General features: G+C 36.8%; 16 protein-coding genes and 5 long non-coding RNA genes across 76 annotated transcripts; 10 read left to right on the forward strand and 11 right to left on the reverse strand.

Annotated features, from left to right (window-relative positions):
• Positions 1-620: 620 nt before the first annotated feature.
• On the reverse strand, positions 621-2,274 carry eIF3i (eukaryotic translation initiation factor 3 subunit i). Its single transcript, XM_073971367.1, has 3 exons — positions 2,141-2,274; positions 1,422-1,911; positions 621-1,356 (listed from the first exon to the last, which is right to left on the reverse strand). Exons 1-3 carry the CDS (start codon positions 2,141-2,143, stop codon positions 875-877), a joined length of 975 nt encoding a protein of 324 aa, XP_073827468.1. The 5' UTR covers positions 2,144-2,274; the 3' UTR covers positions 621-874.
• Positions 2,275-6,435: 4,161 nt separating this feature from the next.
• Positions 6,436-7,572, forward strand: Scox (Synthesis of cytochrome c oxidase). The gene is made up of 2 exons (XM_073971465.1): positions 6,436-6,996; positions 7,060-7,572. Exons 1-2 carry the CDS (start codon positions 6,573-6,575, stop codon positions 7,419-7,421), a joined length of 786 nt encoding a protein of 261 aa, XP_073827566.1. The 5' UTR covers positions 6,436-6,572; the 3' UTR covers positions 7,422-7,572.
• A 16,757-nt stretch (positions 7,573-24,329) lies between these two features.
• Positions 24,330-50,651, reverse strand: Cka (Connector of kinase to AP-1). Of its 50 annotated transcripts, none has more exons than XM_073971421.1 (7): positions 50,582-50,634; positions 50,398-50,481; positions 48,497-49,099; positions 36,587-37,016; positions 36,297-36,515; positions 29,516-29,572; positions 24,330-26,131 (listed from the first exon to the last, which is right to left on the reverse strand). In XM_073971421.1, exons 3-7 carry the CDS (start codon positions 48,905-48,907, stop codon positions 24,972-24,974), a joined length of 2,277 nt encoding a protein of 758 aa, XP_073827522.1. In that variant the 5' UTR covers positions 48,908-49,099; positions 50,398-50,481; positions 50,582-50,634; the 3' UTR covers positions 24,330-24,971. The 50 variants fall into 50 exon arrangements, with proteins under 50 accessions (XP_073827522.1, XP_073827512.1, XP_073827513.1 ...); XM_073971411.1 differs by having other exon boundaries at positions 48,497-49,204; XM_073971412.1 differs by lacking the exon at positions 50,398-50,481 and adding an exon at positions 49,743-50,050 and having other exon boundaries at positions 48,497-49,204; positions 50,582-50,632.
• A 4,328-nt stretch (positions 50,652-54,979) lies between these two features.
• On the reverse strand, positions 54,980-55,705 carry baf (barrier to autointegration factor). The gene is made up of 2 exons (XM_073971477.1): positions 55,430-55,705; positions 54,980-55,300 (listed from the first exon to the last, which is right to left on the reverse strand). Exons 1-2 carry the CDS (start codon positions 55,553-55,555, stop codon positions 55,154-55,156), a joined length of 273 nt encoding a protein of 90 aa, XP_073827578.1. The 5' UTR covers positions 55,556-55,705; the 3' UTR covers positions 54,980-55,153.
• Positions 55,706-66,562: 10,857 nt separating this feature from the next.
• LOC141393403 (inactive pancreatic lipase-related protein 1) lies at positions 66,563-70,056 on the forward strand. Of its 2 annotated transcripts, none has more exons than XM_073966400.1 (6): positions 66,563-66,701; positions 68,220-68,385; positions 68,472-68,686; positions 69,068-69,283; positions 69,351-69,551; positions 69,751-70,056. In XM_073966400.1, the coding sequence occupies exons 1-6, from the start codon at positions 66,647-66,649 to the stop codon at positions 69,969-69,971; spliced, it is 1,074 nt and encodes a 357-aa protein (XP_073822501.1). In that variant the 5' UTR covers positions 66,563-66,646; the 3' UTR covers positions 69,972-70,056. The 2 variants fall into 2 exon arrangements, with proteins under 2 accessions (XP_073822501.1, XP_073822500.1); XM_073966399.1 differs by lacking the exon at positions 66,563-66,701 and adding an exon at positions 68,011-68,152.
• Positions 70,057-79,420: 9,364 nt separating this feature from the next.
• Positions 79,421-80,100, forward strand: LOC141393404 (barrier-to-autointegration factor-like). The gene is made up of 2 exons (XM_073966401.1): positions 79,421-79,680; positions 79,787-80,100. The coding sequence occupies exons 1-2, from the start codon at positions 79,555-79,557 to the stop codon at positions 79,934-79,936; spliced, it is 276 nt and encodes a 91-aa protein (XP_073822502.1). The 5' UTR covers positions 79,421-79,554; the 3' UTR covers positions 79,937-80,100.
• A 5,733-nt stretch (positions 80,101-85,833) lies between these two features.
• LOC141393406 (uncharacterized) lies at positions 85,834-87,157 on the forward strand. Its single transcript, XR_012410087.1, has 2 exons — positions 85,834-85,898; positions 86,020-87,157. It is a non-coding gene; the product is annotated as an uncharacterized lncRNA (long non-coding RNA).
• Positions 87,150-88,373, reverse strand: LOC141393405 (uncharacterized). The gene is made up of 2 exons (XR_012410086.1): positions 87,808-88,373; positions 87,150-87,733 (listed from the first exon to the last, which is right to left on the reverse strand). It is a non-coding gene; the product is annotated as an uncharacterized lncRNA (long non-coding RNA).
• Positions 88,374-101,264: 12,891 nt separating this feature from the next.
• On the reverse strand, positions 101,265-134,658 carry Tg (Transglutaminase). Of its 2 annotated transcripts, none has more exons than XM_073971396.1 (4): positions 134,347-134,658; positions 102,551-104,277; positions 102,105-102,338; positions 101,265-101,615 (listed from the first exon to the last, which is right to left on the reverse strand). In XM_073971396.1, the coding sequence occupies exons 1-4, from the start codon at positions 134,528-134,530 to the stop codon at positions 101,397-101,399; spliced, it is 2,364 nt and encodes a 787-aa protein (XP_073827497.1). In that variant the 5' UTR covers positions 134,531-134,658; the 3' UTR covers positions 101,265-101,396. The 2 variants fall into 2 exon arrangements, with proteins under 2 accessions (XP_073827497.1, XP_073827498.1); XM_073971397.1 differs by lacking the exon at positions 134,347-134,658 and adding an exon at positions 127,807-128,239.
• Positions 134,659-143,215: 8,557 nt separating this feature from the next.
• Positions 143,216-169,597, reverse strand: LOC141395491 (RUS family member 1). 2 transcript variants are annotated; one of them, XR_012410647.1, is made up of 8 exons: positions 168,902-169,597; positions 168,652-168,834; positions 167,360-167,659; positions 167,144-167,294; positions 166,884-167,040; positions 166,483-166,816; positions 166,021-166,145; positions 143,216-143,624 (listed from the first exon to the last, which is right to left on the reverse strand). XR_012410647.1 is itself a non-coding variant. In XM_073971478.1 (7 exons), exons 1-7 carry the CDS (start codon positions 168,966-168,968, stop codon positions 166,084-166,086), a joined length of 1,254 nt encoding a protein of 417 aa, XP_073827579.1. In that variant the 5' UTR covers positions 168,969-169,597; the 3' UTR covers positions 165,943-166,083. The 2 variants fall into 2 exon arrangements, 1 of the variants encoding a protein (XP_073827579.1); XM_073971478.1 differs by lacking the exon at positions 143,216-143,624 and having other exon boundaries at positions 165,943-166,145.
• On the forward strand, positions 144,119-145,816 carry LOC141393407 (RWD domain-containing protein 4). The gene is made up of 2 exons (XM_073966402.1): positions 144,119-144,436; positions 144,497-145,816. The coding sequence occupies exons 1-2, from the start codon at positions 144,219-144,221 to the stop codon at positions 144,900-144,902; spliced, it is 624 nt and encodes a 207-aa protein (XP_073822503.1). The 5' UTR covers positions 144,119-144,218; the 3' UTR covers positions 144,903-145,816.
• Positions 147,591-149,737, forward strand: LOC141393409 (uncharacterized). Its single transcript, XM_073966403.1, has 2 exons — positions 147,591-147,738; positions 147,798-149,737. Exons 1-2 carry the CDS (start codon positions 147,681-147,683, stop codon positions 149,624-149,626), a joined length of 1,887 nt encoding a protein of 628 aa, XP_073822504.1. The 5' UTR covers positions 147,591-147,680; the 3' UTR covers positions 149,627-149,737.
• LOC141395472 (protein phosphatase 1F) lies at positions 151,796-154,314 on the reverse strand. The gene has a single exon (XM_073971368.1). It carries the CDS (start codon positions 154,041-154,043, stop codon positions 152,574-152,576), a length of 1,470 nt encoding a protein of 489 aa, XP_073827469.1. The 5' UTR covers positions 154,044-154,314; the 3' UTR covers positions 151,796-152,573.
• Positions 169,598-177,268: 7,671 nt separating the features above from the next.
• Positions 177,269-179,094, forward strand: LOC141393411 (uncharacterized). 2 transcript variants are annotated; one of them, XM_073966405.1, is made up of 6 exons: positions 177,269-177,465; positions 177,528-177,694; positions 177,887-178,014; positions 178,317-178,508; positions 178,571-179,021; positions 179,083-179,094. In XM_073966405.1, the coding sequence occupies exons 1-5, from the start codon at positions 177,352-177,354 to the stop codon at positions 178,666-178,668; spliced, it is 699 nt and encodes a 232-aa protein (XP_073822506.1). In that variant the 5' UTR covers positions 177,269-177,351; the 3' UTR covers positions 178,669-179,021; positions 179,083-179,094. The 2 variants fall into 2 exon arrangements, with proteins under 2 accessions (XP_073822506.1, XP_073822508.1); XM_073966407.1 differs by lacking the exon at positions 179,083-179,094 and having other exon boundaries at positions 178,571-178,723; positions 178,857-178,985.
• A 23-nt stretch (positions 179,095-179,117) lies between these two features.
• On the reverse strand, positions 179,118-187,353 carry LOC141393410 (venom allergen 5-like). Its single transcript, XM_073966404.1, has 5 exons — positions 187,160-187,353; positions 186,818-187,099; positions 179,582-179,706; positions 179,407-179,508; positions 179,118-179,353 (listed from the first exon to the last, which is right to left on the reverse strand). The coding sequence occupies exons 1-5, from the start codon at positions 187,298-187,300 to the stop codon at positions 179,155-179,157; spliced, it is 849 nt and encodes a 282-aa protein (XP_073822505.1). The 5' UTR covers positions 187,301-187,353; the 3' UTR covers positions 179,118-179,154.
• Positions 187,354-188,551: 1,198 nt separating this feature from the next.
• On the reverse strand, positions 188,552-442,985 carry Pino (protein pinocchio). 2 transcript variants are annotated; one of them, XM_073971485.1, is made up of 6 exons: positions 442,751-442,985; positions 442,357-442,636; positions 285,230-285,244; positions 192,242-192,302; positions 190,157-190,406; positions 188,552-190,083 (listed from the first exon to the last, which is right to left on the reverse strand). In XM_073971485.1, the coding sequence occupies exons 2-6, from the start codon at positions 442,601-442,603 to the stop codon at positions 189,853-189,855; spliced, it is 804 nt and encodes a 267-aa protein (XP_073827586.1). In that variant the 5' UTR covers positions 442,604-442,636; positions 442,751-442,985; the 3' UTR covers positions 188,552-189,852. The 2 variants fall into 2 exon arrangements, with proteins under 2 accessions (XP_073827586.1, XP_073827587.1); XM_073971486.1 differs by lacking the exons at positions 285,230-285,244; positions 442,357-442,636; positions 442,751-442,985 and adding an exon at positions 204,047-204,808.
• On the reverse strand, positions 193,242-202,535 carry LOC141395499 (uncharacterized). Its single transcript, XR_012410650.1, has 2 exons — positions 194,060-202,535; positions 193,242-194,000 (listed from the first exon to the last, which is right to left on the reverse strand). It is a non-coding gene; the product is annotated as an uncharacterized lncRNA (long non-coding RNA).
• LOC141395498 (uncharacterized) lies at positions 203,052-204,690 on the reverse strand. The gene is made up of 2 exons (XR_012410649.1): positions 203,646-204,690; positions 203,052-203,570 (listed from the first exon to the last, which is right to left on the reverse strand). It is a non-coding gene; the product is annotated as an uncharacterized lncRNA (long non-coding RNA).
• Positions 217,096-221,014, forward strand: LOC141395497 (uncharacterized). Its single transcript, XR_012410648.1, has 2 exons — positions 217,096-220,061; positions 220,130-221,014. It is a non-coding gene; the product is annotated as an uncharacterized lncRNA (long non-coding RNA).
• Positions 442,986-452,809: 9,824 nt separating the features above from the next.
• Positions 452,810-458,275, forward strand: TBC1D23 (TBC1 domain family member 23). The gene is made up of 3 exons (XM_073971370.1): positions 452,810-453,104; positions 453,440-454,325; positions 455,882-458,275. The coding sequence occupies exons 1-3, from the start codon at positions 453,088-453,090 to the stop codon at positions 457,127-457,129; spliced, it is 2,151 nt and encodes a 716-aa protein (XP_073827471.1). The 5' UTR covers positions 452,810-453,087; the 3' UTR covers positions 457,130-458,275.
• Positions 458,276-470,183: 11,908 nt separating this feature from the next.
• Positions 470,184-541,200, forward strand: LOC141395493 (uncharacterized). Of its 2 annotated transcripts, none has more exons than XM_073971482.1 (6): positions 470,184-470,535; positions 470,605-471,116; positions 538,686-539,291; positions 539,408-539,597; positions 539,666-540,033; positions 541,010-541,200. In XM_073971482.1, exons 2-6 carry the CDS (start codon positions 470,882-470,884, stop codon positions 541,099-541,101), a joined length of 1,491 nt encoding a protein of 496 aa, XP_073827583.1. In that variant the 5' UTR covers positions 470,184-470,535; positions 470,605-470,881; the 3' UTR covers positions 541,102-541,200. The 2 variants fall into 2 exon arrangements, with proteins under 2 accessions (XP_073827583.1, XP_073827582.1); XM_073971481.1 differs by having other exon boundaries at positions 470,354-470,535; positions 539,372-539,597.
• Positions 541,201-576,716: the final 35,516 nt, after the last annotated feature.

Consider the following 576,716-nt stretch of genomic DNA (forward strand, 5'->3'; position numbering starts at 1 on the left):
ATGAAATCGACCGAAAATATATGGGAGCTACGTCCAAATCTGAACCGATTTCAATATAATTTGGCAAATATATTTCTAGAGCAAATTCCTTCACATATCCAAAATTTGGAGTCGTTATCGGTTACCATTCCATAGATATTTGCATAAAAATCTAAATTTTTTGGAGGTACCTCCGATTTATTTTTATAGCCTATGTTACTTTCAGGTCATGTACAGGGCGATTATGAATATAAACTCCCCATGAGTTTTGTCTTTCTGCCGTTTCAACTTAAAGGAAAAAGTGAGAAAACTCACGGGAGTTGATGTTCATAGTTGGGCTGGTAGTGATATACTCTGGAATTTTCAGGAAGATCGATTCAGCGGTTTTTGAGTCCATAAACTTCAAACAAACGTACTAACATTTTTCTATTATATATACTTTGGTAAATTTCTGGATATTTACCCATAAGTACCCAATTTACACCACCTCAGTTACCTTTTTAAAATAAATGTATAAAAACCGCAGGAAAGGTTCCCAAAATATATCTGTTTTGACATTAAACAGATATATTGCCCTGTTTTTGGGTATCCTATTCTTAATGCACTCAAAACTCCATCCTTCAAAGTTAAACAAGATCTTCTTTTGTTTTTTTATGGCCTTTCTTCGTGTCCTTGAATAGATTTGTTTATTTACTTTGTTCTCATACATGTTTCAAAACATTGGCCTCTATAGACAACATAAACTCCAAACAAATCTTCACAGTCCAAAAGGCTTACTCTCATTTATTTATATATAAATTATCCGTTTCTTGTTTTTGTTTTTCTTATTAGGGTAGTGGTTTGATGACTGTATATGGAAATTAAAAAAAAATACACGTACACAATTGTTTTGTTTCTAAAATAGTGGTTCGTAGTAGGTACTATCGAATGTATTTACACGCACAAAACCATCTTCACCGCCGGATGCATAACTTCTACCATCAGGATGGAAAGCCAAACTGTTAATGGGACCAAAATGACCTTTAAGACGAGCGAACTCTTCTTCGTAGATTAAATGGAAGAAACGAGAATCGAATTTGCCAGCCTTGGTTGATGTTGTTGTTACTTCCATAGCATCTTGGCCACCACCCAAAACAACATGCTCCATAATGGGACTGATAGAAGCCGAGTTAACGGGTCTTTCAGTCTTGTATGTTTTCAAACACATCAAAGATTCAGAATCGAACAATTTGGCTGTGGTATCCTTGGAAGCTGTCACAAACATGGTACCGTCTTTGTACATTTGCATGTCATTAATGCTGCCTGTGTGGTCATTAACAGAATTGACTTCACGTCCTTTTCTAATATCCCAAATGGAAATTTGACCATTATCGTGACCTAAAACCAAGAGATATTGTATGTAAGTTATTTCATGTAATGCAAGATGTTCCAAAGATGTTTACCTGTAATAATTGTTTCATCCAAAGGACCCCACAACATGGAGGTAATCTTTGATTGCAACATGGGTATGCGCAAAATGGGGCTTTGGTCGGCCAAACTGGAATCGGCTGTACGAACATCAATAAGGAAAAGTTCCGAGTTCTGACCCATAGCCTTGTCTGTGGTATATGCTGCTTGATTTCCCGAGTAGCTAAAGTTGCAAGTACGTACCGATGATTTTGCGGGAATCGATGCAATTACCACACCATGCTCAACATCCCAAATTTTAGTTGTCATGTCACCAGAGCCAGTAATTAACTTTGATGTTGTCCAATCAACATCAAGACACCAAATAGCACCCTGATGTCCATCATAGGTACCCAAACGTTCACCATTGTTTGAGTACCAAACATTTGGCTTTTGATCTTTCGAGCAGGAGAACAACAAGTCACCTTCACGATTGTATTTAATTTGCGTAATGGAACGCTCGTGGCCCTGCAGCATTAAAGGTCTCTGCAAAACAAGAATTGACACATGTTAGTATAGCATTAAAAAATCGCACATCACTTATTGTTGGGGAATAACAAATCTTCAATGGGAGGTTTCTAGGTTATGTTGTATACAAAAATATTTCCAAACATTAGTAATAGTCCATTATGGAATGATGCATGACAATTTTGTTTAAATTTCAGCACTTTGTAACTTGAACAATATTAGAACATTAAATTGCCAAATTATTTACCATTTTAAACTATTTATTTATTCCTTTTTTCTATAAAATATATTTTGCAATTCCATGCAACTAAAATGAGAGACGTCAAAAGAGCGTTCGTGTCAAAGTCAAACCAAAATGAAATGCGTTCCGCAAAATGAAAAGTATACGCCGACGTGATTGTGGCGTAAGACATTTTAAATTATAGCTTTGTTCCCTTCCTTTTTTCTAGTAGAAGTAGCAAAAGAGAGAACAGTCAAAATTGCTCTCACTTAACAAGTCCATATTTCAGAGCTGAGCAAAATCGAGAGAGAGGCAAATTTAAGGGAGAAATAATATTAAATTTTTCTTGATGTTTCATTGCTTATTACAACATTTTTTAAACATTAATGTTGTCTAAAATCGTCAACAATGCAAATTATTAAAAATATAAATAAAAAATTACATAAACTTTTAATTGTTCATGGTTCACAAAAAACTATGAGTACGTTTTCCCAATTTGAACAAGATGAGCACTCGCCTTTACGTTTTCGTACGATTCACTACACAAATTCTCTCTTCGTGTTCATCATTGCCATAGACCTCGGCTCTCTCTCCATCAAACTGACAACTGCCGCAGGGAAAACTGCCCAATATAAATATGGACCAAGTTTTGTGCAAACGCGTTTCCGAACACAAAAAAGTTGTAAAATGTTCACTTCTCTTTAAACAAAAATGGAGCTGAACGCCGCTCTCTTTAAAAACTTTCATGGTACAATTAAAAAAGGTAACCTTATGCAATCATATGTTTACAATTTTTTCTAAATTTAAACTTTGACAACATTTTATTGTCAAAACGGATTTGACAATAATTTTCTATGTATGTGTGTGCTTATCATTGCATACACATACATATTTGACAGTTACGTTTCAAATCCAAAATTCAATGTTTTTAATATAAATAAAATCAAAGAATAAGAAACGACGCTGGAGGGAAATGATTTTTAATTTTAAAGGAGCTCGTAATACAAAATGTTGCAGATGGTAGCAGTTGTTCGTTATAGTTTTTAGAACAATTTAAGTTTGTGAGAAATATAATATATGCAAAGGTTGACCAATGTCAGTCAACCCTTCCGATAGCTATCATGCCTACCAGAAATTTTGGACCATTATGTCACGAAGCCTGGACTAGCCACTAAAAAATTTACATTGTTGTAAACTATCCTCGTAAGTTGTCGTGCCCATTAGTCATTTTAGTTAGTGCCGGAAAAGATTTTTTAAAAGCGTTTCTTCTATTATTACAGGGAATGTGGACTTGCCCCGAAAATAATGTACCATTATAGGAGCTCGTGGAGAACCCACGAACAATCCGAGACATGTCCTTAACATTCTGAAATTTTGTGGGGGAGCTACCTAAGGGAGTTGACCGTTACAAAGCAAAAGTTCAATGCCAAACATGAGTGCATATTACCAACTCTTTAGGCTAACAATAGGCTGCCTTCCGAAATGTCAGTTGCTTTGTAAATGTCTAAAAAATTCTGTAAGCATCCTATTCCATATCGCAGTGATACAGAATTAATGCGAAGAAAAAACATAGTTTTATAACGTGACGGAAGTCAGCCATTCATTTATACTATGGTAAATAAAAACAACAAATAAAGAAACAAAGTGAAAATTGTGTTTAACATTCATTAAAATTGGTCCATATGTTGAAGAAAGGATTCGACGTTTCACAAATCATTTGGACATTCTTTTGGTCTTCGGCCACTTCATAATATACCCTGAAATTTAACGTCGGCACCAGACTCGTCATTTTTATTCAATGAATTTTAATATTATTCACACAGAATATTATCCACTTCAAAAAATAAACAAAAAGCAATAGTTGTTTTTCTTTTTCCTGACGTGCAGGGGTGGATACGTTCAATTAGTCTGTAATTGAGCATGTCAGTAAATCCAGAGATGTATCTACGATTTTTTTAAATGAGGTTACCTTTTATTATTCTACCATGAAAAACTTTTTACTCGAAGAATTTGAGCGTGTAAAAAATAGTAAAGTGGTTGCCGGCGTCTGATTGGCTTATACTCTGACTTTGACATTTGTTCCAGCTTTTTTGACGTTTTTTCCATTTTTGCGTTCACGAACTTTTTGAAAAAACTTTTGTGTGACAACAATTTTTCTCTCTTTTTCTCTTTTACGAGTTTTACTATTAAAAAGTACGGGAACAAAGCTGAAATTTGTGGAGCAGAAAGTAGAGTTGTAGAATCTAGTTCATTTGAAAGATCTAGTTCAATAGTCCAGCTCTTTTAACTGAAGTAGTTCAGTAATCTAGTTCATAGTTCACTATCCAGTTCAATCATTGGGATAATAATCGTTCAATCAAAAGCATACATACACCAAATAGAAACAAACAATAGAATAATATAATTTACATAATTTAACTACACCAGAACAAAAATATTACATTTACGTATTTTATTCCATTCATAATAGCTTTGTTCCTTTACTTTTTTAATGGTAAGAGTGGTAAAAGAGAAAAGTGTCACAATTGAATTGAAACTGCTCTCTCATGAACATTTTTAACAGAAAAGTAATGGAACGGAAACATGGTAGATCCGGCAGCAATGTCAGAAAAAACATAAAAAAACAATTTTCGTCTTTTATTTCACAGTTTTTAATTTAGTGTTGTCAGTGTTCGACTTTTTCTTCGGGTTTTCGTCCATTTTGTGAAATAATCGTCAAACAAAAGTCGAAAAATCAGTTCTGCCGTTTTCTACCTGCAGAAATTTTGCTGGTAGCCTGTGGTAGAAGAGAAAGCCATTTTCGCTCTCTCTCCCCTCTCACTCTCTTAAAAATTGCTTCCAGTTTTGCCACTTTTCGGGGTTAAGGAATTTCGACACACACACAACATAAGATTTTTGCCAGCCAACTAAATGAAGGACGTGTTTTCTTAAATTAATACCAAATTATTCTTTCTTTATGCATGGAATAAAACACGTAAATGTAATATTTTTTTCTGGTGTAGTTAAATTATAATCTTTCTTTATGAATGGAATATATATGTCCTTGTTGTTTCTGTAATCGGATTAATTTAAGACGTGCGGCTGATTGGGCCACAGCGTCCGATCCTAGTGTTGGGACTGCCAACGAACCCTCTAGGCCGGGTCGTCTTCTCACTCTAGCTATCAACAAACGGTTGTCTGTTTGATATTACCAGAGAATACTTGATATAATATCGGAAGTAGTGAGCTGCTTGGAAAATTCGACAAATGAATCATCTCTGGACACTCCCAAGTGAGTGACGGTCAGAGACTTTCCGTACCGAAGTACACATCTGAGAAAATCCCCATTCCCCTTTATGAATGGAATAAAACACGTAAATGTAGTAGTAGTGCGATTCTCTAACTCATTTTTTCAGTTACCGACAATTGTCGGTAAAATTAAAATGCTTATAATTTCGGTAATTACCGATGTTTTTCGGTAAGTTAGCGACGAATAAAAAGCAGCCGCAAAGTTCTACCGATAGCAAGAGTGTTGTCAACTTTTATTTGAACGTTTTATTCATAATTTCGCGTTTAATTTTTACCGATTTTTGTCGGTAACTCAAAAAATGAGTTAGATAATTGCACTACTGGTGTAGTCATGGCGGAATAATAAGGTGTTATATCGATAACAATAATCGGTCCATTAGCCACACCAAACGTCAAAATAACGCATTACTGTGCATTGCTCGTTTACCTTTTGCATGTAATTTTATTCACAATAATGCATTTTGACAGCAAATGTGCTGTTTTTGCCGTTGTACCTGTATTATTGTGCCATGGGTGTAGTTAAATTGGTCTGTTCCTTTACTTTTGAAAGTGGTAAAACCGGCAAAGGTAGTATAAGTTGTAAAATGCACTCATATGAATTGTATGTTGTCTGAAGTAAAGGAACGCTTTTCTAGTAAAAAGTGGTAAAACTTGAAGATTCTTGCACGTAAAGGAACAGAGCTTATATAATTCTATTGTTTGCATGGTACAATAATACAGGTAGCATTATCATGCCAGCTGATGGTAACATAATGTGTCAACTGCATTGAATTGATGTCAAATTTTGACACCTTATGTTACCAACAATTGCTGATGCGGCTACCTGTGTATTTGTACCATGATTGTTTGTTCTATTTGGTGTATGTATGCGTTCGATTGAACGATTATAATCCGAATGATTGAACTGGATAGTGAACTATGAACTAGATTACTGAGCTAGTTCAGTTAAAAGAGCTGAACTATTGAACTAGATGTTTCAAATGAACTAGATTGTACAACTCTAATGCATAGATCCTATGTTATCAATTCACCTTGCATTACCTTTTCGAAGAAGAAGACAACATTAATCAGCTGTTTGGAATTTTGGATTTCAGGCGTTTTCCAGGAGAGCATTTACGTAAAAAAATTCCCTATTTATAAGATAAAACAGACACATTTGGTCAGCAAAACTATGTCCCGTCAAATGCAACGACTTTTTAATGCTTGCAGGAGACAAGCATTTAGTCAAAATGAAACTCTTCTAAAGCAAAATATTGTTAGGCAACAACTTCGTTTCGTTGCAAGTGATCCGGTTAAAGGTAAAGGGCCAATAACATGGAAAAGTGCTGCTGCCATTGGAGGATTAGGTGCTGTTGGTGTTGCCTTCATGCTGTACGTTAAACATGAAAAAGAAGAAGCCATCTTAAAGGAACGCAAAAGACAATTGGGGAAAGCTGCTATTGGTGGTCGTTGGGAACTCATTGATCCTAAAGGTAATCTACGTAAATCTGAAGACTTTTTGGGTAAATGGCTATTGATTTACTTTGGTTTTACCCATTGTCCTGACATATGCCCCGATGAATTGGAAAAGATGTCTGCTGTAGTGGATGAAATTGGTGGGTGATAATAAAAGATTAATTTTTTAACTTTATACTATTTATTCATATCTCTTTTTGCAGAAAAATCTCCCCAAAATCCTGAAATTCAACCCATATTTATAACAGTTGATCCAGAACGTGACACCAAAGATGTGGTGGACAAATATGTCAAAGAATTCTCACCCAAGCTACTGGGTCTGACCGGTACTGTTGAACAAATCAGCAAAGTATGCAAAGCTTTTCGAGTATACTTTTCCGCCGGTCCCAGAGATCAGGACAATGACTATATTGTAGACCACACCATTATTATGTATTTGGTTAATCCCGATGGTGAATTTGTTGATTATTATGGACAAAATCGTGACAAGGATCAGTGTGTTAGTTCGATACTAATGAACATTGCCAAGTGGAATTCGATCAATAAAAAATCATGGTTTGGTTAAACATAACGCTTGATATCCATTCGCACAATTAGAATTGTGTGTGCTAATACTGTTAATGCTTGTTTTTTATCTAAGATAAAGTTATATTATTAAATAAAAATTAAATTTTGCTAACAATGAACTTTTAAGTTTGAATGCAAAATTGAAATCATATAAGCTCTGTTCCTTTACGTGCAAGAATCATCAAGTTGTATCACATTTTACTCGAAAAGTGTTCTTTGCTTGGTGTAAGCATACAACTTTTGCCATTTTTAAAAGAATGTGTGCATGATATTTGAGAAATTGAAGTCAATGGACTGAAGAAAACACCTTAAAAAAGTTGGGTTTCAAAAATTTTATTTCAATAATCGGGTTTCATTCTTTATCGTCATTTCATATATACTTCATTTTGCATTAAAGACAATTTCCTTATTCGGGTTTTAGAAAATGTTTCTTCTTTTTATTTTATTTGTTATATTTGTTTTGTTTTTTTGTAACTACTTATCGTTAGAAATAGATGGTGAGTGTGGGTTCTTTTGTATTTTATTCTTGTTTCTATTTAATTTTACACAATGCAACGAACGTTTACATATGAATATGAGTATTTTGTATTAATTTCCATCATCATCTCGTCATCTTCATTATCGCTTTGTAATATTTTAATTTTTTATTTAGTTTTTTTTTTGTTTGCACAATTTCTATGCAATTATCGTTACGACTTTAAACCTATAAAGTTAAAGAGTGTTTTGTTATTTTTATGGATTTATTCAATAAGGTTTTTATTCATTATTTTGTTTGCTGCTGTTGTAGTTTATTTGTATATATGTTTTATTCTTGTTTATATAAAAATGTTATTAAATATGGTTGGTTTTTAGATGATTTTTTGTTTTGTCATTTAAGTGATTCTTTTTCATTCTGTTTTAATGATAGTATCTACAAAAAACGTTATAAGTGGTGGTGATGTTTTCAGTTGGTTGTTGTTTTTGTTTCTTTTTGTGTTTTTTATTATTTGTATTGTTTTATAAGCATTTTATAGTTTTAATTAGTTAATGTTTATGTTCGGTTCAATACGGTTTTGCGCAGGGAACAACATTCGGTTTTGATGATTTTCTTTTGTTGTAGAATTGTTTAGGCATTATAATAATTGCTTTTTAAGGTTATGTCTCTTGTTTTAATATCCAGTCATCATTACTTAATGTGGCCACAGTAAAATGAATATCAAATGACTTTCGAAATAGTTATGACAGAAATTTATGAAACTAGTTTCATATGATTAGGTAAACCCCATGGCAGAACTACCAGGTAGTGGTATCACACCAGCTGATCGAATATGAAAAGTCAAATCCCTTTATAAAAAAAATATTTTTGTTGTAATTTCCCCAACAACATAAAGAAAGTTTTGACATAACATATTCAAAATTTTACGACGCCACTACCTGGGTAATTGTGCCATGGTAAACCCTATTCCCCTCATAAGGAAAAACCAATTCCCCTCCTTTTTAGAGTCTGTCAGCTCAATTATAAATGTCAACTCCCCGTGAGTTTTCTCACTTTCTCCTTTAAGTTGAAACGGTAGAAAGGCAAAACTCACGGGGAGTTTATATTCATAATCAGAATGGAAGAGATATCTTGTGATGTAAGGTGGTGGGTGACATTTAAAGAGGTTTCTACACGGTATGTTTTATAAATGTTATGCATAGCAACTGTCACTGTTTTTCGCCCATATAAAATTCCTTCTGCACAGCAAGATTTCATTTTTCATTCGTTTTTTATGTTGCGAACGAAACATCTGTTTTCCTTTTGATGTACAGACGAGAATAGAGCGCGTTCTATTCGTAACAAGTACTTGTGTATTGCCACATCAGTTTGATGCATTGAAATTTCTCTAAGTTATGTGTACGAAATTAGAATTATTCGATTTGTAATTCGAAATAAATGAAAAATATAAAATCAATGCAACCAAAATTTTGGTATTTTTTTTTTGTTTCGAATTTCAAATGGAAAAATTCGAATTACATATGGAATGTAGAGAATTACAAAAATATCTGGAATTTACAGGTATGTGATGGAAATCGATTTCGAGCTCAAAACGAGTCAAAAACGACTGTAGGTGTGATGCATGTACATTTTCCGACATCGAATTTTTCGATATCGGTTTCATATTCCATTTTGTTCTATGGAAAAATTGATCAAAAGACGTGTGATGCAATTCGATAATCGTTTATTTTTCTCCTTTTGAAAACGGTCATATTTTTGTTGTCCATTTATAAACAATGTAATGAATTTTGATATTTTTTAGGAAAAAAAGCTTGAAACTTAAACACGGGTATAGAATAGATGTATTTACATTTATTTGCCTTATATTTAGTATATTTTGTTAAGAAAGTATTTAATATTTCGATAAAAAAACACGGATCAAAAAATCTACTTTGAACATGTTTCTTTCCTCTAGATTAGTGAAGACATCCGCTTAATATGTTGTTTGCACTGTTTGTAAAGTTCTTCTCATGTAATTGGACAAGAATTGCCACACTAAACTTCCATATAGGCCAATTTATTTCATTTGCCATTACATTTTTTCGGCTTTTGCCATCGCCAAGACTAAAAAAGTGTTTTTTATTTCTAGATTTCTTCTTTCAACTGCAGATTAGGGATCACCAGTCCGTTTTTTGTTTGTGGGAATTTAATGAAATTGAAACAACGTGGAATTGAAATTCGATGTGGATCCCATCACATCTAAAAACAATTCACTCGTTTTGGGCAATTAGTTTTCATTGCAAATCGATTCGAAATTCATCACATACCTGTTAATTTTCATTTATTTGTGGAAGCCATTATGGCCAACAAGATGTAGCATTTGTCTTTGTGTTATCGCCACGAACATTCCTGACTCGATATTGTGGGCAGGCATGGAAGGATAGATCTATCACTTCACGCCTCAAGCATTTTGTTCACCCCATTTACTCCTATTTCTTTGCGAATATCTTGGGCTTAAATGTCGTTTAGGGGCACCTATCGGATCGGCCTGAAATTTTTACTTCCGTGGAAAGTCCATCCTTCCCGAGATATGGGTCTTGACATTTTACAATTCTAACGTGGGCAATATGGGCATCGTTTTAAAGCTTACGGAGAGTACTTTTATGCACGCGACCTATTTTTACACCTGTTTATAGGAGAATGTATTAAATTCCTGTTCAAAGCCGGCTACTTAGGAAACTTTAAATTTACAAGAAAGTTTTGTTTGCGTAGCCCCCTTTTGTCATTGTCAATACTTAAGAACACTTTCAATTTAAAAGAGAGTTTTGATCGCGTAGCCCACTTTTGTCCCTGTCCATAGGAGAAAGTCTCAAATCCCCGGCCGAAGGCAGTCTACTTAGAACCAATGAACGGAAAGAAACAAAACGATTCCCGTACCAATCACACAACGCCACAAACTTTTCAGCTTCTCTGAATCGTTTCATTCTCACAACCAAAACAAAAACACAAACTTTTCAACGTAAAAAGATGGAAACCGTACGATTGCTGAAATGTAACTTCGGCTATGCTTTGCCAACTTGTTTCATTCACCACCGAAACGACAAGTATTTTTGGGAAACGTTTGCCGTGCGTTATGGTCAATGACACACTCAGACACACACACACACATGTGATTGCTTAACAACCCTATAATTTAGCATCAGCATACCACAGTGAACACAGTGAATTTTATCAACCACCAAACGTTTTTGATTTATTCACATGTGTTAAGTACTATTTAGTTTTCTATCTGTTGTTGTGGAGTTAAGTACTTTTCGCTTTTCGTTTTGTTCGTACTCACGAATGTAAACAAAACGAAACTAAACAGCGAGCTCGGCCAACGAGGGTTATGTTTCGTTTTGTATTGTTCCTATGGAAAATACGAAACGAAACGATTGGAAATTTTATTTAAAGTATTTTTACGTACTCTGCTTAGAACACTTTCAATTTAAAAGAGAGTTTTGATCGCTTAGCCCACTTTTGTCCCTGTCCGAAATGTCAAGACCCATATCTGGGGAAGTATGGACTTCCCCCCGGGAAACTATATATCATTGTGTTCAACGCCCCAAGGGCTAACTATGGTAAAAATTTCAGCCCGATCCGAGAGGTGCCCCTAAACGACACTTGTTCCATATCACTGGAGTTAGATTAGTAGGTTTGGCAGGGCAGTTGAAAAGGTGTAGTGTGGTGTAGTGTGTTGTGCGGGCGTCCCATGCTGCATGCTGTGCAGATGTTTTGCACGGTGCGACCGATCTTTGCCCAATACGAATTTAGACGACTGAGCTAACACCATTCTGTTTTGTCGTGGCAGCTGACGCTCCTCAGCTGCGATAGATTGGGGATCCATCATTGGTAGTCCATTAAGAAGGTGCAGCCGAAGAACTAATTAAGCATGATGACCTCTTAAAAGTTATTCAACCCAATTATAAATGTTCACTTGTGGGAGATTTCTCACTTTCACTATCTCGAACCATTCAGGTATGTGATAGAAAACGATTCGACTCGTTTTGCCATAAATCGAAATCGTATATCTCTAATTTTCGTGAATATTTTAATGGAATCGAAAATGGATTATAAAAATATTATTCAAATAAGGGGCGTTTGTGAAGCAAAACTATATATATCATCAACGGCACTCCGATTATATACCATTCCGATTCTGCAAATCGAGTCGATTCGGTTTTCATCACATACCTGATTATAAAAGAGCAGGTAGAAACCAAAATAACGGAAAGTATAGTTGATTTTCGAAATTACAATATTAATGGCCTGTTTCACTAAGACGATTCTAATTTAAATTCGTTCGAACTACACCACTTTCAGAAGTAATTCGAATTAATTTAGATAAAATTCGTAATTCGTAAATTTTTGGTTGCATTTGTTTTGTTTTTTGTTCGAATTATAAGTAAGATGTTTCGAATTACAAATGCAATGATTTGAATTACAATTGAAATGTTTCGAATAACAAATGAATTTTAAAATTACATTTGCAATGTTTGAATTACAATTAAATTGATTTGAATAACTTCTGAAATTGGTGTACTACCAAACTTCTGTTTTTTAACAAATATTTGATCCATTTTTATTTTCAATCAAACAAACATTTTTAACAACAACAGGAGTTTGGTAGTAATTCGAACCAAATTGAATTGGAACCGTCTTAGCGAATCTGTCCATAAATACTACTCAAGTATTCTTATTTCATATTAGGTCGAGATGGTGAAAGTGAGAAATCTCCCCCAAGTCAACATTTATAATCGATATCAAACACTGTCCAAACCATATAAACTCCCCCAAATGTTGGCATTTACTTTTTGGATACTACCTATACAGGTCCTATAGTTCCTCAATCTGGATATCACAGATTGAGCCTGCTCATTAAAACTAAGATATATCGAAAGGTACCCAACAAACCAAACCATCAGACTTGGGAACAGAATCATTTCGTATTACTGTTTCGGAACCATATACATATGGGCATTTGCATATTAAAAATGATCTACATGCAATCTTAAGCAAAAGTTGCCACAAAGTTATATCTACCCACCAATTTGTTGTACAACAATACATATCAGTTCTATTTCAAAAGGATTTGATATTACCATGGCACAACGTTTTATGATTTCTTTAGGTGCATGCAGCAAACGCACACACGCACATTCTTCATATTAAAATGCATAGACTTTAGACGCTCACTGATTTTAAACTATGTTTTATTGCAACAAAAGATGTGTTGAGTTCTTTTTTTATATATTTCTTTTATTAATTTCTATATTTTTATTTGTCAGATGTTTTATATGTGTATATATCATGTTATATTATGTATAATAAAAAAAAAACTATATAAAGAAATTATGAAGGTTATATGAATAAAATACATTGTCGTATTCAAACGAACATAATTTTAAAAATAAAATTAAAAAGAAATAGAGAAAAAATATACAAAAAAATTAAATGAAGGAGAGAAAAAAAATCTGTAAAATATACTAACATATTAAATAAAGGAGGAGTTAGAAATGAGAGGATGGGGAAAAATTAAAATAAATTTCTATAAAATTGTAATCTCAAATTATATGAAAAATAAAACAAAATATTTATATTTGATATTTAATTTGTTTTTTTTCATCATTTTTTCTTTTCTAAAGGATACTTTTCTTCGTAATATCAAGCATTTTGTAATTCAATAATAATTGTTGTTTTAATGTTTTTTTATTTTTATTTAATAATATTATATTATATTTTATTTATGTATATGGAGTTGCTTTTTTATACTTAGGTTGTTCCTTTTTTAAAGTTTTAAAACTATTTTTTGTTTTCATTTGTTTTTTTTTTAGTTTTTGGGGTTCTTAAAAATACATACTAAGCGAACGACTACAATTTTCCATCGGATTGTTTAAATGTGTGAATTGTTGTTGTTGATTTTGTTTATGTTGTCTTATATAATATACAGTATTTATTTTTATGTGTTGTTTTTTTAACTAAAAATATTTTAAACATAGACAAAAAATGTTTGTAATTTCGAGTTTATATAGAAGTTAATTTTTCTGGGCTTGGGAAGTCATGGTATTCGCCTTGTAAGGGTTTCTCCTAAGTTGTGTTGATATCCATTAATCCGGGTGTTGGAAAACGATTCAACTTGTTTTGCCATAAATCGAAATCGTATATTTCTAATTTTGTTGAATATTTTATTGAAATTGAAAATGAGTTTAAAAAATATTATTCAAATAAGGGGGGCTTGCAAAGCAAAATTATATATACATATATCATCAAAAGCACTCCGAATGAATATATACCATTTCGATTCAGCAAATCAAGTCGATTCGGTTTTCATCACATACCTGATACAGTCTGTGTAGAAGGTATATTGAAATGTTCTTCTTAAATATTGAGGAATTTTTATGTAGACAAATATAGTCACTAATTCTATAGTTTGTAGGCGAGAGTATTGATGGGGATTCCTTAGTTTCTTCATCCACAAACAAAGAAAACCTACGATGTAGAATTGTCTAATCCGAATCATGCCTTTCTTTTGTCTAAAATAAATTCCTTTGCCATTTGAAGAATTGCCGTTATTGAAACATTTAAATTTATTTTTTCCTGAATTTATATTTTTGATAGCTGTTCACGATGCTCTTGAATCAAATTTAAATGGAAGGTGCTTACACCTGGGAAATTTTTGCGGATTCTGAAACTACAATGTTCATAGATGAGAAAAATCAAAAAACAAAAAAAAAATCGCCGGAGCGCTTTTTAAATAAATCGCTATTCAAGTTGACATTTTTAGGGGTTGTTTAGGTTTTCACGATTTTGCTTAGAAACCGCAAGTCCTATCAAAATGAGACTGAAGAAGACGTTGTAGCTATGAAAATTCTCTACAAGATTGACTTTTATGGTATTTTCGTAGGTTTTACCAAATTGGGACTGTATCGCTCCCTTATAAAACAATGTCATGAAGGGTGCGCCTTAACTAACTTTTAATGAAAACCGCTTACACAACACAGGGGAAGTTTTTGTGAATTCTGAAACAGCAATGTTCATAGATGAGAAAAATCCAAAAACAAGAAAACATTGCTAGGAGGATTTTTTAATAAATCGCGGTCAAAATTCACATTTTTAGGTGTTTTTTAGGTTTTCACGATTTTGCTTGGAAACCGCAAGTCCAAACGAAATGGAGCTAAAGAAAATGTTGTAGCTGTGAAAATTCTCTACAGGATTGACGTTTATGATTTGTTCTCAGGCTGTACCATTTTTGAGATAAAGAAGCTCAGTAGTTTACATTTTTAGGTTTTTTGTTATGGTTTCGCGATTTTGCTTGAATACGTCAAGTCTTATCGGCATGGGACCTGAGAAAATCATATAGCTGTGAAAATTATCTACAAGACTGGCTTATGTAATTTTTCCTAGGTTGTACCAATTTTTTAGGTATATAAGTTTAAGTTGGGAAATTGCAGTCATGACATTGTTTTATAAGGAGACGATACAGAATTTGAACAAATTTCAACTTCTATATCTCAAAAGTTGTAAAACCTACGAAAATACCATTAAGGTCAATCTTGTAGAGAATTTTGATAGCTACAACATTTTCTTTTTCCCATTTTGATAGGACTTGCGGTCTCCAAGCAAAATCGCAAACACCTAAACAACGCCTAAAAATGTCAACTTGAATCGCGATTTATTTAAAAAGCGCTCCGGCGATTTTTTTTTTGTTTTTTTTTGATTTTTCTCATCTATGAACATTGTAGTTTCAGAATCCACAAAGAGGTCCCAGGTGTAAGCACCTTCCATTTAAATTTGATTGAAGAGCACCGTGTGTTTGGTCTGTTCCAGAACTGCAAGAATCTACTAATTTTTACTATTTTTTCCGATAACATAAAGGAAAAAATGTTATCGTAGTAAAAAATAGTGGCTTCTTTTAGGTCCTGGAACAGAGCATTTATTTATTTTTTGCATATGCACCTCTTACACCAGGCAAGTTAAGTGTCAGTACAATTTTCAAAAATTACAGTATAAATAAATAATAGTTACATTATTTTTATATATATTAATAAAAATAAATATGCATGTATACGAAAAATTTTGTATAAAATATATAAAAAATTATTTTGTCCTTTGGTATACAAAGATATCCCCCAAGTATATAGATTTTTTCATACAAGATATTTTTGAAAAAAAAAACATATGGGGTAGCATCGTCACAAAAATTCAAAGTTGTTTTTCGTATTTTTTCTCCTCCCTTTTCATTTATAATAGCAAGTGCAAGTGAAAAATTTATTTATAAATTTAAATTTATGAACGTATAATCCCCGTGAGTTTTCTCACTTTTTCCTTTAAGTTGAAACGGCGGAAAGACAAAACTCACGGGGAATTTATGTTCAGAATAAACACCCATAATTTATTGATGCTACATAAGGATCTCTCTCTTTTACGATATTTATGTAGCATCAATAGAACCGTCGCTGGCAAAGGCTCGCCAGTGGCGAAGCTGACCCATTTTACCCTACAGTAAAGTTCTGGGAACCTCATTTTCCGGTTTGATTTAACAGGTGCTCTGTTCCAGAACCTTCAAGAATCTACTATTTTTTACTACGATAACATTTTTTTCTTTATGTTATCGGAAAATATAGTAAAAATTAGTAGATTCTTGGAGTTCGGGAACAAACCAAAGGTTAACATTACAGCTGGCAAACTATCGATAGTCGCACCATTCGATAGTTTCGATATTTTTTTATAAAATATTGATAGTTTTCGGTCGCCTGTATATGAAATCAACACTTAACCGGATTAACCCAGTGAGTTTGGGTTTCAAATGTCAACTCCATAGTGCAAACGTCAAATGAATCCCCATGAAGTGGGTTAACCCGACAAAAACTCTAATGTAACCGTACTATTACATAGAGTATACGTGTAACAAAATCCACTAGATTAATTGGCAGAAATTAATTTGACTTATACGCAATGGAAGAGACAGTTGAAATCTTGTGATTTTCTAAATTTAAAAGGCTAACACATTAGAACTTCTTGTCCGGTTAACCTTCTTTATGAGTATTAGTTTAATGTATACGCAATGGAATTGACATTTGAAATCCATTGGGTTTGTTAAATCCGGTTATATGTAAACGTACTAAAAGTGTGTGTTTCCACAAACAAAACAAGTAAAACTTTTCAAATTTAAATTGAAAATTGTTGCATAAACGCACTACTATTTTACAAATTAAAAAAACTATCGATATTAGCCCAAATATATAAAATATCGATAGTGCTATCGATATTTTGCCCGCTATAGTTAAAGCGGGGTACACACGATCAGTTTTGACTGTCAGTCTTGCTCAAATAATCGGTTGCTTGCCAGTGTGGCCGCTCACTTTTGTCACTCATCGGGCAACCACAAAACATCTCAAAATTATTAGTCCAATCAAGAATACCAACTACCCGTGAGTTTTTTCACTTTAAGTTGAAAGGGCAGAAAGACAAAACTCACGGAGAGTTTACATTCATAATCACTCTGTATTGCTTTTTTTGTTTCATATTTTGATTTCAAATATTGGTTTTGCCTTCTCCCTCTTCATTTATAATAAGGCGAGAAATTGAAAGTGATAAGTCCCTAAAGTAACACTTATAATTGGTCTGATAATTTGTGTTTCAAATAAATAATACTGGTCAATTATAAATGTTCAGTTGTTTGTTTGTTTATTCATTCCATTCTTTAATACTAAAGCCTCCAAGGCCAAAAAATAGTTTCACAGTTTCACTTTTTCTCTTATAACACCGTCCGTCATGGAGGCAAAGTTGTAGCTCTTGTCATAAAGAACATCAATTCTGGACAAATGAAGTCCACCAAATCTCATTTTCATTTCAAGGTCAAAATCGCCAAGGTCAAACCCCTAGAAAAAGTTTTAGAAGATGGTGAAGATGAGGTTTGGTGGATTTTATTATGACAAGAGCTTCAACTTTGCTTCCATGAACAAATTAAAACTCTTCGCGGTTTAGAAGATATGCGCCTGCCAAAATGCTCACTTTTGACTTAATTTTTCAAGGATATTTTTGATGTCCTTTTCATCCTGGAATGCAATAATTTATAATTATTATATAAAGCCTATACTCTCCTCTTTAATATGACACCAATACCAGCATCGTACGACGAGTACAAGTATTTAAAATATTTTTTTGAAAAATGTTGGCCTTTGAAATTTGTTTGACCTCTAAAAGGTCAAAACGATGAGAAAACGAAAAATTAAAAATGCCATTTTACTCCATTTTGCCTATATCTTCAAACGTATATAGTCCGGTTCAAGTGTAATTTTGGCTGTCGGACAGTGTAACAAAAGGGAGAAACCCAAATAAGAGACAATTTTAAAATTTTGAAATTAAAATATGGGACAAAGTATCGAATATTTAATTGCAAAAATTATGTTCATTCATAATAAGTGAAAGTGAGTAATCTCCCGAAAGTGAACTTTACAAATTGTTACAGAAAAGTGTCTGGTAACTCACTTGTTCTCTGTTAACTCTCTCTTTTTCATTGAAAACTTGCAAGTTTTTGCTGGAGAAATGTCTTCTAGCAAGAAATTGCAAGTAACCAGACACACATAATAAGGAAGAAGGAGAAGACCAATTATAAATGTTCACTTGCGGGAGATTTCTCACTTTCACTATCTCCCCCTACTATAAATAAACATGAAAAGCTAAAATTAAAGGTTTGAAATTAAAATATTAAAATTTGGAATAATAAATAATACATGCATAGTAATAATCAAATAGGCTTTCCGTTATTTTGGCTCTTCCCTGTTAATTTATAATGGGGCGAGATAGTAAAAGTGTGAAATTTGCCACAAGTGAACATTTATAATTGGGCTGATAGAAACATTTGGAAAACGGAGACACGTCGTGACAGCTTTTGTCATTAAGACTATCACTTATAGATCTCTTAGGATGCTCGGCGTATAGTATAAGGCCAAAAGTGAATAATTTCCTGAAAGTGAACTTTACAAATTGTTACAGAAAGGTGTCTGGTAATTCGCTTGTTCTCTGTTAACTGTCTGTTCTTCATTGAAAAGTTGCAAGTTTTTGTTGGAGAAATTTCTTCTAGCAAGAAATGTCAAATGACCATACACACATAATAAGGAAGAAGGAGAAGACCAATTATAAATGTTCACTTGCGGGAGATTTCTCACTTTCACTATCTCCCCCTACTATAAATAAAAATGAAAAGCTAAAAAAAGAACGACAATTTAAAGGTTTGAAATTAAAATATTAAAATTTGGAATAATAAATAATACATGCATAGTAATAATCAAATAGGGTTTCCGTTATTTTGGCTCCTCCCTGTTCATTTATAATGAAATGTTTACAGTAGATAGTCCTTGGCACACTGAACACAACAATATATAGCTTTCCGTGGGGAAGTGTGTACTTCCCGAGATATTGGTCTTGACTTTTTTACCTTTATCACCATTATTTTTAAAACCTATGCAATATGGGACTCGTTTTAAAGCTCACGAAGAGCTCCAATGCCCATGGGATTTAAGACTTTCTCCTATGGACCATGACAAAAGTGGGCTACGCAAACAAAACTTTCTTGTATATTTAAAGTTTCCTAAGTAGCCGGCTTTGAACAGGAATTTAATACATTCTCCTATAAACAGGTGTAAAAATAGGTCGCGTGCATAAAAGTACTCTCCATAAGCTTTAAAACGATGCCCATATTGCCCACGTTAGAATTGCAAAATGTCAAGACCCATATCTCGGGAAGTATGGACTTCCCCCACGGAAAATTATATATCGTTGTATTCAGAACGCCAAGGGCTATCTACTGTAAAAATTTCAGCGCGATCCGAGAGGTGCCCATAAACAACTTAATGGTGTGAAAGTACGAAATTTCCGAACTGTCAAGACCCATATCTCGGGAAGTATGGACTTCCTCCCGGAATATTATATATCGTTGTATTCAGGATGCCAAGGGCTATCTACTGTAAATTGTATATTTCAGTCCGATCCGAGAGGTACACCTAAACGACATTTAAGCCCAAGTTTTAAAATACTGATTTAAAAAAAAATTCGCTTTTAAAAATTATTTTCCGTGCGGAAAATTCCGGGGGAAATATTCGTGATTGTCGTGTATATGAAAAAGAAACTACTAAAAGCTAATTAATATATAGGCTGGAAATAATTGTATGTTGATATCTAGAACAATATATTGGAATTATACAGTTGTAATTCGAAACATTTCACTTGTAATTTGAGAATTCCAATTTAATTTCGAATTATTCAGTTGTAATTTGAGAATTCCATTTGAAATTTGAATTATTTCATTTGTAATTTGAATTTTTTTCATTTGTAATTCGAATTATTTCATTTTTAATTCGAATTCTTCCATTTGTAATTTGAATTTTTTTATTTGAAATTCCAAATGAAAAACTTCGATTTACAAAAAGAAAAATTCAAATTACAAATAGAAAAATTCGAATTACAAATGAAAAAATTCAAATTACAAATGAAATAATTCGACATTCAATTGGAATTCTCAAATTACAACTGAAATTACATGTGAAAATGGTGTAGAAGGAACTGCAAAAGATCTGGGCCTTCTCATGAACACCGAAATAAAAAATCTTCGTACATTGACTTCCAAAAGGACCACGCCTAACGCTAAACTACTATCAGCATACAGCTACGGTCGTTCAGAAAGTATAGCTAAAATCTTCAAAATACATAAAATAGAACGGTAAACTCATGTGGGAGCTATTATAAAACGTGGATGCTTTCTGCTACTGGGAACACTAAATGTCGTGAACACAAACGACGTCCCATGGAAGACCTTCAAATAGGGTAATCTATACAAACATCTCTTATATAGATAGTGTACCATTAGTATCTCGGTATTCAAAATATTGAAGACCTTCAAAAGCTGGCCTTAATCTTACGATTTCTTATTATTCCCTTTGAACCGCTCTACAATGTATTAGCACGTCGGTCCTCAAAAAAAAAAAAAAAAAAAAAACTTTTACAACGTCCTCACCACGGTGCGCCTTAACTAATTTTAAATGGAAGGTGCTTACACCTGGGAAGTTTTTGCAGATTCTGAAACTTCAATGCCCATAGTTGAGAAATATCAAGAAACGAAAAAATCGCCGGAGGGATTTTCAAATTTAAGTTCACATTTTTAGGGGTTCTTTAGATTTTCACGATTTTGCTTGGAAACCGCTTGTCCTATGTAAATGAACCTAAAGAAAATTTTGTAGCTGTGAAAATTCTCCACAAGATTGACTTTTATGATACTTTGGTAGATTTCACCGTTTTTGAGTTATAGAACTGACTGTATCGCCTCCTTATAAAACAATGTCATTACTGCAATTTCCCAAATAAAACTTTTATATGTTGAAAAAAAAAACTTTCATATCTAGGAAAAAATAAATCATCCAGTCTTGTAGAGAATTTTCACAACTTCAACATTTTCTTAAGTCCCATTTTGATATGACTTGCGGTTTCCAAGCAAAATCTTGAAGACTTAAGATAAAAACCTAAAAATTTGAACTGAACCTCTATATCTCAAAAATTTGTAAAACCTACGAAAAAAGCTAAAGGTCAATATTGTAGAGCTACAACAATTTCTTTAGACTCATTTCGATACGACTTGCGGTTTCCAAGCAAAATCGTGAAAACCTAAAAAAACCCTAGAATTGTGAATTTTGATCGCGATTTATTTAAAAATCCCTTCGCCGATTTTATCTGTTTTCTTTATTTTTCTTATCTATGAACATTGCTGTTTCAGAGTCCGCGAAATCTTCCCATGTGTAAGCGGTTTTCATCAAAAGTTAGTTAAGGCGCACTGAGCATGATATTGTTTTTAAGGAGGCGATACAGTCAATGCATTGTTTCAATTTGAACTTCTATATCTCAAAAACGGTAAAACCTACGAAAATATCATAAAGGGCAATCTTGTGGCGAAATTTCACAGCTACAACATTTTCCTAAGGCCCATTTACATAGGACACGCGGTTTCCAAGCAAAATCGTGAAAACCTAAAGAACCCCTAAAAATGTGATTTATTTGAAAATCCCTCCGGCGATTTTTTTGTTTCTTGATATTTCTCATCTATGAGCATTGTAGTTTCAGAATCTGCATTAACTTCCAAGGTGTAAGCACCTTCCATTTAAATTTGATTCAAGAGCACCGTGGCTGGACTTAATCTTATGATTTCTTATTATTCCCTTTGAACCGCCGCTCTACTATGTATTAGCAGCATATCGGTCCTCAAAAAATTGTAAACATACAAAAGCAGGTCCTCAATTTCAAGTATTTTTTTCTCTACCCTCTTATTTGTCCATTTAAAACAATTCATAGGCCCATCAAAGAACCTCCCTACCTCAAAAAAAACCTTTTTGGAAAACTTTTACAACGTCCTCACTTAGAAGAAAACATATTAAAAACCTCTGCCATACAAAGAAGTTCTTTTGTGCACAACCTGCAAGAGATCCAAGGAACATCTTCAAAATATATTTACTATAGACAGACGACTTTGGAATGTGTTCCAAATTTAGAAGAGTTTCTAATGGCATTTTAAAATTGGGTCCAAGATATAAACGTAGATAGAAAACACCAATATGTCCAATAGGTGTAAAATCTTCAAAAGCTCTTCTACATAAGAAAGATTTCAAAATGTACAATAGGGATAAAAAAAAGAAGATTGTTTTTAGATAAAATATCGCAAACTTTTATCTATACTATACAATTTTCAAATATATCTCCTAGTTATAAAGGTATCTCCCGAATAAATTACGCTTTAGACATAAAAGGCATTGGGAAGTATTCAATACATTGGAGGCTTTCAATGCAAAATTCCTTCTATGGACCGAATACCTTGCAAGTTTTTTTACTGAACATCTAAAAATAGAAGACCACCAAAAGTTTGCTTTTAAACATAGTCCATATTTACATTAGGCAATTTTCCTTGCGGCAATTGTCAGTTTGATGGAGAGAGGGGTGAGGCATATGGTAACCCTTTGCCTCTCAACACCATCTCTCACCTACAAACTGACAATTGCCGCAAGGAAAATTGCCTAATGTAAATTTGGACAAAAGAAAAAAATCTGGTTATAGCATTAGGTATCACAAGATTTGAAAACAATATTGAAATAAGACAAATCATTTTGTTTTTTAATTTAATGAAAAATATATTAATTTTTTTTTTTTTTTTTGTATTAAGGACAAAATAAAATTTTATTTTTTTATACATGAATTAAAAATAAAATCAATACGAATATATATTTAAATAAAAATAATAATAATATTGAGTTTTATACACAAATTAAAAGCCTAATAAGTTGATGCATTTAAAATTAAAAAAAAAAAATACATTTTAGCCAAAAATAATATGGATATTTTTTCATTTGTACGGTTGCCAATTTTTTGGAGAATAGTAAATACTTTCTAAAAGAGTTGTAACAAGGTATAATCATTATGGCCAAATGTTAATTGTAAACATGTCATGATTATGCCATCGATCTTACTACGATATACAAAAATACATTTTATTACAACACTTTAGGCTGCATTTACCATGCCCCACATACGCTGCGCTGATGATTTAATGTTTATGCATGGGTGGTGATTGGTGGGGTGTATTCAAACACAATAAAAGCACATGGATTTTTGTTGTAGAAAAGCTGTATTTTAAATAATTAAATATTTTGAATGCAATATAATCCTATGTTGATTGTTTGTGGTTTGTTTTATTTAACAAAATCTTGGTTAGGCTTTAAATAATCTATTACACTTTGTGTACACAACAATTTATTGGTCGATGAAATCCGTCTAACCTTAAAAAAAATGTTTCCATGATGCGCACATGAAGGCTGGATGGATTTCATCAAACTGTGGACTTTAAAAGTTCGTTTTTTGCACACACAAAATGTCATTGATGTAATTAATGTATTTCTATTGTGGGTGGTGTGTGAGTGAGTGTTTTTAAAGGACCATGTAATGTCCGAACGAACCTTACATGCCCCTTCAAAACGAAATGTAATCCTTTACTTGAAATGCCTAAATAAGAGATTTGATTTTCTTAATCATGGTTTTTTTTTTAATTTTTTGTATAATTTTGTTTTATGTAAATTATGATTTATTTTCTAAATAACGCTTAATTTTTTCTTTTTGCTGTTTTTATCCCTTATGGAGGGGAGGAGATTTTTGGGGGTAGGTAGGTATTATGTGCATAATAATAATATTACTTGTATTTAGTTTAATTGTTGTTGTTGTTTATTTTTTCGCTTTTGTTTTTTATTTAAATATATATATTTATTATTTCAATTAAACAGTAATGTGAGTGTGTGTGTGGTGTATGTGTAAATGTGTGTTATTGTATATGCGGGAGTTATTATCATTTTTTGTTTAATGTTATGTTGTATTCTGTTTTAGTTTTATATTGTTGTTCTTCTTCTTTCTACTTCCTCTCTTCTTGTAAAATAACATCATTCAATTTTAGTTTAAAATGTATGTATTTAGCATCCTTCTTCTATCATTGCATTTAGATCTTCTTCACACGCAGCACATCTCCAGCAACTATTGTGCAAATTAACCACAAAGTTTTTAATTATGTTTTTTTAATATTTTCAACTTGATAAAGAAAAGAGCAACTCGCTAAAAAGTCACTTTTATGCTTTTCATTATTTTACTGTGTTGTGTGTGTATTGTTGTTTGTAATGATGTTTGTTGTAAGTATATATATTTAGATGCTTTTGTTGTTAGTTTACACATATCGCTATTTACTTCGCTATATTTTTGTTCTGTTTCTGTTTTTCTTTCAAATTCTAATAAACTAACCGCACTTCATTTCGTATTATATCGTTATAAACATACATTAACTTGTTTGTTTGTGATCGATTGATCCATCAGCATTTTAGTTACCTCCATTATCAGCATCATCATCATCGATCCAAGCAAAATCAACACATACTATCTTACGTAAAATCGTTGTTGTTGTTGTTCATTTTGTTGATGATTTCTAACTGCAACTAGACACGCGACACGACATGACATGACAACGGCAATGTTTATCATCTAGACAAACACTTTCGCTAAGCCATCTGCACCCGCACTGGCTATATACGGTTTTGTGGCATGGAACGCCACATCAAATATACTTTCGTCGAACTTCTTGCGATGCGCCGTGATTTCTTGGACACATGTTTTATTATCTAAGTGCCACAGGCGTATGGAGCAATCATGTGAACCCGACAGCAAATATAGACCATGGGCATCGACCGCCAGCGATGTTACCGGTTCTAAATGAGCCACCATTGAATGCACCAATTGCCCAGATGTATTATCCCAAAAGCGTATGTGTCTGTCCTCGTGAGCTGTTATTGTTATAGGCAACGTTGGATGTGAGATCACTTTGTTGATGAATTTCCCCGTATTGCCAGACATTTCTTGAGCAGCCTCCAGTTTAATGATTTGTTTACCAGTTTCCGTATCATAGATCAGACAATGGGCACTATTGTAGGCCACAACAATGTGATCAACTTCATTGCGTACAAAGTCCACCGATGAGGGCACACCCTCCACCTCGGAAGCTGTGTAAGTGCGTAGCAATGGCTCTTTGCTGTATGGTGACCACAGCTTCACACTACCATCAGCCGAACATGAAACAATATTACTGTGCATTGTGGCCAGACCCCAGACGGCATCGGTGTGACCCTCCAGGGTGCCAGAGTGAACACTGGGATCATAGCAATCGTATGGATCAATATTGGGCGAGGGCAATTTCCAACATTCAATATTGCCATCCAAACCGCCGGAATAACAGGTTTCTCCGGTGGTCGACATACCCAAGCATAACACGGGCCCGGTGTGGGCTCTGAATGTGTACAATGGTTCAACATCAAGACTAGCAGATTTTTTGGCTTGTACCGTTTTCTGTAAATTCCACAGCTTAAGGGTGTGATCTTCGGAGGCTGTTATCAGCACCGGTTCTTCGGGATGGAAAATCAGTGAGCGAACACCATCGAAATGTGAACGTAATGTGTATTTGGCATTCCATGTTTTGCGATAGGCGCCACCACCGGAACCATCCTTGGTATTCGAATCGTAAGAACCCTCTGAATCGTTATTCACTGTCAGTTGAGCCAATTCGCCTAAACCCAATGAGGCATCAACATCCTCGTCACCGGCCACAGTAACTGCAGTGATTAGATTGCGTCGTGCAGCAGCCGAAGCGGCTGTATTTACCGTATTATTAGTTTGTTCAACATTTGATGATGAATATCCTTGGGAGGGGCACACGTGTTATGGAATGGGTGCGAAGTTGGTGGTGGATTCGTTCATTTGTTTTGTTGTTGTTGTTGTTGAGTGATGATAGTTTAAAATTTTAAATGAAAATGATGTTTAAAATTTCGGCACGGATGTTTTGAAATCCAATCATGAGGCACACACAGAGCGAGCAATAGAGATATAGAGATAGACCAGATTCATAACGTTTATCAGATGGGCAATAAATGGAAAAAGAGTGTAATGAAAAAATATTAGTTTTATATTTTGAAATCAATCAATCGATTAATCTAATAAAAAAAGTTAAATAACTACAAAATTTTGAATTGTATACCACCACACATAATTAGAAGTGGGTTTTTTGGTAACATACAAACAACAGAAAATAAAACATAAATTATTCCCTTCCAAAAAAGGCAGACATACAAATTATAAGCAGTGAAATGCATTTTTCAAACATTTCTGCTAAAACATAACCTCACAAAATTAAAAAAAAAAAATGCAGAAATAAAACAATAAATACAATAATTGCAATATCCGACTTTATGTGGTCGGCCATTTGATGATTGGGAAGTGCATTTCCTCCTCAAGCATTCCTTTACCAAATCCCAACAAAGTTTTATTACTTGCCGCTTCTTGCTCTGTTTGTAAAATTGGCAAAGTTAAAAATGTTCACTTGTGGGAGATCTCCCACTTTCAATGGCTCACCCTATTATCATTGAAAGGGGAGATGCCCATATAAGGACGAAAACTTTAAATTTTTTTAGATCAAAAAAAAATTTTTTAGAATAATAATAATAATAAGGCTGCCACCGTTGTGCAATGGGGTTTCGATTCCCCAGCCAGGCAACATCAAACATTTTTCAACGGTGGCAAAATACCCCTCAGTAATGTTGGCGACATTTCCTGAGTATTTCAGCCTTGAAAAACTTCTCCACAAGTGGTGTCTTAAGACACGCCGTTCGGACTCGGCGATAAACAGTAGATCCCATATCATTGAGCTAAATATGAATCGGGGTGCACTCATTGATATGAGAGAAGTCTCCCTTGTCGCGTATGGGATGTTGTGGAACTATGTTTTTTAATAATAATAATAATAATAATAATAATAATAATAATAATAATAATAATAATAATAATAATAATAATAATAATAATAATAATAATAATAATAATAATAACTATAATAATAATTTATGCATTAAATTAATATTTTAAAATAGCGGATATCCTCAGATGTTAGCGCTATTTTTATACCCTCCACCATAGTATGGAGGGTATATTAAGTTTGTCGTTCTGTTTGTAACACATCGAACTAATCATTTGCGACCCTATAAAGTATATATATTCTTGATCAGGATAAAATTCTAAGACGATCTAGCCATGTCCGTCTGTCCGTCTGTTGTAATCACTCTAGCGTCCGCACTAATTGAGATAGAGTGCTGAAATTTTGCACCCGAGGGTCTTTTTTCCATAGGCAGGTCAATTTCGAAGATGGGCTATATCGGTCCACTCTTTGGTATAGCCCCCATATAACGGTACCTCCGGATTTGAGGTATTTTGACGTTCTCCGCCACATTTGCAGACCGAATTAGCTATAATTTGGCACTTAGGGTTCCTAGTGATCAACAAACTTATATTCCAAAGGATATAGCCCCCATATAACGATACCTCCCGATTTTCGGTATTTTGAGAATTTTAGCCACAATTTGTAACCGAACTATCTGCAATTTGACATTTGATTTTCTCAGTGGTCATGAAACATCTCCACCAAACATCGTCAACACGGGTCCATGTTTTGGTATGGCCCCTTATAACCGTACCTCCCGATTTTCGGTATTTTGAGCATTTTAGTTACGATATTTAACCGAACTAGCTGTAATTTGCCATTTGAGGTTCTCAGTGGTCATGAAACATTTCCACCAAACATAGTCAAAATAGGTGCATGTTTTGGTATAGCCCTCATATAATGGTACCTCCCAATTTTCGGTATTTTGAGAATTTTAGCTACAGTTTTTAACCGAAATAGCTGTAATTTGACATTTGAAGTTCTCAGTGGTCATAAAACATCTCCAACGAAACATCGTCAATATAGGTCCATGTTTTTGAGATTAGATATCACTGTGCAACAAAATGGAGGTGAAAGTCTGGGGCACGGAAAATTCCTCTTGGGGAAAAAAGGCCTTGGTGAGTATATTATGAACCCCGAAGGACAGATTCGCCGTGAGTCGAACTTCCGCGTTATGGCGTGATGAAATTTTTGTTAGAGACCCTGTGGGCCATCAGGAATTAGCGTTGTATCTTTGTTCACTGTTGCTTAAGTGATCTACAAAAACAACAAACAAAGATATAATGCTAATTCATGATGGCTTACAGGGTCTCTTGCAAAAACACACCAAGGGCTTTCATCTCCAAAAGGAATTATCTCTGCCCCAACATTTGTGTTCACAGTGTAATTTAAGCAATAGTGGGAGGCAGTAGGATTCTATCCATTGTCGAAAAGTTGTTCCACCTAAAATTGTGAAAGGACTCTAATTATTCCATTTTAATTAAGACTATTTTATGGTGGAGGGTATAAAAAGTTCGGCCCGGCCGAACTTAACGTCTTTTTACTTGTTTTTTATATAATTTTAATGTAATTTTTTATTATAATAAACATTTTTAATAAATAAATATTTTAATTCCAGAAATAAAACATAACATCCGTTTCTCGGCTCTTCCCTCTCCCTTTATATTGAATGTGAGAATTCTCCCACAAGTGAACATTTATAATTGGGCTGGTCATTTAAATTGTCAATTTCAAAATATTTCTTTTCACTGAACTTGTTATTAGATACCCGTGTAAATGTACTCTTATTTTAAATTGAATGACTAATGCGAATGCCTAATGACATATCTATTGCTATCGCTACTGTATGATTTGTTTAAATAAACTCCAATTAGAAATGTCAATTCGTAGAATGACTTTGTTTTGACAATTTTTAACCAGTTTCGCATATTTCTGCTTTGTTTAACCAAAAATTTTTACATGGAATTTATAGGTTAATAAAATCTATTGTTTTTTTTTTTCTACAAATTTTTCTACTACTCCAACCATTATTGCCATTATTGTATTGATTGTTTCACAAACCTTTAATAAAAAATAGTAATAATAATAATTAAAAAAATAAATAGTAGTATTAAATAAAACAAAACATCCAATGTATTGTTTGTTATGTGCAGAGTTTGTTTTCGATTTCAGTTATTGTTTTTTTGTTTTTCTTTTTTTTTTTTTTTTGGAAATTGTCATAGCTAATTAACATAAAAACTATAAACAACATTAACATAATAAGCACCTTCTGTGATAAGATTGATATCATTGAGCAGCTGTTCTCCCAACTCAGCACCCAGATCTTTTTGTGTTTTAGTATATATGAATCGGATTTATTAGTTTTTATAGTAGATTCAGTTTTAAACGTAATATTTATTTTTTTTTCGTTTTTCACATAAATATACACACATATACATACATATAAATACATATGTTTGTTTTTATAATGCAACAAAATAGAAAATAAATAAAGAAAAAAAGTTTGCATAAAAGAGAGATAGAGCAAAGATAGAATAAACAAATATTGGTATTTTTACATATTTGCCGGGTCGATAGATTGATGAATAGATTTTTGGTCATTTCTTGATGACAGTGATGATGATGATGCTGTACAATATCAAAGGAGATGTGTTGTTCAAAAGTTGAATATACAAGTATTTTCTATGAAAATACCTGAAAGGGCAGGAGAGAGATTCAATTTTTAGAACAGCTGAGGTGTTTGAAAACAAGCGTTTTCGAACTACCGCATTATAAGAGCCATATAAGGTTTCATTGAATGCCCTCTAGTTCTGCATATTTCTCCTGCTGTGCGAAGGAGACTTCAAGATCGACGACGTAGTTAAAACTTTCAGAAATGTCATCACAAACGATGGGAACCGACACCAATCGCATACGTTACGATCTTAATGTTATCTTGAAGGTAGAGGTTAACAAGTAAGAACGGAGTTAAGTTTGGGCCGGCCGAACTTTGCATACCGTCCTATGGTTGGTGGAAAGTTTAATACCCCCAACGAAGAATAAATACCAAATTTCAGACATTTTGGTGGGATATTGAAGCTAAATCCTTCAAAATACCGGAAATCGAGAGGTACCGTTCTATGGGAGCTATATGAAGACGTGAAAATATACCAACAAATTTCGGGTGGAAAGTTTAACACCCCAACGAAGATTAAATACCAAATTTCAGCCATTTCGGTGGGATATTTAGACTAAAACCTTCAAAATACCGAAAATCGGGATGTTAGTTCTATGGGGGGCTATAAAGAAGTGGACCTATGCCGACTAATTTCGAGTGGAAAGTTTTAAACCCCTAACGAAGTCTAAGTACAATATTTCAGTAATTTCGGTGGAATAATTAGGCTAAAAATTTCAAAATACCGAAAATCGGGATGTACTTTTCTATGGGGTCTATATCAAAAGGTGGACGGATATAAACTTCTGTACCAAATTTGAAAACTCTATATTAATTAACAAGGAAAAAAGTATCAGTCGGCTTTGCCGACAGAGATATACCCACAGCCTATGTGAATTGAAACTTTCAACTACGGTCAGATCGAATGTATTTATGGTATTTTCATTATTTTGTGGCCTTTCTTGGACATTTGGATTAGGATTAAAGTTCAAAATTGTTGCAGAGGAGGTAATTAAAGGAATGGACCGACATAGTACATTATGGAAGTGGATCTTATTTTGGGATATATCTCCCGTATGCCAGGAAGCATAGACTTGTCCACGGAAAACATAATACCGTTGTATGCAGGCAACAAAGAACAGCATCGGCATACATTCCCAAAGGATCTTTTAACAGACCTTAAACTGCACATAAACACAAATGTTGAACTTTTGTAGAGGAGGTTCCCTAAGGTACAGTTGGGCAATTGAACGACCTAGTTCACAATCTAGTTCATTGGACACCGGTCGTTTGTATGAACAAAATGCGTATACTTAATATGTCAAGTTAGTTTGTATGATGTTACTCATACGTTTTTGAACTAGGACAGTGAACTAGTTCGTTCAATTGCCCAACTCTAATCCAAAGTTTGGACCAAATTTTTCCAAGAGATATCGTGCATACCATCATTTAAGTGACATTTCTTGATATTCGGGGGAACTACCGGAAGTTGAGGCCGGTATTGCCTATCTTCGAACTGAAAGTATGACAAAATATCAGGAAGGCCAAATTTTGGAACAAATCGGTTAGTTCGAGAGTTATCGTGCTTTCCAGCCACTACATATGGTGCCACAGGGTTTTTGTACACCTTTCGGGCTGTTTTCTCAAGAAGTATGGACTTACCCCTGAAAAAACTTTTACCGTCGTAATTGAGACTGCGAATGCAAGTTGTTAAAACAAATCAAATCGAGAGCAGGTTTTAAAGTGAACTTATCCGTATTTTTGTGTGATAGGTACCCGAAGGAGTGGACAAACATAATCCATATTCAAACCTGATCTATATCTGGTAGATATATTAGGATGTGTAAAGTATGGACTAAATCGGTCACTCCCTTCAAGATTTATCGTGCGAACAATTTTTCCGAATATTTTTGAACTTTTGTGGGGGAGGTACCTGAAGGAGTGGACCGATATGGCGTATGATGGAACTTAAACTATGTTTGGACAAAATATTACGAAGGCCGAATTTTGGACCAAATCGGTTGATCCGTTCGAGAGTTGTCTTACGCTCCAACCACTACACACGGTGTCATAGGGTTTTTTTTTGCATCTTTTAGGCTATTTTCTCAGGAAGTATGAACTTGCCCTTAATGAGACATGTACCGTCGTAAACGGGCAGTGAATACAAGTTGCTACAACAAAAATCAAAGAGATTCGAGAAGAGGTCCTAAACTGAACTTTTCCGAAATTTTGGTGGGAGGTACCCGAAGGAGTGGACCGATTGAGTCCATACTAGAACCTCATATAAGTCTGGTAGAAATTTTACGATGTGCAAAGTATGGACCTAATCGGTTACTCCCTTCAAGAGTTATAGTGCGCACAAATCTTCCGATCATTTCCGAACTTTTGTGGGGGAGGTACGAAAGCCAAATTTGGGACCAATTTGGTTCACCCGTTCGAGAGTTATCGTGCGCACCAGCCAAACAGACAGACTGACGGACATTGCTAAATCAACTCCAAATTGTCTGAAACACATTTCGTCCAAACATACTTGGGGTCTAAAACCATTTTTACGATGAGGCACATTTTGCCCGTATGAAAGTGTATATACCCTCGTTAGCATAAATGCTGAGGGTATAAAAATTGCGAGCTGATCTTGATGACAAATGTAATTATACATTCCTATTAGGGTGCAGGGTATACCCACCCGTAGATATATCACTTTTATCTGGGGAATTAATACCTGCTTATCTCTACGGATTTTCGATTTCTTGTTCCTGTAATTTCTTGTTTACGACTGTAATCGACACATATCGCACCTGTTCAACAAAAGGGTAGTAACTCAAAATGTTATATTTTTCAGTAGAGACAAAAAAACTATTTGGATCGGGGTAGTTCCCTTAAATAAATCAACTAAGATGGGAAAAAAGTAAGTAAAGTTACGGTGCAGGGAGTTAATAACCCAGTAGATCACAAGCCACGTTCGTGTAAATCAGTCTACGGCTAACAGGACCGGAGTTTTGGGCGGGGACGACCTACACGGAAATCTTAAAGTGATTGGAGACAGTCTTGAGAGACATAGTAGGGAACACCTTGACCAACTGGAGAGACTTGTCCCGACCATGTCACCAGAGGACTTGCTCAATAATCTCACCCTCACTGACGACGAACTGGACATTACGGTGATCCCAGCTAAGTCAACAAGGAGGTCTGACGATGACATTTCCACCGACGGTGATGTGGTCGAAGAGGTTGTGGACCTAGGTTCGCAACCCCAGACAAGTCGCATCCAGTCTGGTCCTGTATCGGCACCAGCCGATACTAAGCTTCGGACGCAGATTGCCACTGAGTCGATGGATGTTGATGGAGAATCTAAAGAGGATCCATCAACAGTCACCGACTCTAAGTCGATGACCAACGAGGAGGAATCAACGGAAACTCCAACAATAGCCACTGAATCTGAGTATCCGGCCTGCGTTGGGGAATCCAAGGAAACCTCATCGACGGACACCGACGTAACTGCAATTTCCGCCAATGAGGCTGCAGATACGAGGCACTATAAACGTGCGGCTTCGTATCTGCGCAAGTTCGTGGGAAGGGACGCGAGCTCGCATACAAAGAGGGAGATTATGTTCATCAAGAGTAAGCTCAAGTACATCAGGAAGTTCGAAAGAACTTATCCTAACGCATCCTCCCAGGCCCTGCTTCAGCCAAAGACTCAAAAGAGACTGCGGTGACAAGCAAAAAAGGGGAGGTGAAGTATGTTGCTTCTGCCAGTAAGGTGGAACCTAAAGCTGTTCCGAAGCCGAACCCGGATCAGAAAGGACTGGAAAAGGATAAGGGGCATAATCCGACACCAAAAGACTCTCGTAAGGGTAGTCAACTGGGGAAGGTCACTGTACCAAAACCGGATCCTACCTATTTCTGAGATCCGCGCAAGCCATTCGGGAGTAACGACGGGAGGATCGACTGGGACACCATCGACTTCTGAGAAGGCGAACAAGTCCTCGTAGCCAAAGACTGTCAAGCGGGTTCGCTCCTCAGAAGGCCCACAGCCTTCGCCAAAGAGGACGATGATCTCCCAGGCGGTCAACACGGCGGACTCCTATGCTGGTGTTCTTGATCGCAAAGCCAAGGGAAGTAGCACCAGTACTGAGAAGGCGTCCACCTCCTCGGGAAAAGCTGCTACCAAGGCCCGCGATCAAGGACGTAGGAAACCCTACGCCAAAACGGCCACAGTAGCAACCGATGACGATCTCCTAGTTGCAATCATCGACAGAGCTGATCCCTTCGGGAAAATCAGCGAAAGTCACTGGTTGCTCTTCGAGACTCGTCTTCGTAGAGCCATTGTGTCCACTGAGGTAGACCAAGGTGACCGTCAGTTTGGCGGTGCCTTCCTTCAGAAGGGAGTTAAGATTATTAAATGTCTCACCAGGAGCTCGCAAGAGTACCTTAAGAAGACCGTTAATGGCTTTAACGACCTTTGGGAGGGGGCAAAAATTGCTGCGGTCTCTGTAGGGATTCCATCTAGGAAGGTATTCCCAGCATGGGTTCCCCCACCTCCCGTGGACAAGGAACTTCTGCTGAGGATGCTGGAACTCCAGAACCCAGGTCTCCTTACTAAGGACTGGACTGCCATAAGTCTAACCCCTTGTAAGGAGAATGGAGGGATGGACATTAAGATGGCTGTAGATTCCTCAGGAGAGGAGTACCTCAATGTTCGTGAGGGAAAACTGAATTTTGGTTCAGGATGGGTTCTGTTTCGACTGAGTCCACCTCGCGAAACTCAGTAGGAGTAGGTAGGCGGCAAGTGCTACGCATTTTGCAGATTAATCTGCATCATTGTAAAGCAGCTGCCGCCGAACTACTCCTGTCCCTCACGAACTCAGAGGTGGACATTGTTCTAGTCCAGAAACCTTATACATATATACAAAAATAAGGTCTCTAGACTTAACAATGCCAACTTCGAGGTCTTCGCATCGTCCGAGGGGGACAAGGTGAGGACATGTGTGGTAGGTAGGAAGAACCTTAATCTAATCTTCATATCTAATTTTAGTAATGGAGACATTACGACTGGAGAACGGTAGAGAGAAGGCCACTCTCATGTCCTCAATATACATGAAGAGTTACTTAACGGTATTTTTTGAAGAACGGGTAGACAAACGTGAAGTACAGTAGGTGAAGTTGATCATTATGTATCGTTTTTTAATGAAAAGTGAAAATGCCAAAATTTTGAGTTACTACCCTTTTGTTGAACAGGTGCGATATATTTGCCTATCGATGGTGATCGAAATATTCTAACCTAATGTTATACTGCAAGCCAAAAAGACCAGGTGCAATATTTCGAGGTCAAACTTGATGACAATATCAGAACGCTAAAATCTCTTTCAATTTCAATTTATTTATAAATGAGAACCTAATTGCTGCGATTGTGGCCCAGACAAACCTGCCAGCAGCAAATAGCATAGGAGATGAATATTGCAAATTAGAATATTTTTCCAAACTTACATCAAGCTCCAAGAAGATCTACATCGAACAAATATGTACTTCGCATTTTGTACTTCCCTTACCAAAGTTGAACATTTATGTATACTCAAGTGCAGTTTAAGACTCTTCTTGGATCGTCTAGAAATTTTGACCGAAGGTAGTCCTTGTGGTTATATTATTGCGATATATTTTTTCTACGTGGGCTAGTCCATGTTCCCTCCTACGATGAAGAACTAAAATATCTGGTGGGCACGACAACAATCGGAAGAAGTGGCTGATATTGGTCCAATCTGTGCACATCATAATATTTCTCCCAAGCTCAAATCAAGTCCGAAGAAGGACTCCTTCGAGTATCTTCTCCAAAATTTTGAAAAAAGTTCCGAAACCCCCCGTAAAGGTCACAAACCGAAAATAGGTTTTTGGGAAAAAAAATTATTCCTGCTGACAATGTGGATCCTGTTTATTCTGTATGTATTAAATATATGACCGTAGTCCATAACAATGCAATACATCATCTTTGATTGGCTGAAATTTAGTTTAAGGACGAATAGTAGAGGCCGGCCCACAAACTAGATTTAGAACGAGTCCTACAAAATTTTCATTGTGTTTTAAACTCCTTTGATATTACGAATATATGACCATCATTTTTAAGATTGAATGAGAAGTGTTTGAGTGTGAATGAGTTCTTTAGGTTTTATATTTTTAATATTTATGTATATATTTTATAGCTGATATAAGTAATGTGTTAAAAGAAAAAGATTTGTTTCCTATATATTGGAGAATTGTTAAGTATTTTTTTTTCTCTTTTTTAAAACAGTTAAAGAAAGCCTTTCATGTTTTTTTTTTTTTTTTTTTTTTTTTTTTTTGAAAATGACTGTTAACCCAAAACAAGAAGGGTGTGTTTAGTTTGTTGTAACATTTAATTTACCTTCACTTAGTATATCTTTGCCGGGTTTAATGCGTTTTGTGGTTTTCATGTCGCTTTCATCATTGTCACCGGTAACCATTTCCAGATCATCGGAAATTTCATCGTCATCGGACATTTCTGTGGTACCCAAAAATTCAAAATTTGCCATTACGGCTGCCTCAGTGTCCAGGATAATGGCATCATTATTTTGTTGGATCTTTTTTGCAGGTGTGCGACGACCTAGGAGAAGGCAATTCATTTTTACTTTGTTTTCATTTGTTTTCCAATACAATATCGTTTGTATTACTTACCTTCCGATTCTGAGGCCCTTTTGTTGTTCTCATTACCATTCACGTTTGGACTAACATTTTCCTCTTGCTCAGCATTGTTGTTAAGACCCAATATGGAACGTACACGATTTGAACGAACATCAATAATGTTATCGGTAAAACCGATTTCAGCCAAATATTGTCGCAACATTTGTCTGCCTTGGCGCCAAGTTGTATTCGACACCGAACTATATGGTACCTCGGAATCTGGTGCAACTTCTCCGCCCAGCGAAGAATCATCTCCCGATGGTTTTAATTCGTTTAATTGTGGTGGATCTGTGCCATATTTTAGGCGATAAAATTTGGCACGTTCTTGTCTCAGAGCGTATTCTAACATTTTAATACGTCTTGTTAGATCCGATTTTAGGCTTTCTAAACACTTGCGTTCGCCAAGTAGCATTGCAATGCGGGCCTATGGGAGGAGAAATGGAGGAATAGTTTAGTAATTAGTTATAGAATTGGTATTTGAAATGTTGTGGGCTTTCTAGCCCAATCGTAAAAGTATAAGGTAACATGGAGTCATATAATTATATAAAACAAGAAAAAATAATCTATTAATCTTCCCTCAATTTATTCTGTAGGAAATTGTATTCCGTAAAACACACATATAGCTTATTAATCTACTAAATGTCTATTCAACATTTATTATTCTTTTTTTTTCAAAATAGTTTTCTTGCTCTCAATTTCCACCAAACTAATTATCATCGGTAACAACAACATCAATAACAAGCAAACCAAAATAGCAGCAAAGACAAGTTTACTTCTGTTCAGGTTCATGAACAAATACCGGCAGCCGGTAGTTAGCTATTAATAGTAGGTACATAAACAGAAAAAAGCCAACAAGTAATGAGGAAATTTGCAACACAACTGACTTTGGTTTTTTTGTGTGTTTCTATTCTAGAATTGTAACTGTTTTCTTTTTTATTATAATGTGAAGAAGAACAATTTGACTTGGTAGTTCTTTTTTTTGACAGAATGCGGTTTTATGCCAATCGACAATGATGACAAAAAACTGCTGAAGTAATAACAAGTTGTGTTATTGTTATTATTAGAGCGCGAAGTATGGTAAACGAAGTATGCAGTAGATTTTCTTACAAACTTATTTGTTTTTTGACACATTCAAGTTATTGTATATAGACATGATGTTGTAAACTTAATGATTGCGTGATGTACTACAATTCGTCAAAGAGTTTTCTATCGATGGTGTCGATCTTCTAGATAAATAATTATATTACCGAAGTTTTGTATTGCATATAAACTCCAAGACACACGACTACGATTGGCGCCCACCAAGTAGCAATGTACTAAAATATTTCTAAGTATAAAGACGTTTTTAAGGAACTTAGAATGTATAATAGCGAATGTTAAAACATCAGTGTTACCTTCAAAATATGTAATATAAAATCTAGAAAATATGTGTGCAAAAATTACTCATTTGGCATTTTCGTTTGTTCCGGTGCCAATACGGCATGAGGCCAAAAGATATTAACCCTTCGTTGGACACCGATATTGTTTGTCACATTCGTAACAGACCCATATAATTATTCATATTTTCTAGTAAACTTAATTAACATTTTCGTATAAAAAGTTGTAGAATATGTTTAAAGGATCCTTATCTTACATAAATAATCCTTATTTATCAAAAAACATGAGGAAGACTTAATACTAAATTTCAGTAAAACAATGTGAGGCACCGTTCTATGGGGGCTATTTCAAAACGTCGATCTATACCGACAAATTTCTGACGGAAAGTTTTTAGACTCAAAGAAGACTAAATACCAAATTTCCTATATATCGGTAAGATAATGCGGCTAAAACTTAAAAAATACCGAAAATCAAGAAGTACGCTTCTATGGGGATATAGGAAGACGTGGACCTATACTGATAATACTCTTCTGGACTATTTTATAACTCTTGGAAGACTAAATAACGAATTTCAGCCATTTCGGTGGGATATTGACGTCACAATCTTCAGTATTACGAAAATCGGGAGGTACCGTTCTAAGGGGGCTATTTCGAAACGTGGATCTATACCGACGAATTTTAGTCGTAAATGGGGCAATATGAAAGTGTGGAAGACTAAATACCAAATTTTAGCCATTTTGGTGGAATATTGAAGCCATAACCTTCAAAATACGGAAAATAGAGAGGTACCTTTCCATGGGAGCTATATGAAGGCGTGGACCTATACCGACAAGGAAAGTTTTATACCCCTAAAGAAGACTTCGTACCAAATGTCAGCCATTTTGGTAGGATAATGAAGCTAAAACCTTAAAATACCGAAAATCGGGAGGTACCGTTCTATGAGGGCTATATCAAAACGTGGGCCGATATATCCCATTTTCAATACCAACCATCTTGCAAGTAATAAAAACTTCTGTACCAAATATCGACCCTCTATCTTTAAAATTGCGAGCTGTATCTTGATTTCAACAGACAGACAGACGGACATGTTTAAGTCGACATAGAATTTTATGGTGATCAATAATATATGGGGAATTCCAAGTGAAATCGGACAGTTCGGAGAAAAGTAATTTTTGATTTCAATTGTTTTTGGTTCAATTTATGCTCCTAGCCAACAGAACATTATAGTATATTTTAAAATTATTTTTTGACCTATTGAAATTATCGCATTTTTAAAGAACTATGTTCAGATAAATACTCATAACTTCTTTAATATTGGTCCAAATGGGACCATTTTTTTTTATTTGTTTGTTTTTTTATCAGCTATCGAAAAAAATATTTAAAAAATATTTAACATAACATTTTTTTGAAAAAATCGAAGGGTGAAATCATGTTTAAAAATTGATTTTAAATATTAAATCCCGAAAATTGCATTGAAGCCCACTGTGCATTTTTCCTTTAAATATTTCTTTCTATAGCTGAAAAAAAACAAACAAATCAAAAAAAAGATGGTCCCATTTGGACCAATATTAATTAAGTTATGAGTATTTCTTTGCATGTAGTTTTTACAGAATTTGACTTTTTCAAGGCGCGATATCTCTGGAACCGTCAGTCAAAAAAAATCTGAAAATATACTAAAATGTTTTGTTAATCAGCAGCATCACCACAGAAAAACTGAAGGAAATCAAAAACCTCATCTTGAAAAAGTGTCCGATTTCACTCAGAAATCTCCATATATACAGCCCTAGAAATAATTATATGGTACAGCCATGATTATCTTTAAACTTATAGTTAAGTTAAGATGTTAGTTATTTACGATAGTAGTGGTTACTGTGCTTGTTCATACCTATGACTGCCGACCTTGTGTGTCTTATATACATATCCGTAATATTATTCAAATTAATTTTTCTTTGGAAATAATTATATGGTACAGGGAAAAATTTTAAAGTTATAATTTCACTACAAAGGACCTGAACAAAATTATTGACATAAAATGTATTTAGGATTAAGTACAATAAAGAAACATGCAATTTAGGAATAATTGGAATGGTTCCCATTGCGTTCTTTCCCTGGCTGCAGCCCTGGGGGACAATAAAATCGTGGAAACTGATTTATGGACAGAAATCATGCAATCTAAAAAAGCTATATCATGATTTTTTTACTTTTCTTACAATTGTAAATCAGATCTGTCCAATAGAACCAACTACTTTCAATATAAATGACGAAACTCATCCCCCACAAGGTGTTTGTAAACTGCCTGACGACTACAATTTGGGTCTGGATCATATTAGTGACCAACAAAAACTTATGTAATCAAACGGTGCATTCTTTTTACAACTTTTAATTGTAGAAAATAAACAAATGATAAAATAAAAATTTAAAATGGCAAGTTATAGTAATGTTAAATACTAAAATAATAGAAGAATTCCCTGAAAACATCAATGAGCAAAACATTACTGTTGCTTACTCAGTTGTTCGATATAGTACACTATTGTACGTTCTCGAAACGGGTATATATCATCTAAATTTCTTGTTTTGTGTCACTTTAAATGATATTACACCGTTATATTGTGCATATGTATCTGTCTAACAGGTACATGTGCTTTATTATGCTTCGGCACAATAAGGGACAAGTTTGGTGTTAAATTTGGCCTTTCGAACAGTACGAAAACTTCCAATTTTTACATTCTTTTTAAATCGTCTGTTAGTTATCTATCATTTAAAGTTGAAAAATCTGCATATTGTTTGATTACGTAACGTTTTGTAGGTCACTTATTTGGTCCTGATCCAAATTATAGCCGCCAGGCAGGTTATAAACTACTAATTTGGATGTATTACACAATTGATATTGAACATATTTATTTCTGTTATTTAGTTTCAACTGAAATGTTTGTAAAACTGCACAGAAATCTTGGTTAAACCTTGCAGTATAACAACATTTAGGCCTATATGCCAATATGCAATTGTCATCTGCTTTCCAGGGTCATATTAAGAGACGGAATGATATACAAGCCATTCTGATAGTACTTAAAGTTCATGCAACTGTGTTGCACATAATCCAAAATTAATTTTATGTCAATATCTGTACTTAATCTTTTTGTATTAAAATAAGAACATAAATATTTTACATTGTACCATATAAATATTTCTCAAGAAAAGTCTTTAAAAAAATATTGTTATTAAAATAACGGTATTTGTATAAATGCCACAAGGTGAACAGTTATAGGTTATAATAAGCACCTAATACACTAAAACATAAATTATAAAAATCCCGGTTATGTACATTTTTAAGAAAAAATTGGACATATTTATATTTGTACCATATAATTATTTCTAGGGCTGTACTTTATAGGGTCTCCGACGAATATTTCGATGTGTTACAAACGGAATGACAAATTTAATTATACCCTCCATATGGTTGAGGGTACAAAAATACTTACTTTTCTTGTCCCTATGCTCGAAAATCCTAGTTATATATAATTTTGTTAACTTGCAGTACAATAACGATAATATCAATAGGTAAATCAGGGCATATATCCTAAGGATTTTCTTCTAATTCAGAATCGTATATTTGAACCATTCCACGCCACAAAAAGAGCATAAAGGCTATGTAATGGCTTTTATTTGACCAGTTATGTGTATAATTGTCTAAAAAAATCTGTAACCCTATTTGCAAGGGATTTCTTAGGTTGTGGTACATTCACTGATTTCAAACCCATCTCCTACTTTTGCGACCTTTTTATGTGTAATTCTGAAGGCATAGTAGGGTAAAATGCGACAAATTTCATAAAAGGGTATTCATTTTGTCAAAAAAATGTAAAAAGATCCAATTTTAAGAAAAATTTCGGAAATTTTTCAATAAAAAATAGGTGGGGTCTGGCCAGATTCATGTGTTACGAATGTGATATGTATGTCAAAAATCCTTGTAGCTCCTTTTCTGGTGATCCTTTTGACTTTTCGTTGGAAAGGTAAGAAAATTTCAGTAAGCTACCTGGAGTCTCAGTTCCATAGCTTTATTGCAACCCAATTTAAAATGCAAAATAAAATGAAAAAGGCCTGGGGCCAGACTCAGGTGTCCAACGGAGGGTTAAAAAGAAAAAACTAATTTATAGCAAAAAGTCAAAAATGCAAAAACAATATTTTCTGGTAACATTTTGAATATTGTTTGTAATTGTTGTTGTTTTTATATCCTTCTTCAGGACAAAACATTATTTATATGGGTTCATGTTTCGCTGTAGCTGCTGTGTGATCCGATTAATTTTACAAGTTTTCTATGAAAAACATGTTCGTTGAAGTTCAGATTACTAATCTCGTTGGGCAAATGTCAATGTCAGCAGGATGAGATCAACTTTTTTGAAATCTGTGGTGCAATCCTTCCAGTACCTTTTCCACAAAAGTTCAAAACGTTTGCGATTTAACCAAGTCTTGGGATAGTATTTGAATCGTGTTGGAATTGTTGAAGCCAATAGGGCGTGCTTGTAATCCTGGTATTAATCAGTGTTATAATGTTTTTATACCCTCAGCATTTGTGCTACACTTTCATACGGACAAAATGTGCCTCATCGAAATAATGGTTTTGGTTCATACTTTGGTCCATACTTTGCACATCGTGAAATTTCTACCAGTTTTAGGTGAGGTTCCAATATGGACTCAATCGGTCCATTCCTTCGGGTACCTTCCACACAAAATTTCGGAGAAGTTCAGTTTAGGACCTATTCACGAATAGCTTTGATTTTTGTTGTAGCAACTTGCATTCACTGTCCCCCATATAACGGTATAAGCTTCATCAGGGGCAAGTCCATACTTCCTGAGAAAATAGCCTGAAAGGTACAAAAAAGCCCGGTGTCATAGGGATCGTCACTGTGGGTTTATCCACAGTGGGTTTATCCCAAAAACAGTAAATATCACGACATCGGGCAATATTTTATAAAGATTTTATTATGGCAGGGGATAGCACTCTCGATAAGCTTTTCAATGGTACCCATGTTGTCCCGGCAGATTTTTCCTTAAAGGATCTGTGGTCCAAATAATTATCCTAATTGCAGGGTTTATCCCAAAAACAGTAAATATCACGACATCGGGCAATATTTTATAAAGGTTTTATTATGGCAGGGGATAGCACTCTCGATAAGCTTTCCAATGGTACCCATGTAGTCCCGGCAGAATTTTCCTAAAAGGATTTGTGGTCCAAATAATTATCCTTATTGCAGGGTTTATCCCAAAAACTGTAAATATAGGGACTTCGGGCAATATTTTTTAAAGATTTCATTGTGGCAGGGGATAGCACTCTCGATAAGCTTTCCAATTGTACCCATGCTGTCCCGGCAGAATTTTCCTTAAAGACCCTAAAAAAATATTTTTACAAAGAAATCCATTTTTGAATAGCTCTGTTAACCTTAACAGTGCTCTGCTAACGCGCTGTTAGCAAAAGCGTTAACAGAGCGCTTTGTGTCTGCGCTACAGTGATTTGTGTCTTCGCTAGAGTGGTATGTGTCTTCGCTAGTTAAATACTAATTTATCTTAAGGGGTGTTTACACTATCTATCAATGTCATATGAGCTGTCACTTCTTTTATCCATTCGACATCCTTTATGTTTGTCAAAGTCCATACCACTTTTAGTTTTTGCGTTCACACTAGCATACAATTTCATATGACCAAAAAATATAAATCACGCAAATAACACAATTTATATTGTTAAAAACTTTAATCGCACTCACATTTTCGGTTTCTTTACCTATTTCCTTCATTTTTTGGTAAAATTGTTTTCTTCTAACAATTAATTTCTCAACTGCATATGAAAATACATGGCCGAATAGAGCGCTCCCTAAATGAAAAATGTACATATGAGTTGCCACATCATTTTGATAGATGGAAATTTTTATAGTGGTCACACTATGTGTACAACATTCACAGGTATCAACTTTGACATCTCATATGACATTCATAGATAGTGTAAACAACCCTTTAATGGACATTATGACACCGTGTGTAGTGGTTGGAGTGCAAGATAACTCTCGAACGGATCTGCCGATTCGGTGCACAATTTGGTCTTTGTAATGTTTTGTGCAAACTTAGTTTAAGTTCGAAGATAAGTCATATCGGTCCACTCCTTCAGGTACCTCCCCCACAAAAGTTCAAAAATGTTCGAAAAAATTGTGCACACGATAACTCTTGATGGGAGTGACCGATGTTGTCCATACTTTACACATCCTAAACTATCTACCAGATATAGATCAGGTTCGAATATGGACTATATTTGTCCACTCCTCCCACACAAAATTTTGGATAAATTCACTTTAAGACCAGCTCTCGAATCACTTTGATTTTTGTTGAAGCAACTTGCATTCGCTGCCTCAATTACGGCAGTAAAATTTTTTTCATGGGGAAGTCCATATTTCTTGAGAAACAGATTGAAAGATGTAAAAAAAACCCTTATGGCACCATATGTAGTGGCTGGAGGGCTCGAACCGGATATATTACCGCATATAGCTATATTATGTTTTTCGCAGGCTAGTGTGATAAAAAAACCCTATCTATCGATATCCCCGCAAATTTTTGAGCTTTAATCCTATCCATACTTTTGTCGGTGCATACCCCCCTAAATACACAAGTTTTTTTCTTTTTTGGGGAAAAAAGTATTTCAATCCACACAGGCGAGGGTATATCTCTGTCGGCAAAGCCGACTGATACTTTTTTACTTGTTCTTTCTGAATCTTCCAAAAAAAAAAAAAATCCCGCAACCACAAAGGCAAAAAAATGCTCTTGTAAAAGCCTAGGGGAAATCTTATTTTATTCGCTTTACCTATGTCGTATGCTACAATCGATTATTTAGGTCGCTCCTGCATACCCCTACTGCGCCAAAGTCCAATATTTTTGAGTTTAGGTGAAGATTACCCTATGTTGTTTTTTGTGGACGCTATTGCAACGGAATTATTTTCCAAAAATACTATCAGTATTGTGTTCTTGTAAATGTAGGATGGAGGATTTTAATCGTGACTGCGTTGTTTGATAAAACCTGAAATTTTTTTCTTAAATAAAGATTATAATTGTTCCACAAAACATCACAGATGGGACAAGGGAGACTTCTCTCATATCAATGAGTGCACCCCGATTCATATTAGCTCAATGATATGGGACGTACAGTTTATCGCCGAGTCCGAACGGCGTGTCTTAAGACACCACTTGTACAGAAGTTTTACATTGCTGAAATAATCAGGAAATGTCGCCAACATTACTGAGGGGTATTTTGCCACCGTTGAAAATTGTTTGATGCTGCTTGGCCGGTGAATCGAACCCTAGACCTTCAGCGTGCAAGGCGGGTGTGCATACCATTGCACCGGTTTTAGATCCGATTATATAGGCACCTATCAAAGTTCAGTCTCTTTTTTAATAAAATAATAAAAACAAAAATTAACAACTACAAAATGTTTGAATTTTTGCAAAGGGGGGTACCAGAAGGAGTGCACCGATACCAAGTCGGGTACTCCCTTCGAGAGTTTTCTTTGTACTGGCTGCGTAACTGCATCAGTGTAAATACTACCTAGCCCTATCGGATAGGCAACTTGTTTAAATATTCTTCAGCTGCTTAGGGCTAATATTTGCATACCTCATTGCCAAAGACCGGCCGATTACACCAACACCAAGTGTTGCTGGCCATCGGCTTGAGCACCTTGTCTTTACTCCTGATCTTGTCGGTAATAGCTGTGGGTTGCGAGGACGACTAAAACATGCTATCGAACGTTACATCATATATCTATCTTGCGGTAGTTTTTGGTCGGAATCAGAACACCATCGACCAATATGTTCAAGGGGTGTCCATATGGTGGACATTTCTCAGATGGAAGAACTGCACTAAGTCTGCTATGTAGATATTTAACCTATCACATGTGCGATCAACGATAGGACCCGACGCAAATAGTACAATCATCCATTACGATTTCTTTGCCATCTGGGGGGTGTACAATTCAGAAAGGTAGAGGCTAAATAGTTCTGCAAATATCATCCGATATTTGAATGAATTCGCTGCTTTACTTCGACATCTTATTTCTGAATTCCACAAACGACAGGCCTCCACACATATAATTGATTATCGAACGTTTCAAATACGGCTGGAGGGAAGTCTTCTCTATGCCCGCGAATATTTCATGCCAAAGGGTGGGTAAAAATTACATGACAAAGATTAGCGATTCTAGGGAGTTAGTTAAGATGACATGACAAAGATTGCTTAGGATCTGAAAATGAATTGCATCTTCTTCTTCTTGTAAAAAGAATGAGTGAAGATGCTAAAAAAATGACATTCCATTTCACTTGCACCAATTCTTGAATAGCATCTTTGGCCTCAAACATTTTGCTGGGTTAAGAACTCGGCAGCTGGCGGAAAAACCACAGGTAGATCTTTACGTCCTGATTACAAAAATGTAAAGTTTGTTGGGGGGAAGTCCACACTTCCCGAGATATGGGCCCCTGAAGTTCCGAAAATTCCCTTGTTAAGTAAGAAAAAAATTTAAATTAAAAAAAAACAAGTAAGAAAGTATCAGTCAGCTGAGCCGACAGAGATATACCCTCAGCCATGTACCCGAATAAAGGGTTATTTTACACATTAAGGGGTTATTTTACACATTAGCCAGTTTAGGTGGTACCGGTAGGATTTTCTGGACCTTTCTGGACCTTTTTGGGTCATTAGCTCAGGAAGTATGGACTTGCCCACGAAAAAAATTACAACTTCGTAACAGGGGCCGCAAGTCCAACTTGCTGCATCACAAATTAATAAGATCAGAGAGGAGTTGTTAAACTATACTTTTCCAAATTTTGTGTGGGAGGTATCCAAATGAGTGGACCGATTTAGTGCATATTAGAACCCGATCTATGCCTGAAAGTAATATTACCAATAGCAAAGTTTGGCTCAATTCGGTTACTCCCTCCTAGAGTTATCATGCCCACAATCGTGGAGAAAAATTTTGAACCTTTGTGGTGGAGGTACCGGAAGGAGTGGACCGATATGGTCTATCTTCGAACTTAAACTAAGTTTGGAAAAAATATTGGAAGACTCAAAATTTGAACCAAATATGTTGATCCGTTGGAGAGTTATGGTGCGCTTTAACTACGACACATGGTATTACATGGGTTGTTTGCAGTTTTTGTGCTGATTTCTGAGGAAGTATGGACTTGCTCCTGAAAAAAATTATATCGTCGTAATGGGGGTAGTGAATACAAGTGGCTGCAACAAAAATCAAAGCTATTCGAGAGCAGGCCTTAAACTGCACTTAAGCAAAATTTTGTGTGGGAGGTACCCGAAAGAGTGGACCAATAGGGTCTATATTGGAACCTCATCTATGTCTGGTAAAAATGTCACGATGTGCAAAGTATGGACTAATTCGGTTACTCCCTTCAAGAGTTATCGTGCGGACAATTTTTCCGAACATTTTTAAACTTTTGTGGGGGAGGTACCTGAAGGAGTGGACCGATATGGCCCATCTTCGAACTTAAATCAAATCTGGACAAAATATTTCGATACCCAAAATTTGAACCGAATCGATTGATCCGTTCGAGAGTTATCGTGCGCACCAGCCAGCCAGACAGACAGACAGACGGACGGACATTGCTAGATCGACTCAAAATTGTCTGAAACGGATATCGTACAAACATACTTGGGGTCTAAAACCATTATTTCGATGAGGCACATTTTTGGTCGTATCAAAGTGTAAATACCCTCTTTAGCCTAAAGGCTGAGGGTATAAAAATGTTGTTTTCGTGCCCTAAATTGGCTCCTGTCCATAGGAGAAACTCTTAAATCCCCGGCCGAAGGCCGGATAGAGTATTCAATTTGTTCCAAGAACTCTATTCAGATGTCATGTATCCCATGAAATACCGACCAATGAGCCAAGAGATGTCAGATGGCACCTGAACGAACTCCATTAGTCGGCATTCTCGTAAGTTAAATGTTTGGACTAAATTTATTCCAAAACCATAAGGGGTTTTTCGAACTTTCGGTGACTTTATTTTTACTCTTGCTTAACTCATGGACAAACATCATGTCTTTTCATAAATCATCGAAACGTCTGGTAAATATGCTGGCAAGGCTTTGACATATCAGAGAGTATGTAAAGTTCTAAGTATCTCCTCAATAATATTCAAAACTGAAAAAATATCGAACGAACTGCAAAACTGGACTTATATTCCAAATTGTCAACGGAAACAAATTGTTGCTTCTTTTTTACTGTTCCTACACCATTATTATTGTCCTCTTCTAACCTGCTAAACTAACCTTAACATTCATTTCATCATTCATTCGTGTAGAAGTAATTGAATTAGAAGAATGTGCTTCAATGATTTGCATGTTATGGTCATTGTGTCATTGTTGTTGTTGCCCTGCTTAAATGCTTAATAGTAGTAGAAAATAATGCACAAAAAAAAATTAGAATTAAATTTATTGTAGTTAAGGTACCTATGTACCTAACAATCTATCTATATATGCAGTTGGATACTTACTTGCAATTCAGCACGGTCAACATCCCATTGAGAACGTTCCAGCTCGAAACGTGACCATTCATGTTGTATGAAATGTAGTATGCCAGGTATGGTATACTGTGGAGTTGCCTGTTGGCTATTGACATTGTTGGCGGCTCCTCCATTTCCATCATCCGGTTGTCCACCGGATCCCATACCGCCACCAAGGCCACCGGCAGAGTTGGAGACATTATTGCCACCGACCAACCCTAGCCCAGAATTTTGTCCACCTAGGCTGTTGTTGGCTGCATTATTAATGGCACCACCTCCACCAAGGCCACTGCCGCCAATTAGGCCCGTACCGCCAACAACCCCACCTCCACCACCCGTACCGCCAGCACCACCTATGGGTTTATTATTGATGCCCGTTGTGGCTCCGGAATTAGTACCCATTTGTAGCAACAATTTTAGGCCGAATTGAAATCCTGACGACTCGATAAACTAACGTAACTGGTGATGACTATGTGAGCTGGGCTGTTTGTATTACGGAATCGCGTATAGCTGGTTAAAAAGTTGCTGTTGACTTGTTTTAGTTGAAAAATTGCTGTTTCTTATTTCACACTTTCTTTCTATCTTTTGTTATTTCTTGTTTTATTGAAATGCAATTCATATACGCGATGAGTCGTGCGGGAGGAGGCAAAATTAATTATTTTTATTTTTGATTATTACACTGGCATACAAGTTTTTTCGCTGTGGTATTTAAATTTTTGTTATTGTATTTTAATTGTTGTCAATTGATTGGTTTTCATGCAAAGTGCAAAACGGCAGCAGACCTAACCTAAAAAATCGTCAACTACAATTCACCTGTGTCCCCATTCCCATTTGCTTGCGCTTTGCGTTGGCGATGGGCTGCACTAGTAAATATCCAGTGCTCAAATCTCGAAAAAGTCGTCTTGTTGTCCTGTTGTCCACTACTCTAATCTAGTTCGCAGTGCGTTTTATTGCAATTAATATAAAACTAAACAAACAACAAAACGACCGAGCCACAAACCAACACAAAGATGTATAGAGATGGACGTTCAAAATAGAAAAAAAGGTTTAGAAGAAGAAAAAACACATTTGCAAAAACGAAAAAGTGCTAGAACCTCTCCCTACAAATGAAAACATTCTTAAACTTGCTAAAGCACAACTAATTTCTTCTGTTCCAAATAAAGAAAATACACAAGTCATTGAGCCATCAAACCAAACCGACCAAATCGACTGCTATTGACTCTGACGACTGGCTTACCAGTAGTTGATGATGAAGGGAAAGTGCAATTTAATTTTCTTGTCTTTTTTCCACCACAAGGAAAAGATGAGCATCCGTTTGTATTTTCACTTTATTTTTTCGACCACTTCTTACGTATTCACGAAATGGTTAGCTTTACGTTTTGTTGTTGTATAAAAAATGTTAATTTTTTGCTTAATATTCCGGTCTTTTATTTGTTTAAATTTTGTATATTTTTCTTCTTTATTATCTCCCTCCTCTCTGTGTAATTTTCTTTCTTTTGTCAATTAATTTTTCTCAATGGCTAGCTGGTTGGGTTGAAACAAATGCTGCCAGATCGGGAGAATTGTCGTATCATCCCCCCATTAATAAAAAGGATAGACGGAATGACAAGAAAAAAAGAAAAGTAAAAAAGTATATGAATAATTCCGAAAATAGAAAATAGCCAGCAGGAAGGTAGGGCATGCAAAACTTTACTATCCACAATTGCCCCTGTTATGTTCTGTTTTATGGTTGACACAATTTTCCACACTTTTTTGCACTTCAAAGAAACCAATTGATTTAAATTTCGTCACAACACAAATTTATTTTTACGGAATTAATTCCTTTCTTTATTGTCTACGTCGTTTCATTCCACTTTTTTTAATTCTGACTGACGACGCACACACACACTCACTTTGTGGGATGGATATTGTACAATTTTGTTTTTTTTTTTTATATTTTCAATATTTTTATGTTGTTTTTTGTTTCTTTCAATTTACTAAAATTTAAGAGTGTTATTTTTTGGCTCTTTGTTTTATATTCTTTATATTCGTGAAAAATCTATTTCTATTTAATTTTTAAACTTCAATAAAAATTACCGAGAAAATTTTTATTTCACACACACAAACACACACGAAAAATGAATGGGATTGTCTAAAGCAGTGTTGTAAAATGTGGGAGTAATCGATGGCATGGTAGTTAGTGGAGGTGAAGTAACGTAGATTTGGTATTGTATGCAAATTGACGTTTGGATAAAAATAAATAAAATAAACGCTGTTTTTTATGAGAATTTATTTTGACATATGTGTTCGTTCACGCAAAATTTGTACAAATTGTTACTGGATGTTGTTCGTTTACTCTACAGTACAATGCAAAAGACCTTATAGCACGGTTACACTACAGTTTTTTGCCGGGTTAGGCCATGTTTATATTATAGCCTTTTGCAGGGTTAACCTTCTTAATGAGGATTTATTTGACGTATACGCAAAGGAATTGACATTTGAAACCCAGTGGGTTTGTTAAATCCGGTTATATATAAACGTACTATTAACCCACTTCATGAGGACTTATTTGCTTAATCTGCTCAAATCTGACCAGATTTGCCATACAAAAATTAAATCCTCTCATGGCTGGGTTTATTTTAAATCCGGCACAAATCCACCAAAAACACAGTGTTGTATTCGGTATTTGTTCAAAAAATCCAACTCTACTCAAAAAGTACCAAAAGTTGCAACTGTTTTTGCAACAGAGTTTGTCGTGTTTTACACGTTTACGATTGGTCGCATGAGATTTTATGGAGTTAATAAATCTAAAGTTATTTGAAAATCATAAAATTATTTATTTTTTTACATTAGATACTTTTTTAACAAAAAGTAACATGATACAAAAATGTATCCCTGCGTGTAAAATGTACCAATATGAGCAAAGAGGGGACGATATCTCATACGAGAAATTGTTAAAGTGTAACACACGACTTTATTAGTTATTTTGTATGTATACGTAAACAAACATCAGCTGACAGTTTATACCCTCGAAAAGCTAAGTGTAACCAGCAAAGATTAACCCACTGGATCTATTAAACCCAGTGGGTTAACCTTCAACAGTGTAAGTCATGTTATAGTGCGGTTACACTACAGTTTTTTGCTGGGTTAACCCACTTTATGAGGATTTATTGCTTAATCTGGTCAAATCTGACCAGATTTGCCATACAAAAATTAAATCCTCTCACGACTGGGTTTATTTTAAATCCGGCATAAATCCACCAAATATACAGTGTTGTATTCGGTATTTGTACAAAAAAATCCAACTCTACTCAAAAAGTACCAAAAGTTGCAACTGTTTTTGCAACAGAGTTTGTCGTGTTTTACACGTTTACGATTGGTCGCATGAGATTTTATGGAGTTAACAAATCTAAAGTTATTTGAAAATCATAAAATTATTTATTTTTTTTTTACATTAGACACTTTTTTAACAAAAAGTACGCTTGATACCTTGATACAAAAATGTATCCCTGTGTGTAAAATATACCAATATGAGCAAAGAGGGGACGATATCTCATGCGAGAAATTGTAAAAGTGTTAAACACGACTTTATTAGTTATTTTGTATGTATACGTAAACAAACATCAGCTGACAGTTTATATCCTCGAAAAGCTAAGTGTAACCAGCAAAGATTAACCCACTGGATCTATTAAACCCAGTGGGTTAACCTTTAATAGTGTAACCGGGGTATAAGTCAAGTTAGTTGGTAAACATTAGTGTTGAGAAATTCTTATTTTTCGGAATTAAAATTATTGTGTGCGTATGTATGTGTTATTGTATCCGTGCCCAGCAAAAAAGTTTGGAAGTAGTGCAATGCAGAGTTATGATTTCAATACATCTTTCGATGCATCCACACGGAGTTATGAAAAATGCACTCGGCTCGATACATTTTAGAAGCACTCGCTTATAGATCCCTAGCCAAGCAAGCCAATTTTTTGATACCTACAGTCGCAGTCTTTTTTTGTCGAAGGTCACACTAGAGTGTTTCATTGAAACTTTTAGTTATTTATAGATCGAGTTCCCAACTACAGCAACTTTATGTTATCACTCTACTGTGAAGCTCGAGCTAGGAACCCTTGTTTTCATGAAATTGTTTCAATGAAACACTCTAGTGTGACCTTTTAATTTCTGAACACAAGAAAGAGTGTCTAAAATTATAAGAATTTGTTTAAAAAAATATAGAAATACAAACTAAAGACACACACCTAATGATTTCGCCAGGGGCGAAAGGGATCTCTAAAGCAACTGCATATAAATTGTATCATCCAACGGAGTGCATTTTTCATAACTCGAGTGGACTGAATCGAAGGATGTTGTGAAATCATAACTCCACATGCACAACTTCCAACATTTGTTGCTGGGATTCTGCAGCATAACTGAAGTGATTTTTAATTTTTACTCTATTTGGTACTTTTAAAATAAACAGTGAAGTTCTAAATTTCATATGTTTTTGTAGAACCGACTAACGGCTATATCACACCGTATGCTTTTTCACATGTATGACATCAGCTGGTTTGTATATTAGTATACCCAAAGTGACAAGATACATATGAAAAAGCATATGGTGTGATATAGCCATAACTATGCATATACATCTACCTTTATTATTGCTCTATGCCATTTCACGTTTTAAGCCATGGCTATAGGGTTGTATTTTTCAGAAATGAAACATTTTATAAAGGAAACAAATATAAAGAAAATATTTTTCATTTCAAATTTTCATAGAACGAGAATCGAGCCCCTGGCCTACCTCTACTTTATTATACCATGCATTTACCTTTATTAATGTACCATGCCATTTGACGTTTTAAGCCATGACTGCAGGGTTGTATTTTTCAGCGATCTTCATACCTGGGGCTTTATGCAAATGTGGAATGAAACATTTTATTAAGGAAAAAAATGTTAAAAGAAAATATTTTTAATTTCAAATTTTCATAGAACAAGAATCCACTTTTAGGTAGTTCACCATGTTTATTTACATTATAGCTTTTCGTCAAGGCACAATTACCCAGGTAGTGGTATCACACCAGCTGTTCGAATATGAAAAGTCAAAACCCTTTATAAAACAATTATTATTGTTGTAATTTCCCCAACAACATAAAGGAAGTTTTGACATTGTGGTAATTGTGCCAAGCTTTTTGTCAATTCCTTTGCATATACGTGAAATGAAAACTCATCAGTAGTGCGATTCTCTAACTCATTTTTTGAGTTACCGACAAATGTCGGTAAAATTAAAATGCTTATAATTTCGGTAATTAACGATATTATTCGGTAAGTTAGCGACCAATAAAAAGTAGTCGTAAAGTTCTACCTATTTGAACAGTGTTGTCAACTTTTATTTAAACTTTTCATTCATAATTTTGCGTTTTAATGTTAACGATTTTTGTCGGTAACTCAAAAAAAGTGGTAGAGAATCGCACTACTGAAATCCATTGGATTTCATTTGACGTTTAAGCAATGGAATTGACAGTTGAAATGTAAACAAAGCATTATAGTACGTTTACATATTACCGGATTTAATAAAGCCCCTGGATTTCAAATGTCAACTCTATAGCGCAAACGTCAATTCCATAGCGCAAACGTCAAATAAATCTTCATGAAGTGGCTTAACCAGGCAAGAAGTTCTAATGCAAACGCCGTGTAAATCCGCTCTATTGCAAACGGCGTTTAAAAAAAGGACATTGAGAGTTCTTATAAGAAGGCTTTGAAATATCGTATGTGGAAGATATTTCGATTGTCTCCCATAACCGTTGAACGGTCCTCTATCTATAGAATTGTTTGAAAGGTCTTCTATTTCTCGAAGTCTTTTGAAAGGTAACAAAATTTGTAGGAATAAAATTCGATGGAGTTCCCAAGTCTGTAGCATTGATCATTTGTATGAAAGTACAGTTGGACCACGATACTGATACTTGTGGATGTTTGTGCAGGAAGATTAAACAATACATGTCTGAGGGACAAATTCTTCGAAAGATTTACGGTCTAATCTACGTTGACGGTGAATATCGTAGTCGTATTGGTATAGTTAAAAGTTGGTTAGGCCTTGTTATGGGAAAGCTCCTGTTAGAAAGTGAAGTAAAATTTAGGTGAAGACTCAAACATCGATAAAGTAACCAAGAGATGAAATCAAAATTTGGAGAAGTAAAAGAAAAGAAGTGCCACATATGTGCCACCCGGCCTACGTAATAGAGAATTTCGACAGCAATTGCACCAATTTCCCGTCAATCGATTCAGAGATAGACGAAATCTAACTGGAATGGATACAGAGTGAAAAGTATGACTTACTTTATATTTATATATCCAAGGAGGGCGTAGAAAAAACAATATTGATTATAATCACTACACCGCTTTTGCTAACTTGCTTATCATCTACAAGCGACTCGTATATGCAATTTACCTTATCAAGTAGCAATAGTTAATCTCAACACCCACATGTTTAACAATAACTAACCACAAGTATTTTATAGCTTTTATATGCTTTTATTATTAAAAACTAACAATACAAAAATATTAGAAGATTCTCTTTGACATGGAATAGTTTGGAAAACACACTATTATTAATACAAAGTGAGTTGGTAATGCTTACACAAACTACTACTATTAAAGTAATACAAAATTGAAATGCACAACTATTTACAAAAATTCTTCACACCAATCGTTGAGGCAGTTATAACAATCGGAAGCTTGTTTAGAACTAGCATTACATGTATCCTTCATCCATTCCTTAAAAAGTTCTTCGTCCTTCTTCAGGACCAAATATTGACCCAAGACTGTATAGGCCTGCAAAACAAAAAGAATTCAAAGATAAATTCATTATTTACCACAATCTTACTCTACATGCTTTGGTGTCAAGATAGCAGTTGCGTCACTCAACACTTCATGGCTTAAGTAAATAAATCAAAACCATACCTTATCGAAGCCAGCTTCAATTAGACGACCACCTAAAGTTTCTCCAATACCCGCCAAATCTGTGACTGGTTTGTCGCCCATAGGCTCTGCTACAAAATTTCTGTATTTCTGCGATGTTCCAGACATTGTGGTAGTTCCTTTTGTTATAAACTATGTGAAATGTTTGAGCTTTTTATTAATTTAATTGGATACACGCTTTGCTTGTTTATAAAAATATTTCACAATTCCAGAACAATGACGCACCTCCTACTATTGCTGCTTGTTTATGAATGCTTGCTAAAAATGGTATGATGTTTATTTTTTATTCAGCATCAGGGATGGTAAACGAAATACAATAAGGGTACATAAAAACGTACCAAATACGCTTTTATGAAATGTGAAAAAATTGAGTTTCTTCTACAGATATTAATGAGGGTTGTTTTACCTTACGCAAAATCCATTTACCAGGTCATGTAAGTAGCACAACAACAACTCTATTTTGGCCGAAAATTCTTCAAAATGTCAACATGTTTGTTTACGTTTTCATAAATTTTATTTACAATAACAACAAATTTGTATTCGGATGTTAAGGGGTGTTTACACTAGCTATCAATGTCTTATGACCCGAAATAAAAACATTCCATATCTGCCCACACAGACAATATGAAGACCTAATTTCACTCCGTATTTTTTGGTGTGGACGCAAAAAGTAAATGGCGTAAGGAAAATCCCCAATATTGCACACATTAGCGACTGTATAATGCTAAGTTTACATTTACGAAATCCACTCGATTTCAACTGTTAATTCCATAGCTCAAACGTCAAATGAAATCTCATCTGGATTTCATTTGACGTTTAACCTATGGATTTGACAGTTGAAATCGAGTGGATTTCGTAAATGTAAACCAAGCCTAACGATGGATAATTTCAGGTCATATGACATTTATGGCTAGTGTAAACACCCCTTTAGCGATCATACAATTATATTTTACATTGTTAACAATTTAATTATATTTTATTCTATTATATATAGGTTTCGATTCTTGGCAGTATTCAGGAGGCCATGCTACGAACATAACAATAAATGTATTTTAAGAAGCTTGGTTATGTTCTGCATCAAAGTGGAAATAAAATAATTGCTGTTCCTTTTCTGTCAAACGTTGATTTTCTCTTTGATGTTTATGTATATAGTTTTGGAAAACTTGTCCATAATTCCCTTGTACTATTTGCTGGTACAAATAGTTCAAAACAACAAAATACTCATCCCTGTTGACCAGGGTTGTTTTATCAAAGTACAATTTCGAACAAAATTGAGGGTAGAATGAGCATCCAAAACGGATTGAAGATAATGGTCGTTAATTTGAATATTAATAGAGTTGCCGTACCACATAGTGGTACAAAATCAAACATTCTTTATAAGGGCAGTTCACAGTAGACAGCTTCAATATTTCGCAATGTGAAACAAACTAATATAAAATATCACTTTATTTTACGACAGCTTTATAAAGGGTGTTTTTTTAAGCTAAATAGAACTTTAAATTGTAAAAAGTAACACAAAAAATTAAATTTTGATGAAACTTTTTTTATTTGTTTCAGTATACTCTGACAAATCATCATGAATAGACTCACGCTTGAACAACGCTACGAAATTATCCAAATTTACTTTGAAAATCAGTCGTCGATTCGCGCAACTTATAGACGACTTCGTCATTTGTATGGCGTACATAATCGTCCATCTGAACAAGCGCATTTTTGGCTTAACGGGTTTGTTAATAAGCAAAATTGCCGCAATCCACAAGAGACCCTACAGACTCCATTACATCCAGAAAAATGCACCGTATGGTGCGGTTTTCACGCTGGTGGCATCATCGGACCTTATTTCTTCAAAAATGAGGCCGGAGCTCGCGTTACGGTCAATGGAGATCGTTACCGCACCATGATCAATAATTTTTTGTTTGAAAATATGGATGACATTGATCCGGAGGAGATGTGGTTTCAACAGGATGGCGCTACGTGCCATACGGCGAACGCAAAAATCGACTTATTGAAATCAAAATTTGGCGATAAGTTGATTTCGAGAAGTGGACCTGTCAATTGGCCTCCAAGGTCGTGCGATTTGACACCTCTCGATTATTTCCTGTGGGGCTACGTGAAGTCACTGGTTTATGCTGATAAACCAGCAACAATTGATGCCTTGGAGGCCAGCATTGTTCGTGTTATTCGTGACATACGGCCAGCAGTGCTCGAAAAAGTGGCCAAAAATTGGACGTCCAGAATGCACTTCGTCAAGAACAGCGGCGGTGCCCATATGCCCGAAATCATTTTCAATTGTTAATGTCACGTATTGATCTTTCGAATAAAAAAATTTTTGATTACAATTTAATTTTTAGTGTTATTTTTTACAATTTCAAGTTCTATCGGGCTTAAAAACACCCTGTACCATAACATGGTATATGATTGAATATAAAATTTTGAATATGTTATGTCAAAACTTTCTTTATGTTGTTGGGGAAATTACAACAAAAATAATTTTTTTATAAGGGAATTTGACATTTCATATTCGAACAGCTGTAGTGCGATTCTCTAACTCATTTTTGAGTTATCGACAATTGTCGGTAAAATTAAAATGCTTATAATTTAGGTAATTACCGACGTTTTTCGGTAAGTTGGCGACGAATAAAAAGTAGTCGTAAAGTTCTGCCGATAGCAAGAGTGTTGTCAATATTTATTTGAACTTTTCTTTCATAATTTTGCGTTTTAATTTTACCGATTTTTGTCGGCAACTCAAAAAATGTGTAAGAGAATCTCACTACTGGTGTGATACCACTACCTTGGTAATTGTGCCATGTACCATGAGTGGTGGACCTAAATGTCTCGCATATTAATAAAAGTATTCTGACCTCATTAATAAATGCACGCTTAGAGGCCTTATAGTATATGTAGGTTTATCTGTGGGGCGATTCGCTAACTCATTTTTTGAGTTACCGACAAAAATCGGTAAAATTAAAATGCTTTTAATTTCGGTAATTAACGATATTTTTCGGTAAGTTAGCGACGAATAAAAAGTAGTTGTAAGGTTCTACCGATAGCAAGAGTGTTGTCAACTTTTATTCGAACTTTTCATTCATAATTTTGCGTTTTAATTTTAACGATTTTTGTCGGTAGCTCAAAAAATGAGTTACAGAATTCCACTACTGTAGTGGGATTCTGTAACATATTTTTGCTGTTATCGATAATTGCCGGTAAAATTAAAATGCTTATAATTTCGATAATTAACGAAATTTGTCGGTTAGTTAACGATGAATAAAAAGTAGTCGGTAGCCTCTACCGACACATACAGTGATGCCAACTTTCCTTTATGTTTTTAGTCATAATTTTGCGATTTAATTTTACCGATTTTTGTCGGTAACAGCAAAAATGAGTTACAGAATCCCACTACTGGTTACCCTAATACCCCGGTTACACTTAACATTTTGACAGTTCTTTTACTGAGAGTTTGCATATTCTTGCTCTTATGTTACACGTTGAAACTTTCATACGAAACTTTCCCATTATTTTGGCGTTCTTAGGTCGAGTTCCCCATTACAGTAGTTTCATAAAATTACTTTTGTATGGAACTCGATCTACGAACGCCAAAATAATGGGAAAGTTTGGTATGAAAGTTTTAGCGTGTAACACTTATGTTGCTGGACAAATTTCTTTTATGGCTATTTTACACGATATGTTTTTCACATGTGGGTTGTCACTTTTTATATACAAAATGTATATGCAAAGTGACAACACATATGTAAAATAACATATCGTGTAAAGTACCCATTAGCAAGCACATGCAAATCTTCTTCTTCCTGCAAACAATAAATCAGCTGTTTTTAATTATTCGGTGATTTATGTTTGTGCAAATTGAAAACAATTTTAGGTGTGCTCGTGTACTCAAAAATTTGTACAAGTCCAGTAGTGGGATTCTGTAACTCATTTTTGCTGTTACCGACAAAAATCGGTAAAATTAAATCTTCACACCAGTTGTCAAAATGCGTTATTGTGAATAAAATCAAATACGAAGTGTAAACAAACAATTCATTAATGCATTACTGATTATTGTTAGCAAATTTGACGTTTGACATGATTTGATGTAACACCTTTTTATTCCACCATGATTTATATATAACCGGATTTAGTAAATACTGTGGATTTAAACTGGCAAATCAATAGCGTATTCGTCAAATAATACACCGTTTGCTCTTAGCCGGATTTAATAAACCCACTGGGTTTCAAATATCAATTCCAAACGTCAAATAAATCCTCATAAAGAAGCTTAACCTGGCAACAAGTTCTGGTACAAGCGCCGTTTTAAAGTTCATGGAAACATCCCAGCAAAATAAATTGGAAGTAGTGCAATGTGGACTAGTTCTTTCAAGGCATGTTTTGATGCAATTCTAACGGAGTCGTGAAAATGCACTCCATTCCTCACATTTTATCCGCATTTGGATGCAATCCAAAGAATCACATCCACTTGTCACATTTTAACAACATGCGGATGCAGTTCAACGGAGTCGTGAAAAAGGCACTCCGTTCGCTACATTTTATTAGCAGTTGTTAGAGATCCCTATAAGTACATAAATCAGTTTGTACATCTCTACAGGCAGCGGCATACATTAGGTGTGTACGATAACCCAATAATTTGTACAAATTCGTACAAATTTTTGCTGTATGCTGTTCGATAACAAAATTATCCAGCAAAAGAGAGCGAGTTTGGAGAGATTTTTGGAGAGTTTTGTGAGTGAGAACTTGCAAATTTTTGCTGGGAAAATTTGTCCCGCAAAAATTTGCAAGTCTGATCAGCTGACTTTTCAATGTAAACAAATCGAAATGTTAATATTTTTGACCAAGAAAATTTCACAATATCACATTTTTTAGATTCTAAACATGGTAGAACAAGAAAAGGTAGCAGCAATACCCAGCTGACTGAACTGGGTTGTAGTGTTAGTGTCAAATTCCATTCGACATTTTATGTATTTATTTCTATGTTCGATGTATATTAGGGATATATATTTTTGAAGAACAAATTTATTCATCAGAAAAAAAAAACTATTTCCCATAAAGACGGCTTCATATCATTGACATGTAACCTCCTCCAGGTCCGAACGACATGCCGCACACTAAAACACCGCTTATAGAGGCGGTACAATATTTGTTAATATGTGTGGTATTTTCTTAAACTTGAAAAGAATAAAGCCCTAATAAACATGTGCTTTTTTGTTTTCAAAAGCAAATGATGGAAACATCTTCTCTTTTTTCAATGAATTACCAGCGACCCGAAACATTTTTGCAAGTATTCTACTTTCTGCGAGAAATTATGCATTTAGTGGAATGATATGGAAACATTCAAATTGAAAATCTAACGAGTTTTCATTCATGTTTTCCAAAATATTCAATCAAATGTGAAAAATTATTAGTTTTTTAAATTCCAATAATTTATAGACATTTCCTTGTTTTGTTTACATTTACTTTGACACTAAGGTTTACAAACAAAAACAAATTCCTTTGTGGTTGTTGTTCGAGTTGTATTTGTTGTAGTATTAACTTTACCTTGTATTTGTTCTACCATGGATTCTAAAGCGTTCTGGATAGGATTATAGCATTGAATAAGTCAACTGCAATATTAAAATTTATGTTTTTGTTCCGTTTGGTTTAAAATATCAAAAGAAACAAAAATAAATTTCATACATTTTCGGAAACAGCTGACTTTCTTGCAAGTTTTTGCAAAATGCTGTTCGATAACTTTCTGCAATTTTTCTTGCTTGTGAGAGTAAAATTCACTGAGAGAGGTTGCTGGAACTGACTGAGTAATTATTGCTGGGAAAGTTATCGTACACACCTATTTTCCAAAAAGAGATAAGCGTGTTAACATTTCCAAAAATTATTAACAAGGCCTACAGAAGGTCGGCCATTCAGAGTACTGTTAACAACATTTGACAACAAACATAACATCTTTTAAGAATCATTTAGATTACGTAAAGGAAAAAGCTGAAAAAACATGTAGAGCGCTGTGTCGTATTATGCCAAACACAAGGGGACCTGTAGTGCGATTCTCTAACTCATTTTTTGAGTTAACGACAAATGTCGGTAAAATTAAAACGCAAAATTATGAATGAAAAGTTAAAATAAAAGTTGACAACACTGTTGCTATCGATAGAACTTTACCACTACTTTCTCTTGGTCGCTAACTTACCGAAAAATATCGTTAATTACCGAATTTATAAGCATTTTAATTTTGACGATTTTTGTCGGTAACTCAAAAAATGTGTTAGAGAATCGCACTACTGGATACCTAAGAAGAAAAATACTAGCAGGAGTTATAAAAAATATTATTCTCTATGCAGCACCAATATGGGCACAATCCATGAAGTACGCAACGTACTATGCAAAGATTGGTTCAGTTTATAGACTAGCAGCACTACGGGTATGCTGCGCATATAGGACTGTGTCTGACGATGCAGCCTATGTTATCGCTGGTATGATACCTATTGATGTCTTAGCAAGAGAAGCTGAATTATTATTCAATTTACGGAATTCGCAGGAAACCGATATAAATCCCGACGTCGCAAGAAGACGTAGCACTATCGAATGGCAAAGCAAGTGGTCAGCTTCAACAAAAGGAAGATGGACGTATTCGCTGATACGAAATGTGGAGACTTGGTCAAATAGGCGACATGGAGATCTCAACTTCTATTTATACCGTTTTGGACTTGACTGCTCCCCTGATTGTCCCTGCTGCGTGGAACATGTAGAAGACCCACACCACGTTTTCTTTTTGTGCCCGCGATTCAGAGAAGAGAGGACAAATTTAGAGCGGCAAGTTGGTAGTGAAATATGTGTAGAAAACATAATCGAAATTATGATGGTGTCTTTAACCAATTGGGAGTATGTATGTGAGTACATAAAGACAATAATATTGGAATTACGGAGGCAAGACGATATTCGAAGAAGAATAACAAATAGCAGTGTTCTATAGAACATTCCCCCCTGCGACGAAATGCCTGTACGGCGGTACCGCAGGGATGGTGGATCAGAGTAAAGGGGTTATTTTAGCGTGTTAAAGTCTCGCACACCTGGCGAAACCATAAACCAGGTAGCCAAGTCTTTCGATGACTTTTTCCCCGACCAAAAAAAAAAAAAAACCCATTTAGCAGATGAAGCAACAACAGTTAAGCTTGGATTGAATGGAGAGCGGAGGAAACACGCATGGTTGCAATTGAATTCAATGGAGAATTTTCATAATTTGTGTTAATGTAATAAAGTTTTTAATATTTTTATTTTACACAAATAATAACAACCAGTTTCTGTATGTCGAAACGAAAATGTGTGCGAATGAAACACTACCAAACCCGTGTGTGCTTCCAAACTTGTTTTTGCTTTGAAGAAACAGCAAAGGTAATAACATTACGAACACTAAAGTTTGGGTGTGTTTCATTCGCACACATTTTCGTTTCGACATACAGAAACAGGCTGTAAATGCATTTTAAAATCGAACATTGGTGGCGTCGTTTTTTATTGGGATAGCTAATACAATATTGTTTTTTCAAAATAGTCTGGCTTAATCCCATTGTTGTTGTTTTATTATTTTAAAACAACTAATTTATTAGTGGAAAAAGTTTGTCATTGTTAGCCAAGGGGTAAGGCAGGGAAGACTAGTTTCGATCCACGCCACTGGATCTCATCAGTTTAATAATTGGTGTTTAATAAAACCACGCTTAGAGGCCTTATGTCAAGTTTACACTTGCGCTCTTAAATCCACTGGATTTCACGAAATCCTGAAATACACCCCGGTGTTTACACTTATTTTTTTGTTGATTTCAAACATATCACACTAATCAAGGTAGATGCATAGGCGCAGCTGATCGAACATGAATTTTCAAAACAAGTTGTTGTAAATTGAATTAGTCATCAAAAATATACGACGATATAGAACTTTACAACTTTATTTCGAAAATTATCGTAAACTTATCTATATATCGTATTAATTGTGTATAGCACTAACAAATGAAAATATAAAAAATGATTTTGTCGTTGAGACATCATAATAATAGATTTTGATAAATAAAAGTTGTGTTCAGAACTTGCAAAATATTACACTTGCAGCAGTTTTCCCGTTTAGTGCTAAAAATGCGTTACCGTACTAAGAAATCTAGCAAGACTTGCACTACTCTTTAAAAAAGCGCCGAATAACACCCTATTCTCCTGTTTTCTGCCACACAATTTTGGCATAGTAGAAACTAGCAACATGTTCATTATCATCTAAATACGATAGCTGATACGTTGATTTTGACATTTTTACTGGAGTTTTTGCAATTTCCGCCATTTTTCCGTTCCAGTATTTTTTTTTTAGAAATTTGTATGGGGATGCAATTTTTGACAATTCGCTCTTTTTTTCCAACATTACCATTAAAAAAGTACGGGACACAATGAAAAACAGCATTGCAACAAAGTAATTTAATATTTTTTCACATTGTTTACAAATTTTGATACTAAAATTTTTTTGTTGCAGCAATTGACCATCTACCTTGTTTATTGTGATACGTGAAAAGTGTTGCAACTTTTGGTACTTTTTCAGTCACAATCAGGGTCGTATATCATGTGTACTGTGATTTCGATGTTGATTTCGTTGAAATCACGAAATGAGATGATTTCATTTTTGTATGCGAAATCATGATAAATTTTGCTTGATTTTGCGCGAAATCACTAAACGCCTTCGAAATCACGAAAAGACACCGAATGTAAACCAAATGCCAAGTTTACACTTGCGCTCCAAAATCCACTGGATTTCACGAAATCCTGAAATACACCCCGGTGTTTACACTTATTTTTTGTTGATTTCAAACATATCACAATGATAAAGGTAGATGCATATGCGCAGCTGATCGAACATGAATTTTCAAAACAATTTATTGTAAATTGATTTAATCGTCAAAAATATACGACAATATAGAACTTTACAACTTTATTTGGAAAATTATCGTAAAATTATCTATATATCGTATTAATTGTTTATAGTACTAACAAATGAAAAAATAAAAAATTATTTTATGGTTGAGACATCATAATAATAAATTTTGATAGATAAAAGTTTTGCTCAGAACCTGCAAAATATTAGTACTTGCAGGAGTTTTTCCATTTAGTGCTAAAAATGCGTTTCCATATTCCGAAATCTAGCAAGAATTGCACTTCTCTTTAAACAAAAATAGCGCCGAATAAACCCTCTTCTCCTGTTTTCTGCCATAAAATTTTGGCCTAGTAGAAACTAGCAGCAACATGTTCATATGTTCATTGGTATCTAATACTATAGCTGATACGTTGATTTTGACATTTCTGCTGGAGTTTTTGCAATTTCCGTCATTTTTCCGTTCCCGTATTTTTTACGCAATTTGTATGGGGAAGCAATTTTTGACAATTCGCTCTTTTTTCTAATATTACCATTAAAAAAGTACGGGAACACAATGAAAAATAGCATTGTAACAAAGTAATTTAGTATTTTTTCACTTTGTTTACAAATTTTGATACTAACATTTTTTGTTGCAGCAATTCGCACATCTACCTTGTTTATTGTGATACGTAAAATGTGTTGCAACTTTTGGTACTTTTCTAGACAAAAGTAAGGTTGTATATCATGTGTACTGTGATTTCGATGTTGATTTCGCTGAAATCACGAATTGAGATGATTTCATTTTTGTATGCCAAATCATGAAAAATTTCGCTGGATTTCGCGCGAAATCACGAAAAGCCAGCGAAATCACGAAAAAGTTGCAAATGTAAACTAAGTATTAAAGTCCATGGACAATTGGTGTTTAATAAAACCACGCTTAGAGGCCTTAAAGTCCATGGACACTTGGTGTTTAATAAAACCACGCTTAGAGGCCTTAAAGTCCATGGACAATTGGTGTTTAATAAAACCACGCTTAGAGGCCTTAAAGTCCATGGACAATTGGTGTTTAATAAAACCACGCTTAGAGGCCTTAAAGTCCATGGACAATTGGTGTTTAATAAAACCACGCTTAGAGGCCTTAAAGTCCATGGACAATTGGTGTTTAATAAAACCACGCTTAGAGGCCTTAAAGTCCATGGACAATTGGTGTTTAATAAAACCACGCTTAGAGGCCTTAAAGTCCATGGACAATTGGTGTTTAATAAAACCACGCTTAGAGGCCTTAAAGTCCATGGACAATTGGTGTTTAATAAAACCACGCTTAGAGGCCTTAAAGTCCGTGGAAAATTGGTGTTTAATAAAACCACGCTGAGAGGCCTTAAAGTCCATGGAAAATTGGTGTTTAATAAAACCACGCTTAGAGGCCTTAAAGTCCATGGAAAATTGGTGTTTAATAAAACCACGCTTAGAGGCCTTAAAGTCCATGGAAAATTGGTGTTTAATAAAACCACGCTTAGAGGCCTTAAAGTCCATGGAAAATTGGTGTTTAATAAAACCACGCTTAGAGGCCTTAAAGTACATGGAAATTTGGTGTTTAATAAAACCACGCTTAGAGGCCTTAAAGTCCATGGAAAATTGGTGTTTAATAAAACCACGCTTAGAGGCCTTAAAGTCCATGGAAAATTGGTGTTTAATAAAACCACGCTTGGAGGCTTATATGGCCTTAATATAAATATTAACATAGAATAGGGCGAACAACAATGTTATTAACATTTATATATATATGTGTGTATGTATGTAGTTTACATTCTCACAACCTTGCCCATTTTCAGTTGCATTTTACGTTTTTCATTCATAAACTTTTTTTTCTTTTCTTGGTCGTTTTTAACCCTCTGCATATGCTTAATTAGTCCGATTCACAGCAGGATGATTATGTCAAATGTCTTATCTTGTAAAACCAAGGTTCTTTTGACACCATACCGCCAGTGGCAGATAACAAATTTACAGCTTAAGGTTTGATAGTAACAGCAACAACAACAACAATTAAAACCATTATTGAGGAATAGGAATTTAATAGCAAAACTATAAAAAGACAAGTTAGCACCTTAAGAAGCTATTAGTAGTTTTACAGTAAATTCGGAGTGTGTCAATAAAATATTGTCAAGTTTTTTTATATTTTGGGGTTTTTAAGTAAAGAATGATTGACATTTGAAGGTGTTGAAAGGGGTGTACTTAAAAAAACCAATTAAAATAAGTTATTAATAAATATTCGTTATTAGAAATTTGTTTATAAAAACCAAGTGTTTAGTATTTTTGAAATGAGTATCACAATAAAAGTGATCTTGAAGCTGTTTGTTATAGTTGTTGTAACGGGTAAGTTGTGCAGAGTGGAGAAGTTATTTATACGGAGAACTTTTGGTTCCATAAGATTTTTATTAAAACAAAAAACTAAAAGACGAATAAATTTAGTACACGATTACTCTATAGAGGACGCCTTTAAATGGGACATATTTTATTGATTATCTGAAGAACGAGAATCTTTTAATAGATTTTAGACCCTACAGGCCTCGTCTGCAGAATGAAGTCCTTCCACAGATCTTCTACTATGTGTATAAACGTTTCGTTAATGTACTACAACCATGAGACGAATAATAAATTGCTCTGTTCCAGAACCTGCAAGAAGTTACTATTTTTACTACGATAAAAATTTTTCCTTTATGATATCGGAAAAATAGTAGATTATTGCAGTACTGGAACAAACCAAATATTTGTTTCACTGTTATGCTTGGTTTACATTTACGAAATCCACTCGATTTCAACTGTCAATTCCATTGATTAAACGTCAAATGAAATCAAATGGATTTCAGATGAGTTTTCATTTGACAAAATACGCAAAGAAATTGACAGTTGAAATCGAGTGGATTTCGTAAATGTAAACCAAGCATTAAGTTCACATCTAAAAGCATATTTCTATAGTTGAAATCCAATTGATTTCAATTTCATTTAGTATACATTAAAAACTCATCTGAAATTCAAAGGATTTCATTTGTTTTATACGCATTGAAATTTATTGTTGAAACTACAGGCCATAACCTCTTTTGTGAACACCAACCTTAAAAATTAAAACAATTATTGTTGCTTGACCTACTACATATGTATTTTGTTATTGTTGTTACAAAATTAAAGTAATTATTTATAAACAATTAATCATATACTGTTTAAATTAACAATGTTAATATATTTAAATAAAGAACAAATAAATAACTTCGCCAAATTACGACTATAATCATCCTAAATTTAGTCACCTCTACACATTAGGGTGGCTTGCAAGGCAAATGGATAGTATAACAAGAATTGCATCTTGTGTTAAACTTCCTATAATATTTAATATAACTCTCAGCATGCTGTATATTTACTCTTCTCACCCTTCTTACACCCAAATCCCTCGTATCACAAACCGTGAAACAAGTTTAAAACCTCAAAAACCCGTTCCATTCTAATAATTTACAAAAACTTTTACAAGTTCTTCGTATTTATGAACAATTTACCATTTGACTTGAAGGGAAATGCATGATGCATTCCAACTTCAATATTTTCATGATCGCCAATGAGAAAAGACGTTCGTTCGTTCGTTGGAGAAAGTCCTAAAAATCTGGAAAAAAAACTTTAGAACCTGTTAAAAATGTCAATTAGTACCTTGCATTGTGTTTGTAACATCATCAATCCTTGCCGTAATGAATTGGCTTCTTCGTTTATTTTGGTGCAATGGATAGTGTCAGGAGTAGCAGCGTTTTTGAATTTTGTTCGGCCCATATGGAGTTTTAGTACATAGTGTCTTCTTTATATTATTAAATCCCAATATCTAATTAACTGTCTTTTTTTAATTTTCAGTTGGCATTCGGGCCCAAGTAGAGCTGAATGAGGAGGATTACAATGACACATGGATGTATATGCCAGACGGTGATGGCCAACCCCAGGTGGCATATTTAGTTGAACCACCACCAGATGATAATCGCAATGAAGAACCACAAATTATACAATTTGAATATTATTCAAGGTAATATTTCAGAATGAACTTAGGAAAGAAAGGAACAATTTGATTGATTAATTCCTTTTTTTACTTATTTTTGTTTGTTCTTCCAGCGCAAACCCCACAGAACCCGTAATAAACAATGTCTGGATGAATGCCGAAGGACCATCACGTCACAAACGTGATACCTGGGAAGAGATGGCAGAGAAATTCAATCCTGCATTAGATACGAAGATTTTGGTCCATGGTTGGAAGTCGAGCACCCAAAGTAATTCCATACAATCGATCCGGGGAGGTTATATCAAGAGGGGGCATGTCAATGTTTTTGGTAAGTGGTAATATTGTGATGGTGGTAACAATACAATGAATAATTTATCCACCATCCTGGATAATTGCTTGACCAACGTGAAGGTTTTACAGCCAATGTGGATAATTTGTCCACCAATTTATTAATCAATTTATTTACCAAAGTGGATAATTTATTCACCTACATGGATAGTTTATCCACCAACCTCGATAATTTATTCACCAAATGGGATATTTATTCACCAACGTGTATAATATATTCACCAACGTCGATTATTAATTCACCAAAGTGGATACTTTATTCACATGCGTCGATAATTTATTCACCCATGTGGATAATTTATCCTCCAAAATGGATAATTTCCTGTTATTTGAGTCTCATCGCCATCATTCTGATTTTCAGCCATCAATTGGAGAGACCAAGCCGATAACATCTACTATCTGAGACCAGCGCGTTATACCGTGCAAGTGGGTAGAGCCGTTGCGAAATTAATTGATTTATTGGTGGAGGAGAAAAATGCCGATCCAAAACGTATTCATCTGATTGGTCATAGTTTGGGTTCACATATTATGGGTTATGCTGGTTCCTATACCAAATATCGGGTTGGAAGAATTACAGGTATGTGTTCATACATGACAATCGGTGGATAGAAGGGTATCTTATTTTTTCATACTATCCCGAACAGGTTTAGATCCTGCCCGTCCGGCCTTTGAAGATTGTATTGGGCCAGAAAATCATTTGGATCGTACCGATGCTGATTTTGTGGATGTTATTCACAGTTGTGCTGGATTTTTGGGCTTCAAAAATCCTATAGGTCATGTTGACTTTTATCCCAATGGTGGAAATCCACCGCAGCCGGGTTGTACGGAAATAAGTCAAATATTTAGTAAGTTTTTCTAAAATAATTTAATACCCCGGTTACACTTAACCGGATTAACCCAGTGGGTTTGGATTTAAAATGTCAATTCCGTAGCGCAAACGTCAAATAAATCCCCTCGAAGTGGGTTAACCCGGCAAAAAACTGTAGTGTAACCGTACTATAATGTTGTCTTTAAACTAACTTATTTTCCCCCAAACTTGTTTAGCTGGTTGCAGTCACGGCCGATCCTATGAATACTATGCCGAATCTATAAATAGTGATAAGGGTTTCTATGCCTTACCATGCTCGTCTTTGTTTGATGTCAAGGGCAAAAATTGCACTGGAGAGAAAATTCTAATGGGTGATCCAACTCCCAACACCGTTGAGGGTATTTACTATTTGAAGACCTCAAATCAATCATCATTTGCATTGGGTATGGATTTCTAATGCTCTTTGGGGTATAGTGGACGTGAGAGTTAAATTGTTTTATGTTGTTATCTATTAAACGATACTGTTAAATAAAAATGCCAAATAATATGAAAGCTCTTTTGTGGTGAAATGTTTTTACAATAAATTTTGTTTGTTTGATTCTTATTAGGGAAGATCTATGATTAAGGCCAGAACAGAATCAATCGTCGCTTGCTTTGCTTGCTTCCCAAATGTCAAATTATATAGTCTCCTAAAGGAGAACCATGGTACAAATACACAGGTAGCCGCATCGGCAATTGTTGGTAACATAAGATGTCAAAATTTGACATCAATTCAATGCAATTGACACATTATGTTACCATCAGCTGGCTTGATAATGCTACCTGTATTATTGTACCATGAGGAGAACGCAGTCGGATTTGCAAAGAGGCTTTTATAATTTGACAATTGGGGAAGCAAGCAAAGCCAGCGACGATTGATTCTGTTCTGGCCTTTAAATCTAATTTACATTGGCATCTCCTAACAAGTGTTTTGGGGAATATGTCATGTAATACGCCGTTTGCACTTAACCGGATTAACCCAGTGGTTTTGGGTTTCAAATGTCAATTCCATAGCGCAAACGTCAAATAAATCCTCATAAAGAAGGTTAACCCGGCAAAAAAATCTAGTGCAAACGTCGTTGAAAATAATTAGTTGTTTTAATACACGTTTGGTATCATATGCACAGTGATACGGAATGTCATTGTTATCGCGATGTCTGAATGAATATACTACGACAATACTTGTGGAGAAGTTTTACATTGCTGAAATCATTGAGGAATTTAGTTAAATGAGATGTTTCTGTAACTAATAATTGTACCACGAAGGCGCCCAACTGAAATTAAAATCAGAGAAATTGAAAGCTGTCACCATGATGCAATAAATAAGGTGAACCTCTGTAACTACATTTTTGTTTGCATTTTCATACGGTTAATTAACAAAATCACCTGGTTTATATTACGAAATCCACTCGATTTCAACTGACAATTCCATTGCTCAGTTGACGTATACTCAAAGGAATTGACAGTTGAAATCAACTCGTTTTCGTAAATCTAAATGAACTATAACAATAAATTGGACGCATTTTACATTTGCACTTAAAACAGGTGTTTTGGGAGTTTACGTCATTTATTTGACACATATTATGTGGAATTGACAACTTAAATGATGCATATTGTTACGAATGTAACTGATAGGTTTAAGTTAGTTTAGTTTAATTTCCGTTAATTTAAAATTTGAATTGTAACGTAAAGTTTTTATTACGCAGTTACTTTATTTAAGCAACAACAACTACCATGTAGAACTCTCTTCATCATTCTAGTCGTTACATTACCTTTTGTTATTGTTCTTTTGTTTGTTTTGCCATAATAATGTGATTATCGTTTAGTTCCTACTTCTTGTATTTCGTGTAGTTGTTTGTTGTTGTAATTACGTCATTACTGTGCTTGTCTACTTGTATGTATGTGAGTATGGTTGTTCGTTTAGTGCGAATGTGTGTCTGTGTGTTCGCTGCACAGATTCGAGAGGTTGCCATATGTTCTAGATATTTCTAGACCAAGGAGATTTTGGGTATAAATAGAGTTACGAATGGCAACATGAGTTGAGTTGTGTTTTAAGCGTTGAACTGAACTGATCGGTAAAAGAATAGCTGCGTGCTAACTAGAGACAAGCTGCGTGCTTAGTAATTAAAGTCGGTTACGAAGAAGTGTAATAAAGTAAATAAAGCATTGTAGAAACGTAATCTAAAACGAACCCTGTTTTATTTGGTACAAATCGTATCGGGGAATAAAACAACGTCTACACGGACATTAGTTAAATCTAATTCCGTAACAATTGGTGTCAGCAGTGAGATGCGAGTGGAAGACTTGAAGAAGGAGCTAAGTAAGTTGGAGTTGTGTTCTACTGGCAACAAGGCCGAACTACAAAAACGCTTGTTGGAAGAGTTCGAGCGCCGTGGAATGAACATCGATGAATATGAGTTCGACGATAAGGAGGAAGTCGAGTTACCGGCAAAGGGCGAATCCACTGTTGAGGAAGTTTCATCGGTAGCTGCCAGGGGTGACGATTTGAAATCAATGCTGGCTATGATAATGCAGGAAATGAATAAGAAAAGTGAAGAAAATTCCAAAATGATGGAGAAATTAGATGCTAAAATGGACGAAATGAAAGCAGAGAATTCTAGGATGTTTGAAGAAAATTCAAGAAACTTAAAAGAGGAGTTGGAAGAGAATTCTAGAAAAATTAACGAGAAACTCGAGAACATCACGATGGTGATTGAAAAGAGAGTAGAAAACGTGGAGGTACAAATGAAAGAGTTGGATAAAAAGATTTTGTCTGTTGACGAGAAAGTTCTGGCCCATGATGAGAAATTTGTGAACCTTGAGAAGAAAATGTCGGAACTGGAAATCAAAGGCGGCCCAGTGAGAGCTATCCATAACGCGTTAAAAATTAAGCCTCCAGTGTTCGACGGCTCTACCTCTTTCAATGTGTTCAAATTACAGTTCGAGACATTGGCTGCTAGAGATTCTTGGAACGACAACGACAAGGCGGTATCACTCCTTATGGCATTGAAGGGTGATGCTGCTGACGTATTACAGAGTATTCCCGCCGCTTCTAGGAACAACTATGGAGATATAATGGCTGCTCTTGAACGTAAGTACGGTAGTGAACACAAGCAAGAGATCTACCGAATGGAACTGAGGGGAAGAGTCCAGAAGCCAAATGAGACCTTACAAGACTTTGCGGCTGATATAGAGACACATCCATTGGTGGACCGCATAAAGATTGAGACATTTGCAAGTGGTATTCGTGATCCAGAGATAAAATTTGCGGCGTATGCGGCACCGATAGGAACATTTGCAGAAACCGTGTCATTTGCCCTGGCCCAAGAAACCGCGAGGATGCTGGTGAAACCTAAAGCTGACAACGTGAGGAGGCTGGAAGTTGAGGACAACAATTCCCAGACCGTGGTCGATCATCTGAAAGATGCACTAATGCGTGTGAAACGAGGGGCTGGAAAAACGAGAAAAACTTGTTATAACTGTCGGAAAACTGGACACTTGGCCCGAGAATGCAGATTGAGACAAGCAAGGCCCAAATCCACCTCACCGCCTTCAAAAAGCGACGACCAACCGGTGGCCAAGAATCTGGAAAGGGTGACATCAGGTGAATCAAATATAGGGAATTCCGTCAATCACGAGACGCTGCTGGCAGAGGATGAAAATGATGGTCCCACAATCTCTATAGCCATAGTCCAGCAGAAGAATCACAACTTAACGGTTAAAGGCTTCGTCAATGGTGTATTGCGTACCTTGACATTGGACACCGGTGCAACAAAGTCCATTATTAGACCGGATTTGGTAAAAGGGAAGGTATTGCCGTTAAATGGAGTCAAATTGCGGACGGCCACAGGCGAGAAGACCCCGGTGCATGGAAAGGCCTACCAAAGGCTAAGTATGGGTAGGAAATCGGTAAATTTCGATTTTATAGTGGCCGATATTGTGGACGAAGTTATACTTGGCGTGGACTTTATGATTGCCTTCGACATCAACCTGGACATAAAGCACCGTGTGATGACTTGGTCCAATGTGGAAATACCGATAAATGTGGGCTACAACGAGAAAAGCAAGCATTGCCAAAGTGCAGAATCCAGCGAGATCGCTGTAGATGTCCATACGCTGAAGGTGGAAGCCGCCGACAATTGGCCCGTAGGAAAGTGGAAAAATCCCGTAACAAGGTGGAAAAAGCGAAGATGTACGTCGAGGAAATGTCCATCGAAAAGCAGCCGTACAGCAAGAAGGGAAAAGTCCGATGAAGACCAGGTGTCACTTAGGAAGGTGACCACCAAGAAAGAAGGTATAACGTCAAGATTCCTGGAGAGAAAGCAACGTCGTCCAGAAGAGCAGAAGTCCAGAGCTGACGCAGTAGAGGGTACATCTAAATCGGTTGCCACCACTACGGAGCGAGAACTGCGTCTAGTCCAGAGGAGCAGGCTTAAGCGGGAGGCAGTGTTACCAATGCCCATACCACCGAGAGGGAACTGTGCCTATTCGGGACGAACAGGCTTAAGCGGGAGGCAATGTTACGAATGTAACTGATAGGTTTAAGTTAGTTTAGTTTAATTTCCGTTAATTTAAAAATTTGAATTGTAACGTAAAGTTTTTATTACGCAGTTACTTTATTTAAGCAACAACAACTACCATGTAGAACTCTCTTCATCATTCTAGTCGTTACATTACCTTTTGTTATTGTTCTTTTGTTTGTTTTGCCATAATAATGTGATTATCGTTTAGTTCCTACTTCTTGTATTTCGTGCAGTTGTTTGTTGTTGTAATTACGTCATTACTGTGCTTGTCTACTTGTATGTATGTGAGTATGGTTGTTCGCTTAGTGCGAATGTGTGTCTGTGTGTTCGCTGCACAGATTCGAGAGGTTGCCATATGTTCTAGATATTTCTAGACCAAGGAGATTTTGGGTATAAATAGAGTTACGAATGGCAACATTGAGTTGAGTTGTGTTTTAAGCGTTGAACTGAACTGATCGGTAAAAGAATAGCTGCGTGCTAACTAGAGACAAGCTGCGTGCTTAGTAATTAAAGTCGGTTACGAAGAAGTGTAATAAAGTAAATAAAGCATTGTAGAAACGTAATCTAAAACGAACCCTGTTTTATTTGGTACAAATCGTATCGGGGAATAAAACAACGTCTACACGGACATTAGTTAAATCTAATTCCGTAACAATATTTAATGTAAAATGCGTTTCAGTAAAACCAACCGGCCTTAAACGCCATACACAAAACATTTTGCTGTGTTAACTTCCTTTACATCAGACACAATACAATTCATATGGGAGCAGTTTTCAACGTTTACTACTTTTGCCGGTTTTACCATTTTCAGAAGTAAAGGAACAGACCACTTATGTATTGCACCATTGCTGTTACCATCTATTGGTACGTTTACATTTACGAAATCCACTCGATTTCAACTGTCAATTCCATTGTCCCGGTCCACACTACCGTGAATTTCATTAAAAATTTAAAAAAGTGTCTAATGAAAAAAAAAAAAAAAAAAATAATTTTATGATTTCCAAATAACTTTATATTTACTAACTCCATAAAATCTCATACGACCAATCGTAAACGTGTAAAACACGACAAACTCTGTTGCAAAAACAGTTGCAACTTTTGGTACTTTTTGAGTAGAGTTGGATTTTTTTGCACAAATACCGAATACAACACTGTATTTTTGGTGTATTTGTGCCGGATTTAAAATAAACCCAGTCGTGAGAGGATTTAATTTTTGTATGGCAAATCTGGTCAGATTTGACCAGATTAAGTAATAAATCCTCATAATGTGGGTTAACCCGGCAAAAAACTGTAGTGTAACCGCACTATTACGGTATAAAATAATAATTTTGCAATACATTATACAAATTATTAAGAATATTCCAGCATGGTTATGTAGAGAACCGTCAGCTGGGATGTTGGGTTGTTATTTAGTTTTAGTATTTATCTGTTTAGTAATTAAATTCTGCAATTAACATTGTTCTGTATTTTAATTACTCTTTTAAAAATTGATATAAATTGAGCCAGCAAAAATCTTCACCACCATTTAGTATGCTAATAACTTCAATTTCATCCAAGACGTTTTTATTAAAAAATTTAGCTCTTGTGTATTTCAAAATTGGCACCGTCCAATAATATGGACCATTTTTTCTGTTTCTCCGGAATTACACAGGGAGCATGTTTGATTATCAGCATTTACTTGTTTTTTACTATTTAACCCGAGCTTTTATTATAAGCGTGATTTGTTCTTAACGCAAGAATGAAAGTACATTGGACCAATGCCGTAATCAAGGTATTTATACATATATCCGATGCTCGCTTTGTTGTGCCTTTTGTATAAACGAAGCAAACTTTTTCTCTTTCAAGGCAATTAACATTTTATACCCGGCATCCATCCAACATTTCTTATTTGTCATGACATTTACATGATCTATATTGTTTTCCGCAAGTTTTGACTTGTAGTCTTTGATCCGTGATAAATTTCTGTTTGCCAGGTTCAAGGCGAGTGTATTTGGTAGCCTATGATTGCTAAGGTCAAATAAAACTGTTGCCAAGTAGCTTATGTGGAGAGAATATGTATATATATACCAAGGTTCGCACCCGGTTTCCAAGGATATTATATAGTTTGGAGTTGAATCTGGTAGTTTCAATATTCTATTATGAACTACCGATAAAGTTTTTCCACCTCGTTAAAATATGAATGTCCCCATATTTGCGCACCATAGCTGTGTATGGAACGACATACAGCCAAACACATTTTCCATTTCGAAGTTAAATTTACAGATGGTCTGCATATAAAATTTTTCCATGTCGAGTTTATTGACATTTTGCTGGCTTCTTCCTTTTTGAGCAAATGATTGGTAAAAGAAAATTTGGGCGTTAAGATCATCCCCAAATATTTGTATTCATTAACTATTCTTATTGTTTCACCTTTGTATGTCCAATTTTCATTTCTCAAAAGTTTACCTCCTTTTCGAAAAACCATTATCTCCGACTTTAGCTGGTTTACTTCCATCCCCCATTTCAGACAGTAAGCTTCAAGTTTGTCGATCATTCGCTGCAGGATTAAAGGGTTATAAGTCATTACCACTATGTCATCCGCATACATTAAAATTCGTATGTTTATTTCTTCTATGTATAGTCCCCCACCAAGTTGATCATGCAAATCATTTAAGTATATTGCGAACAGAATAGGAGACAACAAAAATCCTTGCTTTACTCCAGTATATGTACTAAAATATTCTGACATCTCGGTACCGGACTAAACAGCAGACTTTGTGTGTTGATAAATGTTCTCAATAAAACGAACTATTTTTGTTGACAGCCCAATCTCATATACCTTAAAGATTAACAAATCCCTTGGCACTCTATCAAAGGCAGCCTTAAAATCCACGAAGAAGGCATTTACATTCTTATTTTCGTTTAATTTAATATTGACTACTGCAACCAGATTAAATATATTATCTATTGTAGAGTAACCTTTCCTGAAACCTGCTTGGTATTCATTGAGTATTTTGTATCGGTTTGCCCATTCAGTGATCCTAGTATTCAGCATTCCAATCATCAGCTTAGCAATGCATTTCAAAAAAGATATTCCTCTAAAGTTGGATCATTGCACATTTCTATATATCCCATTAGTTGGTCTGTTCCTTTACTTTTGAAAGTAGTAAAACCGGCAAAAGTAGTATGAGTTGTAAACTGCACTCATATGAATTGTATGGTGTCTGAATTAAAGGAACGCTTTTCGAGTAAAAAGTGGTAAATCTTGAAGATTCTTTCACGTAAAGGAACAGAGCTAGTATTAATAGATTTATCATTTGATCTTCTTGTACTAAGACAATTCTCAAGTAACTCTTTAGGTAACACTAGTTCCTCTCCAATTGCTCTCATATCCCTCTATAACATTCTTCAATTTTCCAAAGTCCTCATTCAAGTTTGCTGCTCTTAGATATACGGAAAAAATCTCAAACTTTGTTGATTCAATCTCACATATAAGAACATCTTGTCCATCTCTACGGGTGAAAGTATGCTTAAAGCCATTATTTTCTAATTTTTTCCTCACACCATATAATTGTCCACCATTTTCTCTTTCTCTAGAACTAGTTCTTGTTGCTGGAGTCCAATAGGTTTTGAAATTTGGAAATTTGTTTGAATAATGTAATGTTCCGTAAGAATAAATATATCAAATTTATCTAGATATTGGAAAAACAGTGGTGAAGGTTTTTGTTGTATATTATTAATAGATTGTTTAAAAGTATATAAAGATTTTTTATTTTTATGAAAAATATTAGGAATAGCATTTATAGATTTGCTTATAGCCTGTTTCTGTATGTCGAAAGAAGAATGTGTGCGAATGAAACAAGTCCAAACTCTTGTGTGTTTTCCAATTTTTTTTTTTTTTTTTTTTGAAGCAAAAGCAAATGTGAAATTATTTCGAAAACTAAAGTTTGAGCGTGTTTCATTCGCACACATTCTTCTTTCGACATACAGAAACAGGCTGTTAGTTTTTTGAGTATAGTTTTTCAACAAAGTCTGTGTAATTTAAATTTATGTTTTTAATAATACCACCGAAACTATTGATCAAAACGTCTATACCACAACTCAGCTTATTCACACATCAGCTTATTTTCATTATTCCAGTAGAAAGACCTTCCTTCTGTTACAAGCTATTCGCCACGTACACCTATCCTGACGTCTTTGTTAATTTTCTGTAGTTCTTTTTTCAGTAACAGCATCACCCTTTTCCTTTGTAAACGGGGTCCGCTTAGGTCTCGTTCTATGAAGATAGAGGTAGACTTAAACACATCCGACACTGTTCTCGCCGATTTTAGCTCCACGGCTACCGTCATTTTAACGGGACTAAAAACGAATGGTTCGTAAAATTTTACAAGAACCAAATTTCGACCGTATACGTTTTAGTACGAACGGCAACCATTTTTACAAAAACAGGCTGTAAAGGGGTGAGTACATAACATGGTACAATAATACAGGTAGCATTTTCATGCCAGCTGATGGTAACATAAGCTTCGTTCCAGAACTAGAAAGTTTTTACACATTTAACACATTTTGCACATTTTTCCCCGAAATGCGTTCCCGTACACCAAAAAAGTTGCAAAATGTTCACTTCTCTTTGAACAAAAATGGCGCTGAATAGCTTTCTCTTTAGAAACTTTTTACACGACAAATTTGAGCGAGCAAAAATGTGCAACATGTTTGCCGGCTCGCTGACACGCCGACTTTGACATTTGTTCTAGATTTTTTGACGTTTCTGCCATTATTCCGTTCCCGTACATTTTGAAAAAATGTGTGTGTTGGACTCATTTTCGACAGTTTGCTCTTTTGACACTTTTATCATTAAAAAAGTACTGGAACGAAGCTATAATGTGTCAACTGCATTGAATTGATGTCAAATTTTGACACCTTATGTTACCAACAATTGCCGATGCGGCTACCTGTGTATTTGTACCATGGTACATAAGCTGCCTTGCCTGCTTATGGGTACTTTACACGATATGTATTTTACATATATTTTGCGTATACATTTTGTATATAAAAAGTGACAACCCGTATGTAAAATACATATCGTGTAAAGTACCCATTACCTTGCATGCTTCTGATAAACGAATAGAAAAGAAAAGGGCACCCCGTTCGACATTTGATCGGCCTTCTTTATTCTTTTATTTTTATTATGTCAGAAATGAAACAGTAAAGCAAGGCAATCAGCCAAGGAGGCTTATGTACGCAGGCCTTAAGTATCGGTAGTTTTCGATATTTGTTGATGTTTAAAATGGAGATATCGAATGTGGCGCATATCGATATTTTGCAAGCTATAGTTAGAATTACAATTGTTTAAATGTATAATCAATGCTCAGTTAATTACATACATATTGACGTTTCCACATAGTAGCGAGTCACGCTTTAGAAATTGTAAAATAGTAGTATAAACAGCAGAACGCAATTCTATTCTATAAAACATAGCAAACAAAGAACCACACTATAATGGCTGGAACATCAATGAAACATAGAGAATTTCTAGGTGAGCCAATTGGCAATAAACCAGTTACAGAATTGCCGGGTATTGGTAGGGTCTTAGGTGATCGTTTAATACAAGCCGGATTTGATAAGGTATGCTTTAATTTATGTATTTACGTTAGATGTGAAGTGTTCAATCTCACAAATTCTATTTAGACCGAAATCCAATGTTTAACTTTGATTTTTATATATTTTGCAGGCCTACACAGTCTTGGGTATGTATTTGGTCTTGCAAAAGGACGAACATCGATTTACTCAGTGGCTGAAGTCTACATGTAATGCCAGCAGAAAACAGGCGTCCGACTGTTATAACTGCCTTCAACAATGGACTGAATGTTTTGGGGTATAAATCATATACATACATATATACATATGTATGTAATTTTATTGTGTATTCATTCTCAACTCGAATTCCATGTTACTTTTTAATTAATTAATAAGTACAAAGTGTGAAGAAGTTATTATTTTTACATACACAAATAAAAATACGAACAACGTTTGCAAGGTGCCAAAGGGGAAGTTTGAATAAAAATCTATTAACATAGTATTGTGAGTCATCTATAGCGGGAATACCCAGTTAAAACAAAAACAATAGAGAATCTTCGAAGAAAAACCTATAGAACCCTTCGATTTTTTCCAGCTACATCAAAGTCAAATAGAATCGAATTCGTCGTGATCGATTTTATTGCCAACAGAGGGCGTCATCATGAAAGATCGTTGGGCAGTATTCATTCTTAACCCTTCGTTGGACACCGATATTTTGTGTGTTCGTTTACTCAAAATTTGTGCAAATTGTTACTGGATGTTGTTCGTTTACTCTACAGTACAATGCAAAAGACCTTAGCCGATTACAAGAAGTTACTGGACTTGTGCAAATTTGTACAAATTGTTGAGTAAACGAACACACCTATTGTTTGTCACATTCGTAACACATGAGTCAAAAATACAACCATTTTTCACAAATACATTTTCAAATTTTTAAATATATATAGAGCAAATTATGAATGTATTGGTGAAAATGGTTTGTAACTTTGCTATTGTCTTGCCAATACTGTCTGTGTGTAAACGCCTAGTTAAACTTCGACGGGTCTATTAAGCATTTAAGGCCTGCCTCGCCTGGCAGCTTATGTGCTTATGTACCCAGGCCTTTACTATTTGGATATGTGTATTGGCCTTCGAATTTTAACACAGCTTCTCTTTCTGATGAACTATGTTGATGGAGCGATAATTGGTGGAGACTTCAACGCCAAGTCCACTATTTGGGGTGACGTTTTTGTCAATTCAAATGGAATTATTTTAAATAACTGGTTATAGAAAAATTTTTTTAACTTTACAAGGATTTGTGATGCCAAGCCAATGTATCCAAACGGTTCTTCACATTTAGATAAATTTTAGTTAGTTCTAATAGTACGGTTACACTAGAGTTTTTTTTCCGGGTTGACCCACTTCGAGAGGATTTATTTGACGTTTGCGCTATGGAATTGAGATTTGAAACTCAAACCCACTGGGTTAATCCAGTTAAGTGTATTTAGATAAATTTTAGTTAGCTCTAATAGTACGGTTACACTAGAGTTTTTTGCCGGGTTAACCCACTTCGAGAGGATTTATTTGACGTTTGCGCTATGGAATTGACATTTGAAACTCAAACCCACTGGGTTAATCCAGTTAAGTGTAACCGGGGTATGACCTTGTAAATGTAGTTAATTCTAATTATGAGACACGGTGTTTACCTGGATTTTTGACCATTTTCCATTACAACTCCATCTTCAATTTAACGATTTCGAATTCCTTTTAAAAACGCCTCATAGCTATAGATCATTTGAGTCAACAAATTGGAATAATGTTCAAAGGGATATTACTATAAGTTTGTCAGAAAACTGTCCACCTTCAGACCGGAACCTCAGTAATATGGAGATCGACAAATATATTAACAGTTAACAGACAATCCTCGTTGAAAGATGTAAACGACAAGAAATTTTTTGTATGATATGCAAAGGAAGTTAAATGGTATTTATCATAGAACCTTAAATAGAAGTCATCCTGAAAACGTCTTGATTTCGAAACAGATTCAATTGCTGGGAATTATCATTAAAGAACAAGTAAGTTTAGAACAGAGCGAACGTTTAAATAGCCGCCTTGAAAAAATTAAGCCTGGGCCTAATGCATTTAGTGAAATTTACAACATTTATGGCCCTAAGCGCACGTCTCGCTTGAGTCAAATTTCTTCTGGAGGTATAGTAATGGATGGTTCTTCAGTTTATCAGTCATCAACTCCCAACAGGGATGTTTCAGAAATAGAAACGACTATTAGAAACAGTTTATCTAGTACATCTGGGTCTATTTGTGTATTTAATTTTAACTCTGGTTCATTGAGCAACATAAATTCAATTTAGACAATTTGGTAGAAAAAGTAAGATTATTGAATAATAAGAAATTATCGGGGCCCGACAATCTTTCCAATTATATTCAGAAAAAAACTGTCCTTCTTAGCTTTAGAAATTTTGACCATAATATTCAACAATTGTATTAATAACTACTACTTTCCTAACGACTGGAAAATAGCGAAAATTGTTGCGATCGCAAAAAACAGGGAACAGCGATATCAACAATATTCGTCCAATATCAATGCTTTCAAATTTAGGGAAATTATTCGAAAAACTTATTCTGCGGAAGATGCGAAATGATGATGAAGAGGGATACATTCCAGAGTACCAGTTTGGATTTAAAAAAGAACACTCAACCACTCATGCTTTACTGAAATTCCACGAAGAATGTCGTGCGAAATTTAAGAGAACGTAAATGTATGGTCGCTGTGTCACTAGATATCGAGAAAGCATTTGATAATGCTAATCATCATGGTTCAATTATTATAAGGTTGGGCAGGTTGAGACAATTTCTAAAAAACGACTCTGAAGCTGGTTTGCTTATAACTTCAAAATGAATTATAACAAATGCAACAAGTTTTGTTTACACTGTGCAACACGAAAATTATTAACCATATTCTGATACCCCGCGGCGTGATAGAAAACCAAAAAAGAGAAGACACGTTTAATATTCAAGACAACAATCAACTACAATAATGTAGCAAAGATGTCAGTAAACAACTTTCTGGAAAATACGAACTGTCTGCGAAAGGTTCTTAAAGGTCAAAATAGCGAAACACTTTAAAAAATATTCGATTTTCGTACCAATTCTGGTCCATAAATACCAAAATTAAGGAATACAGACAACTACAAAAATATACCTAAAATTACAAAAAACAACTTTCCACAACATATAAACAGTCTCGGAATGACGTTTTAAGCTGAAATTCACAAACAAATCAATTATTGTTAATATTTACTCCTACTCGGGTCTGTAAATAACAAACTTCCAAATTCAAGAAAATTTTAAAGGTCATGTATTTACGGACCTGTAGTGGGATTCTGTAACTCATTTTTGCTGTTACCGACAAAAATCGGTAAAATTAAATCGCAAAATTATGACTAAAAACATAAAGAAAAGTTGGCATCACTGTTTGTGTCGGTAGAGGCTAGCGACTACTTTTTATTCATCGTTAACTGACCGAAACTCCCATTTGTTTTGCTATTCTGACCTTTAAGAACCGTTTATACAGATTTCTTATGCTCTAGAAAGTTGTTTATTGAGATCTAAGGTACATTTTTGTAGTTGGTTGTTTGCTTCAATTTTGATCGGTTTGATATCTATAGACCACAACCGAGAAAAAATTTTAAATGAAATATGACCTTGCCGATATTGACATTTCAGATGATGTTTTATGGATTTAATGTGTTCACAATTTTTATTCTTTGAAACAAGGGCTACCACCCAATTTGCCTCTTCGAGTAATAGGTCATTTACATATAACCGGGTTAACCCAGTGGGTCTGGGTTTTAAATGCCATTTCCATTGTGTATACTTCAAATAAATCCTCATAAAGAAGGTTAACACTGCAAAAAAACTATAATATAAACGCTGTATAAATCAAATTTCTTAACGGTTTGGATGATTTGCTCCTATCAAAATGATGCCTGTTGACATCAAAGCCTGAAACCTTTGGAGGCCTATAACCGCGAAAGTTTATGAGATAGGGAAAGACGAAGAGACACTTGTCTTCCCTTTTTTGGTCTTTTATCACACTGCGGTGTCAAAATGTGGTTAATAAACCATGATTCAAAAATTAAAATACTGTCAAAGTTGTTTTGCCTCATCGAAATAATGGTTTTAGACCAGCGTCAGGCGAGACAGCGCCCATGGGCGCTCATTGAACGTTGCTCTCTCCACACACACAATTCAACCAATTGAAAAAGCATGCACTCACACAATGACACCCCGTAAAGTATGCAATAGAAAAGTATGGTGCCTGACCCTGTCTTAGACTCCAAGTATGTTTGGACGAAATCCGGTTTAGATAGTTTCATGGTACAATTACCCTGGTAGTGGTATCGTAAAATATGTTATGTCAAAATTTTCTTTATGTTGTTGGGGAAATTACAACAAAAATAATTTTTTTATAAAGGGATTTGACATTTCATATTCGAACAGCTGGCGTGATAAAACTACCTTGGTAATTGTGCCAAGGATAGTTTGGAGTCGAGTTCGCCGTGTCCGTCCGTCTATCTGTGTGGTTGGAGCGCGCGACATCTCTCAAACTGTTCAACCTATTCGGTCCTAAATTTGTCCTTCCTGATATTTGGTCCAAACTTAGATCAAGTTCCATGTGGCTCCACTCCTTCGGGTACCCCCACATAAAATTTCTGAAAAAGTGCAGTTTAAGAATCAAATTTTGATTACTGTCGTGCATCTTGTAAAGAGAAAATTGTGGTCTGCATGGAGATAGACAAACCCAGGGGCTGGATTCATGTTCTATGAAAATTTAAAATGAAAAATATTTTCTTTATAAAATTTTTCATTTGACATTTATTTCCTTTATAAAAGTTTTCATTTCAGTTTTTCATAGAACAAGAATTGAGCCCCAGCTTATATATATTTTTTTTTTGGTTATATTAGCTTTGTCCCTTTAATTTTTTAATAGTAAAAGTAGCAAAAGAGAAAACTGTCAAAATTGCTCCCGCGTAAAAAGTTGTACACAAAAGTAAATAAACGGAAAAATAGTATTTCTGGCGGCAATGTAAAAAAAAAACAAACATGGTTGCTTAAAAAATAACAAGAAACAAAATATATTTTAATCTTTTTTATTTCATTGGTTTACACTTTTTATTTTTTATACAAGGTGGCGCAAAAGTAATCTTCCTATCAGGAAATGCTATAATTTTTGCGATTGGCCCCTAATGTCAGTTCTGTTTTGACATTTGTATAGTAAACACATGTAAAATACACGTTAATAAACAATGTTACGCTACACTGCTCTAGAACGCGGAATATTGGTGACTATTTGGCCAATAAACGGTCGGTGACTTTGGCACAACGGGAATTTCGTCGCAGACGTTTAGCCGCTCCCCTGGCACAACACGTGATGCTGCCATGCATGGTAGACCCCGGAGTATCCGTTCTGCAGAGAATATTGCTGCTGTAGCCGAGGATGTCATGGAAGCGCCGTCGACATAGGCCAGACGACGTGCCACGCAAATGGGTATCAGTTGTCGGTCTTTACAGCGAATTTTGGTACAAGATTTGAAGATGTTTCCGTACAAAGTCCAGACGGTGCATCAGCTGTTAGATGCTGACCGCCAATCGCGTCTAACATACGATCAAGCCATCCTTAATCTTCACCAACAGGAAGATGATTTTTTATCAAAAATAATCCTGAGTGATGAGGCTCCAGACTTCTTTTTGTGGGGCTTTTTGAAGTCGCCGGTTTATGTCAACAAGCCTCAGACTCTTTCAGCTCTTAAAGACAATATCCGACAAGAATGTGAGGACCTATCGCCGGAAGTTTGGCCAAAGTGATGGAAAATGGCATAAAAAGGGCTCAAAAGACAATAAACTGTGGCGGCGGCCATTTATCTGATATCATATTCTCGACTTGATGTAAAGAAAATTAAAAGACCAAATAAAAATAATCCACAAGAAAAATCAAAGTTTTTCATTTTTTTTAAATTACAGCCAAAAAACTTCGGAAGATTACTTTTGCGCCACCTTGTACTTATTTTATTTCTTTTTATTTTGCTTTGACAATGCGCGTTGTTTTCTTTTGCCGCAATTGTCATATAAATGTCAAATCAGCAGTTTGACAGATTTTTCACTTTTTTCACCACGAAATTTGTCGAGCAGAAAGTAGTAAAAGAGAAAGCCATTTGGTATGCTCTCTCTTAAAATTTGCTTCAAGTTTTACTTCTGAGTTAAAAATGGTAAATGTGGTAAACTTTAAGAAACTTTAACGTACAGGAACAAAGCTTATACTTCTACATTTATTGTTTTCTTTTTTGATATGCGTATATTTTTTTATTTCTAACAATACTCTCATGGCAGAATAAGAAGGTAATCTCATTTGAAAAACCCGTCCTTGAGCTGCCAAATACAACCATGCCTAAAAACAATATAAATGTTGTTTTTGTAATTGTATGTCAATGACAACAATAACAACATACTGACATACTATTTGTTTACGTTCTGTGAAATATTTGTTTATATAAAGGAGAATTAAATATTTTCGTAATTTGAAACAAAGAAAATGTTGTGTGATGTGCTAGAAATCGTGGCTAATGCGAATATATTAAAGTGCTGTGAAAATTCGCTAAAATCCTGTGTAAAAGGTAGTTGGGAAATATCCATTGCAGCAGAAGAACCCCGAAAGCCAGCTGCCAAGGAAAACATTACAAATTATTAAACATTACAAAAACAAATTGATGCCATGATCCGGCATGGGGATTGAGACACACTATACGCTGCATTTGTTTTGTTTATGGTTATGACTGTTTGTGGTCCTGGTTACAGAATTTTTGAGTCTGGAACAGAGGAACCAGAACCTGTTAACTGAAATAATACATCAACGAACATATGTATTTGGATTGCTATAACAACATCCAATTGATGTGCCGTAACAAGCGTCAACCTTATGCTCACAGCGAACAGGCCGGTAAGTAATTGGGTTGGAGAGAAGATTAATGGGTTTATATTTATGCATTAAATGTGTGATGATTGTTACAGGTGAAACATTGCTGAATTCCCCGTGTCCGTGGTGGCGGAACTAACCAATGAGGGTGTTGACAAGCGGAACATGTTGAAATTGGCTCCTGGTGGCTATGTTAGTCGTTTTGTCATCTGCCGAATTTGCAGTCGTTTGCCTTAACGAAGAGATCCAACCTTCCTCAACCCAAAATAGCTAACACAAATACAATAAACGGAGCGGTTAACCTAAATGTGCTAACAACACTTTCCTAATTAAATTGAAAATAAACAGCATAAATATTGTGTCATTTCGGGGTCCATACCTTCCGAAAGTTGTTTTCCCCTAGCAAAAAAATAAATAAAATGTTGTAGCCATGAATACTTTCCATTTATTTTATTGATAAACATCAATGATGCGATAATACACATCATCTACATTGGACATTTCCTTGCGCAAAAATAATATATGTATAATAAATAACACAAATATATACATTAACAAGTTATGTAGTTTGTATTAAATTAACTATTATTATTTAAACGCCGTTGTCCATCTTGGAACTGGATGTTCTCTCAATAGTTTTCGTGTCAAACAGCCATTTAGTTGGGTTACCGTAGGATTTATTGAGGTTTTGGTGATTATATGAGGAAGCAAGCAAGGCCCATGTTTGAGAGAAATATTACAATGTGCAAAGGCTGATACTGTCGTTCACTCCTTTCATTTATTGACATTTTAAAGCTTTTGGGCCAATATGGACTTGACCAAGAAACACATTGGGGGTTATTCTAAACAAAAGTACAAAAGTTCCCCGCGAGTCTTGCCTTTCTGTCGTTACAACTTAAGGCAGAAAGCGAAAAACTCACGGGGAATTTTCGTTCAGAATAACCCTAATTATATTGCTGTAAACGGGATCACAAGGAATACTTTTGGGAACAATTTCTAGTCCATCCTCGAACATTTGAATTGTATGTTTGGAAGATTTTAGGCCATTATCTCAAGAAGTATGTCCACGAAAAAAATCCTGCATGCTGCGTCCAAACTGCACTTATGCCAAACATTTTGTGTGGGAGACACCTAAGGGATGAGACCGATACAGTCTATCATCTATGCCAAGAAGAAATATTACGATGTGCAAACTGGTTCCTTACCCGTACGCACCATATCAGCGAAAAATATTGAATTTTTTTTAGGGGTTGTGCCGGAAAATGTGGACTGATATGGATCATCCTCGTAATTGATCAAAGTTTGAACATTATATTACGAGGACCAACATGTGGACCACATCGGCTGATCCGTTCGAGAGTTATCTTGCAGTCGTACGGACGAACTGGGATAATCGACTCCAAATGAAAAATTTATATTGAAAATTTGTAAATAATTGAAAATAAAATAAATTGAAAATGTAAATATAATTGACATATGTATGTGTGTTTTAACATATAAGCTTTGTTCCAGAACTAAAAAGTTTTTACAATTTTTACGACTTTTACACATTTTACCCGAAAAACCGTTCCCGTACACAAAAAAGTTGTAAAATGTTCACTTCTCTTTGAACAAAAATGGCGCTGAATGACGCTCTCTTTAAAAACTTTTTACTCGACAAATTTGAGCGTGTAAAAAATAGTAACATAGTTGCCGGCGTCTGATTGGCTGATACGCCGACTTTGACATTTGTTCCAGTTTTTTTGACGTATTTTCCAGTTTTCCGTTCCCGAACTATTTTAAAAAACTTTTGTGTGAGAAAACATTTTTTACAATTTTCTCTTTTACGAGTTTTACTATTAAAAAGTACGGGAACGAAGCTATACATACAAAGTTTGTCAAAATCATTTTGTCAATGAAGGGACGGCAAAGCGAATACAACTCTGTGGGTTGTGAGCGTGAGGTTACCTTGTATCATTGTATCATGCAATACTCTATGATATATATTTAGGAACTATTCGGTTCCCAGCAACAAATTGGCATCTGTGGATGCAGTTTAATCAGTACAAGTGTACAGTGCAAGTGCCGTTAAAGTACATCTTTTCCTGTGAATTCACTTATGAATTTTACAAGAGAGGGCGCAGATAGGATGCACTCCATTTTCGATCCAAATCACGGCTTTTAATGCAGTGCTTTGCATTGAATTTAAAGGCATTCTTCGGATTGTGTTTTTAATCAGTCTAAAGATGCAATAAAAATTCAAGCCATTGCGAAATATCCCAGAATAAATAAAGTGCATTTATTATTTGTGTAACTCAAGTAAACAAAGAACTTTATTATATAAACACATATTAAAAAAGTGTCCATTAAATTCAGTCGCAATTGAGCTTACTTCCTCCGTTATCCGAAGCAAGTTGAGTTTAAGCATTAAGCTCGATAAACTTATAATTTTTTTATATAGCCGGCCTTCGGTGATTTAAGACTTTCTGCTAGGAACAGGTGCAAGTTTAAGGCACGGGAACAATATAACTTTTAAATTGAACCTTCTTATCTATGTAGCCGACATTGGCTTAAGTCTCGTTTAGGGGCACCTCTCGTATCGGGCTGAAATTTTCACCATATGTAGTCCTTGGGACCCTAATCACGACTATATATATCTTTCCCGGGGGAAGTCCATACTTCCCGAGATATGGGTCTTGACACTTTACTATTTTTACTTGGGCAATATGGGTATCATTTTAAAGCTCGTGGTGAGTACTTTTGATTGCGTTTACGACTTTTGCTCCTATCCATAGGAGAAAGTCTTAAATCCCGGCAGTGTTACATATATTAGTTACATAAATGTATCATCACTATCAAGTGTCATCACTATCAATATGAGTAATCGGTATCCTTACTAATAGTTAAGTATCTAGAATTATAGATCACTAGTTATAAGTATACGCTTGTCATTGTCTATTCTCAACTCAGAGTGTAAAGACTGAAATAATAAACACTTTTTAAGTTAATTACAACTTTGTCTTTCATTGTATAAAAACACAACATGGTGTCAGGAGTGAGTGTTGTCTAAAGCAAGCAGTCAAATAAAAAGTTAAAAAAAAGTCAAACAACCGTGTGCAAACAAAATGACTGAAAACGTAGTTAAGCCGAGTGCAAGTTTTTCTTCGTCGTTGCCAAAATTATTCTCATCCACAAATTTGGATAATGAAAGTGCCGCTGAATGGAAAAAGTGGTGGCAACAATTTGAAATATATTTATTGGCCACAGGACTTGACAAAGAGTCTGAAAAAAGAAAAATTGCTATTCTATTGCATTCGATGGGTAGTCGCAGTATGGAAATTTTTAATGCCTTCAATCTTGATATGGAAAAGGCAACAATGTCTGAAGTGAAATCCAAATTTGACACATATTTTGAGCCGACAAAGAATCTAACCATGATTAGACACAAATTTTTCGTGCGAAAGCAGAAGTCTGGTGAAAACATAAGTGATTTTGTTACGGATTTGGAAAATTTAAGTACAAACTGTGAATTTGGTGAATTGAGAGAATCGTTGGTTAGAGATGTTTTTATAGCCAACATGAATTCGAACATGTCTCATATTCGTCAGCGTCTTTTGCAAGAAACAAATCCACCGTTACAAAGAACCGTTGAAATTGCAAAAACAGTCATCATAGCCCAACAGAATGCAGAGACAATTATGAGAGAAGAGAGTTCTACAACAACAAATGAAAACGTCATGCATATTACTCGTCAAAGCAGAGGTAGTGGCAGAAACAACAGCAGAGCCAGCAAAAGGGGTAGCAGCAGTAGTTCTCAGCAGCAACAATATCGTCAGCAGCATCACCATCAAAACGAACAGTATAAAGACAACAACAATAACAGCTGTGGAAGATGCGGTCAAAGGCACAGATTTAAATGCCCAGCAATGTCAGCTAAGTGCAGGTCATGTAATGTATATGGTCATTATGCTAAATTTTGTTTTAAAAATAAAAATATTAGACATTTAGAGTCAAATCAAAACAATAGTGAAGAAGACAAACAATTTTTCATTGGCACATTAAACCAAAAGCCATATTCCAAAGAGTCGTGGCAACTATTGATTACTGTCAATAACAAAGATATAAATTGTATTCTTGATACTGGTGCAGATATTAACGTCATGTCTTTAGAAACTTTTAAAAAATTAAATATTAAAAGTGCTCTATGCAAATCAAATGTGCAATTATCAGGTTTTAGTGGAAAGAGCATACCAGTAATTGGTCAGAGTGACATAATTTGTGAAATTAATGGTGAAAGTAAATCAATTCCTTTTGTCATAACAGATATTCAGTGTCCAACAGTCTTAGGGTTGCCAACTTGTACAAAAATTGGTATTATTAAAAGAGTCTTTGTATTAAGAGAAAATAATTTCAAACAAATTGTCAATCAATATAATGACGTATTTAATGGTCTTGGGTGTCTTCCTCCTGTATGTACGCTAAAATTGTCAGATAATGCAATTCCATGTATTGATCCGCCGAGAAAGGTTCCATTTGCCTTGTTAAATGATTTGAAAGACGAACTAGATAGAATGGAAAAAATGCAAGTAATACAAAGAGTCACAAAACCGACGTCTTGGGTTAATTCTATTGTCGTAACAGTTAAAAAGTCAGGTGATTTGAGGGTATGCCTTGATCCCAGAAATTTAAATAAATACATAATGAGAGAACATTACCAATTACAAAATATAGATGATATCAGGTCAAAGTTAAAAGGAGCGTCTTGTTTTTCACATCTAGATGCGTATTCAGGTTTTTGGTGTCTCAAGCTAGATGAAAAAAGTTCTGATTTATGTACTTTTCAAACTCCATTTGGTAGATATCAATATTTAAGACTTCCTTTTGGTATAAATGCTGCAACTGAAATATTTTATAGAGTCATGAGAGATCTTTTGGGAGATTTAGAAGGAGTTTTAATATTTGTCGATGATATTTTGGTGTATGGTGAAACAGAGGAAATTCATAATAAACGATTAGCAAAAGTACTAGAGAGAGCAAGAGAAATAAATTTAAAACTTAATAAGAATAAATGTAAATTTTCACTGAAAGAAGTAAGATTTCTAGGATATGTTTTTAGTCAAAAAGGTGTCAAAGTTGATGATGAGAAAGTCAAAGCAATAAAGGAAATGCCTGTCCCAAAAAATAAAGGTGATTTGCAAAGATTTCTAGGCATGGTAAACTTTTTAGGTCCATTTATTGAAAATATGTCTGAAAAAACAAAAGTTTTGAGAAATTTATTGAAAAATAATGTTGAGTGGCTATGGGATGAAAATTGCAAACAAGCATATCAAAATTTAATTACAGCAATCTCTAATGCTCCAGTTTTGTGTCACTATGATGAAAAATTACCATTAGTATTGTCTGTTGATTCGTCGAAGTCTGCGACAGGAGCAGTTTTAATGCAAAATAATAGACCTATTGCTTATAGTTCAAGAACACTAACTATGTCTCAGGAGCGTTATGCTCAAATTGAAAAGGAGCTATTTGCAATCCAATTTGGATGTGATAAATTCCATCAGTATGTATATGGTAGAAAGGTAATAATTCATACTGATCACAAACCTTTAGTTTATTTATTCAAGAAACCATTACATGAAGTCCCGGCTAGATTACAGCGTATGATGCTAGCTTTACAAGCTTATGATTTAGAAGTCGTATATGTACCAGGAAAAGAAATGTATATTGCAGACACATTGTCAAGAGCAGCATTAAAAGAAAATTATATTCCTCATTATGAGTCTGATTTAAAATGTCATGTAAATGCAATATATTCAAGTCTTGCAGTCAGCAAACCATATTTAGAGAAATTGGCTAAAGCTACAAATTCTGATGCGAATTTGCAAATTTTAAAAAGTTATTACCTTAATGGATGGCCAAGTAGTAAAGACAAGGTCCCAAACGCTTTAAAATCTTTATGGAATTTTCAAGGTGAAATACATGTATTAAATGAGATAGTCTTTAAAGGAACAAAATTAATAGTACCATCTTCTATGCGTTCAGAAATGTTAGAAAAGATACATAAAGGTCATTTAGGTATTAATAAATGTTTAAACATGGCAAGAGAAATTTTGTATTGGCCCAACATGTCTGTTGATATAAAAAATATGATTGATCAATGCTTAGTATGTGCAGAATTTAGACCGTCAAACACAAAAGAGCCTTTAAAAAACTATGAAATAACAAAATTTCCTTTTCAACAAGTAGGTGTTGATCTAATGTATTTTGATAATAAAATGTATCTGATAGTCACGGATTATTATTCAAAATTTATTGAGATTGGATTTTTAAATAATGATTCTACGGCTGATAATGTCATAATACATTTAAAATCTATTTTTGCTCGTCATGGTATTCCCATATCGTTAGTGTCAGATGGGGGTCCACCATTCCAATCTTTAAAATTTAAAAACTTTTTAAATGAATGGGATATAGAACATATTGTCACAAGCCCATATCATGCAAAATCAAATGGTCAGGCTGAAAGTTCAGTTAAAATTGTTAAGAACATTTTAAGAAAATGTAAAGAATCAAAAACTGATCCATATTTAGCATTATTGCATTATCGCAACACTGAGAAAAATAACTTACCGTCTCCAGCACAACTTTTGATGTCTAGAAATTTGCGTATAAATATTCCTGTCCTATCAAATAAATTGAAACCAAAAGTTGTGAAATTTACAGAATATAAGAGGGCTTTTGATAAAGAGAAAGAACAGTCTACCAGATACTATAATCAAAACAGCAATGAGTTAAGTCAATTTAATATAGGGGATAAAGTATATTTTAAAAGAGATCCAAAACTAAATTGGCTTCCAGGAACAGTGGTAGGAATAATGAATTGTAAAAGATCATATTTTGTTCAGGATGAAAGAGGTGTTAAATACAGAAGAAACAGAATACATTTAAGACCAAGGAAATGTGATGACAATAGAAATACTCAACGGGACATGTCTAATCTATCTAACTTTGAAAACATGCAAAATACAATGTCTCATTTTTCTGATCTTCATTCGGGAACAATCGTGGAACATGAAATTGAACAAAGTCATAATCCGGTATTAAATAATAGCATACATGTGGAAGATCATCAAGGTATTTCTATGAGCCAAGATGTAGAAAATGAAAATAATAATCCTATAGAGAATCGACCTTATATTACTAAATCTGGTAGATCTATAAAAACTCCAAAAAGATATGTTCATTGAAATTTATAAATTGAGATAACTAAAAGAAACTTTGTCAATTAAAATTTTGATAATATAATAAAACTTTATCTTGAGGAAAGGGATGTTACATATATTAGTTACATAAATGTATCATCACTATCAAGTGTCATCACTATCAATATGAGTAATCGGTATCCTTACTAATAGTTAAGTATCTAGAATTATAGATCACTAGTTATAAGTATACGCTTGTCATTGTCTATTCTCAACTCAGAGTGTAAAGACTGAAATAATAAACACTTTTTAAGTTAATTACAACTTTGTCTTTCATTGTATAAAAACACAACAGGCAGAAGGCCGGCTACTTAAAGAAAACTTATAAGTTTGGAAAAACTTTTGTTCGCCTAGCCCACTTTTGCTCCTGTCCATAGCAGAAAGTCTTAAATCTCGGGAAGTATGGACTTCCCCTTGGAAAGATATATATAGTTGTGATCATGGTCCCATGGACTACCTATGGTGAAAATTTCAGCCCGATCCGAGAGGTGCCCATAAATAAAGTAATGGTGTTAAAGTAGGACTTTCCTGAAATGTCAAGACCCGTATCTCGGGAAGTATGAAGTTCCCCCGGGAAAGAAATATATAGTCTCGTGAATTACCTCAGAAGTTTATGCACCCTTTTTTGTTTTTGGAAAAAAATGATTTCGCCAGCGGCGGGTGGGGATTAACAAACTGGCTTGTTTTGTAGGGATCATTAAGCAAGTGCATATAAAATGTATTCAACGGAGTGCATTTTTCATAACCCGGTGTGGACTGCATCGAATCATAACTCCATATGCACAACATCCAAAATTGTTTGCTGGGTTGCTTTCGGTTCATCGATGGATCCATTTTTATACCCTACACCACTATGTGGGGAGGGTATTATAAGTTGGTTTTGCCCAAAAAGTTTTTAACGCATTGAAATAATGGTCGTAGACCCATACTTATATATACCAAAATGAATGTCTCGGCGAGCTGAGTCGATCTGGCTATGTGTGTCCGTGCGTCAGTCCGTCCGTCTGTCCATCTAAACCTTGTAATCACGCTAGAGGTCGCTATTTTGATCGGATCGTCGCCAAATTTTGGGTGTTGTTGAGGGTCTCGGAGGGGAAGAAGCCTATTGATTTTGGTGATAGTCGAATAATATTTAGGGGTCGAAAAGGGCAAAAAACTTAGGTGGATAAAAGGACAACGTTTTTTTCCAAAGCGAATATCTCAGCTTCTATATGGGGTATACCAAAAGCAAAACATGACAATGAAAGTAGAAAACATCACCTTTCTAATGATGTAAAGTAGGTGCTCGTAGGTGATCAAACAACGAAGATATCACAATAGTAGCAAATAAAACCCCAATTTTCATTTTTAATTAATTATAATGACGAATATCACAGCTTTGGTTGGAAACTTTCCAAAAGCAAAGCCTGACTATGAAAGTAGAAGATACCGTCTTTACAATGATGCAAACTAGGTCGGCGTAGGAAACCAAATAACGGAGATATCGCTATAATCGGAAATACATCCCATTTTTCTATTTTTTTGGAAATCACGCTACAGGTCGCAATTTTGATGGGATCGTCACGAAAATCTGAAGGTTAATGAGGGTCTCATAGATGAAGATGGTCGGATAATATTTAGGGGTCGTAATGGGCAAAAAACTTATTTGCATAAAAAGACAACGTTTTTTTCCAAAGCGAATGTCTCAGCTTCTATATGGGGTATACCAAAAGCAAATCCTGACAATGAAAGTAGAAAATATCACCTTTCTAATGATGTAAAGTAGGTTCTCGTAGGTGATCAAACAACGAAGATATCACAATAGTAGCAAATAAAGCCCAAATTTTCATTTTTGCGATTTTAATTATAATGAAGAATATCACAGCTTTGGTTGGGGACTTTCCAAAAGCAAAGCCTGACTAGTAGAATATCCCATCTTTACAATGATGCAAATTAGGTCGGCGTAGGTGACCTTCTAACGGAGATATAGCAATAGTCGGTAATACATCCCATTTTTCCATTTTTTTTTTTTTTTGAGATCACGAGGGTAAGTGGGGGTATCACAGGAGAAAAAGCCTATCGATTTTGGTCATGGTTGGATAATATTTAGGGGTCGGAATGAGCAAAATATTTATTTGGAGAAAAAGTCAACATTTTATTCCAAAGCAAATATAAAGGGTATACAAAAAGCAAAACCTGGCGATGAAAGTAGAAAATATCACCTTTACATCGATGTAACGAAGGTTGTCGTAGGTGGTCAAACAACGAAGATATCGCATTAGTCGCTAATAGAACCCAACTTTTCATTTTTGCGATTTTAAGGGTTGTTTACACCATCTATCAATGTCGTATGAGATGCCAAATTTTCTCCCTGCGCATGTTGTACGCATATGGTCTGTTCCTTTACTTTTGAAAATGGTAAAACTGGCAAAAGTAGCAAAAGTTGTAATCTACTTCCATATGAACTGTATGGTGTCTGAAGTAAAGGAACGCTTTTCGAGTAAAAAGTTGTAAAACTTGAAGATTCTTGCACGTAAAGGAACAGGGCTATAGTGTAACCACTATGAAAATTTTCATCTATCAAAATGATTTGGCAACTCATATGTAATTTTTTCATTTAGGGAGCGCTTTATTTGATACGGCATTCTCGTATGTAAACATAAATTTGTCAGCTGTTTTCTGACATTCTCAAACAAAAAATGAAAAACAAAATCTTTTAAAAAAGAAAATGGAAAGGTATGTATATTTAAATATTCAGTAAAGTAAATAAATGGCGTTTATAATGTTATTTTCAGATCGATTGGTCGAAAGAAGCAGTCTTTGAAATGATTGTTTGGTGGCAAAAACATGAATGCCTCTGTAACTCCAAACACCAATTCTACCAATTCAGTTTCCTTCAACCAAAATTAAAATTTGCGCAACATTGCAACTCAACAATAAATGTAAATAATGACAAAAACAGCTGTTTTTATATTTTTAGGTTATGTCATACCATGGTAGAATAAGAAAGGTATGACAGAGCTCACAGCTGATTACAATTTTTTTTCTGTTAGTGACCGATTTGTGTCAAACCCATTTTTTGTGTGTTGTTTTGATTGTTTTCATTATGACAAATTTCAAGGAGCAAATATACATACATACATAACAGAATTTTCTTTTGAAACAAAAAGAATTTTAATTGAAATAAACATAAAGTTGACACAAACGATGATGTTAAGAACTGATTTCAATTTAGCGTAAAATGAATACATATATTCAAATTGAAATGGACCGCTGAACATTTCATGAAATAAAGGACGAAAAGGCAACTAGGCCCTGCCTGTCTGGCTGGAGCGCGCGATAAACCTCGAACAACAGATCAACCGATTTGGTCAAAAATGTTGCCCTCTTTTTATTTGTCCAAATTTAGATCAAGTTTAAAAATACTGATGCACAAAAGTTCAAAATTTTTCGCAAAAATGGTGCGCATCATTGTCCCGGGTCTCTCGATGAAAGTAACCAATTTGGTCCATACTTTTTATACCCTCAGCCTTTAGGCTATGAAGGGTATATACACTTTCATACGGGCAAAATGTGCTTCATCGAAATAATGGTTTTAGACCCCAAGTATGTTTGAACGAAATGTGTTTCAGACAATTTGGAGTCGATTTAGCAATGTCCGTCCGTCTGTCTGGCTGGTTGGTGCGCACTATAACTCTCGAACGGATCGGGCGATTTGGTCCAAAATTTGGCTCTCGTAATATTTTGTGCAAACTTAGTTTAAGTTCGTACCCTTCGGGTACCTCCCACACAAAATTTCGGATAAGTTCTCTTTAAGAACTGCTCTCTAATCACTTTGATTTTTGTTGAAACAACTTGTATTCGCTGCCTCAATTACGATGGTAACAATTTTGGCAGGAGCAAAACCCGAAAGGCGTAAAAAACCGCTATGGCACCATATGTAGTGGCCGGAGATAAGTCTCGAACTGATCAACCGATTTGGTCCAAAATTTAAAAAATATCTACTTCCAAAATAAAGCAATAGACAGGTCTGTGGTAAGGTATTCGGTGCCAGCGTGGTATGCAAATGTGAGTGCTACGGAGTGGAAGAACATTAAAACCTGCCAAAAGTTTTTTCCGGTGCATCAGCACAACAGAATGTTGTTGTTGTACCTACGTGGTTGCTACCGCCATGAGCATCCCTGCCACATTCTAGTGGACAATCTACAAGCACCGGGCAAGTCAGGAGAGATATTCATGAGGTCCAAACGTATAAGCGAGAGCAGGTAAGGCTGGTTTGAATATCATCCACACTGATGTAATAGCGCAGACAGTACATAGATAAAGTATGAATGCCGTACTGCCAATCAAACACCAGCGGTTTTAGGTCATTTAAGATCTGGAAGATGCAGCCGCCTCTATTTGTATTGGGCCCGAATTGATACCACGATACCCATCACATTTATTTGTTTAGCTGTCCAGATCTCCCTCACATGTCTCATGATTTTTTATGGACGCAACTAGACCAGGTTGCCGAATTCTTTAGTCTTGATACAGAGGAACGGTAACCCGATAACTGGAATAGTACCCGAATATATCTGCGTTGCTACAGCAACAACATCTGTAGCGGTAACGTTTTTTAACATTTTATTAATTTTGAAAATAGAATATTAGGTTTGTCCTTTTACGTACTGAACTTTACTGAACATTGTTTCTTCAGTAAGTCCCAATTTACATTGGGCGAGTTTACTTGCGGCAATTGCCATTTTGAAGGAGAGAGAGGTGAGGCATATGGTAACCCTTTGCCTCTCAGCACCCTCTCTCACCTACAAACTGACAATTGCCGCAAGTAAACTCGCCTAATGTAAATTGGGACTAATGTTTAGCAACATTTCAATTATACAATTGTCAAAACTTTACTGAAGAAAAAATGTTCAGTAAAGTTCAGTACGTAAAAAGACAAACCAATAATATGAAACAAACATAAACAAAAACAAAACTTGAAGTTTGTCATCGTTGGCAATTTTGAAAGAAAGCGGGCATACGTGTAGGGTTGATTTTCTATGGTTTCTTCGAACCTGTTCTACCTTCCTTATTCTACCATGGTATGAACGCACAAATTGAAAATTGTATGGATGACGTCAATTTTGACAAACATAGAGAATGTCGAATGGGTGAAAGAAATGGCAGCTCATATGACATTGATAGATGGTGTAAACAGCCCTTTAATAATAATGACGGATATCACACCTATGGTTGGGGACCTTCTAAAAGCAGAGCCTGACTAAAAAAGTAGAAAATCGCATATTTAAAATTATGCAAAGTAGGTGGCGTAGGTGGTCAAATAATAGAGATATAGCAATAGTCGGTAATGCATCCCATTTTTCATTTAATCGCGCTGCAGGTCGCAATTTTGATTGGATCGTCACGAAATTTTGGGAGTTATTGGGGGTCCCACAGAGCAAGAAGCCTATTGATTTTGATCGGATAATATTCGGGGGTCGGAATGGATAAAAACTTATTTGGGAAAAGGTCAACGTTTAATTTCAAAGTCAATAGCTCTGTTTCTTTAAGAGGTATAACAAAAGCAAAACCTGGCAACGAAAGTAGAAAATATCACCTTTATAACGATGTAAAGTTGGCTGTCATAGGTGGTCAAACAACAGAGATATCGCAATAGTCGGTAATACATCCCATTTTACGATTTTTTTGTAATCACGCTACAGGTCGCAATTTTGATCGGATCGTCACGAATTTTTTGGCAGTTGATGCGGAAGCCTATTAAACTTGGTGATGGTCGGACAATATTCGGGAGTCGGAATAAGCAAGAAGCTTTTGTGGAGAAAAGTCAACGTTTTTTCTTATGCGAATATCTCCGCTTCTGGTAGCAGTATTCCAAAAGGAAAGAGCGCCAATGGAAGAAGAAAATATCTCCTTTATATTGATGCAAAATATCGCAAAAGTAAGTAATATATCCAATTTTTCAATTTTTTGTAATCACGCTACAGGTTGGAATTTTGATTTTTTGGGAGTTGATGCGTGTCCCACATAGGAAGAAGCTTATTGATTTTGGTGATATTCGGATAATATTTAGGAGTCGGAAAGGGAAAAACTCATGTGGAGATAAATTCAAAGTTTTATTCTTTGTGAATATATCGGTTTCTAGTAGGGGTATTTCAACGGCAAAGCCTGTCAATGGAAGAAGAAAATATTACCTGTACATTGGTGTAAAGTAGGTTGGCGAAGGTGGCCAAACAAGGGAGATACCACAATAGTTGGTAATGCATCCAATTCTTCCATTTTTTGCAATCACGCTACAGGTCGAAATTTTTAATCGGATGGTCACGAAATTTTGGTTGTTTATGGAGGTCCCAGAGAGAAAGAGGCATATTATGTTTGGTGGTAGTCGGATTATATTCCCTTAAAGAAATGTTTACCAGTGAACAGCTTATGCACTGGGGTAGTGGTGTAGGGTATCACATGGTCGGCCCCGTCCCGACTATAGCCTTTGCTCACTTGTCTTTTTTGAATATGTTATGTCAAAATTTTCTTTATGTTGTTGGGGAAATTACAACAAAAATAATTTTTGTATAAAGGGATTTGACATTTCATATTCGAACAGCTGGTGTGATACCACTACCTTTGTAATTGTGCCATGCTGGGTACACATTGTCAGTTTTGAATGTCGATATTTCGCAATTATCGATAGCTGTCAAACCGTCCAGCAACCACAAAACATTCTTCAGTTGCAGTTCCAGCATTAGTCTCTTGCAATCGATATTTGCGAAAAATCGAGAGTTAGAACTGATCGTGTGTACCCCGCTTAGAGTTCGTCCGATTGGACCATAGCACAATAATACTGGTAATATACCAAAAACAGCTGATTATCATTCTAGTTGTCAAAATGCTTTATTGTGATTAAAATCACATACACAACGTAACCAAGCAATTCACAGTAATGCGTTATTGTGAACAAATGTTGACGTTTGTCTCGGTCCACACTTGATTGATTTCATCGAAAAAAATCATGAAATTATGAGTTCTTAGATCGAGTTTTATACTAAAGTAATTTTATAAAATTACTGCAGTGGGGAACTCGATCTAAGAACGCCTAATTTCATGAAATGTTTTCAATGAAATGGCTCCGGGTCCACGGACTTTAGACTGATTTTGAGCAACTGATGTAATGCCTTCTTATTCCGCCATGGATTGGCCTAATGAATGAAAAGCACGACCTGTAGTGTGATTCTCCAAATCATTTTTTAATTAGCGACAAAAATGATTTTAGTTTTTAATTTCAGCAATTGCGAGAGAAGTTAAAATTGTATATGAAAATTTTAAAGAAAAAACTTTTTTCTGTAAAAGGTATAGTTTTCCTGAGATTTGGCATAAAAAATGAAGTGTTAGAGAATCGGGTTCATTCAAAAGTTTTGCGCTATAAATAAATGACTACAAAATAGCGGAGATATCATTAAATCTGTGTGTGACTATGTTTATTAAGAAAACAAAAGCTTTTGGTTGTATAAATAAATTAAAAACTATAAAATCGAATACATATAAAAAAAAAACGAAGGCAAGAAGAATATTTCGTTTTACATTTAAGGTATCACATCGGTTCTACGTCTAATAATGGTATTACTGGAATTATTATTCATAATAATATCTTCAGGTCGAGGTTTAATTTCGTAATGCATAAAACCATCGACATCGTCCAATTCCTTGGAAGAGAATTTCGCCAATAAAGTTCCTCGTCCTGCATATGGAGGTATATATTTAAAGGTTGAGGCTGCTGTTCCGCCAACAGGTATTTCAGCAATCTAAAATGAGAGAGAGAGAAGCCGATTTAAAACTCATCTTTAAGGCCCAAAGAATAATATCTAAAGGCCCACACTCAATCAGCTCGTTGCTTTCTTTATTAGTTTTCTTGCGTCATTCCTAGTAAAAGAATAGTGACATTCATTATTCAAATGAGGCCAGAAAGCGAAGAAAGCAAGCAACGTGCTTAAGGTAGAAACACAATGAAATACGCCGCTTTTTCACGCTCAGTTTCATGTAAAAGACTAAGGCCAAATACTACCTAATTCAAATGAATTAAGCAGCATTTGAATTAGGTAGTACTTGGCCTTTAATATTTTACATGAAACTGAGCGTGAAAAAGCGGCGTATTTCATTCTGTTCACACCTTTATCGAGTTTGCGCCTATAGATATTATTCTATTTGTCTTCGTAGTCAAACGCAGGAATATTTCATAAACGGTTTTTAAGTTTATAAAAATAGGCGTCTGACTTCGCAGTTAGCAAACTAACCTTAAACCTCAGTGGCTTCTCAATACCAGGTCCTTCAATGTAGAATATACCCTTTCTCACTGGTATGGGTAGGGGATTTGTCAATCGAACTATTACATCCACAGGCTGTCGTGATACAATATCACCCTGGAAACTGAATTTAATATCAGGTTTGCGTACACGAAAATCATCCATGGCATAGTATTCATAGTCGGTATTTTTCACCAAAGCTGCACAGGAAATGTTAAAAGTGGCCTAAGAAGAGAAAAAAAAAAACAAAAAAATTTTTAGCATAGACCGTTAACACATCCAACGTTTCAGTAAAGTTGGGCGTCAAATCTTATATAAGAATAAAGAAAGCATCGCTCTATGTAGCCCTTGCTCTTATATTCTTTTATCAGAAATGACGACCAACTTTACTGAAACGTTGGATGTGTTTACTGCTTATATGAAACCCATAACCTTACCTGCGTCGATAATTTCTTGAAATATTCCTCGAAAATAACCTGCATGCGTACAAACTCCGTTTCTCCCGCTGGAATTTCAACATCAAAAGGCATTGATTTGATCAGTTCATTACTGATGCCCGTGTACTGGGCCGATTCGCAGTTGAGTTGACCCACTGCGGTGTGGGCCTTCTCCTTCGATTTATTTGTGATACTCAGGATAACCGTGAAGTTTTCTCCCACCTTAATATCATCATTTAGTTGCATATCGAATTCCACTTCATTAAAGGTATCATTCAAATAGTAACGACTAAAGGCATGCTGCGACTGTTTCAATGCCTTCAGCGTAACATTTCGTTCCTCTTCCGTTTTCTCTGCATATTTGTAATCACTGGTTATATCTTCACGCTCCCATTTCAAAACGGCTTTGGTACTAATAAAATGTCCTATGGCCATGGTATCTTTGCGCAATAGTTTTATGGGTTGGAAGGGTCCATTGTAACGCCAATACACCTTGTCAGCATTTACCTCGGAAAACACAAAACCACAATCAAAGGGCCTTAGGATTTCACCATTTTTCACAGCAGCCACTGGGGCAGGGCCAACACGATACATATTATCCGAAGCTTCTTGAGGAGTGGCATCCACCGCTTGCCAACCATCATAGCTAAGGCCATTCTGGCCAACCCCCAAATCAGGTCTGGTCATCCACACCTCATTCCACACATGGTAATTCCATATGGAATCTGTGGTCTCAGCATCTAATTTTTTGTTGTTTTCATCAATAAAGATATCCACAGTCAGTGAGGCCTGGGTGTCGTGGGCCGAGGAGTAGCAGGTCACAATTCTCGAGGGTATACCCAATGTGCGGGCAATTGTTGTTAAAACTCCAGCAAAGTTCCAACATTGACCAAATTTCACAGGTTTCTGGGTTTTATAGAACTGTTGAATAATCTCGGTGGAACCAATCCATTTCGTGGGGGCAATACCTCCAGAAAAGTCCTCTGTCCAGTTGCCCAAAATAACACCATCATCATCTACGGAGTTTATTGCTGCTGATAATGCTCTAGCCACCCGAACCGGATCACCACGAAATGCTGCTGGCACCCTACCTACGGTACCCAGCAATTTTATCGAACATTCCAAAACATTTCTTTCAAATTGTCCCAATTTCCAAACCGAAGGTCTTAAACGATTATAAGAACCACGCCATATCAAGGTGGTATCATGCATTACATATTCCTTACGCTTATCCCGATCTGGCATATAAACTTGATCTTCTGGACACCAAGGATTGAAGAGGACATATATTGGCACAGGGAGAGTAAATGATTTGGAACCATCTCCCAACAACTTTGTATCAATATCCATTCTCCATTCGGTAACCGGACATGTTGCTGCAGGCTTAATTAATACAGTCAAACTGTTTGTTTCATGGGCCTCAATGCCAGCACCCCATTCCAGAGGATCTCCCAAATAATCAATACCATCACGCGGTACCAAACCAATCAGTGTACCATGCCCGGGATTGGGTTTCTTGTCATCAGCCACAGTGAATATGAAACTAATGGCATCACGACTGGGACTGAAATCGCGATTGAAATTAAGACGTATCCGAAACGGTTCACCACGACGCACAATCAAAGTATCTTTGGCAGCATAGAAATGATCGGTGTGATGTTCATCATGATTTTCATCACGGCATAAATCTACGCTTACAATTTTTAGAACAGCTTCGGAATCGGCGTCTGTAAAGAGGGGAATGAAAAAAGTCATTTGTTAGATGTGCTATTTTGTTACTGATATTCCATTGAATTAACGTTGGGCGCCACTGTGGTGCAATGTTTTGTACGCCGGAGACGGCGTTATAATGGATAATGTAAACACTATGGAAATTGTAAATGAAATCCACTGGATTTCATAAATGTAAACATGTTATTTAAATTGTCAACTTCATTCAATATACACCAAATACAACACTGTGTTTAAGCTATAGTGTAAATGTTCATTTATTCTTAAAGGCCTCGGCACATACGGTCCGTTGTGAGTGGCGTCACGCTTTAAAAACATCAACCACATCAAAAATGTGTAATGGCCCCGGCACATACGGTCCGTTGTGCGTCGCGTTAGGAACAACAACCACATGAAAAAAGTGCAAATGATGCCAAGTTTGTTCATGAAGTTTTTATGTGGTTGTTGTAAAGCGACGCTCAACGGATCCGTTGTGTGATGCGTTGCGCGATGAAATCAACAACCATATGAAAAATGTGTAAGTGATGACAAATTTGTTCTTGAATTTTTCATCTGGTTGTTGAAACGCGACGCTCAACGCGCCGTATGTGCAGAGGCCTTAATGGGCCAAATACATACGGTCCGTTGTGTTACGCGTCGAAAACAACAACCATATAAAAAATGTGTAAGTGATACCAAGTTTGTTCTTGAATTTTTCATGTGGTTGTTGTAACGCGACGCTCAACGGACCGTATGTATTTGGCCCATAAGTGATACCAAGTTTGTTCTTCAAGTTTTCATGTAGTTGTTGTAACGGGACAAAACAACATCCACATGAAAACTTCAAGACAAACTTGGCATCACTTACACATTTTTCATGAGGTTGATGTTGTTTTGCCGCGGCCTTTTACTCATGATGAAATAATAAGGTTGCGTAAAACGGCCAGCTCAAGATCTATTTTCTAGGTCACGTAAGTCCGAGTCCACACTAGAGTAATTTCAAAGAAATTCCAACCTGATAAAACTTGAACTGCTATAATGGGGGCAGCAAATTCAAGTTGTTACAACAAAAATCAAAGCGATTCAAGAGCAGGTCGTAAACTGAACTTTTCCGAAATTTTGTGTGGGATGTGCCCGAATGAGTGGACGGATAGGGCGCATAATTGAACCACATCTATGTCTGATAGAAATTTCACGATCTGTAAAGTATGGACCACATCGGTTACCACCTTTAAGAGTTATCGTTTGCACAATTTTTCCGAACATTCCAAACTTTTGTGGGGAGGTACCTGAAGGAGTGGACCGATATGGCCCATCTTCGAACTTAAACTAAGCTTGGACAAAATATAACGGAGGGTCCGTTCGAGAGTTATCGTGTGCACCAGCCAGACGGACGGTGCTAAATCGACTCCAGATTGTCTGAAACGGATTTCGTCCAAACATTCTCGGGGTCTAAAACCATTATTTCGTTGAGGCACATTTTGTCCGTATGAAAGTGTACATACCCTCGTTAGCATAAATGCTGAGGGTATAAAAAGTGTTTAGTAAAACTGAATTTAAATATTCAATTGCATTGAATACTACGTACAGTCCATGGCACAATTACCCGGGTAGTGGTATCGTAAAATTTTGAATATGTTATGTCAAAATTTTTTTTATGTTGTTGGGGAAACAGCTGGTGTGATACCACTACCTTGGTAATTGTGCCATGGTACAGTCTGAAACAGCTCTTAAAGTGTTAAAATTTCATGAAAGAACAAACCTATTATTAAATAACAGAAAACGTAATGATATGAATATTTCAATTTCAGTAAAACGCATTAATTACGTTCTATGAAAATACATAGATCTGAATGTACAATGAATTGCAAAGTGCAAACAGTTAATAGTCATGTTAATAGTTGTCACACAGGTTTTCATTACCAAAATAGTCAACAAAAGCACACAAAAAAGTGACAACAACTACCACACTCTGTTGTAGTTTCATCCTACATCCGTTCCAAATTGAATAGAATTTTAAAAATTACAAAACTATTAATCATCAGTTTACTTGGAATACATATTTTTTTGCCCTAAGGTTGATCACAGGTTCCAAAGTTTTAACAAACACAATTTTAACATCCATAAATCTTAAATGCGATCTTCATCAAACATTATGTCAATCAGAGGCAATGTTATTTGACTAAAAACTAGTAAATTAATCATAAAGCAGCATTCCGTGTAGCCACTTAGTCCCGGGCTACACTAGAGTAATTTCAATGAAATTTTGACATGAAACTTTGCATTTTTTGAGAAAAAATGCATAATTTCAAGAAACTAGTGTACACGTTTTCACGTGTTCTGCAATTTTGCTTTGTTGCAATATTCGTATGAAACAAACAGACCGTTTTATTTTACATTTTCTTTTACTATCATGTCAAAATTTCAGTGAAATTACTCTTAGTGTGGCCCGGGACTTAAGTAAGTATGTATGTTCGTATGCGTTCACATGGGTATTGCCAAAAAATAAAACAATAGCCCCAAATAGCAGATGTTTCATTTCATTTAATTATAAAAATACTACGTCATATTTGCTTTTTATGAATGTATTTATAAAAAAATACATTAGGGTGCCTTCCAGAAACAAATAAAATCAATTCAAATTGTATTATAGTACGTTTACATTTACCAAATCCAGAGGATTTCTAATCCAAATGTCAAATCCATTGCTTATGGGTCAAATAAAATAATATTATTTTATTTGGAATGAGGATTTGCTATTGTTGTAATGCATTTACAACAAAGTCCCGGTCCACACTAGGGTGATTTCATTGAAAAAATTGCACGTTGAAGAAGGGAGATCCTTCACCTCCGTTCTCACCCAAAAAGTTTCACCGTGTAGCATAAGTATTAAAGCCGAAACACATCCAAAGTTTAAGTAAAGTTTTGCGTCATTTCGGGTAGAAGAATCAAAGAAAAAATGCAGTCAAGTTTGAATTTTTCTAAATTCTTTTTGTCGGTAACTCAAAAAATGAGTTACAGAATTCCACTACTGGTCAAATTTGCCTTGTAGTACGTTAAGACTGTGCTTGATTTAGCAAATCCAGGATTTAAGTTGTCAGTTTTATACAATATATGTCAAATGAATCGCAATAATGCACTTATCGTATAAAGCTGAAAACACATCCAACGTTTGAGTAAAGTTTTCTGTCATTTCTGGTAGATGAATAAAAAAAGACAAAGTGCTACCAAATTATAATTTGTCTTTATTCTTCTACCAGAAATGACACAAAACTTTATTCAAACGTTGGGTGTGTTTTCAGCTTAAGTGTGTAGTCTAATTCAATCATTAAGGCCTGGGTACATAAGCAGCCTCGCCTGCTTGCCTTGCTTTCCTGCTTCATTTCTGACATAATAAAAATAGAAGAATAAAGAAAGGTCAGCCTTTTCTTTTTTATTCTTTTATCAGAAGCAAGCAAGGCAAGCAGGCGAAGCTGCTTATGTACCCAGGCCTTTAAACTTCCCAACGAAATATTTGCTAACATTTTATGTTTATTTTAAAAGGTGTCAAAATCGTTAAGCAGTTTTTTTTTTGTAAAACTAATTTATAGCTTTGTTCCTTTACTTTTTTAATGGTAAGAGTGGTAAAAGAGAAAAGTGTCAAAATTGCTCTCTCATGAACATTTTTACCAGAAAAGTAAAGGAACGGAAAAATGGTAGATCTGGCAGCAATGTCAAAAAGAAACATAAAAAAATCAATTTTGGTCTTTTATTTCACAGTTTTTAATTTAGTTTTGTTAGCGTTCGACTTTTTCTTCTGTTTTTCGTCCATTTTCTTCTTCATTGTGAAAAAATCGTCAAACAAAAGTCGAAAAATCAGTTCTGTCATTTTTTACCCGCAGAAATTTGTCTGGTAGCCTGTGGTAGAAGAGAAAGCCATTTCCGCTCTCTCTCCTTAATTGCTTCTCTTAAAAATTGCTTCCAGTTTTGCCACTTTTCGGGGTTAAGGAACGCTTTGCAGGTTAAAAATGGTAACAAATGGTAAAAATTGTAACCTCGGGTAAGTAAAGGAACACAGCTTATGTAAATTTATTTCGATAAATTTAATGTATACATGGTAAATTTTGCAAGTTGTACAAATTTTTTTAATTTCCCTCTCAAAACGTAATTGTCATAATTTATAACGTGCAAATAAAATATTTTTCTTCTCATAAAGTTTCTTATACAAACTTTTTTTAAGTACAATCTAATCCGGTTTATTATCACCCACAAGTTAATTTATTATGGCAGACAAAAAATGGGCTACTTAACCAAATGCCGAACAACAAAAAACATACAACTTAAAAGGTAGGTAATTTATTAGTCTCTAAGAGAAAAATGACAATGTGTGCTGCCAATGGATTATGCGGAAACGAACAACAAATGCATTTAAATAAATATTAAAGAACATATGTACATACATATTTGTTATAACAAATAACCAAAAATATATTCAATAATATAAGGATCTAATAGGTCTTTTAAATGATGTCATTTCGTTTTCAGTAGTAATTATTTATTATTAAAATAAAATAATAACAATAATAGAGGTAATTAACAAAATTGTCGCGATGAGACACTTCCATATTTGTGGCAGAAAAAAAGTACGCAAGCATCGTAAATTGATGAGGACAAATCACACACCTTTATAAAGCCAATTCGATTACTGGATCTTATTTACATAAAAAAAAATTTTAGATACAATGAATCACAAACCTCTACAATTATAACCTTTGACACTTGATAATAAGACAATAGGCCTGTTCGATAACTTCGCATGTAAAAAGTATTTGCAAGTTCTTGCAACTACTTGCAAGTACTTCTCACTTCTTTATTTTGCAAGTACTTCTCACTTTTATTGAACAAGTTTGTTATCGAACAGCATTTTGTAAATGTTTGTACAAACTTTTGAATTATCGTACAGACCTAATAATATATGCACTAGGGTGGTTTTAAAAAATCGAAGTCGGATTTTTTATACGGCAACCCCCCAAAGTCTTTAAGGCCTGCGTACATAAGCTGCTCTGCCTGATTGCCTTGCTTTCCTGCTTCATTTTTGACATAATAAAAATAAAAGAATAAAGAAGACCGAGGAAATTTCGAACTGGGTTGCCCTTTTCTTTTTTATTCTTTTTTCAGAAGTAAGCAGGCAAGGCAGCTTATGTACGCAGGCCTTTAGTTTTTTAGATTTTAAGATTGTCAAAGTTTGAGTACAATCGGAATATGTTAACACGTCCCACTGGGGCCTCAAAGCTTCCATGTGCCATATACAGTATCGGCCAAAACTAAAGCACCCCCTCAGTACATATTTTTAAAATGAAAATTTTTTTAAGAAAACAAAGTTGTAATTTTTATTTGTATTTTTCATTTTCTTTATTTATATCCATATTAATAGAAAACACAATCAGAATGTATTCAGAATGTAATAAACAAAAGTTAAAATTCAAAAATCATTTTAGGTCGTAAATGTAACCGGACAATACTAAAGCACCCCCCTATTTGAAGTATAACAAAAACCATTGAAATCAATATTTCGTTGGGCCTCCTCTATTCTGGATGACACAATCACATCTTTTAGACATAAAGGATTCTAAATAATTAATTATTGCAGGCGAAAAAATTGATTTTGCGGAAAATTTAGCTTAAATCCTCAAAATACTGAAAATCCGAACTTATCGCTATATGGGGGCTATACCCAAACGTGGACCTAGGACAACGATCTTTGGTGGATATGTTTTGTGACCACTAGGAACCCTAAGTACCAAATTACAGCTAATTTAGTGGGGAAATATGGCTTAAAAATTCAAAATTCCGAAGATCGGAAGGTACCGCTATAACGATGCTATACCAAAACATTACCCGATATTCTTCATATCCATCCGAAAATGATACTACAGCCTCCTCTGGTGAAATACAAAATCGCTTAAGTTTAAAAATTAGAAAAAGAACGATTCACAAAAGAACGGTAGACGTCGACTTATTCAGTCGACGACCAGCAAGAAACCTTTAATATCGACTAAAAGTGAATTGGATTAGAAAATGGAGGATACTGCTATTTTCCGATGAAGCTATATTTAATTTAATGTATTCAGATGGTAAAAGACGTGTACCAAGTGGGCAACTGTTAAATCCTAAATATTGCTTGTTGGTCGTCGTCGACTGAATAAGCCGACGTCTACCGTTCTTTTGTGAATCGTTCTTTTGCTAATTTTTAAACTTAAGCGATTTTGTATTTGAACAGAAGAGGCTGTAGTATCTTTTTTAAATGGATATAAACAATATCGGGTAATGTTTTGGTATAGCGGTACCTTCCGATCTTCGGTATTTTGAATTTTTAAGCCATATTTCCCCACTAAATTAGCTGTAATTTGGTACTTAGGGTTCCTAGTGGTCACAAAACCTATCCACCAAAGATCGTTGTCCTAGGTCCACGTTTGGGTATAGCCCCCATATAGCGATAAGTTCCGATTTTCGGTATTTTGAGGATTTAAGCTAAATTTTCCGAAAATCAATTATTTCGCCTGCAATAATTAATTATTTAGAATCCTTTATGTGTAAAAGATGTGATTGTGTCATCCAGAATAGAGGAGGCCCAACGAAATATGATTTCAATGGTTTTTGTTATACTTCAAATAGGGGGGTGCTTTAGTTTTGTCCAATTACATTTTCGACCTAAAATGATTTTTGAATTTTAACTTTTGTTTATTACATTCTGAATACATTCTGATTGTGTTTTCTATTAATATGGATATAAATAAAGAAAACGAAAAATACAAATACAAATTACAACTTTGTTTTCTTAAAAAAAATTTCATTTTAAAAATATGTACTGAGGGGGTGCTTTAGTTTTGGCCGATACTGTACATATATAGCTTATATTAAAATCTGACCCGATTTCCAAAATTTTTTGTGGGATTACTTGTTTAGCCACAGAAATGAACTGGTAAAATTTGTTCATCGATTGGGCAATAAATGTGGTATGTAGAGCGATTTCGGGAAAATTCGCCTTTGACTCCATACAAATTACTATGGAAACTTTAAGGTCCCAGTCACGTGTTAACATATTCCGATTGCACTCAAACGTTGGCAATCTTAAAATCTAACAAAACTAAACACCGCATAAAAATACGACATCGATTTATCGACTGGTTAAAACCAGTCTATTATGCACCTATGGAGGGTGATGTCCATATAATGGTAATCAGCGAAAGACAATGGTGCGGAATGGGAGAGTTTACATGAAATAATGGAAGTTCTATCATTATATAATTGTAGTTTAATTGACCTCCATTCATCGGGCACACACGCTCCATTGAGTGCCGCGTTACAACAGTCGCATGAAAACTTCACGAACAACGCGTCACACAACGGATCGTATGTCCCGGGGCCTATAGGAATCGTTGTGAGTCGCGTCAGAAACAACAACCACATGGACAATTTGTAAGTAATTTTCCATGTGGTTGTTGTTTCTGACCGTATATATTTGGCCCCTAAAGGCCAGCGATCCGTTGTGTGATGCGTTGCGCGTTGAAAACAACAACCACATAAAAATGTGTAAGTGATGCCAAGTTTGTTCTTGAAGCTTTCATGTGGTTGTTGTAACGCGACGCCCACGCATCTGATTTTGTTTTATCGGGCAAAGGGTTTTTTATATTGTCCTCCCACTCCAGTTCAGACTTCGACACGGACTACAAATCAACTCCACTAAGAATTTTCGTTTCGTGAATTACCGCAATGATGTTAAGCTGAAAGCACATACAACGTTTGAGTAAAGATTTGCGTTGGGCGTTGACAAAAAAAAAACAACAACAGGGCGACGACGACATTAAAGTCCGGCGTTGATGTGTTTGCCAGCATATATTTCAAATGAATTTGAATTTTTCGGCATCATGCCCAACAGTGTAAAAACGGCCAAAAAGACACAAAACTTTACTCAAACGTTGTATGTGTTTTCAGCTTTAGTGTTTAGTTTGTATTTCATTATTTTTTTTTTAACAAATTCTTAGAAATTTATAAACTCTTTTTTGTCTTTGGAAGAAATGATATTGCTGCTTGTAGGGATCAACGAACTGGCTTGCTAGTAGGATCTCTTAAAAACTGCTTATAAAATGTATCGAACGGTGTATATCTTTCATAACTCTGTTGGAATGCATCGAAAAATGTAGTGTTTATTGCACATATTGGGTAGTTATATTTACGGCCAGTTTCTGTATGTCGAAAGAAGAATGTGTGCGAATGAAACACGCCCGAACTTTAGTTTTCGAAACAGCTTTACCTTTGCTTTTGCTTCAAAAAAAAAAAAAAAAACAAATTTGAAAAACACACAAGAGTTTGGACGTGTTTCTTTCGCACACATTCTTCTTTCGACATACAGAAACAGGCTGGTAGACATAATCTAATAGAACGTTAACATATAACCGTATTTAATAAATCCACAGGGTTTAATGTGTCAATTTAAAATGTTTAATAAACAAATTGTATCTATTACAAAAGACATCCCAACAAACCAACATTACTTAAGAAAATATTATACTAGAATTATAAATGCTTGTGTAGCAACTGTAGAATACACAAAACTTGATTCTCTTGAACGTATTGAATGTATATGCTAATTATTAGCTTATCCGTGTAATTGCAGAATGTGTTTATACAAAATATTTTTGGTAAATTTTATAAAATCAGACTGATAGGTATATTGGGAAACTATCAAAATGTTTGTGTTTCAAAACCAACACAGTAACAACATATATGCTCTGTTCCAGAACCTGCAAGAAGCTACTATTTTTTACTACGACAGCATTTTTTCCTTTATTTTATCGGAAATAATTGTAAAAATTAGTAGATTCTTGCAGTTCTGGAAGAGACCGATATTTGTACCCAGCAAAAAGTTTGCATCCACGGAAGCAGTTAAATCATTGGTGCAAGTGTCACGAAGTGCTTCTTTTTCTATGAATTCCTCAGTGAATTTTACAAGGGAGCGCGCAGAAAGGAAGCACTCCATTTTGCTTCCGCAGCACGCAGTTAGGAAGCACTCCATTTTGCTTCCGCAGCACGCAGCTAGGAAGCACTCCATTTTTACAATTTTTACCACTTTTACGAGTTTTGCGTTCCCGTACACAAAATTTGTATGAAAATCGTTTACGACTTTTACCACTTTGTAAAGTACGAGAACAGGCCATTAATAAGACATTTTAGTTTTATTCTTATAGGCCGTTTATATATAACAAGGTTAACCCAGTGGGTCTGGGTTTCAAATGTCATTTCCATTGTATATACTTCAAACAAATCCTCATAAAGAAGGTTAAGGCCGTGTTTATATTATAGCCTTTTGCAGGGTTAACCTTATTTATGAGGATTTATTTGAAATATAAGCAATGGAATTGACATTTGAAACCCAGTGGGTTTGTTAAATCCCGTTATATATAAACGTACTATAACCCTGCAAAAAACTATAATATAAAAGCCGTATTACTTTAATTTCATTTGTTGAATGAAAATTGAATTTTTTATCGTTTATACATAAAAGTGCTTGTTGGATGTAATCCAAATGTGAGGAAAAGGATTGCCTTTTTCATTAGTCCACTGGAAGCGCATCCATGCATGTAATGAAATCCTCACTCCAACTTGCACCACTTCCATTTTTTTTTGCTGGGTATTTGTATGAGCAGTAGTGGAATTCTCTAATAGCCCATTTAGATATGACTTCATTAGCCGGATTTAGCACATTATCGGGTTTTATTTGCTAAATCCAGCCAAAATCTACCAGATTTCCCATACAAAAATAAATCCTCCTATTGAGTGGATTTGTTTTAAATCTGGTATAAATCCTCGTCTGATGCATCTACCTTGGTAATTGTGCTATGAACAAAAATCAGCTGACTGCCATTTAAATCCTCCAAAATGTATATCTAAATGCAATGAGATTTGTACTGGATTTATTAAATCCAGTTGAGGATTTGTGGCTAGTCTAAATGAGCTATTAGGCATTTTTGGTTACCGACAAAAATCGGTCAAATTAAAACTTAAAATTGTGAATGAAAAGCATGAATAAAAGTTGGCAACACTGTTTCTATCGGTAGGACTTAGCGATACCTTTATTTTGGTTGCCAACTTTTATCTGGTTTATACTTATGCTCTGAAATCCACTGGATTTCACGAAATCCTGAAATACATCCCATTGTTTACACTTATTTTTTTGTTGATTTCAAACATATGAAATAATCAAGGTAGTTGCATATGTGCAGCTGATAAAACATGCATTTTCAAAACAAGTTTTTGCAAATTTAATTTGTAGTTAAAAATATACAACAATATACAAATTTGGTGCTTTATTTCGAAAATAATCGTAAAATTGTGTATATCAACATATGTCATAGTTACTGTGTATAATACTAACAAATGTGCAAATAAAAAATTTGTCCATGGTTGAAGCATCATAATAAGAAATTTTGATTGATAAAGTTGTGTTCAACAACTTGCAAAATAGTACGACTTGCGAAATTTTTTCCTGTTTTGTGCTAGACATGCGTTTCTGTACTAAACTCGTACTTCTGTTTAAACAAAAAGGGAGCAGAATAAGATTTTCTGCTATACAAATTTGGCCGAGTTGAAACTAGCAGCTTGTTTCCTGACGTCTGATTGCCAGATACGTTGATTTTACATTTCTGCTTGAGTTTTGGCATTTTCTGCCATTTTTCCCTTTCCACGCTGACCAATTTTGTACAGGAAAGTATTTTTTGACATTTATAGCTAGTTATTTAACTATGATTTCATAGATATCTCCCGTGTAAGCCATGGTAGAATAAGAAAAGGTAGCAGCAATACACAGCTGACTGAACTGGGTTGTAACGTTAGTGTCAAATTTCATATGACATTTTATACATTAATTTCTATTTCGATGTACATTAGGGACATATATTTTTTGAGAAAAAAAAATATATCATTCGGAAAAAAACCATTTCCCAGAAAGACTTCTTCATATCAATCATATTTAACCTCCTCCAAGTTCGAACGATAAGCCGCGCAGTAAATCCCCGCTTGTAGAGGCTATACAACGTTTGTTAATATGTGAGGTATTTTGTTACAATTTAAAAAAATAAAGCCCTAATAAACATGTGCTTCTTTGATTTTTAAAACAAAACATTGAAACAGCTTCTCCTTTTTCTATGAATTTCCAGCGACCCCAAATTCTACTTTCTGCAAGAATTCTACTTTCTGCGAGAATTTATGCATTTAGTGGAATTTTGTGGAAACATAAAAATTAAAAATGTAACGAATTTTCACTCATGTTTTCCAAAATATTCAACCAAAATATTCAATGTGAAAAATTATTAGTTTTTTAAATTCCAATAATTTATAGACATTTCTTTGTTTTCTTTGCAAATACATGCTCTGTTCCAGAACCTGCAAGAAGCTACTATTTTTTACTACGATAACATTTTTTCCTTTATGTTATCGGAAAAAATAGTAAAAATTAGTAGATTCTTGCAGTACTGGAACAGACCAACAACTGGCAGTAACGTTACAAACAAAAACAAATTCCTTTGTGGTTGTTGTTCGAGTTGTATTTATTGTAGTATTTACTTTACCTTATATTTGTTCTACCATGCGTGTAAGGGGTAGTTTACACTATATGTAAATGTCATATGACACAAAATAAAATCATTCCATATCTACCCACGGAGGCAATGTGGAGACGTAGTTTTATTACATTATTGCTGGTGTGGACGCATAGAGTAAATTGCGTAAGGAAAATCTCCAATATTGCACATATTAGCGAATATATAACGATGGAAAAGTTCATGTCATATGACATTTACATATAGTGTAAACTACCCCTAAGCAAACTTTTATAAGCTTCGTTCCCGTACTTTTTAATAGTAAAACTCGTAAAAGAGAGAACTGCAAAAAATTTGTTGTCACACACAAGTTTCTTGAAATAGTTCGGGAACGGAAAAATGGAAAATACGTCAAAAAAAACTGGAACAAATGTCAAAGTCGGCGTATCAGCCAATCAGACGCCGGCAACCATGTTACTATTTTTTTACTCGCCCAAATTTGTCGTGTAAAAAGTTTTTAAAGAGAGCGTCATTCAGCGCCATTTTTGTTTAAAGAGAAGTGAACATTTTACAACTTTTTTGTGTACGGGAACGGTTTTTGGAGTAAAATGTGTAAAAGTCGTAAAAATTGTAAAAACTTTTTAGTTCTGGAACACAGCTATAATTTCAATCGATAGGTAACGTTACCGGGTCGAAAACGGCCGTGTTACTTACACCAAGGATTTTGCCTGGTTGATCGTTGCTAATGTGTTAAAATTTGTAAAACACTTCTATGTGGCAATGATTTTCAGAAATCATTAATGAAAATCACCAATGTTACGACATAATTTCAAAAATTACACGCCTCGGTAAATGACATGTAGAAATTACCAAACGCGTAGATAAAGATAACTAATATGAAGCTACCTACCCGTTTACCTAGGCGTTGAAATTACGGGCATACGGTAACGTTACCTATGGGTTGAAATTTGGTCTGTTCCTTTACTTTTGAAAGTGGTAAAACCGGCAAAAGTAGCAAAAGTTGTAAACTGCCCCCATATGAATTGTATGGTGTCTGAAGTAAAGGAACGCTTTTCGAGTAAAAAGTGGTAAAACTTGAAGATTCTTGCACGTAAAGGAACAGAGCTATTATAAAATGTTGCTTACACGGGAGATATCTATGAACTCATCGATAACTACACGTAGAAATTATCAACAGTGTTGTCAACATTTATTTGTACTTCTCCTTCATAATTTTGCGTTTTAATTCTACCGATTTTTGTTGCTAACTAAAAAACTACAGAATTTCACTTATAATTTCAAATTATTTTTGAAAATGACCTACGTGACAAAAACATTTTTTAAACTTAACTGTCTTTCCGTGTTTAACCACAGGGTATGGATCGTAAATAGCTGGTCTTTACTTTAACTTTTAAAGCAGTATGGGCCATTATTATATGTGTTATTTAACTATTTGATGGATTTGAGAACGAAAAATAAACCAATTTGGAGGCGTTAAAAATATAATTTTTACATTGAATGTTAATGCCAAGAAGCTCCTGCTTGAAATTCAATCATCACTTTTAACTTTAAGTTAACCGCAACACTATAAATCTGTTCGGTAAATCCAAACTATAGCAAACGAAGACTTATATTAATAGGGGTAAAAGTGGCAAAAGTTGCGAACTGGGTGTGAATTCTTGTTCTATGAAAATTTGAAATGAAAATATATGAAAGGTTTGGAATTTAATAACTGACATTAAAGTAAATAAATAATTCGAATATGAAATTTTCGAATGATTTGTGATATAAACGTTAGTTTCCAAGCCTTCGTACACACACTAAAATAACATTCTAATACTTATGATGATCGGACTTAACCACCCGTGAAACTTATCATAAAGGTTGAATGTGTAGGACTTGGTTTATTCCTAATTTTTCTATGTACCTCTTAGGTCATAACAGCTCAACCCGAAAGAGATTTAATTCAAATATCACCATAAAATTACTTTCGTTATAATAAGGCAAAACAAAACATTATTTCAGCATGAGCCAGGCCATGAACCTGGGACTCCGACAACCATGTGACACGGTTGCCGGCGTCTTAGCGTTCTAAGTCACCATCAACTTGTCAAAGCTTCCGATGACAAATATTGATGATCAAATCTTCCGATACAGATGGACAAATACAAATAAAGGTGCAAAAACTGCCATAGTATGTATTTGTAATAAAGTATTGAAAAATAGGGTTACCAGCCAAGCCGGACTATAAGAAAGCTTTGGTATTAAATAACTAGCATTAAAATAAATAATTCGAATATGAAATGTTCGAATGATTTGTGGTATAAACGTTAGTTTCCAAGCCTTCGTCCACACACTAAAATAACATTCTAATACGCATGATGACTTAACCGCCGGGAAACTTATCATAAAGGTTGAATGTGTAGGACTTGGTTTATTCCTAATTTTTCTATGTACCTCTTAGGTCATAACAGCTCAACCCGAAAGAGATTTAATTCAAATATCACCATAAAATTACTTTCGTTATAATAAGGCAAAACAAAACATTATTTCAGCATGAGCCAGGCCATGAACCTGGGACTCCGACAACCATGTGACACGGTTGCCGGCGTCTTAGCGTTCTAAGTCACCATCAACTTGTCAAAGCTTCCGATGACAACTATTGATGATCAAATCTTCCGATACAGATGGACAAATACAAATAAAGGTGCAAAAACTGCCATAGTATGTATTTGTAATAAAGTATTGAAAAATAGGGTTACCAGCCAAGCCGGACTATAAGAAAGCTTTGGTATTAAATAACTAGCATTAAAATAAATAATTCGAATATGAAATGTTCGAATTATTTGTGGTATAAGTGCTAGTTTCCATGCTTAGCCTTCGTCCACCCACTAAAACAACATTCTAATATGCCTGATGATCGGACTTAACCACCCGTGAAACGTAGCATAATTGTTGAATTTGTGGGTCTTCGGTGGATTAGGTCAATTGAAAAATATTTTCTTTATAATTTTTTTCCTTTATAAATGTTTTCATTTCAAATTTTCATAAAACAAGAATTTAACCCTTGATCTCATATCAATTGTACCCAGCAAAAAAATCCTCCCAAAATAATGGGTTTTGTAAGGGAAGCCGAAACTACTTACAAAATCCCCATTATTTTAACAAGGGCATGTCACACTGATTTACTAGTTATTCCACTAGAATAAATAGTTATTCTAGGGTCACTGGAAATTAAATAATAAGCTATAAGCTAATACCCTAGACCAGCGACGACCACAGAAATACAACCAAAGCGAAGACATGTATGAACGTATGAGTGAAAAAAGCAACAACCACATTATGTTTTTGTTTGTTTTCATTTATTTACACTGTACGTGAGAGAGAAGCAAATGCAAAAACAACTCAGTGGGCGCCCTCACTATACGATCTAAGCAAAGAAGCTCGTCCCTGCCCTAGACCATTGGTGCACAAGAAGAGAATGCTATTTTGGGTTTTTATATGGGAAAGAGAGTTGTAGTTAACTTTTTCGTAAAGACGCGTGCATGGCTGCCCTAGACCAGGGTCGCGCTGTCTTTGCAAAGAAGTATAGTGAGGGCGCCCACTGAGTTGTTTTTGCATTTGCTTCTCTCTCTCACGTACAGTGTACGTGTAAATAAACAAACGATGAATATCATGTGGTTGTTTTTTTTTCACCCATACATACACATATTCGAAATATTATGGGCGACGCTGCCCTAAACAGACGGCAGTGTTAATTTGCATTAACTGTCTTAATTCAAATAAATTCGTGCATTATGCATTATGCACAAAATCAAAGGAAATTTAAACTGAATTTAGGTATTTCAATATGGCAATGCTGTAAAATAGAGCCCATATTCATGTAGGAGAGAGAGAGCATATTCATGCTCTTAGACACAAAATGGTGTTCTTTTACTTACCTGAGTTTACCATTTTTAACCTGCAAAGCGTTCCTTAACCCCGAAAAGTAGCAAAACTGGAAGCAATTTTTAAGAGAGTCAGAGAGGAGAGAGAGCGAAAATGGCTTTCTCTTCTACCACAGGCTACCTGACAAATTTCTGCAGGTAAAAATGGCAGAACTGATTTTTCGACTTTTGTTTGACGATTATTTCACAATGAAGAAGAAAATGGACGAAAAACAGAAAAATTCGAACGCTGACAAAACTAAATTAAAAACTGTGAAATAAAAGAAAAAAATTGATTATTATGTTTCTTTTTGACATTGCTGCCAGATCTACCATTTTCCGTTCCTTTACTTTTCTGGTAAAAATGTTCATGAGAGAGCAATTTTGACTATTTTCTCTTTTACCACTCTTACCATTACAAAAGTAAAGGAACAAAGCTACAATTTGCATTGAAAATCAATTGTCTTTTGTCAAATTTCCATGTTTAAGAAAATAAAAAAGGAAAACAAATCAAAAATTTTCGCGTTTCTTTCAAATAAGTAGTGGTCTTTCTCGAATAGATTAGCAGCTAATCGTTTTTCGCGCCTTCTATCAAATCTATTTTTAAAATTTTTATTTTCACAAGCATTTCATTACCCACCATACCAATTTTATCGATAATAATATCTTCTTCAAATGTTTCTTTAGAGTTATGCGACATTTTTTAATATTAAAAGGACTCAAAAATATCGCGAATAAATTTAATTTATTTTTGCATTATCGTGGTGAAAAGGTCAATGGTAGAAAGTATATTTGTTTCGCATATTTTGGCGAACTTTTGTAATACTTTATGAAATGGTCTGCTGGGTACAAACAAAAACACAAACAGCTGTTTCATAAATGCAGAAACTATCGTCTGTCAGGGTAAAAAGTCAATTCAAATTAAGGAATTTTTAATGCAAATTAACTCTGCCGTCTGTCTAGGGTATAAAAAAATATTTGTTTATTTATGGAATATTATTGAAATTTATTTTCTATTTCAACACACTTCAAATTTTTATTTTATTTCGCTATTTGCTGGATTTGAACACACGAACATTAAGGGTTGTTAAAACGCTTACATAAGCACCACCAAATAAATATTCGATGTTTTGTTTAACAAAAAGTACCCGGTCGGCGGTGAGCGTTGAAGACATACCCCTCTTATTTGTAGTCGGATACACTTGTTTACCTTACTTTGTTATGGGTTACATAATGACTAACAAATCCGAATTTTGCTGGGTATGCTTACATCAAGTAAAGGAACACTTTTCGAGTAAAAAGAGGTAAAACTCGAAGATTCTTGCAAGTAAGGGAACAGAACTAACATCTCAAACGGCGCTAAAACAATAAACAATCATTTACACTGTTACTTTACACTGGAATTTTCCAACTACAATCCATATTGAGATCAATGGTAGTTTGTTAAGATATTCTCGAACAGAAAAGAGGCGTTTCTAATGAGAGACAAATTACAATATTTATGAAATTGATCTATTTTTTATAATATTACACAAAAATATACAATAGGTTTAATTTTGTACGTGCTAAATGTTGCTGAACAAATTTCCTCAGTGGCCTTTATGAAGTTTTCAATTATACAACTAAAAATTAAAAAAGTGAAAACATTCAGTAACATTTTCTAAGAATTGTTACAAAATATCGAGTATGTACACTTAATATCTACATAAAAAATTTTAATATGCAAATTTCAAATGTCTTTTAAGTTTTGAAAATCTCGATTAGATTCATGTGCCCAAAGAAAGGTTAAAGAGGTCGCCTCTCGTTTTTTTATTTGCTTAATGCTTTTTGATTTTAGTAAAATATCGACATTGAAAAATATCGAATAGTTATTGGCAAGTGTACTTGCAAGCAAGCACACACACTCTGGACGGTACAATACATATATTTGTATAATTAATAAACACCGATTGTATGAAGTCATCTTCCGATACAAATAACAAACAATAGCACAACACATGGGCACAAATTGTATGCTTTTCGAATTGTTGGTATATTCTTTGGCGAACCACTTAATTTGAGTATAAGAAATCAAATAGATTGAATAAAAAACAAATTATAAAAACAATAATGTTGGAATATTTGTTTGAAATACTTAATGTATTTCACAGGCAACATATCATTCGCATGCATCATTGATTGAATACAAATTAGAAATTGTAAGAAATTTTGATTTCATTTGAGGTATTAAACTATTTTTATATCCTACATCAACCTAGGGTCTTAATAAAACGCATAATTTAAATTGTCAGTTGGCCTGTTCCTTAAAAACAGTAAAATTTTTATAAATTGGATGCTTTTGGGAGTAAGCGAACATTTTTTGATGTAAATATGACCCGAGATCTATATACCAGGGGCTGGATTCTCGTTCTATGAAAATTTGAAATGAAAAATATTGTCCTTATATATTTTTTTTTCATTTGAATATCTGTCAAATAAATGACGTAAATTGCCAAAACACCTGTTTTAAATGCAAGTGTAAAATGCATTTAAAAAGAAATTTTGGTGGAACATATAGAACGTTTACATATGACCGTATTTAATAAATTCGCTGGATTTCGAATGTCATTTCCATTGCGTATATGTCAAATAAATCTTCATAAACAAGTTTAACTCGGCAAAAAGATCTAATGTAAACGGAGTTTAACATACAAGAACACATACCTTTTGACTTCCGATTTAGACATTTTTTATTATTTTATAGTTATTTTAATTTTATGGACATACATAAAAAATTAAAGCTATTCTCATGTTAGACATTAACATTTCAATTCACATTATGTAGGCAATTAAAATTGTTCGACCCTGTCCTTAAACTTAATCCTCTTTTTGCTGGGAACATTTTCAAATTTTATCAAACAATGTATGTATTTTATTATTTGGAAATTGAAATGCATGAATAATACTTTATAAATACATTTTTAATATATGCATATTTATATGTGTGCATGTATTTTTTCACTATACTTATAAACATTGCCAGTTTTAATATATTGTTTATAGTGAAATAATCCCCTTTAAAGAATAAACAAATTGTCAAAAACTTAAATACTTTTAATTCAAAATTGTCAAAAACTTAAATAACATAAATAAAAAAAAGATTATCAGAAATTTAATTAAGAATATTCTGGTTCTTAGCATTGGGTGAACACATGCGGATAAAATAAACATTTTACAAGTAAACCTGCATTTATACTATAATAAAATGCGCTTTTGAGTTAAGTTTTGTGTCATTTCTGGTAGAAGAATTACGAAATACACTCGTTTTCAACAGTTAATTCCATTGCTTAAACGTCAAATGATTTCAATTTTTTTTCAATTCAATTGTTTCTTTGTTTTCAAATAACGTTATAAAAAATACAAATTTAACGAACATTTCTTATGGTGTTTAAAGAAACTTACAGCATGATCGAATTTGACCGTCTGCTGGATAATTGAGTTATTTAAATGTGTTAATAGTTAAATTCATTAATTAAATTTTGCTGTATCTCAGTGCTTCTTATAAGAATTTGTATAGTTGAGGCCAGCAGCAAACTTCACCACCATTTAAGATTCTAATAATCTCGTTTTGCGTTAATTGGGTTTCCTGGAAATATTTTCTACGTATGTTTTTTAAAACTGGACATCTTCCCATAAAATGAATAAATGTTTCGGATTCTCCCAGATTGCACAAAGAACAACTCTGCCCATCACCAGTTCTATTTTTGTTAAAGTTTAACCAGAATAAATCCCCTATAGCTTTCATAATCAGTGATATTTGTTCTTGACTGAAGTTAGCATTAAAGTAGTATGAACCTATATTTAGATCAATTCGATATTCACTGGAACGAGCGTTTTGTATTGATTCATTACGTGCACTATTCTTCATTTCTTGCAGTATCAATTGCCCTGCCTCCAACCAATTTCTTTTATTCAGCATAATACTGCTATGGGCAATGTTAAATTGCGCAAGTTGTGAGGTATAATCTTTAAACCAGGCAAAATTCTTATTGACAACCTTCGCGGCCAGTATTTGGGGTAATCTGTAACTTTGGAGATCAAATAACACTCTTGCCAAGTATTGCATATGTAGGCCGTAGGTGTAAATATAACCAGGTTCATATCCAGTTTCCAGTGATATTACATAGTTAGGCGTAGTATCCGGGAGACGTAAAATTTTTTTTGATGAAAAAACGATATACTTTATCACCCAGATTAAAATATGAATGACCCCAGATTTGTGCCCCATAGCTACGTATCGATCGACAAACAGCTAGGAACATTTTCCATTTCGCTAATAGACTCACAGATGGTTTTGAAATAAATGTTTTCCATGTTGAGTTTAAGGTTGAAGTTGACCTTAAACTCTTCTCTTCTTTTTTACGAGGTGTTTGATAAATGACAATTTGGGTGTTAGTAATATATCAAGATACTTGTACTCGTTTACTACCCTTAGTGTTTCGTCTTTGTACGACTATTTTTCATTTGTAGATAGTTTGCCACCTTTCCTAAAAATCATTATTTCTGACTTAACTTGGTTCACCTACTTACCCCATTTATCACAATAAGTGTCCAAATTATCAATCATGCGTTGTAATACTTTCGGATTGTCTGCCATTATTACAATATCATCCCCGTACATTAGTAAACGGATATTAGTATTATCTATATAAAGTCCGCTTTCTAGCTGCTCTTGCAGATCGTTTAAGAAAATCGCGAATAGGATTGGTGACAATGAACATCCTCTCAGCAAAAAAGTTTGGAAGTAGTGCAATGCAGAGTTATGATTTCAATACATCCACACGGAGTTATGAAAAATGACCTCCGTTCAATACATTTTAGAAGCACTCGCTTAAAGATCCCTAGCCAAATAAGCGAATTTGTTGATCCCTACAAAAGATGTCGCAGTCTTTTTTTCTGAACACAAGAAAGAGTGTCTAAAATTCCAAGAATTTGTTAAAAAAATACAAACTAAGGATGCGAACATTGCAGTAATTCACGAGACGCAAATTATTTTTGGAGTGCAGTTAGATTTATTTTGGAAATCTGAACTGGAGTAGGAGGAAAATTCAAAAACCATTTGGATGATGAAGCAAAATCAATTGCGGTGTAATAAAATGCAGAGCAGAGGAAGTAAATTCAGTCACGATTAAATTTAATTGAGAATTTTTATAATTCGTGTTAATGTAATAAAGTTAATATTCTTGTTTTCCACAAATAATAAATATATTTTATTTATTTTGGGATATTTTGCAATGGCTTGCATTTTTATAGCATCGTTAGACTGTATTTAAATTCAATCCAAAACACTGCATCAAATGCCGTGATTTGGATCGAAAATGGGCTACATCTTAGCTGTGTGCTGTGGATGCAAAATGGAGAGCATCCTAGCTGCGCGCTCTCTTGTAAAATTCATAAGTGAATTCATAGGAAGAGATGTACTCCAACGGCACATGTGCTGTACAACGGCAAATGTGCTGGGCCTTGTTTAACTCCACTATATGTGTTGAAAGGTTCTGATAGTTCAGACCATGCCGACTGGTATTCTTGTATATCCTTTCAACGAATGTACTAATTTTTGATGAAAGGCCAATTTTATGTGGTTTAAATATTAAGAGATCTCTTGGTACTCTATCGAAGGCAGCCTTGAAGTCAACAAAAAATGCGTACACCTTCTTATTGTCATTAAGTTTCAGATTCACTACAGCTGATCAGTTAAAAATTTTGTCCACTGTGGATTAACCTTTCCTAAAGCCTTCCTAGAAATCGTTTAATATCTGATATATGTTTATCCACTCCGTAATTCTGCAGTTCACCATTCCAATCATCAACTTTTCAATACAATTCATGAATGTGATACCACGATAGTTATTGACATCGTTTATATTTCCCTTTTTGTGAATTGGAAATAAAGGTTTCTAAGTCTTCACAACCATTTAAAATGCTTGTATATATATTCGCAAGATTTTTTAAGAAGTCATCGGTTGCATACTTAAAAAACTAGTAAGGAATCCGGTCCTCACCTGGAGCTTTATTGAGTTTGCCATTCTTTAGTTGGTCCTTAATTTGTCCAACTGTAAACTTTATATCCAAGTATATATCAGTTATGTTATTAGGAGCATAATAGGTGTAGTCATACATTGTGGGTTTAGAAGGTTTTCAAAGTATATCTTCGTCAAATTAAATCCAATGGATTTCAGATGATTTTTTATTTGACTTAGGATTAGTGCACCAATAGTCGGCCTACTAAGCATTTTCTTATGTTCAATCTTTCACCTCTCCGAGTGAAAATAAATGTCCAATTATACTGAAGCCAGTTTGATGTGATTTGAATTTTTGTATACTTTTGGATTTAATTTATTTTTTCTAATATTTGTGAAATTTGCACATTTTTAAAAAAAGTGCCTTTGTACCAATATTCGTCCACATATTCCAATAGTCGGCCATGGTATGTGCCTATAGTCGGCCACTAGTAATATATTTGTGTAAATTCGCTATTTTTATTAAAAAAGTAAACAATTTAATCCAATCTGATATGTTTTTGCTTCATCTGCTAAAGGGGGTCTTCTATTGTCTTCCCATTACCACTAGAGATTTCGACAAGTACTCCAACAGCACTTCATTAGGAAATTTTCTTCTCGTGAGTTACCGTAAAAATGTTCCCAACTTTTGGTTGTATTTATTTATTTTATATAAAAATTTTAGAATTTGCACACTTTGTCTATCTTTGAAAAAATGCTGTAGTTTTAGGTATCTACAAATTGGCTTGCTTGCTAGGAATCACTAAGCAACTGCTTGTTAAATGCATCGAACGGAGTGCCGTTTTCACGACTCCCTTAAACTGTATCCGGATGCAATTTAAATGTGAGAAATGTATGACAATCGTTGGATCGCATCCAAATGCTGTCAAAATGTAAGGAATTGGAGTGCCTTTTTCACGACTCCGATTAAACTGCATCCAGATGTTAAAATGTGAGGAAAGGATGTCATTCATTGGATCGCATCCGAATTCGGTTAAAATATAAGGAATGGAGTGCCTCTTTAAGGACTACATTGCACTACTTCCAATTTATTTTGCTGGATTACTTAGCATTTACACCAGACATCAGCATGTCTTTCTAAGTCCCGGGATGTAGGTTGATGGAATTTCAAACGAATATGTTCTCGATTTGGAGATTTTTTTTCGTGGTTGTAATTAATGTTTAAAGTTTTCTAAAGGCTGGAATTTTTTATCTGTATTCTTGACGAATTTGGATATCATGTAATTTATTTCAGTTTCTCCACTATATGCCATATAAATAGCTCTGTTGCTTTTCGTGCAAAAATCTTCCAGTTTTAATACTTTTTACTCGAATAGCGTTCCCTTACTTCAAAAAGCCTACAATTGATATGAGAGCCTTCCATAACTTTTGTGATTTCTACTATTTTTGAGAGTAAAGCAACAGACCACATTTGTTTATCCGTTCATCATTATGTTATGCTTTTAATTCATTCATTAGTTTCAACCGTGTACAAATGTATTTAAAAATATGACCTAACATAAAAAGAATCTAAACAATTTCCGAAATTTATTTAAATTTCATTGCGTTATTAGAAACAATGAAACCATAAAAACGCAACTGATTAATGATTTTACCTGATGCCACCTCTCCATATAAATTCAAAGGTAAACAATCAACATAGTTAAAACATGTTTGACAACAAAAAAGCACACAGATAAAACAAAACAAAGTAACAACAAGAGCGGTAGAGCTAAACAAATATTAAATAATAATAATAATAAAACAATAATCGGATGAAGTCACAGACGACGAAACTTGGCACACCTCTCATCAGAGATACAAACGAGACGAACTAGACATCATCAAGCAACAATGATTTGTCAATAATTTATTTTTTTATTTTTGTATTATTCTAAAAAACGTCCTTGACTTAGGTAGGTGTCATTTATATATTTTACACGAACACCTTTTATTGTTCGGGTGTCTTTTATATAAAAATCCAAACAAAAAAATTGCTTTCTTACATGCTGCTGGCCTTAGACTGCGATATGGATTTATTGGAGGATTAGGCTGCCAAAAACGATTAAACCAATTTGGTACATATCCCGCATACCACGATGACATACTTCTCAATTTGTCTAATGGGATTTTAATTATTACTTTAATATTTTATGATAGCACTTCACAGATAACAATCAATCGCGATCACAAAACTCGAATTCATGAAAACGTTACTTTTTGCGTTTAATTCGAAAAAAGGTTTGAGATGTGTACGCAAGAACCTTCACAAAGCTTCCGCGTACCGTGGTCGTGATGTATTCCGTAACAGTTGCAGTGGCTAACTGAATTTATTCCGGCAATATAAAATTCTATAGATCTGTGATTGAGGGTGTTCCATCCACATGAACTTTAGGCTAGAAGATAACAAACAACAACAATCATCTAACCAGCAGCACTATTGCGCTGCTGAGAGGGAGAATAACTTTGATGTGCACACTATCAACAGTGATGCCAACTACGATTTGAAATCAGATTTGTTTGGATTTACTAAGTCAAAACAATGTAAAAGTACTAAACCATATGAAATATGACAGACCATGGCGGCATTAGAATGTTTGATAGACCTTGATCTGAACAATTTAGAACGAAATGTAAACAAATGTTGATCATTGGTCTGAATTTGAGCAACGGATGGAACAATCGCCAACTAAAACCGTCTTTGCATTAGAGCTTTTTGCCGGGTTAACCTTCTATATGAGGATTTATTTGACGTTGGTGCTATGGAAATGACATTTGAAACCCAGTGGGCTTATTAAATCCGGTTAAGTGCAAACGGGGTATTATAATTTCATCATGGTTCACATCATGATGCAATTAATAAGGTGAACCAGAAACTACAACAGCAATGCTTGCTTTACATTTACGAAATCCACTCGTTTTCAACTGTCAATTTCTTGGCGTATACGTTAAATGAAAACTCATTTGAAATCCATTGGATTTCATTTGACGTTTAAGCAATGGAGTTGACAGTTAAATCGAGTGGATTTGGTAAATGTAAACCTAGCGCAAGACTAGTTTGATTGAAAATACTTCATATGTAAACAAAAATTATGACAGCTAATTTTTGTTTACGTTCTCATACGATTAATCCATAATAACGCCCAATTTGACAGATGGGGTGAAATCAGCTGTTCTTACTGTTCCACCCATGACAAAATTACCAAGGTAGTGGTATCCATGGCCCAATAATAGGTCCTCCATCAAGCGAATTCAAAGAAAAACGAAGATTTTAAATGTCAAAATTCGTAAACGGAGGCGAAAAAATTTTTGAGGCGAATTTCTTTTCTGTCAATTCAGGTAGATACAAACAAAACATTTTCCGAGAAAAAGTTGTTACCGAAGTTATTTTTGTTTGGCGAAACAGAAAATACCAGCTGATCGAACTTGAAATACTAAAATAAGTTATTTTAAATTCAATTCTCATACAAACACAACAAATGTTGACATTTTACGTGTACAACATTAAGTTTATTTCTTTTCTTTTTTCGAGATACATCTACCTGTTTCTATACAGTTCGACATTTCAATAGCTCACAGCGAATTCAAATGACAAATATGAATTTTGACAGCTCAAATCGAAATCATCTGATTTTGCCGGAGGACCTATAATTGGGCCATGGTGGTATTCATGGTGTAAGAAAGAAGGTGATACAATAATAGCAACCTATGTCTTCATTTGCTGTCAAAACATATTTTTAATCAAAAATAAATAACAAATATTTCGCTTCTATAAAAAATATCTGTGTACAATATCTTTGTTTAAGCTTCGCGAATAATATTTTAACGTTTTCTTCTAACTTTTGTGGATATTTCGCGCAAAAAAAATTGACAGCAAATGAAGACTACAACCTAACGTCAACTATTGGATCACCTTGTTAAATTCGCCTTGGTGGTATTGTAACATTTTGAATATGTTACGTCAAAATTTTCTTTATGTTGTTGGGGAAATTACAACAAAAATATTTTTTCTATAAAGGGTGTTGACATTTCATATACGATTGTGTGAAGACATATTTATTCCATTCGGAGATTTGACAGACTGTATTATTCTTATACAGGGTTCACAAGGATGAAATGAATAAGGCAAAAAGATACTGCAACAACAGGACAATTTTGATTGAATGAAATAACCATAAACAAAACATAGACAAAATTTTGACAGATTGAAGAACAATCTGTCAAAATTTTGTCTATGTTTTGTTTATGGTTATTTCATAAGAGCTGTGTTTTTATACGTGATAATTAGTAATAATTATTACTAATGTTGCAAATTTTGACAGTTGCATAAATTAAAAATTGCAGAAAAATGTTGCAGCAACATTTAGTAAGTAAAAAGACACAGCTAATAAAAATGAATTTGATAGATTGAATGAAATCAGCTGGTCTTATCCATCCAGTTCATAAATGGCTCGCGTCACAACAACCACATGAAAACTTCAAGAACAAACTTGGCATCACTTACACATTTTTGATGATGTTGTTGTTTTCGAAGCGCCATACGACTCACAATGGACCATATGTGCCGAAGCCTTAACGGGTTTTAATATTGGCGTTTTGTATATCATACACTGTTGGCATCATTGCTAGCTAGCAAGTCAACAAACAGAGGGTCGCCAGTGTGCTGCTAGTAAGCGCGCCAAAAGGGAGATACATACATTAGATACAATCCAAATAGGTGACAGAGAACAAACAAATGCTAATTTGAATAAAGTTCTAAGAGAGTGAGCGATTGATCGTTTTAGGTTAAAATATTCATTCTTGTTTATAGAATCTAACCCATTGTGGGAGTTAAGAGACGGTTGTTGTTACCTCCTACTACAATCAATGCAATAATTGCTAGTAAATACATGCAGCACTATTAATTTGAATGCATATTTGGTTTGATCTCGAGAAATAGTATTAAAATTCACAACATCAGTACTCCCTCTCTTTTTCTATTTTACTTATGAATTAATTAATGATCGATGGATGGAAGGATCGATGACCAGACCTGTCATTGTCAACAAATGAATGAATGTACATGAATATCTAGCCCATTAACGCTTCCTATGTACGAGCAAGTGTGTGGTGTGCAGCATTTCATTACCGAGTGTACGATGGCGTCATGGTTAGATGATATTCTAGATTAAATTACATTACGTACATAGTAATTTGAATTGTTGAGAAAAGTGTGTCTAATGTCTATTTTTAAAAGTTTATTTATATGAGATATTTTACACGAAAATAGAAAGAAAATTTTCTTGGGATAAATATTTTTGAACGAATTTGTTCAATGATATTTTTTCACCCCATGGTAACCTATAATTTTGTGAAATAGTAGTAAAATCATGTTTACATTAACGGAATACAGTGGATTTCTTTTACCATTTCCATTGCGTACGTCAAAAACTCATCTGAAATCCAGTGGTTTAATTTGGCACATGTATTCGCAATGAAATTGACAGTTGAAATCCACTCGATCTCGTAAATGTAAACGAACTCTAAAAGAGGGCAGAGTTAATCTCCAACATGAGGATTTAATTAACGTATGTATTACTAAATCCAGTACAACGTAAACGTACTGTATGATATACTATCCAAAGCAATGTTTAGGGCCTTCAAGAACAAACTTGGTATCACTTACACATATTTCATGTGGTTGTTGTTTTTATGTGTGACGCGACGGACCGTATAGGCCTCTGCATATACGGCGCGTTGAGCGTCGCGTTACAACAACCACATGAAAACTTCTAGAACAAACTTGGCATCACTCACACATTTTTTATGTGGTTGTTGTTTTTAACGCGCAACGCGGCACACAACGGACCGTATGTATTTGGCCCATTAGAGCTTTTTCTTCTTTATGAGGATTTATATGGCATATACGCTATGAAATTGACATTTGATATCCAGTGAATTTATTAAATCCGGTTGGTAATATGCAATATGCTCTTTAAGTTATAAATTCCATAGCTGTCAAATAATGTTTTGTATCGGAATTAATCTCCAGATTTGCTATATTTATTGGAAGCCTTCGCATTTTTTACAGTTTACATAAGGTATGTTCCCTTACTTTTAAAAATGACATAACTAGCAGATGTTGTCGACTACCCTCATATCAATTGTATGCTTACATCAAGGAACACTTTTCGAGTAAAAAGTGGTTAAACTTGAAGATTCTTGCACGTAAAGGAACAGAGCTATTGTATGCAGTTGTCGCACATTACGCGTGTGTGTTCCCCTACTTTTTTAAATGGTAATAGTAACAAAAGACAAAACTGTGAAAAGTGAGTTCCACATATACAACTTTAATCAAAAAGTACAGGAACGGATAAAAGTGGAAAAACATGTAAAAGACTGGAACAAGTGTCAAAGTCGACTTAGCAGCCTATCCTATCGGGAGCTCAAATTTCTCGTGTAAACAGTTTTTAAAGCGAACGCCATTCACCGCCAGTTAGAGGTCTGTCTGGTTACCCTAAAATTTGTAACAATTTGTACCAATTGTTGCTGGAAGTCGTCTGTTAACACAAAAAACCAGCAGAAGAGAGCGATTTGAGAGAGACATTTTGGCAGTTCTTTGTGCTGTTTTACATTTAAACGATTTGTCTTACGATTTTTTGTCTCCTCTTTGCTCATCTTCGTAAATTTCACACAAAGGGTTGCATTTTTTTGTAACATTGTACCAAATGTGCATTTTGTTAAATATTCTTTATGTCAAAAGAAGATATTTTATAAAAAATATTTCATAAAAATGTTAAAAAACTCATAAAAATAATCATTTTATGCGTTAAATATTTTTTTATGCACAAATTCATTGCAAAACTTAAATTCTGTTTCAATTTCTCTTACTATGTTTTGCAACTCTGCTTAACAAGAATAACCACCACAAAGAGGAGACAAAAAATCGTAAGAGAAATCGTTTAAATGTAAAACAGCACTTTCACTGAGAGATTGCAAATTCTTGCTGGACAAATTTCTTCTAGCAAGCACTAGCAATTCTTCTTCCTGAAAACAGTCAATCATCTGTTGTTAGTTTTTTTTTTTTTTTTGTTTTTTGTTTGTGAAAATTAAAAACAATTTTATTGTGGAAATAACATAGTCTTATTGAATTGTTTTATGGAGAACAAATTTTTAAAGTGGACAAATACTTTTTTGCTTCATTTCCTTTTTTATGTTTAATAAAAATACAATGTGTTTGCTTCCTTCATTGGCGGACAAATTGTTCTGTTTTGGCAAGACAGCTGATTTCTTGCTGGTTTTTGCTGGGAAGGTGTCTGTTTACCTCTTACAATTTTCTAGCAAAAGAGAATAAAAACCCCTTACTCTCTGAGAAAGTTCTTGCTGGACAATTCATGCTAGGAAAGTAACCAGACCAGCCATGCACGCGTCTTTACGAAAAAGTTAACTGCAACTCTCTTTCCCATACAAAAGGCAAAATAGCATTCTCTTCTTGTGCATCATTGAACCAGACCATAGATGGTCAAAATTACTCTTAAATATTTTTTAAGGGAAAAATAAAACGGCGTTTTTGTTAGAATTGATTTACTTTTTTAATATTTTTAACACACAGATGACATCTAAACTATTACAAAAAATGATTTTATTAAAAATAAAATAACAAAACAACCCGTAAATGTTTATTTATGTTGTAACAACGAAAAAGAGAAACAAACCACAGCAACGCTGGCGTGCTAGAAAGCCCATCTATGAACCAGACAGACTTTATGTTTTAAGAGATGTGAACGTTTTACAACTTATTTGGGGAACGGTTTTTGTGGTGAAATGTGAAAAGTGAAAAAAATGTAAAAACTTTTTAGTTCTGGAACAAAGCTATAGTGTTGTGTCCCTAGGATATTTTATCCAAACGTTTTTTAGGTTTCAACATTATAAATCTAATGGTCCTTTGAAAAGATTTCTAAATTCTACGATCTTTATTAAAATACGACGATATTATTAATTTTTTACCATAACCTTGAATTTTCTCAAAACAGATATCTAAATATTATAACAGGTGTTTGTTGGAATTTTTCATATGAAATTGTTAAATTAATTATGTTCAAAATATTTGTTTATATTGGATATTATTTGTGAATAAGAATGACTAAAAACAAATTGCAAACAAATGGACACATTAGTAGAAAGAAATTTTGAGTGTCTATTCTTTGACGTTGATTCCAAAATCAATATTAACAAAAATACAATTCCAGTTTTCGTAATGAGTCAAGGCAAATATCCATACAATATGCATTCTGTAATATTTCTTTTGTTTTCACTTTCAAAAGACAGACTCATATATTTTATAAAATAAGCCTTGTCGCCTGCATCAAAGAAATTTTATACCATTACCATTTTCAAATACCTGTACAAGAATTATTAGTTTAAATAACCTAGGTGGATGATTTATAGTCAAGTTTAAAGGATACTATATTTCCGTATTGTGTATATATTATTTTTTATATTTTCTTGTGGGTGGCACCGTTACAAATAAGTCATTAAAAATTGGTTTGAAAAAAGTGTCTACATACCGACTGCATCAATACGAAAATGGTCAACTAACATTTCGTTCTTTACACTTATTGGCGTTTCGTCAACATCACTATTATGTTGATGATGACGACGACGGCAAGGAAAACAAGTTTTCCAGCAATCGCACATATTCGTTTTAACAGTTTTGCTGTTAATATCATAGCTTGTAAACGTATTTCCCATAATGGAATATCAATAAAATCTAGACATTTAAATATTAAAACAAACAAAAATTCACGGCTCAGAGTTAAACAACGACGCGATTTTTTTAAATTGCAACAACGTCAGCCGACAAATGTTTCCAAATAACTGATCTGTTTAAACGAATTTGTTTCATTTTAAGTGAGGATTATTATTTTATATTTGTTTACAAAAATGAATATACTAAAAAAGTTTAACATGCACATATACAAAAATATGTATGATTGTTCTTATCTATTTTAGAAGCTTGAAAGTGAATATTACCAAAATCTGTTGCTGTTAAATTTTTATAAAAAAGAAAAGGAGAAAGCTACAAGAAGCACGATTTAGAAGCTTGAAAGTGAATATTACCAAAATCTGTTGCTGTTAAATTTTTATAAAAAAGAAAAGGAGAAAGCTACAAGAAGCACGATCATCATGAGTAGAAAATATGAAAGGCTGGGTCTTGAATACACATACAAGTTGGATAAGGACTGTAGTGTGTTCCATGCTGAAATCCTCGCAATAAGGAAAGCTGCAGAGTTGATAAATAGTTCGGATGCTGAAATCTTTGAACCGGTGATTATTTAAAGCGGCACTAAAAGCTATCAAATCCAAATCTGCAGTGGAATTCTGTAATTAATTTTTCCAGTTAACGATAAAAATCGGTAAAATTAAAAGGCTTATAATTTCGGTAATTAAAATTAAAATTGTTCGGTAAGTTAACAACCAAAATAACGTTGTCGCTAAAGCTGTAAACACATCCAACGTTTGGGTAAAACTTTCCTTTTTGCATTGACGTCCGAAAATTTCACTTATCAGGCATTTTACAGATTCCGATAGTTTTTGCTTTAGCTTCGTCCAATCTCGATCTATTTGGCGAATTCCGATAGCCTTATTATATATAAATTGGCCTGTTCCCGTACTTTATAAAGTGGTAAAAGTCGTAAAAGTTTTAAAAGTCGTAAACGATTTTCATATAAATTTTGTGTACGGGAACGCAAAATGTGTAAAAGTGGTAAAAATTGTAAAAACTTTTTAGTTCTGGAACAGAGCTAATATGTCAACATAACAAATACCTTGAGTTCTTTCTTCTTTTTTTCTCTTTTATCTTTGCTTTAATTTATCATTCGTAAAGCCAGATTGTTTATACTCTCAGCAATTATGCTAACGAGGGTATATACACTTTCATACGGGCAAAATGTGCCTCATCGAAATAATGGTTCTATACCAGACGTGACCAAAAAGAGAACAGCCCAAAATGTGAATGTATTCAAACTATTGGCAACTTATGACTGTGTGTTAGTGTGTTTTTATGCACGCACGCTACAAAACAAAAACAAATCAAAACATTGTCTCTTTTTCGTACGCTCTTTCTAGGCATTCGGGTCGTATGTGTGTAAATTGCCGAAAAACTTCGGCACCGCTGTGTCAAAGAAGAACACATTTGTTCTATACCCCAAGTATGTTTGGACGAAATACGTTTCAGACAATTTGGTGTCAATTTAGCAATGTCCGTCCGTCTGTCTGGTGCCCACGATAACTGCGGACGGATGAACCGATTTGGTCGAAAATTTGGCCTTCGTAATATATTTCCAAACTTAGTTTAAGTTCGAAGATGGGCCATATCGGTCCACTCCTTCAAGTAACACCCCCACAAAAGTGAACATGTTCGGAAAAATTGTTCGAACGATAACTCTTAAAGGTAATAAATGAGGTTCCAATATGGGCTTTATCGGTCCACTCCTTCGGGTACCTCCCACACAAAATTTAGGAAAAGTTCAGTTTAGGACTTGCTCTCGAATCGCTTTGATTTTTGTTGTAACAACTGGTATCCCCATCACGGCAGTACAAATTTTATTAGGGGCAAGTCCATACTTCCTGAGAAAATAGCGCGAACGCTGTAAAAACGCTCGATATTATGTTTTTCGTGGGCAAGTCCATGCTTTCAGTAGAGTTGTTGTTGTTGTAACAGTGTTTTATTATTATGTTTGTATGTTCATTCTCCTGTTCAATCTGGCTCTGGGTCTATCTCCAGTTCCAGGAAGTTGGCTACTTCGATGGGATGTAACCACAGATCCACTGGAGTCCGATGAGTAGGCTTGGCGGGGCAGTTGAGTAATAGGAATTTAGGCTACTGCAATATCCCGAGCGTAATTGAGCCAAAACTACTCTGGTTCGTCGATAAATGGGGGATGTGCTCCGATGACTGAATTCACACAATAATTGCTTATGGTCTTAGCAACTGTGTTTGTGTGAATGCCTGTCTGATATGCCTGTTGATCTAGAGGTTCTCTCCTATATTGTTGGACCGCCGTCTCTAGAGCATGAATATTTCTCTTGATATGCCTGGGTGTATCGGTGGCCAGCAGATGGTGATTGGAATGGCTTTCACGGTAACACCCGAGCAAGTACTGCAACGATAGCATCGCATTATGTTGTCGTACTGGAAGAATCTTTGCCTCCTCATGTAGATGGTCCACTGTATATTTGAGGAGGCACCCTGTTGCTGCTCTCAGGGCGGCGTTCTGACAAATTTGAATCTTATCCCACTGCGTGTCATATAAATTCGGGGACCAAACTGGCGCCGCATAGCTTACCACAGACCGACCTATCGCTTTATACGTGTTCAACAAGGTTTCTTTATCTGCACCCCAAGTGCTGCCGGCTAGGGACATGAGGACCTTGTTCCTACATTTCGGTTTATCATAGATAGGTGTGACATGCGCGGACGACGTGAAAGTGGTGTCGAATGTGACCCCTAGAATTTTGGGGCAGTTTGTGGTCGGAATTCTGCTGCCATCGACCCTAATATTCAACTCTCTTCTATACTGCGCCGTCCATGTTGTGAACAGAGTGGCCGTCGATTTACTGGCGGATATCTGCATATTCCTCGCGTGGACAAAGGTGGTAAGATCGGTTAAATAGGAGTTCAGTCTCTCACAGATGTCATCAGGGTAGGTACCTGACGCCAAGATCGTACAATCATCCACATACGTTACGATCTCAATGCCGTCTGGAGGAGGCGGAATATAGGAAAGGTAGAGGTTAAACAATTCCGGAGATATCGCCCCTCCTTGGGGAACTCCCTATTTCACTCTACGGGGCTTGGATTTCTTGTTCCTGAATTCCACATACGACTGGCGACCACACATATAGTTGATTATCCAACGTTTCAGACTTGGCCGGAGGGTTGTCTGCTCGATGTCCTCGAACAGACAGCGTGGAGTGCTTGACAATATCAAAGGCTTTTGATAAGTCAAGCGCCACCATCACTGTTCTATCACACGGCCGCTCCTGGTTGAGTCTCGACAAATATGTGTTGAGATGGCGTGCTGTGCTGCTTACGGAATCCATGCTATTTATAATGCTGGGGAGGACTAAGGCCTCAAGGGTCTTCGCTACAGGTGGCAAAAGCAAAATCGGCCTGTACGATTCACCTTTGCTAGCATCCTTGCCTGGCTTCAGTAGCGGGACCACCCTGCCCATTTACCAGACTTCGGGAACAATAAGGGTGGCTAGCGACAGGTTGAGAACTTTAGTGAGATACTCCACTCCCGGCTCATCCAGCTGTTTCAACATTACCATGGAAATTCCGTCAGGGCCCAACGCTTTGGATGATTTAGCGTTCCTGTGATGGTTCATCCTCGGCAGGAAGAGATCTCTTCTCTTCGCCCTGTCACTTTTTGGGTGTTTGGCTCATCCAGCTGTTTCAACATTACCATGGAAATTCCGACAGGGCCCAACGCTTTGGATGATTTAGCGTTCCTGTGATGATTCATCCTCGGCAGGAAGAGATCTAATGCGACGTAACATTCTTCTCTTCGCCCTGTCACTTTTTGGGTGTTCGAAAAACAGTCGATTGGAGTAACTTGCACACCTCTTCGGGTCAGTCAACGTAACGTCGCCAAACGTGACTGAGGTTCTTTCATCCCTCCTTGCGGGGTTCGAGAGTGACTTAACCGTTGTCCACAATTTACTTATACCGGCTCCAATGTTGCAACTCTTCATATGATTTAACCACTTGTTCCGCTTATGCAAGACCGACCAGCCTGTTAACTTCCAGCTCCCTGACTCTGGGGTCGTCGGAGTTGGTTCGACGAAGCTCATTTGCTAATCCCGTCGCCTCTGCTGGGAAATTTGGTCTTACTTTGGGTATTCGACCAGCAGGTATATGGCGAGCGGCTGCAGCATAGATGATGTCTCGGAATGTCCTTTCCGCTACCCGAACATCTGAAGGATTGGGCAATTCTCTGAAGCGGTGATTGGTGAACTCTCTGATACTCGGCCAGTCAGCTTTCCCATGATTGACGAATGTGCGGCGTTCAGAAGTGATGAGATCGGGTGGTCTGCTGATGAAGACAATTATGGATAGATGGTCTGATCCAAGGGAAAAGACGGGTTGCCAGGTGACGTCATTTGTCAGACCAGGTGGCACGATGGTTATGTCTGGCGAACTGTGACACGCTCCTCTAATTCTGGTAGGGGCGTCCTCATTGACCGAGCAAAACGTAGAGCTATCAATCTGCTCAGCCAGCGCTATACCTCTCTGGTCGTTTCCGAGGGCCGAATGCCACATCTCATAATGCGCATTAAAGTCCCGCAGGACCAGTCGATTATGACCTTCCAAAAGCGGGCTAATGTATATTTCTCGGCGGGATGTATACGTCCAGCAACTCTATCTCGGCAGATCCACACCTGACTGCTACCCCCATACATTCCATGTACGGGTCATTAGAAGCAGGCTCAAGCGAGATATGTCTGTATTGAACAGACTGGTGCAAAAGGAAAGCTAATCCCCAACCTCCACATCTGGTGCGATCCTTCCTTAATACGTTGTAGCCATCAGAACGTAATGACTTATTGCTTCGAGTGCAAAGTAATGACATAAATAAATAAAAATAAATAAGTAATGAGCTGTGGTCGTTCAGCATGGTTTCCTGCACCGCCACGACCTTGATCTTCTTCGGATTCATAAAGTCCTCTATTTCATCGATCTTACCTCGGAGCCCATTGCAATTAAATTGCAAAAAGGATGCATTTTCTGGGATTGGAACAACAACGGCTGGTGTTAAATGCTGCGCGTAATCCGACGACGAAGGAGTTTCGTAATCTGGCGACGACGACTCACTGGGCGCTGTGTTCGCGCAGCATGTGCTGCGCGCTGTCGTAGTCCCTCGCGTGGGCAAGTCCAGAGAAACCCCTTAAATGCACCCACTCCTGACATCTATTGCATCTCACCGAAGGTTGGATGTGGGTGAAGATGCGGATGTGACAAACTGAGCACAGATATATTGGTCCTGGGTTTTCCTCCGTCCCGGCACGGACCAAAAGAATCCCAGCACAGAAAAACGAAACAAATAAAAACACGTGTACACAGAGGTGGCAGCCGCTGGTCGGAACGCTGATGTTGTGTGGTCCCGGGTCAATCCGATACAGAGAACCCGCTGCCGTGGGATTTCAGTAGAGTTGGGCAAACTAGTTCCTGGAGCGGATCGATCTTTTTAGTTCCTTTTCCCAAATGTTCCAAATAGTTCCGAAAGCGATATAGTTCAATGAATCTTTCACTTTCGTCGTTATTTCTGTTTCCTTCGTTTCAAATAGTTCCGAGACCGATGTAGTTCAATGAATCTTTCTCTTCCGTCGTTCCTTTTATTTCCTTACGTTTATTTTACAATGTGGCCGCATCTGAATGATGAACGAACCGAACGAGAAAGATCGGAGTGTGGAATTAAAGGAAGAAAATCAACTATACAAATGAAAGGAATTATATGCACTACTGAAACTATATGAACTAAAGGAAATATATAAATGCCGGATATAGTTCCAATAGTTCCTTGTCCGTTCCGGAACTACACAACTCTAGCTTTCAGACCAACTGAAATGATTGGTGGGCACAATATCTATCAAAAGGAATGACTGCTAAAATAAGATCAACTTCCAACAAAATTGATTATGTTGCTCCATTCCTTCAAGTACATCCTCCGCAACACTTTTGAGCTTCAAACCAAATATATTTTTTGTCGGCAAATTCTAAAAGGGCCACAAAAACCGTAATCGTAGATTCGATATTGTCAATTGATGGACGTTTCAATTCGCACAAGCTTAAGGCCCCGGCACATAGGATCCGTTGTGTGACGCGTTGCGCGTTGAAAACAACAACCATATGAAAAATGTGTAAGTGATGCCAAGTTTGTTCTTTAAGTTTTCATGTGGTTGTTGTCACACAACGGACCGTAAGTATTTGGCCCTTTAGGGTATATCTCTGGTTAATTTTTGTTTGAAGAAAAAAAAATGATTTTCACCAAAAAAAATATGTGGCAATATTTTGTTTTTAATTGGTTTCGTTGATTGAGAAAAAATGATAATTTTTCGAATTTTTTTAATAATATAATAAAAATGTGAAATTAAGTGTGATTTTGTTAATAAAACAATATTTTTATTATTTTTAAGTGTTTTTGGGGTGTTTTAAAGTGACATATTTCTAAAAAATACAGTTCCATTTGTGAATACAAAAGTGGTTTCATTCCGAAAAAATCGTTTTTCGTTTTCTGAAGAAGCTAAATACAGAATCAATACCACTTTCGATCGGAATTGGTTTCTGTGACATGTCTGTATATCTCTATTCATTTTGCACACAACAACACACAGTTTTGGACTTTAACATTAAAAAAGTTTTTAATTTGGCGTTTGACGCCGGCGTTGTTTTAAACATTTTTTTGTTTACATGTCAGACGCATTTTAAGACTATTTTTGTTTTTTAGTTCATTTGTCTCATTTTGTAATAAAAACTATAAAATAAAAATGTCGAACCTTTTATGTGTGTTACCAACGCCCAAAGCAAATCGACGGCGACGGAAGACGCGAAACTTCAAAACAATCGTTGGATCTGTTTAGGGCTTAAAGGCCTGGGTACATAGGCTGCCTCGCCTGGTTGCCTTGTAAGCATATGAAACTGAGCGTGAAAAAAGCGGCGTATTTCATTCTGTTCACACCTTAAGTCCTACCGATAGCAACAGTGTTGTCAACTTTTATTTATACTTTTTTCCGATTTTTGTAGGTAACACAATAATTGTGTTTCAGAATTCCACTACTGAGTCCGTTCTTGAATGTGGTTGGTTGGTAAAATCGGTAAAATTAAAATCCTTATAATTTTTGAAAGTATTCGGTAACTCTAAAGCTACTTTCATACGAAACTTTCTCATTATTTTGGTCTGTTCCTTTACTTCTGAAAATGGTAAAACCGGCAAAAGTAGTAAAAGTTGTAAAATGCTCCCATATGAATTGTATTTGGTTTGTTCCAGAACTCCAAAAATCTACTAATTTTTACTATATTTTCCGATAACATAAAGGAAAAAATGTTATCGTAGTAAAAAATAGTAGATTCTTGCATGGTATAAGTAAAGAGGTAGATTTAAATGAAAAAAATCTATAGAACCCTTGTTTTTCTTGAATTCCTAAAACTTCAAAATAAAAGCAACAAGTGGGTTTGTTTACAATGCTTTTTTTGAGCATTTTATAAAAAACGCGAAAAATGAATGAAGAGTTAAGTTTTCTCCACATAATCGAGTTGTGAATATGATAAACTCATTGTTTCAATGCAAATCTCACCAATTTCTTCCATACAAATGGTCTAAAAACAATTTTAAAAATCATTGAAATTGATTGTTTTTAAAATTGTTTGGCATATTATTCAAACACCACACACACATACACAGTTTGTTTATATTGTTTTGAAGTTTTATGGGCCGATTCCGTACAGCGAGGCGAGTCGGGTCGCGTTGCCAGTTGCAATTTTTCCATTACGTATGGCAATATCGCCTGACGTCGTCAAATGTTGTCGCCGAAATGTTCATTTTCCGGCGACAACAAATTAGCTGTCGCCGTACATTTTTACTAACGAATAAAAATAAAATAAAAATAACTTGTTATCGACGATTATTTTCTATCGCTGTACTTAGTGCATTTTTTAAATTTTGTCGCAGAGACGATAGACGACGCGACATGACTCGCCTCGCTGTACGGAATCGGCCCATTAGGCATACTCGAATGAAAAAATTTAAATTGCCATAAAGCTTTGGCTAACCTTTCTTATTAAACCATGGATTCTTGCAGGTTCTGGAACAGAACAATTGTGTCTGAAGTAAAGGAACGTTTTTCGAGTAAAAAGTGGTAAAACTTGAAGATTCTTGAACGTAAAGGAACAGAGCTATTGTCAGTTTTGAATGTCGATATTTCTGAAGTATCGATAACTGTCCAACCATCCAGCAACCACAAAACAATTTTTTGTTGCATAATGAATGATAAAAATGAACGGCCACACTAGCAAACAGCAACAAAGCTGACATTCAGAACTGACAATGTGTACACAGCTTTAGAGAATCCCACTACAGGCTGTTGCTTGCTTTGCTCCAGTAAAATAATAAATGAAAAAACAGCCTATTCCAAATTCCTCTTGGGCGTTCTTTATTCTTTTACCCGAAATGTTAGGAATATCGATAGTTTGCCAGCTCTACTGATTAGGTGAATTTTGGGTGTTCTGCGTCACTCTGTGAATTTCGATAACTATGTGTTATCGAAAGTTAGCGACGTTGTAGCAGATTGTCAAAAAACCTTGCATGTGTCAGGGATGGAAAATTAAAAATTTCAAACAGTACTAAAATGGTACTTTTTTCATTGAAAAGGTACTTTTTATTTTTTTTAAGGAAAAAATATTTTTTTTATTCAGTAAAAGACAACTACAAAGGTTTAAATCCATGTTATCTGATCCAGATCCGTGTCTGTTGCTCTCAATATTTAATATGGACTTTTTTATTTGGTAAATAAGCTTCAATTACTCCTTGGAAGTTTGGTATTGAAAATGGGCTCTATCGGTTCACGTTTTGATATAGCTCCCATACAACGGCACCTCCCGATTTTCGGTATTTTGAAGGTTTGAGCAACATTATCATACCAAAATTGTTGAAATTTGGTATTTAGTCTTCGTTGGGGCTACAAAACTCTGCCCAAGAAATTTGTCAGCGCGGGTCCACGTTCTGATATATCCCCTTTAGAACGGTATTTTAAAAGTTTTAGACTCATTATCCCTTCCGAATTACTGAAATTAGATACATTGTATTCGATAAGGATATAAAATATTCCTATAGAGAATGTGGGTATAGATGCACATTTTAAATAGCCTAGAGCTGGCAAACTATCGACTCTCTTTTCGATCGCTGTCGTAGAGCCGTGTTTATATTGAACTCTGAACAAATTATTTGTTAAATAATTCGTGACAGATGGTCCAAAAACATGTTTTGGTGGCCGATATAAACTTTGTTTTCCGTCAGTAATCAAAACGATATGTAACTTGATATTTCGGATTCTCAAAGGGTGGAAGAACTCCACGAAGCAAATGATCAATATAGGTTCATATTTTGGTATATTCCCATATTTCTAGAAATTTTATCTTGAATTTTGCATTTTTAGTTCCACATAACTTTTTTCTAGACTAGAGTATGTAAATGGTACTGAATTGGCCGCGGGGGTACTTCGGTACTTTTTATAGTGAAATGGTACTGAAAAAAGTACTATTGTACTGAATTTTCCATCCCTGGCATGTGTCAAAACAGCAAAAATAAAAACAATTCGCTTGATGTAACCCATATTTAACATTTTATCCCCTTTTAATTAATTGCATGGAATTGGAAGAATGTCGGAAACATTAGAATTACAAGCCGACGAGCGGGAAGCATTACAGTCCATTTATGAAGGAGATGAAGCGTTCAAAGAAATCGATCCCACAACATTTCAATATAAATATGGAGAAGATGATAACTTCAAGTCGTTTTTAGTGGAAATAAAATGGGGAGAAAACTATCCAAACGAGATGCCAACAATAAACATGGATACATTTTATAATAGGAATTTGTAAGTACAAAATGCACATTCATCTTCTCGGCATAAAAAAATTTTCTTCCTCATCACAAGAGTTCCAGCTGTTAAACAAACAATACAAAAAGCCCTACAAGAAGAGGGCGAACAGTGGCTAGGCTGTGGTATGACATACACATTATTTGAGTGCCTCAAAGAACGTTTAGATGAATTAACTAGCGAACAACCCGAACATGTGGCCACACAATCGATCGACTTGGATAAAGTGGGTGTAAGTGCAATTCAAATATCCGACAGTACGGATAATCAAAAGAAAGAAGTCAAAAAGGAACAGTTAACCAAAGCACAAAAACGTAGGCAATGGGAAAAAACAGATAATAAAGGTGAACTTCCACGCGGCTATAATTGGGTTGATATTGTTAAGCATTTATCGCAGACAGGGTATAAAGAGGAGCAAAAGGCAGCTAATGCTGCCAATAGTAGTCTTCCAGTAAGTGGTTGATGAGAATAAGATGTACATAAACATTTTGGCTTTTTAGGAAATATGTAACAAAAAAAAACAGCTGCCTCTGGATATACCTATTATAAGTTTTATACAAACAAAAAGGTTTTTGTAAAATTCAACTCAAGAAAATAAAAATAATGAAATTAAAAAAGAACGATAATCAAGTTTTTGTATGGTATTTAAGTTTTTAGTGGTACGTGTGGTAATGTCCTGCGTAAATTGCGTTTATTGTTTAATAGAGTGGTACGGTACATTTATTCCATAAATTGGCGTCAGAATATTTCAAGCTATATCGAGAGCTTTCTCGGTTGTAGTTTTAGTAATTTTGTTATCATTAGGTGTCTTTTATATTTGTATAAGATAGTTAAGTTGAAGACACCAGTGTGCGTTTTCGAACTGTTTTCCTTCGGTAGGTCGGAGAGGAATTTGCAAATTATTTTGCCAAGAATCACGCCAGTGCTAGAGAAGTCATTTTTTATCAGAGTTTCGCGTGCATTTAATATTCTGCCACCTCCACTTAAGTGTCTTGGGGGATCACTTATTTCTTTTAAATCTAAATTGTACACTTATTCCCAATCTCATGATATCTGAATGTAATATGTCTTGTTTTAATTTATTAATGGCCAGATTCTGTTTTTGGAGTTGTCGCTGAAACTTGTTTATATTTTCTTCTCATTTAAATATAAAATAAGATATTAAATTTAATATATGATATGCTTTTATATTTGTTTGGAGTAGTATATGCTTAAACCCCGTTTAATTAGAAATTATTATTAAATATGTTTATATCTTTATTTAGTTTTAAGGATTAAGTTCAGAGTTAGGTGTAGTTTAGGATATCTTTGCTTTTGTAACATAGATGGCCTTATAGGCTTGGTTACCCATTCGAAATAAATAAAATAAAAAAAAAAGTAGTTTGTATACAGATATCCAGGGTGATTATTAATTTAAACTCACAGTGAGTTTTGACTTTCTGCCGTTTCAACTTAAAGGAGAAAGTGTAAAAACTCACGGGGAGTTGATACATATTCAATTTGTTTTGAATTTTTAATGTGCCAAGTAATTCGATTGGTCTGATCGTGTATATTCTCCTGTAGAAGTGATTTGCGTTAAGTAATTTTAATTGCAACAGTTTGCCTTAACTCTCGAGTTAAATGGTAGTCAGAATATATAAACGTCCAATAGGAACTGTTCTTTAAGGAGTTCCTCAAAGGAGTTTTTTTTATTGCAGACATATAAAATAACACCCTTGTATAGAAGACCTGCCTTAACTCTCGAGTTAAATGGTAGTCAGAATATATAAACGTCCAATAGGAACTGTTCTTTAAGGAGTTCCTCAAAGGAGTTTTTTTTTATTGCAGACATATAAAATAACACCCTTGTATAGAAGACCTATAAGAAGTGTTTTTCTATGGCAGGTCTTCTCACTAAAGAGTACCATTCTATACCAGATTGAGGGGTCGATTATGGATAGCAACCCAACTCCAGTTGCGTTGCCAACAACAAATATAATAATAAAAATTTCCATTTCCGCATAAAAATTAATACTTTTTTACAATTAAATTAAAAGCTGAATGTTCAAAACACTGATGTTGAATGTATTTGACAAAAATTTCTGTTGTTTCAAGTATTTTGATTGTATGATTTCTTCTTATTGCAACGCAACTACTGTTGAGTAGCTATCTATAATCGACCCCTTATAGTAACATCCTCCTTCATAGAATACTTGTTTTATTTTCGCTGTATAGGAGACTATTAGGAGGGCACTGTTCTGCACAAGTCCGTGTAAGATTTTTTCTTTTATAGAAGACATATATGCTCTGTTCCAGAACCTGCAAGAAGCTACTAATTTTTACTACGATAACATTTTTTCCTTTATGTTATCGAAAAACATAGTAAAAATTAGTAGATTCTTGCAGTACTGGAACAGACCAATAGAAACCTTCTGTCTATTGAATGCGTTTTATAAGATCATAACAAAGAACGTTTATTCTTAAAAAAACGGGTTAACTGTCCGATAGCGGCTAACATTTAACTACCGAATGGTTGTAATAACGGGTCTATATGTGGGAGGTCATCCCTCCATTGAATACCTTTAAAAGATATTCTGCCAATAAAATGACTGTTTGTTGAAAGTCATTGCAAAGTCTCCTAGTTGGAATATGGCTCTTTTATCAAAAATGGCGTATGCAAAAAGGGCGTGCTTCTTTTTACCGAGACCTTTTGTTGCATATGCCAGAAAAATATATAGTAGCCCTCGCATGAGGTTTTGGGGACGTTTTTTTTTCATATGTGGTCGGTTCCAGTACTGCAAGAATCTACTATTTTTTACCACGATAACATTTTTTCCTTTGTGTTATCGGAGAAAATAGTAAAAATTAGCAGATTCTTGCAGTTCTGGAACAGACCAATGAAAGATCTTTAGATGTATTTATCTCCATAGAAGAACTTTAGAAGACCTTTTGTAGAGCAACTTCAGAAAAGATTCCGTATTTAGACAACATCATGGTTAAATTCGCCTTGGACAACATTTTCAGAAAGGTTTCATTGATCGAATAACAATGGCATCCTATAATGTCTAAACGCATTGTTGATGTGTCGCTGGGACGCTTTATAATTAGCATTTCGATTACTAACATATCGATTTTCGATTAGGTAAAAACAAATTTTCTTGTCTCGATCTATAGATCCATTCATTTTCGAGCACGTTTTATTTGTTTGAAAACACAATCGTGCACATTCTGTCAGTTGGAAAGCTTTAACTGGTACTAAATTATGGAAGATTCTGAAAATAACGAAAAGTCCAACAAACCGGACACTGGGAATCAAGAAGGTAATATTCAATACAACTAAAATATGCACAAAAACATCTAAACAAAATTTTGTAATTAGGCACTGAGGAAAAACTTGAGGTTGACATGGAAAACAAACAGGAGGGAACACCAGCAGCAAGTGAAGATGTTAAGAAAATTAATGATCCTGTAACGATACTCAGTGTAGAAGTATTGGCAACTGGAGTAGAAACATTGGGTGACGGTGCTACTGTTGCAGAACAGTCGGAAGATACTCAAACAAATGAAGGTACATGTGGTGATGTAGATGATGTCAAAACACACGATGAGAGCATAACAGAAGTTGCTGTGAAGAGTACAGATGATAAAACAGATTCAAATACTCCTACTATTCCAAGTGCTGATGCAAATACTGCTCAGTTGGAGACAAATGCATCAACAGATAAGATGGAAGAGGATCAAACGGTCTTAGTAGACAACTCTAGTTCCAAAAGTGCTGAAGAAATAACTAGTACTACCACTGCAGTCGCCGAAGAAACTACAAATGAAACTGAAACTCAAAGTGAAAATTTGGAAAGTACTGCCACTCCACTTCAATCTTCTACAACAGGTCTAAGTTTGTTGGCTCAATATGCCTCGGGCAATGAAGATTCGGATACAGAATCAGTAGTAGAAGTACCACTGCCAGCCAATCAAGATTATCGCAATAAAGTTGTGGAAATTGATTCAGACACTGACTCGGACTCCTCTGACAGTGATGACTCTGATGTAGAATGTCTCGACAAATTGCGCAAGACAATTGAAAAACGCATGGAAGTGGACGATGATGATGAAGAAGATGAGGATGATGATAATTCCAAAGGTGATAACAAGAGAAAACCAAAGCAGAGAATAAGAGCAAAGGGTGAATTACTTTTGGAAGATTTACCACCCATTCACGAATTGAAAATTACCGTTCCTGAGGAAGAATGCATAGAATTGGGAAAGATCCATTCAATTGTTGATCAATTGGTATTAGTTAGCGCCTTACCAAATTCTGTTCTACTGGATTTAGATACGGTTTTATTTTTGGACAAAGGACAACGTGTTTTGGGAGAAGTTTTTGATGTTTTGGGTCAGGTGGCAGATCCGCTGTATTGTATACGTTTCAATACAAACAAAGAAATTAACGAGAAAAATATTAAGGTGGGCGATACAGTTTATGTGGCTCCCAAGACGCAGTATACACAATTCATAATTTTGTCTAGTTTGATGAATATGAAAGGTTCCGATGCTTCGTGGGAAAATGATATAGAACCACCACCAAGATTCCTCGACTATTCTGATGATGAACAAGAACAGCTGGCCAAAAGACAATTGCGTAATCGCAACAAACCCACAGACTGTGATGATCCAGAGAAGAAAGCTCGCACCATGGAGACGGAAGAAGAAGGTGAAGAACAGCCAGCACACCACTCAAGACAAAAACCCTCATGGCAACAAAGAAATCATAATCAATATAACAGAGGAGGAGCAGGTCAAACACCAAATAATCAAAACTCTTATAATCGTCCTCCCCGCCATCAATCTCCATATCATCAGCAACAACAGCAACGTCATCAGCAACAACCAAATCGTCCCAGTAATCACAATCCCAGTTCATGGCATTCAAATTATTATCCCCAACAATATCCTGTACCACCACCAAATTATGGTTATGGTGGTGGCGGTGCTGGCTATCCACCACCACAAATGCCACCTGTACAAGGTTATGGACCACCCATGTATCCAATGCCTCCAATGGGTTATCCAGCTCCACATTCTATGCCTCCTCACATGAGACCGCCACCTGGTCAAGTTCCACCCCAAATGGTGCCTGGTTTTAACATGCGTCCCCCCACAATGGGCAATTTTGATGGCCATCACCCCCCACCACCGGGTTCTCAATAGTTTACGAATGTATTTTTCGTATTTTGTTTTAGCTTTAAAAAAAATTTAAATTTTTTAATATCTTTATAATCTTTAATAAAATATCATTAAGGAAATATTACTTTACACATTGTTGTTGGAAATATTGATTGGAAAGCTCATAAAAAAATCAATGTTTTGAGTTTTGATAGTACATCATGGAAGAAATATTCTAAAAAGAAAAGAGTATCAGTTTTGAAATATTGTGAGGAAGGTACCTGAAGGTGTTGTCCGATAAAGACCTTCTACGTATTTACGTATGGAAGATATTTTCCGAGGTGCAAAAGGATATTCATTTCGTAAGTTATATCCCTCACCTTTTACCGTGTGTTGCAAAAGCGAAGACATGTTCTTAAACTGCACCTCTGTGAAATTTTGTCTTCTATCTGTAGGAAACTCCTTAGGAGGTCTTCTATCTGTAGGAGACTCCTTAGGAGGTCTTCTATCTATAGAAGACCCCTTTAGGTCATATTCTATCTATTCTGATATAGCAATAGAAGACCCCCTTAGGAAGTCTTCTATCTGTAGAAGACCCCTTTAGGGGGTATCTATAGCAGACCGCTTAAGGATGTCTCCTTTTTATAGAAGAACCCTGTGGGGGGACTTCTATTTATAGATTTTATATAGTCTTCAATCTACAGAAGACCCATTTAGGAGGTCTTTATGAGGACTTCTCTATAGCAACCCGCTTGAGAACGTTTTGTTTCTATAGCAAACCGCTTCCGTCTTCTATCTATAGAAGACTCCTTTAGGAGGGTTCAATCTATGGAAGACCCATTAGGAGGTCTTCGATTTATAGAAGACCTTTCTTTAATCACAATAACAGGTCTTTTATCTTTAGCAGACCGCTTTGAGTTCTTTTATCTGTAGAAGACCACTTTAGGAGGTCATAGAAGATCCCTTCAGGAGGTCATCTATCTGTTGAAGATCCCCTTGGGAGGACATCTATCTATAGAAGACCTCTTTAGGAGGTCTTCGATTTATAGAAGACCTATTTTGGATTTCTTTAGGAGACCTTTTGTCTATAGCAAACCACTTTAGGAGGTTTTGTATCTGTAAAAGACCCCCTCTTTAGGAGGTCTTCTATCTATAGGAGGTATTCTATCTTTAGAAGGTGTTCTATCTATAGAAGACCTCTTTAGGAGGTCTTCTATCTATAGAAGACCCTTCAGGAGGTATTCTATCTATAGAAGACGCCTGTCGTCTATCCATAAAAACATCTTTGGGAGATCTTCTATCTATAACAGACAGATTTAGTAGAATTTGTATCTATAGAAGACCCCTTTATGGGGTTTCCTATCTATAGAAGGTCCCTTTAGGAGGTCATCTATCTATAGAAGATCCCTTTAGGAGATCTATCTACAGATTACCCTTTTAGGAAATCTTCTGTCTACAGAGGACCCCTTTAGGTGATCTTCTATCTACAGAAGACCCAATTAGGAGGTCTTTTATCTACAGAAGACCTAATTAGGTGATCTTCTATCTAGAGAAGACCTAATTAGGTGATCTTTTATCTACAGAAGACCCAATTAGGAGGTCTTTTATCTACAGAAGACCCAATTAGGAGGTCTTTTATCTACAGAAGACCTAATTAGGTGATCTTCTATAGAAGCCCTCTTAGGAGGTATTCAATCTTAGATGGTCTTCTATCCACAGAAGACTTCTTTGGGGGGACTTCTATCTATATAATGCACTTTATGAGGTCTTCTATGTATAGAAGACCCTTTAGGGTATTCGATTTATAGAAGACCTCTCTTGGATCACTTTAAGAGGTCTTTTATCTTTAGCAGACCGCATTAGGAAGTTTTGTACCTATAGAAGACCCCTTTAGGAGATCTTCTGTCTACAGAGGACCCCTTTATGAGGACGTCTATCTGTACAAGACCCCTTTAGGAGGTCATCTATCTGTAGAAGATCCCTTTAGGAGGTCTTCGATTTATAGAAAACCTATTTTGGATCCCTTTAGGAGGCCTTTTATCTATAGCAAACCCCTTTAGGTTGTATTTTATCTATAGAAGTCCACTTTAGAAGGCTTGTATCTATAGGACAACCCCTTTTGGTGAACTGATCATTTCCACAACGTTCTGAAGCCCTTAGACGTTGAGGAAACGATCAAAAAGTCTCAGCAACCAAATGAAAAATATGTTTCAATTTCGATTCCAAAAAAACTGTATTTTTTGTTAAAAAGATTTGAACTTTAATAAATAATGTACATTGATATATGTATGTATTTAATTTATATGTATATATAGGTTGGTATTAAAAAAAGGTATTAAATTTATGCTGTGTGTATAAATAGTTTTCTTAATGTGGAACGGGAATATATTACTTTTTTTTTAGTTACAAAAATTGTATTGGTGTTGTCGTTGTATATACTGGGGGAGGATATTTTTGTGGTACTTTCTTTTTATTTTATTATTGTATAAACTTATTTATGTAGGCACAACAATTGTTTATTGAAGCTTTGTTTTTGTTAACCATCATTGAAGAAAATAACCAATATTGTGTACAACAACAAAAAAACTTGGTAAAATGAAATAAGGCGCTATAAATTGTTAGTAGTTGGAACACTACTAACTGCTACATATACCTATAATACTAATAAATATTGCATTTACTATATATCTACATTCGAATGTGGTTATAACAAGACTCAAATATTTACATGCATGTTGTGTACATAAAGCATTTGTTTCGTTATAACCCAATTCAAGTGCGTTGTTGTTACATAAAAAATAATGCGGTTAAAAACAATAAGGAATAAAATATTTGTTACTTTTTGCACATTTATATAAATAATTTACAGCAAAAAACCTGGGTTAGCTTGGTGTTTTGTTCTTAGTTTGTGTGTGTGTTTGTTTGGATTTTCCCTAATTTGTATTTGGAAGTGATGGATTGTTTTGTTACAGTATTAAAAATAGCTATACATTTATGTGGATTTTTCCACTGATTTTGTATAATTTTCTATGATATTTGAGCGATCTTTTAATAACACCAACATCACTGTGATATTATCTTGGGAATCTCCCTTTTTGGCCAATTCTATCAATTGCTTAGGGATGTTTTCCAACGGTTGTTGTTTGTCCGCCAAGGATTTATAGGTGCATTTAACAACATCTGACTCTGGGACATGATCCCACAGACCATCTGATCCCAATATAAGGAAATCATGCGAGGCTTGCAAGGGAACATCCACAAAATCAGGCTCAGCTATTACCGCTTTAACCGAATGATCACCAATTGAACGTGAAACATTGATAATGCCATTTACACGCCATTGACCGTGGACAAAGACAACAGCTCCGCCTGTTTCTATGGATTCAATACGTTTGCGTTCATCTATTGAATCGGGTTTGTGCGCTTTCACCAACTGCAATGAGACAGTGGGTGAAACCAGCAAACATCTGGAATCGCCAACCCAAGCTACATACAAATGATTTGCCGACAAACTGTTGCTACTGATGTTGTTATTGTATTTCAATAGAGCACACACCGCTGTGGTGCCACTACCCAATGATTTTTGAGCAAAATTAGCATCTGCCTTTAAGAAACTGGCCTCAAGTACATCTCGATAGAAATCTGTTTCCGTTTGGCATGCTGTGATTTTGAATTCTTTCAAGTGCTTTGCCACCAAATATGGCATTTGGTTGGCAGCATATGTTGACGCCAATGCACCAGAATGGCCATCGAAGACACCAAAGAAACCATATTGATTTTCCAGACCATATAATTCACCAAATCTTGGTAGGCACACATTTCGGTCTTCCATTTTTCGAGGTTTATTTTTAACTTGCATAACCGTACACAAGGGAATATAACTACTGGCTGATTTTCTTCTCTTCTCATCTTGACAATCGGCATAGGTTTTTAAATCATCTTCCTTGGAATTGTCTGACAAGCGTAACAATATCTTATCCAATTGTTGACTTATAAATTTCTGCAACTTTAACAAATCAAAACATTTCAACTGTTCAGCATCCTGCGACTCCGTATTAATTTGTTTACTTGTCTCCATAAGATCCTCCCTTACTTTGGCATTATTTAGTTCACTAAGAATTTCATTTTTTACCAATTGACTTAAACCAAGGCGAAAGTGGTCCGGACAGTTACAGCTGGACAGTTTTTGCCACACATATACTAACACCTCGGCCTGTAGCTCTTCAGATTCCTTCACCAAATAGGTTTCTGCATTATTGCGTGTACGTAATTCTCCAATGCCATTTCCAACAACTGCCGTATTACCTGTGACACCAGCACCACCTCCCCCACCTTCCGTTTCACTATTAGTCACAGCATCTTTTGTCACATCACGTATAAACGATTTCAGCTCCGTAAGGTAGCTACAATCTGTGCTGCTACAGCACATTTCATTTGTTTTCGGTGCTGTATCTGAGGTCATTTCATTTAATGTTTCTCACAGTCTTCGGTATTTATGTGTGAATTTTTATCTATTTTGTTTGCTTCTTTTTAGTTAGTTATCTAGCACTGCTATTGTATTAACATTTTCACACAATTTGAGGTTGATAAACAAAAAGATGTACAGCTATTTGATGATTTCTTCTCTCCACACGAGAGGAAAAATAAATTCTTCCACAGATGCAGGCAAAACAACACAAACAAATAACCACTTAACACCCATAACAGGGTGACACACCGAAAATCAAAAATTGTTTTCGAATGTCAAAAACATATGTTCAATAACTTTTGTTTTGAAGAAGGCAGGGGCATCAGGGATGCCAAATATTTCGAGGTAAAAATCGCTACAGAAAAGTTGTGTTAAAAAATCACCACATACCACTACTGACTAAGACAAAAAAAAAAAAAAACACTACGAAAATGTGTAAGAACCGCAGAAATTATCAACTGTTACACAGAAAGAGAGAAATTAAATAAAAAACACGAACACTCACATATAGGTTCTTATCCATTTCTTCAATAAAATATCCCATTCCCACGCTTTTCTGTATTTTTGATTCTCTAACTCATTTTTTGAGTTACCGACAAAAATCGGTAAAATTAAAATGCTTATAATTTCGGTAATTAACGATATTATTCGGTAAGTTAGCGGCCAATAAAAACTAGTCACAAAGTTCTACCGATAACAACAGTATTGTCAACATTTATTTGAACTTTTCATTCATAATTTTGCATTTCAATGTTACCGATTTTTGTCGGTAACTCAAAAAATGAGTTAGAGAATCGCACTACTGGCCTCTAAATATATGAATATTTCACTCGCTGCACAATATACTTTTTTCGTTTGCTTGAAAAGTTATGACAATAACAATGCTGAGTAATGCTAAGTTTACATTTACGAAATCCACTCGATTTCAACTGTCAATTCCAGAGCTCAAACGTCAAATGAAATCTCAACTGGATTTCATTTGACGTTTAACCTATGGATTTGACAGTTGATATCGAGTGGATTTCGTAAATGTAAACTTAGCATTACTCAGCATTGTTATCGGATTTCGTAACTGTAAACCAAGCATAAAAATCGTTACAATCGCTACCTTAAACAGCCAAAATCGCTACTGTAGCGACTTAAAATAAAAAATCGCTACAACTCCTAAAAAGGGGTTTTTGTACGTCTAAAACCACCACAAGTAAATTGAAAACCACTAACTTGACATTTGGTAAGATAATAGTTGTGTTCCACATTTAATTCGTTCCGTACACCAAAAAAGTTACAAAATGTTCACTTCTCCTTAAACAAAAATGGCGCTAAATAGCTTTCTCTTTGTCTCGGTCCACACTACCGTGAATTTCATTAAAAAATTTCATTAAATTAGGTATTCTTAAATCGAATTCCCCACTACAGCAATTTTATGATTTTACTCTACTATGGACGTCGATCTAGAGACGCATAATTTCATATCAAAATTTCAGTGAAATTACTGTAGTGTGGCCCGGGACTTTGGAAACTCATTACACGACAAATTTGGGGAGCAAAAATTTGTAACATGTTTGCCGGCTTCCGATTGACTGACACGCCGACTTTGCCATTCGTTCTAGTTTTTGGCGTTCTGCCATTTTTTCGTTCCCGTATATTTTGGAATAATGTGCATGTAGAACTCATTTTCGATGTTTGACACTTTTACCACTAAAATAAGTGCGGGAGCGAAGCTAATACTTGAAATGAAAATAGGCCTGTTCGATAACAAACTTGTTCAATAAAAGAGGAATGAGAAGTTGTTGCAAGAACTTGCAGATACTTTTTACTTGCGAAGTTATCGAACAGACAGATATATAGTAAAATATAAGCTTTGTTCCAGAACTAAAAAGAGTTTACAATTTTTACGACTTTTACACATTTTACCCGAAAACCCGTTCCCGTACACAAAAAAGTTGTAAAATGTTCACTTCTCTTTAAACAAAAATGGCGCTGAATGACGCTCTCTTTAAAAACTTTTTACTCGACAAATTTAAGCGTGCAAAAAAATAGTAACACGGATGCCGGCGTCTGATTGGCTGTTACGCCGACTTCGACATTTGTTCCAGCTTTTTTGACGTTTTTTTAGTTTAGTTATTTTATTGAGCATCTTCTTGACGTTTTTTTCCATTTTTGCGTTCCCAAATTTTTGAAAAAACTTTTGTGTGACAACTATTTTTCTCTCTTTTACGAGTTTTACTATTAAAAAGAACGGGAACAAAGCTATAAATAGTAAATAAATAAATAGTAAATAAATGATGATAATAAAATATGTGAGCGGAAAACATAAAGAAATCAACGATTTTCATTTTATTATTAATTTACAACTGTTTTTGCAGTTTCGACAATCAATACTTACTCAACTGTCCTGTCATGTGTACACGCAGGGTAAGAGAGGTATTTACCACATACATACACATGCCAGGGCTCGAGTCATCTTGGTCCACAGCGATTTTAGGCCAAACCCGTTCGTGGGTATTGATTTGGTTACGAAGTTTTTCGGCAAATCACACACACGCGACCCGAACGCAAAGTAAGAGAGCAAATGTTTTGATTTTTTTACTTCTGTCTTGTACTGAATTTCATGCAAGCAGGTTGATGCCGCGTTATTTGTTTATTTTTGGGTACACAGAAAAGATTTTGCAGTTGTACAGCAAATATGTGGAGGGAAGAATTTGAAAATGATTTTTGTTTTGTATTAATATTTTTAATGACGCAGAATGCCTCGTCTGCAATGCAACAATAAAAAATGTATGTATGCTTAGAAAGTCTTAAAAAATCATTTTTATATACAATTTGTTTTTTCTCTCAAAAAAATTAACATATGCAGAAAAATACTTTTCAAATTATGAAGTTATTTATATTATTTTTAATTTAAGTCATACAAAGCGAACGCGCCAACAATATATTTTTCATTTCACACTCAATATGAAAATCATCACCCTGTTCTGTCAGTGTAATTTTACCCACACATAAACAATTTAAGCGCTCGCTCTTCTTGGTCGGCTATGATTTAGATTAGGACATTGGCAGAGAATGCTCTCAATTGTTTGTCTCTTCCTCGTCATCTCAGAGTCTGCAATAAATACTCAACGCTATTGTTCTCCCACTTGGCTGAAATGGATCTTATATGACAGTGTAATGGACCTACATGCAATTCTTGCTAATGGTTATATGACACCATATGTTTTTCACATGTATGACATCAGCTGGTCTGTATGGCTGACTTCCGTATCGTCAGTTGCTTTACAAATGACTGCAAATCTGCGAAGTATTAGGTTTCTTATCGCCGCTGTACTTAACTGCGAAGCTTTGCTTTTTTAAAACGTCAAAAATACGTATTTTTAACGCAGGTAAATAGCAAACATGTATCATTTTTAGCCATAAGTGAGAGAGTTGGCTGGCCACTCTACCTGCTTTCCTACAAACAGCTCAAAATCTTTCAACACTGCAAAAACTCTGCTTGAGAAACGCTGCAGTTGTCGCTATCTTTGTATGTACAGACTACACACCAGATCCAGTCCCTTCTTCCATCTTCGAGTCATTGGAGAAAATGGCTAGGATGTGTCAAAGTTCAGAGTTGGTGAAATGTAATCAAGATTAACAAACCTGTCGTCGACAAGAAGGACCGAAAGTTATCAAAAATTCTTCAATCGTAATAAATTTGTTTTTATGCATAATAGCTCGATGAAAATCAGCATTTCGAACGAAATAACTTGATATGAAATGAAAGAATTATGCATTGATGTACACGCCTGCACGTTGTCGTAACAACAGAGAATAACGAATTCAAATGAGAGTCATGTCAGCCATTGTTTAGCAAAGGCACATTACTCTCCAATCAATTCTCTCTCATTTTTTTGGACAACAATGGAATTATGGCCTGTTTCACTAATGCCATGTTCATACTAGTACTTTAATAACGTTGTTCGCTCTCACAATTACGTATACGAATTAATCCGTTCATGGTACATATTTCATACCATCATTAGGTCTGTCTGGTTACCCTAAAATTTGTAACAACTTGTACCAATTGTTGCTGGAAGTGTCTGTTAACACAAAAAACCAGCAAAAGAGAGCGATTCGAGAGAGACATTTTGACAGTTCTTCACTGAGTGTTTGCAAATTCTTGCTGGACAAATTTCTTCTAGCAAGTCCTAGCAATTCTTCTTCTTCCTGAAAACAGTCAATCATCTGTTTTTAGTTTTTTGTTGATTTATGTTTGTGAAAATTAAAAACAATTTTATTGTGGAAATAACTAGTCTAATTGTATTGTTTTATGGAGAACAAATTTGTAAAGTGGAAAAATACTTTTTTGTTTCATTTTCTTTTTTATTTTTAATAAAATGCAACGTGTTTGCTTCCTTTATTCGCGGACAAATAGTTCTGTTTTGGCAAGCCAGCTGATTGCTTGCTGGTTTTTGCTGGGAAGGTGTCCGTTTACTTTTTACAATTTTCTAGCAAAAGAGAATAAAAACCCCTTACTCTCTGAGAAAGTTCTTGCTGGACAATTCTCGCTGGGAAAGTAACCAGACAGACTTAGTCCATATTTACATTAGGCAATTTCCCTTGCGGCAATTGTCAGTTTGTAGGTGAGAGAGGGTGTTGAGAGGCAAAGGGTTACCATATGTCTCACCCCTCTCTCCCTTAAACTGACAATTGCCGCAAGGAAGATTGTTTAATGTAAATAAGGACTTATTGTTCATATTTTCATACTTTTTGTTTGTTGATTTTAAAGGAAGTTTCAAACAAAAGACATGCAAAATTAGTTGATATGAACTGGAAAAATATTTTTCTTTCCTTCAAACATCTATTTTATGTTATATTCTATCCTTTTAATTCGTATTTTCTATTTTTCTTAAAATTGTGATGTTTTTAACACATTTTTCAAATTTACTATTTTGGTATACAGACTTTCAGGCAGGTATTTGATTTTAGTTTTTAGATTTGTACGCGAATTTGAAACAATCGACAAGAAATGTAATTGCAATGAAAGAGAAGACAAAATTTACTATGCTTTGAATGTATACTAATCATGGCACAATTACACAGGTAGTGGCATCGTAAAATTTTGAATATGTTATGCCAAAACTTTCTTTATGTTGTTGGGGAAATTACAACAAAAATAATTTTTTTATAAAGGGATTTGACTTTTCATATTCGATCAGCTGGTGTGATACCATGATACTAATCATTCGTTCCACCGTTTACTTGTCATTCGTGTTTTGCAGTTTTTCTGAAAATGTTGTTGTATTTCATAAATTTTGTATTTTGTCTGTCATAATCAATTTATTTCCATAAATACTATCATTTGTTAGAGATGGGACCTATTTTATCGTCGTTCGGAGAGTAATTTAAATTGAACAATGCACAAATATCGTTCTTTGCTCTCAGAATTTTGTATGGAATTAATACATAATTTGGGCTCGAATAACGGATAGAGAGTGAATTACCGTCAGTATGAACAAGGCATAACACGATTCTAAAACAAATTTGTTCGAAATACTACCAAACATCTTATTTAAAAAAAATTAAAATTTTCTTTTTTCCAATCAAACAAACAGGAGTTTGGAAGTAATTCGAATCGTCTTAGAGAAACGGATCTTTAGTGTTTATATGGTTTATAGTTTACATCCTCAAACCTAACCTTACTTTCCGATGATTAGAAAAAAATTAACACATTTTTTTAATTTTTCATTTAAAATTTTTATTGTATTTCTTATTTTGTGTTTAAAATTAAAATGCTAAAATTATTGGTAAACTATTTTGACTATTATGTGCTAAAAATAGACTGAATATCACCAAGCTTTTTAATGTTACTATTTAAATAAAGACTCACCACCACAAAAGAAATATTGTCAAGGTGTGCAAACTTAAAACGACTAAATCTAGGGACATGTGTGATTAATAAATAATCTTATTTCATGAACACAACTAATCTCAAAGATGGATAATACATATTTAAGAGCCTTTTAACTTTTATTAAAGGATGATTATAATTAATAATGACTTCATGTTTCGGCATTGGTCACATTTTAGGACCGATCATTTGAGTCACCAAAGCTTTTTTATTTAGAATAAATTTTCGAAGGAATTTCCTTTTGCAGTTTTTGGAAAAGCAATCGGACCTACTTGTAATTGGATTTCTAAATGTTTACATTAGAGCCGTGTTAACCTTCCATATATAAGGACTTCTTTGACGTACATATGTATATCCAATTGAACTGACAATTCAAACCCACCGGATTTACTAAATTCAGTAACAAATCTAAATTTGTGGCCGATGACCAACACTATTTTCAATAAATTTGTCATTTTTATTCTATTTATTGGTAACATTTATTTTGTGACCCTATTAAGTCCCTTGAAAAAGGCTCTTACTACAGCGCGCCATCTTAAGAAGAGATTCTGAAAAACAGAATTCGTATTGGTTCTACGCTAACAGATAAAAAGCAAGCATTTGAATTTATGTAGATTTTTGACTAACTTCTGGAAGCACGTTAAGGTGTTAAACATTCTTTTCTCTTTTTTGTTGTTGTTAATATTTGAACCACAGTTAAACTTGTAATTATTGCAATGTTTATGATAAAAAGGACATACATAAATATTAATAATAGAATGATTAATCTAATAAGCTCATTTGTGATATACATATATTTATGGTAATGCCAAAGATAAAAATTAAATTTAGATTCGTTGCTTTCAAAAATGAATGGAATATATTTATGTATTTGTTATATTCGTTTTTAATATTTACTTTGTGAAACTCTAAACTGGCGGCGGCAATATGCAAAATAATTTATTAACAATAATTGTAATTTTTGTTTCAATGTTAATTACTAAGAGAAACGGATAAAATACATATGTCAACAGGTACATATTTTAAATTTGATATGAGATTTGAAAGAATTTTGCTAAAGACAGGACAGAGAGAGAGAGAGAGAGAGATCAACTAAAAACATGCATTTGTATTTCCAACCAAAGCAATTATTGTCTTTTTCTTAAATTGAAGCAATTGCCGCCCGCCATTGTCCATTGTTGTTGTTTGTATATGGTAAAATTGTTAATATGTTTTTTTGTTATTATTTATTGTTACATGAATTTGTTTGTTATTGCATTGTAACTAAAACTAAAGTTTTATTTACTACAAAAATTTTGTTCTCAAAATGTATGTTTGTTTGTTTTTTAGGTCGTTAGTAGTAGTATTTGTTGTGTATGTCGTGTAAATTCGGGATATATTAAAATAGGGAATCTTTAAAAGTGTATATATAGTTGTTTTTGTTTAATTCAAAAGTCTACTCCAAAATTGTATTTGTAATTTTTGTATTCGTAATGAGATTCAATTATCCTTATTGGAGAGCAGCTAATGTATATATTTATTCTCCAAAAAAAATCTACAGACTATGTATGTATGTACTATTACTTACTAAATATACATTTGTTTCTGTGGTATTGCTTAAGCTTATATAATATTTAATTTGTTTCTTGGGCTAATTTTTTAAACATTATTCTAAACGAAATTATTTCGAAAAATTGCTTTAAAATGACACGCTTAGTAATAATTTACAATAATAAGAATAAAAAATTTAAGGCAGAAATGTTGCTTACAAACTAATCTAATTTATGTAAAACTAATTAAATAAACAACAAAAAAATAACAAAATCATTTAAATGATTTTTTTTTACAAATTCTATAACTAAATATCTGTTTTTATTTAGATATGTGTTTATAGGTTATATTTTTGTTAAAAAAATAAACATAAATGTAATAATAGAAAATAAAAATGAAAATATAATAATAAAAAGGATTTATAGTCAATGTAGAAAATAAATTTCGAGACTTTTAAATTCATAAATCAGTTACTCTTGTGCCAGACACTGAAAATAACACATGAAAACATTTTAGCTTTTGGGAGAGAGCGGAGGTGAAGGAGCTCCCTTTCTCCCTTCTTAGTAAGAAGTTCTTAACCATAAGCTCAAAATATTTTCATGAAAATTTTTATAGTCTGGCACAAGACTAAGGAATGTTAGAAATGAAATTTATTTTTGTACGATTAGGTCAAAAATAAATAATTTGAGTTTGGTTTGAAATGTTTATTAAGTTAAATAGTTAAATGCAATAACTAATATCAATGCGTTTCATTAACCTGTATGCACCTCCGATTCTATGCAACTAATAAAACAACATTATTTATATAAAATGTTGTTAAAATTTAAAAAAAAAATATGAACCATAAAAATTTGAAAAGCTTTTGTTTTTATAAGAATATTAGTTTAAAAACGGTTATTTTGGAGCAATGTACATGCAATGCACGGATTTCCACTCATCAAAAGAATTACACAAGGACAATTACACAAGGACAACCAAGTTTAAAATTTGTGAAAGTTTATATTATAAAGAGTGTCCATTAATATTCCACTAACATGAAAAACCCTATTTCGTACTCCTGTTTCGAAAAATCGGAGCTCTGGTTTTAAGACATTGGTCAGTACTTCTATCTTGCGACTAAATATTTCATCCTGTGCAGTTAAATTTGTACAACAACGAGGCCAACTATTAGATGGGAGTGTTTGACAGCTAATTATCAAATTTTATCAAATTATCAGGCCTACAGAAGTGTTTTCTGTTTCTGAGACCTAAATATGCGGCATTGCTTACGGCTTGTGCATGCAAAGGGGGTAAAACCGATTACATTTCGCCAACTCTGGTCTTTGAAACATCAGACATATTTATCCCTGTTAGGAATATGGGCAGACCAATCCCGGATGGATAGCCTATTCGTCCGATGGAACGAATATTGAACAAGTAAAAAAGCGTCAGTCGGCTTTGCCGACAGAGATATACCCTCAGCCAATGTGAAGTGAAACTTTCATCTACGGGCAGATCATATTTATTGTCTCTTCAGAATTTTGTGGCCCTTTTTGAACATTTGTACTTGCCGACAAAAATGTGGATTAAGAATTAACTGCACTTAGAAACAAATGTTGAACTTTTGTGGGGGAGGTACCCTTAGGGAGGACCGATATGGGCCATTTTAGAAGTTAAACTAAATTTTGACAAAATATATGGAGAATCAAAGTTTGGACCAAATTGATTGACCAATCCTTTTAGTGACACTTTATTGGGGGATAAGTACCGGAAGTTGCGGTCCGGTATTGCCCCATGAAACTAAGTTTGGATAAAATATGACGAAGACCAAATGCTGGACCAAATCGGTTGAAAAGTTCGAGAGTTATCATGGCATTGGGTTTTTTTACACCTTTCGGGCTGTTTTCCCAAGAAATATGGACTTGCCCCTGAAATAACTTTCACCGTCGTAATGGAGGTAGCGAATGCAAATGGCTTCAGCAAAAATCAAAATGATTCGAGAGCAGGTCTTAAAGTGAACTTATTCGAAATTTTGTGTGAGAGGTACCAGAAGGAGTCGACAAATATAGTCCATATTTGAACCTGATTTATGTCTGGTAGATATAATAGGATGTGCAGAGTATGGATTACATCGGACACTCCCTTCACGAGTTATCGTGCGCACTTTTTATCCGAACATTTTTGAACTTTTGTGAGGGAGGTACCTAAAGGACTGGACCGATATGGTTTATCTTCGAACTTAAACTATGGTTTGGACAAAATATTACGAAGGCAAATTTTTGGACAGAATTGGCAGATCCGTTCGAGATTTATCTTGCGCTCCAGCCACTACACACGGTGTCATAGGGTTTTTTCACCTTTCAGGCTATTTGCTCAGGAAGTATGGACTTGCCCCTGATGAAACTTGTACCCTCGTATGGGAGGCAGTGAATATAAGTTGTTACAACAAAAATCAAAGCGATTCGAGAGCAGGTTCTACAATGAACTTTTCCCAAATTTTGTGTGGGAGGTACCCGAAGGAGTGCACCAATTGAGTTCATATTGAAACCTCATTTAAGTCTTGTAGAAATTTCACGATGTACAAAGTATGGACCAATTTGGTTACTCCCTTCAAGAGTTATCGTGCGCACAAATTTTCCGAACATTTTGGAACTTTTGTGGGGGAGGTACCGGAAGGAGTGGACCGATATAACCCATCTTCGAACTTAAACTAAGTTTGGGCAAAATATTACGAAAGCCAAATTTTGGGCCGAATCGGTTGATCCATTCGAGAGTTATCGTGCGCACCAGCCAGCCAGACAGAAAGACGGACGGACATTGCTCAATCGACTCCAAATTGTCTGAAACACATTTCGTCCAAACATACTTGGGGTCTAAAACCATTATTTCGATGAGGCACATTTTGCCCGTATGAAAGTGTATATACCCTCGTTAGTATAAATGCTGAGGGTATAAAAAGGAAAGAGAGCAGGTGTCTACTGAGAGGAAATGACACTAATACAAACTATGCGACAACTGCAACGTTTTTATGGAAGAAGTTTTGAAAGCTTTCCAGTGTTGAAAGCTTTAGAGCTATTAGTAGAAATGAACAATTCCGATCACGGCATTTGTGGAAAGCCAGGCGGCTCTAAGGGCACTAGGGGCATTCGTCATAAAATCTAAAACTGTTCAAAATTGTAGATCTGTTTTTAAAACTTGTTAAATTGTGTTGGGTACCAGTGCACTGCAATGATAAGGCAAATGAGATAGCAAATGGAGGACTGTGAGAAGTCACTGTTCTGCATCATCCTCGACAAACTAAAGTAGTTCTACTTAGAGCCCCCAAGGAAAACCTATAATGATCTGCAAGGTGTCGAAGTCAATCTGATAAGATACTGCAGGAGTCTTAATTCTTTTCCATATTTCCTTGTCTGCTTTATACACATTCTTCTTCTTCATCCTTCCCTTCCCGTTTCTTCTTTTCTGATTTCAGGATGAACTCAATGGACCGCAGTCACTGATTCATTTCTGAAATAATATATTTTACCCATCAAATTTATGTAAATTACCATAACGAACGTCAAACCATAGCTAAATTCCAGAGTCGAGGGGTTCGCAAGATTAAAATGGAAGTGCGGCGCCAAACTTCTTCACAAGATATTTTGGTGGATTGACGATTACACGATCATCTTCTTATGCTTTATTATAGACGATGTATGTTCTGAAATATCCACCAGTACAGAGTTTTTCCGGAAGTATAACCTCCAATTATCTCATATAAAATCCACATTTCTGAATGTGAGGCTTCAGTTCAAAACTTGACATTTCTGCCGAAGTAAAATGTATTCTTAATTGCAAAAATATGGGCATCTAGTTAGTATTACCATCGACGGTTCCAAAAACATCTATATATCAACTACCAGTTATAGGGGGTTATCATGAATGAAATTTCCCCGTGAGTTTTGTTTTTCCGCCCTTGCAACTTAAGGGAGAAAGTGAAAAAATTCACGGGGAATTGCCATTCATGATAACCCCCATAGTCTTTAATATCAACCTAGAAGCAGGATTCTTAAAGCAGTCATCTACCCTATAATGAAACTTTGGTAGGGCATGCAAAGACAAATAAATTCTTTACTACGTCTATACTTGCCATTTACATTGAAGAAATCTGCAAAGTGTGCATAGGAAATTTCACCTACATTGAAACCCTTCACATTTGAGTTTGTCGAGTCACCATAGTTTCATAATGAATGTCCTTATAATGCATCTAATGCATAGGATGACAAATAAAGGAAATCAATCATCTTAAGAAAGAATTAGGGTTCAAGACGTTTTCCACCCTTTATACGAATGTAGGTTTTCTTGGACGTTTACAACTTTTTGACAATTGAAAACCTAAAAAATTGCAATACAAACAATCCCTGAATGTAATGGGTATTATTAAGGTAATAAATAACCTATAAAATGCCATAGTCAGAGGTATTAACAGGGCATTAAAGGAATTAAAATATCATTTGGTATAAAAAAGGAACTAAATATAATAAATATAATAAAAAATGTAATAAAATAATTTACTAAAACATAAAAAATCGTTACCTTGAATGAAGTAGCATATGATCATTCAGTTCTTGATTTTATTACATCTATGTAATATAGTCTTTAAGCTTTCCAATTTAGGCGATATTCATCAACCATTAACAAATGTTGCGTTGTTATCCAACCTATAAAAAATCAGAAATTACAAAATATTAATATGAAATACATACATACATATGTTATTTTGTAAACAAATAAAGATTCTTTAGCAAACCTACAATAATTATGTATATATTTTGGCATTTGGATTTGAGACTTTCTCCTATGGACAGATAAAAAAACAGGTCGACGCCAAAAAAAAAAAAAAAAAATTCAAAAAACGTAGGTTTTTTTCGGGACTTTCGAAGCCTTTATTCCCGGAAATGTGATATAAATATTGCCCTAATCAGCATAATCAGAGACCCACCCACAAGCTATGCCCTAAATTCTTGTGTTTACATCCAATCGATAATTTCAACTCACCTTCTTGTTGAGCCAAATTGTGAAAATCTTGCCATTTATTTTGTATATCCCAGTATTTCTCTTTGATTTGATTACGATCTTGCAGATAGGAGACGGCAAAGAAGTATGCCTTGAGCACATCTTGGGCCGTTGTATTGAAATGCAAATAGACACCAAGGAATTTTTTACTTTCGGCAATGATAAAATGTTCGTGGGGATCAAATGAGGAGACTATATTATCAACAATATGGCTGTGTTGATATTCATCTACCAAATGTTTTATTGAAAGGCCCAGACGTATATTTAATGATACCGATACCGTTTGTCCCACAGTAACACGTTCCAATTTGTTGACCTAGAAAGGAATAGTATTAAAAAATGTGTATTTGAATTACTCGAATTTTCGATTTCAAAGGACTTACTTGCTGGGGTGTTAGCATTCTACCAGATCTAAAGAATTCCTCTAATGTTATTAAATATCTCGATTCATTAAAGGTTCTTAAACAAATGGCTTTAACGGCTTTGAGATTAGCATACAAATGTAGGAAAATTACAACTGAAAAAACTCCATATAAAACACTACAGGATGTTAGGGAAAGGAATAAAAAAAAATTGGTTAAACAAGGTTTATTTGCTATCACTAATAGCCTTGGAAAATGTGTGTTTCGCTCTACCAACTTACCCCGGTGTCTTTATGACAGTTAATAAATATAAGCCCACAAACGATGCAACTAAATTAACACAAGTCTCCTGGGAGCTGTCCTTTGAGTTGACATCTGCCAAATTACCACGCACCGCATGATGTTGGGTCAGGGCTGCCCTTGTTGCTCCACCTGAAGGAATGGGGGAGAATTTTTAAAGATTCTGATGTTGTTGTGGGAGTGTTGTGTACACTTACCTGCCACACCGACAATTGCTTTCAATACTGTGGTTGCACATAATATTTGTGTACTGAGATGGGGATATTTTGGAAGCACATATATTTCAATACCCATAGCCATATCATTTAAAAAATCTGCACGTAAGCGCCATTTTTTACTGTCGATATCCAATTGAGCACCTTTCCACCATGAGAATATTATGCGCCCCAAATGCCCACTGCCTTCTTTTAGAATCCATGCCACAGTGGCAGAGTAAGCGTTTATATTTTCATTACCCACACCCAAACCTTTAAGTATGGCATGTGTGCAAAGGGTACCTGTAAGCAAATAAAAAATGATTGTTTAATAAAAGATACGAAAAAGAAAGTGTTGTTTATGACGACTTGAAAATAGTGTTTATGAACTACTAAAAGTGGCCTTCTTCTTTATGAACAGCTTGAAAGGAGGTATTGTATATGGCTTAAAGGGTGTCTTTGTAGGCGAATTGAAGGGAATCGGAATCTTTAAAAATTACTTAATGAAAGCGACTTGAGATGAGTTCTTATAGACATTATTTGAGCCTTTCAGACAGTTTGAATGAAAAAACTCTTTATAGACGACTTAAAGGGAATCTTTTTTTCTTAAAGAAGTCTGTATAGATGACATGAAGTAAGTCTATAGAGACGAATTATTTATGGAAGCCTTGAAAGTAATTTTTATGGAGTAGTTTTTATCGAGAACTTATAAGCCACTTTACGGTAGTTTTTATAGACGTTTATCAAGGAGGCTATATGAAGAGTGTCTTAATGAACGACATGAATTAAGCCTTTTTAGTCGACTTGAAGGAATAATTTTAGACGACTCTTTATAGACCACTTGGACATATACTTTATAGACGATTTGAAGGAGTCTTTGGAGACAACTAAAAAAAATACTGATAACGCGGAGATTTTTTACAGAAGCCTCTAAGGCTTTTTAAGACGTCTAGAGAGAGTCTTTTTAGAAGACTTTCAGTCTCCCGAAAAGACGACTTTAGGCAGTGTGAATAGAGGACGTAAAGTTAATCTTATAGAAAGCATAAGTGCAGGAATTATTCATAAACATGAAAGAAGTATTTATAGACGACTTGAAGAAATTCTATAGAGCCTACTTGGAGGGATTCTAAGCCGAATCAAGGGAATTAACTGCCCTTGAACTAATCTTGAGCAAAATTGAAAATGATTCAAACTATTTTGTTTAATTAAATTAGTTCTTATAATTAATTAATGAGATTAATCAGATAATACCATTTAAATGACATTTGACCTTTCTTTTTTTCCCCATTACTCACCACATATTGTGCTACAAAATGCCTGTAAAGTATCCCATATTTGATATGAGGCATAGTCATCACTAACACTGTCTGGATAGCCTTTTGGGAGGAAAATTTGTTGAAACAAACGAAAGAGAAAGAATTTCTCATGTATAACCAGTTTATCAGTTTTCAATGGGACACGAACTATAGTTTTTTGATCTAGAAAAATAGAAAACAAGCAAAACTTAATATTGCGAATCAAAATAGAATTTAATTCCAAACTTACCTGCTGGAGTCACATAGATTATCTCTTCACCTTTAGTGCCATATTGCTCACGAAAGTGTATTCTCATGGTTGTTGCACTTTATTTAATCCAACGGGGGCTAGGAAAGGTGTAAATTCACTTCCTTTCATAAATTTATGAAGCAATTCTTCCAATGCTATTCTATGCGTGGCAATTTCGTACTGATTGCTGTTCTTGTTTGGTTTGTTTATATTTTTCTCACATGTACCACCCCTAGCGACCTCTAACGTACAAACATTTGGTCATTCACAACAATTAAAACAAATGTGAAATGTGTGTCCCTTTTAGTTTTTTACACGCCTCCACCACCACCTTTGGCCTTTTTCCGCTAATCGATGTCAAACTAAGGTAAATGGTTTAGGTTGCCAAATAGTTTCTTCGATTTGGTAATTATCCTTATACTTTATTTTTATTTATGAGTTTCTGTTGTGTCTAGCAGAGTACACTCCCTTCACCAGAAAGGTTTGTTGTAGGGGGGTGGTGATGATATCCTTAAATAGGAAACTTTCTCTCTTTACTTAAATTCTAAATTCATTTGAAAATCATAATTATTCGAGAAATTTTAATTGACTTGACACTATATTCACTTAATTCCATTAAGATCTTTATTGCTAGGTATTAAAATAAGAGCTGTGAGAGTTTCGTTTGGAACGAACTAGTTCAAATAACTATTCCACAAAAGGAACACAAAATCAGTCCTTTTCTTCGCTAATCATCCTTTCTAATAGGGATGCCACTGTTCCAGGGTAAAAATCGCACATACATGTTTTTATCCATTTCTTCGATAAAATATCCGATTCCCATGCTTTTCTATATTTTTGAACCATCTAAATATATGAATATTTCCCTCGCTGCACAATATACTATTTTTTTTTTATTTATTTTATTTATTTATTTGCTTTGCAATTGAAGCCAATTTTGAGGCCAATTTATATAATTACAAAGAATCCACCTAAATATCATAGCTACTCTAAAAACAATTTCATATATATAATTCATCTTAAACCTAGAAATTGGAGATCTAATTATTTTGGTTACAATTATATTCTTTAATTTTTTTTTAAATTCTTCATTACGTCATAGCTACTCCAATTTTAAAGCAACAGATTAATAATAAGTATATCGTATAAGTTATTAGTTAAATTATGAAATGATCATTAAGAGATGTATGATGTGGTATGCAAATGATAATAAGTTTTCGCGCAGTGATAAAAACTGGTTAAAGCTAGAAAAAATTCTTCATTACATCATAGCTACTCCAATGTTAAAGCAACTTGTAAATTGAATACAAATTAATAATACAATATAAAAAATTTAATGTTTATAATAATCAACAGATATATGATGTGGTATGTATGTAAATGACAATCAATTTTCGTGCAGGGAAAAAAGTTGTTAAAGCTAGAAATTGGAGATCTAATTACTTTGATTACGGTTTGCTCTTCCGTTTTTTTTTTTAGAAAGTTCTTCATTACATCGTAGCTACTCCAATTATTTCATAGCTACTCGGTTTATTGCCTACTCATTTTTGTTTGCTTTAAAAGTGATGACAATAAAAAATGTTGCGTAAAAAGTCGGTAGCGATTTAAAATAAAAATCGCCACAACACTTATGCCAAGTTTACACTTGCGCTTTAAAATCCACTGGATTTCACGAAATCCTGAAATACATCCCGATGTTTACACTTATTTTTTTGTTGATTTCAAAATATCACAATGATCAAGGTAGATGCATATGCGCAGCTGATTGAACATGAATTTTCAAAACAAGTTGTTGTAAATTGAATTAGTCATCAAAAATATACGGCAATATAGAACTTTATAACTTTATTTCGAAAATTATCGTAAAATTATCTATATATCGTATTAATTGTGTATAGTACTAACAGATGAAAAAATATAAAAAATGGTTTTAACGTTGTGACATAATAATAAATTTTGATAGATAAAAGTTGTGTTTCGAACTTGCAGCAGTTTTCCCGTTTAGTACTAAAAATGCGTTCCCGTACTCTGAAGTCTAGCAAGACTTGCAATTCTCTTTAAACAAAAATAGCGCCGAATAACACCCTATTCTCCTGTTTTCTGCCATACAATTTTGGCATAGTAAGAAATTTGTATGGGGAAGCAATTTTTGGCAATTTGCTCTTTTTTCTCACATTACCATTAAAAAAGTACGAGAACACAATGAAAAATAGCATTGTAACAAAGTAATTTAATATTTTTTCACGTTGTTTACAAATTTTGATACTAAAATTTTTTGTTGCAGCAATTAACCATCTACCTTGTTTATTGTGATACGTGAAAACTGTTGCAACTTTTCGCACTTTTTTAGGCAAAATCTGGGTTGTATGTAATGTGTACTGTGATTTCGATGTTGATTTCGCTGAAATCACGAAATGAGATGATTTCATTTTTGTATGCGAAATCATGATAATTTTTGCTTGATTCCGCGCGAAATCACGAAACGCCTTCGAAATCACGAAAAGACGCCGAATGTAAACCAAACATTAAAAACTGATTTTTGTACGTCAAAAATCACTACAAGTTACGGAAAAACCAACAACTTGGCATCCCTGCTTTCTACAATTTACAAGAGTTGTTAAAATTTAGTTCAATTGAACGACCTAGTTCACTAAATATTCGGCCGGTCGTTTGTATGTCCGTGTTTATACGTTCAAACTGGAACCGCAAATTTTCTTCTCAATTTCTTTTAAAATTTCCTTGTAGTTTAGACACGCAAATAATGTTTTTGTCAAATTTCTGATTCTTATTCACACTCATTTTCTTATTTGATCATTCAAAGGCAATACTAACGCGATATTTCTTATAGAAATAAAAAAAAATTAATTAAAAATTTAATAAATACATATGTATGTATGTATGTATGTAAATGTTTACTTTTAATTTTTACTGATAAATTTTTTGTTCAATTTATTTTTCAACACAAAAGTTTTTAATTCAAATGTATGCATTGTTGTTTATTTGCCGACGGAGAAAATAAAATGAAAGAAAATGCAAAAAAACTGCGAAGAATAAAGAAACAAAACAGAATTTGCGAGTACAGGGGTGTGTGTACCCCCTCTTATGCCAAGTTTACACTTACGCTCCAAAATCCACTGGATTTCACGAAATCCTGAAATACACCCCGGTGTTTACACTTATTTTTTGTTGATTTCAATCATATCACAATAATCAAGGTAGATGCATATGTGCAGCTGATCGAACATGAATTTTCAAACAATTTCTTGTAAATTGAATTAGACATCAAAAATATACGACAATATAGAACTTTATTTCGAAAATTATCGTAAAAATATCTATATATCGTATTAATTGTGTATAATACGAACAAATGAAAAAAGAATGATTTAATCGTTGAGACATCATGATAATAAATTTTGTTAAATAAAAGTTGTGTTCATAACCTGCAAAATATTACAACTGGCAGTTGTTTTCCCGTTTAGTGCTAGAAATGCGTTCCCCTACTCCTAAATCTCTTTAAACAAAAACAGCTGTTGTTTTCTGCTATAGATATTTGGCCTAGTACAAACAGCAGCATGTTTATTGGCTTCTAAATACGATGGCTGATACGTTGATTTTGACATTTCTGCTGGAGTTTTTGCAATTTCCGTCATTTTTCTGTTCCCGTATTTTTTAAGAAATTTGTATGGGGAAGCAATTTTTGACAAGGCGCTCTTTTTTCTAACATTACTATTAAAAAGTACGGGAACACATTGAAAATAGCATTGTAACAAAGTAATTTAATATTTTTTTTCACATTGTTTACACATTTTGTTACTAAACTTTTTTGTTGCAGCATTGACCATCTACCTTGTTTATTGTGATGCGTGAAAAGTGTTGCAACTTTTGGTACTTTTTTAGGCAAAAACAGGGTTGTATATCATGTGTACTGTGATTTCGATGTTGATTTCGCTGAAATCACGAAATGAGATGATTTCATTTTTGCATGCGAAATCATAATAAATTTTGCCTGATTCCGCGCGAAATCACGAAACGCCTTCGAAATCACGAAACGACGCCGAATGTAAACCAAGCATTATTCCTCTCTACTCCCTCTCCAATAAACTGAATTTTCTTTCCCATTAACTTTGAACGTCTAAACACCGACTATGAAGAAATACCGTATGTCGTGTAAAAATTCACTAGATTTAAAAAAATGTAAAAATTCACTAGGTTTAACAACCCTACAGTTTACATGGCTAAGTACAATAAAACCTGTATCCCCTTCTCTCTTCTTAACCGTAAGGTCAAAACATTTTCATGAAAATGTTCATAGTCTGACAAAAGACTATGTGTTTTATATTTTGAAAACAAACCCCCAACAATACCTGGGTATCAATTCTTGTTCTACGAAAATGTGAAATGAAAAAAATCACAAAGGAAAGAAATGTCAAATGAAAAAAATTACAAAGGAAAATCGCGGATTTTGTGTTTTAAACGTGATTTTGAACTCAACGTATTTGGGTAATAACAAGGCAAATTTATATAGGCCCGTTATTACATCCTTTCTGTAGTTATATATTGGCCGGTATCGGTTACCCAACCTTTACACATGCCAGTGACAGTTCGAAAAATTCAATACATACACAATATTTTACTACCACAATTACATTTTTTGAATTGTCGACTCCACTGGCACTAGATTTTTCATGCCAGCAAAATTTTGAGCTGGCTGCCAATGATATGTCGAAAATGAAAAAAGAGTTGCCGAGACTATTTTTTAATCCATGTACATTTTTGTTTCTTTTAAGAATGCAAAGATTTAATGCATATTTTCAAAAAGATTAGGAAACACAAGTAATACGTCTTGGTAGCTGCAATATATTAGTGGTTAGTAAAGACATAATTTTGATGTTTTTCATGCAAATATAGGTTGATAAATAATTTCCCCTCTGGGATTATACAATATTGAAAAGGCGGCAATACCAGATTCGTTATGTTTATGATTGAAAACAATCTTTTTAAAACGAAATAAAATAAAAAGTAATAAAATATGTTGTGAATTGTGTTTTAAATCTGAAATATAATGCACTTTTGTGTGTTAATGCGGCTTAAAATAATTTTGAAATTGAACTTGCACTGGCATGTGTAAACACACAAGAAAACTGCATGCCAGTCGAACACTTTTTCGGCATTTTCGAGTATAATACATGTACTCAATTGGCACCAATTCACTGGCATGTGTAACGGAAGTGTTAGAAACCCCATTTTTTATTCTTACAAGTTTGCTTTAAGAATAAGTGTCAGATAAATTAAAAGGAACTTTGTGTTCCTTTTAAAATTTAAACTGCGCCCGAGAGTATGCTGCACCAAAAGCAAGAAAAAGGTAGCAAATTCAAATCAACCAATCAGTAGTGCCAAGGTAAATTTATAGAAGGTATATGCATGAATTACAACAACTAACAAATTTACAAAAACAACATGGTTGTTATTGAAAATTAATTGTCAAAGAAAATATTGAATAATAGGGTCGTTCCAAAATTTTTCTCAGGAAAAACATAAATACATTTTGAAAATCCTCCAAAATAGAACAAATTTGAATGACAATGTAAATATAAAGCATTCAGAACTGTCGTAGGTCATTTTAATTACACATTTAGGAAGAGAAACAGTATTTTACGGTAACAAATTTCTGATCTGTTCCAGAACCTGCATGAAGCTACTATTTTTTACTACGATAGCATTTTTTTCCTTTATGTTATCGGAAAAAATAGTAAAAATTAGTAGTTTCTTGCAGTACTGGAACATACCATTCGATGTTTCAAATTTCTTGAGTAGACCCTATTACATTTTGAAAATTAAATTTACAAAAAAAGTAAGAATACAGCTGATTGTTACTTCTACCTTCTATAAATATTCCTTGAGTAGTGCGATTCTCTAACACATTTTTTGAGTTACCGACAAAAATCGGTAAAATTAAAACGCAAAATTATGAAAGAAAAGTTCAAATAAAAGTTGACAACATTCTTACTATCGGTAGAACTTTACGACTACTTTTTATTCGTCGCTAACTTACCGAAAAACATCGGTAGTTACCGAAATTATAAGCATTTTAATTTTACCGACAATTGTCGTTAACTCAAAAAATGAGTTAGAGAATCGCACTACAGATTTAAGAAAACTTGTACTTTATCTTGTGTCAAATTTTCATGCTGATCTCTAAAACTCGACGAGTTACAACACATTTACTACGACTTTGGCATAATTCAATACAAAAGTTTTTCGAGTTTTGAATCACTAAAACACTTCAAATCATTGGTCTGTTCCAGAACTGCAAGAATCTACTAATTTTTACTATTTTTTCCGGTAACATACAGGGAAAAATGCTATCGTAGTAAAAAATATTAGCTTCTTGTAGGTTCTGGAACAAACCACATGATTGATCATGCACAGAAATTTAGCACTGATATCTGGCTATCCGGTTGCAAAATATGGTCCAAGTAGTTATTTTAGTTTTATGCTAGGTTTACATTTACGAAATCCACTCAATTTCAACTGTCAATCCCATTGCTTAAACGTCAAATGAAAACCAATGGATTTCATATGTGATTTCATTTGACGTACACAAAGGAATTGAAAGATGAAATCCACTCGATTTCGTAAATGTAAATGTACTGTTAATGTAATAATCTTTTTAGTTGGGAAGTCAAATTTTAATCGGCAACTTAAAACGCGTTTTTCTCGAAACTTGATTTTTTGAGATGTGTCACTCTTTGAGTAAATGAGCGATGTGTTCCACCTTTTTCCACCACACACGTTTAGTTTCGTTTTGTTTACATTCGTGAGTGCGAACAAAACGAACAACGAAAAGTCCTCAATTCCCCAACAAAGAATAGAAAACGAAAAAGTTCAATACACATGAACGATTCAACGAATCCCAGCAAACCAAATGTCTGATCTCCGACACGTCTGTACAATTTCGTAAGCAAAGTCATTCAGATTTCGTTCCGATTTCTAAACGATTTTTCGGAGAGGAAATAATTCAGATTTCGTACCGATTTCGGAAGGAATGTCGGAAAGAAATTTCCTTTCCGAATTTCCCAAGGATTTCCTTCAGATTTCGTTACGAAATCGGACCGAAATCGATGCAATGTCGCTCCGACATTTCGTTCCGAAATTATGTCAACCACTTTATACAACTTTCGTTAAGATATCGTTACGATTTCGGATCAGATTTCGGACGTATCGTCCGAATTTTGTTCCGATTTCGTTACGATGTCGGTACGATTGGTTTGCTGGGATGATACGTTTGGTGGTTGAAAACATCAACCGTTGTTAGCTGATAGGGTTGTTAAACAATCAAATGTGTGTCTATATGTGTCATTGATCATTTCGCACAGCAAATGTTTGCCAAAAATTATTTTTGTTTCGGTGGTGAATGAAACAACTCGGCAAAGCATAACCGAAGTACATTTCAGTAATCGTACGGCTTTCGTATTTTTGCATTGAAAAGTTTGTTGTTTTGTGTTATTTTAAAAGCGAAACGATTCTGAGAAACTGAAAAGTTTGTGACTTTGTGTGATTGGTATGGGAATCGTTTTGTTTGTTTGCGTTCATTGGGCATGAGACTTATATTTTTTTTCATTTGACAGTTTTCTCCTTTAAGCGGCCGATACACTATCAAATTGGCTTGTCCAGTCGAACCCCTTCTGTACGTGAGCGCTTGTGTAGCAAAGCATGATGAAATTATAAGGTGGCGTAAAACGGCCAGCTGATTGGTTTCAATCTGTCAAATATTTTGTTATTGTGAATAAATTGTATGAAAACGTAAACAAACATTTTGACATATTGAAGAATTTTCTGCCAAAATAGAGTTGTTGTTGTGCTACTTACGTGACCTGTTAAATAGATCTTGTAGCAAAGCATTCAATCGGCCTTCAGTCTGCAACCGACATCTTCAAATTTTCCTCTAAAAATTAATGAACTTATTTTTTTAAGTTTGAATAACTTGAAAGGAGCAATTGATTGTTTATAACCCTTTGTCGTATTTTCAATTTACTAAAGATAATAACCATTAACCGAAAAGGGGTGACATTCAAAACCGTTTAACCACCGTTATTCATTCAAAAGTTTTTCTCATTTCCTCGACCTCGATTGTTGACTTTTGCCATGAAATAACAGTAGCCACTCGTCGTTAACTGGACCATGCGTTTAATTCAAGATGTAATTCATGTAGTCAAATATGCATGTGTTTGTTTGTACATAGATATGTACGCTTTTATGAATGATAAACCAAGACAATAACTGTTTACTCTACATTTTACAAAAGATTCATTCATTCAAATTTCTACATTACATTCTTTATTTTGTCCTTTTTAAAAGGACAATCTTAGATGCATGGATTTTAGTCATTGACGGCCTCTCGACAACTAAGCACCAAAATAATATTTTTTTTTTTTGATTTTTATGCAATGGCCAATGCTAACGGATATCATTATGAAAGTTGTCGCAATTCTACAGTTATTGCACATCGTCTTTCTATATATGTACCAAATATATTTTTGCCCACGAAAAATCCACAAAAGGTAAAGGGATTTTAATAGTCAATATGTAAATTATTTACTCTAATTTATTCACTATGTTGTAGCTCGTAATGGATTTAAATTTACATTTGGCTACATTTCGTGACATGCTAATAAATGTTGGTCAATCGAAAGATAATCCAGAGTTACGCGAAAGGATACGAAAATATCGTCATATATGTCTGGAAGAATCGAAGCATGCTAGTGAGGTGATGATTGATTTGGCGAAAAGGTTTGTTGATATGCATTTGGAAGGAAGATATTGATAGAAAGAGTTCAATAGTAGGTTTTTTTTAAAGTGGATGCTAAAAATAAACTTTAAGAAAGAAATGGATAAAAAGAACCTGTTTTAATATTACAGCCTTAATCCTTATGTCACGGACTCCAGTTTTTCAATATGTTTCCTTCTTTTTTGTATTATTAGCTCCGCCGAGGTATCGGATACATCCCATGCCACATTGCTCTTTCAACTACTTCAACTCTTTTTGAATGAGTTATTCAAATGCTATCGCCTTATACAAATTATACCAATGGACATGAGTAAACTTTATGGTAAATTACAACCCAAAGGCCAGACAGAGAAGAGAGTTATGCTAGGTTTACATTAACGAAATCCACTCGATTTCAACTGTCAATTCCATTGGTTAAACGTCAAATGAAATCCAATGGATTTCAGTTGAGTTTTCATTCGACGTATGCGCAAAGGTATTGACAGTTGAAATCGAGTGGATTTCGTAAATGTAAACGTAGTATAAAATTGCGATATGATTTGTAGAACATTTACTTTCTTTGCCTGGCCTTGTTTTATTCCATTTTATGATCGTCTATATAGCTGAATATTTCGATATTTTTAGAACATCGTTCCCGACCCACAAACATTGGTAATGTTTTGGGCCAGCTACTGCTGTGCAAGCAAATAGCACCGGACTTCAATCAAGAAGAGTTAAACAGTATTATGAATGCCATAAAAGATATAAAGACGTTGCAAAAGGAACTACAGAAATATATAACTCAAGATGAGTTTCAAATCAATGGAGAGTCACTGGGTAATTCAAGTCGAAATCTTCATTTCAGATTTTTTGTTTTCTAATTCTATTTGCAATTTCAGATCCCCACAAATCCTTGCAATATTTAATACGAAATGATCGTCGACCTAGTAAACGTAATTGTCTACTTTGTTGTGCCTCGAGTCAAAAATATGTTTGAGAAAGAGAGAGTATTCAATAAAATTGACGCCACTTCTGTGGCATAAGTTATCAGGGTGATTATGAATGTAAACTCCCCGTGAGTTTTGTCTTTCTGCCGTTTCAACTTAAAGCAAAAACTGAGAAAACTCACGGGGAGTTGATATTCATAATTGGGCTGATAACTCAGATCAAATACCATTCTTCTAGTCAACCATCCCCAACCCATGCAACCAAATACTCTTCCACATCCTGGAAACCTCGTGTATAGAGTAATTTTTTGATTTGGCTGCTGCTGTCAACGCGTGACAAGAAATGACACTCAACGGACACACTGGGCCGAGGACTAAACTCAACGAAAATATTTATTAACAAGTACGGTCACCTAAAAATTTTCGTTTAACAACAATGTGTCTGTAATTCGGCAATTAACCAGTTACAGAATCGCATTACGGAAGACCAAATGCAGTATTCATTCAAGCAATTTATTTTGATATAAAATTGTCATTCAAGGCATTAATGTTGGATCAAAAATTTCACCCGAATTTTCGCACAAATGTTCATATACCGAACTTTTGCCAACACCCCAGTCAGAACATTGCGAAGCCGATTGTTTAGGATCAGTTTTATAAATGTAGCTATTCAAAAGATTTGTACCATCATAATTACATCCCAAATAATAGCACCAAGGATAAACTTTGTCCGTACTAAAAACGGTCATAATTAATAAAACTCCCTATATTTTATTAGTAATACTTACTTTGGAGCTTTACAATTTAAACCAATTGAAATGGCACAACCCAGGCGCGAGGTACGATCATTCATCATGGCGGTGAAGTGTCCAACATGAGCACTTTTGATTCTACAAGAATGTGTGGCGAAAGATAGAAGAATAAATTTAGATAGCTATATAATCATGTTTTTTTACACCGTACTCTGCGTTATATTGATCTGCCATTGCCACAGGATCTGGTACAAGGTTCTTTTCCAAATACATTTCATGTAAAGATTCATTCAACATTTCAATAATGGGTATGGAACATGCGCTACCTTTCCAGCCCTAAATAATAAAATATGTATGGTATTAAAAATAATATCAATATGAAGCGAAGATTAATATAAAAAGAAATGTGAAATAAACAAATATAATCGCAGATCTGGCAAGTCCACCATTGACCAGATATTTACCCTGCGGCAAATCCTGGAGAAGACCCAAGAGATGCAGATCGACACCTACCACCTTTTTGTCGATTATAAAGCAGCCTTCGACAGTCCGCTGCGCTCAAAGGTATTCCAAGCCATGTCTGAATTTGGTATTCCCGCAAAGCTCATCCGGCTTTGTAAAATGACTTTAACTGACACGAGGTCCTCAGTTAAAATAGGAAAGAACCTCTCCGAAGAGTTTGGTACCAAAAGAGGTTTCAGACAAGGAGACAGCCTTTCGTGTGACCTCTTCAACATCCTGCTAGAAAAGGTTATACTAGAGGCAAACGTCAAAAGAAGTGGCACAATCTACACCAATAGTCACATGTTACTTGCTTATGCTGATGATATAGACATCATGGGTCGATCAGTAAAAGAAGTAACTGATACCTTTATAAAGGTCGAAGGAGAATCTGCTAAAGTGGGTCTGGCGGTAAACGGTGAGAAGACCAAGTTGATGGTGTCGACGCGCAATGCGTCCATTGAGCTCGGACCGACTGTGGAAGTTGGTTCCTATAATATTGAGGTAGTAAAAGACTTCGTCTACCTCGGCACCTCCGTCAACACAACAAACGACATCAGTTGTGAAATAAAAAGAAGAATTGTATTGGCCAACAGATGCTACTTTGGATTAAGTAAGCAGTTTAAAAACAAAGCCACATCTCGTCAAACAAAAATAACGCTCTACAAAACACTGATACTACCCGTGCTGATGTATGGCTCCGAAGCCTGGGTACTTGCGCAAGCAGACATGGCAGTGCTTGGTGTGTTTGAGAGAAAAATTCTTCGAAAGATCTACGGACCAATCTGCGTTGACGGTGAATATCGACGTCGCATGAACCACGAGCTGTATCTCCTATACAACGACATCAATATTGTTAAACGTATCGAGATGCAGCGATTGCGTTGGCTAGGCCATATCATAAGAATGAGCGATGATGAACCCGCTAAAAAGGCGTATGAATACATGCCACATGGCGGTGCACGCAGAATTGGCAGGCCAAGGAATAGATGGCGCAAACAAGTGGATGTTGAGATGAAAAGGCGCGGTATTACAGAGAGCAAAGCAACAAATAGAGAGGAATGGAGATCTCTTCTTAGTTCGGCCTATAGGACAAATGTTCTGTAATGGGCCAGCTAAGTAAGTAAGTAAGTAAGTAATCGCAGATCTAAACATAGAGGCTTATAGTACGTTTATATAACCGGATTTAACAAAGCCACTGGGTTTCAAAAGTCAATTTCATTGCTTACTGCTATGCCTAAATACGAGCGTATTCCCAGGGCGGGTGTGGTGAAAAAAGTAGAACACATGTATTCTTATGAGAACTACCGAAATACGTCGAGCGTATACTTTTTGTAAGTTGAACATATTCAACTTTGACAGAACGTACGATATGTTATTGTATGTATGCATGTGTGTGTTTTGAATTTTGAAAACAAAAGCCCAACAAAACATGAAATACAATTTATTGCAAAGGAAAAATGTTTGTTTTGCGAATGAAAACATTTAATAAAGTTTCAGTCGCGGTTTTTGTGTTTTAAATGGGATTTCGGATTCAACGTATTTGGGTAATACGGACGCTCAGAGAGCGTTGTTGTGGTAGGTAGGTGAATATTTTTTGTACGTCACGACTTAAACAGCTATACCTAACTGTTATATTTCAATAAATCTTCATAAAGTAGGTTAACCCTGCAAAAGGCCATAATATATACATGTCCTTACTTCATGATGCAATAACCCAGCATACCATTGGTATCAAACACGATATCGTTTGCGAATGTTTCTCGATAGTTTTGCGAATATTTTGTTCGAGAATGATTTGAAAACGATTCATTCGTCGCTCAGTTTGTGGCAGGAAAAGCTTCGATTTCGAATATCAGTTATAATATTATTAGCAACAGAATTGACGATAGTTTTTCCGATATTGGCGAAAAACATTTTTCGTCTTTATATATTTGTTATGTTTGCTATACTGGTTATAAACATTAGATGTGTCTTTTTACTTTTTCAGTAATAATTATTCAGTAACTTCTTTTCAGAGAGTAAGAGAGATTTTACTCTTTGATACGAAAATAGAGAAAAAAGTAAAAAGACAGCATTTAGTAAACTTTGGCAAGGTAATAGTAAGTTTACATTTACGAAATCGAGTGGATTTCAACTGTCAATTACTTTGTGTATACGTCAAATGAAATCGCATCTGAAATCCATTGGATTTCATTTGACGTTTAAGCAATGGAATTGACAGTTGAAATCGAGAGGATTTCGAAAATGCAAACCTAGCATAACAGTTGATTACCAAAACAAAAACATTGGCGTCAAGTAAGGTATGACGTACAGCAAATACGGCCTTTGTCCCTAAACACACAATTCAATCCGTAAAGCACAGAGGAGACTCTGTTATGGTATGGGGTAGTATGAGTGCTTCCGGTGTAGGGAATCTTGTTTTTATCGAAGGAAATAAGGATAAGATATATTACTACTATTTAAATTATTGTCCGTGAGAAAAAATTCCGAGGGAAATGTTCATGATTGCCCTGTATACGAAAATCGTTTACGACTTTTACAACTTTTAACACTTTATAAAGTACGGGAACAGGCCAGATGTTGCTTACAGCGGGGTACACACGATCAGTTTTGACTGTCAGTTTTGCTCAAACAATCGGTTGCTTGCCAGTGTGACCGTTCATTTTTGTCAGTCATCAGGCAACCACAAAATATTTTGTGGTTGCTGGACGGTTTGACATTTATCGATATTTTCGAGAAATCGACAGTCAAAACTGATCGTGTGTACCCCGCTTAACAATTTTTATTTTTTTATCTAAAGGGGAGTACACACCATCAGTCAAAACTGACAGTCAACGAACTTTTGCTACAATTTTCTGGCAAATAAAAACTTTTGTTTAGGTAATAATGCTTGATATACAATATGTAAAGTATTATTTAGAGATTAGGAAAGTAATTATTCAGCTAGTCTTTGACATTAACAAAATAGACCTCGATGACTGTCAGTTTTGTTGGCCGGTGTGTACTATGCTTAAATTTACCCGAATTTCGTTAGTTTTATTTTATTATATTTAAGTTAAGACCCTAATTTAAAAATATAAAAAGAATGAAATCTCTATCATTAATTAACTCTTAGCAATCACAGTTTTAATGAAAGAAATTGAAATGTATACTTTTGACTGTGATTCACTGTATGAAAGAAAAATCAACTCGAAAGCAATGATAAAGTTCTTCATTTTTAAGCAAAATAAATAAAAAAGTGTCAGTCGGCTTTGCCGACAGAGGTATACCCTCAGCCAATGTGAACTGAAACTTTCATCTACGGACAGATAGAAAGTATTTATCGTCTCTTCAGAAATTTGTGGCCCTTTTTCAACAAAAAAATTTGGATTAGGAATTAATACAAATGTTGAACTTTTGTGGGGGAGGTACCCTTAGGGAGGACCGACATGGGCCATTTTAGAAGTTAAACTAAGAAATATGGACCTGCTCCAGAAAAAAAACTTTTACCGTCGTAATGGAGATAGCGAATGCAAATAGTTTCAACAAAAATCAAAGTGATTCGAGAGCAGGTCTTAAAGTGAACTTATCTGAAATTTTGTGTGGGAGGTACCAGAAGGAGTAGACAAATATAGTCCATATTCGAATCTGATCTATATCTGGTAGATATATTAGGATGTGCAGAGTATGGATTACATCGGTCACTCCCTTCAAGAGTTATCGTGCGCATATTTTTTCCGAAGATTTTTGAATTTTTGTGAGGGAAGTACCTGAAGAAGTGGACCGACATGGTTTATCTTCGAACTTAAACTATGTTTGGACAAAATATTACGAAGGCCAAATTTTGGACCGAATTGGCAGATCCGCTCGAGATTTATCTTGCCCTCCAACCACTACACACGGTTTCATAGGGGTTTTTTGCACCTTTCAGGCTATTTTCTCAGGAAGTATGGACTTGCCCCTTATGAAATTTGTACCGTTATATGGGGGGCAGTGAACACAAGTTGCTACAACAAAAATTAAAGCGATTCGTGAACTGGTCCTAAACTGAACTTTTCCGACATTTTGTGTGGGAGGTAACCGAAGGAGTGGACCGATTGAGTCCATATTAAAACCTTATCTAAGCGTAGTACACATTTTACGATGGGCAAAGTATGGACTAATTCGGTTACTCCCCTCATGAGTTATCGTGCGCACAAATTTTCCGAACAGTTTCGAACTTTTGTGGGGGAGGTACCTGAAGGAGTGGACCGATATAGCCCATCTTCGAACTTAAACTAAGTTTGGGCAAAATATTACGAAAACCAAAATTTGAACCGAATCGGTTTATCAGTTCGAGACTTATCGTGCGCTCCAGCCAGACAGACGGACGGACATTACTCAATCGACTCCAAATTGTCTGAAACACATTTCGTCCAAACATACTTGGGGTCTAAAACCATTATTTCGATGAGGCACATTTTGCCCGTATGAAAATGTATATACCCTCGTTAGCATAAATGCTGAGGGTATAATAATTAATATATTAGGTCGGTTCGATAACTTCGCAAGTAACAGGTATTTGTAAGTTCTTGCAAATACTTGCAACTGCTTCTCATTTCTCTTTCATTGAACAAGTTTGTTATCGAACAGCATTTTGTAAAAGTTTGCACAAATTTGTACAAACTTTTGTGTTATCGAACAGACCTATTAATAACCAATAATCAATAAGTCCCAATTTACATTGGGCGAGTTTACTTGCGGCAATTGTCATTTTGTAGGAGACAGAGGTGAGGCATATGGTAACCCTTTGCCTCTCAGCACCCTCTCTCACCCACAAACTGCCAATTGCCGCAAGTAAACTCGCCTAATGTAAATTGGGACTAATAAATATAGCTGAATAGTAATATTTGTAGTATTTTTCCACATATGTAAATCAGATAAACATTGAACAGCTGACCATTAGCAGATGATTAAAAAACAGCTGATCGAACTTGCTAAATGTTGCTGAGAAAATTCTTTCAGCAACTTTTATCAATTTCTCAGCAAACAACTGTCAAAATTGTTCTCTCACTTCGCTCTCTTTTACTGAACATTTGTGTAAAAAGACAGATAGTAACTTTGTTCCTTTACTTGGTAACATTGGTAAAAGAGAAAAGTGCCAAAATTGCTCTCTCAGAACATTTTTACCAGAAAAGTAAAGGAACGGAAAATGGTAGATCTGGTAGCAATGTCAAAAAGAAACATAAAAATCAATGTCTTTCTTTTATTTCACAGTTTTTAATGTTGTTTTGTCAGCGTTCGACTTTTTCTTCTGTTTTTCGTTCATTTTTTCTTCATTGTGTAATAATCGTCAAACAAATGTCGAAAAATCAGTTCTACCATTTTTTACCTGCAGAAATTTTTCTGGTAGCCGGTGGAAGATAATAAAGGCATATGAGCTCTCCTCTCTCACTCTCTTAAAAATTGCTGCCAGTTTAACCACTTTTTGGTGTTAAGGAACACTTTGCAGGTTAAAAATAGTAACAAATGCTAAAAATGGTAACCTCAGGTAAGTAAAGGAACGCAGCTATTGTTGTCTTGTATTTGGTAACCTACCCATATGTTGCCTTTATCAACAAACATTTATTGCTTATATTATACCGAGCATTTAAAGCGAAATTATTTGAAAAATGCAAATGGGAATTTTATACAATCAGCCATGGTAGAACAAATACAAGGTAAAGTTAATACTACAACAAATACAACTCGAACAACAACCACAAAGGAATTTGTTTTTGTTTGTAAACCTTAGTGTCAACGTAAATGTAAACAAAACAAGGAAATGTCTATAAATTATTGGAATTTAAAAAACTAATATTTTTTCACATTTGATTGAATATTTTGGAAAACATGAATGAAAACTCGTTAGATTTTCAATTTGAATGTTTCCATATCATTCCACTAAATGCATCATTTCTCGCAGAAAGTAGAATACTTGCAAAAATGTTTCGGGTCGCTGGTAATTCATTGAAAAAAGAGAAGATGTTTCAATCATTTGCTTTTGAAAACAAAAAAGCACATGTTTATTAGGGCTTAATTCTTTTCAAGTTTAACAAAATACCACACATATTAACAAATATTGTACCGCCTCTATAAGCGATGTTTTAGTGTGCGGCATGTCGTTCGGACCTGGAGGAGGTTACATGTCAATGATATGAAGCCGTCTTTATGGGAAATAGTTTTTTTTTCTGATGAATAAATTTGTTCTTCAAAAATATATATCCCTAATATACATCGAACATAGAAATAAATACATAAAATGTCGAATGGAATTTGACACTAACACTACAACCCAGTTCAGTCAGCTGGGTATTGCTGCTACCTTTTCTTGTTCTACCATGACAATCAGCATAAAATTAGTTTTGTGAAAAAACCCAAAGTAAAATATGTTTCACCAAATGTTCGAAAATGATATCGTTTTCGAAACTTGTGTCAAATATACGAAAAATATCAGCAACTGGTATGGGGGGAAATACAGTGAACCAGTAACTACAACAACATGACTATTGTGAATAAAATAACTTCAACCTTTCAAAATGTTTGGGTTTGTTTTCATATGATAAGTTTACAACAACCGTCAATTTGACAGATTATGTGAAATCAGTTGATCTTTTTACTTGACCTTATAATTGCAGTATGGCTGGCTTTATAAATTTATACAAATATGAAAAAAATGGTTGGCAACACCGTTTCAGTGTGGGTATTTTTTAACGGACTCTTTCTGGCAGATGCATTGCATTATTGCACTTAACGGAAGTAAAATAGATAACGGTATCATATTTTTCTATTGCATATTTTAGGGGTGTCATTGTGTAGTGTGGAGGGGCATGTTCAAAGCACATTAAATTCAATGTGCCTTTGAGCTTTGCTTGCTGAAGCAAAATATGTGTGAACAAATTTAATACCCTTTGGGTTATTTGAAATTCTACCAAAACCATATTACCAAATTTTGACCGGCAAAATTAAAACGTTGTGTTGCCCGACATTTGTCGTGACCCATGCGAGTTTGTGCCGTATGAATATGGGCCACATACATCAATTCATTGTCCCATATTAACTCACGCATACGTGAAGCTTTCGGAAAATGTTGACCCGATGACTCTTTCACCTCCTCACCACTGGCCACACGATTACGATAATCATTATGAATGTGCATAAAAATACGTTTCAATTTTATTGTTATCGGTACATGACCCTTGAATTCATTCGAAATCATGCTGACTTTCTAAAAATATTTCCAAAATTAAGTTCTGTTTTTTTTTTTTGGTTAATCTGTATAACTTACATCGTCAAAGGCCTTTGATGGATCGCAAACAGTGTGAATTTTGGGAGGGTCACACAATTCCTTATGAATTGCAGGTTTGCAGTATTCCCATAGATGCAATGGTGTGATAAATGCAAAGAACATGAAGACGAAGAAAATCATTTTGTTAATTGGAAAATGAATAATGTTTGGGTAAAAAAATAATAAAATGTAAATAAAAATATATACATACCTACTACCATGTTGCAATAAATTAAATTAAATTTGCCTTGCCTACTACTTTCACAGTACCCATAGACGTTGTTTAAAAGATTGGGTGAAATTAATCCCCCATGGTGCATTAAAAAGCTGTCACATCAACTTTCCGGCACAAATTTGGCAGGGAAAGCTAATATCATAGTACTTTTACATATAACTCTCGATTTAGCAAATCAACTAGGTTTGAAGTGTTAATTTGAATTCCATTTCGTATGCGTCATATAGGTAAATCACCATAAAAATGTTAAAGTTGCAAAAATCTCTAATGTGTTTGGTGTATCTTACAGCAAGATAATCAATCAGGAAGGGACATAACAGGGGCCTAATTCTCGCATACGTGATCGAGTTGTTTCGATCGATATTTTCAGTATTTGGATTACGGCATCCGTTGTCGAATACACTTTCGAGTGGAATCTTGCGAGTTTTCGCCCGCCACACATTTGGTGTCGAAATGATTATTTTTGTATCACAAAACGAACTTTAATGAAACATTTTGCAATAAAACTAATCAAAATCACATACTAAAGACATTTTTCAAATAAAATGAGTAAAAACTACACAAAAAGGTACTGTTTCTTAAAAATTAAAAATATATTTTCCAATGCCAGAATGCGATTTTTATATTTTTACATAGTGGAATTTATTTCTGGTCACTATTACTTTTATTTTTTCGCAATTTTCTATTATTTTAAACAATTTTCATGTTTTCATTTCATTTTACGAGAAACTTCGCCGCACAACAACTTGTTTGTTTGTAATATTTTGTGTTCACCGTTCGATAACCGTATGTATCGATAACTTTTTTAAATAATTTCGATCGTAGAAGGGAATCCAAAAATTTCGATCGTTCGTAATTTGTCTTCGAACAAAAACTCGCTCGATAACGGATGCGAGAATTAGACCCCAGAATGTAACTGAAGTGACCCAGCAACATATCAAATTAGCACATCAATGTTGTTTGCTTTGATTATTTAATGATGTCTCATTTCGATTGTAAACTCCAACATGATGCGCAAGGTATTTTTCAACACAAAACGAATTCTGGCCAGGGATGGACAATATTCATTGTTAACGAATTTATTATAGAACTATTTAGTCTTTGTTAATAATTTTTTTTTTCAACAATATAATCCCCCATTTTGAAGAAAAAACACATTTTTTTAAATTTTAATTGATTTATTAAAAAATATTTTAATAATTTTGTTTTTTGGGTGTGTGTGGAAAAAATTAAATCACATAAAATATTGTATTTTAGATGACTATTGTATAAAGAAATCAAATTAACAGATTTTGTGGGCGTAATTTTTCTTTAGCTATAAAAAATATATATTTTTCTTTTAATTAATATAAAAAAAGAATTTTTTACTTTTTGATTTTCACAGAAAATCAAATTTTTAAAAAAGACGAAACAAAAGATTGACATGAACAAAATTTAATTTGAGCTTTTTTCTTGTTGCTGGTGTTGGTTGGTGTTAAGTACAATACGGATTTCCAAAAAATAAAAAGAATTGAGCATAGTTTTACAAATGTTTTACAAATAGAAAAAATATGTCTGTGTGTGAACTGTGTTTGGAACTCTTAAAAACAAGAATAAAAAATTATTATTTGTTTAGATAAAATCTTTTTTAAGCTAGCCTGGTTTAATTTTTTTCGTTTATTATATATTTTCTATATATAAAACATAAATACATATACATTTTTTATAATAATTATTATTATTATTGGATAGATAGGTACGCATATAGAGTTCTTTTGTTTGTTTGTAATTCTATCTCTGCTTTACAAAAAACACATTTCTATATTTCTTCTATTTTTTGTTGTTTTTTTGTTTTGCTTTCTTCCATTTTCTCTATGTTTAATATCATACAACTTAGAGCAATAGTCTTTTTTCACTTATAGTTTAGATTTCGTTTAGTGGAGCAGTCAGTCAGTCAATGCAGGCATATGGATGTATAAACGTTTTGATAATAACACAAGCGACTAGTTCTTTTGTTTCTTGTTGTTGTTCTGTTGTTTTTATACCCATTTAGTAACTGGTGGCTTACAATTACAAAAAAGCTGTAATTTGTCCTCTCAACTAAACCATACTTAGATTAAGATGTTTTCTGGTGTGGGGAGGGCGGGTAAGAGGTTGTTGTAGCGGCGAGGATAACTTAAAAACTTAGTGGTTAAACTTAAATTATACAAAAAATATTACAAATAATATTTAAAACAAAGAACCAGGGCGGAGAGAACCAGGGCTGGAACAATATTTGAGCAGCTACATGTGTTGTGTACCAACGGACGACCGGGTGGAGGCCCTTGGTTTTGGTACTTGATGAGCAGTGTTCGGATGATTCCTCCTCTTGATGTCTTTGTTTTTCTTCTAAACTTAAGTTGATGATGAAAATTATGTGTCTTCAATGGCGCTGATTTGATGATGATGAGAATGCTGCTGGTATTTGGCGGCCATTAACTCATATGTGATTTGTTGATGAGCCAGCCGAGGCTGATAACTGTTCCAGGCGGGCACACAGCTCTGTGGCCAAACGCATTTGAGTGGCAGCAGCTGCAGCACAGGAAGCGGCACTGGGATTGCAGGCATTTGTAATGGTGGTGGTAGCAGAGGTGGTGGCATTAAAGTGGGCAGCAGCTTCAGGATAAGTGGGACACACACCCAACCAGCGAGCTTTACCACAGGCATGTGACTGTAAAGAAAGAGAGAAGAAGGAAAAAATAAGTAACAAAGTCCAAATTACAATCTGCGAGTAAACAACTTACCATTGTAAAATCACGTTTCCATTGGACACCACATTGACCATCACACAAGGGGCAGGGACGTTCAACACTGTAACCACCACATTCACTGCAGTCTAGCGAAACATGATCATCAGTCCATGAAACACCGCAGGTAAAACAGGAGCCCATATGTTGACGCAACTCTTCAATGGTTAAGACATTATCCATGGATATTTCCAAGGGGCTGCCAACCAAATCCGATAAGGATGAGGACATACTGAGACTAGTGCGTCTGTAATGAAAGAAGAAGAAGAAGAAACAGATTAGTGACATGAAATCTAAGGTGGCCTCGTGACACGCTTTAAAAACACTCTCCCCTAGATTTATAAGGGGTTGCTGATATCAGCCGAGTTAAGTATTTTTGTGAATGACGTTAATATAACCATTTTACGTTAAACTAAAAAAGGCTTATAAATTAAAATAAATCTTATCTCTGGGTATTTGTTGTTGTTAAAATTTAAATGTTCACAAAAATAAATAAATTATCAATAAATCGAGTGGAAAATAAATCAAAAATCTAACAACAATAGTGTAGGGGGCGTCGTGTGCCGTCATTTTATGGAATTTCTTATCAAAAAAAATAAGTTGGAAGATAATGTTTTGATAATATAAAAATATACAACGTCATTCTAAAGTTTAAAAGTTTATCTTTGTCTAGAGGAGTTTGGTGATAAACAAAAAAATGTCCGCATAATGCTGCTTGACAGGGTTATCATTAAAGTGATACGAAGAAATTCATCATTTAATGCAAACGAATCAAAACAGTACATTTGTAATGTGATGACGTTTTTCCTTCCCTTTATTTAATATAAATAATTCATAACTCCCATCTCTGGCTTTGTGTCAGTGAAATGCATTATTGGAGAACATTGACATCTGTTGTGGAAATAGTTGTCCTGTCAATGTAATAAGTGGAAACTCCAATTAAGAGGTTAATAACCTAAGAAACTATGTAACATAAATAAACAAGGAAGAAAGATAGCACAAAACAAAGTGTAACTAAAGTGGCCCAGCATAATATCAAATTAGCACATCAATGTTGATGGTTTTGATTGATAGGTGGGAAATGTCTCCCATGTTTAGTTAAAAGAGATAATATGAGTGTGTAATAAGGAGAAGAAAATAAATGTAATTTAAGTGGCCCGGTAACATGTCAAATTATCACATCTTTGTTGATTGTTTTGATTGGGGAACGTGAAATATCTTTCTCATTTGGAGTTTAATGACATAAGGAGGTGAAATGCACATATGTAACATTGAGGAAAATATACAACATAGTTGATCAATGGATTGTGCAAAATTCCCTAATTCAAGAATAAACTGAAAGTGGACAAAAGAAAAAAGTAGATAACCTAGAATGTGAACAATAGGTGTTGAAGGGCGAACAAATGACATCATTTAACTTAAGTGGCCCAGCAACATATCAAATTACCACCTCAAGTATATTGTTTTGATTGATTGGTAGAAAAGCCCTCTCTTAAAATGTAACAGCGGAAAACTGGGATAACTAATTAACAAGGAGGGTAATATTTAGCTTCCTGTCACTATAGTGGTATGGTTTGGGAAAATCTTCACATACAGAAATCATTGATAAATGGTAGAATAAAATAAATATGGGAATTAAGTGGCCCGGTGACATATCGAACTCCAAGATTTTATAAATTAATTCAAATCTAAATCAATATGAGGGGTCTTCTTGACATGAGGAAACTAAAATGTTTGAAAATTCCCCCAAAAATACCTAATCAAAATGAAATTTATTATCATTTGGGTATAACAAATTTATCATTTCGAAAGTTACGTTATTTTGCATTTACAATGGCAATTTTTAGAATTATGGCAACAAAATAATAAAAATTTAAATAAAGATATAAATCATTTTCAAGGCAATAAGTTAATGAATGATAAATCTAAATCCCCCCTAACGCTACTAAATGCCCAAACAAAAGTGACTCACGAGTCAAAAAAAAAGTTAAGATAAATCCAAAGTTTAACCTTAAACGCTTATCAAATAGAATAAAGTGTTATCCAAAAAAGTGTTATTGTTGTTGTTTTCTTGAAACTTACCCCAATGGACAGATATCGGTGAATTGTGGACCATGTACACTGGCTAAAGACATTGTTGTGGCTGCAAAGAAAAACAAAAAAAAACGAGAAAACAAAATAGTTAATGATAAATGCATACACGAAAATTGGAGAATAATAAAGAAAATATGTCAAAATACAACAATCATAAAAAATAACCCGGAAATACCATTAAAACGAGTCAACAACGAGTCATAATGAAGTGTTTTGATAACATTTTTTAATTAGCACAACAATAACAAAAAAACATGTTAAATAATTTATGTAATACCAAAAAGAGAGAGGAAGAGGGAGAGAGTTGAATATGTAATTAGAATACAAAGACAATTTATTGGTTGTAACTGAAGAAAGTGAAAGCGACAAAAATGTTTTTTACCTAGTTTCTTCTCGAATAATGTTTTGTTCACTTATTTGAAAGTAGAATATTTCATGTAGATTTTGTAAGCTATTTTTAGCATCAAACCTGTTCTTTCTTTTTCATTAGAATACACAAAGAATTGTGTGTAAATTTATGTCAAAAAATACTTGGCAACAGAAAAAAATCGTGTCTTGATTTTCTTTGTCGTGAAATACCACAAAGACAGCCGGGGCTTCCATGTAAAACAGTAAGCCCCCCCGCCACCATCTCACCACCAAGAAATCAATAAACCACAAAAAAAGTGATTCAGAGTTGGCTGAAACTGGTTAAAGCCAGTAAAGAAACTCAATATGGTTTTGCTGGCTTTTAAACACTAATTAATCTTTGGCCATGTCGTCTACACCACCAACCAACAAGAAGACGAAAAAATCAATAGTAAATTTTATATGCCGAACATGACTTAACAAAAAAAGACAAGAAATATGTTGTCTCCCAAATTAGGCTGTGGCAATTTTTTATACGTTCTTTTGTGACGCGTGGCCTCCCCCCTTACATGACGAGAGCAGAGAATGGGTAATTCCAAATTTGGCAGAAACATTTTGAAATTTTATGAGATTTTATTCGTTTTTAATTTATTCATACATACTATGTGACGAAATTTAGGTTTACATTTTATTAAAAATTTATTACAGTTCATATTTAGTCAATTTTGACACACTACAGTACTATAGTATTGAATCCAAGGTAATTTAAGTTTGTAAACTTCAATCAAGCAGAACATTTTAAAACAATGTTTTATATAAAGAAAATGCAAATGTAAACAGCTGTTGATATTGGCAACATATTTCGTAATTTATGTAGGTATTTTAATATTCTAGAATAATTTCAAACAATAATGCGATTTCATGCGTAAATGCTATGCTAAGTCACCTAAAATAAATTGTTTTTCTACTTTTGATAAAAATGTTGATCAAATTGTTATTAAGTGGAAAATATTCAGCCAATAAATATTTCCATTAATTTTTTTTTATCAAACTCAAATATGATACGATCTCAGACCATAAACATTTCACTTGAAATTTTAATACCTAGTTTGTAATTTTTTTGTGATTCATGATTTTTCAGCCCATAAATTTTGCTAATAATTTCTTTACCCCCAGAATTTTTCAGCCCATCTCAATATGTGATACATTGGGTACATAATTTTTCATTCATAATTAGTGGGTCCATGTAATGTTATATGACTGACGATTTATTAGGTCCACGACATTTCAGCCGTTCACTCTTCTTTTACATTTTATCCTCCTTTTGATGGTAAAAGAGACCATTTTTCCCATTTCTTTCTTTGGTCCATGGATTTTCAGCCAATTTCTCTCATTACCCCTTAATTAAACAAAAATATTTTATTTTTTAAATAATAATTATACCAATGCATACAATACCCATTTTTCGAATCGAATCCAATGTTAAAATAGCACACAATACGAACAAAGTTCAACTTGTATTGGCCAATTAAGGCTGTTGTTACTCTACAATATTTAGCGGAGTGGCGGCGGGGATATGAAGTGGACGAAACAAGCTGAAATGTGGAGACTCAACAACAACAAAAGAGGTTTGGTAAGAGGAAATTATATTTTTGCTTTGTTGTTTTAATTTTTTTTATCTCTCTCTAACAAATGCAAAGAAAAAACTGTCTTTGTTTTGTTAAAACCAGATTTCATTTCTTATACGGTTACTTTTGCCTATACAAGTGTTTAACTGTCAAGTGGACAACACTACATTTTACACTACACTAAATACACTCTCAAAGAGATAATGCAATGCAATAGAAAAGGTAATGCAAAACAATTAAAATGCATACCTAATAAATACACCAGCAAAAAAGCGAACACAACAATAGCTGTGTCTTTTTACGTGATAATTTGTAATAATTATTACGAAATGTTACTAAATGCTGTCTTTTAACACAAAAGTTCAGTAAAAGAGAGCGAAGTGAGAGAACAATTTTGACAGTTGTTTGCTGAGAAATTGCTAACAGTTGCTGAAAGAATTTTTCCCAGCAACATTTAGCAAGTTCGATCAGCTGTTTTTAAGTCATCTGCTAGTGGTCAGCTGCTCAATGTTTATCTGATTTTCGTGGAAAAATACTATAAATGTTACAATTCAGCTATATTTATTGATAATTTTATTAATATATCAATTAGTTTTTATTTATTTTGCTTAAAATCGAATAACTTTTTCATTGCTTTGGAGTTAGCTTTTCTTTCGTACATTGGCGCCAATGTTTTTGTTTTGGTAATCAAATGTTACCTTGCTAAAGTTTACTAAATGTTGTCTTTTTACTTTTTTCTCTATTTTCGTATCGAAGAGTAAAATCTCCCTTACTCTCTGAAAAGAAGCTACTGAATAATTATTACTGAAAAAGTAAAAAGACACAACTAATATGTGATTAGATATGAGTTAGTTACACTCGAAAAATAACGAACTATAGTTGCCAAGCAATAAAAAAGTTGATGGAGCACAGTAAAACCTAATTTACACATTGGCACCTAAAACAAGTGTAAGGGTAAATGTAGCTTAAGTGGAGTTCGTTTGTGTACGATTAGTTATGGGTTACACCATGGCGGAATAAGAACGTCAAAATACCGCATTACTGTGAATTGCTTGTTTACTTTTTGTCTGTAATTTTATTCACAATAATGCATTTTGACAACTAATGTGATAATCAGCTGTTTTTTCCGTTGTGCCTATATTATTGTGCCATGGGTTACACTCGCAAAAATAACGAAGCCTACTTGTGAAATTATAACAAATACTTCATATGTTTACTTTGCACAGTGTACGTCGTAGTCGTATACTTAATATTACTTATGTATGGGGAATTTACACTCGCAATAAATTTTAGTTAAAAGAATTATATTAAAAGCAAAAGCGGAGAAGAAAAGAAAAGAAGGGGCCATCAAAAGGAGTTCGTGTTTATAGTATAAAGTTTATACACGAGTGCCGCCTCTGTTGATGACGAGCCCCACAACAACAATACATGTATGTTTATGTGTGTAGTTATGAGGTACATTTAACCGCCAACCCATCAAAAGTCAGTTTTTGTGTGGAGAGAAGGAGAATAATGTTTTGGGGCGAATGGAAGGGGGGCCGTCATTGCCACATTTACTCTTTTGCACGAGTGTCTCGTCGACGAATATGTAAAATGCCAATTATACAGTGTGTTTCAAGTATGCCGAGTACATTGAAAAAGCAAAACGAATAAAAAAACTTTTGTATTTAGCACGACTACGATGATATTGTGTAGCTATTGTTGTTATTGCTGGCTTTGAAGAAAAAAATGTGCTGTAAAATTGCTGAGATTTTTTTTAGCTGTGTATATGTTTGCTTGTGTGTACAGCAAAATCAAAAATTCACATATGCGAACATTTTGCACTCAAAAGCAAAAAAGGTAAAAATAGAAACAAAACTAGATGATATTCATAAAAAAAGAAATCTATTCTAGTTTCAGGTGGTGTTGTTGTTGCTGTTTTGGGTCGGTCTGCCCCACACACACACACATAGAAAGAGGAATAAAAGGTGAACAATTGAAATTGTTCAGGGCCAATGCTGCCAAAGTGCAGTGGAAAAGAAATGCATGACACTTTTTGACATTTCAGTGGCATCAAAAGGCAGGGGAGAGACGAAAGGACAGAAATGAAATGAGAAAATGACGAGCAAATCAATAAATCTCCTTAATTGCCAAATATTGATGAATTATAATGAAACTCGGCTGAAATTAGAAGGTAACTGGGAGCAGGGGGAAACTATTTTAAGGCAAAGCTAATAATTATAAATTTGAAGCATATTTTTAGGCAAACGAAAGAAAGAGAGAACTTGTTTATGAAAAATCTCTGTGATTGATCAAGGTTGGCCAAAAATAGTGACACACGACTTAAATAATGATAATGGGGTAGTTGGAAACTGTTTTGAGGCAAATGAATACTAAAAATTAGGCACTTTTGCCTGACAAACGAGGATACAAAGGAAAGTGTGGCATATTTTTAGGCAAACGAAAGAGAGTGGGCGTATTTGTGAAAAATCTGTGATTAATCAACGTTCAACAAAAGTAATGAAAGTTAAGAAAGAGCCATACTCATAATAAGAGTTATAACTTTAAAGACTTCGCTAAGCGTTTGTCACGAAAGCCATACAATTATTGAAAAAATATTCAGCGTTGTAAAAAAACAGCGTTTGAAAGAGAAAAAAATAGATGATATCGAAGCCGCCCCACAGCCGATATGTCTGAGGAGCCTTTACCGAAGGCGAAACATGCATGTCACATAGTGGTGGTTGTGTGGGTTCGTATCGTCGGCTTTCCTTTTTCACCCGCATGATTGGGTCATTAAGCTCGTTTCTAGCGAAAAATTAATTAAAAATTGAAAGTTAACTTAATTACTAATTAATTTTAAAGTTATGTTTGAGACAAGAACGTTTACATTGTAATGGATTTAGTAAATCATGCAGCGGATTAAAGGAATATTTGTAATAAAAATTACGTTTACATTGTACTAGTGGGTTTATGGAACATTTGTATTGAAAATTAAAGGAATATTTGTATTAAAAATTACGTTTACATTGTACTAGTGGATTTATGCAATATTTGTATTAAAAATTAAGTCATTATTATTGTACGTTTACATTGTACTAAATTTAGTGGAATTTTAATTGTCAATTCCATTGCATAGCCATCACATAAATCTTCATGAAGAAAGTTAAACGGACAAAAAGCTCTAATGTAAATATGCTATTAGCGAGCTGGGGGCAACCATTCAGAGAAAATATAAACCTTTTTCCACCAATAATAATGAGCTCCAACAAATAGCCCACTTCGTGATTGTGCATCTATTAATAGTATCCATTGTGCTGAATAATATTTCATTTCACGCCTTGAAAATTTATAATCATTTTTATTGCTTTCCTTGACATTCAAAAATTCCAAATGAATTTCCAGAGAAATGCAAATGGGGATTTTTATTGCTTTTTCTAGCGGTCAGCAGCGGCGGCAAGCGTTCTAAGGAAAAAGTCACTAGGCGAGAAAACATTTCTAAAATTGAAAAAGTGATGCTATTGCTGCTGAGATTCAGTCATTCGTTTTATATTTAACATGCCAGCCCAGCCAGCCAACCAAGTAGCAAATAATTGTCCATAATAAAAATTGCAGTTTTATTAACCAACAAAATATGCAGCTGCATTTAGTATTGCAATAATTGTTTGGCGTAGGATGAGGAGGAGGAAGCGGCATGGGATGATTTGAAAATATTTTCTTACAAGATGATTCATGAAATATGATGGCAGAAATCTGGTTGGCAATAAAAGTAGAGGAATTTTTAAGTTATAATTTAAAATTAAAAATTAAGGTCAAAATATTTAAACAAAGAAAATTGCCAGATGAAATTTGGATGGAAGTGATGTATAATTTTTACTTGAAATGAAAAATGGGGTCAAAATGTGTAAACTGCAATAAAGATGTGGGGATGGAAATGATTTTAACGGTTTTTAGATGCAAGTGGGGTTTGCAACTAGCTCAAATGACCCATACACATGTTGCCCTGAGGACAAACAATTCTATTTTTGAAGACTACATACACACACAAAATGAAACGATTACAAACACGAGTACACCAAAAACAAATGGGGCTTGATATCTTTGGCCATACCATTCTTGGACCCTTAGTTCCAAAAAATCTACATTATATAAAACAATTCGTCTAAGACATATGTTTTTTTAACTTCCTTATAAGATAAAATTATTTTTTTTTAATTAATTTATTTTAATCTTATTTTATGTTTATTTTTTATTTAGAACTTTTATAAAATTACCGCCTGTTCATGTATGTCGCACGGAAATCTGTACGAAAGGAAAGCAGGCACTCACTTCCGTCTAAAAATGCGTTCATGTATTTCGCAAACTATCGTGCGACTGCCATTACGTATCCTATGCGAAATACTACTAATTTGAATGTACATTTGTACAACTATGTTCCATAAATGAGAGCCAAATGAGAAATGAAAACAAAATCCACATATACATACAAACATTGGAATATGTGCGATTTGTTTTATTTGAAAAATAAAATGTGTCGGTATTTTGAATTATTTTATTTTATTGATTTCTTCAAAAAAATGAATGAAACCGCCATTAAAAAGTGTCTATAAAATTTTTATTTTGTTTCAAGATTGTGTTGCATAAATTTGTTTTAAGATTTTTGGTGTTATTCGCGAGTTTACGTTCTACTCGGCAGCTACAAAGCAAGTGAGTGATTTTGACATTCTCTTTCTATAAGAGACAGTCCTTTCGAAATACATAAACCCAAATTTAATGGAAAAGTGTACGTTTACGTGTTATTTCGTATGGCTTGTCGGTCGCATAGATTTTCGTTTTGAAGGCGTTTACATGAACAGAAAATGATTTTTTTCCACTTTCGAAGCGCAAAAAACCTTTCGGTCGACATACATGAACAGGCTGTTAGAATTTTTATTTCTGTACGAAATCTTGTCCTTAAAAATCCAAAACTAGGTATGTATGCCATTTTTATTACTTTGGCCAAAACCGAAAAAATTGGGTTTTTTCTAGTTCTCGCTGTACTCTAAACCACAATAAATCATTACGAATTAAAATTGTAAATTAGAACATGACCATTGAACGACGGCGACGAGCGCCAATACCTCTCGCAAACCCATGTGATAGGTATTGAAATATGTTCAGAGGTGAGGTAGGGGCAAGAGGAAGACCCTATAGTGTGTGCTATGGGGAGACGCGTGTATGTATTAGCTTTGCCGCTTTCAACTGTTTGATGATAGATGTGATTAAAATACAAACGACAAATGACAGAGCAAAGAAACTTAATCTTTATAATTTTTATAGTAACAACCATTTTTTTGTGAATGACTTAGTAAAATATTGTATTTTATATAAGAAGGGGCAATGGTTGGAGGAGGAGGAGGGATAATGACTATGGGAAAATTGATCACGCGATATTGAATAAAAAAAAATATTTCACAAAGTTGTATAATAACAAAAAAATTGCTTTGAATATTTCAATAGTCAAGTTAGTACAGCAAGTCATTTTCAATTGTAACAATGTGAATGAATTGCATTTGATTTTGTAAAAAACGCAACAAATCCCCACACTAAATACTTCCCAATTAGATTGCAAAAACAAAACAAAAGAAAAATTACGTTTTACAAAAAATTGAAATACAGTCAAATTGTTTATTTTTTGTAACAGATATTTCACATGACAATTTGATGTAAAATAAAAGCTAAATTCAAGGCCACAAGCCCGCCATTGTAAATACATTGTTTGGGTATATAAAACAAAAACAAACGAAACATAATTACAATTTGCTTTGTTTTTGGGGGGAATGTACCTAATATCTAAACTGTCACCATAACGAACAAAAATCAATGAAATACCCCCCAAAACATGTGCTTGTCGTCGACCCTGATGTTGATAAATCAAAATACCTTTTTTTGGTCAACATTACAACTGTCTTATATAAATAAAAATAAACTGTTGATAAGCTGTTTCTATTTTTAAGGTGACATAGTTTTTTGTTTGATTCGTTTTGTTTTAATGGGCCGTAAAACGTAATGGGAAGTAAATAACGGTTGGTAGGCGTAATTGGTCAAAGCTGTAATGAGATAGCCGCCGAACGTGACTTGCAGAAGTGGCATTAAAATGTAATAAGATAGCTTACAATTAGGGCTTTTTTAATTCCTGAAGAAGTCTAATGCTTGGTTTACATTTACGAAATCCACTCGATTTCAACTGTCAATTCATTGCATTAACGTCAAATGAAATCGAAAGGATTTCAGATGAGTTTTCATTTGACGTATACGCAAAGGAATTGACAGTTGAAATCGAGTGGATTTCGTAAATGTAAACCAAGCATAATGGAAGATTAGTCACAAATGTTTCAATTTAATGAGAGTTATAGTACGTTTACCTATACCTAAATTTAGTAAATTGTCAAATCCATTGCGTATAAGTCAAATAAATCCTCATAAAGAAGGTTAACCTGGCTAAAAGCTCTAAAGTAAACAATGCTTCGAAAATCTAAAACAAAACTTAACATAACAGGATGTCATACTTCCTTGCAAATAATAATTCGCAAGTTCAATTTTTTTTCTATAAAAGGAAACGAAGGAAAGGAAGTATTTTTTAAAAATGTTTTTACAAAATGTTCTCACATTCCTTTGTGGTTAAATTCATGGTAATCCAAAAAAATGTCTCTTAGAAACCCACAAGAATTTCAAACACTTAGCTCCCCTTTTTTCACATCATAAACGAATGTTTTAAGATGGAATAGCTCCTCTTTTTTCAATTTAAACTACACTTCCTTTTTATGTTGCCCCCTCTTCCTCAAAAGTTTCCTATTCCCATCGTCGTCCTATGACATCCACCCTCTCCTCACACAACATTACATCATCACATGGGTTATCATATTTAGGTTTTTCCTGCATAAATGGAGTATATTTTATATCATCATTCCACCCTCAAACACACAAAAAAAGGCAAAAGTAGTGATGAGAAAAAAATTTATGCAGCCAGCTTGTCGAGGTCATCAACTTTTGCCGCCATTCACTACACCACTACTTTACACAGCAGCTGTGGTTGTCTGTCTTTTAGAGATATTTCTTTTTTCTGGTACTTTCTCATCAACTAAAAATAAAAGAGGAAGTTTGACAAGTTTTGATTTAAACTTTCAATGTGGTGTACTTTTTCTAGAATGTGGAGTTTGATGGGGAAATTTCAAATCTAAGGGACCCAAATTGTTAGCTTCAAATGTATTAAAGATTTGCGAAAAAATTGGGATATATGTAATTGTAAAAGCTACCACAACCTCGACGAGACTGTACCACTCTGAATGATATTGAATAAATTCAGAATATAAGAAACTTTATAAGAGGCGGATGCGGAGGTTTAAGGGGACCCAAATTCTTACTTTCAAATGTATTTCTTAGGATGTTAGTATTAGGAAAGATGTTTTATTGGTATAGAAGTAATTCTAAAAGCTGACAGTGAGTCGAGGAGGCTGTACCAGTAATGCTACTGAATGACTTCAGGATATTGGGATCTTTTATGGCTTATAATGAATGCCTAACTTGAGAGAAGCCAAGTAAGGATTTCCTTATGAAAGGAAGAGGCTAAAGGGAGAAGTTTCTTGATCTCAAAAGAGTTGTAGTATGTTAAGAGGAACGTTTCCTAATCTCAAAAGAGATGTGAGATGATATGTATTTTTCAAGTTCAATGCCATTAATATTCGATATTTCGAATTTCTTTGAATTGCATCTTCAGGTAGATAAAATCGCAAAAAGCACGTAAAGAAAAAAAATCCTTACTTAAAGCAAGTACCCAAATTCAGTCAAGTACCCAAATTCAGTCTCTAGATATTGCCAGACAGAGTTTTGCGAACCTATTAAGAGAAGTCCACAATAAATTTATTGTTCTGAACTGTCGTTAAGGCTGAAAGTTGAACTTAAGCGAACTCTTTTGCCTCCAGTAACCTTGAAATGTTGATTTGGGTCCAGCCAAACTTTCAATCCCTCAACTTAGGAAACATGTGATGGATCAAAAGTTTGCCTACATCCGAAACAACATTTTAAAGGGTATCGGATGTCAAAGAATTAACACAAGTCTTACTTTTTAGCTATCTGACATTGCGTGGATGAAAAATTTCCCCACACGATTTCTGATTAGGTAGAAAGTTGAACTTCAGTCACCTGTTTTGCCTCCAATACGCTTTGAAATGTTAATTTACATCCAGCTGCATCGTTGAACCATCAATTTTGGAAACTTCTGATGGATCAAAAGTTTGTCTGGGCTCAAATCAACATTACAAAGGGTATTGTTGGTCCATTAATTGACACAAGTTCTACTTTCTAGCTTACCGACATTTCGTGGATGAAAAATTTCCCCACACAATTTCGAATAAGGTAGAAAATTGAGCTGAGCCACCTATTTTGCCTCCGATACCCTTGAAATGTTGATTTGCACCCAAACAAACTTTTGATCTATTAGAAGTTTCCAAAATTGATGGTTCAACAGTACAGCTGGATGTAAATCAAACGTTTGATCCATCAATTTAGGAAACTTCTGATGGATCAAAAGTTTGCTTAGGACTACATCAATATTTAAAATGTCATTGGTGATCAAAACATCAACGAAAGTCCTTCATTTTAGCTTACCCACATCTCGTGGATGAGAAATTTCTGATTTAGGACACATCGAAACGAAGTTGTCCTTTAATGAAGGCAATAACTCGGATATCTTCAAAAACAACATAACGGTATTTCCTAATCCTATTTGCTTTTCGAATATTATCCTTAAAAATAAACATTACCACAACGAAATACTGAAGTTTTGTATTATCTTTGTCCTGTTTGGGTTTTATCAATCTGTCGATTAATTTCCTATGTCCTCAGGTTTTTTTGTAGAATACTGAAGTTTTGCATTATCGGTTAATTTTGGAGATAATCTTTCAATTTGGTACTTTTCCTTTTTTATTTTTTGTGACGATGGTATTTATGTTTTGGTTTTGAATTGCAATGGAATACTGAAGTTTTGTATTATCTTTGTCTAATTTTCGTTTTATGGAATCTGTCGGTTAATTTCCTATGTGCTCAGGTTTTTTTCGTAGAATACTGAAGTTTTGTGTTATCTTTGTCTGGTTTTCGTTTCGTAGAATACGTTTCGGAATACTGAAGTTTTGTATTATCTTTGACTTCGGTTGAGTTTTTTTATCAATGTACCAATTCTGACGGTCCACAAGAGGGTTTACACATTTTCTCTTTTTTGTGATGATGGACTTGGTATTTATGTTTTGGTTTTGAATTGCAATGGAATACTGACGTTTTGTATTATCTTTGACTTCCTACCATTTATATTTAATATTGGAATACTCAAGCTTCTTTGAAGAATCTCCGGCTTTGCTTTTGGATCCAAGGAATTTGGCAGTTGTAATGATGGACTCGTTTCCTACACAATTTTCCTGTTTTTCGCCTTAATTTTTCTATTTTGAAATGCAATGGAATACTGAAGAAATTATCCATACATTTGAGCACCATATTTGTTTTTGGCATTGATTGATTGATGACATTTGTTAAAATTTTTACAACTTTGTTTTCGAATTGCAATGGAATACTGAAGTTTTGTATTATCTTTATCTTGTTTGGTAATTATCTTTGTAGTTTTGCCGAATTCATTTGGATTCCCAATTGGGAATCCCTTTGCTATTTTGAAATTTCCTAGACTTAATTTTCTCTAAATTTCAATAAAGTTTCATGATCTTGACTTGATTTGCATCGCAATTTTTTGCATACCTAAAATCACAAAATTCCGAACTTAAATCTATTTCAAAATATTTTTTTTAAATAAACCTACCTTTTTATTTGTTGGTTTTCCTTGGTATTCAAAAAAATTAATAATCCAATAGCAATTTGGGGTATTTGCTTTCAACTTTGTTTTGTTTTAACTTTTAAGTTTTTTGAAATTTTTCAAAAATTTGAAACTTCTTGGCTTTTGTTTAAAATTGCTGGTGATTTGTAAAGGCTTTGTTGTGAAGTTTTTGCAATTGCTTTGCATTAAATGTACTATTTTCAAAATTGAACTAATAACAGTCACTGTTTTGACTTTTTTTGTTATTTCCTTTTCAAAACACTTGGTGTGAATGTGAACACTTTTCAAAATTTACACTTTTTGATTTGGTAAGTTATTTGATTTTGTTTAAATATCAGCAGAACAGATTATTGTAAACCGTTTATAACTCTTCTTTCTTTTGTATTCAGGTTACAATGACTTTTTCAGCTTTTTCTTTTGTTTGAATTTGACACTTCTTGGTGTTGTGATGATTTACTTTTGTTAACTTTATTTTTCTTAAATTCAGGTTTGCTGTTCCGCGCACTGCAATTTTGTACTGATTTTCTTTTTCAATTTCCTTGATTGATTTCAGAATTCAGCGTATTTTGCTTTATTTCTTTAGGCAGAGAAGGAGCTGTGACAGCCACGACTAAACTCAAATAACTGAAACCACATCAGGCGAAGCAACGACTTTTATGAGCTTCCCACGACGAGCGTGAAATGGAATGGGTATGGTCGGCGAGCACAGACAGTACAGCAGCACGGCACAACACAACAAACACACACAAAGCAACACAACAGCATTTCCCATTTGCAATTATTATTGAGATTACGAGCGTGTATGTGTGTGAGTGTTTGTTGGGTTGTATTTTAAATGGGGAGATTAACTAACGTTCATGTACTCATCATCACACGATGACTATGGTAATCAGTGATGCTAATAGTTTTATGTAAGAAAAGTCACTACTAAAAATAATCTTTTATTTCCTTAGTTACACTAGCGAGTTTCTTGAAACGAATAATAGGAAGTGGCAACATCGCAAACACAGAAAACCATGTACAGCGGTTTGACTAGCTCATACCCCTCCCCTATAAACTCTGCCATGTTGAAACAGCGCTAATGTGACCTTCGACTTAGGCCCATATCAACTTTACAGGAAAGAAAAAGGAAATATCTAAAGGCGATTATATATATGAACTAAAACATTATGTCCGATGAGTTGCCTAAACCAGCGTCAGGCGATTAGGCGCCCGTGTGCGCTCATTTACCGTTGCTCTCTCCACACACACAATTCAACCCATTGAAAATGCATGCACTCACACAATGACACCCCGTAAAGTATGCAATAGAAAAGTATGGTGCCTGACGCTGGCCTAAACCAACAACGAAGCCAGGTCGAATCTTCGGTTTTCTTTTTTTCACTTGCAAAAAATCTTCGATCATCAAGCTCAACTCCAACGAGAAAATCATCATCTAAGACGTATCCGCTTCCAACGTTTGACATACATACTCTTCAAACAGTAAACAACGCGTTAAGTTCGGCCGATCCGAACTTTTTTCACCTACATCACGAGTTGTACGGGTGTTTTTTTTACAGGATTGTTTTTCGAATAGAGATAAAACTGGCATTTTGTGGTCAAATCTGGCAACTCTAATGTCATTTATGTTCAGTTTGGTTTGCCATTTCATCATGAACAGGGTGACAAAAGAAAAACGCTTGCAAATCGTGCAAATTTATTTCGAAAATAATGGTTCAGTTCGCGAAGTTTACCGCAAGCTCCGTCCATTTTATGGTCGACATAATCGTCCATCGGAGCAATTAATTCGGTTAACAATGGATCGTTTTCGCACTACGTTTACTCTATATGATAATACGCATCCGCAGAGACGTCGAACAGTGCGCACCGAAGAAACAATTGCCGCTGTAGAGCAAAGTGTTGAAGAGGACCCGAATGAATCGATTCGCCACCGTGCACAGCAATTGGAGCTTTGGCCATCAACTTTATGGAAGATTTTGCGCAAAGATCTTGGCTTGCGACCTTACAAGATCCAGCTTGTGCAAGAATTAAAGCCGCGAGACCATGCAATGTGTCGTGATTTTGGTGTATGGGCCGAAAATGAGATTGATCTCGATGCTGATTTTCATCGCAAAATTTTCTTCAGTGATGAGGCTCATTTTTGGTTGAATGGCTACGTCATGAAGCAAAATTGCCGCATTTGGAGTAAAGAGAATCCACATAAGACCCTTGAGACTCCATTACATCCACAAAAACTGACTGTTTGGTGTGCTCTATGGGCTGGTGGAGTCATTAGGCCATACTTCTTCCGAAATAATGTTGGAGAGGCAGTTACCGTTAATGGAGTCCGGTATAGAGCCATGATAACCGACTATTTTGTTCCCGAATTGGATGGCATGAATGTGGATGAGTTGTGGTTCCAACAAGACGGCGCTACATGCCACACAGCGCACGTCACAATCGATTTATTGTAGGAAACATTCGATGAGCGCATAATTTCGCGCAATGGACCTGTCAATTGGCCACCAAGATCGTGTGATTTGACACCATTGGATTATTTTCTTTGGTGATATGGGAAGTCGCTCGTCTACGCCAACAAACCAGAAACGTTAGGGGAATTGGAAGCCAACATTCGTGGCGTTATTGCCGACATACGGCCCTATATGCTCGAAAAAGTGGTTGAAAATTGGACCTCGAGAATTGGCTTTATTCGAGCCAGCCGCGTTTAAACATTTAAACATTAATGGCATAAAATTATCCTTCCAATAAAGCCAAAATGATGGACATTAAAACGATTTTCTTGTGTTTTGTTTTTAATTCGAAGTTCTATACCACTAAAAATAAACACCCGATATTAAGCCAAATTAGAATAATTGGTTTTCTTTATTTTACTAATAATTTTCCGAATAAAACTTTTCTATTCACTGTTCGGTCCGAAAAAGTTAAAAAAAAACTCACAAAAAAAGTTCAGTTGCATCGTTGATTTATATCGACAATTCTCTGCAGGACCTATCAAAGTCTAAATACTAAATTTAAGCCATTTCGGCGCGATAATATGTCTAAAATTGTGAAAATATCAGCTCGCCCGCGAAAACTAAATACGAAGTTTCTGCCATTTTTCCGCCATAATTAGACTAAAACCCTGAAAATAACGAAAATCGGGGGATATTGTTATATGGGGGTTATATCAAAACGTGGACCTATAGTAATAAATATTTGGGAGAAAGATTAATGCTCCCAACGAAGATTAAATAGAAAATTTAAGCCATTTCGGTGAGATAATTCGACTAAAACCTATATCAAAACGTAGAACAATAGAACAAAACTTTTGAGGGAAAAGTTTAACGCTCCCAACGAAAAATAAGTGCGAAAAAAAAAAACAAGTAAGAAAGTATCAGTCATCAGTGCTGACGGAGATATACTCTCACTGACAAAAATCTCGACGGGGTTTTGGAGCTTTTGGGCCATTACTTCAGAAGGTATTGACTTGCTCCGGAAAAAATTGTAAATGAGGTCGCTAGAACAACCTACTGAATAAAGAATCAATACGATGCGAGAGGAGCTCCTAAACTTCACTTTTTCCGAATTTTGTGTGGGAGGTCCCCGAAGGAGTGGACCGATATAGTCCATATTCCAACATGTTACACGACTGAATGAAAAAATACGATGAGTAAAGTCTGCACCAATTAGAAACTCCCTGCGAGAATTATCATGCGGATTTGTCATTTTGTTTGGTGCCGTCAGGGAGTCTTGGAGCTTTTAGGCCAATATCTCAGAAGGTATGGACTTGCGCAAAAAATTGCACCGTCGCAAAGGGACAACCTACTGAAAAAAATTCTAAACGATCCGAGATGAGCTCCTAAACCTCACTTTATCCCAATTTTGTGTGGGAGTTACCCGAAGGAGTGGATCGATATAGTCCATATTCGAACCCGATCTATATCTGGAAGGAATAATACGATGTGCAAAGTTTGGACCAAATCGATTGCTCCAATCGAGAGTTATCGTTCACACCATTTTACAGAAAAATTTTCGAACTTAAACTTAGTTTGGACAAAATATTACTATACCCAAAATTTGGTTAGAATCGGTTGATCCGTTCGTGAGTTATCGTGTGCAACAACCAGACAGACAGACGAACGGACATTTCTAAATCTACTCCGGATTGTCTGAAATGAATTTCGTCCAAACATACTTGGGATCTAAAACCGTTATTTCTATGAAAATGCCGAAATAGGGTTGTACAGTCCTATGGACCTATAGTAACAAATTTCTGGGCGAAAGTTGTATGCTCCCAAGAAGACTAACTACCAAATTTCAGCCCTTTCGGTGGACAATCCGACAATCGGAAGGTACCGTTCTATGGGGGCTATATCAAAATTCGGACCAATATAACCAAGTTTCAGTATCAGACATCCTATGGGCCATTATTACATGTGTTCATTTACTATCTGATGGATTTGAAAACGCAAAATAAACCAGTTTGGAGGCATTTATCATATTCTTTTTACTTTAAAAGTTAATGCCAAGAATCTCCTCTTTGAAATTCAACCATCACTTTTAACTTTACGTTAAGCGGAACGCTACAAATCTGTTCGGTAAATCCAAACTATAACAAAAGAATACTTATAATAATGGGGGTAAGAGTAATAAACATTCCCCATTCAAATGTAACAAATCTATAAATTAAAATTTCCTGGGATCTAATTTAAGGGTACCCCTACTTATCACTTTCAAAAAAATCAAAAAAAAAAAAGTATGTTATTGACTCATGCTCTGTTCCAGAACCTGCAAGAAGCTACTACTTTTTACTACGATAACATTTTTTCCTTTATGTTATCGAAAAAAATAGTAAAAATTAGTAGATTCTTGCAGTACCGGAACAGACCATTATTTTGAATTACAGGTAGTAGAGTATGCCGCAAAAAAAAATCAACCCGGTTTGTGGCTCAACCTGAAACCCGGTTTTCTCGAAATGACATTTTTGAAGTCGGTGCCAAACGATAGCTCGAAAGCGAATGGACAGATCTTCATAAATTTTTGTGAGCTTATAAAATAGACAGATTTTTTAATTTTTGTCCGATTTTTGGAGAAAATGTTGTATTTTTTCGTTAAAATCGAAATTTTGACTTTAACGTCTCACAATTTTCAATATTTTTTTTTTAATTCTGTTTCGCTTAAAGACAAGATTTTTAGGTTCTTACAACGCCCACAAAAATATACAAAGATCGGCCCCTTGATTTTCGATATATCGCTTTCACAAAAAGAGGGTTTCGCAGGTAGGTCAACAAAAAAATGCCAAAAGTAGTATAAGTTGTGCTCTTTCATATGAAAGCAAGAACTGCTTAAAAATATTTGTCATGCATTGATCACAATCTTTGCTATTAAAGAAGTCTTCGTTTGTACCTTCCCGCTATAAAAATCATAGATATACTAAATTAGAAAACAAATTTCCTTTTGCCGACATTTCGTAGAAAAATAGTAAAAATTACTTACTTACTTAGCTGGCCTTTTACAGAACATTTGTTCCATAAGCCGAACTAAGAAAAAATCTCCAATCCTCTCTGTTTGCTGCTGTATTTTCCCAATCTGGGATATGTAGCTTTGTGATATCTCGTTTCACTTGTTCGCTCCAACGAAGCTTTATTTATTTATTTATTTATTTATTTATTTATGAATACCTGCACAACAAGACAAAAATCTTATAATTACAGTACAGGTTTGGTTTTTATGAATTATCCATTTAAAAATTTAAATACAAAATGAAATATAAGAGGAAGAGTTACAATGATAAAAAATAGAATTATTACAATAATAAAAGAGAATAATATAAAGCAATTTATTAGAAATAAATAAAGGAGAATTATTGATTATTTGATTCAGTTGTATATAATTTGAAAATATGCTTTTTAAAGATAAACGCGATGCTGATCGTTTGAACTTCATGGGGAAGAGAGTTCCAAAGACGTATGGAATTTATAAAAAAGTGTCTATCAGATAATAGATTTCGTTGTTTTAATGGAATTAAGATTCTGCCTCTCTCAGATCGTGTGAATTTTATTCTTTTAAAAAGATGTTCTGGTTTTTTTACTTCAATAATTTTGTGAAGAAATATTAACGATCTTATCTTGAGAAGATGATTAAAACTAACACCGTAAAGAGTTTTAGTAAGGTGAGAAATGTGCTGGTTTCGTTTCAATCCATAAACATAGCGTATAATATTATTGAAGGCTACGTTCAATTTTCGCAGGCTGGATGAATCGCAGCTAGCGAAAAGTTCGCATCCATAAATTAACCCGGGAATTAGGAAACTCTTCGCCAGAAGTATGCGGATATTGATTGGTGTGAACGACTGTGTAACCCATAAAGCTCGCAGTTTAGCATACGTTTGCCCGGCAACAGCATTCACGTGGTTGGACCAACTTAAAGTATTGTTGAATACTACTCCTAAATTCTTGGCATTAGGAACAATATCAATGTTCTGATTATTAATAACAATATTAAGGTTTGGCAAGGAAAAATTTTTATTTTTATGTATGACGAGGCACTTTGATTTTTGAGGATTTAATAAAAGACCGTTTGCTGTAGCCCATCTGTACACACTGGAAAGATCTTCATTAAGTTTAGTTATGCATTCGCCAACTCTATCAACAGACCCACTTGCATAGACTTGAACATCATCAGCATACATAACGACGTTGCTATTGACAATTTGGGTTGGTAGATCATTAGCGTATAGCGAGAATAGTAAAGGCCCAATGATTGATCCTTGGGGAACACCCTTCGGAACTACCAAAGGCATGGATTTAACGTTGCCTATGCAAACGGACTGCAAGCGGTCACTTAAGTATGTCCTAATTAAATTTACGGCTGTGGAGGAGAATCCAAAAAACAACTTTAGTTTCATGCAGAGATTTTTGTGATCTACTGAGTCAAACGCTTTCGAGTGATCAAGTAAAACAAGAAGGCAAAATTTGTTGTCATCAATGTCATATCTTATTGATTCAGTAACTTCGACTAAGGCGCTTAAACAGCTGTGATTGGCACGAAATCCGGATTGTTTATCTGATAACAAAGACCGCGATTGGAGATATTCGGACATTTGACTATGGATAATTTTCTCAAAGACCTTAGATAAAAAGCATAGTATAGAAATCGGACGGAATTCATTAGAATTTTTCGGAATAGGGATAACTTTGGCATGCTTCCACATAGTGGGATACATGGACGAAGTTAAAATAGTATTAAAAAAATACGTGAAATAAGGCAACAGATGCGGGAGAATAATGCGAATGAATTTCGGGTCAATGTCATCAAGTCCGGTAGCATTAGACGTTACATGTTGAAAGCTTTTTAGTACTTCATCAGATGTAACACACCTGAACTCAAAGCTGAACTCTGTATTTCCATTGTTTCCCGTCACGTCACTAGCATTATAGAAGGAATTGTCAATTGGTATGTTTGGAGTGTTAATAAAATTTTTGTTGAGCTCATTTGTATCTCCGCCGAAGTGAGTGACAGATTTTGATCTTCCAATACCCAAATCGTTTATAACTTTCCATCTACTTTTTGAGTTAATCGCCGAACGAAATTTATTTGAATAAAATTCAGTTTTTGCAGCATTTATTTTCTTATTGACTTCCCTTCTTGCCAACCGGAATTCGTCATACAGTTCTGGCGTTTTAAATCGTTTCCACCTTGAATACGCTAGGTCTCTGCATTTTATTTGACTTTTAATATTGGAGTTAAACCAAGGTTTGTTATTTGCTCTGGGGATTACACTTTTTAACGGCACTGTTTCATTATAGATGCGAACTATATTTTCCTGGAGAAAAGCTTGCTGCTGATCGACAGATATCAGCGTATAAAGTACATCCCAGTTGATTTCACTGAGCTTATTAAATAGGTGTGTATAATTTAAACTTCGATAGTCACGGTAAGAAAAAGTATTAATATTCTCATGTAAGTTGAAGTTGTACGTAAGGAAAATAAGGTCATGCTTCGAAAAGCACGGAGCAGATATTTGATCATAGATTAAAACGTTTGAGGTATTATTAATGAAAAATAAATCTAAGAGGGTGTTAATAGTTGAGGAGTAATGTGTTGGGGTAGTGTAGTTTGCGGTAGATAAACCCAGTGTTGACATGTGTTCAACCAATGAGGGATCAACCAGGATATTGGAGTTAAAATCCCCAACAATAATTACGTCGTCGTAACCTAGTGTTACCACTTCCAGAACATTGTAGATTTTTTGCAATTGGATTGTATTATTTGGTCGATATATACAGCCAACTAGTAGTTTTTTTGCATTCGACAAAAGTTCAATGAATATATATTCGATTTGTTCTCCCACGGCAGATCTTAATCTGAAATTAGCTTTTAGGTTATTTTTTACAAATATTGCCACACCACCTCCGCGACGTTCCCTATCAAATCTAAAGACAGTATATCCACACAGATTTACTAAGCTATCTGGTATACTAGATCTTAGCCAAGTTTCTGAAAGGCATATGATATCCATGCCGGAATGCTCAAATATGTATTTAAACTCATCGATTTTGCGGAGCAAACTCTGTGAATTTATGTGGCATATCCTTAAACCATGTTTCTGATTTGCAAGGATTTTTATTAAAGTTTGCATTACGTCCTTGGTGTCTCTATTAGAGTTACCCGTTTGATTCATCATTAAATTGAAAAGTGTAAATATTTAAGCAATCGGCAGCGCGTTTATATAAGAAAAACTGAATAATACAGACAATAATGAAATATAAATTTACTATATAATAGAATAAAGATGTTATGGAAAACCTCAATTGCATGTAAACATCATGGTACACATAATTTTTGAGAGGGGTCACAGTAAGTTTGCGATAGAAGAGTATCAACAATAGTATAAATGGTAAATTGTGTCTAATTTTAGTTTTGTGATGTGGATTCCGAATCCCCAGCCTCCATATTGCGTAGATCATCGATGATTTTTGAATCGTAAATGCATATGGGATCTTTGCTATTGTGTTGTTTGACATATGTAAGGCCACGAAAGGTGTAAGCAGATTGTATCAGGCCCTTTTTCTTTAAGTGAATCGCCTCTTGTAGGAAATGATAATTAGTATTAGATAGATTCTCATTTATGTAGAAAGGTGAATTCGAACCATATCCTATGGTACAAAGAAGCAGCTTGTTGTTATTTAGTTTCTTAAATTTTGATACACATTTTAGAAAGAAATTTTTGTCATAGGGTGACCAGAATTTTGCAAGGATAACACCATCCGGAGAATTTTGGTTTTTGGTGTTGTTCCGGTTGTATAGGCGGTGAATTGTCTTGATTTTAGGTGCCTGTATTTGAATGGTACTGCAAATGATGTCGAAGACGGATAGCAAATTTTCATCTCTATGGAATGGTATACCATTTATCCGAACTTCGCAGGCCACGTGAGAACTTTCCTGCTTTAATATATTCAGTTTCAAATCTTTAATTTCCGCTTTCAAAAGAGACGTGTCATCAGAGTTTTTTTCCAATCTGTGGACTCGATCATTCAAATTGTTGATGTCAGTTCTAAACTCGCACAGCGCATTATTAATGTCTGTTCTGAAATCACACATCCTCTTATCAAGCTCCTGTAGGATGCGAGTTTCAGTTGCAGCCAACAAAGATTCAAATTTTTTTAGAAGACGGTCGCTTAGCTTTGTAAATCGCTCGTCGAACATTTGCATCATTCTAAAAGGTGAATCAGATGACCTAGGAGTTTTTGCACAGTTTCCTAGGGAGCGGTGATTAATACTTTCCCTGTCTCGTTTTGGTGCTCGGGAATCTCTTAAAATGTTGTCGTTATCAGCATCAAAGTTTATTTGAGTAACTTCAAATTGGTTTTGTTCAAGCATTATGAAGACTGTTACGAAAAAACGGCAGTTGTGATCAAAATCAAAGACAGGGCGGCTCATACAACATTCGTTTAAACTTTGATCTTAAATAAAATTACACAATTTATGAAGCACACTTTTAGGCTGTAACTTAAATGTAGAAATTATTCTGTAATTTATGTTACTGTAACCGTTGTTAATTGTAAAGCTTTAGAAAAATGTTAAACGGCTGGTTTGACGAACAGCTGATTAGCCTGCAGTTTTTGTGCTTTTTAGTTTGACACTTTATGTAGAGAGAAAGTATATGCACAAATCACTCTCACCGTTCTCAGTCGTTGTTTTTGTTCGCGTATTATTTTGTGTTGTGTTTTGCTCAATTTTTTATGCTTTTTTCATTTATGTTGAAAGTTTATTTGTGAAATAAACAAGCACAGGACTTTAAACAAATTTTTATTGGTTGCGTATGACAAAGAGGTATCCAAGTTACTTTTTTACAAAGTTTGTAACTTTATTTAAACGTTCGTTACGGGATATATAGGGTATATATAGGAGCTTAACAAAAACACGTCCACTCGCGACAACGAATTTCCTTCCAGATCTGCGAGAACCTCCATGCGGCCCGTATTTATACGCCTTTTTAGCGGGTTCATCATCACTCATTCTTATAACATGGCCTAGCCATCGCAATCGTTGTATCTCGATTTGTTCAACTACATTGATGTCATTGTATAGTTGGTACAGCTCGTTGTTCATACGACGCCGATATTCGCCGTCAACACAGATTGGCCCGTAGATCTTTCGAAGAATTTTTCTCTCGAACACACCAAGCACTGCCTTATCTGCTTGAGCAAGTATCCATGCTTCGGAACCATACATTAGCACGGGTAGTATCAGTGTTTTGTAAAGTGTTACTTTTGTTTGACGAGAGGTGGCTTTATTCCTAAACTGCTTACTCAGCCCAAAGTAGCATCTGTTAGCCAACACTATTCTTCTTCGTATTTCACAACTGATGTTATTTGTTGTGTTTATGGCGGTGCCGAGGTAGACGAAGTCCTTTACTACCTCAAAATTGTAGGTACCAACATTCACAAATGGTGCGGGGTTTGTGGAAATATTACGCGTCGATACCATCAACTTGGTTTTTTCGCCGTTTACTGCCAGACCAACTTTAGCAGATTCTCTTTCGACTTTTGTAAAGGTGTCAGTTACTTCCTTTACCGATCGACCCATGATGTCAATGTCGTCTGCATAAGCCAGTAACATATGGCGGTTCGTGTATATCGTTCCATTTCTTTTGACCTTCGCGTCTCGTATGACCTTTTCCATCAGGATGTTGAATAGATCACACGACAGGCCGTCTCCTTGTCTGAAACCTCTTTTGGTAATAAACTCTTCGGAGAGGTTCTTTCCTATTTTAACTGAGGACCTCGTCTCAGTTAATGTCATTCTACAAAGCCGAATGAGCTTTGCAGGAATACCAAAATCAGACATGGCTTGGAAGACCATTGAACGTATAGGGCTGTCGAATGCTGCTTTATAATCGACGAAAAGATGGAAGGTGTCGATCTGCATTTCTTGGGTCTTTTCCAGGATTTGTCTCAAGGTAAATATCTGGTCAATGGTGGATTTGCCAGGTCTAAAGCCGCACTGATAGGGTCCAATAATTTCATTGACCATAGGCCTTAGTCTCTCACACAATATGCCAGATACTATCTTATATGCAATAGGGAGCAGACTTATGCCCCTGTAATTGGAGCACAAAGTCTTATCACCCTTATTGTGGACTGGACATAGGATGATCACGTTCCAATCGTCGGGTACGCGTTCTTCCTGCCAGATGGTGCTAACTAGCTGATGCATACACCTTATCAGCGTGTCGCCTCCGGTTTTGAACAGCTCGGCTGGTAGGCCATCTGCTCCTGCCGCCTTATTATTCTTTAGCCGGTTTATTGCTGTCCTTACCTCATCTTGGCTGGGCGGTATACATTCAATACCATCTTCTGGTATTGGATCTGTGGTATCTTCGCTGTCTTCACTGCTATCGGATACCAACAGTTTGGAAAAATGTTCTTTCCATATCCTGAGCACACTATCTGTATCAGTTACCAAATTACCTTGTTGGCCTCTACAGGAGGATATGCCTGTACCAAAGCCATCAGTTTGATGCTTCACTCTTTGGTAGAATTTTCGGACTTCGTTCTGTCTCCTGTACATCTCTATTTGTTCACACTCCCTCTTTTCCATCTCTCTCTTTTTCCTGCGGAAAAGACGTTTCTCCTCTCTCCTTTTCTCCCGATACCTCTCTCGTGCGCTACGCGTTGCTTGTAAAGTAGCCATATATGCCGCATTTTTTTCTTCGGTAGCAGCACGGCACTCCTGGTCATACCATGGATTCTTTGGTGGAGGTCTCTGGTATCCAAGTACTGATTTTGCGGCAGTTTGCATGGTGTGGGCAATATTTTGCCATTGTGCTGATATGTTATCGGGACGAGAAGCGCTTTCATTAAGCAATTGGGTCAGTTGAGTGGAATATGCTGTGGCTATCTGTTGTGTTTGCAGCTTAGCGATGTCCAACTTTCGTGTTGTGTCTGTCCGTGCTTTATTTGCAACGTTTAGACGGGTACGTACCTTTGCTGCAACAAGGTAAAGGTCCGAATCTATGTTTGCTCCTCGGAACGATCGTACATCCAACACGCTCGATGAATGTCTTCCATCTATCACAACATGATCAATTTGATTTCTTGTTTTCTGATCTGGAGACAGCCAGGTGCCCTTATGAATATCGAGATGATTAAATCTGGTACTGGTAGCTACCATGTTTTTTGCAGCTGCAAAGTCTATCAGCCTCATACCATTGTCAGATGTTTCACTGTGGAGACTGAATTTCCCGACTGTTCGGCCAAAGATATTCTCCTTTCCAATTTTGGCATTAAAATCGCCTAGTATAATTTTAATGTCATGGGCAGGGCAACGGTCATAAGTTTCTTCTAAGCGCTCGTAGAATATATCTTTGGTCTGTTCGTCCTTGTCTTCGGTTGGAGCATGAGCGCATATAAAGCTGATGTTGAAGAATTTTGCTTTTAATCGAATTGTAGCAAGTCTTTCATTCACTGGGGTGAAGCTGGAGACCAGATGTTTTAACCTCTGACCAACTACAAAACCGCAACCAAACTCATGCTTTGTGTCATGGCAGCTATAATACAGTGCGTCACCTTTAGGTGTTGTTGTGACGCCTTTCCCGGCAGTAATGTCGGCCTAGTACTTTTCAAGTACATCTGCCAATGCGTAAACTGCACCTTCTCTATAAAGAGTGCGAACATTCCAGGTGCAGATTCGCAGATCATGGTCCTTAAAACGTTTGCGGGGGTCGTCAACTTTTGAGGGATTTGTTTTTCTTTTCTTTCGTTTTTTCATAGTAGGCTGTTTTTTCTAGGGGAGGGTTACTAACCTGACGCCCAAACCCAAGTTTTTAACGTTCTTATGGGTGAACTCGCGGCACATGTTAGCTCACTACCTTTAACGGGTGTTAAAGGCAGTTCCCCAGGTGACACCACGGGGAGGTCAGTGTCCACTTGGGATGAAAGAGGTACCAAGATAAATCCTGGGCTTTGCCATGTTAAAACCGGTCAGGACCGTTGCTTGGTATCTTCCATCCCCTACGTCACCCAAAATTACAGATAGTATTTATTTTACCGATTGCAACAATGTATAACTTATGTTACGGAAATTTATATTTCTCGAGATATAGGCCTCAAAAGTATCACAAATTTTCCATATATAAGACTTTTTCTCCTATGGAAAGGTGGCAATCTAGGCCACATTTATTTTAAATTGTAAGTTTTCCTTAAATAGCTGCCTTTCGACCTGGGATTTAAGACTTTATCAGACTTTTGGCAGGTGCAAATCTCGGCTACGCTATCCAAATTTTCTTTTAAATTGTAATTTTTCTCCATATAGGGCCTTTGGAGAATTTGCTAGGCATACAGTTAGGGACTAAAGTTTTCATACACCCCATAAATCACGGGTTTTAGGGTAGGCTATGATTTTTATGAATTAGCAGCAAAATTTGTACATTTTATTGCTTTGGCGAATATCTCTGGGTGTCTGAGATATACTTTAGAGAAACAAATTATTTTTGAGGGTTACATGCCGTTATTTAAGGTCAGACTTCTTGTATACCTCCTTAAGGCGGACCCTTGCTTATTTCTTTGCGTTTTTAGGTATTATACTTTATAAAAATAAAAAAATAAGTGTCAGATTGCAAATCTTGATATCCTAGAAGTCTTTGAAGTTGATTTTGTGCATAATATACCTTCCTGGGCCTGCATAAATTCACGTTTTTCCTGAGATTTCTCAGGAAGTTAATAGGTTCCGCGGAATTCTTGGCTCAAATTACATACAGAAGACCTTGAATTGCCTAATAATATGGTCTGATATAATCCTTGGGCATCAATCAGTATGAAAAGTAATACCTGTAGTAATTTTTTTCATATTTTTAGTGGGCAAAGGAAAGCTAAACCCAAATTAGTATCTCTTTATTAGAAATATTCCCAAAAACTGTTCATTTTACCATTACTTTAGAAAATGGCATTTTTTTTGAAAACGAAAAAAATCGCTAAATTGACATTACATTTCCCGCCATCAAAACACTATAATCCAGAGAGGGAAAGACTATTCTCTGTCTCTTGTCGTTTTGTTTGGGGTCCTATAACATTAAAAAAGTAGGGTCGAGCTGTTTGTATAGGGTGTTAGCGGGGTAAAACGGTGGAGCTTGCATTTTTTCTGCCTCGTTCGTCTTCTTCTTTTTTGTTATAAAACACACAACAGCAATCAGTGTAAAAAAATTTTAAAAGAGGGTTTTCATAGTGTTTGTTGGGGAGAGTAAGCAAATCAGAGTGCCAGAGAGAGGGGTATTGGCCAAAGGTAAAGAGGAACTATGAATGTGAGTGTGTTTCAATTCAATTTTGCAGTCAAGATAAGTAAAGTAAGTCATCGTATAGCTGGATGGATGGACGGACGTATGAATGGACAGACATACAGACAGCCAGCTAGTCAGAGCCAGGCTGCTTTGTTGGCGGGCAAGTCATAGCAATAACAAATTTGCAATAACAACAACCATAAAATAAAGCCGACAGTTGTCGCCTCAAATCAATTCGAAATGCAGGCAGGCAGCAGGCGGTGGTAAGCAAAAAACAGGCCTGAACTTAAAACAATAGCAACAACAACAACATTGTGGACAAGGTACACACACAAGGTAATGGTAAAAATTTACAATAACTACCAAACGGCATATGGAGTTTCCTGTCTCGTTTCAAAAGACCATCTACATATGGATGTGTAGTGGAAAAAAGGTAGCTCTCCTCTGTCTCTGGCCATAGTGAGCAAAGGTAAAATTTTTTTTCACAATGAGGACAAAAACGCCAGAGAAAGATACATAAGGTGAGAATTAGTATCTGTGTGTTTTTCTTTACCTCTGCTAAAAAGAGGTAAAAGGTGTTAGGAAATTATCTCAAGAAGAGCAATGTCAGTGTGTTGTTATTGTTTTGCCGGCAGATCATGTCAGATGATGCGAATGCAGTGTTTTTCTCACAAAATCATTGTCAAGCCGTAAAATTTACTAAAATATCTGGATTTATTTCAATTAAAATAACAGTAAATTGTTGTTTTTTTTCTTAAAATTTCAGGGGGATTTTTGTTTCCAAAGAACTGCTGTCGGTTGGTTAATAAAAAATGCTAATTAATTTGTTCATAATTTTATTATTTTCAATTCGTTGAATTTTTTGTTTTGTTAAAGTTGTTTGTTTCTGGTTTCATTTGGTTGGTTGTGGCGACAACAGCTTCCGTCGATAAACCAAGCGACCGACCGTCTGGAGGATGGGTGTTGAATGTGTAAACAAGAACAAACCAGCATTTGGTAAATCCGCGAAATTTATATTTGGAAATTGTGACATTTACCAACTCAGAATTCTTGGAATTTGATGTTTTGGATCAAGAGAGATTAGGATGGAATTTTACAAAAAAAAAAAAAAAAAAAATAATAAATAAAATTAAAAAAAGAAATATTATTGAAGGAGTGCGGAAAGGAATTTTTGGGAGAAACAAAAATTTAAGGAAAGTTCCTATAATGAGGCGCCCTTTAATCCCTTCTTCCTACCTACAGGTAACCAACTTGTAAACATTTAATAATATTTTTATAATTAATTTTGTCTCCCTCTTTTCACCCATCAGAAACTTAACATGCATTGATCATCCTCACCCAACTTTAAATGCGCACTCACCAGCCCGCTGCTAATCACATTTTGCATTTCCCTCCCTGCCCACCCATTCATGCCCACCCATTCATGCCCACCCTATAATGAATGATATCTAGATTAAACTGAATATCATTCCCATCAACTGGAATGAACCAATTAAAGCCAAACACAGACAGACAGACCGGCACACCTCATCATCACAACAAAATAACAAAACAAAAAAAAAAAAATATTGCAAATTTCCACAAAATAAAGAGTTCCTTCGTTCCATACCGCGCCTTTCATTCACCTCTCTTTTGCTGAGTTTTTAGCACACCAGTGTGAAAAATGAATCCATGAAGTTGATCGTTGATCCATTCATCCACTCCTCACCGGCAGTTGAAGGGTTAACAATCGCACATAAAGTGTGAAACTTAAGCCTTTGTGTACTCAGAGTGTTAACACTTCGAAGATTAAGCCTTCTCCGCACAATTCAAACAAGAAAATGAAATTGACTAAAATGCAAATCACACCTGGCCAGGTTGTGGAAAAAAAGTCAAAGTGGAAAAGTACAACAATCTGAATGAAATTTCAATTTCGTTTTCTAGGGGGAGAAGACTTTCTAATATTGACACAAGAACTTATATGGGAATTGTTTAAACTACGTTAAAACTTATAATATGATCGATTGTGTGTATAAGAATTTCCAACCCTTTCATTTTACTTAAATTTGGCATCATTGATTGTATTCTTATTTCTTTATTCTGTCAATTTTGTAATACGTCAAATGCAAATTAATAAAATTCGGCCACTTTTATCTACGGCCACCGAAGGAACCACAACTCAGCTCTAAGGGAAGTAATAAAACACTAATACAAAACTTACTTGGTATTTTTTTTGTTCAACCCCGCTAAGGTAATCATTAGCCACACTTCGATGGCTTTTGTAGTGATTCTCCTATCTCTGGAAATTGTGTACCTATCCTCGCTCTACCAGGTTTTAAAGTTTTCAAACAGTACCAGAAAGTGCCCTGTAACTTTCTTAGGAATAAAATTGTCTAATGATCTTATATGTAACTCCAAATGGACTTTAAAAAGAGGACTTCCGCAGAGGTCTTCTCGGGGGTTTTTAGATTTAGAAGTCATTTGGGAGGACTTATTCTTAGAAAATCTTTAGGATGCCTTCCATTTATAGCATAAGAAATATTCGAAATGTGGATGATTACCAAGACAGACGTCTACTATCTCTAAAAGACCTCTGAAAAGTCTTCTATCACTAGAAGGCATTATATAGGTTTTCTATTTCTAGTAGAGGACCCTTTGAAGGTCTTTATTTAAAGATGACCTTGGGAACCATCCAAAAGACTTTTGGAAGATCTACTATTTATAGAAGACTTTCGGTAGGTCTGCTAACTTTAGAATACTATTAGAGGCCTTCTACCTCCAGAAGAGGATTTTCTATTTTGAGAGAACTTTTGTGTGAAGGCCTATTAGAGGTCTATTATCTCAAGAAGGGAGGTCTTCCTTTTCTACTCATTTCAACATTCAAAAGGTCTACTATCTTTAAAAGACCTTTAGAAAAACTTCTATCATTAGGGGGTATTCTACCTTTACAAGACCTACCGAAAATTAATGAGCAGGAAATAAAAAACAGCGGAAGAAGTGACTAATGAAAACGTGGGAAGATCTGACAATCTGATAAAGTCCAATCAAGGTCCAGAAAGAAAAGGAAGTCCAATAAACCAGATGCATTAATAATAAAAACATGTGGAGATTCCTCATATTCAGACATACTGAAGCAAGTGAAGAGTGAAGCAAAGCTGGCCGTCCTAGGTCAAAATGTGAAAGCAATTAGAAAGACAGAGAAGGGTGAACTATTGTTGGAACTAAATAAACCAGGGAAGCCATTGAAAATGTGTTAGGCCCAGCTGCTGAAGTGGTTGCCTTAACCCAGGATGTACAGATAGAAATTAAAGATATAGATGGTGTGTCTACTAAAGAGGATATTCTACAAGCTATCGAGTTCAAAGAATTTCAACCACATTCAATAAAGTCTTTAAGAAATGCCTACAGAGGTACACAAACTGCTACAGTTTTCTTAAGCTCCCCGCTTGCTAATATTCTTTTAGAGAATAGAATAGTACGGATTGTATAGGCGGACTGTCGAATACGTGAAAAGTTGATACCAAGAAGGTGTTATAAATGCCTAGACTTTGGACACACGGCAGCTAGATGTAAAAACCCGAACGACAATTCAGGTCGCTGCATTTGCTGTGGAGAAGCTTGTCACAGGGTTTCTACCTGTAAGGATCCATTAGACCGTAGTCACATCACTGGATCAACTGTGTACCCGAGAAACAAGGAAGCTCTACGCCAACTTAGATGATCTCTATGAAATTATTACAAATTAATTTAAATCATTGTGAAGCTGCTCAAGATTTATTAAAACCGACAGTTCGAGAACAAGAGGTGGATATAGCAATTATTAGCGAGCCATACAAGAACATCACCTCACCTAATTGGTTATGTGATACGTCTGGCACATCTTCGATCTGGCCTATACACAGACCAGCACAAAATGTTTTGAATTCTGAACCCGGATTTGTACGCACTACTGTCGCCGGATTAACAATATACAGCAGTTACATACCCCCGAGATATGATATTGAAGTGTACAAAAGTATTATTACCAATCTAACAAATGAAGCTGCATCCAGAAGGCCAATTTTGATAGCAGGCGACTTTAATGCTTGGGCTACAGAATGGGGCTGCCCAAGAACAAACGAAAGGTGTCGAATACTATTAGAATCGTTTGCTCAACTAGACGTGGAGCTTTTAAACACTGGTAGTAATCCAACATTCAGCAGAAATGGCGCTAGTTCCATAATCGACATCGCGTTTGTCAGTACAAACAATTACAACCAATTTAACTGGCAAATCAGTGACATATTCACCTATAGTGATCATAATGCAATACTCATTACCCAAAATGAGACGAACACATAAAGAAGATGGGTTCGAACGCCTGAAATATTGGTTGGAAAAGAGGCTCGTTTGATAAAGATATATTCACCATATGTATGGAAGGTACGGATCTAGAAGGAACTCCTGAAAATATGGCAGAAAAGCTTATTCCTCGGGCAACACAAGCATGCAATGCATCGATGCAAAAAAGGAAGCGATGATTCAACAAAGCCCCAGTACATTGGTGGAACGCTGAAATAGCAAAGATTGCCTTCGTGCTAGAAGACGTATTGTAAGAACTCGTGATAAAGAAGACAATGAAGTTCGTAGACAAGATTTCAAGATGAAGAAGAAAGCCCTTAAAAAAGCCATACAAAGAATCAAAAGAACATGTTTTTCTCTATTTGCGATGATTTAGAAAACCAGCCGGCCGTTTGGACTAGCGTACAAAATTGTAACTAAGAAATTGAAAGGCTTCGGCTCAAGCACTCCTACGGATGCTCACACACTAAATAACATTGTGAACCACCTCTTTCCTCACCAAGCGGCAACATCATGGGAAACATGGGACCCTGGTGGCCATTTTGTTTACCCCCGGGTTACACCAGCGGAGATAAATCGTGCAGTCTTGAAATTCGATTACTCTAAAGCGCCTGGCCTAGATGGAATTCCCAACTATGTCCTAAAGGAGATTGTGGAATGCTGTGGTGAACAGATGCTCAGAATGTTTAACTCATGCTTGGAACATGGATCCTTTCCTCGATATGGAAGAGACAAAGGTTAGTGCTACTGCCTAAAAAAGGCAAGCCTCTGGAAAACCCCTCATCATACCGCCCACTATGTATGATCGATACATGCGGAAAACTGCTTGAGAGTATTATCCGCGATTGACTCGAAGAGTACATCGAGCTCGCAGAAGGTTTGTCAGAAAGTCAATTTGGCTTCAGAAAAAAGAGTTCTACGATTGATGCCACAAAAATGGTGACCGACATCGCAAAGGTAGCAGTACATGGTCAAAGCTGGAAAAAAGGGACGAAAGAATATTGTGTGGTTATAACACTAGATGTTAAAAATGCTTTCAACACAGCTAATTGGGAGAATATTCTAAACGCTCTTCGACGGTTAAATGTCCCTGCATACCTTCTTGCTATACTCCAGCACTACTTCCGCAACAGAATCCTGATGTATGAGACTGAAGAAGGTATGAAGGAGTACAAAATAACAGGAGGAGTACCACAAGGATCTGTTCTTGGACCGCTGCTATGGAATGTGATGTATGATGGTGTCTTAAGGCTACAACTTCCAGATAAAGCTAATATCATTGGGTTTGCGGATGCTATTGCGAAGAGGCAATTACAGTCTCAGAAGTCAGCATACATTTGGTTAAATCATGGACGTTTTCACAAGGCCTGGCATTAGCCGATCGAAAAACCGAAGCTGTTTTAATCACAAGTCGTAGAGTTGTAGAAAAAATAAATATTCAAATTGGAGACTGTATAATCACAACAGCGGAAAGGCTTAAATATCTAGGCGTTTTGATAGACAATCGCCTGACTTTTAAGAATCATTTAGATTACGTAAAGGAAAAAGCTGAAAAAACATGTAGAGCGCTGTGTCGTATTATGCCAAACACAAGGGGACCTGGATACCTAAGAAGAAAAACACTGACAGGAGTTATAAAAAATACTCTCTATGCAGCACCAATATGGGCACAATCCATGAAGTACGCAACGTTCTATGCAAAGATTGGTTCAGTTTATAGACTAACAGCACTACGGGTATGCTGCGCATATACGACGGTGTCTGACGATGCAGCTTATGTTATCGCTGGTATGAACCTATTGATATCTTAGCAATAGAAGCTGAATTATTATTCAATTTACGGAATTCGCAGGAAACCGATATAAATCCAGACGTCGCAAGAAGACGTAGCACTATCGAATGGCAAAGTAAGTGGTCAGCTTCAACAAAAGGACGTATTCGCTGATACGAAATGTGGAGACTTGGTCAAATAGGCGACATGGAGATCTCAACTTCTATCTCACCCAATTTCTCTCCGGACATGGCTGTTTCAGGTCCTATTTATACCGTTTTGGACTTGACCTATGTCACGTTTTCTTTTTGTGCCCGCGATTCAGTGAAGAGAGGACAAATTTAGAGCGGCAAGTTGGTAGTGAAATATGTGTAGAAAACATAATCGAAATTATGATGGCGTCTTTAAGCAATTGGGAGTATGTATGTTAGTACGTAAAGACAATAATATTGGAATTACGGAGGCAAGACGATATTCGAAGAAGAATAACAAATAGCAGTGTTCTGTAGAACATTCCCCCCTGCGACGAAATGCCTGTACGGCGGTACCGCAGGGATGGTGATTTTTTCCCCGAACAAAAAAAAAAAAAAAAAAGGAGCACGTCTATTTGTATAGACCTTTTTCTTCTATCTTCAGAACACCTTTAGGAGGACTTTTAGGAGGAATTCTATCCTTACAAGACCATTAGGAGTCTTCTATCCTTTTAAGCCCTTTAAGAGTTCTGCTATCTTTAGACGATCTTTAGGTCTTCTATTTTTAGAAGACATTTAGGAGGAGGTCTTCTAACTTAGGAAGACCTTTAGAAGGTTTTCTAGCTTGCAAAGGCCTTTAAGAGGTTTTCCATCTATAGAAGGCACTTAGGGGCCTTTTATTTTTAGAAGGCCTTTTAGAGGGTAGTTTTTTTTTAGAAACTCTTAGGAGGTCCTCTAAGAGGCCTTTTATCTTTAGAGGTCCGCCAGGAGGTTTTCTATTCTTAGAAAGCTTTTAAGATGTGTTTTATTTTTAGAAGGCCTTTAAAGTTCTTCTATCTTTAGAAGGCATTTAGGAGGTCTTCTATTTTTAGTAGGACTTTAGAGGTCGTCTATCTTTAAAGGACGTTTAGGAGGTTTTCGATCTTTAGAACACCTCCAGAAGGCATTCTATCTTTGCAAGACCTTTAGAAAGTGTACTATCTTCACAAGACTTTTACGAGTTATTCTATCTTTAAAATGCCTCTTTAGGAGGTCTTCTGTCTTTAGAAGAACTTTAGGTAGTCTTCTACCTTTACAAGACCTTTAGGAATTCTTCTATCCTTAGAAGGCCTGTAATAGGTCTTAAATTCTTAGAAGGTCTCTAGGAGGTATTTTATTTTTAGAAGGCCTTTAGGAGGTGTTCTATCTTTAGAATAGCTTTAGGAGGTCTTATATCTTTAGAATGCCTTTGGGAGAAGTCCCATCTTTAGATGGCCTTTAGGAAATGTTCTATCTTTAGAAGGCCTTTAGGAAGTGTTTTATCTTTGGACGGCCTTAAAGAGGTCTTCTGTCTATAGAAGGTCCTCAGGAGGTCTTTTATTTTTAGAAAGCCTTTAGGAATTTTCCTATATTTAGAAGGTCTTTTGGAAGTCTTTAGTAGACCTTTAGTAGGTCTTCCGTCTTTAGAAGAACTTTAAGTAGTTTTCTACCTTTACAAGACCTCTAGGAAGACTTCTATCCTTAGAAGGCCTCTAATAGGTCTTAAATAGAAGGCCTCTAGGAAGTATTTTATTTTTAGAAGGTCTTTATGATGTCTTCTATCTTTAGAAGGCCCTCAGGAGGCCTGTTATCGACAGAAATCCTTTAGGAGTTCCTCTATATTTAGAAGCTCTTTAGGAGTATTCCTATCTTTAGAAGATCGTTTGGAAGTCTTTACTAGACCGTTAGCAGGTCTTCTAATTTTACAAGTCCCTTATTCTAACTCCAAAGACCTTTGGACGGTTTTCTATCCCGAGAAAACATTTGGAAGGCTTTCTATATCTATCTTTAAAAGCCCTTTGGGATGGCAGTTATCTCTAGAAAACCTTTGAAATGTCTACTTTCATTACAAAACCATTAGGAGCTCTTCTATACTTCAGGAAGTCTTCTATCTTAACAAGACCATAAGGAAGACCTTTGCCAGGCCTTCTATTTCCGCAAGACTTTTGGAAGGCAATCCATTTTCGGAAGACCTTTGAGAGTTCTTATATTTTCAAAAGATTTTTGGTGGTTATTTTTAAGTGACTTCTCGGAGGACTTCTGTCTTCTGTCTAAGAGACCTGTAGTAGTCCTTCTACCTCCGGATATCTCTAGGATATCTCTAGGAAACCTTCTTCTCCCTTTATATCATCTATCCCTTTGGGATGCCTGTTATCTCTAGAAGACCTTTGCAGGGTCTTCCATTTCTGGAGATCATCGACCTTTAGAACACCTTGGATTCTAAAATCTTTGGGAGCTCTTCTATCGAAAGACCTTTTTGATGTTTTCCATTTGTTAGAAGGTGTTTAGACCCATAGGATGACCTTGTGTTTTCGAAAACCTTAGGTAGGTCATTTGTCCATAGAAAACGATACTACCTCCTCTCTCCATGATAGACCTTCTTAATGCCTCCTAGGGGTAGAACGCTTTTTAATCATTTTTTTTACATACTCCAAATAACCACAAAAATGTGGGGTAATTTCGCTCTATTGAAGGTCGAGTAGATATTGATAGCGCTATTCTTGAACGTTTGGTTTTCATTATGAAATATTTTTCTTCATTGTTTTTTTTTTTTTTATTTTGTTATCATTTTAAAAATAGATTTTATTATTTTTAAATTGCTGCTGCTGATGAATTGGCAATCTTTGACAAACAAATCAGCCGACTGGGTGATGATGGTGGAGGTGGAAACTTTGCCAGCTATTAGCTGTGTTATTAACACGGAATTTACATCAGCATAATAGCACGCTTCAAAAAGAAAGTGTCTGATGATTGCGATTAGGAATTTTCCTTTGCATCTTTCACTGATGCAATATTCTTAGATTTTTACTCAGTAACAACAGAATTAAAAAAAATTCCCTCCAGTCAGAATCAAAATAAAAATATAAATCAAAACAGATTCTCTTCTTATCTCTTGTAGAAAAAAGTGAGAAGGTAATGTGCCTTGTCACTGTCATTGCCACTCGGCCGTTGTTAAGCCCTTCTTCTTTTTCGCTTGAGGGACGGGAATGGAGATTCTATTCTATTGCCTGCCATATCTTCTTGTTATTCTGACGTTACAAGCAACAAGTCTGGGTAAACAACAGAAACCTATTTTTGTTTACAATTTAAAAAAAAAATAAAAACAATTTTTATAATATTTTTAACAAAAGTCGGCTACGCATAGCAACAGAGTGTCTCCGCCACAAGAAGCAAATCAGAAATGTTTAAAACAAAAATAAGAAAAAAGGGGGCACGGTTATGCCACCACCCATACACAGGGACCGATAACACATAGACTACACGACGAAATACAACGGCAAGCAAACCCTGCCTCATCATAATAGGTTAACAATTACTCTATTATAATGAGATTGGTTAAGGGTTGCCAGGTGGGTTTGAAATGGGGTAATTTTAGAAAGGTTCACAATAGTCCCACTGTAGAAAAAATTAAGGATTCTATCATTTATAGAAAATTTTCGGAAGGTTACATGCAAAGAGTCCAGTCTGTCCCTGGCTTAAAAACTGCACACCTTTAATTTTAAAGCTACAGTGAAAATTGGATGATTTATGGTTTGGTGACACAAACGTCGCATCACTGAGAATGCTTCAAGCTTGTTGCTCCAGATATTCCACGTCATATTTATCTCCTTTCTCATAGTTACCGAATTCTGTCCAATATATAAGAGTATCTAATTTTTCAAAAGCCTTTGGCAACTCTATATTAAATATGTGTATATATTTCTTAATTATTTCGAAAATATATTGACCACAGGTCTACTTGTTGTTTGAGGCAAACGAAAAAAAAAACTTTCTAGAATATAGGAAAAGTCCCAAACGAACACGCCACATATAGAGTGACAAAATAATACAAAATTTTTAGTATAAAAATTAAAAAAAAAATATTCAAAATAAACAATTCATTTTTAAGAACATCTGTGACGAAGGAAATAACAAAAGCTATATTTCATATAAAAATTGTTTTAGTCACACTGTGTGGCTGGGGGAAATCTCTGCTCTGGGAGCCGGTTTTTAAAAATGTCTTCAAAACTGGTACTCCCCCCAAACACTACCTACGCAAACAAATCTAAAATGAAATTAAAAATTAAAATAAGGTCTTCGAATAATAAAATAGCTCTTACAGGCCTTCAAGACCTCGAATTGTTTTCAAAATATATTCCACAGATAAGTGATCTTAATGAAGGCCAATAAAAATAAAATACCTCCTAAAGGCCTTCTAAATGTAGAAGAGTTCCCAAGATCTTTTACAGATAAAAGACCCCCTAAGGGTGTTGTAAAGATAAACGATTTCCTAAAGGTAGGAAACCTCCTAAAGTTAGAGGACCACCTAAAGGTAGAAAACCTCTTGAAGGTCTTCTAACGATAGAAAACCTTCTGTATATAATAATTGTTCCTCCAACATCCCATACGGGACAAGTGAGACTTCTCTCATATCAATGAGTGCACCCCGATTCATATTAGCTCAATGATATGGGACCTACTATTTATCGCCGAGTCTGAACGGCATGTCTTAAGACACCACCTTGTAGAGAAGCTTTACATGGCTGAAATACTCAGGAAATGTCGCCAACCACGGTGGTACCCAAAACCCAAAACATTCTATAGGCCTTCTAAAGATAGAAGACCATCTGAATCTCTTTTAAAGATCGAAGACCTACTAAAGGCCTTTTGAAGATAAAACACCTCCCAAAGGGCTTTTAAAAATATAACGCCTTCCACAGGTCTTCTACAGATAGAAGACCTCCAACGATCTTTAAATGATAGATGAACTCCTTTGAAAGGTCTTAAAAGACCTCCTAATGACCTTAGAAGATCTCATAAGGGTTTTCAAAAGATAGAAGACCTCCTAAAGGGCTTCAAAAGATAGAAGACAACCTAAAAATCGTTTATGTATAGAAGACTTACCCTGAGGGCCTACTAAAAATAGAAGGCCTCCTAAAGGTCTGCTAAATATAAAATGTCTCATAAAGGTATCTTCTAATGAAAGGAGACTTCCTAAAGGTCTTTAAGAGAGAGAAGACTTCTTAAATATCCTTTAAAGATAGAAGATCTCCTAACTGTCTTCTAAAGATAGAAGTACTTCTAAAGATAGCAGACCTTCAAAAGGTCTTTAAAGATAGAAGTCTCTCTAATGGTCTTCTTAAGATATCAGACTCGTAAAGGTCTTTCAAATATAGAAGACCTCCTAAAGGTCTTCTAAAGATATCAGATCTTCTAAAGGGGTTTTTTATACCCTCAGCATTTATGCTAAATAGGGTATATACACTTTCATACTGGCAAAATGTGCCTCATCGAAATAATGGTTTTAGACCCCAAGTATGTTTGGACGAAATGTGTCTGGCTGGCTGGTGCGCACGATAACTCTCGAACGGATGAACCGATTTGGTCCAAAATTTGGCTTTCGCAATATTTTGTCCAAACTTAGTTTAAGTTCAAAGATGTTCACATAATTTGTGCGCACGGTAACTCTGGAAGGGAATAACAGACTTGATCCATACTTCGCAAATCGTGATATTTCTACCAAACTTAGATAAAGTTCCAATATGGACTCAATCGGTCCACTTCTTCGGGTACCTTCTAGACAAAATTTCGGAAAAGTTCAGTTTAGGACCTGGTCTCGAATCGCTTTGATTTTTGTTTTAGCAAGTTGTATTCGCTGTCCTCTACACGAGAGTACAAGCTTCATCAGGGGCAAGTCCACACTTCCTGAGCAAATAGCCTGAAAGATGAAAAAACCCTCTGACACCGTTTGTAGAGGTTGGAGCGCAAGATAACTCTCGAACGGATCTGACGATTCGATCCAAAATTTATCTTTCACAATACTTTGTCCAAACTTAGTTTAAGTTCGAAGATAAGCCATATCGGTTCACTCCTTTAGGTACCTCAAAAATGTTCGGAAAAATTGTGGCCACGATAACTCTTGAAGGGAGTGACCGATTTCATGCATACTTTACACATCCTAATATATTTACCAGACATATGTAGATCAGGTTTGAATATGGACTATATTTGTTCACTCCTTCGGGTACCTCCCACACAAAATTTCGTATAAGTTCAGTTTAGAAGCTGCTCTCAAATCACTTTGATTTTTGTTGAAGCAACTTGCATTTGCTGCTTCAATTACGTCTGTAAATGCTTTTTCAGGGGCAAGTCCATAGTTCTTTAGAGAACAGCCCGAAAGGGGTAAAAAATCCCTATGGCACCATTTGTAGTGATTGGAGAGTACGATAACTTCCCAACCGATTAACCAATTTGGTCTAAGCTTCGGATCTCCTAATATGTTGTCCAAATTTAGTTTAACTTCTAAAATGGCCCATACAGGTCCTCTTCTTAGGGTACCTCTCCTACAAAAGTTCAACGTTTGTGCCTACTGGACTACGTCGGTCCATTCTGTCAAGTACTTCCTCCGCAACACTTTTTAACTTTAATCCTAATCAACATTTTTGTCGGCAAGTTCGAATGTCCAAAAAGGGCCACAAAATTCTGAAAAGACCCCTGACATAGGCCGAGGGTATATCTCTGTCGGCAAAGCCGACTGTTACTTTTTTACTTGTTAAAAGATAAAATACCTACTAAAGGCCAATTACAGATAGAAAACCTTCTAAAGGTCTTTTTATTATAGAAGAACTCCTAAAGGAGTTTTGATGATAAAAATCCTCCTAAAAGACTTGTAAGAATAAAAAAAACTCCGAAATGTCTTCTAAAGTCAGAGGACTTCCCAATGGTCTTCTAAAGACAGGGACCTCCTTCAAAAGATAGAGGACCTGCTAAAGGACTTCTAAAAGGCAGCGGACCTCCTAAAGGCAGAGTTGTAGTAAAGATAAAAGACCTCGTGATGGTCTATGAATGATCTCCTAAGGTCCAACGACAAATGACCTCTACCCTCAGCCATTAGGCTAAATAAGGTACATACACTTTGATACGACCAAATATGTACCTAATCGATATAATGGTTTTAGACCCCAAATATGTTTCGACGAAATCTGTTTCAGACAATTTTGGGTCCATCCGTCTATATGGCTGGTGCGCACGATAACTCTCAAAGGGAGTAACCGATTCATTCGATAGTTAGAAACTTAGTTTAAGTTCGGTGCACCCACTCGGGTATCTCCCCCCACAAAAGTTCAAACTAAAATGGTGTGAACGGTAACTCTCGAAGTGAGCGATCGATTTGGTCCAAACCTTGCACATAATATTATTCCTTCCAGATATAGATCAGGTTCGAATATGGACAATATCGGCCCACTCCTTCGGGTACCTTCACCACAAAATTCGAAAAAAGTGAAATTAAAGATCTCCTCTCGGATCGTTTTAAATTTATTTCAGCTGATTGTCTCCCTTTACGACAGCACAATTCGCCAAGTCTATACTTCCTGAGATAATGACCTAAAAGCCCCAAAAACTTTGACGGCACCAATAAAATTACAAATCCGCAAGATAACTCTTGCAGGGAATTTCTGATTGGTCCAAACTTTGCACATAGTATTATTCCTTCTAGATATAGATCGGGTTCGAAACAAAATTCGAAACAGTGAAGTTCAAGATCTCCTCTCGGATCGTTTTAAATTTTGTTCAGCTGATTTTTCTTGCGGCTCCCTTCACGATGTATTCACGATGTAATTCGGGCAAGTCTATACTTCCTGAGATAATGACCTAAATGTTCCAAAAACCCACCAAGTAAAATAACAAATCCGCACGATAACTCTCCAGAGAATTTTTGATTGGTCCAAACTTTGTATTATTCCATCCAGCCATGTTTGAGGGTGAAATATGGACTATATCGCTCCGGTCCTTTGGGTACCTCTAACACAAAATTTGGTTAAATGCAGTTTAACAGCTCATGCCGGATCGTTTTGAATTTTTTCCAAAATTTCTTATTACGGGCCCTGTTACGTCAAGCAATATTTTTTCAGGGACAAGTCCATACTTTATGAAAGAATGGCCCAAAATCTCAAAAAAAAGTCTGGCGGTACCAACTAAATTGTGTAGGTAGTAGGAAGATAACACTTAAAGGGAGAATCTGATTTTGTCCAAATGTTGTACATGGTATAACTTCTTACTGCCTTGTATTACGTTCGAATATCGATTAAGTTTAGAAAGAGTGCAGTTTATAGACTCGTCTGGTATACTTTTTTCATTTTTGTATGCGGCCCAACATAAAACAGTAAATTTTTTCAGGGGCTTATCCATAATTCTTGAGCAATTGGCCCAAAAAGTACAAAAAACCCTATAGACGTTAGGTCCGAGGCAGAGGGAAGTCCTCCAAAAGGTCTTCTGAAGGTAGAAAACCATCTAAAGGTCTTATAAAGGCGTCCTGAAGGTCTTCTGAAGATGGAATATCTCCTCAAGTTGATTTAAAACAGAAGACCTAAACGCCTTTTAAAGATAGAAGACTTCCTACCGGATTTCTAAAGATAGAAGACCTGCTAAAGGCCTTCAACAATGAGAAGACCTCCTAATGGTCTTCCAAAAATAAAAGACCTCCCATATGAGAAGACCTCCTAAACGTCTTCCAAAAATAAAAGACCTCCCAAATGTCTTCTAAAGATAGAAGTTCTCCCAAATGTCTTCTAAAGGTCTTTTGAAGATAAAAAATCTCCCAAAGGCCTTCTTAAAAATAGAACGCTTTCCAAAGGCCTTCTACCTATAGAAGACCTCCAAAGGCTTTCAAAACATAGATAAAGTCCTTAGAAGGCCTTAAAGGATCTCCCAAAGCCTTGGAGGACCTCATAAGAGTTTTGAAAAGATAGACGACCTCTTAAAGGCCTTAGAAGACCACCTGAAGCTTTTCAAGAGATCGAAGACATCCTAAAAACCTAACAAAAAACTAGAAGCTCTAGGAGGTCTTGTAAAGATAGAAAACCTCCTAAAGGTCTTCTAAAGATAGATCACCTTTTAAAGGTATTTAAAAAAATCGACCAAAGGTCGATTTGAAAGACAGCTTTGTTGTTGCTTGCTAGTGTGGCCGTTCATTTTTGTCATTCATCATGCAACCGCAAAATGTGTTGTGGTTGCTGGACGTTTTGACAGTTATCGATAATTGCGAAATATCGACATTCAAAACTGACAATGTGTACCCAGCTTTAGAATACCTGCCAAAGGTCCTAGAAGGCTTTCTAAAGGCATTAAAAGACCTTCTAAAGGTTTTAGAAGACCTCATAAGGGGTTTCAAAAGATTGAAGACCTCCTAATGCCTTTCAAAAGATCGAAGACCTCCCAAATACCTTCTAATGAAAAATTGCCCCTTAAAGGTCATTAGAAGATAGAATACCACCTAAAGATCTTTTGAAGATAGAAGACCACCTACAAATCTTTTAAAGATAGAAGACCTTCTAAAGGTCTTCTCTAAATAGAAGACCTCCTAAAGGTCTGCTAAATAAAGAAGACCCCCAAAAGTTCCTTTAAAGATAGAAGACGTTTTAAAGGTCTTATAAAAAATTAGAAGGTCTTCGAAAGAAAGACTACCTACTAATGGTCTTCTTGTCAGAAGAACTCCTGAAGGTCTGTTAATGATATACAGAAGACCTCTTGTGAAAAAGTGAATTTTAAGAACTCTTCTCGGATCTCCTCCAAACTTAGTTTAAGATGGGCCATATCGGTCCACCCATTCAGGTATCTCCCCCACAAAAGTTCAAACTAAAATTGTGTGAACGGTAACTCTCGAAGTGAGCAATCAATTTGGTCCAAACTTTGCACATACATAGTAATATTTCTTCCAGATTTCTTCCAGATATAGATCGGGTTCGAATATGGACTATATAGGTCCATTCCTTCGGGTACCTCCCCCACAAAAGTGTGAAAAAGTGAATTTAAAGATCTCCTCTTGGATCGTTTTGAATTTTTTTTAGCTGATTGTCCTTGCGGCCCTTTAACGACGTACAATTCGGGCAAGTCCACCCATTAGAAGACCTTCTTAAGGTCTAAATATAGAATACCCGCATAAGGTCCTTTAAAGATAGAATACGTTTTAAAGGTCTTATAAAAAATTAGAAGGTCTTCCAAAGAAAGACTACCTACTAATAGTATTTTGGTTAGAAGAACTCCTGAAGGTCTGTTAATGATATACAGAAGACCTCTTAAATATCTTCTTAAGACACCAGACCTAAAGATCTTCTAAAGATAGAAGACCTCTTAAAGGTCTTTTAAAGATAGAAGATTTCCTAAAGGCATTTTAAATATAGAGGGTCTCCTAGAGGTCTTCTAAAGGTAGAACACCTGCTAAAGTCTTCTGAAGATAGAAAACCTCCTAAAGGTATTCTAACGATAGAAGATCTTCTAAAGGTAAAGATGGGAGACTTTCTAAATGACTTCTAAATATAAAAGTCCTCCTAAAGGTCTTGTGAAGGTAGACGACCTTTGTCTTGTAAAGATAGAAGACCTTCTAATGATACTGAGGGCATAGAAGACATCCTAAAGGTCTTCTGAAGATAGAAGACACCGTAAAAGTTTTTTAAGTAGAGGTATTCTAAAGTTCATATAAAGATATGAAGATTTCCTAAGGGCCTCTTAAAAACTTTGTACAGATGGAGGACCGCCTAAAGGCGTTCTAAAGATAGAAGACCTCGTAAAGGTCTTTTAAAAATAGAAAATATCCCAAAGACCTTCTAAAAGTAGAAGACCTCATAAATGTATTTTTAACATAAAATTCCTCCTAAGGGTCTTCTAACGACAGAAGACATCTAACAAGTCGTTTAAAGATACAAGACCTCTTAAAGGTATTCGGGAGATCGAAGACCTCCTAAGGATTTCTAAAATGTCTTCGGAGGATAGAAGATTTCCCAGGGATCTTTGCATGATAGAAGATCTCCTAAATGTCTCCTAAAGGTATTCTGAAGATAGGAGACCCCAAAAGATTGAACACCTCCCAAAAGTTTTCTGATAGATATACAACCTCCTAAAGGTCTCCTAAAGCTAAGAAGACCTTTTAAAGGTCTTGTAAAGATAGCAGACCCTCTAAAGGTCTTCTTAGAATATAAAACCTCTTTTAAAAATAGAAGGCCACCCAAATGTCTTCGGAGGGGTATTATGGGTTTCCAGGAGAATAAAATATCTCAGAAAGGTCACCCCAGAATGTCTTTTAAATATAGAAGTCATCCTAAAGGTATTCTAAAAATAAAAGACCTCCTATAGGTCTTCTAAATATATAATTAACTAGCAAAGTGCCCGCTACTTCGTATGCGTTAAATATACAAAACAAATAAATAATATATAATATAGAATGGTGAACATGGAATCATTTTGTGTACTAATACGTACCACTTTAGTCCGATTTTCGTCACGCCTACACATCAAGATAAATCCACATTTTTTGAGATATTTTAATTGAGGTTCTCAGCGCAAATATGGCCTAACCCAACAACAGCCATCCTCACTTGCAGCTCTATCTCTTCCCCCAAAAACCAATTATAGAACTATTTAGTACTTTCATGTAAATACATAAATACGAACCTCCTCCTATTGTTTCAAAATTCCTTTTACACAATAACAAATTGTACCAAAACCTGTGCAATTTAGAACTTTTCGTATATTTATGGTTCATATTTCTTAAATCTCACGTTATAAGCAAATGATAACAGTAATCATAATTCCAAATCTCACGAATCCAGATCTATCCGTTCATCCAATACAAAATTGTACCATACATGGAACCATTTCGTACCTCTTCTTCTTCTTTATTTGCTAATTCGTTTTCCGAATGTTAGCGACCAATATAATACAAATATTTTTTTTTCTTATTTTTTTTTTAAGTCGCTCAAATCCAAGTTGTACCAAATTTAGTACCGTTTAGTACTTTTCGTACATATAAGTACGAATTTCCAAAACTTCCTCAATCCTACACCCCAACAGTAATCTTAATTCCAAACTTCAAGATTCCAGCTCTAGCCGTTCGCTCAAATCCAAATTGTACCAAATTTAGTACTTTTCGTACTCATAAGTACGAATTTCCAAAACTACTTCCATATCTCAATCCCACACTCCAACAGTAATCTTAATTCCAAATTTCTTGATTCCAGCTCTATCCGTTCGCTCAAATCCAAATTGTACCAAATTTAGTACTATTTAGTACTTTTCCTACCCATAACTAAAAATTTCCAAAATTTTATCAATCCTACAATTCAACAGGTATTAATTCCAAACCGTACCCATAAATAAAAATTTTCAAAACTACCTCAGTGCTATGTTCAAACAATAAGCTTAATTCCGAATTTCAGGATTCCGATATATCCGATCACTCAATTCCAAATTTGGTACCATTTAGTACTATTCGTATCCAAAGTACGAATTTCTAAACCTATCTCTATCAACACTCCAACATCAATTTTAATTCCGAATTTCACGATTCCAAATGTGTCCTTTCACTGATATCCAAATTGTATCAAATTTAGTACTTTTCCTACACATAACTACAAATTTCCAAAACTTTATCAATCCTACACTCCAACAGTACTCCTTATTCCAAATCTCGGGATTCCAGCTCCCCATATGCAATCTGTACCAAATTTGGTACCATTTAGTACTTTCGTAACCATGAGTACGAATTTCTACAACTACCTCAATCTTACACGCCATCAGTAATCTTAATTCCAAATTTCTGGGTTTCAGCTGCATCCGATCACCGTAATCCAAATTGTACCAAATTTGATACCATTTAGTACTTTTCGTATCCAAAGTACGAATTTCCAAACCTACCTCTTTCAACACTCCTACAGTAATCGCAATTCCGAAATTCAGGATTCCAAATGTATCCGATCACATAAATTAAAATTTGGTACCATTTAGTACTTTTCGTATCCATAACTAAAAATATCAAAAACTTCATCAATCCTACACGCCAACAGTAATCCTTATTCCGAAAATCGGGATTCCACCTATATGCGTTCACCCAAATCAAAATTGTACCAGATTTGGTACCATTTAGTACTTTCGTACATATAAGTACAAATTTTCAAAACTACCTCAGTGCTATGTTCAAACAATAAGCTTAATTCCGAATTTCAGGATTCCAGATACATCCGATAACTCAAATCCAAATTTGGTACCATTTAGTACTTTTCGTATCCAAAGTACGAATTTCCAAACCTACCTCTATAAACACACCAGCAGCAATTTTAATTCTGAATTTCACGATTCCAAATGTATCCTATCATTGAAATCTAAACTGTACCAAATTTAGTACTATTTAGTACTTTTCCTACCCATAACTAAAAATTTCCAAAACTTTATCAATCCTACACTCCAATAGTACTCCTTATTCCAAATCTCGGAATTTCAGCTATATCCGTTCACCCAAATCCAAATTGTACCAAATTTGGTACTATTTAGTACTATTCGTACCCACGAGTACGAATATCCACAACTACCTCAATCCTACACGCCAACAGTAATCTTAATTCCAAATTTCAGAATTACAGCTGCATCCGGTCACCGTAATCCAAATTGTACCAAATTTAGTACCATTTAGTACCTTTTGTTCCCATAGGTCCGAATTTCCAAACCTACCTCTATCCAACTCTCCATAAGTAATCTTAATTTCGAATTTCAGGATTCCAAATGTATCCGATCACCCAAATCCAAATTGTACCAAATGTGGTACCATTTAGTACTTTTCGTTGCCATAAGTACGAATTTCCAAAAGTATCCCAATCCCACACTCCAATAGTAATCATAATTCCAAATTTCACCATTCCAGCTCTATCCGATCACTTAAATTCATATTGTACCAAATTTGGTACCATTTAGTACTTTTCGTACCCAAAAGTACGAATTTCCAAAATACCTCTATCCTACACTCCGACAGTAATCCTAATTCTAAATTTCAGGATTCCAGTTCCATCCGTTCCCCCAAATCCAAATTGTACCTTATTTCGTACTATTTAGTACCTTTCGTACCCATATGTACTAATTTCGAAAACTACCTTCATATCTCAAACCTACGCTCCAACAGTAATAGTAATTCTAAATTTCAGAATTCCAACTTTATTGGTTCGCCCAAATTCAAATTGTACCAAATTTAGTACCATTTAGTACTATTCGTACAAATGAGTACACATTTTCAAAACCACCTCCTTATATCAACTCATCTTCTTAACCTTGATTTTCATTCCAAATTTCAAGATTTTAGCTCTATCCGTTCACGTAATACCAAATAGTACTAAATTTAGTAACTTTTAGTACTTTTCGTACACTTATAGTTCGAATTTCCAAAAAACCTTTGGTACACCTTTCTAACTCTCCATCAGTGACCTTCATTCCAAATTTCAAAGTTCTAGCTCTACCGGTTCGCCAAATACAAACGGTACCATATTTAGTACCTTTTAGTACTTTTAGTACCCTTCCAGTTCGAATTTCAAAAAACCCAGCCTTATCTGACCCCTTCGGACCAAGAGTGATCCACACCCAAAATTTCAGGATTCTAGCTTCAGCCGTTTCGTCTGGGCGTTGATGAATCAATCAGTCAGTCTGTCAGTCAGTCAGTCAGTCAGTCAATCACTTTACTCTTTTATTAATATAGATATCTCTTAACCGCCTAAAGGTCTTTTAAAGATAGAAGTCCTCCCAAAGGTCTTCTTAAAATAGAGGACCTCCTATAGGGCTTCTAAAGATAAACGACCTTCTTAAGGTATTTTAAAGATAGAAAACATCCTAAAGGTCTTCAAAAAATACCCCCTGAAGGTATTCTAAAGATATAAGACCTCCTAATGATATTTTAACGATAGAAGACCTCCTAAAGATCTTTGAAAGATAGAAGACCTGCTAGACGCCTTCTAAAGCTGGGAGACTTCCTAGCTGAAAAGCTGAAACACCTTCTAAAAGCCTTGTGAAGATAGAAGACCTCGTAATGATCTTCTAAAAATAGTAGACCTCCTCAGGACTTTCAACTTTAGATAACCTCTTGGTTTTTATTTTTATTAAAAAATCCGAAGCATTTGCGATCATCTGGCAACCCATAATACAAAAAAATCGAAAATAATACCATGCTCCTCAAACCCAAATTAATTAAGAAAAAGAATGGCCGGAAGACGGGTACTAACCACAACAACAACAATTACTTTCACACATCCATGCTCGGAAACCAAGCATCCAATTATTTTTCTTTTTTTTACTATGGATAGGAAACAACAGCTGATCACGACGCTGAAGATGCTGAATGTCAATATTGTTTTTGATAATTTCCTCTGCTTCTTGTCTTCGTTTTTTTCTTTTTTTTTTTGGAAGAAAGATCATGACAGTGTCTTGTGATATTTTCCAAGAGATAAGCGGACAAGCACCACCATACGAGAGACCGACTGTGTGGACAATTTTGGCGCCTGGTGGGCAAAGAGAAGGCGGCGACAATAAAAAAATAAACAGCGTTGCTAAGTACGATTTTATGGTTGTGTGGACACAGAGTTGAAGAGATACAGAATTCAGAGTGAGGAGGGTATTGTTTATTACCCTGCAAACATTTCTCAAAATTGTGGAAGATTGTTTGCTCAGATAATCTTCTGCGATTCTCAACGGTGATAATTGGACGATTGTTTACATTTTTGTCTTAGATTTGTCAAGTGATCTCCCTAGAGAATACTCTTCTGGAAGTGCAACAGATGACTGTTACTGACATTTTTGATTTGGTTGTATAAAATTCTCATATAACCTTTCTACAGAACTTTGATGTAAATGTCACTTATAATATTATGACAAACACAGCACATTGACAAACACAACTAGAAAGACAACAAAGTGATTGGAGAAACAGTATAATACCCTAGACAGACGGCAGCGTTAATTTGCATTAATAACTGTATTTAATTTTGGCCTGACAGACGACAGTTTCTGCATTTACGAAACAGCTGATTGCTGTTTTGTTGTTGTTTGCAATGTATTTTTTGTTTTCCTTGTGTCTCAGAGCATGAATATGCTCTCTCCTCCATATGAATATGGGCTCTCTTCTACGGCATTGCCATATTGAAATACCTAAATGCCTTTTAAATGCAGCTCGATTTTGTGCATTAAGAATGTGGATAATGCACGAATTAATTTGAATTAAGGCAGTTAATGCAAATTAACGCTGCCGTCTGTCTAGGGTATAACTAACTACCGCCAACCTAAGGAATAAAAAAATCATAACAAAGCAGAAAAGGAAACAAAAGTGGTAAAACTCAAGGACAACAAATTAAACCATAGCAAGGCAATGGGTATTTCGTGAACGTAAATTTATTCCCGCTCACAACTTGTGTAGACTACAACTGGTGGTGAGCGAGAGTAAATTTACGCTCACGTGATTCACATTGCCTTACCCTGAATTAAACAAAAACAAACCCAAATAAGAATGAAAAAGAAATCTCCTCATTCTATTCTTTTTTACCTTTTTCTTTTTATTTTAATCTTCTAAAGATCTTCCATATGATTAATCTACAATTCTACCTGGGGATTCGCTTCCTGGACACAGTTACTTTATGTTGGGGATTCGCAGAAGATCTTTAGGTGCGCTCTTCCGCGATTGAATTGATCTTCCCGCGTATCCCAGATTATCGTTAAGCGATTTGAAATTTCAAAAAAATGTTTGCAGGGTAGATCCGCTATGTGTGCGTTTGTGTGTTTATTGGTCAAAATATTCTCCTCTTCATAGAGGAGAAGAGATGAAGAAGGAAATTCTTCTTGCAGGGAAAATGTCATAAGAATTTTGCCACAATTGTGACAGAAATGAGAGCAAATTGTCCTTCGTACTTTTGTTATTTTGTTTTGGCGGCAACCAGACATTGACAACCCGTGCCACACACTGTGCGGCGCATCATCAGGGCAATTGTGGAAAGTTGACATTGGGCATTGATTTTTTTTCGAGATTTGTGTGCAGCTGTTGCATTTTTTGGGAAAATTCAAAGAAATGCTAAAAAGAAGCGAAAGGAAACCTGCCGCTATTTTATGTAACATCAGCCGTAACAGATGTCCGCCGCTAGGTTTCAAGTTGTTGAGTATTTCCTTATAACTGTAACTGACAGAAATGTTTATTTTTTCTTTCTTTCCTTTAAAAAGAAATCCTTTCAATAATATTGCTGGTAAACCAGCAGGGACATGATTGTTATCCTTTTGTCATAGATTCATTTGATCGAGCCGACCAATTGTAAGGATACCAGCTGCCAATTACCAGTCTAGACTTCATTGAGTCTTCTATGAGAACAGCTTCCGCTCTTCAATAAGAAGACTTTTTGAAAGAACAGTTTTAATCTTCTATAAGAAGACTTTGGGTCTTCTATAAGAAGACTTTTGGTCTTCTATGAGAAGACCTTTGGTCTTCTATAAGAAGACTTCTGGTCTTCTATAAGAAGACTTTTGGTCTTCTATAAGAAGACTTTTGGTCTTCTATAAGAAGACTTTTGGTCTTCTACAAGAAGATTGTTGGTATTTTAAGAGAAGACTTTTGGTCTTCTAGAAGAAGACTTTTAGTCTTCTATGAGAAGACTTTTGGTCTTCTATAAGAAGACTTGTGGTCTTCTAGAAGAAGACTTTTGGTCTTCTATAAGAAGACTTTTGGACCTTCTAAAAGAAGACTTTTGGTCTTCTATGAGAAGACTTTTGGTCTTCTATGGGAAGACTTTTGGTCTTCTATGAGAAGACTTTTGGTCTTCTATAAGAAGACTTTTGGTCCTCTATAAGAAGACTTTTGGTCCTCTATAAGAAGACTTTTGGTCTTCTATAAGAAGACTATTGGTCTTCTATAAGAAGATTTTTGGTCTTCTATAAGAAGGCTTTGGGTCTTCTATAAGGAGACTTTTGGTCTTCTATAAGAAGACTATTGGTCTTCTATAAGAAGATTTTTGGTCTTCTATAAGAAGGCTTTGGGTCTTCTATAAGGAGACTTTTGGTCTTCTATAAGAAGACTTTTGGTCCTCTATAAGAAGACTTTTGGTCCTCTATAAGAAGACTTTTGGTCCTCTATAAGAAGACTTTTGGTCCTCTATAAGAAGACTTTTGGTCTTCTATAAGAAGACTATTGGTCTTCTATAAGAAGATTTTTGGTCTTCTATAAGAAGATTTTTGGTCCCCTATAAGAAGACTTTGGTCTTCTATAAGAAGACTTTTGGTCTTCTATAAGAAGACTTTTGGTCTTCTATAAGAAGACTTTTGGTCCTCTATAAGAAGACTTTTGGTCCTCTATAATAGACTTTTGGTCTTCTATAAGAAGACTATTGGTCTTCTATAAGAAGATTTTTGGTCTTCTGTAAGAAGATTTTTGGTCCTCTATAAGGAGACTTTGGGTCTTCTATAAGGAGACTTTTGGTCTTCTATAAGAAGACTTTTGGTCTTCTATAAGAAGACTTTTGGTCTTGTATAAGACGACCTTTGGTCTTCTATAAGAAGACTTTTGGTCCTCTATAAGAAGACTTTTGGTCTTCTATAAGAAGACGTTTGGTCTTCTATAAGAAGACTTTTGGTCTTCTATAAGACGACCTTTGGTCTTCTATAAGAAGACTTTGGGTCTTCTATAAGAAGACTATTTGGTCTTCTATAAGAAGACTTTTGGTATTCTATAAGAAGACCTTTGGACCTTCTATAAGAAGACTTTTGGTCTTCTATAAGACGACCTTTGGTCTTCTATAAGAAGGTATTTGGTCTTCTATAAGAAGACTTTTGGTCTTCTATAAGAAGGTATTGGGTCTTCCATAAGAAGACTTTTGGTCTTCTAAAAGAAGACTTTTGGTCTTCTATAAGAAGACTTTTGGTCTTCTATAACAAGACTTTTGGTCTTCTATAAGAAGACTTTTGGTCTTCTATAACAAGACTTTTGGTCTTCTATGAGAAGACTTTTGGTCTCCTATGAGAAGACTTTTGGTCTTCTATGAGAAGACTTTTGTTCTTCTATGAGAAGACTTTTGGTCTTCTATGACAAGACTTTTGGCCTTCTATAAGAAGACTTTTGGTCTTCTTTTAGAAGACTTTGGTTTTCTATAAGAAGACCTTTGGTCTTCTATAAGGAGACCTTTGGTCTTCTATAAGGAGACCTTTGGTCTTCTATATAGATTTTGGATTACAATGAAAACAGTTTTGATTAGCAATAAGAAGATATTTGGTCTTAGTGCTTCACTTAGAAGACTTCTTCTGTTGGCTAGATATTGTGGTTTTTGTGGTCTTCTTTTGAGAGGATGTTTTTTGTATTCCAACAAATCTTTACCCGATGAGTACCTTCATTCAACATCAATACCTACATGCAACAATCACCGGAACATGCATCCAATTAACAGTTTTGTAATATAATTGCACCCTGTAGCGTGATGAGTTATCATTGATTTTTGACATAACACAACAAAATTGACATAACCGTTATTATCGTTTTTATTGCGTTTTAGAATTTCGTTAGCGGGGTGATTTATTTTGTTATGCAACTACAAATTGTAGCGTCGAACTATTCGAATGGCTGGGCAAGCTGGGTATTGCAATTAAGTTCGAATAAATCAATTCGTGTTAATTGGAATAAAACAAAAGATGTTGAAAAAAAAAAAAAACGTTTCTTCGGTGTTAAAAACACGTGAAATTAACGTGAATTTTATGTAATTTACCCCAAAAAAGGTGGGGAAGAGGGGCTGACAACTAACTGACAACTGAGTTGTTAATTTGTTAATTGGCCACAAGGAATAATTAAAAATCAAATTAAATCAGAATTTAACAAATAAATATGTAGTACTCCAAATATAGAAAATCCCCCATGGCTATGCAAAATATGGTTGTTACGTGAAATGAATTAGTAATGAGTGAAAAGTAATTCACGTGTTTTTTTTCTTTCTAAATATGGAACTTTGTTGCCAATTACCACTTTAAGTTGTGTAAATTTGAATTGTTTAAAATTAATAAATTGAACTATTCTGCTGTTCTTTTCCAATTAGTTTTGAACCACATACGGGGTTAAGTTAGTCACAGTTAGTTACGACGACAGTTATTGCTTTTTTGTTACTTTTTGTAAAACAAATTAACACAATTAATTAATTTGCATTTTTTTCTTTGAGTTTCTGGAAACCCCATTTCATCCACTCATCCACTTATATGGCCAGCAAATACCCACTTAATCTCGTTCGGTTGAGTATTGCGAAGAGCTAACGAAATGACAAATTTCTGGCTGCACGATCGAAGAAACGTTCAAATTTTTCGCACATATTTCCAAAAAAAAAAAACAAATAAATTATCATCATTTAACTTAAAAACACCAATGACAAACAATTTCTCACGAACTTCATGACAAGGAGAGAAACTTCTCTATTTTTAGCTCTATGAAATTTATCTATGACTTTTTGTATTCAATAAGAAGACCACTAGTTTTTTTAATGAGAAGAGTTTGGATCTTCTTTGTGACGACCTTGGTCTATAACAAAAAGACATTTGGTCTTCTAGAGGAAAACCTCTTGCCTTTTGTCTTCAATAGGAAACCTTTTCATCTTCTGTAGGAAGACTTTGGGTCAACTTAAGAAAGACCTTTTGAACTTCCACGGTTTCTATACCTTTTTTCTATAGAAAGAGTCTTTGGTCTTCTATAGGAAGAATTGCTTGTTTTCTATACGAAGATCTTTTGGTCTTTTCTAGGAAAATTTTCTGATCTTCTCTGAGTAGACATTGTGGCCTACTATGAGAAGACTGTATGGTCTCCTATAAGAACACCATATGTTTTTTTATAATAAGACTTTTGGACCATGTGGTCTTCTAGAAGACGAACTTTGGCCCTCTGTAAGAAGGCCTATAGTCTTCTATAAAAAGACATTTGAACATTTCGTCTTCTATAAGAAGACTTCTATGCTTCTATAAGAAGTCTTTTGATCCGTTATAAGGAGGCATTGTGGTCTGCTATAAGCAAACCTTTTCGGCCCTTAAGACCTTTGGTTTTCTATAAGAATAACTTTTGGTCTTTTTTAAATACCTTCTGTGAGAAGGCCTGGTGGTTATATATAAGAAGATGTCCTGGTTTTCTATAAAAAAGGGTTTTTTCTTCTATAGGACGGCATTTTTATCGACTATAGGAAACCCTTTTGGTCTTCTATAGGAAGACCTTTTGGAAGAAGAAGAAGAGCTTTGGTCTTTTATAAGAAGACCTTGTGGTCTCCTCTAGGAAGACCCTGAGGTCTTCTATAAGACGTCCGATGGGTCTTGTATAAGAAAACCCTGTGATCCCTTCTAGGATGACCCTGTGGCCTTCTATAAGAAGACCTTGAGGTCTTTCCTAAGAAGACCATGTGGTCTTCTCTACGAAGACTTTGTGGTTTTCTCTAAGAAGACCTTGTGGTCTTCTCTAAGAAGACCTTGTGGTCTTCTCTAAGAAGACCTTGTGGTCTTCTCTAAGAAGACTTTGTGGTCTTCTCTAAGAAGACGTTATGGTCCTATCTAAGAAGACCTTGTGGTATTTTATAAGAATACTTTATGATTTTCTTGTCTAAGAAGACATTATGGGCTTATCTAAAAAGACCTTGTGGTCTTCTCTAAGAAGAACTTGTGGTCTTCTCTAGGAAGACCTTGTGGTCTTCTCTAGGAAGACCTTGTGGTCTTCTCTAGGAAGACCTTGTGGTCTTCTCTAGGAAGACCTTGTGGTCTTCTCTATGAAGACCTTGTGGTCTTGATTAAGAAGATATTCTGGTCTTCTCTAGGAAGACATGGTCTTATTCAAGAAGACCTTGCGGTATTCTCTAAGAAGGCATTGTGGTATTCTATAAGAAGACTTTATGATTTTCTTGTCTAAGAAGACCCTGTGGTCTTCTCTATGAAGACTTTGTGGTCTTCATTAAGAAGACATTATGGTCTTCTCTGAGGAGACATTGTGGTCTTCTCTAAGAAGACATCATGGCTTATCTAAGAAGACCTCGTGGTATTCTATAAGAATACTTTATGATGTTCTTGTCTAAGAAGACGTTATGGTCTTATCTAAAAAGACCATGCGGTCTTCTCTAAGAAGACTTTGTGGTCTTCTCTAAGAAGACCTTGTGGTCTTCTCTAAGAAGGTAACTCTCGAAAGGATAATCCGACTCGGTCCAAAATTTGGCTTTCGTAATATTTTGTCCTAATTTAGTTTAAGTTCGTAGATGGCTTATATCGATCCACTCCTTCCGGTACCTCCTCCACAAAAGTTCGAAAATGTTCGGAAAAATTGTGCGTACGATAACTCTTGACGGGAGTAATTGATTTGATCCATACTTTGCACGTCGTGAAATTTCTACCAGACTTAGATTCCAATATGGACTCAATGGGTCCACTCTTTCGGGTACCTCCCACACAAAATGTCGGTAAATTTCAGCATACGACTTGCTCTCGAATCGCTTATATTAACTGCCCCCAATATAACGGTTTACGTTTCAACAGGGGCAAGTCCATACTTCCCGAAAAAATGGCCTGGAAGGTGCAAAAAACCCCCATGACACCGTCAGTAGTGCTTGAAGTGTAAGATAACTCTCGAACGGATCTGCTGATTCGGTCCACAATTTTACCTTCTTAATATTTGGTCCAAACTTAGTTTAAGTTCGAAGATAAGCCTCCCCCTTAAGGCAACTCCCCCACCAAAGTTCAAAAATATTCGGAAGGGAGCCACCTATTTGGTCCATACTTTACACATCCTAATATATCTACCAGATATAGATCAGGTTCGAATATGGACTATATTTGTCTACTACTTCAGGTACCTCTCACCCAAAATTTCGGATAAGTTCACTTTTATTTTTTGTTGAAGTAACTTGCATTCGCTGCCTCAAGTGCAACGGTAAAAGTTTTTTCAAGGGCTAGTCCATACTTCTTGAGAAAACAGCCCGAAAGGTGTAAAAAACCCCTATGGTACCATATGTAGTGGCCGGAGCTCTCCATAACTCTCGAACTGATCGAACTGAGTTGGTCCAAAATATGGGCTTCGTCATTTTGGTCCAAACTTAGTTTCAGTTCGGTACTTCCCCCCAAAAATTTAAAAATGTCACTAAAATCGTATGTACGATATCTCTTGAACGGCGCAACCAATTTGGTCCAAACTTTGGATCTCCTAATATTTTGTCCAAATTTAGTTTAAATTCTAAAATAGCCCACACCGGTCCTCTCCTTAGGATACCTCCCTCCACAAAAGTTCAACATTTGTGTTTAAGTGCGGTTTAGGGTCTGTTCGTGGATCCTTTGGAAATGTAGAACGTGGTCCTGTTTATAGCGAAATTATGTTTTCCGTGGACACTTCCATAATGGACTATGTCGGTCCATTCCTTTAAGTACCTCCTCCGCAATCCTTTTGAACTTTAATCCAAATCCACATTTTTGTCGGCTAGTTCAAATGTGCGAAACTCTGAAAAGACCCTAAATAAATTCGATCTGTCCGTAGATGATAGTTTCAATTCACATAGGCTGAGGGTATATCTCTGTCGGCAAAGCCGGCTGATACCAGGCTTCGCAACCATACATTAGCATGGGAATTATCTGTGTTTTGTAAAGTGACATTTTTGTTTGACGAGATGTGGCTTTGGTTTTAAACTGCTTACTTAAGCCAAAGTAGAATCTATTGGTCAATGCAATTCTTCTTCTTATTACAGAACTGATGTGGTTTGTTGTGGTCATGGCGGTGCCGAGGTAGACGGAGTATGTAACTATCTCAAAATTATATGAAACAACTTCCACACTTGTTCCGAGTTCTATGGATGCATTGCGCGTCAATACCATCAATTGGATGTTGTCACTGTTTACTACCAGACCCACTTTAGCAGATTCTCCTTCAACCGACCCATTCTGTCTATATCGTCAGCATAAGCAAGTAACTTGAGGCTATTGGTGTCAATTGTGCCTTTTATTTTAAAATCTGCATCTCGAATAAACTTTTCCAGCAGAATGTCTGAAACAGCTATGCTCGCCCATATATGTACGTTAACGAATGTACAACAACATATTCTCTCTTCGTTCTCATCTGCCGTTGTTTAGTAAAGGAAAGACACTCTCAGAGAGTCCAAGGGGCCAAAATATTTGAGCACCAATGGTCTGATACATATTTTGGTAGAGAAATGTTCGGTGAGGTTTATCTAAGAACAGAGTATCAGTTAAAGTCATCTTACAAAGCCGAATGAGCTTTGGGAGATACCAAATTCAGTAATGGCTTGGAATATCTTTGAACGAAAGGGGCTGTCGCAGGCTGCTATAAAATCGACAAATAAATGGTAAGTGCCGATCTGCATCTCTTGGTTCTTTTACAGGAAATGCCGGAGAGTAAATATCTGGTCGTTTCGTCAGTAATGTTGGCGACATTTTCTGAGTATTTCAGCCAAGCAAAACTTCTCTACAAGTGGTGTCTTAAGACACGCCGTTCAGACTCGGCGATAAACAGTAGGTCCCATATCATTAAGCTAATATGAATCGGGGTGCACTCATTGATATGAGAGAAGTCTTCCTTGTCCCTTCTGGGATGTTTGTGGAACAATTACTATGACCTTTTCCAGCAGAATGTTGAAGAGATCACACGAAAGGCTGTCTCCTTATCTGGTAGTACTTAACTGTTAGTACTTAACTATTCGGAGAGGTTATTTCCTATTTTAATAGAAGACCTTATATCAGTTAGAGTCATCTTACAAAGCCAAATTAACTTTGGGGGGATACCAAATTCGGTCATGGCTTGGAACACCTTTGCCCGTAAGGGACTGTCGAAGGCCGTCTATAATCGACAACAAGAAAGGTAAGTGCCCATCCGCATTTTTTGGGTCTTTTCCAGGATTTGTCGCACGAAAAAAAATCTGGTCTATGATGGATTTGCCAGGTCTAAAACCGAATTGATATGGCCCTATTATTTCGTTGACCATAGACTTAGTCGTTCGCACAATATCCCTTACACTATCTTATAAGCAATAGGGAGCATACTTATGTCCATATAATTAGAGCACACAGTCTTATCTCCTTTCTTGTGGACGGGACACAATATGCTCAGGTTCCAATCGTTGGGTACGCGTTCTTCCTGCTAGCTGATGCATACAACTTATCAGCGTGCGGTTTTGAAAAGCTAGGCAGAAAAGCTAGCAGCTTCTGCTGCCTTATTATTCGTCGGCGTGGTCGGGAGGTATTCATTCAATATCATTTTCTGGGATTGGATCTCTGGTATTTTCTTCGTCTTCGCTAGTATTGGATACCATTAGTTTGGAAAAATATTCTGCCCATATTCTGAGTACAGTATTTGCATTAGTTACCAAATTACCTTGCTGGTCTGTACATGAGGATGTACCTGTATCAAAGTCATCAGTTTGATGTTTCAGTCTTTGGTATAATTTTCGGTCTTCATTCTGCCTGCTGTACATTTCCATCTTCTGTGAAACAGACGTTTCTTTTCTCTCTTTTCTCCCGATACCTCTCTCGTGCGCTACATTGCTACTGATTGTAGCGTAGCCCTATATGCAGCATTTTTATTTTCGGTAGCAGCACGACACTCCTGGTCATACCATGAATTCCGTGGTGGATGTCTCTGGTATTCAAGTATGGATTTTGCGGCAGTTTGCATGGAGTACACAATACTTTGCTACTGTCGGGACGAGGAGTACTTTGATTAAGCAATTGGGCCAGTTGGGTGGAATATGCTGTGGCTATCTTTTGTGATTGTAGCTTATCGATGCACGATGCCCAACTTCCGTTTAATGGAATACGTAACTTTGCTGATGGTTGAATAACCACAAAGTCTTCTCATAGAAGACGAAAAGGCCTGCTCATAGAACACCAAACGGTATTCCCATAAAAGACCAAAAGGTCTTCTCAAAGAAGGCTTTTATGAGAAGAACTTGTGGTCTTCCATGAGCAGACCTTTTGGTAGGATATGAGAAGGCCTTTTGGTATTCCAAGCGAATATGAGAAGACTTTGCGGTCTTCTATTAGAAGTTTAGTCTCCCGGTTGGTTTACCATTAGACCAGTAGGTCTTCCGTCTTTTATAAGACCTCGTATTGGAAAGTCGTTCTCCTATCGGAAAACATTTTGGTTTCCTATTGGAAGGCATTTTGGTCTTTCATTAGAACACCTCATGGTTTTCTAATAGAAGAAGATTTTGTATTTCAGGAGAGTTGGCGTTTTTATACCCTCAGAATTTATGCTAACGAGGGTATATACACGTTCATACGGGCAAAATGTGCCTCATCGAAATAATGGTTTTAGACTCCAAGTATGTTTGAACGAAATGTGTTTCAAACAATTTGGAGTTAATTTAGCCAACTCCGTCCGTCTGTCTGTCTGGAGCGCACGATAACTCTCGAACGGATCCACCGATTCGGTCCAAAATTTGGCTTTCGTAATATTTTGTCGAAACTTAGTTTAAGTTCGAAGATGGGTTATATCGGTCCACTCCTTCCGGTATCTCCCCCACAAAAGTTCGAAACTGTTCGGAAAATTTGTGCGCACGATAACTCTTGAAGGGAGTAACCGATTTGGTCCATACTTTGCACATCGTGAAATTTCTACCAGACTTAGATGAGGTTCCACTCCTTCGGGTACCTCCCACACAAAATTTCGGATAAGTTCAGTTTAGGACCTGCTTTCGCATCGTTTTGATTTTTGCTGTAGCAACTTGTATTAATGGCCCACCTTACGACGGTACAAGTTTCATCAGGGGCAAGTCCATACTTCCTGAGAAAATAGCCTGAAAGGTGCCACGCAAGATAACTCTCGAACGGATCTGCCGACTCGGTCCACAATTTGACCTTTGATAGGAAACGCCACAATTCTTCATCAGTTCCCTTGTTTCTTGTTAAAAAAAAAAACTTTTTATATAAAGTTGTTTTAATGAAATATTAAAACAACGACTATGGAATTAAGCCTGACTATTTTGAAAAGTTGTTGTAGTGCTTTAGAAAACCTTTTCGCTTTTCAATAAAATTACCCAACTACTAAAAAACTCATTAATTTGAATATCACATTGCTGCATTTTAATGACTGTAATTGCCAGAGATTACGGCATTATTATAGAAGACCCGAGGGAAGGGTTTTAAGAATGGATTTTACTATCGGAAGTTTTTCTATATATAAAACCAACGACGAGGGTTTTATATATAGAAAAACTTCCGATAGTAAAATCCATTTTTAAAACCCTTCCCTTCTATAATAATGCCATAATATCTGCCAATTACAGTCATTAAAATACAGCAATGTGATATTCAAATTAATGAGTTTAGTAGTTGAGGTTAGCCTTTAGAAAAATTCCAAGAAAAAAACATTTACTATTTTTCCATTGCACGCTAATATATTCCCGTTCCGACTGCGGTCATTGTCTCACAAGTTGTTGTTATTGTTTTTGTTAATAATTTCTCCCTGAACCCTATTTTAATTAGAACATTATCTTTCCATTACGTCGTCGAGGTGTTGTAATTTTGCAAAAGTTTTACGACGGTAGGTAGACAGCCAAGTGCAACATGAGTGCGTAACTTTGTGTAGAAGCAGCCAACGAAAGGGCATTGCATTGCAAAAATAAATAAATGTGGCAAAAAATCCTATCAGAACATGTCTCTCCGCTGCCTGTCTGCTGGACAAAACAGCGTTGTGCGTTTTTTAGTTTGTGGCTTTTTTTAAGTTCCGAACAAAAAAATGAGGGAAAAAATTCCATGTCTGGCTGGTGCTGCCTGCCCTCCGACTACATCAACATGAAACGGCCAGCGTTTTGTTTAAATAAATCGCAAAAAATAAATAAATTTATAAAAACAAAAAAAAAAAACGCGCAAAAAACAATTTTACAAGTCTTGACAAAATGCAGGCAAATGTGAAACGTGTGATTACGGACAATGTCACAGGGGGTGGATGATGTTTCAATGAACTATGGGATAGTGCAGAGCTGGAAGTGCAGTTTTTTTAAATGAATAAAATATGTATGCTTAGCTTAGGAGGGTTAATAAAAACACTTGGAATTTATCATTTTCAATATTGGAAAAAAAGTTTCCTTAATTAAAACAAATGGAGGTGTTGTTTAAGACCATTGTTATGATGCCATAAGCCTAAGTGATTGACATCTCTAAGTCGACTATTCAGAACAAGTTTGATGAATTGAATTCAATAATTCCAAATTTGAAAGAAACACATTATTATGGATTATTTTAGTGCAAAGTCCCACATACGTTTACGTGACAACATACAGTTCTTTTTTGCAACAATTTTTTTCATAACAGAGAATTCGGAGGCGCGTGTAGCTGTTCCAACCCGGCTTATGTCCATATCATATGTACATATGTATCTAATAATTGATTGAATTAATTAATAAAACAAATGAGTTTTATTATTTTTTGTTTTTTAAAAATAATAAGAAAAAGTACGACACAGAGTCAAAGCTACGAACTACTGAATCAACTTATTAAAAAACAAGTAAAAAAGTGTCAGTCGGCTTTGCCGACAAATATATACCCTCCGCCAATGTGAAGTGAAACTTTCACCTACAGACAGATCGGATGTATTTAAAGCCTCTTCAGAATTTTGTGGCCCTTTTCGGACATTTGAACTTACCGACAAAAATGTGGATTAGGAATTAACTGCACTAAGACACAAATGTTGAACTTTTGAGGGGGAGGTACCATTAGGGAGGACCGATATGGGCTATTTTAGAAGTTAAACTAAATTTTGACAAAATATTAGGAGATCCAAAGTTTGGACCAAGTTGGTTGCCCCATTCAAGTGATTTCGTCCCAGCATTTTAGTGATACTTTTAAATATTGGTTTTTTTACACCTTTCGGGCTGTCTTCCCAAGAAATATGAACTTGCCCCTGAAAAAACTTTAACCGTCGTAATGGAGGTAGCGAAAGCAAATCGCTTTAACAAAAATCAAAGTGATTCGAGAGCAGGCCTTAAAGTGAACTTGTCCGAAATTTTTTGTGAGAGGTGTCAGAAGGTGTAGACAAATATAGTTTATATTCGAACCTGATCTATATCTGGTAGATATATTAGGATGTGCAAAGTATGGACTACATCAGTCACTCCCTTCAAGAGTCATCGTGCGCACAATTTTTCCGAACATTTTTGAACTTTTGTGGGGGAGGTACATGAAGGAGTGGACCGATATGGTTTATCTTCGAATTTAAACTATGTTTGGACAAAATATTATTTTTTTTTTTTTTGGACCGAATCTGCAGATCCGTTCGAAAGTTATCTTGCGCTCCTACACACGGTGTCATGGGGGCTCTTTGCAACTTTTAGGCTATTTTCTCAGGAAGTATGGACTTGCCCTTGATGTAACTGGTACCGTCGTATGGGGGGCAGTCAATACAAGTTGTTGCAACAAAAATCAAAGCGATTCGAGAGCAGATCCTAAACTGAACTTTTCCGAAATTTTGTGTGGGAGGTACCCGAAGGCGTGGACCGATTGAGTCCAAATTGGAACCTCGTCTAAGTTTTGTAGAAATATCGCGATGTGCAAAGTATGGACCAAGTCGGTTATTGTGATAGCCAACTTTTGGACCAAATCGGTTCATCCGTTCGAGAGTTATCGTCCGCATCTTCACCCACATCCAACCTACGGTGAGATGCAATGGATGTCAGGAGTGGGTGCATTTAAGGGGTTGCTCTGCACTTGTCCACGTGAGGGACTACGACAGGGACTATGTTGCTGCATGCTGCGTGAACACAGTACCCAGTGAGTCGTCGTCGGATTACGAAACTCCCTCGTCGTCTGACTACGAAACTCCACCGCAGTCCCTTCGACAACAACCGCACGCGCAGCCTTTAACACCAACCGTTGTTGTCCCAATCCCAGAGAATGCATCCTTTTTGCAATTTAATTGCAATGGACTCCGAGGTAAGATCGAGGATATAGTAGATTTCATGAGTCGGAAGAACATCAAGGTCGCTGCGGTGCAAAAAACCAAGCTCAACAACAACTGTAGCTTACAACATTGTGATGGTTACAATGTGCTAAGGAAAAATCGCACCAGAAGTGGAGGTGGGGGATTAGCTTTCCTATTGCACCAGTCTGTCCAATACAGACCTATCTCGATTAAGCCTGTCTCTAATGACCCGTACATGGAATGCATGGGTTTAGCAGTCAGGTGTGGAACTGCCGAGATAGAGTTGCTGAAAGTATACATCCCGCCGAGAAATAGCTGTATCTCAGATAAAGTACCTGGAAGGTCATAATCGTCTGGCCCTGGTGGACTTTAATGCGCATCATGAGATGTGGCATTCGGCCCTCGGAAACGACCAGATTGACAGCTCTACGTTTTGCACGGTCAATGAGGACGCCCCTAGCAGAATTAGAGGAGAGTGTCACAGCTCGCCAGACATAACCATCGTGTCACCTGGTCTGACAAATGACGTTACTTGGCAACCCGTCATTTCCCTTGGATCAGACCATCTCCCCATAATTGTCTCCATTAGCAGACCACCCGATTTCTTTACCTCTGAACGGCGCACATTCGTCAATCATAAGAAAGCTGATTGGCCGGGTTTCAGAGAGTTCACCAATCACCGCTTCAGAGAACTGCCCAATCCTTCTGATGTACGGGTAGCGGAAAGGACGTTCCGAGACATCATCACTGCTGCAGCCGCTCGCCATATCCCTGCTGGTCGAATACCCGAAGTAAGACCAAACTTCCCAGCAGAGGCGACGGGATTAGCAAATTAGCATGATGAGCTTCGCCGAACCAACCCCAATGACCCAAAAATCAGGGTGCTGACACTGGAAGTTAACAGGCTGGTCGGCAAGCATAAGCGGAACAAGTGGTTAAATCATCTGAGGAGTTGCAACACTGGAGCCGGTATAGGTGAATTGTGGGCAACGGTTAAGTCACTCTCGAACCCTGGAAGAAGGGAAGATAGGACCTCAGTCACGTTTGGCGTCGTTACGTTGGCTGACTCGAAGAGGTGCGCAAGTTATTTCAATCGACAGTTTGTCGAGCACCCCGAGAGTGACAGGGCGAAGAGAACAGTATTACGTCGCATCAGATATCTTCCTGCCGAGAAGGGACCACCACAGTTTACAATGGATGAAGTTGCCAATGCCATCAGCAACGCTAAATCATCCAAAGCGTTGGGCCCTGATGGAATCTCCATGGTAATGCTGAAGCAGCTGGATGAGCCGGGAGTGGAGTATCTCACTAAAGTTCCCAACCTGTCGCTAGCCACCCTTATTGTTCCCGAAGTCTGGTGGTCCCACTACGGAAGCCCGGCAAGGATGCCAGCAAAAGTGAATCGTACAGGCCGATTTCGCTTTTGTCGCCCGTAGCAAAGACCCTTGAGGCCTTAGTCCTCCCCAGTATCAGAAATAGCTATCAAGTTGCCGATCATCAGCATGGATTCCGTAAGCAGCACAGCACGACAACTGCGCTGCAAGCCATTGCCACACATATTTGTCAAGGACTCAACCAGAGAAGGCCGTGCGACAGAACAGTGATGGTGGCGCTTGATTTATCAAAAGCCTTTGATACAGTCAGGCACTCCACGCTGTTTGAGGACATTGAGCAGACAACCCTCCGGCCAAGCTTGAAACGTTGGATAGTCAATTATATGTGTGGACGCCAGTCGTACGTGGAATTTAGGAACAAGAAGTCCAAACCCCGTAGAGTGAAACAGGGAGTTCCCCAAGGTGGGGTGATATCTCCGGAACTGTTTAACCTCTATCTCTCCTGTATTCCGCCCCCTCCAGACGGCATCGAGATCGTAACGTATGCGGATGATTGCACGATCCTGGCGTCAGGTACCTACCCTGATGACATCTGTGAGAGGCTGAACTCCTATTTAACCGATCTTACCACCTTTTTCCACGTGAGGAATATGCAGATTTCCGCCACAAAGTCAACAGCCACTCTGTTCACCAAATGGGCAGCGCAGTTTGGAAGAGAATTGAATGTCGTGGTCGACGGTAGCAGAATTCCGACCACAAACTGCCCCAAAATTATAGGGGTCACATTCGACACTACTTTCACGTCGTGCGCGCACGCCACAGCTATCTGCGACAAGTTGAAAAGTAGGAACAAGGTCCTCAAGTCCCTAGCCTCCAGCACTTGGGGTGCAGATAAAGAAACCTTGTTGACCACATATAACGCGATAGGTCGATCTGTGGTAAGCTATGCGGCACCAGTCTGGTCCCCGAGATTATGTGATACGAATTGGAAAAAGATTCAAACTTGCCAGAATGCCGCCCTGAGAACAGCAACAGGGTGTCTCCTCAAATCTTCAGTGGACCATCTACATGAGGAGGCAAAGATTCTTCCAGTAAAGCAACACACTGAGATGCTTTCGATGCAGTACCTGCTTGGATGTTACCGTGTGGGCCATCCCAATCACCATCGTGTGGGTAGGCCCGACACATGCAGGCAGATCAGGAAGGATATCCATGCTCTAGAGGGAGAGGTCCAACGATACAGGAGAGAACCCCTAGATCAACAAGCGTATCAAGCAAGTTTAAATAGTATTCACACGGATGCAGTTGCCAAGGCCTTAAGCAAACAAAACCCCCTAACAAGAAGTCCAAACCCCGCCGAATGAAGCTGGGAGTTTCCCAACATACCTGTATCTTGTGCACTGGAATTTGTGATCGCCTAAATGTCTATTTTATTCGTCAAGTAGTTTTCTTCTACGAGAGGAATGTGCTCCTAACTAAGGCAACGGCCACGTTGTTCACCACATATCTTCAGGTACATCGCCCTAATTGTATTTTAGGCCACTTCCTTTGGATCGTATAGAAATTTTCATAACTGATAGTCTTAGTGATCATAGCTACAACAGTATATTTATAGGGGAAGTCACCAATACTTCCCGAGATATGGGTTTCAGTATTGATGACCATGCCTTCACACACCTTCCGTTCAATATTGCTGTTAAGTTCGGATGGTTTATTTAACTACGCTATAATTGTATTCTTCTGATACTATTGTGTATTTTTACAGTCATAGTCAGAGGTTATTTAGCTGTAGATAAAGCTGACTTATTCATTTTTTTACTTATTATGTCTTCGGTGGACCACGTATATGAGGAGTCCAATAATGTCTTGCCTTTACAGCAGAAATGAATCTGATCAAAATTATAATGAGCTTTTCATGGTTGGAATGCAATATTTTCAAATGAACTAATCGAAAATAAAAGCTTCAGAAAAATTATTTAGCTTGCACTTATTAAATACATTTATGTATATTTATACAAACTTATTAACGGTCCTATTGACTATCCTGAACTCCTAAGATTGATACGTTCTAATTACCCTTTCCATTCTATAAGGAATAGGGAGTATTATATACCTTACTCTAGGACAAGTTATGCCATGAAACTTAAATTTATTTGACGTTATTTGTTCGCACAAAAACTGGTTTGACTGTACAAAGCCAAATGGCTTTTATTAAAAAAATAATAATAATAACAATAAGTGCTTCGAGACCGGCTGTCTATTGTTTGCCAACTTTTTTAATGGAATTGTTGAAATAATTGTATTTTAGTTTTTTTGTTTGCTTTTCTTTTTTCGATTTCGTAAACGAAGAATGGCTAAGCAGCAGCAGCACGGCACTTGAAATTCAAGTGCAATTTTTCAAAAGCAACAAAAACGAACTTCAAAAGTCTTCCCTATTTGCTGAGAATACGCAAACAAAGAAGAAGATATTTATTAATAAATGCAATTAAATTTTCAATCATCAGAAGCACTCCGCACAATTTTGAAATCACAACTCACAATTGAGTCATAGTAGAGGTTCCCTCCCAGATGTTAAGACACGAAACTTTTGCCACACCCCTCCCCTCCTATTCCATTTCGACCAAGCAAATACAAAATTAATTTGTTTATTTAACAATTAAATTAAATTAGTTTATTAATGTAATTTGTAAAAAAATTAATGATGAACATTTTCATCAACAAATATTTTCATCTCAATGAGCCAAGGTTCGGACGCCTGCCTGCCCGCCTGCGGCAAAGTTGTGCGGAAGGGAAATAGAAATATAAAATCAACAATCGAGCAAATAAATAAAAACAAATTCATTCAAGCGGAATTGTGGCGTTCTTGAGCATTTGAAAATAATATCACTAAATAAATTTACAATGTTTTTGGTTGTAACTATTCTCGGATATGCGATAAGAAGATTGATGATGAGAAATCACTAGAAATGAGGTGGGTGGCTGGATGGGTGGTTGACTTGCTGCTGGGCTGAATGACTAGCTGCATGGGTGGGTGGCTGTGTGTCATACGACTAAAGATGTAGTAAACAACAACAACAGTAAATTTTCATTTACTTGGAGAAGATGAATTGTTTTTCTGTGAATCTTGGAGATAAATGAACGGCATGAATGAATGGAAACGATGATATTTAGATTTGGCTTGGCGCCATTTAACGTTGATTTCAGGGGGGAAAATCACGACGTTTATGACATGGTCTGCTGATAGCAAGTTTTATCAGCTAAGTTTCGGGGAATTTGAGGCATTAAATTTCGTTTAGAGGTATACTATAAACATAATTTGTTCGTTCTAATACTCTTTTGGAAGGTATGTATGTAGAATTTACGACGTCTATACAAATTTGTCGTAAACTCAAAATAAGACTCCTATAGGTAAAATATCTGTTTCTATTAGAGAAATATCTGCTTGTCTTCTATAGGGTGAAGATCAGTTGGTATTTTACTAGAAGACCCTTTGGTCTTCTACGAGAAAAACGTTTAGGTCTTCTACAAGAAGACCCTTTGTTATTCTACAAGACCCACCTATTGGTCTTATGTGAGAAGTCCCTTTAGTATTCTACAAAAGAACACGTTGGTCTTCAAGAAGATATCCTTTTGGCCTTCAAAAAAAGGCCCTTTGTCATTATACCTGTAGACTCTTTGGTCTTCTATAAGAAGACAATTTAATCATCTTCTACTAGAAGACCCTTTGGTCTTCTACCAGAAGACCTTTTGGTATTTTACCAGAAGACCCTTTGGTCTTCTATTAGAAAACCCTTTGATCTTCTATCAGAAGAGTCGTTGGTCTTCTACCAGAAGACCCTTTGGTCTTCTATTAGAAGACCCATTGATCTATCAGAAGAGTCTTTGGTCTTCTATCAGAAAAGTCTTTGGTCTTCTACCAGAAGACCCTTTGGTCTTCTATTAGAAGAGTCGTTGGTCTTCTACCAGAAGACCCTTTGGTTTTCTATTAGAAGACCCTTTGGCCTTCTACCAGTAGACCCTATGGTCTTCTACCCGAAGACCTTTTGGTATGTTTCCAGAAGACTCTTTGGCCTTCTACCAGAAGACCCTTTGGTCTTCTCTTAGAAGAGCCGTTGGTCTTCTACCAGAAGACCCTTTGGTCTTCTACCGGAAGACCCTTTGGTCTTCTACCAGAAGACCCTTTGGTCTTCAACCAGAAGACCCTTTGATCTTCTATCAGAAGAGTCGTTGGTCTTCTACCAGAAGACCCTTTGATCTTCTATCAGAAGAGTCTTTGGTCTTCTATCAGAAGAGTCTTTGGTCTTCTACCGGAAGACCCTTTGGTCTTCTACCAGAAGACCCTTTGGTCTTCCACCAGAAGACCCTTTGATCTTCTATCAGAAGAGTCGTTGGTCTTCTACCAGAAGACCCTTTGGTCTTCTATTAGAAAACTCTTTGGTCTTCTATTAGAAGACCCTTTGGTCTTCTATTAGAAGACCCTTTGGTCTTCTACCAGAAGACCCTTCGATCTTCTATCAGAAGAGCTTTTTGTCTTCTACCAGAAGACCCTATGGTCTTCTACCAGAAGACCATTTGGTCTTCTGCCAGAATACACTATCCTCTCCTACCAGAAGACCTTTTGGGCTTTTACCAGAAAACTTGTTGGTATTTTACAAGAAGACCATTTGATCTTCTACTAGAGGACCCTTTGGTCTTCTACTAGAGGACCCTTTGGTCTTCTACCAGAAGACCCTTTGGTCTTCTACTAGAAGACCCTTTGGTCTTCTACCAGAAGACCCATTGATCTTGTATTAGAGGATCCTTTGGTCTTCTACCAGAAGACCCTTTGGTCTTCTACCAGAAGACCCTTTGGTCTTCTACCAGAAGACCCTTCTGTCTTCTACCAGAAGACCCTTTAGTCTTCTTTAGAAGACCCTTTAGTCTTCTTTAGAAGACCCTATGGTCTTCTACCAGAAGACTCTTTGGTCTTCTATCAGAAGAGTCGTTGGTCTTCCACCAGAAGACCCTTTGGTCTTCTATTAGAAAACCCTTTGGTCTTCTATTAGAAAACCCTTTGGTCTTCTATTATTAGACCCTTTGGTCTTCTACCAGAAGACCTTTTGGCATTTTACCAGAAGATCCTTTGGCCTTCTACCAAAAGACCTTTTGGTATTTTTCCAGAAGACTCTTTGGTCTTCTATCAGAAGACCCTTTGGTCTTCTATTAGAAGAACCTTTGACCTTCTATCAGAAGAGTTTTTGGTCTTCTATCAGAAGAGTCTTTGGTCTTCTACCAGAAGAGTCTTTGGTCTTCTACCAGAAGACCCTATGGTCTTCTACCAGAAGACCTTTTGGTATTTTACCAGACGACCCTTTGGTCTTCTACCAGAAGAGTCGTTGGTCTTCTACCAGAAGACCCTTTGGTCTTCTACCAGAAGACCCTTTGGTCTTCTATTAGAAGACCCTTTGATCTTCTATCAGAAGAGTCTTTGGTCTTCTACCAGAAGACCCTTTGATCTTCTATCAGAAGAGTCTTTGGTCTTCTACCAGAAGACCCTTTGATCTTCTATCAGAAGAGTCGTTGGTCTTCTACCAGAAGACCTTTTGGTATTTTACCAGACGACCCTTTGGTCTTCTACCAGAAGAGTCGTTGGTCTTCTACCAGAAGACCCTTTGGTCTTCTATTAGAAGACCCTTTGATCTTCTATCAGAAGAGTCTTTGGTCTTCTACCAGAAGACCCTTTGATCTTCTATCAGAAGAGTCGTTGGTCTTCTACCAGAAGACCTTTTGGACTTCTATTAGAAGAGCCGTTGGTCTTCTACCAGAAGACCCTTTGGTCTTCTACGACAAGAGCCTTTGGTGTTCTATGAGAAGACCTTTGGTCGTCCACCATAAGACCTTTTGGTCTTCTACCAGAAGAGTATTTGGCCTTTTACCAGAAGACCCTTTGGTCTTCCACCAGAACACCCTTTGATCTTCTATCAGAAGACCCTTTGGTCTTCTACCAGAAGACCTTTGATCTTCTATCAGAAGAGTCGTTGGTCTTCTATCAGAAGACCCTTTGGTCTTCTATTAGAAGACCCTTTGATCTTCTATCAGGAGAGTCTTTGGTCTTCTACTAGAAGACCTTTTGCTCTTCTACTAGAAGACCCTTTGATCTTCTATCAGAAGAGTAGGTCTTCTACCAGAAGACCCTTTGGTCTTCTATTAGAAGACTCTTTGGTCATCTACTAGAAGACCCTATGGTCTTCTACCTGAAGACCCTCTGATCTTTCACCAGAAGACCCTTTGATCTTCTATCAGAAGAGCCTTTGGTCTTCTACCAGGAACACTTTGGTCTTCTACCCCAGCAAAATTTGACGGAAGGGGTTCTTTGCGATGACGTGATTTCATGTCATCTTTTGCATTGGTTCAAAGGAAGTCGTGGAAGATCCGATCTTTTCATTAGGATTTGAACCAATCGATCTTTTCATCAGCATTTGTACCCATTCCATCGATCCAATAGAGATGATGTTTGTGTTTTACACACCTGTTTATTTTCATTTTGGTATGTTCCAGTACTGCAAAAATCTACTAATTTTTACTATTTTTTCCGATAACATAAAGGAAAAATTGTTATCGTAGTAAAAATAAGTAGATTCTTGCAGTTTCTGGAACAGACCAAAGTTGTTAGAACTGTCGTCGTGATGTTGTCTTACATTTCCTGCATATCAAACAACTAAAACTTCTAAACAATTGGTATTATATGAAGTCCCAACCATCGAGCTAAAAATAGAATCGGACTGCACACATTGCTATTTTAAAAGTTGCCTTGTCTGTTCTAAATCTGACATAGAATGAAATCAATCAAATCTCGCTTCTTGGAATTTGAAAAAAAAGTCCGAAACGAAAAGGAACAAGAATCTGAAAATAAAGAAGAAACTACTTTTGGAAAGAAACAATTAAAAATAAATTAATTAAGCATAAATGGTATTTTCCATAAAAAGTCTCTCCTCCCCGTTCGTTACATTTTGTTCTTAGAGATCCCTAAAGCAAGCCGGGTTGTAGATCCCTACATATTTCCGTCACTAAACAAAAGAGTATAAATTACCAAAATGTTGTTATAAAATAACAAAATTATAAAATAAAAGCAATTTACGAAATAAAAATACTTAAAGGAGTGCATTTGGAGTCCATGTCGAAATCTGAATGGTGATGGGAAGATAATTGAAAATAACCTTTTGTAAGATGAAAGAATATCAGTTGCGGAGAACGGAGGAAGTAATCTTTTGCGTTGCAGCGGTGGTGATTACATTGCAATTTTGTTGATGTAAACTTTTGAAAAACTAAACGGACAAATTAATTCTAGTTATTTCATGAATTCGTTTGAATTAATAAAGAGTTTTGTTTTTGATGAAAACCATATTTCAATACAGCATTACCATTTTCCAAACAATACATGAAAATTTCATGCCAAGGGGTTGGTGAAAATGACATGCCAAAGCATTGGTTAAAATGACATGTCAAAGCATGGGTGAAAATGACGTGTCAAAGCATTGGTGAAAATGACATGTCAAATCATTGGTGGAAATGACATGCCAAAGCATTGGTGGAAATGACATGTCAACGCATTGGTTAAAATGACATGCTTAGGATCCAGAAAAGAACGTCATCTTTTGGGGTCCACGCTCATATAAAATTCATCGATGATGATGCTAAAAAGATGACATGCTAGATCACTTGCACCCATGATTGAATGTCATCTTTGGCATCGAACATTTTGCTGGGTACCAGAAGACCTTTTGGTCTTCCACTTCTACTAGAAGACCCTTTGGTCTTCTACTAGAAGATACTTTGGTTCTCTACCAGAAGACCCTTTGGTCTTGCACCAGAAGACACTTTGATCTTCTACCTGAAGACCCTCTGATATTTCACCAGAAACCCTTGGTCTTGTGCCGGAATATCCTTTTTAGCAGAAAGTACTTTGGTCTTCTACCAGAAGACCCTTTGGTCTTCTACCAAAAGACCCTTTGGTCTTCAACCACAAGACCGTTTGGTCTTGTGCCAGAAGACATTTTGGTTTTCTACCAGAAGACCCATTGATCTTCTACAAGAAGACAATTTGATCTTCTACCAGAAGACTCTTTGGTCTCGTACCAGAATACCTTTTGGTCTTTTACCAGAAGACCCTTTTGTCTTCTACCAGAAGACCCTGTGCTCTTGCCCCGGAAGACCCTTTGGTATACTACCAGAAGAGCTTTTGGTCTTCCACCTGAAGACCATTTGGTCTTCTACAAGAAAACTCTGTGGCTTTCTACTAGGGATCTCTTCTTCTACAAGAAGAGCTCTCAGTTACTCAAAAGAAGACGTGTTGAGGAGAACTGTTGGTCGTTTCTGAGGAGAAGACCTAACGATTTTTTATAATAAATACTCTTGGTCCCCAAAAAGAATATTCTCTAGTCTTTTCTGAGGGAAAGACCGGGTGCTCGTATAATTGTAGACCTTTTGGTCGCCGAAAATAGGATCATCGATGTTCTCTAGGGAGAACATCTGTTGGCCGTCTCGAAATCCAAGAAGTTTTGGTATCCGAAAAGAAGACGTGTTGGGTGCCACCGTGGTGCAATGGTATGCACACCCGCCTTGCATGCTGAAGGTCGTGGGTTCGATTGCCTAAATAGACAACATACGATTTTCAACGGTGTCAAAATACCCCTCAATAATGTTGGCGACATTTCCTGAGTACTTCAGCCATGTGAAACTTCTCTACAAGTGGTGTCTTAAGACACGCGGCACAGTGGTACCGCTTCCTTGTAAACTTGGACAAAAATAAAAGGAGTTGAGCTAGGATGATGAATTTTTGTACAAGTACTTATGAGGGCATAGGAATGAAAAATACCAACTTTGGTCCATATAGGTTCAGATTTGGATATAGCCCCCATATATATCCTTCCCCGATATTGCTATTATTCGGTCAATTTTAAAAGAATAGCCTTCAAATTAAATATCTGATATTTTCTTAGGTCCCTAATCAGTTTTACCGATTTCGATATATCTTTCCCCGATTTTGCAATAAATTGGTCAATTTTAATTGCGTATCGTTCAAATGTAATATGCGATGTTTTCTTAGGTCATTGATCAGTTTTATCGACTTTAACAAAAATCGGTTCAGACTTTGATATAGTCTTTATACATACATCATTTTCCGATTTTGCTATAACTCAGTAAATTTTATGGGCCGATTCCGTACAGTGAGGCGAGTCGTGTCGCGTTGCCAGTTGCAATTTTTCCATTACGTATGGCAAAAGTCGCACGACGACGTCAAATTTTGTCGCCGTAATGTTCATTTTCCGGCGACAACAAATTAGCTGTCGCCGTTCATTTTTACTAACGAATAAAAATAAAATAAAAAATAAATAAAAATAACTTGTTATCGACGATTATTTTCTATCGCTGTACGTAGTGCATTTTTTAAATTTTGTCGCAGAGACGATAGACGACGCGACATGACTCGCCTCGCTGTACGGAATCGGCCCATTAAGTTAATAACCTTCAAATTTAATATGCGATATTTTCTAAGGTCCCTGTTCAAATTTGCAGATTTAAACAAAAATTTGTTCAGATTTGGATGTAGTCCCTATATATAACGGTACTTTTGTTTTTAATATTCCTTCTTAAATTAACTGCCTCGAGTTGCCACATAGTTTGTTTGAATTTGAAATAAATTTAATGAAACTATAGTCATGTTTATACTGACGGTTTTCTATTTCGATTTATTTGAAGTGAAATGTCCGAAAACATATCAAAATCGTGGTATTTACTATCGGCAAAATTATTTCAGATTCGAGCCTTTTTAAGTTTTTTCGATAACGTATTAATAAAATAACAAATAAAGTGAATTGGTAAACTGAGGCAAGTCAGGAAACTTGTATTTTTCGTACACACTGTTTATGAAAATGTGGTTGCGTCTCAAAGAATCGGATTTTGTCGGGTGTAATCTTTGCATAATTTTATTCGAAAGGGATGTCTTTTTCATGTACAAAATGGACGAAGCTGCAATTTGCTGCAATTTTTAGATACACTCCATCAAAGAAGCGAAATTCGTGAGTAATGTATAACATGATATTGCTTCAATCAACATAACGGTATTTTATATATAAACATTTTATGTAAACTTTTTTGTTGACAAAACGGAAATCTATTGGCCACTCTTTAATTCCCAATTCAAAAGTTTTAATATTTCTAATAACTTGTTTAAATACAGTTCATTGAACATGTGGTCCTTTTTTATATAAATTGCAATGTCAGCTAGCTACGAATAATTGTCTATGTTTGAGGAGCTATAACTTTATGGTAACACCATATATCGACAAAATTCTTTCACAATTGTCCTATTTGAAGTGTTCTAAATAAAATAAAACCATAAAATTATAAAAAAAAAACGAAACACATATTTCGATTTTTGTCCACTGGGGCACCATTGTGCGGCGATAAACAGTAGGTCCCATATAATTGAGCTAAAATTAATCGGGGTGCACTCCCGCCTGGGATGTTTGTGGAACAATTATTATATTATTGTCCTTCTCTAAAGAGAAGATTTTGTGGCTTTCTATAAGACCAGTTGGTCACCTTAAAGAAGATCTTAGTTTTCTCTAAGAAAATCTGTTGGCCTTCTTTAAAAAGAAGAGCTGTTGGTCGTTTTTAAGGACGATATATAACAACACTCTATAAGAAACCGCCCATTGGCCACCTAAAAGAATGTCCTTAGGAGAAGATCTGTGAATGTTCTAAAAGAAGACTTCTTGGTCCCTTAAAATAAGTTTTATTGGTCTTTTCTATGGAGAAGACCTAACGATACTCTGTAAGAAGTGTCTCTATTAGTCACATATAAGAATGTCTCTTAGTCTTCTCTGAGGAGAAGGATAGTTGGATTTTCACATAGTAGAAGAAACGTGGATATTCTATAAGGAAACATGCAGTCTTCTATAAAAAGACCTGTTGGTCATATAAAGCATTCTCCTGGTCTTGTTTAACTTAGAAGACCTGTTGGTCTTCTATATAGATACTGTTGGACTTCTATAAGAGGATTTTTTTGGATTTCTAAGAATAACAATTGGTCTTTTATAGGTATTCTGCAATAAGACCTATGTATGGGGGATCTAAGTCAGATTTATAGTGGTATTTTCTTCTGACATTATCGTGTCGTAAAAAAACCTCTTCGTAGTTGCCATCCCTGCGTATGATAGAAGCCCTAATGATAGCAATTTCGTTATGAAATGATGTCATAAACTTGTTATAAAAACATAAAAAAAATTGTTTATCAACACCACCCCAACAATTTAATGTATGCAAAATAAAAGAAGATAATTAAAAAAAGTGGTGAAAAATATTGCAGATAATGAGAAGAAAAAAAAAGAGAAATGTCAACAGAACCTAATCCTGCAAAATCCATGCGGCATTTATTCCCATCTAAACGAGCAGCTGTGCAATGACTGCGACGCCATCAAAAATGTCATGTCACTTGTCGTGGTTTTGGCATGGAAGTTGGTGGGTCTGAATGTCCGTGATGTGCGGGCAGCACCGCTTTGGCTACATTTGCCCATTAAAATAAAAAAGAAAGTCAGTGTCGGCTTGTGTTAACGTTACGTTGCCTTTCAGCCAAGTTTATCTAAATTGGAGGCATTTCAAAATTTATTTTTCCCTCGTCTTCTTCTTAACAAAAATGCACTGTAGGCTCTCCCCCGAGTTGACGGGAATGACATTCCAATATTTAAATTTGCATTTTTGTCGCAATGACGTTGTGCCGACGTTGTTGAAAATATTATTACGTCGATTTGTTTTTCAAAGATAAATTAATAGAATTACGACATATTTTTTCCCCGAAGACGGAAGGGACAATTCCGTAGAAGAATAGCTGTATGAAGTCTAGTAAAAGGTCAGTTTATGTAGGAATTCATTCCTTAATAAATCGAAGACCCTTGCAGAGTCTTCCAAAGATAAAATACCTTTAAATAGTTTTCCGTGGATAGATCTCCTATCAGTGGCCTCCAATATACATGAGTACCTTTCAATGTCTTCTATAGATAGAAGACATAACAAATGATCTTATCTTAGAGCTTAATGATCGACAATTTTTGCAAGTGAAAAGGAAAGCCGAATATTTGAACCCACACAATCACCAAATTATGAAAACCGAAGATTCGAACCCACACAACCACCAAATTATGTGGCTGGTTTCGCTGTTAGTTAGGCAGCTCATCAGACATATCGGCTGTGGGAGTGGCTTCTCTGTCATCGAACTTTGATTTTTAAATGTAATGTGTTTTTACGTTTAAATCAAAGTTCGATGACAGAGAAGCCACTCCCACAGCCGATATGTTTGATGAGCTGCCTAACTAACAGCGAAACCAGCCACATAATTTGGTGGTTGTGTGGGTTCGAATCTTCGGTTTTCATTTTTCACTTGCAAAAAATCGTCGATCTTTTAGCTCAACTTCAAAGAGAAAATTAATAAAAAATTACATTTTTGGCAGCCCGTTTCAGGCTTAAACAATTTTACTTTATACTGTTCTCCAATGAGAATCTTATTTTACAGCATAAGTACTTTTCCAGTCATTTGTTTATAATTGTTTCCGCAATATTATTTATTATTGTTATTAAATAAATAATTCCTTCTAAGATTATGCAATAGCACACGACGGCGGAGTCAGGGTACAGCAGAAAATATGAAACCTATACAGGTGGTGTGAAGTAATTGATGTGATTTCCATAGTCATAGTATTGTTTTCTCGAGTGGAAACTTCCAGTAGTCAGACAGGCCAGTAATGAGAAAAGTACACAACTGTCTGGTAATTGAAGATAATTACCCCAACCCCAACACTCACTCATCCATCCATGCGACGACGATCGTTCATTCATTCATGCCTCCGCTTAGGTATTTTTGTTCATTCACTTGAAAAATCATAAACAATTCATATTTAAATTTAAATTCAATTTCGATTTTCTTATCGCAACGGAAGTGGAACAAAAACAAAAATTTGTAAAAATAAAACTGAAACTCACCTGCACTGAACTGTGACACAGAGGGTATATTCTGTCACCATTGCCATATTAGAGGTAACCATATATTGATCATATTCGCACTTAACGATTATGGCGATAAGATAGTGTAGAAAGAAAAGAGTAAGGAGAGGGTGGTGGTGAGGTGTCTAGAAACTGCAAAAAATACCGGCAATTTCGCCCTATCATTTGTGCCTAATAATGCCCGGTTTGTTATCTGGGTGATTAGTAGTTGTTTCCCGGTAAAGGCCAAACAAATCAATTTTGGCGCCTTACTTTGCTTTACTACGTGTGGCTTTGGAACGGACGGACGGACAGACTACCGGCATTATTGATTTGATTGCCCTTTGCCGTTGAATGATAAATGCATGGCTAGCCAGTCAGCCAGCCCAGCCCGTTGACTGGATAAGCGAGTGAATGAATGAGTTGGGGGGTATTAGTCATCTTTGAATGTCACGTCTCTTACCTCCCCACAATTGAAGGAATTTTAAAAAATGTCCCCCTTCCCTCACCGCCCCCAATTTTATACATTTTTGTGTAAGGGGGTCGATATTTTAAAGACAAATAACTGGTTGACTGTCCGATCGCTCTCTTTGCCCTGCTTGGTCGTATGTGTGTGTGTGTGTTTGTGTTTTTGCATTGCCAATAAATATCAATTTAAATCAATTAACTTGGCGAAGCAATGATTTGTTCAATCAATCGATTCGCAGGCCAACAAATGCTTCTTCCCTTGGCGCGCTTCAATTAAAAAAACGGCATTTTCTCAATGCAACCAACATATGTGGGCAGGAAGGTAGTTATACTGCGTAGTTGTACTTATTAAAGTTTTGAGAATTAGGGAAAATGTTAAAATACCTTTTAGAGGTTAAAATCGAAGGACATTTTAATAATTGTGATGCAAAGAGGCTCAGAATGTATTTTTAAGTTTCTTTCTTTATATGATGTTCACTCTTTTAGGGCATGAAAGTAACCATAAAAACTTCAACATACGGTGAAAAACAAAGACAATGGAAAACCTAACCCTCTAAAGGACCATTGTCTGCCAATCTGCACCTGGAATATTCCCACGCTTTATATAGGTGGTGCAGTTTACACATTGGCAGATGTACTTGAAAAGTACAAGGTCGATATAACTGTCATACGAGAAATATGATGGACGGTGGAAAGGCGTCATAACAACACCTAAAGATGACACACTGTGTTATAGCTGACATTACATAAAGAATGAGTTTGGTTGCGGATTTGTACTTAGTCGGAGGTTAAAACATCTAGTCTCCAGCTAGAATGAAAGACTTGCTACAATTTGGAAAAACCTACATTTTTCAACGTCAGTTTTATTTCCGCTCATTCCCCACGGATGACAAAGACGAACATACCAAGGATATATTTTGCGAGCGCTTAAAGGGTTATGGGCACTTATTGACCACGAAAAATGACATTTTTCATGAATTTTTTACTATAAAATTTTGTTTAAAGATTTTGTTTTCATCTGATAGGTCATACCATAAGCGCCTACGAAACACTGTTTTTACTAAAGCAGTTTGCGGTGCCCACGATAGCTCGAAAACGAATAAACCGATCAACATATGTTTTTGTGGGATCATTAAGAACCTAATAATCTTGTACTTAAGCGAAACGGAATTAAAAAAATATCCATTTTCAAAAATATTGTCAAAATTTCAATTTTAAATGAAACAAGTAAAAAAAAAATATCAGTCGGCTTTGCCGACAGAGATATAACCTCAGTCCATGTGAATTGAAACACTTTATGGACATTTGAACTTGCCGACAAAAATGTGGATTAGGATTAAAGTTCAAAAGTGTTGCGGAGAACGTACTTATCAAAGTGGATCTTATTTTGGGAGTCATATCTTTTCGATAGATTTCGAGCCCACTAGTCATTTCAGTGGGTCATCGTATAAATTTTGGACCAGTATGCCAAGAAGCTAGGACTTTTCCACGAAAAACATGATATCGCTGTAAACCGGTCCATATCGAACAGCATCGGTATGCATTTCCAAAGGATTTTGGAACAGACCCTAAATTGCAATTGGACACAAATGTTGAACATTTGTGGGGGATGTATCCTAAGGAGAGGACCGATATGGGCCATTTTAGAAATTAAATTTGGACAAAATATTTGGAGATCCAAAGTTTGGACCAAATTAGTTGCCTTGTTTAAGATATATCGTCCATACCATTTTAGTGAAATGTTTTAAATATTGGGGGGATGTACCGGAAGTTGTGGACCGGTATTGCCCATCTTCGAACTGAAACTAAGATGGGGGCAAAATATAACGAAGGCCGAATTTTGGACCAAATCGTGCTCTCCAGCCACTACATATGGTGCCATAGGGGTTTTCACACCTTTCGGCCTGTTTTCTCAAGAATTATGGACTTGCTCCTGAAAAAACTTTTACTGTCGTTATGGAGGCAGCGAATTCTAGTTGCTTCAATGAAAATCAAAGTAATTCTAGAGCAGGTCTTAAAGTGAACTTATCCGAAATTTTATGTGATAGGTACCCAAAGGATTAGACGAATAATGTCCATATTCGAACCTGATCTATATCTGGTAGATATATTTGGATGTTTATAGTATGGACCAAATCGGTCACTGTGCGCAAAATTTTTCCGAACATTTTTGAACATTTGTGGGAGAGATACCTGAAGAAGTCGACCGATATGGCTTATCTTCGAACTTAAAATATGTTTGGACAAAATATTACTAATGCCAAATTTTGGACCGAATCGGCAGATCCGTTCGAGATTTATCTTGCGCTCCATCCACTACACACTGAATCATAGGGGGGTTTTGCACCTTTCAGGCTATTTTCTCAGGAAGTATGGTTTTGCCCCTGATGAAACTTGTGCCGTCGTATAGGGGCAGTGAATACAAGCCGTTGTAACAAAACTCAAAGCGATTCGAGAGGAGGTCCTAAACTGAACTTTACCAAAATGTTGTGTGGGAGGTACCCGAAGGAGTTGGCCGATTGAGTCCATATTGGAACCGCATCTAAGTCTGGTAGAAAGTTCACGATGTGCAAAGTACGGATCAAATCGGTTACTCCCTTCAAGAGTTATTATGCCCACAAATTTTCCGAACACTTTGGAACTTTTGTGGGGGAGGTACCGGAAGGAGTGGACCGATGTAACCCATCTTCGAACTTAAACTAAGTTTCGACAAAATATTACGAAAGCCAAATTTTGCACCGAATCGGTTGATCCATTCGAGAGTTATCGTGCTCACCAGCCAGCCAGACAAACAGACAGACAGACGGACGGACGGACATTGCTAAATCGACTCAAAATTGTCTGAAACACATTTCGTCCGAGCATGCTTGGGGTCTAAAACCATTATTTCGATGAGGCACATCTTGCCCGTATGAAAGTGTACATATATACCCTCGCTAGCATAAATGCTGAGGGTATAAAAAATTATTTGGATGAGATACATTTTGGTCGCATGAAAGTATATATATTCTCTTTAGCCTAAAGGGGTATAAAGATCCCTAAAAACGATCAGTTAGCAGTTTAAAACCTACTCTCGAATCGTTTTGATTTGTCTTGCCACAAGTTTTACTCGAGGCCCCTATTACGTTAGTACACAATTTTTGAGGGGCAAATTCATACTTCCTGAGAAAATTACCCGAAAAGTGTAAGAAAAACCCCATACGTCCACCATGTGTAGTGGCTGGTTGTGCTCACCAGCCACTCTCTCGAACCGGATACTGGGTTTGTCGAAAATTTGCATATCGTAATATTACTTCGAATATTATATGAAATTCGAAGAAGGTGATTATCAGTCCTCTCCTTCCTGTACCTCCCCCACTAAAGTGGGATACGCATGATATCTCGGTCTACTCTTTAGGGTACCTCCCTCACTAAAGTTCACAGCGCTATATATCGAAAGGAATAACTCCCAAAAATAAGATCCACTTCCAATGCAGACAATGTGGTACATTCCTTCAGGTACCACCTCCGCAACACTTTTTATCTTCAATCCAAATCCATCTTTTCATACGTTCTGAAAACCTTCTAAATATGTATATAATTTTTGGGGAAAATAATCTTGGTTGTGTAGTCGGTATTCGATCTGTCCATGGATGTAAGTTTCAATTCACACAGGCCGAGGGTATATCTCTGTCGGCAAACTCAACTGTTATTTTTTACATGTTTTTATACCCTCAGCCTTTAGGCTAAGGAGGTTATATCGACACCTCCAAATAATAGTATGCTAAGTCTAAAAAGTGAGTTTTGCAGTAGAAGCTCTCAAAGTGTGGAAATTTTTTTGAACTTCAGTACTATGCTAAGTCAATATTTGTTTATAACTTCTGTTCGGATTGACCGATCATTACCAAAATTTGACAGAATTTAAGTTAAAGGACGTTCGACACCTCCAAATAATAGTTTGCTAATTCTAAACAGTGAGTTTTGCAGGACATGATCTAAAAGTTAGGAAATTTCTTTGACCTTCAGTACTATGCTAAGTAAATATTTGTTTATAACTTTTGTTCGGATTGCCCGATTATTACCAAAATTTGACAGAATTTAAGTTAAAGGACGTTAAATATAAAAATGTAAAGAACTTGAAAACATGCTAAGTCGACTTAGCATACTATTGTTTGGAGGCGTCGATATACACTTTGATACGATGGAAATGTGACTCATCGAAATAATGGTTTTAGACCCCAAGTATGTTTGGACGAAATGTGTTTCAGACAATTTGGAGTCGATCTAGCCATGTCCGTCCGTCTGTCTGTCCGTCTGTCTGTCCTGCTGGCTGGAGCGCACGATAACTCTCGAACGGATGAACCGATTCGGTTCAAATTTTGGCTTTCGTAGTATTTTGCCTAAACTTAGTTCAAGTTCGAAGATGAGCTACATCGGTCCACTCCTTCCGATACCTCCCCCACAAAAGTTCGAAAATGTTCGGAAAGTTTGTGCGCACGATAACTCTTGAAGGGAGTGACCGCTTTGGTCCATACTTTGTATAGCGTAAACTTTCTACTAGAGTAATATGAGGTTCCAATATGGTCTCAATAGGTCCACTCCTTCGGGTACCTCCCACACAAAATTTCGGAAAAGTTCAGTTTAGGGGCATCTCTCGAATCGCTTTGATTTTTGTTTAAGCAACTTGTATTCACTGCCCTACATACGACGGTACAAGTTTCATCAGGGGCAAGTCCATACTTCCTGAGAAAATAGCATGAAAGTTGCAGAAAAACCCCTATGACACCGTGTGAGGTGGTTGGAGCGCAAGATAACTCTCGAACGGATCTGCCGATTCGGTCCAAAATATGGCCGTAGTAATATTTTGTCCAAACATAGTTTAAGTTTGAAGATAAGCCATATCGGTCCAATCCTTCGGGTACCTTCCCCACAAAAGTTCAAAAATGTTCGGAAAAATTGTTCGTACGGTAACTCTTGAAGGGAGTGGCCGAATTGGTCTATACTTTACACATCCTAATATATCTACCAGATATAGATCAGGTTCAAATATGGACTATATTTGTCCACTCCATCCGGTACCTCCCACACAAAATTTTCGGATAAGTTCACTTTAAGTCCTGATATCGAATCACTTTGATTTTTGTTGAAGCAACTTGCATTCGCTGCCTCAATTACGATATTAAAAGTTTTTTTAGGGGCAAGTCCATACTTCTTGAGCAAACAGCCCGAAGAGTGTAAAAACCCCCTATGACACCATATGTTTTGGCTGGAGATCCACTTCCATAACGGTCAATGTCGATCCATTCCTTTTAGTATCTCCTCCGCAAAACTTTTGATCTTTAATCCTAATCAACATTTTTGTCGGTTCAAACGCCCATTTTTTTTAAAACTCCCTAAATACATACGTATTTTGGGAAAAAAATTGTTTCAATATACACATGCTGAGGGTATACCTCTGTCGGCAAAGCCGACTGATACTTTTTTATTTGTTATTAATATCGTTGGCAACTGTTGAGGTCGAAATCGAAAAATCTGTTAGTCGACTTCCATTTTCGATTCCTAGGTCTGACGTAGGTCAATGGTGAGTACCGTATGTAAACAATTGTTGTTTATGGGGTCTGCGACTGCATATGTGTGAATGATTGATCTGATCTAGGCGTTTTTTCTTGTAAGGTCGGACACTTCCCTCTAGATCATGAAGATCCTTCCTGATAGGCCTTGGCGGGGAGTCATATCCATCATACGGTGATTATGATGAGTCTCACGGTAACACCCGAGTCAAGTACTGCAACGAGAACAAGCCATTGTGTTGGTTCACTGTAGACCTGGGGAGGCACCCTGTTGTAGCTCCCAGGGCGTCGTATTGGCAGGTTTGAACATTGTTCCATCGTGTTGCACTTATGTTCTTGGACCACAGTGGTGTCCTATTGCACCGCTTGATCTGGTTGAGCCCTCGTCTAATATGTGTGGAGATGTCGTAGGTCGCTGTTCTAGAGCTGTAAAGCTTACGGAACCCATGCTAATCATCCGCAACTGGATAGCTATTTCTGATGTTGGGTAGGAGTAAAGCCTCAGGTGTCTTTGTTATGAGTGAAAAAACGCTATATCTGTCTGTACAATTCAATTTTGTTGACATCATTGCCTGGATTCAGTAGTCATTTTCCTGACTGTCGACTTCTGTTTTCGATTCCTTGGCCTGACGTAGGTCAATGGTGAGTATGTGGCATGAGGCATCCACTTGCTGCCCACATTTTAAATCAACGCGAATTTGGAAAAAAAGAAGACATACATACATATAGAGTTGTTGGCGAAGGAGGATTTTCGAAAGGTTATCACAGACAGTTGACCTTTAAAATTTGTCACCTTTCTATATCCTCAAAAACGAGAGAGAGGGTGTTGCTGTTCTCAAAAGATGGGTGAAACACATGGTATTTAATCCCATGAACTATAAAATATATCGAGACATTAACTGTATATTCCGTTAATACGTCGTTATAGACTAATGTCGATTAGTCCGAACCGTTAAGTTCATTAAGCAACAGAGCAGTTGTTTTCTCTTTCTTTGTTACGGGGGGAGATAATACCGAACGAATTCTTTTTTTTTGTTTTGAAATGCTTGAATCAGAATGCTGCAAGAATTTCGAGGCTATCGACATTCTGAGTTAAACGACCCAATGGGTTGTTGGGAGGAATTTTTTAATAAAACAACTGAAGACAAAACAGAGAGAGAAAAAATAAAGTAAAGCTTGCATCATGTTTTGTTTTAGATGTTATTTAGCAATTCCTCTCTTCTCGAAGCAAGCTTTAATGCGTAGTTGAAAAAAATAATAAATGATTAAAGAAAGAAAAAAAAAGAATTAGATAAGACATTATTAGGTGGTTGAATTATTAATCTCCCAGAAAACAATTTAAAGCCGTGAGCTGAATAGCCCATTATAAAATAGTGTAAACAAGCATACTTGTGCATTGAAAAATAATAGGTTATTTTTTAATTTACCAAGTAAAATCACTTATTTTACTCATTACAAAAAATGCCTAACGTTGGCTCACAGTACAATCGACTACAAACCGAGGGTTGTGATTTCGAATTGCAGAGAAGTTGCTGCATACGTAAACCATTAAACAATAGTGTTTTTAACAGTGGCTTGAGGTGTGTGTTTTACTACAAATCACAAGATCGCATGCTGGACAGAACTTGTTCCGATCGCATAACAAGTGATATATTTCATACGGAATGGAAAGGAAATTCTGTTTCTTCAAATATGATAGTCTTTCTGTATTTTTAAAGAAATATTCACCCATTCCTAGAAACGATTTCTTACGCCATGATTTGTGTGCCCTCCCATTTCCCAGCAAAACATTTCCCTTCTTATTATTAGTTTTGCAAACACTGTCACTCCATTGTCCGTTGTTGAACATGAATTTCCGTTTTTCATTGAACTTCAAAATTTGTTGAATTGGTTCCAAAAATGAAATTCGATTCAAAACAATTAATTATTTATTTTTTTGTGGATATTTTTGTCGCAGCTACGACGCAAAACAAAACAATTTTTGTTTATAGTTTTTTTTCTTCAGAACACCATCTCCGCCCCCAACGAGCAACAGCAGCAGTCATCATTAATAGAATAAAATATATATGTGCATATATGTTTGTCTGTCTGTCGGTCTGATAATGATGATGCGGATGTTTCTAACGATCTATTTCAAAATGTTTTCGAATCACGCAATGAGTCGAATTGAGTTGGAAATTATTCTTGGCAAACACAAAAACATCAACAACAACATCATTTGGCCATTAAGTTAAATAATATTAACAATAAATAAATATTCTATAATAGCTTAATGATCAGGTGGTGCGAGTGGTAGGTGCGTATGTACCTACGTACATACGTCATAGGTTATGGACAAATCATTTAATGGACAAATCATGTTAGGCATGTGATGGCGCTTGGTTAGATCATGGATGTAAATTTGAAATAGCAAGGTCAGGGTCCGCACAGGCCTTTCAATCGAGGACTTTTATACTTATGCCCTACGTGGAGGCATAACTGAGTTCTAGCGGATTTCCAAGTAGATACATTGGATGAAAGTAAAGCAAAAACGGCAGAAGATCAAGTTGAAAACGTGTTTCAGAGAAAATGAACGAGTGTCTGGCATCCGTGGATCGATAAAGCGTGTCTTTGGCGTTTCTAAAATATCAGTGTAGAAAAATACGGAAAAACATCTATAATGTTGAGAATGTGTGTATATATGTTCTCAACAAGTAAAAAAGTATCAGTCGGCTTTGCCGACAGAGATATACCCTCAGCATGTGTATATTGAAACAATTTTTTAAAAATGTTGGGCGTTTGAACATACAAAATTGTTGATAAGAATTAAAGATCAAAAGTTTTGCGGAGGAGATACTAAAAGAAATGGATCGACATTGACCGTTATGGAAGTGGATCTCCAGCCGCAACATACATATGGTGCCATAGGGGGTTTTTACACTCTTCGGCCTGTTTGCTCAAAAAGTATGGGCTTGCCCCTAAAAAACTTTTACCATCGTAAATGAGGCAGAGAATGCAAGTTGCTTCAACAAAAATCAAAGTGATTCGATATCAGGTCTTAAAGTGAACTTATCCGAAATTTTTTGTGGGAGGTACCGGATGTAGTGGACAAATATAGTCCATATTTGAACCTGATCTATATCTGGTAGATATATTAGGATGTGTAAAGTATAGACCAATTCGGCCACTCCCTTCAAGAGTTACCGTACGAACAATTTTTCAGAACATTTTTGAACTTTTGTGGGTGAGGTACCTTAAGGAGTGGACCGATATGGCTTATCTTCAAACTTAAACTATGTTTGGACAAAATATTACTAAGACCATATTTTGGACCGAATCAGCAGATCCGTTCGAGAGTTATCTTGCGCTCCAACCACCTTACACGGTGTCATAGGGGGTTTTTGCAACTTTCATGCTATTTTCTCAGGAAGTATGGACTTGCCCCTGATGAAACTTGTACCGTCGTATCGAGGGCAGTGAATACAACTTGCTAAAACAAAAATCAAAGCGATTCGAGAGATGGCCCTAAACTGAATTTATCCGAAATTTTGTGTGGGAGGTACCCGAAGGAGTGGACCTATTGAGACCATATTGGAAGCTCATATTACTCTGGTAGAAGGTTTACACTATACAAAGTATGGACCAAATCGGTCACTCCCTTCAAGAGTTATAGTGCGCACAAAGTTTCCGAACATTTTCGAACTTTTGTGGGGGAGGTACCGGAAGGAGTGGACCGATATAGCTCATCTTCGAACTTAAACTAAGTTTCGGCAAAATATTACGAAGGACCAAATTTGAACCGAATTGGTTCATCCGTTCGAGAGTTATCGTGCGCTCCAGCCAGCAGGACAGACAGACAGACGGACGGACATGGCTAGATCGACTCCAAATTGTCTAAAACACATTTCGTCCAAACATACTTGGGGTCTAAAACCATTATTTCGATGAGGCACATTTTCATCGTATCAAAGTGTATATACCCTCCTTAGCCTAAAGGCTGAGGGTATAAAAACGTTTCAAAGGGACAAGGGAGACGTCTCTCATATCAATAAGTGTAACCTTATTCACATTCGTTCAATGATAGTGGGATCTACATTTTATCGCCGAGTCTGAACGAACGAAACCACCAGTATGCCCTCCCAATAGGTTCACTCCCAAATTGTCAGGCCAATAGGATTTAGTATATGCTCAATGCGGATCTAAATTTATTTCCACGTCTAGAAATTTGGCTGCTTTTATGATTTGTAACCAAAAAGCTATTGGAGTTGTGAATGCTTGATAGGCTTGCTGATCTAGGGGTTTCCTCTTGTAAGGTCGGACATTTCCCTCTAAGTCATGAAGATCCTTTCTGATATGCCTGATGTACCATACGGTGATTATGATTACTCTGGCGCCGCTTAACTTACCACAGGCCGACCTATCACGTTATATGTGATCAATAAGGTTTCTGCACACCTAGTGCTGCCGGCTAAGGACTCAGCTTGTCGCAGATAGCTTTGGTGGCATGTGCGGACGACGTGAACATGCTGTCGAATAATACCCATAGCATCTTGGGGTAGTTAGTTGTCAGAGTTCTATTACTATCGACCAGGACATTCAACTCTGTGGTCATTTTAGCCGTCTATGTGGTGAACCGAATTTCTCGCTCGGTTAAATAGGAGTTCAGCCTTTCGCAAATGAAACTAGGGAAGGTATCTGACGATGTCAATCCCGTCTGGAGGGGCGGAATACAGGAATGGTAGCTCAAACAGTTCCGAAGATGTCACCCCACCTCGAGGAACTTCTTGTTTCACTCTACGGCGTTTTAACTTATTGTTCCTGAATTCCACGAACACCTGGGGTTATAATTGATTATTCAACGTTTCAAACTTAGTCAGAGGGTAGTCTGCTCGATGTTCGCAAACAGGGAGAAGTGCTTAAGAGCATCAAAGGATTTTGATAATTTAAGCGCCATCGCAGTGTCCCATTGTACCGCTTGTTCTGGTTGAGCCCACGTCTAATATGTGTGGAGATGTCGTATGTCGCTGTTCTAGTGCTGTGATGCATACGGAACCCATGCTGATCATCCGCACCTGAATAGCTATTTCCGATGATGGGAAGTCTTTGTTATGGGCGAAAAATGCTATATCCGTCTGTACAATTGAATTTTGTTGACATCCTTGCGTGGATTCAGTAGCGGGACCATCCTGCAATTTTCCTGACTGCACACAACCAACCGGCTCACCCAGCACAACTTCCGGCTTTCAGCATTACCATGGAGATATTTGATTGTTGATCTTGTTTTCAATTCTTTATATTAGATCTTTGACGGGATTCTATGAGGGGACCATCGCTTTGGATGACTTAGCATCTTAAATGGCATTTTCAACATCTTCCATTGTAAATTGTGGTTTCTCCTTCTCGGCGGGAAGAGATCTAACACGACGTAAAATTTTTCATTGCCCTGTCACTCACGGGGAGCTCCACAAATTGTCGATTAAAATATTTTGCGCACATTTTCGGATCAGCGTGACGTCGCCAAACGGTATCTCAGTATTCCTTCTTTTCAGGATTAGAGATTGACTTAACCGTTGTCCACAATTCTCTTATTTCGGCTCCAATGTTGCGACTCTTCGAATGATCTAGCCACTCGTTCCTCTTGTGCTCAGTGTCAGATCCCTATCTATAGGGTCATTAGAGTTGGCTCCACGAAGGCTTGGGAAATGATGAATGCGTGATTGTTGAACTCCCTGAAACTAGGCCAATTTGCTTTCACATTACTGATGAAATTGTGCCGTTCAGAGGTGATGATGTCTGGCGGTCTGCTGATGGAGACGATTATAGGGAAATGATCTGACTTAAGGGAAACGACGGGTTATCAGGTGACGTCATTTGCTAGACCAGGGGTCTGGCGACACTCTCCGCTAATTCTCTTAGGGGCTAGAGATACGTAAAATCGATTTCGTTTAATCGATTAATCGCCTATTAGCCGTAAAATTTCTAAAAGTCGTAGTCGACTATTGACTGTGCGAAAACCGGACAATCGATTATTCTTTATCGACTTTCGAAAGACGGAGGCAACTACTATTCGCCGACCATTAGTCGTGGTCTATTAATCGATTCGGTTAATCGATTAATCGGCTATTAGCCGTAAAATTTCTAAAAGTCGTAGTCGACTATTGACTGTCCGAAAATCGGACAATCGATTATTCTTTATCGACTTTCGAAAGACGGATGCAACTATTATTCGCCGACCATTAGTCGTAGTCTATTATTATTCGTAGTCGACTATTAATCGTGGTCGATTATTAGTCGTAGTTGAATATTGGGTGTGCTAAAACCGCATAATCGCGGATAGCACCAACGAAAATGGTCGATTATATTCGATTATACTCGGTTTTCGGCGGTTAACGAATAATCGAAATTCTACTTTTAGAACACTCTCAAATAATCGACTAACCGAAAATCGAGTTTTTAGTTTTTCACGAAAAACGAATAATCGAAAAACCTATTATTGAATTTCACTGCGTATCCCTAGTAGGGGCGTCCTCATTTACCGTACAAAGCGTAGAGCTACCAATCTGCTCAGCTAGAATTATACCCCTCTGGTCGTTTCCGAGCACCGAATGCCACATCTCATGGTGAGCTTTAAAGTCCCCAAGATCAGACGGTTATAACCCACCAAAAGCGGGCTAATGTTGGGTCTATAATCTAGAGTACAGCTATTTATCGAATGGATTTATACATTCAGCAACTCTACCTCGGCAGTTGCATGTGCACCAGGTGTTGGGGGGCACTGCGGGTGATTCGCTTATTCTGATGACGACTAAAACTCACTGGGGACTATGTTCACACAGCATGCCGTAACATAGTATCTGTCGTTGCTCTTCGCATGGACGAATCCAGAACAGTCACTGAGATGCACACACTCCTGGCATATATTGCATCTCACCGAAGTTTGTGCGTGGTGGATGTGACAAACTGAACAGACACACATATTGATCGTCGGTTTTACTCTGTCCCGGCATGGACCAAAATAATGCGGAGTAGGCATTCCGGGATATGCTGCTCCTAACACAGAAAACCGATACAAATACATACATGTGTACACTGAGGTGACAGCAGGCCGGAACATGGCTGCTGTGTGGTTCCGGGTTAATCAGTTATCGAAGAAAGCGCCGTCGCGGGATTGAGCGTCCTTTTGGCACTTGATTTCTCGACAGAGGTAGAACAACTTGACAGATTTGTGGTTAATCTGAACGAAAATTGCCCGTAAGTTTTTACACTTCCTCCCTTAAGTTGAAACGGCGGAAAGAGAAAACCTCACGGGGAATTTTCGTTCAGAATAAACCCCATTATATAGACTCCCCCGCCGAGAAAATTATAGCATTAGCATAAACAAGTAAAAAGGTGGTAAGTTCGGCCGAGCCGAACTTTTTATTCCCTCCACCATGAAATACTCTGATCGGTCGGTCGGTACCGTTATATGAGGGCTATAACAAAACGTGAAACAGAGTTGAACAGGCAGTTTTCAGTGGAGAAGTTTTTTGGTCATTGGGAACGTCAAATGTCATATTTCAGCTAATTCAGTCAAAAATGGAGCTAAAAGCCTCAAAATAAATTAAATCGGGACGTACCGTCATATGGGGGCTATACCAAAACGTAGACCTATCTTCACCATTTTTGGTGCAGAAGTTTGTTGATCTCTTCAAACTAAAAGTTCCAAATTGGAGCCAATTTGGAAGGAAAATGTAGCTAAAAACCTCAAAATACCTTAAATCGGGATTACCGTTATATACCAAAACGTGGAACTAACTTGACAATTTTTAGTGGGGAAGTTTTTAGTTCATTAAGAATCTCAATTGTCAAATTTGGTCAAAATAATGTAGATAAAAGCTTCAAAATACCTTAAATCGGGAGGTACCGTTATATGGGGCTATACCAAAACGTGGATCTACATATATAGCCCATCTTTAAACTTGACCTGCCTATAGAAACAACTAAAAAAGTATCAGTCGGCTTTGCCGACAGAGATACACCCTCAGCCTGTGTGGATTGAAATACTTTTTTCCCAAAAAAGCAACTATGTATTTAGGGGGATTTTCAAAATTGTGGGCGTATGAACCGACAAAAGTGTGGATAGGATTAAAACTCAAAAGTTTACGGGGATATCGATAGATAGATACCTTTGGTAAAAATGTCCAAAGGATCCTCGAACAGACCCTTAACCACACGAAAATGTTGAACATTTGTGTGGGTGGTACCACAAGGATTGGACAGATAGGGCCCAAATTTGAACATAAACTAAGTTTCGACAATATTTAGAATAGAGATATCGCGCGTACCTTGTTAGCGAATATTTTCGAACTTTTGTGGGGGAGGTACCGGAAGGAGTGGACCTATGAGCACCACCTTCGAATTTCATCTAATATTCGAAGAAATATCACACTATCCAAAGTGTGGACGAACGCAGTATTCGGATCGAGCTCTCCGGCCACTACATATGATGCCATAGGGCTTTTTTACAACTTTCGTGCTGTTTTCTCAAGAAGTATGGACTTACCCCTGAAAAAACTTTTACTGTCGTAATTGAGGCAGCGAATGCAAGTTGCTTCAACAAAAATCAGAGTGATTCGAGAACATTTCTTAAAGTGAATCTAACCAACATTTTGTGTGGGAGGTACCCGAAGGAGTGGACAAATATGGTCCATATTCGAACCTGATCTATATCTGGTAGATATTTTAGGATGTGTAAAGTATGGACCAAATCGGTCACTCCCATCAAGAGTTATCGTGCGCACAATTTTTCCGAACATTTTTGAACTTTTGTGGGGGAGGTACCTGAAGGAGTAGACCGATATGGCTTATCTTTGCACCTAAACGAAGTTTGCACAGAATATTACCAAGCGCACATTTTGGACCGAATCTGCAGATCCGTTCTTGCACTTCAACCACTAGGGGTTTTTTGTACTTTTCAGGCTATTTTCTCAGGAAGTATGGACTTTCCCCTGATGAAACTTGTACCGTCGTATGGGGGGCAGTAAATACAAGTTGCTACAATAAAAATCAAAGCGGTTCGAGCGCAGAACCTAAACTGAACTTTTCCGAAATTTTGTGTGGGAGGTACCCGAAGGAGTGAACCGATTGAGTCCATATTGGAACCTCATCTAAGTCTGGTAGAAATTTCAAGATGTGCAAAGTTTGGACCAATTCGGTTACTGCCATCAAGAGTTATCTTGCGCACAAATTTTCCGAACATTTCCGAACTTTTGTGGGGGAGGTACCGGAAGGAGTGGACCGATATAACCCATTTTTGAACTTAAACTAAGTTTGGACAAAATATTACGAAAGCCAAATTTTGGACCGAATCGGTTGATCCGTTGGAGAGTTATCGTGCGCTCCAGCCAGACAGATAGACAGACGGACATGGCTAAATCAACTCAAAATTGTCTTAAGCACATTTCGTCCAAACATACTTGTGGTCTAAAACCAATATTTCGATGAGGCACATTTTGCCCGTATGAAAGTGTAAAATGCTGAGGGTATAAAAAGACACTCGGGTGCAAAATTTTTGATTTTTATCTCAATTATTGCGGACGCTCCTCGCAGACGGACAGGAGGACATGGCTAGGTCGTCTTAGAAGTTTATACTGATCAATAACTTATATATTTTATAGGGTCCCAAATGATTATATCGATGTGTTACAAACAGAAAAACAAACTTAACATACCCTCCATACTATGATAGAGGGTATCAAAATTAATGCATAAAATAAATGGACCAAAGATAGACACCTAAGGAATATTTTAGGGTCGCCAAACACTCGCCACGTCGATTTTAGTTCATTTGCACTGATCCCCAAGCAAAACCAGTTAAGCTACCCGTGGCTCTATACTTAATTCACAACCATCCAATACATCTGCTGGTCAATTCACAACATATAGCCTATGATCGGTTTTATCTTACACATTAGGCATTTTAGAAGTTTGATGCTTTTCAAGACCGAATGAGGGTTAAATCAATGCTTCTTGGCCATTAAAGGGTGCCTCACGCCATTATCCGGGTGCTAATTTTATACAACAGTGAACTTACATATATAAGTTACTTACCAAAGTTAGGATTGCCTGAAAGAAATAAGAAAATTTTTCAAAATTAGTTTTTCAGAAGAAATGCTTAATCCAAATCGTTTTCAAAAATTATTCATAAAACATTTTAAATTATTTTATAGTTTCTTAAATTTATTTACAGCTAAATAAAGGCTGCAAAATTGGAGCCACTACAAATCCATTATGATAACTTCTCAAGCCTTCGAAGACAAAGTAATTTCAATAAATATTTCTTTTTTACTTCAACTCTTTTGTTTTTGTTTTTTTGTTTGTTTTGTTGACATTGAAAACTCAATTAGGCGACATGATGATGATGGCAAAGATGACATTGGCTAATTGCATTACACCGAGACATGAAGTACTGCAGCATCGTTCATTGTTGTATGCTTTAAAATAAACGTTTGAGCTTAAAAATAATTTACAAAAACAAAAGAAGGCAAAACAAGAAAAATCTGCCCAATCACCATCTTCATCAAGTGGTGTCTCAGGTACTCAACGTACAGCGATTGACCAATCTTGTTCTTTATTTGGTAAATATCCCTGGACGGGCAAAACTGGTTAACAGCTTGGCGGCTGACGGTCGGTCTGTCTCAAGCCTCCTCCTCCATCCATCCATCTATCTATGTACGTGACACCAATTGTTGTTGTTGTTGTTGCTGCTGCTGCGGTAATAATCAATAATTGTATGTCTTTTGTTTGAAGTACACCATAAATGTCACGTAGCTTATCAATCAGATTAGTAGCCAGTACCTCCTACTCCCACAATTTAACTTCTTTGTCCGCAGGTGTGAAGGCAGACACCCAAACACAGAATTGAAATAACACATTTTACAAATGTTTTTAATATGATGAATGAATTTGAGAGACATTTGGTAAAACAAGTAAGAAGTAAAAGAACAAGTAAAAAAGTATCAGTCGGCTTGGCCGACAGAGATATACCCTCAGCCTGTGTATATTGAAAGAATTTTTTCCCAAAAAAACGCATGTATTTAGGGAATTTTGGGCGTTTGAACTGACAAAAATGTTGATTAGGATTAGAGATCAAAAGTTTTGCGGAGGAGATACTAAAAAGAATGGATCTCCAGCCACTACATATGGTACCATAGGGGTTTTTTACAACTTCAGGGATGTTTGCTTAAGAAGTATGGACTTGCCCCTGAAACAACTTTTACCATCGCAATTGAGGCAGCGAATGCAAGTTGCTTCAACAAAAATCAAAGTGATTCGAAAGCAGGTCTTAAAGTGAACATGTATCCGAAATTTTGTGTGGGAGGTACCGGATGGAGTGGACAAATATAGTCCATATTTGAACCTGATCTATATCTGGTAGATATATTAAGATGTGTCAAGTATGGTCCAATTCGGCCACTCTCTTCAAGAGTTATCGTACGCACAATTTTACCGAACATTTTTGAACTTTTGTGGGGGAGGTACCTGAAGGAGTGGACCGATATGGCTTATCTTCGAACTTAAACTATGTTTGGACAAAATATTACTAAGACCAAACTTTGGACCGAATCGGCAGACCTGTTCGAGAGTTATTTTGCCCTCCAACCTCCTCACACGGTGTCATAGGGTTTTTTTGCAACTTTCAGGCTATTTTCTCAGGAAGTATGGACTTGCCCCTGATGAAACTTATACCGTCGTATGGAGGGCAGTGAATACAAGTTGCTAAAGCAAAAATCAAAGCTATTCGAGAGATGGTCCTTAACTGAACTTTTCCAAATTTTTGTGTGGGAGGTACCCGACGGAGTGGACCAATTGAGTCCATATTAAAACCTGATCTAAGTCTGGTACACGCTCCACGATGGGCAAAGTATGGACCATATCGGTTACTCCCTTCAAGAGTTATCGTGCGCACAAATTTTCCGAACATTTTCGAATTTTTGTGGGGGAGGTACCGGAAGGAGTGGACCGATATAGCTCATCTTCGAACTTAAACTAAGTTTGGGCAAAATATTACGAAAGCCAAAATTTGAACCGAATCGGTTCATCCGTTCGAGAGTTATCGTGCGCTCCAGCCAGCCAGCCAGACAGACAGACAGACAGACGGACGGACATAGCTCAATCGACTCCAAATTGTCTGAAACACATTTCGTCCAAACATACTTGGGGTCTAAAACCATTATTTCGATGAGGCACATTTTGCCCGTATGAAAGTGTATATACCCTTCATAGCCTAAAGGCTGAGGGTATAATAAGTTTACCGACAGCTAAGTACCCTCGCAGTTAATCATGCTCCTTAAGACACTGCGAGGGCCGTCAACATTAGGGGAGTCAATTTCTTATTTATTGTTCTTCGTAACGAATCAATCTTCTAAACTTTAGATCCAGGGAATTCACACTCTGAGAAATCGGAGACTCCATCACCTGTCCGCCAAAGCTAATTTGATTCGCAGCTTCCAAAAAATGTACACTTAAAAACATTGGTACTGTGGTTAGGTTAAGAGGAGCGGCGATGAAAAATCGCCACATGTCCATATGGAATACACTTAAGCCACAGTAGTATTATGCGCTCTAGTCTGCATTTTTTCTTGAGTGGATTGGAAATATATTTTTTATTTATTTATTATTTTAGGAATTCTGTACCCTCGACAAAACACCCAAAGTTTTTAAACTTATTTGTCCTGTTTTGATTTAGTGCCTAAATTGTGTCTTTTCCCCAGGGGTTCCCCAAGGTTGGGCAATGACAGAGAAAGTGTACCAACGTTTGGTCTCCTGCACTTCATGCCCTTCACAAAACACATATATATTTTGTGCTTAGTAATAGTATGTTCTTTGATCTGTCCTCATCTGAGTTTCATTTCGGGTGGATATTGAGGCCACAACATTCAAAATACCGAAAATGGGAAGGGGGCAATAGGAAGACAATGACCTATACTCACAGATGTCTGGTGGAAAGTTATAAGCACCCAACGAAGACTTAATGCCAATTTTCAGCCATTTCGGTGTGATAATCAGGCTAAAACCTCTAAAATACTGAAAATCGGGAGGTACCGTTCTATGGGGGCTATCTGAAGGCGTGGACCTATGCAGACAAATTTCAAGGTGAAAGTTTTATGCCCCCAACGAAGACTGAATACCAAACTTCAGCAATTTCGGTGTAATAATGAGGTTAAAATCTTCAAAACACCGATAATCCGGAGGTACCGTTCTATGGGGGCTATATCAAAACGTGGACCTACACCCAAAATTCTCAGTTGGAATCTTTTATACATCTGCTTAAGACTAACCACCAAATTTCAGTAATTTCGATTGGTCATTATGATTAAAACTTTCAAAATACTGAAAATAGGGAGGTACGGTTCTATGGGGCTATATCAAAACGTGGGCCGACCATCCCAGTTGTTTGTCCTGGAGATTGTAAGTCAATAATAGGTACGTGTACTAAAATTGATGCACCTACAACAACTCCTTCTATTTTTGGCCACAGTTAATATGAACTCGCGACATAGTGCGGCGGGTTCTTCGATACGGGATTGATTCGGAACCTCACAACACCGGTGTTCCGGTCAGAGGTTGTCACCTCAATGTACACATTTTTGTATTTGTGTTGTTTTTCGGAATGTCTGCTCCGGATTCAATTGGTCCGTGACGGGACGGAGGAAAAACCAGGACCAATTTGGATGTGCTCAGTTTGTCACATCGGCATCCACCACACTCAAATTTTCGTCAGATGCAGTTGATGCAGGTAGTTTATGCATCTCAGAGGTTGTTCTGGACTTGTCCATGTGAGGGACTACGACAGGCACGCTGCGTGAATCAGAATACGCATCGTTGTTGTTCCAATCTCTGAAAATGTATTTTTTGCAATTTAATTGCAATGGAATCCGCGGCAAGATCGATGAAACAGTGGATTTCAAGAGTCCAAAGAATATCATGGTCGCGTCGGGGCAGGAAACCAAGCTCAACAACAACTGCAGCTTACAGCGTTGTGATGGTTACAACGTAGTGAGGAAGGATGGGGGAATAAGCTTCCCTATTGCACCAGTCGGTTCAACACAGACCTGTCTCGCTTGAGCCTGGCTCTAATGACCTGTACATGGAATGTATGAGGGTAGGAGTCAGGTGTGTAAATGCCGAGATAGAGTTGCTGAACGTATACATCCCGCCGATAAATAGGTGTACTCCATGTACTGTTATGCCTAACATTAGCCCGTTTTCGGAAGGTCATAACCGCCTGATCTTGTCTAGAGCGGTGTAGTGCTGGCTGATCAGATTGATAGCAATACGTTTTGAACGGTCAATGATGACACCCTTACCAGAATTGGCGGAGAGTGTCACAGTTCGCCCGATATAACCATCGTGTCACCTGGTCTGAGAAATGACGTTAGCTGGAAACCCGTCCCCATAAATGTCTCCATAAACAGACCGCCCAATTTCATAACCACTGAACGCCGCACTTTCATCAATTAATGGGAAAGCTAATTGACCTAGTTTCAGAGAGTTCACTAATCACCGCTTCAGCAATCTGCTCAAACCTTTTGATGTTCGGTTAGCAGAAAGGACGTTTCGAGACATTATCACTGCTACAGCCGCTCGCCATGTCCCTGCTGATCGAATAACCGAAGTAAGACCAAACTTCCCAACAGAGGCGAAAGGATTAGCATATGAGCATAATGAGCTTTGTCGTGGCAATTCCAATCACCCCTGAGCCGGGAAGCTGAATCTGGAAATTAACAGGTTGGTCGGTGGCCATAAGCGGAACAAGTGGCTAAATCATTCGAAGAGTTGCAACATTGGAGCCGGCATAAGTGAATTGTGGACAACGGTTAAACCACTGTCAAACCCTGAAAAGCAGGAAGATAGGTTACGCCGCTACGCTCACTGATCACGAAGAGGTGGGCTAGTTATTTCAATCGACAGTATATCGAGCTTCGTGAGAGTGACAGAGCAAAGAGAAGAGTACTACGTCGCAATAGATCTCTTTGTGCCGAGGACAAAACACCACAATTTACAGTGGATGACGTTGAGAATGTCATCAGGAAACCTTACTCAGCCAAAGGGTTGGGCTCCGCTGGAATCACCATGCTAATGCTGAATCAGCAGGATGTACCGGGTGTCAAATATCTCACACAAGTTCTTAAACTATCGTTCTTAAAATCGTTCCAGAAGTCTGGAAACTGGAGAAAGTGTACCGCTACCGAAGCCAGGCAAGGATGCTAGCAAATCGTACAGACCGATTTCGCTTTTGTTGCCCATAGCAAAGACCTTTGAGGCTTTAGTCCTCTTCAGCGTCAGAAATAGCTATCCAGTTCCCGACCATCAGCATGGGTTCCGTAAACAGCACGGCATGACCACAACGCTACATGCCATCTCCACAAATATAAGTCCAGGACTCAACCAGAGCAAGCCGAGCGGTAGAACAGTGATGGCCTTCGATACTATCAACCACTGTTTGGGGTCACCGAGCTGACTCCCTCCGACCAATTTTGTAACTTTGGATAATCAATATATAGGACGCCAGTCGTACCAGGGATTCAAAAACAAGAAGTCCAAGCTCCGTAGTGTAAAACAGAGAGTTCCCCAACCTCTTCTGTATTCCGCTACATCTCGACGGCATTGAAATCGTAACGTATGCGGATAATTGTAGGATCTTGGCGTCTTGTACCTTCCCTGATGTCATTTGTGAGAGACTAACGTACTTTTTCCACGCGGGGCCACTCTTTTCACCACATGGCAGCCTCGGAAATAGCTATCCAGTTCCCGACCATAAGCATGGGTTCAGTAAACAGCACAGCATGACAACAGCGCTACATGCTATCTCCACAAATATTAGTCGAGGATTCAACCAGAGCAAGCCGAGCGATATAACAGTGATGGCCTTCGATACTACCAACCATTCTACGCTGTTTGAGGTCATCGAGCTGACTACCCTCCGGCCAATTTTGTAACCTTGGATAATCAACATATAAGACGCCAGTCGTACGTGGTATTCAAAAACAAGAAGTCCAAGCCCCGTAGAGTGAAACAGAGAGTTCCCCAATTTGGGGTCATACCTCTAGACGGCATTGAAATCGTAACGTATGCGGATGATTGTAGGATCTTGGTGTCTGGTACCTTCCCTGATGTCATTTGTGAAAGACTGAACTCTTATTTGACTGATCAACTCGATTTTTTCCACCCGAGGCCACTCTGTTCACCACATGGGCGGCAGAGTTGGGAAACTGGTTTGAATTTCATGGTCGATGGTAGCAGAATTTCGACCACAAACTACCCCAAAATTGTAAGGGTCACATTCGACAGCATGTCCATGTCGTCCGTGCATGCCACAGCTAACTGCGACAAGCTGAGATTTAGGAAGAAGGTCCTCAAGTCCCTAGCCGGCAGCACTTGGGGTGCAGATAAAGAATTCTGTTCACAACATATTAAGAGATAGGTCGGTCTGTGGTAAGCTAAGCGTCGCCAGTTTGGTCCACAAATATAAGTGCAACGCTATGGACAAATATTCAAACCTGTTAGAACGCCGTCCTGAGAACTGCAACAGGGTGCCTCCTCATGTCCTCAGTGGACCATATACAGGAGGAGATAAAGCTTCTTCCAGTACAGCAACACAATGGCATGCTTTCTTTGCAGTACTTGTTCGGGTGTTACCGTGATGGTGTGTGGACCCCACCCAGGATGCCCCATGACTTTTCGTATAGAAAAGTTCATCGGCGGTGACTTTTGGGATAGAAAAGTTCATCGGCGGTGACTTTTGGGATAGAAAAGTTCATCGGCGGTGACTTTTCGGATAGAAAAGTTCATCGGCGGTGACTTTTCGTATAGAAAAGTTCATCGGTGATGACTTTTCGTATAGAAAATTTCATCGGAGATGACTTTTCGTATAGAAAAGTTCATCGGAGATGAATTTTCTGTACTTTTCTTATAGAAAAGTTCATCGGAGATGAATTTTTGTATAGAAAAGTTCATCGGTGATGACTTTTCGTATAGAAAAGTTCATCGGTGATGACTTTTCGTATAGAAAAGTTCATCGGTGATGACTTTTCGTATAGAAAAGTTCATCGGTGATGACTTTTCGTATAGAAAAGTTCATCGGTGATGACTTTTCGTATAGAAAAGTTCATCGGTGATGACTTTTCGTATAGAAAAGTTCATCGGTGATGACTTTTCGTATAGAAAAGTTCATCGGTGATGACTTTTCGTATAGAAAAGTTCATCGGTGATGACTTTTCGTATAGAAAAGTTCATCGGTGATGACTTTTCGTATAGAAAAGTTCATCGGTGATGACTTTTCGTATAGAAAAGTTCATCGGAGATGACTTTTCGTATAGAAAAGTTCATCGGAGATGAATTTTCTGTACTTTTCTTATAGAAAAGTTCATCGGAGATGAATTTTCTTATAGAAAAGTTCATCGGAGATGAATTTTCTTATAGAAAAGTTCATCGGAGATGACTTTTCGTATAGAAAAGTTCATCGGAGATGACTTTTCGTATAGAAAAGTTCATCGGAGATGACTTTTCGTATAGAAAAGTTCATCGGAGATGACTTTTCGTATAGAAAAGTTCATCGGAGATGACTTTTCGTATAGAAAAGTTCATCGGAGATGACTTTTCGTATAGAAAAGTTCATCGGAGATGACTTTTCGTATAGAAAAGTTCATCGGAGATGACTTTTCGTATAGAAAAGTTCATCGGAGATGACTTTTCGTATAGAAAAGTTCATCGGAGATGACTTTTCGTATAGAAAAGTTCATCGGAGATGACTTTTCGTATAGAAAAGTTCATCGGGATGACTTTTCGTATAGAAAAGTTCATCGGAGATGACTTTTCGTATAGAAAAGTTCATCGAAGATGACTTTTCGTAAGTTCATAAGAGATTACTGTACCTATAGAAAAGTTCATCGGAGATCAGCTTTTCGTATAGAAACTTTCATCGGAGATCAGCTTTTCGTATTGAAAAGTTCATCGGAGATCAACTTTTCGTATAGAAAAGTTCATCGGAGATGCCTTTTTGTATAGAAAAGTTCATCCTAGATGACTTTTTGTATAGAAAAGTTCATCGGAGATCATCTTTTCGTATAGAAAAGTTCATCGGAGATGACTTTTCGTATAGAAAAGTTCATCGGAGATGACTTTTCGTATAGAAAAGTTCATCGGAGATGACTTTTCGTATAGAAAAGTTCATCGGAGATGACTTTTCGTATAGAAAAGTTCATCGGAGATGACTTTTCGTATAGAAAAGTTCATCGGAGATGACTTTTCGTATAGAAAAGTTCATCGGAGATGACTTTTCGTATAGAAAAGTTCATCGGAGATGACTTTTCGTATAGAAAAGTTCATCGGAGATGACTTTTCGTATAGAAAAGTTCATCGGAGATGACTTTTCGTATAGAAAAGTTCATCGGAGATGACTTTTCGTATAGAAAAGTTCATCGGAGATGACTTTTCGTATAGAAAAGTTCATCGGAGATGACTTTTCGTATAGAAAAGTTCATCGGAGATGACTTTTCGTATAGAAAAGTTCATCGGAGATGACTTTTCGTATAGAAAAGTTCATCGGAGATGACTTTTCGTATAGAAAAGTTCATCGGAGATGACTTTTCGTATAGAAAAGTTCATCGGAGATGACTTTTCGTATAGAAAAGTTCATCGGAGATGACTTTTCGTATAGAAAAGTTCATCGGAGATGACTTTTCGTATAGAAAAGTTCATCGGAGATGACTTTTCGTATAGAAAAGTTTATCGAAGATGACTTTTCGTAAGTTCATAAGAGATTACTGTACCTATAGAAAAGTTCATCGGAGATCAGCTTTTCGTATAGAAACTTTCATCGGAGATCAGCTTTTCGTATTGAAAGGTTCATCGGAGATCAACTTTTCGTATAGAAAAGTTCATCGGAGATGCCTTTTTGTATAGAAAAGTTTATCGGAGATCATCTTTTCGTATAGAAAAGTTTATCGGAGATCAACTTTTCGTATAGAAAAGTTCATCGGAGCTACTTCATTCGTACTTATAGTTGGCATTAAAATCTATCGTGTCAATATTAATTAAATTTTTTAATATTTTTATTCATTCCCAAAACCCAAACTAACATTTTATAAAACAAAGCATAGACCATTTTCGTTCCATTTATGGATGGATATTCCTAACCGGTTTAAAGCTCAATTCCCATACAATTGGATATTAACGGCAAACTCGATTCAATAGCCTCATTATTTTTATGGGGCACATTATTCAAAAACTAATTAAATTCCCATGGTTAGCAACAAAAGAAATCCCTCAAATATCTTTCAAGCTGAGACTCTTCTCAAAAGAAAAACAAAAAAACCAAACAATTTATAGCTATGCGAAATTTATTTGTGGCAGACAGACTGTGGCCTACAAAAAAATTGGACGTTCTTTGCCAAAGTTATAAAAAAATTATACCTGCCGATATAAATAACACATTTTAGAGAAAAAAGTGTGGAGCAGCTCTTGCTTGCATCTTTCATCGAGCCAGAGGCGAAATTTGTAGAAAATGATGTCTATACGCCGAGGAGCTGCAGACTGTTGCCAAGAAAGTGCGATTTTTAATGAATATTTTTTTTCTTTTGGTTTTCAAAAATAAAAACATTGGCCAACGACGCCGGCCCACAAACAAACATATGTACGTAGCAAAAAAAAACAAAAGATCCGACAGACATAACAACGTCAGAATCACCTCAAAGATCAGATCACGTGAAAACACACACAGCGGCGGCAGCAGCAAATTTTGTATTTTTGGATGGCTTTGTTTCAAAAATAAATAAAAAATAATACAAAATGTTCGGTACGGTTTTTTTACTTGTCGTAAATATTCAACCTTAGCACCAGATATACAAAGTCAAAACATAACAAACCGTTGGGAGGGGGCGGTGCAGATCGGAACATAGCACAAACCCATTTGCAATTATGAAAGGTATGCCGCCGGAGGTACTTTTATTCATTTTGGTATTTGCAAATTTGTTTTCAATTTCCGTCTTTTGCTGTGAAATGTCAACTGTCCATCCATTCGCATTTTTTGTTCTTTTTTTGCGCTTAGCACACCACATGCTTGAGATTTTTTTTTCGCAAACAACTAGAAGAAATATAAATTTTGTTTTGAAAGATTCTGCGGTTGTTTGTTTATTTTGCTTTGAATATTGACGAAATAATTCAAAATTAAATATAAAATACAATAACAAAAATTAATTGTTGTTGTTATTAATTCAAACAATTGTCTTTAGACACATGCCATTAAAAAGAATAACATTTTAAAATGATAAAAAATACACTTAAAGAAATTTGGAGTGATCGTTTTTTAAAGAGTTTTAAGCTATGGGTAAATGATATTCTAACCCCCAGTTTATGTATTTCGAAACGAAAATGTGTACGCATGAAACACACCCAAACCTTAGTTTTGGAAATATTATTTCCTTTGCTTTTGGTTCAAAACAAAACACAAAATTGAAAAGCACACTCAAATTTTGTAGTTTTTCTTGCGTATTCATTTTCTTATCGACATACATAAACAGGCCCTAAATGTCTTCACTGGTCCGAAAACCTTCTAGGGGTCTTCTATGGATAAAAGATTTTCAAAAAGTCTGAAGAAAAAACTTTTAAAGGTCTCATATAGAAAGAAAATCGTTTATAGGTCTTCAGGGAAGTCCTTTAAAGGACCTCCCATGCAAAGATAAGACCTTATGTTTCCTATAGATCTACCTGGGGTCTTCTATGGACAAACAATATCCAAAACGTCTTTTATAGACAAATCATTTTCTAAAGATTTTCAATATATGGCAGACCTTCTTCTATTGCCAAAAGACATTCAAAATGGATTACCTTATTCAAGTCATATACAAACACACAGAAAAATATATGTTAGAAACATGTTTGGATGCAAACAAATATTTGTTTGGGACTGATTGCAAACAAATATATGTTTGGATCCAAACATAATTTGGTTGTGTCCAAACAAATATATGTTTGCAACATTTTGTAACATATCTCAATTTTATTTGTTTGTTTATATTTTTGTCAAAGAGAGTAACAACATGGCTCTCGCAGCTGCGGAATGCCTGCTTATAATAAAGAGCTGTGTGCATGGTGTAATAGGAAACACAGACACTTTGGTGGTGTGTATGCAGTAACACAAGTGTGTTTCGTGCTTTGTTGTTGTTAACTAACGTAGCAAGCAAAGAGGAGAAGAAAAAAAAATTGTATTAATTATGTTGTTTTTGTTTCTTCAGTTCTCTAAATGCAATCGTTGAGTAAAGACGGTAAAGTGAGTGAATAAATCATAAATAAATCTTGTCTTTTCTTAAAGAAATGGTGCTTTTTAGTAAATTAAATGTCCAATACACTTGATAATTGAATCAAAAAGGTGAATGGAAATATTTTATTGGACAAGGAGGAAATCGCATTTAATATTGGTAATTACATCAATACATTTTTCACATACATACATACATATGTATGTATATTTGAAATATGGATGTACCTAGTATTTATTACATTATATAATCATTTGATTCCAGATGCCGATTTTCCGCTGATGACTTCAACTGTGAGGAAAATGTGTTTTATTTCACAACTAAGGAGAAGCGTTCAACGATGTTTCTATATAATTTTTCTTTTTAAAAGTGCGCCTTTTTATAAATTATTTCATTCGGGTTTTTCTTTTATTATAGTCTGTTATGTATTTCTTTGGAGTTTTTTTATGTACCTATGTGTCTATTGTTGCTTTTGTTTTTTTATGCCTTTCAATAAACCACCACCATTTATAAATGTGTGTACATGTTTGAGACAGCCAGCGAGCGCTTACTGAGAGCAAGTGAGCATACATTCCAATGTGTTTCACATTGAAATTTACGCACCCTTGCTCTCAGAAAGCTCCTGCTGGTGCATGTGTTTGTTTTTTCTCTTCTCTGTCCTCTACAGAAAGAAGAAGACCTTCTTAAGGTCTTCTATAAATAGAAGAAGATCGACTAAAATTTTGCTCTACACAGAAAAAGTCTTCTATGGCAAAAAAAAAAAACATTATAAAGCTCTTCAATAGATAAAAGAGCCTTCAAAATGTTTTATAGAAAATAAAGTAAGTTTAAGGGTCTTCTGTTCACAGACAGTCAGACAGTCTTCTATAGACAGAAGTGCCTTTTAAAAGTCATCTACAGACAGAAAAATACCTTCTAAAGAATTTTATAGACGGGTAAAGGTCTTCTACAGATAGAAGAAGATTTTTAAAGTACTTCCGTAGACAGAAGACCTTCTTAGGCCTTATATAGGTAGAATAAGACCTTCTACAGACTTCATTAGGCAAAACCGATCTTCCATAGACAAAAGAAAATGTTTTATGATCTTCCATAGAAAGACTATCTTCCAAAGACCTTCTATAGATAAAACAAGTTAAAAAGTATCACTCGGCTTTGCCGACAGAGATATACCCTCAGCCTGTGCAAATTAAAACACTTTTTTCACAAAAAACTTATGTATTTAGGGGGTTTCAAAATTTTGGTCGTATTAACCGACAAAAATGTTGATTAGGATTAAGTTCAAAAATTTTGCGGAAAAGGTACTTAAAGGAATGGACCGTCATAGACCATGGGGGAGCCATAGGGGGTTTTTACACCCTTCGGGCTGTTTTCTCAAGAAGTATGGACTTGCCCCAGAAAAATACTTTTACCATCATAATTGAGGCAGCGAATGTAAGTTGCTTCAACAAAAATCAAAGTGATTCAATAGCAGGTCTTAAAGTGAACTTTTCCAAAATTTTGTGTGGGAGGTACGGGATGGAATGAACAAATATAGTCCATATTCGAACCTTATCTATATCTGGTAGATATTATGAGAATGTGTAAAGTATGGACCAAATTGGTCACTCCCATCAAGAGTTATCTTGCGTACAATTTTTCCGAATATTTTTGAACTTTTGTGGGGTAGGTACTTGAAGGGGTGGACCGATATGGCTTATCTACGAACTTAAACTAAGTTTGGAAACAATATTACGAAGGCCAAATTTTGGCCGGAATCGGAATTTCCGTTCGAGAATTATCTTGCGCTTCCAGCTATAAACATGGTGTCATAGGGTTTGTTTTTCAACTTTCAGGCTATTTTTTTAGGAAGTATGGACTTGCCCCTGAGGAAACTTGTACCTTCGTATAGGGGACAGTGAATACAAGATGTTACAACAAAAACCAAGGCGATTCGAGAGCAGGTCCTAAACTGAACTTTTCCAAAATTTTGTGTGGGAGGTACTCGAAGGAGTTTTCCGATTGAGTCCATATTGCAACCTCATCTAAGTCTGGTAGAAATTTCATAATGTGCAATGTATGGACCAAATCGGTTACTCCCTTCAAGAGTTATCGTACGCACAAATTTTCCGAACATTTTCGAACTTCTGTGGGGGAGGTACCGGAAGGAGTGGACCGATATAATCCATCTTTGAACTTGAACTAAGTTTGGACAAAATATTACGAAAGCCAAATTTTGGACCGAATCGGCAGATCCGTTCGAGAGTTATCTTGCACTGCAACCACTACACACGGTGTCATAGGGTTTTTTGTAACTTTCCGGCTATTTTCTCAGGAAGTATGGACTTGTCCTTAATGAAACCTACAGCGTCGTATAAAGGACAGCGAATACAACTTGCGTAAACAAAAATCAAAACTGAACTTTTCCGAAATTTTGTGTGGGAGGTACCCGAAGGAGTGGACCGATTGAGTCCATATTGGAACCTCATCTAAGTTTGGTAGGAATTACACGATGTGCAAAGTATACCAAATCGGTTATTCCCTACAAGAGTTATCGTGCGCACAAGTTTTGCGACAATTTTTTGAACATTACCTGAAGGAGTGGACCTATATGGCCCATCTTCGAACTTAAATCGAATCTGGACAAAATATTTCGATACCCAAAATTTGAACCGAATCGATTGATCCGTTCGAGAGTTATCGTGCGCACCAGCCTGCCAGACAGACAGACGGACGGACATTGCTAGATCTACTCAAAATTGTCTGAAACGGATATCGTACAAACATACTTGGGGTCTAAAACCATTATTTCGATGAGGCACATTTTTGGTCGTATCAAAGTGTAAATACCCTCTTTAGCCTAAAGGGTATAAACAGGTCTTAAACTGCACTTTTCCGAAAAAAATGTTTGGGAGTTCCTCAAAGGAGTGGTCCTACATATATAGGCCATCTTTGAACTTAAACTAAGTTTGAACAAAGTATTACGAATGCTACGTTTTGGACAGAATCAACCAGAAAGACAGGCAGATTGACGGGGGGACATGACAAAATCGACTCAAATTGTCTGAAACAGATTTTGTCCAAACCTACTTGGGTCTAAAACCAATATTTCGATGAGGTCGTATGGAAGTGTATATACCCACTTAAGCCAAAAGGCTGAGGATATAAAAATAATCGTTCGGATAAGTGTTAAGTGTTGAGCCTTGCATCATCACATCAGACATAGAAATTATAGCTTCTTTACCTGAACCTTTACAACATCGTTTCAGTAGCTATAATTATTTACCTGTGGGAATTTCAATGGATGAGAAGTGTTGAAGTGTCGATTGATAATGGGATGATGGCGTTAACGATGGGTAAGCAGCAGACACAGCCATGTTGGTTCATAGACCTCTCATTGTTTGGTTTGTGTTATTCGAATACCACATTGTTTACAATTAAACAAATAATATGGGGATTTATAAGTCTCAGCGTTTAATTATTCATAAAAAGTTTAAACAAATATTCTCACAAAAAATATCACCTCAATAATGACAGCATGCAACCAACCAACCACACATAATGGCATGTGAAATTTTTCATCATTGTGGCCTCTTGATTTTCTTTCAATTATAATTTAAAGGTCATGGTACGGAATATATGAAAGAAGAAAAAATCTTCACTTGAATCGCTTGCAATCTTTCTAGTTTGAGAGTCATGTTTAGTGTGATTTTGTAATCAGTTAATGACAGAATAAATAATTCGTATAAGTGAATTAAAAAATAATTATTAATTTATTTAATTATTATTATTTTTAATAAAAATAATCATTCAAACTGAATAAATAAATGATTATTATTAATACATTTGGTAATAAACGTGGAATTTCGATAAGTTAATGACCAAAATGAAGTTATCACTCACTGGAATGTTCATATAGAATTTTTGCCTATTTAGTTAATAATAAATAACATTTGCAGAACTGCATTACTGATGACTTAAATCTTCTAGATGATTAAATCTGGTGTAGCACCAGAACATGCTTCTATTCTATTGTATTTGTTCTTCTATTCATTGTTATATTATAGTTTCTACTCAAGTGCCTGTCTTGTTGCATTCGCATATTGCCATTATCTCTGCCATAGATTGAGTTCCAGATAAACGACCTACATAACTGAAGAACAACAACAAAAACATCAAACACAAATAGACAAGTTCTGGAAATATTACATAAACTAGAAGCTGAAGCATTTAAGCAAATTAACTTAACACTCGTATAGACGTACATATATCTATTTTATTTACATAAAAATATACAGACACACACTAATACAAATATGTATGTACATATGTATGGATCAGTATTTTCAACATAAGATTTATTAAATGCAATTTATTTATTTGTATGTGGCTTTGGATTCTAAGTAACTCTAGAATCTAAATATGAACCTCTATCAACCACCTCTCGTCATTTGCTTGATTTGCTGCATCGCTCACCTGTTGTTGGTTGTTTCAAATCGCAGAGTTTTAAAGAGAAAACAAAAACAACAGCAACAAATGCAAAAAATAACAAATAATATATCTATGTCAATATAAACAACTTTTAAAAGTTGTCGTTTAAGGTCTGTTTTTTTTCTGTTGAATAAGCAACAACAACAATAAATGCAACAGTAATTTAGAGTTCATTCGGGCTACATCTTAGCTAATAGACCGATAAAAACGGAACACGACAGTCACTAGGAAATGTCGTTCGAGCTAATCGCTTAAGAACCAAAAGAAAACTTTAAGTAGTCTAGGTTAAGGTTTCCAAGGTGGCTTATTTTCCAATGCAGAGATTAATTATTGTTTAAATAAGGGAACGATAAGGAAACTTGTCCAAATTAAGTAGAGGGGCGAACGTAGTCTTCAGAACTTGAAGGAATACTTCATAGACGGTTAAAATGGAGTCTTTAAGCTGAGTAGGAGTATTTCAAATATTGTTACGAAAGTAACTGGGGTATGTAAGTTATTTTACATGAATTTCTATTAATTTAGGAATTTGAAATGTAACGTAAATTTTTTTAAGCATCTAGTTAATTTTTGTCAGTTATATAACAACAACTATTGTTTGGAGTTTACTGCAATCATGAAATTATCATTTAGTCTTAATTTAAGTGTTCACTTAGTCATTGTGGGTGACGTAGGGGATGGAAGATACCAAGGAACGGTCCTGACCGGCTTTAACATGACAAAGCCCAGGATTTATCTTGGTCCCTCTTTCATCTGAAGTGGTCACTGACTTTCACGTGATGTCACATGGGGAGCTACCTTTAACACCCGTTGAAGGTAGTGAGCTAACATGTGGTTCAACGTTAAAAAATTGGGTTTGGGCGTCGGGTTAGTAACCCACCCTCAGAAAAAGCAGCTTACTATGAAAAAACGAAAGAAAAGAAAAACAAACCCCTCTAAAATTGACGAACCCCGCAAACGTTTTATGGACCGTGATCTGCGAATCTGCACCTGAAATGCTCGCACTCTTTATAGAGAAGGTGCAGTTTAGACATTGGCAGATGTACTTGAATAGTACAAGGTCGACATTACTGCCATACAGGAAATACGATGGAACGAGAAAGGCGTCACAACGACACCTAAAGGTGACGCATTGTATTATAGCTGCCATGATACAAAGCATGAGTTTGGTTGCGGATTTGTAGTTGGTCGGAGGTTAAAACATCTGGTCACCGGCTTTACCTCAGTGAATGAAAGACTCGCTGCAATTCGATGAAAAGCAAAATTCTTCAACATCAGCTTTATTTGCGCTCATGCTCCCACTGAAGACAAGGACGAACAGACCAAAGATATATTTTATGAACGCTTAGAAGAAACATATGGCCGTTGTCCTGCCCATGACATTAAAATTATACTAGGCGATTTTAATGCCAAAATTGGAAAGGAAAATATCTTTGGTCCAACAGTCGGGAAATTCAGTCTCCACAGTGAAACATCTGACAATGGCATGAGGCTGATAGACTTCGCAGCGGCAAAAAACATGGTAGTTAGCAGCACCAGATTTAAACATCTCGACATCCATAAGGGCACCTGGCTGTCTCCAGATCAGAAAACAAGAAATCAATTTGATCATGTTGTGATAGATGGAAGACATTCATCGAGCGTGTTGGATGTGCGCTCGTTCCGAGGAGCAAACATAGACTCAGACCACTACCTAGTTGCAGCAAAGGTACGCACCCGGTTAAACGTAGCAAACAAAGTACGAACAGACACAACACGAAATTTAGACATCGGTAAGCTGCAATCACCACAGCCACAGCATATTCCACTCAACTAGCCCAATTGCTTGATCAAAGCACTGCTCATCCCGATAATATATCAGCGCAATGGCAAAGTATTGCCCACTCCATGCAAACAGCCGCAAAATCCATACTTGGATACCAGAGACCTCCACCAAGGAATCCATGGTATGATCAGGAGTGTCGTGCTGCTACCGAAGAGAAAAATGCGGCATATAGGGCTACTTTACAATCCGTAGCAACGCATAGCGCACGAGAGAGATATCGGGAGAAAAGGAGAGAGGAGAAAAGTCTTTTCCGCAGAAAAAAGAGACAGATGAAAAAGCGGGAGTGTGAAAAAATCGAGATGTACAGGAGCCAGAATGAAGTCCGAAAATTCTACCAAAGAGTGAAGCATCAAACTGATGGCTTTGATACAGGCACTTCCTCCTGCAGAGACCAGCAAGGTAATTTGGTAAGTGATACAGATAGTGTGCTCAGGATAAGGAAAGAACATTTTTCAAACCTGTTGATATCCAGCGAAGACGATGAAGATACCACAGATCCAATCCCAGAAGATGGTATTGAATGTATACCGCCCAGCCAAGATGAGGTAAAGACAGCAATAAACCGGCTGAAGAATAATAAGGCAGCAGGAGCCGATGGCTTACCAGCCGAGCTGTTCAAAACCGGAGGCGAAACGCTGATAAGGTGTATTCATCAGCTAGTTAGCACCATCTGGCAAGAAGAACGAGTACCCGACGATTGGAACCTGAGTATCCTGTGCCCTAAATATAGGCTCTAACTATAGGGGCAAAGGTCTACTCCCGATTGCCTACAAGATCGTGTCAGGGATATTGTGCGAACGACTAAAGCCTATGGTCAACGAGATAATTGGGCCATACCAATGCGACTTTAGACCTGGCAAGTTCACCATTGACCAGATATTTACCCTGCGGCAAAACCTGGAGAAGACCCAAGAGATGCAGATCGACACCTACCACCTTTTTGTCGATTATAAAGCAGCCTTCGACAGCCCACTACGTTTAAAGGTATTCCAGGCCATGTCTGAATTTGGTATCCCCGCAAAGCTCATTCGGCTTTGTAAAATGACTTTGACTGACACGAGATCCTCAGTTAAAATATGAAAGAACCTCTCCGAAGAATTTTGTATCAAAAGAGGTTTCAGGCAAGGAAACAGCCTCTCGTGTGATCTCTTCAACATCCTGCTGGAAAAGGTTATTCGAGAGGCAAACGTCAAAAGAAGTGGCACAATCTACACCAATAGCCTCATTTTACTTGCTTATGCTGATGGTATATACATACATCATGGGACGATCAGTAAAAGAAGTAACAGATACCTTTATGAAGGTCGAAGGAGAATCTGCTAAAGTGGGTCTGGCGGTAAACGGCGAAAGGACCAAGTTGATGGTGTCGACGCGCAATGCGTCCATTGAGATCGGACCACTTGTTGAAGTTGGTTCCTATAATTTTGAGGTAGTAAAAGACTTCGTATACCTCGGCACCACCGTAAACACAACAAACGACATCAGTCGTGAAATAAAATGAAGAATTGTATTGGCCAACAGATGCTACTTTGGCTTAAGCAAACACTTCAAAAACAAAGCCACAACTCGTCAAACAAAAATAACGCTTTACAAAAAACTGATATTACCCGCGCTGATGTATGGTTCCGAAGCCTGGGCACTTGCGCAAGCAGATAAGGCAGTGCTTGCCGTGTTTGAGAGAAAAACTCTTCGAAAGATCTACGGGCCAATCTGCGTTGACGGTGAATATCGACGTCGTATGAACCACGAGCTGTATCTGCTATACAACGGCATCAATATAGCTAAACGTATCGATATGCAGCGATTGCGTTGGCTAGGCCATATCATAAGAATGAGCGATGATGAACCCGCTAAAAAGGCGTATAAATTCGGGCCGCTTGGCGGTGCACGCAGAATTGGCAGGCCAAAGAATAGATGGCGCAAAGAAGTGGATAAAGAAATGACAAGGCGCGGTATTCCAGAAAGCGAAGCACTAAACAGAGAGAATTGGAGATCTTTGCTTAGCTCGGTCTATGGAACAAATGTTCTGTAATGGGCCAGCTAAAACAAAAACTTAGTCATTTTTTTGTTGTATTTTCTCTTTCTCTCTCTTTATTTGTTTTGTGCATTCAGTTGTAGCTTACATTATGACATCATTCATTATTACCTCTTCTGTTCTCGCGCATTTATTATCACGGCCCTATTAGATTTTGTTTGAACATTTTAGAACCACCCAGATGAAGGATTCTAGAACAGTATGTGCACACCCAAGCGGGTATAAACGCGCGAGCGTTGCAGGTTGGCAGTTGAGCTGTTAATTGTATCGCGAACTAAAATTTTCGGCAGTAAAAAAGTAACCCTGATATTTTATTGTTCTAAAATAATATAAGCATAATCTCGGGATTTGTTGTTTTTAAATTTTTAAAACAACAAGTTTTATTTAAAGTGGGATGTAGTTAAAATTGATTTAATTTCGGGAAAGGCAAAGAAGAATACTATTTTCGTCCAACGCCACTTGGACTCATCAGTTCTCTTAGTTCTTTGTATTGAAACCAAGAACTCTTCCCCAATTTTATGACGACCAGAGCTCAAGAATAAACGTAACCGATGAATTTATTTAAATGCGAATTCATCACAAACATTAAAAAATCTCGTAGCCGCATATGTAAACCAAGTAACTACTTCCCACTGTTATGGACTTTGCATTGCAAAGAAACGCATAAAAAATTTTAAACAAAGTTAAAACTAAATGAACTGATGTCGTGTGTGAATAACTGAATAACCATTATAGAATCGTAATCTAAAACGAACCCTCGTTTTATTTAGTACAAATCGTATCGGGGAATAAAACAACGTCCACACGAGATTCAGTTAAACCCTAATTCCGTAAAATATTACACTTTCCCGTTGTTTTATATTTTAAAGCATTGGGTTGTAGTTAAATATATTTGCAGAGAAAACTATCCGTTCGGATTTCGCCACAAATCATCATCAGTTTTAATTTAGAAAAATAATTTAGAATAAAGTATATTGACACGAGTTCAAAAATATGTTGGGTTATGTTGAAAAGAGGGCCGAGAATTGCCACATGGTCTGGTAGATATTGTATGTACACTTAAGCCAGCCAATATAGGGCTTTTGTGCGCTCTATAGTTTCTGTATAGTTTTTAATTTAAAAATTCTGAAGTTTTTCCTTTTTCCATCTGAAAGTTGTTCTTTTTATCTGAGGTCAGATATTTTCAAAACCGGGAGAGAGAAAGTTTCTAACGTGTTGTCGTCTTCTCCGCATGTCCCGCATATGCTAATATCTGCACATGTAAATTTGTACAGATTGTAAACCCAGATGTCCAGATGTTTTTAGTTGTATTCTCATAGGATTTTAGTTGTTTGGGAAGATCCAAATTCTAAACTTATCGTGGTAACCAGTCATTTTAGTAGGGGCGACAAGATTTTGAGAGCTTATGAACTCGAAGCAAACAATCAAGGCATGCGATTAGACTGCACTTTTGCGAAAAAAAATTTAAATTTTCTGTGGATCGATTCGGATCTAATCTATGTCTGGAAGAAATAATACAATGTGAAAAGTTAGAATCAAATCGATAATTCCCTTTGAGCTTGATCTTAGTTTGGACATGACTTACTTAACTGGTCCATTACATAACATTTATTCCATAAGCTGAACTATGAAAAGATTTCCAATTCTCTCTGTTTAGTGCTTCGCTTTTTGGAATACCACATCTTTCCATCTTTTTTTCACTTGTTCGCTCCACCGAAGCCTTGGCCTGCCAGTTCTGCGTAGTGTACCGCCATGTGGCCCGTATTAAAACGCTTTTTTAGCGGGTTCATCATCGCTCATTCTTATGATATGACCTAGCCAACGCAATCGTTGCATCTCGATACGTTTAACTATATTCATGTCGTTGTATAGCAGATACAGCTCGCGGTTCATTCGAAGTCGATATTCACCGTCAACACAGATTGGAACGTAGATCTTTCGAAGAATTTTTCTCTCAAACACACCAAGTACTGCCTTATCTGCTTGCGCAAGTAGCCAGGCTTCGGAACCATACCTTAGCACAGGTAGTATCAGTGTTTTGTAAAGCGTTGTTTTTGTTGCCTTGTTGTTGTGGCCTTGTTTTTTAACTGCTTATTTAAGACAAAGTAGCATCTGTTGGCCAGCACAATTCTTCTCTTTATTTCACAACTGATGTTGTTTGTTGAGTTAATGGCGGTGCCGAAGTAGACGAAGTCTTTTACTACCTCAAAATTATAGGAACCAATTTCCCCTGTTGGTCCTAGCTCTATGGACACATTGCGCGTCGACGCCATCAACTTTGTCTTTTTGCCGTTTACTGCCAGAACCACTTTCGCTGATTCTCCTCCGACCTTCTTATATGTATCAGTTACTTCCTTTACTGATCATCCCATGATGTCAATGTCAATGTGGATGTTGCTGTATATTGTGCCATTTCTTTTGACATTTGCCTCTCGTATAACGTTTTCCAGCAGGATGTTGAACAGGTCACACGAAAGGCTGTCTCCTCGTTTGAAACCTCTTTTGGTACTGAATAGTTCGGAGAGGTCCTTTTCTATTTTAACTGAGGACCTAGTATCAGTTAAATTCATCTTACAAAGCCGAATGAGCTTGGCGGGGATACCAAATTCAGACATGGCTTGGAATACCTTTCGACAAACAGGTGGTAGGTGTCGATCTGCATCTCTTGGGTCTTCTCCAAGATTTGCCGCAGGGTAAATATCTTGTCAATGGTGAACTTGCCAGGTCTAAAGCTGCATTGGTATGGCCCAATTATTTTATTGACCATAGGCTTTAGTCGTTCGCATAATATTTCTGACACGATATTACGAGTTGCAAAGTTTGGACCAAATCGATAACTCCCTTCAAACATCATCTAAGTTTGGACAACATTTTGATCTTAGTATGGACATCATACTACGAGGTGCAAAGTTTGAACCAAGTCAAAAACTTCCATAGAACTTGGATCAGTTGATCCGTTCGAGTGTTATTCTGACTACCAGCCAAGCAGACAGATTTGCAGATCTAATTGTTGAGTGCGAAGAGATCTTTATGATCCCAAAGGTACAAACGAGAACCTCCATATCAGCAAGCCTCTCAGGCAGGATTGGCATTTACACTGATGCAGTTGTGCAGGCAGTGCAGGCCGAAGAAAAACGCCAGCTGCCAAGGCAAACTAGGTCTTCTGTCTATAGCAGACCTATAAGGGGTATTTTGTCTATGGAAGATCTTTGGAAGATCTTCAGGTCGTAGAAGTCCTAAAGGTTTTTAGAAGGTTTTTTGTCTATACGCAGGAAAATAAATACAGCAAACAAATAATATGTTTGGGTGCAAACAAATAATATGTTTTGGATCCAAACATATTATTTGTTTGCAACAGTTTCTAACATATGTATGTTTGGATCCAAACATATGTAATGTTAGAAACTGTTGCAAGCAAATAATATGTTTGAATCCAAAACATATTATTTGTCTGGTGTTTATAGAAGACTTTTGGAAGGTCTCCTGTCTATAGAAGACGTATAAAAGGACTTCTCTCTACAGAAAACTTTGGAAGGTCTTCTGCCTCGAGGATACCTTTGGAAGGGCTTCTCTCTATAGAAAACTTTTGGTCTTTTGCCAATGGAACACCTTTGGAAGGTCTCCTGTCTATATAAGACCTTTAGGAGGTCTATATAAGGAAGACCTTTGGAAGGTCTTTTATACATAGAAGATCTTTCGAAGGTCTTCAGTCTATAGCAGACCTATTAAAGGCCTTCTGTTTATGGAAGACCTTTGGAATGTCTTCAATCCATAAAAGACCTTAAGGTAAACTTTTGTTTATTGAAGACCTTTAGAAGGTCTTCTGTTTATAGAAGACTTTTGGAAGGTTTTCTTTCTATAGAAGACGTATTTTTTTCGGTTTTGTTGGAACAAAAATATATATTTTGGTTCCAAAAATGTGTTTGTTTTGTACAAACATTGTAATCCAAATCCAAAAATACCATCTTTTGTTCCGAACATAGAAAAAAAAAAAAACAACTTTCGAATTTCCGCAATATTGTAAAAATCGTTAACAATACCGATTGTAGGAACAATCATAATCTAAATTTTTTACAAAGCATATTGTCAGCCCTGAAAACCAGATACTATATTTTTTGTTTTGAGTGTATATACTTCTCATATACACTTTCCACACAACTTTCATATAAATATCGCGTATAATATTACGAGCATTGATGAACGCAATACATGGTTTGCTACTTTAGCTGACAACAAAGACAAACAAAAAGCCACAAGCAGCCACCACAACATAAGGAATAATTAAACATCAAAACAAACATGAAAAGGAAAGAAGAATAAAATAAAGAAGAAGAATGAAACAAAACAGAAACAAATAAAAACAAGAGTCTCATTGTTGGTATACATACACACAAAAACAAAGATAAAGGCAGCATGTCATACAAACACCACAACTCACCAAAATTGATTTTTTCAACACGGCATCGAATAGCGAGAGAAGAGAAAAAAATTTTCGAAGAAAAGAGAGAAATATAGTTCAGTTGACACAAACTATTTTTGGATTTAACAAAAACGATTGTTGGATTCACAATATTACATAAGGAATCCAACAATATGTTAACAATACATATTTTGCTCTTGGAATATTGTTGGATCAAACATATTTTTTTCTCTGCGCGTAGAAGACATTTGGAAGCTCGTTTGAAGACCTATAGAAGGTCTTCTCTCTTTAGAAGACCTTCTGTCTATGGAAGACCTTTGGAATGTCTTCATTCCATACAAGACCTTAATGTAATCTTCTGTTTATCCAAGACATTTAGAAGGTATTCTGTTTATAGAAGACTTTTGGAATGTTTCCTGTCTATAGAAGACGTATAGAAGGTCTCCTCTCTATAGAAAACTTTTGGACCTAAAGAAAGTCTTAAGTCTATATAAAATCTATAGAAAGTTACCTTTCTATGGAAGACATTTAGAAAATATTAAGTTTGTTGGAAGGTCTTCTGTCTATAGAAGACCTTAAGAAGGTTACTTCCTATAAAAAGGAAGGTCTTCTCCCTATAGAAGACCTGTGGAAGGTCTTCTGGCTATAGAAGACCTTTAGAAGGTCTGCTGCCTAAGGAAGACCTTTGGAAGGTCTCGTGTCTATGGAAGACATTTAGAAGGTCTGCTGTCTAAGGAAGACCTTTGGAAGGTCTGCTGTCTGAAGAAGACATTTGGGAGGTCTTCTGTCTATAGAACGTTTTCGAAGGTCTTCTGTCTATAGAAGGCCTTTGAAATGTCTTCTATCTATAGAATACCTTTGGAAGGTTTTCTGTCTATGGAAGGCCCTTTGAAAGTCTTCTGTGTATAGACGATTTTTAGAAGGTCTTTTATCCATAGAAGACCGTTGGATAGTCTTCTGTCTGAAGAATACCTTTAGAATGTCTTTGTCTATAGACGTATATAAGGTCTTTTCTCTACACAAAACTTTTGGAAAGTCTTTTATCGATACAAGACCATTGAAAACCTTTAGAAGGACTTCTGTCTATGGAAGACCTGTGGTGGGTCTTCTGTCTATAGAAGATCTTTGGAAGGTCTTCTGTCTATGGATAATCTTTGGAAGGACTTTTGTCTACAGAAGACATTTGGAATCACTCCTGTCTATAGAAGATTTTTGCATGATCGTCTCCGTATACAAGTTATTTGAAAGATCCACTGTCTTTAAAAAAAATTTTATAGCATTTCTGTTTATAGAAGACTTTTGAAATGACTTCTGTCTATAGTAGACCTTTGGAAGGACTTCTGTCTGTAGAAGACCTATGGAACGTCTTCTCTCTGTAGAATATCTTTGGAAAGTCTTCTGTCTATAGAAGACTTATAGAAAGCATTTTGCCATCAGATGACCTTTAAAAGGTTTTCTTTGTATAGAAGGCGGTACAGTAACATGCAAATGGTCTCTCAGCACTTATGCTAACGACGGAATATACACTTTCATACGGGCAAAATGCTCCTTATCGAAATAATGGTTTTAGACCTCAAGTATGTTTGGACGAAATGTGTTTCAGACAATTTGGAGTCCATTGAGCAATGTCCGTCTGTCTGTCTGGCTGGAGCGCACGATAACTCTCGAACTGATCAACAGATTTGAACCAAATTTTGGGTATCGTAATATTGCCTAAACTTAGTTTAAGTTCGATGATGGGCCATATCGGTTTACTCCTTCGGGTAACCTCCCCCCCAAAAGTTCGAACATGTTCGGAAAATTTGTGCGCACGATAACTCTTGAAGGGAGTAACCGATTCAGTCCATGCTTTGCACATCCTGAAATTTCTTCCAGACTTAAATGAGGATCTAATGTGGACTCAATCGGTCCTCTCCTTCGGGTACCTCCCACACAAAATTTCGGAAAAGTTCAGTTTAGGACCAGCTCTCGAATCGCTTTGATTTTTGTTGTAACAACTTGTATTCACTGTCCGTCATACGACGGTACAAGTTTCATCAAGGGCAAACCCATCCTTCCTGAAAAAATAGCTTGAAAGTTGTAAAAAACTCCTATGACACCGTGTGTAGTGTTTGGACCGCAAGAAAACTCTTGAACGGATCAACCGATTTGGTCCAAAATTTGGCCTTTGTAATATTTTGTCCAAACATAATTTAAGTTCGAAGTTAAGTCATACCGGTTCACTGCTTCAGTTACCTCCCCCAAAAAAGTTCAAAAATGTTCGGAAAAATTGTGCGCCCGATAACTCTTGGAGGGAGTGGCCGATTCGGTCCATACTTTCCACATCCTAATATATCTGCCAGATATAGATCAGGTTCGAATAGGACTATGTTTGTCCACTACTTCGGGTACCTCCCACACAAAATGACGGTTAAGTTCACTTTAAGACCTGCTCTTGACTCACTTTGATGTTTTTGGAACAACTTGCATTCGCTTCGTCAATTACGACGGTAAAAGTTTTTTCAGGGGCAAGTCCACACTTCTTCAGAAAACAGCCCGAAAGGTGTACAAAACCCCTATGACTGGAGAGCACCATAAATCTCGAACTAACCGATTTGGTCCAAAATTTTGCCTTCCTCATATTTTGTCATACTTTCAGTTCGAAGATAGGCAATACCGGTCCACAATTTCCGGACCGAATATTTGAAAAATGTCTCTTAATATTTTGTCCAAATTTAGTTTAACTTCTAAAATGGAGTTACCTTGGGGTACCTCCTCCACAAAAGTTCAACATTTGTGTCTAAGTGCAGTTAAAGGTCTGTTCAAAGATCTTTTGGAAATGTATACAGATGCTGTTCGTTGTTGTCCTGCTTACCGTGGTATTATGTTTGCCGTGGACAAGTCCATGCTTCCTGGCATACTGGTCCATAAGTTATACGATGACCCACTGAAATGACTAGTGGGCACGATATCTATCGAAAAGATATGATTCCCAAAATAAGATCCACTTCCATAATGGACTATGTCGGTCCATTCCTTTCAGTACCTCCTCTGCAACATTTGTCGGCTTGTTCAAATGTCCAAAAAAGGCCACAAAATTCTGAAGAAAACCCTAAATACATTCGATCTGACCGTAGATGAAAGTTTCAATTCACATATGCTGAGGGTATATCTCTGTCAACAGAGCCGACTGATACTTTTTTACTTGTTTTAAAGTGAATTAAACCTAAAAATTTCCTTTTGTGGTCAGGATCATAGATCAGATCAAGTTATATGAAAGCGCAAAAAGCGAAACGAAATGCAACGGCGACAGGTCTTAATGAGGGGAATTCAATGATTTGATTTGAATTGCGTAAAAAAGAAATTACCCCAGCAACGAATTAACGAACAATAACAACAACAACAAGAAAAATTGCATGAAATGATTAGAAAATGAGCAATTAAAAATTAATAAAATAAATCAGACTGCGGCGTAGCATGGCATGCAGCGCAGCGTTCTCGTGTACAATGCACTCGCGTGTATGTCTTATTATAGATCCGACCAACAATCGGCTTGAAAAACGACATTAGTTAATTGTCTGCCAGAATAGGTGACTGTGTGGTGGCTTCCACAATTGCATTTTACTGACTAGCAGTCTGTCTGTTTGTCCGTCCATCTATCAAAGCTGTGTTTTTTTTTTGTTTCATAATAATTTTCAATCAACTATTTCATGAAAAAAGAAACTGCGTTTTAGCTTTTTGTTTTTTTTTTTTGTTTCAAATCATAACGAAACAAAAAACAAAACCAACAACAAAGAAGGCTAGACATGTTCTTACCTCCCAGTACCTAGGAGAATGACCATATATGCCACGTAATGGAAGAACCATATAACGTATGGGTGTAATTGAGGGACTGTGGGTTGGTGATTAGAGATTTATTTTCTATCTCCAAAATGAGAATTTTTATCAACTCAAAAAAAAAAAAAAAAATAAAAAAAAATTAAGCCCACATCCATTGCTCTTTGATTTGTACTCTCCCATACTTTCAGCCCACTGTGCAAAATCCCAGTTGCCTTAAATTGCACTGTTCTTTTTTATATAAGAAATCAATTAAAAACTGAAAATGCTTTGTTAATTGTTCTCCATTTGGGCTGTAGAGTTGAATAGTGGTGCGATTTGTTGTTGTTGTTGTTTGACGGTGTTGGTGGTGGTTTGATAAATAAAAATTAACACTAACCATAATTTATGTCAAGAATTTCTTTGCCTGCCGGCCAATCTCGGCCGTCAGTCAAGTCAATTTGAATACCGCAATGTGGGCCTTACACAAAACAGAGAGAATTGTGCTAAAATAAAAAAAATGCACTTTGCGGCATTACCTTTCGTAACATATTCACTTGCAATCACATAAGAATTGACCCACCGCCGTCCGCTGCTGTAAGGCATATTCCATTCAAATATGTGTCGATCCGTTTTAAGCGATGGAAATTTACAGGTTATTCTTTTCGGAATAAATCAAAGCTATCATGAGTGTCATAATCGGTACGTTACATATATGTGCAACTGAAAGTACATTCGTTGAATGCATGTCCATCGAATGATTTTCCGAGGGGTTAGAGCGATCAGATTTTTGATAAACGTTTAGAATTTTTTTTTAGTTATTTATTGTAAAAAAACTAAAGTCATGACAAAAGAAAGTTTCCGAGACTATGGAAAATTCGCTTATATTGATGAGCGCAGGCCTATTATACTTCAGCTTAATGATATGAGTTCAAGCCGCCCTCCTGACAACATGGCAATATCACTGAACTCTTTGTTAGGAGTGAAATCGCACATAGTATGATGATACCTTTTATAGATAGGTTATATATAGACAAGTAAACAATTGAAAACGGAACCTTTTATTCACTGCACCATAAAAATAATTGAAACCAGATTTCAAACTTTAAAATTCTCAAAATCGGGAGTTTTCATTTTACGGGGTCTATATGAAAACGTGGAACTTGACTCACTTGCAGAAATGAATGAGAAGGAGAGTAAATCCGAAATATTAAGTTGCCATTTCTGTTGGATAATGTGCCTGATATAGTCAGACCCCCGAAAATCGGGGGTAATATTCTTTGGTGTGGGGCTATATGAAAACGTGGACCTACAACGAAAATGTTTTGATGCAAATTTGTATACCAAATAATACCAAATTTCAGCCATTTCGGAGGGATATTGATGCCACAACCTTCAAAATACCAGAAATCCGGAGGTACCGCTCTAAGGGGGCTATATGAAGACGTGGACCTATATCGACAAATTTTAGGTGGAATGTTTTATACCCCCAACGAAAACAAAACACCAAATTTCAGTCATTTAAGGCCACAACTTTCAAAATACCGAAAATCGAGAGGTACCGTTCTGTGTGGACTATATGAAGACGTGGACCTATACCGACAAATTTCAGGTGGAATGTTGTATACCCCCAACGAAGACTTAATACAAAAGTTAAGCCATTTCAGTGTGATTTTGAGGCCACAACCTTCAAAATATCGGAAATCGGGAGGTACCGTTCTGTGGGGGCTATATGAAGACGTGGACCTATACCGACAAATTTCAGGTGGAAAGTTTTATACCCCCAACGAAAACAAAATACCAAATTTCAGTCATTTCGGTGGGATATTGAGGCCACAATCTTTAAAATACCGAAAATTCGGAGGTACCGTTCTGTGGGGGCTATATGAAGACGTGGACCTATACCGACAAATTTCAGGTGGAAAGTTTTATACACCCAACGAAGACTTAATACCAAATTTCAGCCATTTCGGTGTATTATTGTGGTCACAACCTTCAAAATACCACAAATCCGGATGTACCGCTCTAAGGGGGCTACATGAAGACGTGGACCTATACCGACGAATTTCAGGTGGAACGTTTTATACCCCCAACGAAGACTTAATACAAAATTTCAGCCATTTCAGTGTAATGTTGAGGCCACAACCTTCAAAATATTGGAAATCTGGAGGTACCGTTCTGTGGTGGCTATATGAAGATATGTATCTATGCGGACAAATTTCAGGTGGAAAGTTTTATACACCCAACGAGGACTAAATACCAAATTTCAGTCATTTCAGTGGGATATTGGGGGCTAAAACCTTGAAAATACAGAGAATCGGAAAGTACCTTTCTATGGGGGCTATATGAAGACGTGGACCTATACCGACAAATTTCATGTGGAATGTTTTATACATCCAACGAAGTCTAAATACCACATTTCAGTCATTTCGGAGGGATATTGAGGCCACAACCTTCAAAATACCAGAAATCCGGAGGTACCGTTCTATGGCGGCTATATGAAAACGTGGACTTATACCGACAAATTTCAGGTGGAAAGTTGTATACCCCCAATGAAAACAAAATACCAAATTTCAGTCATTTAAGTGGGATATTAAGGCCACAACCTTCAAAATACCGAAAAGTCGGGAGGTACCTTTCTATGGGGACTATATCAAAACGTTGACCAATATACCCCATTTTCAATACCAAGCATCCTTGGAGTAATAGAATGTTTTATACCATATTATAAATCTCTATTTAAAAAATTGCGAGCTGTATTTTGATTTCAACAGACAGAGGAAAGGACATTAGGACATGGTTATCGACTTAGAATTTTATGCTGACAAAGAATATATACTTTATGGGGTCCCTGACGAATATCTCGATGTCCTACAAATGGAGTAACAAATTTAATTATACCCTTCATATTATGGTGGAGGCTATAAAACAAGTAAAAAAGTATCAGTCGCCTTTGTCGACAGAGATATACCCTCAGTTTATGTCTGGGGTCTTTTCAGAAATTTGTGGCCCTTTTTGCACATTTGAACTTGCCGACAGAAATGTTCATTAGGATTAAAGTTAAGAAGTGTTGCGCAGGAGGTACTTGAAGGAATGGACCGACATAGTCCATTATGGAAGTGGATCTTATTTAGGGAGTCATATCTTTTCCATCGATATCGGCCCCCTTGTCATTTTATCGTATACACTTTGGACTAGTATGCCAGGAAGCATGGACTTTTCCATGGAAAACATAATATCGTTCTAAACAGGACCACAACCAACACCGTCGGTATACAAACGACCTTCGAACAGAGCCTTAACTGCACTTAGGCACAAACGTTGAACTGTTGTGGGAGTGGTACCCTAAGAAGAGGACCTATATGGACCATTTTAGAAGTTAAACTAAATTTGGACAACAGCCACTACATATGGTGCCATAGGCGTTTTTTACCCCCTTTCGAGTTGTTTTCTAAGAAGTATCGACTTGCCTCTGAAAAAACTTTTACCGTCGTAATTGAGGCAGCAAATTTAAGTTGCTTCAACAAAAAATAAAAAATAATTTCAGCATGAGCCAGGCTGGGATTCGAACCTGGGTCTCCGACAACTGAGTGTCAAGGTTGCCGGCGTCTTAGCGTTCTAAGCCACCATCAACTTGTCAAAACTTTAGTAGACAATAATTGATGATCAAAAAATAAAATCTTCTGATATAGAAGAGCAATTACTAATGATGTAGGAATAAAACTTACCATAGTATTTGTGAACATTGAAAAATGGGATTACCAAAGCAGGACTATAGGAAAAGTTTGGAGTTTCAATTAACTGACATAATTTCGCATATACATTTATCTAATGAAGTTCGATATATATACCAGTTACCAAGCTTTGCCTTCGTCTGCCACAAAAACAACATCCTAATACACCTGAAGATCGGATTTACCACCCGTGAAACGTAGTGTAATGGTTGGATGCGTGGGACTTCGGTAGACTCCTAATTTTTCAATGTATCTCTAAAGGCCTAACAGCTCAACTCGAAAGAGAATTAATTAAATATCACTATAAATGGCCTTCGCCTTAATAAGGCAAAAAAAAAAATCAAAGTGATTGGAGAGCAGGTCTTAATGTGAACTTATCCGAAATTTTGCGTGGGATGTACTCCAAGGACTGGACAAATATAGTCCATATTCAAACCTGATCTATATCTTGTAAATATATTAGGATGTGTAAAGTATGGACCAAATCTGTCACTCCCTTCAAGAGTTATCGTGGCCACAATTATTCCGAACATTTTTGAACTTTTGTGGGGGAGGTACCTGAGGAGTGAACCGTTATGGCTTATTTTCCAACTTAAACTAAGTTTGAACAAAATATTACGAGGGCCACATTTTACATCGGTAGATCCGTTCGAGCGTTATCTTGCGCTCCAATCACTACACACGGTGTCATAGGGGCTTTTGTAACTTTCAGGCTATGTTCTCAAGAAGTATGAACTTGCCCCAGATGAAACTTGCACCGTCGCATGGGGGGCAGTGAATACAAGTTATTACAACAAAAATCAAAGCAATTCGAGAGTAGAACCTAAAGTGAACTCTTCCGAAATTTTGTGTGCCAGGTACCCGGAGGTATGGACTGATTGAGTCCATATTTAACCTTATCTAAGTCTGGTAAAATTTCACAATAAGCAAAGTATCGACTACATCGGTTACTCCCTTCTAGAGTTATTGTTCGCATAAAATATCCGAACATTTTCGAACTTCTGTGGGGGAGGTACCGAAAGGAGTGGACCGATATAACCCATCTTCGAACTTAAACTACGTTTGGACAAAATATTACGAAAGCCAAAATTTGAACCGAATCGGTTCATCCGCTCGAGAGTTATCGTGCGCACCAGCCAACCAGACAGACAGACGGACGGACATTGCTAAATCAACTCCAAATTGTCTGAAACACATTTCGCCCAAACATACTTGGGGTCTAAAACCATTATTTCGATGAGGAACATTTTGCTCGTATGAAAGTGTATATACTAGGCCGGGGCGATTTGAAAACCTTCATGGGCCCTTCGCGTTTCTTAATCCTGGGATCGAACTGAGCAAAAAAGTCCACTGGACCATATATCTACCGTGAAAATCGAGCCTCCTGATTTTGAGTTTAAGTTTTTTATTGACGGTTTTTGGATATTTTCGCATATAACAGCCAAACCATTGAGATTTTCGATCCAACACAAAGACAAACACTGTAGCCAAGACAGTAATTGAAAACTCTCTAATACATCGCAAAAGCATTGGAATGCTCCTTCAGGCAGTTTTGGCCTTAAGAATGTGCAAACTTTTTGGAAAATGTCGATAAATGACATTGTGTAATAAAATTTGACCCGAAAAATATTCAAGTGTTCTGATGCAAAATTATATCGTGTTGGGATCCATGGACAACGACAATGCCGTTAGTTCGTTTGGGTTTTTTCACAACGGATTTCTAGTGATCCTTCTTCCTTTTAAAGGGATGAATAATAACTTTAGAACAAGTTATTATTTGTTTAAATCGGTTAACAAATGGCTAAGTTATAGTTATAGTTAAACAAATAAAAACTTGTTCTTGTTATTATTCATCCCTTTAAAAGGAAGAAGGATCACTAGAAATCCGTTGTGAAAAAAGAATATATATATATGAAGGAGCGTTCCAATGCTTTTGCGATGTATTAGAGAGTTTTCAATTACTGTCTTGGCTACAATGTTTGTCTTTGTGTTGGATCGAAAATCTCAATGGTTTGGCTGTTATATGCCAAAATATCCAAAAAACGTCAATAAAAAACTTAAAGTCAAAATCGGGAGGCTCGATTTTCACGGTAGATATATGGTCCAGTGGACTTTTTTGATCAGTTCAATCCCAGGAATCAGAAACGTGAAGGGCTCATTAAGGTTTTTTTCCTTCAACACAAATCGCCCCACCCTAGTATATACCCTCGTTAGCATAAATGCTGAGGGTATAAAAATGGTTCTCAACACAACTCTCGAAAGGAGAAACAAATTTGGTCCAAACTTTGCACTTAGTAATATTTTTCCATAGATATATCATGTTCGAATATGTACTATACCGGTTCACTACTTCGGGTATCTTCCACACCAAATGTCAACAATCTTCTCACATGTCTAGAATTGTTTTGATTTTTTTGCGGCAGATTTGCTCGCGTCTCCTATTATAACGGTATAATTTTTTCGTAGGCAAGCCGTCACCAACAAAAATAACTTACGATAACTTACGAAGCGATAGGCTTAACAGTTCTGAAAAAATCTGCAGGGACCAAAAATTGCTAATAAGCACTATCGAAAGGATTGATTGACATTGGTATAACTCTTGCACATCGTAATTTTTATCTCAAACTGGACTATATCGGACAACTTTTTCCGTTAAACATTTTCGCTTAAGTGAGGTTTAAGGGTGGTTCAAGGATTTGTATACCCTCAGCATTTATGCCAACGAGGGTATATACACTTTCATACAGGCAAAATGTGCCTCATCGAAATAATGGTTTTAGACCCCAAGTGTGTTTGGACGAAATGTGTTTCAGACAATTTGGAGTCGATTGAGAAATGTCCGTCCGTCTGTCTGGCTGGCTGGAGCGCACGATAATTCTCGAACGGATCAACCGATTCGGTCCAAAATTTGACTTTCGTAATATTTTGTTCAAACTTAGTTTAAGTTCGTAGATGGATTATATCGGTCCACTTCTTCCGGTACCTCCCCCACAAAAGTTCGAAAATGTTCGGAAAATTTGTACGTACGATAACTCTTGAAGGAAGCAACCGATTTGGTCCATAATTTGCATCTCGTGAAATGTCTACCAGACTTAGATGAGGTTCCAATATAAACTCAATCGGTCCACTCCTTCGGGTACCTCCCACACAAAATTTCGGATAAGTTCAGTTTAGGACCTGCTCTCGAATCGCTTTGATTTTTGTTGTAGCAACTTGTATTCGCTGTCCGCTTATATGACGGTACAAGTTTCATAAGGGGCAAGTCCATACTTCCTGAGAAAATAGCCTGAAAGGTGCAAAAAACCCCCTATGACACCGTGTGTAGTGGTTGGAGCGCAAGATAAATCTCGAACGGATCTGCCAATTCGGTCCAAAATTTGACCTTAGTAATATTTTGTCCAAACATAGTTTAAGTTCGAAGATAAACCATGTCGGTCCACTCCTTCAGGTACATCCCTCACAAAAATTCAAAAAAAAATATGCACACGATAACTCTTGAAGGGAGTGACTGATGTAATCCATACTCTGCACATCATAATATATCTACAAGATATAGATCAGGTTCGAATATGGACTATATTTGTGCACACCTTTGGGTACCTCCCACACAAAATTTCGGATAAGTTCGCTTTAAGACCTGGGCCCTATTCCACGAAACAACTTATCTCTTTTCATTTTGCACTTATCAAAAAGTAGTTATTTTGAAAAGTGATAACCCTTTTTTGTTCCACAAAATTACTTTTCAATTTCCCTTGCACTTAGCAAATTTGTCTATCACTGTTCTTTTAGCACAGTTGTTGTGCTCTCTTGCTCAATTTTTCCGCCATCTTGGTAAGTCTCTCAGTTCTCTTGCAAAGCGTGAATGATATTTGTTCCACAGAACGTTTTATCATCTTTGCATTATTTTTTACTTGGCAATAATAAATAAGACATGTAAAATTGAGACGAGCGAAAAAATGAAAAGAAAGTGGTATTATTAAAAGTGAATAAAATAAAATTAAATTAAATAAATTAAATTAAACTGAAATAAAATAAAATAAATAAAATGAAATAAAATAAAATAAAATAAAATAAATAAAATAAAATAAAAGAAAATAAAATAAAATAAAACCAAATAAAATAAAATAAAATTAAATAAATAAAATAAAAGTAAATAAATAAAGTAAAATAAAATAAATAAAATAAATAAAATAAAATAAAATGAAATAAAACAAAATAAAATAAAATAAAATAAAATAAAAAAATAAAATAAAATAAAAATAAAATAAATTAATATGAAATAAAAATAAAATAAAATAATTTTAATAAAGATTAAATAATAATTAAATGAAATAAATTAAAATAAGATCAAAATAAATCAAATGAAGTAAAATAAAATAAAAAATAAAATGAAAAAATTAAAAAATAAATAAAAATAAAACAATATAAAATGAAGTGAAATAAAATAAAATTAAGTGAAAAAAGTAAAGTAAATTGAAATAAAATAAAGTTAAAAAATAAATAAAATAAAACAAAAAAATTAATTGAAATAAAATAATCTAAAATAAAATGAAGGTAAATACAAATAAAATACAATAAAATTAAGCGAAATAAAACAGGTATAAAGCGTTATGTTCGGCATAGAGTAATTAGTTTTCTTTCTCCACAAAGTGGAGAAGTTACTTGTCAAGTTATAACTAATTCGTTCTAGAAATGTATCTAAAAACCTTAAAATAGCTGAAATCGGACGGTACTGCTATATGGGGGCTATAAAAAAGTAGACCTATATCCATAATTTTTTGTAGAGAGAGGCTATATGGGGGCAATAACAAAGATCAATTTCCAACTTGATTTAAGACACGTGTGAACAGCATTTCATCCCCCTATCTCAACTCGTTCGGAAGATAGCGTGATAACAACTTAGAATTTTACGCTGATCAAAAATATATGTATATACCTTATAGGGTCGCAAATGATTATTTTGATGAGTTACAAATGAAATGACAAACCTAATATACCCTCCATATTATGGTGGAGGGTATAGTAATAAATAAAAATAGTCTCTCAAATAGAGTTTAGTCTAAATGTAAAATCGAGAAACATCGATTTGTGAGTTGTTCGCAGGGTGAAAATTCGGAATGGGGTTGTTCGTAGGGTGGAATTTCGGATAGTGGGAGTTCGAAGTAGGATGTTTGCTTCAGAGGGTAGAAGTTCGCAAAAATCTTTACAATTTCTTGTCATAACCGTGTTTTCACTATTTCCGAACAAAATCTCGCTTTAACAATGTACATTGGCAAAGAGAACGTTTACCTCGCAAATTTAAGGCAAACTTATCAAAATTTGATCTGCAAAATCAAAATGCAGAGTTTTCTGTGGAACGAAAGAGCAAATTTTTTTGCAAAATCTTAGCAAAATACGCTTTGTCGTTACAACTTTTCACTTAGCAGAAATAACGTTTGTGGAACAGAAATCAAAAAAAGAGCTACATTTTTGTGAAAAGTAAGCAAACTCACTTTATAATTAGCAACTTATCACTTATCAAAAAATAATGGTTCTGTGGAACACTTAACTTTGAGCATTGTCAAAAATATTGATAAGTGCAAAATGAAAAGTTGATAAGTTGTTTCGTGGAATAGGGCCCTGCTCTCGAATCTCTTTGATTTTTGTTGAAGCGATTTGCATTCGCTACCTACGTTACGACGATAAAAGTTTTTTCAGGAGCAGGTCCATATTTCTTGGGAAAACATCCCGAAAGGTGTAAAAAGCCCTATGTCATCATATGTGGCTATCGAACTGTTCTACCGATTTGGTGCAACATTTGGTCTTCGTCATATTTTATCCAAACTTAGTTTCATGGGGCAATACCGGTCCCCCAACTTCCGGTACTTCTCCCCAATATTTAAAAAATTTCACTAAAATGTTAGGATGATATCACTTGAATGGTGCAACCAATTTGGTCCAAACTTTGGATCTCCTAATATTTTGTAAAAATTTAGTTTAACTCCTAAAATGGCCCATATCGGCCCTCCCTAAGGGTACCCTCCCAACCAAAGTTCAACATTTGTGTTAATTCCTAATCCACATTTTTGTCGGCAAGTCCAAATGTTGAAAAAGGGCCACAAAATTCTGAAGAGACACTAAATACATTCTATCTGTCCGTAGATGAAAGTTTCAATTCACATTGGCTGAGGGTATAAATATGTCGGCAAAGCCGACTGACACTTTTTTACTTGTTATAAGAGTTTTTCTTATAATCAGAATTGAAATCGCCATAACTTTTGAGCGCAATAACCAAAATTAATATCTCGAACAGATTTGAGAATGGGAATTTTTTCTCAATCCATGTACCCAAATGTTTCATGTAGCTTCAAAACAAAAAAAAAAAAATATTTTTTTTTTTTCCAATGGAATATTATAAAATTTTGACTTTTCCTCATATACACTTTGATACGACATAACATCGACACCTCCAAATAATAGTATGCTAAGTCTAAAAAGTGAGTTTTGCAGGAGAAGCTCTCAAAGTGTGGAAATTTTTTTGAACTTCAGTACTATGCTAAATCAATATTTGTTTATAACTTCTGTTCGGATTGACCGATCATTACCAAAATTTTACAGAATTTAAGTTAAAGGGCGTTCGACACCTCCAAATAATAGTTTGCTAATTCTGAACAGTGGGTTTTGCAGGACAAGCTCTAAAAGTTTGAAAAATTTCTTTGACCTTCAGTACTATGCTAAGTAAATATTTGTTTATAACTTCTTTTCGGATTGTCCGATTATTACCAAAATTTGACAGAATTTTAGTTAAATGACGTTATATATAAAATGTAAAGAACTTGAAAACATGCTAAGTCGACTTAGCATACTATTGTTTGGAGACGTCGACATGTACCACATCGAAAAAATGGAATGTTTGGACGAAATCTGTTGACCCGTCTGTTTGGGTGTTCTTTAGGTCCGAGATTGAGGGTATATCTCTGTTGGCACAGCTGACTGATACTTTTTTACTTGTTGAAACTCTCAGCAAGATCTATGTATGAGCTGCCGTTTCTACGAAGCTTATCACTTTCGTATGATAGTCCCTTGGGAAATTTGTCCTTATTTCAAGGTTTTGACCAGCAGGTATATAGCTACCTGCTGCAGCAGTAATATTGTATCGAAAAGTTCTCTAAGCTAAATGAGGATCTAAAGGACGGGACCCCCAAGGTGTTATTCCAAATATATATTGAACACTTGCCAATCAGCTTAACCATACTTGAGAAAAGTACTGCATACAGACAATGTGAACCGTTTGGTCTATTGTCGGAGACGATGATGGTCTCAACCGAGCGAGCTCATTCATCATACAGGGTGACACAATGATGATGTCTGGCGATCTGTTGTAATCTTTTCTTGTACTCACTGACCGTGAAGCTATAAGTACCAGTCATTTTAGTTAATGACTGTAAAGGGGTTTTATACTTTTGGCATTATTATCTCGGGAAGTATGGACTTCCTCAAGAAATATATTATACCGTTGTAAATAGAACCATAAGGACTACCTTCGACAAAAATTTCAAAACCATACTCGAGTGCAGTTTTACACACTTAATCTAAATTTCCTGAACTTTTGGTTGACCGATACACCTTGGAACGTTCTCTAATTATAGAAGAAATATTACGATGTACAAAGTTTGGACTTTGGGTACTAGCTTCGAGAATTATCGTGCTCACCAGTCAGCTAGATGGACGGAAGGAAATTACAAGATAGATTACAATTCGTCTGAAACGTATTTTGTTTTTATATTTGTAGGGTCAAAATCCATTATTTCTAAAATTAGCTTAAGGCTGCGAATATAAAAATGTAATGCGCCTAACTCTTTACGATTTTTCTTCGCTCAGAAGCAAATGTCGCATTTACCGTTTTGGTGGAATTTCTTTTGTTTAAATAAATTACCCGCCATCAAAAATGTTACATTTTATTATAATTGTATATTATTAGTGAGTATTAAATGCGAAATGAAAGCGATAAAAATTGTTCACCCAAATCCCATAATCAAACAATGATTTTCGAACTGCGTATTAAACAAAAAATGGTAACACAAAAATTATAACGCAAAACAGAGGTTTATTTGCAACATTAACGAGACGAGAGTTGGATGTTGGTGTGCGAGTGTGTCGTATTTGAATTGAATTTAGTCGATCAAATATTGTCAAATGGCTATTTTAACAAATCTAAATGGGGAGGGTTTTGAGAAGGAAACAACAATAATATTGCCTTAAGAGGTAAATATTGGCTGATGGATGAATGATGTGGACATTTTAATGCAGATACAGTATGGGACATGGTATTGGAAACGAAACTTTATAACGCTAAGGAAAACTAATTGTGCCAGGTTTTATGTAGACATACTGGTGTGTTTGAAATTTAGAATTTAAAAAAATAGGCAACAACACAACAAAACTTTTCATAGCAAGGTGTCTACTTGATCAACTAATGTTAATTTAATTAATCGAGCTATATGACCTAAGGATATTGTATTGAAAAAATGATATCTAACGAAGACCTACACATTAACCTCTATGCGACGATCGTTTCGTTAACCAATTAGGTTAACATGATCAGGTTGTTGTTAGACAATTTTCGCCATTCGGAGCACATCATTGCAAAGATGCATTTCTAAATTTAAATTGAAGCTATTATTTTCAAAGACGAGCAATCCCACGGCAGCGGGTTCTTTCGTACCGGATTGACCCGGAACAACACAAAACCAATGTTCCGGCCAGCGGCTGCCACCTCAGTGTGTACATGTTCGTATTTGTTTCGTTTTTCTGTATTGGGAGCAGCATATTCCGCAATGCCTGCTCCGAATTCTATTGGTCCGAGCCGGGACGGAGGAAAACCCAGGACCAATATATCTGTGCTCAGTTTGTCACATCCGCATCTTCACCCACATCCAACCTTCGGTGAGATGCAATAGATGTCAGAAGTGGGTGCATCTAAGGGGTTGCTCTGGACTCGTCCACGTGAGGGACTACGACAGGGACTATGTTGCTGCATGCTGTGACTATGTTGCTGCAGTCCCCTCGACAACAACCGCACACGCAGCCTTTAACACCAGCCGTTGTTGTCTCAATCTCCGAAAATGCAGCCTTTTTGCAATTGAATTGCAATGGACTCCGAGGTAAGATCGAGGAGATAGTAGATTTTATGAGTCGGAAGAACATTAAGGGCGCGGCGGTGCAGGAAACCAAGCTGAACAACTTAGAGCATTGTGATGGTTAGTTACAATGTTCTGAGAAAAGATCGCACCAGAAGTGGAGGTGGGGGATTGGCTTTCCTATTGCACCAGTCTGTCCAATACAGACCTTTCTCGCTTGAGCCTGTCTCTAATGACCCATACATTGAATGTATGGGGGTAGCAGTCAGGTGTGGAGCTGCCGAGATAGAATGTATACATACCGCCGAGAAATAGCTGTATCCCTGATTATAGGCCTGACATTAGCCCGCTCTTGCAAGGTCATAATCGTGTGGTCCTGGGGGATTTTAATGCGCATCATGAGATGTGGCATTCGGCCCTCGGAAACGACCAGAGAGGTACAGCGCTGGCTGAGCAGATTGATAGCTCTACGTTTTGCACGGTCAATGAGGACGCCCCTACCAGAATTAGAGGAGAGTGTCACAGTTCGCCTGACATAACCATCGTGTCACCTGGTCTGACAAATGACGTTACCTGGCAACCCGTCATTTCCCTTGGATCAGACCATCTCCCAATAATTGTCTCCATTAGCAGACCACCCGACTTCATCACCTCTGAACGCCGCACGTTCGTCAATCATAAAAAAGCTGATTGGCCGAGTTTCAGAGAGTTCACCAATCACCGCTTCAGAGAATTGACCAATCCTTCTGATGTTTGGGTAGCGGAAAGGACGTTCCGGGACATCATCACTGCTGCAGCCGCTCGCCATATCCCTGCTGGTCGAATACCCGAAGTAAGACCAAATTTCCCAGCAGAGGCGAGGGGATTAGCAAATGAGCGTGATGAGCTTCGTCGTATCAACCCCAATGACCCCAGAGTCAGGGAGCTGACACTGGAAGTTAACAGGCTGGTCGGCGAGCATAAGCGGAACAAATGGTTAAATCATCTGAAGAGCTGCAACATTGGAGCCGGTATAGTTGAATTGTGGGCAACGGTTAAGTCACTCTCGAACCCTGGAAGAAGGGAAGATAGGACCTCAGTCACGTTTGGCGACGTTACGTTGACTGACCCGAATAGGTGCGCAAGTAATTTCAATCGACAGTTTGTCGAGCATCCCGAGAGGGCGAAGAGAAGAGTATTACGTCGCATCAGATCTCTTCCTGCCGAGGATGAACCACCACAATTTACAATGGATGATGTTGCCAATGCCATCAGGAACGCTAAATCATCCAAAGCGTTGGCCCTGATGAAATCTCCATGGTAATGTTGAAGCAGCTGGATGAGCCGGGAGTGGAGTATCTTACCAAAGTCTTCAACTTGTCGCTAGCCACCCTCGTTGTTCCCGAAGTCTGGAAAATGGGCAGGGTGGTCCCACTACGGAAGCCAGACAAGGATGCCAGCAAAAGTGAATCGTACAGACCGATTTCGCTTTTGTCGCCCGTAACAAAGACACTTGAGGCCTTGCTCCTCCCCAGTATCAGAAATAGCTATCAAGTTGCCGATCATCAACATGGATTCCGTAAGCAGCACAGCACGACAACAGCGCTGCACGCCATTACCACATATATCTGTAAAGGACGCAACCAGAGACGGCCGTGCTATAGAACAGTGATGGTGGCGCTTGACTTATCAAAAGCCTTTGATACAGTCAGGCACTCCACGCTGTTTGTGGACATTGAGCAGTGTGGACGCCAGTCGTACGTGGAATTCAGGAATAAGAAGTCCAAACCCCGCAGAGTGAAACAGGGAGTTCCCCAAGGTGTGGTGATATCTCCGGAACTGTTTAACCTCTACCTCTCCGGTATTCCACTCCCTCCAGACGGCATTGAGATCGTGCACGATCCTGGCGTCGGGTACCTATCCTGATGACATCTGTGAGATACTGAACAACTATTTAACCGATCTTACCACCTTTTTCCATTCGAGGAATATGCAGATTTCCCCCACAAAATCTACAGCCACTCTGTTCACCACATGGACAGCGCAGTTTGGACGTGAGTTGAATGTCGTGGTCGACGGTAGCAGAATTTCGACCACAAACTGCCCTAAAATTTTAGGGGTCACATTCGACACTACATTCACGTTGACAAGTTGAAAAGTAGGAACAAGGTCCTCAAGTCCCTGGCCGGCAGCACTTGGGGTGCAGATAAAGAAACCTTGTTGGCCACGTATAACTCGATAGGCAAAAATTCTTCCTGTAAAGCAACACAATGTGATGCTTTCGTTGCAGTACCTGCTTGGATGTTATCGTGTGAGCCATCCTAATCACCATCTTGTGGGTAGGCTCGGCCCATTCAGGGAGATCAGGAATGATATCCATGCTCTAGAGGGAGAGGTCCAACGATACAAGAGAGAACCCCTAGATCAACAAGCATATCAAGCAGGATTGAATAGCATTCACACGGACGCAGTTGCCAAGGCCTTAAGCAATTATAGTGTGAATAAAGTACTCGGAGTACATCCTCCATCTATCGCAGCTGAGGAGCGTCAGCTGCCACGACAAACTAGAGTAGTTTTGGCTCAACTACGCTCGGGATATTGCAGTCGCCTAAATTCGTATTGGGCGGAAATCGATCGCGCCGTGCAAGATATATGCCCAGTATGCGGCATGGGCCCGCACGACACACGACACCTTTTTAACTGCCCCGCCAAACCTACCCATCTAACTCCAGTGGATCTGTGGCTACATCCCATCGAAGCAGTCACTTTTCTGAAACTGGAGATAGACCCAGAGCCAGATTCAACAGAGGAACGAACAAATAAACATAACAAAAACACTGTTACTACAACAACAAAGACGAGTCATTTGTCCCACTTCTTCTCTAGAAATCAAATTTTCAATATTACATCATGTGTTTGGTACTTAGTTGTCACTAAAGTGCTTAGTTGTTTAGTGTCACGATCTTGACACGCGCCCATCTCTAGTTGAAACAATACAATTTGTATTATTTATTATTTATTAATAGATATGAATTCAAAATTATTGTACATGTTACAAATTGCATTAAAAAATATCTATGATATATTTGGCTAGCAAAATGCTGTAAGCCTTTTTATAAACATGTGATAAATTAGTGTACTTAATATACAATAGGTTGTGATTGATTTTTAAACATTAAATTCATTTAATATTAATTTTCTGTATTTAATAGAATTTTCGAGATATTTTTACAAAGATTCAAAATTCGAGCCATTTAAAATCCTACAAACTTCGTTCAATGAAAGATTTACTTTATTAAAACAAGCGATCCTATATTCTCTGTATAAAGGACAAACACCAATGAAATGTAACGTATTTTCCAATTCGTTCATATTGCACATAGTACAGATGCCATCTGCATCGTTTCTGAAGCTCCGTGCATTTAGATCTAGCAAACCCCCTCGAGCTTTAATTATTAAACTAGTCGCACGAGTGGAAAGTTCAGCTGTTTTTGTAGGCGTTACATCATAACTCAGTTGACCATATAAATCGTGATGTTGAGAGTTTGAAGCGGCTAGATAAAAGTTTTGGCGTTCTACGGTAAACAGTTTTTGTATTATTTCTTTAGAATAATAACAAATAGGGACAGTGTCATCCGGGGGATTGAACTGAATGGAAGAGCAAATACTGGACCAATCTCCTGCCCAGCCGATATTTAGATTAAGAATTTCCTCCGCTAATATTCGTGGTAACCTTTGATTGTTAAGACGTAGAACTTTGCTTACATAGTCAAAATGTAGTTTTAAAGAGCTTCCAAACAATGTATTCCAGCCAGTCTCAATATGGAGCATATATGTGGGTGTGTTTTCAGGTAAAAATAAAATTCTTTTTATAAAGTAGCGAAACAATTTTTCAACGTCGTCGTATTTTCTATAGCCCCATACTTGCGCAGCATATAGCATTATAGATTTAGAACAAGCATCAAATATTTTTAGTTTGTTATTACGAGTAATGTTTTTGTTGGCAATATATTTAGACCATGTTGAGTTTATGGCAATTTTGGACACTGAAAGTTTGTTTTTTAAATGTCGACTAAAAGATAAATTGTAGGTTATATCTACTCCGAGATATTTATAAGAATTGACAATCTCAATTTCATCATCACCGAAATACCAGTTTAAATGTCTAGAAATCCTTGTACCTTTTCGAAATACAATTATTTTCGACTTCGTAAGATTGACAGTAAGACTCCACATTAGACAGTATTCGCGAAATACATTGATCATCTCTTGTAAGCCATGTGGCGTGTTCGAAAGTATGACAATGTCATCAGCATATAACAAAATTTTGATATTTGAATTTGCAACATTAACACCTCCTGGAAGGATATTCGGTAGATCATTCAAATATAATGAAAATAATAATGGGCTGAGAATACAACCTTGCCTTACGCCAGATTGTACTGGGAAACTAGAGGAGAATTTATTGCGATCCAAAATCTTACTTTCTGCCGTCTCGTACATACCATTTAAAATTCTTACAATTTTAGAAGACAATCCCATGTTCGATAATTTATAGAACAAACTGTTTCTCGGAATAAAATCAAATGTCGATGAAAAATCTACAAAGAATGCATATGTATGTTTGTTTTTGTGATTGTTAAGTGTGACAACATTGGTTAGATTAAAGATGTTATCAACCGTAGAGTAATTTTTTCTAAAACCAGCTTGATATTCGTTTAATATGTTGTTTCTACTAACCCAGTTTGTCAAACGATTATGTAAAATGTTGCAGAAGATCTTACATATCGTGTTTATTAAGGACAAGCCTCTGTAATTAGTGACATTGCTAGGGTCTCCTTTTTTAAATAAGGGTATGAGTACAGAAGTTTTGAAAGACATTGGAATTTCTTCACGAAGGAAGATTTTATTAAACATCATTAATATGAAATTATGACAATTACTTGGCGCATATTTAAAAAACTCATATGGCACTCCGTCTTCACCCGGAGATTTATGTGATTTGAGCTTTCTTAAAACATAGTTTAGTTCACATATTTCAAAAGGCGAATCCAAGATTGAGTCTGTCCAGTAGGGGATACACCAACTAATTCTTCGGCTCTCGTTTTCCAACAGTAGCGGTCCAAAATATTGCAGAAAATCGTCCGCACTTAGCCCGCATCTAGCTTCTCCGGTATTAATTTTTAATGATTTTGAGAGATCCCACCAATCTTTACTACAGGAAACTGAATCTAGCTTTTTCAGATTATTGTTAAAGTATTCCAACTTTTTTTGCCTACATACTTTTAGAAAATTAGACCTGGAACTGTAGTATTGTATTTTATTTGCTGGACAGTGATTTTTCTTATATTTTTTTAAATATCTGCGCATAGATGATCTAAGACGGAAGCATTGCCAGTCGAACCATTTTTGTTTTGGTTCAAAGAATTTCTTTGTATGCATTTTTACATTTGCCAATTTTATTTTTTCTATTATAGTATTGACTAAGTCATCAACAGATGTGTTATATGTAAATGTTTCATTAGAAAAAAGAGATCAAAGGTTTTGTTTATATTGATCGCAAAACTTGTTTTTCCAATAAATTCTTTGTAAGGAATTTTGTGGTTGTCTATTATTTCTTAAAGAAGGTATCTGTACTTCAAGGCACAATGGCATGTGATCTGAAAATGGTTCAGCAGCAATCCGGAAGTTATTTATGTAGCCTAGAAAATTCGCTGAACAAAAACAATAGTCTATAACTGAGCTACCCATAACCCCGCAAAAACTGTACTCACCATTCTCATCACCTACTATTCGGCCATTGACAATGTTTCCATCGACATCATCAATTATATTTAACAGTTTTCTTCCCTGAGAATTAATTGTTTTATCTTTTGACTAGCAAAGTGCCCGCTACTTCGTATGCGATAAATATACAAAACAAATAAATAATATATAATATAGAATGGTGAACATGGAAACATTTTGTGTACTAATACGTACCACTTTAGTCCGATTTTCGTCACGCCTACACATCAAGATAAATCCGCATTTTTTGAGATATTTTAATTGAGGTTCTCAGCGCAAATATGGCCTAACCCAACAACCGCCATCCTCACTTGCAGCTCTATCTCTTCCCCCAAAAACCAATTATAGAACTATTTAGTACTTTCATGTAAATACATAAATACGAACCTCCTCCTATTATTTCAAAATTCCCTTTACACAATAACAAATTGTACCAAAACCTGTGCCATTTAGAACTTTTCGTATATTTATGGTTTATATTTCTTAAATCTCACGTTATAAGCAAATGATAACAGTAATCATAATTCCAAATCTCACGAATCCAGATCTATCCGTTCATCCAATACAAAATTGTACCATACATGGAACCATTTCGTACCTCTTCTTCTTCTTTATTTGCTAATTCGTTTTCCGAATGTTAGCGACCAATGTAATACAAATATTTTTTTTTTTCTTATTTTTTTTTTAAGTCGCTCAAATCCAAGTTGTACCAAATTTAGTACCGTTTAGTACTTTTCGTACATATAAGTACGAATTTCCAAAACTTCCTCAATCCTACACCCCAACAGTAATCTTAATTCCAAACTTCAAGATTCCAGCTCTAGCCGTTCGCTCAAATCCAAATTGTACCAAATTTAGTACTTTTCGTACTCATAAGTACGAATTTCCAAAACTACTTCCATATCTCAATCCCACACTGCAACAGTAATCTTAATTCCAAATTTCTTGATTCCAGCTCTATCCGTTCGCTCAAATCCAAACTGTACCAAATTTAGTACTATTTAGTACTTTTCCTACCCATAACTAAAAATTTCCAAAACTTTATCAATCCTACAATTCAACAGGTATTAATTCCAAACCGTACCCATAAATAAAAATTTTCAAAACTACCTCAGTGCTATGTTCAAACAATAAGCTTAATTCCGAATTTCAGGATTCCGATATATCCGATCACTCAAATCCAAATTTGGTACCATTTAGTACTATTCGTATCCAAAGTACGAATTTCTAAACCTATCTCTATCAACACTCCAACATCAATTTTAATTCCGAATTTCACGATTCCAAATGTGTCCTTTCACTGATATCCAAATTGTATCAAATTTAGTACTTTTCCTACACATAACTACAAATTTCCAAAACTTTATCAATCCTACACTCCAACAGTACTCCTTATTCCAAATCTCGGGATTCCAGCTCCCCATATGCAATCTGTACCAAATTTGGTACCATTTAGTACTTTCGTAACCATGAGTACGAATTTCTACAACTACCTCAATCTTACACGCCATCAGTAATCTTAATTCCAAATTTCTGGGTTTCAGCTGCATCCGATCACCGTAATCCAAATTGTACCAAATTTGATACCATTTAGTACTTTTCGTATCCAAAGTACGAATTTCCAAACCTACCTCTTTCAACACTCCTACAGTAATCGCAATTCCGAAATTCAGGATTCCAAATGTATCCGATCACATAAATTAAAATTTGGTACCATTTAGTACTTTTCGTATCCATAACTAAAAATATCAAAAACTTCATCAATCCTACACGCCAACAGTAATCCTTATTCCGAAAATCGGGATTCCACCTATATGCGTTCACCCAAATCAAAATTGTACCAGATTTGGTACCATTTAGTACTTTCGTACATATAAGTACAAATTTTCAAAACTACCTCAGTGCTATGTTCAAACAATAAGCTTAATTCCGAATTTCAGGATTCCAGATACATCCGATAACTCAAATCCAAATTTGGTACCATTTAGTACTTTTCGTATCCAAAGTACGAATTTCCAAACCTACCTCTATAAACACACCAGCAGCAATTTTAATTCTGAATTTCACGATTCCAAATGTATCCTATCATTGAAATCTAAACTGTACCAAATTTAGTACTATTTAGTACTTTTCCTACCCATAACTAAAAATTTCCAAAACTTTATCAATCCTACACTCCAATAGTACTCCTTATTCCAAATCTCGGAATTTCAGCTATATCCGTTCACCCAAATCCAAATTGTACCAAATTTGGTACTATTTAGTACTATTCGTACCCACGAGTACGAATATCCACAACTACCTCAATCCTACACGCCAACAGTAATCTTAATTCCAAATTTCAGAATTACAGCTGCATCCGGTCACCGTAATCCAAATTGTACCAAATTTAGTACCATTTAGTACCTTTTGTTCCCATAGGTCCGAATTTCCAAACCTACCTCTATCCAACTCTCCAAAAGTAATCTTAATTTCGAATTTCAGGATTCCAAATGTATCCGATCACCCAAATCCAAATTGTACCAAATGTGGTACCATTTAGTACTTTTCGTTGCCATAAGTACGAATTTCCAAAAGTATCCCAATCCCACACTCCAATAGTAATCATAATTCCTAATTTCACCATTCCAGCTCTATCCGATCACTTAAATTCATATTGTACCAAATTTGGTACCATTTAGTACTTTTCGTACCCAAAAGTACGAATTTCCAAAATACCTCTATCCTACACTCCGACAGTAATCCTAATTCTAAATTTCAGGATTCAAGTTCCATCCGTTCCCCCAAACCCAAATTGTACCTTATTTGGTACTATTTAGTACCTTTCGTACCCATATGTACTAATTTCGAAAACTACCTTCATATCTCAAACCTACGCTCCAACAGTAATAGTAATTCTAAATTTCAGAATTCCAACTTTATCGGTTCGCCCAAATTCAAATTGTACCAAATTTAGTACCATTTAGTACTATTCGTACAAATGAGTACACATTTTCAAAACCACCTCCTTTATCAACTCATCTTCTTAACCTTGATTTTCATTCCAAATTTCAAGATTTTAGCTCTATCCGTTCACGTAATACCAAATAGTACTAAATTTAGTAACTTTTAGTACTTTTCGTACACTTATAGTTCGAATTTCCAAAAAACCGTTGGTACACATTTCTAACTCTCCATCAGTGACCTTCATTCCAAATTTCAAAGTTCTAGCTCTACCGGTTCGCCAAATACAAACGGTACCATATTTAGTACCTTTTAGTACTTTTAGTACCCTTCCAGTTCGAATTTCAAAAAACCCAGCCTTATCTGACCCCTTCGGACCAAGAGTGATCCACACCCAAAATTTCAGGATTCTAGCTTCAGCCGTTTCGTCTGGGCGTTGATGAATCAATCAGTCAATCAGTCAGTCAGTCAGTCAGTGAATCAGTCACTCTACTCTTTTATTAATATAGATTGTCTGTGCTCACTGACAAAAGGTAAGCCACTTAAGATATTTGCATCTAGCAGTTGTTCTTCGCCAATTCGTGCATTAAAGTCGCCAATTACGCAAAAATGTGTGGGGTTCAAATGTTTTAAAAAATGTTCAAACTTCTCAACATCATCTGTCCAACTGGTACAATTGATATATGATGGTATAAAGTGGAATAGATCTCCATTAAACGAGGCCGATAATACAACATATTCAAAAACATTTATAAATTTAAGTTGAAATTTATCACGAACCTCTTTCTTAAAACCGTAAAGACAACCTCCACGAGCGCGACCAGCTCTATGTATTTTGACAGCATCAACCCACTGAATGCAATAATTTTGGAAAAAAGAATTGAAATTATGCTGTTTGTTTTGAACAACATGAGTTTCAAATAGAAAGAAAATGTCAAAATTGTTTAAATATTTTATAAAATTACCAAAGTTTAATGAATTTTCCAGATTGGCAACATTGTAGGACAATAAATGGCATCGATCGTATTGCTATTGATTGATATTATTATTAATATTACGGTTCTTATTACTAACATTATGCATAACGTCGAAAGAGCTGCCACATTCAGCAAGGATGTTCAACAAGAATTTGGCATCATAATCAGACTGGGCCATTAATTTATTATTATACCATGTGAACCTCTTATCATTGATGTATATGCAGAATTCACCAAGACGTATTTTTAATTCTTTTTTATTTACTAACGATTTCGCAACTTGTCTCAGGTTATAGCGAGTATTCTGTTCCTCGTTAGTGTAATCCTTGTGAATATAAATTTGATGTTCACTTAGTTTGCCTTTGCCGGATAGAATCGTTTGAGCTTGGCTAATGGTGTCTAAGGTAAAAATAAACGATTTACCTGACGATATCATTCTGCTTTGGGATATTTGTATATCAACATTTAATTCCTTCTTGCAGATGCCTATAAATTTGTTTATTCCAGCATGTGAAGTTGTGCAAGATAAACCGCTCACAACGATATTAGTGGAACGAGTTTTGCGATCCACGATTTCCAATCGCTTGGACAGTAACTGTATGTCATTTTTCAACAGCTCGTTTTCTTGTTTCAGTTCCTCTATTTCAGAACGTAGTGAATTTAAGTCATCTTTCTTTGCTACGTCACTCAATTTTTCATCTAGGATCTCACAAAGCTTATTCCATGAGAATACATCTTGGTTACTAGTAACGGACATTTTTTGCCAGGATTGATGGTTTTTCGGTGTAGCCTCAATTGCTTCTGGAGATGTCGATAGTAAAGTTCTCTTCAAACTCATTTACTTAAAATTTGAGGATAGTGTAAACTGACCTCTGTATTTATCGATATCGGTTTGACTGCTATCGGTTTGACGGTCAGCTGTTTGTTGCATGTAAGTTTGTTAGAACAGTACAGGTGGTTTGTTTTGTTTACTTTGTTGTGTTAGTGAATTTATATTACTTTCCAGTGTTTTTTTCTAATTACACGAAAATATTTTGATAAATTGTTGAATAAAACGGCTCACCGGGATTTCCATGTGAAATAACTTTATATCCAGTGTAAACAACAAGTGAAGAAATGTCCCTCGTTCACAAAATAAAATCCCAAAATTGGCTGCTATTGAAATTACACGCCGTAAAATCGGAGCCTTTTACGAACACAACCGTCAGCAAATAAGGTAACCAATTTGTATTTCTACAACTAAACGTAAGGCATGAGAAATGCTTCTAAGTAATTTGTCGTATTCCGAATTTGCTTAAAACTTTATTCAAAATTGTATAACCTAGAATAACGTCATCCCTTATGAATTCATTTAACGACAGAATGGGTTGCATAGTTCTATGTGTGGATATTTTAATGTTATTGTCACATTGCCAAAAATTTATATAATTATTTATGCTAATTTTTAATTAAAAGAAAGTAAAGTTATTCATTATCGGTGTTATACTGTACTGACTGCACTATTAACAATTAAAATGTTAGTTTACCAAAGTAAATAAATTTGTGGTCGTGCAAAAGTGACACGTTTTAAAAGTTCCCCCCAAAAAAACCAAATACAAATTGCGGCTATTTCTGGATTTATAGCAAAAAAAAAAAAAACGACAAAATCTGTCTGAAATTAAGTCCCCGCTTATTTTTCTAGCCAGACAAAAAGGTAAACAAACAATCAACCGCAGTGCTGAAAATCACTTTGTTTTGTAAACAGAGACAAATTTTGAAAAGTAAAATTGTCATTAAGATTTAATGATAATTGTCCACAGCTTTGCGCGTTATTGCTTTCAATTCCATAAAAAAAAAGAAAACAAAATCTGAAACAAAACAAAACAAAAAACGGTGTAATTTGAAAAGGCATTTCAGAAACAGATTTCAGATTTCGTTTGCATAATGAATGCACCATTCAAAATAATTGTATTCAGAAAAATTGTTAAATTAACTTTCGATCAAAATAACCACACACAGATCATTTATCATTTTCTTGCAAAAGTTTCAGTTGTTCGTTTATCTGTTTGTTGTAAATTGTTGTTAAATTATAACAAAAACAATGGGGCAAAAGAGTTTAATGTCATTTGCGAAGGTTAAAATAATTGGATAAATGGATTTTAATGAAAAAGACAATAAAAAACATTAAACAAATAAGTCATAAAGAGGAAGGAAGGAAATGAAATGCTTAAGACAAAGGAAACAAACCATTGGGAAGTAAACGATTAAACACAATGTGTTTATATACTCCGCACCCAGAGAGAGAGGAACTAATGGATATGGTTAACCCTTTCAGATCCAAAGATACCAAAACAATACTGTAAAACTGCATGAACCAAATCGTGGCAGTAATTGTTAACCTCCTGTGGTCCCGGAAGTCGAACGATCCTTGTCCAAAAACGAACAGAACCATCCTGGCACAGCTCATGTCAGGATGATGATGGATCATCAGGGAAAACGAGGCAACCAAACTGTTACAACAATAACAATACACAATGAGTTAGGAGGAGAGGAGTACACAGAAAAAAAATGTTGCCATTTGACAAAAAAATCAAAGATTCAATCAAAAATTTATCGATTTTCCGGCTATAAAAAATTTGTCACATTGACAAAATTCGATAAAATTATTTGATCACAAAGTAAAAATACAACTGATAAAATATTTTACATATTAACAAAAATATTCATCACAGTTTTCCACATTGTCAATATCTGAAATATTTTATCAGTTCAATATAAAAAATCGATAAATATTTTAGTCAATATGTGAATAGCGTTGTAACAAATTGGGACATGTCGCAGCATATATCTCAGGTCGGCATTCCCTAGCAAAACAAAAAAAATTGTAGTCAAGATCGGCAAGCCACGAAAAGCCCTTAAATTGTACCTAAGGGAAATTTTGAACTTTTGTGAGGGTAATACCGACCGGAAGAAGTTGTTCGATGTAGTCTATCTTCGAACTTGAGAGAAGTTTGAGAGAAATATTGCCACGTTTTAAAGTTGGAACAATGTCAGTCACTCCTTTCAATAGTTTTGTTTCGTGCCCATCATTTTCCAATTTAATTGGTCACCGAAGGATTTTTAGAGCTTTTTGCGGCCATTATGTCAAAAAGCATGGACTTGTCCATGAAAAACATTATATCGCTGTAAACAAGACTACAAGGAGCGAGCACCAAGTGTAAGAATTTCAAAACTATCCTAGGAGCTACCGGAATGAATTATCCGACCTTCTTCAAATTTTCCATCAGATCGGATTACACTATGCAACACTGAAAATGCAAACAACTTATAATGTGAATTTTTGAAAGTACATATTGAGAGTACAAAAACCCTAGTAGGGTTTTGTCCTGTCAGATCCAGTTCGGATTTTATGGCCTCATCTAAACCGGAATAAAGCTACAGTTTTTTTGCATTTATCGGGCCTTTATCTGAGAAACGGTTTGGAATTTGGGCTTGCTGTCTTCGGCAATATTGTAGTCCTAAACTAGTAGAACTTATCGTTTGAACAGATCATATAAGAAAAACTCCATCTAGAGCAGCGACGACCACAGAAATACAACCAAAGCGAAGACATGTATGAACGTATGAGTGAAAAAAGCAACAACCACATTATGTTTTTGTTTGTTTTCATTCATTTACACTGTACGTGAGAGAGAGAAGCAAATGCAAAAACAACTCAGTATACGATCTAAGCAAAGAAGCACGTCCCTGATCTAGAGCATCCAAATCGATAAAATATAGAAAATTTTACATAATTGCTGAAATTCTGGTCCGTATCAGCTAAACTGTTGGGAGTTGAACCAAGTAACCTTTCGCAAAAATCTTCCAAATAAAGTTCTCAGCAATTGTTCAGGATATTCTGAAACTCTAAAATGCCTACTTCATGATGTTGCAGCGGTATTTTGCATCAAATCTTTTACAACACGTATTTCAAACACAGTTCACACCAACAGTTTATTCTCGAATTTCGGATTTCACTACATTATTGACATTTTTATTAAATCGTCGTTGTACTGAAAACAACGGCATAGAGTTGTGTGCTACATTCTAGGGAATATTTTTCCAAAAGAAAGTATTCAGAAAAAATTAACGGTTTTGGAGATACGGTGCGAAATGTATAAAAATTGTGGAGTTTTTGCATACATTTTGAAATTTGAGGCAATAAATGTAGTTTTTCGAGTTCATTATTTCTCCAAATATTTTATTTTTTTCCTTATCTACAAATTTGCTTCAGAGGTCAGAAGAAGATTCACATTGGTTTCAGAGATATAGCCCCGAATTTCTTTAAAAAAACTCAATATTTAACCATGTTTAGATGGGCCATACAATCCGAGCTGGATCTGACACAACAAAACCCAACTAAGGTTATTTGTCGTTTGGGTCTGTACTTTAAAAAAATTCTCAGTTCGAATTGTTTGCACAAGATCACCTTAAAAATGTTGCACAGTGTTATTCAATGCTTAAGTTATCGTACTCGTCGGTCATTTAAGTTGGCGCCGGACTTGACCACAAAAAATAGTTTTGTCGTAATAGAGCAAAACAATACAAAATGATTCGAGTGGTGATCTTAAACTAAACATATACTCTGTGCTTTCATTCACATTACTTAGTAATGATTATCATAGGTGGTTTTGCCTTGTAAGATTTTTCGAAAATTAACCCATTATTTTTAGGGTTTGGTTTTAGAGCCCAAGTATGTTCGTAATATTTTGTTCAAAATTAGTTTAAGTTCGAATATGGGCCATATCGGTCCACTCCTATGCACATCATAATATTTCTACAAGACATAGACCACATAAAATTTCGGAAAAGTGCAGACCTGATCTCGAATCCCTTGATAAATTTGGCAACAACTTGTACATGTTTTTAAAAGGCAAGTCCGTACATCCTGGCCTAGGAGCTTAAAAAACTCCTGCCACCACCATATGTAGTGGCTCGCGCCCACGACAACTTTCGAACTTGATAACTGCATTGTATCAAATTCTGCATATCGTAATATTTCTACAACTTTTAAAGAAAAGTTAACGGGTTATTCCAATGCAGTATCAAGTTCAAAAGTATTCGCTAACATGGTGCGATATCTCGTAATATTTTCTCCACACTTAGTTTAAACTCGAAAATGAATAATATAGGTCAATTCATAAGGGTAGCTCCCTCACAAAAGTTCAATATTTTTGTTTAAGTGCAGTTTAAGGTTTGTTCGAGGATCCTTTGGGAATTTTCACAAAAGGCACTTTTTGTGGTCTTGTTTGCAGCTATATTATGTTTTTCCTGGTCAAGTTCATGCTTCCTGCTAGGGATACGTAATCGAAGTAAAAATCGACTATTCGATCTTTCGATTTTTACCTTCAACGGAAAAGTCAACTTTTCGATCACTCGATTTTCACCTTCAACAAAAACGTAGATTTTTCGACCTTTCAATTATGATCAAAGTCGACTAAAATCGATTTTTGATCGATATTAGAGCTTTTTTGATACCTATCGCTGTCAACAAAGGGTGTTATTACAATATTTGTCATATAAAAAATGTTGGGTAAGAAAATCTAAAGCCGACCAAAGGTCGTCTTCGATTTTTAGACTTTTCAAACCAAAAAGTCGACTAATCGATTAATCGAAAGTCGACTTGCCTATCCCTACTTCCTACTTAAAATTATACGGTGACCAACCGCCGGTAATGGGCGCAATACCTATCGAAAGAAATGACTCCCAATGACTTCGTTCAATCACCAGCGAAAACCTCGCACAATATTAGTTTTGCATGGTTTTGAAAGTGCCGTATGTCGCTTCGTGTATCCTTTAAAATCTGATGTTTCGTGTCACGCAGATGCATATTATATCTTAGGCGTGCAAGTTCGAGGCCACTCATAAAATAGGTAAAATACACAAACAGCCTGCATTACACGATAGTTACAATTTTTTTTGTTCAAAAACTTCACTTTTTGATACAAACATACGTGGGGTTGTGGTTGGATTGTTCTTCCAAAAAGACTCCCTTCGGTACGTCTATAAACTCTTCCTTCTAGGCTAGGCTCTAAAGACTTTATCAGTATGTCTATAAAGCCTACATTCAAGTCATCCATAAACGCCATTGATCAAGATCCGCTTAAGGATAACTATAACAACTCTCTTTAAGCTGTCATATGAAAAGGTGACTTTATATAAAAAGAAAGGATTCTTTGTAGACGAGCGAAAGTGAGCCTGTTTAGATAGGCACAAGTGGGTCTTTATATCCAACCTGAAGGGAGACTGTATAGAGTTGCTGAAGGCAGTCATTGTAGACGAGCCAAAGGGAGTTTTTTAGACGAACCAAATAGTCTTTACTGGGGAGTTGAAAGAAGTCTGTATAGAAGAGTTAAGGGGGAGTAAAGTCTTCATAGTTGAGCGTAAGGCGAAAATGACACTCTATAGCCGAAATCGTTTTAAGGGGTTAAAAGTATGCCGCAAACAAATTAAGTCGATCAGAGCAAAATTGGCTGAGATATGACCGTTCAAATTTAAGAACCTGTTGTGTTTTGTATGTAGAGGCGTAACTGAGAACGCGTTTTTCCCGAAACGGCATTTTTGAAGTCGGTGCCAACGATAGATCGAAAACGAATGACAGCGCTAAACGCTTTTTCAAAAGAGGGTTTCGCAGGTAGCCATTTCAACAAGAAAAATTCCAAAAGTAGTATTAGATATGCTGTTTCATATGAAAGAAAGTCTTACAAAAAATATTGGTAGTTTCTTTGAAAAAAAAAAATAATAATTATAATAATAATAAAAAAATTAGTCTTTTTCGTCTGCAGAACTTGGGATAACTCCTTAAGTGAGATAATGCGAATCTTTTTAGAGGAGCTGAAATGGTAGACAATATTCAATATGAAAAAGGTCCTCATGGGCTACTTAATCCACTTAAAGCCACTGGTCGTTCAAATGCCACGAAAAGTGGTTGCAAAAATTGACGTAAAACTTGGATATTTTCAAAAATGTTTGTGGGTTTTTTTGCATTTTCTTATAGTATTGTCTGTTATCTGTCATTCCATGCCCATAAAGCTTTATTTGGTCTATGCATCTCCACGCAATTGGCCTAAAACGAGGCAATTAGGGCTGCGAACATCTCCATTGTATATCTCGTCTATAAAGATTACCTTTATGTAGTCGTGCCTACTAAAAAAGCAGCCTTTACATCGGCTTTTGCACCACCTTATAAAAATAATGTCTTAAACTCATCTATTAGGAATTTTGTCACCAGCTCATCTAATAAAGATCCTCTATAAAGACGTTATCAGCCAGTCTATAAAGATCACATTATAGGACATTCACGGAATGGACTGGTATTCGAGATGTCACAAATCTATTAAGCATGGCGAGAGACAGAGAGGGATTTGCAGATTTGATAAATTATGTATGAAAACAAATAATGTATATATGATAATTGTAATTAAATTGTATTGGTCGCTAATATTCGGAAAACGAATGTGCAAATAAAGAAGAAGATAGGACATTCATAAAGACCCGTCCATGGACATTTTCAACGACTCTCTTCAAGCTGGCGATAAAGATGTGACTGGACTAGCTAAAGGGAGGCTTTATATACAAACGAAAGGAGTAAGTTTTTGTAGATGAGCGCTACGTGGTCTTTATAGACAACCTGAAAGGTGTCTTTATAGTTGAGTCAAAGGTAGTTTTTTAGACGAGCTAAATAGAGGGCTTTATAGACGAATTGAAAGTCGGAAGAGAAGTGTACAGGAGCTGAAGGGGCCTTTATAAGTAATCGTAAGGAAGTCTTTGTATACAAACGTAAAAAAATCTTTGTAGGCATACGAAAAGTGGGAATGTTATAGAAATGAATGGCAATAATCAATCTAAAAGGGGTTCTTTATAGGCTACTTTAGAGTTGATCAGAAGGGATCGAAACTGGAAGAAACTCGGTTACGAGATCCATCCAGTGGTCCCTTCTCTGATACCGCAGGTGCACGAAGAGAAAAAATATTTTTCGCTTTTGTTGAATCAAATATATCTATTTTAGTTCCAAAAATGTATTTGTTTTCTTCAAGCATTGTAATCCAAATCCAAAAATAGTATCGTTTGCTCCAAACATAAAAAACAAAAAAACTTGTGAATTTTCGCAATATTGTAAAAATCATTAACAATGCTGATGGTGGGAACTATCATAATCTAGAAATTTTACAAAAACTATTGTCAGCCCAGAAAACCTGTTACTGATATTTTTGATTTGAGTGTATATACTTCTCATATACACTTTCTACATAACTTTGATATAAATATCGCGTTTAATATTACGAGCATTGATGAACACAATACATACATATATGATTTGCTGCTTTAACTGACAACAACGTCAAACAAAGCTACTCATCCAAGCACTCACCACAACATAAGGAATATTTAAAAACCATTACAAACATGAAAAGGAACCCAAATTACGACCACTTTTCAGTTTGTGTCGGTATAGTTCAAGCATCAAATCACAAAGAAGAATGAAACAAAACAGAAACAAATAAAAACAAGAATCTCATTGTTGGTATAGATACACAAAAAAAAAAAAAAAAAAAACAAAGATAAAGTCATCTTGTCATATAAACAAAACTCACCAAAATTGTTTTTTCACCACGACATCGAATACAGAGAGAAGAGAAAAAATCGTCGAGGAAAAGAGAAAAATATTTTCCAGTTGACAAAACCAATTTTGGATTTAACAAAAACAATTGTTGAAATTGACAAAAACTTTGTTTTGATTCACAATACTCCATACGGAATCTAACAATATCTTCACAATACATATTTTGCTCGTCGAATATTGTTGGATCAATCATATTTCCTTCTCTGCCTGTGGTTAAGGGAATTTGGAATTATCAACTAGAGACAGTGGCGTCTCGCGATAGTGACACTAAACAACAACTAATCACTTGAGTTTGTTGTTTAGTGTCACGATCTCGAGACAAATTACAAATCTTGTCGGAGGCATTTTCACATATATGTAAATAGGTTGACGTTTGCCAGTCTCAGATGGTAAGATATGGTTAGACCTTGCTCCTCACAGTGAGAAAGATGCGTCCATGTAAAATCGTGAATACCACTGTTCCACCACCTTAGTAGCTCTTGTGTTACTCTCTCAGTACTCCCAAGTTTTTTACGTCCTAGGTGACAAGTCCTGATATGTATGGAATTAGAACTGGTATTAGTGTCAACTATAACATTTTATAGGAGATTTTTTTCTGTTTAAAGCTATATCTCAATACCTTAACAAGAGAGAAGTGAAGCCCATACAGTTGATCTTCGAATTGGTGCTAGCGAATAGACCGCATTATATCGCTGCTTCCATGTAATGGTGATTAGTCTTTCTAAAAAGTCTTAAAAAAAACTGGCAGCAGTACCTTTAGATGACCAAAAATAATAGTCGTAAAGTTGTACCCATAGGAAGAGTGTTGTCAACTTTTATTCGAACTTTTCACTTATAATTTTGCGTTTAAATTTTACCGATTTTTATTGGTAACTCAAAAAATGAGTTAGAGAATCGCACTACTGTAGCTAACCGTGTAGAGGACATAATTTCATAGGAAGCATAAGAGGATAATCTATAACGACGACCCGATCGGGGCTTTTTGTGTAAGTGTCCAAATTGGCGGCTCTTTTGGCGATGTGAAAGAGTTCTTTCGCTTGTCTATAAAGACTTCATTTTGCTAGTTTTAAAGACTCCAGCTCGTCTACAAAGACTTTATTTAAATTGAACCAAATTCGAAAAGCTATTGCGTACCGCACGGGAAAGGAATGCTAATCAGAATTGTCAGTGACCGGATTTACATTATTCCTTTTAGCCATCATTCGATTATTGCTTAACACCTACCAAAGACAGAAGCGGAATTTGCAATTCAAACATATTAAATCAGAAATTCTAATGGGAATTACATACCAAGCTAATTACATTGACTGAGCGTGTTCGACACAAGTTAGTTTATATATCTGACAGTAGACTTATAGAGATAACTTTAAGGCAGGTCTTTGTAAACGACATTTTTTTTAGTCGGACTAAAAATAGTCGTTTGAGACAAGCTGAAACAGGGATTCTTTTACAGGACTTTAGGATTATTCTTAGGTGATAGAGGAGCATCATCTTTTAAGGACCCGAAGGTATGCTATACAGAGGTTTTGATGGGAATCTTTATAGACAAACTAGAGGAAATCGCAATGGAAATGAAAGTGATATTAAAGATGCCTAGTTTTGGTGTAGGAGGAGCTTTTATATGCAAAATTATAGGTATATTATAGGCTTCTTCGAACTAGAGATGGGGGCGTGTCACGATCGTGACACTAAACAGCACTTCTTTAAGCATTTTATCTCCCTCTCTCTCTCTCTAAGCATATGTTTCCATAATTAGGGAATACATTCTGATGCACATTCTATTCAATTGAAAAGCTATAGCTATCGCTGCATAATCTAATGTTAATAAGATTCCTTAATGACCGGATTTACACTATTCCCAAGCCATCATTCGATTATTATTGTCTAACACTTACCAAAGAAAGAAGCGGAATTAGCAATTCAAACATATTAAATCAGACTTTTTCTAATGGGAATTGCATTCCAAGCTGATCACACTGGCTGAGCGTGTTCAAGACTTAATAGAAATTATAAAATACAAAGAAGAAGCAGAGGTTCCCCAAAGCGGAGACTCTTTTACCATTCTCATTAACAAATAACAATATATGTACATATTTAATTGTGAGTTTTGGCGTCAGACCCATGGGCAAATGGCGTGGTGTATTTCAGAAATTCTTTACATGTGAAATTTTTTCACATTGACATTGGCAACAAAATACGTCAATGGTAGAAGGCTGACTGACTGGAGAGGGTCACAGATGGTGGTCGCTGGTATCAGGTGAAGAAAATTAACGTTTATTTGTTAAAATAATGCAACACAAACAAAAACACCACGATAAAACAATAAAAGCCAAGACTAACAAATAAATATTATTAAAAGAAAAGTAAATTAGCATTGCAATGAAATGTGAACGAAGAGATAGGCAATGATGAGCTGGGCTGGGATGGAGGAGGTGTAACTGTTTAATTTGTTGTAAAGTGTAAATCTCATTCATCAGTTAGTTGTCTGTACAACCAACCACGTTGCCATTGATTAATCATGGTCTCCCTTCTCTTCCCACACCTCCTATCTGTCTTCTTATATTTCCAATTGGCAACCACATTTTATTCACATGTTAGCGGTTTCTCAGTTGTTGAAAGTAAGATTCGGAGGCATGAGACAAGGCGCAAGGGGATCCCAAGTCGTAGTAAATTCTGGCAGTTAATCGCAATATCTGTGACATGCCAATCGGTGTGCCACTTAGCAGCCAGCGTTAGCTAATTAAACTTAGATCATGAGGTTTTTCCTCGATTCTTATTTCGATTTCTCATCGCTGATACAAAATGTTAAACACGTTATTCTACAATGTGCGCAATGTGCTATGGTGGGCGCCCGCAGCCCCAGTGCCAATGACTCGCCGCAAAATGCAATGCAAATAGCAAATCGACGCATCCCATTAGAAAATCACAACAGATATGGCTCTTGAATTACAAATCAAAAAAGGTGATTCTAATTTTAAAAATAAACAAAAATTCATTCGGAAATACCGCCTACGTAAGTTCGCATAACCTTCAGATCAACTGGGTTGCTATGGACGAAGCAAAGGGGGTCTGTATAGCCGAGGAGAAGGGAGTCTTTATAAAAGAGCTGAAGGGGACTTTATAGTCGAGCGAAAGGGGGTCTGTATAGACGAGCGAAAGGGAGTCTTTATAGACGAGCGGAAGGGAGTCTTTATAGACGACCTGAAGGACGTCTTTATAGACGACCTGAAGGACGTCTTTATAGACGACCTGAAGGACGTCTTTATAGTCGACCTGAAGGATGTCTTTATAGACGACCTGAAGGATGTCTTTATAGACGACCTGAAGGACGTCTTTCTAGACGACCTGAAGGATGTCTTTATAGACGACCTGAAGGATGTCTTTATAGACGACCTGAAGGACGTCTTTATAGACGACCTGAAGGACGTCTTTGTAGACGACCTGAAAGACGTCTTTATAGACGACCTGAAGGATGTCCTTATAGACGACCTGAAGGATGTCTTTATAGACGACCTGAAGGATGTCTTTATAGACGACCTGAAGGACGTCTTTATAGTCGACCTGAAGGATGTCTTTATAGACGACCTGAAGGACGTCTTTATAGACGACCTGAAGGACGTCTTTATAGACGACCTGAAGGATGTCTTTATAGACGACCTGAAGGATGTCTTTATAGACGACCTGCAGGATGTCTTTATAGACGACCTGAAGGATGTCTTTGTAGACGACCTGAAGGATGTCTTTATAGACGACCTGAAGGATGTCTTTATAGACGACCTGAAGGATGTCTTTATAGACGACCTGAAGGATGTCTTTGTAGACGACCTGAAGGATGTCTTTATAGACGACCTGAAGGACGTCTTTATAGACGACCTGAAGGACGTCTTTGTAGACGACCTGAAAGACGTCTTTATAGACGACCTGAAGGATGTCCTTATAGACGACCTGAAGGATGTCTTTATAGACGACCTGAAGGATGTCCTTATAGACGACCTGAAGGATGTCTTTATAGACGACCTGAAGGATGTCTTTATAGACGACCTGAAGGATGTCTTTATAGACGACTTGAAGGACGTCTTTATAGTCGACCTGAAGGACGTCTTTATAGACGACCTGAAGGACGTCTTTATAGACGACCTGAAGGACGTCTTTATAGACGACCTGAAGGATGTCTTTATAGACGACCTGAAGGATGTCTTTATAGACGACCTGAAGAATGTCTTTATAGACGACCTGAAGGACGTCTTTATAGACGACCTGAAGGATGTCTTTATAGACGACCTGCAGGATGTCTTTATAGACGACCTGAAGGATGTCTTTGTAGACGACCTGAAGGATGTCTTTATAGACGACCTGAAGGATGTCTTTATAGACGACCTGAAGGATGTCTTTATAGACGAACTAAGGATGTCTTTATAGACGACCTGAAGGATGCCTTTATAAACGACCTGAAGGATGTTTTTATAGACGACCTGAAGGATGCCTTTATAAACGACCTGAAGGACGTCTTTATTAACGACCTGAAGGATGTCTTTATTGACGACCTGAAGAATGTCTTTATAGACGACCTGAAGGATGTCTTTATAGACGACCTGAAGGACGTTTTTATAGGCGACCTGAAGGATGTCTTTATAGACGACCTGATGGATGTCTTTATAGACGACCTGATGGATGTCTTTATAGACGACCTGAAGGATGTCTTTATAGACGACCTGAAGAATGTCTTTATAGACGACCTGAAGGACGTCTTTATAGACGACCTGAAGGATGTCTTTATAGACGACCTGCAGGATGTCTTTATAGACGACCTGAAGGATGTCTTTATAGACGACCTGAAGGATGTCTTTATAGACGACCTGAAGGATGTCTTTATAGACGACCTGAAGGATGTCTTTATAGACGACCTGAAGGACGTCTTTATAGACGACTTGAAGGATGTCTTTATAGACGACCTGAAGGATGTCTTTATAAACGACCGGAAGGACGTCTTTATAGACGACCTGAAGGATGTCTTTATAGACGACCTGAAGGATGTCTTTATAGACGACCTGAAGGACGTCTTTATAGGCGACCTGAAGGATGTCTTTATAGACGACCTGAAGGATGTCTTTATAGACGATCTGAAGGACGTCTTTATAGACGACCTGAAGGATGTCTTTATAGACGACCTAAAGGATGTCTTTATGAAGGATGTCTTTAAAGACGACCTGAAGGATGTCTTTATAGACGACCTGAAGGATGTCTTTATAGAAGGACGTCTTTATGAAGGATGTCTTTAAAAACGACCTGAAGGATGTCTTTATAGACGACCTGAAGGATGTCTTTATAGACGACCTGAAGGACGTCTTTATAGACGACCTGAAGGATGTCTTTATAGACGACCTGAAGGACGTCTTTATAGACGACCTGAAGGATGTCTTTATAGACGACCTGAAGGACGTCTTTATAGACGACCTGAAGGATGTCTTTATAGACGACCTGAAGGACGTCTTTATAGACGACCTGAAGGATGTCTTTATAGACGACCTGAAGGACGTCTTTATAGACGACCTGAAGGACGTCTTTATAAACGACCTGAAGGATGTCTTTATAGAGGACCTGAAGTATGTATTTATAGACGACCTGAAGGACGTCTTTATAGACGACCTGAAGGACGTCTTTATAGACGACCTGAAGGACGTCTTTATAGACGACCTGAAGGACGTCTTTATAAACGACCTGAAGGATGTCTTTATAGACGACATGAAGGACGTCTTTATAAACGACCTGAAGGATGTCTTTATAGAGGACCTGAAGGATGTCTTTATAGACGACCTGAAGGACGTCTTTATAGACGACCTGAAGGACGTCTTTATAGACGACCTGAAGGATGTCTTTATAGACGTCATGAAGGACGTCTTTATAAACGACCTGAAGGATGTCTTTATAGAGGACCTGAAGTATGTCTTTATAGACGACCTGAAGGACGTCTTTATAGACGACCTGAAGGACGTCTTTATAGACGACCTGAAGGACGTCTTTATAAACGACCTGAAGGATGTCTTTATAGACGACATGAAGGACGTCTTTATAAACGACCTGAAGGATGTCTTTATAGAGGACCTGAAGTATGTCTTTATAGACGACCTGAAGGACGTCTTTATAGACGACCTGAACGACGTCTTTATAGACGACCTGAAGGACGTCTTTATAGACGACCTGAAGGACGTCTTTATAGACGACCTGAAGGATGTCTTTATAGACGACATGAAGGACGTCTTTATAAACGACCTGAAGGATGTCTTTATAGAGGACCTGAAGTATGTCTTTATAGAGGACCTGAAGTATGTCTTTATAGACGACCTGAAGGACGTCTTTATAGACGACCTGAAGGACGTCTTTATAGACGGCCTGAAGGATGTCTTTATAGACGACCTGAAGGATGTCTTTATAGACGACCTGAAGGACGTCTTTATAGACGACCTGAAGGACGTCTTTATAGACGACCTGAAGGACGTCTTTATAGACGGCCTGAAGTATGTCTTTATAGACGACCTGAAGGATGTCTTTATAGACGACCTGAAGGACGTCTTTATAGACGACCTGAAGGACGTCTTTATAGACGACCTGAAGGATGTCTTTATAGACGACCTGAAGGACGTCTTTATAGACGACCTGAAGGATGTCTTTATAGACGACCTGAAGAACGTCTTTATAGACGACCTGAAGGATGTCTTTATAGACGACCTGAAGGATGTCTTTATAGACGACCTGAAGGACGTCTTTATAAACGACCTGAAGTATGTCTTTATAGACGACCTGAAGTATGTCTTTATAGACGACCTGAAGGATGTCTTTATAGACGACCTGAAGGACGTCTTTATAGACGACCTGAAGGACGTCTTTATAGACGACCTGAAGGATGTCTTTATAGACGACCTGAAGGATGTCTTTATAGACGAGGGAAAGGGATTCTTTATAGACGAGCGGAAGAGAGTTTTTATAGCCGAGCGAAAGGGAGTCTTTACAAACGAGCTGAAGTGAGTCTTTAGAGACGAGCTGAAATGAGTCTTTACAGACGCGCAAAAGGGTGTCTTTATAGACGAGGGAAAGGGAGTCTTACAGACGAGCGAAAGGGAGTCTTTATAGACGAGCGAAAGGGAGTCTTTATAAACGAGCGGAAGGGAGTCTTTATAGACGATCGACTGGAGACTATGAGCAAGAATATGGGAAATTATATAAACAACAGGGGCTTCAAAGACGTGCCGAATAGTATATTTTAATAGCTGTGTTCCTTTACTTAACTGAGGTTACCATTTTTAACCTGCAAAGCGTTCCCTATCCCCAAAAAGTGGTAAAACTGGAAGCAATTTTAAAGAGAGTGAGAGAGGAGAGAAAAATGCCTTTCTCTTCTACCACACGCTACCAGCAAAATTTCTACAGGTAAAAAATTGTAGAATGGATTTTTCGACACTTGTTTAACGATTATTTGACAATGAAGAAAGAAATGAACAAAAACAGTACAAAAAACACGAACGCTGACAAAACAAAATTAAAAACAGTGAAATAAAAGAAGAAAATTTAATTTACATGTTTCTTTTTGACATTGCTACCAGATTGCTACCATTTTTTCGTTCCTTTACTTTTCTGGTAAAACTGTTCATAAGAGAGCAATTTTGACAGTTTTCTCTTTTACCATTAAAAAAGTAAAGGAACAAAGCTAATGTGAATAAATTAATAATTTTTGTGTTCCATAAATGTGTCTTTTTAGATGATCAAATGACGCAATTTATACGTTTGGATGGGTGTTTTTAGCGACCCTCAATTTTGTTATTTCCTTCGCTCTAAAAACTCCCCGTTCGGCTGGCCAAAATGAGCTTTGTGAGCTCGTCTTTAAATAGTCTGTACCTCTCTCTTTCTAGCCTTCTCATTTGTCATAAAGTCTCCCAATGTGAGCATAACTAGGAAATAATTACCTTCTGTTGATGATTTAAGTAACGAAACTTTAAAACTCACCCTCGCTCTTTTTCCCACAACACATTTACTTGTGACAAATCCTTTAATCACTCGGTGCAATTGTACCCATTTCTGAGAACCTCCGTCACATAACATGTGGCGTTTATTTCGGCAATGTTGGAGGGTACTATTTCAAAATAAAAAAAAAAACATTGACAAAAAAAGAAATCTTCAATGAATTTGTCGTTACTTAACAGAAATTTGAAAATAAAAATACAAAGGGGAAATTAAATGTCTGGTCTTTCACAAAGAAGAAGAAGAAAAAAACAACAAAAAGCTCAACAACTGTTGCGATCAGTAGCAGTTGAGACCATTGACGTTTCGGTTTTAGCTGACATTTGCAAGTTTCTGTTTTTTCTTTCTGCCTTGTGTTGGTTTTTTTCTTGTAGCCATGGGTATTACTCTAGGGAACTTGCAGACGAGGTATGCGGAGCGAGGAAGTAGTCACAATGACCACTAACTGACTGAAAGCCAACAATTAACTCATGTACTGGATTTCGTCTGCGCGTGGCTGAAATGTTTACATTAACAATGATTTTTAGACACCCAGAAAGAGAGAGAGATAGAGAAGAGGGCGAGAGGTACCACCACAAAGGTATCTTATACACTTGATATAATATTTCTGCATGTGTAGTTTTTAAGCGGAACCAAAATGAACAAAATTGATCTTGTCTTAAAGTCCAGCATGATCTTATTAAGATGTGGACAGAGCAAACAGCCAGACAGCCATTGCTCACAATAACAACAAGAACAAGCAAATCCGATATTGTTACTGAGAATTTTGTTATCTTAAGTTAAACTATGAAACCAATAATACACATTCAACTATAACTAAATTAACTATAAGTATAATGTTTAACCTATCAACGAATGGATTAAGAGGTGTGCGCAGCTAGAAATTCCATTGGGGATATCCCCGGATCTTAAACCTGAGGGGAAGTTTTTAAAAAGTAACTACGAGTATGTAATAGTAATCTTCGATATACGAAAGGTGGTTTTTATATACCAACGAAAAGGAGTCTTTATAAGACATGTAAAAGGGAGGTTTATAGACGAGCCTAAAGGTGCCTCTATAGACCAGTAGAAGATAGGCGAGCAGAAGCCTTTATAGACGAGTTTAAGAGTGTCTTTGTAGATGTACAAAGTGCAATCTTTATAGACAAGTCGACTGAAGATGGTCTTTATAGACGAGCTGAATGGAGACTTTATAAACGAACAGGAAGGTGCCCTAATATACAGTTTATAGACCAGTTGAAATCAAAGTTTATAGACGAGCTATAGGGAGTCGTAATATACATCAGTGGGGAGTCTTTTAAAATGAGCAGCAGGAAGTTTTAACAAAGAAAATATGGAGTTTTTTTGATGTCTCTACAGACGAGTGCTAGAGAGGAAGAGCAGTTGGGAAAGACGGGTTTTAGTATTTTCGCAACAAGGATTCTCTACAGGCGAAGACAGCTTTTGGGGACGACAAGAATTAGGCTTTCTAGAGATTGGAATTCAAGTGTGACGAATGTAAGGTAAATGTTAGATATAATCACAAGGGATATTTATATATGCAGAGATGTGAATCCACAGACGCCCTAATTTAAAAAAAAAAATCACACGCCTCCAATGTCAGCTCGAAAAATATTTTTCTAAATCTAAGAGCCCTCAACACAAATAAAAATTTTAAGAAATTCAATTCCCCTGTATGTCATGTGAAAAACATTTAAAAACATTCTCGAAACGCCCTACAGGTCGCCCTTCCTCTTTAGAGACATCCTACTGGATGTCTATGAAGACGCCCCACAAAACGTCTTTAGAGACGCCCCACAGGACGTCTATAGAGACGCCCTAAAGGACGTCTTTAGAGACGCCCCAGAGGACGTCTATAGAGACCCCAACATGACGTTTAAAGAGACGCCCTACAGGACAGAGACGCCCTACAGGACAGAGACGCCTCACAAAATGTCTTTAGAGACGACCCACAAAACGTATTTAGAGACGCCCAGCAGGACGTCTATAGAACGCCCTACAGGACGTCTATAGAGACGCCTAAAGGACGTCTATAGACACGCCCAAAGGGACGTCTATAGAGACGCCAACGTGACGTCTAAAGATACGCCCTACAGGACAGAGACGCCCAACAAAACGTATTTAGAGTCGCCCTACAGGACGTCTATAGAGACGCCCTACAGAACGTCTATAGAGACGCCCTACAGGACGTCTATAGAGACGCCCTACAGGACGTCTATAGAGACGCCCAACAGGACGTCTATAGAGACGCCCTACAGGACGTCTATAGAGACGCCCTACAGGACGTCTATAGAGACGCCCTACAGGACGTCTATAGAGACGCCCTACAGGACGTCTATAGAGACGCCCTACAGGACGTCTATAGAGACGCCCTACAGGACGTCTATAGAGACGCCCTACAGGACGTCTATAGAGACGCCCTACAGGACGTCTATAGAGACGCCCTACAGGACGTCTATAGAGACGCCCTACAGGACGTCTATAGAGACGCCCTAAAGGACGTCTATAGAGAATCCTAATAACATCTATAGAGACGCCCCACGGGACGTCTATAGCTTCAGTAGACCCATTCTGCTTCTATATACCCTCTCTGAATATAAGGGTGCTTCAATAGACCCTTTCTGAATATAAGGGTGCTTCAATAGACCCTTTTTGAATATAAGGGTGCTTCTATAGACCCTTTCTGAATATAAGGGTGCTTCAATAGACCCTTTCCGAATATAAGGAATCTTCTATATACCCTTTCTGAGTATAAGGGTGCTTCACTAGACCCTTTCTGAATATAAGGGTGCTTCAGTAGACCCATTCTGCTTCTATAGACCCTTTCTGAATATAAGGGTGCTTCAGTAGACCCATTCTGCTTCTATATACCCTCTCTGAATATAAAGGTGCTTCAATAGACCCTTTCTGAATATAAGGGTGCTTCAATAGACCCTTTGTGAATATAAGGGTGCTTCTATAGACCCTTTCTGAATATAAAGGTGCTTCTTTAGACCCTTTCTGAATATAAGGGTGCTTCTATAAACCCTTTCTGAATATAAGTGTGCTTCAATAGACCCTTTCTGAATATAAGGGTGATTCTATAGACCTTTTCTGAACATAAGAGTGCTTCTATAAACCCTTTCTGAACATAGGGATGCTTCTATAGACCCTTTCTGAATATAAGGGTGCTTCTATAGACCCTATTCTGAATTTTAGAGTACTTCTATAAAACCTTTCTGAATATATGGGTGCTTCTATAGACCCTTTCTGAATATAAGGGTGCTTCTATAGACCCTTTCTGAATATAAGGGTGCTTCTATAAACTACTTCTAAACATAGGGATACTTCTACAGACCCTTTCGGAATATAAGGGTGCTTCTGTAAACCCTTTCTGAATATAAGGGTGCTTCAGTTGACCCTTTCGGATTATAAGGGTACTTCAGTAGACCCTTTCTGAATATAAGGGTGCTTCAGTAGACCCTTTCTGAATATAAGGGTGCTTCGGTAGACCCTTTCTGAATATAAGGGTGCTTCAGTAGACCCCTTTCTGCTTCTATATACCCTCTCTGAATATAAGGGTGCATCTTTAGACCCTTTCTGAATATAAGGGTGCTTCAGTAGACCCTTTCTGCTTCTATATACCCTCTCTGAATATAAAGGTGCTTCTTTAGACCATTTCTGAATATAAGGGTGCTTCTATAGTCTCTTTCTGAATATAAGGGTGTTTCTATAGATTCTTTTTGAATATAATAGTGCTTCAATAGACCCTTCGTGAATATAAGGGTGCTTCAGTAGACCCTTTGTGAATATAAGGTTGCTTCAGTAGACCCATTCTGCTTCTATATACCCTCTCTGAATATAAGGGTGCTTCAATAGACCCTTTGTGAATATAAGGGTGCTTCTATAGACCCTTTCTGAATATAAAGGTGCTTCTTTAGACCCTTTCTGAATATAAGGGTGCTTCTTTAGACCCTTTCTGAATATTGGGGTACTCCTTCAGACCCTTTGTGAATATAAGGGTGCTTCTTTAGACCCTTTGTGAAGATAAGGGTGCTTAAAAAGACCCTTTCTGAATATAAGGGTGCTTAAATAGACCCTTTGCGAATATAATGGTGCTTAAATAGACACTTTGCGAATACAAAGGTTGCTTCTTTAGACCATTAGTTAACATAAGCGTTCTTCAATAGACCCTTTCTTAACATAAGGGTGCTTCTTTAAATCCTTTTTGAATAAAAGGGTTTTTCTATTGACCTTTTCTGAATATAAGGGTGCTTCTATAGACCCTTTCTGAATATAAGGGTGTTTCTATAGACCCTTTCTGAAAATAAGGGTGCTCCTATAAACCATTTTCAATATAAGGGTGCTTCTATAGACCCTTTCTGAACATAAGGGTGCTTCTATAAACCCTTTCTGAACATAGGGATGCTTCTATAGACCCTTTCGGAATATAAGGGTGCTTCTATAAACCCTTTCTGAACATAGGGATGTTTCTATAGACCTTTCGCAATATAAGGGTGCTTCTACAAACCCTTTCTGAACACAGGGATGTTTCTATAGACCTTTCGCAATATAAGGGTGCTTCTATAAACCCTTTCGGAACATAGGGATGCTTCTATAAACCCTTTCTGAATATAAGGGGTCTTCTATTGACCCTTTCTGAATATAAGGGTGCTTCTATAACCCTTTCTGAATATAAGCGTGCTTCTATAGGCCCTTTCTGAATATAAGGGTGCTCCTATAGACCCTTCCTGAATATAAGGGTGCTTCAGTGAACCCTTTTTGCTTCTATATACCCTCTCTGAATATAAGGGTGCTTCTGTAGACCGTTTCTGAATATAATGGTGCTTCTATAGTCTTTCTGAATATAAGGGTGCTTCTATAAATTATTTTTGAATATAATGGTGATTCTGTAGACCCTTTCTGATATAAGGGTACTTCAATGAACCCTTTGTGAATATAAGGGTGCTTCAGTAGACCCTTTCTTCTTCTTATACCCTCTCTGAATATAATAGACCCTTTGTGAATATAAGGGTGCTACAATAAACCCTTTCTGAATATAAGGGTGCTTCTTCAGACCCTTTGTGAATATAAGGGTGCTTCTTTAGACCCTTTGTGATACACCCAAAGGTCGCCTATAAAATAGATATATGACCTTAAACTATCCCAGATAATCCGAATACGTAGAAGAAGTCAATATTGTGCCATTTATAAAAAAAAAACAATAAAAATGTTCATTCGACATGACGTGGAATATTTTTTGTTTTTCTTTTGTAGATGGTCGCTGTTCTTGAAGGGCCCCATAGACGACATTCCTATTCACCTAAAAATAACAAATTGTTTTCTAGAAAGAGAAATTGACTTCCGCATTTGATTGAATCAAAAGTGGGTCGCTTGGAGAAGAGAAGAATACGCGATGTGGAAATACGATGATGGACAATAAAAACAACCATCAATTGTTTGTGGCACAAGTTAAAAGTGTCGACGTCATATCCAGTGAAAGAAAATGAAATGCCAATGCAAATTGCTGAAACCCCCCTTTCATTCAACTACTAGCCAGCCAACCAACCAACCCACCGCTCACATCCCGTCACAAAGACTCTTGGCTCATGAAATAACAGTACTTTGCATTTTAATGGGGTTCCATTAAAAGTTTGACGCACCTTGATTGCATATTTTGTTGGATATTTTTAGCCACTGGAGGAGCCAGCAAGAGTAGGGGCAGAATGTGGGAGCAAAGTAAATTTGCATTGCCATAGCCGCAGTGGCATCATTCACTCAGTGAACGAACTCTTGCTTCTCATCAACCGCCCACCTTCATATTTCCGCAAGATCTTTTTATAGTAACGCTGTAAGGTGGAAACGATGCCACAGCAAACAGGCCCCTCAATTTTGCAGTTGTTGTTGTTTGTTGAATGGCGGTGGCGGAAAATCAAACAAACGGCGCTCTAAAAATAATCACAGAAAAGCCAATTTCAGATTCACACAAAACTATTTAAATCCAATTGTTTTTTTTTAGATTTTTTCTGGGGTTTTCGACGAATTCAAATAGAGCACAGCCAGCCAACAGTAGCAGCAACAACAGATCGCCAGCGCCAGCCACAAGGCCAATTTAATTTGATTTGATTCACATCAACGACCGACCGAGGCATCATATCAACATTGTTGTAATCTCAAGATTGTTCAACTGATGAGGGAGGGCCAAGGGTTTTAAAGGGCCACCCGCCACATATTTCATGAAGATGATGGTGATGATGATGATCTTCACTGTGACGTAGGGACAGCATCATCATCACTGCCCACATCATCTTCTTATTGTGGCATTGTAACACAAAAATACAATGTTCTTCGGAGGAATTTCAATTTTTTGTTATTTTGATGCTAAATCTGGGTGTAACCGATTTGATTCAGTGACACAGACCGTCCGTCGATTCGGCCAGTCAGCCACCAACCAACCAGTACGTCATTCATGCCTTGATTTGCACTACTTAACAAAGCTCAAAGGCAATTCATTGAACTTTCCTTGGCTGGCGTCGGTTGGTTGGTTTGTTTGTTTTGATAACCCAACCTGCGGAATGTGCAAACACACGGTGCTGCTTGATATCTAAAGAAGGAAGAAGGGTGCTAATAAACCTCAATGACCCAAAGATGCCATTTTGAAGGCAAAACTAATTTACGTAAAATTTTTATTTTTAATCAGTAAACAAAAGAATAACTTATTTTTACACATCCACGCAGATACTGCGGACGATTATAACGGTAAACAGATTCAGTTTGGTGAACTTATAAATAAACGAAGCGAAGGGTTATTTTAAATGATAAAATACATCAAGGCTATGGAAAACATTTTTAAGCCACCAAAGGGAGTTTAATGAAAGTACGTCTCTAAAGACGACCTGAAGGACGTCTCTATAGACGACCTGAAGGACGTCTCTATAGATGACCTGTAGGACGTCTCTATAGACGACCTGAAGGACGTCTCTATAGTCGACCTAAAGGACGTCTCTATAGTCGACCTGAAGGACGTCTCTGCATACATCGTTAAAGATGCATTCTATAGAAGCACCCTTTCATTCAGAAAGGGTCTATAGAAGCACCCTTTCATTCAGAAAGGGTCTATAGAAGCACCCTTTCATTCAGAAAGGGTCTATAGAAGCACCCTTTCATTCAGAAAGGGTCTATAGAAGCACCCTTTCATTCAGAAAGGGTCTATAGAAGCACCCTTTCATTCAGAAAGGGTCTATAGAAGCACCCTTTCATTCAGAAAGGGTCTATAGAAGCACCCTTTCATTCAGAAAGGGTCTATAGAAGCACCCTTTCATTCAGAAAGGGTCTATAGAAGCACCCTTTCATTCAGAAAGGGTCTATAGAAGCACCCTTTCATTCAGAAAGGGTCTATAGAAGCACCCTTTCATTCAGAAAGGGTCTATAGAAGCACCCTTTCATTCAGAAAGGGTCTATAGAAGCACCCTTTCATTCAGAAAGGGTCTATAGAAGCACCCTTTCATTCAGAAAGGGTCTATAGAAGCACCCTTTCATTCAGAAAGGGTCTATAGAAGCACCCTTTCATTCAGAAAGGGTCTATAGAAGCACCCTTTCATTCAGAAAGGGTCTATAGAAGCACCCTTTCATTCAGAAAGGGTCTATAGAAGCACCCTTTCATTCAGAAAGGGTCTATAGAAGCACCCTTTCATTCAGAAAGGGTCTATAGAAGCACCCTTTCATTCAGAAAGGGTCTATAGAAGCACCCTTTCATTCAGAAAGGGTCTATAGAAGCACCCTTTCATTCAGAAAGGGTCTATAGAAGCACCCTTTCATTCAGAAAGGGTCTATAGAAGCACCCTTTCATTCAGAAAGGGTCTATAGAAGCACCCTTTCATTCAGAAAGGGTCTATAGAAGCACCCTTTCATTCAGAAAGGGTCTATAGAAGCACCCTTTCATTCAGAAATGGTCTATAGAAGCACCCTTTCATTCAGAAAGGGTCTATAGAAGCACCCTTTCATTCAGAAAGGGTCTATAGAAGCACCCTTTCATTCAGAAAGGGTCTATAGAAGCACCCTTTCATTCAGAAAGGGTCTATAGAAGCACCCTTTCATTCAGAAAGGGTCTATAGAAGCACCCTTTCATTCAGAAAGGGTCTATAGAAGCACCCTTTCATTCAGAAAGGGTATATAGAAGCACCCTTTCATTCAGAAAGGGTCTACAGAAGCACTCTTTCATTTAAAAAGGGTCTTTAGATGCACCCTTTCATTCAGAAAGGGTCTATAGAAGCACCCTTTCATTCAGAAAGGGTCTATAGAAGCACCCTTTCATTCAGAAAGGGTCTATAGAAGCACCCTTTCATTCAGAAAGGGTCTATAGAAGCACCCTTTCATTCAGAAAGGGTCTATAGAAGCACCCTTTCATTCAGAAAGGGTCTATAGAAGCACCCTTTCATTCAGAAAGGGTCTATAGAAGCACCCTTTCATTCAGAAAGGGTCTATAGAAGCACCCTTTCATTCAGAAAGGGTCTATAGAAGCACCCTTTCATTCAGAAAGGGTCTATAGAAGCACCCTTTCATTCAGAAAGGGTCTATAGAAGCACCCTTTCATTCAGAAAGGGTCTATAGAAGCACCCTTTCATTCAGAAAGGGTCTATAGAAGCACCCTTTCATTCAGAAAGGGTCTATAGAAGCACCCTTTCATTCAGAAAGGGTCTATAGAAGCACCCTTTCATTCAGAAAGGGTCTATAGAAGCACCCTTTCATTCAGAAAGGGTCTATAGAAGCACCCTTTCATTCAGAAAGGTTCTATAGAAGCACCCTTTCATTCAGAAAGGGTCTATAGAAGCACCCTTTCATTCAGAAAGGGTCTATAGAAGAACCCTTTCATTCAGAAAGGGTCTATAGAAGCACCTTTCATTCAGAAAGGGTCTATAGAAGCACCCTTTCATTCAGAAAGGGTCTATAGAAGCACCCTTTCATTCAGAAAGGGTCTATAGAAGCACCCTTTCATTCAGAAAGGGTCTATAGAAGCACCCTTTCGTTTAAAAAGGGTCTTTAGAAGCACCCTTTCATTCAGAAAGGGTCTATAGAAGCACCCTTTCATTCAGAAAGGGTCTATAGAAGCACCCTTTCATTCAGAAAGGGTCTATAGAAGCACCCTTTCATTCAGAAAGGGTCTATAGAAGCACCCTTTCATTCAGAAAGGGTCTATAGAAGCACCCTTTCATTCAGAAAGGGTCTATAGAAACACTCTTTCATTCAGAAAGGGTCTATAGAAGCACCCTTTCATTCAGAAAGGGTCTATAGAAGCACCCTTTCATTCAGAAAGGGTCTATAGAAACACTCTTTCATTCAGAAAGGGTCTATAGAAACACCCTTTCATTCAGAAAGGGTCTATAGAAGCACCCTTTCATTCAGAAAGGGTCTATAGAAGCACCCTTTCATTCAGAAAGGGTCTATAGAAGCACCCTTTCATTCAATAAGCGTCTACAGAAGCACCCTTTCATTCAAAAAGGGTCTATAAAAGCACCTTTCATTGAGAAAGGGTCTATAGAAACACCCTTTCATTCAGAAAGGGTCTATAGAAACACCCTTTCATTCAGAAAGGGTCTATAGAAACACCCTTTCATTCAGAAAGGGTCTATAGAAACACCCTTTCATTCAGAAAGGGTCTATAGAAGCACCCTTTCATTCAGAGAGGGTCTATAGAAGCACCCTTTCATTCAAAAAGGGTCTATAGAAGCACCCTTTCATTCAGAAAGGGTCCATAGAAGGACCGAAGGACGTCTGTATAGACGACCTGAAGGATGTCTCTATAGACGACCTGAAGGACGTCTTTATAGACGACCTGAAGGAAGTCTCTATAGACGATTGGAAGGACGTCGCTCTAGACGACATGAAGGACGTCTTTATAGACGACATGAAGGACGTCTCTATAGACGACATGAAGGACATCTCTATAGACGACCTGAAGGACGTCTCTATAGACGACCTGAAGGACGTCTCTATAGACGACCTGAAGGACGTCTCTATAGACGACCTGAAGGACGTCTCTATAGACGACCTGAAGGGCGTCTCTATAGACGACCTGAAGGGCGTCTCTGAAGACAAACTTTAGGGCGTCTCTACAAACGTCGTGAGGGACGTCTTTTATAGACGATCCGAAGGACGTCTCTATAGACACCCTGAAGGACGTCTCTATAGACACCCTGAAGGACGTCTTTTATAGACGACCGAAGGAAGTCTTTTATAGACGACCCGAAGGACGTCTTTTATAGACGACCCGAAGGACGTCTCTACAGACGACCTGAAGCACGTCTCTATAGACGACCTGAAGGACGTCTCTATAGACGATCTGAAGGACGTCTCTATAAACGACCTGAAGGACGTCTCTATAGACGACCTGAAGGGCGTCTCTGAAGACAAACTTTAAGGCGTCTCTACAAACGTCGTGAAGGACGTCTTTTATAGACGATCCGAAGGACGTCTCTATAGACACCCTGAAGGACGTCTCTATAGACACCCTGAAGGACGTCTTTTATAGACGACCGAAGGAAGTCTTTTATAGACGACCCGAAGGACGTCTTTTATAGACGACCCGAAGGACGTCTCTACAGACGACCTGAAGTACGTCTCTATAGACGACCTGAAGGACGTCTCTATAGACGATCTGAAGGACGTCTCTATAAACGACCTGAAGGACGTCTCTATAGACGACCTGAAGGACGTCTCTATAGACGACCTGAAGGACGTCTCTATAGACAACCTGAAGGACGTCTTTATAGACGACCTGAAGGGCATCCCTATAGACGTCCTGTAGGGCGTCTGGAACAAAGGGTACTTCTATAGACCCTTTCTGAATATAGCGGTGCTCTTGTAAACCCTTTCTGTGCTTCTGTGGACCCTTTCTGAATAAAAGAGTACTTCTACATACCCTTTCTGAATATAAAAGTGATTTTGTAGAGGCTTTCTGAATATAAGGGTGCTTCCACGTACCCTTCCTGATTATAAAGGTGTTTCTATAGACCCTTCTCCCATAGACGACCTAATTGGCGTCTTCCATAGACAACCTGTTGTGCGTCTTTACAGACGACCGCTTGGAGGTATCTATAGATGACCTGATCGGAGTCTCTATAGATGACTTGAAGCATCTCTGACCCACTCTGACAGTTTAGTTGCATTTTCAGTTTCCCGACTCTGCGATTGTAGGGTTACTGGGGCTCATCATCCTGTTTCATACGGCGTTTACAGACCAACCGCAGGGAAGATTCGCGTAGGAGAGTTTTGGACCCCGCTGTAGACATATATGAGATTTTCGAAAACAACATAGTTGTTCTAGCCGTGTGTAGCTTTTGCAGCATCCAGGACCCAAGACATTGATGTCCGAGAGAAGATCGTTGGGTGTTACCGTCCGTACGCCGCTACCGACGACTCGAGAAGAATATCTGGGAGCCGAGAACCGTCACCTAAAGCAGTGATTATTTAAGACCGTGCCAGGTGTCTCTCCGATTTTGCTGAGCAGTACAAGCTTAAGCCTGGACCAACAACTAATAAACAAGAACCAGATCAAAACATGTCCTGATTGTTTCTTTACTCGGGTCACTAAGTAAAATAAGTTTCTCTGGAGTAGCTTGGAGGCATTTGTGTCTTTAAAGTGGCTTCAATCGAACTTAAGGGAAATATGACTGCATTGCAGAGTTGGAGATTTAAGGAAAGCCAATCCCCCTATACACTATAAGGTGATACGAATGACTCTCACGGCAACACCTGATCAAGTACTGCAACGAGAGCATGTCATTGTGTTGACGTACTGGAACAATCCTCTTCTCCTTATGTAGATGATCCACTGATGACATGAGGAGGCACCCTATTGCAGTTCCCAGAGCGGCGTTCTGACATGTTAGAATGCTACTATATTGCGTTGCACTTATATTCGAGGATCATACTACCGCCACATACATAGTTTACCCACAAAGTTCCTTTCTCTGCATCCAAAGTGCACAATCTTGGGGTAGTTAGAGATCGAAATTCTGTTAACATCTGCCAGAGCATTCATCTCCGCGCTGGCCCAGACTTAATGTGGTCATAAACTTAGTGGCGGATATCTACATATTCCATGCCCGGTAAAATATGGTAAGATCGATCAAATAGTAGTTCGACATTTCTCAAATGACATTAGAGAAGGTACCCGATCACTACAGTAGAACCATAGAAAGTAGTGGGGTTAATTGGAGCCAGAAAATGTGGATTGTATGGGGTCTCTCAAGCCATATAGAGTTTTTGAAAACATTTTGAGGACACTGCGTGTTTTTTAACCATTGTTAAGGTTTCGAAATGCAGGTTTTTTTTAACATTGATAAGCATTCTTCAAGAATCCCAAACTTTTGAATTCCTTCTAAGCCTTCTGAGGTTTCTAAGGCAAAAACCGTTTATTTAAATTATCTCTACCTCTCATAAAATAACGTTGCTTTTAGTTCAGACGCACACAGATTCCAGTCCAGATTGTGGTTTGTGGCATGACAAAAAAATTAATTGGATTTATATTTCAATCACAAATTCCAATGCAGCCTTAATGATGACTGACCACAAGACTACGTCATATTTGCCTGGAGTGTTTTTTGTTTTGATGCGACAATGGGGCGTTAGCAAGCGCTGTGACGATAATGATGATGTTATTTGCAGAGCCGACTGTGACAGCCACAAGAATTGTTTTTTCCCGTCACTCCAGACATTAATTTGTATTTTTATTGTTTTTTTAATAAAAAAAATAATTTAAATTAAAAAAAAAAAACAAAGATCCAGTTATTGCACTTTTATTGGAAATGGAGGCAGCTACGACCGAGGATGTTCGAGATGACGCTGAATGGTAAAACAAAATGCCATGTCATAGAAAAAGATGCGCAATTCAGTAGTCAACAAGTGAGTGAGTGCGACATTAAAATTTGTGTGTTTAGAGCGGAGGGAGCGGGAGTTTGAGTCGCTATTTGGCGTTAGGAATATTCATTCAGTTATTGACTCATTGAATGCTGGTGGTTGGCTGGGTGTTGTTGTTGTTGTCATGATTGGTATGCGGCGGTACAAATCGGTTTGAACTAGAATCGATTGCTGGCCAAGTTGTCTGTCAATCGTAAAAGAGAGGAAGCTAATGGTGAACATATTTGTTTAGTACAACATTCGAATGGGAGAGAAAGGGAGAGTTGAGGGGACAGGATATTGTGGGCTATTGCTTATTTTATTGTTAACAATAAATTGTTAATAATATTGTTTGTTTTTTGGCGTTGTTTTTGTGGACATTTTCCATGTAATTTACAAGATTTTGATTTTTGTAAAGCCTAACTTAGTTACATCAGCAAAGGTGTAAATTTAGAATATCTGTGTGTGCGTGCGTGTTAAGAATTCCAAGAATTTGTTTTATGAAGACAAGAAAGTAATGTTAATTAAACATTTTTAATTTCCGGTTTGAAAATTAACTAGAAGAATTAGCTAATGATGTTACACAATTAAGTCGTAGTTTAAATTAATTTGACCACCTCTGCGAATTGGTCAACGTGACTGAAGTCCTATCGTTATTTGTTCAATAATGACATAACATTTGAAAACAGTTTACTTGTTTCGGTTTCCATTTTCAGGTTTTAGTTCTCTGTAATCCTTAGATTTGGTTAGGTGATTCGGAATAGAATAGAAGAAATCTAATATTTCTTAAATGACAGTATTTGGATTTGGTACAGCAACATATATTCCCACAAACATACCCAAAGGGACACGGGAGACTTCTCTTCCCAGAATAAAGAATACGCAGCGAAATGTTGATTTTAATAGTTTTTGTTGTACCTCGAATTCAGGGTGCTTTAGTTTTTCCGCTTATATTTGCGACCTAATTTTTTTTAGAATTTTAACTTTTTTGTTAAATTCTGATGGAATTCCAAAATAAATAAAAAGAAAAATACAAAACAAAACAATTACCATTTTAAAAAAATGTACTGAGGGAGTGCTTTAGTTTTGTCCGACACTGTATGTGAGCGTTGCAAATAAATGGTTAAGTTGTGATCATAAATTTGACCTCAATAAAATCGCAAAGAAAGAATGACACGATATAATCAATTTTATGGACGGACAGGGCTTACTCTTCTAATATGGTGTACAAAATGCTTGAGCCGTGAAGTGAGAGGTGAAGCGTGTCTCAGAACATACTCGATAGTGTCAAGCCGTCAGTACAGTTGGTCACCGTACGATTATGTCAGGAAGAATGGACTTATCCACGATAATATAGAATATCGCTGTAAACAAGACCGCAAGGAGTACCATTGGTCAAAATGTCCAATGGATCCTCGAACAGCTCTTAAACTGCACATATGTTCAACTTTTGTGATGGAGGAAGATACAGTGGTGGCCAACACATTTGCAAGAAAATTGCACGTTTTAGATTTTTTTAAATATTTTTTTTAACGTAAAATGAAGTATTCTATGGCAGTTATTTGGGCACGATAACAAACAAAAATGTTGAAAAATATGAAAATACACGGTGCGACTTAACTAAATTTGAATAAAAGGTGCTTACCAATGAACGTAAATAAACAAAACGATTCCCGTACCAATCACACAAATTTCAGCTTCTCTGAATCGTTTCATTCTCACAACCAAAACAAACAAAAAAATCGCCGGAGGGATTTTCAAATAAATCGCGGTCAAAATTCACATTTTTAGGGCTTTTTTAGGATTTCACGATTTAGCTAGGAAACCGCAAGCCCTATCGAAATGAGATTAAAGAATTTGTTGTAGCAGTGAAAATTCTCTAGATTGTCTTTTATGATGTTTTCGTAGGTATTACCATTTTTGAGATATAGAAGTTCAAATTTTGACAATTTACTGACAGCATCATCATCTTATAAAACAAGTCCATGACTGCAATTTCCCAAATTAAACTTATATATCTCAAAAACGGTACAACCGAGGAAAGAATTACGAAAATCAATCCAAAACAGATTGTCTCCAGTCACACTTCGATTAGACTTACCGTTTTCAAGCAAATCGTGAAAACTTAACAAAAACAAATAAGAACGGCGTTAAGTTCGGCCGGGTCGAACTTGTTATACCCTCCACCACAAGTTGTATTGAAGTAAAATGGAATAATTAGTTTCCTTTCGTGTATGAAGAAGACTTAATACTAAATTTCAGCAATTTCGGTAAAACATTGTGAGGCACCATTCTATGGGGGCTATTTCAAAACGTCGATCTATACCGGCAAATTTCTGACAGAAAGTTTTTAGGCTCAAAGAAGACTAAATACCAAATTTCCTATATTTCGGTAAGAGAATGTGGCTAAAACTTAAAAAATACCGAAAATCAAGAAATACGCTTCTATGGGGATATAGGAAGACGTGGACCTATACTGATAATACTTTTCTGGAATATTTTATAACTCTTGGAAGACGAAATAACGAATTTCAGCTATTTCGGTTGGATACTATACCGACGAATTTTATTCAGAAATGGGACAATATGAAAGCGTGGACCTGTACAGACATATTTCTGGCGAACAGTTTTATATCACATTGAAGACTAAATACCAAATTTCAGCCATTTTGGTGGAATATTGAAGACACAACCTTCAAAATACGAAAAATCGGGAGGTACCTTTCCATGGGGGCTATATGAAGGCGTGGACCTATACCGACAAATTTAAAGGGGAAGTTTGAGTACCTCCAACGAAGTCTAAATACCAAATTTCAGCCATTTCGGTGGAATATTGAGGCCACAACGTTCAAAATACCGAAAATCGGGAGGTACCGTTCTATGGGGGCTATATGAAGGCATGGACCGATACCGACAAAGTTATGGGGGAAAGTTTTATACCACCAACGTAGACTAAGTACCAAATTTCAGCCATTTCGGTGTGATAATGAAGCTAAAACCTTCAAAATACCGAAAATCGGGAGGTTCCGTTCTATGGCGGCTATATGAAGGTGTGGACCGATACCGACAAAATTCTGGGGGAAAGTTTTATACCCCTAAGGAAGACTACGTACCAAATGTCAGCCATTTTGGTGGGATAATGAAGCTAAAACCTTCAAAATACCGAAAATCGGGAGGTACCGTTCTATGGGGGGCTATATGAAGGTGTGGACCGATACCGACAAAATTCTGGGGGAAAGTTTTATACCCCCAAAGAAGACTACGTACCAAATTTCAGCCATTTTGGTGGGATAATGAAGCTAGAACCTTAAAAATGCCGAAAATCGGGAGGTACCGTTCTATGGGGGCTATATCAAAACGTGGACCGATATATCGCATTTTCAATACCAACCGTCCTGCAAGTAATAAAAACTTCTGTACCAAATTTTGACTCTCTATCTTTAAAATTGCGAGTTGTATCTTGATTTCAACAGACAGACGGACGGACGGACATGGTCAAATCGATATAGAATTTTATGCTGTTCAATAATATATGTACTTTATAGGGTCTCCGACGAATATTTCGATGTGTTACAAACGGAATGACAAATTTAATTATACCCTCCATATGGTGGTATAAAAACTAAAAATGTGACTTGAACTTCTATATCTCAAATATTGTAAAAACTAGGAACAAATCATAACGGTCAATCCTCTGGAGAATTTTCACAGCTACAAAATTTTCTGTAGCCCCATTTCGATAGGACTTGCGATTTCCAAGCAAAATCGCGAAAACCTAAAATAAACCTAAAAATGTGAATTTTGACCGCGATTTATTTAAAAATCCCTCCAGCGATTTTTTCTTGTTTTTTGATTTTTCTTATCTATGAACATTGCTGTTTCAGAAAACTTCCCATATGTAAGCGGGTTTCATTCAATTTTAGTTAAGGTGCACCCTGCATGACATTGTTTTATAGGGGCCCATACAGTCGTCAGTATATTGCCCCAATTTGAACTTCTATATCTCAAAAATGGTAAAACCTACGAAAATACCATTGAGGTCAATTTTGTAGAGAATTTTCACTGCTACAACATTTTCTTTAATCCCATTTCAATGGGGTATGCAGTTTCCAAGCAAAATCGTGAAAACCTAAAAAAGCCCTTAAAATGTGAATTTTGACAGCGATTTATTTGAAAATCCCTCCGGCGTTTTTTTTTTTTTTTTGATTTTTCTCATCTATGAACAATGTAACTTCAGAAACCGCAAAAACTTCTCAGGTGTAAGCACCTTTCATTTAAATTTAGTTAAGGCGCACCGTGAATACACAACCTACCTTAAAATTAAATGGTCAAATGGTTACAAAACTTCTATCTGTAGTATCATCCTTTATAACAAACAAAAAAAAACATTGTTCTACAACATCCCATACGGGACAAGGAAGACTTCTCTCATATCAATGAGTGCACCCCGATTCATATTAAGCTCAATGATATGGGACCTACTGTTTATCGCCGAGTCCGAACGGCGTGCCTTAAGGCACCACTTGTAGAGAAGTTTTTTCAAGGCTGAAATACTCAGGATATGTCGCCAACATTACTGAGGGGTATTTTGCCACCGTTGGAAAGTGTTTTGATGTTGCCTGGCCGGGGAATCGAACCCACGACCTTATGTGTGCAAGGCGGGTGTGCATACCATTGCACCACGGTGGCACCGTGAATACATAACCCGACTTAAAATTGAATGGTCAAATGGTTAAAAAACTTCTATCTGTATTATCATCTTTTATATGATTCAAATCATTTGTCTTTGTTTGGGAAGTTTAAAAGTGAATACAATCCAATACAATATACAATACTTCATCGGTAGAGTGGCGAGCCATATAGGGGAAGCATGGACATGGGCGCAAAGGTCAGAAACTTTAGAAATAATGGACATTTTTCACATTTCAGTTGTCGATTTAATAAAATTCAGAGTCTAGATAGAGTGAAGATATATTTTATTAAAAAATTCAGAAGGATGGGTGTCGAAAAACACGCGATCATAGGTATCGGGTCCCTACCCGAATGGTGGATTCTGATCTATTGAAGTTATAAGGGGTGGTATCATTGGAAATTCTGTATTCGATAAACGTAAAAAGTTTTAGTAAGCTCGTCAGATGACAATTAACTACAAACATTGACTATACAGTCACTTCTAGAAAAGGTACGGGCGGTTATTTGGCCAGGAAAATCGATTTGTGAACCACCGTGCGCCGTTCGGTTTCGGCAATGAAAAGTAAATGCCATACCAATCAGGTAATTGAATTGAAATTCATTCGTTAATATGAGACAAGACTTCCTTGTCTCGTTTGGGATGTGTGTGTGTGTGAACATATATATGTATGTATATACCCCTTCGGATCAGTCTGCGAACATCGCTAAACGTGACTAAAGTCCTACCTTCCTCCTTCCCAGAAATCGAGAGTGACTCAACAGCTACTCACAATTTACTTATACCTACACTAATGTTGCAACTCTTCAAATTACCCAATTATCCGGCTTGTGTTCTTAGACCAACCTGTTAACTTCTATCTTCAGTTCCCTGGCTCTTGTGTCACTCAAAGCACATCATTCTCATTTACAGTCTAGATGCCTCTGCTGGGACATTTGGTCTTACTTCGGGAATTCTATCATCGTGTATATCAAGCGTCTGTAGTAGTAACGATGTCCCGGACGGTTCTTTCTGCAATCCTTATTTACTGGTACAGAAGCTGCAGATACCATCTCCACAAAAAGTTTTGCTCTTAAATATAGTTTCGGACACAGTATATTTTTTACAGGGAGTCAAGATATGGTTCCCGAAATGTCCCAATATTTACGGTCGCTCTTTAATACACCTCCTCTCCACAAAAGCTCAGTTAAGTCTATATTTATATTATAACGCTACACGGAGAAAAAAGGCAGCAAACAAATAATATCTTTGGATCCAAACATATGTTATGTTAGGGACTGTTGCAAATATATATTTCTGGATCAAAACTTATTAGCTGCTTGCACCATTTATTTTTCTGCGTGTATAATTTTATTTCCATACTCCCCACAATAATAGTCCTAAAGTTTTAAAAACCTCAACCAAGTGGTGTTCTTGTAGTCTATGAAGGATTATGGATTTTGTTCGTGTTGTCTGAGTCGATTGAATCTGTCAAGGGAATAACTGAACCGAAATATGCGAAAATTATTTTCCTCTTTAATTGGAAGCTTAGGCCTACCACTTTTGTTATTTTTTGTACAGTTATAGGCTGACTGCAATCATCTATTAGCCAAACCAACAGATTGTTTTTACATGTTTTTTTGTAATTTTTGGGAATACCACTGACGAAAACGAAACATTTATCTATTACTTAATAATTGCCTTAAAGCGTCATAATTTTATTGTTTTATAAAGTTCATCATCAAAGACCGATCATTAAAAGAACGAAGTGTGTTAGAGAAGTTATAAAAGCAAGTTAATTTAAAACACCTGCCACCGTCATAAACGGTACTTGAGGGGATTGTTGTTTCACAGGGCACACGACTTACCTTCTGATGGATGTTTATATCAAACAAATCCCCCTTCAATTAGAGCACTCTCAATTCATAAAAAACAAGACAAAACAAATAAATGAAATGAAATATTTTAAACAAATAATAAACAATTAAAATGGGTTGATAATTTCTTCATGCGTATCAAATGCGGGAAGGCAAACAAAACAAAGGTTGTGTTAAGGGGGTCCATGGCAGTTATGGCAGATTATGGCCAATTAACTTAAGAGAGGCCTTTAGTTATAAAGCCAAATATTTGTTTACTCATCATGTTGCACAAATATTTATTTAGCAAATTTTTGACAATGACAAACAAACGAACAAAGAAGAAGAGAAATGTTGAATGGAATGACTCAATAATAAAGAAAGATATAAAGACAATAACAACAACAAGTGGTGGTGGTCACATGATTTAACACGCTTCACTTGGTAATCACACGAGTTGCGAACATTAAAGTCGCGTGAATATCAGTCGCTTTAAAAGTGAAGCGTTGAAAGAAAAAAACAATTTAATTATCTTTTTCTTGGTAAATTAGCCCATCATTTTGGATGGGGCGTTAATGAATTTGACAAATTTTGCAAAAACGGCAAAAAAAACCAACAAAACTCGTGTAAATTTCTAGCTCATGTCCACATAATCCGCAGCACACATATTTTGCTCCAAAATCTTTGTTAGTCATCATCGTTTCAGTCATTGCGGAATTTATTAGCGGACATTTTAATAAATTACAAATGAATGAGATGTGTCAATTAGAGAAACTAGGCTCAGTAATGATCTTTGCAACATATCCGCTTTTAACATTAACATTCTTTATGGTGATGAGTGAACTAATTTGGTAGCATATTATTCATTTTCAACAGCATGATGCCATAGTGCAACTGTTTGGCTGAAGAATATAGAGAATTTTACTCTAAAATACCGGCATTTGTTTCCGGCTTTCCGGTTCGGGCAATGTACATAGATGAGAAAAAATGAAAAAAAAAGTCGCTGTAGCTAATTTTAAATAAACAAGTAAAAAAGTATCAGTCGGCTTTGGCGACAGAGATATACCCTCAGCCTGTGTATATTGAAACATTTTTTTGCAAAAAACGCATGTATTTAGGGAGTTTTAAAAATTTTGTGCGTTTGAACTGACAAAAATGTTGATTAGGATTTAATATCAAAAGTTTTGCGGAGGAGATACTAAAAAGAATGGATCTCCATCCACTACATATGGTACCATAGGGGTTTTTTAGACCTTCAGGGATGTTTGCTCAAGAAGTATGAACTTGCCCCTGAAACAAATTTTACCATCGCAATTGAGGCAGCAATGCAAGTTGCTTTAACAAAAATCAAAGTGATTCGAAAGCAGGTCTTAAAGTGAACATGTATCCGAAATTTTGAGTGGGAGGTACCGGATGGAGTGGACAAATATAGTCCATATTTGAACCTGATCTATATCTGGTAGATATATTAGGATGTGTAAAGTATGGACCAATTCGGCCACTCTCTTCAAGAGTTATCGTACGCACAATTTTTCCGAACATTTTTGAACTTTTGTGGGGGAGGTACCTGAAGGAGTGGACCGATATGGCTTATCTTCGAACTTAAACTATGTTTGGACAAAATATTACTAAGGCCAAACATTGGACCGAATCGGCAGACCTGTTCGAGAGTTATTTTGCCCTCCAACCTCCTCACACGGTGTCATAGGGGTTTTTTGCAACTTTCAGGCTATTTTCTCAGGAAGTATGGACTTGCCCCTGATGAAACTTATACCGTCGTATGGAGGGCAGTGAATACAAGTTGCTAAAGCAAAAATCAAAGCGATTCGAGAGATGTACCTAAACTGAACTTTTCCAAAATTTTGTGTGGGAGGTACTCGACGGAGTGGACCGATTGAGTCCATATTAAAACCTGATCTAAGTCTGGTACACGCTCCACGATGGGCAAAGTATGGACCAAATCGGTTACACCCTTCAAGAGTTATCGTGCGTACAAATTTTCCGAACATTTTCGAACTTTTGTGGGGGAGTTACCGGAAGGAGTGGACCGATATAGCTCATCTTCGAACTTAAACTAAGTTTGGACAAAATATTACGAAAGCCAAAATTTGAACCGAATCGGTTCATCCCTTCGAGAGTTATCGTGCGCTCCAGCCAGCCAGACAGACAGACAGACAGACGGACGGACATTGCTCAATCGACTCCAAATTGTCTGAAACACATTTCGTCCAAACATACTTGGGGTCTAAAACCATTATTTCGATGAGGCACATTTTGCCCGTATGAAAGTGTATATACCCTTCATAGCCTAAAGACTGAGGGTATAATCACGATTAAAGTTGACATTTCAGGGTTTTTTAGGTTTCCACGATTTTGCTTATTCCTATCGGAATAAGACTAAGCAAAGTGTTATAGCAGTGACAATTCTATACAAGATTAGCCTTTATGATATTTTCGTAGGTTCTACAATTTTTGAGATATAGAAGTTCAAATTGGGGCAATGCACTGACTGTATTGCCTCCTTATAAAACAATGTCATGTACGGTGTACCTTAACTAACGTTAAATGAAAACCGCTTGCTCCTGGGAAGTTTTTGCGTATTTTGAAAGAGCAATTGTATCGTGACAAATTGATCACGTACATAAAACCAACAACAGTGACGCCCACTATCACAACAACAATACAACCGGCCAACAGAGAACAGCAAGGCCTCACTACCCAATAGCGTCACAACCTGTCAATCCATACACACTGTTGGGTTCGCCTGTATTTCTGTGGGATGTGTGTGTTTCAGTGCAATTTCAGGCAAGCGACAACATAACAACTGCAGAGTAATTCTCAATTGCTCTGTGCAACTGTACACACCAATATTCCAGTTTCGTTGGGAAAAGGGAGGCTTGCTACTGCAGGGAGCTAGCGATACGGGTTTGAGTACAGCTGTGTGTTCGTAGTCCGCCAACCGACACGGGAGTGTAGAGAGGTTTGGAAGTATTTTTGGGAGCTACCCCTATGAGCGGTGGTTAACACATTCACTCCACCTCCGGGTGTTGTTCCACGCCACCTTCGGGTGTTGTTCCACTCCACCTTCGGGTGTTGTTCCACTCCACCTCCGGGTGTTATTCCACTCCACCTTCGGGTGTTGTTCTACTCCACCTTCGGGTGTTGTTCCACTCCACCTTCGGGTGTTCTTCCACTAGTCAGTACTCGTAGTATACTGTAGAGGTTAATTTAGAACTAACACTAACTAACCGCGACCGAACAACCGAACCGAATGCTGAATCACCGAGTGGCCGAATCCTTACAACACGAGAGTCGAGGGCACGAGCAACCATACGAACACTGAGTGGCCGAACAGCTACAACACGAATCACGGAGTGGCCTAACACTGAATCACCGAGTGGCCGAACACATACTAACCCCGAGTGGCCGAACCCTTAACACCGAATCATCGAGTGGCCGAACACATACGAACTCCGAGTGGCCGAACATCTACAACACGAATCACCGAGTTCCCGATTTTCTTCAACTCGTCTACTAACGAATAGCGAATCATCGAGTTCCCGACTATCTTCAAATCGCCAAAGAGCGAATCATCGAGTTCCCGATTATCTTCAAATCGCCTACAACCGAACAGCGAATCACCGAGTTCCCGATTATCTTCAGATCGCCTACTACCGAAGAGCGAATCATCGAGTTCCCGATCATCATCAAGTCATTTAGTGAATCCAAGTTGCCGATTCCCCAGTCCATTATCCTTCTTATCTACTACCGAATAGGGAATCATCGAGTTCCCGACTATCTTCAAATCGCCGAAGAGTGAATCATCGAGTTCCCGATTATCTTCAAATCGCCTACTACCGAACAGCGCATCATCGAGTTCCCGACTATCTTCAAATCGCCTACTATCGAAGAGCGAATCATCGAGTTCCCGATTATCTTCAAATCGCCTACTATCTTCATCGAATTCCCGACTATCTTCAAATCGCCTACTACCGAAGAGCGAATCATCGAGTTCCCGATTATCTTCAAATCGCCTACAACCGAACAGCGAATCACTGAGTTCCCGATTATCTTCAGATCGCCTACTACCGAAGAGCGAATCATCGAGTTCCCGATCATCATCAAATCATTTACTGAATCCAAGTTGCCGATTCCTTAGTCCATTATCCTTCTTATCTACTACCGAATGGCGAACCATCGAGTTCCCGACTATCTTCAAATCGCCTACTACCGGAGAGCGAATCATCGAGTTCCCGATTATCTTCAAATCGCCTACAACCGAACAGCGAATCACCGAGTTCCCGATTATCTTCAGATCGCCTACTACCGAAGAGCGAATCATCGAGTTCCCGATCATCATCAAATCATTTACTGAATCCAAGTTGCCGATTCATTAGTCCATTATCCTTCTTATCTACTACCGAATGGCGAATCATCGAGTTCCCGACTATCTTCAAATCGCCTACTACCGGAGAGCGAATCATCGAGTTCCCGATTATCTTCAAATCGCCTACAACCGAACAGCGAATCACCGAGTTCCCGATTATCTTCAGATCGCCTACTACCGAAGAGCGAATCATCGAGTTCCCGATCATCATCAAATCATTTACTGAATCCAATCCCCAGCCCATTATCCTTCTTATCGTATTTAAACATCAGTAGATTATAAATTAGTTTTACAACAATAAATATCCGATTTAACCCCCCCCCCAGGAAAGGGAGATTACTCGTCTTATTATTCCGTAAGGTTTAGTGGGCCCTTATGGCGACACTGGACATCACTAAGTCTACCCCTGCCTACGACCAAATCACGTTACACAATGTCCATAGATGAAAAAAATCCAAAAACAAGAAAAAATCGCTGGAGGAATTTTTCAATAAATCGCGGTTGCTGCGCCAGGACATCTCCCAGGGTGTCTCAAACTTCGATGTCCGACTCAATGTAGTCGTCGCATTCTCCCCAATAACATCAAACGCAGCATCAACACAACAGATTGTGGTTCAACGGCCCGGAAATGCATCATTTCTGCAATTCAATTGAAACGGTCTCGACAATAAGGTCAGCGAAATTGTGGACTTTATGTGTTGGAAAAACATTATGGTCGCCGCGATCCAGGAAATGAAGCTCACAAGAAGCGGAGGAGGACTTGCCTTCCTTATACCCCTGTCTGTCCAGAACAGACCTATCTCGCTTGAGTTGACTCCTAGTGACCCATACATGGAATGTGTGGGGATAGCAGTAAAATGTGGTACTGCCGAGGTAGAGCCGCTTAATGTGTACATACCGCCGATGAATAGCTGTGCCCTCCACGTTTTGCACGGTGGATGAAGACGCTCCTACGAGGATAAGAGGAGATTGCCACAGCTCGCCAGATATCACTATTGTCGCGCCGGGTCTGATAAATAACTTATCCTGGCAACCCGTCATTTCCCTTGTCTCATCGTCTTCGTAAACAGACCACACGACTTCATACCGTACTTTTCTGAACCATTGGAAAGCTGTGACAGGGGTTCCGAGAATTTACCAATCGCCGCTTCAGAGAGCTGCCCGTTGCGTCAGCTCCTCGGTAAGCTGAGACAACTTTCCGGGACATTATCACTGCAGCAGTCGCCCGCTACATACCTGCTGGTCGAATACCCAAAATCAGACCAATTTTACCAGCAGAGGCGACGGGACTAGCAAATGAGCGTTATGAGCTTCGTCGTACGAAACCTGAAGACCCAAGAGTTAGAGATCTTACTCTTGATGTCAAGAGACAACCTGAAGCAATGCAACATTGGTACAGGATTAAGCAAATTGTGGGCAAGGGTTAAATCACTTTCGAATCCGGGAAAGAAGAATGACAGAACGGCTGTTACTTTCAACGGCGTGACAGTAACTGACTAAAAGTTACCGCCATCCGAAACGCCCAAAGCGAAGGTAACGCTTAAGCAACTGAATGAACCCGAAGTTGAGTATTTAACAAGTGTCTTCAATCTATCGTTATCCAACCATATTGTACCAAAAGCCAGGAATGTTGGCTGGGTGGTCCCGCTACTGAAGCCTGACGGGATGCCAGCAGAGGTGAATCGTACAGGCCGATTTCACCCCACGATGAGAAACAGTTTTCCAGTTGCAAAATGTCAACATGGATACTACAACAGCACTAGACACCATATCCACTCCACAGTCATGGTGGCATTTTACCTTTCGAAGGCCTTCGATGCCATCAACCATGCCAAACTGTTCAAGAATACGGAGAAGACCACCCTCCAGCCGTGTTTGAAACGTTGGGTAATCAACTATGCCTACGGACGCCAATAGTTTGTGGAATTCAGAAACAAGAAGTCCAAAACCCGTACAGTGAAACTTGTAGTTCCCCAAGGAGGGGTGATTATCTCCGGAACTGTTTAACCTCTACCTCTCTGAAATTCCACATCCTCCAGACGGCATAGAGATTACGATCTGCGGATGATTGTACGATCTTGGCGCCGGGTCCTATCGTCGATGATATATGCCATAGGTTAAATGTCTACATAGCTGACCTAGTACAGTTCTTCCATCTGAGGAATATGAAAATATCCGCCACAAAATCCACTGCCACACTGTTCATCATATGGACGACTGAAATAAGACTCTCACTGAACATATTGGTCGATGGTGTACTAATTTCGATCACTAACTACCACAAAATACTGGGTGTAACGTTCGATAGCATGTTTAAGTCGTCCGTGCGAGCCACAGCTATTTGCGATATGATCAGAGGTAAGAACAAGGTGCTCAAGCCGCTGGCCGGCAGCAATTGGGGAGCAGGCAAAGAGACCTTGTTGACCACCTACAATGCAATAGGCCGGTCTGTGGTAAGCTGTGCGGCGCCAGCGTGCTATGCAAATGTTAGCGCTATGCAGTGGAAGAAGATTCAAACCTGCCCGAATGCCGCCCTGAGGACTGCAACAGGGTGTCTCCTCATGACACCAATGGACCATCTTCATGAGGAGGCGAAGGTTTTACCCGTGCGGCAGCACAACAAGATGTTACCGATTGGTGCTGTCACGATTTAATAGACACACTTCCCCCACCCAGGCACGTCAGGAGAGATCTTCATGATCTAGAGAGAGAGAGGTCTAACGGTATAAAAGAGAATCTCTAAATCAACGAGCCTATAAGGCAGGCATGGATAGCATTCACACAGACATAGTTGTGCAGGCAGTACAGAGATACAGTGTAAATGCCGTACTTGGAGACTACCCTCCATCCATCGCAGCAGAAGAACGCCAGCTGCCAAGGCAAACAGGAGTGGTTTCAGCCCAGTTAGGATCCGGACGATGCAGCCGCCTCAATTCGTATAGGTTCCAAATTGATACCACGATACCCAACACATGCCCGGCATGTGGATTGGGACCGCACGACACACTACATTTGTTTATCTGCCCAGCTAACCCCACTCACCTGTCTCCTGATTCCAAGACAATTCTCGGACGGGAATTAAACTATACTCAATGAAATATTTTTTTTTTTAATTTGTGGGGGAGGTTTCTGAAAGAAAGATCGGTCTATCCTCTTGGAAACGTATTCTAAGTATGGGAAGAACTAATTTCGATAGTAATCGGCCTCACTCAACTGTCCTTTTTTAGTCACTGTAGGATCTTTTACAGCTTTCAGGCCATTATATCAGGAATTATGGATTTGTCCACGAAAACCATTATATCGTTATAAACTGGACAACAAGGTTGGTGGAATTTTCAAACGATCGGTGAAAATTTCAAAAGATTCTCGAACAGTCCTTAAACCCTACATAAGAGAAAATGTTTTAAGTTTTGCCTATATAAGGCCCCTTCAAGACTTTCAACCTACAGAAGACTTCGTATAGGTCTTCTATCTATAGAATACTTGTTTCAGGTCTTATACCTGTAAAAGGCCTATAAATGGTCTCAAATATGCAGAAGTACTTTTGAAGGTCTTTTACATATAGAATACGTCTTGATGATCTTCCACCTATGTTGGACTATTTGAAGGTTTTATATCTGCAGCAGACTGTGGAAAGTACTCTGCCTATATAAGACGTCTTATAGTAGTGTGGAGGATCTCTAGAAGGTTTGTTTATAGCTTAAGGGGTTTCTATCTTCTATATCCGAAGATATTTTGAAGCTATATTGCCTTTAGAAACTCGTGAAGGTTTTCTGTGTATACAGAAGACCTGTTGAAGGTACTTTCTGTCTACAGAAGGTTGCCTCTTGAAGATCCTAAATTTTCGTGATTTTTTTTTTTGCGAAAGAAGAAGTTTTCACCTGTAGTCCATCATAGAAAGTGATTTAATTTTGAGAGAAGCTTTTCTTTCTGCAGGAAATATAGAGAAATGGGAGAGAGGGAGTGTGAAAGCAAAATTGAGATGTACAGGAACCAGAATGAAGTACAAAACTTCTACAAAGGGTAAAACATTGAACTGATGGCTTAGGTACAGACATATCCTCCTGTAGAGATCATCAAGGTTATTGATACAGATAGTGTTTTCAGGATATGGAAAGAACATTTTTCCAAACTGTTTGTATCCAACACTAGCGAAGACGACGAATATACCGAACGGCCAGGATAAACAATAACTCCTGCCGAGCATGTTAGCACCAGATGGCAGGAAGAAAGCGTACCCGACGATTGGAACCTGAGCATAATACTGTGTGCTCTAATTTAAGGGTCAGGGACATTGTGCGAACGACTAAAACCTATGGTCAACAATAATCTGAGGCAAAAACAGGGTAAATCTCAAAAATGACCATGAAAACGCGACAAAATCGATAAGTTGTCAATGAGAGTCGTACCTACAATTTTCTGAGCGACATTTGTATACCCTCAGCCTTTAGGCTAAGGAGGGTATATACACTTTGATACGATGAAAATGTGCCTCATCGAAATAATGGTTTTAGACCCCAAGTATGTTTGGACGAAATGTGTTTCAGACAATTTGGAGTCGATCTAGCCATGCCCGTCCGTCTGTCCTGCTGGCTGGAGCGCACGATAACTCTCGAACGGATGAACCGATTCGGTTCAAATTTTGGCTTTCGTACTATTTTGCCCAAACGTAGTTTAATGGGCCGATTCCGTACAGCGAGGCGAGTCATGTCGCGTCGTCTATCGTCTCTGTGACAAAATTTAAAAAATGCACTACGTACAGCGATAGAAAATAATCGTCGATAACAAGTTTTTTTTTTTTTTTATTCGTTAGTAAAAATGTACGGCGACAGCTAATTTGTTGTCGCCGGAAAATGAACATTTCGGCGACAAAATTTGACGACGTCAGGCGATATTGCCATACGGAATCGAAAAATTGCATTTCGCAACTCGACACGACTCGCCTCGCTGTACGGAATCGGCCCATAAGTTCGAAGATGAGCTACATAGGTCCACTCCTCCCGGTACCTCCCCCACAAAAGTTCGAAAATGTTCGGAAAGTTTGTGCTCACGATAACTCTTGAAGGTAGTGACCGATTTTGTCCATACTTTGTATAGCGTAAACTTTCTACCAGAGTAATATATGCTTCATATATGGACTCAATCGGTCCTGAGAAACTAGCCTTAAAGGTGCAAAACTTAGTTTAAGTTCGGAGATAAGCCATATCGGCCCACACCTTCAGGTACCTCCCCCAAAAAAGTTCAAAAATGTTGGGAAAAAATTGTGCGCACGATAACTCTGGAAGGGAGTGAGCGATTTGGTCCATACTTTACACATCCTAATATATTTTACCAGATATAGATCAGGTTCGAATATTGACTATGTTTGTTTTGTTCCGTCCTTCGGGTACCTCCCACACAAAATTTTGGATAAATTCACTTTAAGACCTGTTCTCAAATCACTTTGATTTTGTTGATTTTTCTGTCTCAATTACGACAGTAAACGTTTTTTCAGGATACTTCTTGAGAAAACAGCCCGAAAGTTGTAAAAAACCCCTATGGCAGCATATGTAGTGGCTGTAGAACTCGAACCGAATACTGCGTTCGTCCACACTTTGGATATCGTAATATTTCTTCGAATATTAGATGAAATTCGATGGTAGTACTTATAGGTCCACTGCTTCCGGTACCTCTCCCACAAATGTTTGAAAATAGTTGCTAAAATGACAAGCGCAATATCTCACAAACGTAGCAACCGATTTGGTCCAAATTTTCGATCTCGAAATTTTTTGTCCAAGCTTAATTTATGTTCAAATTTGTGCCCTATCGGTCCAATACTTGGGGTACACTCATACAAATGTTCAACACATTTTTGTAGTTGAGGGTCTGTTCGAGGATCCTTTGGACATTTTTACTGAAGGTTTCCCTAGTGGCTCGATATTGTGCTTTTCGTAGGCTAGTATGGTACAAAAGCCCTATCTATCGATATCCCCCCGCAAATTTTTGAGATTTAATCCAATCCATATTTCTGTCGGTTCATACGCCCATATTTTTTTTTTTTTTTTGGAAAAAAGTATTTCAATCCACACAGGCTGAGGGTATATCTCTGTCGGCAAATCCGACCGATACTTTTTTACTTGTTGGAGAACATTTCGAAGCTGAAAAACGTCATCTTGTTGTACTTTTATAGCGGTTCTTAAAATAAGGGGCGAAAAGGACATTGAAGGAAGCGAGTTAGAAGGTCGAAATACTTTACCATAAAAATCCTCATTCGATTTGATTGAAGACATGTCATCTCATAAATAAGCTAAAACAACGGTTAACAAAGATATAACGCTAATTTCAGATGCCACACAGGGTCTTCAGCAGAAATTTCAACACGCCATGACTCGGAAGTTCGAATCACGGCGGATCTGTCCTTCGGGATTCTTAATATACTCACCAAGGGCTTTCATCCCCAAAAGGAATTATCTCTGCCCCTAAATTTCGGTTCACAGTGTTATTAATTTTTATAATTTTACTTTCAAATCCACATTCAATATATATTTCAAATTTATGTACATATATCCGTTTAAATAAATTTATTGCAATCCATTTACAGTTAAATAAAAGTTACACCTTAATCTCATATATTTTCTTTTAAAAAATTCAGCTCGAACGTTCAGAACAAACGTTTCTGAACTAATCGTTCTTTACAACAAAAATTATAGCTAAAATCCATCCCATTGAAAGTTTATAAAAATACATACTTACAGTTTTTAAAAATTCTTACCTGAAATACAAAAAAAAGAAATGCCGTTAAAAATTTGCAATGTCACAATGAAAAACATTAGAATAATAATCAAATTTTATATAACGTACCAATAAAAAAACAAATAATTGCGATAATAACATTAAGAACAACAAATAAAACTCCAAATGACAAATTCAAATCTAAAATATTTCATAAAACTTTCCAGTCACGTGCTCTTCAGTTTTTTTTTTGTTCGCAATCGAAATTAAGAAAGAAAAAACAACACGATTAAACTTGCAAAAATACTCCTCCTATCAGATTTAAATATTATACAAGAAAACAAAAACAAAATTTGCAATTGAACGACCTTATCTCGACATGCCCCTACCAAAGTGTCGGGCGTTTGTTTTTCTGTAGCAGCTACAAACACGAGACTTACCTGTGTTTGTATACCCCGATTTTTGTGTCTTGTCTTCAGATAGCATTGCTGCTGTTGGCAAAGATGGATGACAGGCAAGCAAGTGGTTGTTCATAGGGAATTCGATTGGTAAACAATAGCAATCCCAAATATTTGAGAGGAAATTTATTACCGGGAATTTCAATTCGTTAATTAGTACAGCCCGATTCTATATTTAGCAAAATGATATGGGACCTTGTTTATGGTCGATTCCAAACTTTCATTTCGTGCGATAATAATACTGAGATTAATGTGGGTTGCAAGTGCCAAGTTAATTCCACGCCTATGTCTACATAATAAATAATGCACAAACTTATCATAAAATATTCCATTCACCATTAACTGAGTGCATTTTTATGGGAACAATGAATGCACTAATAAAAAAAGTGCCGTTCCTGGGACATATCATGAGAAATGATAAATATATTCTTCTGCAAAAAATTATCAAAGGATCAGTTGATGGAAGACCATGCAGAGGAAGAAAAGTTTCTTGGCTGAAAAATATTCTGACATGGACCGGACATCAAAATGAAAGAAGCTTATTGAATGCCGCCAAAAACAGATATCTATATTTATAAAAATCCATTTTTGTTAAACATAAGAAAAATTGTAAATCAACAAATAATCTGTAATTATTATATAATCGCATATATCCGAAGCACAGATGCGCGAATAAAGAAGAAGAAGATAGTGGTTTAAGTCTGAAAGTCCCCACAAAAAAACTATAACTGAATTTCTCACAATTTTCAAAAATATGTTTTTTGTTTTGTTCAATGTTTATTTTGAAGTTTTAGTTTTAGTTTTTTTTTTTTTTTTGTGGGGATTTTCAGACTTAAACCACTATAACTTAGCCATTTGTTAACCGATTTAAAAAAATAATAATAATAACTAGTTCGAAAGATATTATTCAGCCCTTTAAAGGGAAGAAGGATTAATAGAAATCCGTTGTGAAAAAAGAAGATATGTCCGTTTAAATTTGAAAATGTAAGATTTCCACTACTTTTACCGTTATTAAAAATAGAACGAAGTGGCCCAAACGAACTAAAAGCCTTGTCGTTGTCAATGGATCCCAACACGATATAATTTTGCATCAGAACTTTTGTTGCACAGTGCCTGTTTAGTTACAAACCTTTTTTGTTTTTTTTTCCCGTTTAGAAATAATAAGGTAGGTATGTGTATGTTTGTAATTCTTCGAAGTTTTGTTTTATTTGTAATTCAAGATGTGTTGTATGTGTGTATGTACAATGTGTTTAAGTTTTTGTTAGCAAAATTTAGATTTAATTCCAAAGTAGTTTATAATTTTAATTGTTTTGTGAAATTAACTTATTTTTTGTATGTACAGTGTAGATTTAATCAGTTTAGTTTTAGGTTTTATTTAGCACAATTTTCAAAGGTAAGTTTTAACTAGAGGTAAGTACTAATTAGTTTAGTTTTATTTATAGGGAAATGTGCAATTTTAGGGTAATTTTCAATGCAATATTTAGGTTTAGGTAGCAAAGTTTAACACAATTAGTTTTAAGTAGCAAATTTTAATTGTTTATTTAATTTATTTGTACTTGTTTTGTGTGTAATTCTCAAAATGTAATTTTATTGTTAATTCTCGACTTGTAACTTTTGACTTTCACTGGTGGGGGAATCGCACGCTTTAATGATCACTGACGGAATAGAAAAATTGCTGCTCTTTGCCTTGTTTTATAGGATGACAATTCCAGGATTTATTGGAAAAGAGAGCAATATGTTAATAGCTAGCGACCGCGGGTTATATGTATGTGTGTATATATGTACAAATGTAAATACTACGGACCGCTAGCCAAAAATTCATCAAAACAACGCTACAGTGCTCGCAATAAGTATGGTCCTAGACCATACATTCTCCGCCCCCAAGACTCTGTGCATCCTTCTCATCTTATCGTCGTGGGCTTTGCTCGAGGCGGCAATCTTGATTTGGTAAGTATGGAGTCATCTGTAAATAAACGGGAAGAAGGAGTACTATGTTTTTATTAAAGAAGCGGCCCGACTAACTAGTCGGAAATAACTTGACGACCTTCGTTATGGGTCGGCTGATGTTACCACCAGCAGTCTTTATGTCTACCACTCTTACGTTTTGGTCGATTCCCAGGTGGGTCTTTATAATTCGTCCTAACTTCCAATCAGTTGGAGCTGAACGTTCATCCTTAAGTACAATTAAATCACCCTCCTTAAGATTGTCTTGTCGATACTTCCATTTAGTACGTCGATGGAGCTCATGCAGATATTCAGTTTTCCATCTATTACAAAAATATTGGGAGATAATTTTCAAGCGTTTCCATCTATTGACAAGGCTAACATCTTGGTCTGAAACATCGGGTTCGGGAGGGGCTAAAATTGGTGTACCGATTAAGAAGTGACCTGGGGTCAGAGGCGACAAATCGCTAGGATCCTCACTAGCTGGACTTAAGGGTCTTGAATTAAGACAAGCTTCGATTTTTGACAAAATTGTGGAAAATTCTTCGAAGGTAAAAGTCATTTTTGGTATGCATTTCTTCAAATGTGTCTTGAAAGACTTCACGCCGGCCTCCCACAAACCGCCCATGTGTGGAGCGCCGGGTGGAATAAACTTCCAATCGAGATTTTGATGGGAATTTTGTACAATCGCTTTATTTTGTAATTCTTTCATGAACAAGAGTCTGTCTTTCTTTAGGACATCGACTGCTCCAACAAAATTGGTTCCGTTGTCGGAGTATACACAAGATGGGCATCCACGCCTACTAATAAATCTGGAGAATGCCGCTAGAAATGACTGAGTCGAGAGGTCACTAGTTGGTTCGAGGTGTATGGCTTTCGTAGCAAAGCATACGAAAAGGCAGACATATCCCTTTGTAATAAGACATGCTCTTCCCGTAAAATTTCGTATGCTGAAGGGTCCCGCAAAATCTACGCCAGTGTTAGTAAAGGGTCTAGATAGCAAAGTTCTTTCTGGTGGGAGTGAAGCCATAATTTGATTTTCTGTTCGTCGCTTATACAGAATGCAGACTCGGCAATTCCGAATAGTCTTTTTGATCAGTGATTTGAGTCTGGGTATGCAAAAACCGGATCTCAAAACTCTCAACATCAATTGGTTCCCACCGTGTAAAGTCACCTTGTGAGTGTGTTCGACTAGTAAAGTAGTAAATCTCGCATTGTGCGGAAGAATGATTGGGTGTCGTTCTTCGAAAGTGAGTGCTGGCGATTGAACCAGTCTACCATGAGCTCGCATAATACCCTTTGGATCTAAGTATGGGTTAAAAGATAGCAAAGGACTCTTTGGAGGAATTCTAGATCTTTTCTCTAATGCTTGAAACTCTTCTGGGAAAAAGAACCGTTGGGTGCGAATTATACTGGCACGTTTGCCCGCCTGAATTTCATCAGCAGTAAGTTCAACTTCAGAAGTTAGAGGGTTTTGTCTACAAACAAGGGTGTTTTTCCAAAATCTGAGTGCTTGCGCATACGCTCTGTATACTCTTGTTAACGAAGATATGTTTCTCATGGGGTCTTTTTCCGTCATTTCTTCCATATTTAGCATCAGCACTTTCGATGTTTTTGCTTCCAGTGTAACTTCGCAAATTTCTTTCGATGGCCAACTATTTTTCGGTAATTTTAACCAATCTGGCCCATTCCACCAGAGTTGGTAATTATTAAGCTCGCAGGGTGAGCATCCACGACTAGCAATGTCCGCTGGGTTATCCTTAGAATCAACGTGGGCCCAATTCTCTATTCCAACATTTTCTAAAATTTCAGATACACGGTTTCCCACAAACGTTGACCAGTGACATGGGGGTTTTCTCAGCCATGCAAGGACAATTGTTGAGTCTGTCCAAAAGTGAACGTTAAACTTTGAAATTTGGAGATTGCTTAATATTGTTGATGCCAATTTTGATAAAAGAACCGCTCCACAAAGTTCGAGTCTGGGAAGTGAAATTTTCTTAATTGGGGCAACTCGTGTCTTAGCAGTTAACAAAGATGTTTTTATTTCATTATTTGTGTCTCGGGTTCTGATGTATAAAGCTGCAGCATATGCGCTCTCAGACGCATCACAGAATCCGTGAATTTCCACGTCGTTGTCTGGAGAGTAATTTATCCACCGAGGAATCTTTAAGTGTTCAATGTCTCTACTATTCTTAACAAAGTTCTGCCAGTTCATCATAGTAATTGCTTTCAATATGTCATCCCAGTTAATCTTGTCCAACCAAATCTGCTGCATCACTAATTTGGCGACAACTACAATGGGAGCAAGCCACCCACAAGGGTCGAACAGTTTGGCAATTGTCGATAGGACTTCTCTTTTTGTGTAAGATGTTTTAATCTCCATTGTGGGTTGTGTGAACGAGAAATAATCACCAGAAATATTCCATTTTATTCCAAGCGTCTTTGTGGAGGCATCATCGGAAATATCGAGTGAATTAACTGGATTTAGTTGTTCTTTGGCCATATCCTTTATTATTTTTGGGTCGTTAGCTGTCCATTTCATCAGCTCAAAGCCAGCCGATTCCATAGCAGCCGTTAACTCTTTGCGAGATTTAATAGTATCTTCTATTGAATGACCTCCTGCTAGAACGTCGTCAACGTATAAGTTTTCCAAAATAACTTTCGAGGCAATTGGGTATGTGTCTTTTGTATCTTCAGCTAATTGTATAAGTGTTCTAAGCGCCAAGAAGGGTGCGCAGTTTACGCCAAAGGTAACAGTTTGTAATTCGTAATCCTCTATGGGGTCAGACGGAGATCTCCTGAATAATATTCTTTGAAATTTTGTTTGAGTAGGATCCAATAATATCTGCCTGTACATCTTGGTAACGTCGGCATTATAAACGTATCGGAAAAATCTCCACTTCAATACTTGCAACACGATGTCTTGCTGTAAAACTGGACCAGCATACAAGTTATCATTCAGACTTCTTTTATTTGAAGTGGGACATGATGCATTGAAAACTACACGCAATTTTGAAGTAATCTTTTCGGGTCTAATTACTGCATGGTGCGGTAGATAGTAATTTGGAGTCTTGGTGATATCACTTGGAGAAATTTTCCTCATGTGTCCCAGCTCAAGGTATTCAAGAATTGTACTATCATATAATTCCTTAATTTCTGGGGTCTTCATGAGCTTTCTTTCCATCCGATAAAATTGAGCTAGAGCAATATTTCTTGAGTCTCCAAGTTCTTCGCATTTTTTAAAGGGGAGGGTCACTATGTATCGTCCTTCCGTGTTCCTTTTAGTAGTCTCCAAGTAGTTTTGCTCACAAAATGCATCTTCATCTGATCTCAAAACCTGTTTTGGGGTATCCTCCACCTCCCAAAAACGTGTTAAAATTTTCTCAAGTGATATGGTATTGCAAAGTGATATTTGTCTCTTCTTTTGAGATTCATCCTTCAAGGGTCCGCCAATTATCCATCCAAAAACTGTTTTTTGGGCCAAAAGAGATCCAATTGACTTCATAGGTGTTCCAATTGTAAATATAAGGGGTCCTATGTCCATCCCTATTAGGAGATCAACTGGTTGGCTGACGTAAAATTTCGGGTCTGCTAATTCCAAGTTCGTAGCATCGCGCATTTGTGTTTTTTCTAAAGTATATGGTGGTAAATTCGAAGGCAAAGATTTCAAAACAGGGGCCCAAACTTCCAGTTTAAAATTTGGGTCAAGCTTAGATCGTAGTTTAAAAACGCATGCTTTAGCAGAAGTTTCCGAAATGAGTTGGTTTATTCCAGTAACATGAACAAGATTTCGTTTTGTTGGCAAACTTAAACGATTTTTTAACTTCTCAGTAATGAACGTGGATTGTGATCCTGAGTCAATTATCGCACGAGCATCGTAATAATGACCATTAGCCTCAATTTGTACTATGGCTGTGAAAAGTAAAGTGTCTCCGGGATGTTGATCTCTATTTCCACCATCCTGGAGAGTCAAAGTTGTAATATTTTCTGGTTCTTGGTTTGTTGTGGACTGTATAAGTGTAGTGAGAGCAGCAGCACTGGTACTAGGTCGTGCTTCCTCTTGAACTGTAGTTTGTATTGCAGATAGGGTCTCCTTTCCCTTGTGTAGTAGTGTATGGTGTTTCAAATTACAAGTTCTGCATCCAAAACGGCTTTTGCATTCTTTCACGCCGTGATTAACAGATAAGCAATTATAGCAAAGATGTGAGATTTTCACAACATGAATCCGGTCATTCACGTTTTTAGCCAGAAACTGTGGGCAATCTCGTATAAAATGGTTGGCTTTGCAAATTTGACACGAATTCTGATATTGTGTCTTGGGTTGCTGAGAGGCATTTGCATTTAATTTACCCTTTGAACTCTGATCCTTCTGGTTTATATTAGTTTGAAAGCTGCTTGCGAACTTCATTTTCTTCGAATTATCCTGTCTGTATGGAGTTAATTGGTTTTGCTTTGAAAAACTTGGCCTTATGTTTCCGACAGATTCCAAAGTTTTGAATTTGTGAGTCAAAAAGTTATTGAAATCGTTCCACGTTGGTAGAGTCTTACAATCTTCAAGGGTATTTTCGAATTCTTCTAAAAATGTTCTTGGAAGTTTGCTGGAACAAATATATGTTAATATTGGGTCCCATCCTGAAACTTCGACCTTTAGAGTTTCCAGAGTTTGAATGCAGCTATTCACTGTTCGCTGTAACTTTTGAATGCTGTGACTTGAGTCTGAAGTAACGTTTGGTAAATTGAATAAAATTTTCAGTTGCTCGTTCACCTGCATCCTCTTATTTTCATATCTGTCAGTTAAAATCTTCCAAGCTAGCTCAAAACCGTCATTTGTAAGAGGAACATGGCTTATTAATTCTCTTGCTTCACCAGAAGTCTTCTGGGTCAAATGAAAATATTTCTCCACATTACTCAACTTTGAGCCTCTTATGTAGATTGCGGTAAATAAGTCACGGAAACTCGGCCAAGCATTATAGCCTCCCTTAAAAACGTCTGTGTCACATGCTGGTAATCTTGAAATTGCTGTAGAATCATTTTGCTTCTGCGCCATCAGGGTCTCTCGTTTTATTTTCTCCTCTGATTCCTTCTGCTTTAGCGTCTGAATTTGTCCATTGACTGCTGCAATCGCCTTTTTATAAACATCAATTGCCTCTAAATAATGTGTCCTCAGCTTGTTTTTATCGATTGGTTTTTGTCCCTCTTCTGGCTCATAATCGCGGCATTCCACATAAGCTTTCTTTACTTGGTCGTAAAAAGAGTTGAGTTCCACTCGTGATGCCTCCAGAGTATGTATGTCGTCATCAGTGTTAGCAATGCTTAAAATTGAAACGTAATCCTGCAAATCATTAACGCAATTTGCAAATTTTGTGCACTTAGCTTTATCCATCCTTATTGTAACGAGGGTCAGACTTTAGAACAAATTTTTGTTTTACAAAGGTTTGACAAAGTTGCCCTTTACGAGGACAGTGTTATTTTTCTTGGGTGTTTTAAACAAATCAAGAATTTTGTCTTTGCAAAATTTTGTTGTTAGTTCCCAATTAGGTTGATTGACGACAAGCGGATCTAATTTTGTGGAGAGCCTTCGAGTCTGAAGAATCTTTGATATGAAATATTTCCGAAAGAAAAGCCAGAAAAAGAGTCCAAATTGGATTATAAAAACCGCTAAGGAAAATTGTTTAGATGAGTCAGAAAACTTATAAACGGCTATTCCTGTTTTTCCACGAAAGATTTTGTGCAAATGCAATAGACGATAGCAAAAAAAACACAGAAAAATTATTTTCAATTCAAAAAATTTCCAAAAAATATCCGATAAGAAAATGTGTGCTGGGTTGCACAGAAGAAATGATAATTTACAGAGAGTTTTGCGCCAAAAGAACAATAAAATCACTTAATTCCTTTGGTAGGAGGATTTTATTATATGTTGTAGCTCTAAAAACAGTATGATGTAGTGTCGAAACCAAAAAATAATCAATTCAGAAAATTTAAGAATCCCAGCAAAATGTTTCAATCTCGAACAAAGTTTGGGTCAGCGGTCAAAATTCAGCAAAATATATGAAAAACTCCAATTATATCCAACAAAGAATGATTTGGGTCAAAGGTTTCAGCAAGGTATAAAGTAATTTTAGTTTTCAAAGAAAAATATTTTAGCAAAAAGTTGTAAAAAAATCAATGTAAAATGTTTCAGCAAAAGAATTCAAGAAAGATGAAAATATTTCGTATCAAGAACAAAAACTTCCATCAGCAAGAGTTCAATATGTGTTCAAAAATTTTCAAAGAATTTGTATAAGTTCAGAAATTATCATAAAGTTGTGTAAATTTGGGTTGAGTGTTTTCAAAGAAATGTATAGAAAAATGTTTAAGTATATTTTTAAGGTTAGTTAACCTACAAATCACTGCGCTTGCATACCAAATGCTTTATACAATTGTTTTGTAAAAAATGATCAAATTTTTGTGGTTAGTTAACCTCAAAATATTTTAGCGCTTGTCCACCAAACGCCTCAACTTTATGTTATGTGTTCCAGAAGCCGCCAATTTTTCCAAATATTCCCAAAATTGATGTATTGGGATGCTAATATGGCGATTATGTACAAATATTTAACAATGTTCAAATGCGTCTGTGTCTCTATGTAACAAATGTTGTAGGGTTATGTATGAGTCTTTAATAAACGGCGATTCTTTTCCAAAAAATTCCCACAAAAATATATGTAAAAATTGCAAGGTTATGGTTGTTAAACTATGACGCCAAAAAGTTGCGCCAAAATCGCAAAAATAAACGCCTTTTATGTATACGACGAGAATATTCCCAAAAAATGAGAGCAGGATTCCAAATAACAAGCAGCAATTTCCAAAAAAATCAATAATTTCAAAGAGAATTGATTTATATCGTGTATATGAGAATATGCAAGTATTTTTTCTCAATATGTTTTCATGTTAAAAACTTTTATTATGGCGGGTCAATTTTACAAAGGTCCCACTGTAAACGGACAGACAAAGAGAATTTCACAAGAGTACATTTCTTTCCAAATGTTCCAATTTTTCCAGTAAAATTATGTCCCTTTGAAAACACACTAGTAATTTCCCAATTTTTGGAAGAAATTTCCAAATTTTCCAAATATTCAAGGAGAGCAATCGAGAGTCGTTTATGTATGTGTAAAAGTGTGGACGTATTTGTGTATTCCCACGAGCAAGAAAAGGGTCAACATCAGTCCTTAATCCCCAAAAATAGTTTGAATTTGGGTCAAACGTGTCAATGGGTGTCAAATTGTATGTAAAAATAGCGCTTTCATCATATTAAGGTACAGTGTCGGTGTCAAATTTCGCCGCACCCTGTATCCTTCTCGATTCCACGCTTTCAAAGCAAGAAAAAAAACAATTTGTACTCACTTTGCACTCTTTGTGTATAGCTGGGAGTGTGTGTCTGTGTCTGTTTACCCCTGTAGTGTCCAGAGATGTCTTCTTCTTCCTGTATGTTGGCGCTTGTTGTTGTTTTGTAATTTTTGTTATTCCGCCCGTACCGCTTATATTTTGTTAAAATTGTATTTTGTTGTTGTTGTATTTATTTTAATTTCAAAAATAACACTTTTATAATTCACTGTTTATTGTTCTTTTGTTCCACTGTATTTGTTCACAAATTTGTATTTGTTGTTGTTCAATAATTTTATGTTAGTTGTAATATTTTTGGCAACTTAATTTATGAATATTAAATTTTTTGCCACAAATTCGACAAAATATGCTTTGAGCCACTGTACACAATTATATTTTTTGTCGTTTTTAAATCAGCGTTTTCGTGTCTGTCTTTCACACACTTTTTGTTGTTGTTGTTTCTAAATGCACTTTTCACTGTTCTATGTTCAACCACTTGTTGTTGTGTTTTTATTTTTTGGCGGCACTCTCACTGGAATTTTTTGTATTTTCTTTTTGATTTTTTAAACGTTCACTGTCTTCTCTTTTTTCCAGTATATGTTTTTTGTTGCTTTTTTATATTTTTGTAGCACTTTTCTGTTTTTAATATTTGTATTTTTTTCCACTTTTTTTTAATTTGTTAAATGTCACTGAGTATTTACTTCTATTTGTTATCGTTTATTTCTTTCACTGTTCAACTGTTATGTATTCACTGTAATGAACCACGCGTTCAAGTTCACTTTTTTAATGTAATTTATTTATTTCAATAAATGTATTTTTTTATTTTGTAGTTTTTTTTTTCACAATCACTTTGAACTTTTTAATTAATTTATAAAAAACACGATCTGGCTCGCAATGGACCAAAATGTTTAGTTACAAACCTTTTTTGTTTTTTTTTCCCGTTTAGAAATAATAAGGTAGGTATGTGTATGTTTGTAATTCTTCGAAGTTTTGTTTTATTTGTAATTCAAGATGTGTTGTATGTGTGTATGTACAATGTGTTTAAGTTTTTGTTAGCAAAATTTAGATTTAATTCCAAAGTAGTTTATAATTTTAATTGTTTTGTGAAATTAACTTATTTTTTGTATGTACAGTGTAGATTTAATCAGTTTAGTTTTAGGTTTTATTTAGCACAATTTTCAAAGGTAAGTTTTAACTAGAGGTAAGTACTAATTAGTTTAGTTTTATTTATAGGGAAATGTGCAATTTTAGGGTAATTTTCAATGCAATATTTAGGTTTAGGTAGCAAAGTTTAACACAATTAGTTTTAAGTAGCAAATTTTAATTGTTTATTTAATTTATTTGTACTTGTTTTGTGTGTAATTCTCAAAATGTAATTTTATTGTTAATTCTCGACTTGTAACTTTTGACTTTCACTGGTGGGGGAATCGCACGCTTTAATGATCACTGACGGAATAGAAAAATTGCTGCTCTTTGCCTTGTTTTATAGGATGACAATTCCAGGATTTATTGGAAAAGAGAGCAATATGTTAATAGCTAGCGACCGCGGGTTATATGTATGTGTGTATATATGTACAAATGTAAATACTACGGACCGCTAGCCAAAAATTCATCAAAACAACGCTACAGTGCTCGCAATAAGTATGGTCCTAGACCATACAGTGCCATTTATCGACATTTTTCGAAAAGTTTGCACCTTTTCAAGGCCAAAACTGCCTGAAAGAGCGTTTCAATGCTTTTGCGATGTATTAGAGAGTTCTTAATTACTGTCTTGGCTACAATTGTTGTCCTTGTGTTCGATCGAAAATCTCAAGGGTTTGGCTAAATTCAGCTCCGCATTAGACTCGAAAAGCAAATGGAAGCTCATAAGGGAAATTGAAGGATCAAAGTCTAAGCCCACTACACATTACCACGGGGACATTAATGCGTTAAACGAATCTTTTGTCAATATACCAACTATCAGTGCAGATCACACCTTCTTTGAAAGCAATAATGGCCCAACAGGCAATATGCATTCTTATGGAATTTTTTAGTTTAGATGTGTATCGCTGGATGAGGTCTTACAAAGTTTCATGTCCGTAAAGTCAAATGCTGTTGGTCTTGATAATATTGACCCAAAATTTATTAAATTAACTCTTCCTTACCTCCTTCCATATTTTACACATGTAATCCTAACCTCCAGTACGTATCCAACTATTTGGAAACATTCTAAAATAATTCCAATTCCTAAATCTGCTCATGAATATCGTCCGATTTCAATTTTATGCTATCTGTCCAAAGTCTTCGAGAAAATTATACATAAACAAATATCCGAATACATTAACAATAATTCCTTGCTATCTGATCATAGTTGTGTGAGTGCTTTAGTTGAAGTTGCAGAATCAATTAGAACTGAAATCGATGGCAATAATGTTGGTCTGCTAGTTCTTCTTGATCATTCTAAGGCATTTGACTCCGTTGATCACACTAACCTATGTATGAAGCTCAAAACATTTTTTAATTTCACAAACACAGCTATAGATCTAATAGCTTCCTACCTAAGAAATCGTTTACATTCGGTGTATGTTGGAAATACAATATCAAATCCACTAACATTATCCAAAGGAGTTCCACAGGGATCTATTATTGGATCACTCCTTTTTTCATTATACTCGAACGATCTTCCCAATCAAATATCTAACAGTCAAATTGCTATGTATGCGGATGATGTTCAATTATTTGTTAGCGGTCCGGTGGATAATATCAGTGAATGTGTTACCAAACTGAATCATGACCTCTCGTGTGTTTATAAGTGGGCAACTGCGAATGGTTTATTTCTAAATCCGAAAAAATCTAAATGTCTCGTTATTCACAAAAATAAAAAATTTAGTATTCGCGGTCTGGATGTCGTTATAAATGAACAAAACATTGATTTAGTTTCTCAAGCCAAAAATTTGGGCGTCATTTTTAATAGGTCATTGACATGGTCCGATCATGTGAACACAGCAGTCGGACAAACATATGCAAAGCTACGCGCATTCTGGATAACACATTCCTATACTCCATCCTATATACGAATTATCTTAGAAAAAACATTTCTGATTCCCGGGCTTATGTATGGGTGTGAAATTTTTTCAAATTGCGACTCGATAACCCAACATAAATTAAACGTAGCATTTAATGACATCATTTGGTATGTTTACGGTATTAAACGACATCAACATATTTCTCACTATGCAATTTCTCTATACGGTTGTAATTTTAATACCCTACTTAGAATTCGATCGTTGATATTGTTGCATAAAATCATTGTGAGGCGCACACCCAAATATCTCTATAATAGATTTAGTTTTTCCCTATCTAGAAGGGGTAGAAAGCTTGTTCCCCTCAGACGACGGAGTTTAGTTTCTGAATGGCAGTTTTTCACTCGTACAATACGCCTTTGGAATACTCTTCCGAACGTAATTCAAAACATCAGCAATCCGTTAGTTTTTAAAAATAGGCTTTTCACGCATTTTTTTTAACTAATTATTTTTGCAATACTTAATTGTTTATTTTTTCACTTAATTTTTTTTATTACTTTTTAACATATATTTCTTGTTACTTTATTTTTTTTTTCTTTTTTAATCGAACAAATTGTTTTAAAACGGATATTTTTTATATTTATAAACCTGCACTGTAATTATAAGATGTATATCTTGTTGTGTAGGCATTCACTAAATAAATAAATAAAATAAATATGCCAAAATGTCCAAAAAACATGGATAAAAAACTGAAAGTCAAAATCGGGAGGCTGGATTTTCACCGTAGACCTATGGTCTAGTGGACTTTATTGCTCAGTTTAATTCCAGGAACCAGAAACGCGAAGGGTCCATTGAGGTGTTTTCCTTCCATACAAATCGCTCCGGCCTAGTGAACATGTTATTGAATGTGACACCTAGAATTTTGGGGTAAGTAGTAGTCGGAATTCTGGTACCATCAACTATGACATTTAACTCAGTGCTCTGCAATCAATATGGTGAACAGAGTGGACTTAGATTTAGTGGCGGATACTTGTATATTCCTCGAGAGGAAAAAGGTGGTGAAACATCTGATAAACTTTGCAAAAAACATGGTAGTTAGCAGCACCAGATTTAAGCATCTCGACATTCATAAGGGCACCTTGTTGTCTCCGGATCAGAAAACAAGAAATTAAATTGATCACGTTGTGATAGATAGGAGACATCGAACGTGTTGGAAGTACGTCCGTTCCGAGGAGCAAACAAAGACTCGGACCACTACCTTGTTGCAGCAAAGGTATGTACCCGGTTAAACGTAGCGAATAAAGTACGAACAGATACAACACGGAAGTTAGACATCAGCAAGCAGCAATCACAACAGATAGCCACAGCATATTCCACTCAACTAGCCCAATTGCTTAATCGAAGCACTCTTTATCCCGATAACATATCAGAGCAATGGCAAAGCATTGCCCACTCCATGCAAACAGCCGCAAAATCCATACTTGGATACCAAAGACCTCAACCAAGGAATCCATGGTATGATCAGGAGTGTCGTGCTGCAACCGAAGAGAAAAATGCGGCATATAGGGCTACTTTACAATCCGTAGGAACGCGTAGCGCACGAGAGAAATACAGGGAGAAAAGGAGAGAGAAGAAACGTCTTTTCCGCAAGAAAAAGAGAGATGGAAAAGCGGGAGTGTGAAAAAATCGGGAACCAGAATGAAGTCCGAAAATTCTACCAAAGTGTGAAGCATCAAACTGATGCCTTTGGTACAGGCACATCCTCCTGTAGAGACCAGCAAGGTAATTTGGTAACTGATACAGATAGTGTACTCAGGATGATATGGAAAGAACATTTTTCAAATCTGTTGGTATCCAATAGCAGCGAAGACGACGAAGATACCACAATCCCAATCCCAGAAGATGGTATTGAATGTATACCGCCCAGCCAAGATGAGGTAAAGACAGCAATAAATCGGCTGAAGAATAATAAGACAGCAGGGGCCGATGGCTTACCAGCCGAGCTGTTCAAAACCGGAGGCGACACGCTGATAAGGTGTATTCATCAGCAGGAAGAACGAGTACCCGACGATTGGAACCTGAGTATCCTGTGCCCCGTCCAGAAGAAAGGGGATAAGACTGTATGCTCTAACTGTAGAGGCATAAATCTACTGCCGATTGCCTACAAGATAGTGTCAGGGGTATTATGCGAACGACTAAAGCCCATGGTCAATAAAATAATTGGACCATAACAATGCGGCTTTAGACCTTGCAAGTCCACTATTGACCAGATATTTACCCTGCGGTAAATCCTGGAGAAGATCCAAGAGATGCAGATCGACACCTACCACCTTTTTGTCGATTATAAGGCAGCTTTCGACAACACCCTACGCCCAAAGGTATTCCAAGCCATGATGACATTAACTGATACTATGTCCTCAGTTAAAATAACAAAGAACCTCTCCGAACAATTCAGTAACAAAAGAGGTTTCATACAAGGAGACAGCCTTTCATGTGACCTGTTCAACATCCTGCTGGAAAAGGTTATACGAGATGCAAATGCCAAAGAAATTGCACAATATACATCAAAAGCTACAAGTTACTTGCTTATGCTGATAACATTGACATCATGGGACGATCATTAAAGGAAGTTACTGATACCTTTAAGAAAGTCGAAGGAGAAACAGCAAAAGTTGGTCTGGCAGTAAACGGTGAAAAACAAGTTGATGGTGTCGACGCGCAATGCGCCCATAGAGCTAGGACCAACAGTGTAAGTTGGTTCCTATAATTTTGAGGTAGTAAAAGACTTCGTCTCTTCGGCACCGCCATAAACACAAAAACAACATCAGTTGTGAAATAAAGAGTAGTGTTGCGCAATCTCGTTCTTTGAGCGGATCGATCTTTTTCATTCCGTTCACCCAAAAGATCCGGGTCTTTCACTTTGTTCGTTGGCTCTTTTTCATTCAATAAAACATTTTCAGTCCATAATTTTCTTTTTTCTTCTCTACATTGATTGTTTTGTGTGTGTCAGTTTGTGATGCTTTCGTTAACGCAGCTTGTGTGAGTTTGTTTGTGTGCAAAAAATGGTGGTGGTGATTTTGAATATGAACGACAGAAGCAAAGAGAACCAGAGAAGCTAACATAACGAGATGAACATTATGATCTACTGAACTACATGAGCTACTGAACGACATGAGCTAACTGAATCATGGATTGTTTTGTGTGTGCAAATTTGTGATGCTTGCGCTAACGCAGCTTGTGTAAGTAGATTTTGCGTGTAAAACTAATTACATATGGTGGTTCTGCTGTTAATTTTGTAAGCAGTAATGTCTTGGTCATCAGGGATCTAAATGAACGACATAAACGAATGTGCTGTATACGGATCCGTTCGTTCTTTTCACGGAATCGTTCCTTGGAACCGGTTCGTTTATGAACGACACAACTCTAATAAAGAGACGAATCGTGTTGGTCAACAGATATTACTTTGGCTTAAGTAAGCAAGCAGTTAAAAAACAAGGCCTCATCTCGTCAAACAAAACACTGATACTACCTGTGCTAAGGTATGCTTCCGAAGCCTGGGTACTTGCGCAAGCAGATAAGGCAGTACTTGGTGTGTTTGAGAGAAAAATTCTTCGAAAGGTCTACGGGCCAATCTGCGTTGACGGTGAATATCGACGTCGTATGAACCACGAGCTGTATCAGCTATACAACGACATCAGTATAGATAAACGTATAGAGATGCAACGATTGCGTTGGCTAGGCCATATCATAAGAATGAGCGATGATGAACCCGTTAAAAGTGCGTTTAAGGGAACAAGTGGAATAAGAGATGGAAAGACGCGGTATTCCAAACAAAGAGAATTGGAGATTTTTAGTTCGGCTTATGGAACAAATGTTTTGTAATGTACCAGTTAAGTAAGTAAGTAAGTAGGTCTTTTTAAAGTTTTTTCAGTGGGGTTTAATCTTTTTTAACAGACTGTAACATATAGAAAACACAAGATACTCATATGTTTATGCTAAATATAAAAAATCTAAATTTTAAAATTGACCTTCAATTCCCCTGCAACTATTAGACCGAATTTGATCGTTTTTGATTCACCGGAAAGCTCAATGTGTTATCTGTCGATGATGAAAATTATGAAAATATCTCTATCCGTTCAAAAGTTAAAGAGTTTGGTCAGGAAAAAACGATTCTGAACCACTGAGTGCTGTGGTATTGAACTCCACCATTGCCTCTTTTTTCTGGTCGAATGTCCTCACAATTTAGGCTAATTCTAGGCTTTCCAATGTTCCTGCTTTTGGCCACTGATCCGGCTCGAAGGACCAATATAAATTGAGATCTAGTATAATTTCAAAATTCTTCTTCTAATTCTTGGTAGAGTGCATTACCGAAACTCCTCCTTTAACCTTTCTTGGAATTTCAGTAGATCTTTGTTTATATTGGTTCTTAGAGCCGGACCAATAACCAATACCTACATAATTAATAATGCAAACTACAATTTGTCTTATTAATTAAAAACAACTGTTTTCAGCTATTTTATAATTGGCACCTTTAGAAAGAATGCACTTTCGCCTGGAATACGCTACCACCTCGAAGCAACAACAAGACAGCCAAGCGAATAATTTACAACCTTTTGTAACAAACTATCATTCACCCCACATAATAAATTGTTACAATTTCTAACTTTTCTAATCCAAAGGTGTTAATCATGGAGAATGTGTTAATCATTTTGGAATTCCATATGTGGCTGTTGTGGCTGTATAACACTGTACGTTCTCTCATCAAGTGTCTCAACATGTGCAGCGGCAACGACAGCAATGCAATTCCAGTAGAGTGGACAGCCAATACCCCACATCGAGTACTCGTATTTGACAGACAAGCTGAGATTTAACAACTTGAATGAATTGAAACATTTTTAAGTATGTTTATAAATATGTGCGATTATATGGTAAGAAAGCAATAACAATAACGGTAATAAAACAAAAACAACAAGACCAAATTATACAAGCGCCATATAAGTACATATCGATAATAAATCGTAACCATAATTGGTGTCGATAATTGTTGCGATAATTGTAGAAAGTTCATTTACAGAGTGAGAAATGGCGGCGGTTTTGTTTGTTTTTATGACAATACCGCACAATCAACCAAAAAGGGGAAGGGTACATTCACCTGATTAATTCCTTCCTTTCACTTGAGATGTAAAAACATAAATGTTCTTTTCATACCTAACATGGTCGGATTTCATGGAATTCTATTTATGAAAGGAGAGTCAGAAATTAAAAGTATGGTATACTAGAATGCTACTGTTGAAATGCTTAGGAAGCCCTTTCAATTACTATTTGATTCCGTTTTTACATTACGAGGGCCACTAAAAAACCTTCTGGCCTAGGCAACACGCAGTGTAGCTAGGCGTCATTTTACATTTTTTGGAAAGTTTTTGAAAAAAAAAATGGAATTTACTTGTGAATTTTTCACAAATTTCGACATTGATAATAACAAGAGTGTATCGATCCAATTAAATCAGTGTATGTCGATAAAGGATCATCCTATATCGCTAAAACTGGCTTATGAATTCAATTGTGGCCGACACTCGCAAAAAACGAAGATCGTGAGGGTCGCATGAGCAACTTGCCGCAAACATAGATTTTTCTCGGTGGATCCAGCAAAATTGGTCAATCGCTCAAAAAGAAGGCTCACGTGGATTTGTGCAAAAAATTGTGTATAAAACCAATCGCGGTGCTTCAAACGATATTTATAAGATCGTCACAGACGACGAATCTTGGATCTATGCTTAGGAGTCCGAAACAAAACAGGAATCGACCATTTGGGTCTTCGAAAGCGAGCCCAATTTAAAGAAAGTTGTTTATGGCAGAAGACCTTCGAAGCAAATGATCCCCTGTTTCTTCGGCAAAACGAACAGTGTGGCGACTATACGGCTTGAGATATATAGGACGCTTAATTCTGAGTGTAACACTACAATTTGTTTGCCTGAAGTCTACTGGGAAATTCGAAAAACGAACAAGAGAATTCGATTCGTTCTGCATCATGACAATGCGAGTTCTGACACATCGATTCAAACCAGCGCCTATTTGACCGTACAAAACGTGGAATTGATAGGTCATGTGTCGTGCAGCCCTGACTGGGGATCCAATGACTTCATTTGATTGCAGCACATCAAGAAAAAAAGCGTGGCCAACGATTTTCGTCGCCAGAAGATGCTGCAAAAAGGTTCAAAAACCATGTTTTGGAGGTGTCTCACTCACGCCACTGAAAACAACCCAACACATGGTCGCATATCAAACTGTCCTAAGTACGCTTATGCTAAAAACTGTCAAACTCTCTAAAAAAAATGTCAAATGACGCCTGGCGACACTGCGTGTTGCCTAGGCCAGAAGGTTTTTTAGTGTCCCTCGTATTTCTAAAATAAGTGAGATTTATGTAAGCAATTTGAAGTAAGTCCCATTTCAGTAATTACAGTAATCAATCCCACGGTCATCTACAGCGTTGTGATGGTTACAACGTACTGAGGAAGGATCGCATTAGAAGTGGAAGATTAGCTTTCCTATTGCACAAGTCTGCTCAATACAGACCTATCTCGATTGAGTCTGACTCTACACTGTGACACAAAATTGAGGTGAAAATCTTAGGCAGAGATAATTCCTTTTGGAGATGAAAGCCCTTGGTGAGTATATTGAGAATCCCGCTGTGAGTCGAACTTCCGAGTTATGTATGCCGTGATGAAGTTTTTGCTGAAGACCCTGTAAGGCATCTGATATTAGCGTTATATCTTTGTTAACTGTTGTTTTAGCTTTTTTTATGAGATGACATATCTTCAGTCAAATCGAATGAGGGCTATTTTCGTAGAGCATTTCGACCTTCTAACTCGCTTCCTTCAATTATCTTTGCCCCAAAACTTTGGTTCACAGTGTTACCAGTACAAGGAATGAATTTGGGTAGCAGTCAGGTGTGGAACTGCCGACATAGAATTGCTTCACGTGTACACCCCGCCGATAAATAGCTGTACTTCAGGTTATAGGCCCAACATTAGTTCACTTTTGGAAGGTTATTGCCTAATTGCCTTGTCTTGGAGGACTTAAAGGCGCATAATGAGTTGTGGCATTCCATCTTCGGCAAGGACCTGAGAGGAGTAGTACTGACTGAGTAGATTGATAGTTCTACGTTTTGGACGGATAAGGAGGTCGCCACTACCAGAATTAGCGGAGAGTGTCGGAATTCCCCATATAACCATCATGCCACCTGTAGTGGAATTCTGTAACTGATTTTTCGATTTACCGACAAATATCGGTAAAATTAAAATGCTTATAATTTCGGAAATTAGCGAAATTTGTCGGTAAGTTAACAACCAAAATAAAGCTGTCGCTAACTCATACCAATATGAACAGTGTTGTCAACAGTTATTGATACTTTTCATTCATAATTTTGCGTTTTAATTTTACCGATTTTTGACGGTGATTCAAAAAATGAGTTACATAATTCCACTACTGTACTGACAACATGACTTCACCTGGCGATCCGTTCGTCTTGGGTCAGACCATCTCCCCATAATAGTCTCCAGCAGCAGACCGCCCGATTTCATCACCCCTGAACGTCGCACTTTCGTCAATAATGGGATAGCCAATTGCCCTTGCTTTAGAGAGTTAGCTTTTCACCGCTTCTGAGATCTATCCAACTCTTCTTATGTTCGGGTAGCAGAGATGACGTTCCAAGGAAACATCACGGCTGCAGTCGCTATACCTGCTGTTCGAATACCTAAAGTGAGCCAAATTTCCCAACAGATGCAACGGAATTAGCAAATCAGCGCAACCTGCTTTGTCGTCAGGCAGCCGACACTGGAAGTTAACAGATTGGGGGGTAAGCATAAGCGGAACAAGTGGCTAAATCATCTGAAAAGTTTCGACATTAGAGGTGAAATAAGTGAATTATGGGAAACGGTTAAGTCACTCGCGAACACTAGATAGAAGAAAGTCAGTAGTCACGTTTGGAGACGTTAAGCTGACTGATCCGAAGAGCAAGTTTGTCGAGCACCCGGTAAGTGACAGGTTGAAAAGTACTACGTCACATAAGACCTCTTTCTGCCGAGGAGGACCCACCACACTTGACAATGGATGATGTTGATGTCGGAACTTTATGAGTTCAGTCCCACGGCAGCGGGTTCTTTCGTAGCGGATTGACCCAAAACCACAGTGTTTCGGCCAGCGGCTGCATCAAACCTATGATTCTACGTAGGTTTTTATGCTGCTACAACAACAACAACATGGATGATGTTGCGAATGCCATAAGGCTCATGTTGGGCCCTGATTGAATCGCCATGGCACTGCTGAAACAGCTGGATGTGCCGGGATTCAAGTATTTCAACCTGTCGCTAGCCAAACATATCTTGCCCAAAGTCTGGAAAATGAGTGGTTCCGCTACAGAAACCAGGCAAGGTTGCCAACAAAGGTGAATTGTACAGACTTTTGTCGGCTGTAGCAAAGACCCTTGAGGCTTGAGGTCATCCCCAGCGTCAGAAATAGCTATTCAGTTGCCGATCATCAACATGGGTTCCGTAAGCAACACAGCACAAGGCTGCACGCCATCTCCACACATACTAATCAACCGCGCTATAGAGCAGTGTCGGTGGCGATTTATCAAAAGCCTTTGATACTATAAAGCACGCCACGCTGTTTGAGGACACTGAGCAGACTACAGTCCGGTTAAGTTTGAAACGTTGGATAATCAATTACATGTGTGGACGCAAGTCATACGTGGAATACAGAAAAAAGAAGTCCAAGTCCGGTAGAGTGGATCAGGGAGTTCCGTAATGTGATACAGTTTAACCGCAACCTCACCTACATTACACCTCCTCCAGACGGCATTGCGATCGTAACGTATGCGCATGATTGTACAATCTTAGCCTCGGGTACCTTTTCTGATGGCAATTGTAAAAGGCTGAACTCCTGTTTCACTGATTTTACAACATTTTTCCACGCGAGGAATACGCAAATATGCGCCAGAACGGCAACAGGGCGCTCCTCATATGTCCATTAAGATAAATTCGTATTTAATTAGCGAAGACACAAAACACTCTAACGGACAGGAAGCGCTCTGTTAACGCTTTTACTAACAGCGCGTTAGCAGAGCACTGTTAATGTTAACAGAGCTATTCAAAAATGGTTTTCTTTGTAAAAAATATATTTTTAGGGTATTTATGGGAAATTCTGCCAGGTAAACATGGGTACCATTGGAAAGCTTTTCGAGATAGCTATCTCCTGTGCTAATAAAATCTTTAAAAAATATTGCCCGTTGTCGCGATATTTGCTGTTTTTGGGATACGGATAATTATTTTTATCTCAAAAGCAATATTTTTTAAAGATTTTATTAGCGCAGGCGATAGCTATCTCGATAAGCTTTCCAATGGTACCCATTTTGTCCCGGCAATTATCCTTATTGCTGGGTTTATCTCAAAAACAGTAGATATCGCGACATCTGGCAAAATTTTTAAAAGATTTTATTAGCGTAGGGGATAACTATCTCGATAAGCTTTCCAATGGTACCCATTTTGTCCCGCAGAATTTTCCTTAAAGGATCTGTGGTCAAATTAATTATCCTTATTGCAGAGTTTATCCCAAGAACAGTAAATATGCCGACATCGGGCTATATTTTTAAATATGTTATTATCGCAAGAGATAGCTATCTCGATAAGCTTTCCAAATGGGTACCATGTTGTCCCTGCAGAATTTTCCTTAAAGGATCTGTGGTCAAAATAATTATCCTTATTGCTGGGTTTATCCCTAAAAAACAGTAAATATCGCGACATCGGGCAATATTTGGTAAAGATTTTATTAGGGGATAGCTATCTCGATAAACTTTCCAATGGTACCAATTTTGTCTCGGCAGAATTTTCCTTAAAGGATCTGTGGTCAAAATAATTGTCCTTTTATTGCAGGGTTTATCCCAAAAACAGTAAATATCGCGACATCTGGCAATATTTTTTAAAGATTTTATTAGCGCAGGGGATAGTTACCTCGATAAGCTTTCCAATGGTACCCATGGTTTCCCGGCAGAATTTTACGTAAATACCCTAAAAACGATATTATTTTAGCAAAGACACCCATTTTTCAATAGCTCTGTTAACATTAACAGTGCTCTGTTAACGCGCTGTTAGCAAAAGCGTTAACAGAGCGCTTTGTGTCTCCGCTAGTGTGATTTGTGTCTCCACTAGAGTGAATTGTGTCTTCGCTAGAGTAATTTGTGTCTTCGCTAATTAAATACGAATTTATCTTAATGGACCACCTCCTCATGTCTACAGTGGACCATCTACCTGAGAGGACGAAGATTCTTCTTTTAGTACGGCAACACAATGACATGCTTTCGTTGCAGTGGTTGCTCGGGTATTACCGTGAGAGCCATCCTAATCACTACATGGTTGATAGTACCCCACACCCAGCCATAACCGGAGGGATCTTCATGATGTTTGTTGGGTTAAAACTTCGCATATGCCGATGACAACAACATTTTGGGTCATCATATTTGTGAACATTGATAAAGGGCCCCAACTAAACAAGCTTATAAGTAAAATCGTAAATTCATTACGATCCACCCTAGTTTCCAAAGGGAATACAATGTGTTAATTGTCTTAACCTTAATTCTGGTCATTCTCAGTCTCGTCATCGAAAAATGCCTTAAGGTTAGGAAAAGTGATTTCGGTGGCATACGACACGTTTTCGTTGCAATTTGATCGGTGTAATTGAACGATAAGGTAACAATGTGAAGTAATAAGGTTCTGTATTTTGTTGATATGGTGGTAAGCTGACCGATCAGATTTTTTTTTTGTCTACGATACTACTTTACCAATATTCAATATCATCAACGTTTTTTGTCAACGTTCATGTATGCAAGTCTTCTAGAATTTCACGTGAAAGTTATCTATTAAGTGCATTTGGGGGTTGCTAGTGGCAAGGAGGAACTCGACACTTTGACGTAAAAATGTGAAGTTTATTTTTTGTTCAAAAGGGAACTTGGGTTGAGTGCAAATGACCTTTGTTCAAAAATAACTTTTAGAAATGATTTTGTTGAGTCAAAGGGAGACAAGCTCTATAGAGCTTTTTATATCAAATTTAAATAGACTAAAATTATAAGCAGTTTTTTTTTCATAAAAACCAAGATATTTGTTGTTCTCTTTCGAGATGAACTGAATGATCAAAATTTTTTTGTAAATAAAAAGAAAGGTGCCACAATAAATTAATAATATGTCCAGTTGATTGACAAAGCAATTCATTGAAAAGAAAGCTAATGCTCGTATTTAGTAACTGGGAAAAGGTATCACATGGTCGGCGATTACAATAACCTTTTCCACCTGTTTTAGCAAAATATCCTCTCGTGACTAAAAACAACTAATGTTTGTTTTTTTTTATTTTCAAAATACTGAACAGTTGCTACTCTGCTATTTATTTCATCATCAGCATCATTTGTTTTGTTAAAAACAACAATAAAAATACATTGACATAAAAACCAAAAATTGATACCAAAACAAAACGTCATTACAATGACCAACTGACGTAGACATTTGTTTTTAGAAATTATCGGTATAATAAATAATTATATTTTATACACCCTATATTCGGGTATTTAGGCCAGAGATGCTCTGACTTTAGAAAAGCATAATCTAGGTCATACAAATAATAACAAAATACTCAAACCAATATTGTGTTTGAGTACAGGAGATGGTGCTATTGCAAAATCAGAGCGGCACTGATTTAGGCATATCATCAATTGTTATGGTGTAATGAAAAGAAAAAGGCGTTTCGGAAAATGGGATGAAATTGCACATTTTGTTGTAATGACGGATCCCAAAAACCAAGTGTTTCCGCGGTTTTGGTTTCATTACTTACTCCCATTCGTATATGATTGATAACATCCCATATACTCGCCCTCATAAGATTAATCTATTATATATTTGAGTTTGGTGATGAGTGACTGACTGACTTTGCTATAAGCTATATAATTTGGTTTTCACATAACAGGTGTCGCACAAAAGATTTTCTTTCGTTAAAATCCATTTAGACAAAAAATGATTACAAACGATGAATTTGTAAAAATTTTGATTTTCAATTTCAAATTAAAACAAAAATTCTTTCAATAATGTTTGGTTTGTTGTACATATGAGTTGCTGTTGAAAACAAAATTAGGGTATTAAATTCAGAAATCGGTCAGAAAAAACAATAATAATTTCTATTTTGTTTTTCAAAATAGTCAGGCTTAATCCCATAGTCGTTGTTTTAATATTTTATTAAAACAACTTTAATTTATTAGTGGGAAAAAAGTGGCGGTGTTTATCAAGGCAATGTCGGTTCCCTGCTTACAGAGATATGTAGTAGTTTGCACGAGATCGTAGCGGTAAGTATTGTAGCGCTAGCTAGTTATCACATCGTCGTACGCAATCGTCATCAGCCGAGCTCCCGAAATCATCAATCAACACGTTTCCTATCATCACTAAATCGTAGAATTAATCAACTTCTTCTTTCCCATTCATCGACAGCTGTCATCGATCATCGTCGTTCATCAGCTGAGTTCACGATCATCGTCAGCCGAGTTTCCGAAGTCCATCATATCGTGGTCAGCCGAATGATCAGCAATCAACACGTTCCCGATCATCGTTAAATCGTAGAACCCGAACGTCAACCAGCTTCGTCGCCACAACCAGCGTAGAACCCGATTGTCAACCCGCTCCCTTTCCAGAATAAGCGCAGAAGCCGATTATCAATCAGGCTCATCGTTCCCGATCATCAACGCAGTTCGTCATTAACGAACATAGTCCACATATTTTTGTCCACTTTTGTATGGAAGCGGCAACACTGTGCAACGTGTTCGATGTTGAATGGTGATGATCTTTGCTAACGGTTGTGTTACAATTTTATGCAGTAGATGGCGTTTTTTATAATCCGTGTGATGTCGTCCCTTCCAGTTAATGATCTCAACAAAACAAAAAACGATAAAAGTAATATTCATTCATTGTTTGTTCTAATACGGGATTTTTTGGCCAAAAACTTTCACCTTCTTCAAGGAACTTAGGACCACGGAACCCCATATCGTCATTACAAGATCCAATTTTCGTCGCTGGATTCAACCTTGAGGGCACCCAACTCCATCGGGTAATATTTGTAGACTCCAGGATTTCTGCAACTCTGTACATAAGGAACGGTTTAAAATTCTTCGGATCCATGGACAACCAGCTCAGCACAGTTTTTGAATCCGACCAGAAGAAATTTTGTGTACATTGAAGTCTCGTCGCTTTGACTATTTTGTCTGCAAGTCGCACTCCAGTTAGGGCTGCTTGGAGTTCCAATCTCGGAATGGAAATTGGTCTGAGGGGAGCCACTTTGGATTTTGCTGCTACAAGACTGATATTGACTTCTTCGAGATACTTAATGCGAAAGTAGCATAACGCTGCGTATATGTCTTCTCCAGCATCGACAAAGGTATGAATTTGAACGTCTTGAACTTTAACAGCTTGGAATAACATCTCGGAACTTGTACTTGCGAAATCTTCTCCAAATTGGACAACCATGAGGACCACTTGTTGTATAGATCATCGTTTAATTGATCGTCCCATTTAATTGCAGATCGCCAAATTTGTTGCAAAAGTATCTTCAACCCAATCGTGTAATGGGAGATGAACGCAAGCGGATCAAATATAGACATCAGAACTTGGAGAACCTCCCTCTTGGTAGGGATCGCATTCGACTCGAATACGTTTCTCGAGAGCCGTGAAAATCTGCAATTGTACTGAAACACATCATTATTGGATTCCCAATACATACCAAGAATTTTTTCAACAGCTCCAAACGTATGCTTTGTCTGCTCTCCATCGCCTAATTTTTCTTGCACCAATTTTGAATTTGACACCCAATTCCTCATGTGGAAGCCACCAGCAGCATGAATCATTTTAACTTGCAGTGCTAACTCTAGGGCTTCTACTTCACTTTGCACACTGTCGATAAAATCATCCATGTAGTGATACGACTTAACTGCTCTGGAATAATTTTCACGAAAGTCGTCTGCGTTCTTGTTGCGCACAAAATGAGCAATACATGGGGCACAGCTAATTCCAAACGTTAACGCTTTCCTCACATAAACACTGATTTTGTTCACGTCACCATTTTCGAACCACAAATCGTCTTTGACGTTTATTCTATGAAACATCTCAGCAATATCACCACAGACTGCAACTTGACCAACTCGGAATTCGATTAAAACATTGAAGAGAGACGTAAGCAAATCAGGACCACTTAGCAAATAATCGTTGAGCGATTTGTTATTGGGTTTGGCTGCTGCATCCCAAACTAGACGAACTTTACCAGGCTTATTTGGGTTAAGAGCCACAAAAATTGAAAGATACCAGGTGCGACCAGGACAATTATTAATTTCGGAGTCCAAAACTTTTCTTGCGTATCCTTTTGAGAGAAGCTTGTCGATTTCCATCTGCATGGTCTGCTTTAATTCAGGATTTTTCTTAAACTTCCTCATGAGACACTTTAGTCGATGAACTGCGACATTGTAGCTATCAGGTAATTGAGGATCACTGTCTTTCCAAAGTAGACTCACTTCAAATTGTCGGTTCTTCTTTACACAGTTGTTCTCCAAAACTGCATGGCTTTTTGATTCTCGGTTGAAAGTATATTTTTAGGTAAAATATTCTTTTACTTCATCATGTAAGATTTGATAACGGCGTTCACATTCACAAGTGTGTATATTCAGCGAAGCTCTTTCACCAACATCTGTGCCACTACCTTGAAGTCTCCATCCAAGTCGAGTCTTCGTTGCAATAAGCTGCTTGTAACCACCTTCGCGAATATTCATTGGGACAGCCACTCGCCGGTTATTAACACCAATTAAAACCTTTGGCTTTGCGTTGACATATGACTCGATTGGCAATCCTTTTAAATGTGGATTATATTTCACAACATCTTCAAAATGTAATGTTTGCTTGGGCAGTTCAAGTTTCTTCACTGTTCTCACATCGTGCAGCATAAAACGAGAATCACCTTTGACACCAGACACTTCAATACTAATTTTCACCGAGTCATCTTCAGAACGAGTTGTGTTGCCAGTCCAACGTAATTCCAGAGGTTCCTTCTTGTCCTTAATTCCAAGTTTATTAAAGATTTCTTTATCCATAAGAGTCACAGAAGAACCTTCATCCGGTAAGTATCGATTTTTTCGGAAAGTTAGCAATCAAAATAAAGTAGTCGTTAAAACCTACCGATAGCAACAGTGCTTTCAACTATTATTTCAACTTTTCATTCATAATTATTGCCGGTAACCCAAGAAAGAGTTACATAATTCCACTACACACAAAAAACTTCAATCTTTCAAACTTCCGAACTGGAAGGCATTACAATTCATAAAGGAAAAAAACGTTCAATTGTATACGTCTATGTATTGAGAAATGATTCTTTACCAGAGACTAGGTAAACTTGATAGAAAAAAGGCTTCAAAAATACTTCATATCTGCTCTAATTCCACCTTTGTCTTCTAGTCATTCACATCTGATGTGACTGATGAGCTGCGAAAAGATCATAGCATATTGGTTGGATGTGTGAGACTTCCTTAGAAATCAGCTTTTCAAAACAAACTCCTTAGGTCATGATAACTCAATTCAATTAATTAAAAACCTCAACGTTATGTTGGCTCATATCCTGAGTATTCTTCTCAACAAGTAGTGGTATTGTTATAGGTTTGCATGCTCGTTTTCCTGCTTAATCTGGCTCTGGTTATATCTCCAGGTATAGAAATGTGGCTGCTTCAATGGGTTATAAGAAAAGAAAGCTAATTGAGTTAGTTCAGTTGGTTTGGCTGAGCAGTTCAAAAAGTGAAAGAAAAATATGGTTTGCACGGTGTCGCCTATCAATGCCTTATAAAATTGGGGCGATTACACCATCCGGAACTCAGTTGAGTCAAAACTTATCTGGTTTGTCGTGTTCTTCGAGGACCACATTCATACGACAGTTGTTATTTAGGACATCTTCGACTGAATCTGCGTAAATAATTTTTTAAACCTGTTAGATAGGCTTGTTGATATATACGTTAGACCTTTTTTTGACCATGATGATCCCTCCTGAAATGCCTTTCCACCATATGGTGATTAGGATGACACTCCCTGTAACATCCACTGGAAAAATTTGTGTCTCCTCGTGTAAATGGTCCACTGAAGGCCATCTGATGAGTAGGCACCCTGTAGAAGTTCTCAGGTCGGCGTTTTGACAGGTTTGAATATTTTTCATCACGTTGCACTTAAAGATATTCATTGAGAGTGTTGGTTCGACTCGAATCACTACCTTGTTGCAGGAAAGGAACAGACACAAGATGGAAGTTGGATATCGGTAAGTTGCAATCACATCAGAAAGCCACAGCATATTCCACTGAACTGGCCCAATTACTTATCCAAAATTCCCATTTAAATACCACGCTGGTGCCGCATAACTTACCACCAAGGTTTCTTTATCTGCACCTCAAGTGATGCCGACTAGGGACTTGGGAACCTTGTTCCTACATCTCAGCTTGTCGCATACCACAGCTATGCGCCGACGACATACCTGCTATTGAATAAAAATCGTGGAATTCTGCCACCATCGACCATGATATTCAACGTAGTGTCCACCTCTGCAGACCATGTGGTGAACCGAAAAAGATTGAGGTAAGAGAACTCAAATAGGAGTTTAGAATTTCACAAATGACATCCGGGACGGTACATGACGCCAGAATCGAACAGTCATCCGCATACATTACGATCACAAGGCTTTCTCAAGGGGTGGATTACAGGAGTGGTAGAGGTTAAACAGTTCCGTAGATATCAGTCCACCTTGTGGAACTCCCTGTTTCACTTTACGACGCTTGGACTTCTTGTTTCTGAATTCCCCGTACGACTGGCATCTACACATATAATTTATTTACCAACCTTTCCGTAGCCGAAGGGTAGTTTTCTCAAAGTCCTCAAACATCATGGAGTGTTAACAGTAACAAAGGCTTTTAGTATGTCGAGCGCCACCATCACTGTTCTATCGCATGACTTGCTACGATTGCTGTTGTCGTGCTGTGCTGTTTACGGAATCCATACTGATGTTCGGCAACTGGGTAGCAATTTCTGATGCTGGAGTAAAGCCTCGAGAATCTATGCTATCAGCGACAAAAGCAAAATCACCCTGTCCTGCGAAACGATGTGGGTGGCTTTCAACAGGTTGAGAACTTTTGTCAGCTCATCATGTTCATTTACTAGTCCCGTCGGATCTGTTGGGAAAATTGGTCTCATTTCGCATAATCGAGCAGCAGGTATATAGCAAGCGGCTGCAGCAGTGATGATGTCTCGGAACATCCTTCCGCTACCCGAACAACAGAATCGTTAAAGAGATCTCTGAGGTGGTGACTAGTGAAATCTCTGAAACTAGCGTTCCCATGATTGATGAAAGTGTGGCGTTTAGAGGTGATTAAATCGGGCAGGAATATATACATAGTGTCGAATTAGCCGTATATACATAGGGTCATATGCCACAACTCATGTTGATCATTAAAGACAAATTTCCGTGAGAATGTTTTCCACCCTTTATACGCCCCCTGGCTATGTCAGTGTGGCCCATTTTCAATACCAGAAATACCAGGACAAAAAAAAACTTTTCGATAAACACATCTCGGCAGCATTTCGGATTATACAAAAAATTCTAAAAACGACCATTTCAGGGTCCGCCCATTGACTACGACGATGCTCGCATCAATATCTCCTTGACCTTGACAAATTCGTTTTTTTTCTGGGCAAATAAGTATTACCCGAGAAAAAAAATTAAACCTTGTAATCAAGGCAACACTGGCCGAAGGTCAATGCCACTAAAAGTCAATTTTGTATAAAACAAATAAAAAAGTATCAGTCGGCTTTGCCGACAGAGATATACCCTCAGCCTAAGTGAATTGAAACTTTCATTTTTCATCTAGGATCTTTTCAGAATTTTGTGGACCTTTTTGGATATTCTGCCTTGGCGACAAAAACTTGGATTAAAGTTCGAAAGTGTTGCGGAGTAGGTATTTAAAGGAATGGACCGATATAGTCCATTATGGTAATGGATCTTATTTTGGAAGTCACATCTTCATTAATTTCAGTCGCTCATTGTATAACTTTTGGACCAGTATTCTAGGAAGCATGGATTTGTCCACGGAAAATATAATATCGCTGTAAACACGACCACAACGAACGACGAATCGGTCTACATTTCCAAATAATATTCCAACAGACCCTAAACTGCACTTAGACACAAATTTTGAACTTTTGTTAGGGAAGTACCCTAAGAGAGAACCGATATGGGCCATTTTTAAGTTAATCTAAATTTGGATAAAATATTAGAAGATCCAAAATTTGGACCAAAGTGAACTTTTCCGAAATCTTTTGTGGGAGGTACCCGAAGAAGTGGAAAAATATAGTCCATATTTGAACCTGTTCTATATCTGGTAGATATATTAGGATATGTAAAGTATAGACCAAATCGGTCACTGCCTTCAAGAGTTATCGTGCGGACAATTTTTCCGAACATTTTCGAACGTTTGTGGGTGAGGTACCTGAAGGAGAGGACCGATGTGGCTTATCTTCGAACTTAAACTATGTTAGGACAAAATATTACAAAGGCCAAGTTTTGGACCGATTCGGCAGATCCTTTCGGGAGTTATCTTGCTCTCCAACCCCTACGCACGGTGTCATAGGGCTTTTGTTTGCAACTTTCAGGCTATTCTCTCAGGAAGTATGAACTTGCCCCTGATGAAACTTATACCGTCGTATAGGGTGCAGTGAATACAACATGTTACAACAAAAATCAAAGCGATTCGAGAGCAGGCCCTAAACTAAACTTTTCTGACATTTTGTGAGGGAGCTACCCGAAGAAGTATAGACCGATTGAGTCTATATGGAAACCTCTTCTAAGTGTAGTAGAAATTTAACGATGTGCGAACTATGGACCACGATGTGCAAATATGACCGGTTACTCCTTTCAAGAGTTATCGTGCGCACAAAGGAGTGGACCGGAAGGAGTGGACCGATATAACCCATCTTCGAACTTAAACTAGGTTTGGACAAAATATTACGAAAGGCCATTTTGGACAAAATCGTTTGGTCCGTTCGAGAGTTATCGTGCACACCAGCCAGACAGACGGACGGACATTGCTAAATCGACTCCAAATTGTCTGAAACGGATTTCGTCCAAACATACTTGGGGTCTAAAACCATTATTTCGATGAGGCACATTATGCCCGTATGAAAGTGTATATACCCCCGTTAGCATAAATGCTGAGGGTATAAAAACAAAAGTAGGCATTGGGTACTATTTAATTTAGGCTTTGTAACCATCTATAGGGAGGTCATAACGCCCAAAGTGACATTGGGCCTCATGGCCGCGGTCTGAACCGTAATAACGCTTAACATTATTTGGGGCCTTATGAGTGTTGGACATTGTGTCAGCTCACCGAATTCACCGTACACACCATTAATTTTAATTGGCAGCCAAAGGGTTTAGAGCTTTCAGGTAATTTTCTCGAGAATTATGGTCTTTCCTACAAAATAAATTATTTTAGAAATCAATGATGAATTCTGAATCACTGTATTCCCAGGACTCTCTCTATCACTCAATGATATTTTTAATAGAGCTACATGACCCATTTATAAAGGTATTTTAAGAAAGTGTAGGGTATTACGAGATCGATCTACTCTACTGGAGCCTTTAACTACTTGTTTTCTATTTTCTGTGTTATTGTTTTTGTTATTATTTTTATTTCGTAGCCTCGTTCCTTCCTCCTCGTTAATGTTATTTTAATTGTTAAATAACTGGCAACTTAATTGTAATCATTGTTCGTTTGATGGGCTCGCTCCGAGGAGGAGGAACGTCAGCAGATAGAGATAATTGAGATACTTGTCAATATTCCGTATCAGTTTCAATTTTTTTCAATTTCAATTCAACAACAATCATCAGCTATTAAAACCCCTTGGCTACTGCTATGGGGGGTCCGATGATGATGAACGGCAATGCAATTGTTGTCATTTAATTTTTTATTTAATTTGCATTTTTAATAATAATACTATTTATAAACTATAGAAAAAAAAACAACAACAAAAATAAATGTGGAACAAAAAAATAAACATGTGAAATTGAAAACATGCCGATAGATGCCATGCCTTCCTACTACCAACGTTGTTTGTGTCACTGGGTTTTGGTGATTTTCCATTGAAGTTGTGGAAAACAAAAAGCGCTTCAAAGAAAGTGGCATGATTTTCATAGAAGGAAGGACATTTGTTCTTTGCACATATACAGGCATATCGTCACCATAAATGCCCGAAGACGTAACCGACATGAAAATCAAAATTCGTGTTTTGACGTAATCTGATACATAAAACTAAAATACATGCTCTGGCAAAATTTCAAGCTTCTACGTTCAAAAACAACGATGCTATTTTGCAGATTTTGTTGTAATGGAGGATCTCAAAACTAAGCACTTCAGCGGTTTTGGTTTCACTACTAATGCCCCTTCGTATATGATCGATAATATCCCATATACTCGCCTTCATAAGATTAATATTCCATAAAACAGTTTTTAATTTTATACCGTTTTTTGCTTCTCCTGTAAAGTTTTGGTTTTGTGGGTTACGTCTTCGGGCATTTATGGTGACGATATGTATGTATGTATGTTTCCACAAACATCCCAGAAGGGTAAAAAAACTGTCTTCTCTCATATCAATGAGTGCACCCCCCTTATTATTTAGCTTCTAGTCCTAAACGCCTGTCTTAAGACACCACCAAGTTTTACATGGCTGAAATTAGCAGGAAATTTCGCATTCATTAGGCCGATGGACATTTTTCCAACGTTGAACATCTGATGTTGTCTGACCTGCAAATCGAGTCCGAACATTCAACATGCAAATCGGGTATAATTGCTATTGCACCACATTGACACCCCTTCTTCTTTGCAATGATATGCAATAAAATTGGTTCGTTTTATGATTGGTGGCTCACAGACCGTATAGCGTTGCCACATGGTAGAATGAAAATTCTCACTTTAACTTCAATTTACTTTCAGTTTACTCTTTTATCAACTACTCCATATTGGGAAAACATTCTGTCAAAATAGAGTTATCCAAGTGATCGGCGATACCTTGGCCAAAAAAATCCTCATTAATTTAACTTTCATTGACATTGACAGATAACAATGCCTTCATGTGTTTGCATTGTTTTTTTTCTATTTTGTGGAATATTTTTCGGTCCGAGCCCTCAATAATCTGTCTAATATTTCGCCAATCATTTAAGTGTGTGTCTGGAAATGAAAATGTTATTCTATTTTATTAACACCTATTTTTGTTCAATATTTTATCACTCAATTAACAATTGGCAAATAATTACAGAGTGTAATACCTCCCAACAAAGAACTATTACTTTTTATTATGGTAAAATCCCTCCTAAAGTCAGGGCCTTGCAATAAAAAGCACAACAACAATTTTACAACATCACATTCTTTCTATACTTCCCCATCCATAATAGCGATAAAACAAAATGCATTAACTATTTTTGCAAACAAAAAATAATAAAAGTGAAAAAAATAAAAAAAAAATATTAACCGCAGCGAATGGGCGTAGACCGCACGGAAATTCTAAATTTCTTAGGAAAACACAACAAACTTATCTTTTGCCACTTGGGTATTTGTTGCTGAACTTTGAAATAAAGGGGATTATTAAATGAGGAATAAAATAAGTAAAAAATCAGTGGGCTTACTCACAGCATATGATTGTAACAATAACAGGGTGTGAGGGACATATATGGCCTTTGCGACCTCGGTGGCACACTTCCATACCATGGTTCTATGCCGTTGAAGTGCCCAGTTTTCTCATTGTTGCATTGAATTTCACGTCAGCGGGTTCTTACGTACCGAACTAACCCAGATCCTTTTGATTCGTGCCGGGACGGAGGAAAATCCAGCACCAAAATATATTTGTGTTCAGTTTGTCATATCCAATTTTTAGTGAAATGAAATAGATGTTGATAGTGTGTGCATCTTAAGCGGGGTACACACGATCTGTTTTGACTGTAGATTTTTCAGAATTATCGATTACTGTCAAACAGTCAAACAAAATATTTTGTAGTTGCCTGATGACTGACAAAAGTGAACGGCCACACTGACAAGCAACCGATTATTTGAGCGTAACTGACAGGCAAAACTGATCGTGTGCACCCCGCTTTGGGGATTGTTCTAGACCAGTGCCGACCAAGAAGAGGGAAGCCAAAAAATGTGAATGTATTCAAAACATTGACAATTTATGACAGTGTGTTAGTAAGGTTGTATACACGCATGCTGCAAAACAAAAACAAAACAAAACATTTACACTCTTCTGTGTGCTCTTTCGTTGCGTTCGGGTCATGTGTGTGTGAATTGCCGAAAAACTTCGTAACTTCAACAATACCAAAGAACGGCATTGTTCTAGACTTGTCCGTGCGAGGGACTACAACGTGGACTATGTTGATGCATGCTGCGTGAAGACAGCACCAGTGAGTCGTCGTCGTCAGATTATGATTAGAGGTAAGATCGAGGAAATAGTCGAAAGAATATCATGGTCGCGCCGGTGCAGGAAACCCAGCTCACAACAACTGCAGCTTACAGCGTTGTGATAGTTACACCGTACTGAGGAAGGATTGCACCAGAAGTGGTGGTGGGGGATTAGACTTCCTATTGCACCAGTCGGTTCAATTCAAACCTATCTCGCTTGAGCCTGGCTCAAATGACCCGTAATGGAGTATATGGGGGTAGCAGTCAGGTGTGCAACTACCGAGGTAGAGTTGCTGAACGTATACATGTCGCCATAAATAGCCGGGTTATAGGTTTAACATTATTGGCCCGCTATTGCAAGGTCATAACCGACCATAACCGGACTTTAATGCTCATCATGAGTTGTAGCACTCGGTCCTCGGAAACGACCAGAGAGGTACAGAGCTGGCTGAGCAGATTGAGCTGGCGGTCAATAAGCATGCCGCTACCAGAATTAGGACAGAGTGTCACAGTTCGCAAGACATAACCATCTTGTCACTAGGGATAGGTAAGTCGATTTTCGATTAATCGATTAGTCGACTTTTTGCAGTTAAAAGTCTAAAAATCGTGGTCGACTTTTGGATGGAGGGAAAATCGCATAATCGATTATGTTGTGATCGATTTTCGAGTTCGCCCATTGATTGCTGATTTGGCGGTCTCACAATTTTGGCGGTTTTACATTAGTATGTGTGTTCGTTTACTCAAAAATTTTACGAATTGTTACTGGATGTTGTTCGTTTACTCTACAGTACAACGCAAAAGACCTTAGTCGATTACAAGAAGTTACTGGACTTGTACCAATTTGTACAAATTGTTGAGTAAACGAACACACCTATTTTCAAAAGAAAACTCGAAAATCGACGAATAATCGATCATAATCGATTTTCTGCGGTTATGAAAAAGTCGAAAGTCGAGTTTTATGACAAGCGAAATAATCGCCAGACCGAAAAATCGCATTTTTAGTTTTAAATCAAAATCGAAAAGTCGAAAAATCGATTATTGCTTTCCACTACCTATCCCCACTTGTCACCTGGTCTGATAAATGACGAGTCATTTATCCTGCCGACAACTGTTGATAAAATTAAAATGCTTATAATTTCGGTAATTACCGATGTTTTTCGGTAAGTTATAGAGGTGGACAATTGAACGACCTAGTTCATTGTCCTAGTTCAACAACGTATGAGTAGCGTCATACGAACTAACGTGTGATATTACGTATACGCAGTCTGTTCATACAAACGACCGGTGTCCATTGAACAATTGGCACAACTGTGGTAATGAATGAACTTTTCATTCAAAATTTTGCGTTTTAATTTTACCGATTTTTGTCGTTAACCCAAAAAATGTGTTAGAAAATAGCGCTACTGGTCTGACTAATGACGTCATTTGTTAGACCAGTAGTGCGATTCTGGCAACCTGTCGTTTCTCTAGGGTCAGACCATCTCCCCACAATTGTTTCGATCAGCAGACCGCCCGATTTCATCAACTCTGAACGCCGCACTTTCGTCAATCATGGGAAAGATACTTGGCTAAGTTTCAGAGAGATCACTAATCACCGCTTCAGAGATCTTCCCAATCGGAAAGGGAGTTTCGAGACATCATCACTGCTGCAGCCGCTCCTCATATATCTGCTGGTCGAATACCCGAAGTAAGATTAAACATCGCAGCAGAGGCGACGGGTTTAGCAAATGAGCATGATGAGCTTCGTCGAGCCAATCCCAATGACCCCAGAGTCAATGAACTTACACTGCAAGTTAACAGGTTGGTCGGTGAGCCTGAACGGAACAAGTGGCTAAAGCATCTAAAGACTTGCAACATTGGAGTCGCAATAAGTGAATTGTGGGAAACTGATAAGTCACTCATGAACCCCATAAAGAAGGAAGATAGGACTTTAGTCACGTTCGGCGACGTTATGTTGACTGACCCGAAGAGGTGCGTAAGTTATTTCAATCGACAGTTTGTCGAGCAGCCCGAGAGTGACAGGGCGAAGAAAAGAGTACAGCGTCACATCAGATCTATTCCTGCCGATAAGGAACCACCACAACTTACACTGGTTGATGTTGCGAATGCAATCAGGAAAGCTAAATCATCCAAAGCTCCGTGGTAATGCTGAAACAGCTGGATGAACCGAGAGTGGAGTATTTCACTAAAGTTCTCAACTTGTAGCTAGCCACCCACATCGTTCCCGAAGTCTGGTGCTCGAGTCTTTACGATGGTGCTCGAGCCTTTCATCCTGTTAAGCACTCTACACTATTTGAGGACACCGAGCAAACAACCCTCCGGCCAAGTTTGAAACCAGTCGTACGTGTAACTCAGTAACAAGAAGTTCAACCCTCGAAGAGCGAATCAGGGAATTCCCCAAAGTGGGGTGATATCTCCGCAACTGTTTACCTCTACTTCTCCTGTATTCCGCCCCATTGAGATTGTAACGTAATCGGGTGATTGTACGATCTTGACGTCGGTTACCTTCCATGATGTCCTTTGTGAAAGGCTGAACTCCTATTTGTCATATCGTAACACTTTTTTTGTACGAGAGGAATATGTAAATATACGGCACTCTGTTCACCACATGGACGGCAAAGGTAAGAACACAGCAGAATGTCATGGTGAGAACAGAGATGAAGGTCATGGTCGACGGTAGCAGTATTCCCACCACAAATTACCCCAAAATTCAAGGGGTCACATTCCCAGAACTGGAGATAGGCCCAGAGCCAGATTACTGTTACAAATAACAAGGGTAAAAATTTCAAAACGATCCTCATACAGGCCTTATACTGCACTTAAGCGAAAATATTGAACTTTTACGGAAGATATTGTCAGATTTTTAGAGCTTCAGGGTCATTGTAGAAAATGATGGGTTTGCCTACGAAGAACATGATATGGTTTTAAACAGGTCCACAAGGTCATCTCTAATGGACGTTTATAAACGATAATCGAACAGGCCTAAAACTTTTATTAATCTATCGGTTCACTCCTTCGGGTACCTGCCACAAAATTTCGGATAAATTCAGTTTAGGACCTGCTCTCGAATCGCTTTGATTTTTGTTGTTACAAGGTGTATTTGCTGCACCCCCCCCCCCCCCCTAAATTACGGTGCAAGTTTCATCAGGGGCAAGTCCATACTTCTTGAGAAAATAGCCTGAAAGTTGCAAAAAAAACTACGACACCGTGTGTAGTGGTTTTAGCGCATGTTAACTCTCGGGTGCCACCGTGGTGCAATGGTATGCACACCCGCCTTGCACTCTGAAGGTCGTGGGTTCGATTCCCCGGCCAGTCAACATCAAAATTTTCAACGGTGGTAAAATTCCCCTCAGTAATGTTGGCGACATTTCCTGAGTATTTCAGCCATGTAAAACTTCTCTACAAAGTGGTGTCTTAAGACACGCCGTGCGGACTCTAATATGAATCGGGGTGCACTCATTGATATGAGAGAAGTCTCCCTTGTCCCGTGTTTGTGGAACAATTATATAACTCTCGAACGGATCTGCCGATTCGTTCCAAAATTTGGCCTTCATAATATTGTGTCCAAACTTAGTTTAAGTTCGTAGATAAGCCATATCGCTCCACTTCTTCTGGTACCTCCGTTGCAAAAGTGCAAATATGTTCGGAAAAATTGTGCGCACAATAACTCTCGAAGGGACTGACCGATTTGGTCCATACATTACACATCCTAATTTATCTGCCTGATATAGAGATCAGGTTCGAATATGGACTGTGTTTGTTCACTCTTTCGGGTACCTCCTCCCACACAAAATTTCGGATAAATTCACTTTAAGACCTGCTCTCGAATCACTTTGATTTTTGTTGAAGCAGCTTGCATTCGCTGCCTCCATAACGACGGTAAAAGTTTTTTAAGGCAAGTCCATATTTCTTGAGAAAACAGCTCGAAAGGCATCATATGTAGTGACTTCAGATCACTTTAACTCTCGAACTGATCAACCGATTTGGTCTACAATTTGGCCTTCGTCATATTTTGTCCGAACTTAGTTTCAGTTCGAAGATGGGCAATACCGGTCCACAACTTACGGTGCTTCACCCAATATTAAAAAATATCACTAAAATGGTATACACGATATCTCTTGAACGGGGCAACCAATTTGGTCCAAACTATAGATCTCCTAATAGTTTGTTAAAATTTAGTTTAACTTCTAAAATGGCCCATTTCGGTTGTTGTTGTTGTAACAGTGTTTTTTTTATGATGTTTGTATGGGTCTTCAGTTCCAGAAAATGGCTGCTTCGATGGGATGTAGCCACAGATCCACTGGAGTTAGATTAGTAGGTTTGGCGGGACAGTTAAAAAGGTGTTTTGTGTCGTGCGGCCCCATGCCGCATACTGGGCAGATGTCTTGCACAGCGCAATCCATTTCCGCCCAATACGCATTTTGGCGACCGAGCGTAGTTGAGCCAAAACTACTCTGGTTTGTCGTGGCAGCTGTCGCTCCTCAACTGCGATAGATGGGGAGATATCCTCCGAGGACTTTATTAACACTATAATTGCTTAAGGTCTTGGCAACTGCGTCCGTGTGAATGCTATTCAAACCTGCTTGATATGCTTGTTGATCTAGGGGTTCTCTCCTATATCGTTGGACCTCTCCCTCTAGAGCGTGGATATCGTTCCTGATGTGCCTGAATGTGTCGGGCCAACCCACAAGATGATGATTGGGATGGCTCTCGCGGTAACATCCAAGCAGATACTGCAACGAATGCATCTCATTGTGTTGCTTTATTGGAAGAATCTTTGCTTCCTCATGAGAAGGCACCCTGTTGCTGTTCTCAGGGCGGCATTCTGGCAGGTTTGAATCTTTTTTTTCCAATTCTTATCACATAATCTCGGGGACCAGACTGGAGCCGCATAGCTTACCGCAGACCGACCTATCGCGTTATATGTGGTCAAGAAGGTTTCTTTATTTGCCGGCTAGGGACTTGAAGACTTTGTTCCTACTTTTCAGCTTGTCGCAGATAGCACGACATGAATGTAGTGTCGAATGTGTCCCCTAAAATTTTGGGGCAGTTTGTGGTCGGAATTTTGCTACCGTCGATCACGACATTCAACTCACGTCCAAACTGCTCTGTCCATGTGGTGAACAGAGTGGTTGTAGATTTTTTGGCGGAAATCTGCATATTCCTCGAATGGAAAAAGGTGGTAAGATTGGTTAAATAGTTGTTCAGTCTTTCGCAGATGTCATCAGGATAGGTACCCGACGCCAGGATCGTGCAATCATCCGCATACGTTACGATCTCGATGCCGTCTGGAGGGGGCGGAATACAGGAGAGGTAGAGGTTAAACAGTTCCGGAGATATCACCCCACCTTGGGGAACTCCCTGTTTCACTCTACGGGGTTTGGACTTCTTGTTCCTGAATTCCACGTACGACTGGCATCCACACATATAATTGACTATCCAACTTTTCAAGCTTGGCCGGAGGGTTGTCTGCTCAATGTCCTCAAACAGCGTGGAGTGCCTGAATTTTGATAAGTCAAGCGCCACCATCACTGTTCTATCGCACGGCTGTCTCTGGTTGAGTCCTTGACAAATATGTGTGGTAATGGCGTGCAGAGCAGTTGTCGTGCTGTGCTGCTTACGGAATCCATGCTAATGATCGGCAACTCGATAACTATTTCTGATACTGGGGAGGACTAAGGCCTCAAGGGTCTTTGCTACGGACTACAAAAGCGAAATCGGCCTATACGATGCACTTTTGCTGGCATCCTTGCCGGGCTTCCGCAGTGGGACCACCCTGCCCATTTTCCTGACTTCGGGAACAATGAGGGTGGATAGCGACAAGTTGAGAACTTTAGTGAGATACTCCACTCCCGGCTCATCCAGCTGCTTCAGCATTACCATGGAGATTCCATCAGGGCCCAACGCTTTGGATGATTTAGCGTTCCTGATGGCATTGGCAACATCATCCATTGTAAACTGTGGTGGTTCCTCCTTGGCAGGAAGAGATCTGATGCAACGTAATACTCTTCTCTTCGCCCTGTCATTCTCGGGGTGCTCGACAAACTGTCGTTTGAAATAATTGCGCGCCTCTTGGGGTCAGTCAACGTAACGTCGCCAAAAGTGACTGAGGTCCTATCTTCCGTTCTTCCAGCGTTCGAGAGTGACTTAACCGTTGCCCACAATTCACCTATACCGGCTACAATGTTGCAACTCTTCAGATGAGTTAACCACTTGTTCCGCTTATGCTCGCCGACCAGCCTGTTAACTTCCAGTGTCAGCTCCCTGACTCTGGGGTCATTGGGGTTGGTTCGGCGAAAGCTCATCACGCTCATTTGCTTATTCCGTCGCCTCTGCTGGGAAGTTTGGTCTTACTTCGGGTATTCGACCAGCAGGGATATGGCGAGCGGCTGCAGCAGTGATGATGTCTCGGAACTTCCTTTCCGCTACCCGAATATCAGAAGGATTGGGCAGTTCTATGAAGCGGTGATTGTTGATCTCTCTGAAACCCGGTCAATCAGCTTTCTTGTGATTGACGAATGTGCGGAGTTCAGAGGTGATGAAATCGGGTGGTCTGCTAATGGAGACAATTATGGGGAGATGGTCTGATCCAAGGGAAATGACGGGTTGCCAGGTAAGGTCATTTGTCAGACCAGGTGACACGATGGTTATGTCTGGCGAGCTGTGACACTCTCCTCTAATTCTGGTAGGGGCATCCTCATTGACCGTGCAAAACGTAGAGCTGTCAATCTGCTCAGCCAGCGCTGTACCTCTTTGGTCGTTTCCGAGGGCCGAATGCCACATCTCATGATGCGCATTAAAGTCCCCCAGGACCAGACGATTATGACCTTCCAAAAGTGGACTAATGTTAGGCACGTAATCTGAGATACAGCTATTTCTCGGCGGGATGTATACGTTCAGCAACTCTATCTCGGCAGTTACACGCCTGCCTGTTACCCCCCTACCTTCCATGTACGGGTCATTAGAGACAGGCTCAAGCGAGATAGGTCTGTATTGGACATACTGGTGCAATAGGAAAGCTAATCCCCCACCTCAACTTCTGGTGCGATCTTTCCTTAGCACATTGTAACCATAACAATGTTGTAAGCTACAGTTGTTGTTGAGCTTGGTTTCTTGCACCGCAGCGACCTTGATGTTCTTCCGACTCATAAAATCTACTATTTCCTCGATCTTACCTCGGAGTCCATTGCAATTAAATAGCAAAAATGATGCATTCTCTGGGATTGGGACAACAAGGGCTGGTGTTAGAGGCTCCGCGTGCGGTTGTTGTCGAGGGGACTGCGGGGGTGTTTCGTTGTCAGACGACGAGGGAGTTTCGTAATCCGACGACTCACTGGGGACTGTGTTCACGCAGCATGCAGCAACATATTCCCTGTCGTAGTCCCTCACGTGCACAAGTCCAGAGTAACCCCTTAGATGCACCCACTCCTGGCATCTATTGCATCTCACCGAAGGTTGGATGTGGGTAAAGATGCTGATGTGACAAACTGAGCACAGATATATTGGTCCTGGGTTTTCCTCCGGACCAAAAGAATTCGGAGCAAGCATTCCGGGATATGCTGCTCCCAACACAGAAAAACGAAACAAATACAAACATATGTACACTGAGGTGGCAGCCACTGGCCGGAACGATGATTTTGTGTTGCTCCGGATCAATCCGGTACGAAAGAACCCGCTGCCGTGGGATTGCCCCATATCGGTCCTCTCCTTAGGGTAGCTACCCCACAAAAGTTTAACATTTGTGTCTAAGTGCAGTTTAGGGCCTGTTCGAAGATCCTTTGGAAATGTATGCCGATGCTGTTCGTTGTGGTCCTGTTTACATCGCTATTATGTTCCTGGCATACTGGTCCAAAAGTTATACGATGACTCACTAAAATGACTAGTGGGCGCGAAATCTATCGAAAAAATATGGCTCCAAAAATAAGATCCACCTCCGTAATGGACTATATCGGTCCATTCCTTCAAGTACCTCCTCCGCAACACTTCTGAACTTTAATCCTAATCCATATTTTTGTCGGCAAGCTCAAATGTCCAAAAAGGACCACAAAATTCTGAAAAGACCTTAAATATACTCGATCTGTCCGTAGATGAAAGTTTCAATTCTCATAGGCTGAGGGTATCTGTCGGCAAAGCAGACTGATACTTTTTTACTTGTTGTTTTTTTTTTAATTTTCGCAATTTTGGTGAAGTATCTGAGAAGATTGGGTGGTTTCACAGAACAATAATGTCGCCCTTCGAAACTAACTATGCATCTGGATATCGTTACCTGAAATCCCCAAAGACGTAACCCTCAACGTAACCCTTTGAGGGTTACGTCTTTGGGCATTTCAGGTGACGATATATAACTTATATCTGAATACTATCACTCGACCTTTATCTATTAAAATACATACTGAAGTGGCCTGAATGGAAATTTTTATGAATGAAATTTATAACAATTAAAAAAACTTATTATTTTAATCAATGAATTTTTCTACGCCTCCAACTGCAATATTTCCAAGTAGTGAATCTATTTATGATTCATATAGAAGAGAAACAATAGAAAGGATTTTACTCCATAATATCCACACATTCTATTCATTGCAACCTCTGGAAATAAATAATTGTTTTATTCATGAAATAATTTTTTATTGCAGTATACTTTACAATCACCCGTTGTTCCCTACCTCTGCCCCTTTCCATTAAAATGCAAAACATTTCCCCATTTGTTTGTTTATGTAAATAAATTAATATTGTAATATTTTCACAAAGTTACATTTTGAATGGATTTTTTTGCATTTATGCAATGTTTTCACAAGAATCCGAACTGTAATAACATTTAATTGTCGACTATGGAGGAAATTATGCACACCCATTCACTTTATCCAATTTTGAAGGCTTTTCCTCACAATAGAATAAAAGTTCTCAGTAAGTGGGAATTTGCAAAACCAGAAGTAGAAATCAGAAAGTATACTGCAGGTAATTATAAATCCGATATGATAGATATATTCCAGGATAATTGGAAACAAACAAAGCTATTAAAACGTGACTAAAATAGTGTCTATTTTTGGTATTGCTTACAATATCCTAAATATCACCTTTAATAACTAAGGTTATTGTCCCAATCACTATTAGTCACATCATATCGCTTGAGACTTTATCTACACGTAATCGCCCTTCACCTAAAAATAATTAACAAAAGGTTGGAATTCCCACAAAAATTCTACTCAGATTAACAAACGAAACAAAAATCTAAAACCGTCAAAAATTAAAGTCTAGAATTAACAATTAAAATCTAATTAAAATTAAATATTAAACATTTAAATACGTCTTAGCAATCTCTGTTTATATTCTGGTTATTTTATTTTGAAATAATTAAAATGTTTTTGTATTTGTTATGGTTTTTGTTTTCAAAGGGTAATGACCAAATTTAAACCGCGTTTTATTTATTTATTTTTTGTTGGAATTTCGTCACAAATATAATTGATTTGTGTTTTCTATGGAATTTTTGGCATTTTTTGTAAAATATTTTTTATTTAATGTTTTTAACTGAAACAATACATTTTAGAACAATAAACGAAGATTAACCTCAATATTACATCAACAGTTAAAAATAATGCGCGGCTTAAACACGAATTAAATTCTTTTTAATATGACGGATGGACAAATAACGCAATTGGAAAATACTGACAGGTGGTATTTTATTTGGATAATGTTGTTGAAAGATTCCCACAAGGATCATGGTAGAACAAATATAAGGTAAAGTAAATACTACAACAAATACAACTCTACAACAACCACATAGAAATTTGTTTTTGTTTGTAATGTTACTGTCAAAGGTATATGTAAACAAAATAAGGATATGTCTATAAGTTATTTGAATTAAAAAAAAACTAATAATTTTTCACATTCAATTGATTTTTTTTAAACATGACTGAAAATTCCATATTTTTGTCGGCAAGTTCAAATGGCCAAAAGATACTGAAAAGACCCTTAATACATTCTATCTGTCCCTGGATGAATGTTTCAATTCAAATTGGTTGAGGATATATCTCCCTCTATTGATATATGTTTTATAGAGCAAATATCGCCCTTCGAAACTAATTATGAATCTGCATAAATAAATTACATCACAACACTATCACTCGGCCTTTATCTATTAAAAATTCGTTACATTTTCAATTTGAATGTTTCCACATCATTCCACTAAATCCATAATTTCTCGCACAAAGTAGAATTCTTGCAAGAAGAAGTTGGATCAATCTTTTGTTTTTAAAATCAAAAAAGGGCATGTTTATTCGGGCTTTATTTTTTTCAAATTTAACAAAATACTTCACATATAAATAAACGTTGTACCGCCTCTATAAGTGGAAATAGTTTTTTTTTCGGAATGATATATTTTTTCCTCAAAAAATATATATCCCCTAATGTACATCGAAATAGTAATAAATATATGAAATGTCGTATGGTATTTGACACTAACGTTACAACCCAGTTCAGTCAGTTGTGTACATATTGCTGTTACCTTTTATTGTTCTACCATGGATCTAATTAATACCCAATTATCGTTATTTTATCTCGACATGATTATTTGACTTTGAGGAAGAAACAAGTAAAAAAGTGTCAGTCGGCTTTACCGACAGAGATATACCCTCAGCCTGTGTGGATTAAAATAGTTTTTTCCTAAAAAAAACGTATGTATTTAGGGGGCCTCTCAAAATTTTGGGCGTATGAACCGACAAAAGTATGGATAGGATTAAAGCTCAACGATTTGCGGGGATATCGATAGATAGGGATTTTTTATCACACTAGCCTACGAAAAACATAATATCGCTGTAAACAGGGCCACTAGAAAAACCTTCGGTAAAAATGTCCAAAGGATCCTCGAACCACACAAAATTGTTGAACATTTATGTGGGTGGTAGCACACGGATTGGACAGATAGGGCATACATTTGAACATAAACTAAGTTTCGACAATATTTAGGAATCCAAAGTTTGAACCAAATCGGTTGTTACGTCTATGAGAAATCGCGCGTACCAGTTTAGCGAATATATTCGAACTTTTGTGACAGAGGTACCGGAAGGAGTGGACTTATAGGCACCACATTCGAATTTCATCTAATATTCGAAAAAATATTACAATATCCAAAGTGTGGACGAACGCAGTATTCGGTTCTCCAGCTCTCCAGCCATTACATATTGTGCCATAGGGTTTTTTTACAACTTTCGTGCTGTTCTCTCAAAAAGTATGGACTTGCCCCTGCAAAAACTTTTACTGTCGTAATTGAGGCAGCGAATGCAAGTTGCTTCAACAAAAATCGAAGTGATTCGAGAGCAGGTCTTAAAGTGAATTTATCCAAAATTTTGTTTGGGAGGTACCCGAAGGAGTCTACAAATATAGTCCATATTCGAACCTGATCTATATCTGGTAGATATATTGGGATGTGTAAAGTATAGACCGAGAGTAAAGTATAGATCGAGAGTTATATTGCGCTCCAACCACTACACACGGCGTCATACGGGTTTTTTGTACCTTTCAGGCTGTTTTCTCAGGAAATATGGACTTGCCCCTGATGAAACTTGTACCGTCGTATGGGTGAATACAAGTTGTTACAACAAAAATCAAAGCGATTCGGGAGCAGGTCCTAAACTGAACTTTTCCGAATATTTGTGTGGGAGGTATCCGAAGGAGTGGACCGATTGAGTCCATATTAGAACCTCATCTAAGTCTGGTAGAAATTTCACGATATGCAAAGTATGGACCAAATCGGTTACTTCTTTCAAGAGTTATCGTGCGCACAAAGTTTCCTAACATTTCCGAACTTTTGTGGGGGAGGTACCGGAAAGAGTGGACCGATATAACCCATCTTCGAACTTAAACTAAGTTTGGACAAAATATTACAAAAGCCAATTTTTGGACCGAATCGATTGATCCGTACGAGAGTTATCGTGCGCTCCAACCAGCCAGACAGACAGACGGACATGGCTAAATCAACTCCAAGTTGTCTGAAACACATTTCGTCCAAACATACTTGGGGTCTAAAACCATTATTTCGATGAGGCACATTTTGCCCGTATGAAATTGTATATACCCTCGTTAGCATAAATGCTGAGGGTATAAAAAGATATCATCAGTTGGCTTCGTCGACAGAGATACACCCTCAGTCTATGTGAATTGAAACCTTTATCTAACGGTTAAACAACAAACAAAAACCTTTTCCCCAAAAATTATGTTCTTAGGGGGTTTTCAGAATGTTGTAGCCCTTTTTGGACGTTTGCCGACCAAAATATCGATTTGGATTAAAGCCTAAAAATGTTGCGGATCAGATACTTGAATGAATGGATCGACATAGTCCATTTTGGAAGTGAGTTTTATATTGAGAAACATTCTCTCCGATAGATATCTTCACCGTATAATTTTGAGCTTTTGGATCATTATGTTAGGAAAAACATAATATAGCTGTAAATAGAACTACAAACAGATCCTAAACAGAAACCTTAAACTTTTGTGTGGGCGGTACCCGTTATGGACCATTTCTGAAGTAAAACTACATTTGGACAAACTATTAGTTTGGACGGTAGCTCAAATTCAACAGATATTAATTTGGACGGTAGCTCCGTTCAACAGTTACAGCGCGTACCATTTTAGTGATTTTTTAAATGTTTTGGTTGGGGGTGAGGTACTGGAAGTTTTTTTTTATTTTTTTTATTTATTTGGCATCGCTAGTGCCCATCTTTCAACTTAAACTAAGTTTGGGCAAAATATTACGAAGGCTAAATTTTAGACCGAATAGGCTAATCCGTTCGAGAGTTACATATCATGCGCTCCAGCCGCTTCCCATGGTATCATAGCGGGTTTACAGCTTTCGGGCTATTTTTCGCAGGAAGTATGGACTTGCCCCTGAAAAAACTTGTATCGTCTTAATGGCGGCAGCGAATACAATCGATTACAACAAAGATCATAGCAATTCAAGAGCAGGCATTAAACTGCATTATTCCCAAAATTTTGTGTAGGAGATACCTGAGGGAGTGGACCGATAGAGTCAATATTGGTACCTCATATATGTCTAGTAGAAATTTCACGAAGTACAAAGGAATTAATCGATTACTCCCTTCAAGATTTATCGTGCACACAATTTTTCCGAAAATTTTCTACCTGTTCGGGGGGAGGTACATGAAGAAGTGGACCGATATGGCTCATCTTCGAACTTAAACTAAGTTTAGAAATAATATTACGAAGTCCAAATTTTGTAACAAATCGGTTCATCCGTTCGAGAGTTATCGTGCGTTCCATCTAGCCAGCCAGACGGACGGACATTGCTTAATTGACTCTAAATTGTGTAAAACGGATTTCGTCCAAACATACTTAGCGTCTAAAACCATAATTAATCGGCTTCGTCAAGTACCCATGTGCATTAGCGAAATAACGATTTTAGAAATCCTTTTCAGACTATTTGAAAATGATTTAACCATATTCCTCAGTCTACATATTATCTGGCTAGTGAGCACTAAAAATCTCGAACAGATCAACCGATGTGCTTTAAAAACATTGCACCCTCCTAATAATTTCGTCCAAACTTAGATCAATAACGAAGATGGGACGAATCGGTCCAGAGATATCCGAACCTCGCCCTAAGAGCCTACAATCCCACGGCAGCGGGTTCTTTCGTACCGGATTGACCCGGAACCACACAACACCTGTGTCCTGGCCAGTGGCTGCCAGCTCAGTCTACACATGTTTGCATTTATACCGTTTATCTGTGTTGGAAGCAGCATATCCCGGAATGCCTGCTCCGGATTCTTTTGATCCGTGCCGGAACGGAGGAAACCACATGACAAATTTATATGTGCTCAGTTTGTTATATCCCCATCCACCACGATCAATCTTCGGTGAGATGCAACGGATGTCGAGATGGGGTGCATCTCAATGGTTGTTCTGGGCTCGTCCATGCGAGGGACTACAACATGCTACGTGAACACAGCCCCCAGTGTAGAGCGCGCAAAAATCGATGGCACTATCGATAATATGGATTATTTTTTAGACAGAAACATTTTTGTCTATCGATATTATGGGGATAACTTAAAATTCATTGAAATAAATACAAATTTCGCGGACTTTAATGTTCATCATGAGTTGTGGCATTCGGTCCTCTGAAACGACCAGAGGGGTATAGTGATGGCTGAGCAGATTGATAGCTATAGGTTTTGCACGGTCGATGAGGACGCTATTAGCGGAATGAGGGGAGAGTGTTACAGTTCGCCGGACATAACCATCGTGTCGCCTGGTCTGACAAATGACGCCAGTTGGCATTCCGTTGTTTTTACTAGGTCAGACCATCTCCCCATATTTGCCTCTATCAGCAGACCTCCCGATTTCATCACCTCTGAACACCGCATTTTCGTCAAACACGGGAAAGCTAGTTTCATAGAGTTCACTAATCACCGCTTCAGAGATCTGCCAAACCCTTCTGATGTTCGGATAGCAGGAGCGGCGTTCCGAGAAGTCAGAACAAACTTCCCAGCAAGGCGACAGGATTAGCCAATGAGCGTGATGAGCTTCGTCGTACGAACCCCAGCGACCCCAGGGCCAGGGAGCTAGCTCTGAAAGTTAACAGGTTAGTCGGTGATCATAAGCGGAACAAATGGTTAAATCGTCAACATTGGAGCCGGAATAAGTGAAATATGGGCAACGCTTATGTTACTCTCGAACCCTTGAAAGGAGGAAGATAGGACCTTAGATACGTTTGGCGACGTTGACTGACCCGAAGAGGTGTGCAAATTTTTTCAATCGAAAATTTGTCGAGCACATCAGGAGTGGCAGTGCGAAGAGCACTACGGCGCATTAAATCACTTCCTGCCGAGGGGGAGCCACTACAATTTACATCAATGGATGATGTTGCTAATACCATCAGAAACGCTAAATCACCCAAAGCGTTGGGCCCTGACTGAATCTCCATGGTAATGCTGAAACAGCTGGATCAGCCGGGAGTGGAGTACCTCACTAAAGTTCTCAACCTGTCCCTAGCCACCCTCATTGTTCCCGAAGTCTATAAAATGGGCAGGGTGGTCTTGTTACTGAAGCCGGGCTAGGATGCCAGCAAAAGTTAATTTTACGGACCGATTTCGCTTTTGTCGCCGGTAGCAAAGACTGTTAAGGTTTTACCTCCCCAGCGTCAGAAATAGCTATCCAGTTGCCGATCATTAACATATCGACGACTCCAAACAATAGTATGCTAAGTCGACTTAGCATGTTTTCAAGTTCTTTACATTTTTATATTTAACGTCCTTTAACTTAAATTCTGTCAAATTTTGGTAATGATCGGACAATCCGAACAGAAGTTATAAACAAATATTTACTTAGCATAGTACTGAAGGTCAAAAAAATTTCCAAACTTTTAGAGCTTGTCCTGCAAAACTCGCTTTTCAGAATTAGCAAACTATTATTTGGAGGTGTCGAACGTCCTTTAACTTAAATTCTGTCTAATTTTGGTAATGATCGGTCAATCCGAACAGAAGTTATAAACAAATATTTACTTAGCATAGTACTGAAGTTCAAAAAAATTTCCAAACTTTGAGAGCTTCTCCTGCAAAACTCACTTTTTAGACTTAGCATACTATTATTTGGAGGTGTCGATATGTCCGTCAGCAGCACAGCACAACAATAGGACTGCACGCCATCTCCACACATATTAGTCGAGGACTCAACCAGAACAAGCCGTGCGATAGGACAGTGTTGGTGGTGCTTGACTTATCAAAAGCCTTTGATACTGTCAATCACTACACGCAGTTTGAGAACATTGAGCAGACAACCCTTTGGCCATGTTTGAAACGTTGGATAATTTATTATATGTGTTGACACTAGTCGTATGTGGAATCTAGGAAAAAGAAGTTCAACCCCGTAGAGTGAAACAGAGAGTTCCCCAAGGTGGGGTGATATCCCCGGAACTGTTTAACCTCTTCCTCTCCTGTATTCCACGGATGAATGTTCGATCTTGGTGTAATGTACCTTCTCTGATGTCATTTGTGAAAGGCTGAACTCCTATTTGACTGATATTACCACCTTTTCCACGCTAGGAATATGTAAATATCCGCCACTATATATACAGCCACTCTGTTCCTCATATGGACTGCACAGGTGAACACTGAGTAATCATGGACGATGATAGCAGAATTCCGACCACTAACTACTCCAAAATTCCAGGGGTCACATTCGACAGCATGTTCATGTCGTCCGCGTATGGCAGAGCTATCTGCGACAGATTGAAATGTAGGAATAAGGTCCTAAAGTCACTAGCAGGCAGCACTTGGGGTGCAGGAGAGAACCCCTAGATCAACAGGCATAACAGGCAGGTATGAATAGCATTCACACGGACGCAGTTGCTAAGGCCATAAGCAAATAGTGTGGATAAACTCATCGGAATACATCCCCCATCCATCGCAGCTGAGGAGCGTCACCTGCCAAGACAAACCAGAGTAATTTCGGCCTATATTCTTGTTGGGCGCATAAAGGTCGCGCCGTTTAAAATATCTGCCCAGTATGCGGCATGGGCCCACACTGCCCTGCCAAACCTACACTTCTAACTCCAGTGGATCTGTGGTTACATACCATCGGAGCAGCCACTTTCCTGGAACTGGAGATAGATCCAGAGCCAGATTGAGTAGCAGAGCGAACACGCAAACACACAATAATAAACACTGTTACAACAACAACTGGTATTCGATCTGTCTATAGATTAAATTTTCAATTCACACATACTGAGGGTACATCTCTGCCGGAAAAGTCGTCTGATACTTTTATACTTGTTTAATTTATTTTTTAATCCATCTTCAATTGGACTTAACCTAAAATTAGTGATGAACAGAAGAGGGGACTTTATAATTTATTGTTCATATGTGCCGTTATCTTTTTCTTTATTTGTCGTTAATACACCCTATTGTAATTATTACAATCTAATACAATATTCCAACGTTGTTACATTGTTAACAAAATTATTTTCTTTTTCCCTTGTTATTATCACGTTATTTAAATAGGTACTTTTCTCTGTGCATTCACTAGAAAAATCTTGGCATACTTTTAGGCGCTTTTATCTAGTTAACGTTAGAATTTACATTTGAATACATCTCCGTTATTTATTGACACAGTGTCGTCTATTTAAACAAAACAATTAAGATGGAATTGAATTGTATTTTTGACGTCAGCAAGCAGTACATCTGGCGATGGATCCATATTCCATACTCTCGTGACTTGTTTGTTTCTACGTAATAATATATATATTTGTCATACTACTTTTCTCCATAACAGAAAAAAACATTTGTTATTTTAGATAAACAATTGTCGTTATTATGAATTCATTAAAAATGAAAAGAAACAAATAAATATGTTAAGTTCTTGTTAAAGTATTTATGTTTGTTTGTAAAGCCATAGTTACTTAATGTTGGTAAGCAGCAATTTGCAATTTTACAAAAAGACGACGATATTGACAGAGACGACAGATGGTATGCAAGCTAAACAAACTGTCAAAATTACATCATTTCAATTGATGCAGACAAACATGTGTCAGTCGTCGGTTATAGAGATGTCAAGAGGTATTGAATTGAAGGAGTATGTAGAGTACCATACGAAAAAGTTATATTTACCACCTTTAACCGTTTTTAAATCTATTAATACATATTAAGTTATTTTTACCACATTTTACCAAAAGAAATTGCAACAAATCATCAAAAACCATTTAGACCATGGTGGTAGGTATTTTTATTCGCACACTTTTCGTGCGCATTTTTTGCTGATTATAAAGTAATTTTGTATTTTCGTTTTAATGAAATTGACACCAAATTGTGCAACGCACAGTTTTCACAGACTTCACACGATTGGAGGGAGACTCTGGCCGTTGACCTACTTACACGTTGTAATTAATTAGTTTTTTTTTTGTTTGTTGTTGAGGTTAGTTGTTGTTTTGGTTTCTTTTTCTTTGATTGTTATAAAATTTATTCACACCACACAAAAGAGACTTTGCATGGAAATTTTTTTAAAAGAAATAAAAGAAAAAATGCTAAATCCTGTGTTCCTTTATTTTTTGATGTGGTAAACGTGACTAAAAACAGTAAAAGTTGTGATGCTATTTTAAGTATGGGAACACTTTTCGAGTAAGAAGTGGTGAAAACTGGTTTGTTTAGGTTTTTCTTTGACAGTAGCAAACAAAGGAGGCTTTGAATGGAAATTTTATTCGAAATAAAATAAAAATATATGCTAAACAAGTAAAAACGTACCAGTCGGCTTTGCCGACAGAGGTATACCCTCAGCATGTGTATATTGAAACAATTTTTTCCCAAAATACGTATGCATTTAGGGGGTTTTAAAAATTTTGGGCGTTTGAACCGACAAAAATGTTGATTAGGATTAAAGATCAAAAGTTTTGCGGAGGAGATACTAAAAGGAATTGATCGACATTGGCCGTTATGGAAGTGGATCTCCAGCCACAACATATGGTGCCATAGGGGGTTTTTACACTCTTCGGGCTGTTTGCTCAAGAAGTATGGACTTGCCCCTAAAAAACTTTTACCATCGTAATTGAGGCAGCGAATGAAAGTTGTTTCAACAAAAATCAAATTGATTCGACATCGGGTCCTAAAGTTAACTTATCCGACATTTTGTGTGGGAGGTACCGGATGGAGTGGACAAATATAGTCCATATTTGAACCTGATCTTTACCTGGTAGATATATTAGGATGTGTAAAGTATGGACCAATTCGGCCACTCCCTTCAAGAGTTACCGTACGAACAATTTTTCCGAATATTTTTGAACTTTTGTGGGGGAGGTACCTGAAGGAGTGGACCGATATGGTTTATTTTCAAACTTAAACTATATTTGGACAAAATATTACTAGGGCCAAATTTTGGACCGAATCGGCAGATCCGTTCGAGAGTTATCTTGCGCTCCAACCACCTCACACGGTGTCATAGGGGTTTTTTTGCAACTTTTAGGCTATTTTCTCAGGAAGTATGGACTTGCCCCTGATGAAACTTGTACCGTCGTATGGAGGGCAGTGAATACAAGTTGCTAAAACAAAAATCAAAGCGATTCGAGAGATGGACCTAAACTGAACTTTTCCGAAATTTTGTGTGGGAGGTACCCGAAGGAGTGGACTGATTGAGTCCATATTGAAACCTTATCTAAGTCTGGTACACACTTCACAATGGGCAAAGTATTGACCAAATCGGTTACTCCCTTCAAGAGTTATCATGCCCACAATATTTTCGAACGTTTTCGAACTTTTGTGGGGGAGGTACCGGAAGGAGTGGACCGATATAGCCCATCTTCGAACTTAAACTAAGTTTGGGTAAAATATTACGAAAGCCAAAATTTGAATCGAATCGGTTTATCCGTTCGAGAGTTATCGTGCGCTCCAGCCAGCCAGACAGACAGACAGACTGACGGACATTGCTCAATCGACTCGAAATTGCCTGAAACACATTTCGTCCAAACATACTTGGGGTCTAAAACCATTATTTCGATGAGGCAGATTTTGCCCGTATGAAAGTGTATATACATACCCTCGTTAGCATAAATGCTGAGGGTATAAAAACAATTAAAAAGTATCAGTAAACTTTGCCGACAGTGATATACATACCCTCAGTCTGTGTGATTTGAAACTTTAATCTATAGGCAGATCGAATACCGGTTACTCAGTATAAATGACCAAAAATGTTGTATTTAGGGGGTTACCAGAATTTTGTGGTCCTTGCCAACAAAAAATATTGATTTGTATTAAACCTCAAAAGTGTTGCGAATTAGGTACCTAAAGGAATGTAGCGACGTAGTCTATTTTGGAAATGGATCTTATTTTGTGAGACATTCCTTTCGATAGATATCGCGCCCTCCATTAATTTCATTTGGTCAGCGTATAATTTAGAGCATTTTCTATCATTATATAAGGAAGAATGGGCTTGCTAACGAAAAACATAATATCGCTTTCAACAGGACCACGTAGAGAACCTTCCAAAGAACACTCGAACAGGCTTTTTAAACTGCAGTTAAAGATGAATGGCAAACTTTTATGAGGGAGGTAACCTAAGAAGTCTATCGATATGGGCCAATTTCGAACATAGACTAAGTATGGACAAAATATTATGATATCCGAAGTTTGGACCAAATCGGTTGCTCCATTTAAGAGATATTGCACGTACTATTTAAGCAAAATTTGTTTCAACTTTTGGGGGGAGTTGCCGAACCGAAGAACCATCTTCGAACTTTATCTAAGCTTCGCAAAAATATTACGATATCCAAATTTGGACCAACTCAATATCCTGTTCGAATGTTGCGCACCAGCCACTACACATGATGGCCGTAACTGGTTTTTACAGTTTTGGTGCCATTTTTTCAGGAGGTATGAATTAGCCCCTGAGAAAATTTAATTGAATTGAAAAGTGTTGGCCAAATCAGTTAGTCCTTTCGAAAAATGTTGAATTGATAACGGTCTACTCCGATAAGGCCCATCTAAGAACTTGATCTAAGTTTGGACAAAATATTACGAGAACCAAATTTTGGACCAAATCGCCAAATCTTTTCGAGAGTTAAAATGCGCTCCCGCCAGCCGGAGATACAGCAATCCCACGACGGCCGGTTCTATGTACCGGATTGACCCGAGGAACCACCTTTTCTCGGCCAGGGGCCGTCACCTCAGCAACTACTTGTTCGTGTCGTCTTTATTTTTATCTTGGGAGCGGCATGTTCCGGAATGCCTGCTCCGGATTCTTTTGGTCCGTGCCGGGATTGAAAGCAACCCCGGGCCATGGTTCGGCACCGTTTGTCAACGTCTCATCCACCATAGGTCGGTGTCAATGAGATGCAACGGGTGCCAAGGATGGGTGCATTTTAGGAACTGTTCAGGCCTGACCTACCTGAGGGAGTATTACGACAGGGTTTATGTTACCTCGTGCCGCGCCAATATGAACCCCAATGAGTCTTCATCATCAACATCATCGGATTATGAAACTCCCCCGCAATCTCCCAGACAACAGTATCAGCAGCAGCCATTAACACCGCGTATTGCTGTCCCAGTTCCTGGAGATGTAACATTCTTGCAGTTTAACTGCGATGGTCTTCGAACCAAGATCAATGAGATCGTGGACTTTATGTGTCGGAGAAATATTATGGTCGCGGCGATTCAGGAAACGAAGCTGAGCAACAACTGCAGTCTTCGGAGTTGTGATGGATACAACGTTCTTCGCCAGGATCGTACGAGAAGTGGGGGTGGAGGGCTTGCATTCCTACTGCACCAGTCTGTCCAGTACAGACCTATCTCGCCTGAGCTAGACTCTAGAGACCCACACTTGGAGTGTATGGGGGTAGCGGTAAGGTGTGGATCCGCCGAGATAGAACTGCTGAATGTGTATATCCCGCCGGTCAATAGCTGTGTCCCGCGTTATTTGCCTAACATCAGATCTCTGTTGCGATGTGATAACCGGCTGGTCCTAGTGGATTTCAATGCACATCACGAGTTATGGCATTCAGCTCTAGGTAATGACCAGAGAGGCACCGATCTGGCTGAGCAAATAGATAGCTTAACATTCTGCACTGCGAACGAGGACGCACCCACCAGGATTAGAGGAGACTGCCACAGTTCACCTGACATATCCATCGTGTCACCCGGTCTGACGAATGACGTGACATGGCAACCCGTCATTTCCCTTGGGTCGGACCATCTCCCAATCCTCATCTCCATAAACAGACCACCAGACTTCATAACCTCTGAACGCCGCACTTTCATTAATCATGGAAAAGCGGATTGGCAAAGTTTTAGAGAGTTCACTAATCAACGCTTCAGAGAACTGCCCAGTCCATCTGATGTTCGGGAAGCAGAGAGGAAGTTCCGAGACATCATCACTGCTGCAGCCGCTCGCCATATCCCTGCTGGTCGAATACCTGAAATAACTATTTGTGTGGTCGCCAGTCATACGTGGAATTCAGAGACAGGAAGTCCAAACCCCGTAGAGTGAAGCAGGGAGTTTCCCAAGGAGGGGTTATATCTCCGGAACTGTTTAACCTCTACCTCTCTGCAATTCCACGCCCTCCCGACGGCATTGAGTTAATTACGTACGCGGATGATTGTACACTCATGGCGTCAGGTCGCAATATCGGTAACGTTTGTGACAGGTTAAATGCATATCTCATTGATCTTGTAGAGTTTTTCCACGCGAGGAATATGAAAATATCCACCACTAAGTCAACAGCCACACTGTTCACCACATTGACGGCGCAAATGAAGCTCCCACTGAATGTGCAGGTCGACGGTGCAATTATTCCGACCACAAACTACCCCAAAGTCCTAGGGGTCACATTCGATAGTATGAATAAGTCGTCCCAGCATACTACAGTTATCTGCGATAAGCTGAGAAACAGGAACAAGGTCCTCAAGTCCCTAGCCGGCAGCACTTGAGGTGCAGATAAAGAAACCTTGTTAACCACATACAACGCCATAGGTCGGTGTGTGGTAAGCTATGCGGCGCCAGCGTGGTTTGCTAACATAAGTGATACGCAATGGGATAAACTACAAATCTGTCAGAATAAACTACAACTGTCATGAGGAGGCAAAGATCCTTCCTGTGAATCGTCACAACAGGATGTTGGCGATGCAGTACTTGCTTAGATGCTATAGGCAAGACCACCCAAATCACCATCTGGTGGATATGCCTGACCCCCCCAGGCGAGTTAGGGAGGATTATAGAGATCTAGAGAGAGAGGTCCAAAGATATAAAAGAGATCAACGTGCATACCAGGCAGGTTTAAGAGACATTCATACTGATGCGGTTGCAGAGGCTCTGGCAGCCTACAGTGTGAATATAGTCCTCGAAGATCATCCACCACCCGTGGCAGAGGAAGAACAGCAGCTGCCAAGACAAACGAGAGCCGTGTTGGCGCAACTTAGATCTGGTTGGTGCAGCCGCCTTAATTCTTACTGGGCCAGGATTGATGGCACGCTGAATATCTGCCCAGCATGTGGCACCGGTCCGCATACCACGCAGCACCTGTTTAACTGCCCAACCAACCCGACTGGCTTCACTTCCTCTCTCTGAAGCTAGTTGAGTAGGTTTGGAAGGGTAGTTGAAAAGGTGCATTGTGTCGTGCGGACCTGTGCCGCATGATGGGCAGATGTTTTGCACGTTTTCGTCGATCCTTGTCCTATAGGAATTTAGACGGCTACACGATTCCTATCACGATGATGATAAGTGCTGCGTGTGCGATTGTTGGAGAGACTGCAGGAGAGTCTCGTATTCTGAGGGTGACGACGACTCACTGGAGGCTGTGTTCACGCTGTTTACAGCAACATAGCCACCCACATGAACGAGTCCAGAATAACCCCTTAGATATACCCACTCACGACATCAATTGCATCTCAGCTAAGTTTGAGTGTGGTGGATGCGGATAAGACAAACCTAGCACGACCATATTGGTCCTGGATTTTCCTCCGTCCAGGCATGGACCAAAAGAAGCCGGAGCAGGCATTCCGGAATATGCTGCTCCAAATAGACAAAACCTATACAAATACAAATATATGTACACTGAGGTGGCAGCCGTGTCAATCTGGTATCGAACCAGCAGCCGCCATGAGATTGAATAGATCACCTATGAATTTTTGTGAGATCAATAGAACGGATGCCACCGTGGAGCAGTTGTATGCACAGCCGCCTTGCACTCAGAAGGTATGTTATTCGAGTCCCAGGCCAGCAACATCAACTTTTCAATGGTGGTAAAATAATCCTCAGTAATTTTGACTAAATTTCCTGAGTATTTCAGCCGTGTAAAACTTCTCTACAAGTGGTGTCTCAAGATAAGCCATTAGGTCCCATATCATTGAGCTAATATGAATTAGGATGCACTCATTGATATAAGAGATGTCTCCCTTGACCCTTCTGGGATGTTCGTGGACCAACTATATATTATTTACTGATTTATGTTGTCCATCTTCGATATTTATCTTGTGAAAATTACGATATCTGAAACTAGAACCAATGGTCTTTAATTTGGTGACCGTGGGTTTTTGTAGAGCCATTCGAACCCTTATCTCAGGATGTTGGCGCCCTCAAGAAGACAACTATGCAATGTAACTATACGGAAACAGTCTTTAAACTGCACTAGTATAACAGCAAAGTCCTTCCGGTTTTTTGTTTTTCCAGTCTGCCCGAACTTAGAAGGATTTTTACCAGTATCAATCTTAAAATCGCTTCTTTTCTCATCCCTACACATTATTTACAATCACATAAATTTCCCCCAGAAAACACTGTGCACAAGCTCTGCTTACACATTTAAATACTTAAAAATAGCAACTTAAAAATAACACCAAAAAAGAAAAAGTTTAACTTATATCAGCAAAAAAACGATGCATTTCACTTTGCCAACTTACCTTTAAATTTGAATGAACTCATTAAACCACTGCTGCCATTCGAAATAGCTCCCAGCAAAGGTAGTGGTGGTGGTGGTGGAGGGGGTAACATTAAACTTGTCGATGCATTGCCGCTGCCGCTGTTATTTAAAACATTGCTGACATTTGGATTAATACCACAAAAATCAGGATCATCGGCATCGAAAAGGACACCATCCTCCCATTCGGTAACAATGTTTGAGGAAGCAGAAATGGGACGACTTTTCATGGTTGCCGGGGAAAGACGAACACACACGCGAAACTGAAATGGAGAAGAAAAAGAGGGGAAAACGTAAACACACATGTTACAACCAAACAAGTCCTCAACGTTAAAATACAAGCAAAGACCTTTTAACCTTAAACTTTAACCTATTACCTGTTGTTGTGACCTTTCTAATAGGAACCCTGGCTATATTTAAACCGTTCAACTTTAAAGGTCAACTTAAAAATGCAAAATGGGGCCACTGTCTAACAAAATAACCTTAAACTCCAAACGATTTCAAAAAAGAGCACTGCACCGAAATAACAAATTTCCACTATTCGACACAAAAGCACTTCACACAATTGCCCAACCAATGCCATTAAGGACCTACAAATGAATTGCTGTGATAATGTCATCGAAAGCGAGGCCATTCATGCTAAAAAGCCATAAAATGCAGTAGAAGAAGGATAATGCAATGGAAAAAATTTGTAGCGCAGGCGCTCTGGCGCATGCATTCTCAAACCACTGAACGGATGGGGTTTCTTGGCAGTTGGTTTTAAAAGAAAATCAATAGTTTCGACTAGGAGAGATGTGAGGGAGGGGGAAGGAGGCTTCCACATGCCAGCCAACACACACATGCACTCCACACAATTGTTGCTCCATTGCTCATGATTTTCGTTAAATGTTGGTCAGGGCTAAGTCGTCGTATTTACCGGGTGCTTGAAATGCAGCAGCTACGTTGAAGCTATGCCAAATGCAAATGACTACTGCTGCTATAATGTTGTTGCTTTTGTTGTTATTGTGCATTTGGATGTGGGTCAATATTCAGCATTTGCACTAAAAACAAACGTTCTTGGGGGCTTCTCATAGTCATGAACACCGTAGGTACACTGATGTGAAAAAATTATTATGAAACCCAAATAGTTTCATTGGGTGTGTGATTTGAAAATTTAGCCGTAGACATTTTTCCATAGAAAAGTAACAATTTTTTTCGCAGAGAATTCCGGGAATGTGGCTAATTTGCCGCCTATTGTGGAGTATATGGCCTTATTGGCCGTTTACGTTAAAGTAGATGGCCTTATCGGCCGTCTACTGTAGAGTAGATTGCCTTATCGGCCGTCTACTGTAGAGTAGATTGCCTTATCGGCCGTCTACTGTAGATTAGATGGAATTATGGCCTTATAGGCCGTCTACTGTAGAGTAGATTGCCTTATCGGCCGTCTACTGTAGAGTAGATGGCCTTATTGGGCGTCTACTGTAGAATAGATGGCCTTATTGGCCGTCTATTGTAGAACAGATGACCTTATTGGCCGTCTACTGTAGGCTAGATGGCCTTATTGACCGTCTACTGTAGAGTATATGGCCTTATCGGGCGTCTACTGTAGAGTAGATGACTTCATTGGCCGTCTACTGTAGAGTAGACTGTAGAGTAGATGGCCTTATTGGCCGTCTACTTTAGAGTAGATGGCCTTATTGGCCGTCTACGGTAGAGTAGATGGTCTTATTGCCGGTCTATTGTAGAGTAGATGGCCATATTGGCCGTCTACTGAAGAGTAGATGGCCTTATTGGCCGTCTATTGTGGAGTATATGGCCTTATTGGCCGTCTATTGTGGAGTATATGGCCTTATTGGCCGTCTACTGTAGAGTATATGGCCTTATTGGCCGTCTACTGTAGAGTAGATTGCCTTATCGGCTGTCTACTGTAGAGTAGATGGCCTTATTGGTCGTTTACGGTAAAGTAGATGGCCTTATCGGCCGTCTACTGTAGAGTAGATTGCCTTATCGGCCGTCTACTGTAGAGTAGATGGCCTTATTGGGCGTCTACTGTAGAATAGATGGCCTTATTGGGCGTCTACTGTAGAGCAGATGGCTTCATTGGCCGTCTACTGTAGAGCAGATGGCTTCATTGGCCGTCTACGGTACAGTAGATTTCATTATTGGCAGTTTTCTATAGAGTAGATTACCTTCTTGTCCTTCTACTGTAGAGCAGATTACCTTATTGGCCGTCTACTGTATAGTAAGTGACCTTATTGGCCGTCTATTGTAGAACAGATGACCTTATTGGCCGTCTACTGTAGAGTAGATGGCCTTATTGGCCGTCTACTGTAGAGTAGATGGTCTTATTGCCGGTCTATTGTAGAGTAGATGGCCTTATTGGCCGTCTACTGTAGAGTAGATGGCCTAATTGGCCGTCTACTGTAGAGTAGACTGCCTTATTGGCCGTCTTCTGTGCAGTAAATGGCCTTATTGGACGTCTAATAATAGCCCTATTACGATCTATTGGAAAATATAACCGCAAAACGTGGATGATTTGTCTACAGAAAGAGAAAAATTTACACCACAGAAATGGTAACTAATTGGTATGCTAATTCATACAGAAAACTTAGGAAATGTCATTTTATACACAAAGAAAATGCATCCACAAAACACATCCTTTCGTCTTTAGTAGTTCTACATATCTTCTGCTCGTCTTTCGTAGTTCTACATATCTTCTGCTCCTAATTTTCAAAGCATTCCAGCTTCCTGCTTTTGTTACAAAAATAATTTCTATGGAATTAACAATTAAAAGGAAAGCGTAGGATGTGATTTCATGCTCAGCATACCAATGAGAAGGATGGTATCGCACATCCGTTTTGTTTGTTTGTTTTGGAATAGCAATTAAAAAGGAAGCGTAGGATGTCTTGTTATGTCGTGCATATAAACCAGGCAAAGGCGTGAATGAGTCACAAGAGCATCAGCGTTTTTGTTCCTTCCTCTTTGAGAAGAATCCTGCGCTAGGAGGCACAAATCATATGGGTATGGGGAGGATGCTAATACGGGGTCAAGGATATTTAAGCTAATACTTCTTTGTTCGGCTTCTCAGAACAATAACTTTACCTGTAAATTAAATCAAAAATTTATTCAGAACTTTTTACGTTGTTGGTGTTAACAAACCGGAAATCGCCCCGCGTTGAAAAGTCAATGTTTTGTTTTAAACAAAAACAATATTTTTATTTTTTCACAAACACACTCGCAAAACACGCACACACGAAAGAAAGTTTCGCAAAATAATCAGAGAACGAAGCCGATGTCTAGTCGCGGCTGGCGGCGGCTGCCATGAAAAACATCCGGCGGCGGCTAAAAGTCGACTTAAGCCGAGGAAGATTTTCGACGTCGGCTTAGCCGATATATTCGCAACGGCTACGAAAAATCGGCTTTTGCATGTATAAATAATTGCTTTTTAATAGTTGCGGGGTGTAACCGGCTCCTCTTTGCATTTACACAGTTTCCGGCAAATGAAAAGGATTGTTCGGATGATGATGATGTGGCTGAAATCCCAAAGCACACATTTGCCACTAATGCAACATTTTTCACTTGAGCTCACGATTGTAAATAAAACGGGTTTAAGATGGGATTGCCAGCTCACTTAGGCCGCCATCACACCATCTGCCTTTTCACATGTATGACATCAGCTGTTCTGTATATTAGTATACCCAAAGTGACAACATACATGTGAACATACATGATGGCGGCCTTAAAATTAGTCTTATGCCAGACTATGAAAAAATTCAATGAAAACGTTTTGCCATTTTCTTCCAAATTTTCATTGACGTCTACACACATATATGAAATCATATGAAAATTTTGATATTTTCATTGCTTTGCATTGGTTTGAGAGTTACGAATGTAAACACAAAGAATAATTTCAGATTACAGAACCTTGTGTACGTAACATTTAGAGGGTTGCCATATATCGTCAATAAAACACACAAAACAGTGTATCATCATCTTAATAATATCAATACAAATGTTATTATTTTTTAATATATATATTCTTCAATGGTTTTAAAAAAATTAGTGGTTGTTTGAAGATAAATGTTTTTATCAAAATTTGAACTTTATTGTTTTTATGCTAACAACATACCAAAATAACGACTAAGCCGATGTAGTCGGCTCTTAATAACAGCCGTTGAAAGCCGCTTACATCGGCGGCGGCTCAGATCTGGCCCAAAACTTCGGCGGCGGCTGCCAGCCGGCTTCGAGCCGATCGGCTTCGCTCTCTGAAAATAATAAAACAGGATGAATGCTCAAATCTTAATAAAATGTTTTTGGATTACAAATTTGCACAATTTCTTTGCAATTTAGGTTTGCCTCTTTTACGATTGCTACCGAATTTCTATTCTATTTGTTTGGAATGTTTGAAGAATCAAAAACAAAACAATTTACAACCACAACACGAACAAACAAATGGTTTCACCCGAAAAACAACAAGTCGTCTTCTTCTTGTTTTCGGTTACATGGTATGCAATGGGAAATGTTAATCCATACTAACAGTGATGGTAATTTGTAAATTGAAGAAAAATTGTACCATTACATACCATTGCAGTAATTCCTAGGGGTTATTTAAACTTGATAATGTGTTTAACGAAATATTAGATAATTCGGTGCATAGATGAACAATTTTAAAGTCGTAAATGAGAAACCTCTTTAGTATTTTATCTTTTTCAATAGTAGTAGTGCACAAATGGACAACTTATATCAATAGGATCCACTTGAAGTTGTTTTCTAAATAGCTTTCTGGGGATCTTAATATTTGTCACTGCAAAGTACTCTTCGTTAAGAACTGTGCTGGTAAATATGACCCAGATGATTGCGAAAAATTGGTTTCGAGTTTTAAATAGTCTGCCCGCAGATACATCCCAGCAAAAAGTTTGCATCCGCGGATGCAGTTAAATCACTAGAACAATTGCCGCTGGAGTACATCTTTTCCTATGAATTCACCTATGAATTTTACAAGAGAGCGCGCAGCTAGGATGCACTCCATTTGGCTTCCACGGCACACAGCTAGGATGCACTCCATTTTCGATCCAAATAACAGCCTTTGATGTAGTGTTTTGGATTGAATTTAAATGCAGTCTAACGATGCTATAAAATGCAAGCCATTGCAAATATCCCAAAATAAATAAAATACATTGCTTATTCGTGTAAAACAAGAATATTAACTTTATTACATTTACACATATTAATTTTATTACTCTTCTTCTTTCTTCTTTATTTGCATATTCGATCTCCGAATATAAGCGACCAATACAATTATATATAATTATCTGTTACAAATTTTAAGGTATGTTCATATATTTTCCATGATCTCCATAAAAGCGTCTCTATTTCTGGCTTCACTCAGTAGGGTTGAGATATTTCCAATGCCGGTCCATTTAAGAATATTGTCAATCCATGATATTTCTTTCCGTCCTCTCGATGGCTTCCCTTCTATTGTTCCAGTGATTATGGTTTGGAGCAGTTTGTATTTTGCGTTCCTCATTAAATGTCAAAGATATGACGTTTTTCTTCTTTTTATTGTTCCAATGAGTTCCCGTTGACGGTTAACCCTCGAGAGAACCACTGAATTTGGTGCTAAATGTGTCCATGGAATGTTTAGGATACGACGGTAGATCCACATTTCAAAGGCTTCCAATTTCTTTATTTCAGCGGTTTTTAGTGTCCATACTTCTGAGCCGTACAGCAGAACCGACCAGACATAAGTTTTAATAAATCGTATTTTTGTTTCCATGTTTATGTCATGACTACATAAAATATTTTTGTATTTGAAAAATGCATCTCTTGCCATTTCTATTCTGCATCGTATTTCTTTCGAGTTGTCCCAGTTTTCATTTATTTTGACGCCAAGATATTTAAAGTTCTGTACTTTATCGATGTGTGTATTATTTATATGTAGTTCTGTTGTGCTTTGGTTTCTAGACCTGGTTATCACCATATATTTAGTTTTTGATATATTAATCATTAACCCATACTTTTCGCTATAGGAATTTAGCCGAGTCAGAAGAAATTGTAGTTTGATACACTACTCGCAATTAAAGTGGTATCATCTGCATATCGCATATTGTTGACGAATTTTCCACCAATATATACGCCTTTTCGAGCGTTGGACATTGATTCTTCAAAAATTCTTTCGGAATAGATATTGAATAATAATGGCGACAATATGCAACCCTGTCTAACTCCTTTCGATATTGCAATGCATTCTGTCAGTTCTCCATTAATGTCGACTTGTGCTGTTTGGTTCCAATATAATTGCTTGATGCATTGTAATTCTTTTCCTTGGATGCCAATAGATGTGAGGATTTCCACCATTTTGTCATGTTGTACGGTGTCGAAGGCTTTTTCGTAATCCACAAAACATAGGTAAACATCTTTATGTACATTTCTGTATTAACACTTGTATAGAGAGTAGGGCTTCTCTTGTACCCATGCCTTCTTTAAATCCAAATTGAGATAGTCCCATGGCTTTTTCACATTTTTTTATAAATTCTGGAGTGAATGATTCTTAGAAAAATTTTGAGAGCGTGGCTCATTAAACTTATAAGTCTGTAGTCGCTACATTGTCTTGCGTGGCTTTTCTTTGGAATTGTGATGAAAGTTGATTTTAGCCAGTCTTGAGGGTATCGGTCTGAGTCATATATGTAATTAAATAGCACTACCAAAAGCTGTAGGTTTTCGTCATCTATTAATTTTAACAATTCGGAGGGAATTTCGTCTGATCCGCAGCCTTTTTTTATTACGTAGTAATTTTATTACAGATTCCACCTCAGACTTAGTGATTGGGTTCCCAGTGAGCGATTGTTGGTTAGCTGGAACGTTGACCGATCGGTTATTGTCATTAAATATCTGTCTTATGTATTCTCTCCACACTATTTTCTTTTCATTTGTATCAAAGACAGCTTTGTTGTTAACGTATAGTACTTTCGGTATTGACTTAAATCGTACTCCAGCGGCTTCCTTAAGTCTTTTGTGTAAATTGAAGTCATCGTGAAGCTGTTGGAGACGTTCAATTTCCTGACATTGTCTATTTAAGTGCTCAATTTTTGCAATGCGTATTGCCGATTGTATTTCTCTATGAAGCTCAAAATATAATTCATAATTTGTGTGTTTGTACTTTCGACGTTCTTCCATTAATTTGAGTATGTCGTTCGTCATCCATTCTTTATTTTTAGGTTTTTTGTAGTTTCCTAGATTGTTGCTGGCAATAAATTTTAATGAGTGCTTGATAGAATACCAAATGCTCTCTACATCATCTCTGTTAATATTGTGTAGTTCACGATTTATATGTTGCTTCACAATTGTGTGTGTATCGTGGTTATCCAGTTTCTCGACAGCAAATTTTTTTCGCCCAATTTTTTCTTTGATAGGGATATTTTGCGGCATATTTTCGTCATTAAGAGATTATTATCGGATTGTACATCAGCTCCTGGATATGTCGATGTTTTCTTTATGCAAGAGAAAAACCGTTTATTTATAATCTATTTGATTCCTCACGATGTTATCTTTCCGATCTTGTGGAGATTTCCAAGTATATAGTCTTCTTTTTGGAAGACAGAAAAATGTGTTCGTTATTTTCATTTTTTATTCTTGGCATAGTTGAATGAGTCTATCTCCTCTTTCATTTCGATTTCCAAGTCCATATTTCCCTGTTACACCTGATACCGGTTCTTCTCCAACTTTTGCGTTGAAGTCGCCTTGTATAATGTTTATTTCGTGGGATTTCGTCGTTTTCAATAAATATATGATCTCATCATAGAATGCTTCAATTTCCTCATCGCTTTTATCTGCAGCTGGCGCGTATACTTGTATTATATTTATATTCATTGGTTTTGCTTCTATTTTAAGGAGCATTGTTCTATCTGATTTTGGTATAAATCCTTTTACAGAACTTGCAATATTGTTTTTTACTATAATTCCAACTCCATTCCTGTGATTGTTATTCTGATTGCCAGAGTGGTATATCTTCATATTGTTGGATGTGAAATCACCATTATCAGGCCACCATGTTTCGCTTACACCCAATATGCCTATGTTATAATGGTTCATTTCGTTTATTGTATTAGCCAGTTTTCCCGGTTCGTAGAGACTTCTTACATTCCAGGTACCGATATTAAGATTTCTTTTTGTTTTACCTCCGGGGATTCTTAGCACCCTTGTGTTGCCGGAGACTAAGGCCCGTGTATTTTCTTCATTATTCATAATTGTATGGTTGTCGAGGTAGAGATACTTCAGCGGTTTCCCCTTGCCATCTGGAGGGTTTATAGTTTTCCTTCTTCATCTTCAGCCGCTCCAATGGAGTACAGACGCCGCCAATCTTTTGGTCAGACGCTGCCTTTTCCTTTTTTTTTTTGGTTTGCCCCGCATATTTTATTTTTGCGGTGCCCGCCATATCTGATGGGCATTCCCCTATCCACCACCTGGGGAGGCGTCCGATGGGAGAAATCATACAAATTGTATAATCTATTTGATCGTAACTGAGTTTACTTCCTCTGCTCTACATTTTCTGACACCGCAATTGATTTTGCTCCATCATCCAAATGGTTTTCCATTTTTCCTCCTACTCCAGCTCAGATTGACAAAATAACTCCAACTCCACTTCAAAAATAATTTGCGTCTCGTGAATTAATACAATGTTCGTATCTTTAGTTTGTATTTCTTTATTTTTTTTAAACAAATTCTTATAATTTTAGACACTCTTTCTTGTGTTCAGAATAAAAGACTGCGACTATAGGGATAAAAAAATTGGCTTGCTGGCTAGGGATCTTTAAGCGAGTGCTTCTAATCATATCACTCCACTAAATGCACAATTTCACGCAGAAAGTAGAATTATTGGAAAAAAATTGGGGGGCTGGTTCAATCTTGTGTTTTTGAAATAAAAGTAACACACGTTTATTAGGGTTTTAGTCTTTTCAAGTTTAACAAAGTCCCAATTTACATTAGGCGAGTTTACTTGCGGCAATTGTCAGTTTGTAGGTGAGAGAGGGGGCTGAGAGGCAAAGGGTTACCATATGCCTCACCTCTCTCTCCATCAAACTGACAATTGCCGCAAGTAAACTCGCCTAATGTAAATTGGGACATAATACCACACATATTAACAAATATTGTACCGCCTCTATAAGCGGTGTTTTAGTGTGCGGCACGTCGTTCGGACCTGGAGGAGGTTACATGTCAATGATATGAAGAAGTCTTTATGGGAAATGATGGTCGTATGGAATTTGACACTAACATTACATTCCGGGGGTTCAATTCTGTTTCTATGAAAATGTGAAATGAAAATTGTAATAAAGGAAAAATACTGTCAAATGAAAAAAATTATAAAGGAAATTTTTTTTATTTCAAAATTTCATAGAACAAGAATCCAGCCCACAGTCTATACAGTCGGACACTCAGCCCAAACTAGTTAGCCTATTTAGTTTGCTGTCAAATACATTATTGTGACATAAAATACAAAGGAAATCAAATCACAATAATGTTTGTTGTCAAAAGTTGTTAACAGAACTCTGAATGGCCGACTGTATAGACTGTGATCCAGCCTTAGTTCAGTCAGCTGGGAATTGCTGTTACCTTTTATTGTTCTACCATGACATATACCTACGAAAAATCATTATTGGGTACTTTACACGATATGTTATTTAACATATGTGCTGTCAATTTGCATATACATTTTTATATAAAAAGTGACATACCATATGTAAAAAACGTATCGTGTAAAATACCCATAAAGGTTGTGTATTTAATGATATATGGAAAGTCCTGTATCAACCAGACTTGCCCCATATTAGATTAGCCGTTAACGGCATTGCCCTGATAAGTCGAGTTCCATACTATAGTAATTTTATTAAAAACACTATCTGAAGAGTGTCTTTCAATTCAATTCAAAACACTACATCAAAAGCTATGATTTAAAATCGAAAACGGAGTGCATCCTAGCTGTGTACTACGGAAGCAAAATGGAGTGCATCCTAGCTGCGCGCTCTCTTGTAAAATTCATAAGTATGGAATTGATCTAAGTCCCGGTCCACACTAGTGTGATTTTATTGAAAAAATTACATGAAATTATGCGTCTCTAGATCGACCTCCATAGTAGAGTAAAATCACAAAAGTGCTGTAGTGGGGAATTCGATTTAAGAACACCTAATTTCATGAAATTTTTTAATGAAATTCACGCTAGTGTGGACCGGGACTAAGAACGGATAATTTCATGAAAAATTTTCAATGAAATCACTCTAGTGTGGACCGGGACATAGATGTCTCTATTGGCTCTACTTTAGCCTAGATGACCGTCCTTCAATATTTCTCTCTTTTTCACGTAACTTACATTACGTCTACCTTACGCTATACGTTTTCATTCCCAAATGATAAAAAGTACTTAACGGTCTTCTCATCTCTGACCGTTTACGTTTCACAGCATTGCCAGATGTAAAACAAAGCTACAAAAAACTTGACACTTTGACAAGCTTACGTCAAAGTATTATTTTTTTCTCTTCATAGAAAAAAACATCAAAATACACGATAGTCGACGTCTCACAATAAGATTTTTTGTTTGTTTCCTCATGAAATTTTAACGTCTATTTATTAATAATTAATACAAACAATAACAAGCTGTTCCAGTATCCGTGTAAACAAAGATTAGTTTTGTCTTGAGACGACCTAGAAATCTAATCTGAGAAAACATCAAAGAGAATCTAGAATGGATGACAATCTATGGTAAGAAAGACAGACGCAGGGTTTCGCAGTGGGAGATGTGTTGATGGTTGTGAATACAAAATTATTCAGCAACGACAAGAAAAGGGCAAAAACATTGAACATTTCCTTATCTTTCCTACTAACACACACCTGAACTATCTTATACGTGGTGTTGCAATGCAATTTGGCCGAAAGATAAAGAAATGACAATTTATTTCCTTGGCCTAGAAATTCCAATCAGACAGATTGCTGTTTGTGTGAGTCATTTCTGTTTGGAATTAATAAATAATGAGTTGGATATCTTTCGTACATTCACTTACATATGTATGCTTGTTTTTCTCCTCCTTTCCTTTTAGGCTCATTGAACTGGAATCTGCCTTGCTGGATGACTGCAATGTCAATGACATCTATGGTATTTGCCAAGGCAAATCCCTGCCAGAGGCTTTGCGCCCAGACGTCTGGCAAGTGTGTTTAGATGTGCGCCACAAAAGCGACCAAATGTCGCTGTTCAATGAGATCTACGACTTGCCCTTTCAAAATCAGCTAAGAGAGGATTGCCAAAAGATGCTGGAACGAATAGGCAACGATGACGAAGAAGTGTCGGTGCTCTCAGATTTGGAATCAATATTAACGTTCTATTGTAAAAATCGTAACCTACAGTATGAAACGGATAATGGTTGGATTGAGCTGCTACTACCGCTATTGGCATTGAAATTGAATCGTTCAGAAACCTATAATCTCTTTGAGGCCATACGTGATACTTACATACCCAAGGGATGTAAACCCAAAGGAAATGTATTCCATGTTTTCCGTCTGCTGATACTCTATCATGATCCGGAGTTGTGTACAATGTTGGATACCAAGAAAATCTCCCCCGATTTATATTCTCAACAATGGTTTCAATGTTTGTTTGCCTCATCGTGCAGCTTCTCGGTGATTCTATCAATGTGGGATTTATACTTTCAACATTCGGATCCATTTTTGGTATTCTTTTTGGGCCTGATTATTCTCATCAATGGTAGGGAACAAATTTTGGCGCTCAAAGATTCACCAAAAGAGCAAATTGTAGAGTTTCTATCAAATATGCCATGTGCTTTGGAACCAGATGATGTTGTGGATTTTTGTCTATTGGCTCAATATTATTCTATGAAGACCCCCAGCTCATTTAAAACAGATTTCCTTAAGGCATTGTATGGTAAACAAAATGAAAAAGGCACACCCGAGGAATGTTCAGTGTCGCAGGTGAGTGGCATATTGATCGTGTACTGGCCGTCTACTGAAGAGTAAGAGGCCCTTGGGCGTCTACTGTAGAGTAGATGGCCCTTTGGGGCGTCTACTGAAGAGTAAGAGGCCCTTGGGCGTCTACTGTAGAGTAGATGGCCCTTTGGGGCGTCTACTGTAGAGTAGATGGCCCTTTGGGGCGTCTACTGTAGAGTAGATGGCCCTTTGGGGCGTCTACTGTAGAGTAGATGGCCCTTTGGGGCGTCTACTGTAGAGTAGATGGCCCTTTGGGGCGTCTACTGTAGAGTAGATGGCCCTTTGGGGCGTCTACTGTAGAGTAGATGGCCCTTTGGGGCGTCTACTGTAGAGTAGATGGCCCTTTGGGGCGTCTACTGTAGAGTAGATGGCCCTTTGGGGCGTCTACTGTCGAGTAGATGGCCCTTTGGGGCGTCTACTGTCGAGTAGATGGTCCTTTGGGGCGTCTACTGCAGAGTAGATGGCCCTTTGGGGCGTCTGCTGCAGAGTAGATGGCCCTTTGGGGCGTCTACTGCCGAGTAGATGGCCCTTTGGGGCGTCTACTGTAGAGTAGATGGCCCTTTGGGGCGTCTACTGTAGAGTAGATGGCCCTTTGGGGCGTCTACTGTCGATTAGATGGCCTTTTGGGGCGTCTACTGTCGAGTAGATGGCCCTTTGGGGCGTCTACTGTCGAGTAGATGGCCCTTTGGGGCGTCTACTGTCGAGTAGATGGCCCTTTGGGGCGTCTACTGTCGAGTAGATGGCCCTTTGGGGCGTCTACTGTCGAGTAGATGGCCCTTTGGGGCGTCTACTGTCGAGTAGATGGCCCTTTGGGGCGTCTACTGTCGAGTAGATGGCCCTTTGGGGCGTCTACTGTCGAGTAGATGGCCCTTTGGGGCGTCTACTGTCGAGTAGATGGCCCTTTGGGGCGTCTACTGTCGAGTAGATGGCCCTTTGGGGCGTCTACTGTAGAGTAGATGGCCCTTTGGGGCGTCTACTGTAGAGTAGATGGCCCTTTGGAGCGTCTACTGTAGAGTAGATGGCCCTTTGGGGCGTCTACTGTAGAGTAGATGGCCTTTTGGGGCGTCTACTGTAGAGTAGATGGCCCTTTGGGGCGTCTACTGTAGAGTAGATGGCCCTTTGGGGCGTCTACTGTAGAGTAGATGGCCCTTTGGGGCGTCTACTGTAGAGTAGATGGCCCTTTGGGGCGTCTACTGTAGAGTAGATGGCCCTTTGGGGCGTCTACTGTAGAGTAGATGGCCCTTTGGGGCGTCTACTGTAAAGTAGATGGCCCTTTGGGGCGTCTACTGTAGAGTAGATGGCCCTTTGGGGCGTCTACTGTAGAGTAGATGGCCCTTTGGGGCGTCTACTGTAGAGTAGATGGCCCTTTGGGGCGTCTACTGTAGAGTAGATGGCCCTTTGGGGCGTCTACTGTAGAGTAGATGCCCTTAGTGGCCGTCCACTGTGGAATAGATGGCCTTTTTAGCCGTCTATTGTTTAGTAAATGGGCTCTTTTTCTTTCGAACCTCATTCTAATTACTTCTCTTTTCCCTCATTTACAGGCCCTTTGTCTTCCCGTCTCCGTTTATGAACTGGTGGAAAATTCCTCTATTGACCTCAATTCCACGGAAGCGGTGCGTTTCTTTTTGGTTGATTGTCGTCCGGCGGAACAATATAACGCCGGCCATTTGTCAACTGCCTTCCATTTAGATTGTAATTTAATGCTGCAAGAACCAGTGGCATTTGCTACGGCCGTACAAGGTCTACTTTCTGCTCAACGTCAATCCATAGAGGCCAATTCAAATGCAGGTGGTGAACATTTATGCTTCATGGGTAGCGGCCGAGTGGAAGAGGATCAGTATACGCATATGGTTGTGGCTTCATTTCTACAGAAAAATACGAAATATGTTTCATTGCTGAGTGGTGGCTATAACGCGATTCATGACTATTTTGGTGATCATATGGCCGATTGTTTGGAAGATCATGAACCGAAAAAATGTCTTGTGTGTACCCGTAACAGTTCGGGTTCACTCTTTGAGGGTGTACAAATGCGTCAGAAATCAGGAAACCAAGCGAAACGCGATTCGTCTGCGAAGCAGGGTGGTGGTTCAGATTTCTTCAATCGCTTTTCACAAGTTATGAAATTCAAAACAGCAGAGGTAAAGGGTAAACTATTGGATATAATTGTGAATCCAACAAATGGTGCAAATAATGCTGGATCCGTTGGGCCAGGAGATGCCAACAATCATGGCAACCAAATGCCGGTACAGCAGAGACATGTTTCGGCAGCCGAAAGAAATGGAAAACGTTATCGCAATGTGGCCCCAGTGTTTAGTATTGATGATGAACATGATGGTGATTTTGAGGGTGCCGGTCATGCTTTGGATGATGGCAAAGAATCAGCAGCAAATGCTGCAACAAAATTACCCGGTGACACCAAGGAAATTGTTACGCTGAACAATTACTTGAAATCACCCGATATTATGAATGCCTTCAAGTGTCAAGAGGTCCACATGAATGGTTATATGTACGAATCACATTTGATAATCACACCCACACATTTAATCGTCCTTAGAGAATTGCCTCGAGGCCAGGCACAAATTATTGTACGAAGACCATTGGCCAGCATTGTTAAGATTACAGCGAAAAAACGACATCGCGATTTGATCACCTTCAAATATGGATTTCCAGATGGTGATGGTTTGCTGATAACCGACATGGATCGTTTTCTAATACCCAATGCCAGTGAGGCCACAGCCATAGTGTCAAAACATATTGTCCAAACCTTGGATGATGCAGTGCAAAATTAGGAGACCCAAGAGATATTTTGCTTTTTTCGAGTGTAAAGAAGTTTTTAGCAGCACTGTAGTATGCTTAAATCTGATTAGTTTTTTATGTAAATGCCTATCCTCTTTAGTCCTTTATTAGGAGTAAACCCCAAAAACCTTATAAAATAAGAGTTTTTTTTTTTTAAAGAAACCAAAACATTTTAAGTGGTACTTAGAAAAAAAAGAAAGACTTTAAAGGCAACTGGATTCGTAGTAATTAAAATGATGAGAACTAGAGTCCATCCAATCTGTCGCCCCAGATTGTCAAGTCATACGCGGTTGTATAAAGCCAGCAGAGCTTTTATTAAAAATGTCACCCCACAACTAGAGACACCGTTGAGAATAAGTAGTAATTGCATAGATTAACATACATTTTATTATATATTTTTTTGTTTTATGTTTTTTTTTGTTATAAAAATCCAATGTTTATAGGTATGTAAGTTAACACATACAACAAGCGATTTTTAGCTCAGAGCGCTTCCAAATCCCCCTCGTAATATTATACACTTTCCCCTTAAAAATGTTTTATGTTATTCCAGTCCCCCAACCTCAAGTCCCCTATATTTTATAGCTAACTTATCCTTAACACATAAATATACCTAAACACACACATATGACTAACTATATATTTATATAGTAGAAGTTCAATATATATTTCCGTTTGTAAGATATATTTTTAATTAGGTTCCTCCTCCTCTATTCCCAAAAACCCCCTCTTTTCACATCACACTAACATCTCCATAATTGATGACGCAAGTATACAAATTTTTGGACGTCTTTTTTGGTTAGCCATTATTGTAATGAATATAATGGCTAAGTCCTGCCTGTCTGTCTACTTGCCTAAATAATTTTGGTAACAATTATAATTATCTTATTTAAATTGTATTAAAGCAAACCGATGATAATAAGGCTACAAAAGATAAGTAATTAAATAATTAAAAAATAATAAAACAAAAACCACCATATTGATAATGTATAATCTCTGTACTGTACACACACACTTACACACAACTTTCCACACACTGAAATTTGCTGTATTATTATGGACATGAATTTGTAGACCAAAAACAAAAAACTAAATCCAATGTAGAGAAAATATATTAAACTAAATAATTTAATAATAAAAAATAATTGATGTTTTTTTCTATAAATCAAATTGGCTTTAAAGTCCAAGTTTGGACTTGCCCAGTATGGACCTGCCGATTAGAAGTATTTTACATTTACAGCTACCTTTTCAAGCAATTTGCCCTTAATCTAGTATTACGGGTGCTCAGTGGGTTGAAAAAATCTTTGCAAAATTTTACTAATGTGGGTCCAAAATTTGGGAGCAGCGACATACAGCCATATCACCCGAATGGGGATATTTTTTACAACATGAACCACATTTTTCAAACCATTGGTTGTAATAGGGTTTTTTGGAATCTCTAAGTGAAGAAAACCCTGAAAAAAGTTCCAAAAATACACGTTTTTATAACATCAATGTGTCGTGATACATATACAAACATATGTATGTATGTACATTGAGTTGAGTTCCGGGGTTTCGTATACATCCCACCGAATATTAGCTCTACTCCAAATTTAGGCCCAACGTTAACCCGATTTTAGAAGGTCATAAGTGATGGGTCTTTGGGGACTTTAATGTTTACCAGAATTAGAGGTGAGGGCCATAGTTCGCCAGACATAATCATCGTGTCAGCCGATCTGACAAATGACGTCATCTGGTAAACCGTGGTTTCTCATGGGTTAATTTCCTTAAAATCGCCCCCTTCAGGGGGGTTCCCCAAGCAATACAGTACGACAACAGCGCTGTACTCCATTTCCACCAAAAGAAACTGTGCGATAGGACAGTGTTGGCCAGGGTGCCTCCTCATGCTCTTATTTATCAAAATCCTTTAATGGTCTCCAGCACTTCACGCTGTTTGGGGACATCAAGTAGACTGTCCTTCGGCCAATTTGGAAACGTTGAATAATCAATTATATGTGTGGATGCAAGTCGTACATGGTCCATACTTTGCACATCGTGAAATTTTTACCAGACTTAGATGAGGTTCCAATATGGACTCAATCGGTCCACTCCTTCGGGTACCTCCCACACAAAATTTGGGAAAAGTTCAGTTTAGGACCTGTTCTCGAATCGATTTAATTTTTGTTGTAGCAACTTGTATTCACTGCCCCCCATACGACGCAATAAGTTTCATCAGGGGCAAGTCCATACTTCCTGAGAAAATAGCCTGAAAGGACCAAAAACCCCTATGACACCGTGAGTTGTGGTTGGAGCGCAAGAGCTAAGCTAGTGCGATAAATACGCCCTATCTAACGTTATCCCCGCAAAATTTTCGAGCTTTAATCCATACTTTTGTCGTTGGAAAACCCCCTAAATACATAGGCTGAGGGTATATCTCTGTCGGCAAAGCCGACTGATACTTTTTTACTTGTTTATATATATTTTTGGTATACCTCCTATAGGGCGGTACCTCCCGATTTATGTAATTTTTATGATTTTAGCCGCATTATCCAACTGAAATGGCTGACATTTGGCATTTAGCCTTCGTTGGGGGTATAAAGTAGTCCGACAGATAAATGTCGGTACAGGTCCACTTTTTGATATAGCCCCCATAGAACGGTACCGCCAGATTTTCGGTATTTTTAAAATTTCACCCACATCATCCAAACCGAAATGGCTGAAATCTGATTTGAATATGCATAATTTATGGTTGAGAGTATAATAAATGTTCAAAATGACCCCATTCTGTACTTTTTAGCAATAAAAACTTGTATTTAACAGCTTGTTTGGAGACGCATCATTGCATTAATGTTCCTACTTCCACCCATATCGTGGGAACCGTAGGACGGACATTTTCATTTTGTATTTTCTTATCTGTTATGCTGTGATCAATTCCAAGTGATATCTGATCTTATTTATCAAAATGTTTCCCCTAATTGCAGTTTTATTTGAACCAAACTTAAAAAAGCGTCCTTCCCGAATTGCCATATTTCCTAAAACTTGCCATAAAACCAAAAGGCGCAGGTAAAAATTTACGACATTATTCTAGACAAGATACATACAAAATTAGAAAAAAAAATAAAGCTAAAATCGACTAATTTCCATACTAAACCCCTATTTAAATTGAAGAATTTATTCAAATTAACCGTACATTTATTTACCCCGAAACATCGAAATTAATATATCTTATGGGTTACAAAACTATTTAATTTATTTAAATACCATTGCGGTATATCAAAAATACAAAAGATTCCGCAATAATACCCCGGTTACACTATTGAAGGTTAACCCACCGGGTTTAATAGATCCAGTGGGTTAATCTTTGCTGGTTACACTTAGCTTTTCGAGGATATAAACCAGACAAGATCACCCATATACGTTAACGTGACTACAACAATGGTGGGCAAATTGCGAGAGACTCATGTATTTTTTACACTTTTGTGTATGAGGCCGAGCATTTGGCCCAACAGTGGACTACAACGACAACATATGTTCTCATTTCTTCTCATCTGCCGTGGTTTAGCAAAGGAATGGCTCGCTCAGAGAGACTAATGCACAAAATATTTTGAGCACCATCGATATAAACTGTCAGCTGATGTTTGTTTACTTATACATACAAAATAACTAATAAAGTCGTGTTTTACACTTTTACAATTTCTCGTATGAGATATCCCTCTCTTTGATCATATTGGTATATTTTACACACAGGGATACATTTTTGTATCATGGTCTCAAGCGTACCGTTTGTTAAAAAAGTGTCTAATGTTAAAAAAATAAATAATTTTATGATTTTCAAATAACTTTAGATTTATTAACTCTATAAAATCTCATGCGACCAATCGTAAGCGTGTAAACACGACTAACTCTGTTGCAAAAACAGTTGCAGTAGAGAGTGGTACTTTTTGAGTAGAGTTGGATTTTTTTGCACAAATACCGAATACAACACTGTATTTTTGGTGGATTTGTGCCGTATTTAAAATAAACCCAGTCGTGAGAGGATTTAATTTTTGTATGGCAAATCTGGTCAGAATTGAGCAGATTAAGCAATAAATCCTCATGAAGTGGGTTAACCCGGCAAAAAGCTGTAGTGTAACCGTTCTATAATATATTCACAGAATTCAAACGTCTATAGCAATTTTACAGCTATAAATGTACCGTCATTGCGTTCGGACTAATGCTTGCTTTACATTTACGAAACCCACTCGATTTCAACTGTCAATTCCATTGATTAAACGTCAAACGAAATCCAATGGATTTCAGATGAGTTTTCATTTGACGTATACGCAAAGGAATTGACAGTTGAAATCGAGTGGATTTCGTAATGTAAACCAAGTATTACTATTTGTAATCATTACATATGCGCTTAAGTACAGTCAACACTCTAGTTCAATACTGTACTAACGTTTCATAGTTCCCTTCATGTTCTTTTTTTATTTTCTGCATGCTAGATCTGTCTTTTTTCCTACTGTGCATTGAGATCGTAACGTATGCGGATTATTGTGCGATCTTGGCGTCATGTATGTACCTCCTCAGTAGTGGGATTCTCTAACTCTTTTTTTTTTTTTTGATTAAGATTCTGAGGGTCACATTCGACAGTATGTTCACTTCGTCGGCAGTGGACGATCTACATAAGGAGTTAGCGATTCTTCTAGTACAGTAACACAATGGCATGTTTTGCAGTACTTGCCCCAGAGTCATCTCAATTGCCATATAGTGTGGATAACATCCCCCTTTTATCACAGCTGAGGGGTGTCAGTTGTCATGCTCCAACTAGCGGCTTGCACCTCAGTGTACACATGTTTGTAATTGTTTCGTTTTTCTGTGTTGGGAGCAGCATATCCCGGAATGCCTGGTCCAGATTCGTTTGGTCCGTGTCGGGATGGAGGAAAACCCAGGATCAATATTTTTTTTTTTGTGCTCGTTTGTCGCATCTGCATCTTCACCCAAAACCAAGCTTCGGTGAGATGCAATAGATGCCGGTAGTGGGTGCATCTCAGGGGCTGCTATGAACTCGTTCATGTGAGGGACTACGACAGGAACTATGTTGCTGCATACTGTGTGAACACAGCCCACAGTGAGTCGTCGTCAGAATACGCGTCACGTCACGTAGGGACTTGTCGTTTCTCTAGGGTCATAGCATCTCCCTATAATCGTCTCCATCAGCAGACCCCCCTTTTTCATTGCATCCGCACTTTCATTAATCATTGGAAAGCTGTTTGGCCTAGTTTCAGAGAGTTTACAAATCACCACTTTATAGATCTGCTTAACCCTTCAGATGTTCGGGTAGCAGAAAGGACGTTCCGAGACATCATCACTGCTGCAGCCGCTCGTCATATACCTGCTAGACGAATACCCGAAGTGAAACCAAACTTCTCAGCAGAGGTGACGGGATTAGCAAATGAACATGATGAGCTTCGTCGTGTCGACCCCGTTGACCCCAGAGTCTAACACTGAAAGTTAATAGGCTGGTCGGGGAGCATAGTCGGAACAAGTGGTTAAATCATCTGAAGAGTTGCAACATTGTAGCCGGAATAAGTGAGTTGTGGGTAACGTTTAAGTCACTCTCGACAGAAGGAAGATAGGACCTCAGTCACGTTTGGTGACGTTACGCTCACTGATCCGAAGAGGTGTGAAAGTTATATCTAATAATGTCATCAGGAACGCTAAATCATCTAAAGCGTTGGAATCTCCACTGAAACAGCTGGAAGAGCCGGGAGTCGAGTATCTCACTAAAGTTCTCAACCTGCAGCTAGCCACCCACATCGTTCCCGAAGTCTGGAAAATCGGCAGGTCGCCAGGTATAGATGTCAGCAAAGTTGAATCGTATAGACCGATTTCGCATTTGTCACCCATAGCAAAGACCTTTGAGGCTTTAATCCTCTCCAGCGTCAGAAATAGCTATCCATTTACCGATCAACGTAAGCAACACAAAGCGACAGCAACGCTGTACGCCATCTAAACACATATTAGTCGAGGACTCAAGCCATGTGATAGAACTGTGTTGGTGGCGCTTAACTTATCAAAAGCCTTTGATACTGTCCCGTTTGAAACGTTGTATAATCAACTATATGTGTGGACTTCAGTCGAACGTGAAATTCAAGTCAGTCAATGTTCACACCATAGACTGCAGATGTGAGAACTAAATATCATGGTCGATGGTAGCAAAATTCCGACCACAAACTACCCCAAGATGCTAGGTGCAACTTTCGACAGCATGTTCACGTCGTCCGCGCATGCCACAGCTATTTGCGAAAAGCTGAGATGTAGGAACAAGATCCTTAAGAAACCTTGTTGACCACATATAATGCGATTTGTCGGTTTGCGGTAAGCTATACGGCGTCATTGTCGTCCGCGTATATAAGTGCAACCCGAAGGAAAAATATTCAAAGTTGTCAGAATACCGCACTGAGAACTGCAACAGTGTGACTCTTCATGGCTTCAGTAGACCATCAACATGAGGAGGCAAAAATTCTTCCATTACAGCTACACAATGGCATGCTTTCGTTGCAGTACTTGCTAGGGTGTTATAGGGATAGGTAAGTCGACTTTCGGTTAATCGATTAATCGACTTTTTGCAGTCAAAAATCTAAAAATCGTAGTCGACTTTTGTCTGGAGGAAAATCGCATAATCGATTATCTTGTGATCGATTTTCGAGTTTGCCCATAGATTGTTGACTTGGCGGTTTTACAGCTTCAAAAGAAAACTCGAAAATCGACGAATAGTCGATTATAATCGATTTTCTGCCGTTGTGAAAAAGTCGAAAGTCGAGTTTTAAGACAACTGAAATAATCGCAAGTTTAGCCAAAACTATTCTGGTTCGTCGCGGCAGCTGACGCTCCTCAGTTGCGATAGATGGGGTATGTTCTCCGAGAAGCACAGGGTGCACATTAGGCCGGGCGATTTGAAAACCTTAATGGGCCCTTCTGATTCCTGGGATTGAACTGAGCAAAAAAGTCATCTAGACCATAGGTCTACGGTGAAAATCGAGCCTCCCGATTTTGACTTTAAGTTTTTTTATCCACGTTTTTTTGACATATTGGCATATAACCGCCAAACCATTGAGATGTTCAAGCCAACACAAAGAAAACAAGTAAAAAAGTATCAGTCGGCTTTGCCAACAGAGATATACCCTCAGCCTGTGCAAATTAAAACACTTTTTTCACAAAAAACGTATGTATTTAGGGGGTTTCAAAATTTTGTTGGTATGAACCGACAAAAATGTTGATTAGGATTAAAGTTCAAAAATTTTGCGGAAAAGGTACTTAAAGAAATGGACCGACATAGACCATGGGGGTGTCATAGGGGGTTTTTACACCCTTCGGGCTGTTTTCTCGAGAAGTATGGACTTGCCCCTGAAACAACTTTTACCATCGTAATTAAGGCAGCAAATGTAAGTTGCTTCAACAAAAATCAAAGTGATTCAATAGCAGGTCTTAAACTGAACTTATCCAAATATAATCCATATTCGAACCTGATCTAGTATGGACCAAATCGGTCACTCCCATCAATAGTTATCGTTCGCACAATTTTTCCGAATATTTTTGAACTTTTGTGGTGTAGGTACCTGAAAGAGTGGACCGATATGGCTTATCTACGAACTTAAAGTAAGTTTGGAAACAATATTACGAAGGCCAAATTTTGGCCGGAATCGGCATTTCCGTTCGAGAATTATCTTGCGCTTCCACCCATAAACATGGTGTCATAGGGTTTGTTTTTCAACTTTCAGACTATTTTTTCAGGAAGTATGGACTTGCCCCTGAGGAAACTTGTAACTTCGTATAGGGGACAGTGAATACAAGATGTTACAACAAAAAACCAAGGCGATTCGAGAGCAGGTCCTAAACTGAACTTTTCCGAAATTTTGTGTGGGTGGTACCCGAAGGAGTGGACCGATTGAGTCCATATTGGAACCTCATCTAAGTCTGTAGAAATTTCATAATGTGCAAAGTATGGACCAAATCGGTTACTCCCTTCAAGAGTTATCGTACGCACAAATTTTCCGAACATTTTCAAAATTTTGTGGGGGAGGTACCGGAAGGAGTGGACCGATATAATCCATCTTTGAACTTGAACTAAGTTTGGACAAAATATTACGAAAGCCAAATTTTGGACCGATCTGCCGATTCCGGATCTGCCGATTCCGTTCGAGAGTTATCTTGCGCTCCAACCACTACACACGGTGTCATAGGGTTTTTTGTAACTTTCAGGCTATTTTCTCAGGAAGTATGGACTTGTCCTTAATGAAACTTACAGCGTCGTATAGAGGACAGCGAATACAACTTTTGTAAACAAAAATCAAAGCGATTTGAGACAAAGGTCCTAAACTGAACTTTTCCGAAATTTTGTGTGGGAGGTACCCGAAGGAGTGGACCGATTGAGTCTATATTGGAACCTCATCTAAGTTGGGTAGAAATTACACGATGTGCAAAGTATGGACCAAATCGGTTATTCCCTACAAGAGTTATCGTGCGCACAAGTTTTGCGACAATTTTTGAACATTTGTGGGGGAGGTACCTGAAGGAGTGGACGATTCTCGTGGCACTAGATTTGTCGAAGGCATTCGAAGCAGTCAGCCACTCCATTTTGCTTGAGGACTTTTTGACACCAGTTTCCTCCAGTTGCGTTCAAAATGTTGGATCCTAAACTACGTAACTCTGGAACGCGAAGAGAAAGTTCCATAGAGCGACACAGGAAGTTCCCTAAGGTAGGGGTGATATTTGCGGAATTGTTTAATCTCTAAATCTCAGGACGTTCACAATTACCGGACGGCATATAAATCGTACAAATCGTGTCTTATGCCTATGATTGCACGATAATAGCGTCAGGTGCAGGGTGGTATATGCGTTAAACCAAATGATTACATCGATAACCTTGTTAGTTTTTTTCGAGTCAAGGAATTTTTTTCCCACATGGACCATGTCGGTTCCTTCCTTTAATATCGGAGAGTCATTGTGATCATGACTATAAAAGAAGGGGAAGTCAATACTTCCCGAGATATCAGAACCGAAATGTCCCATTGCGTCGTAATGAACGACTACCGAGCTTCGAAACAGGGGTATGGTGAAAGATATAAAAAGCTCTAGGCGTTCATTCAGTAGCAAAGTTACGCTGTTAAAAAAATGTGTACAAGTTTCTATCGTTCCTGGTATAAGTTCCAAAGACCCCCAATATTTTATACAATTTACTAAAGCGCTAATGTTCCACACAGTCTCTAAATCTTTATTAAATTTCCTCAGCTCGTAGCTGTATAAAAATTAATTTTTGTTTATGGCCTGGGCAAAGTATGGTTTCAATAATGTGGGTTGTAATTAATCACCGCTACCGAATGTACAATTTTCCTAAATTCGATATTGTTGTTGTAAAGCTTCAACAATTGCATCATGGAAAATAAAATATACCCACAGATAGGAGCCATGTATCGCATCATTTCATTCATTCATTCATGTCATCGCTTGATGAGGAAGAGAATTCGTACATAGTATAGACAACAACCTACAGGTTTTGCTACCGTTTTGAGGAGGGGGTCAGTCAAATAAGTTAAGCTGAAAGTTTTAGGCCAAAGAAAATCGAGAAAATGCGCATGACCAGAATACCGGCCCACCATATGTTTCGATATAGCTTAACACAAATGAGACAAAGCACACACAGACAAATACAAAAGTAATACTGAAAGCATTGAGGAGCCATGGTGCATAGCTCTTCATACATGCAAATACATATGTAGGTATGTATAAACGAGTATGTCATTATCTTTGGCAACTAATAATGATAACGACGACGTAAATCTATGGTAGGGTTGACGATAAATTCCTTATTTTTACTAAAAATTCGACCACAAATTATATCATTAATGTCACCGAAATGTCCTCGCTGGTACCCGTATCCACATATAGGAACGGTCCTATACACTTATCGTATCAGGCATAGCAACCACTAATGAAATCCAATCTTGTGTTCCTCAAGAGCCAAAACAATATTAAATATTCATGTTTCTTGTGGTCTTTGAGGGCTCCTAAAAATCTTTAAAAAATCCACGTTTCTTGTGGTCTTTGAGGGCTCCTAAAAATCTTTAAAAAATCCACGTTTCTTGTGGTCTTTGAGGGCTCCTAAAAATCTTTAAAAAATCCACGTTTCTTGTGGTCTTTGAGGGCTCCTAAAAATCTTTAAAAAATCCACGTTTCTTGTGGTCTTTGAGGGCTCCTAAAAATCTTTAAAAAATCCACGTTTCTTGTGGTCTTTGAGGGCTCCTAAAAATCTTTAAAAAATCCACGTTTCTTGTGGTCTTTGAGGGCTCCTAAAAATCTTTAAAAAATCCACGTTTCTTGTGGTCTTTGAGGGCTCCTAAAAATCTTTAAAAAATCCACGTTTCTTGTGGTCTTTGAGGGCTCCTAAAAATCTTTAAAAAATCCACGTCTCCTGTGGTCTTTGAGGGCTCCTAAAAATCTTTAAAAAATCCACGTTTCTTGTGGTCTTTGAGGGCTCCTAAAAATCTTTAAAAAATCCACGTTTCTTGTGGTCTTTGAGGGCTCCTAAAAATCTTTAAAAAATCCACGATTCTTGTGGTCTTTGAGGGCTCCTAAAAATCTTTAAAAAAGCCACGTTTCTTGTGGTCTTTGAGGGCTCCTAAAAATCTTTAAAAAATCCACGTTTCTTGTGGTCTTTGAGGGCTCCTAAAAATCTTTAAAAAATCCACGTTTCTTGTGGTCTTTGAGGGCTCCTAAAAATCTTTAAAAAATCCACGTTTCTTGTGATCCTCGAGGGCTCCTAAAAATCTTTAAAAAATCCACGTTTCTTGTGATCCTCGAGGGCTCCTAAAAATCTTTAAAAAATCCACGTTTCTTGTGATCCTCGAGGGCTCCTAAAAATCTTTAAAAAATCCACGTTTCTTGTGATCCTCGAGGGCTCCTAAAAATCTTTAAAAAATCCACGTTTCTTGTGGTCTTTGAGGGCTCCTAAAAATCTTTAAAAAATCCACGTTTCTTGTGATCCTCGAGGGCTCCTAAAAATCTTTAAAAAATCCACGTTTCTTGTGATCCTCGAGGGCTCCTAAAAATCTTTAAAAAATCCACGTTTCTTGTGATCCTCGAGGGCTCCTAAAAATCTTTAAAAAATCCACGTTTCTTGTGATCCTCGAGGGCTCCTAAAAATCTTTAAAAAATCCACGTTTCTTGTGATCCTCGAGGGCTCCTAAAAATCTTTAAAAAATCCACGTTTCTTGTGATCCTCGAGGGCTCCTAAAAATCTTTAAAAAATCCACGTTTCTTGTGATCCTCGAGGGCTCCTAAAAATCTTTAAAAAATCCACGTTTCTTGTGATCCTCGAGGGCTCCTAAAAATCTTTAAAAAATCCACGTTTCTTGTGGTCTTTGAGGGCTCCTAAAAATCTTTAAAAAATCCACGTTTCTTGTGGTCTTTGAGGGCTCCTAAAAATCTTTAAAAAATCCACGTTTCTTGTGATCCTCGAGGGCTCCTAAAAATCTTTAAAAAATCCACGTTTCTTGTGATCCTCGAGGGCTCCTAAAAATCTTTAAAAAATCCACGTTTCTTGTGATCCTCGAGGGCTCCTAAAAATCTTTAAAAAATCCACGTTTCTTGTGATCCTCGAGGGCTCCTAAAAATCTTTAAAAAATCCACGTTTCTTGTGATCCTCGAGGGCTCCTAAAAATCTTTAAAAAATCCACGTTTCTTGTGGTCTTTGAGGGCGCCTAAAAATCTTTAAAAAATCCACGTTTCTTGTGGTCTTTGAGGGCTCCTAAAAATCTTTAAAAAATCCACGTTTCTTGTGGTCTTTGAGGGCTCCTAAAAATCTTTAAAAAACCCACTTTTCTTGTGGTCTTTGAGGGCTCCTAAAAATCTTTAAAAAATCCAAGTTTATTGGAAACTTTGGTGGCTCCTAAAAATCTTTAAAAAATCCACGTTTATTGGAAACTTTGGTGGCTCCTAAAAATCTTTAAAAAATCCACGTTTATTGGAAACTTTGGTGGCTCCTAAAAATCTTTAAAAAATCCACGTTTATTGGAAACTTTGGTGGCTCCTAAAAATCTTTAAAAAATCCACGTTTATTGGAAACTTTGGTGGCTCCTAAAAATCTTTAAAAAATCCACGTTTATTGGAAACTTTGGTGGCTCCTAAAAATCTTTAAAAAATCCACGTTTATTGGAAACTTTGGTGGCTCCTAAAAATCTTTAAAAAATCCACGTTTATTGGAAACTTTGGTGGCTCCTAAAAATCTTTAAAAAATCCACGTTTATTGGAAACTTTGGTGGCTCCTAAAAATCTTTAAAAAATCCACGTTTATTGGAAACTTTGGTGGCTCCTAAAAATCTTTAAAAAATCCACGTTTATTGGAAACTTTGGTGGCTCCTAAAAATCTTTAAAAAATCCACGTTTATTGGAAACTTTGGTGGCTCCTAAAAATCTTTAAAAAATCCACGTTTATTGGAAACTTTGGTGGCTCCTAAAAATCTTTAAAAAATCCACGTTTATTGGAAACTTTGGTGGCTCCTAAAAATCTTTAAAAAATCCACGTTTATTGGAAACTTTGGTGGCTCCTACAAATCTTTAAAAAATCCACGTTTCTTGTGGTCCTCTAGGGCTCCTAAAAATCTTAAAAAAATCCATGTTTCTTGTGGTTCGAGGGCTCCTAGAAATTCTAAAAACCTGGTTTCTTGTGGTTCTCGATGCCTCCTAACAATCTGAGTTTCCGACTAAAAAGCCGTTTATGGCCCAACGGCAACCTTGCTCATCAGACGCAAACAAGTGCCGTGGAAAATGAAATGACGGTACACTCTTTACGTGTTTAATATCCTGTATGTGTGTGTGCGTGCCTCTATATTGGTGGTGGTAAGCTGTTAAGGCTCAACACCAAATCGAGCCAGGGTATTCTGAAATTCACACAACTGTTTTGAATGAGAGAAAAATTTCTTGTGTTTGTATTTTGGAGCCCATCAATGACGTAGATAGACAGAGGAGCTCCAAGTGAAAATGAGCCATTCTTTGCTTTGCTGCAGCAACAGCACGAACATCAGCAGCAGTTATTGTTGCTGGTGGTAATGCCTTCTTGTGTTTGCTTTGTGTGATTTTTGGCCGGGGATGTTTTTCCTTTTTTTTTCAGCCTGCGTATGTTAGTCCAGCAAAGCAGGAGGCTGGTGATTTGTTGCAGATAAGTGGGTGGGTGGATGGGTTGGAGTTGGCCACGGTTATCTACCTTCCAATCTTCGTTGACTGGCGAATACACAGTTCAGTGAATGAAATTCTAACGAAAGCGAAGGAAAAAAACGAACAACGGTGGCCAAAGTATAGACAACAACAATAGCACGACAACGAATACGACAACAGCAACAAGCTTTGCTAGCTGTCGGTGTGTGGCAGGCAGGCACGTTAGGTAGGTACAACAAAAATAAAATTGAGGCCAAGAAGACAATAAAAACTGTTGCTTTGTTAAATATTTCAGCAGTTCATTCAGGACTCTGGTGCTGTAAACATATCCTCGAACGAAAAATACAAAACCCCAAAAGCAGAACCAAACGAAACGAAGTAAAAACCCAAAACGAACAACAAACAAGAAGAACAAATTCAATTATTATTTTTTCCCCATAAAAAAGTGTGTTAGAAACTAGTTTTGAAAGTGCAAGAAGTTTTCAAAACAAAAAGTGGACTTAAACCAAAAACGTTTTTAACAAAAATATATTTTAAACAAAAAAAAAATCGAAAAGTAAATAAATTTGAAAATGCATTACCATCACCGCCATCATTCACGACCGGAGTTCAATTTAAGGCTATATTTGGCATTGGCCCTAATAGCAACTGTTGCTTCTGTGCCAACATCTGTTTTGGTGCAAAATTCCGAATTGGCCTCCAATGCCCAACAGAATCATCAAAATTCTCAAAAAATATTTAATGCCCTTGGCGGCAGCAGCAGTTCCTCAACTAGCAGCACCACCAGTTTCAAAAGCCTCAACAAAGGTAAGTTCAATAATTTCAGCTTAGCTCACAAATATTACCCGGGACATGACGTCTCTTAACTCTCGCTCTTTATGTGTGTGTGTGTTTTTCTCCAGTGAGAGTGTGTGAATTTTCATTCATAAAAATCCCCAGTTACGATTGATTTTTTTTAAAGTTCGTCGTTCGTGTGTTTTTGGGCAATCGTCGTCACAATTGTGACGGCCTAAAAGTGTGGGTGTATGAGAAGTTGTGAGGCTCATAGCTCCCATATCTAGGCTCTGATTTGTACTTCCTTTTTGGAAAGTGGTAAATGGAACATGTAGCTGCTATGTGTGGGATGTTCTGTTTATATATATTTTTTTTTGATAAAATTTTTGCCATATGCCCACGTAAAATTTTAAAATACTTAACGCGTACTGTTTTTGGTGGCAAACGAAACAAAAAACGCTGCAATGGTTTTGTGGTTTAGTTAACAGCTGTCAGCTTCATGCTGGGTTTATATAATAAAGGACAACTTAAAAAGTTAAACAATTTACTTATTTTACTAAGAGAATCATACTTTGACAGCTATTTTGTTGTTGCTTCCCATAGTTAACCCGCTGAATTTAATTTTTTGGATAAAATTTTTTAATATTTTTTTATTTTAAAAATATTTATTACAATTTAAAATAATAAAAAATGAAATCATAAAGAAGAAACTTTGTTAGAAAAAGTGCCAAATAAATCCAAGTACGGACCCCATGTATAGGAATATTCCCGTTTTATATATTTAGTCAATTTGTAAAGAATGAACTTGGAATAGACTTCCAAGGACCCTCGGTGTTCTGAACCACAACAATATATAACATACATTTTCATTTAAAAAATGCCTTCGCCTACTGTCAAAGGATACGTATTCAAACAATTCTATGGGCATTTTTGGTGTCTTCTAAAGAATCTATAAAACAACGCGTTTATTGGCCTCTTTGGTGGCTCCCAAAAATCTTTAAAAATCCAAGTTTATTGACCTCTCTGGTGGTACCTAAAAATCTTTAAAAATCCAAGTTTATTGACCTCTTCGGTGGTTTCTAAAAATCTTTAAAGAATCCACGGTTATTGGTCTCTTTGGTGGTTTCTAAAAATCTGGCTTCCTTGGAGGCTCCTAAAAATCTTTAAAAATTCACGTTTATTGGCCTCGTTCGTGGCTCCTAAAAATCTTTAAAAAAGGCCTCTTTGGTGGCTCCTGAAAATCTTTAAAAAATGCCTCTTTAGTGGCTCTTAAAAATCTTTAAAAATCCACGTTCGTTGGCCTCTTTGGTGACTTCCAAAACTTTGGTGGCTACCAAAAATCTTTAAAAATCCACGTTTATTGGCCTCTTTGGTGGCTCCCAAAAATCTTTAAAAATCCACGTTTATTGGCCTCTTTGGTGGCTTCTACAAATCTTTAAAAATCCACGTTTATTGGCCTCTTTGGTGGCTCCCAAAAATCTTTAAAAATCCACGTTTATTGGCCTCTTTGGTGGCTCCCAAAAATCTTTAAAAATCCACGTTTATAGGCCTCTTTGGTGCCTCCCAAAAACCTTAAAAAATCCACGTTTATTGGCCTCTTTGGTGGCTTCTACAAATCTTTAAAAATCCACGTTTATTGGCATCTTTGGTGGCTCCCAAAAATCTTAAAAAGTCCACGTTTACTGGTTTCCTTAGTGGCTCCCAAAAATCTTTAAAAATCCACGTTTATTGGCATCTTTGGTGGCTCCCAAAAATCTTTAAAAATCCACGTTTATTCACCTCTTTGGTGGCTACCAAAAATCTTTAAAAATCCACGTTTATTCACCTCTTTGGTGGCTACCAAAAATCTTTAAAAATCCACGTTTATTCACCTCTTAGGTGGCTACCAAAAATCTTTAAAAATCCACGTTTATTCACCTCTTTGGTGGCTACCAAAAATCTTTAAAAATCCACGTTTATTCACCTCTTAGGTGGCTACCAAAAATCTTTAAAAATCCACGTTTATTCACCTCTTAGGTGGCTACCAAAAATCTTTACAAATCCACGTTTATTGGCCTCTTTGGTGGCTACCAAAAATCTTTAAAAATCCACGTTTATTGGCCTCTTTGGTGGCTCCCAAAAATCTTTAAAAATCCACGTTTATTGGCCTCTTTGGTGGCTTCTACAAATCTTTAAAAATCCACGTTTATTGGCCTCTTTGGTGGCTCCCAAAAATCTTTAAAAATCCACGTTTATTGGCCTCTTTGGTGGCTCCCAAAAATCTTTAAAAATCCACGTTTATAGGCCTCTTTGGTGCCTCCCAAAAACCTTAAAAAATCCACGTTTATTGGCCTCTTTGGTGGCTTCTACAAATCTTTAAAAATCCACGTTTATTGGCCTATTTGGTGGCTCCCAAAAATCTTTAAAAATCCACGTTTATTGGCCTCTTTGGTGGCTACCAAAAATCTTTAAAAATCCACGTTTATTCACCTCTTTGGTGGCTACCAAAAATCTTTAAAAAGCCACGTTTATTGGCCTCTTTGGTGGCTCACAAAAATCTTTAAAAATCCACGTTTATTGGCCTCTTTGGTTGCTCCCAAAAATCTTTAAAAATCCACGTTTATAGGCCTCTTTGGTGCCTCCCAAAAACCTTAAAAAATCCACGTTTATTGGCCTCTTTGGTGGCTCCCAAAAATCTTTAAAAATCCACGTTTATTGGCATCTTTGGTGGCTCCCAAAAATCTTAAAAAGTCCACGTTTACTGGTTTCCCTTAGTGGCTCCCAAAAATCTTTAAAAATCCACGTTTATTGGCATCTTTGGTGGCTCCCAAAAATCTTTAAAAAGTCCACGTTTATTAGCATCTTTGGTGGCTCCCAAAAATCTTTAAAAATCCACGTTTATTCACCTCTTTGGTGGCTACCAAAAATCTTTAAAAATCCACGTTTATTCACCTCTTAGGTGGCTACCAAAAATCTTTACAAATCCACGTTTATTCACCTCATTGGTGGCTACCAAAAATCTTTAAAAATCCACGTTTATTCACCTCTTAGGTGGCTACCAAAAATCTTTACAAATCCACGTTTATTCACCTCATTGGTGGCTACCAAAAATCTTTAAAAATCCACGTTTATTGGCCTCTTTGGTGGCTACCAAAAATCTTTAAAAATCCACGTTTATTGGCCTCTTTGGTGGCTCCCAAAAATCTTTAAAAATCCACGTTTATTGGCCTCTTTGGTGGCTCCCAAAAATCTTTAAAAATCCACGTTTATTGGCCTCTTTGGTGGCTTCTACAAATCTTTAAAAATCCACGTTTATTGGCCTCTTTGGTGGCTCCCAAAAATCTTTAAAAATCCACGTTTATTGGCCTCTTTGGTGGCTCCCAAAAATCTTTAAAAATCCACGTTTATAGGCCTCTTTGGTGCCTCCCAAAAACCTTAAAAAATCCACGTTTATTGGCCTCTTTGGTGGCTCCCAAAAATCTTTAAAAATCCACGTTTATTGGCATCTTTGGTGGCTCCCAAAAATCTTAAAAAGTCCACGTTTACTGGTTTCCTTAGTGGCTCCCAAAAATCTTTAAAAATCCACGTTTATTGGCATCTTTGGTGGCTCCCAAAAATCTTAAAAAGTCCACGTTTACTGGTTTCCTTAGTGGCTCCCAAAAATCTTTAAAAATCCACGTTTATTCACCTCTTTGGTGGCTACCAAAAATCTTTAAAATCCACGTTTATTCACCTCTTAGGTGGCTACCAAAAATCTTTACAAATCCACGTTTATTCACCTCATTGGTGGCTACCAAAAATCTTTAAAAATCCACGTTTATTCACCTCTTAGGTGGCTACCAAAAATCTTTACAAATCCACGTTTATTCACCTCATTGGTGGCTACCAAAAATCTTTAAAAATCCACGTTTATTCACCTCTTAGGTGGCTACCAAAAATCTTTACAAATCCACGTTTATTCACCTCATTGGTGGCTCCTAAAAATCTTTAAAAATCCACGTTTATTGGCCTCTTTGGTGGCTCCCAAAAATCTTTAAAAATCCACGTTTATTGGCCTCTTTGGTGGCTCCCAAAAATCTTTAAAAATCCACGTTTATTGGCCTCTTTGGTGGCTCCCAAAAATCTTTAAAAATCCACGTTTATTGGCCTCTTTGGTGGCTCCCAAAAATCTTTAAAAATCCACGTTTATTGGCCTCTTTGGTGGCTCCCAAAAATCTTTAAAAAAATCCACGTTTATTGGCCTCTTTGGTGGCTCCTAAAAATCTTTAAAAATCCACGTTTATTGGCCTCTTTGGTGGCTCCCAAAAATCTTTAAAAAAAATCCACGTTTATTGGCCTCTTTGGTGGCTCCCAAAAATCTTTAAAAATCCACGTTTATTGGCCTCTTTGGTGGCTCCCAAAAATCTTTAAAAATCCACGTTTATTGGCCTCTTTGGTGGCTCCCAAAAATCTTTAAAAATCCACGTTTATTGGCCTCTTTGGTGGCTCCCAAAAATCTTTAAAAATCCACGTTTAATGGCCTCTTTGGTGGCTCCCAAAATTCTTTAAAAATCCACGTTTATTGGCCTCTTTGGTGGCTCCCAAAAATCTTCAAAAATCCACGTTTATTGGCCTCTTTGGTGGCTCCCAAAAATCTTTAAAAATCCACGTTTATTGGCCTCTTTGGTGGCTCCCAAAAATCTTTAAAAACCTACGTTTATTGGCCTCTTTGGTGGCTCCCAAAAAACTTTAAAAATCCACGTTTATTGGCCTCTTTGGTGGCTCCCAAAAATCTTCAAAAATCCACGTTTATTGGCCTCTTTGGTGGCTCCCAAAAATCGTTAAAAATAAATTTGCTTAACAAACGACGTTAGAAGCGAGACTGTAGATATTATAGGTCACGATATATTTGCTCTCAAATGGACATGTGATTGATTTGACAATGCTGACCCTTGTATTTCTTGTGACAGGGATCCGAGGCTCACCATTCAGATCCATTGAATTGTCCACGGATGCCACTCTTAAACCCGAAAGAGGTTATTAATCGTGCGTCCAACCTCAATTACTTGTCCTTCCTTACCTTTAAAAGTTTGTCTATGCGAATCAAGGGGTCACAGCACGGGGAGCTCGGGGCCCATCAATCTTAGAGCAAAGATTTTGTTGTGTTAACATCTTTAAAATTAAAAAAATATTGACAATTGTGCCTCTATTTAAAGAATTAAGGAGTGAAGTTTCAGTATCATGTTTAAACGAGGTTAAATTTGGCGGAATTCATGGAATAGCAACTCCTTCCGGATGTTTTCATGGAAGTTATTTAAAATAATGCAATATTGTGGTTCTTTATAATCCATTAAATGGATTCCTGGAAATTTTGTCATACATAAAAGTACATTGTGGTGATTAGGCATGTCAATCGGGGAATGATTTGTGAAATACTTGGGATATTAAAGGGTTTGTTGGTTTGTCGGACATTAAAAAATCTAGTTGGGAATGCTATTAATGGCCATGGCCATATCTGACAAATTTTTAGTTTGTCACAGTTGTAACAATAAGAAGGTGCATGACGTACCTGTAAAAATGTAGACAAATCATTAAGATATTGTGAGGAGACACACACTCACAACGAGCTCATTGAATCTGGAGAAAGAGGAGTGGTACCAACAAACAACGAAACCAACCTCTTTTGCCATTGTTTAATTTATTTTCGTAATAATTTAAGCTTTTTAGAGGACTTAAATAGAAACTGCGATTCCAAGCTACGTACCGTTGCTTGCAAACAGTTTCGGCCAACTTAAGACATAAAAGCCTCGACACATAAGAAGCATGGCATTCTTGCTGAAGTCATATCTGATAAAAGACTAAAGACCAAGTTCGACATAACTCAAATGTGATTCTGAAATCTTTTTATTAGGTCGAACTTGGTCTTTAGTCTTTTATCAGTTATGACTTTAGCAAGAATGCCATGCTTCTTATGTGTCGAGGCCTTAAACTCGCCTTTCCTTTCTTTAATACAAAACTAATTTTGAGATTTCAAAAAAAAAAAAAACAATTCATTTTGGAAAACTGGGTATGTCATCCCTAATGGCAATGTGTTTTTCGCAAAAAAGCTTAAGTTATTATTATTATTATTATTATTATTATTATTTGTATTATCATCATTATTATCCTTGTTGTTATCACCTTGACGTGGATATGTGCGTGTTTGTGCGCCCGAATGATTATCGTCAGCAAGACCACAGCTTATTTGGCTTCAAAAAGGGAAAAATATGAATAAACAGAATGTGAAATGAAAAATTGCAAATGTGTTTTTAGATTTCTGCGAAGTGAATTCCTTTGGTGGTTTGTATATTTTTATTAAATGGAAATATGTTAATATGTACATACATATGTATGCATGTGTGTACACACATTCAAGCTCACATATCCGCGTTAACATGTATGCATATAGACATAATCTATATTAATAAAAGAGTAAAGTGATTGACTGACTGACTGACTTAATGATTCATCAACGCCCAGACCAAACGGCTGAAGCTAGAATCTTGAAATTTTGGGTGAGTGTCAGTCTTGGTCCGAAGGTGTCAGATAAGGCTGGGTTTTTGGAAATTCGAACTAGAACGGTAAGAAAAGTACTAAATATGGTACCGTTTGTATTTGGCGAACCGGTAGAGCTAGAACTTTGAAATTTGAAATGAAGGTCACTGATGGAGTGTAGGAAAGATGTCCCAAAGGGTTTTTAGAAATTCGAACTATAAGTGTACGAAAAGTACTAACGTGTACTAAATTTGGTGCCAATTCGTATTTTGTGAACGGATAAAGGTTAAGGGTTGAAATTTGGTGTGAGAATCAAGGTTAAAAGGTACGGTTGACATAAGGAGGTGGTTTATGAAAAGTGTACACATGTGTACGAAAAGTACTAAATGGTACTAAATTTGGTACAATTATGATTTGGGCGAATGGATAGAGCTGGAATCCTGAAATTGTGAATTAAGGCTACTGTTGGAGAGTAGAATGAACGTAGTTTTAAAAATTCGTACTTATGGGTACGAAAAGTACTAAATGGTACTAAATTTTGTACAATTTGGATTTGGGTTCAACGGATAGAGCTGGAATCCTGAAATTTTGAATTAAGGCTACAGTTGAAGGGTAGAATGAAAGTAGTTTTGAAAATTCGTACTTATGGATACGAAAAGTACTAAATTGTACTAAATTTGGTACAATTATGATTTGGGCGAACGTATAGAGCTGGAATCCTGAAATTTTGAACAAAGGCTACTGTTAGAGAGTAAAATGGATGTTGTTTTAAAGATTCGTACTTATGGATACGAAAGGTACTAAATGGTACTAAATTTGGTACAATTTGGATTTAGGCGAACGGATAGAGCTGGAATCCTGAAATTTGTATTAAGGCTGATTTTGGAGAGTGGAATGGAAGGAGTTTTGAAAATCGGTACTTATGGGTACGAAAAGTACTAAATGGTACTAAATTTGGTACAATTACGATTTGGGCGAACGGATAGAGCTGGAATCCTGAAATTTGAGTTAAGGCTGCTGTTAGAGAATAGATTGAAAGCAGTTTTGAAAATTCCTACTTATGGGCACGACAAGTACTAAATGGTACTAAGTTTTGTACAATTTGGATTTAGAATGAGTGGATAGAGCTGGAGCACTGAAATTCTTGAATTAAGGCTGTAGTTGGATGGGTACGAAAAGTACTAAATTGTATTACATTTATCGGATAGAACTGAATTTCTGAAATTTGGAATAAAAATTGCTGCTGGAGTATAAGATTGGCTACTGTTGGATTGTAGAATGGAAGTTGTTTTGAAAATGCGTACTTAAGGTTACGAAAAGTACTAAGTGGTACTAAATTTGGATTTAGGGTGAACGGATTGAGCTGTAGCCCTGAAATTTCGAATTAATATTGATGTTAGAGTATGGGATTGAGATAATTTTGAAATTCGTACTTCGTAGACTACATTTTGAGAATAAAATGGAAGTAGTTTTGAAAATTCGTACTTATGGGTACAAAAAGTACCAAATTTGAATTTGGGTGAAGAGCTGGAATAATGAAATTTAAAATTAAGCTTGCTGTCGGCGTGTAAGATGAAGTTAGTTTTGCAAATTCTTACTTACGGGTAAAAAAAATACTAAATTTGGTACAGTTTGGATTTGGGTGAACGAATAGAGCTGGAAACCTTAAATTCATAATTGAGATTAATGTTGAAGTGTAGGATGGAAATTCGTACTTAGGGATACGAAACGAACTAAATTTGGTATAATTTGGATTTGGGTCAACGGATAGACCTAGAATCCTGAAAAGTGGAATTGAGGATTCTTTTGGAGTGTAGGATTGTGGTAGTTTTGGAAATTCGTACTTATAGGAACGAAAAGTACTAAATTTGGTACAATTGGGATTTGGAATCCTGAAATTTGGAATTGAGATTACTGTTGGAGTATAGGATTAAGGTAGTTTTGGAAATTCGTACTTATGGGTACGAAAAGTACTAAATGGTACTAAATTTGGTACAGTGGGTATTTAGGGGAACGGATAGAGCTGGAATACTAGAATTTGGTAAGACTACGGTTGGAGTGTAGGATTGAGACATGGAGGTAGTTTTTGAAATTCTTACTTATGGGCACGAAATATACCAAATGGTACAATTTGAATTTGAGTGCACCTGGAATCCTGTTTTTGGAATTAAGATTACTGGTGAAGTGAAGGATTGAGGTAGTTTTGGAAAATCGTACTATTGGGTGTAGAGACAGTGCTGGAATCTGTATTTTTTGGATTTAGTGTGGGTATTGGTGTGCAATGTTGATCTCGCTTTTAATTTTCAGTGTTCGCCATTTCCATATTATATATTGATTATTTGTTTTTATATCCTTTCCGCATACGAAGTAGCGGGCACTTTGCTAGTTAAAAATATTTAAAATGATAAGAGGAGGGAAAGGATCTTTGTACTTTAAGGGACATTTTTTTATAAAGCATTGCATATTTTTAGGGTGAAAAGAAGAAATTAAAGAAAATTAATAATGCCAGTTTCACTAAGACGATTCGAATATAAATTCGTTTCAATTACTATCAAATTTCTGTTTTTGAAAAGTATTTATTTTCAATCAAACCAACATTTTTATTTTAATTCGAACGAATTTGAATTCGAAATGTTAAATGTGATTTATAGTATTGATTTATAATTACGTTTTATTTTCAAGTTTACGCTGACTAAACATGGAATGAAACTTCAACACATGATAAAAGTAGGGAATTAGGCCGCGCATCAGACGACGGATCTTCTGGATAAGGCCACCACATACAAATTGTTTTGATTTCTAGTTCAGAGAGTATTTCGTTGTAGGAAAGCACATACATATGTTCCACAACACATCCCCGAAAGGACAAGGAACACACTTCTCATATCAATGAGTGCACACCGATTCATATTGGCTCAATGATATGACATCTACACACGTTTTATTGCCGAGTCCGAACGGCACTACGCGACAAAATCGATTAGTTGTCAATGAGAACCATACCTAAAACATTTTTGCAAAACATTTTGAAGTTGAAAAGCGTCATCTTATGGTACTTTTTAGCGGCTCTTAAAATAAAGGACGAAAAGGACATTGAATTAAGTGAGTTAGAAGGTCGAAGTGCTCTACAAAAATAATCCTCATTCGATTTGACTGAAGGCATGCCATTTAAAAAAAAGCTAAAACAACAGTGAACAAAGATATAACGCTAATTCCTGACGGCTTACAGGATCTCTAGCAAGAACTCCATCACGCCATAACGCGGAAGTTCGACTCACGGCGGATCTGTCCTTCGGGGTTCTTAATATACGCACCAAAGCCTTTCTTCACCGAAAGGAATTATCTCTTCCCCAAAATTTGTGTTCACAGTGATATCGGTAGTATGGGGGTTTTTCTTCATATACAACGATGTCGAAATGTCTGAATCAAAATTGTAAAGGTTAAGTTAACGGGTCAGAGATATTCTCCTTTTAAATTTTGGCATTAAGCAACACTTGTGATTATTGAGATGCCTGCCATGAAATTTCCTCCATGTCGGTAATATAGGTTTTGTACTTTCCAAAAAGATCAGATAGTGCTTAATCTGAAATGGTCCCCAAATTCCAAACATAGATTCGCAAAACATTTGCAAGTGTCCTTTGCGCGTTTTCACAGTACATAACGTTATTTTATATAAAATGTAAATTATAAAATAAAAAATAATGAAAAATATAAAATACAATATATAAAATATTAAATAAAAAACATAATATATAAAATAAAAAAATAAATAAAATATAAAATAAAAAATATAAAAAAATAAAAAAATTATATATAAAACATAAAACAAAAAATATAAAATATAAAACATAAAATATACAATATTAAAAATGAAATGTTAAATATAAAATATAAGAAATACAAAATATAAAAAATAAAATATAAAATATAAAACGTAAAACGTAAAATAAAAAAAAACAAAGAACATAAAATATAAAATATAGTGTATAAAATATAAAAAAAATATAAAACATAAAATAAAAAATATAAAAAATAAAATATTAAATATAAACTATAAAATATAAGTCAAAAAACATAATATATAAAATATACAATATAAAAAATAAAATGTTAAATATAAAATATAAAAAATAAAATATAAAAAATAAAATATAAAACATAAAATATAAAAAAATAAAACATATAAAACATAAAATATAAAATATAGAGTATAAAATATAAAAAATAAAATACAAAACATAAAATAAAAAACATAAAACATAAAATATAAAATATAGAGTATAAAATATAAAATAAAAAATATTAAAAATAAAATATTTAATATAAACTATAAAATAAAAAATATAAGTAAAACAAGTAAAAAAGTATCAGTCGGCTTTGCCGACAGAGATATACCCTCAGCCTGTATATATTGAAACAATTTTTTTCCCAAAAAACGTATGTATTTAGGGGGTTTTAAAATCTTTGGGAATTTGAACCGACAAAAATGTTCATTAGGATTAGAGATGAAAAGTTTTGCGGAGGAGATAATAAAAGGAATGGATTTACATTGACCATTAAGTGGATCTCGAGCCACTACATATGGTGCCATAGGGGGTTTTTACACCCTTCGGGATGTTTGCTCAAGAAGTATGGACTTGCCCATAAAAAAACGTTTACCATCGTAATTGAGGCAGCGAATGCAAGTTGTTTCAACAAAAATCAAAGTGATAGGATATCAGGTCTTAAAGTGAACTTATCCGAAATTTTGTGTGGGAGGTACCGGATGGAGTGGACATATATAGTCCATATTTGAACCTGATCTATATCTAGTAGATATATTAGGATGTGTAAAGTATGGACCAATTCGGCCACTCTCTTCAAGGGTTACCGTATGAACACATTTTCCGAATATTTTTGAACTTTTTTGGGGGAGGTACCTGACGGTGTGGACCGATATGGCTTATCTTCGAACTTAAACTAAGTTTGCACAAAATATTACGAAGGCAAAATTTAGGACCGAATCGGCAGATCTCTTCGAGAGTGATCTTGCGCTCCAACCACTACACACGGTGCACAGTGTCCGATTTTCCGAAAAACCTGACCAAAACTCTAAAAATGAATGGATTTTGACCTAACCTTTGGTTCTTATATTTTTTGGGCCGCTGATTACATTTTTGATATTATTTAACCCTCAGGCGGTCATTTAAGGGGTCTTTTTGGTCCCTCCTCCTATAAAATGTGATCTTATCGGATCAAAATATTCTACAAATTTCTTCGCCATCAATTTTTACTATAGGTCCTAGAATACACCAAAACTCTTTATCTTACCTTAACTCCAGAAATATGCAAATTAGAAAAACATTTTAGAGTTAATGTCGTACTTCATCAAAGTTTTGACAAAATTGTCATACAAAGCATCATTTTAGAAGAATGGCGTCAAAGACAAAAATGTTCTCAGCTAAATTTCACTATAAGTCACCAAAGAAATGAAATCTCCATTTACATTACATACCAAGGAAATATCGGTATCAATTTTGCCAAAAAACCAAGAAACTAAAATAGGGGTGCAAGCTTCCACAATTTCTACAGTTTTGGAAATATTTGAGTTAAGATCACTTGGAATCCTTGCACTTTAAGTGTATAATGTCTTTGGCAACTTTACTGACAAGAATGCAAGGAATACTTTTCTTAAAAAAATTAACCCTCGTGCGAGTCATAAAGAGGGTCCTTTTGGTCCCTTTTTCCACAAATCTTTAAAATCTCCTATAAAGTGTGGTCGGATCAGTCCAAAATATTCTAGAAATTTGTTCGCCATAAAATTTTACTATAGGTCTTAAAATATATCAAAACTCTATATTATGCCCAAACGCCAGAAAGTGACCCTATACTATATTCTGACATTCTGAATGAAAGGAAATCTGCATATACCTGCAAGACAAAATATCACATAAAAACGAAAAGTGCAAATATGTGCAGGATGTTTCGATGGAAATTGGTAAAAAAACCTTTCCTTTTTTATGAAATGATAAATTACACAGCCCAACTCGATCTTACTCACAACTATTTTCATAATTTATTGTGAAAATTGATCTTGAAAAAAATTAACAAGTACGGACATCAATTATTAAAGAACGCACAATTCATTGCGACACTGAACATCTTAAATACGTTTCACATACCTTTCATTACAATTATAAAAATAAAATATTTAATAACCGGTGTTTATTTTGCATATTATCATAGATTTATAAACAACTTAAATATTAAAAAAAAAAAAATAAAATTCCAAATAGGGTCACTTCGACCTGCTTTTATACCCACTTATTAAACAATAAATGTATATATTTTTCATAACTACACGCACTGGGATCCTATAAACAATATCTGACCCTTTTTTGTGTAAATTGATAGATCTTTTTCGATTTTTGGCCAGGTTTTTTGGAAAATCGGACACTGTGCAGTGCCATGGGGCCTTTTTGCATCTTTCAGGCTATTTTCTCAGGAAGTATGGACTTGCCCCTGATGAAATTTGTACCGTCGTATGGAGGGCAGTGAATAGAAGTTGTTGCAACAAAAGTCGAAGCGATTCTAGAGCAGGTCCTAATCTGAACTTATCCAAAATTTTGTGTGGGAGATACCGGAAGTAGTGAACCGATTGAGTCCATATTCGTACCTCATCTAAGTGCGGTAGAAATTTCACGATGTGGAAAGTATGGATCATATCGGTTACTTCCTTCAAGAGTTATCTTGCGCGCAAGTTTTCCGAACATTTTCGAACTTTCGTGGGGGAGGTACCGGAAGGAGTGGACCGATATAGCCCATCTTCGAACTTAAACTAAGTTTGGGCAAAATATTACCAAAACCAAATTTTTGACCGAATCGGTTGATCCATTCGAGAGTTATCGTGCACACCAGCCAGACAGACAGACGGACGGACATTGCTAAAGGGGAGTACACACTAACAGTCAAAACTGACAGTCAACGTACTTTTAGGACAATTTTCCGGCAAATAACAACTTTTATTTAGCTAAAAACGTTTGAAATACAATATTTACGGTATTATTTAGAGATAACAAAAGAAATTTTTCAGTTAGGCTTTGATGTTCACGAAATAGACCTCGATGACTGTCAGTTTTGCTTGTCAATGTGTACTATACTTAAATCGACTCCAAATTGTCTGAAACACATTTCGTCCAAACATACTTGGGGTCTAACACCATTATTTCGATGAGGCACATTTTACTCGTATGAAAGTGTATATACCCTCGTTAGCATAAATGCTGAGGGTATAAAAATATAGAATATAAAATATCACATGAAAAATAAATTAAATATAAAATGTAAAATATAAAACATAAAATATATAAAAAAAAAACTAAAATATAAAACATAACATATAAAATATTAAACATAAAATATAAACTATAAAATATAAAAATAACAATAAAAAATATAAAATATAGAATATAAAATATTAAATATACAATATAAAAATAAAATATAAAATAAAAAATATTAGGTATTAAATATTATGTATTGAATATAAAATAAAATGAGTCAGCCCAACATTTTAGGGGTGTCAAATACACTTCTCGTCGATCCAGGGATCCCATGCACTCGATCGTTTACTCCGAAATTCTCCCCATATCAACTAAGTTTTCCGCGGCGAATTATTTGCTTCGCAGCTATTTAACATATTCACTAGGCGATCCATTGTCCGTAGCTGTGGATGCGTCTAGTATCACTCAGCATGGGCCTAATTACAGTACTCGATTTGATCGAGTATGTATTTGCGCGTGAATGAAAAAATCGGACTATGAAAACCTATACGCGCCACCAATCGTACATTTAGTAAGGTAGATTATGTATTAGTAATCTGTTACAACAATGTCAAAAAGTTTTACAAAAATAAACCATTTCGCACATTTTTCTAGCACAACTTTATTCCGAAATTATTTATTATTTATTTATTTCCATTCATGTAATAAAAGGCCTATAAGACCATATAAAATATTACACAGCTTACAAATCCAATCCTGAGCATATACAATTTTCTATTACAAATAAAATTTAATTCATTAAAAAAATACTACATACGAATGCAATTGAACATTCAAAAAGTATTCAACAAATATTTAATATTTTTCTTTTTTTAGTTTTTGCTTAAAAAAAAACACATTTTTTACTATCTACCTTCTTAATGAAGAACACATAGGTTTTCATAGTTCGATTTTTTTTTCTTTTACGAGCAAATACTCGATCGAATCGAATGCCGTAATTATGGCCCAGCTATCATTTTTATTTGTTTTGCCTATTTATAAAAAGGGGAGTGAATCGTTCAATGTGGCGTATACTCTTTTCGAAAACAATTCAACTCATTATATAACTCATACGCTCAGCAGCACTAAATTTGTTGTTATTAAGAAGAAGAAAAATCATTCATCAATTTATATATTTTTTTAAACCCAAGTAAACAAATGAAAGCTGTCACTTTAACTGAAAACAAGTGTCGCCACCCTGTCGCAGGTCAGCAAAAATAACAGCAATGAAAGTAAAAAGATATCGACGTCATATAACTTCACAAAAAAAAAAAAACTTGAACATTTTTGCAGGTATGATAAAGTTTAATTTACACACATACACACCGAGACACACAAAAACTGCCACAAATAAAGCAAACAAATTCTAAGAAGTAAACAAATGAAATCCAATCGTAAACTTCTCTGCTTCTCTTCTTCATTTCTGCAAAAAAGAAGAGAAGCAAAATTCATTCATAAAGAAATAAAAGAAGCGCAGAAAAAATTAGACTTCCCCTTCGCGAAAAAAACTGAACTTATTTTATATGTGCGGCGCATTTATTTGTTGATGTGTAGCATTGTGTGTGCCTCTTAGTGAGATGGTGGCAATGCGAACTGAAAACATGTGTAACAAACTTTGGACAATTTTTAACTCCAACTGCTGCTGTTTTCTTTGTCATGTTGTGGCCTTAAGGAATCTAAAAAAACGCCAACGCATTATGCCAATAACAAATAACTTTTTCTTTCTTCTTCTTGTTCGTCTTACACATATTTGTAATTTTTGGTCGCCTAGATTATGCCCGCACACACACACACGCAAACACTTATAATATGTGTTTATATTAGCACATGTTTTGCATTTTATTATATACTACGTATTTTGTTTTACTTTCCTCAATACCTCCTCCCATCTTGTAACGCTTGCTGTGGTAGGATCTGCTTTTAGACACTTGTTTTCTTACGTCAAATTGTATTTTACATACATACATATGTATGTATATCTGTGTATATGGGTGTGTGTATGTCTATAAGCGAATATAATGACTATGTCTCTTATCGGGATTTTTGTGTGGGTTATTTTTATACCGTTACATTATTGCGTGGGTAGATTATTATACGCTAAGTTGCACAAACACATTGCAGCAATCCTACCCCAGGCCAAAAAATGTATTATGGCCAAATGATTGATACTGTCAAAGGGGAGATTACTAACTTACATGAATAACAAGGCCCACGCTAGAAATGCATATGTAAACAGAGCGGCCAAGATTACAATGAAAGGAATGTAATGAAAGTCCAAACCAAAGTCCAAATATCTCATAAGTTTCGAAGAGTTTGGAAATATATTCTTCCGTCGTTTTGACTATGCGGCAATTGTTCTTTATCGAGCCGTCTAAGTAAAAAAGTACTTACTCTTAGTACCTTGTAATTACTCAGAGAATTTTGTATATTCTTGATCTATATGTATATCCTCAGACTATATGTTAACGAGGTTACACGCACTACGTTACCCAGGGGATGATAGATCCCAAGATACGGCCGGCTTTAACATGGCAAAGCCTAGAACTTATATGTAACCGTTTTATACTCTCCACCATAGTATGGAGGGTATATTAGGTTTGATTTTCCGTTTGTGACGTATTAAAATAATCATTTGTCAACCTATAAAGTATATATTCTTGATCAGATCAGATCTAAGCCGATCTCCGTCCGTCCGTCTGTTGTAATCAATCTACCATCCACAAAAATGAATATAGGTTGCTGACATTTTTGGAAGATGCGTCTATTGTTTGCCGGCAAGTTCGATGATGAGATATAGCGGCCCATGTTTTAGTGTAGCTCCCATTAACGGTATCTCCCGATTTCAGGTATTTTTATTTTTACGTTTTTAGTCACATCTTCAGACCGAAGCAGATATAATTTGACATTTAGAGTTCCTAGTGACAAAAAAAAACTTATATTTCAAAAATTATGGACATAAGTCCATGCTTTGATATAGGCTCCATATAGCGGAACCTTCGATTTTCGATATTTTAAGGATTTTAGTGATATTTTTTAACCTAACTAGATGTAATTTGACATTTGAGTTTCTCAGTGGTCACGAAACTTCTTCACTAAAAAATCGTCAACATAGGTCCATGTTTTGGTATAGCCCCCATATAACGGTACCTCCCGATTTTCGGTATTGTGAGGGTTTTACCTAAAATTTTTAACCGAACTAGTTTTAATTTGACATTTAAGGTTCTCAGTGGTCACGAAACTTCTTCACCAAAAGTCGTAAACATAGGTCCATGTTTTGGTATAGCCCCCATATAAAGGTACCTTCCGATTTTCGGTATTGTGAGGGGTTTAGATACAATTTATAACCGAACTAGCTGTAATTTGCATTTGAGTTTCTATGTGGTCACGAAACTTATCTTTTAAAACTCGTCAACATAGGTCTATGTTTTGATATAGTCACCATATAACGGTACCTTACGATTTTCGGTATTGTGAGGGTTTTATGTACAATTTTTGACGGAACTAGCTGTAATTTTACATTGGGGGTTCTTTGTGGTCGGGTGCCACCGTGGTGCAATGGTATGCACGCCCGCCTTGCACGCAGAAGGTCGGGGGTTCGATTCCCCGGCCAGGCAACATCGAACATTTTTCAACGGTGGCAAAATACCCCTCAGTAATGTTGGCGACATTTCCTGAGTATTTCAGCCTTGAAAAACTTCTCCATAAGTGGTGTCTTAAGACACGCCGTTCGGACTCGGCGATAAACAGTAGGTCCCATATCATTGAGCTAAATATGAATCGGGGTGCACTCATTGATATGAGAGAAGTCTCCCTTGTCCCGTATGGGATGTTGTGGAACAATGTTTGTTTGTTTGTTCTTTGTGGTCACGAAACTTCTAGTCAAAAAATCGGCAACATATGTAGGTCAATGTTTTGGTATAGCCACCACATAACGGTACCCCCCGATTTTCGGTATTGTGAGGGTTTTAGATGAAATTTTTAACCGAACTAGCTTTAATTTGACATTTGAGGTTTGTCATTGGTCACAAAACTTCTGCACCAAAAATCGTCAAGATAGGTCCATGTTTTGGTATAGCCACCATATAACGGTACCTTCCGATTTTCGGTATTGTGAGGGTTCTAGCTACAATTTTTAACCGAACTAGCTGTTATTTGACATTTGAGGTTCTTTGGGGTCACGAAACTTCTCCTTAAAAAATCGTCAACATAGGTCCATGCTTGGGGGCTTATCCCCATATAACGATACCGATCGGTTTTCATTATTTAGAGGATTTTAGCTAAAATTTTAAATCGAACTAGCAGCAATTTCAAAGGAAACTAATTATTCCATTTTAGTTAAGAATATTTTATGGTGAAGGATTTAAAAAGTTCAGCTCGCCCAAACTCAACGACGTTTTGCTTGTCTTTTATCTCAAGTGAACATTGGCCTATTCGTGGTGTCACCTGGGGAACTTTAACATTCGTTAAAGTTAGTGATTTGGCGTTCGTTCTCTCAGAGGACAGAAAAAAATTAAGTCGAATAGGTAACCCACTTTTTTCCAAAAAAATCCTACTGTGAAATAGGAAGAAAAAGTAAAATAAACACCTCTAAAGTTGACGGCTCCGCAAACGTTTTAAGGATCATAATCTGCGAATCTGAACTTGAAATATTCGAACTCTTTATATAGAAGGTGCAGTATACGCACTGGCAGATGTACTTGCAAAGTCTAAGGCTGATATTACTGTCATACTGGAAATGTGATGGCTTGGGACAGGAGGTAAAACACCTGTAATACGATTCTCTAGCTACATTTTTTGAGCTACCGACAAAAATCCGTAAAATGTATATGCCCATAACCGATAGGAACAGTGAAATTTTAACCATTTTAATTTTACCGATGTTTGTCGGTATCTCAAAAAGTGATTTAGAGTTAATCGCCCTACTGATTGCCAGCTTCAGACCAGCTTTTTGAAAGACTTGCTACAATTCGCTAAAAGATAAATTCTTCAACATCTGTCTTATGTGCGCCAATGGCTCCACCGAAGACAAGGACGAACACACCAAAGAAATATTTTACGATCGCTTTGAAAAAAACATATTACCGATGTCCTGCCCATGACATTAACATTATTCTGGGCGATTTTATTGGCAAAATGGGAAAGGTGAATATCTTCGACTCAACAGTCGGAAAATTAAGATTCAACTATGAAACATCCGAACTCATTGCGTTGACAGTTGCTTCAATGCGTAGACTGAATTTTCCGATAGTTAGGCCGAAGATATATATCACTAATAGACTTTGCAGCGGCGTAGCACACAAGAAAGATATCGGGAGTAAAGGAGAGAGAAGAAACGCCTTTTCCGAAGTATAAAAGGTAAAAATGAAAAACGGGAGAAAAGTCTATCAAGAAATTAAAAATCCATCTGATCACTTGGAACCGCCATATCCTTCTGTAGAGACGAGCAAGGTAATCTGGTAACAGAAACATATAGTGTTCTCAGGTTGTGAAAAGATAATTTGTTTATACCCTCAGCATTTAGGCTACAGAGGGTATATACGGCTTCATACGACCGAAAATGTGCCTCATCGAAATAATGGCCTTAGACCCCAAGTGTGTTTGGTCGGAATTTATCTCAGACAATTTGGAGTCGATTTAGCCATATCCATCCATCTGTCTTGCTAGCTGGAGCGCACGATAGTCCTCAAACGTAGCAACCGATTCGTAATATTTTGTCCAAACTTAGTTTAAGTTCGAAGAAGAGCCATATCTCTCCACTCCTTCCGGTACCTTCCCCACAAAAGTTCAAAATGTTTACTTTGTACATCCTAATATTTCTGCCAGGCATCGATCAGGATCGAATACAGACTATATCGGTCCACTCCTTAGGGTATATTTCACAAAAATTTTCAGTTCAGTGCAATTTAGGACCTATTCTTGGATCGGTTTAATTTTTTTCGCAACAGGTTATGCACGAGGACACTATTACGAAGGTACAAATTTTTTCAGGGCAAGTCTATAATTCTTTAGAAAATGACCTGAATGAAGTAAAATACCCCTACGGTCACCATGTGTAGTGGATATCGCGATGGTCCTAACTTTTCATATCGTAATATTTCTGTTAATCTTAAGGTAAGGTCACAGTACGGAAATATTTGTTCCAGCGACAGTCAGTGTGCGCTTACTGAGAGGAAGTGAGCATAAATTTCAATGCATTATTTACGCTCACTTGCTCTCAGTGACTGACTGTCGCTGGAGCAAATATTTGCCTAATGTGACCTTACCTTTAGATAAAGTTCATAGATGGTGCTTATCAGTCCACTCCGCCCGGTAACCCTCTCACGATATTTCAAAAATTGATTGCTAAAATGGTACGAGCAATATCTCTTAAACGGAGCAACCGATTTGGACCAAAACTTCAAATCTCATAATATTTTGTCCAAACTTAGTTTATGTTTTAAAATGGGTCAGTCCACTTTTTAGACTACCTTCCTCGCAAAAGTTCACAATTTTTCTTTGCAGTGCAGTTTAAAGTCTGTTCGAGTATTCTTTGGAAGTTTTTTATCGAAGCTACTCTTTGTGGTCCTGTTTACCGCGGTATTATGTTTTTTCGTGGGCAATTATTATTATCTAAATTTACGCTGAACATCTGAAATGACTGGAGGGCGTGATATCTATCGACAGAAATGTCTCCAAAAATAACACCCACTTCCTAAATGCACTACATCGGTACATTCCTTCAGGTACCTAATTTTGAGTTTTAATCAAAATCCCTATTTTTTCGGCAAGTTCGTATGTCCAAAAAGGGAGACAAAATTCAGGAAACCCCTTAAAAATAAAAATTTTTTGGTGATTTTTGTTTTGTAGCCGCTATTTCATTCGATATTGTCCATAGATAAAAGTTTCAATTCACACAGTCTGAGGGTATATCTCAACTTATATTTTTTTACTTGTTTTGTTTTCAAATTAAAATATGAGGTAGATTGGTCGGGATTCGTCGGGATTTATGACTTCAACCCTGGAACAGAAGCAAACTTCGGCAACACATGCAAAATGTTCTTCGAAATGTCTTTGGTCGTATGTCCTCTAAAGGAGAGCAAGGCAATTTGGTAACGGATACCGATGGCGTGCTCAGGTTATGAAAATGATATTTTCCTATCTTTTGGTATCCAGTAACAAAAGCAGTGAAGATACCATAGAGATTCAATCCCGGAAGATGGTATTGAGTCTATATCGCCTGGCCAGAATGAAATAAAGGAAACAATAAACCGGCTGAAGAATAATAAGGGCGCAGGAGCCGGTAACTCCTAGTCGACTGACTAAATGACTGAAATTTGGTGGATAGTGTTCGGCAGAGGTATGAAACATTCTAACAGATATTTGTGGGTGTAGGTCCACGTATTGATATTCATAGCCTCCATATAACAGTACCTCCCGATTTTCGGTATTTTGAAGCTTTTAGCCTCATTATTACACCGAAATTGCTCAAATATCAAATTTAGACTTCGTTGGGGGTATAAAACTTTCACCTAGAAATTGTCGGTATAGGTCAACGCCTTCATATAGCCCCCATAGGACGGTACCTCCCGATTTTCGATATTTTGAAGGTCTTAGCCCCATTATCACAGCAAAATTGCTGAAAATTGGTATTTAGTCTCCATTGGGAGTATATAACTTTCCACCTGAAATCTGTCGGTATAGGTCCTCGTCTTCATATAGCCCCCGTAGAACCGTACCTCCCCATTTTCGGTATTTTGAAGGTTGTGGCCTCGATATCCACCCGAAATTACTAACAATTGGTATTCAGTCTTCATATTTTTTGCGAGCTTATTGAATACATCAAACATTTCTCTTTAAATATGGTTAATGGTCAAAAACGGTCCATTTTTTGTAAAACATCGAATTTTGAATTTCGCTGTTCACGATTTTTTAAATTGATATTTTTAAAAGTGTCTCCGTTCAAAAGCAAGATTATTACGTACTTAATAAGCCCACAAAAATATATGATGATTTTTATATGATGATATTTTTCGGCTTAAGGAAAAATATCATCATATAAAAATTACAATACAACAGGTCAACACAATACTCAACAACAAAATAAATTAAAAAATATTTTTAGTAAAAAATAAGAACTTTTTTGATTTTTTAAAATAGTCTGGCTTAATCGCATTGTTGTTGTTTTAATATTTAAAACCACAAATTTATTAATGGATAAGATTTGGCATTGTTCACCAAGGGGTATGGCAGGGAAGACTGATTTCGATCCTTGATCTCAATAGTTCCCTTGTTTCTTGTTTCTGGATATTCCCCACCGAAGTTATTTTTCAATAACTTCTTCAAAAAAAAACTGTTTAAACCCAAAGTTCAATCGTCAGCTCAAAGTATAAAGGTGAACGAAGAAAACTCTTCAATGGGATGTTTTTCTTTGGTAACCTCACACAAACCCGACGAAAGTGTTTCCCTGCCTTAACCCTTGGCGAACATTGCCAAACCTTCTCCTCTAATAAACTAGTTGTTTCAAATATTAAAACAGCAATGAGATTAAGCCAGACTATTTTGAAAAATCAAAATTGTAACAGCCAATGCACTATAGGTAATTTGCCCTGTTTTTGAGGCAAAAAGTCGATTTTGCAACTTTTAATAATAATAATTTTATAGTTGGCATTGAAAAAAGAACATGTCAAAATTTATTAATATGAATGACATTTTTCAAAATAGCGTCATTATCGCGGTTTAAATTGCAGTCAAAGTGAGAATTTCGGAGAAGAACTAAAAAAATATATATTGAAAGGCATATTTCAATGTATTTAGAACCGCGGAAATATAAACCAAATATAAATATATGTAAAATCGAATAGATTGGCAATTGCGAGAGGAATTTATTTCATATATAATATAGCTTAAACATTTTGGGTAGCTACCAAAAAACACAACATGTCAGAAAAAATATTTTATTTTTCCTAAACTCACTTCATATAGACTTATACTAAATTGGCCGTGTTTGGCCGTGATTTTGCCACCTAGAACGCATTACTGAAAGTCTTCTGCATTGGTATTACTAGGTTTCAAAACCCGATTTTGCCCGTTTTTTGATATTTATGAGATTTTATTAGGTTACTTCTCAATAAAAAGTCTTAAAATTGTGGAAGTTTGGTCTAAGAAAATAAATAATAAATGTAAAAAATATTGTTGTTTACAATATCGTTGCAAGTAAAATAAGTAATGACGACAAATTGTTCGGTATATCCGTGGTTTTCTTTAAACGGTGCGGCAGTAGTGAGCTTAATTTTATCTCTCTATTACATATTAATCATTGATACGGTTTAAAGGAGTACTAAACTCGTCTTTATTAACGTATATTCAAAAAATATACAAAACTGTAGTAACAATTCGTTGGAAAATCTACTCGCGGGGACAAAATTTGTGTTACTTACTACCGTGATCGTTTTCATCAGTTTGTCGTGTATAAGAAAACTAATGAAAATGGCATTGGAAAAAATAGCTTTGTTCGTTATATACGTAGTTGCTTATAACCGTTGTTCCTTATATCCGAATTTATCTGTAAAAATCTTTGTTTTATCTCACTTTTACACATAAATAATTTAAAAAGTTAAAAAATCCTTTAATTCCGCCGTTATTAATTTTTGTCTCAAAAACAGGGCAAATTACCTATAGTGCAATGTTCTAAAAAATTAAAACTTAATTTTTGATACAAAAATATTTTTAGTAAAAATATAAAAAAAAAATATTATTGTAAGATAATTAGGCTCAGTTTTTTTGTTGTTCTTAAATTTAAAAATCAATAACATTTTTAAAGTGGGATGCAGTTAGCACTGATTTAACTTCGGGAAAGGCAAAGAATACTAGTTTCGCACCCATGGTCGTTACTTTATATAGATATTCCGCATGTGATTCGCTTGTAATGTTTCGCATGCCTGGAGAATTCCTTCAATGTACAAATAAGTATTTCTTCTTGATACTTAAACCAATGATGGCCACCAGGGCAATACTCCAATGGTCTTTGGTAATGTCAATGAATGAAAAAATTTACAGCAAATTTCATTACATGTTTCCAAAGAAACACAATCTGTAGCTTCAGCAAGCTATCAATGGAAAATTGCCGAAAACAAAATCATGATTATATTTCTTAACAACATATTGATGACGTCAAAAGTTATTACGTTTAGTTGTTGTCCTCTCTTTCAAGTTGCTGTCATGTAAACGTGTGACTTTATGACTGGATTAACCGTCGTGTAATTCCCAATAAACTCATTAATAAGTCAGAAATAACAAGTGGCCTACGGGGGGTTGAATTGACACATTGGAACATGTGTGTAAACAAACAACAAACAGAAACACTTTCCGCTCTTGGAATATTGCCAATAATCAGGGAAATGAGGATGATGATGAGGAAGAAGAAGAAGAGGAAGTTTTACGTCACAGAATCACTTTCACACACAAAGTAATAATGAACGAAAAAGATATTAAATATTAAAATCATTGCTGCAAAGCCTGTATTATTCACACACAAACACTCACACACACACTCACACTTGAACACTTGTTCGACACAAAACTTCCACACAAGCCTTTCAAAATAGTCCGCAAAATAAACACGAAAATTCTTTCTTTCGTTCTTGTATATTTATATAACAGTTGATGATGATATTAACATACATATACAACAAGAACAACAACAACAGCACCATCCACAGTATAAAGTATCGCAGAGATACTTAACTTGTCCATATGGCCTGACTGTTTGTTACGTTGCTGGGGCTTCACTTCCCTCTTTCACTCTGTGGCTCAGTGTGTGGCTGGTTGTGCAAAAAAGTATGAATGAATTCTAAAATTAGATTTTGAGCTAAAAACTTTCTTCCTTTTCCAAACTTTGCTCAAAGGCTTCGTTCTTTGTTGTAGTCGTTGTTGTTGTTATTCTTGTCGTTTTCCTTTTGTCCATGAAGAAGGCGTGGAAATGCAAAACCTTTGCAAAAAAAAACAAAAAGAAAGAAACAGTAGGAAACCCAAACAGTGTATCAAAAACTTATTTTCATGCCCAGTTACACCAACACACACACACACATCGACAATTGCAAAACAAGGATACAGGGTAAGCAGAGTAACACTTAACACGAGTTCTCAGCGTGTGTATCACATTGCAAGAAGTAAAGTAAAGAAGAGTACTACGGTATAGAGAAAAATGAGAAGAGGAAGGAAGGAAGCTTTATATTGTATGTAGGTATGCGGATGGAGTAGGTGTTAACGCCTGCAGCCAAAAAGATAGGTCAGTCATTTCGTTCTGCACCAACGCCTTCGCAATTTTATTTAGCTCTCGCGTGATATTTGAAAATTTTCACTCGCTATACAAAATGTATTTTATTTGGGATGCTTTATTTTGCTGCTGCTGCCGATAATGATGCTGCTTGAAAAGGAAGCAGAGATGATGATGGTGATGACCATGATGATGTAAACGAAAAGTGTTGCAAACTTTTAAATTAAATGTTGAAAATAATTTTGAGTTAATGCCTACGCTAAGCCAATGCAAAACGTTTTGTTATGAACTAATTTTCAATATAATAAAAAACGAAATGTTTAAAAAAGGAATTTTTTATGAATGTGACGTAAGAGCTAATGGGCACAAAGTGTCGATTCTGACTAACTTTAACATGGGAAAACCTAGACAGTTGTGGGCATTAACATAAGGGTAATGTTACCGGAAGTAATTAACTGTAGCACCTGATAAAAGTAGTATTCTGAGCGACATAAGGTACGAAACATACCAAGGGGCGGTCCTGACTGGCAGAAGGAATGCGTACGCGACGCTTGGAATGTGAGCATTCTATATCCCGTCCACAGAAATTGGAAATAAGAATGGGTACTGTAACTATATGGACATAAGTCTGCTTCCAATTGATTATACCTAAGAAAGTGTCAGGGATAGTGTGTGAGCCACTATGATGAATTAAATAATTGGGCCATGCAGCCTTAGAGTTGGCAATTCCACCATTGACCAGACATTTTTCTAACGAAAAATCTTAAAAATTCCAAGCCATATCTGAATTTGGTATTCCCGCAAAACTCATTCGAATCTGTAAGATGACTTTAAGTGATACCAGGTCCTCAGTTAAAATAGAAAATAACCCCTATTTTACGAAAGGAGCTCTCCTGATCCTGATTTTATCATCAGACTTATCAAGGATTATTATCAGAATATAATCTGAGGCAATCATCCTAGCACGACCGTATGGCTCGTGTGTCTTCTCACCACTCAGTTGTTGGAGCTTTTGCCCGTAACTACCGTGACTATGCAACCTTTCGTGAACGCTGAATGCCCGGATTCGATGCCCAGACCAGACATCATTCAATTTTCAACCGTAGCAAAATATCCCTTAGCGTACGTTGGTGATATTTTCTGAATATTTCAGCCATATAAAACTTATCTACAATTGGTGTCTTGTTGGTACTGGCATGTTTGTGGAACAATTATATAACTATGGAAGCCATTAAAGGTTGGGCCCCCACGGCGGTATGGAAAGAGGTCACTTTCGAAGCTGAGTGGTTGACTGACTGATGTTCCACCATCCTCTCGGCGGCTGGCTGTACATTCTCAGAAGATCTTACCCTCTTCAAGTGGTCTTTGATTTTCCACTAGCCTGCCTTGAGGTTGATGGCCTATCAGTCACTTTAGCCTCTCAACTTCTTGCAGCACCATTCCGTCTCCTCCTTACAGCTCAACTTTCCTAGAAGGCCTAGATCTATTAGCAGCTGTCGACCTGTTGCGGTGATATGCCGGCCACTCCTCTGCAAGTTCGAGGCTCCTGAAAATTTCTCACTTTTAAATTATACCATGTCCTCAGTCAAAATAGAAAATAACCTTTCCTTTATGAAATAACCTCTACTGGAGTGCGATTCTCTAACACATTTTTTGAGTTAGCGACAAAAGTCGGTAAAACTAAAATGCTTATAAATTCGGTAATTAACGATATTTTTCGGTAAGTTAGCGACCAAAAGAAAGCAGTGGTAAAGATCTAGCGATAGCACCAGTATTGTTAACTTTTATTTGAACTTTTCATTCATAATTTTGCGTTTTAATTTTACCGACATTTGTCGTTAACTCAAAAAATTAGTTAGAGAATCGCACTACAGATCCCGGCTTCAGCATCAGACTTATCAACGATTGCTACCAGAGATAATCTGGGACAATCATCATGGCTGGTGTGCCTGATGATTGGTGAGTAGAGTCAGTTGTGGGAGCAAGCCCCCACTACTGTCCTCACTTGTACCATGTAAAACTTCCCTACAAGTGTTTTCTTGTCGCTACTAGCATGTTTGGGGAACAAGTATAAACTTTTCCAAGCCATTACAGGTAGGGCCCCCACTGCTGTCTGGCAAGAGGTCACCTTCGCATATGAAGCGGAGAGATTAACGTTGACTGACGTTCCACCATCCTCTTGATGTCTGGCTGTAGATCCTCAGAAGATGTTACCCTCTTCAAGTTGTCTTCGATTTTCACTAGCGTGTCTTGAGATTGATAATCAATTAGCCACTAGACTCCTAGAAGTCTCTCTCCTTCCAGCTCCAACTCTTTTTGTGGAGCTAGACTTGTTAGTAGCTGTCAACCTGTTTCAGTGATATGCGAGCCACTCCTCTGCAAGTTCGAGTCTCCTGAAAATTTCTTACTCTTAAGTTCTACCAGGTCCTCAGAAACCTCTCCGTTATGAAAGAACCTCTCCTGATCCTGCTTTGAGCATCAGACTTATCAACGATTGCTACCAGAGATAATCTGGGGCGATCATCATATCAGTTTCGGATGGTTCCTGTGTCTTTTCACCAGTGGAAGCTTTTGTCCGTGGATACCTTTGCAAGCCATTACAGGTTGGGCCGCCACTACTGTCTGGCAAGCCTAGTGATTGTTCTGACGTCCATCATCTTGACACCGGGCTGTACATTCTCAGAAGAACTTATAGCCTCTTTATACTATAGCTTTTTTCCAAACTTAGTTTAAGTTCGAAGATCGTTCCACTCCTTCCCGTACCTCCCTCACAAATGTTCAAAAATGTTAGGAAAATTTGTGCGCACGATAACTCTTGAAGGGAATAACCGATTTGGTCGATGCATTGCACATCGTCAAGTTTTTACTAGACTTAGATGAGGTTCCAATCGGTCTACTCCTTCGGGTATATCCCACACAAAATTTCGGAAAACTTTAGTTTAGGACCTGCCCTCTTATCGCTTTGATTTTTGTTGTTACAACTTATATTCACTGTCGCCCATACGTCGGTACAAGTTTCATCGGGGGCAAAACCATAATTCCTGAGAAAATGGTCTGAAAGGTTCAAAAAATGACACAGCGTGTAGTGGTGGAGCGCAAGACAACTCTCGAACGGATCTGCCGATCGGTCCAAAATTTGGCCTCCGTAATATTTTATCCATACTTAGTTTAAGTTCGTAGATAAGTCATATCGCTTCACACCTTCAGATACAACAATTGTGTCGATCTGTTCTTAGATGAAAGTTTCAATTCACATAGGCTGAGGGTATATCTCAGTCGGCAAAGCCGACTGATACTTTTTTAATTGTTTTCTTTTCCATTTCCAACTCCGCAACCTCATCCAGAGTCCTGCCTGCGAAGGCTTGGACCTATCGGCTGCGACCAATGTCTTACCCCCCAAGGGAGTTAAACTTTCTCTCTGACCAGGTTGATACTCTCATAGACAGTTGAGGAAGGCACCTCCCTGTTCGATTGTGATAGGATAACTGTGGTATTCATTTCGTCATCTGACAAAGGGATCTCTTCCTAGTGGCTCAGGGAACTCAGACAAAGAGTTGCGTAGATTTGTCGTGCCTGCTCGAATTTGCGTATATTATTGTACGAGGTGCAGCGTTGTCCGTGGAATTTTATTTTGTTTTGGGGTGTTTTTATATTTGTTTAATTTTTGTTGTTTTGTTTGTTTAAGTTTTGTATCATCCATAGAAAAAATGTTATATGGGGGACCTGAGGAATGTCATAGCATAGCCCTCCACTAACATGATAAGGACTCGGCAACTAAGCCTGCTAATCATTGAGTAGCCCAGTTATCAACTAGGGTCCGTGCCAATGCAGTTGGTATTCTGACGGCAAACCTGAAACCCCGATAGCCGCTCACTCTAATTGGTACGATATCGCTACCTGGTTGACCTGGTTGAGTTATAACCCGGTTACACTGAACCGGATTAACCCAGTGGGTTTGGGTTTCAAATATCAATTAATAGGGCAAACGTCAAATAAATCCTCATGAAGTGGGTTAACCCGGCAAACATTTCTAATGTGACCGTACTATTACAAGACCGGGTGCTTGGACAAGCAGATAAAGCAGTACTTGGTGTGATTAGGAGAAAATTTCTTCGAATGATCTTCCAGTCAATCTAAGTTGACGGCGATCGGGTTAAAACGATTGCTTGGTCTATATTTTACCGTTTTAACTAGTAGCAGTTGGTCACCATATAATTCAGAGGATTTGGACCATTATATCAGGAAGCATGTACTTGCCTATGAAAAACATGATATCGCTGTAAAATTTTCAAGTGATCTACGAACAGACCCATAACCGGTTTGTCCTGTTTATGAAATATCATTTAGCGTATATTTTCGATTTTTTGGGGAGTGCACCACCTTCGAATTTCATCTAATATTGGAAGAAATACTACGACATGCTAAGTGTGGTGGTCCACTCAGTATTTGGTTCGAGAGTTGTCGTGCTCTCCAGCCACTACATAGTGCCATAGAGGGTTTTTACACCCTTCGGGCTGTTTCCTCAAGAAGTATCGACTTACCCCTGAAAAAACTTTTACTGTCCTAATTGAGGCAGCAAATGCAAGTTGATTCAACAAAAATCAAAGTGATTCGATAGCAGGTCTTAAAGTGAATTTATCCGAAATTTTGTGTGGGAGGTACCGGATGGGGTGGACAATTTGAACCTGATCTATATCTGGTAGATATATTAAGATGTGTAAAGTATGGACCAATTCGGCCACTCCCTTCAAGAGTTATCGTACGAACAAAATTTCCGAACATTTTTGAACTTTTGTGGGGGAGGTACCTGAAGGAGTGGACCGATATGACTTATCTTCGAACTTAAACTATGTTTGGACAAAATATTACTAAGGACAAATTTTGGACCGAATCGACAGATCCGTTCGAGAATTGTCTTGCTCTCCAACTTTTGCAACTTTCAGGCTATTCTCTCAGGTAATATGGACTTGCCCCTGATGAAACTTGTACATTCGTATAGGGGGCAGGGAATACAAGTTGCTAAAACAAAAATCAAAGCGATTCGACAGATGGCCCTAAACTGAACTTTTCCGAAATTTTGTGTGGAAGGTACCCGAAGGCGTGGATCGATTAAGTACATATTGAAACCTTATCTATGTAAGTCTGGTACACATTTCACGATGGGCAAAGTATGAACCAAATCGGTTACCCCCTTCAAGAGTTATCGTGTGCACAAATTTTTCGAACATTTTTGTGGGGGAGGTACCGGAATGAGTGGACATACAGACGGACGGACATTGCTCAATCGATTCCAAATTGTCTGAAACACATTTCGTCCAAACATACTTGGGGTAGTCAATATTGGAACATAATTCGAGGCTCTAATACGATTTACAACGTATGGATCAAAACGGCATCTCCCTTCGAGGTTTTTTGGAGCTTTTTGGCCATTATCTCAGGAAGTATGAACTTGCCACCGAAAAAATTGTGTCATCGTAACAGGGATCACAAGAACTTTTGGAGCCTTTTAGCCATTAACTCAGGAAGTATGGACTTGCCACCGAAAAATTGCGCCGTCGTAAAGGGACAATCTGCTGAAAAAAATCAGAGAGGAGCTCTTGAACTTCACTTTTCCGAATATTGTGTGGGAGGTAATTGAACCCATATTCGAACCCGATGTATGTCTGAAAGTTATATTACCAAGTTATGACCAATTCGACTACTCTCGTCGACTTGTTCAAACTATTGTAGCGAAAATTTGTGAACTTTTGTGAGTGAGGTACCGGAAGGAGTGGACCGGTTCGACAAAATATTACGAATGTCAAATTTTGGACCCGATCGGTTACTTCGTTTGGGAGTTATCGTGCGCGCCAGACAGATGGAAGGACATTGCTCAATCGACTCCAAATTGTCTGAAGCTGATTTCGTCCAAACATACTTGGGGTCTAAACCAGGCCTGCTCAGACACATACAAACACATTTTGTAATTGTGTTGGTTTTGAAATACTCAAATTTCAATTTTCCTTTGTCTCTCTGTATACTGTGAGAAATATCGTAACAGTTTTTTTTTTATTTTATATTTCAAAATATAGAGTAGAATAATTATTTTATTTTGACCAAATGTGACTGTTGATGTTATAATTTGTTGCAAATCAAGTTCGTGACAAACCAAAGTGCGTTGACAAACCAAACACTCTAATTTGCCGTAAAAATTTTAGGCAAATAAAAATTCGTATTCAGTATCTTCATTCATTTTTTCAGTGTACGCATATAAATTCATAGACAAATTCGAAAACAGAACCTTCCTCATTGAATGTTCAATAGAAACTGATTTTTAATTTTGAAAATATTCAAAACAAAAACAAAAGCTCTCTTTTTAAATTGTGTGTGTGAGAAAATTGACACACACCGACAGCTCAGGTGCGCACCTTGAGCAGGCCTGGTCTAAACCCATTATTTCGATGAGGTACATTTTTGGTCGTATCAAAGTGTATATACTATGGTTATGACTTTTTTACAACCTCATATTCCTGTATCATATTTTGATGAGTTTAAAAATAATAAAACGGAAAATTTGCAACACGATTTATTTCTTCAAAAGGTGGGAGTGCTAACCAGAAAATTCCATTTGATAGCTAGTTATTCATTCTCGGTTTTTTGTGCAACATCCTACGCATTTTTGCGGGATTTGTGTTTCTTTTATTTTGCTTCAGTTTTGTTTTTAGCGAATATGACTCCCCAAGAACTCGTTTATCACACTTTCCACACAGAGTATAGAGGCGCTATCGGGGAGTAACATTTGGCCGGATGTGGGTTGCAAAAATAGCTACAGTACTACAGTATCATAGAGTGATAATAGAAATATGTGTGTAGCATGTAGTTTAGTATTTCAGTGGTAGGTAGAGTTGCCGTAATCTGCGAAGGAAAAATTGATAAATACTTATCATAATGGCAAGGACTTAGCCGGAAAGCAAAAATATGCAAACTATCAACAAAAATAAAAGATTCTTTCAACAAATTATTATATACTAGTTTTTGAATTTCTCATACTTCTAGGTTTTACATTTGTGCAAAGGTTAACATGGGCCTCTTGCACCCAGAATGTCATGAGATCGTGTCATCGAGGAGGCAACATCAACAAATTTAATACCTTTGTCAGTCGTTTAAAACTTCTCTACAACAACTAGACTTGATAACAATTGGCTCCATGCCCTCCCTTTCATGTGAAGCTGAGTACACATTGCCAGTTTTGAATGACAGCTTTGTTGGTGCTTGCTAGTGTGGCCGTTTATTTTTGTCATTCATCATGCAACCACAAAATGTTTCGTGGTTGCTGGACGGTTGGACAGTTATCGATAACTGTGAAATATCGACGTTCAAAACTGACAATGTGTACTGCTCTTGAGAGAAGTCTCGACCTGTAGTGGGATTCTGTAACTCATTTTTGCTGTTATCGATAATTGTCGGTAAATTTAAAATGCTTATAATTTCGATAATTAACGAAATTTTTCGGTAAGTTAACGATGAATAAAAAGTAGTCGCTAGCCTCTACCGACACAAACAGTGATGTCAACTTTTCTTTATGTTTTTAGTCATAATTTTGCGATTTAATTTTACCGATTTTTGTCGGTAACAGCAAAAATGAGTTACAGAATCCCACTACTGACCTTTCTTTTTTACTTTCGTCGGTAATAGTTTTGAGTTTTTCGTTATAAAACCCAATCAATATGGTAACTCTAGTTGTAGCCTATGTATTAGAAACATGTCTAAAAAGGAAGATAATAAACATTTTCAAATGTTCTCCGTTTACTTTTTTTGTTTTTGCTCAAAACTTCTTAAGGAAGATTCTCCCACGCCATGACTAGATGTGTACCTTACAAGCAGTGGCTACCAGATTGTGATTGTGTACGTGTGTGTTAGCGGTGATTGTACTCTATAGGGTCATTTTGTAAAGAAACGAACATACACATATATATCACTTGCGCTAGTCCTTGTGACGTCTTTGTTATTTGTCCCAACGCCTGATGATGATGGTGATGACGATGTAGTTGGTGGTGGGCCATTGTTGCAGCTCTCTACCGAGCTAAACAATTATGGAAGTGTGTTAAGATTTTAATTGAGGCTCGTGTTGTTATTATTCTGCGTTATTATTTCATAAACTTTAATTAGTGTTAATTAGCTTTTGGAAAATGCCAAAGACAACGAACAACAACAAAAAAAACGAAAAATATCATGCAATGGCGGCTATATTTCAGAACATACGCGACAACCACATACCCACACTCACGTACTCATAGTGTGATATTAATTCATACGCAGCGTATGTCGTCTTTAATGTAATGTACGCTGTAGGCTTGATATTTAAAAGTAATTTATCTTAAATGGGGGGAGATTTCCTGAGAGTGCGAGTGTGTGAGCCAAGACTTATTGGTCTTCTATGGGATGACCTATTGGTCTTCTATAAGAAGATCTTTTGGTTTTTTTTAAGATGACCTCTTGTTCTTCTAACAGAAGACCCTTTGGGCTTCTATAGGAATAAATTTTAGTCTACCATAGGAAGACATATTGGTCTTCTATAAGAAGACATTTTGGTCTTCTAAGAGAAGACTTTTTGGTGTTCTACAATAAGACTTATTTGTCCTCTATAAGGAGGCATTTTGGTCCTACATAAAACACATTTTGGTCCTCTAAAAGAAGGCCTCTTGGTCTTCTATAAAAAGACCCATTGGCCTTCGATAAGTAGACCTCTTGGTAACAAGACCTCTTGGTAACAAGACCTCTTGGTCTTCTATGCGAAGACCACCTGGTCTACCATAAGAAGACCTCTTGGGTTTCCATAAGAAGACTTCTTGGGTTTTCATAAGAAGATCTCTTGGGTTTCCATAAGAAGACCTCATGGTCTTCCATAAGAAGACCTCTTGGCTTTCCATAAGAAGGCCTCTTGGCTTTCCATAAGAAGACCTTTGGCCTTCTATAAGAAGACCACTTGGTCTTCCCTAAGAGGACCTCTTGGGTTTCCATAAGAAGACCTCTTGGCTTTCCATAAGAAGACCTTTGGTCTTCTATACGAAGACCTCTTGGACTTCTATACGAAGACCTCTTGGTCTTCCTGAAGAGGACCTCTTGGGTTTCCATAAGAAGACCTCTTGGCTTTCCATAAGAAGACCTTTGGTCTTCTATACGAAGACCTCTTGGTCTTCCCTAAGAAGACCACTTGGTCTTCCATAAAAAGACCTCTTGGGTTTCCATAAGACCTCTTGGTCTTCTATACGAAGACCTCTTGGTCTTCCCTAAGAAGACCACTTGGTCTTCCATAAGAAGACCTCTTTGGTTTCCATAAGAAGATCTCTTGGTCTTCCTTAAGAACACCACTTGGTCTTCCATAAGAAGACCTCTTGGGTTTCCATAAGAAGACCTCATGGTCTTCCATAACAAGACCTCTTGGTTTTCCATAAGAAGACCTTTTGGTCTTCCTTAAGAGGACCTCTTGGTCTTCCTTAAGAAGACCACTTGGTCTTCCATAAGAAGACCTCTTGGGTTTCCATAAGAAGACCTCATGGTCTTCCATAAGAAGACCTTTTGGTTATCCGTAAGAAGACCACTTGGTCTTCCATTAGAAGACCTCTTGGTCTTCCATAAGAATACTTCTTGGTCTTCCATAAGAACACCTCATGGTCTTCCAAAAGAATACCTCTTGGTCTTCCAAAAGAATACCTCTTGGTCTTCCATAAGAAGACCTTTTGGTTATCCGTAAGAAGACCTCTTGGTCTTCCTTAAGAAGACCACTTGGTCTTCCATAAGAAGACCTCTTGGTCTTCCTTAAGAGGACCTCTTGGTCTTCCTTAAGAGGACCTCTTGGTCTTCCTTAAGAGGACCTCTTGGTCTTCCATATGAAGACCTCTTGGGTTTCCATAAAAAACCTCTTAGGTTTCCATAAGAAGACCTCATGGTCTTCCATAAGAAGACCTCTTGGTATTCCATAAGAAGACCTCTTGGTCTTCCATAAGAAGACCACTTGGTCTTCCATAAGAAGACCACTTGGTCTTCCATAAGAATACCTCTTGCTCTTCCGTAAGCAGTCATGGTCTCTCATAAGAAGAACTCTTGGGTTTCCGTAAGCAGTCATGGTCTCTCATAAGAAGATCTCTTGGATTTCCATAAGAAGTTCTCTTACTCTCCTATTAGAAGACATCCAGTCTTCTATAGAAGGACCACTTGGTCTTCCAAAAGAAAACCTCTTGGTCTTCCAAAAGAGGACCTCTTGGTCTTCCTTAAGGAGACCACTTGGTCTTCCATAAGAAGACCTCTTGGGTTTCCATAAGAAGACCTCATGGTCTTCCATAAGAAGACCTTTTGGTCTTCCATAAGAAGACCTCTTGGTCTTCCATAAGAAGACCTCTTGGTCTTCCTTAAGAAGACCACTTGGTTTTCCATAAGAAGACCTCTTGGTCTTCCTTCAGAGGACTTCTTGGTCTTCCCTAAAAAGACCACTTGGTCTTCCTTAAGAACACCACTTGGTCTTCCCTAAGAAGACCACTTGGTCTTCCCTAAGAAGACCACTTGGTCTTCCATAAGAAGACCACTTGGTCTTCCATAAGACCACTTGTTCTTCCATAAGAAGACCTCTTGGGTTTCCATATGAAGATCTCTTGGGTTTCCATAAGAAGACATCATGGCCTTCCATAAGAAGACTTCATGGCCTTCAATAAGAAGACCTCATTGTCCTCTTGGCTTTCCATAAGAAGACCTCTTTGTTTTCTAAAGAAGACCTCTTGGTCTTCCTTAAGAGGAAATCATGGCCTTCCATAAGAAGACCTCTTGGCTTTCCATAAGAAGACCTCTTGGTCTTCCTTTAGAGGACTTCATGGTCTTCCCTAAGAAGACCACTTGGTCTTCCATAAGAAGACCACTTGGTCTTCCAAAAGAAGACCACTTGTTCTTACATAAGAAGACCCCTTGGTCTTCTAAAAGACGGCCTCTTTGTCTTCTATACGAAGACTTCTTGGTCTTCCATAAGAAGACCTCTTGGGTTTCCCTAAGAAGATCTCTTGGGTTTCCATAAGAAGATCTCTTGCGTTTCCATAAGAAGACATCTTGGTCTTCCTTAAGAAGACCACTTGGTCCTCCATAAGAAGACCTCTTGGGATTCCTTACGATGACATCTTGGTCTTCCTTAAGAAGACCACTTGGTCTTCCTTAAGAAGACCACTTGGTCTTCCGTAAGACCACTTGGTTTTCCATAAGAAGACCTCTTGGTCTTCCGTAAGACCACTTGGTTTTCCATAAGAAGACCTCTTGGTCTTCCGTAAGAAGACCTCATGGTCTTCCATAAGAAGACCTCTTGGTTTTCCATAAGAAGACCTCATAGTCTTCCATAAGAGGACCTCTTGGTCTTCTATACGAAGACCTCTTGGCCTTCCATAAGAAGACCTCTTGGGTTTCCATGAGAAGACCTCTTGGTTTTCCATAAGAAGACCTCTTGGTCTTCCATAAGAAGGCATCATGGTCTTCCATAAGAAAATCTCTTGGTTTTCCAAAAGAAGACCTCTTGGTCTTCCATAAGAAGGCATCATGGTCTTCCATAAGAAAATCTCTTGGTTTTCCAAAAGAAGACTTGGTCTTCCCTAAGAAGACCACTTGGTCTTCCATAAGAAGACCTCTTGGGTTTCCATAAGAAGGCCTCATGGTCTTCTATAAGATCTCATGGTCTTCCATAAGAAGACTTCTTGGTCTTCCATAAAAAGACCTCTTGGTTTTCCACAAGAAGACCTCATGGTATTCCATAAGAAGACCTCTTGATTTTCCATAAGAATACCTCTTGGTCTTTCATAAGAAGAGCTCCTGGCATATCTGGTCTTCCATAAGAAGACGTCTTTGTCTCCATAGGAACACCTCTTGGTCTTCCATAAGAACACTTCTTGGTCTTTTATAAGAAGACCTCTTGGTTTTCTATAAGAAAACCTTTTGGAATTCAACAGGTCGAGCTCTTGGTCTTCCATAGGAATATCTCTTAATCGTCTATAAGAAGACATTTTGGTCTCCACAAGAAGACCTTTTAGTCTTCCATAAGAAAACCTCTTGGTCTTCCATTAGAGGAAGTCTGAGGAAGACTTTTGGGGTTTCCATAAGAAGGTCTCTTGGTTTTCCATAAGAGGACTCTATGGCCGACTATAAAAAGACCTATTGGCCTTCCATAAGAGGACCTCGTTGTCTTCCATAAGAAGAGATCTTGATCTTCCATGGGAAGGCCTCTTCGTCTATTAAACGAGGGTGTCTAAAGAAGACTTCTTGGTCTTCTATAAAATTACCTCCTCCTCCTTTAGATCCGCCTTAACCCTCATTTGGAAATTTGGTACTTCATCATGACGACAAATGTAGATTTTGTTAACCTCAACATTGTTTCCAAATATTTTATAGAGGAGCTCCAATTTTATTATTTGTCTTACATAAACATAACATGTTATGGTCATTAGCATAGACCACCCAGGCAAATAGAATTACTGTAACAGCTGTAACCACGAAATAGAACCAAAACTTTCAATAAATTGTGGATAAACGCGCAAAAAAAAAAAACTAAAACAAATATTTAAATACAAAATTAATTTTCTTCAGAGGAGATATACGGAAAGAAGTAGAAAATGAGCACAGTGGTGGGTGTAATGATTTGATTGTATGTATGATTTGATGTAGTGATTTTTCTGTGCATGCATTTTATTTGGCAGCATCTGTGATGTCGCATAGGGTGTCGGTACAAAAACGGCTGGCTTGCTTGCTTACCTTATTTCGGGTGGAAAAATAAAAAGCAAAGTAGAATCTATTTCAAATTTTGCTCAGAAATTACCTAAGCAAGAAAGCCGACCGCTCATGTATCGAGGGCTTTTTTGAGGTTAACGTAGGCCTTAAGAGTTTCTTTCATCTACTGGAGGTATTTAACTGAAGTCAATCAATACCCATAACATTTTCATCTCTCACTGTTATATACCTTGTGACGTTTCTACACTTAATAAACAAAAGCAAAGTAATATCAACAAGTTGTTGGTTTACACAGACATATGTAGACATATACATACATATGTATGTGCGTGTTCACAATATATACATTTAGGCATACGACACAATAAATTTCATTACCAAGTTTCATATGTTACAAAAAAGTATATAAATACTAACTTACACACACATATACTAGATACAAGCTTAGAAAATAACGTGTACATACATATGTATGTATACATATGATGGGTATATGCCAAAGGTCAAAAATTACAACTTCAAAGACATGCTATTAAAGTTATATCCTAAAGACCGTAAAACAGGTAGTCGGTAATACAAAATGGAGTGGAAATAAGAACTCATACGGGGGTCTTCTATAGAATACAGAGGTACTCTATTCTAAGTAAGTCTACTACGGAGGACTTCTATTCTATAGAAACCCCCATACGGAGGCTTTTTTATACCATTAAAGGCCAAAACGGGTTAATACGGAAGTCTTCTATTCTAGAAGACTCCTACGAAGATCTTCTCTTCCCTAGAAAATCCCTACGAAGGTCTTCTATTCTATAGAAGACTCCTACGGAGGCCTTCTATCCTATAGAAGACCCCTACGGAGGTCTTCAATTCTGTAGAATACCCCTAAGGAAGTCTTCTATTCTATAGAATACCCGTACGGAGGTTTTCTATTTTTTAGAATACCCCTACGGAGGTCTTCTACCGAGGTATTCTATTCTATAGAAGACCCCTACCGAGGTCTTCTATTCTATAGAAGACCCCTACCGAGGTCTTCTATTCTATAGAAGACCCCTACCGAGGTCTTCTATTCTATAGAAGACCCCTACCGAGGTCTTCTATTCTATAGAAGACCCCTACCGAGGTCTTCTATTCTATAGAAGACCCCTACCGAGGTCTTCTATTCTATAGAAGACCCCTACCGAGGTCTTCTATTCTATAGAAGACACCTACGGAGGTCTTCTATTCTATAGAATACCCCTACGGAGGTCTTCCATTCTATAGAAGACCCCTACGGAGGTCTTCTATTCTATAGAAGACCCCTACGGAGGTCTTCTATTCTATAGAAGACCCCTACGGAGGTCTTCTATTCTATAGAAGACCCCTACGGAGGTCTTCTATTCTATAGAAGACCCCTACGGAGGTCTTCTATTCTATAGAAGACCCCTACGGAGGTCTTCTATTCTATAGAAGACCCCTACCGAGGTCTTCTATTCTATAGAAGACCCCTACCGAGGTCTTCTATTCTATAGAAGACCCCTACCGAGGTCTTCTATTCTATAGAAGGTCTTCTATTCTATAGAAGACCCCTACGGAGGTCTTCTATTCTATAGAAGACCCCTACGGAGATCTTCTATTCTATAGAAGACCCCTACGGAGATCTTCTATTCTATAGAAGACCCCTACGGAGGTCTTCTATTCTATAGAAGACCCCTACCGAGGTCTTATATTCTATAGAAGACCCCTACCGAGGTCTTCTATTCTATAGAAGGTCTTCTATTCTATAGAAGGTCTTCTATTCTATAGAAGACCCCTACGGAGGACTTCTATTTTATAGAAGACTCCTACGAGTGTCTTCTATTCTATAGAAGACCCCTACGGAGGTCTTCTATTCTATAGAAGACCCCTACGGAGGTCTTCTATTCTATAGAAGACCCCTACGGAGGTCTTCTATTCTATAGAAGACCCCTACGGAGGTCTTCTATTCTATAGAAGACCCCTACGGAGGTCTTCTATTCTATAGAAGACCCCTACGGAGGTCTTCTATTCTATAGAAGACCCCTACCGAGGTCTTCTATTCTATAGAAGGTCTTCTATTCTATAGAAGACCCCTACGGAGGTCTTCTATTCTATAGAAGACCCCTACGGAGGTCTTCTATTCTATAGAAGACCCCTACGGAGGTCTTCTATTCTATAGAAGACCCCTACCGAGGTCTTATATTCTATAGAAGACCCCTACCGAGGTCTTCTATTCCATAGAAGACCCCTACGGAGGTCTTCTATTCTATAGAAGACTCTTACAGAGTTTTTCTATTCTATAGAAGACCCCTACGGAGGTCTTCTGTTCTATAGAAGACCCATACGGAGGTCTTCTATTCTACAGAAGACCCCTACGGAGGTCTTCTGTTCTATGGAGGACCCCTAACGAGGTCTTCTGTTCTATAGAAGACCCATACGGAGGTCTTCTATTCTATAGAAGACCCATACGGAGGTCTTCTATTCTATAGAAGACCCCTACCGAGGTCTTCTATTCTATAGAAGACTCTTACAGAGTTTTTCTATTCTATAGAAGACCCCTACGGAGGTCTTCTATTCTACCCCTACGGAGGTCTTCTATTCTGTAGAAGACCCCTACGGAGGTCTTCTATTCTATAGAAGACCCCTACGGAGGTCTTCTATTGTATAGAAGACTCTTACAGAGTTTTTCTATTCTATAGAAGACCCCTACGGAGGTCTTCTATTCTATAGAAGTCCCCTACGGAGGTCTTCTATTCTATAGAAGACCCATACGGAGGTCTTCTATTCTAAAGAAGACCCCTACCGAGGTCTTCTATTCTATAGAAGACTCATACAGAGTTTTTCTATTCTATAGAAGACCCCTACGGAGGTCTTCTATTCTAAAGAAGACCCCTACGGAGGTCTTCTATTCTAAAGAAGACCCCTACGGAGGTCTTCTATTCTATAGAAGACCCCTACGGAGGTCTTCTATTCTATAGAAGTCCCCTACGGAGGTCTTCTATTCTATAGAAGACTCTTACAGAGTTTTTCTATTCTATAGAAGACCCCTACGGAGGTCTTCTATTCTATAGAAGTCCCCTACGGAGGTCTTCTATTCTAAAGAAGACCCCTACGGAGGTCTTCTATTCTATAGAAGACTCTTACAGAGTTTTTCTATTCTATAGAAGACCCCTACCGAGGTCTTCTTTTCTATAGAAGACCCCTACGGAGGTCTTCTATTCTATAGAAGACCTCTTCGGAGGTCTTCTATTCTATAGAAGACCCCTACGGAGGTCTTCTATTCTATAGAAGACTCTTACAGAGTTTTTCTATTCTATAGAAGACCCCTACGGAGGTCTTCTATTCTATAGAAGACCCCTACGGAGGTCTTCTATTCTATAGAAGACCCCTACGGAGGTCTTCTATTCAGAAGAAACCCTTACGGAGGTCTTCTATTCAGAAGAAACCCTTACGGTGGTCTTCTATTCTATAGAAGACCCCTACAGAGGTCTTCTATTCTATAGGGTCTTCTATAGAATAGAAGACCTCCGTAGTTACAGAGTTTTTCTATTCTATAGAAGACCCCTACGGAGGTCTTCTATTCTATAGAAGTCTCCTACGGAGGTCTTCTATTCTAAAGAAGACCCCTACGGAGGTCTTCTATTCTATAGAAGACTCTTACAGAGTTTTTCTAATCTATAGAAGACCCCTACGGAGGTCTTCTATTCTATAGAAGACCCCTACGGAGGTCTTCTATTCTATAGAAGACCCCTACGGAGGTCTTCTATTCTATAGAAGACCCCTACGGAGGTCTTCTATTCTATAGAAGACCCCTACGGAGGTCTTCTATTCTATAGAAGACCCCTACGGAGGTCTTCTATTCTATAGAAGACCCCTACGGAGGTCTTCTATTCTATAGAAGACCCCTACGGAGGTCTTCTATTCTATAGAAGACCCCTACGGAGGTCTTCTATTCTATAGAAGACCCCTACGGAGGTCTTCTATTCTATAGAAGACCCCTACGGAGGTCTTCTATTCTATAGAAGACCCCTACGGAGGTTTTCTATTCTATAGAAGACTCTTACAGAGTTTTTCTATTCTATAGAAGACCCCTACGGAGGTCTTCTATTCTATAGAAGACCCCTACGGAGGTCTTCTATTCTATAGAAAACTCTTACAGAGTCTATAGAAGACCCCTACGGAGGTCTTTTATTCTATAGAAGACTCCTACGGAGGTCTTCTATTCTATAGAAGACTCTTACAGAGTCTATAGAAGACCCCTACGGAGGTCTTTTATTCTATAGAAGACCCCTACGGAGGTCTTTTATTCTATAGAAGACCCCTACGGAGGTCTTCTATTCTGTAGAAGACCCCTACGGAGGTTTTCTATTCCTTGGAAAACCCCTACGAGTCATGAATATTCTTTTAAAAAAATTTTTGTTCATTATTCTGTTTTGTTTGTTTTTCCCTTAAAATTTCTTAATGTTGTTGTTGTCCTTGTGGTTTTTAAAGTCGTTACCACAAATGTTGTTTGTGTACTTGTTTCAGAGTCGTTGTGGGGGTATTTGTTCTAAAGTTTTATAGGCGAACATATGTTTCAGCCTTGTTCGTGGCTAGAAAAAATACCTTTTTGTGGTTGGCTAACAGCAACAGGACCAACAAATTACTTTCACTTTATTTGTTTTTAATTTGGCAAAATAAATAACAACAAAAATGTTTTTTGTTTTTGAACTTTAATAAAAAATAAATTTTTCTAGGATGGGAGTGGGAAGGTAGGTGCTTTTAGGTCCATGATAATTGGTTCATAAAAAATGTTAATGTAAATGTGGGAAGCAGAATATTTTCCTTCCCATATTTACATTAAAATTCGGAAGGACAAAAAAACTTTATGGATTGTTAGTTATAAATGATGGACCCACAATAAAAATATTGAACAGCACTACGCAACAGTTATTAAAAAAAAAAAAACACCAGCACGTACCCCAACTAAAGGCTTTGAAACTACAAAAACTGGAAGTAAATTTTACGAGACGCCTTTGCCTTCGGTTCCAGATTTGTGTAAAGAACTTTCTTCTATGCTCTGATCTCCGAATTAAAAAGTTCGGATACGTTTGAAAATACCAATTATTTATAACACTTGCACCTAGGTGAGAGATGAGTGCTCCCTTCCATGACTCTGTCTACACCCTTTCTGCCCATTTCGGTGCTATTTAAACAGGTGTTTTCATTCTGATTAATATTAGTTGTTCTATCCACATCAGCAAAATGTGACTGTAACCTACCTAACCTTCCTATCATAATTTTTCATAAGAAATTTATTGACATAATATATAAAAAATACGTCCCCATTACCTCATTTTTTGCGGATCTGCTTTGAAGAGTAGACATGGGAGACAAAACGAAAGAGAAAAAAAAATAAATAATATTCTTCACCATATGTTGACATTTGTGCTTTTTGTCATACTTCCGTCATTATTGAATAATCACTTTATCTAATCTTGTCAAGTAGTATCTCCCGCCAACCATCATCGGTGGTATAATGAATGCAGCAGGAAGCATAACGCACTCACACACACACGACACATAAAGAGAAAGATAAACACTATGACATATTGATAAACAATATGTGTGTTCCCATTCTTCATACGGATGTTATCAACAATATGTACTGTGTCCCTGCAAACATTTTTTCAAATTTTTAATCGCTTAAAGATAATCTGCGATTCGCGGGGAAGATCAATTTAATCGCGGAAGAGCGCGCCTAATGATAACCTGCGAATCGCCGACATAAAGTAACTGTGTCCGGGAAGCGAATCGCGAGGAAGAATCGCAGATTAATCATCTGGAAGATCTTCAGAAGATCAACATGTAAAGAAAAATTAAAAAAAGAATAGAACAATTGTTTTTTTGTTTCTTTTATTTGTTGTTTAGTTTTCTGCTTTTCTTTTCTTTTCTGCTTTGTTATGGTTTTTAATTATTCCTTTATGTTGTGGTTATTTGTTATAGGCACTGTGTACTCAGTACTGTTTCCTCAGTCAATATGTTGTCTTTTGGTTAAACTTTGCAAAACCTGGACATGTGTGGTTTGTCAATACTCATAATATTATACGTGCCATTTATATCAAAGTTCTGAAGAAAGTGTATATGAGAATTATATGCAACAAAATCAAAAATTTTAGTAACAATCATCTGTTGCTCTTCCAGAAGAGTCTTCTGTGATTCCCAACGGCGATCATTTGAAAAATGTAAGAAAAAAATATAAACAATCACCCAATGATCGCCGTGGGGAATCACAGAAGATTAATCTAAGCGAACAATCTTCCAAAAATTGAAAAAATGTTGGCAGGGGTGTGGGGGTATTTCATAAACTTGAGAAGTGGGCAAAGGGTGCGTGTGTGTGAAACAAACAAAAAATCTCTTAGCCAAATACAATTATGAACCCCACACACACACATGCTCAAGCTCCTATTTGAGAGTGTGAAGTGGGATAAAATCCATGACAATGCTGCTGTTCTATTGAATTAATCTTAAGCTCGAAATACGTGTGTGGGTGTCCTGAGACAGAGCTGGGAAAGTCTGTATAAAAAGACAGAAATCATGGGAAAATTCTAGAAAAGTTTTTTAATATGTTGTTGGTCACTACTCGAAAGTAGTTACAGTTAAGCTGAACACAGAGTAAAAGTTTGATTTAAGTCTTCGTTACGCATTGACAAAAAACACATTTTTTAAAACAACATCCAAATACTTATGCTATTTTCAGCTTTAGAGTATGGGTCCGCCGACAGGTTGAGAACTTTAGTGAGATACTTAACTCCCGGCACATCCATCTGTTTCAGCATGATGATGATGTCTCCTCTCTGCCAGACATGTCCGTCCGGCTGGCTAGAACGCACGATAACTCTCGCACGGATCAATCGATTTGGTCAAACATTTGACAGTCGTATTATGTTGTCCTAAGTTATATCATGTTCGATGATGGTCCATTACCTCGGGTACCTCTCCCACAAAAGTTAAAAAAATTTTCGCTAAAGTCGTGTACACAATAACTCTCGAAGGGAATAATTTACACATCGAAATATTTTTATAGATGGGGTTCCAATATGGACTCCACCGGTCCGCTCCTTAGGGTACCTCCCACACAAACTTTCGGAATATATTTTTATAGATGGGGTTCCAATATGGACTCCCCCGGTCCACTCCTTAGGGTATCTCCCACACAAATTTTCGGAACTGTTCAGTTTAAAACCTTCTCTAGAATCGTTTTGAAAACTGTAAAAACTCCTACGGCCACCATAGTGGCTGGGGAACCCGACAACTTTCGAACCGGATACTGCGTTGGTCCAAAGTTTGCACATTCTAATATTTCTTCGAATATTATATGAAATTCAAAAATGATGATGTCCACTCCTTCTGGCACCTCCTCCACAAAGATTCGAAATTATTGTCTAAAATGCTAAGAGCAATAACGAAGCAACCAATTTGGAACAAACTTTGAATCTCGAACTATTTTATCCAAACTTAGTTTAAGTTCGAAAGTAGGGCATACTGGTCCACTTCTTTGGGTACATCACTCACAAAACTTCACCATAACTGTTTAAGTGCAGTTTAAGGACTGTTCAATGATTCTTTGTAAATTTTTAACGAAGGTATATCTTGTGGTCCTGCTTAGAGTGATGTTATGCTCTTAGTGGGCAAGTCCATACTCTTAGTGGACAAGTCCATGCTTTAAATTATACGGCGACCACTGTAATGACTAATGGGCGCGCTATATATCGAAAGAAATGATTCCCAAAATATGATGCACTTGCACTAGACAATGTGGTTCATTCCTTCAGGTACCACCCCCGCAACACTTTTGAGTTTTAATCCAAATCCATCTTTTTGTCGGCAAATTCATACATCCCAAAGGGGTACACAATTATGAAAATCATACACAATTATTGGGAAAAAGGATTTTGGTTGCGTAGCCGGTATTCAATTCGAAATTATCAATAGATGAAAGTTTCAAATTACACAGGCTGAGGGTATAACTCTGTCGGCAAATATCCTTCTTTTACTTTTTTAAAATGTTACTCTCCCATCTCTGATATCGTGTATTGTGGGAGTGCATGTGTTCGTGGGTTTTCGTTATACATCATTGTCATCCTTATCCTAACAATTGGTTTACTTTAGCATTTTATGTTATTCTATTCTTCAGAAGAAGAGACCATTCTCATCCATTCATTTCACGGAAATTGAATTGTTTTAGTTTACTTTGGCTTAAAAGACATTTTTATTATAAAATAATTTCAGAAAATTTGTCATAATATTTCGAATAAAAACATGTATAATACAATAAGGTGCGTAAGGGATGAAAGATATCCAGAAACGGTCAGGAACGGCTTTAACATGGCAAAGCCCAGGATTTCCCTCTCTCATTTCAAGTGGACACTGACCTTCCCTTGACGTCACCTGGGAAACTGCTTTTAACACCCGTTAAGGGTAGTGAGCTAACATGTGCCGTGCGTTCACCCATAAGAACTTTAAAAACTTGGGTTTGGGCGTCGGGTTAGTATAATAACCCACACCTAGAAAAAAAGCATCCTACAGTGAAAAAAACGATAGAAAAGAAAAACAAACCCCTCTAAAGTTGACGAACCCCGCAAACGTTTTAAGGACCATGATCTGCGAATCTGCACCTGGAATGTTCGCACTCTTTATAGAAATGGTGCAGTTTATGCATTGCCAGATGTACTTGAAAAGTACAAGGCCAACATTACTGCCATACAGGAAATACATTGCAACGGAAAAGGCCTCACAACAACACCTAAAGGTGACGCACTGTATTATAGCTGCCCATGACACAAATCATGAGTTTGGTTGCAGATTTGTAGTTGGTCGAAGATTAAAACATCTGGTCTCCAGCTTCACCCCAGTGAAGCTTGCCACAATTCGAATAAAAGCAAAATTCTTCAACATCAGCTTTATCTGCCCTCCTGCTCCAACCGAAGACAAAGACGAGCTTTGAAGAAACTTATGACCATAGCCCTGCCCATGACATAAAAATTGTTCTAGGCGATTTTAATGCAAATTGGAAAGGAGAATATCTTTGGCCCAAAGTCGGGAAATTCAGTCTTCACAGTGAAACATCTGACAACGGTATGAGGCTGATGAACTTTGCAGCGGCAAAAAACAGGGTAGTTAACAGATTGGCTATCTCCTGTCTGGCTGTCTCCGGATCAGAAAACAAGAAATCAAATTGAACACGTTGTGATAGATGGAAGACATTCATCGAGCATGTTGGATGTACGTTCGTTCCGAGGATCAAACATAGACTCGGACCACCACCTTGTTGCAGCAAAAGTACGTACCGGTTAAACGTAGCAAATAAAGTACGAACGGACACAACACAAAAGTTAGACATCGGTAAGGTGCAATCACAACAGATAGCCACAGCATATTCCACTCAACTGGCCCAATTGTTTAATCAAAGCACTCCTAGTCCCGATAACATATCAGCACAATGGCAAAGTATTGCCTTTGCAAATAGGCACAAAATCCATACTTGGATACCAGAGACCTCCACCAAGGAATCCATGGTATGACCAGGAGTGTCGTGTTGCTAGCGAAGGGAAAAATGCGGCATATAGGGCTACTCTACAAACAGTAGCAACGCGTAGTGCACGAGAGAGGTATCGGTACAAAAGGAGAGAGGAGTAACGTATTTTTCGCAAGAAAAAGAGAGAAATAGAAAAGTGAGAGCGTGAAAAATCGAGATGTGCAGGAGGCAGAATGAAGTCCGAAAGTTCTACCAAAGAGTGAAACATCAAACTAATGGCTTTGGTACAGGCACATCCTCCTGTAGAGAGCAGCAAGGTAATTTGGTAACTGATACAGATAGTGTGCTCAGGATATGGAAATAGCAATTTTCCAAACTGTTGGTATCCAATAGTAGCGAAGATGATGAAGATACCACAGACCCAATCCCAGATGGTGGTATTGAATGTTTGTATACCGCCCAGCCAAGGTGAGGTAAAGACAACAATTAACATGCTGAAGAATAATAAGGCAGCAGGAGCAGATGGCCTACCAGCCGAGCTGTTCAAAACCGGAGGCGTATCCATCAGCTAGTTAGCACCACCTGGCAGGGAGAGTGAGTACCGATGATTGGAACATGATCATAGGGGCATAAGTTGACTAGATATTTAACCTGCTGCAAATCCTGGGGAAGAACCAAGATATGCAGATCGACACCCACCACAATTTTTGTCGATTATATGGCACAATTTACAACAATAGCCACCCACATTTTACTGGCTTATCCTGACGATATAGACAACGTGGGCCGATCAGTAAAAGAAGTAACAGATACCTTTAACAAGGTCGAAATAGAATTTACTAAAGTGGGTCTGGCCGGTAAACGGCTAGAAGACCAATTTGAGTTCCTATAATTTTGAGGTAGTAAAAGACTTTAGGGTGCCACCGTGGTGCAATGCTATGCACGCCCGCCTTGCACGCAGAAGGTCGTGGGTTCGATACCCCGGCCAGGCAACATCAAAAAAATTTCAACGGTGGCAAAATAGCCCTCAGTAATGTTGGCGGCATTTCCTGAGTATTTCATCCTTGAAGAACTTCTCCATAAGTGGTGTCTCAAGAGATGCCATTCGGACTCGGCGATAAACAGTAGGTCCCATATCGTTGAACTAAATATGAATCGAGGTGCACTTATTGATATGAGAGATGACTCCTTTGTCCCGTATGGGATGTTGTGGAACAATGGTTTTTTTAAGACTTCGTCTATTTCGGCAAACAACATCAGTTGTGAAATAATAAGAAGAATTATACCTTTGTTCCAGAACTAAAAAAGTTTTTAAAATTTTTACGACTTTTACGCATTTTACCCGAAAAACCTTTCCCGTACACAAAAAAGTTGTAAAATGATTACTTCTCTATAAACAAGTAAATAAGTAAGTATATAATTAAAAAAAATTGAGTAACAGTGTTTTATTTATAAATGCACTTAAAAGTAGAAAATAATTTTTCATGATGGGATCACTCAAATAAAACGCTTGCATTTAAATTAAAAATTGTAACAATATTGAACGGCAAGCGTTTTATTTGAGAGATTCCATCATGAAAAATTATTTTCTACTTTTAAGTGCATTTATAAATAAAACACTGTTACTTAATTTTTTTAATTATATACTTATTTTCTAGTTTTTAGTGCATTTAAAAATAGAACACTGACAATTATTAATTGTATAATTAATTTTAATTTTTTGTAAATAAATTTTTAAGATTTTCAATTTTATTTGTATATACTTGAGATTATAAATGATATTTAATGATGATAGCGGTACCACCCGATTTAAGTTGTTTTGAGGATTTTGTCTTCATTTTTAGTGCGAATTGGCAGTAACTTGGCATTTCGAGTTCCCAGTTCTACAGAAACTTCCCCACCAAAATTGTGTACATGGGCCAGATTTTGAAAAAAGTATTTATTTTTTGACCGTTTGTGTGCTTGTGTGTGTGGATGTGTGTAGTAGTGAACAGGTTAGACTGAATGTGGAAAAGGCAAGTTGAGAAGGGGAAGTTCGGAGAAGATTGTTTGGAAGTTCGGAGGGGGTGGAAGTTCCTAACATTCACCTTCATAACACCATTCCTTCGAACAACCTCCACCGATCTTCCGGACAACCTCATCCGCACTTTTAAACAAACTCCTCGAAACTTCCGAACAACATTCACTTTAACTCCGAACAACTTCCACCGAACCTCCGAAAAACCACCGCCGAACAACCTTCTCCGAACTTTCCAATCTCAACATGTTCTTTTCATTTTCAACGGAACCCATAACCAATTTAGGCCGATAATGTAGATACAAACTTTAAAATGCCTGAAATTGGGTGGTACCATTTATAGGGGCTATATCAAAACCTGGACCTATGTCCACAATTTTTGGTGGAGAAGTTGGGAGATCGAAATCAAAGTTACAGACATTTCGGCCCAAAAATTAAGACAAAAAAGACTTGAAATCGGGTGGAGCCGTAATATGGGGGCTATACCAACACCTGGACCTATGTCACAATTTTTGGTAGAGAAATTTCTGTACCACTGGGACCTCCAAATGCCAAGTTACACGCAATTAGGTATAAAAATGAAGATCAAATCCTTAAAACACTTGAAATCGGGCGATACCGCTATATGGGGGCTATACCAAAACCTGACCTATGTCCATAATTTTTAATGGGTACGTTTCTGTACCATTGGAAACCCTAGTTGTCAAAAACAACAAATACGGGCTTAAAATGACGATAAAATACCTTAAATCGAGTGGTACCGCTGGATGGGAGCTACATGAAAAAATGGATCCATATTGGTTTTGATTTCATATTCATGTATTGGCATCCAAATCTGAAAAGTGTACTACAACTGTGTGAAAAATGAGTTACCAGATTTGAAAAGCAAATTAGATAAAACACTGTAAAACAGTGTAAAAATTTACCAATATTGGTTTTGATTTCATATTCGTGTGTTGTCATCCAAGTCTGAAAAGTGTGCAAAGTTTTAGTTCGATTGGTCAACTGCAAGCGTGTTAAAAATGAGTTACCAGATTTGAACTAAACACACACCAAAGCAAGTTAAATAAAACACTGTAAAAAGTATCAGTCGGCTTGGCCGACATATATATTGAAACAATTTTTTTTCCCAAAAAACGTAGGTATTTAGAGGGTTTTAAAAATGTTTTGCGGAGGAAATACTTAAAGGAATGGATCGACATTGACCTCCAGCCACTACGTATGGTGCCATAGGGGCCCAGTAAAATCTTCGATGCAAAATCATGAGTTGAATCATGGGTGCAAGTGATCTGGCATGTCATCTTTTTGTCATTTTCACTCATGAATTTTATATGAGCGTGACCCCCAAAAGATGACGTTCTTTTTTGGATCCTAAACATGTCATTTTAACCAATGCATTGACATGTCATGTTCACCAATGCTTTGGCATGTCATTTTAACCAATGCATTGAACGTCATTTTCACCCATTGTTTGACATGTCATTTTAACCAATGCTTTGACATGTAATTTTCACCAACGCCTTGGCATGACATTTTCATGCCTTGTTTGGAAAATTGAAATGCTTATTGAAATATGGACAAACAAAACTCTTTATTAATTAAAACGAATTCACGAAATAACTACAATTAATTGATCAGCAAAAAGTTTACATCCAAAATTGCAATGTAATCACCACCGCTGCAACGCAAAAGATTACTTCCTCCGTTCTCCGCAACTGATATTCTTTCATCTTACAAAAGGTTTTTCTATTATCTTCCCATCACCAGTTCAAATTTCGACATGGACTCCAAATGTACTCCTTTAAGTTTTTTATTTCGTAAATTACTTTTATTTTATAATTTTCTTATTTTATAACAACATTTTGGAAATTTATACTTTTGTTTAGTGACGAAAATATGTAGGGATCTACAACCCGGCTTGCTTTAGGGATCTCTAAGAACAAAATGTAACGAACGGGGAGGAGAGACTTTTCCTGGAAAATACCATTTATGCTTAATTAATTTATTTTTAATTGTTTCTTTCCCAAAGTCGTTTCTTCTTTATTTTCAGATTCTTGTTCCTTTTCGTTTCGGACTTTTTTCAAATTCCAAGAAGCGAGATTTGATTGATTTCGTTCTATGTATGTCAGATTTAGAACAGACAAGGGAACTTTTAAAATAGCAATGTGTGCTGTCCGATTCTATTTTTAGCTCTATGATTGGGACTTCATTTTTATTGCAGACATTTCGAGCTTCATACAATACCAACTGTTTAGAAGTTTTAGTTGTCTGATATACAGGATGTGTAAGACAACATCACGACGACAGTTCTAACAACTTTGGTCTGTTCCAGAACCTGCAAGAATCCACTAACTTTTACTACGATAACCATTTTTCCTTTATGTCATCGGAAAAAATAGTAGAAATTAGTAGATTTTTGCAGTACTGGAACATACCAAAATGAAAATAAACAGGTGTGTAAATAAAAACACAAACATCATCTCTATTGGAACGATGGAATGGGTACAAATGCTGATGAAAAGATCGGATCTTTCACGACTTCCTTTGCATTGGTTCAAATCCTAATGAAAAGATCGGATCTTTCACGACTTCCTTTGAACCAGTGCAAAAGATGACATGAAATCACGTCATCGCAAAGAACCCCTTCCTTCAAATTTTGCTGGGGGGTTTGTACACCCTTCGGGCTGTTTGCACAAGAAGTGTGGATTTGCCCCTGAAAAAACGTTTACCTTCGTAATTGAGGCCGCGAACACATGTTGCTTCAACAAAAATCAAAATGATTCGATAGCAGGTCTTATCCGAAATTTTGTTTGGGAGGTACTGGATGAAGTGGACAAATATAGTCCATATTTGAACCTGATCTATATTTGGTAGATATATTAGGATGTGTACAGTATGGACCAATTCGGCCACTGCCTTCAAAAGTTACCGTACGAACAATTTTTCCGAACATTTTTAAAATTTTGTGGGGCAGGTACCTGAAGGAGTGGACCGATATGGCTTACCTTCGAACTTAAACTATGTTTGGACAAAATATCACTAAGATCCGTTCGAGACTTATCTTGCGCTCCAACCACCTCACACGGTGTCATAGAGGTTTTCTGCAACTTTCAGGCTATTTTCTCAGGAAGTATAGACTTGCTCCTGATGAAACTTGTACCGTGGTATGGGGGGCACTGAATACAAGTTGCTTAAACAAAAATCAAAGCGATTCGAGAGCAGGTCCTAAACTGAACTTATCCGAAATTTTGTGTGGGAGGTACCCGAAGGAGTGGACAGATATAACCCATCTTCGAACTTAAACTAAGTTTGGACAAAATATTACGAAAGCCAAATTTTGGACCGAATCGGTTGATCCGTTCGAGAGTTATCGTGCGCTCCAGCCAGCCAGACAGACTGACGGGCGGACATTGCTCAATCGACTCCAAATTGTCTGAAACACATTTCGTCCAAACATACTTGGGGTCTAAAACCATTATTTCGATGAGGCACATTTTGCCCGTATGAAAGTGTATATACCCTCGTTAGCATAAATGCTGAGGGTATAAAAAAATGGCCGGAGCGCTTTTTAAATAAATCACGATTCAAGTTGGCATTTTTAAGGGTTTATTAGGTTATCACGATTTTGCTTGGAAACCGCAAGTCATAACGAAATGGGACAAAAGAAAGTATTGTAGCTATGAAAATTCTCTACAAGATTGACCTTTATGTTATTTTCGTAGGTTTTTCCATTTTTGAGATATAGAAGTTCAGGTAACATTTTTAGGGTTTTTTTAGGTTAAGTTTCACGATTTACTTGAAAACGGTAAGTCTTATCGGAATTGGACTAGAGATAATCTTATAGCTGTAAAAATTCTCTACAAGATTGGCTTTCATTATTTTTTCCTAGGTTGTACCATTTTTGAGATATCTATGTTTAAGTTAGGAAATTGCAGTCTTAACATTGTTTTTATAAGGAGACAATACACTCTATCCATTGTCCTAATTTGAACTTCTATATCTTAAAAACGGTAAAACCTACGAAAATACCATAAAGGTTAATCTTTTAGAGGATTTTCATAGCTGCAATATTTTCTTTTGACCCATTTCGTTTGGACTTGCGGTTTCCAAGCTAAATCGTGAAAACCTAAGAAGCCCTTAAAAATGCCAACGTGAATTGCGATTTATTTAAAAAGCATTTCGGCGATTTTTTTTTTGCTTTTTAGTGTCTTCGATGAATATTTCGATGTGTTACAAACGAAATAACAAATTTAATTATACTGTGGTGGCGGTGGAGGGTATTAACACACTTAGCTCAATAATAACTCTATAAAATGTTATTAGAAAACAAAAATGTAAATAATCCTCCCTATTATCATATTTAGCCTCTTACAACCAAGATTAATTTAAATCCACTTTTTTATTATCCCCATAAACTGAAAAAATAATGCTACTTAATTCAATTTCGAGAAAAAAAGGTTATCTGTTAAGTCTTGCCCACCATAAATGTTTAATGGCCAACTCATATTCAATTACAAGTTCGTCATCCTGCTGTGGTTTTGTTGTAAACTGCAACAGGGCACCCTTCATAGAACAAATTATGAAGATAAGCTTCGTTTTTTTCTTTCTGCAACGATTTTCCATAAATCAATTTACTCTCAAGTTGGTTAAGAAGGGTTGCGCATGATGAAGTACAAACAAATATGCAATTTGTACCACTTTAATGGGATAATCACAAGCTAGTTTCCAAGTACTCTGTTCTTTTTCCAATGAATTTTGATGGAATGGATATTTCATTTGCAAAACAGCAAAACAACTTGTGTAGCCATGCAGCATGGGGAGGACAATCCATAAGCATGGGTCCCGTTTAAGAATTATGGTTTAGTGGCAGAAAATTACTATGCACATGACATCCTATAGGGAACTAGACTGGCTAACTACCCCCCCATGCCGTCTCTTCTTGTTTATCAATTAAATCCCCATAATTATTTGTGCTGTCGTCGTCCAAAGCCACATAACTTCGTAGGCGGCCACCCAAATTGGCTGAATGCTTGACTGCCTGGTTGCCGGGTGATAATTTTAATTAAACAAATTAATAAATAATAATTATATTTTCTGTTTTATATGAAATTATTAACAATTAGTAGTAGCATGAAATTGCGTTTCATTCGTTTGGGTGTTATGAAAAAGAATATCTAATTAATGAATGGGAAAGAGAGAGGGAGAGTGAGAGAGAGAGAGAGAGAAAGTGGAAGTGTTGCTATTAGGAAATCTATTTCCCTAGGGAATGGCAAAGATTTGTATGTTTTGTGTTTCAAGGCGCTGGATAATAAACAATAATTTTAACACAGTCTCTCCTGTTCCCCTGAAGAAGCCATCCCGGCAACAGATTAGTTTACCTTATGGTATGTTTCCATGAAATGTTTGTTAATGCCTTGTAGTCTGTAAATGTTGGTTAATGTTAGCAAATTTTAAATAAAATCTCAGAGGTTCATCGATTCCAATGATAGAGTTTTGGACACTAGCCATTTCCACCTAGGCTGAAGATGCCTATCACGGTGCTCTTGAATCAAATTTAAATGGAAGGTGCGTACACCTGGGAAGTTTTTGCGCATTCTGAAACTACAATGTTCATAGATGAGAAAAATAAAAAAAAAAAAAAAATCGCCGGAGCGCTTTTTAAATAAATCGCGATTCAAGTTGACATTTTTAGGGGTTGTTTAGGTTTTTACGATTTTACTTGGAAACCACAGGCCTTATCGAAATGAGACTGAAGAAAATGTGGTAGCTATGAAAATTCTCTACAAGATTGACCTTTACGTTATTTTCGTAGGTTTTACCATTTTTGAGATATTGAAGCTCAAATTGGGACAATGCACTGACTGTATCGCCTTTACTAACTTTTAATGAAAACCGCTTAAACAGGAAAAGTTTTTTTTTAATTCTGAAACAGCAATGTTCATAGATGAGAAAAATCCAAAAAAAAGAAAAAATCGCTGTAGGGATTTTTAAATAAATCCCGGCCAAAATTCACATTTTTTGGTGTTTTTTAGGTTTTCACGATTTTGCTTGGAAACCGCAAGTCCAATCGAAATGGAGCTAAAGAAAATGTTGTACCTGTGAAAATTCTCTACAGGATTGACGTTTATGATTTGTTCTCAGGCGGTACCATTTTTGAGATAAAGAAGCTCAGTTTACATTTTTAGGTTTTTTTGTTAGGGTTTCGCGATTTTGCTTGAATACGGCAAGTCTTATCGACATGGGACCTGAGAAAATCTTATAGCTCTGAAAATTCTCTACAAGACTGGCTTATGTAATTTTTCCTAAGTTGTACCATTTTTTTTTAGATATATAAGTTCAAGTTGGGAAATTGCAGTCATGACATTGTTTTATAAGGAGACGATACAGAATTGAATTGAATTTGAATTGTCCCAATTTCAACTTCTATATCTCAAAAGTTCTAAAACCTACGAAAATACCTTGGCCTTAATCTTGTAGAGAATTTTGATAGCTACAACATTTTCTTTATTCCCATTTTGATAGGACTTGCAGTTTCCACGCAAAATCGCAAAAACCTAAACAACCCCTAAAAATGTCAACTTGATTCGCGATTTATTTAAAAAGCGCTCCGGCGATTTTTTTTTGTTTTTTGATTTTTCTCATCTATGAACATTGTGGTTTCAGAATCCGCAAAAACTTCCCAGGTGTAAGCACCTTCCCTTTAAATTGGATTCAAGAGCACCGTGCTATTGCTTAATGCTTGGTTTACATTTACGAAATCCACTCGATTTCAACTGTCAAATCCATAGCTCAAACGTCAAATGAAATCTCATCTGAAATCCATTGGATTTCATTTGACGTTTAAACTATGGATTTGACAGATGAAATCGAGTGGATTTCGTAAATGTAAACATAGCATAACATTTTGAATAAAAACTCACACATCATAGGCCAAGTTATAAACGATCTAAACCATTGATTTTCACTTCAGTACAACACCATGCAATATGTACGAGGGTCACTCGAAGTGTAGTCATTTGACATCTTTTGGAAAGTTTGACAGTTTTTAGCCTAAGCGTACTCAGGACAGTTTAACATACGACCATGTGTTGGGTTGTTTACATTGGCTTGATTGTGACACCTCCAAAACATGGTTTTTGAACGCTTTTGCAGCATCTTCTGGCGATTGCTGCTATTTTGCGGATTCGTACGCATAGTTCCATGATTCGTCACCTGTATGTATCTTATAAACGTATTTCGAAGCACCGCGATCGTATTTTTTTCCGTTCAACACGGGATCCAACGAGAAAAACCCCATTTTTGCCGCCAAGCGTTCATGCAATATCGAATGTTAGTTCGTGGAACAAATGCCCAAAGATGTATCCAGCTCACGGTGTTTAACATGGCGATTATCCGTTCACACACGACTTAATTTTTTTTCTGGCACAACGGCCCTTTTTGGACGACCCTCACGACCTTCGCTTTTAGCGAGTGCCTGCCACGATTGAATTCATTGAACCAGTTTTTCGTAGTCATATAGGATGGTCCTTTATTGACATACAAAGATTTAGTTTGATGATTATCCACGTCGAAAATTACGAAAAATTATCGAACGAAAATGTTCACAAGTAAATTCCACTTTTTTTTTGCAAAGTGGTTTTTTCAAGTCACTGTGAGTTGCCAAGACACTGCTAGTTGCCTAGGCCAGAAGGTTTTCGAGTGTCCCTCGTATCTTGTAGTAGTTCTACATTGACATTTTACTTTACTCACTTCAACATCGTACACTTAGTTAGCTATGAAGTCCTGTAGTAACCTTGTCGTTCGAGTAAACACGGAAATTGACTTCCTTTCCTATTATTCACAATAGTTTGTCAATGACGACGACAATTTCGTTATGGGGATAAACTTCGGGGCTCTTATCTCTGGAATTTCAATTTATAAAGGAAATGTTTTGTTGTTTCCAATTTATTGGTTTTATTTCCGGACAACAACATTATGATTCAAGGTAAACAAGTGATGTAGAAGAAGATCAAAATTGGAAATACAGTCGAACCTTGATTGTCCGGGAACATTATCCGGGAAAGAAAAACACAGATTTTTTGTGCATTATACACCGACTAAGTGTGAAAATCTTTGCGATCTGGGATTATAATTCATTCGAAAAAATTTCAATAGACAAAAACAGTGCACAGATTAATTACTTAGGAATTATTTTGATATTTTAAACTTGACATTATATTCATAATTCGTCTTTTTTATAAATATTTGCAATAACTCTAGAAGAGGATACCCAATTCCATCCAAGCATTGCATGTCGTAGTATTTCTTTTAACCTTATATTAAGTGTAACAAGTAAGGACGACGTTGAAGTCTTATAAGGTGTATACCCTCCACTTTCTTTTATGAAAGTATTAATCTCCTGTGGGAACAACCTTCAAAATACCTAAGATCCGGAGGTACAGTTCTATGGGCGTTATTTGAAGGCGTGGACCAATACCGAGCAAATTGCAGGTGGAAAGTTGTATGGCCCAACGACGACTTAACACCAAATTTCAGCCATTTCGGTGGGATATTGAGGCCACAATCTTCAAAATAATAAATATCGGGAGTTACAGTTCTATGGGGGCTATATAAACACGTGGACCTATTCCCACAAATTTCAAGTGGAAATGTTTCATACCCCCAACGAAGACTAAATACCAAATTTTAGCCATTTCGGTGAGATAATGAGGCTAAAACCTTAAAAATACCGAAAATCGGGAGGTACCGTTCTATAGAGGCTTTATCAAAAAGTGGACCGACATTCTTACTTACTTAGATGGCTTTTATATTAAACAGAACATCTTCTTCCATAAGCCGAACTAAGAATAGGTTTCCAAACGCACCGATCTTTTGCTTTACTTCTCCAATTTTGGATGCCATGTTTTGTTATATCTTCTTCAACTTGGTCTTTCCATCGGAGTTTTGGCCTTCCCTTGGGGCGTATACCGTCGAGTGGCTCGTATTCAAATGCCTTTTTGGCGGGGGCATCTTTATCCATCCTGCAGGATGGTGAAAATATATGAATATATTCACCGTCAACGCATATTGACCCATAAATCGTTCGAAGAATTTGTCTCTCAAACACACCAAGTTTTGCCTCGTCTGCTTTCGCAAGTACCCATGCTTCAGATCCATACATAAGTACGGGTAATATCAGTGTCTGGTAGAGTGTAAGTTTTGTTTGATAAGAGGTGGTTTTGCTGTTCAACTGTTTATTTAGACCAAAGGAGCATCTCTTGGCCAATATTATTCTTCTTTTGATTTTAAAACGGATATTGTTCGTTTTATTTATGGCGGAGTCGAGGTAAATAAAGTCATTTACTACCTCAAAATTGTAGTTCTGAACATCAACAGTTGGTCCGAGTCTACTGGACGTCTTGCGTGTTGATATCATAAACTTTGTCTTATCGCCGTTCACTGCCAGACCCACTATGACAGACTCTTTTTCAATTTTCGCAAAGGTGGCTGTTACGGATCGAGTTGATCGACCTATTATATCAATATCGTCGGCGTAGGCCAGTAACATTCTATCCTTATATATGTATATAGTACTATTTTTATCTCTATCGGTATATACATTCGCTTCTCGTATGACCTTTTCCAATAGAATGTTAAATAGGTCACACCATAGGCTGTCACCTTGCCTGAAACCTCGTTTTGTTTCAAAAGGTTCCGAGAGGTTCTTTCCTAGTTTAACAGCAGATCTTGTATTAGCCAATGTCATCCTGCATAATCTTATAAGTTTTGCAGGGATACCAAACTCAGACATGGCTTGGAACACCTTTGATCGAATTGGGCTGTCGAAGGCGGCCTTATAGTCGACGAACAGGTGGTATGTGTCAATCTGTTTTTCGTGGGTCTTCTCCAGTATTTGGCGCAGTGTGAAGATTTGGTCAATTGTCGATTTACCAGGCCTAAAACCGCATTGGTATGACCCGACAGTACAGTACAGTCGACAGCACTTTGTATGTCATTGGGAGCAGACTTATGCCTCTGTAGTTTGTACACACCGTCTTGTCTCCTTTCATGTGTACGGGACATAGGAGGCTGAGGTTCTAATCGTTGGGTATGCTCTCTTCCTGCCAAATTTCAGTAATTAACTGATGCATACTCCTTATCAGCATTTCGCCACCGGTCTTGAACAGTTCGGCGGGCAGTCCATCAGCTCCTGCTGCTTTGTTGCTGTCATGACCTCGCTTTGGCTAGTTGGAAGACATTCAATGTCGTCGGTTGCGATTGGTTCTGGTGTATCTTCATCGCCGCCCATATTCGATACTAAGAGCTTCATGAAATGCTCCTTCCAGATTCTCAGTGCGCTATCTGTATCAACTATCAGATTCCCTTCATGATCTTTGCAGGAGAATGTGCCTGCACCATATCCTTCAGTCTGGTGTGTTACACTCTGGTAAAATTTGCGGACTTCATTCTGACTCCTGAACATCTCGAGTTTCTCACGCTCACGTTTTTCTTGCTCTTTCTTTTTTCTTCTGAAAATCCTCTCTCCTCTTCTCCCGATATTTTTCTTTCGCGCTTCGTGTTGCTACTGAATGCAGGGTTGCTCTGTATGCCGCGTTCTTTTCTTCAGTAGCCTTACGGCACTCCTGATCGTACCATAGATTTTTAGGTGGTGGTTTATGGTACCCAAGCACAAATTTTGCGGCAGTTTGAAATGAGTGGGCTATTCATTGCCACTGCGCTTCCACATTATCGGGACAAGCAGTGCAGTCTTCCAGCATGTGAGTCAGTTGAGCGGAATAGGCTTGTGCTATCTGTTGTGTTTTCAGCTTCTCGACATCCAGCTTCCGCCCTGTGTTAGATCTCACTTTTGCCGCAACATTGAGGCGAGTGCGTACCTTTGCTGCTACAAGGAAATGGTCCGAATCGATGTTCGCTTCTCGAATCGATAGGACATCTAACGCACTGGACGAGTGTCTTCCGTCTATCACAACATGATCAATCTAGTTTCTTGTTTTCCCATCTGGGAATATCCACGTTGCCTTGTGTATGTCGAGGTGTTGGAATCTGGTACTGCTCACTACCATGTTTTTTGCCGCTGCAAAATCGATCAGCCTCATTCCGTTGTCGGATGTTACCTCATGAAGGCTGAACTTTCCGATCGTGGGACCAAAGATATTTTCTCTCCCAATTTTAGCATTAAAATCTCCTAGAACAGTCTTAATATCATGGCCAGAGCAGCGGTCATATGCTCTCTTTAGGCGCTCGTAGAATATATCCTTGGTCTGTTCATCTTTCTCTTCGGTCGGGGCATGGGCGGAGATGAGACTGATGTTAAAAAATTTTGCTTTTATTTGGATTGTGACAATTCTCTCATCAACAGGAGTGAAGCTGGAGACGAGATTTTTAAGCCTCCTATTTACCATAAATCCAGCACCAAGCTCATGCTTCGTTTCATGGCAGCTATAATGCAGTGCGTAGGCGTTTGTTATATTTACGTATGCCCGGTTACATCGCACTTCCTGTAAGGCGATAATATCAGCTTAGTACTTGCCAAGAACATCTGCCAGTGTACAAACTGCACCTGCTCTGTAGAGAGTCCTGACATTCCAGGTGCAGATTCGCTGATCATGGTCCTTAAAACGTTTGCGGGGTTCGTCAACTTTAGAGGGGTTTGTTTTTCTTATTTTTCTTTGTTTTTTCATAGTCGGCGGTGTTTTGACGGGGTGAGTTATTAGCCCAACGCCCAACCCAAGTTTTTAACGTTCTTATGGGTGAACGCGCGGCACAAGTAAGTGTGCTACCTTTGACAGATGTTAAAGGCAGCTCCCCAGGTGACACAACGGGGAGGTCAGTGCCCACTTGAGATAAAAGAGGGACCAAGATAAATCCTGGGCTTTGCCATGTTAAAGCCGGTCAAGACCGTTGCTTGGTATCATTCATCACCTACGTCACCTTAATATTTGACACTATTTAGTGGAAATGTATACATTTATTTCATCGATTTTTGGCCAGGTTTTTCTGAAAATTTGCCACTGTGCAATGCAATGTCAGTATATATCTGGTATTGCACGTGGTTTATTTCACACCGAATATTGGTCCGCCGGATGTTGGACGAAGAATACGGCCTTATCTGCTTGCTTCAGTGCCATACATTAGGTCACCTTTACGGAAGTAATTTGTTTAAGGAGTAGACGACTTCTTCATTCCCTTCTGGGTTAAGCTCGTCTTCGGAGTAGAGGTCGACTCCACCTTCTTGCTTTTGCCAGCAGGTTTCGTCACTCGAACAACCTCATGTAACCCAACTTGCTTCTGATGAAGAAGATTTCCGGTGCAAGTTGAGTTTATGCACTCAGGTAAGGCAACATTTTCTTAAATCATGTTTTCTAAACTGACGGCCTACGGCCGAGGATTTCAGTCTTTCTTCTAGCAGGTGATAATTTCGGGCACGGGGACAAAATATCTTTTAAATTATAAATGTTTCGCTAAGTAGCCGGCCTTCAACAAGGGAATTTTCGCAACCTCAGAGGCCCATATCTCAAATGTTATATATTTGTGATCAGGATGAAGAAACCTACCTGTGACAAAAATTTCATCCCGATCCGAGCATAGCGCATAAACTCATCTTAAGCCAGATCTTCTAAGTATGCAAATTCGTGTCTTGTTCCACGAATATGCGTAGATACGTCACAGCACGTTTGAAGGGGTTCCTATCCTTAACATCTCTGGCAGTTCTGTAATTAGGTCCATAAACTGTTGTTAGGGCTTCCTTGGATTCCCCATCATTAGTCAATTATCCTCTTGCATCCTGCCTTTGAAGTTTTTTTACCGGCATGTGTCGATATTGGTTTCGTCACTTCAAATGTTTTGCTTTCCACCGCGGCCTCTTTAGATGCTTTGGTTTGAGCAACTGCAAGGGCAGGAAGGGATATCTTGTCCACCTGAAGATCGCGTCGGCGTATATAAGGGTAGGTTCTCTAGAACATCCTCCTGCAGCTCAACTTGCTTCTGATGAAGAAGATTTCCGGAGCAAGTTGAGTTTATGCGCTAAGGCAATGCCCTAGACAGACGGCAGCGCTAATTTGTATTAAGATGTGCATTTAATTTTAGGCTGACACACGACAGTTTCTGCATTTACGAAACAGCTGATTTCAGTTTTGTTGTTGTTTGCACTGTAATTTTTTGTTTTCCTTGGGTCTTACAGCATGAATATGCTCTCTCCTCATATGAATATGGGCTCTCTTCCACGGTATTGCCATATTGAAATACCTAAATGCCCTTTAAATTCAGTTTAATTTTGTGCATTAAGAATGTGAATAATGCACGAATTAATACGAATTAAGGCAGTTAATACAAATTAACGCTGCCGTCTGTCTAGAGTATAAGGCAACATTTTCTTAAATCCTAAGTATTTTCTAAACTGTTGTTGCTATTTGAGCATCAAATTCTACACTCCCTTCGTCAATCTTACTCTCGTCTTCCCCAGTAGACTTGGCTGGGATCGCCGTAGGTTCCATCTCGTCGTCAGTTAGGGTCAAGTTGTAAAAACATTTCCTCCGATAGTATGTCCGAATTATGTTCTTTTGCAAAGTTGGTCGAGAAGTACATATATCTCTAAGATATCCTCATTAGTCTTCATGATCTTGTGTAGATCATCCCCGGCCAAGTAATCGGTCCTGCCAGTCGTCGGCTGGATTGCCCCCATCTTGGCTGCAGTTCTTAACATTTATGGGATTTTATTCATATTTTGTATGACCGTGTTGTTGTTTATACTTTGGTTGTGTTTATTTTATACCGCGCTAATTTGGTCAAGTGTTTATGAAGTAAATAAAATAAATTTATTTCATTTTGTACTCAACGTTTCGTTGGGTTTATTCCAACTTCTTCAGGAGCCTTTATTGAAAATCCTATGACAAAAACATGTAATTTATGTCCAAATCCTATTCTAATTTTAGTTAAGTTATTACTTACAATTAGCCTCTTTTACATATTTCAAGGAAAATATTGCAAAAATTTGGATTTACACAGATATTAAATACGTTTATATAAAATCACTAAATCAAGATTTAACCTTCAACCCAAATCAAATCTCTAAACAAAATACAAAAAATGTTAATTTCCTTTAACAGAAAAATTGACTTCAAATCTCATCTTGTTTTTTCTTTCTGTATCCTCTGTTATTATTGGAGCATTAAAGGCATTTGCTTAGCCATTTTCAATACGCAAAAGATGACCGAAGATGATGATGCCAGCCAATGGTGACGGTGTGAGAATGAACCTTACATCCATCCACTCTGGGTTGCATGTTACTTTGTTAGTGTTGTTGTAACCACATTTATTGTTAATATCCTGTGGCTTTTTATCGCACCAAAGCACTTCAAGTCGCCTTCCGTTCAAATTTGTGTCAATGTCCTACTCAAGGAGACAGCGAGAGAAAGAGAGAAAAAAAAAACAACAGTTGGCCCAAGATAAACTTTGTCAAACGAATAAAATAAAAATATGGAAATTATGTAGAGTTGCGGTTGACATTATTAACCCTCTAAGGTCTGTTTGCAAAAATCAAATATGGCATCTAATAGAAAAAGAATATTGCTATATTAAAAACAGAACAGAAACTTTGGCAAATTATTACTTGAGGTTTATGGCTTCTTTTTCCAATAAAAAAACCTGTGGAATTGTTTCCACATCATATGGAAAATCCCTCCACTTTCATGTCAAATACCTTTAAATTACTTTTCTGATACCCCTCCCTCCACGTTTTTTCTCTCAGTCACTATCCACCAGTTGCTTTGTTTATTTTGTTGTTTACATTAAGTGCCTCTGTGTGTTTGAACGTGTGTGTGTCATTGTTGTTATCGTTCTGAGCTGTCACAGTGTTTGTTATTGACGTCCTTTACCCGAATAGAGTGTGGTTAATGTCCTACTGCTGTACATTGACATGCAGACACTGTTGCTTCTACAACAGCAACAGCAGGTCATAAGTTCATTAAAAGCTTAGATGATTGGTTGCTTGGGTAGAGGGATGCCGGATAGGTGGATGGGTGAATGGATGTGGCATATGGTTGAACTGTATTTAAGCTAATATAATATATGTAGGTCGGACATTTTCGTTATTATTTCTCTATGCTGTTCATTAATTTTTACCATTCATTTCAATGCGCTTCATTAAAGTACCAAAAAAAAAAGCCAAGAAAGAAAATTGTTTTCACACCTCTTCTTTCCGAATGAGGTAAATAACCTTTCTTATGGAAAATTAATTTCAATGTCAACAGCCATTGAATGGAACTAATTTAGCAATGAATGACGACTACAACGACGTACGTCTGTATTGTTGCAAAGAACCATAAATTACATTCAGGCGTCTACCAAAGTGAATCAAAATTAAGCGCCTGGCAAGTGGCAAGAGTTGGCACTTCAGGGTGGGTAGATGACGATCAAACAATGGCGAATAAGCTGTCCAAAGTCGCGGTTAATGTTTCATCAATGTGGACGTTGAGGTAGACAGAGTTATCCACCACCGTGGAAACGTTTAGACCACGGTGCATAAGTTTCCAATAAGAATATGTCATCCACCATCGTGGATAAGTTATCCAAGATCGTGGATAATTTATCCACCATCGGGGATAAGTTATCCACTATATCGAATATGTTATCTACCATCGAGGATAAGTTATCCATTATCGTGAATAAGTTATCCACCAACGTGGATAAATTATCCACCATCGTATATAAGTTATCCGGGGTATAAGTTATCCACCACCGAGAGTAAGCCATTGAATAGAACTAAGGTGGATAAGTTATCCACCATCGTGGATAAGCTATCCACCGACATGGATAAGTTATCCACCATCTTGGATAAGCTATCCACCGACGTAGATAAGTGGATAAGTTATCTACCATCGTGGATGAGTTATCTACAATCGTGGATAAGTTATCCACAATCGTGGATAAGTTATCCCCCATCGTAGATGTATTATCCACAATTGTGGATAAATTATTCACCATCGTGGATAAGTTATCTACAATCGTGGATAAGTTATCCACCATCGTGGATAAGTTATCCAGCATCGTGGATAAGTTATCTACTATCATTGTGGATAAGTTATCCACCATCGTGGATAAGTTATCTACAATCGTGGATAAGTTATCTACCATCGTGGATAAGTTATCTACAATCGTGGATAAGTTATCCACCATCGTGGATAAGTTATCCACCATCGTGGATAAGTTATCTACTATCATTGTGGATAAGTTATCCACCATCGTGGATAAGTTATCTACAATCGTGGATAAGTTATCCACCATCGTGGATAAGTTATCTACAATCGTGGATAAGTTATCCACCATCGTGGATAAGTTATCCACCATCGTGGATAAGTTATCTACAATCGTGGATAAGTTATCTACCATCGTGGATAAGTTATCCAGCATCGTGGATAAGTTATCCACTATCATTGTGGATAAGTTATCCACCATCGTGGATAAGTTATCTACAATAGTGGATAAGTTATCTACCATCGTGGATAAGTTATCTACAATAGTGGATAAGTTATCTACCATCGTGGATAAGTTATCTACTATCATTGTGGATAAGTTATCCACCATCGTGGATAAGTTATCTACAATCATGGATAAGTTATTTACCGCCGTGGATAAGTTATCCAGCATCGTGGATAAGTTATCTACTATCATCGTGGATAAGTTATCCAGCATCGTGGATAAGTTATCTACTATCATTGTGGATAAGTTATCCACCATCGTGGATACGTTTTCTACAATCGTGGATAAGTTATCTACCATCGTGGATAAGTTATTCAGCATCGTGGATAAGTTATCTACTATCATTGTGGATAAGTTATCCACCATCGTAGATGTATTATACTCAATAGTGGATAAGTTATCCACCATCGTGGATAAGTTATTTACAATCGTGGATAAGTTATCTACCATCGTGGATAAGTTATCCACCATCGTGGATAGATAATCCACCATCGTGGATAGGTTATTCAGCACCGGGGATGTGTTATCCACCATCCGGGATAATTTATCCAGCATCCGGGATAAGTATCCACCATCCGGCATAAGTTATCCACCATTGAAGATAAGTTATGCACAATCGTATATAAGTTATCCACCAACGTGAATAAATTATCCACCATCGTGTATAAGTTATCCACCAACGTGGATAAGTTATCCACCATCGTGGATAAGCTATCCACTAACGTGGATAAATTATCCACCATCGTGTATAAGTTATCCACCAACGTGGATAAGTTATCCACCATCGTGGATAAGCTATCCACAAACGTGGATAAATTATCCACCATCGTGGATAAGTTATCCACCATCGTGGATAAGTTATCCACCAACGTGGATAAGTTATCCACCAACGTGGATAAGTTATCCACCAACGTGGATAAGTTATCCACCATCGTGGATAAGTTATCTGCCATCGTGAATAAGTTATCTGCCATCGTGGATAAGTTATCTGCCATCGTGGATAAGTTATCCACCATCGTGGATAAGTTATCTGCCATCGTGGATAAGTTATCTGCCATCGTGGATAAGTTATCTGCCATCGTGGATAAGTTATCCACCATCGTGGATAGGTTATCCAGCACAGGGGATGTGTTATCCACTATCCGGCATAAGTTATCCACCATTGACGATAAGTCATACACCATCGTAGATAAGTTATCCACCAACGTAGATAAGTTATCCACCAACGTGGATAAATTATCCACCATCGTGTATAAGTTATCCACCATCGTGGATAAGTTATCTGCCATCGTGGATAAGTTATCCACCATCGTGGATAAGTTATCTGCCATCGTGGTAACTTATCCACCATTGTGGATAAATTATCCACCATCGTGGATAGGTTATCTAGCACAGGGGATGTGTTATCCACTATCCGGCATAAGTTATCCACCATTGACGATAAGTCATACACCATCGTAGATAAGTTATCCACCATCGGGGATAAGTTATCCACCATCGGGAATAAGTTATCCACCTTCGGGAATAAGTTATCCACCGTTGTAGATAAGTTATAAGTTTTTCACCATCGTGGATTAGTTATCCACCATCGTGGATAATTTATCTGCCGCCATGGATAAGTAATACAGTATTTTTGATAATTATTATGAAATCGTGGATAAGTTATCTACCATAGCGGATAAGTTATGTCACTGTGGACAATTATCCAACATTGTCATGGTCGTTTTTATCTGCACTGAATATGTTATCCATACACCACAGAAATGCAACAAAGAGCCACAATTCCCATTTAACACACTCCTCCTTTTCTTCTTTCTTCCAGTAAAACGCTCCAATGATGCTCAATCGTCCAGCAAGAATACAGCCGAGACGGCTTTGAATAAAAAATCCAGTCCTGAAGTTGTGCCAGCTTCGTACACCGCACCACCAAGGCCAAGATCAAATTTTATTGTACAACAGGAAGAGCAGCAACAACAAAACTTGCAGGATAACAATGCCCTAGAGAAGAACAATGATTTAATAAGTTCCGCCATTGCAGCAGGTCTTACAGCTGCCGCAGTAGAGGCAGCCGCGGTGGCTGCTAATCAACGTGAATTGGAACAACTGAGGAAGCAGAATCCCCAACAACTCTATCCCAGTGAAGAGGATGATAGTGAGCAGCAAGCTGCTGCCATTAACAAGCGTGGCATTAGCAATCAGCAGCAATATGGTTATAAAAATCTAGCTCCACCAGAGAACAGCTATCCCGATAATTCTGCTTTTGTACCACCACCACCCAGTGGCCGTTATGCATATCCCTATGGCACATATGAGACAATGCCACCCAAGGAACCACAGACACCACCTGGTGTGTGGGGTGATGAACTTATCGACAATCCCAATGTGGTGTACTCCGATATCGATGAATACGGCATGCCAATGTCTAGAGGTAATTTGGACTCCTTATCTGTGTTGTAAATGTCTTCAATGTTGTCTTCTACCGGTCGCATATACGAAAAAAAATTAAAGTCTGCCAACTACTTGTACTTCCATATCCTTTTTCAGTTCCCTCCTCGTATCATGACAAAGCTTACGATAATCTGGCCACTCTGTTGAATTCGGAAAGTTATATGGACTCGTTGCCGTTGCCATACACGGGAAGGCGTTACTATAATTCTGTGGGTGCTGAGAATGATAGGAACAAGAGGGCCTATAAGGTTTTCAATCAGTTGGCTAATAAGTTTCCCGATATTAGGTAAGTGGGCGAGGTTGAAAGGAATGTTTTAGATGGGAAGCTGAATTAATGTGATTCTTATGCCTTAGATTAAAACGTGACACCAAACTGACACCTGCCGATATGTTGGCCCTTGTTGCCCTTGTGGAGGCTGGTGAACGTGCCCGCAAAGACACCGATGCTGATGCTGGCTATGCTTATCCCCCTGAAAGCTATGTACCCAAATCATATGGTCTAAATACCAATGCCAACAACAACAACAATAACTACAATCTGGGATCTTATGATTATCCTGCATTGGGCCAAATGGACGATAGCCTAGACTATAATAATGCTCCATGGCCTCTAGAACCCCAGTCCATGGTTGATTATTATGGTGTACCCATGAACATGGAACCTCTGGGCAAATATGACACGCCCCGCATGCCACCACTTAAGGAGAATAAATTCAATGACCGTAAGTATACAAAATGAGGAAGAGTAGCCTATTTACATTATAGCTTTTTGCTGGGTTAAACTTCTTTATAATGATTTATTTGACGCAATAGAATTGAAATTTGAAACCCTGTGACTTTAATAAATCCTTTTATACGTAAACGTACTATTAAACCGCTAAAAATATATAATGTAAACCTGCTATAACTGCTGAAATTCTGCTTAAAATTCGCTTCTGTAAATATTCTAGACATTAACCATGTGTAAGCTAAAACACATCCAACGTTTCAGTAAAGTTTTGTGTCATCTCTGGTAGAAGAATAAGGTGGAATTGAAACTTGGCAGCACCTTGTCAATGTGTTTGTATAACATGTGAACAATAAAAAGTGAATAACAACGCCGCTGCCAAAACTTCAAAATCAATTTTTTTTACTTTGAAGCCCAAAACTGATGTGTGCAACACAAAGAGAATTATGGGCCAAATACGTACAGTCCGTTGTGTGACGTGTTGCGCGTTGAAAACAACAACCACATGAAAAATGTGTAAGTGATGCCAAGTTTGTTCTTGAAGTTTTCATGTGGTTGTTGTAACGCGACGCACAACGTAGCGTATGTGCCGGGCCATTAAGCGCTCGGCACATACGGTGTGTTGAGCGTTAGGCTACAACAACCACATGAAAAATGTAAGTGATGCCAAGTTTTTTGAAAAACAACAATGTGGCTGACGCATTAAAGTTAAACATAATTGAACTGTTTTGGGACAACGCGTGTCCCAACGTGTCACTAAACGGACCGTATGTGCCGAGGGCTTAAAGCCCTCGTGGTTGTTGTGCCGCAACGCTCAACGCTTCGTATGTGCCGAGCGCTTTAAGAACAAGAGAAATTTTCTGACGTCAATGCCAAACGCAAAATTTTACTCAAACGTTGGATGTGCTTTCAGCTTTACTTCGACAAAAATTTAGACTGATATAAAATTTCTGGTTTTTTTTCTGTTTCAGGTATTTTCAACAACAAACATTACATGGTGGCTAAGAAAAAGCGTTCCATTGCCAAGCCCATAATACCCTACAATCAGGATAAATTGTATTAAATTAAATAACATAATAACAACAACAACAAACTAAACAATTTGCAAAGCATTAAATTATTGAAATTTACCAACACCATTTATCAACAAATGGCATACAAATTAAACAATTAAAATAATCTACAAAAAGTGTAAAATGCGCATCATTGTCATCCTCTAAAAGAATAGAAAAAAGCCCCCGGAAAGTATTTTTATTTTTTGATTTCGGTTTATATCAAAATCTATAAATCTATACAGAAAAAATACAATCATAAAATGTAACACTTTGTGTCAAATTTAACAAGAACAACAAAAACACGTGCAATTGTTATGAATTACAAATGCATTTATATCAATTATTTTATTTGTGAATAAAAACAACAACAAATACAAGAACAAACCCAAAAAAAACGTACTAAAGAAACATCACAACAGTCTGAGCTAAACAAAAATAAAAAAAATATATTTTATTGAAATTAAAAACTAAACGAACTCTAAGTTAACCAAAATAACAATTATTGTATTAAATTTCTGATTACCAACCAAATTCTAATCAACGCCATCTATTGTATTATGTCTAAACTCATGAGCTTAACTCACCTCAATTGTACTGTATCTCATGCTCTCATCAACGGCACTTTTTGAAATTACACCACACTATTCTTACCCACCTAACACAAACATATGTAAGCCAGGGATGGAAACACTCAACTCATTATTAATTAATTCATTAATTGTAAATACATGCACAACTCGTTGGACCCAATTTTCGTTGACTCGACCACACATTTCAGAAGAAACGTCGGCTTGTTGGCGTAGGCCCATGGCGGAATAAGAAGGTGTTACATCAATAACAATAATTATGGCGTATGGTAAATACGTAACGTCAAAATTTGTTCACAATAACGCATTAGTGTGAATTGATCCCAGCAAAAAGTTTGCATTCGCGGATGCAGTTGAATCACTACAAGTGTACAGTACATTTGCCGTTGGAGTACATCTTTTTCTATGAATTCACTTATGAATTTTACAAGAGATCGCGCAGCTAGGATGCACTCTATTTTGCTTCCACAGCACACAGCTAGGATGCTCTCCGTTTTCGATCTAAATCACAGCTTTCGATGTAGTCGTTTGGATTGAATTAAAAGGCACTCTTCGGATTGTGTTTTTAATCAATCTAAAGATGCAGTAAAATGCAAGCTATTGCGAAATATCCCAGAATAAATAAAATGCATTTATTATTTTTGTAAAACAAGAACACAAAGAACTTTATTATATAAACACAAGTTAAAAAAAGTTTCCATTGAATTCAATCACATTTGAGCTTACTCCCTCCGTTCCCGATTTAATCCAACCGCATCTGATTTTCTTTCATCATCCTAAATTTTTTATGTTGCCTTCCCATCACTAGTTCAGCTTTCGACAAGGACTCCAACAACACTCCATTACAAATTTCCGTATCGTGAATTACCGCAAAAATGTTCGCAACTTATGTTGTTATTTCTTTAATTTATAACAAATTCTTCGAAATGTATACACTCTTGTTTATCTTTTGAAGAAATGTGCAGGGATCAACCAACTGTTTTTTCTGTAGGGATCTCTACAGCAACTGCTTTTAAAATGTATCGAACGGAGTTCATTTTTCATAATCTGTTGGACTACATCGAATGATGTTGTGAAATCATAACTCCAATTGCACAACTTCCAAAATTTTTTGCTGGGCTTGTTTACCTTTTGTAAGTGAATTTTTTCACAATAATTAATTTTGACAACTAGTGTGATATTCTGCTGTAGAGTTGTATAGTTCATGAACGAACTAGTTCAATTGAAAGATTCATTGAAAACAGCGTATGAACTAGATCGGTCGATATTGTTCATTATAGTTCAATAGCTCACTGAGCTCCGACCGAATTCACAATCTAGTTCAGCATGCCATTCACATATGAATAAAGTGACGCCGTCTTCTGTGCTTAGTGATGTCTTCCCAATGTCATGGTAGAACAAATACAAGGTAAAGTTAATACTACAACAAATACAACTCGAACAACAACCACAAAGGAATTTGTTTTTGTTTGTAAACCTTAGTGTCAACGTAAAGGTAAACAAAACAAGGAAATGTCTATAAATTATTGGAATTTAAAAAACTAATAATTTTTCACATTTGATTGAATATTTTGGAAAACATGAATGAAAACTCGTTAGATTTTCAATTTGAATGTTTCCATATCATTCCACTAAATGCATAATTTCTCGCAGAAAGTAGAATACTTGCAAAAATGTTTCGGGTCGCTGGTAATTCATTGAAAAAAGAGAAGATGTTTCAATCATTTGCTTTTGAAAACAAAAAAGCACATGTTTATTAGGGCTTCATTATTTTCAAGTTTAAGAAAATACCACACATATTAACAAATATTGTACCGCCTCTATAAGCGGTGTTTTAGTGTGCGGCATGTCGTTCGGACCTGGAGGAGGTTACATGTCAATGATATGAAGCCGTCTTTATGGGAAATAGTTTTTTTTCTGATGAATAAATTTGTTCTTCAAAAATATATATCCCTAATATACATCGAACATAGAAATAAATACATAAAATGTCGAATGGAATTTGACACTAACACTACAACCCAGTTCAGTCAGCTGGGTATTGCTGCTACCTTTTCTTGTTCTACCATGTCCCAATGTAATGAGTTTTGTTAATGTTTTGGATCAATGTGAAGTATCAACCCCCATTTTAATGATAGTAATTTTTACATAAAGAACATTTTTGACATAACATATCCCAATATAGGTTACTGAACTAGTTCAGTTAAAAGAGCTGAGCTATTGAACTAGATCTTTCAAATGAACTAGATTGTACAACTCTACTCTGCTGTTTAACGCTTTACTGTAAATTGCTTGTCTACGTTTTATATGTGTTTTTATTCACAATAATGTCTTTTGACAACTTGAATGAAAATCAGCTGTTTTTGGTGTAGTACCTGTATTATTGTGCCATGCATACACCAATGACTTGACGTAGAAAATATTCTAGAGGCGTCAAATTGCACGTTTTGAACTCTCCAATAAATCGATTTTAACATGTGTTGTGTTGGTTCCGTTGGAACAACATGTCGTCCAGGTCCATATCTTCCAGTTCAGACCAAAAATAACCAGTCCGCATGGTGAGGAGGATGAAAGTGAGCAGCAAACTGCTGCCATAAACAAGCGTGGCATTAGCAATCAGCAGCAATATGGTTATATAAGTCTTGCTCCAACAGAAAACAGCTATCCCGATAATTCTGCTTTTATACCATCTCTACGCATCTCTACGCATCTCTACGCGGCTGAAAGTGTGCTGACACACGATTTTCGTATGCGTGGACTTTTGACTTAAAGCCGAAAGAACATGCAACTTAATGAATTAAGTCAGAAATCCTCTTATGCGACGAGGCCTTAATAGTATGTTCACAAATTAAATTCAAAGTTGTCAAATTCCTGTTGGAAAACCCGTTATTTGTTTGCATGCTTAAAATCGCAAAATTATACAAAAACTAAATATTGAAAATGACACATGAATAAAAATGCATATGTTTAGGTATAAATAAAGTAGAACTTTGTAACATCACAAGTTTCCCCGGATTGCTAGGATAGCTCGCGGCGGCCAGAGTCTGTCATGCGAAACAATAGACTGAGAGAGAATGATAACATGGTTTGCTTTAGCGGGGTACACACCACAAAATATTTTGCGGTTGCCTGATGACTGACAAAAGTGAACGGCCACACTGGCAAGCAACCGATTATTTGAGCAAAAGTGACAGTCAAAACTGGTCGTATGTACCCCACTTTTGGGTTAGGGATAGGTAATGGAAAGCAATAATCGATTTTTCGACTTTTCGATTTTGGTCTAAGACTAAAAGTTCGATTTTTCGGTCTGGCGATTATTTCAATTGTCATAAAACTCGACTTTCGACTTTTTCATAACCGCAGAAAACCGGTTATAATCGACTATTCGTCGATTTTTAAGATTTCTTTTATAACTGTAAAACCGCCATGTCAACAATCTATGTGCAAACTCGAAAATCGATAACAAGATAATCGATTATGCAATTTTCCCTCCAGACAAAAGTCGACTACGATTTTTATTTATTGAAACATTTAGTAAAGTAAGCCTGAAGGCCAATTAGTTTTACAATATTCATAAGTCTTCTGCCAGACTATGAAAATTTTCATGAAAATGTTTTGAGCTTATGGGTAAGAAGGGAGAAAGGGAGCTCCTTCAACTCCGCTCTCTCCTAAAAGCTAAAATATTTTCATGTGTTATTTTCAGTGTCTGACACAAGAGTAAGAAGAGTTCCTACTCCAAAACATTTGACTGCAAAAAGTCGATTATTCGATTAATCGAAAGTCGACTTACCTATCCCTACTATGACTTTTAATCTATTTGTGGCTTTATTTCTGGATTGATCATGTTTACTTTAGTTTGAAGGCTAACTCCTACTCCAAGGGTCGTCTCCCTTCCGTGCTATCGAAGTGATAAGTACTCCTTGCTGAGATATAGAAGTTTCAAATGAATTCTGTCAATAAGAAGACCTTTCGTATTTTTCTGTCCACAGAAGACTTATCAAAGGTCTTCTGTCCATAATTTATATTTCAAAAGGCTTCTTTCTGTCTATTGAAAACCTTTCCAAGGCATTCTTTCGAAAGAAAATGTTTCAAATTCCATATTTATATCAGGCAATTTTACTTGCGACAATTTTCAGTTTGAATGCATGGTAGAACAAGAAAAGGTAGCAGCAATACCCAGCTGACTGAACTGGGCTGCAGTGTTAGTGTCAAATTCCATACGACATTTTACATATTTATTTCCATGTTCGATGTATATTAGGGACATATCTTTTTTGAAGAACAAATTTATTCATCAGAAAAAAAAACTATTTCCCATGAAGACTCCTTTATATCATTGACATGTAACCTCCTCCAGGTCCGAACGACATGCCGCACACTAAAACACCGCTTATAGAGGCTGTACAATATTTGTTAATATGTGTGGTATTTTGTTAAACTTGAAAAGAATAAACCCCTAATAAACATGTGCTTTTTTTGTTTTCAAAAGCAAACGATTGAAACAGCTCCTCTTTTTTCAATGAATTACCAGCGACCCCAAACATTTTTCCAAGAATTCTACTTTCTGCGAAAAATTATGTAGAATGATATGGAAACATTCAAATTGAAAATCTAACGAGTTTTCATTCATGTTTTTCCAAATATTCAATCAAATTATTATTTTTTTAAATTCCAATAATTTATAGACATTTCATTATTTTGTTTACATGTACGTTGACACTAACGTTTGCAAACAAAAACAAATTTCTATGTGGTTGTTGTTGAGTTGTATTTGTTGTAGTATTTACTTTACCTGGGTTGTTCTACCATGGTTTGAATGCGAGAGGTGAGGCATATGGTAACCCTTTGCCTCTCTACAGCCTCTCTCATCAACAAACTGACAATTGCCGTAAGAAAAATTGCCAAATGTAAATATGGACAAAGATTTTCTGTCAGTAGAAGAATTTTCAAAGGTCTTCTGTATATAGAAGTCCTTACAAAGGCCGCATGTATATAGAACACCTTTTAAAGGCCTTCTGTCTAATAAAATCCTAAAGGCCTTCTGTCTATTGAAACCTTTCCTGCTCTCGATAGAAGACCTTTTTAACCTGGCATTTACACACAGACAATTTTGAGCAGACAATAACAAAGTTACAAACCTTGGTGAAAATACATTACATTACATTTATACTTTTCTCAATATTTATTTAAAACTATGTAAATGTATTGGTGAAAAAGCTTTGTATTTTTGGTATTGTCTGCCAAAAACTGTCGTTGGGAAACGCCGGGTAAGGCCGTCTGTCTATAACAGAATGCCTTCCTAGAGTCTTCTTTCTATAGAAGACCTTTCAAAGATGTTCTGTTTATTGAAGACCTTTCTAAGGACTTCTATTTCAAAGATATGGCTTCGTAGGGTACCTGGTTAAGTACTCCCTTCCTGTTATCGCTTGGTTTGGACACTACTGAGGGTCAACGTAAGAATATCTAAGAGTTACGGACATAACTTCAGCTTATCACGGCGGTCATGTGGTCACCAGAAAGTTAAAAAGGGAAGACATAAGAGTTATGGTCCCGTGGACATCAGAGTGTCAAATAAGAAAGGGCTAAGGGTTACGGTCATAACTTCGGCTTATCAACATAAGACGAACACTAGTTAGGTTAACGCGGATCTTATGGTAGAAAGAGGGTCCTAAGACTTATAAACGCTACATAGATTAACAAGGCTATAAAAAGGAGTAAATACCACTCTGACTTCTGGATTCCCTAGGCCTGGGTTTAATTCACGCACTGGACACTTGTTGTTTCTAATTCACGTGTTCACAGCCACGTGTTTACGTAGTACTTAGAATGCCTTGCATAATTTAATAAAGGTTGTCGTCTATCACTATACCAACGTTGGTATTTGTAGCTTCTTTCTGTTTTATTTCTCGATTTTATGTTGCTTTACTAATTTTGTACCATCGCCGAATGGACTTGGCTGAGTTTCTAGACCTTTAAATGACTTGAATGGATTATTTGCGCGATTGGAAGGTTTGTACGATATGCCAACAATTGTAAAGCTTTCGCCGATGCCCCATATATGTCAATCGTATTGAAAGCTCTCTCCTGCAACGTACCGAAGTTAAGTAGTGGGGGATGTTCCATTCAATTGACTACTCTACCACATAAACAGTCAAACCAGGATCTAATTTTCTAAAAACCCAGAATGGGATTTACATTTTTTCCTAACCTTTTTTATTTCTAGAAGAGCTTTCAAAGACTTGAAATTTATTTATTTTTTTAATACCCCTTATTTTATACGCACAGATTTTGCACGACGGCTTTGACTTACTAAGAATACTACGAAACAGTAGTGGAGTACTTGCTAGTACTTTTTACTTGCTAGATTATCGTACATACCTGTTATTGCAAGGTGGCTTTAGGTGGGTACACATTGTCAGTTTTGAATGGCAGCTTTGCTCAAACAATCAGTTGCTAGCTAGTGTGGCCGTTCATTTTTGTCATTTGAAGAGTTCCAAATAAAAGCTACAGGTCACTATAGGTAATAAGCAAAATAGGTGCTATTCATGTATATTTGCCATGCTGCTTAGGTACCAAGGACTTAATGAAAATAATTTCAATCATGTGGCAAATTTCCAAAAAAAGAACTCCGCACCTTAATGTATTGTTAAAAGTTTTTGTCGTTGGAATTTATGAAAGTAGAAAGCCAAACTTGGATTTTGTGTTGTCAGATGAAGTTTGGATTTTATGGCCTCATCTAAAAATTGCTATATACAGACTTTTAAGAGAAAATCAAGGCTATATCACTGAAACCAATTCGGAACTTGATTTAATCCCTACAGCAAACTTGTAGATAAGAGCACGAAGAAAATATTTGTAGAAATTATCAACACGAAAAACTGCTGTAGAAGCTATAATATAAAATATGACTGAAACAACATGAAATAAGCATTTTATAGTTTCAGAACGTTCTGTCTGAACTATCAATAGGTAGCAGCTACTGACCAGAATCCCAGAGATTATCGGGTATGTGATGAAAAACGATTCGACTCGTTTTGCCATAAATCGAAATCGTATATCTCTAATGTTGGTGAATATTTTAATGAAATTGAAAATGGATTTCAAAAATATTATTCAAATAAGGGGCTTTTGCGAAGCAAAACTATATAGTATATCAACAACGGCACTCTGTTTGCATACCATTTCGATTTTGCAAATCGAGTCGATTCGGTTTTCATCACATACCCGTATGTGTAATTTTCTATATTTTATCTATTTTGATGCGCTAGATGCTTTGTTTCCTAGCTGGTCTATTTGAAACTTAACTTCCACAACTTTAGGACTACAAAGTTAATTCCAGCATAGTTAAATTCCTATTAGTTTTTGAGAAAAAGCAGAAAACTGACGCTTTAGCCCAGTTCAGATGATACCATAAAATCCAAACTCGATCTGACAACACAAAACCCAAATTGGCATTTTGTAGTCTCAATGGCTATGTAACAGTACCTGCATGAATCTGCTATTTTTAATTTTTTCATAAATTTATGGCCTGTTCCTTTACTTTTGAACATAATAAAACCCGCAGTAAAAGTTGTAAACTGCTTCCATATGAATGGTATCGTGCCTGAAGTAAAGGAAAGCTTTTCGAGTAAAAATTAAAGATTCTTGCTTGTAAAGGAACAGAGCTTTATAAAGCAATAAATTGTGAAAATTTCAAAAATAGTAGAATTTTGAAGATTCTGGAACAGAGCAAATGTGTACTTTCACAAAATGCCAACTAGAAGTTGTTTTTATTTTCAGTTCTGCACAGTGATATTAAAAATTAAAATTCCTAAGATTATTAGTATATTTGTTGGATTTCAAATTACAAAAGTATATGTATGAGTACGATTACATATATGAACTACAGTGGATTTCAATTATAAACTCCTTTAAGTATACGCCAGATTAAATCCATTGAATTTGACGCAATGGAATTCGTAGTTAAAATCCAATGGATATCGTAAATGTAAACATGAATTTAGAATTTATGGATTTGATTCACTTCACAATTTCCATCCCTGCCATATGACTGCATTCGCTCTCAACTCTCTTGCTTTCTCATAAATTGCCAAAGCTTTGTACTAAAATGCGTCATCTATATCTTATGGAAAAGATTAAAAGGAAATTGATGTAGATTTGTCTTGACTGCTGTATATTTTTAGGCGTTTCAAACAAAACAAAAATCCATCAAAAACTATATCCCTTATTTTGGCATTTATTAATAAATATTTAAAAAAAATAAACATTTATATAAATAAATATCATATACACACATACAAAACACACACACCTAAACAAACACATACACAGAAATTGTTGTATATTAATCTAGAAATTATACATTAAAACCCCATTTAAAGAATTGACAATTTAAATTTAAAATTATTAAAAAGAAATCAAGAAAACAAAACAAAATGTATTATTAATTCGAAATGAATAAAAACAAACCAACAAACAATTAAGTGGCTCATCACATTATATTTTAAAAAATATGAAAATATCCAAGGACATACAAAGTAAATATTATTATAAATAAATAAAACAAATCTCTTATTTAATCAACAAATGACTGTTTTTTCGGAATTTAAAATTAACAAAATTATAAAAAATAATTATATATTACAAATTAAAAAAAAAGAACAAAAATATTTACGGGCATATTGCAAAAGAAATAAATAAGAAAAATTAATGCTAGTTCAAAACAAACAAAAAATCATGAAAATCAACGGAAGAATTCGTAAAATACTTGTAGAATTATACAGAAAAAAACAAGAGACAATGCCAATCAACACAAGTTCCAGAAATAAAGGTTACTTACAAATTATGGCCAACAAAAGTAATTGGGCCATGTTTTGAAAAGAAATCTTTGAAAACAAATCGACTATGTACTACTACTTTAATGTTTAGTTTAATTTCTTTACTATCGATCTTTTATATACATATATATTCTATATATACAGACTTATATACACATACATATATATGAAATCATTAAATGTATAAAATGTCACACAAACATACACCCAACAAATGAAAAACACATTAAATTTCAAACATAAAAAATACGTATACATGTGTTTCATGCGGTATAACCCATTAACATATTACGATACTTAACGCACTAACTACAATTCACTAACCCATTGTACAATGTACACAATCATACAGGTATCCGCATCAGCCCAGTTGATGTACTGCAAGCTGTCAAAAAAGTTGTTGCAATTGAAAACACAAAATTTAAAAACAAAAATTTAAAAGAAAAATTGTGAATTTTTGGTGTAATAATGCGTTTATTAATACCTGCCTAACAAAATTTTGTTAAAAAAATTGTGTAAATCGCTTTGTTTATGGAAAACATTTTTGACATTTCACAGTACTGAACTGGTTTTTGTTGTAGTTGTTGGCTGATGCATCTACCTGGTAATTGTACCATGATGTACATGTTTACATTTTTTATTTTCCAGAACTGCAAGAATCTACTAATTTTTAATATTTTTTCGATAACACAAAGGAAAAGATGTTATCGTAGTAAAAACTAGTAGCTTCCTGCAGGTTCTGGAACATGCATTTTATGTCTGTACGATAACTTCGCAAGTCAAAAGTATTTGCAAGCACTTGCAATACGTCTCAGTTCTCTTTTACATTACTCTTTTACATACGCAATGGATTTTACATTTGAAATCCACCGGATTTCCTCCTAAATGTTAACGTACTACTATAGTATTGGACCTGTCGATAACAACAGTGCTGCTAACTTAAACGCACTTCAAACAGGTGTTTTGTGAGTTTACGTCATTTATTTGACAGATATTGTATGGAAATGACAACTTAAATTATGCATGTTTTATAAAGCATGTTAAATGTAAAATGCGTTTTATAATAAACTATTTGAAGCTAAATTTTGCTTTTTAAAATGTTGTACTTACTCTTCCGATTCTACTAATATTATGTTTACATTTACGAAATCCACTCGATTTCAGCTGTCAATTCCTTTGCGTATACGTCAAATGAAAACTCATCTAAAATTGATTGGATTTCATTTGACATTTGAGCAATGGAATTGACTGTTGAAATCGAGTGGATTTCGTAAATGTAAACATAGTATATGTGATTGTAAAACGATGTTATACTCCAATACATACACTCAAACATTTATCATACGTATACAATTCTTGTTAAACATACACACATACATATAAACAAAAGATCCCTCTTCCATTATATTTTATTTCGTATATAAAAAAATTGAGGAGTATTACAAATTATGATAAGTTTGAAATTACTTTTTTTTTTAAAGAAAAAAAAAAATAAATAAATAAATATTTTTGTGTATTGACTAAACTTTTTAATAATTTCTGATAAAATAAACTTATTTTCTTAATCTTTTATGTAACAAGCGTGTATGTATCTACTCTTCTTTATATTCGGTATTGAATAAGTTAAATGTATTCCCTTGTTTAATTATTTTATTTTCAATAAAAAAACAAGCAACAAAAAATTATATGCCTTTGAATCTGTTTTTATTAGGGGATTGCCTATGTGATTAGGTAAGTAAAGTTTACTCCATTTTCTAGTTTCCAACAAAGTTCCCGCCGCCTTAATTCCACAGTATTTCGGCATCAAAGTAAAAAGGATATAACAAAAACGTCGTTTGCATTAGAGTATTTTGCTGGGTTAACCTTCTTAACCCACTTAAATTGACATAAAACTCGGGTATTTTCGCATATTTTTGTGGGTTTTTATACCCTCCACCATAGGGTGGGGGTATATTAAGTTTGTCACTACGTTTGTAACTACTCGAAATAATCATTGTAGACCCCACAAACTATATATATTCTTGATCAGCTTGCAATTCTACATCGATATAGCAATGTCCGTCCGTCTGTGGAAACCACTCTAGCGTCCGAACGGATTGACGTAGGTGGATGAAATTTTGGGAAAATCTATTATTTGTACGTAGGACTTTTGGTATTGAAAGCGGGCTATGTAGGTCCACGCTTTCGTATAGGCCCCATACAAAATGACGCGTCGTCGTTTTAAGGAATTTTTAACATATTTGTCCCATTTTATTACCGAATTGGTTGTAATTTGGTATTTTGTGTCTCCAGAGGCCAAAAAACTTTCCTACCAAAGCTGATTTATATAGGTCCACGTTTTGGTATAGCCCCCATATAACGTCCCATATAAAGTACGCGTCATTTTAATATATTTTGAATGTATAAAACGTCCCGTCCCCCAGAAACTTGTAGGTATAGGTCCGCGCCATCATATAGCCCCCATAGAACGGTAACTTCTGATTTTCGGTATTTTGAAGGTTGTGGCCACATTAATCCACCGAAATGGCTGAAATTTGTGGTGGAGGGTATAAAAAGTTCGGCCCGACCGAACTTAAAGCTGGGTACACATTGTCAGTTTTGAATGACAGCTTTGTTGTTGCTTGCTAGTGTGGCTGTTAATTTTTGTCATTCATCATGCAACCACAAAATGTTTTGTGGTTGCTGGACGGTTTGACAGTTATCGATAATTACGAAATATCGACATTCAAAACTGACAATGTGTACCCAGCTTAAAGAGCAGTACACATTGTCAGTTTTGAATGTCGATATTTCGCAGTTATCGATAACTGTCCAACCGTCCAGCAACCACGAAACATTTTGTGGTTGCATGATGAATGACAAAAATGAACGGCCACACTAGCAAGCACCAACAAAGCTGTCATTCAAAACTGGCAATGTGTACTCAGCTTAAGTCTTTTCCCACTTGTTTTGTTTTAGTATTGTCTGTTATCTGTCATTTCATGCCTATAAAGTTTCATTTCTCCTACGCACAGAGGGGAAATTTGTGTTAAAAGTTGATCAAAAGCCCTAGAAAGCTCATTTATAGTCCGATTGATATAAAATTTTGCACAAAGCATATCTTCTGTACAAGGATTATTCCTATAGAAAATAATGAAAATCGGTCCAGATTTGGATGCAGCTTCCATATATATTCGCATCTGATATGAGATAAAAATGCACCAAAATCACTGAAATTTGACACATGCAACCTGAACTAGCCTAAAAAAACATTGAGCCAATTTTCAAACAAATCAGTACAGATGTATATATGGTCCCATACACATATATTTCATTCCAAATTTTATTTTTTGAAACTTACTTAAATTAAATTTTTCTCAATTCACATGAGAAAAGCCGTGAATGTTTCTGAATAATGCAAACATATTTGATAGGTGTTGGTTTAGTCTGATAAATAAGAGCCCCGGTTATAAGGCGGAGCAAAATTTAGTGTGAGTAAACCTTGCAATTCCATATAAAAATATTTCATATTTTAGTTGAGAAAAATTAGATTTTTTCGGAATGGCGCAAATATGCGCAATTTTTTATGATTGAATCTGATATTTGAGACTCAAGCCCATAAAACATTAGAAGAAACTATGGTCGGGAAACGACGGGGAAATAGACTTTTTCACCATTGAAATTGTAGTAATCTTAAAAATTATCATAAAAAATTTTCATCAAGAGGATATGTATCACCATTATTAAAGAGCAAAGATGTAAAATCAATCTGAAAATTTTAAATGCTAATCTTGTTCGGAGACTGTACAAAAACAATAAATCTTAAAACATATAAATTTTCGCGAAAATAATGTCATTTTAATGTTCACCTAATTTCATAGTTTTCGAAAATTTAATTTTTGTTTTCAGTATGGCTGAGTTCAATCGACTGCTGCATTGGATTGGTTAATCTTACAAAGTCGAGGATGGTTACAGCAAATGTAGAAAAGAGTCTGGTTGCCGTTTATCAACATTTTTTCATAAAAAAACGATTTTCATATTTTGAGTTTTGAGCCGCTTTAGGCCTATGTTTCCCCTCTGTGCTACGCAAGAAATTCAAAAAAAAATACTTTTTTGTAATGTTCGGCTTTTGATGAAAAAATTAAATATGCCATAAAAATTTAAACAAAAATGTTACATTCATATAACTTCAGGGATTTGTTGGGAATTTAGAGTATTTTCTCAATGCAAAGCCAAGGGATTGTCATGTAAGAATACTCCTATATTACTCTTCAAAGTTTTAATTTTTACACAAAATGTTTAATTTTCTCGCAAAATTCTCGTCTCTAAGTGGGTTAAAAAATATTTGTTTGACGTATTAGCTTTGAACTAAAAAGTTTTTACAATTTTTACCACTTTTACACATTTTACCCGAAAAAGCGTTCCCGTAAACAAAAACAGTTGTAAAATGTTCACTTCTCTTTAAACAACAAGTAAAAAAGTGTCAGTCGGCTTTGCCGACAGATGTATACCCTCAGCCAATGTGAATTGAAACTTTCATCTACGGACAGATAGATGTATTTAGCATCTCTTCAGAATTTTGTGGCCCTTTTTCATTCAAGATTTGAACTTGCCGACAATAATGTGGATTAGGAATTAACACAAATGTTGAACTTTTGTGGGGGAGATACCCTTAGGGAGGACCGATATGGGCCATTTTAGAAGTTAAACTAAATTTTGACAAACTAACATTTTAGTGACATTTTTTAAATATTGGGGAGAAGTACCGGAAGTTGGGGACCGGTATTGCCCCATGAAACTGAGTTTGGATAAAATATGACGAAGACCAAATGCTGCACCAAATCGGTAGAACAGTTCGAGAGCCACATATGGTGACATAGGGCTTTTTACACTTTTCGGGATGTTTTCCCAAGAAATATGAACCTGCTCCTGAAAAAACGTTTACCGTCGTAATGGAGGTAGCGAATGCAAATCGCTTCAACAAAAATCAAAGTGATTCGAGAGCAGGTCTTAAAGTGAACTTATCCGAAATTTTGTGTGGGAGGTACCCAAAGGAGTGCACAAATATAGTCCATATTCGAACCTGATCTATATCTGGTAGATATACTAGGATGTGCAGAGTATGGATTACATCAGTCACTCCCTTCAAGAGTTATCGTGCGCATATTTTTTCCGAAGATTTTTGAATTGTTGTGAGGGAGGTACCTAAAGGAGTGGACCAACATGGTTTATCTTCGAACTTAAACTATGTTTGGACAAAATATTACGAAGGCCAAATTTTGGACCGAATTGCCAGATCCGTTCGAGATTTATCTTGCGCTCCAACCACTACACACGGTGTCATAAGGGTTTTTTGCACCTTTCAGGCTATTATCTCAGGAAGTATGGACTTGCCCCTTATGAAACTGGTACCGTCGTATGGGGGACAGCGAATACAAGTTGCTACAACAAAAATCAAAGCGATTCGTGAGCAGGTCCTAAACTGCACTTTTCCGAAATTTTGTGTGGGAGGTACCCGAAGGAGTGGACCGATTGAGTCCATATTGAAACTTCATCTAAGTCTGGTAGAACTTTCTCGATGTGCAAAGTGTGGGCCAAATCGGTTACTCCCTTCAAGAGTTATCGTGCGCACAAATTTTCCGAACTTTATCGAACTTTTGTGGGGGAGGTACCGGAAGGAGTGGACCGATATAGCCCATCTTCGAACTTAAACTAAGTTTGGACAAAATATTACGAAAGTCAAATTTTGGACCTAATCGGTTGATCCGTTCGAGAGTTATCGTGCGCTCCAGCCAGACAGACGGACGGACATTGCTCAATCGACTCCAAATTGTCTGAAACACATTTCGTCCAAACATACTTGGGGTCTAAAACCATTATTTCGATGAGGCACATTTTGCCCGTATGAAAGTGTATACACCCTCGTTAGCATAAATGCTGAGGGTATAAAAACGGCGCTGAATGACGCTCTCTTTAAAAACTTTTTACACGACAAACTTGGGCGAGTAAAAAATAGTCACATGGTTACCGGCGTCGTATTGGCTGATACGCCGACTTTGACATTTGTTCCAGTTTTTTCCATTTTTCCGTTCCCGAACTATTTCAAAAAACTTGTGTGTGAAAACATTTTTTTTGCAGTTCTCTCTTTTACGAGTTTTACTATTAAAAAGTACTGGAACGAAGCTATTTATTAAATCTGGTTATATGCAAAAACATATCGTGTAAAGTGGCCATTAGCAAGTTCTTCTTAACATTAAGTCTGTCTGGTTACCCCAAAATTTGTACCAATTGTTGCTGGAAGTCGTCTGTTAACGCAAAAAGTCAGCAAAAGAGAGCGATTCGAGAGAGACATTTTACATTTCTTTCACTGAGAGTTTGCAAATTCTTGCTGGACAAATTTCTTCTAGCAAGCACTAGCAACTCTTCTTCTTAAAAACAATCAAACATCTGTTTTTATTTTTTTGTTGATTTATGTTTGTGAAAATTAAAAACAATTTTATTGTGAAAATGCAAGCCTAATTGTATTGCTTTTTTGGAGAACACAGTTGGAAAGTGGGAAAAATCCTTTTTTGGGTCATATTCTTCTTTTATTTTTAATAAAATACAACATTTTTGCTGCCTTTGGTTCCTTCATTGGCGGAAAAATTGTTTGTCTGTTTACTTTTTACAATTTTCTAGCAAAAGAGAAAAAACTCCTTACTCTCTGAGAAAGTTCTTGCTGGACAATTCTTGCTGGGAAAGTAACCAGACAGACCTATTATTTGAATAGCATGTTACCCATACATGTTACTTTACTTTTCAAAGTGGAAAAACCGGTAAAAGTAGTAAAAGTTGTAAAAAGGCCTTATGCTTGGTTTACATTTACGAAATCCACTCGATTCCAACTGTCAATTCCTTTGCGTGTAATGCTAAGTTTACATTTACGAAATCCACTCGATTTCAACTGTCAATTCCATAGCTCAAACGTCAAATGAAATCTCATCTGGATTTCATTTGACGTTTAACCTATGGATTTGACAGTTGAAATCGAGTGGATTTCGTAAATGTAAACCAAGCATAAGTCAAATAAAAACTCATCTGAAATCCATTGGATGTCATTTGACGTTTAAGCAATGGAATTGGAAGTTGAAATCGAGTGGATTTCGTAAATGTAAACTTACTATTATGAGAATTGTGTGCTGTCTGAAGTTAAGGAACACTTTTCGAGTAAAATGTGATAAAACTTGAAGAGTCTTGCGCATAAAGGAACAAACCTAATGACTGTCGGCAAAAATTCCATTGAGCTTGATGTGTGATGCTGTAGACGTATCATGGTGGAATAAGAAGGTGTTATAACCCGGTTACACTTAACCGGATTAACCCAGTGGGTTTGGGTTTCAAATGCCATTCCATAGCGCAAACGTCAAATAAATCCTCATGCAGTGGGTTAACCCGGCAAAAAATTCTAATGTAACCGTACTATTACATCAGTTGCTCAAAATCAGTCTATACCTCAAAATTTGTTCACAATAACAAATTTTTTATGAATTGCTTGTTTATGTTTTGTATGCGATTTTATTTACAATACTGCATTTTGACAATTAGAACGGTGGTTAGCTGCTTTTGGTCTAAAACATGCATTATTGTGCCATGATATGTACATATAAGCTTTGTTCCTTTACTTTTTTATTGGTAAGGGTGGTAAAAGAGAAAAGTGTCAAAGTTGCTCAATATTGCTCTCTCATGAACATTTTTACCAGAAAAGTAAAGGAACGGAAAAATGGTAAATTTGGCAGCAATGTCAAAAAGAAACATAAAAAAATCAATTTTCGACTTTTATTTCACAGTTTTTAATTTAGTTTTGTCAGCTTTCGACGTTTTCTTCTGTTTAGAGTCTATTTGTGAAATAATCGTCAAACAAAAGTCGAAAAATCAGTTTTGCCATTTTTTACCTGCAGAAATTTTGCTGGTAGCCTGTGGTAGAAGAGAAAGACATTTTCGTTCTCTCTCCACTCTCACTCTCTTAATAATTGCTTCCAGTTTTGCCACTTTTCGGAGTTAAGGAACGCTTTGCAGGTTAAAAATGGTAACAAATGGGAAAAATGGTAACCTCAGGTAAGTAAAGGAACACAGCTATACATACATATACGATAAGCCAAAATTTGTACAAATTCGTAAAAATTTTTACTGAATGCTGCTCAATAACAAAATTGTCCAGTAAAAGAGAGCGAGTTGAGAGAGACTTTTTGACAGTTCTGGGACTGAGAAATTGCAAATTTTTGCTGGGAAAATTTGTCCCGTAAAAATTTGCTGACTTTAAATCAGCTGTTCAATGTAAACAAATTGAAATATTAAAATTTTTGACCAAGAAAATTTCACAATTTCGATTTTTTTTAGATTCTAAAGTGCTTTAAGTAAATAAAGTGCAATTTAAACATTAATGTTTTTGTTCCATTTTGTTTAAAATATCAAATGAAACAAAAACAATTTCCAAGTTCTTTCAAAATGTTGTTCGATAACTTTCTGCAATTCTTTTTTTTGCTTGAGAGAGTAAAATTTACTGAGTAGCTGGAACTTGCTGAGTAATTATTGCTGGGAAAGTTGTCGTACAGTCCAGCATCCGGCAAAAAGGGGCACACTTGCGCTTAATGAGTTTAACAACAAAACAACCACCATTTAGTCTTCACTCAGAAGCATGGTGAAATAATAAGGTGTAATGCCAAAACCAGCTGATCTTCATACCAGTTGTCAAAATGCGTTATAGCTTATTTAGACTAGTCGTAAATCCTAACCTGGATTTAATAAATCCAGTACAAATCTAATTGCATTTAGATATACCTTTCGAGGATTTAAATGACAGTCAGCTGATTTTTTTTTCATAGCACAATTACCAAGTTAGATGCATTAGCCCATCTGATCGAATTTGAAAACTCAAAAGAAATTGTTGTAAATTGAATTCGTCTCAAAAAACATACGACAAATTACAAATTTATGGTCTGTTCCTTTACTTTTAAAAATGGTAAAACCGACAAAAGTAGTTAAAGTTGTAAACTGCTCCGATAAGAATTGTATGAATATATATAGGAACAAAGCTTTATTGTTTAATATTGAAAATGTTAGCACATTATGCTACTAATGCTAACTAATGAGCAAATAAAGAATTGTTTTATCGTTTATACATCGTAAATATTAGTCTTGGTAGATTAAAATTAACTTTGTATATCAAAGTAAATTTTAGCTTTGTTCCAGAACAAAAAAGTTTTTACAATTTTTACCACTTTTACACATTTTATCCGAAAAAGCTTTCCCGTACACAAAAAAGTCGTAAAATGTTCACTTCTCTTTAAACAAAAATGGCACTGAATGACACTCTCTTTAAAAACTTTTTACACGACAAATTTGGGCGAGTAAAAAATAGTGGACTACGAGAAGGCGTTTGATACCGTAAAACACGATAAGTTGATGGATATTTTAACCGATATTGGACTAGAAGAATGTGATAAAAGATGTATTCAAAATCTATACTGGAAACAAGTATCAAATATTAAAGTGGATGGTGAATTATCTGGCAATATCCCAATTTCGAAAGGTGTACGGCAAGGATGTATTTTGTCACCTCTTCTCTTTAATATATATTCTGAAAAAATTTTTCAAGAATCAATAGCTTCCAAAAACATTGGCATTAGCATAAATAACATCCTCATCAATAACATTCGTTACGCTGATGACACCACATTACTGGCAAGCAGCTTAGCAGGGCTACAAAGACTAATAGATGCACTCATGGAGACCAGTGAAAAATATGGATTATCAATAAACATAAGAAAAACTAAATATATGATTGTCAGCAGAAAACAGGTGGAAAATAATGTACCTATGATAATTAATAACATAGAAATAGAACGTGTAAGAACATATACATATCTAGGAGTCCAGATAAATGACCGTTGGGATAAGTCAAGTGAAATTAAGTGCCGAATCGAAATGGCAAGAAATTCATTTTCCAAATATAAGAAAACGCTAACCAGCCATGACATAAGCCTTTCAACGAAAATACGTTTTGTCAGATGCTACATATGGTCAGTATTATTATACTCTGCAGAAACTTGGACGATAAAATTAGCCGACGAAAAACGACTAAATTCTTTTGAAATGTGGATTTATGGTCGTATTCTAAAAATTCGCTGGACTGACCACGTTTCAAATGAAGAAGTACTACGACGGATGAATGTGGAACGACAAATAACACGCGATGTAAAAAGCCGAAAAACATCTTATCTGGGTCATATAATGCGCAATGAAAAATATAAGCTCCTCCAAGTCATTATACAAACCACAATAGATGGAAGAAGACCAAGAGGCAGAAAAGAAACATCATGGATAAGAAATATTCAAGAATGGACGGGACTGCAAGACGAAAGAAACCTACTGAATGCTGCCAAGAATCGAAACCTATCTATAATGGAATAAAAAATATAATTAAATTGTTAACAATGTAAAACATAATTGTATGATCGCTAACACCCGAATACGGGTTGGCAAATAAAGAAGAAGAAAAAATAGTAACATGGTTGGCGGCGTCTGATTTGCTGATACGCCGACTTTGACATTTGTGTCAGTTTTTTTTACGTATTTTAAATTTTTCCGTTCCCGAACTACAGTATAGTCTCGATAATCCGGACAACGCGGTAATCCGGACACCAGAATTTTTTACATTGTAGACTCGGTAATCCGGACATCGCGTATTTTTCTTACCCAGATAATCCGGACATCAATATTTTTTCCTATCTTGAGCATTATATTGTTATTTATTTCATTGAAGTTTTCGTTCTTAACAATAGCAATTGATTTATAAATAAAAACATTTAAGTTTTTCAAAGCTTTCAGTCCAAATCTCGACATACTAGACATCTACTGTTAACTCAGTTATATAGTCAATATGAAATTAACTATCAGAATCTGTCAAATAATTTTTCTATCCTTCAACCATTGATGACTGGCTATGATAAAGAACAGTATTTAAAACTTAGAATTGGGTAGCCTGTTTCCCTGAAAAATCAATGTTGGGTCGTCCTTTCCTCTAAAGGATTTAGTGAGAAAGTCCCTTGGGGGCATGTAATGTATTCCAAGTATATTTTATTTTCATTGGGATTTAAAGCTTAATAAAGAAACGAGTAGAGTTCTTATATAGGAAAATCAATAAATTTAAAACAAAGTAGTATGGTCCCTTTTATTTTCTTTCTTTGACATTCAAAATCACCGATAACAAAAGATTTTTGTATTGCATTCTCGTAGTTATGCAACCAATATATTTAAATTATATTTTGTCTTATTCGTTAGCTATAGCATTTATAGAAAACGATGTTTATTTCGATTTCATCGACAATCAATGTATATAAATTAGACTGACCCAACAATTTTTTTTCTATTTAACCCAAAAACCTTATATATGAAATTTTATAAAGATCGGTTTCACCTAAATTACTCTGGAGGCATATAAGACGTAAATTTTGTAGCCAGGAAAGTTGCTTCTGGTCTTAAAATGGCCGCAAACCATAATATTTGCTTAATATGAATTTGTTTACCTTATACATATGTGTCAGGTTATTATCTAGTAAAAGTCCATTATTAATGATTTAAGCGTAAAAAATTGTATGTTTTTGTTATTACTCGGTAATCCGGACAATTCGATAATCCGGACACCGTCGAAACATGTGGTGTCCGGATTATCGAGATTATACTCTATTTCAAAAAACTTGTGTGTGAGAAACAAATGTTTGCAGTTCTCTCTTTTACGAGTTTAACTATTAAAAAGTACGGGAACGAAGCTTTAATTTTTTCGGCTTGTTTACAAATTTTGCTATTTTCTTGTGCAAGCTTGAAACATTTTGTATTTTCTAGCAACATGTTGCATAAAACAGAGTTGTATACGAGGATTTATGCCGGATTTAAAGCATAGTGCACACGGTCCAACAAAACTGACAGTCATCGAGGTCTATTTCGTTAATATCAAAGTCTAGCTGAATAATTACTTTCCTAATCACTACATTATACCTTAAATGTTGTATTTCAATCATTTTTAGCTAACAAAAAGTTTTTATTTGCCAGAAAATTGCCGTAAAAGTACGTTGACTGTCAGTTTTGTTGGACCGTGTGTACTATGCTTAAAACAAATCCACTCAATACGAGGATTTATTTTTGTATGGGAAATCTGGTAGATTTTGGCCGGATTTAGCAAATAAAACCTGATAATGGGCTGAATCCGGTTACTGATGTCATATCTAAATGACCTATTATTGTGAATAAAATCACATACAAAATGTAAACTAGCAATTCACAGTAATGCATTATTGTGAGCAAATTTGACGTTTGACATGATTTGATGTAACGCCTTCTTATTCCACCATGCTCAGAAGTCAATGAAGGAGGTTGTGTCGTCCCTTTTTTCAATGATTTTTAATTTCAGCAATGCAATAAAGGTAGACACAGAATCAATCGTCGCTTGCTTTGCTTGCTTCCCAAATGTCAAATTATAAAGGAATGCCAGAGCCTCCTAAAGGGGAACGCAGGCGGATTTGCAAAGAGGCTCTGGTATTCCTTTATAATTTGACATTTGGGGAAGCAAGCGACGATTGATTGTGTTCAGGCCCTAACCCACACGATGTTTGTGGAGAGAGCGAAATTCACGCTCTCGATGTCTTATGCGTGTGACCGCATACAGACCTTCAAAAAGGCTGATTGATCAATGGTCATTGCAGGAGGAGAGCTGTAATCAGCATTAATTGCTATTTCTCTCTTGTCCGTATGCTCTATTTCTCCACTAGAGTACGTTTCCTCGCAGCATTGCAAGCCGCACTTGCTTTGACGTACAGTATGCAAAGTTCGTATTCGTACACCCCTAAAAAATGAATAAATTCGTTATTAATTCTGTATTTTAGTCCATATTTACATTAGACAATTTTCCTTGCGGCAATTGTCAGTTTGTTGGTGAGAGAGGGTGTTGAGAGGCAAAGGGTTACCATATGCCTCACCCCTCTCTCCAACAAACTGACAATTGCCGCAAGGAAAATTGCCTAATGTAAATATGGACATATATACAAATATGAAACAATTGATTGGAAATTACTATAACGAAGAAATATTTAAAAATAACAAAACAAATGTCAATTTATTCCATCGTTTAGGTTTAGATGGCCCCTGTGTGGGTGGCAAAGTTCGTATTCGTACATCCAGAACCACTATATATTTGTGGTATTTAATGATTTTTTTACGACGTAGAAACCAAAAATGTCTTTACGTTACCTTAGCCCGGATTACGTTTCGTTGCATTCTCAAACGCTGGCAACATTTATTTTCATATAAAACCTAGACCAGTGCTTCAGAAGGGCTGCTTTTAGCTACTTCCGTTCAAAATTCCAGAATAAATTGCCACAGATTATCATATCGATAAGAGTTTTCTTAAGTATTTCGAATCTTCGTCAGACATTTTATTCAGATAAAATTTTTAATTTTTTACACAGGCACAGGCATTCCAAAAAAAAGAAAATAATAAATATGAATGATATTTTGCTTGAAATATCCTTAATTACCACTAATATATAGTGTTTTTAGGTGTACTAATACGACTTTTGTCACCCACGGAATGCCAGAATAAATTAAAATGTTGTTTTGTTATTTTTAAATCCTTTTTCGTTAAAGTAATTACCATCAACTATTTCATATTTGCATATAAATATGAAATTAATAACGAATGTATTAATTTTTTAGAAGTGTACGAATATGAACTTTGCATACTGTATATTAGGCCGGGGCGATTTGTATGGAAGGAAAAAAGTGTTATCGGGCGCCTGGAGTTTCTGATTCTTGGGATTGTACTGAGCAAAAAAGTCAACTAGACCATATGTCTACGGTGAAAATCGAGCCCCCGGATTTTGGCTTGAAGTTATTTTTCAAGGATTTTTGGATATTTTGGCATATAAGAACCAAACCACTGAGATTTTCGATCCAACACAAAGACAACAATTATAGCCAAGACAATAATAAAGAACTCTCTAGTACATCGCAAAATCATTGGAACGCTCCTTCAGTTAGTTATGGCCTCGAGAAAGTGCACATTTTTCGGAAAATATCGATAAATGACACTGTGCTACAAAATGGGACTCAAAGTCAGTGGGTGGAAAATTCCTTTTGGCGATGAAAGCCCTTGGTGAGTGTATTAAGAACCCAAAAGGAAATATTCACCATAGGTCAAGTTTCCGAGATATCGCGTGATTAATGGTTTAATTTTGGCCCCTTAATTTGTGAGAAAATAGCTTCATATCTCTCTAAAGCGTTATTGTAGCTTCATTTTGACATTACATTTCTTCGGTCAAATCGAATGGTGAATCTTTTAGTAGAATATTTCATCCCTCTAACTCAATTCCTTTCATGTCCTTTTCGTCCTTTATTTTTTGAACCATAGTAAAAGTAACACAAGACGAGATTTTACAGCATCCAAATATTCTACAAAAATGTTGTTCAGAAGATTTTAGGTACGGTTCTCATTGATGACCAATCGATATTTCCCCGTTTTCATGGTCCTTTTTGACATTTACCCGGTTTTTGTTCAGAAAACTATGTTTAGTTTTTATGTATATTCGTTATTGGTCTGTGGTGCTTCTGAAATACTTACCATAAATAGCTCTTGTAATGCGAACACGTTAATAAAAAATTTTATTTGAGGATAGATCCGGTTATCTAAATTTTTGAACCGGATATTCTGATATTAAAACCGATTTTGGAACCGGTTTTAAGTAACCGATAAACCGAATATGTATATCATTAGAAAGCTAATAAAATGGTAAATCAAATGACAGCAAGTAGCTGATTACAACTTTATCGTCAGGGTTAATGGGGGTCTCACAGAAGAAGAAGCATATTGATTTTGGTGATGGTCGGATAATATTTAGGGGTCGGAATGGGCAAACACTTATTTGGAGAAAAGTCAACATTTTATTTCAAAGCCAATATCTCTGTTTCTTTAAGAGGTATATCAAAAACAAAACCTGATAAGGAAAGTTGAAGATATCACCTTTACAACGGTGTAAAGCAAGTTGTCGTAGATGGTCAAATAGCAAAGATATGGCAATAGCCGATAATGCATCCCATTTTCCGATTTTTTTGTAATCACGCTATAGGTCGCAATTTTGATCGGATGGTCACGAAATTTTGAGGGTTAATGGGGGTCCCACAGAGGAAGAAGCCTACTGATTTTAATGATGGTCGGATAATATTCAAGGGTCGGAATGGGCAAAAACTTATTTGGAGAAAAGGTCTACGTTTTATTTCAAAGCCAAAATCTCTGTTTCTTTAAGATGTATATCAAAAGCAAAACCTGGCAAGGAAAGTAGAAAATATCACCTTTACAACGATGTAAATTAGGTTGTCATAGGTGGTCAAATAGCAGAGATATCGCAATAGTCGGTAATGCATCCCATTTTCCGATTTGTTTGTAATCACGCTACAGGTCGCAATTTTAATCGGATCGTCACGAATTTTTTAGGAGTTGATGCGGGTCCCACATAGGAGGAAGCCTATTGATTTTGGTGATAGCCGGATAATATTTAGGGGTCGGAATGGGGAAAAACTTATTTGGAGACAAATTCAAAGTTTTATTCTTTGTGAATATATTGGCTTCTAGTAGGGGTATTCCAACGACAAAGCCTGTCAATGGAAGAAGAAAATATTACCTTTACATTGGTGTAAAGCAGTTGTCGAAGGTGGTCAAACAAGGGAGATACCACAATAGTCGGTAATGCATCCAATTCTTCCATTTTTTTGCAATCAAGCTACAGGTCGTAATTTTGATCGGATGGTCACGAAATTTTGGTTGCTTATGGGGGTCCCAGAGACAAAGAGGCATATTATTTTTGGTGGTAGTCGGATTATATTTCCTAGAAGAAATGTTTACCAGTGAAAAGCTTATGCATAGGGGTAGTGGTGTAGGGTATCACATGGTCGGCCCCGTCCCGACTATAGCCTTTGCTCACTTGTTTAAACTTACTTAAATTAAATTTTTCTCAATTCACATGAGAAAAGCCGTGAATGTTTCTGAATAATGAAACATATTTGATAGGTGTTGGTTTATTCTGATAAATAAGAGCCCCTGTTATAAGGCGGAACAAAATTTAGTGTGAGTAAACCTTGCAATTCCATATAAAAATATTTCATATTTTAGTTAAGAAAAATTAGATTTTTTCGGAATGGCGCAAATATGCGCAATTTTTTATGATTGAATGTGATATTTGAAATTCAAGTGCATAAAACATTAGAAGAAACTATGGTCGGGAAACGACGGGGAAATAGACTTTTTCACTATTGGAATTGTAGTAATCTTAAAAATTATCATAACAAATTTTCATAAAGAGGATACGTATCACCATTATTAAAGAGAAAAGATGTAAAATCAATCTGAAAATTTTAAATGCTAATCTTGTTCGGAGACTGTACAAAAACAATAAATCTTGAAAAATATAAATTTTCGCGAAAATAATGTCATATTAATGTTCACCTTATTTCTTAGTTTTCGAAAATTTAATTTTTGTTTTCAGTATGGCTGAGTTCAATCGACCGCTGTATTTGATTGGTTAATCTTACAAAGTCGAGTATGGTTATAGCAAATGTAGAAAAGAGTCTGGTTTGCGTTTATCAACATTTTTTTCATAAAAAACGATTTTCATATTTTGAGTTTTGAGCAACTTTAGGCCTATGTTTCCCCTCTGTGCGATGTTCCATGTTACGTTTCCATGACAGTTATGCTAGGTTTACATTTCCGATATCCACTCGATTCCTTAAACCCCAAATGAAATCCAATGGATTTCAGATGAGATTTCATTTGACGCATACGCAAAGGAATTGACAGTTGAAATCCACTCTATTTCGTAAATGTAAATGTACTATTAGATTGCGGATTGCATATTTGGAGCAGTGGTGGCCACCAACAACCACTTTCCTATGCCCGTGGGCATACGACACACACGTACACTGTAAATACATTCGTTCGGTTAACGCATTTGCAAATGTGTGATTTTGGCCATCACTGATTTGGAGTATATTTTGGAGCAATGGCATAAACTTCGTTCCTGTACTTTTTAGTAGTAAAACTCGTAAGAGAACTGTACAAAAATTGTTATCATACAAAAGTTTTTTTGAAATAGTTCGGGAACGGGAAAAATGGAAAATACGTCAAAAAACTGGAACTCAAGGTCGGCGTATCAGCCAATCAGACGCCGGCAACCATGTTACTATTTTTTTAATCGCCCAAATTTGTCGTGTAAAAAATTTTTAAAGAGAGCGTAATTTAGCGCCATTTTTGTTTAAAGAGAAGTGCACATTTTACAAATTTTTTTGTACGGGAACGCTTTTTCGGGTAAAATGTGTAAAAGTGGTAAAAATTTTAAAAACTTTTTAGTTCTGGAACAGAGCTATAATCTCAGTTTTTCCTGTGTTCACCACTAACCCCCTGTTTTTGTAACTATTTTTTGTTCGTTCGTCTTTATTCGTAATAATTCTTGCATCCATAGCTCAGCCCCCAGATGACATACGGACCTAATTTTTCGTAGACGCGTTCCATATATGGTTAAGAATTCCTCTTTTAAAAATCAGAGCTCTACATTTGTGCTGAGGCGAATAAATCGATCTACAAAATTTGACAATTCGTATGAGAAGAATAAAAAGTTTTACAAAAACAGGGGGTAAGTAGAGTTGGGCTCTTGCCACGATCGTGACACTAAACAACAACTAAGTCGAAGGTCACACTAGAGTGGTTTCATTGAAACTTTTAGGTATTTATAGATCGAGTTGCCAACTACAGCAAGTTCATGATATCACTCTACTGTGGAACTCGACCTAGGAACCCGTGTTTTTATGAAATTGTTTCAATGAAACACTCTTGTGTGACCAAGGACTAATAGCACGGTTACACTACAGCTTTTTGCCGGGTTAACCCACTTCATGAGGATTTATTGCTTAATCTGGCTTAATCTGACCAGATTTGCCATACAAAAATTAAATCCACTCACGACTGGGTTTATTTTAAATCCGGCACAAATCCACCAAAAATACAGTGTTGTATTCGGTATTTGTGCAAAAAAATCCAACTCTACTCAAAAAGTACCAAAAGTTGCAACTGTTTTTGCAACAGAGTTTGTCGTGTTTTACACGTTTACGATTGGTCGCATGAGATTTTATGGAGTTAATAAATCTAAAGTTATTTGGAAATCATAAAATTATTTATTTTTTCATTAGACACTTTTTTAACAAAAAGTACGATTGATACCATGATACAAAAATGTATCCCTATGTAAAATATACCAATATGAGCAAAGAGGGGACGATATCTCATACGTGAAATCGTAAAAGTGTAACACACGACTTTATTAGTTATTTTGTATGTATACGTAAAAAAACATCAGCTGACAGTTTATATCCTCGAAAAGCTAAGTGTAACCAGCAAAGATTAACCCACTGGATCTATTGAACCCAGTGGGTTAACCTTCAATAGTGTAACCGGGGTATTAGACTGATGCAAAATAAATTATTTTAAATGCCGTTGCATTCTGTGGACACCTTAGATTAATACTGCAATAATAATTTTTAAATTGGCGTATGTGATTTTTTTGACTTTTGGCGCGCTGGATCGGTATTTTTTTTCCACTGTGCGCCACATACGGGGCTTTTAAGCTGAAAACACATCCAACGTTTGAGTAAAGTTTCGTGTCATTTCAGGTAGATGAATAAAAGACAATGTGCTGCCCAGTTTCATTTTTTTTATTCTTTTACTACAAATGACACAAAACTTTACTCAAACGTTGGATGTGTTTTCAGCTTTAGAGTTTGGCAAACCTATTTCCAAATAGATCCAACACCGATACAATGTTCGTTTCATAGAAACAGAATTGAGCCCCAGGAAAATATAATTAATGTTCTGTTCCAGAACTGCAAGAATCTACTAATTTTTACTATTTTTCCGATAACATAAAGGGAAAAATGCTATCGTAGTAACAAATAGTAGCATCTTGCAGGTTCTGGAACAAAGCATAAATGAATCTTTCAATTAACCCATGCCATGCCTGACAGTTAGATTGGGGATTGTATATTTGGTTTTGGAGCAATAGCATAATCTCAGTTTTCCCTGTGTTCACCCCTAACTCAGTAGTCACACGCGCAAAATTTGGGTAAAGCAAATTGAGTTTTTGCGAAAAAGCGGGGAGGAAAAAGTAGAGAGGGGCTCTTTCCTCCCAAAAACTCAATTTACTTTACCGCAAATTTTGCGCGTGTGACTACTGAATAAGTACATATGGGCGCTTGTCACGATCGTGACACTAAACAACAACTCTTTCAATTAACCGTTTTTAATCAGGAATGATGAAAGGTTTATGGATGTCTTTAGCATTTTAGTGACTATATTTTCCTACTTTGGGTATGAAGACACCCTTCTTTACCTGCCTCAGGGTAACCCCTACTTTGGATTCAATGCTTGTACTTTCATAAAGTCTACATTTTACGCACCCAACGTAATGTAGCAAGTACTGTTATTAACTTTTGTTTATATTGGAACCAGTTTTAAGCGCCAAAAGTGTGCCATATGTTACGTGCAATCAGAAACGTTTTTTTCTTTTGGTTTTCTTAAAAGTCAAATGAAACAGCCAAGTGCATGAGAACATTCACCAAGAGAGTATTTTTATGCACACTCATACTGCAGAGGACAATAATCGTTCGCTGCTTTCATTACACACCCAACGAGGCAATGCAATTAAAGCGCAAGTAAAAATCAAAATGTTTGTAAACAAACATTGACAGAGAGGGAATTTCACCATTATTTCATCAGTGTTATGATGCCTACCAACACTGTCTGTCGCCAGCAGAAGTCGATAATCAACCTTAACCAAAGTCAATGATTTAATTTTTATCAATTTGTTGTAATAAATGAATATACACATACACGCATTAAATGTGTACATAGAACACTATTTGGTATTTATTAATGAAAAAATAAAAGCATTTATTAATCGCCATCATCATTAAGTCACAATATTTTTGTTATTGTTGGTTTTTTGTGATCACTTTCATTTCAATTGTATCTCAATTAAGCAAAAAAATTATAGCGTTTTTACCCTCATCTCTTGACGCCGAACAATAAAATTTTGTAACATTTTTATTAAAGATGCCAATTGATATAATAATGTGGACAAATATATCCATTCACTCACTTTTACGCGTGCCTTTACTACAATTATCATCACTTCCAAATTTTTTGTTTCGGACGATAAGCGATCAATATTCATTTGCTGCCGCATAGGCACAGTTTTATGAGTAGCCAAATATATGTAACAAATTAAGGTTAATATTACTGTTGTCAATATTCATTTACAATTGTGAGTGAAGGGTTTTTTTCGTATTTTGAAATTGAGCGACCCATTTTTTTAGCTCCTACCCCCTAATTATTTTCCATTTGATCCAAAAACCTTATAAATCCGATCCGATTTTCCCAAATTTTTGTGGGATTCATTTTTTAGTCACAACAATAAACTATGAACTAAAATATTTTGTTGCATATCCCTTAGCGGATGCAACAGCTTCTACCCTCTTTGGTGTTGAACAAAAGAGATTATTTATTATTTCTTTCAGTTTTCACTATATTTTTTAGTTTCTCTGTTGAAATAAAAGGGTCTTTTGCAACTACTCAGCGAATAAGTTGCTCGTCTTGTGGCGTAAGCTTCTTTCCTTAGCCGGTTCTGAACCGGGACTAACTAATGGGCCAAATACATAGGGTCCGTTGTGTGACGCGTTGCGCGTTGAAAACAACAACCACATGAAAAATATGTAAGTGATGCCAAGTTTGTTCTTGAAGTTGTGATGTGGTTGTTGTAACGCGACGCTCAATGTGCCGGAGCCATAATATATGAAAGGCAAAGAATATGTCATAATGCTTGGTTTACAATTACGAAATCCACTCAATTTCAACTGTCAATTCCATTGATTAAACGTCAAATGAAATCCAATGGATTTCAGATGAGTTTTCATTTGACGTATACACAAAGGAATTGACAGTTGAAATCGAATGGATTTCGTAAATGTAAACCTAGCATAATAATCATTAAACAACAAAAACAAAGTGATCGATTCCGCTCAAAAGTCCAGTTACTTTAGAGAAAACCACATGATTCTGACTTGTGCGGTAATAGTACGTTTAGACATATAAATCTACTCGATTTATAATGTCAATTCCATAGTATATACTACTATGTTTACATTTACGAAATCCACTCGATTTCAACTGTCAATTCCATTGCTCAAACGTCAAATGAAATCCAATCGATTTCAGATGAGTTTTCATTTGACGTATACGCAAAGGAATTGGCAGTTGAAATCGAGTGGATTTCGTAAATGTAAACCAAGCATACGTCAAATAAATTGTAGTTCTTAATCCACTGGATTTTATTTGACGTATATTGTATGGGATTGACAGTTTAAATCATAGTAAAAGTTCAAAGTCCTACAGGCGTTTAAGACGTGTGGAACGGATTTTGTACGTAGGCTGGCAAATCGTTAAATTGTGCCTTGTAAATATTAATAAAGTGTTTTTCCACATTATAAAATGAGAGTTAATGAAATGTCCACAGTTTACATAGTTGTTTATATTATAGTCTTTTGCAGGGTTAACCTTCTTAATGAGGATTTATTTGACGTATACATAAAGGAATTGACATTTGAAACCCAGTGGGTTTGTTAAGTCCGTTTATATATAAACGTACTACATCAAAAACATTATTGTGATTTAAAATACAAAGAAACTCAAATCACAATAAAATAAAATCTATAGCTGTGTTCCAGAACTAAAAAGTTTTTAAAATTTTACCACTTTTACAAATTTTACCCGAAAAAGCGTTCCCGTACACAAAAAAGTTGTAAAATGTTCACTTCTCTTTAAACAAAATTGGAGCTGAATGACGCTCTCTTTAAAAACTTTTTACACGACAAATTTGGGCGAGTAAAAAAATAGTAACATGGTTGCCGGCGTCTGATTGGCTGATACGCCGACTTTGACATTTGTTCCAGTTTTTTGACGTATTTTCCATTTTTCCGTTCCCGAACTATTTCAAAAAACTTGTGTGTGAGAACATTTTTTTGCAGTTCTCTCTTTTACGAGTTTTACTATTAAAAAGAACGGGAACGATGCTTATTTGTTGTTGTTGTTGTAGCAGCATTTAAACCTACGTAGAAGCGTAAGTTCAATGCTGGGTTGGCAACCGCTGGCCGAAACACTATGGTTCCGGGTCAATCCGGTACGAAAGAACCCGCTGCCGTGGGATTGATGTCGCTTATTTGTTTTCAAAAGCTGTTAACAGAACTCTGAATGGCCGACCTTCTATAGGCCTTGAAAATGTCCTTTATCTTTATGCATAAAATTTACCATTTAACATACTTATTGAATATGTTATAAAAAAGCAATCCGACGTTGTAAGTGTCCGGTAAGTCGTAAGAGTCGAAAATCGCTCTATGAAATGACATTGGCTGGGGTTTTTTAATTAGCCGGAGGCTAAAAAAGATGCAAGTTTATTCCATTGGATGAAGATTCGAATGGGAACACACATATTGTCTCTTTTTCTTTAAAAAATATTTTCTACACATTTTCCCTTTCCTCCGAAAATTGTCATCTTAATATAAAAATTAATATAACTTTAATCTTATAATTCGCTTCTCATTTGATTTCCTTTAAATGCGTTGTGCCACAAGGAAACATTCCACAGAATTCTTTTGTATTTCAATTTTGGTCACGTATAAGTTGAGCGCTATTTTATGAAGTGTCCGAGAAGCTAATATATAATGGGCAAAATTTCGTTTTAATTTGGAATATTCGCCCTTGAAAGTCATTCACATTTTATGGCCTATTTGTGCCACAGTAAAATAGTATTATAAGAATATCGAAGTGTTGTCTGTCTACGTACATATGTATGTACATACAGTACGTAGTATTCTGTGTACGTTCAGACTACATCGTAGACATCTATAAATTTCACAACTGTTCTCTGAAATAATGACAAAACTAAAAATAGATTTCTTATTCTTGGACAAGTGCAACCACCCACCCAAATGAGCGAGTATTCCCAATATTGAATGACAGGGAGAAAGGGAGAGAGTATTTATTGCTTAATACGCCACTGACATGAATGCACAGCGTTCCATTAACTTTGTTGTCTTTCTTCGTTGGAAGGAAAAACTACTTTTTGGCTACACAAAAGGAGCAAATAATTTTAAAATATCTTCCATGATATATTCAAATGCTAGGTTTACTTTTACGAAATCCACTCGACTTCAAGTGTCAATTCCATTGCTTAAATGTCAAATGAAACCCAATGGATTTCAGATGAGATTTTATTTGACGGATACGCGAAAGAATTGACAGTTGAAATCCATTCGATTTCGGAAATGTAAATGTAAAAGTTGACAACACTGATCTAGGAAAGTCAAGTTTTTTAATTTGCTCCGTGAATCTAAAAATTTTCGTTGAAATATTTGAATTTTAAACAGTTTTTGTAATAAAGAATCTTGATATACATATAATTGAGATATCATAGATTCAGGATTTTGTGAAGAATGGCATCGAGACGCAGTGTACAACAAAATAAAATGATTTGTAATAAATGCAAATTAACTATTGAAGAAGACGACGATAACATAGAGTGCGACAAGTGTAGCAACTACTATCATGTCAGGTGTACTTCTTTAAGCAGTCGTCAATTTGAGAGACTATGCAAACACCGAAATGAAGAATTTTTGTGTTTTATGTGCGAGAGCGACCAAACAGTGAAAACAACGAACAACAACACTGCTATTGAAAATGAGCTTTTGGTGATCAAAATGCAATTGAAAAAACTTGATCAGCTTGCTGACTTAAAAGAATCTATTGTTTTCATGTCATCCAAATTTGATGAGGTTCTGAAGTGTGTTGAGGAACAAAAAAAGAAATTGGAGATAATACAAAAAGAGAACAAGGAGCTTAAGAAAGAAATCTCGGTATTGAAGGAATCTGTAAAATTTCTTAATGACCAGAGAGTAAGGAATGATTGTGTTATAACTGGTGTTAATGCTGATGAGAACCAATCACCTGTAGATGTTTTATTAAAGCTGTCAAATGATTTTGGAGTAGCAATGACTGAAGAGAATATCAGTGATGCATACTTTCTAAAAGCAAAAAAAGCCACAACTAGTATAAAAACTTTAGTTGTAAAGTTTAATAATCCAAAGTCAAAAGCAAAATTAATGTCAATTAAATCGAAGTTGCGAGAAAAAGAAAATACAAAAAAAATTTACATTAATGATTTCCTAAGTAGAGAAACGATTCAGCTTTTAAATTATGCCAAAACTCTAAAAAACGTTGGATACAGGTCTGTTTATGCAGCGAATGGTAGAATTTTCTCGAAAATGAGTGAATTATCTAAACCTAGGGTTATCAAAACTTTTGCGGATGTGGATGAGCTTTTAATCAAAGCTTCAACGCAAGATTTAAAAAGGAGATCAAAGCAAGTTATACCTGTTGAAGACGCCGATTCTGACAATTCTTACATGTCGTCATAAAAAGGATATGAAATTTGTTTTGTTAAAATATTTAACCTTTTTCAATGGATAATCAATATTTTAGGTCTTTTAATTTATTTAAACAACATGGAAAATATATTAATGTAAACAATTTTCAAGCACTATCTGTAAATATCAGAAGCTTATCTTCAATGTCAAAGTTTAACAAATTTAAAGCAGTGATTTCACAACTTCCAAAGCTACCTGCATTAATAGCAGTGCAAGAGTCCTGGATTAGGAAAGATTTGGCTCAAATATATAATATACCTGGGTATAAGTCGGTACATTGTTGTAGATCTGACAGCTATGGTGGGACGTCTATATTTATTTCAGAAAATTTAAGTTTTATTATTGAAGAAACTTCAAGCAGAAATTTGATTGACTTCATCGTTTTAAGAATTAACGATATATGTGTAGATGGGAAGCCAATAATATTTATCTCTTTTTATAAATCTCCAAGATGTACTGAACATAGTTTTACAGCATTCATAGATAATGTTTTAAGTCGTTATGGAAGAAGTCCAAGTATATTAGTGGGAGATGCCAATATTGACATATTAAACACTAATGTTTCGTCGAATATTTTAAATTTATTATCTCATTTTGATTTTAAAACATGTCATAATCTTGTAACACGACCGGCCAGTAATACATCTATTGATCATATTTATACTAATATTTGTAGGCCCATGTACATTGGTTCTATTGAATCTGAACTAACGGATCATAATTTTTTACACCTAAGAATGGATATTAAAGTTCAATACCGAGATTTTGATTTGATATGCAACATGGTTTGTGATTATGAGAAATTGGAAACATGCATACGGAATTCGGTTGGTAATCTGACAATAACGGGCAATCCATCTATTGATACGTCAAACTTGATATCGTACCTAGGTGAAAACGTCAATTCCTGTACTATTCAGAAACGTCAAAAGATCAGTTTAAAGCATAAAATCACGCCATGGGTTAATGGCAACTTACAAAAGTTGATGATTTATAAAACTAAATTGCTGAAGATGAGAAGGAAGAATAAAAATTCAAATGTTGAAATGCTGCTGAAGAGATTAAGTAAGGTCATTAAAAAAGCACTCAATGAATCAATGAATAGTTTCTATGAAAATTCTTTAGACGGTCTGAAAAATGACCCAAAAAAATCATGGAGATTTTTGAATGAAACTCTAGGTAGGGTAGACAGGAAGGGAATTCATATTCAAGATCAAAATGGAGAATTTATCGCATCTGATGATACAAAGGCTGAAATGTTAAATAGTCATTTTATAGAATCAGTAAACTTGATGAAACATCAAATTCCACATAATTTGAATGATTCAATCGATGATCTGGGAACCATAATTAGGTGTAGTCAAGTTTTTCAGCTTTCTTATACTTCTGATGAGGAAGTTGAAAGTATTATATCTAAAATTTTACCGGGTAAAAGTTGTGGTCATGATAATATATACCCCAAAGTTATACTATCAACTAAAACTCTCGTTGCGCCGATTTTGGCAAAGATTTTCAATAACATGGTTGACACGTCTATTTATCCTGATATATTAAAAATTCACAAGGTTATACCAATTCCAAAGGAAGCCAAAGCAGTCACAGTTGATCAATTCC

Source organism: Musca autumnalis, unplaced genomic scaffold (genome assembly GCF_047663935.1).
Source record: "Musca autumnalis isolate F117 unplaced genomic scaffold, ASM4766393v1 scaffold_2, whole genome shotgun sequence".
NCBI lineage: Eukaryota > Metazoa > Arthropoda > Insecta > Diptera > Muscidae > Musca > Musca autumnalis.

What these genes read in the sequence shown, in the direction of transcription:
- eIF3i (XM_073971367.1), bottom strand. An exon ending in GGATGAAACAATTATTACAG is followed by an intron (nt 1,357 to 1,421) that starts GTAAACATCTTT and finishes TCTTGGTTTTAG; the next exon opens with GTCACGATAATGGTCAAATT.
- Scox (XM_073971465.1), top strand. Translation starts at nt 6,573, where the DNA reads ATGTCCCGTCAAATGCAACGACTTTTTAATGCTTGCAGGAGACAAGCA. An exon ending in TGCTGTAGTGGATGAAATTG is followed by an intron (nt 6,997 to 7,059) that starts GTGGGTGATAAT and finishes CTCTTTTTGCAG; the next exon opens with AAAAATCTCCCCAAAATCCT.
- Cka (XM_073971453.1), bottom strand. Translation starts at nt 48,907, where the DNA reads ATGGGTACTAATTCCGGAGCCACAACGGGCATCAATAATAAACCCATA. An exon ending in AAGGGCCTCAGAATCGGAAG is followed by an intron (nt 36,516 to 36,586) that starts GTAAGTAATACA and finishes GCCTTCTCCTAG; the next exon opens with GTCGTCGCACACCTGCAAAA. An exon ending in TATCAATCTTATCACAGAAG is followed by an intron (nt 26,180 to 29,515) that starts GTGCTTATTATG and finishes GCCCCTCCCAAG; the next exon opens with GATATTCATCATCAAATGTT.
- baf (XM_073971477.1), bottom strand. Translation starts at nt 55,555, where the DNA reads ATGTCTGGAACATCGCAGAAATACAGAAATTTTGTAGCAGAGCCTATG. An exon ending in TTGAAGCTGGCTTCGATAAG is followed by an intron (nt 55,301 to 55,429) that starts GTATGGTTTTGA and finishes TTTGTTTTGCAG; the next exon opens with GCCTATACAGTCTTGGGTCA.
- LOC141393403 (XM_073966399.1), top strand. Translation starts at nt 68,011, where the DNA reads ATGTCAATTAGTACCTTGCATTGTGTTTGTAACATCATCAATCCTTGC. An exon ending in GGGGCATGTCAATGTTTTTG is followed by an intron (nt 68,687 to 69,067) that starts GTAAGTGGTAAT and finishes TCTGATTTTCAG; the next exon opens with CCATCAATTGGAGAGACCAA. An exon ending in GGAAATAAGTCAAATATTTA is followed by an intron (nt 69,552 to 69,750) that starts GTAAGTTTTTCT and finishes AAACTTGTTTAG; the next exon opens with CTGGTTGCAGTCACGGCCGA.
- LOC141393404 (XM_073966401.1), top strand. Translation starts at nt 79,555, where the DNA reads ATGGCTGGAACATCAATGAAACATAGAGAATTTCTAGGTGAGCCAATT. An exon ending in TACAAGCCGGATTTGATAAG is followed by an intron (nt 79,681 to 79,786) that starts GTATGCTTTAAT and finishes TATATTTTGCAG; the next exon opens with GCCTACACAGTCTTGGGTAT.
- Tg (XM_073971396.1), bottom strand. Translation starts at nt 134,530, where the DNA reads ATGGGAAATACGTTTACAAGCTATGATATTAACAGCAAAACTGTTAAA. An exon ending in TCAAGAAATTATCGACGCAG is followed by an intron (nt 102,339 to 102,550) that starts GTAAGGTTATGG and finishes TTCTCTTCTTAG; the next exon opens with GCCACTTTTAACATTTCCTG. An exon ending in AGAAGCCACTGAGGTTTAAG is followed by an intron (nt 101,616 to 102,104) that starts GTTAGTTTGCTA and finishes CTCTCATTTTAG; the next exon opens with ATTGCTGAAATACCTGTTGG.
- LOC141393407 (XM_073966402.1), top strand. Translation starts at nt 144,219, where the DNA reads ATGTCGGAAACATTAGAATTACAAGCCGACGAGCGGGAAGCATTACAG. An exon ending in ACATTTTATAATAGGAATTT is followed by an intron (nt 144,437 to 144,496) that starts GTAAGTACAAAA and finishes CCTCATCACAAG; the next exon opens with AGTTCCAGCTGTTAAACAAA.
- LOC141393409 (XM_073966403.1), top strand. Translation starts at nt 147,681, where the DNA reads ATGGAAGATTCTGAAAATAACGAAAAGTCCAACAAACCGGACACTGGG. An exon ending in GGACACTGGGAATCAAGAAG is followed by an intron (nt 147,739 to 147,797) that starts GTAATATTCAAT and finishes TTTTGTAATTAG; the next exon opens with GCACTGAGGAAAAACTTGAG.
- LOC141395472 (XM_073971368.1), bottom strand. Translation starts at nt 154,043, where the DNA reads ATGACCTCAGATACAGCACCGAAAACAAATGAAATGTGCTGTAGCAGC.
- LOC141395491 (XM_073971478.1), bottom strand. Translation starts at nt 168,968, where the DNA reads ATGAGAATACACTTTCGTGAGCAATATGGCACTAAAGGTGAAGAGATA. An exon ending in AGCAATTGTCGGTGTGGCAG is followed by an intron (nt 167,295 to 167,359) that starts GTAAGTGTACAC and finishes CCATTCCTTCAG; the next exon opens with GTGGAGCAACAAGGGCAGCC. An exon ending in CAATTTGGCTCAACAAGAAG is followed by an intron (nt 166,146 to 166,482) that starts GTGAGTTGAAAT and finishes GATTTTTTATAG; the next exon opens with GTTGGATAACAACGCAACAT.
- LOC141393411 (XM_073966405.1), top strand. Translation starts at nt 177,352, where the DNA reads ATGGCCAATGCTAACGGATATCATTATGAAAGTTGTCGCAATTCTACA. An exon ending in GGACATGAGTAAACTTTATG is followed by an intron (nt 178,015 to 178,316) that starts GTAAATTACAAC and finishes CGATATTTTTAG; the next exon opens with AACATCGTTCCCGACCCACA. An exon ending in AATCAATGGAGAGTCACTGG is followed by an intron (nt 178,509 to 178,570) that starts GTAATTCAAGTC and finishes TTGCAATTTCAG; the next exon opens with ATCCCCACAAATCCTTGCAA.
- LOC141393410 (XM_073966404.1), bottom strand. Translation starts at nt 187,300, where the DNA reads ATGATTTTCTTCGTCTTCATGTTCTTTGCATTTATCACACCATTGCAT. An exon ending in GCAGATCAATATAACGCAGA is followed by an intron (nt 179,509 to 179,581) that starts GTACGGTGTAAA and finishes ACATTCTTGTAG; the next exon opens with AATCAAAAGTGCTCATGTTG. An exon ending in TTAAATTGTAAAGCTCCAAA is followed by an intron (nt 179,354 to 179,406) that starts GTAAGTATTACT and finishes GACCGTTTTTAG; the next exon opens with TACGGACAAAGTTTATCCTT.
- Pino (XM_073971485.1), bottom strand. Translation starts at nt 442,603, where the DNA reads ATGAAAAGTCGTCCCATTTCTGCTTCCTCAAACATTGTTACCGAATGG. An exon ending in ACCGATATCTGTCCATTGGG is followed by an intron (nt 190,407 to 192,241) that starts GTAAGTTTCAAG and finishes CTTTCATTACAG; the next exon opens with ACGCACTAGTCTCAGTATGT. An exon ending in GGAAACGTGATTTTACAATG is followed by an intron (nt 190,084 to 190,156) that starts GTAAGTTGTTTA and finishes CTTTCTTTACAG; the next exon opens with TCACATGCCTGTGGTAAAGC.
- TBC1D23 (XM_073971370.1), top strand. An exon ending in AGGAATGTTCAGTGTCGCAG is followed by an intron (nt 454,326 to 455,881) that starts GTGAGTGGCATA and finishes CCTCATTTACAG; the next exon opens with GCCCTTTGTCTTCCCGTCTC.
- LOC141395493 (XM_073971481.1), top strand. Translation starts at nt 470,882, where the DNA reads ATGCATTACCATCACCGCCATCATTCACGACCGGAGTTCAATTTAAGG. An exon ending in CGGCATGCCAATGTCTAGAG is followed by an intron (nt 539,292 to 539,371) that starts GTAATTTGGACT and finishes AAAAAATTAAAG; the next exon opens with TCTGCCAACTACTTGTACTT. An exon ending in GGAGAATAAATTCAATGACC is followed by an intron (nt 540,034 to 541,009) that starts GTAAGTATACAA and finishes TTTCTGTTTCAG; the next exon opens with GTATTTTCAACAACAAACAT.